Source organism: Macaca mulatta, chromosome 3 (assembly GCF_049350105.2).
Source record: "Macaca mulatta isolate MMU2019108-1 chromosome 3, T2T-MMU8v2.0, whole genome shotgun sequence".
Taxonomy (NCBI): Eukaryota; Metazoa; Chordata; class Mammalia; order Primates; family Cercopithecidae; genus Macaca; species Macaca mulatta.
In genome coordinates this window covers 147,630,545-148,207,260 of record NC_133408.1, presented here as the reverse complement: position 1 = coordinate 148,207,260, position 576,716 = coordinate 147,630,545, and the positions used below count along the sequence as shown (strand labels likewise).

General features: G+C 39.3%; 5 protein-coding genes, 1 non-coding gene and 1 pseudogene across 40 annotated transcripts; 4 read left to right on the top strand and 3 right to left on the bottom strand.

Moving 5' to 3' along the window:
• Positions 1-28,806: 28,806 nt before the first annotated feature.
• DNAJB9 (DnaJ heat shock protein family (Hsp40) member B9) lies at positions 28,807-34,153 on the bottom strand. 2 transcript variants are annotated; one of them, XM_077994779.1, is made up of 3 exons: positions 34,012-34,153; positions 31,656-31,882; positions 28,807-30,743 (listed from the first exon to the last, which is right to left on the bottom strand). In XM_077994779.1, the coding sequence occupies exons 2-3, from the start codon at positions 31,870-31,872 to the stop codon at positions 30,292-30,294; spliced, it is 669 nt and encodes a 222-aa protein (XP_077850905.1). In that variant the 5' UTR covers positions 31,873-31,882; positions 34,012-34,153; the 3' UTR covers positions 28,807-30,291.
• THAP5 (THAP domain containing 5) lies at positions 33,922-41,345 on the top strand. 4 transcript variants are annotated; one of them, XM_015134713.3, is made up of 3 exons: positions 33,922-34,098; positions 37,547-37,617; positions 38,467-41,345. In XM_015134713.3, exon 3 carries the CDS (start codon positions 38,680-38,682, stop codon positions 39,379-39,381), a length of 702 nt encoding a protein of 233 aa, XP_014990199.2. In that variant the 5' UTR covers positions 33,922-34,098; positions 37,547-37,617; positions 38,467-38,679; the 3' UTR covers positions 39,382-41,345. The 4 variants fall into 4 exon arrangements, with proteins under 4 accessions (XP_014990199.2, XP_002803477.2, XP_014990198.2 ...); XM_002803431.4 differs by having other exon boundaries at positions 37,547-37,739; XM_015134712.3 differs by having other exon boundaries at positions 33,922-34,208; positions 37,547-37,739.
• A 32,533-nt stretch (positions 41,346-73,878) lies between these two features.
• On the top strand, positions 73,879-123,940 carry PNPLA8 (patatin like phospholipase domain containing 8). 5 transcript variants are annotated; one of them, XM_077994766.1, is made up of 11 exons: positions 73,879-73,984; positions 79,578-79,877; positions 84,763-85,901; positions 86,044-86,193; positions 94,521-94,672; positions 99,264-99,358; positions 100,083-100,254; positions 105,390-105,447; positions 108,511-108,705; positions 116,174-116,369; positions 122,891-123,940. In XM_077994766.1, the coding sequence occupies exons 3-11, from the start codon at positions 84,846-84,848 to the stop codon at positions 123,163-123,165; spliced, it is 2,349 nt and encodes a 782-aa protein (XP_077850892.1). In that variant the 5' UTR covers positions 73,879-73,984; positions 79,578-79,877; positions 84,763-84,845; the 3' UTR covers positions 123,166-123,940.
• Positions 123,941-139,174: 15,234 nt separating this feature from the next.
• NRCAM (neuronal cell adhesion molecule) lies at positions 139,175-444,558 on the top strand. 27 transcript variants are annotated; one of them, XM_077997177.1, is made up of 33 exons: positions 139,175-139,329; positions 196,883-197,041; positions 279,549-279,626; positions 351,986-352,197; positions 354,363-354,380; positions 356,743-356,848; positions 358,897-359,093; positions 360,283-360,405; positions 365,095-365,265; positions 365,772-365,828; positions 367,646-367,757; positions 382,728-382,912; positions 384,664-384,795; positions 394,006-394,149; positions 396,302-396,413; positions 397,736-397,902; positions 397,997-398,144; positions 400,322-400,446; positions 400,891-400,920; positions 402,426-402,527; positions 407,581-407,778; positions 407,884-407,954; positions 409,288-409,513; positions 410,273-410,388; positions 411,743-411,947; positions 414,320-414,442; positions 415,758-415,934; positions 417,015-417,050; positions 424,008-424,133; positions 425,665-425,817; positions 431,725-431,856; positions 432,673-432,751; positions 442,049-444,558. In XM_077997177.1, the coding sequence occupies exons 4-33, from the start codon at positions 352,092-352,094 to the stop codon at positions 442,284-442,286; spliced, it is 3,915 nt and encodes a 1,304-aa protein (XP_077853303.1). In that variant the 5' UTR covers positions 139,175-139,329; positions 196,883-197,041; positions 279,549-279,626; positions 351,986-352,091; the 3' UTR covers positions 442,287-444,558. The 27 variants fall into 27 exon arrangements, with proteins under 27 accessions (XP_077853303.1, XP_077853300.1, XP_077853301.1 ...); XM_077997174.1 differs by having other exon boundaries at positions 415,758-415,943; XM_077997175.1 differs by lacking the exon at positions 196,883-197,041.
• Positions 250,900-252,023, bottom strand: LOC144340203 (uncharacterized; annotated as a pseudogene).
• On the bottom strand, positions 321,481-321,542 carry LOC114677209 (U7 small nuclear RNA). Its single transcript, XR_003728505.1, has one exon. It is a non-coding gene; the product is annotated as a U7 small nuclear RNA (small nuclear RNA).
• A 24,542-nt stretch (positions 444,559-469,100) lies between the features above and the next one.
• LAMB4 (laminin subunit beta 4) lies at positions 469,101-571,056 on the top strand. Its single transcript, XM_015134674.3, has 33 exons — positions 469,101-469,174; positions 475,660-475,817; positions 479,882-480,017; positions 482,620-482,693; positions 484,030-484,218; positions 485,587-485,650; positions 486,128-486,342; positions 487,543-487,663; positions 488,926-489,114; positions 493,564-493,743; positions 496,650-496,759; positions 499,568-499,647; positions 500,187-500,337; positions 511,956-512,141; positions 513,422-513,537; positions 514,689-514,809; positions 521,781-521,958; positions 523,503-523,646; positions 525,048-525,279; positions 525,726-525,883; positions 527,645-527,869; positions 528,637-528,857; positions 533,496-533,592; positions 535,437-535,812; positions 539,223-539,383; positions 541,952-542,157; positions 543,384-543,590; positions 547,615-547,759; positions 554,053-554,260; positions 557,627-557,765; positions 560,991-561,164; positions 562,795-562,948; positions 570,431-571,056. Exons 1-33 carry the CDS (start codon positions 469,141-469,143, stop codon positions 570,568-570,570), a joined length of 5,289 nt encoding a protein of 1,762 aa, XP_014990160.3. The 5' UTR covers positions 469,101-469,140; the 3' UTR covers positions 570,571-571,056.
• Positions 571,057-576,716: the final 5,660 nt, after the last annotated feature.

Below are 576,716 nucleotides of genomic sequence, written 5' to 3'. Positions count from 1 at the left end.
CAACCATTGCCCTGGCACTGGAAGCCCAACGTTGAGCTCTCCCTGGCTTCCTGGGGAAAACCCAGCCTGGGGCAGTCCCTAGTTCTTCAGATGGAAGGTGCAAATCCAGTATACCACCACCACAGGAAACAAGTTCCAAGATTTTTATTTACATACTGAATTATTTACATACTGATTTATTTATATACTAAATAGGGAAGGCACAATGAGTCAAGAACCGTTCTCACCCCTGGGTCACATCAGGCAAGAACGAAGAGTCAGGCAGAGAGAGAGAGAGGGCAGCCAGCAGTATATACAAAGGAATAGGGTGTGGGGCACTTTCAGTTCATAGGCAAATGCCCGACTGGTTCATTTAAAGGAATCAGTGAGAAAGCAGGGAGCCCTGGTATGCCGAAGAGATGCCTCTAGGTTCTTATCTCTGGCCATGTCTTGAGCCATTTGGGTGCGGTGTAGAACCAGAAACTGTGCCAAGGGTGATTGAGCTCTGCTTCTGGTATAACAAACTTAAATTTGTATTCAAAATGGATGCCAAGACAACATAAAATTATAAGAATTCACTGCAATTACCCAAATCGGCTCTGTACTTCCAAGATGGCTTTTCTCTTAGTGTACTCAGTGTAAATGCATAATTACTATAGAACATATTCAAATGGGATAATTTGTTTTTTAAATTACAGCCATAGGCTCATCTGGTTTTGCGTTCTTTCTCTTTTCCTTACTATCTAAGGTAATCAGATTTACACTGCCGCGTATATTGACTCCCTGTTGTTCTTGTGAGATGTGTGACAGCTGTTATTTTACGGTACTTAACTCATGCGCACTGACAGCCAGACACCTACTGGAAATAACAATTAACGGCATAAATAACACACATCTGCATGTGTTCTGGCACTCCCCCACGTATTACCACTGCTTACCACCTTACAGATTTACTTCTCTTTGGCAGTGTGATAAGCATTTGGTTTTAAAGAGTTTAGCTTTCCTTCCTGTGGAGATTTTGGCATATATTTTATGTAATTGTCTATTTCCGTGAGTTGGGCATGTGTGGTTGTGTGTGTATACCCACGCACGTGTGCACTTCAATAACTGAACATTCAGGAAAGGGAGGCACTCCCCATCCTATTCTCTTATTGCAGTGCCTGCCTGCCTACCTGAATAGTTTTTACAACATCAAGCATGACTCATTGGTAATCCCTGCTGATATAAAATTCATAGGCCCGTGTGCTTCCTTCTGAAGGCAGCAATTTGCATTTCTGTAGAGCTTTGAAAGAATAGGAGAGAGTTATTAACTGTTATTATTTGCTGACCACCCACAGCACTCACAGTGGGGTACGACAGACAAGAAGGGGGAAGGTCAGCTCTTTAAAATGTACATGTAACTAGCTCAGAGTCGCTGGAAGCATCTTGGTGGCACTTTAATTAGCAGCTTCCAGGGTCAGAGGACTCTAGAAAGCTTCACAACATCTACTCTGAGCCCATGGAAACTGTCACTTCACAGACTCGTGAGACATGAGGGCTGTCAGAGAACAGCTGTGAATCCCTCTTACTTCTCTGTGAAACAGGATGGTTAGCTCTACCTCACCCCTACTCTGTAGAGCCTGGGACTGGGACTCTCCATGAATACTATTAGCATCTGCTGGGCATCACACATAAGTATTAAATGCTTATTTCCGGCCAGGTACGGTGGCTCATGCCTGTAATCCCAGCACTTTGGGATGGCAAGGCAGATGGATCATCTGAGGTCAGGAGTTCGAGACCAGCCTGGCCAACATGGTGAAACCCCATCTCTACTAAAAATACAAAAATTAGCTGGCTGTGGTTATTGTGCCTGTAATCCCGGCTAGTCGGGAGGCTGAGGCAGGGGAATCACCTGAACCCAGGAGGTGGAGGTTGCAGTGAGCCGAGTTTGTGCCACTGCACTCCAGCCTGGGCAACCAGGTGAGACTCCATCTCAAAATAATAATAATAATAATAATAATAATAATAATAATAATAATAATTAAATGCCTGGCCTACTGTGAAGAGATGATTCAACTCATCAGCAGAACAAACATTCACTTGGATGATAGAAATTTGAGATTTTATGGAAGTCCATCTTACCCAAAAATCACTTTCACCAGTATCCTTCAGGTACCCAAAATTCCCACAGTTAGAGATTTACTCCACAACAGATTTTGAGCAGACGGTATATATTGTATAGTCGTGTTTTTTTGTTGTTTTTTAGAGGAGTATATATTTTCATGTATGTTTATTATTTATTCATATTACTATACATGTGTTTGAAAATGACCCAAATCAATTTGTGCACAATCCTCAGATTGCTCTTGACAGACAGCTGTTGCCTCTAACAGTCAGAAGTGGGGAATAGTTATGATGTCTTCTCCTACAACTCCTCACGAGGCAGCGCAATGAAAGCAGGTCTCAGATGGACTTTTGCTGAGGGAACAAAAACTTTATTAGCAGGCAGGCACAAACATAGTCACCATCTCCCCTTGTAAGACCAAGTGCCAGTTCTCTGTTCCTTTAGACACTCCAACTGACCTTGTATTAAAGGTTCATCAGAGGCAGATGTGACAATAGTCTACCTACAGTACTCAGTAAACCTAGTTGGAAGTAAATGATAAAATTCTCCCTTTCTAAATGCACAGAGGACAGAATGGACTCTTATATCTAACATGCCATGCAAAGTGTATAGAATTTGACTTAACTAGACTCTTGTTCCCTATTCACCAAGGACAGGAGTGCCTATGTAATATTTCTAGCCAATTCACACAACTTAATCTCTAGTAATTTTACTAAGGAAAAAAATCTCTAATATCCATTATACTAAATAAATAAAAAAATAACTGGAAAGCTTGCAGTGTGTTCTAGGTTATTCTAGAGGGTGGCCTTCTAATTAGTTTTTTATTGGTAACTAACCATCTCTGGAGTATTCATCTTGACTAGGGTATGTCAAAGGTTAACTAATCAGCCATAAGGTATTGATTAAAGCTAAAACACAGATACTTAAGTATTTTAGAATAAATTATAGACCATATAATGATATGCATGTTTTAAAGTCTGAAAGAATAGCCAATTATTATTAGTGGTTATCTCTAAAAGAATGGAGTTAAGAAGAGAGAACATTTTTCTTGGCACTCTCTGGCGTTATTTGAAGAAAAAAAGCAAATATTACCTTTGTGATATAAACTTATACTAATAAAAGTTGTTAAAGGCTAGGATCAATAATAAATGGAGATTTATTTGTTTGAATTAAAGGTTTACCTCTGCACACCTTCAGAAGTACACACCAGTGTGCCAGGTGTGTTGCAAAAGCACAGGATAAATAAGGCCTGTCTTTCTACAAAGTGAATTTTGCTGGAAATTTTAGAAGGGTGAGGCCACGTAATTTAAAGGATAGGCAATTTAAAACAGATTTTAAGAACTTTCCCTCAAGACTTCTTTCCCCCAAGTCTTCTTTCCCCCAGACTTACTCCCTTACCTCCTGATATGGCTGTGTCAGATTTTGGCTGTGTCCCCACCCAAAATCTCATCTTGAATTATAATACCCATAATCCTCACATGTCTAGGATGGGACCAGGTGGAGGTAATTGGATCATGGAGGTAGTTTCCCCCTTGCTGTTCTTGTGATAGTGAGTGAGTCTCACGAGATCTGATGGTTTTATAAGCGTCTGGCATTTCCCCTGCTTGCACCCATTCTCTCTCCTGCCACCCTGTGAAGAAGTGCCTTCTGCCATGATTGTAAGTTTCCTGAGACCTCCCAAGCCATGCAGAACTGAGTCAATTAAATCTCTTTTCTTTATAAATCACCCAGTCTTGGGTATTTCTTTATAGCAGCATGAGAACGGACTAATTCACCTTCCATCCTATCTCTCTGAGTCCCTTTAGAGATACTCATTCACTTTTTTCTATCATTAGAGGATTTTAGTGGGAATGTTTAAAGAACAATACTCGATTTTATTATTGTCTATTAATACTTGTGAATTAGCAGACACTCAGAAATCATTATCAATCATTTACCTACAAGGGCCAGAGCATAACTGAAAAAGATGAGTAACTGGCGGCAGTTGGTGGTTGGGGGAGTTGAAGAGAAAATGCATGAAGGAGAGGAAGAATAGCCTGAAATTCAGGTTAACTGAGAAGTGTTACCCTGAACCCTGGGGACAGCCAAGCCATTAGCCCTCTGGGGACTGGAGCTCTGAAAAGGTGCATGGAAGGAATGAAGCAGAGGAGGAAGTGGAGCCGAGAGGTCAGGGAGCATTAACACCAATTAATTTTCCTTCCCAATCTTATCCCTTCCCAGGAAAAATATAGATACATGTTTAGTGGCAGTTGGGGCCACATCAGTTATAAGATTTGCTGCCAGTGATACACATCTGTCAGCTTATTTGCATCAAGCAAAAGAGCTGAAGCTACAATTTGTGTTCATGATAAATGAAGATTTGGAAGACATTTGCTTTCCCCTGTCTTTTGCTTACTTAAGCATCATGCAGATACAAAAGACACTGCCAGAATTTGCTTAGACAACACTGAACATGGGGGTAGGAGTGAGAAGGAAGGGAGAAAATCACTATGAAATATTGCCACTTTCACTGCAATTCTGGACCCATCATTTTAAATTGTGAAATGCCTGCTGCTGCATGCCAGAAGCAGGAGCCTTTCCTGATTTGAAGGCATTGGCAGGAGGCTTCATTTGTCAGGGAAGGAAAAAATGCATAATTCAAAGCGAAAGTCACCTGGCCCTGATAACCTGAAACAAATGAAGCAAAACTTCATTCTTTGGTTCAGCGCCAAGGAACCACTCCTGCACCTCCAGATAGGGCAAGTTTTTCCCCCATTTCTTACTCCCTGTTAGGTGCTCTAAGCACCTAATGAAGGAAGAGAGATGAGAGTTGACATCAGAACATCATCAGCATAACTGCTTTTGTGTATTTGACTCCAGTGGTCTTCGGGTTTCCATCTGTTTCACTCACTCTTGCCCTCTCTCCCTCTTCCTCTGCACAAAGACAGATTTAATTCTATGTCCCTGTGTCTGAATGATTATAAGCCACTCCAGAATGTTTGCTTGCTTCTCTGATATTCCTCTCTTTCCCCTGCCTTTACTTTGCTTCATCACAATTTCTGCCTCAACACCCCCCACCCCCTGCCACCACAAATCCAAAGTTTAATTCAGGTAGCTAGCACATGACAATGAGTCACCATTCATCCATCCCCCATCTTTTTTACAAATATTGATTTACAGACTCTTATGGATGAGATGCATGAGAAGGGAGAAGAAGCACTCCCTGCCCCCCGGTTTTCCAGTCTATATTCCTAAGAGATTCTGAAAACTCTGCCCCTAAAGTGACTGTAAGCTGTTCACAGTTGTTCTGTGTATAGATTTATAAAGAGAAGGTATACATAAAAATTACAAATCTATTCTTACAATGCTCAGTGATCCCTGGCTGAATGCGACTCTACTCCTTCAGCAGCTAAGTAAAATGAACCAGCCGAGCAAATAGAATCTGGTGCCCATGGCAACATGCATTACTGCTTTGAACTTGTCAATCTGTCACAAGGAAATCACATTAATGGGATGTTTTTCTGCTACAAATAACTTTTGTTTTCACATTTTAATTACAGGGCTAGATTTTTCTTGATTTCTAAATTCTTCAAAGACCCAGGCATAAAGGAAAATAAAAAGTAATGTTGTTTCAAAAAATGACTTTGAAATTCCAAGCAGCCTTTTAGTTGGAAGAGGGAGGGGTAGAAAGGAGACACCTTGTCTATTTGTCCCCATACTTCCCGCGACATGACGAAAAAGCCAAAGGCTTAAGCAGGTACTTTACCATTTTGCTTTTTTTGGATAGTTTCCTCATCTGAACAACAACAACAACAAAAAACTTCCCCACAAGAGTGTTATGAGGTTTAATTAAGGATAACTGCTAAGGATTATCAATTAATATTGCTGGTTAGTGCTGGATAGGGGAGCCTCCCTTTCCCCTTAGGCCCTGAGCTACTTTATTCAGTCATTATAGGCCAGAAAATGTTCATTTTTTACATCTTTAATTGCTTAAGGGTAGTCCCTGGTTGTAGAAGTTTATGAACACATTTTCTGAACAAATTAGTAAGTTCATTAAAAGCGCTAAATTAGAATTAATTTCTACTACTGAGAAAGCTGGGGAAATAGGAGGTGGCAAATACATACTGCTGTGTTTTCCATGGGAAGCTCCAAGGAAGAAAGAGTTGGACAACAAGATAGAAAGAAACGATGAACATTTCTTTTAAGTTGCAAATCTTAGTGCTCTTCCTTCTGACTTCAAAACTAGCTATATGATAAAAGGCGAGGAGGAACCGCTCTGATTAAAAAAAAGACAGTTGGTAAACTGAGTTTTGAAAGTCTATCTCTGTAACTCTTTCTAAATCTTATAATTCTGATTTCTAAAAAGCATGGAAAGAATAAATCTATGCAAAATTTTTTAAATTCACTCCCAGGCCCTGGATTTACTCACTTTGCCCACCAGCAAGTGTTCAATTGAGATATAGATGCACAAAGAACTGCACATGCTGAATGAGTGCACTTTGATGAGTTTGGACATCTGCACTCATCCGTGATACCAGGACTGCAATAAAGGCAGTAAACAGACCCAGCACTTCCCGGAGATTTTCCTTAGGACATTGTTGCCAGAGGAAATCAGACCAGTCTCAGCCACTTTCTAACAGTCAATGCCTCCCGAGTAGTGCCTCCCAGTAGAACAAAGCATCTACAGAGTTCAGAATTCGTTGTTGGACGAACTGGACCCATGGGTCCAGTTTGGTCATGTCGCAGGAAGTATAGGGACAAATATACCTGGTCTCTCCTTTCTACCCCACCTCTCCCAACTAACAGGCTGCTTGGAATTTCAAGGACATTTTTTGAAACAACATTATTTTTTATTTTCCTTTTTGCCCAGGTCTTCGAAGAATTTAGAAATCAAGAAAAATCTAGCCCTGTATTAAAATGTGAAAACAAAAGCTATTTGTAGCAGAAAAACATCCCATTAATGTGGTTTCCTTGTGACAAATTGACAAGTTCAAAGAACTCAAGCAGAAGGCAGCCATTCCTGCTCCCCTCAGTGATTGACACTGGCTCTCACGGCTTGCTCTTCTGTGTCCTTGAAGGAAACCCTAAGCAGGTCCTGTATATATTCAGGTCAGTCTCAGGTAATTTAAAGCCCTCTGAGCATTTTAGGCAATAAAATATTTGACCAAATTTACTATTAACACTTTAGTCTTTTATTCAGTTTTACTCTCTTCCTTTCTCAGGCCAAAAATCCTGCAGTGGAGAAGTGCAGAACGTGGCCCACTTCTTTCTCATCCTTGCTATCCTTGGTATGACACTCTGGGACCTCTGGATGGAGCCACAGTGAGAGAAGGAGGAGCAAGACGGTCCCAAAAGCCTTTACACTTGGGTACAGTTGTAATCTTGCTTTGGGACCCACTGGGCTGAGAAAATGGCACAAGAGAACTGTTGTGGAGGACTCAGTAGTATCTTTAGAGACCACTTCCCATGACTCAAAGGATCTCTTCTCTGTAGTTCCCTTGATGCTGGGGGACTCCTCCAGCAGGTGCTGTTCGACTTCCTGCTCAGCCCCCTCGTTCCCAGTGTTCTGCTCTTACATTGGGGTCACTTTGACCAACGAAGCATTCCTCTGGGATGAAGACCCTCTCAAGGCAACCGAGTCCAGTTGCCTTCCACAGTATCCATATCTAGTCAGATACCGATGCACCCCTGCTTCCTAAACCCTGGAAGAAGAGGCCATCCTCAGCACAGTCCTGTCTCCTTCCCCAAAGTCCCAGGACAGCTCTAGCCATACTCTCTCCCATGAGATCTTTCAACAGCAGTCAGATTTCAGTTTTCCTGAAGTGCATGTTGGGTGGGGACAGCAGAGCCAGGTTAAGTGTCTACAAAGTCATCCTCACTCTGCATCTTCCTTGCTTCTTTTCTGTAGTCCAGAAGTGGGCGTTGGAACAATGGCAGCAGAACCAGAGGTCGCCTATCTTTGCATGTCTGGTCCTTTGCTTTAGACTGTGGAAGTACTCGACACTACTGTATTGCTCCCAGCCGTTGTGACCTCGGCCTTCCTCTGACACAACAAGAAGTGTTGCATGTAGTATCCTGTTACAAGAAGTTGTTTTTGCTTGTTTGGGGCTTTTGATAATGAGATATCCAATGATACAGAAATATAATAAACAATATACATGTATATGATGGGGGTTGTGGCAAAGAGAGACTTCTGAAGTGTCCTGGAGGATGTGAACAAATTTGCACAAGTAGCTCAGAGGCCTTCTAAGAAAGAAGGGATCACAACTCCAATACTTTATCTCAAGATTCACTCCGAAATCTGTGAACTGCATTGGTATCAACCAAACTTAAGGGGCAAAGAAGGCCAAAAGGCCCCTTGAAAAAAGAAGAGGAAAGAAAGAAAGAAAGAAAGAAAGAAAGAAAGAAAGAAAGAAAGAAAGAAAGAAAGAAAGAAAGAAAGAAAGAAAGAAAGAAAGGAAGGAAGGAAGGAAGGAAGGAAGGAAGGAAGGAAGGAGAGAAAGAGAAAGAGAAAGAGAAAGAATGGAAAGAAAGAGAGAAAGAGAGAGAAGGAAAGGAAAGAAAAGGAAAGGAAAGGAAAGGAAAGGAAAGGAAAGGAAAGGAAAGGAAAGGAAAGGAAAGGAAGGAAAGGAAGGGGAGGGGAGGGGAGGGGAGGTGAAGGGAGGGGAGGTGAAGGGAGGGGAGGGGAGGGGAGATCCAAGAGAGAGGAAAGGACCAAGAGAGAGGAAAAGAGCCTGTGAGCTAAGCCCAGCATCAAGTGAGGGTACTGATGTTAGGTCTCATCTGAAGATGACTCCAGCATTTCTAGGTACAGAGGTCCAAAGATCCTTGTCCTTGGAGAAATGGGAAGCTCACAGCTTTATTTTCCTCATATCCATAAGCCTGGCTGTGAAATGCAGTATTTGATTTACTGAAACATAATTGTTTAATAGCTCACACAATTCAGCCCTTAGATGAGAAAGTATATGTTAATATCCATGATCTCTAATAAATATAGCTATTAGATTCAGGACAACCTGGGACAACTGAAAGCCATAATCCATAATCTAGGAATTGATATTAGAGGAGAAGAACTTTCCAGGTAATGCCAGTCATTAAACCTGATGAAGTACCAGAAGATACTGACCTCCTAATATATATGCTATGAAAAGTGACATAAGGCCAGGCACGGTGGCTCATGCCTATAATCCCAACACTTTGGGAGGCCCAGGCGGGCGGATCACCAGACATCAGGAGTTCAACACCAGCCTGGCCAATATGACAAAACCCCGTCTCTACAAAAATACAAAAAAAATATTAGCCGGGCATGGTGATGTGTGCCTGTAGTACCAGCTACTCACGAGGCTGGAGCAGGAAAACTGGTTGAACCCAGGAGGCAGAGGTTGCAGTGAGCCAAGATCACGCCATTGCACTCCAGCCTGGGTGACAGAGAGAGATTCCGTCTCAAAAAAAAAAAAAGGGAAAAAGAAAAGAAAAGTGACACAATAGAGATCCATCGTTGGTTGCTTCCATCCTACTTCCTGCCAAGAAGATTGACAATTCACCTGCTGTTCTGGGGATTTGGCTCCCTGCTGGTCTGTTTCTTCCCCATAAGTGCTGTGAAGATGCTAGCTAGAACTAGTGGTTTTCTGAGTAGCATTTTTAATGGGAACACTTGATCTTCCGGAAGAAAGTTTGTTCTATATTAGGAAGTCTGTAGACAGCACAGACACATAAGGAAGAGTTTTGCATCTGAAGGTAGCAGAAATATCATTAATGGGATGAGTGACAGGGTGAGGACTTTCAATGGCCAGAAGTCACTGTTAAAGATTCAAGGAAGTCCTACAGTAAATAGGGCTTTTTAATAATGTCTGTCCCCACATACTCTAAATTTATTGGGCCACAATATTGAAATATTGTGGAAATATCCACAAGCATGCCAATTTAGAAGACATGTTTAGCATATTACACTTCCAGAATAGCTAACTGCCACCTGGCTGAAAAATGGATCATAACCTCTGCTCCACAGAAATGTGAGAATGAGACGGCTGATGTGAAAATGCCTGGCACTGTACCTAATATATAAAAGCTGCTCAATGAGTTCAGTATTGGATGAACCCAAATAGGAATCCAAATCTATATGAGGAAACAGGACACTGCAAAGGTATATTTCAAAATATAGCAAGTGCGCCCAAGGAAGACAAGCCCTAGGCAACAAGGCACAACCATACACCCAAAAACAAGGCAGGGGAAACCAGTGAGGAAAATAGAAAGAAAATCTCAGTCTTTCCACAGTGGAACTTAGGCTAGCACTGGTTCTACCCTCTGGTCCCTCCTTCTGATTTAATCCTCTCTTTTATAGCCCACTCCAAAGGGCAAAAGCATGCATGAGGCACAAACAATAGCTAACAATAGAAAGACAGCAACGGAATATACAAGGAAAAGAAAAAATCTGTAGATCATTTTACACCACACTGCAGCATCCAGGCTGTACACAGCTTTACAGCAAAGCACGGCCCCCATCTAGTGGGGAAGCAGAGGTGTCTAACATTGATATTTGCAAATGTGAAACCCTCCTCCACCCTCCATAAATTTGGCAGCTGTTCCAAAGCTATACACCAACCAAATCATGCTTGACAATCATATTTGTTTCTGGCTACTTAATTCATTCATTTAGCCCAGTAATAGATATTAACAACATTATATTCCCTACAGCAATGCAAACAATTACAGACATTTGTAATGTTCCAGCTTCTGCTGTGTCACAAATGCTAATACATCAGCGAAATTAAATGGAAAAAAAAAAAAACCTGTCCCTCAGGCAGTAAGTTAAATAGAATAAGGGTGATTTTATCTTCTTTCCTAGTAATAGTGAAAAAAATAAAGAATCTGACAATTTTGAAAAAAAAGTTTTCACCCTTGGGCAACATATTTTTTAATCCAGCTGATTAAAACAAATGATTCATCTTAAACTGCAATTAGGGCAATATATACCAAGACATTTTTATAAGAAATAATAGCACTAAGACTGCAACATTACTCTTTACATGGTAGTTTATTATAGAAAATACTTCAAGATAAGTGAAAAACAGCAACTGACCACCCAGTCGCAGTCAACAAATAAAATTAAGTATCTGAGAGTTTAGTCTACAGTTTCCCATCACTACTCAAAGTAAATGGAAAAATAAAAGAGACTTTGGCAAATATGTGACTACATACCACCAATACAAGAGCTTTCTAGCCAATTAGTAGTATGCTTCTTTCTGAAATGAAATTGAATGTAATGTTTCTGCATTTTCATTATGCAGCAGAAACTACATAAACTGTTACAAATCAACTTCTAATTAAAAGCTTTAGGCCGTCAATAATAAAATGATAATCATTTTTAATAATATGGTGCTTATAATTCAGTGGAAAAGTAGTAGGAAGAAAGTAAAGTCAGAGAGTGTAATAAAAAGAAAGCTTTAAACAAACTGCAACAACAGAGTTTAGAGAGTAAGAAGTTCAGTTATAACCATAATAGAGAATAAATTCATAATCTTTTATGATGTTCTGTGCCTTTAAGATAGCAAGACAACAGAATGTCCTCAGAAATGAAAATGGAAGGAGGGATGAAGAGATTTTGAGCCTAAAGACATTCATGAAAGTAGGAGGGGTAGTCAACAATAGGAGAAGAGACGAGTTTTGTAGTTAATTGAGTTCTGCTCAAAGTGGAAGCAAGTTGAAAAAGAGATCACCAAAGTGTAGTGACAATTAACAATACAGATGAAGTAGTGTTATTGCTGCTGAGGATAACATCAAATGGGAGAAGTGCATAAACTTCAAGTAGTAGAAATTCTCCAAAAAAATAAAAAAGACAGACACAGTTGCAAAGACATGATATTCAGGTTGGGAGTGGTGGCTCACACCTGTAATTCCAGCAATTTAGGAGGCCAAGGTGGACGAATCACTTGAGGCCAGGAGTTTGAGACCAGCCTGGCCAAGATGGCAAAACCCTGTCTCTACTAAAAACACAAAAATTAGCTAGGTATGGTGGTACACGCCTGTAATCCCTGCTACTCAGGAGGCTGAGGTATGAGAATTGCTTGAACCAGGGAGGCAGAGGTTGCAGTGAGCTGAGATCACACCACTGCACGCCAGCCTGGGCAACAGCGTGAGATCCTGTCTCAAAAAAAAAAAAAAAGACATGATATTGGTAATTGGTTCAAAAAGTGACTTCAAGAGAGTATAAGTGAATAAGATTCAAAATTGATGTTACATAATTGATAAGGCATATTATTGGGTATAAATTTGTTCCATGACATTCTGGTCCAAGAACCTAACTTTCCAAATTAACTTAAATCCGGTTTGGATCTCCCACCTACCTGCTGATGGGAGGTCAATAGCATCATTACAGATGCACCTGCTATCCCCTTGAGAAATGTACAAGAATCCTGGGACTAACACAATAATAGCAAAATTGGGTGGGCCTGGCCCTTAGTCCACATCTGTCATCATTGTTACTGATCCTCTTGCTGTTGCCTGCACTGCCATCAAGCACAGAACTTCCATCCATAGGACCCTTTATGAGTTTCCTACTGCAGCTGTAACAATGTGCTGCATACTTAGTGGACAAAAACAACACAAATTTATTGCATTATAGTTCCGAAGGTCAGAAGTCCACAGTGGGCCTCACTGGTCTAAAGTCAAGGTGTCAAGAAGGCCCGTCTTCCTTTCTAGAGACCATGGGAGAGAATTCATTTTCTTACCTTTTCCAGCTTTGAGAGGCTGCCTGCATTCCCCAGTTAGTGGCCCCTTCTTCCATATTCAAAGCCAGCAATGGCAGCTCCAGTCTTTCTCAGGATGATGCCATCTCCCAGAGATTCTAACTCTTCTGCTTCCCTCTTTCCCATTTAAAAACCCTTGTGATTACACTGGGTCCACACGGATAATCCAGAATAATCTCCTTATTTTGAAGCCATCTGATTAACAACTTAATTCCATCTGCAACCTTAATTGCCCCTTGCCAGGTAACCCAACATATTCGCAGGTTCTGGGGATTAGGGCCTGGACATCTTTGGGGGGTGATGATTTGCCTGCTACAAGCCCTATGATAGAAACCTCACATGGCAATCCTCTTCTAGTGCTTTCCAATCTCTTTTTTTACATCTGGGAATACAGTAAAAATGAAAAACATTTTATAACACACTGAGGCAACTGGATAAGCCTGTTAGGCCATAGCACAATATTTGGGGAGCCCTATACCGTACACTGATCACAGGATTGGTCACAGGGGTTACTACTGTTCTTCAGGCTGAGGCACTTGGCGGGGCGCAGTGGCTCACGCCTGTAATCCCAGCACTTTGGGAGGCTGAGGCGGGTGGATCACAAAGTCAGGAGACCGAGACCATCCTGGTCAGGAGATCGAGACCATCCTGGCTAACACAGTGAAACGTCATCTCTACTAAAAATACAAAAAATTAGCCAGGCGTGGTGGCGGGCGCCTGTAGTCCCAGCTACTCGGGAGGCTGAGGCAGGAGAATGGCCTGAACCCGGGAGGCGGAGCTTACAGTGAGCAGAGATCACGCCACTGCACTCCAGCCTGGGCGACAGAGCGAGACTCCGTCTAAAAAAAAAAAAAAAAAAAAAAAAAAAGGCTGAGGCACTTAAGGAACAAATCACAGGCATGCATGTGCCATCTCTATGGAATCCTCCAGGGCAACTGAGTGGGAGGAAAGCCCTACCATTCATTAATCAGACACCCTGCGTCCTCCCAACCTCAGAGGATTTCTCCCTCCACTTGGGCAGCACGTTTCTATCTTGCGATCTAAACATTAGTTTCCCTTGTGCTTCTATCTTTCTCCTTCTTTCTCTGGGGAAACTCAGTGTAACTCCTTGTTGCTCTTGACACTTGATAAAGGGTCCATGTGAGTGGCAAGTGCTAGAATTCAATTCAAATTAGCTGAAGTGAAAAGGAGACTTTTTTGTCTCACATAACTGAAGTGTTCAAGGAAAGATGGCTTCAGGCATAGCTGGATCTAGGGCTAAATGACTCTGAAATCCTCTATGAAGCTCTTTTTTAGGTCCCATAAAGTGACCATTGGTAATATCAGGTTCACATCAGTCTTTTCCATTAGCAGTCCCAGCTGAATCATACTTTATAGATTGTCTAAACATGAATTCATAGAGATTTCTTTTGACCTCCTATATGACCAATTTGAAAATATTCTGGAAGTGGAGGAAAAGACAAAATTGTTTTGTTTGTAACTAACAAATAGGGGAAATTTTCAGTATACCATTTATTATGGCTTGAAGATGAAATTTCAGTTGCATGTCACTGTGCCAATACAAGCAGCTCAGAGGAATTGAGGCAGGGAGGAGTTGCTCTTTTAAAGGTCCTCAGCTGGGCATGGTGGCTCATGCCTATAATCCCAGCACTTTGGGAGGTGGAGATGCAAGCGTTACTTGAGGCCAGGAATTCAAGACCAGAAGCCAGGAATTCAAGACTAGCTTGGGCAACATAGTGAGACTCTGTCTCTACATAAAAAAAAGAAGATAAAAATTTAAAAATTAGCCAGATATTGGGGCATATGCCTTGCAGTCCAGGCTGAGGCTGAAGGATGGCTTGAGCCCAGGAGTTCAAGATTGCAGTGAGCTATGATCATGATCCTGCCACTGCCCAGCTGACCCTGTCTCTAAAAAAAAAAAAAAAAAAAAAAAAAAAAAGATAAATAAAAGTCCTTAAAAAATAAACTCGCACAAAGGGCGTCTACATAAAAAGAGTTCACACTTGATTTTAACTTTCTAACAAGGTAAAAGTCTTTTTTTTTTTTAAGTTCCCCTCTGATCTCATAACCGAAGGGATGTGTCCTAGTTTTCTAAGTATCTCAAGATCCACCAGTGTTGATGTATAAACTGATTTTGTTTCCTTCCAATCATAATTCCTTATAAGATAGTATCTCTGACAGTTTGGACAATGGCATTTGAACAGAAAATTATTTTCTCACACTAAAATGTCTGGAAGAAAAGTTGTAGAAAAAACGATGCTATCATTTGGAATTAAAAAAACATTTTTTGAGCCGGGCATGGTGTCTCATGCCTGTAATTCCAGCACTTTGGGAGGCCAAGGCCGGTGGATCACCTGAGGCCAGGAGCTTGAGACCAGCCTGGCCAACATGGCGAAACTCTGTCTGTACTAAAAACACAAAAATTATCCAGGTGTGGTGGTGCACACCTGTAATCCTAGCTACTCAGGAGGCTGAGGTGGGAGAATCGCTTGAACCCAGGAGGCGGAGGTCACAGTGAGCTGAGATCACACCATTGCATTCCAGCCTGGGCTATCGTGCGAGACTCCATCTCAAAAAAAAAAAATTTTTTTAATTTTGTGGATGACTAAATCTATATCACAATATCTTTATGAACAGATATCATTTATTTGGTATAAGGAAGATGTCCCAATGCAGATGAATCTATTTTATCATGTAAGTAAAGGATTTTGTAATGTTTCAGAAAATCAAAATATGAGATAGACACATATGACATCTAATTTACTTATTCACTAAATAGTTATGGAAAATTTACTCTACACCTGTCACAGATACAGGCACTTGAGACACAACAGTGAGAGATCCCTACCTCCAAGTAGCTTATATTCTATCAGATAATAATAATAAGTAATGAAATAAGGTGATAAGTGCTGTGTGAAAATAAAAACAGAGTAAGATAAAGGGATGGAGAGTGTGAGGGAGGAGGGACACAGTGTGATATTAAATAGGGTGGCCAGAAAGGCCCCATTGAAGAGGTGACAGGTGAGCCGAGGCTGGAAGAAGCTGAAGGGATTGGCTGTATAATGGAAGAATGCTCCAAACAGAGGGACCTGCTAGTGCAAAGGCCCTAAAGAGAAAGCTTGCCTGGCATGTTCCTGGACATTCCTATCTGGCTAGTACAGAATGAAGGAGGGTGTGATGGTTAATACTGAGTGTCAACTTGACTGGATTAAAAGATACAAAGTATTGTTCCTGGATGTTCTGTGAGGGTATTGCCAAAGGGGATTAACATTTGAGTCAGTGGACTGGGAGAGGCAGACCCATCCTCAATCTGGGTGGGCACCATCTAATTAGCTGCCAGTGCAGCTAGAATAAAGCAGGTAGGAGAAGGTGGAAGAATAGACTTGCTGAGTCTTCTGGCCTTCATCTTTCTCCTGTGCTGGATGCTTCCTGCCCTGGAACATACGACTCCAAGTTCTTCAGCTTTTAGAGTCTTGGACTTATACTAGTGGTTTGCCAGGGGCTTTCAAGCCTTTGGCCACAGATTGATCCACCACTGGCTGCCTTGCTCCTCAACTTGCAGACAGACTATCATGGGACTTCACCTTGTGATCATGTGAGTCAATTCTTCTTAATAAAGTCCCTTATTTATAATAAATACCCTGTTAGTTCTGTCCCTCTAGAGAACCCTGACTAATACAAAGAGGAAAAGCAGTCAAAGATAAAATCAGTGAGGTAAAGGGAAGGTAAGCTGATTGTGTAGGACTTTGTAGACTATTGTAAATGATTTAGCTTTTACTGGGAATGGGGAGGGAGTAAATGGAAGGCTTTAGGCAGAAAAATAAGAAGTTCTCATGTATCTTTAAAAAGAATAACTCTCATTGCTGGCTTGATAACAGACTAATAAGGGGCAAAGAATGAAAACTTACTTTTACCCAATAATCCTTATGAAAGATGATGCTGGTACTAACATTAGAGTTGATAGGAAGCTGTCAGATACTGAAAATATATTGAAGGTAAAGTCAGTGGGATTACCTATGGAGTGTGAGTGCTAAGAGCATGAAAGAAATCAAGAATCACTCTGGGGTTTTAACCAAAGCAACTGGAAGGATGGCTTTACAATCAGCTGAGCTGGAGCAGGTCGGAGTTGGAATATCCATAATACCACATTAGACACATTGAGTTAAGTGAACAGTTGGATATATGAATCTGGAGTTTTTAATATATGAATCTTGGCTGGAGATAAAAATTTGGAAGTGGCAGGCATATTGATGGTTAAAACTATGGGATGAAAAGAGTTCACCAAAGGAACGAATATAACCAGGAGTAGAAGAGAATGGAAGTGATGAAAGGAGAAGAGGAAGGAAGGGAAGGGAAAGGGAATGGGGAAGTGGGAGGGGAAGAGATTCAAAAAGGAGAAGAGGGAAAAGGAGGAGATAAGAAAGAACTAGAGGGGAGAGAGGACAGAAGAACCAGAACTGAGAAGATGCAAAGGAGAGGAAGAGGAATCAACAAAAGACACTGAGAAAGAGCAACCAGTGGAGGAAAGAAAAACCCAGAGATCAGTGTTCTGGGACATAAGTAAAGAAAGACTATCAAGGAGGAAAGTGTTGAACTGTAAAATTAGGTCTGAGAAATGACCGATTCATTCATTATCTGACATTGCTTGCACAATGTGCAGCTCACTGATAACCCTAAGGGAAGTTTCGGTGGCATGGTGGGATTGCAAACTCTTAGGAAAAGCTTTGCTACAAAGGAGAGCAAAGAAATGAGACCACAATTGGTTGAATAAGTGGGGTACAAAGAAAAATTTGTTGACAGAAATAGCAACAGGTTTGTTTGCTGGGGCATTATTAAATGGAAGGAAAAAAAAGTAACATAGGAAAAGAAGGAAGAAGGGAATAATCTCTCAGGCAGTGCCCTTGAAAGCCCTGAGTGATGTGATCCAGTGTACAGTGGAGGGGTCAGCTGTAAGTGGGAATATTAATAGTTTGTTACTGGTAGTGGGACTTACAGAAAGGCAGAGAAAGTGAAGCCACTGCTATCGAAGGATGATGGGGAAACTTGGGGAGTTCTTTTTAGATTACTTCAATTTCTTTATGAAGAAAGAAGAGCACCAGCTATGAATGAGTAGGCGCAATTATCTTTGCCTTTTTTTAATCCATCTAGGTGAAGTTTCTAATTTCCCCAGTACTAGCCTTTTATGTTCATAATTTTATATCATTTTCCAGGTGGCAGACAAACACAGAAGTTAATAAGCACCCCAGGAATAAGAAAAGAAGGACTTTTATGCTCTTGTTCACTAAGATGCATGCATATTGTGTCTCTTAAATCATGAGTATTCTGTCTTTAGGACCAATATCTAACTTTAATCTGGAGTTTCCTAGTGTTCATAACAAACAAAAGCAAGGTAACACTATACACACATACTTTGCATTTTAAGGTCATGACTTTCTCGTCAAATCACTATTTTAGTAAATTTTATTTAGTGTCCATAGTAGCTCCGTAAGAAACATTCATTCTAAAACTTGTTCATGGCAAGCTTTTAGAGTAAAGTTTTTAGGGGTTTGCCCTTACCCTTACTACAAAAGTTTATTCTTTAATTAGGTTTTTAAAGGTATGTCTAGTCTAGAGTTTCCAAACAGCATTACACAGAATTATTCTTTTACTTAATTGATCCAGAGAGATGCTCCTTGAAAAAAGATTTCCTGATTATAGATTTTAGAAATGCCTCAAACTATATCTGCTTTAGGACATCCAATGAAAATTAACATATTAAACACTCTGAGAAATCTTCATGTAATAAGGAAATTTTTGAAACCAGGAGTTTCCCATACTTCACTATAAAATTCTTATTTTCATTTAACATAAATATAACACACTTTGGAAAATGCTGGTTTACAGCTACTCCTTATGCAAAAATACAAAATATAGAATTTATTTATAATAAAATTATTAGAAATATTTTATTTTGATAGTACTATTCCGTCATTTAAGGAAATGTATTTGAAATATATTTTACTCTAGCATGTTCTATTGCCCTTACCTATTCTATTCTTGTATAGAAAACACATACATTCCATTGGTGTAACCCTATTTACTTTTACACAATTACTATGATGTGTATATTGAGTGTTGCAAAATTGGAGATCATCTGTCTCCTGAAAAATTTTCTATAACCTACAAAGTACCTCTCTGAGGTAGATACTGCTAACATTTACCATTTTCCAACTCTACTCTACCTCCCAGTCACACAAAAGATTATACTTCTAGATCCCTTCTCTTAGATGGCATCATAAGACCATACCTGGCCAGTGGGGTGAAGTATATGTGTCACTTCCAGACCAAAGCATTTGACAATGGGAGACTCTTATTTCTTTATCTGATAGCCAGAAAAGTCTTGTATTAAGCTAGTAGAGCCATAATTTATGAGTCAGCACTAATGTCTCATCAGGTAGTAGAGAGCTGCCATGGAAAAAAAACTGGACCCACAGCAGATTTCGTATGAATGAGAAAAAAAATGTTTATAGTGCTAAGTCACTAAGATTTTGGGGGTGGTTATCACAGCATCAATTAACTGATGCTGACTAATAAACTCTTTTACCTACACAGAGAAGGGAACAGAGATGAATGGATCATAAGCCTCCCTGTGAAGCAAAGAAAAATGTTGTTCTTCATATCTTAGGTCCCAGATCTATATGCCTATATTACTGATCTATGCGTCAAAGAATAAGAACCAGTATTACCTAAAAGACAAAAATGAATAGAAAGAACCAAATAATATTCATTAGCAAACACCATCCCTTCCATTTCTATTTATAAAATATGTAATATAAGACCTATTCTAGAATAACCATTTAGAAAATGCTAAGGTAAAATTTACTTAAAACAAGAAAATGTTGTAACACTTTTAAATTATTACCTACCTATTAATACACTTAGTTGTAACTAAAAGTAAATTGTGAAATGTGGAGAATTGTAATGACTTTTCCCTAAATATTCATTTCCCTAATATATGTAATGAATCATGTAATGCTTCTTCAAGTAACTGTTATGTGCAATTATATTTAAATAATATGAAATTAAGCCTAATATTGAATAGTTGAAAGTGTCTGCAATACTGATTGAAACTGCAAATTTAGTGAGTGATAATTGCATAATGTATCACAACTCAAAAAGACTCGACCATGAGGCATCCTTGGGACCTCAACAGCATCAGTTGTTTGGGAGAGAGTGAAAACAAGGAGTTTCCAGGGCCAAGGCTAAGGGAAATAATCCAGGTGTAGATTTGACTCCCTAAAGGCCAGTAGTTTCAAATTCAAAGCCAGTATTCAAATTGATGAGGGAAATTTAGGTGTGACCATGGCAGGATGAGACATTGTGGAGAAAGGTAGTCCACAAAAGATTTGATTACTGAGTAAAGGAGTCATGATCACAACCAACTCCAGGCAGAAAAAAAAAAAAAAAAAAGTATTGACCTTGATTAAAGAGACTCGGATCTCTAATATAATGAACACCATTTATCAATGCCTACATAAAGTAGTCTTTACCCAAAGATAAAGATAATTTTCTTTATAAACCACCCAAAGACATCTTTATACATAGATTTTGAATTGGTAGCTATGCTCACTTACTACCTGAGTGAAGAGTAGACTATTAAGGCATGCAATTGCAACTCAATTTTATACTTCAAAAAAATCATAAATTATTACATCATGGAACTTTGGAATCTGTCTCAAATAGTTGGAACCAAAAATGTCATCTACCAACACCAAGATTCCATAGTATTTAAGGTGAGATTTGTTCCTAATCAGAAAAAAAAAAAAAGCAGTCATCATTCATGGGTACAAAAAGAGCCCAATCCTCTTTTAAAACATCTAAATAATCTAATAGTAAGGAAGAAATCATAAAGAAAATAAAGATGGTAAAAATCACTGAGGTCTGTTTTTAAATTTTAATATTCAAGTGGTTGGAGGATACAAATACTTCTCTCATTCCCCTCTAATATATTTTTTTCTATATATCCACCTGCTATCATTTGAATGTGTCTCCCAAAGTTCATATGTTAGAAACTTAATCCCCAATGTTACAATGATAAGAGGTGTGGCCTTTAAGAGGTGACTAGGTCATGAGAGCTCTGTCCTCATGAATGAATTAATGCCATTATCATGGGAGTGGGTCCCTTACAAAAAGATGAGTTATCTCTCTCTCTTTCTCTCTCTCTCTCTTTCTCCCATATGATACCTTCTGCCATGTTATGACACTGCAAGAAAGCCTTTACCAGATATCAGCACCTTGATCTTGGACTTCCCAGCATCTGGGCTGTGAGAAATAAATTTATCTTGATTATAAGCTACACAGTGTGTGATATGCTGTTATAGTAGCACTAAACAGACTAAAGCACCACCCTTTTCCATGTGATGATGAGTTTCAGGGAAGACTAGAACAGACCACCATGCTGGGTCTTAACTGTTGACCTACATCAATTGTGGTCATCATATTCCCATTACTAGTGATTAGTTTGGGCATGGACTTGTAGCAACAGGTAGCATTTCTGGCCAATAAAGATGGGAGGGAAAGTGTTTTGAGGACATTCTAGAAAAGGTTTCATTTCTCATAACAACCATTTTATTACCAGCCTGAGGATGCAGCCAACACACAGAAAGGTCAGAGCCAAGACAGCTACTAAGAAGCAAAACCAGATTCCTGCAATACCATTCCTGCAGCTGCCTGACCTTTGTACCTCTTGTTAGAGAAGAAAATAAGCCTTTTATTGCTCAGCTCATTTTATGTATTAAATTTAATTTAGGGTTTTCTGTTACCTGCTGCTGCAGCCATCCTGACTGAAACACCAGGGTTTGTTGTTGTTGTTTTCCTTAAAAATATACTAATGTGGGAAACATGCATTCACAAACAAAACTTCAAACATTACAAATTGAAGTAAAATGCAAAGTAAATCTTCCCCTGACTCCCAGTCACATTTCTTAAAAGCTATCATGTTACCTGTGCCTGTTGTCAGATTTTCTGATTGTCATTAAAATTTAAAATAATGTGCTTAAATCACCAGTCTTTGATTTATAACTTTAGACAGAGTCAATTGATTACCTACTATGAAAGATAATATAATTAATACACTAATCTTTTCTTACACTTCACCTTCCATGTTCCTTTCTCCTTCCATTTCCCGATATGTTAGGTGCATTTCACATGATTATCCTATAAATATAATTAAATCCTCCCTTCTTTATTTATACACTGATTGGAAAACATTTATAATATAATAATGCAAACAACTTCATTGTAAATTGAGTAAATAGATCCATGACACAAAATATTTCTTGTTTCCCAAAAGAAACTTCCAAGTGTCAAATTCTAATGTATACTCTCAATTTCTTTCTAGCTTTATTTTCTCCTGAGGGTGTATAATTCAGCTGCCATTGTCTCTTGAACTCAATATTGTTCCTTTTCTTTGTACATTGTCATGTAGAATAAAAGCCAGGTTTTTTCATAAAGGGTATGTGGGTGGTAATCTTTCAGTCCTTACATTTTCAAAATGCATTAATTTGGTCTCATCCTCTATTAATAATGTGTCTGTTTAGGCCTCAGTTCAAAAGCACTTTCCCCTTCAGATCTTTGAAGACATTGCTCCATCATTTCAGCACCTGATATTATTTTTCACAAATATGTTAAACTAATTATTACTGCTTAGTAAGGAAACTTCTTTTGACCCCACTACCCCACCAAATACTGCTCATTTCTTTGCAACTCTTCCCAACAAAACTCTACACATTGCTTTTCTAGATTTGTTGTTTTTCATTTCTTTCACTTTTTTAATGATTTATTTTTTGGTGAATCCTTTGGGTTCTCCCACAACATAAGACCATTTTGTAGGCACTTACTGGAAACTTTATTATAAAAGGGTACATGGAGTACAAGATGCATAATTTTCATTTATTCATATATGCAAAGTAAAAAAATTTGTTAATTCCAGCAAGACTCTGTAATTAACTATTCATTTATATTAGTATTTTAATCTGTTTCTGTTCATCACATTGTTTTGCAAAACCAAAGGATATTTCACCAAAATATGTATAGAGCTATAGTAAAAGTGTCACAGGATCCTTGGGGTGTCACTTCGCCAGCTGGAAACCTCTGTGGCCGGCAGCCCCTTCTGCCTGAGTATTGCTCACATCTGCTGGGCTCATTCTGCCCACTTGGCCATGCAGACTGTGCTCAGCTTGTGCTAATGGCCCAGATCCCAAACCAGCCAAGGGGAAGCCAGATGCAGCATGGCGAGGGGTGTGTGAGTGAGCGTAGCAGCCACTGCACACAGCCAGGCACGCCAGCTGCTGTGGTGGGTCAGACAGCTCCAGGTGCCAGCACAGGTGCCAGCTCTGTGCAAGGGTGCAGCTGGACCAGATATACCACATGCAGCTTCTGCTGCAGGCACTCACATCTGGACAAAGGGAACACAGTGGCACCCAGAAGCTTGGAGACACCAGGAACTACAGAGCCCCAAAGAGGGTGGCACAGCTGTAACTTAGGGAGCCCCTAGGTCTGAGCTCCCCAAAGGGTGCATCTCTTCTCTCTTCATTTCCCACAACATGGCAAGTGGAGGAGGGGGTGCGTGTATCAGCCCTGTTTGTGTTACAGCTCTTTCAGTCCCGCCATTTGGTGCATCTGGAGTTCTTGTCCCACGTCCAGGAAGAATGAGGTACGCAGACAACTGGAGGGTAAGGCAGAGAGGACATTCATTGAGCAACATAAGAGCTCTCAAGGAACCCAAAGTGGGTAGCTCCTTTCCACAGGCGGGTAGTCCCTACAAGTTAAGAAGACCCGAAGTAGGTGGCTCCTTCCTGCAACTGGTAGTCCCCACATCTGTGTAAGTCTGGCTGAATCTGGGGTTTTTATGGGCTTGAAGGAGGAAACATGTGCTGATTAGTCCATGGTTAGCCGTGGGTGGGTCTGGAAAAAGCACCATAAGTTTTCATTCCAGGCGGCAGACTAAACCTGGAACTGGCAGTCCATCCCCCAGGCTTCAGGCTGTTCCTGGCTTGAAGAAGAGGTTTCACTGAGGACCAGCCCCTTCCTGCCAGGAACTTGTCTGCCTCTTGCCATCATCAACATGTTGGCCATGGCACCCTGGCTGTCCGCACTGAGGAGCACCTGCAGGCCCATGCTGAGCCACCCTCAGCCCCACCTCAGCTTCCCTCCCATGCTCATTGGCACCCAAAGTCCAGTGAGGACCGAGGCAGCAGGGAGCTGGTGTGTCAGTGCCACCCCAAGCACATGCACACCCAGCCAAGTTGCGACAGCACATGGGCTGGGCCTCAACTTTGGTCCAAAATTGGAGCAGGCACTGGGAGCAGGGAGTCCAGGGAGTGGGAGCAAGCACTTCCAAGCCTGCAGGGGGAGGGGTCTTCCCAGGCACCCTAAGAGCACAGGGTGGCTGCAGGTGTGCCTGGGAGCAGAGGGCTCCCACCTGTTCCCAGCCCCTGCAGCCTCCATGGAGCACACAGCCCAGCTGCACCTCCCCCACTGCAACTGGCGTCCCTGCAGCGGCTGTTCCAGATGGGCCACCACCGCCACGAAAAGGATTAGACTGTCTTGGTTTGTTTTGTGTAGCTATAAAGAAATACTTGCAGCTGGGTAATTCCTAAAGAAAAGAGGTTTATTTGACTTACACTTCTGCAGGCTGTGCATCATGGCTCCAGCATCTGCTTCTGGTGAGGGCCTCAGACTGCTTCTACTCATGGCAGAAGGCAAAGGGGAACCAGTGTATATGGAGATCACATGATGAGAGAGGAATCAAGGGAGAGAAACAGGGGTGGTGTCAGGCTCTTTTTAACAAATATCTCTTGTGGGAACTAATAAAGTCAGAACTCACTCCTGAAAAAAGGCATTAAACTATTTATGAGGGATCTACCCCTATGACCCTAACATTTCTCATTAGGACCCACTTCTAACACTGGGGATCAAATTTCAGCATGAGGTTTAGAGTGGACAAACATCCAAACCCTAGTAGACTGTAAGATGATTTCCCATTTATCTTTATAGTCACAGTTTGATTTTTCTGTCTGCAAATACTGTCTTCTTGTAAAAATATAACAACAAAAATTACTTTTATTTTCTTGGGAGAATAATAAAGGGGTTTTCATTTACATAAATTATTCTCTTATAATTTGCTTGATGATGGCTATTGTAGGTGTAAAATAGTCCTGAGGAAACAATATTATTCAAGTAGCTACAACAGTGATCAAAAGAAGAAAAGCTTGTTGATGAAATGTAGGCTAAAGCCCATCATAATGGGCTGTGATAGGATAATCTTTTTCAATCATAGTAAATTCAAATACTTTTTTTTTTAATAATGCAATACAAGTGCCAACATAACATATGCTATCATCCTTGCTTTGGTATGTGTTCATGCACATGTTCCAAAGGTTTATTATGATATGATTTTTTTTTTCACTTTTATTTAGGCCAGTATTTACCAAGCTTTTACTGTGGCACACTTGGATATGGTTAAGGGTACTTAGTAAAAATGTTTCCATGGTCCAATAAATTGAGCAAACAATATTTGATATCTCTACCAAAGATTCACAACATAGATTAGTATGTTGAGAATTCTGAGCAGCTCACTGTCTTAGTCTGTTCAGACTCATGACAAGATGCCACAGACTGTGTGGCTTATAAAAAACAGAAATTTATTTCTCACAGTTCTAGGGGCTGAGAAGTCTAAGATGAAGGCACTAGCAGATTGACTGTTTGGTGACAGCCCTCTTCCTCATAGATCTTCTCTAACCTCACATGGTAGAAAAAATGAGTGATCTCCCTTGGGCCCTTTTTACAAGGGCACTAATCCCATTCATGAGAATTCTGCCCCCTGACCATCACTCTATCGCCCTATCTCCTAATACTATAATCGCCCTATCTCCTAATACTATATGAATATGGGGAGGACATAACCATTCAGACCCTAGCACTCACCTAAAAAGAAACATATTTAACAAGGTTTGAATCCCAACCCAGATTTCACAAATCTATTTAAACATGATTTTTTTTTTCATAGCATACTTCTTACTCCTATAGAACATCATTCTGAAGAATAAGCTGTTGCTACATGGATTGAATCATAGCCGATACTCTACTAAAAAGTCCATGATAAAAATTCGGTCCAGAAATGTTTTCTTTTTCAAATAATTTAAGAGCACTTAATCTTGTGCTATTCTGTTTTAAACCTGCTCCAATCAGGATAACTCCTACAACTTGACAGAAATTGGCATTCAGGTCATTTTTGATATCAGTATTGCTAAAAACAACAATGGTTAGTTCTCAGTCACCATCTTACTGGACTTAGTGGCAGCATTTTACAAGGCTGATCACTTTCTACTTCTTTTTTTCTTTTTTTTTTTCCTTGACACAGAGTCTCGCTTTGTCATCCAGGCTGGAGTGCAGTGGCATGATCTCAGCTCACCGCAACCTCCACCTCCTGGATGCAGGTGATTCTCCTGCCTCAGCCTCTTAAGTAGCTGGGAATACAGGAACCTGCCACCACACTTGGCTAATTTTTGTATTTTTAGTAGAGACAGGGTTTCATCATGTTGGTCAGGCTGGTCTCAAACTCCTGACCTCAAGCAATCCACCTGCCTTGGCCTCCCAAAGTGCTAGGTTTACAGGCGTGAGCCACCATGCCTGGCCGCTTTGTACTTCTTGATATATTTATTTCAATTCCTTCCAAGACACAAAACTCATTACTCACTGGCTGCTGCTTCTCAGATGCCTTTGTAGGCTCCTCATTTTCTTTTTGCATTTTTAGAGTACCGGGGGACTCAGTTATTCAATTGCTTTTTATATGTCTACACTTTCCCTCAGTAATTTCACCTACTCTCAAAGTTTTAAATATCACATATTTTGACAGTCCCAAAATGTGTATTTCCAGCTTCACTCTCTCTCCCAAACTTCAGACACATCTCCACCCATTTACTCATCATCTCAAATTTGGTATATCTAAGCTGAACTTCTGATTTTTCCTCCTAAATGTCTTCTTTCTGCAGCCTCTCCCATCTTAAAGGCAACTCTGTATTTCCAGTTACTCAGAACATGAAGCTTAGAATCATAGTTTTCTCCTCTGTCTTTTACACCTACTTTTGCTTATCTAATCCATAAGCAAATCCTGGTAGCTCTACTTGCAGAATACATCTGGAATCCAACCACTTCCACTGCTGCCACCCTCATGCAATACACAAGCTGCAACAATTTTTCATCCTAGTATACTGAAATAGCCTCCCAACTGTCTCCCTATTTCACCATTGCCCCTCTATGTCTATTCTGAATAAAGCAGGTGGAGTGACCCTTTTAAAATGATTTAAAGATCAAGTCATTTATCTGCTCCAAGCTCAGCCATTATTCCAAAGTCAAATCCTTTACAAAGGTTGGCAAGGCCCTAGGTGATCTGCTTTCAACCCCTCTTACCTTTATGAATTCATCTTCTACTACTCTGGTTTGCTCACTGGCCTCCAGTTATGCTCACTTCTTTGCCATTCCTACAACTTCCCACATACGCTTCCACCTTCTGTACAAACAATTCCCTTCAAGTCTCTGCTCAAATTTACCTTCTCAATGAGGCCAACACTGACAATCCTGTCAAAAATGGCAACACATCCTCAACCTGCCTGCTCTCCCAATTCTCCTCTCCTGTACTACATTTTCTTTCTCCATACTTTATCAGTTTATAATTTATTCATATGGTTATTGCTTGTCTTTTTCCACAAGAATGCAATCACCCCCACCGTCCTGCTCACCATTTATGGTGTATCATAATGAATAACAGTAAACAGAACTGCACAATAAATTATTTAGGTAGCTCCACATTAGGGCAACCTCTGGAGAGAAGTTTGTGAGGAAGTTGAGTAACAAAGTTGAGATATGAGGAAGAATATGAATTTCACAGGACAAAGTAGGCCTGCATAGTAGGGAACACCTGTACCACACATCTGTTACCACCCATTGGCTTTGGCTATTAGATGTAATTGTAAACCGAATGTGAGTTCACATTACTTCATCTGTTCTGACACCATCATTAAAGAAATCCTGAAGTAAACAGGTTAAGACAAGAACTGTATTTGTTGATGCAATATTCTATTTAAAAAATCTGATACTAGAATCTTAAATTCTTTCAATCTCTGAATTATATTGTCAGTGCTACTCATTAGGGCTTCTTTTCCTAGCTGTCAGTTTTCCTTAAATGTCTGACATTCTTTGGACATCAGTATATTTATGAAGGATTAGATCAAATTGCACAGATAGCTGAGAAAAGCAGTTTCTTCAGCAGTTATGTGTCTGTATTAAACCTCTTTTGAATAGGAGCGATGGTTCTCAGTAAATTGCCAGGCAGTGGCCAATCATAGCTCACTGCAGCCTTAAACTCCTGAGCTCAAGTGATCCTCCCACCTCAGCTTCCAGAGTAGCTGAGACTACAGGTGCATGCCATCACACCCAGCTAAATTGTCAGGGTTTTTTAACCAGCAGGTACCCACAGGTGAGTATGTGGTCTGCATACAGAGTTGTTTCCCACCAAGCCAACACAAGGAGGCTTTACTCTGGGAGTGCTGCCATTTCTCACCAGCACCCTCTTGACCTTCAAGTGAAAATTCACTTCACCTCTACTCTGCCTTCACCTCACACCCTAATACTCTCAACTGGGAAGTCTTCCCCCAAATAACCCCTTTCTTTCAAGACTTGTTTAGTCCCTTGCCTGAGGAAAAAGTTACTTTTGTTAACAACTGTTTACCTGGAGGAAGCAGCAAACAGCAGAGCTTTCCAATGCAGTTCTCCAATAAATTTAGTATGAATGAATTCTACAACCTCACCCAAATCCAATCCTTAAAGCTTCTCCAGGACATCCTGATTGTGGTTTTTCTCATTTATTTCCCAATCCACACTCTTCTGCTTTATATATTACTGTAATGTCTCAAAACTTGATTTTTTTTTAATAGGCTACAGATAATCCTCAGCCCAAAATTCAAGGTATCGCTAATTTTATTATCAAACAAAACTAGTAGATATAACTTCCAGGAAATAAGTTACATAAATATAACAGAATAACTTCATTTTCTTAAGTTTCAAATTAAAGATGATTAAGAAATACGGCTTTATGTGAAGTTTCTGCTTTCTCTCAACCAGGCCTAAAGAAGAAAGAACTGGGAGCAGGAACGCTTGCTCCTAGCAAACAAACACAACAAAATTATAATTAAAAATATCTTCAAGCTATCAAAACTTGTGACAGAAGAATGCAGTAGAAATTACCAAATGACAAACAAAATCCTATCAGAGTTTTCAGGTTAGTCAAAAGTAACTTCATGAATATAGCCTGCGATCAGCATATGTCCCATAGCTTATATGCCCTCTATACCTCCAGAGTTGCATAATAAACGTTAAACAATAAAACAATGAATATCAGGTTGTAAATATTTATATTTCTCTCACAAACAATGTTGTATGAGACATTTGTTTTAATATGTATCCATAGGATTAATACTCATATGGAGTATAATATGGAAAAGTGCAGAACTAAAGAAATAAGTCTATCTGAAAACAAAAGCACACATTTCTCACGATTTAAAAATATTGCACATAATAAGGTTGCACAGAAATTACTGGCTGGTTTTACAAACAGAATGAGGTATTAGTCAATCTCTAGATAAAGATGAGTAGCAAGAGGAGAAACTACACACACAAACACATAAATCCGTATTAAGACCTAAGAGTGCCTACAACTAAGAAAGAAATGTGAAAAGATATATAAGTAGCTATGATTTCAACACTACAAAATCACTTTTAGCCTGGGACCAAACACATGACAATCTCTTGGCAATATTTCATAAGTTTTCAACTCTTTTCCAGCCTAAATGACTATGGGCAATAAAACCATTTCCTTTACCCCAGTTCTACTGTAGAAAGGCCGAGTGCTGTGGTAAATATGAAACCATCCCTTTCTCAACCTTTCAGTAGCAATTAACCAAGATACTGTTCTCCTTTGCTGAATGACTCAATTATACAGTTTCACGTACATTCTGCAACCCAAGTCACAGATGTTACAGAACATGCAACTTTCAATTAGTAAAGGTTTAACTGCAAAAATCATTAGGTTCACACAACTTAAATCTACAATAACTTTTAAAGTTTAATCAGGTAAACTCAATCTTTTCTTGGTAATGAAACTGGTGACATTAGTGAGCCCAAGGGCAGGCAGAGAAAAAGAACTAGGCAAAATAATGTGTTTTTTAAAGAAACTTTCCTAATCAGGGAAATAATTAGCATTTTGTCTACTAGTTGAATGTTGCTGAATTTGTCAAAAAAAAAAAAACCTTAAATATATTTAATAGCTATATCAAATTGTTTAAAGTGAAATCATGCACTTGTCAAAATAGTTCACAGAAAATTGTTTAGCATCAAAGATAATGAGGAAGAGTCAACTAGTTGGATTTAGTGAGAACAGAAAAAGAACTACTGTCCTGAACAGTCAGTGTATGTGGTAACCATATTTCCTCTTCGTTGAGTGACAGTCCTGCAGTGCTTGCTAGATCCATGAAATCTATTTTCAGTCTGTACTGTATGCCGATTGGTAGAGTCAAAACCACTAAAAGAAAACATTTTCTCCATATCTTCAAACATGTCATCAAATAACCCAGCTCCAAAAGAAAACTCTTGGAAATGATGCCTTTGTCTACTGGAACCATCCTGGCGTGTCTGGAAATGATTTTCAAAATGCTTCTTGGATCGAGTGTTTTGGTTTTGACCAAAAAAGCCAAAGTCTTTAAACAAGTCATCAAAATTGAAGTTAAATGGCTGCTCAAAAGAACTTCCACTACCTCTTTGTCCTTTACCATTAGTAAAAGCAGTGTGTCCAAGTGTATCATACTCTTTTCGTCTATTAGCATCTGAGAGTGTTTCATATGCTGAAAGAGATAAAAATATTTTTAGTAACTGAAGATAAAATCTTCAAAACTACATACATTCAAATCTCTTCAAGTAAGTGAACTGAATATTATTATTTTAGGGAAGAATTTCACATCAGAAATAAAAGCAAAACACTACAAATAAAAGCATCAAGTTAATCAAACTTATAAAACAAGGTAGAAACTGTCTTATTAACTGCTGTATTATCAGCAGTTGGCACAATGCCATCTATAATACTCAATAAATAGTTATTAAATGCTACCATTACTACAAATAAACACGTGGGCAACAATTACAGAGTTCTTTAAGCTTCATATTTGTGTGAAATCATTAATTGTATTAAAAAATTAAACCATCAACTATAACCAATTAATAGGAATTAAGATTTTGCACCTCCTTGCTTAAGTAAATGTTTAATTCTAACTCCCTGCTCGGTTACCTTCACCCAACAATTACTGAATGCTCAGCAGGTGCAATTTGTTTTACAGCTAGTCCGAAATCAAAATTTGTTTCAATTTTTTTTAAAGACAAATATGGCTTTGAAACGCAGATCAAGTGAATAAAGCACTTTAGAGTCTAGTTTAATTTTTAAGTATTTAATGTTTAAAATGGTAAAATATTCTGTTTCATAAGTTAGTTGATAAGAATTTGGGGTACCTAAAATTCTTTTTGTCATAGAAACAACAGTGATCTTATAAATAACATAGAATAATAAATTTTCAATATGTTTAGATATGTATACCAATAAAATTATCTATTATCCTTTCATGTATTTATTCAGGAATCAAAGCATCTGTAATAAGAAAATCATCTCAGGGAATCACGCAATATCTATACATAAATCCCACTCCACCTATCATTCTCCTTACTAGTTAATAGTCATGACACTTCAGAGATTGGCATTTATTTACCTTCTGCAATCTCTCTGAATTTTGCTTCAGCATCCGGGCTCTTATTTTTGTCAGGGTGGTACTTCATGGCCAACTTGTGAAAGGCCTTCTTGATTTGGCGCTCTGATGCCGATTTTGGCACACCTAAGATATCATAGTAGCTTTTTGAGGCCAGAATTAATTCTGTTATCATTAAAATGCAGATTGCAAAGATGAAAAGTGACTGGGGAGTAGCCATTTCTAATATCCTAAAACAGAAAAGAAGAAAAAAATGTTATGGATGGAGCTAATCTTAAAACTTTTTTCTTTTAAAAGAAATCCAACACAAGGTAAACCTAATGCAGAATCAAAATGTTAAGCATACAGTATCTTGTACCTGTTCACATGTAATTTCACTTATAGTTTTATAACTCCCAAACTGGCTTAACCTTATTGAGAACAAAAATAATCCTTGGCTTTGTCCACTAATACTCTGGCCACACACAAAGGAGATAGAAAATTTTCAATAACTGATTTTTAACCAGTTTATATTGAAGACTCATCAAATGCAAGCATTGAAGAAAAAAAAAAAGAAAATCAAATAAGATCCCAACCTTCCTTTCAAGAATTCATACCCTGAACGTAATAATGTATTTAACTTCACAGAAAAAAAATTAAAAAAAAAAAAAAAAAGGTGGAGCACCAAGGTAAATAGCCCAGCATATGTAAATTAGTATTAATCTCTCTCTAAAAATTCAGCTTTCATTTCAACAGGTGAGCCACGGACTGCAAGTAGAGAATCTTAGTATCACAATATTAATACTGACAATACTAGAATGCTGTGTTTTTCCCAAATGTTAAGATCCCAAATGTTTAACCAGGAAACGTGGCTAAATATTGTTTAAAACTCAAGATGAACAGAATTTAAGATTTCTCCTACAGCTGCCAGAAAAATGAACTTTGATAGTTTCTACTGTGGTTAAGGCAGATTCTTACTTTCACACTTCTCAGCAGTTAAAATATTTCTCTTACCTTTAAACCATTAAAGAAATGTTAGCTTAGAATTCTTGACAATACGTACTCAATGACTTGAGATTCAAAACGAAGGGATGGACCCTGTTTTTTTGAATACGGTACCACCAGGGTCCTTAGTAACCTATGATGCCATAACAAGGCTGACGAGAAATACTACGGCTTGTGGAAATTGCCTGGTTTCCTCTCCAGTGGCCTTTCCTAAGAGTAATTAGCAGGCAGGTAGATTACTTATTTCCAGAGAGTTACTCGTAGTCACGGGTACCAAGGATCAAGTACCACCTCTCGGTTTAAGGAACATAAACAAGAATGTGTCCCATGGACGCTGCGTCAACTGCAGGTTGCTCCCTAGTCAAAGGGCGGATCTAAAACTGACAGGGAAGCGCCTCACTGGTTCAGTAGACGTTATTCCACGGTCTCAAGGTGGACATCTAATGATTTTTTTTTTTTTTTGAGCTGACTAGTTTTGTATTGTACAGACTTCTCATCCCCAAGACGGCCCCGCCAGCCAGCAGCCCGTGCCTTATTCCCCAGCCTCGGTGGCCGGCTGGGCTGGACCGTCCAACCTTCACCTAAAGGCGAGGCACCTTCCCTGCCCGCCCAGGCCCCGCCGTAGAGGCTGCCTGAGAACCGGACTCTAATCCGGCGCCCGTGAAAGCCAGCGGCACAACCCAAAACACGATTCTGTGAGGCGGCTCTCTCCGTTTTTCTATTCTCTCGGCCAAAAACATGCAGTCCCTTGTCCCTGCGGCGACCGTGGCGGACACGGAGGCCAATTCAGCTCACAAAGACAGGTCTGGGCTACCCTCCGAACTCCCGTCCCCACGACCCCGGCCTCGTCCCTCACCTGCACCCTCCGACTACTGCTGCTCCTCCACAGAGGCGCTGGCAACCCTGAGGATTGGCTCGGGTCGGCTGCTCGGGCCCGGCCCCTCACCGCGGCCTCCCGGAGCTGGCGCGCGCCCTAATCTCGGTCCAACACCGACCAAGCGCTCCTCCCTCGTCGCCGGAGCCCAGTACCCTCAGCCAGCTTCTCACGGGCAGCAGGCAGCCGCTGGCGCCACCACCTCAGAAGACCTACACGAAACGCTTCCCCATTGGCTTCTGCCTCCCCACGTGACCCCGGCGCCCTACGCGCACGTGGAAAACTGTTGTTGCCGCTGGGGCTGTGCGCCACTTCCGGCCCCAACCCCCGAAAAGGCGGTGCTTAAATCGGCGGAGGCGGAAGTGAGTCGATAGACGAGGCGGTGTTCCCGGCGGATGCCAGCGCAGGCGCAGTGGCTCCAGAGGCCTGGATCTGTGGCGCACCCTCAGTGAGGAGGGCTGCCCTGCGCCCGTCGCCGACCCGGGTTTCCCGGGGCCTCACCCGAATGATGCCCCGCTATTGCGCAGCGATTTGTTGTAAGAACCGCCGGGGACGAAACAATAAAGACCGGAAGCTGAGTTTTTATCCGTAAGTTGTCTGTGGAGCAGAAGCGTCAGCCTCGCCGTGAGGCGTTGGACCTGTGGCCTTTGGACTTGGGTGTCTCCTGTCCGCTCTGCCAATGAGTCCTCAGCTACTCCGTACGTGGCCCGTCGTCCGCGGGAAGACGCGGGGAAGGCGCTAGTTCAGTTTACCTAGCAATGCCCTTCCTGCGCGAGGACTGCGGGCTGGTGGCGAGGCCCAGGAGCCTGTTTGGGTGTTAACAGTTAAAACAGCAAAGTTTGCGCGGGCTTCTGTGGTTTTCAGAGTCTTTTCCCCACCTCTGGTGATCTCATTTCATTGAACAACATTAACCACCATTTTAAGATACGTGAAACCTGCGCGGTGGAAAGGTGCACGCAAAGTTAACTTACACCCCCTGCGAGTTAGGTCCCATAGGTATAATTTCATCCCACTTTTCTCCTGAGAAAACCGAGGCCCAGAATGATTAGGTAACCGACCTTGAAAGTTTAGTGTCAGAGCCATTGTAGATACTCTGCAGAGAGCAAGGTTTTATTCTGTTATTCAGAATTACTAGAGCCACAATATATTTCCATGAAACTATTGAAGCACTGATTTGTATTCAGAAGTACAGAAAAGCAGTGTCGTATAATAAGTAGGGGTCCAGGCTTCAATGCTAGATCCTGGTTCCACTACTTTGTAACTTAATGACCTCTTGGAAATTAAGCTTTGGTGTCTCACATATCTCATCTATAACGCGGAGATGTTAAAAGTGCTTACATGATTAATAACACATGAAAAGCAACATATTTAAAATACTGCATTTCCATTTTTTCTTGTATTTGAAGACAATTCGTTTAGATCTAACCTGGTTCAGATTTTCAGCCGTTGTTTTGTGCCCATTTTACTTTAGACCTGAAGGACTTATTCACTAATGATTCAACTGCTTTTCAGTATTTTAATTAATGGGGGGAAAAAAAAACTGATAACCCCACCAGGCGCCGTGGCTCACGCCTATAATCCCAGTACTTTGGGAGGCCGAGGCGGGCAGATCACCTGAGGTCGGGAGTTCGAGACCAGCCTGACCAACATGGAGAAACCCCTTCTCTACTAAAAATACAAAATTAGCCGGGCGTGGTGGTGCATGTCTGTGATCTCAGCTACTCGGGAGGCTGAGGCGGGAGAATCACTTGAACCGGGAGGTGGAGGTTGAGGTGAGCCGAGATCGCACCATTGCACCACAGCCTGGGCGACAAGAGCGAAACTCCGACTCGAAAACAAAACTGATAACCCCGAGTAATTCACAATCCATGGCAATATTTCCAGGATTGTCTGCCTTGAAGCCCTGCCTCAAGATGCAAAGAGATGTTTGGGGGAGGAAAACAATCTAATCCACTTTCAGTTTATAGGAAAATATTACTGTACTAATGGCTCTACCTCTGAGAATGTTTGTAGCAAAAGATCATGTTGAACTTGATTTAACCTCGTATTTCCCAGATTTATTTGGCCTTTGATATTGGAGATGGGGTGTAACTCCACACTAAAATTTTTAACTAACCTTTGTGGACCTTACAGTAACTTTTTAGGAAGGAAAAAATAATGCAAGTGAATTGTAAAGATTTTTTTTCACTGAAATGCGAATTTGGTAAAAGTGGTATTATTTCTAGGATTTAAAAAAAAAAATTTTGTGTGTAATCCACAAAATAAAAATTTAGTTTTATTCTCCAGTAGCGCCAAACTTGAATTGAATTTACTCATGTTAACACTACAGCAAACTGTAGTTTAAATATATATGAATTTGGGAATTCGGTTAATATAGTGTCCAGTCTGTACTGTGATTATCTTATGCTTTTTGGGGAATTACATAAGACAATGAAACAAAATTATCAAATGAATTGAACCAATATAAAGATATAATTTATTCAGGAAACATGATCAAGATTTCTTAAAGATTTACCTGTTCAGGAAGCAATACAATCCAGTTACCAATAAGGATATTCACACAGTATTTTTTAAATGAGTTGATAACTTAGCATATAGGTACAATGGAAATAATGTGCAAACAGCATCCATGTACATGAATTTACAGTAAAAAGCATTATTGTAAAAGGCCTATATCATTTCAGTTGTGACAAGAGAAATGAATTTACCAATGGCCAGAAGCAGTCAGGTCCTCTAAAAGAAAATTTGTTTGCCTTTAAAATTCCTTTTCTGGTTATACTTGTCATACTTACAACCTAATATTTGTAAAGTTAAAGTATTTTTAAAACATGATTAATATTGTTTCTGTGGTTAGAATTTCCAAAGGTAGTTTATCTGATTTTTTCCATATGAGGATATCAGGATTAAAAAAAAAGAGTACCCAGATTTTCCGTGGCATCTTAAAAAGTTAACAGAATTTAAGGGGGGAAAAAAATGATGCTACTACAAAACATAAGCTAAATGTTTGGGATTGGGGGAAGGGAATGTATAACAGCTACATTTTATATGAGAAACCTTATATTATTACTATTCTTATAAACAGGAAATTATGTGGTGTCTTGGACTGTGTTCTTGGAAAATTATCAAATGAAATATAAACCATTTTCAAATATTGTTTTGTATACTTTGACCCAAACCTTTTTAGATTGATAGGAAAAATTTTCTATCAAATTCTGCCATACATTGTAATGTTAGCACCAACTCTAAATCCAGGTTATTGTCAGGTACAGGAACAAAATGTATACAGCGCTGTCTTGCCATTTGTATTTGATTTGTTTTATGTAAAATATCTCAGACTGTCCCTTTTAACATGTTTCATTCTTGTATCAGAGTTTCTCCTTCAGAACTTGAATTTTGGAGTTCCCAGTTCATTAGTTATAGAAGTGTAGTACTATTAGACTGGATTACATATAGATAGAATTAAAGCTGATGCTAGTAAAGATAATATTTTCAGTACTCTTTCAGCTGAATCATTTGTTTGAAATCATTTGTTTGAACAATCTACTTATTTTTTAAATATTAACATAAATTGTAAAGCTTAATGCTGCCTTGAATTGTAGACAACAAGCCATTTGACTTGAGGTGGTATTATGAAATACATTTGAACAGGAATTTATAATTTATACAAAGCTCTTTTCTAGTTCTAGGCAAACTGTACAGCAATATAAAAATGGAACATAATCCATAGAAAATACAAATAGATTTTGTCCTTTATAGGAACACATATATTTTACTTGAAGGGACTCTGAATTATGTTCAGCTCTTATCAGATAAGAGCCTTGGCTACATGTCTTACACCTTAGGCCTCTTACTGCAGAGATGATAATGGTACTAGTTGTGATGAAGATACTCTTATTTGGTAGAGATGGTTGCCTTCCTCTTGTAGCACTTACTTGATGCATAGGTTACCCAGATATATGGGGTTGGAATTTGGCAAAGTTGTAAAAATATAGCAAAGTTTTCCTTTTTTTCTTCTTTTTTTTTTTTTAAATTCCAGATTTCCTCTACATGACAAAGAAAGACTGGAAAAGTGGTTAAAGAATATGAAGCGAGATTCATGGGTTCCCAGTAAATACCAGTTTCTATGTAGTGACCATTTTACTCCTGACTCTCTTGACATCAGATGGGGTATTCGATATTTAAAACAAACTGCAGTTCCAACAATATTTTCTTTGCCTGAAGACAATCAGGTATTGCAGTATGGGAGAGGGGTAATGCTGAGCAGAGTGGCAGATTGCAGGGTGGCAGGTGATCAGGTGGGAGAGTAGGAGGGAACTATAACTTGGGTAAGCAGATACTTGGAAAAAAGGGAGCACTAACTTGTGCTTTTACTAAAAGTGATAATTTTTAAAAAATTGAAGTCATGAAGCACAGCTTAAGAGAAGCAAGAGATATACATTATTAAGTTATTAACACAAGTTCATGAGTTTTATTTTTTATACTTTCTTTTTTGTGTGTGTGAGACAAGGTCTCATTCTCTCACCCTGGCTGGAGTGCAGTGGCACGATCTCAGCTCACTGCAACCTTTGCCTCCCAGGTTCAAGCCATTCTCTTGCCTCAGCCTCCTGAGTAGCTGGGATTACAGGCGCCTGCCACCACGCCCGGCTAATTCTTGTATTTTTAGTAGGGATGGGGGTTTCACCATGTTAGCCAGGCTGGTCTTGAACTCCTGACCTCAGGTGATCTGCCCGCCTTGGCCTCCCAATATACTAGTCTTTTGAATGATCTCAAATGTTTCTGTCGTATATTGAATGGGATTAATGTTTTTTCGAAAACACTTTAAGGTGTATGTACTTAGAACTTTTTTTTTGTTAACTAAATTGCTTGGCCTTGTAGTGCTCAAAATTATAATTAAATAGCACTAGCATAATAAGCCAGTAAAGGTCTTTTTCAGAACATGAAAATATTATTTTCTAGGGAAAAGACCCTTCTAAAAAAAAATCCCAGAAGAAAAACTTGGAAGATGAGAAAGAAGTATGCCCAAAAGCCAAGTCAGAAGAATCATTTGTACTAAATGAGACAAAGAAAAATATAGTTAACACAAATGTGCCCCCTCAACATCCAGAATTACTTCATTCATCTTCCTTGGTAAAGCCACCAGCTCCCAAAACAGGAAGTATACAAAATAACATGTTAACTGTTAATCTAGTTAAACAACATACTGGGAAACCAGAATCTACCTTGGAAACATCAGTTTACCAAGATACAGGTATAGGTGATTTTCACACATGTTTTGAGGATCTGAATTCTACAACCATTACTTTGACAACTTCAAATTCAGAAAGTATTCATCAATCTTTGGAAACCCAAGACGTTCTTGAAGTAACTACCAATCATCTTGCTAATCCAAACCTCACAAGTAATTCCATGGAAATAAAGTCAGCACAGGAAAATCCGTTCTTATTCAGCACGATTAATCAAACAGTTGAAGAATTAAATACAAGTAAAGAATCTGTTATTGCCATTTTTGTACCTGCAGAAAATTCTAAACCTTCAGTTAATTCTTTTATATCAACCCAAAAAGAAACTATGGAAATGGAAGACATAGACATCGAAGACTCCTTGTATAAGGATGTAGACTATGGGACAGAAGTTTTACAAATCGAACATTCTTACTGCAGACAAGATATAAATAAGGAACATCTTTGGCAGAAAGTCTCTAAGCTACATTCAAAGATAACTCTTCTAGAGTTAAAAGAGCAACAAACTCTAGGTAGACTGAAGTCTTTGGAAGCTCTTGTAAGGCAGTTAAAGCAGGAAAACTGGCTATCTGAAGAAAATGTCAAGATTATAGAAAACCATTTTACAACATATGAAGTCACTATGATATAGAATAACTAGGTTTTAAAACTATGACTGTTAAATAAGCTTTTTCCAGCCAAAGCAAACTACATGTAAACTTTTTCCTGTATAAAGTTCTCATCTTAATGAACCTATGACAGTGTTGTAAAGTTATGAACTGTATCCTATTCTTGTAATGCTCATTTAAGAAAAACAGAGTTGGGCTGGAAAGAAAAGCAGTTTTATTACTTGATACTTTTCCAAATTAAAACTTAGCACCTAAAAGGATTCAGTTATAACATGAGAAAACAAAGAAATGGTCAAAGAGCACAGATTAGAAGTCAGGTTCAGGAATCAGTCCTGGGTCTACCACTGGCATATGACTTGGGCAAGTTACTTAACGATTGTGCCTCAGTCCCTAATTTGTAAAATAAGCACTTACAGATTTCTGATTGGTTCTTTATAGAGCCTTCCCTTTTTATTAAGATACTTCTATTAGAACACATTTTCTATAAGATAATGCATACTTAATACTAGAAGTTGGCTAGAATTTGATGATATTAACTATGTATTATTTTCAATATTTATTGAATTCTGTAGTGTTTGACCTTTTGGCTGTAGTTATATATTACAGTTATATATCTATAGTAGAAAGGAAGATAAAACTTTTTTTTTTTTTTCAGATGGAGAGATGGAGTCTCACTCTGTAACCCAAGCTAGAGTGCAGTGGCCCGATCTCAGCTCACTGCAGCCTCTGCCTCCTGGGTTGAAGTGATTCTCCTGCCTCAGCCTCCCAAGTAGCTGGGATTACAGGTGCACACAACCACATCCGGCTTATTTCTGTATTTTTAGTCGATGCGGGGTTTCACCATGTTGGCCTGGCTGGTCTTGAACTCCTGACCCCAGGTGATCCACCTGCCTCAGCCTCCCAAAGTGCTGGGATTATAGGCATGAGCTACTGCGCCTGGCCAAGATAGAACTTTTATAATTTTATGCCAGTTGAACTAAAGGAACCACCCATTAGCCCAGTTCGTAGGAGAGGTACTTCAAACTTGAAAGAGTATGTATTTCAGTAACTTATATGTGGCTAACCATCAAATACATAGTCATCTAAGCTTCTAAATGTTCTGTATTTATACAGTTATATTTATAAACCAAAAATTTTAATGAGGTTAATTTTAAATATAAGTATATTTTAGAAATCACAGTTTGTATCTGTTTCTTAGTAGGTGTGGCTTTTAAAATATGTGCTTGTTCATTGTTAAATTCCAGAATAATAGAGTAATACTTAATACTGTACATTCCCACTTATGTATATTTTATTAAAATTTATAAGCAAGAAATTATACATAAGTGGTCATGATATTAGGGAAACAAAGAATTTCTCTTAGGAAAGAGAAGTGATGGTAATGTAAATAAAAATACTGTTTATATTCACATGATTTTAAGAAAACTGTAAAAGCAAAGACTAGTAATGACACAAATATGACAAACAGATGTTTTCTTAAAATTGGCAGTCAATATAATTATGTTTCTGCCTATGATATTGAGGAAGTTCTATCAGTCTGATTCTTAAGTTTTCTCATCTGTTAAGTAGAAGATACTATTACTTACCTTAAAGGGTGGCTTTAAGAATTTTGTAAGGAACAAACATGTTTTTGGTTCTGGAATATAGGAGGTGCTCAATAAAAGTTGATGCTGAATGGCAAATAATATTCTAATTGTTTTGGAAATGCATGATGATTATTTTTGGCCATATTTGACTTAGTTTCATTAGGCTAATATTAATTGGTACTGTATGAAAGTGTGTCAGCTAATTATAAAAAATTAGAAGTGTCTTACGTGACGATGGGGGAGAAAACTTAAAATCTTTGCCTAAATTATGGGTAGATAATTGATAGAGTTAATACAGTGTTATTAAGTATTCCCATGTTGTGTTTTGCGAATACTTAATTTAAAATAATACAGATGAAAATAATCTTGAGTCATAATAAAGAAATGATATATTAACTTAAGTTTCAACATGTACATTGTAGTAATTTTCTGTTTAAAGTTACAGGTTCCTCAGGAAAAAAACTTAAACTAGCTGTATTTCTTTAATAAATTATAAGTAAAGGTTGACTATCTCTTCTCTGAAAATCCAAAATGCTCCAAAATCTGAAACTTTTTGAGCACAAACATAACATGCAAAGGAAATGCTCACTAGGGCATTTCAGTCTTCAGATTTTTGAATTGGGGATGCTCAGCTGTTAAGTGTACTGCAGATATTTCAAAATCTGAAAAATAGTACCCTTTCTGTATTCATGTCCATCCTTACTCTGATTATCTGGACCATAGTAATCATTCTCCGGTAAAACTTTCAACAACATTGCTCTTTTGCCTATTGTTCTCACTTGCCTAAACTACATTCCTGGTTGAGTTCAAATATCTCTTTGCCTTTTCTCATCCTACATCAGAAGAGCTGGTAGAAATAGAAAAAAAAATCACATGATTGGACAGACTTGATTATAGATTCATGACCACAAATCAGAGGAGCCCAGCAGTGTTACTGTATTTTTCTAGTAGGTTCATAACCCCACTCTCAAATTCCCTCTCTCACTCCTTCCTTCCTTTCCTGACTCTCCTTCCCACTTGCCCAAGATGAGGATCTCATCACATGCTTCATTTAGAAAATCAAAACAATCATTAGCTCATCCTGTCTCTTATAAGGTCATTAATGGTCTTAAAACTAAAAACCAAAAATTATTTTTACTCCTGTATTTATTCGTTGAGGCCTAATGGATACAGGGTACAGTATTTATTGCTGCCCACATCAGAATGAAAAAAAATTGTCATTTCACAGTAATTTGTTTCTGTGGAAACCCACAATCATCCATGTAAAGGAATGGGCTGATGAAATTCAATACTTGTCACCTGAGGCAACAAATTTGTTCCTAAAACATACATTCTAAAATTGAAAGATTTCCTAGGATTTGGAGTAAGAAAGTCTTCAGAAATTTGTGAACCTCCTAAAAACTACAGTGAATATTCCTCAAAATCTGAATGGAAGAAAGTAAGGGTAAATGAGATGGATGAAAGGGAAGAAATATGGATGAAAGGATTGATGGATAGATGGGTGTGTTTAGGCTCCACCTTCTTGTTTAACAACTGTTCTGTCCTAGTAGCTAGAGTTCAAGTCTGAACAAAATCCAGTGAGGATTCTACAATCCCCTCAACCTAAAGGAGCAGAATGGGAAATCTTGTGAACTGAATCTGGATTCCTCACCCCATCTCAGTAAATAAGATACCCTAATTACTAAAAGACCCTCATCTGGTACAGATGTGTATCTGAGACAAGTCTCAATTAAGAAAGTTTATTTTGCCAAGGTTAAGGATGTGCCCTTGACACAGCCTCAGGAGGCGCTGATGGCATATGCCGAAGGTGATTGGGGTACAGCTTGCTTTTATACATTTTAGGGAGACATGAGACATCAATATGTGTAAGATGTACATTGATTTGGTCTGGAAAAGCTGAGCAAGTCAAAGCGGGGCTTCCAGGTCAAAAGTAGGTAAGAGAAAAAAGCCTGCATTCTTTTGAGTACTTGATCAGCCTCCTGCTGAATACATAATTTAACCTGGCTCAGTGAATCTGCATTTTTACATAAACAGCAGGGCAGGGGAAACAATCAAATATGCAGGTCTCAGGTGAACCTCAGAGGGATGACTGAGTTCTGTGTGTCCTTTGCTACAAGGAATTTCCTTGTTGGCAAATTGTGAGGGAGGCATATAGCTCTTTATCATTGTGACTGTCTTATTTAGGAATAAAATGGGAGGCAGGTTTGCCTGACATAGTTCCCAGATTGACTTTCCCTTGGCTTAGTGATTTGGGGGTCCTGAGATTTTCCTTTCCCAGATGTCAAGAACCAAGTCAGTGTTTGGATCTGCTTATCACTAAATCCAGATTTTTGAATGATAAAAATAATACTGGCCAGTTGCAGTGGCTCATAACTGTTAGATCTAACCTGGTTCAGATTTTCCCAGCACTTTGGGAGGCCCAGGTAGACAGATTGCTTGAACTTTGGAGTTAAAGACTAGCCTGGGCAACATGGCAAAAGCCTGTCTCTGCAAAAAAAAAAAAAAAAAAAATAGCCAGGCATGGTGGTGTGTGCCTGTATTCCCAGCTACGTAGAAGTCTGAGATGGAAGGATTGCTTGAGCTCAGGAGGTAGAGGCTACAATGGGCTGAGGTCGTGCCACTGCATTCCAACCTGGGCACGAAAGTGAGACCCTGTCTTAAAAAAAAAAAAAAGACAAATGGTATGTTGTTTTCTAATTTAGAATGTGTTTCATTCTCATCACTACCATGTCACATGCCTAAGGGTGCAGTCAGTGACCAAAGCAACACTTTAATAATGCAAGAGAGGATTTGAGTTAGGGTTCTTTTGGGTACAAGGAACAGAAATTCAATCCAGCTCAAGAAAGGAAACAGGGAAGAACAGAACTGAAAGGCCCAAACTATGGTCTCAGGAATTCAAACACAGAAGTTGCAGTACAGGCAGGCATAGTGGCTCACACCTGTAATCCCAACACTCTCAGGGGCCAACGCAGGAGGATCACCTGAGGCCAAGAGTTTGAGACCAGCCTGGGCAACATAGTGAGACCCGATATCTACAAAAAATTTAAAAATTAGCTGGGCATGGTGGTTTGTGCTTTTAGTCCCAGTTACTCGGGAGGCTGAAGTGGGAGGATCTCTTGAGCCTAGGAGGTCAAGGCTGCAGTGAGCCATGACTGCGCCACTGCACGCCAGCCTGGGCAACAGAGTGAGACCCTGTCAAAAAAAGTTGCAGTACAGTTGTGCCCTATAGTAATTGGTTCTGGAAGACATCTGGAAAAGAGGCTCCCTCATGTTAACTGCCTCCTGAATGGCATCTGTTTCATATTCTCTCTCCCAGCCAAACCTTATAATCTCAGTTTACAAATAGGCCCCTAAGTTTCTCAACATTATGAATCTTCAGCTTTCTCTGTTAATTAGCTCAGTCATTCAATTTTCTAATTCCAGATTTCCAAAAGAGGGATCCAACTGACCTTGCATATTTTTTTAAGCCAGTGGGTCTCTAGTAAACCGGTGAGTTGGCATCCTTTGGGTCCTGTCTTACAGGCTGCAGTTGCATCCAGTGAATAGGATGGGGAAGAGTATAGAACATGGTATGGAACCGACTCATCTACCTCAGTAAAGCCTTGAAAAGAAGCAATTTCCCTTTGAAAAAGAGGTTGTGGGTGAGCAAGCAGGTAACTGCTTTAGTGCTGTGCTGCTGTAAAATATGAACAATATGAGAATGACATCATTTGTATATCATTCTCTCCTTTGCAAACAAGGTCCTTCATGCCTTTCCTTGAGCTTGGAACTCAAGAAGTGGCCTGCTAAGCCATTTCCCTGTTTCCAGAGAAAGTAAGAACCAGGCAGTACTGTACAAGGTAACATGTAATCTTATAAAGAGAGTAGGTTTAAAGCTAATTTGAACTAATAGTTTTAACGTAATAAATTTAGAGCTATTCACATCCCCAATTTTGAAATAACCTGAAGACATTAATATGAAACTATATATATTTAATGTTTTAATAAAAGAAGCTCTAAAATAGTGATATGGTTTGGCTTTGCGTCCCCACCTAAATTTCATCTCAAATTGTAATCCCCAGGTGTTGAGGGAGAGACCTGGTGGGAGCTGATTGGATCATGGGGGCAGTTTTCCCCATGCTGTTCTCGTGATCATGAGTTCTCATGAGATCTGATGATTTTTATAAGGGGCTCTTCCACCTACTCTCACTCACTCTCCTGCCACCATGTAAAATGTGCTAGCTTCCCCTTATGCCATGATTGTAAGTTTCCTGAGACCTCTGTAGCCATGCGGAACTGTGAGCCAATTATACCTCTTTTCCTTAGTCTCAGATATTTCTTTACAGCAGTGCGAGAATGGACTAATACAAATAGTAATCTCACTTCATTCACAATATCTTTCGTAGAAACCTTAAGGAGAAAGAACAATACATCATTAATCTGTTAGCACATCAGTTAATTGGTTCCAAGGTTCAGGTTTTTACTAGTGTTTCTGGTATATATACGAATAGTATGCAATGTCTAATTAAATTCGGTAACCCTTTGTTCTCCTGCATCACTAGCAAATGTATTCATTTATTTCCTCTCTCCATAGAGACTACACCTTCTGTATAATAAGAGAAACACTCTCATTTTCATGCTAGAAAGAAGTCATTCTCTAAAGCAAACATTCTTATTCAGACTTTCGTTCTCTGTCTTTGACTCCCTCTAGCTCCCATACCCTATGTTAAGGGCCTCCAGCCTGCCCTGCATCCCAGAGCTTTTGGCTGTGATATTGACTCAATCTTATGTATCTATGCTGTAACTTTTACCAAAGTGTTAGCTTTTCTATCTATGACTGTATTTATCTGTGTTTTGTTCCCCCTTTAAGCATTGTGATACAGCACTGTATTTTTGTCAGTGTTACAAACATTTCAGAAGGGCTAGATAGCATACATTCAGGTAATAGAAACGATGAGTATTTCACTATAGCAAATGGAACTGACAGATCTTAAATGTATTTTAAATGTTCTTGTAGATGTCTTTTAAACTATATTTTAACATAAGCAAGCAAAATATGTTGGGTAAATTCTTAACATGTTATTCCCTTTACTTTTTAATAACATATTACCTAAGAGGATAAAAATATTAAAACTACTTTTTATTTTATGATAACCACACAGCTATGCTATATCAATGAATACACATTTAGATATTTCTGTATATTTGAAATAGAGATTACAATAATATTTAAAAGAAAATACAAGATTAAAAAATTAGAGGCCAGGCGTGGTGGCTCATGCCTGTAATCACAGAACTTTGGGAGGCCGAGGCTGGCAGATCATGAGGTCAGGAGTTCAAGACCAGCCTGACCAACATGGTGAAACCTCGTCTCTACTAAAAATACAAATATTAGCCAAGTATGGTGGCACGTGCCTGTAATCATAGATACTCAGGAGGCTGAGGAAGCAGAATTGCTTGAACCTGGGAGGCGGAGGTCACAGTGAGCCCAGATCGCACTACTGCACTCCAGCCTGGGCAACAGAGCAAGACTCTGTCTCAAAAAAAGAAAAATATGTACATAAAACTATCTACAAGTGGCCCTTAAAAAGGCAGGAAAGTTTTATTGATTAATAAAGTGGATTTTTCAAGATTTGCTAGGTTGAAAGTGACATGGGTTTTGCCCTTAAAAGAACTTAAATATGATTTTCATTTTAGGCATTTGATGTGGTTTGACTCTGACCCCACCCAAATCTCATGCCAAATTGTAATCCCCATGTGTTGGAGGAAGGGTGGTCTGGTGGGACATGACTGAATCATGGGGAAGACTTTCCCCTTTCTATTCTTGTAGCAGTGAATGAGTTTCCACGAGATGTGGTTGTTTACAAATGTGTAGCACTTGCTGCTTCACTCACTCTCTCCCACTCCACTAAGTGAAGAAGGTACTTGCTTCCCTTTCGCCTTTCCACCATTACTGTATAAGTTTCCAGAGTACTTCCCAACCATGATTCCTGTACAGCCCATGGAATTGTTAGTCAAATAAACCTCTTTTCTTCAGAAATTAACCAGTCTTAGGTAGTTCTTTATAGCAGTGTGAGAACGGACTAATTCAGAAAATTGGTACCAGGAGTGGGGTATTGCTATAAAGATATGTGAAAATGTGGAAGCAGCTTTGGAACTGGGTAAGGGGCAAAGATTGGAACAGTTTGCAGGGCTCAGATGAAGATAGGAAAATAAGGGAAAGTTTAGAACTTCCTAGAGACTTGTTGAATGGTTCTGACCAAAATGCTAATATGATATGGACAGTGAAGTCCAGGCTGAGGAGGTCTGATGGAGATGGGGAATTTATTGGGAACGGGAGTAAAGGTCACTCTTGTTATGCTTTAGCAGAGAGACTGGTGGCGTTGTGCCCCTGCTCTAGGGATCTGTCGAAATTTGAAGTTGAGAGAGATGGGTTAGGGTATCTGGCAGAAGAAATTTCTAAGTAGCAAAGCATTCAAAATGTGACCTGGCTTCTTCTAACAGCATATACTCAGGCATGAACAAAGAGATTGCCTGAAACTAGAACTTATATTTAAAAAGGAAGCAGAGCATAAACATTGGGAAAATTGCAGCCTGGACATGTGGTACAAAAGAAAAACCCATTTTCTGGGGAGGAATTAAAGGCTGCAGAAATTTGCATAAGTGAAGAAGAATCAAATATTAATAGCCAAGACAATGGGGAAAAGGCTTCCAGGGTATTTCAGACACCTTCGTGGCAGCCCTTCCCATCACAGGCCTGGAGGCCCAGGACAGAAACATGGTTTCATGGGACAGGCCAAGGGCCCTGCTTCTCTGTGCAGCCTCGGGACATGGCACCCTGCATCCCAGCTGCTCCAACTTCAGCCGTGGCAAACAGCTCAGGCTGTTGCTTCAGAGGGTGCAAGCCCCAAACCTTGGCAGCTTCCATGTGGTGTTGGGATTGTGGGTGTGCAGAAGGCAAGAGTTGAGGTTTGGAAGCCTCCACCTAGATTTCAGAGCATGTATGGAAATGCCTGGATGTCCAGGCAGAAGTCTGCTGCAGGGCAGAGCCCTCATGGAGAACCTCTACTAAGGCAGCACAGAGTGAAAATGTGGGGTTGGAGCCCCCACAGAGAGCCCCTACTGGGTAATTGCCCAGTGGAGCCGTGAGAGAGGGCCTCCGTCCTCTAGACCCCAGAATGGTAAATACACTGACAGCTTCCCCCATGCACCTAGAAAAGCTCCAAGCACTCAACTCCAGCCCATGAAAGCAGCTGTGGGTGCTGTACCCTATAGAGTCAGAGGGGAAGAGCTGCCCAAGGCCTTGGGAGCCCATCCCTGCATCAGCATGCCTTGTATATGAGACATGGAGTCAAAAGAGATCGTTTCAGAACTTTGACATTTAATGACTGCCCTGCTTGGTTTCGGACTTGTATGGAGCCTGTAGCCCCTTTTTTTTTGGGCCAATTTATCCCTTTTGGAATGGGAGAATTTACCCAATGCCTGTACCCCCATTGTAGCTTGGAAGTAAATGACTTGTTTTTGATTTTACGAACTCACAGGCAGAAGGGACTTATCTTAGATGAGACTTTGAACTTTGTCTTTTGAGTTAATGCTGGAATAAGTTATGACTTAGGGGGACTGTTGGGAAGGCATGATTGTGTCTTGAAATGTGAGAAGACCATGAGATTTGGGAGGGGCAAGAGGCAGAATGATACAGTTTGGCTCTTTGTCCCCACCCAAGTCTCATCTCAAATTGTAATCCCCATGTGTGAGAGGAGGGGCCTGGTGGGAAGTGATTGAATCATGGGGGTGGACTTTCCTCTTGCTGTTCTCATGATAGTGAATGAGTTTTCACAAGATCTGATTGTTTAAAAGTGTGTAGCACTTCCTCCTTTCTCTCTTGCCCTGCCATCTGAAGAAGGTGCTTGGGCTGAGCACAGTGGCCCATGCCTGTAATCTCAGCACTTTGGGAGGCTGAGGCAGGTACATGACCTGAGGTCAGGCATTCAAGACCAGCCTGGCCAAAATGCTGAAACCCCATCTCTTCTAAAAATACAAAAATGAGCCAGGCAAGTTGGAACTCGCCTGTAATCCAACTACTCAGGAGCCTGAGGCAGGAGAATTGCTTGAACCTGGGAGGTGGAGGTTGCAGTGAGCCAAGGTCGTGCCACTGCACTCCAGCATGGGTGACAGAGTGAAATTATGTCTCCAAAAAAAAAAAAAGGAAAAGAAAAAAAGAAGATGGCGCTTGCTTCCCTTTCACCCTTCCACCATCATTGTAGGCTTCCTGAGGCCTCCCCAACCATGCTTCCTATACAGACTGTGGAACTGTGAGTCAATTAAACCTCTTTTATTCAGAAATTACCCAGTCTTAGATAGTTATTTATAACAGTATGAGAAGAGACTAATACAACATTAAAGTTTATGCTGTCTTTTTCCTTTGAAAGAAAGTGTTAAAAATCTGTTGTTTGGGGCCGGGCACAGTGGCTCACGCCTGTAATCCCAGCACTTTGGGAGGTTGAGGTGGGTGCATCGCCTGAGGTCAGGAGTTTGAGACCAGCCTGGCCAACACAGCGAAACCCCTTCTCTACTAAAAATACAAAAAATTAGCTGGGCATGGTAGCGGGCACCTGTAATCCCAGGTACTTGGGAGGCTGAGGCGGGAGAATCACTTGAACCTGGGAGGCAGAGGTTTCAGTGAGCCAAGATTGCACCATTGCACTCCCCCTGGGCAACAAAAGTGAAACCGTCTCAAAAAAAAAAAAAAAAAAAGTTGTTTGTAAGTAATCAATGGGTTTGACCATTTTTAATGGTCACTAATTAGGATACTGGCTCTCTAGCCTAGGTAGGCATATTTTAACAGTGTAAAAGCCAGTATTATATATAACAACAATCAAATAGACTCTATAATGAAAAATTTTAAGTGATTAATGACTATCTGTGGATTAGAGGTGTAAATAAGGCCTGGAACATTTATGGCTAAACACAAAATGGATTTTCATCGTGTTTCAAATCTGGAATATTCAGTACAATTTATTGTTTTTAAAATCTATTTATCTTTGTCTTGACAGATATAGCCAAAAAGTAAAAGGAAGGTGTTGAGAAGGGGGACATACACCAGAAACAGACTATAGTAGCGAAGAATAAGGAAGTTAGGTATGAAAATAAAGAGGAAAAGATGAGTTCTATGAGTCACAAATGAAAAAGTGACAGTACACTTCAGAGAAATAGACTAGATGGATGGATGGATGATGCAGATAAATGAGGCTACTTAAAGATCTGTATATAATATGGCGCTTCTTTCCTCTCTGGATACTAGTCATTTCTTACCTCTCTGGATACTAGTAATATAACAAACTTAACATATTAAAGTGTTACTAATTTCCCATGATATTTTTGACAGTATTTCTAATCTAATTTCTCTAGATAGAGATTAACCTAGAATTGCCTAAAATGAGTCTGCATTAAGTTTAAGCTCTCTAATCTGTCAGTTATGTCAGGGCTCCCATCCTTTATCTTGGTGTCTTCTATCTTACCCACATCACTCTCAACCCAGCCCATCTTGAAAAATCTACTCTAATCAATGAAGACTTTCTACCCTATTTGCATGCATTAATTCCCAATATTTTATTAAGAGAAAAGCATATAAAGATCACTGTAAATACACATCACATGTTGTCTTCATCCAAGTTTTGCTGCTGTAACAAAATACCTGAGACTGGGTAATTTATGAAGAATAGAAAGGTTTTTTTTTTTGTTTCCCCCCCCCCCCACAGTTCTAGAGGCTAGAAAGTCCAACATGAAGGCACTGGCATCTGATCAACTTTCTTGCTGCCTCATTCCATGGCAGAATGGGAGGGAGAGTTAGGGGGCCAAACTCACCCTTTTATAATGAACCCACTCTTGAAATAACACCACTAATCCATTCATTCTGCCCTTATTGAGGATTGTTTCCAATACATGCTCTTTGAAGGACACATTCAAAATATAGTATATGTCATGGTTGAAAAGTGCAAATTCTAAGTCTCTTTGCCATCAATCACATGAATATTTCTATTTCATGTTCACTTGGTGGCAACTAGAGAGAGGGCAGTTAGAGGTAGATGGACAACTGGAATTCTGCAGGGCTAGGAAGAGAATGGAGCTGCCACTGGGAAATATGCCTTCTTGTTTTCAGGGCAGAAGCTTCTGGCAATCCTCTGCAAGGTTCTCTGCCACTATTACGAGTAGCAGTTTACCTCTGTCAAATTGCCCTATGTCTGAGAGCAGCACCCCCTGGATTTTATTCTTGACTGAGTTTTCAGTAACTGAGACCTATGTTTTTGGTATGGGCAAAAGGAAACTGAAGTTCTTACAATTCAGTCACAATTCAATCACAGGAAACAAAGGTTCAAAATTTTCAAATCCATGGAAGGAGAAGTGGAGTTCCAAAGAGTAAGTACAAATAAAGGTTCCTGGACAGAATTAGGCAAAATACAGTTGAAAGCACTAGAAGTGCAATTATGGTTATGCTGGTTTATGGAGGGCCTTCAGTTAAGTTAAGAACCAAAGACAGAGCTGTAGGACACAGCTATTAAGAGCAGCATCAACCAAGTACACTGGCTCAGTGACTGTAATGCCAGCACTTTGGGAGGCCAAGGCAAGAGGATCACTTGAGGCCAGGAGTTTGAGACTAGCCTGGGCAACATAGTGAGACCCCATCTATAAAAAAAAAAAATTTAAGAGAGCAGCATCGAGGGCCTCAACTGAAGACACTGTAATTTAGTAGACCTAGGAAGAAATGTTGCTGCATTTTAGTAAGTGTCAGGTAATGCTATTGTGTGTGATTCTTGGACCACATTTTAAGAAACAGAGCCTTAGAAAAGTAGTGGCTCCATTCCTGATGGGAATGCCTCTTCATTTATTTCTACTAGTTCTATTTTTTATGCCACTGCCAGTTTTTCATTCTTCTCTAACTCTTCTGAAATACAGAAATCTATGTACAAGCTAGAATATAATAAAGTATTATTTTATGTATAAAGAGTTTATGTAATTTGCCATTTGAGATAGCAAATACAACATACATATTTAGCTCTTCTCCCACCTTATATGCCACAATAACAACTGTAAAGAGATTTTTTTTTTTTTTTCCTGAGACAGAGTCTCGCTCTGTCGCCCAGGCTGGAGTGCAGTGGCATGACCTCGGCTCACTGCAACCTCTGCCTCCCGAGTTCAAGCAATTCTCCTGCCTCAGCCTCCTGAGTAGGTGGGATTACAGGTGTGCACCACAACGCCCAGCTAATTTTTGTATTTTTAGTAGAGACGGGGTTTCACCATGTTGGCCAGGTTGGTCTCGAACTCCTGACCTCAGGTGATCCATCCCCCCTCGGTCTCCCAAAGTGTTAAGATTACAGGCGTGAGCCACCACGCCCAGCCTAAGAGATATTTTTAAAAGGTAGAACCCACGAGGGCAAGGTGAAAGAGGAAGCAAACACAACAACATTTTGGAAGCTGGAAAGTAGATGTATGAGTAGTAGCTGTCTTTGTGGTCCTGAGATTCCTGAGTCAACAAGAAGAAAAGCCAACAAGTAAACCCAATTATTATTACAGAACCCAAAAGGCTTAGTAATTGAAATCAACAGATACCTCTGGAATTGGGGAGTGTGGGGTGCTTAACGCATGTTTAAAAAAAGAGGATTGGTTAAAGTTCATTAAGAAGCAGTAGTCACCCCACACAGTTTGGTAGCAGTTTCGCTCCTTACCTGGCAAAAGATTGGAAGTTTATTCTCTAAAAAGGTTAAAACAGAGGGTCTCTAGCTGGGCAGGGGCGTTATACTGAAAACAGCGATTAAGTGAAAGTGTATATACCGAATGGTGAGCTCCAACCCCCATCCCACCCAGCCTCTATCACATACTCAGTTCCCAGAACTCTAGCAGCCAAGTGTATACTCCCCAGGCAAAAGACTGAAGGTGTTTTCTCTGGAGAATTTGATGTCGGGTAGGGGGCTCCAACTGGGTCCCGCTAAGTCACTCTGCAACAGTGATTCTTAATACTCACTGTGCATTAAAATCACCTGGGAAGTTTTAGAAACTTTTCCTGGCCTGGGCTCTACAATCAGAGAATCTCATTCAGTTGGTCTGGTTTAAAGCCTAAGCAGCTATATTTTTTAATGTTTCCCAGGTGATCTAATGAACAGCAAACGTTGAGAACCATTGCTGTACAGTGAAACTTAGGGCAAGACTCATCCATGGGTACAGAGTTTTTCACCAGCTTTTAAATGTTCTGTCCACTGATAGTCAACAGACAATTGAGAAGGGCAGTTAATAATAAAGACGTGGCGGTCTTAGTCTATTTTCTACTGGTATAACAGAATACCTGACGCTGGGCAATTTACAAAGAAAAACATTTCTCCGAAGGCTGAGAAGTCCAAAATTAAGGCGCCAGTATTTGATGAGGGCCTTCTTGCTGCATCCTTATATGGAAGAAGAGCGAGAGAGGATGAACACTGTGTCCTCATATGGCAGAAGAGTGAAAGAGAGGGAACACATTCTTGCAAACCCCTTATATGGTGACATTAATTCATTCATGATGGCAGAGCTCTCACGACCTAAACACCTTCAAAAGGCCCCACCTCCCAACATTATTGCACTGGGGATGAAGTTTCCAACACATGAATTTTAGGAAACACATTCAGATCATGGCATGACCCAAATAAATAAGTAAAAAGCAGCCACTTAGCGAAAACAGATATGTAGTCATAAGAAAACAAAGAAACTATAGTTAATGTTCTTTCTGAGCAAAGGCTATATTGCATTTCTGAAAACAAAAACATGATACCTTTTAGAAAAGGAGTATTATAAAACCATAAAGAGCTCTAGTAATTTAAAAAACATTATAAATGAAAAGTTAATAGGAGAGTTAGAAGATTAAAGTTGAAGGAATCTCCCAAAAAGTAGAACAAAAAAGCCAAGAGATAGAAAGGAAGAGACCCAAATAAGAATTGTGTCCCCTGAAAATTCATGTGTTGAAGCCATAAAGCCCAGTACCTCAGGACGTGATTGTATTTGGAGACAGGGCCTTTAAAGAGATTAGGTTAAAATGAGGCCATTAGGGTGAGCCTTATTGCTATCCAACGTAGGTCCTTATTAGAAGAGAAAATTTGGACATACAAAGAGACACGAGGGATGCAAGGGCATCCTAGAAAGACCATGTGAGGACACAGTGAGAAAGTAGCCATCTGTAATATAGGGAGAGAGGCCTTAGGAGAAACCATACCTACTGATACTTTGATCTCAGAACTGTGAAAATAATTTTTCTGTTGTTTAAGCCACACAGGCTGTCCTATTTTGTTACATCGGTCCTAGAAATCGAATACATCCAGGAGACTCGATATCCACATAATGGGCATTTTAGAGAATTGTAATAGGAAAAAAAATAATGGAACAAAGAAAATAGTAACAGAAGTAATGCAAGTGATTTTTCTGGACCTGAACATGTTTTCCAGATGGAATGACCGATTATGTCCTGAGAACAATGGGCAAAAACAAGTACTTAAACAAGGCACATTATTTTTTAAAGTCAGAACTATAAATATAAAACAAAGATTTTACAGACCTTCAGCAAGAAGAAAAAAAAGACACAAAGGGTCAACAATAGAGTAGCTTCAAACTTCTTAATAGCTACACTGGAAGCAAAAAGTAAAAAGATTAATAATCTGAAAATTCTGAAGGAAAAACATTTCCAGGTAGAATTAATTATGTATATCCAACGTCTCAAAAGATTGCTTCCTCTGGACCCTTTCTAAGGAAGCTGTTGGAAAATGTATTCTAGGGAAATAAGGCCATAAAAGAAAATCAAGAAAGAAGCAAAAGGAATTCCAAGCTGGTGGTGAAGGAAGGCCCCAATACAACATGCCTAGAGAGCCACCAGTCCAAATGATGACAATAGGTCTGGAGGCTCAGAAACATTGAGTTCTTTAAAAGAAACATGAAGTTCTTCAAAAGATGAAAATTGTTAGATTAACTAATGTGTTGAATATCTGGAGAGGAAACTCACTTATCTGGGGCTAGAATTTAGGGTTAAATTAATGATAAAGCACAGAGAAAACTGTGCAAAGAATCCAGAGTAATATTGACATGAAAAGTGCATGGAAGATCAAACTGTCATTTCTTCATACATAACTGCATTTACATGGTCAAAATAACGTAAATACAATAAAACCACTTACACAATGTATATTGGGAAGATAGAAGGTAACATAGAAGGGGGGTGTGTGTGTGTGTGTGTATGCTCATGTTTGTGGTTGGGTCAGAAGCAAGGAGTAGAATGACGAGGTAATTAAACAGAGCAAATCCTCATCTACCATAGTGGAGTGTCAAAAGATAGTGCCTAAATCCAAAACTTTAAAAATATAGGTCAGGTGCGGTGGCTCACGCCTGTAATCCCAGCACTTTGGGAGGCCGAGGAAGGCAGAGCATGAGGTCAAGAGATCGAGACCATCCTGGCCAAGGGTGAAACCCCGTTTCTTCTAAAAATACAAAAATTAGCTGGGCATGGTGGTGTGCGCCTGTAGTCCCCGCTACTCAGGAGGCTGAGGCAGGAGAATCATTTGAACCTGGGAGGCAGAAGTTGCAGTGAGCTGAGATCGTGCCATAGCACTCCAGCCTGGTGACAGAGCGAGACTCAAAAAAAAAAAATATATATATATATATATATGTATACACACACACATTATTTTGAGAAATATAGGTAAATACACAAAGAATCTGCAGTATCATTAGAAGGGGTTGACTCGAGAGCAGAAAATGAACTAGGACTGCAGACTTTTGTTTTGTTTTGTTTGTAACAAGGCTTGTAGAACACTGGGTTTTGAAGCATATGTGTAAGAGCGATGGGCTCACTCTTATTCATCCTTCAGGACTGATATGATTTGGCTGTGTCCCCACTCAAAACTCATCTTGAATTGTAGCTCCCATAATTCCCATGTGTCCCTAGAGGGACCAGTGGGAGGTAATTGAATCATGGGGGCAGGTCTTTCCTGTGCTGTTCTCATGATAGTGAACAAGTCTCACGAGATCTGATGGCTTTATAAAAGGGAGTTCCCCTTCACAAGCTTTCTTGCCTGCTGCCATGTAAGACATGACTTTGAGCCTCATTTACCTTCAGTCATGATTGTGAGGCCTCCCCAGCCATGTGGAACTGTGAGTCAATTAAACCTCTTTCCTTCATAAATTACCCAGTCTTGGATTATGTCTGTATTAGCAGCATGAGAACAGACTAATACAAGGACTGACATATTCGTTATTTTATCTAGAAAGCCTTAATTTGCCCTTCCAGATAAACTTCATATTTAGTTAGCTCCTTTTACTTAATCCTATTATAATTTCTATCATACAGTGTCATTATTGCTTCTTTACTTGTTTTTTTATACCCAAAGTATAAGCTTTTTATGAGCTTTTTAGCTTCATTGTCTGGCACAATTCCTAGTACAAAGTCAGAACTCCATAAATGTTTTTCAGGTGATCAATAGCACCTACTAAGCCGTATTTCCAGAGCTATTTTGCTTGGTCTAATTCTGGCTCCACATTGAGACAGTCAGCATATAAATTAACCAATTTGTAGCTCCATGAGTATATTATTGTCCCATTATTCAGGCAGGTCCCGTTAAATTATTAACTTGAATTGTAGTGTAAATAATGCTACTTTAAATCTCTCCTGGCATGTTATAACCAGTACCTAGAAAAGGTGCAGTAGCATTCCCTCCAGGGTTGGGGACTGGACCATGGGAGGCCTTTAGGAGGACATTGGATCCTCTGAAATTTAATGTAAAATTTCATGTGCATAAGCATTTTTCACAATTTCTATTAAGATTAAGAAAGGGATAAATTACCCCTCAAAATTAAAACACCACTGCTCAGGGCAATAATATCTTACATCTTACCTTGTGCCATTCTTTAGAGAAACAAAAGCCCTTTACATATTTTCTTATCTAAAAACCCTGAAAGATAGAAATGCAAAGTAGACTATTCTAGGCAGATTTTAATACACAAACAACAGCTCAACTATGTGATTTTAATTAATCAGGAATAGAACTAGGACTAAAAGAAAAATTGTCCCATATCTAAAAGCAGGCTTGATAAACTGTACACAGAATTCTTACAAATCTTAGACGAGTACTGCCTCGTAGTTTCATGGAAAATAACTTTTAATGTTCCAATTACTATATAGAATACCAGAAAATAAATTTAGGGATTAAGTAAGTATTCTTTTGGATCACTGGAAAATAATATGTAAGTTCAATTCTTGCTTTTGGTAACAGAAATATAATTCAAAATGAGAAGCAATGGAGCAGGAGCTAATTTCAGAGAGAACCTAATCTTCAGTTTTATTCAGGGCATGGTTCATGTTTTCCATTAATAAAGATGTGTGGTGTTTAAATATGCACAATGACCTAGAATATTATAAATGTGAAATGAGGTTAATTTCATTGAGGTTGCAACCTTGGTTAGTCTAAGTGAAAATGAATTCACTGGCATGAGACTAGAATGTACCTGAACCACAGTGAAAAATAAGTTAATCCGTTCATCAGTGTGGTATTAAAAGATGAGAAAGAATTTTTGAGGGAGTAAAGAGGAACAGATAAAGGACACTATACAAATTGTTCAAACAATTCCCAGAATGTCATTAAATAAGAAATGTCTATTCCTTTTTGGAACATTAAATAATATGTTCAAGAAGCATTTGTTTTGCCTTGTTAAAACTTGAAACACCCTTCAGCATATCAACTTCCAGTGTGCCTGGATAGTTTCCTTAATTTGGAAAATGATAAAACACAAAGGGAAAACAATGTTCCTTAACATGGGAGGGGCATAGAGCTGGGATCCAGCTGGGATTTATTTTATTACCAATGCAAGCGAGACTGAAACATCTGGTTTGCATTTTTAATATAATTTAGTGAGTAGTTAGAAGCACATTACTAGGTATCACCACAGAAATGTATTTCTGAAGAGTACTGTAAACAAAGCTTTTTAATAAAAAATAGACAACAACATCAGCTCAAGTCATGCAAAGGTAAACTGTTCATTCCTTAGCAATAGCAAAATACCGAGTGAGGAGACAACACTGTTAATAATAGAGAATGGAGCACCCTGGGTTTAAACAATAATTCTTCATACGGGAAGAATTGCTTCCAAACTTAGATAAAATGATCCCCCAAATTCCTCCTTCTCCTTCTCTTCTTCCTCCTCGTCCCCTTATGCTTCCTCTTCCTATTTTTTTTTTTTTTGTTGTTGTTGTTGTTGTTGTTGTTAATCTGTTTTTTTTGTTTTTTTTTTTTGTTTTTTTTGTTTTTTTTGTTTTTTTTGTTTTTTTTTTGAGGCGGAGTCTCGCTCTGTCGCCCAGGCTGGAGTGCAGTGGCGCGATCTCGGCTCACTGCAAGCTCCGCCTCCCGGGCTCCCGCCATTCTCCTGCCTCAGCCTCCCGAGTAGCTGGGACTACAGGCGCCGCCACCACGCCCGGCTAATTTTTTTGTATTTTTTTAGTGGAGACGGGGTTTCATTGTGTTAGCCAGGATGGTCTCGATCTCCTGACCTCGTGATCCGCCCGTCTCGGCCTCCCAAAGTGCTGGGATTAAAGGCTTGAGCCACCGCGCCCGGCCTGTTGTTGTTAATCTGGAGCAAAACTGAAACCAGAACTTTTCAGGGGCAGTGGTGTGAGTAAGGGTCCTATGTATCAATGAAGAACCAGTTCAAATATCACCTGTTCCAGGTATACACACCAATTGGTTGTTTATGCCTCTGAACACATTCTATTCATTATTATAACTAAATCACACTTTGCTGTAATTGCCTCTTTATGTATCAGTCTCTTTGACTGCTCTGCAAGTTCCTAAGAGGTGGAGGCCAAAACTTCTTTTTGGCACCTAGCAAGCTCTCAATTTTTTACAGAAAAACATGATAATAATAATATGCTATCTCTTGTGGCCTTCTCTGATTGATGGATGGTTGATAAAGTGAACTGCATCATGCTTAGGTCTATTTACTATTTAATAAATGCTATTTAATAAGTACTATTTAATAAGTGCTTAGATCTATTTACTATTTAATAAATATTGTAGATCATTAACCTAATGGGAACTTTCAATTGCTCAATCTCAAAACCTGTTGCTAACTCTGCGCTGGCTCTTTTGCCCTACTGTGGCTCTCAACTCTACCCATTTTAACAGCAAATAGAGGAGAAACCATAGAAATTAGAATGTCAAAGGAGATAGGAAATTTAGAAAAGATAAGACTTAAATGAGAGAAAATAAATTTAAGATGGTTAAAAATACACATATCACATTTTCAATTTGAAGTCCCACTCAGAAAGTCACAAAATATTGACTCTAAGACTCCTATTTTCAATTACTATATATAGAATGATTAACAAATAAATCAATGAAACTAAAAAATGTAACAACCCAACAGTACAAAAGGTGATTTATCAGCCAGTCCTAAATTTTCCTTATGTTGGAATTATCTAAATCCTAAATTGAATTTTTAAGTCCAGACTTTGATATTTTTCTAAACAGATATTTTTCTAGACAATTATTCTTCATCTTGAATGACTTATCTCTTAATTACGATTTTATTCTATGAAGCTTAAGCTCTATCTAAATTTATTCTATATCTTCACAGATACATTATTCCTAAAAGTGTTTGTAAATATTTCAACTAGTCACAATTTTCACAATGGAACTGACAGCAAATTAAGTGTCACTTGAGACTTAGAGAGAAGCTGCCATTCTATTTCTATCTTAATGCCATGGAATGTTTGCTGCCAACTCCCTCAAAATAACACAAATTTGCTGTTTACGATTGTTCTGGGAACTATACTAATCTACTAGACATGAAAAGTCACTTTCACTACACTTTAAACACAGTATAGACATTCTTAACACTACATAGTAATATGAATAACGCTATGCCTCCTTTACTGGTCTTTTAAAATCTTATGTCAATTCATTTTATGGAGCAATGTAACTGTTTCTGTCATTCTTGGCAGTGTGTCTATTTTTAAAAATGTAGCCTCAAATTTGACGTAAACTAGGCAATCTATATTTCTCTAAATAAGACAAAAATGAAACTAAATGTAATTTGATTTTTTTCTGAAAATATCTCTAGCTAGTTTCCTTTGATTGTCTCTTCCTTCTAAACTTGCATTACTGCATTTCAAGTGTGGAATTTACAGAGAATCTAGGCCAGGCGTAGTGGCTCATGCCTGTAATCCCAGCACTTTGGGAGGCCTAGAGAAGCGGATTGCTTGAGCCTAGGAGTTCAAGACTAGCCTGGGCAACATGATGAAACCCCGTCTCTACAAAAAATTACAAAAATTAGCTGGGCACGGTGATGTGCCCCTGTAGCCCATAATTCAGGAGGCTGAGGCAGGAGAATTGCTTGAGCCCAGGAGGCGGAAGTTTTAGTGAGCTGAGACTGCACCTCCACTACTCCAGCCTGGGTGACAGAGTGAGACCCTGTCTCAAAAGTAATTAATTAATTAAAGATAATTTATGGAGAGTTTATTTCACAAGCGTTTTCTAGCCCCCCTTTGTTGTTGTTGTTATTTACATATTCTATATCAAAGACCTTCTTTGTTTTGTTTTGTTTTGTTTTGTTTTTGAGATGGAGTCTCGCTCTGTCACACAGGCTAGAGTGCAGTGGCACGATCTAGGCTCACTGCAACATTTGCCTCCTGGGTTCAAGCAATTCTCTTGCTTCAGCCTCCTGAGTAGCTGGGATTACAGGCGCCTGCCACCATGCCCAGCTAATTTTTGTATTTTTAGTAGAGATGGGGTTTCACCATGTTGGCCAGACTGGTCTTGAACTCCTGACCTCAGGTGATCCACCCACCTCGGCCTCTGAAAGTGCTGGGATTTAGATCTACATCTATAGATATATATTATGTAGCATGGTGGATTTGAGTGGCATTTTTCCAGGTTCTTTCCCAACTAATTTGTAATATCACAAATGTCTACATCTATATCCTAAGCAACTTTGTTATCCCCTCCACAGTGACAGAATAGCAATACAAATTCCACAAACTATAAAAGTTCTTGCCAAAACATTTGTTTGAGTTTAAGTTTTTTTTTTTCCTGATCTTCAGCCAATTCAGACTTATTTTTGATTTTTGTGTTTAAGGTGCTGCAGTGAACAGGACTCTCAGATTATTGAATGTCATCTTGAAGAGAAAATAAAAACATCTTCACATATAAGGAAATATTTCAGTTGTAACTTAAGGGTTAAGCTGTAAGGTTTTGGCTGGTAAACATAATGGGCTGGCTCAGATTTCAGAATGCTTTGAAATGCATTTATATGATTGAATGAACCTGCAAAAGGGGATTTGCTTCTTGAGGAATTCTATTTTACTGCTATATTAAAGACCTTTTCACTGGATGCATACAGAGCCCCATACAACTTAAAAGTTACTTTGAGCTTTGCAACTGCTTTTGCCAAGAGAATCATTAGCAAAACAACAAAAGTGAGCATATACATAAGAATGCTAAATTTAATCAAGTCTCTAGTGCTTTTTAAACAACCTGGATCATAAATTACTTTTGGTAAAAGCCTAATAACTAATTTGGTTTAGTTAGAACTTATTTAATTGGAAATGATACATGAAGTAATTGAATGTGTCTATTGTGAGTTTTAAATCTTCCTTTTAATTCTTTAATGCAGAATAATTGTATAGCAACAGAAAATACAGTCAGTATCTAAACTCATTGATTCCTTTTCTGCTCAAGGAATGATCATTCTTATTTTGTAAAAAAAAAAAAAAGAAATGGTTGCCATTAAACATTCATCTCCTTGGGGCATATTAAAAATCATTACAAGGCTCAAATGGATGCCATGCTTCTATAAAGCTAGGTCTTTTTATTTTAACTCTAAAGTGGTGTTGTCAAGTTGTTCAGATAACTAGAGAAAATAAAGAGCAGAGGAACTGGAAATTGACTTGAACAACTTAAACTTCCAGCCTTATTTTTAGCTCGAAAGAACAATTTCCAAAGTATTTTTCAAATGCCTTAAAGAAAGTCATTAACTAGAGTGCAGACTTATAAATAAAATGGCTTGTAAATATTAAATCATATATATATATTAAAACTTAATGGTGCTAGGTGTGGTGGCTCACGCCTGTAATCCCAGGACTATGGGAGGCCAAGGCAGGTGGATCACCTCAGGTCAGGAGTTCAAAACCAGCCTGACCAACGTGGTGAAACCCCATCTCTACTAAAAATATTTTTAAAAATTTGGGTATGGTGGCAGGTGCCTGTAATCCCAGCTACTCAGGAGGCTGAGGCAGGAAAATCGCTTGAACCTGGGAGGCGGAGGTTGCAGTGAGCCAAGATCACACCATTGCACTCCAGCCTGGGCAACAAGAGAGAAACTCTGTCTCCAAAAACAAACAAACAAAAACAAAAAAACCAAACCAACAACAAAAAAATTAATGGCTAGATGAGTTCATGACCATGTTAGAAAGAGTTCATTTCTCAGAATACACAAAAGTCTATGTCATTAGTAGAGTGTCTTGTATTTGGCAATCATGGTCAGTAAATGAGTAGAAAAGCTATCTTATCACTTGAGACTAGTAAAATAGAGAGATATTTTACTCACTGAGCAGACTAAATTGATTTATGGCTTATACTTGCATTGTGATGCAATCAAAGTTATAATAAAATAAAAACTTTTTTTATAGATGTATAGATCAAAAGCTATATTGTGGACTATTCATATGCATTGTGGAACCTATTTCTCCCTCCCATACCTTGGAGGATTAATTAATTAATTCTCTTATCAACAAATACGTAATGGGCTTTGTATTAGTCAGGGTTCTCTAGAGCGACAGAACTAACAGGATAGCTATATATATTATATATATACACACGTATATATCTATATATACATCTATCTATAAAGGGGAGCTTATCAAGTATTAACTCACATGATCACAAGGTTCAACAACAGGCCGTCTACAAGCTGAAGAGCAAGGAAAGCCAGTCCAAGTTCCAAAACTTAAGAACTTGGGAGTCTGATGTTCCAGGGCAGGAAGCACCCAGTATGGGAGAAAGATGAAAGATGTAGGCTAGGAGGCTAAGCCAGTCTAGTCGTTTCATGTTTTTCTGCCTGCTTTATATTCTAGTTGCTTTGGCAGCTGATTAGATGGTATGGACCAGATTAAGGGTGGGCTTTGGCAACATCCTCACAGACACACCCAGGATCAATACTTTACATCCTTCAATCCAATCAAGTTGACACTCAGTATTTACCATCACCAGTCCACCCCTTGTCAACTTGAACCCATACACTTCTCCTGAGATCATACATAATCTTTAAGTAAAGATAATAGTAAGGTCATAATTACTCCTAACATAATACAACTATTCTTTGTACAACCAGAAATGCACCAATCCCCAACCCAAATACTATTCCATAAAGTTAACAATACTTAAATACTGATGTGAAGTCAATAAATCTTATGTCCCGTGATAAAGGAGAAAGGAAATAAAATGAAGATATTTTCTTAGTGCAAGTGTATACATGCATAAACATGTTTTTAACAAAAGAAGGAGGAAATATTCATGACAATTACAGTCCTCGTTTCTGCAGCTGGTCACATGGTCATAGCTGTTATTGATTGTTGCGGGAAGTCAGGGACTCCAAACAGAGGGACCAGCTGAAGCTGTGGCAGAAGAACATAAATTGTGAAGATTTCATGGACATTTATTAGTTCCCCAAATTAATACTTCTATAATTTTTTATGCCTGTCTTACTGCAATCTTTGAACATAAATTGTGAAGATTTCATGGACACTTATCACTTCCCCAATCAATACCCTTGTGATTTCCTATGCCTGTCTTTACTTTAATCTCTTAATCCCATCATCTTCGTAAACTGAGGAGGATGTATGTCGTCTCAGGACCCGGTGATGATTGTGTTAACTGCACAAATTGTTTGTAGAGCATGTGTGTTTGAACAATATGAAATCTGGGCACCTTGAAAAAAAGAACAGGATAACAGCAGTGTTCAGGGAACAAGGGAGATAACTTTAAACTCTGACTGCCGGTGAGCTGGGTGGAACAGAGCCATATTTCTCTTCTTTCAAAAGCAAATAGGAGAAATATCCCTGAATTCTTTTTCTCAGCAAGGAACATCCCTGAGAAGGAGAATGCGCCCCTGAGGGTAGGCCTATGAACGACCCCCGTGGGGGTGGCCATCTTTTACGGTTGAAGCTGAAGGGATGAAATAAGCCTCGGTCACCTGTAGTGCTCCCAGGCTTATTAGGATAAGGAAATTCCTGCCTAATAAATTTTGGTCAGGGAGCATCATGGAACATGCCAACATGTGATGTCTCCTCTGGACACCCAGCTTTAAAATTTATCTCTCTTGTACTCTTTCCCTTTATTTCTGAGACCAGCCAAGACGCTTAGGGAAAAAGAAAAGAACCCACGTTAAATATCAGGGGTGGGGTTTTCCATGATATCTGGTGCCCACAATCATCTTTCTTTTTTCCTAAGTGCATGTGGGAACCTGAATCCCTTTAGCAGGTGTGGAGAAACGACATCGGTATGGTCCACAGATACATGTGTTCGACTCCCTGACAACTGGTGAGTAGTCTGTGTATGGTCTGGGTTAACCATGGGTCACATGGAGTATAAAAACTATACCTATCTCTTCTATATTAAACTCCGGTTAAAACAGGAAATGGTTCGAGTGCCCATGGAAAATATGGTCACTCTATTCAGGGCAGTGGTAAAATTCTGTCCTTGGTTTCCTGAAAAAGGAACCTTAGATGTAGACCTGTTAAAACAGGGAAAAGTCCAAGTAACCATGGAAAATATGGTCACTCTATTCAGGGTGGTGGAAAAATACTGTCCTTGGTTTCCTGAAAAAGGAACCATATATGTAAAAGTATGGGATCTTGTTGCAGCATTCCAGGAGCTGGTCTCGACAGGGAATTACGTTCCCGTCACTGTTTGGGGTGGCTGAGCCTTTTTGTGTGCCGTCTTGGTGGCATGCCGATCCTGTGACCCCCTGCAGTTACTGCAGTTTTCTGGGTCTGGTGGCCCTCTGCCTTTTCCTCAGCCTTCCTTTCCCACACGGCCTTTGTTATCTGATCAGCCTCTCCCTTCAGCTACTCCTCCCCCACCTAAGGATGCTGAAAATTCAATGTCTAACTCTGGTGACTTTGGCTTAACGTTACCTGCTAATGATCTTACTTCTTTTCACGAAGAACCGGTACTTGAAGCTGCCGTGGCCAGCTGCCGTGGCCACAACTCACACAGCCTGGGACCATATATATGCTAATTCTTCCCTTTCAAACCTTTGCAGCATTTGCCTCTGGGCATCACCTAATGGATCCGGTACCAAACTACAATTTACCTGTAATTCTACAGTCCCTCCCTGTCCACTTCAGCCCCTCACCCTCCTGTCATTTCAGTTCCTAAACTGGTCACTTTGCTATCCACTCAGCCTGCTTCTCTGTACCCTTCTTCACACATGGACGCCCGTAATCACCAGTATACTTCTGCTTCTTCTACTCCTTCAATTCCCCTTTCTCACACTCTCAACCAGTCTGTGTCGATATGCGCCACTCAATCTTACTTTTTTTAAAAAAATTTAAGGATGCTTGTACTCAATATGGTCCTACTTCTCCTTATGTTAAAATGGTATTATAAACTGTTCGTACAGAGGTCACTTTACTTCCTTAGGACTGGGACCTTTTGGCAAAAGCTGTTCTGACCCCATGTCAGCATTTACAATTTTGTACTTGGTGGTCAGAAGAGGCTCATTTGCAGGCTCAACTAAATCGGACTAATGGCATTCTGATTACTCAGGCTCAGCTCACAGGTTCTGATAGTTTCTCTGAAACTTATGCCCAATTAGGCTTTGATACTCTTACCATAAAACAAGTAACAAACGTGTGTATGAGACCTTGGGATAAATTACATGCCCCAGGCCAAGCTCCTGTTTCTTTTACTACTGTGAAACAAGCTCAATTGCTTTTACTACCTAATATCATTTTAAACAAAGGAGACAAGACACGTGGCCCTGGGATGGGCTCCAGCGGTGAAAAGGCCACTTATTGGATTAATGTAATTTCTAAACAACAGCCCACCTACACCATACACATTCAAGGAAGAAAGTTTGAAGGCCTAGTAGATACTGGTGCTGATGTTTCTGTTATTTCCTCTAGTTTATGGCCTTCCTCCTGGCTTAAACATCCCGCTAACATGGGACTAGTACGTGTTGGAAAAGCCAAGGAGTTTATGAGAGCACATTTATCTTGCCTTGCACTGGCCCTGATGGTCAAAAGGGTACAATTCAGCCCTATATCATGCCAATTTCCATTCATCTTTGGGGTGGCGATTTACTGGCACAATGGGGGGCTGAAATTAATATTCCACATAACTCTGATAGTGCTCCCAGTCAGCATATGATGGAAAACATGGGGTTTGATCCTGGGCTCGGTCTTGGTCCAAAGCATGAAGGGATTACTAAACCCCTCCCAGTTACTGTAAAAACAGGGATGTTTTAGTGGCAGCCACTGCCATGCCTCCTGATCCTATCCCTTTACAATGAAAATCTGACACACCCGTTTGGATTCAACAATGGCCACTTTCTAAAAAAAAAAACTGGAGGCTTTAACTCAATTGGTTTCTGAACAGTTACAACTTGGAAATGTGGAAACTTCTCTTTCCCCTGGAATTCTCCTGTGTTTCTAGTAAAAAAGAAATCAGGCAAGTGGTGGATGGTAACCGATTTAAGGGCCATTAATGCTATAATTAAACCTATGGGAACCATCCAACCCCACATACCTTCCCCTGTTTTAATACCTAAAAATTGGCCTCTCATAGTTATTGATCTTAAAGATTGTTTTTTTCATATTGCTTTACATAAATCAGATTGTGAAAAATTTACTTTTACTGTACCATCTATCAATAATCAGGAGCCTGCAGCTTGTTATCAATGGAAAGTACTTCCTCAGGGAATGCTGAATAGCCCTACAATCTGCCAGCTTTATGTTGGACAAGTGCTTTCACCAGTTCGAGCCCAATTTCCCCAGGCCTATATTCTTCATTATATTGATGATATTTTGATTGCTGCCCCCACTGATAAAGAATTAATTGACCGGCAGGGCGCGGTGGCTCAAGCCTGTAATCCCAGCACTTTGGGAGGCCGAGGCGGGTGGATCACGAGGTCAGGAGATCGAGACTATCCTGGCTAACATGGTGAAACCCCGTCTCTACTAAAAAAAATACAAAAAACTAGCCGGGCGTGGTGGCGGGCGCCTGTAGTCTCAGCTACTTGGGAGGCTGAGGCGGGAGAATGGCGTGAACCCGGGAGGCGGAGCTTGCAGTGAGCCAAGATCACGCCACTGCACTCCAGCCTGGGAGACACAGCGAGACTCCATCTCAAAAAAAAAAAAAAAAAAAAAAAAGAATTAATTGACCATTATCAAATTTTGAGCTGCCATGTTACAGAGGCTGGATTACACATCACTTACGATAAAATTCAACAGACCACTCTTGTTCAATATTTAGGAATGGTGATTGATAAACAATGCATTCAACCTCAAAAAGTTCAAATTAGGAGAGATTCTTTAAAAACTTTAAATTGGACAGGCTCAGTGTAGAATACTTCAAATTTCTGGATTTCATCCAAATTTAATTGTAGTTCCTTTAAATCGGCTTGAAGTTCAAGCTGCCTTTCAACATTTCGTACTGTGGCAAATTCACTTGGCTGATTTTATTGGCATTATTGACAATCATTATCCAAAGAACAAATCGTTTAATTTTATAAAAATAAATAGCTTGGGTGGTCCCTCGATTAACCAAAGATCAGCCCATTCCTGAGGCCATTACAGTGTTCACTGATGACATCAGTAATGGCAATGCTGTCTATGCAGGTCCTACAAACAAGCTTATTTCTCTTCCCTGTTTTAACAGGTCTACATCTAAGGTTCCTTTTTCAGGAAACCAAGGACAGAATTTTACCACTGCCCTGAATAGAGTGACCGTATTTTCCATGGGCACTTGAACCATTTCCTGTTTTAACCGGAGTTTAATATAGAAGAGATAGGTATAATTTTTATACTCCACGTGACCCATGGTTAACCCAGACCATACAAAGACTACTCGACAGTCATCAGGGAGTCGAACACGTGTATCTGTGGACCATACCGATGTTGTTTCTCCACACCTACCAAAGGGATTCAGGTTCCCACATGCACTTAGGAAAAAAGAAAGATGATGTGGGCACCAGATATCGTGGAAAACCCCACCCCCGATATTTAACGTGGGTTCTTTTTGTCTCGGCTGGTCTCAGAAATAAAGGGAAAGAGTACAAGAGAGATACATTTTAAAGCTGGGTGTGCAGGACAGACATCACATGTCAGCAGGTTCCATGATGCCCCCTGAGCCGTAAAACCAGCAAGTTTTTATTAGCGATTTTCAAAAGGGGAGGGAGTGTACGAACAGGGTGTGGGTCACAGAGATCACATGCTTCACAAGGTAATAAAATATCACAAAGTAAATGGAGGCAGGGCGAGATCACAGGGCCACAGGATGGGGCGAAATTAAAATTGCTAATGAAGTTTCGGGCACGCATTGTCATTGATAACATCTTATCAGGAGACAGGGTTTGAGAGCAGACAACCTGTCTGACCAAAATTTATTAGGTGGGAATTTCCTCGTCATAATAAGCCTGGCAGCACTACAGGAGAACGGAGTTTATTTCATCCCTTCAGCTTCAACCGTAAAAGACGGCTGCCCCCACGGGGGTCGTTCATAGGCCTACCCTCAGGGGCGCATTCTCTTTCTCAGGGACGTTCCTTGCTGAGAAAAAGAATTCAGCGATATTTCTCCTATTTGCTTTGGAAAGAAGAGAAATATGGCTCTGTTCCACCCAGCTCACCGGCAGTCAGAGTTTAAAGTTATCTCCCTTGTTCCCTGAACACTGCTGTTATCCTGTTCTTTTTTTCAAGGTGCCCAGATTTCATATTGTTCAAACACACATGCTCTACAAACAATTTGTGCAGTTAACACAATCATCACCGGGTCCTGAGGTGACATACATCTTCCTCAGTTTACAAAGATGATGGGATTAAGAGATTAAAGACAGGCATAGGAAATCACAAGGGTGTTGATTGGGGAAATGATAAATGTCCATGAAATCTTCACAATTTATGTTCGAAGACTGCAGTAAGACAGACGTAAAAAAATTATAGAAGTATTAGTTTGGGGACCTAATAAATGTCCATGAAATCTTCACAATTTATGTTCTTCTGCCGTGGCTTCAGCTGGTCCCTCTGTTCGGGGTCCCTGACTTCCCGCAACAATTGATGACTACCTTCTTCTACCACCATTCTGTATTCCCTTTACTTTCAGCAAGCACCTCAGCAGGTCATGGTTTTTTTCCTGGTGGAGTGACCCAAACCTTCATTCCTGAAAGGTCTGGGCCATTTGTAGTCCTGCCTGGATTGGACTGTTGTAGTTTCCCATTAACCTTAATCACAGGACATGGTAATACTAAGAGATGCCCTAATGGATCTCCTGTATTCTATGTATACTCTTCCTTACCTCCATTGGGGAGTAGTAGACAGATTTCATCTTGATAGTCCAGGTCAATCATCCCAACCAACACTGTAACTCCCTTCTTAGCCTGTTGACTAAAAGGTGGGAGGAGCCCAGGCCGGGCATGGTGGCTCACGCCTATAATCCCAGCACTTTGGGAGGCCGAGGCGGGTGGATCACAAGGTGAGGGGATCGAGACCATCCTGGCTAACATGGTGAAACCCCACCTCTACTAAAAATACAAAAAATCAATATGCACTCACCAAATAGTTACTGAACACTTAACTTTTTAAAAAACAAACAACAGAGAAAAATGGAGCCTTGCCCTGTCACCCAGGCTGGAGTGCAATGGCCAGATCTCGGCTCACTGCAACCTCCTCCTCCCGGGTTCAAACCATTCTCCTGCCTCAGCTGCCTGAGTAGCTGGGATTACAGAAGCCTGCCACCAAGCCCTGCTAATTTTTGTATTTTTAGCAGAGAAGGGATTTCACCATGTTGGCCAGACTGGTCTCAAACGCCTGACCTCAGGTGGTCCACCCGCCTCTGCCTCCCAAAGTGCTGGGATTACAGGCATGAACCATTGCACCAGGCCACACTTTATTAATAATTGCTGTGCCTTGGTGCTAAGGATCAAAACAGAAAATCCTTGCTTTCATGTTTTCAAACTATATAAAGGTAATTATGTTAATTTCCTATTGCTGCTGAAACAAAACACTTTAAATTTAGTGGCTTAAAACAACTCAAGTTTATTATGATACAGTTCTGTAGGTCAGAAGTTCAGCAAGAGTTGGCTGGTTCCTCTGTTCCTGGTCTCTTAAGGGTGAAATCAAGGTGTCAGCTGACCTGAGCTTTTGTCTGGTACCTCTGGGGAAGAGTGTGCTTTCTGTTTTATTTAGGTTGTTGACAGAATTCAATTCCTTGTGGCTCTGTGGCTGAGGTCTCCATTTCCTTACTGGCTGTCAGCCAGGAGAAGCCTCTCTTGGTTCCCTATGGCCACCTGCGTTCCTTGTCAAATTGTTCCTCTCATTATCTTGAATCTCTCTGACTTTTGCTTTGCCACATCTGTACTGCTTTTAAGGATTTATGTGATTAGATTGGGCCCACAGAGATAATCCAGGATTATTTTCCTTTCTTAAAATCTGTAACCTTAATTACATCTGCAAAAAGTCCCTTTTGCCATGTAATGTAGCATATTCACAGTTTCTATGATTTGGGCGTGGGCATTTTGTAGAAGGCCATTCTTCAGCCTACTATGGAGATTATTCTTCCAGAATTATTTTCTGGCATGTCCCTCCCTTAGGTGATCTGGAGAAATATCTTGCACCAATATGGCTTAATTTATTTTGGTTATAACATTAGGTTTTATTTGAACAATAAAGATATTGGCAGTTCTTTTAAAAAGCTATGAACCAGACCAGAAAGGAGTCACTATGGATGTAGAAGAGCTAAAATAAAGAAATCAATAATAAACCTTATAAATAGAATGAGCATAGCAAGTAACTGATACAGGGGCAATGTGATGTCTCTTTTACCCAGCTTCCAAAGAATATAGGGTTGAGCAATTACTGTATTTAGCATTATTTCAAGTATAGATTATTTCCTGAATGCATTAGTCTGCTATTATACACAAGATAATCTCCAATTTTGCATACTACTGAGTTTGTTTGAAATTAAATATAATTCTATTTTCTCTCAAAACTGCCCAACATCAAAATAATCATAAATGGGTTTTATTTTCCATTTTTAACTTATCAAACTAGTAACCTAAATGAAACTAAAAATCAATTCAATAACACAGAATTTATAGAAAGTCTACTATTTGTTGGATGTTATGCTAGATCCAGACAATACAGTTTACCTTACACTCCTTGACTGTAGGAAACTGGTAGGCATATAAACAAATAAATTATAATACTGTGCAGCAAGGGCAATAAGAGAAGTGAGCACAGGTGGAAGGAATGCTTTATTCTATGAGTAGTGAGGTAAGATTTTCCTGGCTGAAGGACAAAAAAATCTTTAGGAGGTCAAGGTGGAAGGGGAGCTAAGCCAACAGCATGACAAAGGCACTAAGTATGAAAAGAAACAGAGTATCTGGGGAAGTACAGGTGTGGCTGGAGGACAGAGAGTGAGAGGCAAGTGGTGAAAGTAAAGGCTGGAAGGTCAGCAGGGTCAGAACCTATCATTCCATTCGGTTTATTCTGTGAAAATGTAGTGCCAGCAAAAGCTTTTTAATTTGGGAAAACACGATAGGACTTGCACTTTCGAAAGATTACTGTGGTTGCACAGAAGAGACTGACTGGGGCAGAGGTTAGTTACAGGCTGGAAAACCAGTTTAGATGATACTGAAGAGCAAGGATGAAAGCCTAAACTAAAGCAGTGGAAATGCGAATGTGGAGCAGAGGAATGATTCAAGAAATTCTGCGGTAAAACTCATCAGACTTCATGATCGATTAAAGGTATGGTGGTAGACAAGGGAGGGAGAGGTAGGGTAAGAATGGAGAAGCAGGAATTGGGAGTTATTTGGAAATTTCTGACATGGGAGGAAAATCTGGCTATTTCATAACACCTGACTAAATTAGGAGATGGAAGAGCATAAGCGGAGAGGTAATGGCAATGCTCTCTCCTTGACCATACTTTAGTTACGCTCCTCTGAGCCCTCTTCCCAACTAGGCCTCATCCTTGGACCACTATTTTAGGCCTGCTGAGTCCAGTTTTAGCAAGCATCTTGCTAAGTCAGTTTAGAGAGTATCCCCTAGCCTTGATAATTGATCATCCCCACCTGCCTTCAGCAAGAATCTTGAAAGTCAGTTTAGCAAGAATATCCCCTACCCCTGATGTCACCTCTTAGTAATTTTCCATGCACTGACCCCTCAGTCTCCTTGCTGGCTATAATTCCTAGCTGTTTTTGTTGTATTAAAACTTGAGGCTGATCTCTCTCCCGACGGTGATAGTCATGGCACCTATTGCAATAGTTCTAAATGTCTTCCTTGCCATTTTAACAAGTGTCAGAATAATTTTTCTTTAGCATCAAGGAGGAATCTCTTTCAAACACTAAAGCTCCTTACACACGCCTGTAAGGCTTAATTGGTGCATACATCTTTTAACTCTCCTGTAGCTAAATAACATGTCTGGCTTATCCACCGCTATGGTTTACCAGGCATTATGATGTACATAATCCAGACACTGTGTCCCAAGAACATAGCAAGCTGGCTTTCCCTCCTTGATTTAAAAAAATAACAACAAAACTATCAGTGTAACGTCCACTACATTTGACAGGTCAAAGAACTCCCTTCCTTAAGGACTTTACAATAACCTTACAGGAGGCTAAAGCATACATATCCGTGGGTAGTGGGTAAGCCTTGAGAGCACACTGTAAGTCTTGATAACATTTTGAGGTAGAGAACTAGTAGACACTGATCTGTTTTCCGGACCTCAATGTAATTGCAAGGGCACTTCAAGAGGGTAAGGGGCTATTGCAACTACCCAAATTCGCTATTGTAGCATAAAAGCTTTAATTGACAGCACGTATAGGAATGAAAGGCTGTGTTCTAATGAAACTGTAAAAAGCAGACACAAATATGAATGTCATATAATTGTCATGTGTCGCACAACATTTTTTTTTTTTAACCTTTGAAAAATGTGAAACCCATTTTTAGCTCCCAGCTATATACAGCAGAACCTGCGATGGGCCGGATTTGCCCTGAGGGTTGTAGTTTGCCCCTGTGGTACGCATGAAATGCCAGAATTTTAAAAAGATGTGTTAAGTGTGGGACCATTTATGGGGCGGTTTATGCTAACTTCCAATACTGTAATATATGTCAAATCGCTTTTGAGTGCCATTTAGTCTGGGTGGCCATGCCCAGGAATAGATACAGAGAAAGGGGCGCGGCGGTGCCGCGCACCACCCTTAGGAAACTGGTATCGCAGACCGCAGCTCCTAGGAACTGAGACAGCTTGGGCAGGGGCTTCAGGGACGCGGAGAGGGAGGCTTATCTCTGCCTAAAGAGGATAGCGGCCCCCAAACAAGCAAGCCAGGATACTGCTCCCAGGTCCCGCCCACGAAGGCAAAACGAAGTCCCACCGCTCACACACCCGGGAAACACAACAGGAGCACAGCACGCCCCACCGGCAAGCCACGGCTCGCGCATCACGCACGCACGCACGCACGCACGCACGCATACACGTCTGTCGCTGCTTCCCGCCTTGCGCTCCGTCATGCTCTATTGCGCATACCTCGGGGAGGGGGAAGAACGGAGATTGACAGGGACGCAGAGGCCTGAGCGAGGCGGAAAAACCTCACCCGGGCTAGCGGGTAGACCCAAACGGCTAGTGCGTCACTTCCGCTGGGGGCGGGGCGGGGCTGAGTGGGTGGTGACCCAGCTGCTGCGCCAGTGTTTGTGTTGGAAGCTCAGCTGATGCAGGCCGGTAGGAGTGGACGTCAATGCCGGGAACGAGCGAGTCGCCGCTGCAGCCTTGTGACTGCGGCCTGCATCCCGGTAAGTGGCCGCGAGGGGACAAGGGGCGGGACGATAGGAGGCTGGGTGATCGTTCTGGACCCTTGTCCGTTTCTCCGGGTCTTCCTTTCTCTTTCTTTGAAGGGCACTTCCCTAGCGAGAGGGTGGGGAGACGCCAGGCTTTGGGGAGGACCTGGCGCTGGAAGGAGCCCGCGGCTCCTGGAGCTCATTGGTGCTCGGCGCCCTCCGCCCCCGTGGACTTGCTGCCCCAGAAGCGCAAACTGTTTTTGGTTTCGCCGGTCCCGCCCTGCTCCTCCTGTCCCATCCCCAGGACTCCCTCCCCAATTTCCCAGTCTGTCTGCCTTCCCCTGGACTTTAGTGTTCTCCAGTAGTTAGCTGGTCACTCTCAGGAGGGTTTCCCTACTCTACATCATTCTCGACTGTCATTGTGCACCTGGTGATTCTACTGCCTGATATTTTTTGTCAGCAATTTCTTTCTAACCCCATCCGCATTTGATTCCATCCCTGACCACTGCTGCTTAAGTAGATTCAGGTGTGTACTTTTTAAAAGGTGAAGGTGTATGAATCACTGTTGCAGTGCTTCCTATCCCTGTGTCATTTCTATCATTATGCTGGAAGGAACCTGCTTTCCACGCCTAATACAATGATAACTTTAAAATGGTGATTCATAGGAAAAACTTCAGAGAGTTGTGACATAAGGGACTGTCATATAATCCTGTTTAAAATACTGTTTGCATTTCCAGTAACAGTTGTATCCTGGTTCTGCAGTCCTAATTGCCGAGAGTTCAAAAATGACAAATGTTTCAGTGTATTAAGAAAATGCTGTTAAACAGTGAAACATTAAGAACTGAGAGCTTAAGGCTTGTGAGGCAGTTGTATCAAGCCCATTGTAGCTATTTTGTTAAATTGCTTATGCAAATTAGTTGTACTTTCAATATAAAAACATGTTTTTATTTCGTAATTATAATCAACTTTTTCTTAATGTTAATCTCGTTTTTTATTTCTGTATCAGGCCTAAATTAAAATCTTGTAAACGCCCTTTCAATGAGTGATGTTGAAGGAAAGGGTCAGTTTCACTAGTTTAGATATTCACTTGTTTCACATGCAAAGTTGTTACAAGAACAACCTGTACTTTGAGTTGTTTTTTTACCCCAGTTAGAGGGGTTGTGCTGAAGCTGCATATTGCTTCAGTCGTGGAATATATATTTGTAAAAAGGTCAGAGTTAGAACGCTTGGCCATAGACACCTTCCTGTCCTGCCATTTTTTGTTGTTGTTGTTGTTGGGAGTCTCTCTCTGTCACCCAGGCTGGAGTGTCCTGGCGCGATCTCGACTCACTGCAAGGTTCAAAGGATTCTCTTGCTTCAGCCTCCCGAGTAGCTGGGATTTACAGGCGTGCGCAACCACACCCGGCTAATTTTTTTAAGTAGAGACGGGTTTCGCCATGTTGACCAGGCTGGTCTTAAACTCCTGGCCTCAAGTGATCACCCACCTCGGCCTCCCAAAGTGCTGGGATTACAGGTGTGAGCCACCGCGCCTGGCCGATCATTTCTTAGTTCTTATTTTTTTCTGCAGTACTCGCATATTTTATTCTGTTCCTTATCCGTTACTTGAAAAAAAATTCGTCCTGTCTTGGTTTCCAGTGTCCTGATTTTTTCAGGGTGGCTTTTCTCCTGTTTTGTTTCCTTTAGAGTCTTTCTTCCTCTTCTTAGCTCTGGGTGGCACTCAAGCCTCTACCCCTGTCGCTCTCTCTAAACTAGAGTTTCATATTTGAAACCCAGGTATACTTAAATAGGCATGTGAATATATTGAAATGTTATGGAAAATATAGTTTGTGTTGCAAATACATATTTTTCAAGGAAAAAGAGCTTTTCTCAGGTTCTCTAATCCCAAAATAGTCATGTATTATTACTGTAAACTATCATCTGATAAATCCATTTAATGTTGTGGTTTCTGCTGCCACTGTGCTGGTAATTCCACACATAAATCCACAGTCTGTGTACATTTCCATTTGAATGTCCCACTGTTACTTCATCCTGTGAATCCAAAAGAAAATGTGTTTTTCTCTCGTATTAAATTGGCCCCTTCACAGTTTTCGCATATTCGCAAATGGCACTCTTCATATTTTTCAGAGTTGAAACCTTAGAGCTCTCTTAACACTTCCCTCTCTTTACCCCATTCTTGGCTGTCAAGTCCTGTGTTTTGTTGTTTTCTCTTTTTTCCCTTGCTTTCAAAGTGTTCAGAGTGGCTCTCTTCCCCACACTAGTACTTGCTGGGTGAGGTGTCAGAGCCCCAGCATTAGAAAGTGGTCAGCTTGGGATAGTAGGGTAGTAAGAAAAATTTACCAACAACAGTATAGGGTTGAAAAGGAAAGTGTTATTAGATAGAAAGAGTGCTGCAGAAGAGTGCAGTAAGGCGCCTCAGCAAGAGAGGACAGCTCACTGCAGTGGATTTTCTTCTTAGGGGTATTTATGGACCTTACAGCAGAAGCTGAAGGGTAACTTGGACCATATTAGCCACGTAGGTCATGATCAGTGATTACATTTGTAGACATTTTGGTGCTTTGATATCAGCAAAGGTTGCACAATGAGTTTTGACAAGCATACATTCTGGACATGTATAGAAATTCTAGTTACTTATACGTTTCTGGGAAAGAATCCTGGTACCAGATGCTGGCTTTAGCCAACAGAGAAGTCTAATTATTTCTAAATTCCTCAGATAAGGAGTTGTCCCTCTGGATGGTCTGCTCAATGGCCACCAGGGCATCTTTGCTCTCCTCAGTACTGTTACCTTCAGACTGTTGTCACCCTTTTGCCTGTGTTATATTAATAATTAAGTGATATCCTCTGTAAATTCATTCTTTCCATCCTTAGCTGGGCCTCCACCTAATAATTCCCTTAATTCCTCTAGTTAAAACTCCATTCCCTTCTCTAGTGGTTGGTCCAAGCCTCTCCGTTTTATTCGTACCTCCCTTGTATTTATACTACGTCTATTCTTCCTTGCTCTTTTTTCAGTTGTTGGTAGCGTCTCACTTTACATTCTTCTTCCTATGTTTTTGCGATCTAACTTCTGGCTGAATGTACTCTCAAAACACTTATCTTGCATTTACTAATGTTGTGATTTGGGGGCAATTCAATTAAACTTACTGATTTTGTTGGTCATCTTTGTTTTGTAATTTTTACTTGGTAGTTGTCGTTTCTGAGAAAGGTGTATTAAATCTCTCATTATGATTATGAAGTTGTCTAATCTTGTAATAGTTCCCATATTTTGGCCTTTTGTACTATATTTTAATGCCAAGTTGATAGGTGGTTTCATAAATTCATCATATTGGAAAAAAACAATGCAAAATTCTGCCATAGTCTAGTCTCCATTTCCTGCCTGAATTTTGGGGTCTGTGACCCCAAAATATCTGAGACAGGTCTCAATCAATCTAGAAAATTTTGTCGAATTTAAGGACGCACCCGTGACACAGCCTCAGGAGGTCCCACTGACATGTGCCTAAGGTGGTCAAATGCCACTTGCTTCTGTACATTTTAGTGAGACATAATGCATCAATCAGTCACATTGGTTTGATTTGGAAGGGGACGGGGCTTCCAGGTCATATAAAAATTTTCTGTTTGGCAGTTGGTTGAATGAGTTGCTATCAGTGGAAAGGAATGTCTGGGTTACCATAAGGAGGTGTGGAGACCAAGGTTTTATGATGTGGATGAAGCCTCCAGGTAGCAGGCTTCAGAGAGAATAGATTGTGAATGTTTTTTCTTTTTTCTTTTCTTTTTTTTTTTTTTTTGAGAGGGAGTCTCGCTGTGTCGCCCAGGCTGGAGTGCAGTGGCACTATCTCAACTCACTGCAATCTTCGTCTCCTGGGTTCAAGTGATTCTTCTGCCTCAGCCTCCCTAGTAGCTGGGACTACAGGCATGTGCCACTACGCCTGGTTAATTTTTGTATTATTAGTAGAGACGGGGTTTCACCATATTGGCCAGGCTGGTCTTGAACTCCTGACCTCGTCATCCACCCACCTCAGCCTCCCAAAGTGCTGAGAGTACATGCATGAGCCACCACACCCGGCCTGTAAATATTTCTTACCAGACTTAAGATCTGTGTTGATGTGAATGCTGGAGGGGTATAATGAGGCACATCCAACCCCCTTTCCATCATGGCTGAACTAGATTTTCAGGTTAACTCTGGAATGCCCTTGGCCAAGAGGAGGGGTCTCAGATGTTGAGGAGAGCTGTAGAATTTTATTTTTGGTTTGGTTCATCTTTATCCTTCTTTTTTTCCTCTTACTTGCCTTTAATCATCTTGTAGTTCTTGCTGTTCCAAGGCTCATATTTGTCTCCAAATTGTTGGTGGTTTTTTCTCTCTGACTAGAATGCTGTTTTCCCAGATTTTCTTAATAGTTTTCTTTCTTGCTTCTTTCAGGTTTCCACTAAAATGTCAACTCAGTTCTGATCACACCATAAAATAGCGCTCTGTGCCCTTCTTCCCCTCCCCCCTGCTTTATTTTAATTCATGACACTTCTCAGCCTGACTTTATCCATTCCGTTCCTTATTTGTTTTATTTCTCAGTAGATTGTCTTCTCCTCCAAGGTCTACATGATTACCTGAGGTTTAATAAGTAAATGGATCATTCCTTTATTGTTATGCAGTGTCTCCTTTTTATCCATAATTAATGCCTTTCCCTTATGTTTACCTTCAAAGGCTTTTCATTTTCTGATGGGTAGTTTCGGTCTGGTATAACATTTTTCCCAGTCCTGTATTTTCAGCCTTCTGTTACAGGTGTGTTTGTAGCTAGCACATAGCTGGAGTTTTCATTTCTGAGATTTTGCTCTCCCTGTTTATTCTGGGTACAGTTCTCTTTTTGACTCTTATTTTTGTTCTTTCTGTTTCGCCTTTGAACATTTTAGACCTTAATTGTTTTATATTTCTGAATCTTAGTTACACATTTGTTTTCTGGCTATATTTGCTGATCCTCTCTGCAGGCGATGGTGCATTTCTTTGCATGTTTTGTAACTTCAGTGAGTTCATTTTCTGTGGTGGTTGCTTGGAGTGGGATCCTATTGCCCATAGGGTATCTGCACCTTGAGGATAGTATGACTGCAGTTCCAGACCCGTGGGTCCTCTTAAACCTGGAGATTTTTTACTATTGACTTTGAGCATGGCTTTATTATTTTATAAAATTATTTTTTATTTTTTAAATTGCCAGATAAAGGTGTATGTATTTACGGTATGCAACATGATTTTTTAAGTATTATTTTCATTGTGGACTAACTAAATCTAACATATGCATTACCTCACACAGTTATTTTTCTGGTTTAATTTTACATTTTCTTGGTATTCTTCAAGTTGAGCATGGATTTTTTTAAAAAAATGATGTATAATGTTTGTATATATTTATAGGGTAGATGTGATATTTTGATACATGCGTACAATGTGAAATAATCAAATCAGGGTATTTAGGATATGCATCACCTGGAACATTTATTTTTTCTTGGGAATATTTCAAATCTTGTAGCTATTTTGAAATAACACAATATGTTATTGTTAACTATAGTCCCCCTACTTTACTATTCAAATAGTATAACTCATTACTTCTTTTTTTTGTTTTGTTTTTTTGAGGTGGAGTCTCGCTCTGTCACCCAAGCTGGAGTGCAGTGACTGTGATCTCGGCTCACTGCAAGCTCCACCTCCCAGGTTGACGCCATTCTCCTGCCTCAGTCTCCCAAGTAGCTGGGACTACGAGCGTCCGCCACCTCGCCGGGCTAATTTTTTGTATATTTAGTAGAGACGGGGTATGACCATGTTAGCCCGGATGGTCTCGATCTCCTGACGTCATGATCTGCCCGCCTCGGCCTCCCAAAGTACTGGGATTACAGGCGTGAGCCACCGTGCGCGGCCTATAATTCATTACTTCTAAGTGTATGTTTGTACCTATTAACCATCCTCTCTTATCCCCTCCTTTCCAGCCCCCAACTCTCCCTCACACACACTGTTCCTAGCCTCTGGTAACTATCATTCTACTCTCTATCTCCACGAGATCCAATTTTTTTGGCTCCTACATATAAGTGAAAACAGAGCATGGCTTTTTATCCGCTAGTATTTTACCTTAAGTGTTTTTGTGTCATTGGGGCTGCAGAGCTTTTATGTTAATTTGACTTATCTTATTGTTGCAAGTCCCAAGGAGTTTGGAAGAGCCTTGTGGGAATCAAGGGAAAATGTCCCCTTCCACCTCTGCCAGTTTGCTGAAAATCAGCTGACAGAAACAGATTACTAAGAGAAATGGCATACAAATTTATTAATGTGCACAGCTGAGAATCGCAATGATTACTTAAATATCCCAGTGGGGCCCACATACTTACATAGCTGTTTTCAGAGGGGAAGGAAAGATGGGGAATAGAGGTAATTCTGTTGAGCGGCAATAACTGATCACTAGGGCGAAGGAATGGATGGGGGGTTGGAAGGACAGAGATGAACTTGTATTCTCTTTGAAAACTGAATGAGCCTAAGAGACAGACTTTATCTTTTTAAAGTGTCATTTGGGTGTGGTTATATTCTTCAGTCTTCCAGTCTTCTTTTCTGCAGCAGATAATAAAATTGTTTTCCCGTCTCCCTGAGGAGGAGACGGGAAAACAATTATTCTCCTTGGGGAATCTGTCTGGTCTTTTTGTAGATAGGGGAAAAGTCTCTTCTAGCATCTGTTGATCTCTGATGGTGCTTTAATTCAAAATACTTATACCAGGCAGCCATATTTTGTGGTAGAATTCCCTGGGCTCCTTCAGCCTGGAAGACAAGACAGGCTTTGCTTTTTTTCCTCTCTCTTCCATATAAAATTCTAAATGGCACATGCAATTTAGAAGGAATAATTTTACTTCAGGCTGTTATCTTCTGGACAATTGGAATAGGTTCTCAGTTCCATCTTTCTCAGCGTCATCTACCTCTCTCTCAATCTCTCTAGGTCCTGCAGTAAAACTAGACTATATGCAATCTCTGCACATACTATATGTGCTTTCTTCCATGCTTTCTTCTGTTTGCTTCTGTGTGTAGTTTTGTTTGTTTTAGAGGTGGGGACTCTGTGGCTCAGACTCCTGGGCTCAAGTAATCCTCCCACCTCAGCCTCCTGAGTAGCTAGGACTACAGGCGTGTGCCACCATGCCCAGCTAATTTGTTTTATTATTATTTTTTTTTGAGACAAGGTTTCACCATTTACCTGGGCTGGTCTCAAACTCCTGGCTGTGTTTGTTTTGTTTACGGTTATTTAGAATTCTCTCCTTTCCTTCTCATCTTTACACATGATGAATTCCTTTTTAACTTTGGCCAGTTTTTAACCTCTTTTTTTCTTAAACTTCCCTCGATTTTATCTCAATTTGTCTTTCATTCACATGGTACCTTCTGTTACAGTGCTTTAAATATTTTACTTTTTCTAATTACAAAATAAAACCTCATTATAAATAATTCAGACAGTAGAAAAGTAAAAAGTAAAAACCGTTCTCATTCCCTTTTGGCTCCATGCCTTAGGTCATAAGAATAAACAGATGCTTATCCTTTCAGAATCAATTTGTGTATGTATATGTGTGCCCATAAGATTTCAACTACATATGTAGATTTTCATTTTTTAATATATGTGTGTGTGTGTATATATATATTCATGTGTGTATAGCATATATAGAACTGCAGATTGCTTTTTTAAAAAAAGACTTTTTTTAGAACAGTTTTTAGGTTCACAGGAAAATTGAGAGGAAGGTACAGACATTTCCATAAACCCCCTACCCCAGTACACGCATAGCCACCTCCATTATTGGCATCACTCACCAGAGTGGTACAGGTATTATAATTGATGAGCCTGCATTCACACACAGTCCCCCAAGTTCATAGGGTACATTTGGGTTCATTCCTGGTGGTGGTGTACATTCTGTGGGTTTAAACAAATGTTTAATTATATTTATCCATTATTATGATACTATACAGAGGATTTTTAGGGCATTACTATCCTCTGTCCCCTATCTATTTATTCCTTCTATACTCTGCTTTTGGCAACCACTGATCTTTTTACTGTCTTCATAGTTTTGCCTTTCTAGAGTGTTATATAGCTGGAATCATACTTCTGTGGTCTGAATGTTTGTGCCTCTCAAAATTCATGTGGAAATCATAACCGCTAAGGTGATGGTATTAAGAGGTAGGCCTTTGGGAGGTGATTAGGTCAGGAGAGTGTAGTCTTTAGGAATGGGATTAGTGCCCTTCTAAAAGACAACCCATAGAGCTAGTTAGTACCTTCTACCATGTGAGGACACAGTAAGAAGACAGCCATCTGTGAACCAGTCAGTGGGCCTTCAGCAGATACCAAATCTGCTAATACTGATCTTGGACTTCCCAGTCTCCAGAACTGTGGAAAATTTTGTGAGAAATAAATTTCTATTGTTTATAAGCTACCTAAGCCAGGCATGTGTACCTATAGTCCCCGCTACTTGGGAGGCTAAGGCAGGTGGATTGCATGAGTCCAGGAATTCAAGGAGGTAGTGAGCTATGATCATGCATGCCACTGCACTGCAGCCTGGGTGACAGAGTGAGACCCTGTCTCTATAAAACACGCACAGATACCCCATTTTATATATGGGGTATCTCCCATATGTAAGCTCCCCAGTTTATGGGATTTCGTTGCAGGAGCCTGAACAGACTAAGACACAGTATGTAGCCTTTTTCAGATTGGCAGTTTTCACTTAGTAATATGCATTTCAGGTTTCTCGCAGTCTTTTTATGGCTTGATAGCTCATGTCTTTGTAGTACTGAACAATTTTCCATTGTCTACACATACCATATATTGATATGCCACAGGTTATCCATTCACTTACTAAAATACATCTTGTTGTTTTGAAATTTTGGCAATTATGAATAAGGCTTCTATAAACATCCATGTGCAGATTTTATTATGGACATAGTCTCAGCTCCTTTGGGTAAATATCAAGGAGTACCATTTCTGGGTCATATGTTAAGAGTATGTTTAATTTTGCAAGAAACTACCGAACTGTCTTTCAGAGTGACTGTACCATTTTGTGTTTCTTCAGCAATGAGTAAGAGTTCCTTTTGCTTTACCTCCTCACCAGCATTTAGTGTTCTCAGTGTTCTGTATTCTGGCCAGTCTAATAGGTATGTTGTAGTATCATGGTTATTTTAGTTTGCATTTTCCTGATGACATATGATGTGGTACAACTTCTCATATGTTTATTTGTTTCTATATATCTCCTTTGATGAGGTGTCTGTTACAGCTTTTGGCACATTTGTAATTGAGTTTGTTTTCTTATTGTTGAGCTTTAAGAGTTCTTTAAATATTATGGATGACAGGTCTTTATCAGATATGTCTGTTGAAAATATTTTTTCCCAGTCTCTGCCTCGTTGTCTTATTCTCTTGACATTGACCTTCACAGAGCAGAAGGTTTTGGGTTTTTTTGTTTTTTTTTGAGACAAAGCCTGGCTCTTATTGCCCAGGCTGGAGTGCAAGTGGCACAATCTTGGCTCGCTGCAACCTCTGCCTCCTGGATTCACGTGATTCTCCTGCCTCAGCCTCCCGAGTAGCTGAGATTACAGACGTGCACCACTATGCACAGCTTATTTTTTGTATTTTTAGTAGAGACGGGGTTTCACCATGCTGACTAGGCTGGTCTTGAACTCCTGACCTCGTGATCTGCCTGCCTCAGCCTCCCAAAGTGCTGGGATTACAGGTGTGAGCCACCATGCCTGGCCAGAAGTTTTTAATATTAATGAAGTCCACCTTATCAATTTTTTCTTTCATGAATCATGCATTTGATATTATCTCAAAGTCATTGCCATTCCTAAGGTCATCTAAGTTTTCTCCTACGTTACATTCTAGTTTTATACATTTGCATTTTACATTTAGATCTGTGATCTGTTTTGAGTTAATTTTTTTGATAGGTATAAAGTCTGTGTCTAGATTAATTTGCATACGGATGTCCAGTTGTCTTTTGTTAAGAAGACTATTTTTGCTCCATTGTATTACCTTTGCTTTTTTGTGAAAGATCAATCAACTGTATTTAATTGGGTCTGTTTCTGGATTCTTTATTCTGTTCCATTGATCTATTAGTCTTTTCTTTTACCAATACTACATTTTTAAATTGGATTATTCTTTTCTTATTTGTATGTATTCTTTTTATATAGTGGTTAAGAACCCCTTCTATGTTAGATGCTATAGTTTCTTCCAGCCTGACTTATTTGATTTAATGAGCACTTATTACTTAGGTAGTGAAATCTTTTTCACATGGCTGTTAGCAGCTCTAGACTGGAAGTTTTGTTTCATATCCTGTAACTGTGTGACTTCAGCATCTAGCACCATGTCTGGTATAGATTAAGTATTCTATAAATCGTTTGCAATGAATGATGTATAAGACCTGACCTTTTTCTTCGAGGAATAGTGTCTTCAAGTCTAGTGTCACATAAAGTAGTCCAGAATTTAACAGTGAGGAAGGGGAAAAAAAAAAAAAAGCGGAGTATCTGAATTGCATATTAAATTATGTGTTGTAGGAAAACTTACCTATTGGGAAACTTCTCTAAATTAGTTCTTTTCCCTAAACATTCTATTCCTCATTTTCTTTTTTTATTTACCTCTATACTGAAAGTGAATTATTTTATATTAGCTTAAAAATGAATTTTCTATCAGCTATAATGGCAATATTTTATCTGCTTTTTTTGATATAGCTTGCTGAATTTAGTCCAAATAGTCTTGTATTTTCTATTATACCCAACTTCAATTTTTAACGTGAACGTGAATTCTAATTTTTTTTTCTTGCCATTTCAGGTAAGACCATGAATTATGGCATTTCTTAAATGAAGCACTCAAGAAGTGAGAGAATGTCATAGAAAATAAATGATTTTTAAGTTATGTCTATTAATCTGACTGTAGATATATATATTTACCTCCTTAGTAATGCAAGAAGTGTTTGTGGGAAGCAGAGAAGCAAGCAACTGCATTTCTTGTTCTCACCTAAGCATTGCTGGAGGATAAGCCACATCAGTCTACAAAGAGGTTTTCATACAAACATAATAAGATGTAAATGGACCAAAAGCGAAGCACATTCTTGCAGTAAGCACTGTTACTCTCCAAGCAACCATGGTTTACATATTGGAATTTTGAAACTTAGCACTTCTGCTCCCAAGGGACTTACAAAAGTGAACATTTGTATGTCCCGTATTAAAAGTACTTTGAACTCTGTTTCAAAGGCTATTTTTGGCAATCGAAATGAAATGATTTCACGTTTAGTTCAATTTAAGCCAAGTTCCCAAATATTAAGAAAAGTATCAGATAGTGGCTGGTTAAAACAGAAAAACTTTAAACAAGCCATCAAATCTCTGAAAAAATATAGTGACAAATCAGCAGAAAAGAGTCCTTTTCCAGAAGAGAAAAGTCACATTATAGACAAAGAAGAAAATAGAGGTAAACGCAGTCTTTTTCATTACACAAATATTATAACCACAAAATTTGGAGAGTCATTCTACTTTTTATCAAATCATATTAATTCATACTTCAAACGTAAGGAAAAAATGTCTCAAGAAAAGGAAAATGAACGTTTCCAGGACAAATCAAAACTTGAAGATAAAGAGGTAGAAGAGGGGAAATTAAGTTCTCCAGATCCTGGCATCCTGGCTTACAAGCCAGGCTCAGAATCTTTAGATACTGTGGACAAGCCTACAAGTCCTTCTGCAATACCTGATGTTCTTCCAATTTCAACTAAACAAAGTATTGCTAACTTACTTTCTCGTCCCACTGAAGGTGTACAAGCTTTAGTAGGTGGTTATATTGGCGGACTTGTCCCCAAATTAAAGTATGATTCTAAGAGTCAGTCAGAAGAACAGGAAGAGCCTGCTAAAACTGATCAGGCTGTGAGCAGAGACAGAAATGCAGAGGAGAAAAAGCGTTTATCTCTTCAGCGAGAAAAGGCAAGTTGTTCAGTGTGCTTTTTGGTTCTATTACTTTTTGTCAAATTTATAAGTTTTATTTCCTAGTGAGAACTAGGAAACTTGAATTGTTCTTTAGAGCAGTTTTGTATTCTAATCATATATATTTAATATGTCTTTGTAGATTATCGCAAGGGTGAGTATTGATAACAGGACCCGGGCATTAGTTCAGGCATTAAGAAGAACAACTGACCCAAAACTCTGCATTACTAGGGTTGAAGAACTGACTTTTCATCTTCTAGAATTTCCTGAAGGAAAAGGAGTGGCTGTCAAGGTAATTTCTAATTTATTTAATCTGGTTTTGTCTTGGAATAAAAATACTAAAAAATCTTCTAAAATGGAGAAGGCAAAGCCGTTCATTTTTCTATTTGAATTTTGTGGTTTTTATTATACATGTGATGTATATTCAGTAATTACCCTATTTATTTTGTGACATACATTATGCTAATCATTTTATTTTGTTAGCACCAATATGTATACATGAAATTAAACATTTATAAAATAGAAAATAATCAGTGTATTAGTTGAATTGCCTAACAGCTGCCAGAGTTTTCTTCAGAGCAATGTAAATATTTATACTATGTAACTATTCTTTTAAGCTAGGAGACATAATTCATATGTAAGGCTGTTTTTATTTCATGGTCCTTTCATATTTGAAAGTCTAAAAATTTTAATGACCTTACTCATAATTGAATTAGTAATTATATTAAGTAAAACAATGAGCTTTTCTTTGCCTCAGTTTTTCAATTATAAAATAATGAGGATAATTTAGACCCATTTATATGGACCGTTTTCAAAGCAGTACTATAAAATATGACCAATGTGATTGAGTCTCTTTACATCTATATTATTGAGATTATTTGTAATATTTCATGAAAAATTTGAAAATGTAATGATAGATATTGCTTAAATTTCATTAGAAATCTCTTAGTGCTTATTTTTAGCTTGCCATTCAGAAAATTGTTTTAATTTAGATCATATTTATTTGACTTTTTAACAATTATCTTGCTGAAGAATTGTCTTTGAATAATGTACCCATCCTTAATTGTGTATTGTATAACACATACATTATTATAGTTAGCTTCAGTATTTTATGGTCCTACAATTTAGGATTATATTTTATATTTATATAATCTCTTGCATAAAAGATAAGATTCTCAAATATACATATGCTTTTAAGTATATTTCACATTTCAGTGATATACTGAAAGCAAAGGTTTTTAAATAGAATTACATACTGGCTTAGTCCATTTGGGCTGTCATAATAAAATACCTTAGCCTGGGTAATTTATAAAAAACAGAAATTTATTTCTCATAGTTCAAAATGAGAACTGGGCAGTCCAAAATCAAGGCACCAACAATTTGATGAGAGTCCCGTTCCTCCTAGACAGCAGCTTCTCATGGCCTACTTACATGGCAGAAGGGCAAGGGGGCTCACTTCAACCTCTTTTACAAGGCCAGTTGTACTACTGATGGATTTCTGAGTAGTTTTCAGTTGTAGTTTATTATTAAATGGTCTTGCTAATTGAAACTCTGAGCACTCTTTTATCTTGCATAACTAATCCCAAATCTAAGGACCTTTCAATACTGTGAACAAATGTGATGGGAATGTATATCCAGATCAATTATGAATAAAAGTCTAGATAGTCTGAAAAAACTCATCACCCTTCCCTTAAATAATCATCTGAAAAACAGTGAACTGGACAAGTTGCGTAAAACATGTCAGCATGTACGCTCTAGTGTGAACTTTTCCAGCTAAACTTTTTGTTATTATCAAGAGTTGAGCTTTTTAAAAATGATAGAATTTTTATAAAACATCTGTATGAATTTTACTTTTTTATGTGTCTGCCATACTTATGGTAGCTAAATACACTGAATTATGTCTGATATGTGATGCCCTAAAAAAAAAATGAGTTACTTATTTTGTATGCTACATTTATGGCAGTCACATTTAGGGAATTGTCTGTGATAATTTTTTTCACTGTTTGTGATGAAGGTGGTCTCCTTTCATTATGTTTTTTAATTAAAAAGAAGAACTTTGACCATTTAGAAAGAAGGCAGCACAAAGCATCGTAGGGAATTAGAAGAAAGAAAAGATAAGAAAATAAAAATAATATATTTTTACTACCCTCAGATTGCCACTGTAATGTATTAGAGTTTATTTGTGTTCATTGGATTAAGCTGCCTTAAGCTCTAATAGCAAACAACACCAAAATCTCAGTGACTTAACAAAACAGTTTTATTTCTGGCTCATGCAAAGTCAACTGTGAATTTGAGTGACTCTTTGGCACAGTGAACCTCAGTGTGGTGGTTACTAAGATCCTGTCCTGTTGTCTGTATTTTAATTAAGTCTTCCTCTATGATTTCTATGGCAAGGAAAGAATATTTCAGCAGAAGTTGGCACAGGTTTCTTCTACTCGCAGTCTGTTTATCCTTTCTGATTGCATGGGCCTGAAAAGTACAACCTTCTGTATGCTTGGAAGGGGAAGCAAACTGGGTGTTGGTGAACATTAGTAATGTCTGCCACAGTATTCCTTCAGAAATTATTCTATGCACATATATACCAAAATAAACTCATTCTGTATATGTTGTTTATAATCTGGTTTTTTAGCATATAATGTATACCTTTCTATATCAGTAAATGTTCCTTTATCCTGTACCCAGTTTGAAAATGTTCTTTACGTAACTGATTAGATCCAAATGAGGGCCCAGTCTAGATCACACATTGCATCTGACTATTTCTCCAAGTCACTTAAAGTATAATGCAGTCCTTCAGCCACACCTTCTTCACCTGCACCTTTAAAACTGACTTAATTCAAGACATCAGGCTGGTTAACAGGCAGAATGACTCACTTTCTGGATGTACTTGCCTTCTTTCTCAATGTTACTTGAAGTGTTCCTCTTTCCTTTTCATTTCCTGAACATTGGAATTTAAATATAATGGCTTGATTGAGTTAAACATTTTGTTGTTAGAGCACATTGTAGGTAATGTCATGTGCCTCATAATGCATCACATCAAGACACACATGACAATTAGTTGAACAACCATTAGTAATGCTAAGGATGACCACCGGGTTAAGGTGATGACAATCTGCTTCTCATTGGACAGTTGTGCTAGTAGTAGTATCTCATCAACCATTAACCTAATCATTTCCAGAACTAATAATTTCATTAGAGTTGCAGAATGACCAATGTCTAATTCTGTTACTCCTACATTATAATTGACATTCTTCTGTAAAGTACAGCCTTCCTTCATCAACTGAAGCTATTTGGGTATTCTCAAAGGCAAATTTTACAGGAAAGGAAAGAGAAATGCTTAATTTCCTTGTATTTAGTTACCAGTTTTCAAAATAAGGTGTTGCTTTAATAGCTGCCTCAGTGATTAAATGATTTTTTTTACACCTTTAAAATAATATTATGGACTCCTTGTTTTTCTAAGTTAAATGTGTTTCTTTTTCTTTTTTTGGGAGACCGAGTCTATGTCACCCAGGCTGGAATGCAGTGCCATAGTCTTCACTCACTGCAACTTCTGCCTCCCAGGTTCAGCCCAGCTCAGCCTCCTGAGTAGCTGGGACCACAGGCATGTGCCACCACACCCAACTAATTTTTGTATTTTTTGTAGACAGAGGGTCTCACCATGTTGCCCAGGTTGGCCTCGAATTCTTGGGCTCAGGCAATCTGCCTGCTTTGCCTGCGGTACGGAGATTATAGGTGTAAGCCACCTCACCCAGCTTCTTTCTTTCTTTCTTTCTTTCTTTTTTTTTTTTGAGATGGAGTCTCCCTCTGTCGCCAGGTTGGAGTGCAGCGGTGCGATCTCGGCTCACTGCAACCTCAGCCTGCTGGGTTCAAGGGATTCTCCTGCCTCAACATCCCAAGTAGCTGGGACTACAAGTGCCCGCCACCATGCTCAGCTAATTTTTGTATTTTTAGTAGAGACGGGGTTTCACCATGTTGGCCAGGCTGGTCTCCATCTCCTGACCTCAGATGATCCACCTGCCTCGGTGTCCCAAAGTGCTGGGTTTACAGGTGTGAGCCGTCGCTCCCGGCCTCGCCCACCCTGTTTCTATGTTCTATTTTCTCCCCCTCTCGGTTTTAAAATGCTGAATTTGTCACAAGGATTCATACATCCTTTGGGTTTATTAAAAAGCTTTTTATAAAAATTTTATATATAGAAAACAACACAAATCATAAGTTTACAGCTCCATGATTTTTCACACATGAAATACATCTATATAACCACTACCCTGAATGAGAAACAATCTTATGAACACTCCAAACACTGTCCCCAAAAAGATTGATCAGTTTTTCAGAATTCTAGCAGCATAATTTAGTTGTGCCTCTTTTTGCATGTTATATGAATGATAAGCATGTGTTCTTACATGTCTGGTTTTTTTTTCACTCCATATTATGTTTGTGAGAACCTTCTATATTGTTGGGTATACTTTTCATTTTTCCCTCTACTGCTAGACATTTGGATGGTTTGCAGTTTGGGAATATTTAGGAGTAGTACCTCTGGGTTATATGTTTTGGAAAACACAGGTCTTCGTTTCTTTGGGGTATATACCTAAGAGTACTATTGCTGCTCACAGAGTGAGCATATTTGTATCATTAGTAGATACTGCCAAATGGTTTTGCATAGTGCTGGTGCCAATTTATTCTTTCACCAGAATTATATGAGGCCTCTGTGTTCTACTTTCTCTCCAACACTTTTATTTTGTAATCTTTTTTCGAGACTGAGTGTTGCTCTGTCGTCCAGGCTGGAGTGCAGTGGTGCGTTCTCGGCTTGCTGCAACCTCCACCTCCTGGGTTCAAGCAATTCTCCTGCCTCAGCCTCCCTAGTAGCTGGGATTACAGGCACCCACCAGCACACCCGGCTAATTTTTGTTTTTTTAGTAGAGACGGGGTTTCACATGTTGGTCAGGCAGGTCTTGAACACCTGACGTCAAGTAATCTGCCCACTTTGGCCTCCCAAAGTGTTGGGATTATAGCCGTGAGCCACCGCACCCAACCTTTTTAAATCTTTTCAATTTGAGCAGGTTTTTTGGGTGTTAAGTGATATTAAATTGTGGTTTTAATTTTTTATTTCATTGATAGCTATGACATTCAACATCTTTTCCATGGTTTATTGGCCGTGTTTATACTTCCTTGTGAAGTACCTATTCCAGATCTTGCCTGTTCTTCCATTGGGTTGACCAACTTTTTCTTCATTATTTGTAGAATTTAAAAAGTATATTATGGTTGTAACTCACTTGTCATGTGTGGTGTGTATATGTATGTCTTACAAATACGTTCTCCTATTCTGTGGCTGACCTTTTCACTCTTGTGTTTTTTGATAAACAGATATTCTTAATTTTTTCTAATTTATATATATATATTTTTTTTTTTTTTTTGAGACGGAATCTCGCCCTGTCGCCCAAGCTAGAGTGCAATGGTGCAATCTGGGCTCACTGCAAGCTCCGCCTCCCAGGTTCACGCCATTCTCTTGCCTCAGCCTCCCGAGTAGCTGGGACTACAGGCGCCCACCACCAAGCCCGGCTAATTTTTTTGCATTTTTTTAGTAGCGACAGGTTTCACCAGGTTAGCCAGGATGGTCTTGATCTCCTGGCCTCGTGATCCACCTGTCTCCGCCTCCCAAAGTGCTGGGTTTAGAGGCGTGAGCCACCGTGCCCAGTCAATACTTTTCTTTATGGTTAGTATTTTGTGTCCTGTTTAAGAAATCTTTGCCTATCCTAAAGTCATAAAAGTATTTTTGGCCAGGCGCCGTGGCTCAGGCCTGTAATCCCAGCACTGTGGGAGGCTGAGGTAGGCGGCTGAGGTGGGTGGATCATGAGGTCAAGAAATCAAGACCATCCTGGCCAACATGGTGAAACCTCATCTCTACTAAAAATACAAAAATTAGCTGGGCTTGGTGGTGTGCACCTGTAGTCCCAGCTGCTTGGGAGACTGAGGCAGGAGAATGGCTTGAACCCGGGAGGAGAAGGTTGCAGTGAGCCGAGATTGCACCACTGCACTCCAGCCAGGGCGACAGAGTAAGATTCTGTCTCAAAAAAAAAAAAAAATATATATATATATATACACATAAATTTTCCTGTGTTTTCTTCTGAAACCTTGTTTTGCCTTTTACTCTTATATCTACTATTCATCTAGAATAGATTTGGTTGTGTGGTGTGTGGCAGAAGTCCTGACTTTTAAAAAATACACTTATCCAGTTGACTCAGCACCATTTATTGAAAAGACCTTTATCATAAATGAGATGTATATATGGATCTGTTTCTAGACACAGTATTTTTTATTTATTTTTTGAAATGGAGTTTCGCTCTTGTTGCCCAGGCTGGAGTGCAGTGGCACGATCTTGGCTCACCACAATCTCCGCCTCCCAGGTTCAAACGATTCTGTTGCCTCAGCCTCCCTAATACCTGGGATTACAGGCATGCGCCACCATGCCCAGTTAATTTTGTATTTTTAGTAGAGATGGCTTTCTCCATGTTGGTCAGGCTGGTCTTGAACTCCCGACCTCAGGTGATGCACCCACCTCGGCTTCCTAAAGTGCTGGGATTACAGGTGTGAGTCACCATGCCCGACCAGATACAGTATTTTGTTCCACTGGTATATTTGTCTATTGTTGCTCTAATAGTACACTGGCTAAATTTTTGCAGCTTTATAAACTTAATATTAGGTAGTATAAATCCTCCAACCTTGTTCTTCTTAATATTGTTGGCTTGGCTATTCTTGACATGTTATATTTCTATATGAATTTTAGGATCAGCTTATCTACAAAAAAAATTTTTAAAGAGAAAAACATGGTGGGATTGCAGTGAATATATGGAACAATTTAGGGTGAATTGGGTCTTTGTTGAGTTTCCAAGCCATGACATCTTTTTGTGGTTATTCTAATATGAACATCAATTCTTGGTTTTTGTCATTCAGTACTGGATTCACATGCTTTATAGTTTTTCTGGACGCTGGAGATTGTAAATTTGAAAAATTGCATAGGCTGTAGATTAGATCAAATTATATATTTTTCCAGGGTTTATTTGTTCTTCTGTTTAGCATTTGAGTGGAGCACAGATAGCCTTAATTGAGTTAGGGTCAAATCTGGATCAAGGCTGTATTACAGTTTGGGTAAGACCTCTCTTTTGCCCTGATTTTAGGGCATATTCTTCCGGGGCTTTCAGTTGAGAGCCTGGTGTGTTCACTTAACCACCACCTCATTGGGTCCTAAAATCTCAAGAATACAAAGCCTTCCACTCTGATTTTCAGAGGTCTTCAGCTTACCTTTCGCCTTTCACACCTCCTGATTTTAGAATTCAGCAGATGTCTTGAGGTAAAGCTAGCCATGTGTTTGAAGCCCTTCAGGTCTTCTATTTTTTTTTCACTCCAAACCCCTTAGATGCTAAGTGATCAGCTGGTTTCTCTGTCGTTTATTTGGGGCCCTCTGTCTGATTCAGACTCAATTTTTTCATCCTTTACTTTTTCCTGGAATCAGCAAATGCCTCAAGGGAAGAAAAGCTATAGTTTACCAGCTCACTTCCTAGCAATTACTCCTTCTCCAGATTCTTGGCTCCATCTGTTCTTGTTGCTTCAGCAGCTCTCTGTCTGATGCCTTTAAACAGATGGTGCTTTTCTTGTATTTCATCAAGATTTTCTTGTTCTTAATGTGAGCATTGATCTCTAACACAGTGTTTCATCTTAACCGGAACTGGAAATTTGCATTATTCTCCACCATTGCTCAAGTTCCTCTAGTGGGGCCTCACAGCTCAACATTAGGGGGAAAAATATTGAGAAAGAATTTAGAGTATTTCAGATTGATTGATCATAAAAAGGAAACAAAATGAGTGATACCTAGGAAAGTTATTTGATTTACAGAAGGTTACACAGCAGAATTATAGCTGCCACTCAGCCATTCCATTAAACCTGGGGTGCTGACTATGTCAGATGCTTCTGTGTACAGAAGCTAGAGAATCTTTGGTAAGCAACATAGAACTCTAGGATTTAAGCTCTTGTCTGTGATCAGCAATATGATGTTGAGTGCTTAGAATCTTGAAGTCTCAGGTTTATTTAAACTGATTATTTAATTGTAGTAGCCTGTTTTTACCTTCTTACCTCCGTTTTATTTGTTAACATTTGTTCCTATTCCTTTATGAGGCACCCTTGAATCCCCTATGCAATGTATATAAGATGGTTCATTTTTTCTTTTTAATAACAGTTTAACTTCTAGTAGTTACTATGAATCAGTTTTAGACTCTTAATCTCAGGATTTGTACAAAATATTATACAAAATTTATAATGTTAACCTTTTGTTGTAATACTTTGTGAATTTCTATAATTAAGTAAATTATATTTTCTTTAGTTAAGTATTACACCTTTTAATGAAAATATTTGAATAGAGGTTAATTTTTGTCCCAATATTAAAACAAATATAATCTAGATAATTGACATTAATATATCAAAAACTAATCTGTCTTATAAGATTACTAAGAAAGTAATGAACACTGTCACCTTGATTGTCATGTGATGAACTGCAGGTGTTGGTTAATAATAATCATACATTTTCAGTCTTGATTTGACAAAAGCAATAAAGTATATTTTCTCTCAATATAGGAAAGAATTATTCCATATTTATTACGACTGAGACAAACTAAGGATGAAACTCTTCAGGCTGCAGTTAGAGAAATTTTGGCCCTAATTGGCTACGTGGATCCAGTGAAAGGGAGAGGAATCCGAATTCTCTCAATTGATGGTGGAGGAACAAGGTAAGGCTAGGAACATGATTCTTTTTTCTTTTTTTTTTGAGATGGAGTTTCCCTCTGTTGACCAGGCTGGAGTGCAGTGGCACAATCTCAGCTCATTGCAACCTCCGCCTCCCAGGTTCAAGTGATTCTCCTGCCTCACCCTCTCAATTAGCTGTGATTACAGGCTCCCGCCACCACACCCAGCTAATTTTTGTAGTTTTAGTAGAGATGGGGTTTCCCCATGTTGGCCAGGCTGGTCTCGAACTCCTGACGTCAGGTGATCTGCCTGCCTTGGCCTCCCAAAGTGCTAGGATTATAGGCACGAGCCACCACACACAGCTGGAACATGGTTCTTGAAAACTACAGATTGAATTCAGCTTTAGGAATTAAAAAAAATGATTTGATATATCATTATAAAATCAAATTTTTTTAATAAAACATGAAATTGTTTTAATTAATCTAAGTGCTACTCTGACATATACTTCAATTCTTACTTTGGTTTGATTTAGTATTTATATTTTCATATTTTATTTTATTTTATTTTAGTATTTCTATTTTTATATTTGGCCTTTTTAGACCTTTTTGGTAGTTTAGAAGCTTATCAACCATTATTCTCATAAAATCTTGATGGTCTTTTATAATTTTAGCTTTCTTTTATTATTTTATTTTATTTTTTTGGAGATAGAGTCTTGCTCTGTTGCCCAGGCTGGAGTGCAGTGGCGCAATCTCATATCACTGCCAACGCTGCCTCCCAAGTTCAAGCAATTCTCCTGTCTCAGCCTCCCAAGTAGCTGGGATTATAGGTGTCCGCCACCATGCCTGGCTAATTTTTTGTATTGTTAGTAGAGACGTGGTTTCACCATGTTGTCTAGGCTGGTCTTGAACTCCTAACCTCAGATAAACCACCTGCCTCAGCCCCCCAAAGTGCTGGGATTACAGGCGTGAGCCACCGCGCCCAGCCAGCTTTCTTTTATTACACTTATCTTACCCATATATATCCACTAGTCACTTGATAAAGTGATGGTTGCAAAATGAGGCTATATTAACTTCCTGACTTCTAATGTCTTCACCTGGAGATGGCAGTTCTGGTGCTATATAAGAAATAAATTCATTCTTTGTTCAGAAGGAGGTAATTTCACTATTAAGCTCTATTTTTACTACTGGCAATCCATCCATGCTTCCTACTCAAGTCTTTGTTTATCTAGTTCCTTCCAACTTGTTGGTTAGATTTTTTGGCTTGGTTTTTCAAACCTTTTCCCCAAAATCTTCTAGCTCATTCTCTAGTTCCCTGCCATCCCTACTGCTACCTCATAATTCATAGTACATGCCCTGCCTATTGTTCTTAGCTTTAACTTACCTCCCTGATTTTGCTTTTTGGTATACCCAACTTGCCAACCACTCTTCTGTATGTTCAAGTACTACCCTGTATCTTTTTGTTAAATTCCTTGGTTCTCTATTCACCCGAGTCCTTTATACTTTAACATCAATATGAAGGAAGGAGTAAATAATGAGAGAAGGAAGCTAACCTCAGATGGTGGCAGTGGAAGGCAGGAGGAAGGAAAAACATACCAGTAACTTTTTTTGAGATGGAGTTTTGCTCTTGTTGCCCAGGCTGGAGTGCAGTGACATGATCTCGGCTCACTGCAACCTCCACCTCCTAGGTTCAAGTGATCAGTTCCCCCGCTGCAGCCTCCCAAGTACCTGGGATTATAGGCATGCACTACCACACCCGGCTACTTTTGTATTTTTAGTAGAGACAGGGTTTCACCATGTTGGCAATTCTGTTCTCAAGCTCCTGACCTCAGGTAATCCACCCACCTCAGCCTCACAAAGTGCTGGGATTACAGGTATGAGCTACCACGCCCAGCCAATACCAGTAACTTTTAAGAAACATGGAGACAGGATATGGTAGACATAGGTCAAGATCACTCTAAGTGTAAACCTGTGTGTGACTGGGACAGAATTGCAGGGAGTCTCAACAGATTGGTGTTGAGGAAAGACACTTTTTTCTTGAACATATTTAATGTAAGATTATATCCATACGGAAGTGCTCAGTTGTCAAAAGCCCACTGAAGAGAGAACAATCTTAAAAGATCTTAGAGGATGTTTCTTAAGAAAGTGAATAATGTTAAGAAGGTGTATGTCATTCATGTGATATAGATACAGTGATAACTGGAGAGATTATTCTAGTTCATAGAATTGGTTCCAAATGGTGAGAAGTAAGGAAAATGGCAGTTAAATGAGTAGAAGCATTTCACTAAGGAGCAGAAGGAATCCTTTCTGCCATTAAGTTCAGGGGAATTGCGACAGGTAGTGTCATTCATTGAGTCAGCTAACAGACATTGGGTGCCTACTATGTTGTAAGCCCTGATTTAGATCCTGGGGACGGTGAGCAAACAAAACAATACAGTGTTTGCATTGTAGAGGAGGAAAAAGACAACAAATAGAAAAACAAAAATATGTTATTCTGGGTGCTATGGAGAAAAATAAAGCAAAGTAAAGGCATAGAGAGGAAGAGTACTATTTTAAAGAATGCTCAGGACCAAGACTTCTTTTTAAAAAAGTTATATTTATGTAGAGATAGGAAGGAAGAAAATTAAAGAACATTCAGATGTCTGTTTAAGGTCAGACAAGCATGACGAAAAAGAAGTTTGTATCCAATAAATAGTTTGTCTTGTAGAATAAGAGTTGTATTAGTCATATAAGGAGGAAATCAGTGTGAGGTAATTTGGGAAAATCTAGGGGTGGGTTAGGATGAAGTTAGGTTTAGATTTGTAATTCTCCACTGGAGGTGATTTTGCCCCCTAAAGGACATTTGGCAGTGTCTGGAGACATTTTTGGTTGTCATAACTAGGGCACTGCCACTTTCATCTAGTTTGAAGAGGACAGTTGTGACTAAACATAATACAGTGCACAGGACAGCCCCGCAAAACAAAGGTTATCCAACCCAGAATGTCAGCAGTGCTGCTGTTGAGAAAACTTGGTTTAGGGGAATATGGGAAAGCAGCCTGAATGGGAGGTTTGTGTAAAAGCAGTAATGTATGAGGGCTTGAGAGAAAAAATAAAAAACCCTATCTTTTACTTCTTTGGTATAAGAGAACCTACAGTGGTAGGCATAGACAGCTGTGGCAACTTGGCAAATATATATGTATTTACATTCATTCAGAATTTATGAACACAACATTTTAAATAGTTCATTTTCCCAATTATACGAGTAGTTAGAAAAACCTGAGAGAGAAAAAAATCCCTAAAACCATAGCTCACAACTCTAAGATTATTTTAGTATTTTGATTAATTTTCTTCTAATATTTTTCTTTGTGAACATATATGTGCCTATTTTATTTCCTTTTTGTGATAATAGAGGTCATTGTTAAATATATTGTATCCATTACATTTAATTCATCATCTTGCCTTGAATTAATAATGTATCTCTTTCATAAGACATCTTAACTCTCCTCAAATCCACATAATTTGTTGTATTTAAAAGATCAGCATCTTTGATTTTCTACTTTTACAGAATTTTCTAGTTACTTCCTGTTAACATTATCAAGGCACAATTTGACACTCTAAATTTTTTGGTGCGTAACTACCTTTGTGTTCCAGGACTTACCTACCCCCTACCTTGTGTTGGCAATAGAGCTTTTCATCGTTTTTTTGTATTCTCCCACTGTTAAAAATTGTCATGATACACACATAAGAGTTTGCATGGTACGTACACCCTCAGTTGGTCTATATCTCCTAAGCTTTTTCATCGTTTCGCGTTCCTTCGTGAAGCTATTAACTGCTGTTGGCAAGGATTCAGAAATGAGCAAAGTCAGCAACATTAATTAATATACCATTAATGTAGAGGGTTATCCTAAAGTTATTGAAAGTTTTTAAAAATGAATAAAGAAAAGGGAGCTTAAAAATCTGACTGGTGGCCAGGCGCGGTGGCTCGCGCCTGTAATCCTAGCACTTTGGGAGGCCGAGGTGGGCGGATCATGAGGTCAGGAGATCGAGACCATCCTGGCTAACACGGTGAAACCCTGTCTCTACTAAAAATAAAAAAATTTAAAAAAAATTAGCCAGGCGTGGTGGCGGGCGCCTGTAGTCCCAGCTACTCGGGAGGCTGAGGCAGGAGAATGGTGTGAACCCAGGAGGTGGCATTTGCAGGGAGTCCAGTGAGCCACTGCACTCCAGCCTGGGCAGTCTGTAGAAATGGGGTCTCGCTGTGTTGTTCAGCTGGTCTTGAACTCCTGGCCTCAAGTGATCCTCTTACCTCAGCCTCCCAAAGCTCTGGGATTACAGGAAAGAGCCACTGCCTGACCAGATTTATTCTTATTTAAAGAGATACTGTTTTGCAGAAGGATGGGTTCAGTGAAAAAACAAGAGACACTAGTATAAATTTTAAAATGTGCTGCCATAGTGTAGGTTTTGTATCATTTAGATATTAGATTTTCAAAAGTAATCCCAAAAATTTGGACAGGCAATTTTTACTGATTCTGATTTATATTTTTAATTTTCATGTTAGCATATAAACTACAAAAGCAATTCTTAGATTGTTTTATTCAATGGCTTAAATAATTTTTTCTTTAAACAGGAATTGTCATTTTGCCTTTAATCTTTTCTATAGGGGCGTGGTTGCTCTCCAGACCCTACGAAAATTAGTTGAACTTACTCAGAAGCCAGTTCATCAGCTCTTTGATTACATTTGTGGTGTAAGCACAGGTAATTATTATATGGAAGTGGTGCATTCTGGCAGTACATTAAGGAAGAGAACATTAAGTACTTATGTTTAAGATCATAGTCCTTTGCCTCCTCTAGCCCTCTCTCCATACCCCAAAATTTTCTCCTCCCGTTTCTCTTTTGTTCATGGTTATGCCATTTAGGCACACTAGGTGGCAGTGTGTCCTACCAATTATAGCTAGATATGGAATCAGCTGTTTAAAAGGACATCCAAGAGTACCTAATATCTTTAATTACATTGGTTCCTAGGACTAACTTGAAGGAGAATCGCTTAGTGACTTGGTGAGTTGTCAAATATACCATATTTTAAGACTAAAACTAAGTAATTTATTGATGTTAGAAAGAACGTGAGTTATCTACCATATCTTATATATAATTTAATGTAAAACAACACATTTGTAAATATTTTTAAATTATTATTTTCATTATTTAATCCTTTTTGAGCATTCATTTAATCCTTTTTGAGACCTAGTAAATCCCTTTACATTTGTTAACCCAGTACAAGAGACATGAATTTTAGTTTTTCTTATTACTCCCATTTTACATGTGAAAAAAATGGGGCTCTGAGAAGGAAAGTCATTTGTCCCAGGTGACATAGCTAGAAAGTATCAACTCTAAATTTAAGCCAAAACTATGATTCAGGAGATCTTATCAGCATAAGGGCTATAACTTAACACTGATAAAAACTAAGAATTCTTTTTTCCAGGTGCCATATTAGCTTTCATGTTGGGATTGTTTCATATGCCCTTGGATGAATGTGAGGAACTTTATCGAAAATTAGGATCCGATGTATTTTCACAAAATGTCATTGTTGGAACAGTCAAAATGAGTTGGAGCCATGCATTTTATGACAGTCAAGCATGGGAAAACATTCTTCGGTAAGTTACAATTACTCTTTTTAAATGTTCTGATTATATAGGTAGTATGTGCATATTATAATTTCAAAAATAAGAATATTAAATTATATTCTTGCATAATTTGAAAAATATCAAGAATATTAAATTATTCTACTAATTACAGATAACCACTGTTAGTATTTTGGTGAATCATAGTTTAATAATTGTTTTGGGGGTTCGTGTGTGTGTGAGATTTGCATGTAAAAGTTACAATTGCCTTTTTTTAAAAATATGAGATATTTGCATCCTGTTGTTTTTACTTAACATATTAAATGTCTCAAGTCATTCTAAAATATTCAGTTATTTTTATTTTTATTTATTTTTTGACACACGCTGTCACTCCCGTTGCCCAGGGTAGAGTACAGTGGTACTGTCTTGGCTCACTGCAGCCTCAACTTCCCAGGCTCAAGTGATCCTCCCACCTCAGCCTCCCAAGTAGCTGGGACCACATGTGTGCACCACTATGCCCAGCTAATTTTTTTCTATTTTTAGTAGAAACAAGATTTCACCATGTTGCTCAGGCTCCTAACCTCAAGTGATCCGCCTGCCTCCCAAAGTGTATATAAGCATACAATATAAGCATAAAATCATCCACAATCCTATTATTCAGAGCTGTAGACTTTAATATATTTCCTTCTAGTTTTTTATTAGACCATAAACATTTTGTATAGCTGAGATTAGATTGTAGTTGTAAATTTGTATCCTTTTCCTTTTTCCAAACATTCTTAAAATCTCCTGACATATTTTTAAAGACTACACTATACTCCAGAGTGGGATGTTACATTTTCTTAATCATTTCCATTTAGGATTTTTATGGACATTTAGGACATTTATGTTCCTAATTTTTTGGGATTATGAACGATGCTGTCATAGAAAACTTTAAATTTCTTCTCACATTTCAGAATATATCAGTAGGTGACTATATAAGAAGCATATTTATTGGGTCTAATGTTGATGTCTTCTTAAAATAATTATTACATAGGAAATAGAAAATATATCAAGAAAACAATAAAAATAATTTATAATCCCACTAAGAACAAAAGCACTATTAACATGGTGATGTATTTTTTCCTGTAATTTCTTACAGATAGACAAGTGTATATGTGTGTAGTTGTGAGTGTGGGTGTATCCATCCTCTTCACAAAATTCAGATAATGCACATGGAGTCTTGAGTCCTGCGTTTTCACTTAGCATTTTATCACAGATGATTTCCTATGTCAGTTAATATGTTTTGAAACATATATTAATGGTTCTTCACCATTTTATGGATGTACTATTTTTTATTTAACAAATCCTCTTTTAGAAAAAGATAAGGTAACTTTCTAGAAGTAAAATTGTGGGTCAGAGGATATGCGTGTTTTAACAATCTTGATACATACATAGCTGAATTTGTTCTTCAGTACAGTGGTTTTAGCTTACTCATCCAGCAACATCAACATGTATTTCTGTTTCATGAAATACTCGTGAACACCAGTCACTTAATGTTTAAAATGACATTAGTTTGAGAGATTTTGAAACTCATGTTTCAATTTGTATCACTTTCATTATTGATGAGTTTGAACTTAGTTTTGGTTTTTCATGGCTTTTTATTATTTTTTTGTGAATTTTGAGGGCATAATTTTTGCCTATTTTCTCATGGGATATTCCTCAATGTGTTGTAAATATATTAACCATATATTGAAAAAGTGCTTTCTAATTAATAATTTTTTAATGTAGAGCATTGAAACATCTTCATTTAGCCAAATCTTTTCCTTTAAAGATTTTTAACTTTTATGTTTGTAAGTCTTTCCTACAATCCTACTACTGGGTATATACCCAAAGGAAAATAATTCATTCCGTCAAAAAGACACATGCACTCATGTGTTCATCATAGCACTGTTCACAATGGCAGATACAAGGAATCAACCTAGGTGCCCATCAACATTGGATTGGATAAAGAAAACGTGGTACATATACATTGTGGAATACTGTGCAGCTATAAAAAAAAATGAAATCATGTCCTTTGCAGCAACATGGTTGGCACCGGAGGCCATTATAATAAGCAACCTAACACGAAAACATAAAGCCAAATACCACATGTTCTTTCTTACAAGTGAGAGCTAAACGTTGAATATACATGAACATAAAGATGGGAACAATTGACACTGGGGACCGTTAGACGGGAGGGAGAGGGGGAGTGTGAGCTGAAGAACCACTTGTTGGGTATCATGCTTACTGCCTAGGTGATAGGATTGTTGGGACCCCAAGCCTTAGTGACACACAGTTTACCCATTAACAAACCTGCATGCATACTCTTTATACTAAAAGTTTAAATTAAAAAAAAAATAAGTAAGTCTTTTCTACCCTGAAGGTAAGTAAATATTTGTATTATTTCCTAGTTCTAAAGTTTTCGGTTTATATGTAATTCTGAAGTTACCTAAAACTTATTGTGATATATGTTGTAAGGTAATCAAGCTTTATTTTTTTAATCAAATGTTAATCCAAATGTCCCAGCTCCCTTTACCAAGTGTTTTTTTTTTTTTTTAACTGATTTGAAACATCATCTTTATCATATTTGAAATTCTTACCTATATTAGAATCTATGTTCAAGTTTTTGGTTTCTCTATGGATTTATTTTTGTACAAATTCTGCAAATTTAGTTGTTGAACCTTTGCATAATGTTTTTATAATGATATAGCATAGCAAATCTTTTCTCCTTATTCTTCTTTTACACAATTTTCATTTAATCTTCAAAGTTAATCTTAGGCTACTTTTATCACATAAAAAAAATTCCACTGGTATTTGGATGGAAATTACATGAAACGTATCACTTATTTTGTGGAACATTGACATCTTTCCAATCGTGAAATCTTCCCATCCGTTATCATTGTATGTTACTTATTTTCACATCTTTTGTGTCTATTAGAAAATATAGTTCACCATCCTGGCTAACAGGGTGAAACCCCATCTCTACTAAAAATACAAAAAAAAAAAATTAGCCGGGCATGGGGGCGGGCACCTGTAGTCCCAGCTACTCGGGAGGCTGAGGCAGGAGAATGGCATGAACCCAGGAGGTGGAGCTTGCAGTGAGCCGAGATCACAGCACTGCACTCCAGCCTGGGCAACAGAGTGAGACTCCGTCTCAAAAAAAAAAAAAAAAAGAAAAAAAAATATATATACATATATATATATATATATAATTCATATCTATTCCCAGATTCATTTAATCAATTCTTTTTATTAAGATTATTTAATGAAAATTTAAAAATTTATTCTAAAACCAGTTTCTCTACTATGAAATTTTTTTCCTTTTGTTACTTATGAGTGTATCTTTGCATATTTGTGTATTGCTGTCTCATTTTTACTCTTCTAGAAACTTCTTTATTTTTAATCCTAACACTGATAAATTTTATCAGTGTGGTTAGTTGTTTTTCTTTCTCTGCTTTTTCAAATTCAGCCTTTGCTGCAGAATAAGCCACTCCAAAACTTAGTGGCTTAAAGCAATGATTATTTAGTCTCATGACTCTGTGGTTTGACTGGGTGTTTCTTCTGTTCTTGACTGAGCTCACTTGGTGACTCAGCTAATGGGCCTGGGAAGTCTCTCTCTCCACCTGGTCATTCTTACCCAAGCTTTGTCTCATCATTGTGGTTTCAGAGTTCCCAGAGGGCAAGCCCCAGTGGATAAGCACTTATCAAGCCTCAGTTTAATGGCATGTTTGCTGAGGTCACATGGACTGAAAGCCACGCCAACCAAGAGTCTGTAGGAAGAGACTATATACAACGACATGGATACCAGGACTATGATTCACTGGGTGCCATTATTGTTAATATTCTTCTCTACCTACCTTCTGACCTTTTTTGTCATAGCATTTTTTTTCCCTCATTGTTTATTGAGAGGATTTTTTTTTTCCTGTGATAATTTTGTGTTATTTTAAGGGAACTATTTTATGGCATCAGTAGAATCTAGGCATGTTGATTTTTTTTTTTTTTCATATTTTGGCATCTCAGAAATAAACAATTACCATTACTTTCTTTACAAATTTATATTCATAAGTTAATTCACTGAAACCTTTCTAGCTTTTGATAAAATCAAGATTTAAACAAAAATAAAAATAAATAAATATGAACTTTGCCAAAAAGTGTGAAAGCAGCATGCTTCTGGGATTTCTCATGTAATTTTACAGTAAGAATTCTATGAAAAGACAACCTTAAAAAGATAAAATGCATGGATCTTCATGTGGTAGAAATGTATAGATAAGGTTGGGGAAGACAAAAGATCTTGTCGATTTTGGAAAGTACTTTACATTGATATTTATTAAAGCTTATAAAGGGTAGATCACTAAGCAGTTTGTAAATATTCTTTTTATGAAATTCACTAATATTCTAGTTGAGAAACATGAGTATTGTTTGAAAAACACATTAGAAAATGGTTTTACTCATGAGGAAGGTTGGTGAAACCATACATAGCCTTTGTATTCAATATAGGGAAAATACATAATTTTTAAGTCTGGAAGAGTCTGCATTGAAATAAAATTCTCTTACTATGGAATTGCAAAAATTGCTGCCCAAGGACAATTTCTGTAATGTCATAGTAATTCAAATGCCAACTCTGATGATTTTCAAAGCAGTTTTCTTGATGACATTGGCTCTTACCAACTAAAACAAGCTTCAAGTCTCATTGTCCTCACCTGGTTACTCTAACTAGCCCATGCATACTTCTGCAGTCTTATCTCAACACAGCTCCTTTATCCTATTGGCAGGACCCTGAAAACAACAGATTTCTTTTGCCTTTGTGCCTTTAATCTGTATACGTCCTAGCTTTAAGTATGTTGCCTTGAAGTCTTTCAGTGTCTTCCTCAAGCTAATTTCCTGCATCTTTTCCAGTTACTGTCCCTCTATTGGTTGCTCCACTTCAGAACTATAGATACTTGCAGTTTGAATCAGAGGTTGATAAATAACTGCATATTGTTTCATGTGCATTAATGGGATTATAAGCCTCCTAGAGGAGAGTCTTACATTTTTTCTCTCATAGCACTTTGACGAAGCCATGGACAAACAATAATTGCATACTCTATGTTTCCTGGTTGTTAGGAGATAAAGTCATTTTGATATAACTTATTTTTTCTCCTTTAATAAAGGGATAGAATGGGATCTGCACTGATGATTGAAACAGCAAGAAACCCCACATGTCCCAAGGTAAGCTTAGAGTCTCTTAAATATAACACCTAGTTCCATCTGAAGGTCTGGTGAAAGCACTTGTCCTGAGGGCCCTTTTATTTTATTTTATTTTATTTTTTGAGACGGAATTTCACTCTTATTGCCTGGCTGGAGTGCAATAGCGCAATCTTGGCTCACCGCAACCTCCGTCTCCCATGTTCAAGTGATTCTTCTGCCTCAGCCTCCCGAGTAGCTGGGATTACCGGCATGTGCCACCACACCTGGCTAATTTTTTTGTATTTTTAGTAGAGATGGGGTTTCTCCATGTTGGTCAGGCTGGTCTCAAACTCCCAACCTCAGGTAATCTGCCCACCTCGGCCTCCCGAAGTGCTGGGATTACAGGCATGAGCCACTGTGCCCGGCCCTGAGGGCCCTTTTATTAAGGTATTATAGATTAATTAATTTTTTATATATTGAGTCATTGTATGAAGAGATAGGATATGATCCTTATTCCTTTTCTAAATCCAGTAAGACTATAACAGAAATGGAAGAACATGAAAGTCAGACTGAAAATAAGGAAGAATTATTTCATCATAATTTAAAAAATCAAATTTAGTGATTTAAGGAACATTATGACATTTCTTACCCTAGATTTTTAAAGAGAAATTTTATATGCCTCTTAGATACATATAATACAATCATGCATCACTTAATGGGAATACATTCTCAGAAGTGTGTCATTAGGTGATTTTGTCATTGTGCAAGTATTATAGAGTATACCTAGACATGCTTAGATGGTATAGCCCATTACACATGTAGACTACATGGTGTAGCCTATAGCTCCTAGGCTATAAACCTGTACAGCAGGTGACTATACTGAATACTGTAGGCAATTGTGGCACAATGGTAAGAATACTTACATATCTACAGATATACAAATATCTAAATAAAAAATATCTATAGAAAAGATACAGTAAAAAATACAGCATAGAAGCCTCTTTATAGTCTTATGGGACCACTGTTGTATATGCGGTCCATCATTGACCAAAACATTGATATGCAGTGCATGACTATATTAGATTATATTGTTATACAAATTGAATCCCCAGTAAAATTTTAATGTCACTTAGATGTGTCTCAGTGTGACTCTTCATTTATTTATTTGTTTGAAACCCGATGATCTGAGTATTGCTTGAGTTCTGTTTAATTTACTTGTTTAAAGAATAGAATTTATGTGCCTAGAAATTTCATGCAGCTTGTATTTATTCTCAGATAACAAACTGTACCGTGAAAAATCAAACAAGTGCAGCTCCTTCTATTGCTCTTTATGGCATACTCATACTTTGATTCATTCTGCAAGTATTAATTATGCACCCACTGCTAGGCACTTTGGATTCATTTGTGGGCAAATGCAGACATGGGGTTTATAGCTCTGTAGGGCAGCAAAGGTATTAATGAAATAATCACAAAGATGACATGTCGTAGTTTCCCTGAAATACATAAGTGCTATGGAGCATAAAAGCAGTTTTCTGAAAGCATATTTTTAAAGGGATGTGAGGGACAGCTACTTTAAGGAAGTGAGATTTGAGATGTCAGTGTGAAGGCCATTGAGTAGGACCATTCCTGGCAAAGGGAATGGCCTGTGCAGGAAGAGTCATAGAGAATTCCACTAAATGATAGAGTTCTTGAAGACTAGTGCCTCAGAATCCGAGGGCCGCACGTGAGATGAGGCTGGAGCAGTAGGCCAATTAGATCAGACGCAGGGCCTCAGAGGCTGTGATGAAGAGATGACTTAGCTCTTTTGGAGAGGACACTAGGGTGCACTCTATGCCTCTTGCTTGTTCCCCTGTATCTCCAAGGCTCCTTGTTTGTTTGCTTGGTTTAAATCATGGAAGTTGTCAGTTTTGAATAAAATTTATGGAGAACTTTAGCCATCTTAAGAAGTAAATAATCATGATAAATGGAGAGCCACTCATATGTTTTCTTAATCCAGCCATATTTATATTCCAATTATAGAAAGACTCTGGATTTTAGTGTATGGCCAATGCCTATCCATAGTGGCCTAGAGACAGACTTGGATTACTCACAGGAATTTGGCATGTGACCTTTGTTTATTAAATATCAAAACAATTGGCAGGACTTGGCATAGGACACTAACTTTTGCCTCATCAATACCTGTCAGCCTCTTAAGTTTGTATTACAGATCATTAACAAAACAGCACATTTCATGTCAATTTAACCAACAATGATAAAATTTGAGACCTGAGATGGTTGACATTATAGTTTTTTAATAAACATTACCCAACTACCAGGTTTTAATAATTGTGACCTGAAAGCATTGATTGTGTAGTGTTACATTTCAGTTTTATTGAAGTCAAAATACTTTCATAGAGCACAGAAACAAAGACTAATTTGTAAGTGATATTATGATAATAGTGTACTTATCTTGAAGCAGTTTTTTTTTGTTTGTTTTGAGACAGAGTCCCACTCTGTCACCCAGGCTGGAGTGCAGTGATGCGATCTCAGCTCACTACAACCTCCACCTCCTGGGCAAGCGATTCTCCTGCCTCAGCCTCCCGAGTAGCTGGAAGGCGCCGCCATCATGTCCAGCTAATTTTGTCTTTTTAGTTGAGATGGGGTTTCACCATTTTGGGCAGGCTGCTCTTGAACTCCTTACCTAAAGTGATCCACCTTCCTCGACCTCCCAAAGCGCTGGGATTACTGGTGTGAGCCACTGCACCCAGCCTTTAAGCAGTTTTTATTCATTACTACTGTTTTGTCAATTATTAAGTAAAAGTCTAGAAATGTTTGCCTTTTTGAATATTTTTTAAATCAAATTGAATGGTGGTCAAATAAATCTCTTATTATTATTCTCTTATAATAAATTTCTCAGAATTGCTTCAGCCTTTATATCTATTATCCCACAAAGAAATGCCTGTTTAAAAGATCTGATTCTCTTTTTTCAACATTATAGTTGTGTTACACATATTTATTTGATAGAGTTGTAGATTGTTCATTCATACTACTAAATAGTATTTAATTTTTACAGATCCCAAATATATTACTGTTAACGATGGAATTGTTCACCTTTTTATTTACTAGGTAGCTGCTGTAAGTACCATAGTAAATAGAGGGATAACACCCAAAGCTTTTGTGTTCAGAAACTATGGTCATTTTCCTGGAAACAACTCTCATTATTTGGGAGGCTGTCAGTATAAAATGTGGCAGGCCATTAGAGCCTCATCTGCTGCTCCAGGCTACTTTGCAGAATATGCATTGGGAAATGATCTTCATCAAGTAAGTTGACTTGTATGTCTTATCTTTTAAAATTTTACATGATTAAAAGAATCAACACGTATTAAATGTCATTGATCTTCAGAAGGATCAACCTAGGAGACTTTCTTCTTTGTGTCTTCATATGTCAGAAGAGGAACAATTTAGGATATTTTTATTTGTTGTTTTTCTTAACAAGCCTCTGACATGCAAACACATTTTGGGAAAATTTTTGTGTGTTATATAGTGTGATTCGTAGCCCATTATGATAATTTTGATGGAAAAGTGAGAGTATGTATGATTAGCTTTCCAAACATGATAAAAATTAAAACCGATATACACTCCCTGAAAATGCAGAACCCAGTCTGTTTGACAGTTTGGGTGGGCATAGTTTGAAGAAAGGGATACAGTAAAATAATAATAAATACTCATTAAGTTAGCTGTGTGCCAGACACTTATTTAGTGCTGTGCATGCATTATCTCATTCCATCCTTGCTACTTATGAGGTAGAATTATTTCCATTTTACAAACAAGGAATTCGCACCTTAGGAAAAGTTAAGTAACTGGACTAGCATCACAGCTGTTAAGTTACAGGGTTAGGATATTGTCTGTAATTATACTCTTTATTTGTAAAGTTGAATATTATTTCTGGAAATTCTTTTTATGTTATGTAAACTCATTTACACTTTTCCTCTGTCAAGTTTTTCCAACTCTTTATGGAAATCTTAATTCATAACTTACACTAAATGCTAATAAAGCTTTAGAGCTGATACTTTGAAAGCTTGTATTTTTATATATGCTTAATTTTTGATATTATGTCTCATTTAAAGGAGTAGAATGAGAGGAATCTTGATGTTTTTCTGTAGTCCCTAAAGTATGTCTACTCTCTTTATTTGGTCAGATATCTGTTGAGAAAAAAATCTTATACTGTTGACAGGGATATTCAGGTAGCATTCAAAAACTCATACATAGATCTATATAAACAACATGTCAACAATATAAACTTCAAAACTTTCAAATGGATCATTTAAATGTAAATGTCAATATTATAACTAAAACATTTTTATCAATTTTATCTCATTTTGATACAATAGCTTATATATATTTTTTAAATGTTATGGTCAGCTATTCCCATTTTCTTTTTAATCTTTAAGTAATATAATATTTGTAGCTAAGAGATTAAAATAGGATTCCTTTGTCTTTGGAGTCAGTTCAAACCATTTCTTACTTTGCAGAATCAGTCATTGTTGAATTATGTAAGGCACTTCCCCTTCTTGCCTTTCTTCTCTTTCTTCCACCCCCTCAGGCAGAAAGTACTGGCTGCTGAGATTCTGATAGTGATTTCAGGACTTAATGGTCAAAATAAAATTTTTATTTTAATATGTGGCTTATTATTTTTAACAGCGATTTCCCCCTATTCTATGTACTGTGTCATAAATTGAGAAATAATTTAGACAGTGTATGTAAAATACAATAGGATTTCTAAGTTATAACCTTAATATAGTGCTACAAACTTTCAGTTATGCCAATTAGTGAAAGTCTCAAATACTAAATAATTACATTTGGGGATCATGTGTTTTCCACATTTCAAAAGAAGTTATCTCATTTGCTCTTTATTCTTTACCTAAGAGAAAGTAGTTCTAAAGTTTAACTCAGTACTGTTGAATATATATATCAAAGTAATTTAGCGGTTCCTTTTCCATTTCAGATAGATTAGTGATATTTCTGTTCATGCTTAGACATTTTTATATTGATGACCGTAATCCTTCAACTTATTTTGAGCCACAGATTAAAATAACTTCTTAAGGTTATTTGAATAAATAAATGTTATTTATAATTTACATAAATTTTTATGTAAAGCATATAGCCACATGGGCAAAAAATGTACTTTCATATAAATAAATAAGCTTCAGAAACATTGGCACATTTAATTAATAAAAGTATTCAAATGGAATCTGGAGCCCAAGAAACCTACTTAAGGAAATATTTTTCTTACTGTATATTCTCTTCCAAGACTTGAAGAAGAAATGGGGTACTTTTCCCTTCAAATGACAACTCAGAAGATTGATGGGAATATTTTAAGGTGTGAATGATCTTGGTTGCTTAAACAAAGAAAATATTCAAGCGAAGTCCTAATTCTTTCTAACCATTCAGAAGTTTTGCTAAGTTTAAAGTATGGTACTTACTACAACCTTCTCATCCTAAATTCTTTTAATAATTATATTCAATTATTACCAGTCTTATTTTGAAAATCCCTTTTAGCTGTCACATCTGACATATGTTTTAATGTAGTTACTTTGTATCCATTGTAGTAGACGTTAATTAATATTCTATTTGAGCAATTATTGAAAGTAGTGATATAATTAAGAGTTATGAGTAGGTGAATGGGGAGATTTCATTTGCCTTTGACTATAAGAAGAAGAGTATTACAAAATTTATAAGGTTCATTAGAAGTCCTAGAAAATTATAAAGTGAGAAGAATTCTTTGTGAGTAGCTCCCAATCTCTCCCCATCTACCCAAGTAGTAGCATAATATGTACATGGAAGTACTACTTTTTACACAAAATTATTCCATCTCTCTTTCCATCTCCACCTTCAGAATTAAATTGTTCATTCCTGTCTTTGGAGAAAGAATCTAATAAATTAGTTTACACTAGAGGTTTTGATGACCAATTCTGATATACATATTATTCCTACCAGGCTTTATTTACATCATAAAAGTTTTTGTTCAGAGCTTAGGATACATAAACATAAATAAATTATGAAATTTTTGTTTAAACATTACAGGTAAAGAGTGTTTTTAGCAGAAAGAACCTCGCTGACACCTGCTAAATTATGCCTATACCAAACCACAATTAATAATTTTCATTATAAATGGACAGAAATGTAGTGAGTGCTTACTCAGTGTCAGGCACTGTGCTAGCTGGGAAGGATATAAAGATTTTTAACCATAGTTGGCATATTGTTTGTGCTTCCTGGATCCTGCCCTCAAATAGTTCAGACAAAAGAATGTAAACCCAGTTATAGAATAAGGTGAAAATTTAACCATCAACATATGTACAGGATTAAGAAGTACTATAGAGGTGATTTATTCTGTCAGGGTCAGCTTAACAAAGAAGTTGTCATCTGACTTGATGTATAAAAATTGGGTCATTGATTAGGGATAGAAAATGGGATAAGGAAGGGAAAATGGGGAGTGATTCCTCAATGGTTACAGAGTATGGGTGGTAAAAATGTTTTGGAAATAGACTGTAGTGTCAAGATACAGTGGCTTACACCTGTAATCCCAGCACTTTGGGAGGTCGAGGCTAGAGGATCGCTTGAGCTCAGGAGTTTAAGACCAGCCTGCTGCAACATAGTGAGACCCTGTCTCTACCAAAAAAAGAAAAAAATATTAACAGGATGTGGTAGTCCACACCTGTAGTCCCAGCTGCTCTGGAGGCTGAGGCGTGAGGATCACCTTAAGCCCAGGAGTTAAAGGTTACAGTGAATGCCACTGCTATCCAGCCAGGACAACAGAGCAAGACCCTGCCTCAAAAAAAAGTAGATAGTGGTGATGTTCACAAAACATTATATAATTAATGCCACTTAATTGTACCCTTAAAAATCATTTAAATGACCAATTTTATGTTATATTAATTTACCACAATAAAAAGCAAATTTTAAAAGAAACTAAGAAAAAAAGTCAGAATAAGATAATAAAAAGGCATATCGACGTTGTCCAACGCTTACTTTCTGGTACGTGTTCTGACTTTGGATTTGAAGTGATTAAATATACATTAAAAGCAATAAAATGTATTTGTAAATTTTAGGCTATTAAGCACATGTATAGTATACTGCAGTTCAAACACAATCTGTGTGTTCCTCTAAGAGATAATAAGTAAATTATTCAATCAAGTCATTTATCAAGTCGATTTTACTTTGGCAGTTAGCAGTATGCCTGGCACATGCCATCTATAAAAAAATAACTCTAAATATGAATACTTGAATGAATGGAAAGGCTACAGGAACTACCACAGACCCAACATTAGCCCAATGACATATTGATAGAATAGGCATCTGAAAAGAGGAGGCTAACTATAAAAGAGAGCTTAAGAGTTAGTGTGCCTCACCACTAGATTAGAGTGAGCCCAGAAACCTTAACTGCTGCACTGTTTTGATAAAACGTGAGTAAAGTTTAAGGAACAGAAATTTACTTTGAAAAATGGTTAGCGAAACTACAGGAAACCTGCCAGTTTTTTGATTTGGGATTGATTTTGCAGTTATCGTTTCTTGCTAAAATTTGTTTGCCTCTTCATCTTTTCCCTTTTTTGTCTTTTCTGATCATCCTTATATAGGCTTTTATATAATGAAAATGTGTTTCATCTAAAATACCTACTTGATTAGAAGTTACACAGGGTATAACAAGTATAGAATTTAAGATTTAAATGGTTTAGTAAAAAAATAATGTTTTCTGCCAAATTAGAATTTAAATGTTACCTCTATCACAGGATAGGTATCATTCTAATAATCTGTTAATTGAAAACAAAGGAAAAAGTTGAAAGGATTAAATTCAAATTTGTACATGAGAAAGCCTTTAGGAAATAGCTTAATTATTACCACCTGCATTGAAGGAATCTAGATTTTTACAAAGTTCAGCAATACAAATATAAATACCTATCCAATTTATTACTTTCAACACATGTATAAAGATAGCTAAATTTAGAACTAGTTCTTTTCAACTGGTGAATGGATAAACTATGGTATATTCAAATAATGAAATATTACTCAGCAATAAAAAGGAATGAATTACTGACATTCACAGAGACATAGATGAATCTCACAAGCATTCTGCTAAGTGAAAGAAACCAGACCCAAAAAACTTATGCTATATGATTCCATTCATTTTGATAACAAAGTTCAATGTGTGACCTTGAAGAGTAGTTGGATGAATAGGTTTTTGGAGTAAATGTGGCAACAAACCACCCATGCTAAAATGGAGAATAGAGCAAGCAATAAAAAGATGTGGCAAACTGCTTTTCTGAACGTCAACACAGCCCTGTGTATCCCAGTTATCTCAAGGGTATCACAAAGCTACACATTGGTGATAAATGGTGATAAATGACATTTGCCATAATAAAGGTCCATTAGCCTCAGGCTGGTTATTCTATAACTAAAGAGCCAGTTAACTTTCTCTGGAAAGTGTTGTTAGTATTTAGGAACATTTCTATATATTGATAGCTGCCTCCTAATGTGAGCTTATTGATCCAACCAGAGTATTATTTGAGATACAGGTTTTTGAGAAAGTTGTTTTGTAATGCCATAAATGAAGACTTACCATAATCTATGGTTTGCAAAATACTGCCACTCCCCCTAAAATAACTGAGCAAAAATTTGTGAAAAGATGAGGAGTGTTCTTCACATTCCATGAGAAATTTTAGTAACAATAGTATACTTCATTAGTAGGGCAAAATCCTATATGATGTTTTTAATGGGACCTTCAAGCCAGAGCACTAATGGTGGGGTAGATGATTTTCCACAAAGAAAACTACTTGGGAGAATTGATTATATTCCTATATACAAGCAGAGAATAATTGGAAATCAAAATTGTAACAAAAGCAGTATAGTTTACAGTAGATCCAAAAAATTAAGTACTTAGGTATAAATCTAACAAAACATAGAGAATCTGTATGTTGAAAACAGAAGATGAAAGAAATAAAAGAAGACCTAAAGAAATGGAAAGGCATACCATGATTGAAAGATGCTACATGGTAAAGATGTGAGTTATTCCTGAAGTGATCTATAAATATAATGCAATGCCAATCAAAACTCTAGTAGGACTTTTCAAAAATTATACAGTCAGATTCTAAAATTTATATGGAAGGGCAGAGGAATGAGAATAGTTTAAACAATTTTATTATTTATTTATTTATTTATTTAGAGACAGAGTCTCGCTCTGGCACCCAGGCACAATCTCAGCTCACTGCAACCTTCACCTCCCAGGTTCAATTTATTCTGTTGCCTCAGCCTCCGGAGTAGCTGGGACTACAGATGCGCACCACCACCCCCAGCTGATTGTTTGTATTTTTAGTAGAGACAAGGTTTCACTATGTTGTCCAGGCTGGTCTTGAACTCCTGGGCTCAGGCAATCCGCCTGCCTCGGCTCCCCAAAGTACTAGGATTACAGGCATGAGCCACTGCACCTGGCCTAAACAATTTTAAAAGAATAAAAAGTTTCAAGGAATCACACTACTCAATTTAAAAACTTACTCTAGAGGTACAGTAGTTATGGCTACTGTATCAGTGTGGTATTTGCATAAAGATAGATATATAGATAAATGGAATTAAATAGAGAGTTCGGAAATAGATCATACATATATGGCCATTTCATCTTTGACAAAGATACAAAAGCAATTCAATGGAGAAAGGATAGTCTTTTCAGCAAAAATTGTGTTGAAACAATTGGTCATCTTTCTCTCTCCCTCTCTTTTCCCCTAACCCCCCACCACACACACAAACACACCCCAGAAACCGTGACCTAAACCTCGCACCTTATACAAAGATAATTCATAATGGATCACAGTTCTAAATGTAAAACAAAAACTATGAAACTTTTAGAAGAAAAACTTGGTGACCTGGGTTAGGTGAAGACTTCTTACAATTATACTGAAATCATCATACATGAAATTAAAAAATTGAAATTGAAATTTTGAGGCTGGTCTTGAACTCCTGGACTCGAGTGATTCTCCTGCCTCGGCCTCCCAAAGTGCTGAGATCACAGGCATGAACCACCATGCTCAGCGTATTTTTCTAGATTTTAAATACAATATAATGTTGATGATGTAACATATTTTCATATGGTTCTACAGTATATTTTATTATAGTTTGACCATAATTTTATCTACTTTTATGCTAGTACATTTTTATAGTGCTCTATCAGCATATTTTATTAATACCTTTGTTTCCTTTTGAATTCTTCAAAATAATCTTGATTATTGATAAATACTTAGAAATATAAAGTTTTGTCTATGTTGTTTACATTGTATCTGCGTTATAATGAATGTGATCCATTGAAATTGTATTGTTAATAGAATTTCAACTAACTTAGAATTATTTGGTTATATTTGACTTGTGAGAGAAGAACTAATTTTAATTGTTTGGTAGAACCACAGTTCTTTCTGTTAGGCTTTAAGTAGAACCTGTATTAACCACTAAATAAGATAATGTGTCTTTGAAAAGTAATTCAGTTCATTTCAATATTTTTTAGCAAAATATGCAAAGCAACTAAGAAGTTCAAAGAACTTTCATAATAGGAAAGGAAAACTTAATAAGAAGTTTCTTTATGAGGCCAATGAGTCTTCACATGAATTTTTTTGCAGCTGTAGTCTATAAATAAAGAAATGTACTTTTAAGGAACCTCTTAGTTTTAAATAATTTATTTAGCTTATTACATAGTTCAGCTTTTCCTGTGAGTCAGTTTTAAGAGTTTCTTTTTTTAACCTGTATTTTGCAGGATGGAGGTTTGCTTCTGAATAACCCTTCGGCTTTAGCTATGCATGAGTGTAAATGTCTTTGGCCAGATGTCCCGTTAGAGTGCATAGTATCCCTGGGCACCGGACGTTATGAGAGTGATGTGAGAAACACGGTAACACACACAAGCCTGAAAACCAAACTTTCTAATGTTATCAACAGTGCTACAGATACAGAAGGTTAGTCTTGTTTACTGTTTAAAATACTTCAACTTCTAGCATTCTAGCAGTTTTTTGGTGGCATATGTTGGTCCTAACTGCAAAGGCATATGATATGTCTGTATTGTGGGTTTAGGAAGGATATGGGAGCAAACATTTTGTTGTTTTCCTTTCTTGCTTGTTTCTTCTTAGGTGACTAGAACAGAGACTGTTTTCCATTTGAAAGCTAGTGCTCCCTTTGCCCACTTACTGTTGGAGAAGTGCCTGAAGCTGGATAGCACAACATTTTGTTGGAGACTCTGAAGCCAGTTAAGAAAGGGAAAAGCAACAAAAGGAGTCAGATTGGTTCAAACATATACATGATAGCAAAGATTTAGAGTAAAGGGCATTCGATTATTTAATACTGTGAAGGCAAACTGGAATGAGAATGTGCTCTGCTTTTACTCTTGCTGCCCCTATAGTTTAGTCTTCATACAGAGGCCAAAGTCATCCTTTTAAAATGCAAATTAGGCTGGGCACAATGGCTCACACCAGTAATCCCAGCACTTTGGGAGGCCGAGGCTGTTGGATTACTTGAAGTCAGGAGTTCGAGACCAGCCTGATCAATGTGGTAAAACCCCGTCTCTACTAAAAATACAAAAAATTAGCCAGGCATGGTGGTGTGCACCTGTAATCTCAGGTCCTTGGGAGATTGAGGCAGGAGAATCACTTGAGCCTTGGAGGCAGAGGTTGCAGTGAGCCAAGATCACGCCACTGTACTCCAGCCTGGGCTACAAAGCAAGACTCCGTCTCAAAAAAAAAAAAAAAAAAAAAAAAAATGTCTGTCTCCTTCTTAAAACCCTCTTTCAAGTACCTTCTCTAAAGTGTGTCCAACCACCCTTTAATTCTTGCTGGTCACCAAACTTGCTAAGCACTCTCCTACCTCAGGGACCTCTGTAGTTGTTGTACTCTCTGTCTATAAGGCTATTTCCCCAGATAGGCACTTGACCCTATTTCATTCAGGTCTCTGTTGAAATGTCAGAGGGACCTCAGAGAAACCTTTCCTGACTGCTTTTCCATCTTCCTTATCATCTCGCTCTAATTTCTTAGCCTGCTTCTTTTTCTCTTTCTCTTACAGCATTTATCTCATTATAATTATATATGATATATTTGATTGTTTACTTATCCTTCTGTCTCACAAGAATGCAAGGCAAGAATGTATCCAGTTTACTTTGACTTATTCAGTTTGCTGTTGACTCCAGTGCCTGGTATATAGTAGGCATTCTGTGAGCGTATGTTGAATTTCTGGTTTTGGCCTTGAGGTGTTTGTGTGTGTGTGTGTGTTTTTCTTAGAAACAGGATCTCACTTTGTTGCCCAGGCTGGAATGCAGTGACAGTCATAGCTCACTGCAGCCTCAAACTCCTGGGCTCAAACAGTCCTCCCGCCTTAGCCTCCTGAGTAGCTGGGACTACAGGTGCATACCACTGCACCCAGCTAATTTTTTAGACCTTTTTTTGTAGAGATGGGGTCTCCCTCTGTTGCCCAGGCTGGTCTTGAGCTCCTGGCTTTAAGTGATCCTCCTGCCTTGGCCTTCCAAAGTGCTAGGATTACTAGCATGGGCCACCGGGCCTTGCCTTGAGGTTTAGCTTTCCTCATTTTACTATTTTGTTTTTAGTTATTGGGTGAAACGTTTTATTAAATTAAAAAAAAAATTAACACTTAACAGCTCCTTGTATTTGAACCTCATTCTTTTCATATCAGCATATTATTGGCCAAGTCATTAACATAAGTGAGAATCTTAAACTCCCCACTGAGGACTTTTATTCATTGAATGAAAACCCAAAAAAAGCTCATATGCTAGATTTTTCACTATCTGAAATTTTGTTGCCAGATCAGTGAAATACTCTTTTTTTCCCAGCTTTATTGAGGTCAGACTGACATAAAAATTGTATATATTTAAGTTGTACAACAAATTGTTTTATTATAAGTATACCTTGTATAATGATTCCCATAATCCAGCTAATAACCTTGTCTGTCACCTGACATAGTTACTATTTTGTGTGTGCCTGGTAAGAACACTTAAGATTTACTCCCCTAGCAAATTTCAAGTAAACAATACGTAATACATTTTTATTAGCTATAGTTACCATGCTGTACGTCAGATCTCTAATAGGTAGTCATAACTGAAAATTTGTACCCTTTGACCAACATCTCCCCATTTCTCCCACTCCCCAGTGTCTGGCAACCACCATTCTCCTCTCTTTTTTTTATTTCAACTATTTTAGATTCCACATAAAAGTGTTACCATGCACTACTCGTTTTCCTGTGTCTAGCTTAGTCCCTTTAGCAGAATATCTTCCAGGTTCATCCCTGTTGTCGCAAGTGGCAGGATTTCCTTCTTTTTTATGGCAGAATAGGATTCTTGTGTGTGTATATACTGTCGTTTCTTTATCCATTCATCCATGGACACAGATTGTTTTCATATCTTGGCTATTATGAATAATGCAGTGAACATGGGTGTGCAGCTATTCCTTCAAGATAACGATTTCATTTTCTTCAGATATATACCTGGAGTGGGATTACTGGATCATATGGTAGTTCTCTTTTTAATTTTTTGAGGAACCTCCATACTGTTTTCCATAGTGGCTGTAGCAATTTACATTCCCATAAACAGTTTACAAGGGTTTCCTTTTCCCCACGTCCTTGCCAACACCTATTATCTCTTGTCTTTTTGATAACAGCCAACCTAACAGGTGTAAGGTGCGATCTCATTGTGGTTTTTGATTCACATTTCCCTGATGGCTCAATAAAATATCCTTACCATAAGCCATTTGCTGAGACAAGTGACTTTAGTCGGGCAGTCTCATAAGAGTTAAGTCTGTACTTTTTGCAAACCATGTAATGGGCTTATTTAGAATTTTCAAGAAACATGAAATGTTGCCTCAGTGTACCTGCACTCTAGTTAGAGACAAATGAGTAAAAATTTAATAAACTCAGTTAACTTTGAAAAAGATATAACAAGAATTATATTGAAACATGTACTTACTGATACTAAATTGCTCTTGGCCTACAAAAACAACAATTTCATAGGGTTTAATATGTGGTGAATTGCTAAATAAATGGTAAATGATTGTAAGTGATTAAGACTATGAATTAAGAAGAGGAATGAGAAAACTTGATTGGTGTAGACAGCTTATAAGATGTAAAGTAGACTTGATGTGGGTCTTAAAGGATATATAGGATTTGGAGATTTTAAAAGAGAGTGAAGACTTCCTCTTCTGGACATCATAAAATATTAGTGACCAGATATTTCCTCTCACCTTAAACAACTAGAAAAGTAGACAGAACAATGGTTTTCAGACATTAGATAACAGGTAACATAAGACAGTGATCTCTGAAAGGAGAATGAATGAGGTCATCACTGTTAATGTCCAGTTTGCTGCCTGAAAAGAGTTTCTATACTATAGCATAGGGAGGGGGCACCAGAAAAGTAGGGCAGTCTCTTAGAGTTGGAGAAACAAAGTTTGTAGTTCAAGGAGGTCAAGGAAACTAAAATTTGTGGGCTATGTGCAAGATCTGAACAGTGAAAACTACCAAACATTACTGAGATAAATTAAAGACCTAAATAAATAAATAGATATACTGTGTTTGTGAATTGGAAATCTCAGTATTGTTAAGGTATCACATCACAAATTGATCTATAGATTCAATACAATTCCTGTCAAAATCCAAGCAGGCTTTTGAGGGATAGAGATTAACAAGCTGATTGTAAAATGTATATGGATATGCAAAGGACCCAGGATAGTGGTCTCCAACCTCTTTGGTCCCAAGGACTGGTTTCGTGGAAGATAGTTTTTCCACGGATCGGGGTGGGGAGGGGAGGGATGGTTTTGGGATAATTCAAGCACATTACATTTATTGTATGCTTTATTTCTAGTATTACATTGTAATATATAATGAAATAAGTATACAGCTCACCATAATGTAGAATTGGGAGCCCCGAGCTTGTTTTCCTGCAACCAGATGGTCTCATCTAGGGGTGATGGGAGACAGTGGCAGATCATCAGGCATTAGATTCACATAAGGAGCACACAACCTAGATCCCTTGCATACTCAGTTCACAATAGGGTTTGCATTCCTATGAGAATCTCATGCCACCACTGATCTGACAGGAGGTGGAGCTGAGGCTGTAATGCGAGCGATGGGGAGTGACTGTAAATACAGATGAAGCTTTGCTTACTGGCCCTGCCACTCACCCCCTGCTGTGCAGCCCAGGGGTTGGGGACCCCTGACCTAGAATATCTGACACAATTTTGGAAAAAAGAAAAAGTTGGAGGACTTACATCTGCTGATTTAAAGACTGTAAAACTACTTTAAGCAAGGAACTGTGATGTTTGAATATAGACATATAAATCAATGGTATGTAATAGTCCAGAAATTGATTTATACATGTAAACTCAAAAGACTTTTTACAGAGGTGTTAAGGTAACTCAGTGGGAAAGGACAGACTTTTCAACAAATGGTCCAGGATGATTAGATACTTATATCCACAGCGTTGACCTTTATCCCTTTGCACCATACACAGAAGTAACTTGGAATGCATCACAGTCATTCATGGCTACTATGCAGAAATACAATTGAATTTTTTTCTATTGACCTTATATAACTTCAAACTTGCTGAACTCACCTATTCTAGTAGCTTTTTATAGCTTTCTTAAAATTGTCAACATAGGCAACCAGGTTGTCTGTAGAGTTTTACTTCTTCCTTTTTAATCTACATGCCCTTCATTTCCTTTTAATGCCTTACGGCACTGAAAAGGACCCTCCAGTACAATGCTGACTGGAAGTCGTGAGCCTAGACATCTTACCCTGTTCCTGATCTTAGATGGAAACCTGAATCTAAGAGCTGAAACTATAAAACTTATAGAACAATATGCTGGAGAAAACCTTAATGACCTTGGGTAGGTAAGATTTTTTAGATATGACATAGAAAATATGAACCAGAGAGGAAAGAAAGAGATAAATTAGACTTTGAATTGTAAATTCTGCTCTTTAAAAGATACTTTTTATGAAATGAAAAGGCAATTCATACACTAAGAGAAAATATTGGTAAAACATGTATCTGACCCATCATGAGGTATAAATTTATAATCAGATTCAAAATATATAGAGAATTCTCATATACATGTATATATGTATATATACGTGTGTATATATAAAAAATATAGGCCAGGTATGGTGGTTCACGCCTGTAATCCCAGCACTTTGGGTGGATCAGTTGAACCCAGAAGTTTGAGAGCAGCCTGGTCAATATAGTGAGATCCCATCTCTACAGAAAAATAAAAAACTATCTGGGCATGGTGGCACACACCTGTAGTCCCAGCTACTTGGGAGGCCAAGGCAGGAGGATCACTTGAGCCCAGGAGGTGGAGGTTGCGGTGAGCCATGATTGCACCACTGTCATATAGATAGGACACAGTGATCTCAGTGAAAAAATGGGCAAAAGATTTGAACAGACACTTCATTGAAGAAGATATACAAATGACTAATAAGTACATGAAAACCTTCTCAACATAATTAGTCATTATGGAAATGAAAATTAAACCACAAGATAACACTACCTCTGCAATGCAAAACTTAAGACTTGACATACTAACTTTGGGCAAAGATGTAGAGCAGTGAGAACTCTAATATATTAGCGGTTGGAATATAAAAATGGAAGACAGTGTGGCAGGTTTTTTTTTTTTTTTTTTTTTAATAAGTATACCCTTTACCATATGAACCAGCAATTTTATTCCTGCATTTTTGCCCAAGGGAAATGCAATCATGTGCACATGAAGACTTATGTGTAAATGTTTATAATAGGGTTATTTCTAGTAGCTAAAAACTGAAGAGAGCCAGACCAGAACTGCAGAGAACAAATTGTGTTGTATCTATACAATGGAACACCATTTAGCAATGAAAAGAAAGGAACTACTGATTTATGCTACAACATGGATGAATCTCAGAAGTATTTTGCCATGTAAAAGAAGGTAGATACTTGTGATTCTGTTTGTATGAAATTCTAGAAAAGGGAAAGCTGGCACCAATTATAAAGAGGCTTAAAGGAAATTTTACAGTGATGGAAATGGCTATGTCATGATTGTTGTGCTTACACAAGTGTATACATTTGTCAAAACTCGTCAAACTGTACAGTTAAAATTGGTGAATTGCACTGGATGTAAATGATATGTCAATGAAGATGATCCCAAAAAATTAAAAACAACAAAAAAAGGAAGATTGGAAAGGGCGTTTCAGCAGTGGTGAACGGTATGACCAAAAGCATAGAGAGAATAGAACAAGTAAACTAATTTCACAGAATAATGTGTTTTGGAAGATGAATTTTATCTTGTAGTTTTACCCATTACTATGGATTACTTCTACTGTTAGTTTGAATAATGAAATTAGTGAATCTTTGTAATGTGCCTAAAAAGAAGATAATTTTAAATAAAGTTAACAGTTCATTGCTCACTTTATCCCCTCTTTTCTTCTCCCCCTATCCTTTTCTTTTTTGCTTTAACAGAAGTCCATATAATGCTTGATGGCCTGTTACCTCCTGACACCTATTTTAGATTCAATCCTGTAATGTGTGAAAACATACCTCTAGATGAAAGTCGAAATGAAAAGCTGGATCAGCTGCAGTTGGAAGGGTTGAAATACATAGAGAGAAATGAACAAAAAATGAAAAAAGTTGCAAAAATATTAAGTCAAGAAAAAACAACTCTGCAGAAAATTAATGATTGGATAAAATTAAAAACTGATATGTATGAAGGCCTTCCATTCTTTTCAAAATTGTGATGAGTATATGCATATGGCCTCATAAATGAAGCCCTGTTCAGAAGGTCCACCACATTCAATAAGGAATTGTGGGATTCGACATGAGTTAACTTTGAAATACTTACGAATTCTGGAGAATCCTGAAAAAGATGGTGCTTTGACCAGCTTGCACAGTACAGAGAATATTCTTGGTTACAGAATTCATATGGGAACTAGACTTTTAAGATGTTAATAATTAACTAAGCTTTAGTAACCTTACTGTGCTAGTTGGTTTTAGTAGATGTTGGTGTTATATTGTTTGATGTTTGAAAATTTATTAATATATGTGCCGAACAAGAAACCGAAAGCTATATTGTACTTTGTGTTTTTACTTTAGTCCTCATAATCATGTTAAATTTATGTGATCATTGATTTTATTTCATATGGAAAAGCTAATTTCTTCTTAAATTTATGTTACCTAATCTCACTAGCTATGTTCTCCAATCCACACTGCCTTTATTGTAATATCGTCTAAATAGATGCAGAAAATGGAATTTTCTCTATTAAAGTATTTTACATTTGAAATATGAAAGAACCAGATACAGTTTTCTATTCAAATATGTTTATTTTAACATTGGTTAAAAAAGGTGAAGTTCCAGTCAACCACTTTTTAATCCCTAAAATTTCAAGATAATGCTGTATTAACTTTTCCAGATCTAACACTAGCTTATTCTTCCCTGTTATAAAATGGTTTGAACTTACTGAGAAAATATTCCTATCATTAACAAAAATAAACTATTTAAATAATCTGTTAAAAGGCTAATGTCATTTTAAAATTAATTTTTGTTCATAATGTAGCTCCACTTTAGCCTTTGAATACACCTGGCAGCAGTATGCTTAAAAATTACAAGTTAGGGCATGGCATGGTAGCTCACACCTGTAATCCCAGCACTTTGGGAGGCCGAGGCAGGCAGATCACCTGACGTCAGGAGTCCAAGACCAGCCTGGCCAACACGGTGAAACCCCGTCTCTAATAAAAATACAAATATTAGCCAGACATGGTGGCGCACGACTATAGTCCCAGCTACTCGGGAGGCTAAGGCAGGAGAATGGCTTGAACCTGAGAGACGGAGGTTGCAGTGAGCTGAGATAGTGCCAGTGCACTCCAGCCTGGGCAACAGAGCAAGACTCTGTCTCAAAAAAAAAAAAGAAGTTACCTTTCTTTTAACTCCTTTGAACTGTCTGGATTTCACAGAAGTTGATAAGATGCACTTACATGGAACATTGTTTATGCCAAACAAATTCATCTTTGTTGTATCTATTTGTCACATAAATCCTTACATGGAATATTTAGATTTCTCAAGAAAAATGAAACAAAGGTAAGTGCCACTTGTTTTAGACATATAAACTAAAGCTAGACCCGGTTGCCCAGATAGTCATACTGCTTCTTTGCAATGTCAGTTCACAGAGGCTGTGAGATGTGTTTCAAGGAGTGGAGTTGAGAGTCTGGATGCTAATCCTGTTTTTGCTGCAAGAACCCTTCTGTTTGTGACCTTGAGGAAGACAAATGTCTGTAGACTTTGCGTATCCCATTTGTAAAATGAGGAAAGCTAGCTGTAAAATTTTCTAACATCTGAGTTATATCAACTTTAGATATAGTATAAAATAGGAAACTACCAATGATTTCTAAAGATAATATAAAATAGTCCTTTCAGACCACAAATATTACATAATAACATGCAGCTAAGAACTTGTAAATGCAAGAAAAATACAAATAATTGGAAATCAGAATATTTCTGGGAATTCTTCAGAATAAAGCAAATTTCAAGCACGATAAAGTAATATTTATGCATATTTACATGTTTGCACCTCATCATGAGGTCAGTCTAGTCTTAAACTGATGTAGTTCATCTGTTTTAAAGCTGAACTATTTCCCTTATTTGTGCTTGACTTATTTCTTTCTTAAATAATGCATTACACAAGTGAACTCTGGCCATGGCTTCTTTTTTTTTTTTTTTTTTCTTCTTTTTTTTAAGTTTCCCATGTATACAACTCAGTCCTTTTTGTACTGACACCTAATATAAGCCATGTAGCATGGCGCCTACATATGCGCCGTGCCATCCCTATTTCTTTAGCTCTTTTCACTCTCGAACAAAAGGCAAACCCAGATGTGTGGTGCACCAGTTTTCAGTCATTCTTGTCCTCATTTGTATTTGAAACTGGTTATCTGAAGAACTGTAATTCACCTGAGATAACCCTCATTTTATAACAAGGCCAGTGCTTGCTTTATCCAAAGGAACCCAAAAAGTAAATTCTGCAAATAATACAGAACAGCAATAGGAAGAGATGTGAAAAAGAATTTTCAGTCTTATACAGGTAAAATATTTGCCCTTTTCAAAAAGGCAAAGAGGAAGAATGATCTATTTTATAAATATAAAAAATTCCTCAACTCATGTCTTCAAAATATAGAATAAAAATTGTTTTAATGCTCAGGTTTTCCTGAGTGTCTCAGAAGTCTTATTTCTATAGTAAATGGTGTACTGGTAATATTTCAGTTCCATTCTTGTTGCAGATACTATTCTTTATTAAAAATAGTACTTCACAGCCAGGGACAGTGGCTCAACCTGTAATCCCAGCACTTTTGGAGGCACAGGCAGGCGGATCACTTGAGGTCAGGAGTTCGAGACCAGCCTGACCAAGATGGTGAAATCTCTACTAAAAATACAAAAATTAGGCCGGGCACGGTGGCTTACGCCTGTAATCCCAGCACTTTGGGAGGCTGAGGTGGGTGGATCACCTGAGGTAAGGAGTTTGAGACCAGCCTGACCAACATGGTGAAACTCCGTCTCTACTAAAAATACAAAAAAATCAGCTGGGTGTGGTGGCGGGTGCCTATAATCCCAGCTAATCAGGATGCTGAGGCAGGAGAATCGCTTGAACCTGGGAGGCAGAGATTGCAGTGAGCCGAGATCACGCTATTGCACTGCAGCCTGGGCAAAAAGAGTGAAACTGTCTCCAAAAAAAAAAAAAATTGGGCATGCTCCTGTAATCCCAGCTACTCGGGAGACTGATGCAGGATAATTGCTTGAACCCGGGAGGCGGAGGTTGCAGTGATCCGAGATCGCACCACGCACCACTGCACTCCAGCCTGGGCGACAGAGTGGGACACTGTCTCAAAAAAAAAAAAAAAAAAAACTTCAGATACAGTTGTCCCTAGAGGCATTTGGGCTAGATGGGATTTCCCCTAGAGGGTGGCGAGAGCCGGGCCTGGGTTATAATTACACTATGCACTACTTCCTCCTAAGCCACATTTTTTTTTTTTTTTTTTTGAGATGGAGTTTTGCACTTCTTGCCCAGGCTGGAGTGCAATGGCACGATCTCGGCTCATTGAAACTTCCACCCCCCGGGTTGAAGCGATACTCCTGCCTCAGCCTTCCCAGTAGCTGGGATTCCGAGTACCTAGGGCCACCACGCCTGGCTAATTTTTTTTGTATTTTTAATAGAAATGGGGTTTCTCCATGTTGGTGAGGCTGGTCTCGAACTCCCGATCTCAGGTGATCTGCCTGCCTCACCCTCCCAAAGTGCTGTGATTGCAGTCATGAGCCACTGAGCTGGGCCTGAAAGGAATCTTTTGAGGGGAAAGGGAGTCACAAAAGTATGCAGTCTGAGGGCATAAAGGGGAATCTCACAACTTTGTTTTGGTGGTAGAAGGGAGGGGCTCCCTTTGAGCTTTTTTTCCCCCAGCAACTAGTAACAGCTGAGCTGCTGATTACTGGGGTAGCTAGGATCTCTGAAGTTTGAAGTTCAGAATTGTACATAACCCGCTATGCCCTAGAAATGGTCCTAGTCACACTTTTGAATATTTCACAAGCGTCCGTGCCAGTAATGTGACTAGAACATAGATAACATTTGAGTGCTTGCTGAGTACCAGGAACTGAGCTCAGCAGGTTACATTAAATTGTCACAGTAAGCCTACAAGGTGAATAGCAGTATTATCCCTTTGTTAGAAAAAGTTGCCCAAGATAATTACAGCTAGAGAGCGATAGAGCTAGGACCGGTCCATTGTCTTAGCCAGAACTCTTCCTATCTCTCTTTCCTGGAATGTCCTTTGCTGGAATGTTGTGAAGTGACTTCAAATCCAGTTTACTAAACTGAATCTGTGAAATTTGGGGTTTAATCAGTGAAGAAATGTACTTGTCTCAGTAAATGTCCTCTCAGTCTTCGTAACTTCAGAGGGTTTTTTTTTTTTGGAAAAAAATTATTATAACATCAAATTATGTGAATACTCCTCTTTATCTCTTCATTTAATAACACAGTGGTCTTACCCATCTCCTGGAAGGTTTGCAAATCTGGGAGTGGGGAGAAGGGAGATTGTCTGGGGGAATCACCAGCATTTAGTACTCCAGGAGACAGATAATAAATAAATGGAATACACTGGGCATTGGACAGCCCCTCGTAATGAATAATTCTTCCACCCAAAATACCAACATTTCTCCCTTTTAGAAACTCGGAGCTACTCATCCATAAAATGCAAGTAATGAATTTCTTCCCTGAGAAATTGAAGGTATACTTTGCCCAGTTAGGGTGCATAAACCATTTGTAAAATTCCATTCCAGATCAATCCCAACTGAATTATTTTTGCATTCATTGCTCCTTCTTTTCCTTTTTTTTTTTTTTTTTTTTTTTTTTGCCAAGTTTAAATACAATCAAACTGTTCACTTAATCTCACTTTTTTGGAACAAATCTATGGCAATTACTCTTCCCTGACTAGGAAATAGGAAGGAGGGGATCACATTTAAAAAAACAGTTTGTTCTGTTCCTGGCAGGAGCTATCTACCATCCAAAAAAGATTCATAGAGTACAGATGTCCCTGGGCTAAACTGTTGGCTGTGTTGGTCCAAGGGTTTGATAAATGTCTCTCTCAGAAGTCACACTGATTGCTTTGTTTATTATAACCTTTATTCAGCTTGATGCGAGTGGATTGAAATTCATTACACTTCACAGATATGCATTATTAGCTTGGATAATTATTTTGATAAAATAAAGTGTTGACTGTAACGTTGACTTATCTTCATGATAAAAATCTTTAACATTCTTAATATAGATTCATTCCTTGCCTCTGAACAATATAAATTTTGAGATGGTATTTTAAGGACTTCGGTCTGATTGAATAGCAACAGGTTATATGGTCCAAAATGGTTGAATGTTCCAGTAATAGTTGTAGCTAACATTTATTGCCATTTATCTTCACAACAACCTTACGAGGCAGGTACCATCATTATTCCTATTTTATATAGTAGCACTGAGATGACAGCGAGAAAAGTCATATTTCTCGACTGCTTCCTCAATATCAATGGAAAATCATAAACCATATCATTAACATGTCTATATAGCAATCTTTCAAAAATTTTCTAGAATTACAAATACTTTAATATCCTTTCAGATATTGTAATGTAATCTACATCACATTTAAATAATTTATGTGTACTACTTAGGCAATTTTCAAAGATCAAACCAAGATAATGTACCCATCTAATAGAATATAAAATAGTTAACAAGTGCTACTTGGTAGTGCTCTTTTTTTTTTAACTTTTAGGTGTGGGGGTACATTTGAAGGCTTTGTTACATAGCTAAACTCATGTCAGTTGGGTTTCTTGTACAGATTATTTCATCACCCTGGTATTAAGGCCAGTACCCAATAATTTATCTTTTCTCTTCCTCTCCCTCCTCCCACCCTTCCCCATCAAGTAGACTCTAAGTGTCTGTTGTTTCCTTCTTTGTGTTCATAAGTTCTCATCATTTAGCTCCCACTTATAAGTGATAATGTGGTTTTCTGTTCCTGTATTAGCTTGCTAAGGATAATAGTCTCCAGCTCCATCCATGTTCCCACAAAAGACATGATCTCCTTCTCTTTTAGGCTGCATAGTATTCCATGGTGTGTATGTACCACATTTTTATTTATCCAGTCTGTCATTGGTGGGCATTTAGGTTGATTCCATGTCTTTGCTCCTGTGAGTAGGGTGGCACTCTTTCTTACAGCAGACACTACTACTGACTATGTTTGTAAAAGATAAAGTGATTAACAACAATCCAAAATTCTGTCCAATTATCTGAGAAGAAAAGAAGGTTATATCATCTTATATTGCACAGTATGCCCAACATATCTTGGTCTAGAAAAGTATTTAAAGTAGTATTTTCATTAAATTGGCTATCAAAGTAATTTTAAAAGAACGTGAATGCAATTAAAAATAGTCCATACCTTGACCAAGCAACATAATACTAAAAAGGAAAAAAAGAAGCCACCAAACGTCTTGTAGCAAGTTCTGTGTCATCTATATGAATACACATTCACCTGTAGGAATCTTGAAAAAGCAAGCATCTTTCATTCTGTGTTATACATTTGGATCACATTTTTGAAAATGTTGTAGGAGAACAGTCATTGTGCTTTTGTATTTATGGTAATTATGAACACCCTAGGGAATTCTTAATCAAAAGTTTTTCAAATTGAAAAAGGTAAACAAAGTCAGTGTAATTTATACCACACTCTGCCTTTCAGATTTGGTCTTGAGAACACAAGTTTTTGAAAATAATGCCAATAGAATTAAGAGTTATTTAAAACTACAATTTTTTTTTCTATTTTTTAATCATTGAAACCCCAGTCTTGTAAATCGCAGGTGCTGTTATTTAGCTAGTTTTGAATGAACACGTTTGGTATCAGGATGCAGTTAATCCATACACATCTAAACATGCCCTTATGCTTCCATTTCCTATGTTGAATTATGTGAAAAAAAATGCCCAAAGCTGACACTCAAAAACTGTAGAAGTGGTAGAACTTTAGACGATGTTAGTATATAATGCAAATATCTGGTTTTTATATGCATATAGAGTGTTACAAGAATATACATACTTCAAAGGTCTTGATGAAGTTTAGATAGTATAGAATTTTGTAATATAGTTTTTTACCATTCTCATTTTTTGAGCATGGGAAAGTAGCTATGTCCTAATCTGGTATGTGTCTGCAATAGCACCCAGGAAAGAACCGCGACATCTGGTTCATCACAAGTGTAATCAAGCTCAAGTGAGATTAAGAGCTCAACTCCAACCCTCTTTTGAGTAATTTTCACAACCAAAAAGTTACTTTAAAAAAATATATATATATATCTTGTATGCACCAGAATGTTAAGCCTTGCAATCATTTGAAAACACCTGCAAAAGTCACAATCTCAATATTAAAACATGCACCTGAAACTATTGTATTTGCTTTTTTCTGAAGTTTGAGAGCAAAAGGAGGGAAAGTCCTCATTGGGCAGTAAATAATTGAAATTGCATAGTTTTCTTTGTTTTATCTAACTATATTATGCAATCCCAACTCAACTTGCCATATGCTGCTTAGAAATACCTCACAGCTTGTAGCGTGCTGCTATTATAGACACATTATAAGTCCTTAATATTTTTCTTAAGTTAGGCTTAACTGAATCATCTGCCTTACACAATTATAGGGAAATGGGAGAAATGCAAATGCTTTGAAATGTACTTTTTGAAAGAATTTATTTTTAAGATACAAAATGGGGCTTCTCCCTTGTGCTGGTAAGTAGAATCACAACTGGAACCTTTTTCCTGAGTGTGAGCTGAGAGACCTTCTAAACAATAGAAATCGCACATTTCCTTTCGCCTAATGCCTAAGGTAAATTTCATTCATACTGTTTGGTGTCATAGGCGGACTCAGTATGGGCCTTCTGGGCACAGAATAAAAGGTTTCTTTTGCCTGAGAATGAGCTTTGAATAATCTTTTTGACCAACATCTGCTAATTCTATAGCAGATGGGTTTGTGGTACAGATTATTTCATCACCCAGGTATTAAGCCCAGTACACAATAACTATGTTTTCTGCTCCCCTCCCTCCTCCCACCCTCCCCCATCAAGTAGACCTCAGTGTCTGTTGTTTCTGTCTTTGTGTTCATAAGTTCTCATCACTCGGCTCCCACTTATATAAAGTGATAACATATGGTATTTCATTTTCTGTTCCTGCATTAGTTTGCTAAGGATAATAGCCTCCAGCTCCATCCATGTTCCCGCAAAAGACATGATCTCTTTTTTTTTTATGGCTGCATAGGATTCCTTCTAATTTGGAATCTTCATTTTGTCAGATTGAATATTTTTATTGGGCTCTAACAAACTTACTCTCACAACAACTACATTCCCTTATGAGGGCAGAGCCCTCATGACCTAGATACCCCTCATTTGCACCCCTCTCCCATTGCATTGGGAGTTATTTCCAAGACATGAAGTTTGGGGGACCATTCAAACCACGGCACAAATGGAACAAAATGGATTTCATTGTTGTCCAGTTTTGTATCTAGTTTCTCTAAAGTCCCTCAACAGAGCGCACAGGAGGTAACAAGTTTTGTGTTAAATATTTAAAAGGTATATTTTCTGTCTTATCTTGACAAACATATCATCATAAAGACCTGGAAGTCCAGGTTTGAATTGAGAATTCTCAGACTCTTCAGAATTCTGTGCTGGAATATGGTGACATGGAAACAGCCAGTCCATGGCCCACCCGACTTAGTCCTGAACTTTCAAAAGCTTCAAGCAAACTTGGGTGAACTTTCCAACCCACAAGCAAGTTATATCAACATCCTGCAAACCATCCCCACACCCTTGCATCAGCTGTCTATGAGGCTTTCTGTTGTGTATACCAGCAGAGCAGCCCACTGTCTGTTATGTGGGGAAGGGGCTTTTCCAAATCCCTACAGAATTCTTGGATCCTAGGTACCCAGATATGTTCTAGAAGGAGAAGATGGTAGCATTACCTCTAGGAGGGTCAGAACAGGGCTTTCTTAAAGCACAGGGTCCAGGGTAGAGCAGGGCTTTCTAAAATACTGAATTTGCTTGTATTTTGTGACTTTTTGACATTTAAAAATATTTCAATACCTTGCATCTATTAGGATAGCTACTCTCCAAAAACAAAACAAAATAGTGTTGGCGAGGATGTGGAGAATTTGGAACCCTTGTGCACAGTTGGTGTGCAATGTAAAATGGTGCAGCCACTATGAAAAACAATATGGTGGTTCCTAAAAAAAATTAGAATAACCATATGATCTAGCAGTCTCACCTCGAGTATATATTCCCAAAAATTGAAAGATCTCAGAAAGATATTCATAACCCCATGTTCATAACAGCATTATTCATGAGAGCCAAAAGGTGAAAGCAATTAAGTGTCCATCAACAGATGAATGGATAAACAAAGTGTGATATATATGTATGATAGAGTATTATTAAATAGAAAGGAAATTCTGACACATGCTACAACATGGATGAACCTTGAGGACATCATGCTAAGTGAAATAAACTTATCACAAAAAGACAAATACGGTATTATTCCACTTATATGAGGTACTTAGAGTAGTCAAATCCATAGAGAAAGTAGATTGGTAGTTACTAGAGCCTAAAGGAAAAGGGGAATGTGGAGTTTGTTGTATAGTGGGTATAGAGTTTCAATTTCACAAGATAAAAAGAATCCTGGAGATAAAATGTAGTGATGATTGCATAACAATGTGAATATACTCAACACAACTAAACTGTACACTTACAAATGGTTAAGATGGAATGTTTTTTTGTTTTTTTGGAGACAGTCTTGTTCTGTCGCCCAGGCTGGAGTGCAGTGGCGCAATCTCGGCTCACTGCAACCTCCGCCTCCCGGGTTCAAGCGATTCTCCTGTTTCAGCCTCTGGAGTAGCTGGGATTACAGGCATGTGCCACCAAGCCCAGCTAATTTTTGTATTTTTAGTAGAGACGGGGTTTCACCATGTTGGTCAGGCTGGTCTCAAACACCTGACTTTGTGATCCACCCACCTCAGCCTCCCAAAGTGCCGGTATTACAGGCATGAGCCAAGATGGAAGACTTTTTGTTATGTGTATTTTACCACAATTTCAAAAATATATTGAAAAACTTAAAGTAAAATTTAAATTGATGCTTAAAATAAAACATAAACAGAAGTACAATGTCAGTGTGCATTAATCTAAGATCACTTTTCTGTTTTAAAATGCAACAAAACAGCCAAATAAGAAAGCTTTTGAGTAGACCATTCATTTATACTCAAGAGTATTATTTCTAAAGCCGCTTCCTTTCTTCCCTCCACAGTGAATTCGTCTTCATTGTACCTATTGTCTGTTTCCCCCTTAAGCCAGAAATGAAGGGCACATATCAGAGTGTTTCTCAGCATCTCTGTTTTCCAGAGCTGCAATTCCCTGTCCTTGATGACCTCATCTGCAATGGCTGATTGCACACTGACCTTGGCTAGTCTTAAATCTATGCAGCAGAACCTTTGTACATTCTTGTAGACAGAAACTGTAGGAACAGATGGAGAAGTTGGCTACAGGAACATGGTTATTATCGCTGAAAATGTTCCTTCTCTTTCCAACTTGGTTCCCCAAGCATGGCTCAACGTGGGTTGAGCCAAGCATAAGATCTTAGTGACTCATAAGCTCCCAGAGAAGAAATCCACATATAGCCGCCACTAAGGTCACATTTTCCTCCAATTGCTTGAGCATTACATCTTTTCAATAAGTGTGGGGATGCTGTGTTGCTAAGCATCAGGCAATGATGGGGTTTCAAATTTCTGGTTTCTGTTTGACACGTGCCCAAATGGCACCAGAGTGGCAAATAGAATTCTGCGGTGGTGTGGCAGATGGTGAGGAGAAGCATGGGAGAGCAATTGGTGTTTCGCATCTGTGGAAACTGTCCATTGCTTACTGGTCAGGTGACGTATGAAACTGCATATCCTATTATTTATATATTACAAATACATAGGCACATATCCTAATCCATAGTGAGTAATAATCACCCACTGTGAGGCTGCAAGAGGTATGGGCCAGCTGAGACTGTCACTGGCATCCAAGAAGAAAAAGGACCAGCTCTGGGTAGAGTACAGTGAACGGTCAACCCAGGCCTGGCTCTAGGAGCTCAGTGTGACCTGGGGTATGGTGCTAAGAGCTGCTGAGGTTAACTTTGGTCAAGTCATACCGATGTCTCATCTGTCTGACAATTACTTCTTTATCCAGCACCATATCTGCTTTTGAGTTCATTCATAAAGCTGTGGCAAGATTCGGATGCTTTTGGGCTGATGGACTGAGAGCTTCAGTTCCTCACAGGCTGTTGACCACAGGATCTTCTCAGTTCCTTGCCATGAGAGCCTCTCCTCTCCATATGGCAGCTTACAACATGGCAGCGGGCTTCCCTCCAAGCAAGCAAGCAAGCAAGCAAAAGAGCAAGACAGCAAGACAGAAACCAGAGTGATTTGTAACCCAATATAAGAAGTGACATCGCACTACATTTGCCATATTCTGATGGTTAGAATGGAATCACTAGGTCTAGTCTCAAGGGGAGGAGATTACACATAAGGAAGAATACCAGGAGGAGAATGTCACTGGGAACCAGTTTAGAAAGCCTTCCATTATAACAACTCTGCTTTTGGACAATATTGGGTTATAATACCCTTTCAAATAGAAGGGCTTTAAAAATTACTACATTTGCAGCTACTCGGAAGGCTGAGACAGGAGGATCGCTTAAACCTAGAAGGCAGAGGTTGCAGTGAGCTCACACCACTGCACTTCAGCCTGGGGGACAGAGTGGGATGCTGTCTCAAAAAACAAAACAAACAAACAAACAAAAATACCTACATTTCCCACATGCCTGTCAGAAATCTAATGCATGTTGCCCATCCATAACCTATTATATTAAGATAATGATGATACTGGTATAAGCCACTCTTCTAGCAAACAACATGTTATACTATGATAGGAATTTTTTTTTTTTTTCTAGTGCTTCAGTCATTCTTACCAGAATTCAGCCAGCTTTTATCTGAGTTTTACTAGAGGAGCCAACAACAACAACAACAAAATGCTCTTGGTTATCACCAAAATCAAAAAATGACACAGCTGAAAAAGAACTTTTGTGCTCACTTAGCCCAATTCTTTCATTTTACAGCAAGGCAACACGCTCATTACTAGCATTGCTGGGTCCATGTTAGGTTTTGCTGAATTTAACATTAGGTTTTAGGACAGGACCAATGGTACTACCTCCCCTGGGAGGCCTGCAGCATGCATGTGGATTAAGAAAATTGAGATGGAAAATAAGGCAAGGCGTTAAAAAAAAAAAAATGGAAGATGAAAAGAGGGGAGGGAGAACTCTGAGAAAAAGAGACAGGACTGCAGAAGAAGAGGAAAAGAGAAAGGCTAAAATATTCACTGCAGGTACCACTGGGGGGCTCCATGACTTTCTGATGTAGCTGTTTGAACACAGTGACATTCTGATGTGTCTATCAAAACAATGAAACTTTTGGTGTGTTGTCATTGATAGGCAGCACGGCACAGTGATTGGTTAAGACTTAACTTTGGAATCATAATGCGGGACTTGAATCCCATCTCTGCAGATAGCTGTGTGACCTCTGCAAGTTACTTTTCTTTTTTTTTTGTTTGCCTTATTTTCTAAAAGGGGGATGATAATAGTGCCTACTGAATGGGATTTTTGTCAGAATAAATGAGTTAATAAGTGCAAATTGCTTACGACAGTACTGGGCATATGGAAAATTCTACTATTATATGATGAGGACACACACCTTATTCCTAGTCCTCAGCTGGGTTTGAGGTTGGAGTCAGGCCTGGTAATAGGGGGAGGATAAGGCTTAGGGATGGGAAAGTGATAGCAGCAAGCAGTTAGGGTAAGGAGGTGAGTTGTGGATATCACCAGGAAAGTGCAGCCAAATAAGACAGCCTCATGCATCACCAAGGTCAAACAGACTGCATTAGAAAGTATATTTGCCCATACTGCCATCCTTGTAATTGTGGAACATTTTTCTATCCCCACCTCCCATGCTCCCTTCATTTCAGCTCCTCTTGAAGCCTCAGTTTGTTCTTCCTGTTGCTCATTCCCTCAGGAGACGAATCCCCAGCAATGTAGAGCTACAGTGCAGCTGAAGTAATAAGCTGGAAATCAGAACTATATAATAATTTTATATTATTACAATTATTGCATAGTATCAAAATTACTTAATTTTTTTTTTTTTTTTTTTTTTGAGATGGAGTCTCACTCTGTCTTCCAGGGTGAAGTGCAGTGGCGTGATCTCTATTCACTGCAACCTCTGCCTCCCAGGTTCAAGTGATTCTCCTGCCTCAGCCTTCCCAGTGGCTGGGATTATAGGCATGCACCACCACACGTGGCTAATTTTTTATTTTTAGTAGAGACCGGGTTTCACCATGTTGGCCAGGCTGGTTTCGAACTCTGACCACAGGTGATCCGCCCACCTCAGCCTCCCAAAGTGCTGAGATTACAAGCATGAGCCACCGCACCAGGCCTCAAATTACTTAATTTTAATTTTTGTTTTGTACTATCGCTGTGGTTCCTATCTTCTCCAGAGCTTTCTCTCTTCTGGCTTTGTACTTTTTATTCAAGCATATATTTATATTACAGACATCTTATCAAATACTGTTTAAACTAGAATGTGCTGAGCACCTATTATGTCCTAGATACTGTCCAGTGCTTTCTTACAATAACCTTATGTATTAAGTATTGTTATTCTACCTGTAAAGATAAGTGAAACTGTAACTAGAGAAATCATCACTTGCATGAAAAAAAAAAAAAAAAGAGAGAGATTCCATTTATGTCCTTATTCTTTCAGCAACCCCCAATAGCCTAAGTAGTCTCCCAGGCATCAGGACTAACCTGGACTTCACCAGGACCAAATACTGTCTGCCTCATCCTGGCTTCATGGACCAGGACTGGAGCCTGAAGAGAAAGAACAATTCTAAGCAGAAGTTCAAGGAGCTGTTTAAGGAGGGTCTTTATGAGATTGTAACACAGGAAAACACAAGCAATGTTGCTTCAGCACCCAGGGGATAAATTACTACACAGAACCAGGGCAAGAACTGAAGAGAGTAGGGTGTCATTTTCCCACTTCACAGGTTTGCCCTATGGGATTCACTGGAAAATAATGTGGACCAGAAATCAATGTTTCACAGTGGCCGGGGTGAGGGGCAATCTTGGAAAACCAGAGTACGAGGTAGAAGGACATGGGAAGGACAGGTAGGACAACCTCTGCAATTACTACAGTGGGGAAGGAACAGAGGGGCCGCAAGTCTTTTACACAGGGGAAAATGATGGGGCAGTGAGAACTGATTATGGTTATCTGTGGCTTCATTTGTATTAACCAGAAATATGGTTACACAAAAATAAATAAGACAAATTGTCAAAGAAGTGAAATTTTGTGGAGTCAGACATGCAAACAGATCATTAAAAGGTGACCAGCACTATTATAATAGTCCTTACAGAGGAGATAACAACCAGGTAAGGCTCCGAAGGATGAATAAGAGTTTGCCAAATGAAAAGGAGATGAACGAACATTCTCCTTCCTCCTGCATAGGCGGAATCTCACATGCAGAGGCTTAGGGTTATGGAAAATGGAGAGATAAGTTAGGAGTAGATTGTAAAGAGGCACACCAGGAGATGTGGAATTTACTTTGTAGGCAATAGTGAACCAGCCCACCAGCCCAGACTTTCAAGTAGGGGGTTCGTGGAATCTTTTTTTTTTTTTTTTTTTTTTAAGGTATTTTAGAGGAAAATTTGGACAATTCGTTGAGAGGGGCAAGGTACCCACCTGAATGGCAGTTGGGTAAGGACCGGAGTGAGAAGAACCACTGATGGGACTGAGTAAACAACTTGTGCAATGACCCAGCAGCCAGAGACCATGCTGGTTCAGGAACTGAGGGAATCTCTGTGAGGCCAGAGCACATCTGGCTGGAGGAGGAGGAGAGGACGGCAGTAGAAGGAGAAGGAAAGAAGGCTGCTCACTTGCATGCAGATGCTGTGAGCTGAGGGTGCAAGTTCCAGTTGAAGTTAGAACAGAGCACTGGGGTTGTCAAGACCTTTTTCATTCCTGAATCTTGCCCTAGCACCCTGGAGGCTGGGGGTGGAGGAGGTGGCGAGGTGGGGTGGGGTGGTGAGGAGCTCAGAAAATGTTTTCCTGAAATAGAGAACTGAAGGAATCAAGGCTCCGCTGAGCCCACTAAGAGCTGGAGCCTGCTGTAAGTGGTCAAGTCGGGTGATACCCAGCAGACAAGTAATTTGGTGTGCAGACCGGAGTAGGTTACAGAGGACCCAAGGGTCAGGCTAAGGATCCTGAACACCATCCAGGATAGAGTGAAGAGTGGGCTCCTGCGCCTAAACTATGCAGCAAGCAGTGTGTTTACTCAAATACTACACAGTTGGAAAAATCTTAATTCTCGATTTACATTGCCAAAAAAAAAAAAAAAAAAAAAAAAAAAGTCCGTAATACTCTCTCACATCTGGAAATACGCTAATCCGAAGTAACCCTATTCCCTGGGACCAGAAGACCCAATTTCTACCGCGGATAGACAGCAACCGCCTTATGCTAAAAGCTCTTTTTTCTGGGGGAGGGGGGTGTTTGGAAAGAACGGTTGCAAAAACAAAACAAAACAAAATCCCAAAAAAACCACTCACCCAATCTCAACCACCCCAACCGATGAATTTCGAAGAAAGTGCTTTTTAAAAAAGAAAAAACTAGATGACCACAGACCTCCCACAGAAAGCTAAACCCATGAGAGTGGCATTCAAAAACTACCCATTTTCTGGAACATCTTTTGTAGCAAAATCTCAGTCACCCTAGCCCCGGAACACTCCCGCCCTCCGTCCCCGCACCCCCACCCGCGCTCGCAGGCTGACGGAGGTTGGCGGTGGCGCGGCCGCTCAGGTGATGGGCCACCCAGTCCCTCGAGGCGCCGGCGGCTGGAGCCTATTTGCTGCAGTCGCAGCAGCAGGGCGAAAGGGGGTTGGCCGGGAGGGGAAGAGGCGGGGGACGCCCGGGAGGAGTGCGGGGGAGGGGGACGGGAGGACGCAAAGGAGAGCCGGGAGTGGCAAGTGTACGGCGCGGGGAGGGGGAGCGGGGAGGGGGAGCGGAGAGGGCGGGAGCGGCGGGGGCGCGCGCCGGCGCTGGGCCAGCCTCGCTTCGCCGGGGTCGCTGGCTGACGCGCGCCGCAGTCCGAGCCTCAGACGCGCGGGCGCGGGGGACGGCGCAGGGGCCGCCTGGCTGGAGCAGCCAGAGGGGACAGCTTCATCGAGAACGGAGGACACCGACGGTCCAGGGTCCTGGGCAGTCACGCCACAGCTGAGCGGTGGGCGCGGCGCGAGAACGTAAGTAGCTCCCTGCGCGTCTGGCAGTGACACTGGGTCCTGCTCGGGGGTGACGGCCGGAGCGGAGGAGGACGCGCGAGGCTGCTGCGTTGTCACTGGGACACTGGCGGGGGGTTCAGCCGAGCGCTCACCCGGCTGGCAGCGCTGCAGGAGGGGCGAAGCAGATCTCCAACTCCTTTCTCCCCTGCAGGCCCCCGACACTGCCGCGGGCGCCGAGAGGGAGCAGAGGGACCTGCGCTCGGGTGAGGGCACAGCTGAAATCCAGCAGCGCCGGCACCCACCACCCCCTCCGGTCTGTGGCCAACTTCTGCTCCGCGCCCGCACCCCACGCTTTCCGGGAAGCCCTGCCCAGAGCTCTTGCTCGTGGGCAGTTGGGCATGGAGAGCCTGCGGGCCCGGCACGGCGGCTTCCCGGGCTTGGGCACGGAGGCGCGGGGCGTCACGCCACAGTGCCGGCGGGGCGAGGAGCGCGGGGGCCGGGCTAGGAGCGCACGGGCGTGTGCCTGTTCCGGCCCCTGCGGACACATCTGGGCGTGGGCTTTGTTCGGAAGTGCCTACACCTGTGCCTACCGCCGAGTTCAGGGGGCGAGGCCGACTTCGCTTCTCCACTCTCGCTGCCTGGAAAGGGCTCGGGGAATCGAGGCAGAACGAGAGAGACACGGAGGACCGAGGGGTGGGGCGCTTGCGGGGGCTTTGTCGGTCTTACAGGTGCGGGTCCCAGGCGTTCCCGCGCCCCGCCCTACCTCCAAGGGCTGGGACTTGTTGGGTTTGGCGCGCCGGGCTGGGGGCTGCCTGGGAAGATTGCCTTCTCAGCCCAGGCTCTTAGCGGTGGGATCTGGCATCCGCTCCGCCCGGGACGCTGTGTTGAGCCAGGAGTGATTACCCGCCCTGGAGCATCCATCTCGCAGCGAGCGCCATCTGCGCCGAGCGCCGCCCCCGACCCCCTCCACGCCGCGCGGGTGGGCGCCGCCGCATCCTGGTCCCAGGCGGTTGGCCAGCTCAGCCACTCCCGGCCCGCATCTGCTAGAGTGCGGAGGGGGACGGGGTGTCGCGGTACGGTGAGCCTGGGAGTCATCATTTCTCCCAAAGCGGTGTCCTCAGAGCAGCAAGCGCTGCCAGAGGGCTCCCCGAGCCCCGGGGCTGGCGAACAGGCCGCTTCCTTCCCCGCGGGATCGCCTCCCCTCCCGCCCGCGCCCGCGGCCACATCTTCGTCCCTCGTACGCTGGAGGGTGGCCCCTGCGCCGCGGGCACCGAGGGAGGGCGCCGAGCGGTGGCGTTTCTTTCGCACCCCGCCTCTCTCCTGCCCCTGCATTCGCACCAGGGGCTCCAGCCCTTGGCTACCACCTGCGCAGAACTGTCCTGAGAAGGAGGCTTTCTTTTCCTTTCAGAGTCCCTAATGGTTAACGCTCAGAAGTGCAGGTCTAAGAGACCGGGCCCTTCCTCGCCCCAGGCTTTTTCAGGAGGAGATGGAGCCAAGTGTAATGGGGCAGGAGGCATTGGTTCTGCACCAGGAGCTCCCCCTGGGGTGGTCCTGGAAAGGAACACGGTAACCGCTGAATACAAACGTCACAGGCTGGGCCGCTTTATGGAACTGCATCATGCTAACCATGCCCTGTTGTTAAAATATTGTAATAATGGCAGTACTTGCTGAAGTACTGAAATGGAGTTAGGCAACTGATACTTTCTGCTTTAATGGTAATGATAGCCAACCGGTTTTGAGAGCTTTAGATGTGCAGGGCGCTGCACATGTTACATGTATCATCTCATTTAATTCTCACAGCAACCCCATTTTAAAAATTAGGAAATGAAGCCTTAGAGAAGCCAAGTAACTTTCCCAAGGCCACACAGCTAGGAAGTAGGGGAGTGGGATTGCTTTTGTCCTTGTGCTTTACAATCCAAGACTGAGAATGTGGCCTTTTGGAGGCTTATCAATTTAGGGGAAACCTAAACCGCTGGGTGTTCAAAACCAGGGAGATACATTACAAGCCCGTTTAATTCTGAGCTCTGCAGAGCTCACAGTAGCAGGCAATATTGTAATTCAGAGAATCGTATTGTGGAATAGCCTTTTATTCCCATGTAACTCCTTTACATATTCTTTTCTTCCTGTTAACTTTGAGTATGTGGCTGTTAACCCACAATCCAACCCATTACAGTCACTGAACTATTCTTAGTAACCAGGACCTCTGTGATTATATAGATGTTCCTGGCACATCATAAAGTTTCATAAAACTTTTTTTCTTTAAAGAAAGAGTCCCCAGCCCTGAATGTCCTTTGTACACGGTTTTGACTGCAAATGAGTTACTCCTCAAATTGGATGTTGAGTTTGAATAGGACCCTAGTATCCAATTTTAGGAAATCATTCTATTTCCTAAATATATAGAAACATGTGGGGACATTTATGAAGATACTCCATGTTAACTGGTAGAAAAGGAGAATTTGAACCAAAGTGGAATCAGCTATTTCTGGAATAGCTTTTAGAATTATAGTTAACTGATCAATTGGAAAAATTGATTTATTTTGCATTCATAATCCTACTGACTCATAGTCTTGTTTCAACCTTCTTTTTACTTTATTACAGGAAAGTTACTAAACATTTTACATAATCCAGGAATTTTAGAGCTATTAAAGGACTCAGGCAACATTGTATCTAACTAATCCTTCGAGTTTCAAAACAACTGCAGTAGAGCTCAGCCTTATAATGCAGGGTAGTGATGAGGTCTTTGGACTGAAGGCCATTGCCCTTACACCACATCATTTTTGTTAACGCTACAGTAACAGTGAATGCAAAGCATCGTTGGAAATGATACTTCCTGTGAGGCCAATACAACAATGATGGCAATAATCGGTAGGTGTAAGTGCTTCAGAAGTGTGAGGGGGTCCTGATAATGTATACTCCTGGGCTGTAGAAAATTTCAAGAATCATTTCAGATAATGCTTTCATGCAGGTGTAATTTTCCCTGTGTAACAGATTGAATATAAATAGACTCTACAGATATTATATTGTGTATGTACAAAGGAGTTATTCAATGGAACTCCACAGGAAGCTTTTCTGGTAAAAAGATTTCATTCGTTCATTCATTCATTCATTCTTTAATAAATATTTACTGAGAGCATGGCTTACTGTTTCAGGCAGTGGGGATACAGTGGTGAGCCAAACAGAATATCTGTTCTTGGAAAGATTAATTCTAATTTTATCTAGCTACATACTTAGCCACACAGATTTTTTTCACATATCACAAATGCACAGCCGATGAACTTGCACAAACTGTAACACATTGACTTAACTAGCACTCATATCAAGAAACAGGGTAATGCACATATGAGAAAGCCTTCTTGTGGCCCCTCTCAGTCATTACTCACCCCAAAGGGTAACCACTGAGGCACTGAGGCTTTTTCCTTATATTCTCACCATAGATCAGCAACTATTGGAATCTCATCCTCATTTTCAAAGGGAAGCTCGGTACCATCTGAGAAGCTCGGTAACCCATAGCAAATTTAACTGGAATGTAGAGCTTCTAACATATTCTCTAGGAAGTTTTGTGCGTTTGAATCAAAAGATTGCTTTAGGTCAGTCTTCAACTGTTGCAATGATTGGTTAAGAGGAAGTGATTTGAAAAGTATTAAATACATTTAGATATTCTTTTCCCTTAAAATTTTATGCTTCCCTGACTGAAGGAGCCCTTCTGGGAACCTTTCTGGCAGGTGAGGACAGAGGAGAGAACTGGATGCTAAGGGCAAAAATCCAGTGACTTATTTTATTTAAACATTTTACTGCATTGGCAGATGAAAAGCTCCTTCTGTTTAAAACAGCCTCTATGGCGATCAAAGGCTGAAGTTTCTTCGCCCACACCCAACAGCATTAATGAGACATAATTGACAGGTAAGGGTTGTATACATTTAATATGTACAACATGATATTTTGATATACGTATACATTGTGAAATGATTACCACAATCAAAATAATAAACACATTTATCACCTCACACAGTTAATTTGTGTATGTGTGGTGAGAACATCTCCCCAATTCCCCTACCCCCTAGCAATCACCATTCAACCCTCTACTTCTGTGAGTTTGACTGAAGTTTCTAAGAATAGGAAGATGTACCGAAATGAACTGACAAATTTTTATTTTTTCTCTTAAAATTGAAAGCTACAAGAGGAAGGAAATAGGAGAATGGCTCTACCTTCAGCTTCAGCAACTGTAAATCCTTCATTATCAGATTGCCTTTAAATGGGGCAGCAAATGCAATATGTTTATTTAAAATACATTTTTGCTAAGTTAGTTTTTTATTGTGGTAAAATATATATGACATAGGATATGCCATTAAACTATTTCCAAGTGTATACTTCAGTGGCATTAAGTACATTCACATTGTGTGCAACCATCACCACTATACCTCTCTAGAACATTTTTTGCCTTCCCAAATTGTAACTCTGTACACATTAAACAGTAGTTCATAACCCCTCAGCCCCCAGCCCCTGGCAACCAACGTCCTACTTCCAGTCTATGAATTTGACGACCCTAAGTATCTCATATGAGTGGAATCATACAATATTTATTTGTCTCTCTGTAACTGGTTTATTTTGCTTACCATAGTGCCTTCAAGGTTGATCCATGTGTCAGAATTTCCTTCCTTTGTAATGCCGAATAATATTTCATTGTATGTATAAACCACATTTTGTTTATCTATTCATATGTCACATATACGTGGGTTACTTTCACCTTTTGGTTAATTGCAAATGATCCTGCTATGAACATGGATGTACAAATATCTGAGTCACTGCTTTCAATTCTTTGGGATATATACCCAGAAATGAGACTGCTAGATCATATGGTAGGTCTATGTTTTTTTTGAGACATTGTCATACTCTTTTCCGTAGTAACTGTACTGTTTTACATTTCTGCCAACAATGCACAAGGGTTCCAATTTGTCCACATTTTCTCCAACACTTGTTATTTTCTGTTTTCTTGATAATAGCCATCCTAATAGGTATGAAGTGCAGTCACTGTTACTTTTTTTTTTTTTTTTGAAGATGGAGTCTCGCCCTGTCACTCAGACTGGAGTGCAATGGTGCAGTCTTGGCTCACTGCAACCTCTGCCTCCTGGGTTCAAGTGATTCTCCTGCCTCAGCCTCCCGATTAGCTGAGATTACAGGTGCCCACCACTGTGCCCAGTTAATTTTTATATTTTTAGTAGAGACAGGGTTTCACCAGGTTGGCCAGGCTGGTCTTGAACTTCAGACCTCAGGTGATCCATCTGCCTCGGCCTCCCAAAGTGCTGAGATTACAGGCGTGAGCCACCATGCCCAGCCACTGTTACCTTTTAAAGCTGTAAATTAATATCTATTATATTCTGAACAGGTCATTCACAGCATTTCTAATTTATTGGTTTAACATTTATTAATATGGAGGTGTATGGTTTTCAAAAGTATTAATTGATTACATACTTTCTGCCGAGCAAGAAATTGATGCTGTGGAGCATATGTGTTGTAGTCCAAGTCCAGGATAAGCCACCATTGGTGGCATACATTCATGTCATTTTCCTAAAATGTTGAATTAGAGTACCTTTGTCTGTAATGCACTTGTGCTAAATGATTTTGGTATGAGGGTAAGTTAAACAGATATGCTTTTTTTTTTTTTTTACTGCCGAAAAATAGCATTATTATTTTAATCTAGAACAAGAGCAAATTTGCCCCATATCTGAAAATAGAAAGAAATATTCTTATGCTGAATGTTTAGGGATGTACTGGCGTTGTAAATTATAGTTCCACGTTGGGCATTTCTCTCTACCATTGAATCTTCAAAGATGACAGCATAAACCTTCACCACCCAATTATAATTGCTTAGCTGAGCTAATAAAAAAGATGTGGTGTCAACTTAATTGACCTATTTTACTGGCCTACAAGACTGGAATTTCAAATTAGAAAAAGGTAATTTTTAACAGTCTGATGGAGGGTTTCCCTCAAGTGACTAAGAAGCTAGTGAAGATTAAAAAAAAAAAAATGCCAGTGGTAAAGGGAACAAATTTACAACCACTGATGTCCTGTCCTGTCCTGCACATACTGTCCTAATGGCATGTTCAGTTTGAACACAGGAATGACGAATCTTACTTGTATTATGTGCTTCCTGAATGTCTTCCATATTGCTCTGGACTAAAACATTGTTTAATTCACATGAGAATGAAAATGACAGGTACTGTCAGGCAAAAGTGATCCTTTTGAAATTCTTCTCATTAAATAATGGTAGGAAGGGCTGGAAACTATATTTTGAACATACATACATTGAATATATATATGTTGAATATATATATGTTGAAAATATATATGTTTAAATTTTATTATGTGCATAGTGTGTTGGTTCAAAACCCACTGTAACCAGAAAAAAAAAAAATCTATTCCTAGGGCAATCTGAGGGAAAACTGTAGGAGGTCTTCCACAGGGTAATATGCAATGAATTTGATTTATCTTTCTCAAGTGGGCTGAGAGCATTCAAAAAATTCAGTATGAGTATTCAGCATGTAGTGATCTTTTCTCCAAATTTCAACTTTAAAACTAATTTCATGCCACTTTTCGATGTCCTTGGCATTTGAATGGCATGATTTATGGCATGCATTTTTGACGAACATTTACAGACTCATATTCAATACCACTGACAGATTCTCTCTCAAGAGAAAGGGGAAGTACTAATCTTCCATTAATTATGCCTCAAGGTAAGAATGGCCTGTCCAAAGAGTTTCCTCCTGGAGTTTTTTGGTTCTCTGAGGAAGGATGGCTTGCGAGTGAGTCCGCTGCTGCCTTCCAAAACCTGGTGCGCCTTTTCAGTCCCTTACCTCAATAGAGAGCTACAAGGACAAAAGTGAACAAAGGAGGCCTGTTTTGCCTGCCCCACTTGCTGGGCTGTTGTCTTGGCCCTTTTCAGTGAAGGGAGGGGGGAGCTGGGTCAAAGTTGAAGAACACTGAAAAGGAATTCAAGCTTCATGTCGAAATTTGAATTATAGCTTCAGTTTGAGTGCCGAGTAGATTAGTTCGAATTGAAATTTTTGAATCTGTGGAAGCTTAAGTGACAGATGGTGTTGGAACAACCTACGTAGAGCTGGATGGCACACCCGAAATGTTGAGTGCCCAAGCGAGGCACTTGGTAAACATCTAGTTAACTGACAAAAGTTTTAAGACTGTAGGAAGTGCAGTTTGCTGCTGTACGCTGCGTTAAGACATTGGGCTGTGTGAATTAAAGGGAGGCCCCTGTGTCTGGCGCTCACTCAGATGCACTTGTCCCATCTAATTGCATTGCAAATATTCTTCTGACTGTTCTGCAGCTTTCCCCTCTATTATCTAGTTGAATAAATACAGAAGTGCCCAACCAGCTTCCCTTGTAAAATTGCATCGCAGTGTTTTGGTGTTGTCCACAGATTGTTTTGATGTGTGACAAGATGCATCTGTCCTAAATATTGTCTAACCAGTGTTTTTTTTCCCAGATAAGTATATTTATGAAGTGTGATTTTGGCTTTCTGCTCCCGGTGGGAGTCCATCACTCTTATATTTGCTCTTGAAGTTTTTCCTATGGCACATGGTTTTCCATTCATTTTGTGAGGCAGCATCTGATTCAAAACGTTTTGGTAGGAAATGTTTTCTAGTGTGTGCATCACTAGAATCATAAAAGCAGCTACTAGGAGGTAGAGGGTACTTTCAATTTGGGTAATTTGAAATTCTTCCTGATATTCTGTAAAACTACAATTGGAAATGGAAAAATTGTAGTATTTGAAAACTGAAAAATTCAGAGTTGAAACATTAACCAAATTTTACTTTGGCATTTTTGACTACTTAAATGACTCAACATAGTCTTTTCTTCTGATGTTAGTAGCATGATGGCTAAAAGCCATTTTTGTAAATGTATATTTAGTACATTCAAATGAATATTTCTACTTTTAGGGAAATAACATTGACATGGCAATATTTGAACAGTTAGTAACATGGAAATTCAGACATAATAAATACTGTAACGTAAACAACACCTAATTTACTTCAGAATGATTATATTAACTTACACGGCATGTTATGTTTTACATGAATCATATACCTTGTGTGTTTCATGAATTTTAAGGTAAATTGCATTTTGATAGATGTGCTGGGGTTTAAAAAACTCCATGGTTATGTATATGTTTCTAGTAATGGTTACTGTGATGTGAAATTATAGTGGAAGGTAAATAGATGTCAGGGGTCCATTGCTGTCCTAAAACCATGAGCGGGGTGGGGAGAGGAGGTTTATTAAACAGCAGAGAGGGAGTGAGTTCATGATCAGACTTGTTTGCTGGAACTGGGAATGAAGAGTGGAGGTGAAGGAATGTGAAGGATTCAGATGGAGAGGAGGCTCAGATGGATAGGAAGAATTATGACATCCCCAAGAAGTGTCCTATGGCAGATGGAGCCAGAGAAATTTTCAGTGAAGAGAAAGTGAAGAACAAAATGCTGTAAAGGTAATAGCTTTAAATTTGAAAGAAAGAGAAAGGGAAAAGAATAAAAGTTTTTATGGCTATTGCCCGGCTAATGGAGAATAGTCTCCACTTCATATTATCACTCAATATGAAATATTTTAGAGATATTTTACTGTAGTACTTTGGGTCATTGAAGTAACTTGACATCATAAAATATAAATAACTCATAAGTCACCTTACAAAAATGAAATATTATAAGACATTTACATTTAAAAGAAATGTATTGAGAAGAATTTACTAAGAATTGAAAGCTAAAATTATTTCAGCTTAAATTCCTAGCCAAGTCCACTCTATTTTCCAGCTGTTTTGTTCCTTTATGTACAGGTGGCCCCAGCTTGAGAAAGTTAGCATATGAAAATGTGAACTTTGGCCAGGCGCAATGGCTCACGTCTGTAATCCCAGCACTTTGGGAGGCCAAGGTGGGCGGATCGTGAGATCAGGAGTTTGAGACTAGCCTGGCCAGCATGGTAAAACCCCTCCCTGCTAAAAATACAAAAACAAAAATTAGCCGGGCATGGTGGTGTGCACCTGTAATCCCAGCTACTCGGGAGGCTGAGGCAGGAGAATCACTGGAACCCAGGTGGCAGAGGTTGCAGTGAGCCAAGGTTGTGCCACCGGCCTGGGCAATAGAGCGAGCGAGAAGCTGTCTCAAAAAAAAAAAAAAAAAAAAAAGGAAAAAGAAAAAAAGAAAAAAGAAAAAGTGTGAACTTATCAAACCCATATAGGGTGACTGTTCACATCAAACAGGATTCTTCACTTTGCGTAAGGATTATATGATGAGTGAGCTCTTGTAATGTATCAAAGTTCAATTCATGAAAAAATTTTCAGAAATACTAAGTAGATAGTCTCTTGAAAGAGCAAATAGATACCAAGTGAAACCTAAGCAAATAAGGCTAAATAAAAATTAGTAAAGAGGTAGACAGGTGGGTCTGGGTGTGGTGGCTCACGCTTGTAATCCCAGCACTTTGGGAGGCCTAGACGGGAGGATCACTTGAGGTCAGGAGTTTGAGACCAGCCTGGCCAACATGGTGTAACCCCATCTCTACTAAAAGAATACAAAAATGAGCTGAGTGTGGTGGTGGGCGCCTGTAGCCCCAGCTACTCAGGAGGCTGAGGCAGGAGAATCGCCCGAACCCAGGAGGCAAAGGTTGCAGTGAGCTGCGATCATGCACTTGCACTACAGCCTGGGCAACAGAACGAGACTCCATCTCAAAAAGAAAAAACACACAAAAAAACATAGGTTGTAAATGTGGAGAGAATATATGTTTGTATAAAAATATTTGATATTTGCTCTAAATAACATTGAGGGGCCAAGTCTGCATGATAAAGGAAAGCAGATAACTAAACAGTCATCCAGGCATTTGGGGCCCTTGCTTATCTTAGCTTTCCCCATGACTTCTAACTTCGGAAACAATCCTTGCTCTGTTCTGCGAGGAGCCTGAGCTGCTCTTCACATTATGCATGGTGGCGTGTATCTGACAGCCCCCAAATTTGATAAATGAGTGAGTGCAAAAGTGAATGACTGAATACATGAATATTGCAAAATGTCAGAATGTCAGGTGGATCTTTGTTGGAGAAAATTGGGGGGTTTTGTTCTTTGCCCTGGTTTGAAGACATAGATAAAGTCTAGACCATGAGAAACCAAACATTTATAATTTCATGCCTGGACTCTGTAGATTGTAATTTGCTTGCTGGTTCTAAATTAGGCACTTGAGCAAGCAGGTGAAATCATTCAATCCAGAAGGGTACTATTTTAAAAATTGCTGCTGTGGAGGTCTAAATGACATCCTTGTGACCCAAAAGAGTTCCTCTATAATTTTCTACCTTTGCTAATGGCAGATGATTCCAGATTTGCACACGGCTTTCCTTTTCCTTCACTGTCTGAAACTGGTGCTTGTCATTTTCCTCCGGAGGTCTCTGGGTGGCTGCACACTGACTGAGTTAAGCACTTTCTGAGAGTGCTTTCTACCCTCTGAATTTGAAGAAATCAGAAGTGAGGCACACAGAACTGAAATGAAAAGCGAAGAGACTGGTATGTGGAACAGATCAGAAGCTCTCATGCTGTAGCTTTAAAAATGGAACTTTCTCCCCTAAGATGTGAGTTGAATTACAGCATGGCCTTTCCTAACTAGTTAGTGGGTTATAGGGGTTGGATTCAGGGTAGTGGTGCCATATTAGAGACACCTAGAATAAAAAGTTATGTAACATCTTTGGTTAATTAAAATTTGAGAAGTACTAGGCTACTCCACATAGATTAAGAAACCTCAGTACACTGCATGGCTTTGGAAAAGTTACTTAAGTACTTCTTTTCTTTATTTAGAAAATAGAGATAAAACACAAAATCTTTGTCACCACCCAACCCTACCTCACAAGGGTATGTGACTGTAACAAATGATGATAAAATGAAAGTGCTGAGAGAGAAAGATGACATAAATCTATGTTATTACGTAGAATGCACTTGACAGTTTTTGCACCAAAAACTTGCTTCAGGCATATGTATGTATCATATATTCTTAACAATATATGTGGCTACTTGATTTTGAATAAATGAAGTGGTCTTACACTGCAGCCTGGGAGATTGATACCCTTATTGATGCTGCAGGATAGGACTGTTCTCAAAACACGAATTATAATCTTACTCTCCAAAAAAATGATAATCTATATGTTAAAGTCATGTCGAGTCAATATGATAAAATGACAGTCAGCAAAGGTGTCAGCAGTGTTCCTTCTGAGAAGGAACTTTTTATTTTTCAGTTGCAGTCAATGTCCGTAAATCTAATTGTATCTTATTTCAAGCCATAATCCATTCATATTTTTTGAAAAGACAGTCAATAATTTTGTTGTGTGTCAGGCATGACTAACTAGCAACCCCATAAACCAATAAAGCATGAAACCATTTTAATATATTAAATTCATCTAGTGTACAAACTGCACGTACTTAGAAGTTTGAAATAATGGGAGATACATGCAGTGTGGCTTATGAGCAGGTTTGTATATACAGTTGAGGTATTTTGCATGAATTCCGTTCCTCTGCACCTCAGTGAAGAGATGGAAATTAAACATTGTAATCATTATTGACCTGGACTCTGTCAACACAGAGTTTTAGAAATGGGAATGTGTTATGTGTTGAATTATGTCCCTTAAAATTCATATGTTGAAGTCCCAACCCCCAGTGCCTGAGAATGTGACCTTATTTGTAGATAGGATCTTTACAGTTAAAGTGAGATAATTAGGTTAGGCCCCAATCCAATATGATTAGTGTCCTTATAAAAAGAGGCAAATTGGAGACAGGCAGAGTTGAAGAAGGCCTGTGGAAATGAAGGCAGAGATCTACAAGCCAAAAAAGGCCAAAGGTTGCCAGCAAACCGCCAGAAGCCGGAAGAGATGGGTGGAACAGGTTCTCTCTCACAGCCCTTAGAAGGGACCAACCCTGCCGACACTTGGATCTTGGACTTCCTGTCTCCAGAACTATGAAATAATAAACTTCTGCTGTGCAAGCCTTCCATTTTGTGGTACTTTGTTACAGCAGCCCCAGCAAACTAATACAGAATACAATAATAGTTTGTCTGTTTCTAAACCTATTCTTACCAAAAAAAAAAAAAAAAAAAAAAAAAAAAAAAGAGAGACAGGGAGAGAGAGAATACAGCTTTCCCATACCTCTGTGTCATATATCTATGTCTACAGAGTCCTCCCTCAGTATCCAAGGAAGATTGGTTCTCAGACCACCCCCTAACCCCCAGGATATCAAAATCCGAGGCTATTCAAGTCTCTGATATAAAATGGTTTAGTATTTGTATATAACCTATGTACATCCTTCCATATATTTAAAATCATCTCTAGATTACAATGTAAATGCTATGTAAATAGTTCTTACACTATATTGTTTTTAAATTTATATTATTTTAAATTGTTGCATTGTTTTATTTATTTATTTATTTAAGGATATTTTCCATCAGTGATTGGTTGAATCTGCAGATGCAGAACCCAGGGATACAGAAGGCCAACTGTATCTCTATCTCTATCTCATCATCTATATCTATATCTGAATCTATACCTACACCTGTATCTATTTATCTATCTATCTATCTATCTATCTATCTATCTATATCTGTATACTTTGTGTACCAAAGGAATACATATATAGTAATTGGCTGTTTAGAAAGTTATTCCTTGAATTAAGGCACAGAGATGCTGGGAGTGGTGAAGAGGGTATTAATTTTATTACCTGGACAAATGTTTGAAGTTGGTAGTTTAGTTGATTACCTTTTTTGATTATAATCAACTGCAACTTTGCTGCCTCCATCAAGTATAAATTTTCATCACCTGGTAACTTAAAGGTACATATTTTGTTTAAGTCTCTACAGGTGCCTGTGCTGTGCCTTGGTAGTCATAAGGTTTCTTTCCACGTGAAAAATGTTACAGTTGCTGATATTTACTCATGCTGAGGAAAGCAAAGCCTTAAATGAGCTAGCTCTTGGACAACGTCAGCTTGAATGCTGTTTCAGTGGGGCAGGGTAAAAATGGCATTGTGGAGGATTTTCCAGCTAGCTATAATCAGGCAGCACCACTATCTATTTGGAGAAACAGAATTGTCAAGAGCTTTGCTTCAACTTGAATATTAATTTGAATATGCTGTGAACTCTAAAACCATTTCGGCTGCTCCTTTATGATGTCTGCCCACTTGGTGTGAATGGCTGTTCTTCATTCCTGCCAGCGACAGCCTTGTCTGTCTTGGATGGTGAGCTCCTCCAGGAAAATGACCTTACCTACTAATGTCATGTGTATGGCGTTTAATGAACTGTGACATACAAAAAAAGGGTCTAATTGTTTTAAATAATAGCAACGAGATTATTTGGTAGGAAGATTCTTGGGATGAACACTGAGAACTTTTCAATTCTGAGTTTGTGTCATTCACTGATCTCATTTTAATATATAGACCATTTGCCAATTTGGGGTTTCCTCCTGGTGAATATGTTCTTTCCGTGCTACAGACATAAGTTTGTTTATGATCCTGACAGGAGTGACTAATGAGAATCTACCAACATCCAGCAGAAAATAATTTTGAATTATGACTATTTTTATTTCTCGCAGCTTCTTTTTAACACACAAGGAAGTGAGGTGAAAATTGATTGACATGTTTAAGGCCCTAGACAGGAGCAGAGTACAGGCAATAGTTTGTATCTGAATATCACTGTTTCAATATGAGCTCTTTAGATCTTTTACATATTTGCCCTGAAAGACAAAGTTCTAAGGACAGTTTGAAAGATTTATGGATAACACTGTCATATTTGGTGGTTGACCAAAGTCTTTTTGCAGATGTACTAACATGGGACCAGCAATGCCAGTTCTGTGGTAAATCACCAGCTTTAGATACATTTTATTACTTTGAATGGTTAGTCTATATTTTCTTGCATCAAACTCACGTTTTAGAATTTTATGTACTAGATCACCCCATCTTTTTTCCTGTTCTGGACAACAGAATACATCTTGGAAAACCAGTTACTACCTGGAAAATGGAAATAGGCTGTGTTGTGGCTACCTGCACCTGCTCTGGTCATCGTCTAAGCATAATTCCAGCCCTCCTCACTCCCTCTTTGGTCTCCTCTGCACAGTTAGAAGTGGGGCCAGTCAGGAATATGCATGTGTTATACACCTGTGACCAAGAGATCCTCCATCACGGAATGGCAGAGTATCAATTACTTGGAATGGATGACTCGTGGCAGCTGCTGTCTGTGACCCACCGGGCTCCCTGCCCTGCACTGACAGCTGCACATCACATCCTGTGATCACACTACCTCAGCCACCTCCATGACCAATTCATCAAAAAAAGGGGGCTGAGCCTACTGATCCCAAGGTATTATTGTATGGCACCCTGCTCCCAAGGTATTATATGTAAAGTTGTCTCTCTGAATTTTAGGAAATGAGATCACAATGATTTTTATAACTTATTACTATTAATAAATAACAATCATCCCTGCCATTTATTGGTTGCTTAACTATATGGAACACCTTAATGTATTATTGCATTTAATCTTCACAAAAACCCTTTATATCAGAAGCTAGCCAATTGTTTCTATAAAGATAGTACAAATATTTAGGCATTGTAGGCTATTTGATGTCTCCAAAAATTCTCATAGACAATATATAAATGAACAGGCATGGCCATGTAAAACTTTCGTTTCAAAATTGGTGGCAGGCCAGATTTGGCCCATGGTCAAAATTTTTCAACCTCTGCTTTATGCTATTATACCCATTTTATATATGAGGAAACTGAAGCTTAGGGAGTTTAAATGATTAAAATAACATAGCTGCTAAGTTTCAGAGCTAGGATTCTGACCCAAGGAATTTGACCCTTATCCCTCAGTTGTAATTCCTGCGCGTTACTGTGTCATGCTACTATGATAAATAACAAGGAAATGGACTTTTAGCTTCTGCATGTTGAGAGTTATAGTTATGACCTAAACTTCTAAGGGGAATGTTGTATAGAGAACTGAGTCCTGAAGATGCTATTTAGGCAAGCGTAGATAGTCTAATCTAATCTACAGTACATTCAAATGATGTAATTGCATCCTTGACTAATTGAAAAAAGCCTCTAAAGTTCTTTGAGTGATCCGATATTGTAGCTGTTTTAGTCAATAGGATTGCAAAAAGCAAATGACCCTAATGTTTAAAAATATGTAAATTATTAGTTTTAAAATTTTGTTTATACGTTGGGGGTCCAAATGTTACATAGTAAGATAACATTTGCATATTCTCAAGGAAAAAATTTTATTTTCACAAAAACAAATTATGCAGAAGAGTTTCTCCCATATTTAACATTAACTCCTTGAATGAGAATTCTAAAGGCTTTTATTTTCCAGGATGGACAACTCCTTTTGTGTTTTATTTCCATGGTAACAATTAAATTTGGGCTTAAGAACAACAAACCTACAAGATAACCATCCAGTTGACATGAATGGGCATCCCCTTAGGGAATTTGCAGTGCTTCATGGTGTCCAGATCGTACCTGAAGTAGAATTACAGAGGCCTGTTGTGTTTTTTATACAGCAAGCTCTTTAAAAGCTGAAGGTTCTCAGAGTAGGCTGAAATTAGGAAATATTTAGTTTTAGATAACAGTTCAGCACACACAAAAATATTGTGAGCAGCCAGACCTGAAAGGCATTCCCAGGACACCATCAAGAACTCCAGAACTCACAGCTTCTGACCTTTGGGTGAATGAAATTTTAGGAAGTGTGCAGCTGGCAAAATTGGGGCTTTATGTGACTAAACATTGCTGCTCATACTTTGAGGGAAGCTCAAAATGGAGCCACTCCCTAGCAGAGAAATCTTTGGAAATCTGAAATCTTTGAGTGTAAGTGAGCCTCCATTCATTACTAAGAAAGCTGACAGAGGAGTAAAACCCAACTAGTGGAAAAGTTGACTGCTGTGCTCTTGTGTGTGAAGTGGTTACTGTAAATTAATTGGTGTAACAAATTATAAAGGGTATGGTTGATGAATTTAGAAAACTTTTTTCTGTTGGATCAGTTCCTTAAGTCCTTGGCTTAATTCGCTTAATGAAAAAAAAAATGTAACCCAAATTTAAAAATGGAATTATGGTACTATGGACAACATTTTGTTGTAAAATATATTTTATAACTTTATTAAGGTATATTTTACGTATCGTCAAATGACCCACATTAAGTACAGATGCTTCTCTACTTCCAATGGGACTACAGCCCAATAAGCCCATTGTAAAGTCAAAAAAATCATAAGTTGAACCATTGTAAGCCATGAATCATCCGTATACAATTATTAATAAATTTATAAATTGTGCAACTATGGTAAGCAGAATTCTGTTATGACCCCTAAGATTCTCACCCCTGGTGTGCGTGCCCACGTGTGATACCTTCTTCTTGAGTGTGTGTGGGACCTGTGACTATGTTGGCATGTCACTTTCATAACTAGGTAACATTATATGGCAAAGGTGAAGGGATTTTGCAGATATAATTAAGGTCCCACGTCAGTTGATTATGAGTCAATGGAAAGGGAAATATCTTAGTTGGGCCTGAATTAGGTGTAAATCCTTTAAAAGGGACTGTTATGAGACCTAAGATAAATATTGTACAAGAAACTAAAAAAAGGGGGAAAAAAAGGATTGTTATGAAAGAGACACTCTCCTACTGGCTTTGAAGAAGCTAACAACCATGTTATGAATTGCTTATGAAGAAGGGCAACTGCAGTTCTTCATGGGGAACTAAATTCTGCCAACAACCTAAGTAAGCAGGGAAGAGGACTCCGAGCTCCAGATGAGAAAGCAGCCTAAATGACACCTTGATTGCAGACTTAGGAGAACCACCTTGGCCATGCCTGGGCTTCTGACCTAGGAGAAGCTGAGATAATAAATGTGTGTTGCTTTACGTCTCAAGATTTGTTGTAGTTTGTTATGCATCAGTAGAAAACTAACATAGCAATGATCACTGCAATCCAATTTTGAAATTTTTATCACCCCCCAAAATTTCCTTGAGCCTATTTGCAGTCAAACTATGCTCTCATCCCATGGGAACCACTGACCTGTTTCCTTTCTCTACGAAGTTGCCTTTTCTGGACATTTCATATTAATGGAATCATATACTGTAGAATCTTTTATGTCTGGCTTCTTTCAGGTAGCATAATGTTTTTGAGGGTTCTCCATGTTGTAACGTGTATCAGTGGTATCCTCTGGTATGTAGATACCACATTGAGTTTATCTATTTACCAGTGGGTGGACATATGGACTGTTTCCAATTTGAGACTGTTATTAATAATGCAGCTATGAATATTAGCATACAAGTCTTTATGTGTCCCTATGTTTTCATTTGTCTTTGATAGATACTTACTAGTGGAATTACTGGCTTGTATGGTATAGTTATATTTATGATTTAAGATACTGCCAAACTGTTTTTTAAAGTGGCTGTATCGTTTTACTTTCCCAACCAGGAATGCATGAAGGTTACAGTTTCTTGACATCCTTGCCAATCTGTAGTATTATTGCCTGTCATTTTTTTTTTTTTTTTTTTGAGGTGGAGTCTTGCTCTGTCACCCAGGCTGGAGTGCAACGGTGCAATCTCGGCTCACTGCAACCTCTGCCTCTGGGTTCAAGCGATTCTCCTGCCTCAGTCTCCCTAGTAGCTGGGATTACAGTCATGCATGCGCCACCACACCCAGCTAATTTTGTATTTTTAGTAGAGATGGGGTTTCACCATGTTGGCCAGGCTGGTCTCAAACTCCTGACCTCAGGTGATCCACCCGTTTCAGCCTCCCAAAGTGTTGAGATTACAGGCGTGAGCCACCATGCCCGGCTTGCCTGTCTTTTTTATTATGGCCATTCTAGTGACCGTGGAGTGGTATTTCATGGTAGTTTTACTTGCACTTTGCTAATGACTATTAACGTGGAGCATATTCCCATAGCTACTGGTATATATTCTTTGGTGAAATGTCTAAATGTTTTGCCGATTTTTAGAACGGAGTCATTTATCTTCTGATTATTGAGTTTGTTTTGTAAAAATATTTTCTGGATACAAGTTCCTTATCATATATATGACTTGCGAATATTTTTCTCCTATTTTGTGGGTTGTCTTTTTACTTTCCTGATATGCCCTTTGAGGCAAAAAAGTTTTTCGTTTTGTTAAGTTCAATGTAATTGTTTTTTCTTTTGTTGCTTGTGCTTTTGGTGGTATATTTAAGAATTTTTAGCTTTGTGAGGAACCTCTAAACTGTTCTACATTTATCTCCTCACTCAAGTTCACAAAAATTTACTCACATGTTTTCTCTTAAGAGTTTTCCATATACATTTTAAGATTTTGTTAATTTCATGGAAAAAAGTGCTATGATTTAAGGTAGTACATTAAATCAATAGATCAACTTGGGAAGAATTGCCATCTTAATATCAAATCTTCCAATTCATAACATTTAATGTCTATTTATTTAGATTTTCTTCATGTTCTCTTAACAATGCTTTGAATTTTTGATGTACAAATATTGCATTTTTTGTTGAATTTAAAGTATTTTATTTTTTGTGGTGCTATTGTGATGGAATTATTTCCTTCATATCATTTTAGATCGTTTGTTAGTGATGTGTAGAAAGAAAATTGACCTTACATCCTATATCTTGCTAAATTTGTTTATTAATTCTAGTAGTTTTTAAAAATGGATTTCTCAGGATTTCCTACATTTGTGTCGTCTCTGAATAAAGACAGTTTTGACTCTTCCTTTCTTATTTTGATGCCATTGATTTTTATGTTCCTTATTGTACTAACTAGAAGCTCCAATATAGTGTTGAATAGAACTGGTAAGAGTGGACATCCTTGTGTTGTTCCCAATCTTAGGGGGAAAGCTTTCACCCTTTCATATTAGGTATGTTAACTGTGGATTTTTTAATAGAAGTCCTTTATTTAGTTGAGAAATTTACTTCTATTCTAGCTTGTTGAGAAATTTTTTTTTTATCATGAAAGGAATTTTTTTAAATGCATTTTCTGCATCTGTTAAAACTATAATGTGATTTTTGTCATTTATTAATATAGTATATTATATTAATTGATTTTTGGATGTTAAAACAAACTTCTGCAATATATCCCACTTGGCCATATTGTACCATCCTTTTTATGTGCTGCCAAATTCAGATCGTTAATATTTTAGGATATTTGCTTCTGTGTTCCTTAGGGATGTTGATATGTAGTTTTCTGGTCTTATAATGCCTTGGTTTGATTTTGTTACCAGAGTAAAACTGGACTTATAGATTGTGTTGGGAAGTGTTCTCTCATCTATTTTTTGAAAGTTTGTGGAAGAATAGAATTCACCAGTGAAGCAATCTGGGCCTGAATTTTTCTTTTGGGAATATTTTAAATTCTTAATTTTTTTTTTTTTTTTTTTTTTTTTTTTTTTTTTTACTTCTTATAGGCCTATTTAGATTTTCCATGTCTCCTTGAGTTGGTTTCAGTAACTTGTTTTTATTCTTTTTTTCTTGAACTATTTTTGAATGGTTGCTCTAGTCATTATAATGTGCATCTTATTTTACTCTACTTCAGAATAATACTAATTTAATTCTAATAAAATATAAAAGCTTTACTTCAATACATCTCCTTTTCCTCCCCCACTCTTTTATGTTGTTATTGTCATTTATATTACATATATGAATACTCCATTTAGTGCTCTAAGTATTGCTTTATAAAGTCTTTGTTTACATGGAAATGTGGGTTTTTTGGCTTTGTTTTTGAAGGATCACTGTGGGATAGTCTTGATAGATTTTTTCCTTCTTTCAGTAGTTTGATTATTTTATTCTACTGCCTTCAGACCTCCATTGTTTTTTGTTTTGTTTTTAAATTTTTAATGTTTGTGGCTACATAATAGGTGTGTATAGTTGTGAGGTACATGAGATGTTTTGATTCAGGCATGCAATGTGTAATAATCTTATCATGGAAAATGAGACATCTGTCCCCTCAAGCATTTATCTTTTGTGTTACAAACAATCTAATTATACTCTTTTAGTTATTTTAAGATATGCAATAAAATTATTATTGAATATATTCACTCTGTTGTGCTATCAAATAATAGGTCTTATTCATTCTTTCTATTTGTTTTTGTACCCATTAACCACCTCCACCTCACCCCTACCCATTTCCCCCTACTTCCCACCCTTCCTAGCCTCTGGTAACCATCCTTCTACTCTCTATGTCCATGAGTTCAATTGTTTTTATTTTTTAGATCCCACATATAAGTGAGAACATGTGATGTCTGCCTTTCTGTGCCTGGCTGATTTCACTTAACATAATGACCTTCAGTTCCACCCATGTTGTTGCAAATGACAGGATCTCATCCTTTTTTATGGTTGAATAGTACTCCATTGTGTATGAGTACAACTTTTTTTAATCCATTCATCTGTTGATGGACACTTAGGTTGCCTGCAAGTCTTGGCTGTAGTGAACAGCGCTGCAATAAACATGGGAGTGTGGATATCTCTTCAATATACTCATTTCCTTCCTTTCGGGTATATACCCAGCAGTGGTATTGGTGAATCTTATATTAGCTCTATTTTTAGCTTTGTGAGGAACCTCTAAACTGTTCTACATAGCAGTTGTATTAATTTACATTCCCACCAACAGTGTATGCAATGGTTGCCTCCCTTGTTTTTGATAAGAGGTCATAAATTATTTGGATTGTTGTTTCACTGTAGGTGGTGTCATTTTTTTTCCTGCTGCTTTTTTAAAAAAAGTAATTGTAGTGTTTTATTTTTTAAACATTGTGATGTCAATAGTGAGCTGAATATACTATCTTTACTAAAATTTTGTTATGAAAAAATTTTTTAAATGCAAAAGCAGAGAGAATAGAAAATCAGCTCCCCTGTATTCATTACCTTGCTTCAATAAATGCAAATTCATAAAGAATCTGGAATCCATTCCCAAGGAATTAACCTACAACCGATTCCTGGAGGCATATCACTTTATCTGTAAATATTTTAGTATCTCTTAAAGGTCATAGCTCTTTGGAACATAAACACATCATTATCGTAAATAAAATTAAACATATTATTCCTATATTAGAATATCTAATCGATATTAAAATTCTCTCATTTATGTTACATTTGTTTGTTTCTTGGTTTTACATTACATCTCATTCAGAGTCTTTGTAAAACTCACACTTTGCAACTGGTTGGTCTGCTTGTGAAGAATCTTTTGATCTCTGTAGCTCATCTATTTTGCTATTGAAGATTGGGAGAGAGGAAGGGTGGTATAAGTGTGTGAATTCTTTCCTTCCTTCCTTCCTTCCTTCCTTCCTTCCTTCCTTCCTTCCTTCCTTCCTTCCTCCCTCCCTCCCTCCCTCCCTCCCTCCCTCCCTTCCTCCCTCCCTCCTTCCCTCCCTCCCTCCCTCCCTTCCTTCCTTCCTTCTTTTTCTTTCTTTCTTTCCACCCTCAGCCAGGACCTAGTGTCTATTGTTCCTGACTAGAGTTTGTTGAACTTCTTAGATCTGTATATTAGTATGCTTCATCAAATTCGGGAGATTTTCAGCTATTATTTGTCAAATATTTTTTGACCCCCTCTTCTCCCCATCTCCTCTGCTTTTGGAACTAGCATGGTACTTATTTGGTATGCTTGATGTTGTCCCACGGGTTTCTGAGACTCAGCTTATTTTTCTTAAAACTTTTTCCTCTGTGTTTTTTCAAATTAGATAATTTCTGTTGATCTGTTTTCTAGTTCACTAATTTCTTCTTCTGCCTTCTCAAATTTGCTATGAGTGCCTGTAGAGAAATTTTCATTTCAGATATTGATCTTTTCAACTCCAAAATTATTTTTTAAATTATTTTTTTAATTGAGATTATCTATTAGTTGAGAAATTGGCATCATATTTTCCTTTAATTTTTAAACATGGTAGTTTCTGAACATGTTTATAATAGCTGATTAGAAGTCTTTGTCTGCTAAATCTGTTTAGGACTGCTCAGGGGCATTTTGTATTGATAGTTTTTTTCCCTACCGTGTATGAGTCACACTTTCTTTTTCTTTACTTGCCTCGTAATTTTTGTAGTTATTATTGAATACTGACATTTTAGATATGTAGTGGCAACTGTGGTTTCTGCTTTTCTCTACCCCAAGAAATTTGTAGCTGTTGTTATTGTTTGTTTAGTAACTGGTTTGTAGTAAATCTGTGGCATGTCTCCCCTGCAATGTGCAACTGCTGATGTCTCCACTCAGTTTCTTTTTGTAATTAAAAAAAATTAGCCTGGTTTCTTAAGGTTTGCCCCTGTGTCTGCGTAGTTCAGTAGTCAGTCAATAATTGACCAGAAGTTGGACTCAAATACCTCCAGCCAATAAGGCTTCCACTCTCTGCTCATGGTTTTGTGTGTGGCTGGAGAGTACAATCAAACTTTATGTCATTTTCAAGTCTTCTCCCAGCTCTTACGTTCAGCTGTCTTCTCTTTGTGTGTGTGTGTGTGTGCGTGTGTGTGTGTGTGCATGTGTGTGTGTGTGTGTGCATGTGTGTGTGTGTGTGTGCATGTGTGTGTGTGCGTGTGCATGTGTGTGCATGTGTGTGTGTGTGTGTGCATGTGTGTGTGTGTGTGTGCATGTGTGTGTGTGTGTGTGTGTGTGTGTGCATGTGTGTGTGTGTGTGTGTGTGAGCACATTCCATTGGCCATAGGTATGTGGTGGCTTAGGCTCCTGAGGTCTCTTCTACACATTTGTATAGCCCTGGTCAACTTAGTATATGTGAAGCACTTTTTCTAGCCCTCTGTTTGGTTTACCTACTGGAACTTCCTAATAAATCTCTGATCCACTAGTTTTTTGTTTGCTCCAAACAGGACAGCAGTCTCAGGCTATCCAAACTGCTGGTGTTCCTGTTTGCTTTCCAGTAAAAACTTTTACTTGAACTGTGAGTGCTCTAATCAAGTGAGCCTCCTTTGGCAGGTGCAGTGAAGCTGCTGTTTTTCACAGTCTATCCTGCCCTGGTTGAGTGAATTACCTAATGACAGAGCCAGGGATGGGGGTTGTGGGATGGAAGCAGATTCAGGCAAAATCACTGCCACAGACTCACTGTTCTGACCCTGAGTTCAATAGTTATCATACATAAATGCTGTTCAGATTTTTGAGTGCCTTTGGTCAATTTCCAGGGCACTCAAATGATTTTTTTGACAGTTTTGTCCAGTTGTATGATGGCTATCTAGGGAGAGTATTTGTCAGCTTCCTCACTCCATTATGCCAGAAGTTCTCTTCATAGCACTGTGTGCGTTTATGAAGGCTCATTTGTCAGAATGGATGGGCCTAGGAATAAATTTGAGACACAGACATGATGTCTTAGTCCATTTTGCGTTGCTACAAAGGAATACCTGAGGCTGGGTAATTTATAAAGTAAAGGGATTTATTCGACTCACGGTTCTGCAGGCTATACAAGAAGCATGGTGCTGGCATCTGCTCAGTTTCAGGTGAGGGCCTTGACTGCTTCCACTCATGGTAGGAGGCAACAGGGAGCTGCCATGTGAAGAGAGATCACATGGTGAGAAGGGAAGCAAGAGAGACGGGGGAAAGCACCAGGCTCTTTATAACAGCCAGCTCTTGAGGGAACTAATACAGTGAAAACTCATCCCAAGGGAGAGCATTAGCCAATTCACTAGAGAACTGCCTGTGATGACCCAGAAACCTTCCATTAGGCCTGAATATGTGGGGTGAATAATCCCCCATATTGGGGATCAAATTTCAACATGAGGTTCATGTCTAATAATCTCTCAGGTGATAACAGTGCTGCTGGTCTCCCAAACCACACTTTGGGGAACAATTTTCTAGACCTTGATCCAGGTACTAGAGACCCTGGGATTCCCTGTCTTAGAGCCAGAGCCTATATCCAAGACCTGAATGGGTCTCAGAGGACTGACTGCTACAAGCGTGTACACCCGTAGGCTGGAGGGGTAGTTAGGAGGTAGCTGGGTCGGGGGGTGGGGGTACAATCTCAAGGTATTGGGAGTTGGAGGGATATGGAAGACAATGCTTGGAAATCTTGGACCTTCAAGCTGGGATTCTACACACAGAAGCACAAGGCCCTTCATGGTGCAGGACTGAGATGGGTGGGAACAAAAGGAGCCTCCATTTGCACTCTTGCTGCAAGTATGATTAGGCCTGCTTATGGGTACTTCAGGAAACATTTGGTTGAAACTATTTTATCTTTGGGCCGAAACACGAAATGGACAGAGTCCAGTTTTTTCCTTTTCTTTTCTTTCTTTCTTTTTTTTTTTTTTTTTTCCAGAGTCTCACTCTGTCACCCAGGCAGGAGTGCAGTGGTGCTCACTGCAACCTCCACCTCCGAGGTTCCAGCCATCCTCCTGCCTTAGCCTTCCTAGTAGCTGGGACTACAGGTGCGTACCACCACACTTGGCTGATTTTTATATTTTTAATAGAGATGGGGTTTCACATATTGGCCAGGGTGGTCTCGAACTCTTGACCTCGAGTGATCTGCCCTCCTCGGCCTCCCAAAGTGCTGGGATTACAGGTGTGAGCCACCATGACCAACTAAGACTCCAGTTTTTCTGCTTCTTTTTTCCCCATGTCTGTATTGCAGTGTGAGGGAACACTTCGATTTCCCCTTCAGTGTGCACACTAAATACTCAAAAGTATGTCAACAAATTTTCAACATGTCCATTTACTGGGTTTTTGATAACTTTGAGAATCCTCCATTGTTCCAGCTAGCCACTTAGTGTTGGAGCAAAGATGCTTATGCTTATGCTCATGCTTACTGTTTCGTAGAAATCCATAGGCTTGTTATACCAATTCTTTGAACAAGAAGAACATATCATTTGGCATAATTTACAGGATTCTAATCTTGTCTCTGAAGATTCAGTGGAAATAGCCAGTAATTGCCATTAATTGCATTTTAAGTAATCCATATTAAAGGATCAGTGACATTAACCTTTTCTTTATTCCTTATCCTCTTTTAAAGCTTGTAGAATAGCTGACATAGTGGACATAGGATAAAGATTTAGTGGTTGAGATGGTAAACATTCTGTGAGGACCATCCATGCAAAACAGTGATCCAACAATTCCAGCAACTGCTGACACAAGTGTCTATCCACTAAAATCCTGAATACCTTTCTTAGCAGCACTTCCTCGTGCCTGTCTTCTTCCCTCCCCTGCTAACCTTTGGAACTTGCACCCATCTGGTAACTTGAAAACTTTGACAGGTTGGGCAGAGAAGTGACTGGTACTTAAAACAGCTTGACTCACAAAAGCCAAGTTACCCTTGCCTCTACCTTTTGGTTTGGCTAGCATAACCCTGAATAAATCTTTAAAAACTAACTTTTGGAAATATTGCCTTGTCCCATTTTGTGTTATGCTTTTAAAAATATATAACCTGTGTATTTTTGTTTATTTGTTTGAGACAGCATCTCACTCTGTTTCTCAGACTGGAGTGCAGTGATGTGATCCTAGCTCACTGCAGCCTCGACCTCCCATGCTCAAGTGATTTTCCCACCTCAGCCACCTGAGTAGCTGGGACTACAGGTGCATGTCACTGTGCTTGGCTAATTTTTGTATTTTTTTGTAGAGACGAAGTCTCACTATGTTGCCTAGGCTGGTCTTGAACTCCTGAGCTTAAGTGATCCTCCCGCCTCAGCCTCCCAAAGTGCTAGGATTATAGGCATGAGCCACCACACCGAGCCAATCCTGTGAAGTTGATGCCATTGCTGTACTCTGCTCTTTTGACAAGAATTATGAATCATGATCGAAAACTAAAGACAGTAGTCAATTGTTGAGGAGTTGCTGAAGCCTTTGCCACAGTACCACACAAGGTCTAGATTTCCCAAACACAAGGTGTATGTAAATGGCGGGGAGGGTGCTGATGTTGGCAGCATGACTGGACCCTGTGGCAGTGGAAGTGGCACAGTCTAGTGGAAAAGGCAATGGACAGAGACAGGAGGAGGCTTTGGCTGGAGATCAGTCTGCCATGAAATAACATGACCTTGGGCAAGTCAAGCTCTCTGAGCTTCATTTTCCCTACTGACATAAACAATGCTGCCCTTTCTTCTCAGGATTCTTATTGAGATAAAATGAGGTAATAAGTCAGAATGCCTTGAAAAAGTGAAAGATGGTGGCAAATATTAGTATTGTTTCTTTATTCATTCAGCGAACATACACATGAAAGGCATGAATTATCCTAATTAATACACTAGGGGACACCTCAGTGATCCATGCACCTGGAGCTTATGGATTTTCAGTTCAGAGGAAAGAGGAACCTGCAGGCAAAACATTACAGTGCAGTATGGGTTGGGTGCTGGAGTTTCAGCAGCTACCAAACACTATTGAAGAACAGAGGTAGCCATGGCTACCTCTTCCTAGGAAAGTTGTTAAAATCATCACAGAAGAAGTGGTTTTTGACCTGGCTCTTGGAAAATAATTAGAAGTTTGCCAGACTGAAAGGAGGTAAAAGGGCATCTTAGGCAGAGAAATCAGAATATTCAAAGGCAAAGAGGTGTGTGTGTGTGTACATAGCTAACTATTTTGGATGATTGAGAGATTATCTGTATTTACTTGGCTCTAGCCACTAGATATATTAAAGAGGTATTTTGTATTTAATGTTTTCCAAACTGATTTCCTGCTCTTCTCCCCAGCCCAGACTTGCTTCATTTCAGTTACTGGCAGCCCTGTCCTTTCACTTGCATGGGTCAAAATTTTTGAAGTTATGCTTGACTCCTTCATTTCTTCCATACCCCAAATCTAATCTATCGGGAGATCCCTGTTTGTTCTACCTTCTAAATATATCTGGAATTGGACCCCTTCCCTCCATCACCACTGGTTCTATCCTGGATCAAGCCACTATGGTCTCATGCCTGGATATTGTGAAAGCCTCCTGTTCTCTCTACTTTTATCCTTGGTGCTACATCTTCTCAACACAGCAAACAGATGATCCTTTAGAAATGAAAGTAAGATCATGACGCTGTAAATAACTTTAATACCAACCCACTCCTCTTAGAAAGAGCAAGATTCTTACCAAAAAAGAAAACAAACCAAACCCACAACACACTATAGAACGTGACCCCTGCTGCCTCTCTGGCCTCATCTCTCCATGTGCATCCCCCGCAACTCAGCTCTGTGGCCCCTGCGCTCAGCCTCGACCACACCAGCCATTGCTTCCGCCATCAGCCTTTGCACTGACTGTCCTCTGTGTCTGGAACCTTCTTCCCCTAGGTCTATTTGTCCATTTCTCTGTGACCTCTTTCACGTTTTTCCTCTGATGTCACCTTTTAATGAGATCTAAGCTGCTGACCCTATTTAAATTTCACCTCCTCACCCCTTACTCCTGATTTGCTTTAGCTTGCCGTAGTGTTTTCATTTTCTATTCTACTTACCACTTTTTAAATACTGCATAATTTTCTTATTTAGCTTGTCTCTCCCCAGTAGAAATTTAAGCTGCACAGGCCAGAGATTTTGCATCCCAACACATAAAATAGTACCCAGTACACCTAAGGATCCTAGTAAGTATAGGTTGAATGAATAATGAAAAAGTCACCATACATGTCATTGGGGGAACTTACCTATGTGAGGAAACATCATGGGCACCCTGAAACAATTATCTTGGATTGTTTGCAATTTAATAATTTGCAATTGGCGAAGTAAAAATGAACTCCAGTCTTTGTTTTGTGTGGGAAGTGTGTATTTTTAAAAGAAATATCCAGGCTGGACGCAATGGCTCATGCCTGTAATCTCAACTGTTTGGGAGGTCAAGGCAGGTGGATTACCTGAGGTCAGGAATTCGAGACCAGCCTGGCCAATATTATGAAACCCTGTCTCTACTAAAAAACAAAAATTAGTGGGGCGTGGTAGTGGGCGTCTGTAATCCCAGCTACTTGGGAGGCCGAGGCAGGAGAATCACTTGAACTCAGGAGGCAGAGGTTGCAGTGAGCCAAGATTGTGCCACTGCACTCCAGCCTGAGTGATAGAGTGAGACTCTGTCTCAAAAAAAAAAAAAAAAAAAAAGAAACACCCAGTTTAAAATCTAGTTTAAAGAGGAGATTCCTTCACATTGACTGTTGGTTTTGTTTTGCAATTTAAATTTTTAAAAATTAAATGTTGTTAATTAAGGACATACATAGAACATAAAGTATATTTCACCATGCCCTCTGAACAAAACAGAGCTTGTCTGGGGTTGCTGAGTTTCCTCTTTATAGTCTGGACAAATGGGACCCTTGACAATCCTTGGAAGCCTTTTAAAAAAAAAGAAAAAAAGAAAATTTTAGGTCACAATGGCATGTCAAAATTCCAAACATTTTTTTTTTTGTCTTTACCGAGTATTGTGGATTTTGCCCTCCAATCAATAAATGTCTCTAATCTTCTGCCAACCAAACAGGAACTGAAAATAGGTGCAAACGAAGTAAGATGGGAGAAAAAGAAAGAGTATGAAAAATTTCAAAATCTGAAAGAAATGGAGCACCATCTTTTATTAAACATACTTATTGAACTTCATAAAGCTACTTACATTGATACCAAGGACAATTTCTGTAAAAGCTTTTATTTTTGGTATGTTACAGATTTGCCCACAGAAGGGACCCTTCTCTGTTAGGCCTGTCAATTTCTCTTGCCCTTTCTCCTCCTATGCCTTCCTTTTGTCCAAGGATCTCAGCATCGTTTGATTCGCAGCCTCTGTGGGTTTATTCACAGGAACATACAGTCTTCTCGCAAGCTGAAAGGTCACTTGTGCAAAGCCCTCGCTGTGTACTCCTTGGGGCAGCGGGTTGGTCTACATGCTTTTCCTCTTCATTAGAATGTTAAAATATGTATCATGGAGGAAAAAAGAGGGCAAAAATGCCAACACCTATATACTTTCACTAATAGATTTAGGCACAACTGATACAGGCTGTTTAATCAATTAATTTTTTTCACCATGCTAGCTGTTTTTTTTTCTTTTTTCAAGGCAAAAATATACCTAAACCACTTTTTCTTTTCTCAACAGTGTGTAGAAAAACTATGAATGGTTTTTATATATATAATATAATATAATAGATAGCATGGTGTTGTGACTAATGTCAGTGAAGATATTTCTAGATTTTTATATCCTTTCTCTTTCTATGAAGTTCTAAAACGTTTCTCCTTTTGCTTTATCTTATCCTTTCTCTAGTTTTAGTCATCCATCACAAAGCCCATTTGTCATTAATGACCCAGGACCCCTTTTTATTATACATACTTTAGAAGGTCATGGATCTTAGCTCTGGCAAAGGAGACATTTCATTTTCCTAATTGGCAGGTTATGAGGCCACAGGGGAGCCTTGAAATTTGATTGATGATTCATCACTCAAATAAAATAAGATATGGCAGTAAAATAGTTAAGAACAATGAATCAAGAGCAAGATTGAAATAACTGTATTTGGTAGGGTTTCTTGGATTTGCTGTTTACTTTTAAAACAATCACTTTTATTTGCCAGCCAATAAATTCCAGACAAAGAATTGGCAAGATTTTTGTATAAATGGTCATCTCTTGCTTTTGAGCAAAGGATTTCAAGGTTCTGATCTCTTTTTTGAAGTACTTATATATAAGCAGAGAATATGGTAGAGTTTAGCTATTTTTAGTGAAGTGAGCATGGTAAAATCATAAATAAATTCTTTTTCTTAAAGGTAAAATTGGTGGTACTTGTCATTGGTAATCTTCATAAAAGTGTGACTTAAAGTTGAAATATTGGGCTGAACAATAACTAAATTCAATAAATATTTATGAAACACCTGTAATGTGCCAGGCACATTTATAAAGTAACTTACTTTACAAGTTGCTTTCATATATATTTGTTTCTTATGAATCTCATTTGATCCCACTGGATTCTGGCAACAGTCTTAGGCAGTGTGATAGACAATATTGTTCTAACTTTACACATGAGAAAGTAAACTAAAACCATGACTTGCCAAGGCCAGGTAGTGGCTAGTAAGAGGACAAGCCAAGAAGTTAGTTCTTCTGTCTTCCTGCCCTGTGCTTTTCCCAGTGTTTTATGCTGTATTCTTTTTCCTGCCACTTAGAATCTTCTGCTCAAGTGAGTGAGTCATACTACTAGTTCTCAAATGTGGTCCCCAAACCAGCATCATCTGCATCATCTGGGAACTTTGTAGACTTGCAAATTCTTAGGCCCCATCCCAGACCTACTGAATCAGAAACTCTGGAGGTGGCACCCAGCAATTTGTTTTAAGCAAGCCCTCCAGGTGATTCTGAGGCAAGCTCAAGTTTGAGAACCACTAAACTCAAGAATACATTTTTTTTTTTTGTCAGTAAAAACATGAGTGAGGCAATTACAGCAGCCTTGTTGGAGGCACAGGGAGTGTTTGCTTTCTAGGAACTCATGTAGTTGAGGAGCGAGGACTAGCACACCGGAAACAATTCTATCTGCCTGTATTGTTCATTAATTAAGCGCTAGGTTTTGGAGAAGAGATTATGCATTCCCTGGGTCTTCAGGGAAGGGAGTAATCCCTGGAGGTGGCAAGGGTGAAGAAGCCTTCCTAGAAGAAAAAGAAATGGAGATGGGCCTTCAGGTGCCCTAGGATTTGGAGTGAGGAGCCTAGAGAGTGGGCATTCTAGAGGAAAGGCATGCTTGTGAAACAGTAAGGAATACTGGCTTGAGTAGAGCAGAGCTTTGGTGCCAGAATATGGAGAAGTTGATTGGATGAGTAAAGTGGATCAAATTGTAATAAACTTCCTTAGTCAAAAGTTGGTACCCCACTGCACAATAGGGAGCAATAGCAGACTTTGATTAAATAACTAAGATGATGAAAGCATTGTTCAAGGAATAGTAAATTGCCAGCTGTAAACACGAGGCATGTATCATCTCAACAGTGTTTTACACATTGTTGCCGACCACTTCCATCAATATTTGTGGCTTTTGAAGTCTGGTTTTTTGAAAAACAATAAATAATACCAAAATATTTATTTTGGGTTGTGGTGATAATTACATGTTTTGCTTGCTTAATAAAATGTGCTTGTGTGCCCTTTGTTCAGGCCAAATGACAGGTGGTCTTAATCTGCTGATGAGGAAAAGAAGTCACGGCCTCCTCTGATCAATGTAGCTGGCTTTTCACCACCATCTTAGACCTTCCTGTTTTATAAGGGGGGTGGGCTTCAGCCTTACCCTGAATGAGGCTTCTGCTCAGAGAAAGAAAAATGGTGCAGACTTCATCTGGTCAGAGTAAAATGTATTTCCCTATGGGCATTATGCATTTGAATGCTTTATGAACTTACATAAAGGCATTTGATTAACCAGTTATTTTGGATAATTAAAATACAGGGGAAATATCAAGTGCTCACTCTGTTTAAGCCTTGTGCCTAGAGCACAGTAATGAAGAAGGTATGTTTTATTGTCCCCATGTAATATCTAGAGTTTTGGGGGAGAGGGGTATATATATATTTATAAGAGACTATAATATGTGAAAGAGTTGTGTAGCTGCAGCTCATAAATGACCATAAAATTAGACTTGTAATCACATTCTGCTTCATGTCTAGTTCTGATGACAGAGATGTAGCTATTTTCTTAGTCACACAGACATAATCAGTCCTGCTTCAGGCATGCCTGGAGTCATTCACTGTACTCTCTTGAAAATCTGAAACCCTTTTTAAAAATGATTAATGCATTAGTGTCATCTTTGTATGATATACATTTAAAAAATCCTTTCTCATAAATAAAACAGCAGTTTAGGCCAGTTGCTCTAGACTCAAAAGAAAGCCAGGAGCAATAGTGGCAGTGAGAGAATGCAGAGCCATCTTGAGGGGAAGTCTCTGAGCCTTTCCTTAGTAATTGGACTTCTGTCTGATGTGTGAACCATGTACTCTCCAGCCATTTCTGTTCATGATGCACCTAGGCAATGTACAGTGTCAACAGTTAATCTGTCATGATAATGATAACAACACATGTTTTGCCAATATCGTCTCCAGAGCCAGACAGGTCAATGTGATAGTTTTTTGTGTTTGGGTGGTTGCTATTTTGTAATTTACTTTATAACCTTGAATTTGGATCTATTAGGTGGATGAGAGTATATTTTAAATATGTCTAAGAACTATAAAGTCAGGGACAATTATTTGAGGCAGCAAAGTTGTTGGGATATATTTCTGTATCTTGACAGACTCATAATAGATTGTGAGGAAAATGGACACACTATGATTTTGAACCTGAAAGCCCTCCCAAATCACCACAAATAAAACCCACTGATTTAAAACACTGCACATGTATCACCTCTTCTGGGGCCAGATTCCTACTTTGCAGAGTCATAGGAGATAAATCTTTGGGATTTAGTATTGTGCAGGGGTCTCAATCTCCATGTATATTGGGATAAAATAATCAAAATGAATTTGGAAATATCTGTGAAATAAAAGTTGGGAAAATAAATCTTTATTTTTTAATGTTCTACTTCTTCTGAGTTATTCTCTTCCATTACCATCTTATTTTCTTATAATCTTACTAATATTCTAGCAAAGTGGTTCTTAACCTTTTGGTTCATAATCTTTTAAAAAATCTGATGAAAGCTATGACGTCTCACCCCAGAAAATTGCTCATGTGCACGTGCTTGCAAAAAATTTCCATGAAATTGAGGGGTTGGGGGTAGACTTTACTGAACTCTAATGTCCTAAGGCATTAATTGAATGTAATGAATTAACTTCTTATCTATGCACTAGCTATGTACCATCCTTGAGAGAATTGAGAAAATAATCATGCAAATAATTTTCTCCAGAGCTTAATTCTCTCAGAAGTAAGTGGAATCCCGCTTGAGAAAGGCTGCAGATGAAACAAAACGAATACACTAATGTAGTGTATATTTATACTCTATTATACATTGGACTCATACAGCTATAGTCATATTGCTGCTCAAAAATAACATGCAGATTTTGGATTTAATAATTATACATGTTTTAAAGACAGGTCAGTTTCCAGTATATTCTTTCCCCTCTGATATTTTCATGATAGAATAAATTATTCAATTCCACTGAAATGACTATTCACTCAGGGACCTTTGAGAAGCATTGCACTCTAGGTGTAGATAGGACTAACCTACATTCAGTTTTAAAAACCAAGAACAATAGTGTAAACCCCACTGACAAAAACTATGAAGTCTGAATATGATGCGTTTTAACATGCCGTGTAAAGGGCCCCTTTCCGCTTCCACACATCTTTGCTTTCTTGCCTGGTGGGCAACACATCCCTTTATTCAGATGATTAGTTGATGCACTGTAATTGTCAGTTTGAGACACCAGCCATATCTCTGATCAACTTCCCTGTCTCCGGGGCTTCCAGGAAGCCACCGCACAGGCAGTTTTTCCAGCACCTCATCTTTCTTACTAAACAAAATGGCTACCTTCTCAGTTATTTCACCAGGAAGACCACGTGGGGTTGAGGGAGCAGTTTCTAGCTCACTTCCTTCTCACCAGCTCTCTTTTATGCCCCACTCCTGGTAGGAAACCTGATAAGCCCTAATTGGTCAGTCAGCACTGGGCTACACTGGGGCCCTAAGATTTCTGGCTGTGAAGGATAATGTTTCTTTTCTTTCATGTGAGGGTATAATCCAAGGTCACTGGGCTCAAAGAGGTGAGTGTGATTGATCATCAGAACAACTGCCCTGGGGCACATTTAGAATATGTGCTTTCCTTTTGGAAGAGAGGGAGAAGCACATGGAGAAGAGGGGATGACAGTGGTATTAACAGCTTTAGATGTGGGATTTGTCCCTATGTTCAGTGGGGCCTAACTTTAAGATCAACTTCCAGAAAAAGGATTTCAACTCTCTGATGTCAGTGTATGTCAATTATGTGGCTTCTCTGTAGCTAGGTGTTTCTAGCCTGGGAGGTAGAGGCCTTAGCTCTCCCACAGCAAGCAATAGCCCCTGAGTGTATCACCCAGGTTCTTGGTGATGACACTGAGTGGTAGAGAACAGGTCAGATTCTGTTTAATAAGGTCATGAAGTGTAATATAGCACGATTGCCACCAAAAATAAAGTTCAGCGCTTAAAGTATTAACATAAATCTCTGTTATCTGGAATATAGACTTATGCAATGACTGCGGTGCTTCTTGGTTTTGTATTTTGGAACTTCCCTCATCAGTCAAATCTTTTCTGTTCCCACTGCTGAAGTTCTCTTTTAATGCAAGCTCAAAGCACATAGTCATATTTGAAGTTACCTTTTGTTTTTATCCCGTCACTCACTCATGATTTTCTCATTTATGTGTGTCTCGTCCTTTCCTCTCTGAATCAGGTGATTTCCACCCCCACCCCCACTTTTGTTAAGAGATCCTTGCTGAAGGCTGTGTTCTTGCCTCAGTCCTCCCTTCCTACCCAATCCACCTGTTTCTCCTTCACTTTCCCTTCCTTCTTACTTTTCATCTTTCTTATGCTTTCATTTACTTCCTTTCCTGACTCACTATCCTTTCTCCCCTCAGCTATCTCTGATCTTTGTATTATGTATATATTTCATTATTCCATATATGCAAAAAGATAAAGAGGGACATAATGAGCATCACCGTCCTCTTTACCCAGCTGAAGATGCAGAAAGTCACCATAGCTCTTAAGTCCCATCCTGAACTGCATCCCTCTCCCTTCTCTCCAGAGGTAACCACTGTCTTTAACTCTGTTTCACATCCTGCCTAGGTTCCACTGGGCGGGAGGCAGGATGCTTTCCCCTGCACTCAGCCTGTGCAGTGGCCCCTTCTCTTGCCTGCTGGAGGCTAAGATGGGGGGCTGAAATGAGACGACCACCCTACTGCAGCCAGGGAAGGTGGGAGTCAGGGCAGGTGGGAAAGGGGAACTCTTTCACTACAGAACGTGGCTGAATTGCTGCTCATTGGAGAGTCATGTTATTATTCAGATGATCTTCTCTGGCTTCTTTTATATATTTAGATAGGAAAATACTGTTACATGTTCAGTGAACTTTTACTAAGCACCTTCTCAATGTCTGACACTGTGCTTAGTAGGACTTTCTTTATGGGGGTCTAGATTCACTTCAATCCTCAGCTTTGTATTTTCCTTTTCTTTTGAATTGAGAAACCCCATTATACTTTGAAGTGTCTCTTTATGTAAAGGATGACCTGTATGTTTTACTTTAAATGTACTTGTCAAAGCTGGGTGATGTATTTTATATTATATACTCTGCTTCTCAGTTTGTTTGAAAGATTTCATGTACACAAAAGAGCTCAGGCCAAAAGGATACAGTGAGTGAGTATTCAGTAAGTGACTAAGCTGGGTGACCTTAAGCAAGATTTTTAGTTTCTTTGGCATTGGTTTTTTAATGTGTGAAAATAGGGGTAATAATAGTCCCACCTCCCAAAGCAGTTGATGAAATGAGATAATGCATGTAAAGAGTTTACTGCACTGCCTGGCATATAGCACTAAATAAATGTTAGCTACTATAACATGGCATTTTAAGCTTAGAACATTAAGTCATGATGGAATTTATTTGAAACATTGTAGAGTGGAACATAGAGCTTGAAGGCTGTGTGACTAGTATTGCAGCTTAGAAAAGAGAGACAGAAGGGAGGAACATACTCTGACCTAAGAACTTGTGAAGTGACTCTTGGAGGAGGTGTTACCAATGAAATGTATTTTGCTGTGGAGGAGGTTGGAATCCCCACTTCCTGTTTTGACTGTTTTGACTACTGTTCCACTGTATGTGGCATGCCATAAACATACCTTCCTTTTAATGGAAAAGGTTGCTGCCATTCTACTAGTCAGATCTTTTGCCTGCTGCTAGACAAACAGAATTAAATATGTCATTAATCTCCACAGGGCAGGTCAGAAGTCTCTCTAGACTCCTAAAATCCTGAACTAAAACCACAGAGTTCTCAAAATAAACTGTGCAGTTTGGTCAGAAATGCAAGATGATTGAAGAGCAAAATGATTTACTCTGTCAGTGGTTACTACCCAATTGATTTTTCTTAAGTTGTAGATTGAATAGCTTCAGTTCCCTATCTGGAATACAGGGGAAAACATACCTGCCTCTTTTATTTCATAAACAAATGAATTCACGTCATTTTGTATTTTAACTTTGTGGGGTTTTTTCCTTCAAATAATCTTATGACTAAGATGACAATAGTAATAATGATTCTAATACCTACTTCATGAGTAACACTTTTCCTTCTACAAAATACTTTCACATTCTTTATTTCAGTCCATCTTCAGTAGGCTTACAGGTTTGAATTACATTTCTCATTGCGGGTGACTTAGTCTTGCAGTGCTCTATATTATTGAATAATTATAAACATTCAAATATATGATCATGAGACATGTAAACATTGATAAATGGCATGTGATATTATAGGCAATACTTTAGCATGACTAGTCAAAGATGAGTTTTTGCAAATTAGCTAAAATATACTAACATCTGGCTCACACTAATTTCTCTCCTAATGCTTTCAGCCTATTCCACTCCATCTAACATAAGATTATTATTCTTTTATGTTGTTTTACACATATTTTATACACACACATATATGCATATATACACTTAACAGTCCTTTTTCCCTAAGCACCTACCATAATGTTGAGCTCACAGTAGAGGCATAATTAATCCTTCATAACTGGCTATGTAGAGTTGCTTTTCTGTGTATGCTATTTTGGGGTATGTAGGGGAATGAAGTTATGTCTTTGCTTTCCAACAGTTGTGGTTTTTATTAACCTTTAGTTATCAAGCAGTCTTTATTTTTCTACCATGTGCTCTTAGAGCATGTGCTCTCACTACGTTAAAAAGATGTGTGTCATGAATAGTTTCTTCCCATTCTACATTTCCTTCTGTGACTCTTTTCTCTCTCACACACACAAGATTTTGAAAGATGCTTCCTTAAAGAGCTCCAAGACAGTGTCATGCAATGGAAAGAGTGTAAAACTAAGGGCATGACACATCTAGGTTACCCACGCATTAACTGGGTTTCTACTTTGGCTTTTGGGAGATTCAGTAAAACCTAAGAAAGGAAACCAATGGGGACCAAAGGAAACCAGTAGGAACCACGGATGCCTAAAAATCCCAAGTCACAATGTAAATTCACACAGAATAAGTATAAAATGAGTAATTGGGCAGTGGGTACTATTGGAGATAGGAAATGTTTTGTGAATGGGGAAATTGTTATCATATCTTCCCATCTAGCTGAGAAACTCCCTCTCTTATAAAGGACTCCAGGATTTCCTTAAAATTTGTGGCTAGAAGAAATGTGGATAAGAATTTATTTGCCTATTTATTTACTTTAAAGATCAGCAATTCATGTATTGGTAAGACCTTTCCATTTATTCAGAACACACAGACTGTTTATTTTTAGCAAAGTATTGCTCACTGTTGAGGGATAGAGATCTTCTCAGAAGTCAAAATGCATAAAAGAGACACTCATCAGACATCAGGTGTCTGCAAGGATTTGTGTGTGTGTGTGTAAAGCAGAATCTCTATAGTAATATCTACTAGAGAGGTATCTTTCATGATGATCAAGATATTCATAGAGGCCAGACAAAGATAAGATCAACACATTTCAGTCCACTTTTGTTCTCTTTCCCAGATTCCTTAACTGGGTACAGATGTTCGGAAAGGATATTCTTTTATAGATTCAAATACTTGAAAATTAAAAATAAACACACACATACACACAAATGATGGAACTAAAATATTTGTAAGTACTTAAATTTGCAAAATCTTGGTTTGCTACTGAGTAACTACAAGATGACTGTGTGGTACGTACAGTGGAAAACCAAGTGAAGTGTATTCAGTGGTCTCAGTTTCTCCTTTGTACATACACTCATTTCCCTTCTCTGAGGTGCACTTGGAGAGACTTAATGCCTACTGGACACCCTCACCCTGACATCAAAACCTGTTCTCAAGAAAGAATCCAACTTTAATCCACTAGTGAAAATTTAAGTTATTTATTTACCTGTTCTGCTTTAAACTATATCTCTAGTTTTGACATTAAAAGTTTTTAACTTGGATAAAGGAATTTTGGGTGTGGACATGAAAGTGGAGACATGTAACTTTCTGAGAGACAAGAAGTGCCTTTGAAATGAGAGCACCTAGGTGAGCTCCCACTCTTGTATGGCTTAAGCATGCCTGTTTGTGAGTACCATGTAATATACTCCTCAAAATATCCTGCCAAACTCATAAAGAAAAGGACTGAATTTAAAGTGAGCTCAGATGGGAAGAGTAACATTTGATGAAATATGCAGCTTTATTTTATGTTGGATTTTGGGTATTAAAATGCAAAATCTGTAGCAAGTTGGTAAACAGGAAAGAAGTGAGGTAAATGAAAAGCAATATAAATCATATTCTTCCCTGCGATGTAAGAAATATGTTAAGATGAAGAGGATGTAGAGGAGAAAATTATGAAAGTGAGCTGGTCAGGGTAATAAAGAGAAGCAGCTAATTGGAGATTATCTGAAAATAAAACGTCTGCAGTACCCTCTGGGGAAATTAACTGATTAACTGCCAGATGAGAAGCATATTGTAGGAATATAATGACTAACGTTATCTTCTAAGAACAGTTATGGGGATGAGGGCACTCCTTTTACTTAAAGAAAAGATGAAGCAATGAATCACACAGCGATGAAAGGAAATACATATGATAAGCCCTAACCAGATCAGACATTCGGTGATTTTTGTGTGTGTGTGCAACTAGTTATGTATACACATATCCTATTAGTGCCTCTCAATATCAGAAGGACTAGGGGATATTTTTGGAAGTTATGGGTAGGGAAGAGTCATCCTGAAAAACTTGATTTTTCAAATTTTGAGCAGATTTTTTCCTCAGAATATTTGCATGGCATGATGTTATTAGACTTGTTACTTGTGTCATATTCAAAAGCCTATATACACTGATGGTCAAATAAATTTTTATGCTGTAAAATAAGCCAGAAAAGAATCCACACTGTTGTATGAAAATGTTGAAATTATATTGAACCGTTTTAATAATCATGTTAAGTGTTGGCCTTCATTAAAACTTGAAAATGAGGATGGTGATGTATTTTCTAAGTGCTTAAGTGCTCAATAATTGTTCACACATGGGTGAATATATATATACTTAGTGATAGCAACTTTCAGTGAGTGAGTGCGTGTGTCTGTGTGTGTATATAATATGTATACCAGATAAAAGACATCTCCCCTCCCAGCCAGTGTGTGGTCAGCCCAATGCTGCTTTCACAGGCAGGCTGTGGTGCTGACCACTTCAAGACAGAATGTCATCGCTTGTCCCGTCTATTATGCTCTTCAGGAAAACATTTGTCCTAAGATCCTAGCTGTGATTGGTGTCCCCTGGAGATGCCCTTCTGCCTGCTATTCTGTGAGTGGGCTTGTCTTTCTTCTCAGAAGACGCTTTGATAGAGTGTGCTTCATGGAAGCACAGAAATCTTTTATTTGGTGAGAGAATGTCTACCAATTTCTGGAGAGAATCTCCAGAAATACCAGTCAGCAAGTCATTTTGCACTAGCCTTGAACTGTGGGGAAGACCACAGAAATGCATATCTGTGGTAGCCATGACTCAAGGAATTGGGTGACCACACCTCTCCTGGTCACCTAGAAGTCATTTCTTGGTCTGCCTGTTACAGGTGTAGCTTCTTGGGAATGATGTAAGAGCAGAGGGGCTTCCGGAGCACCATGCTATTATTCCTCTGCTGAAGTCAGGGTGCATCCCATTGATAGCAACTTTCAGTGCTAAAAGGCTAAAAGGTTGCAGTTTGGTGTGTGATATTGAGAATTGTTGCCCACTTTGTGTACACATTGTTAATTCACTGCAGCTTAAGGGCTGCCATAGTATCGGAAAGCTGGGCAATGAGTGACTGTCTGTGAGTGGTATTTAACCAGGTATTAACACCAGTGTCACCTCTGTAACTTGCAAAAGAAAAAAGAAAGAAACAGAAAGAGAGAGAGAGTGTGTGTGTAAAAGAAAGAGAGAGAAGAGCAGAGAAAAGAAAAGAGCCATCTGCCTAGTGTCCAGAGATTTAGAAGTTGAATTCTGGACATCTGAATTAAAAAGAAAAAATTATAGGTTGTTATGACATGAACTCCCAATCAAATTGCTAGAATATTTACCTCAGTTACCAGAAAATTATTTGTTTTCTTTTGCTAGGGTTAGGATGTTTGTCCCCTCCAAAATTCATGTTGAAATTTAATTGCCTTTGTAACAGTATGAAGAGGTGGGACTCTTGAGAGATGATTAGGCCATGAGGGCTCCACCCTTATAGGTAGGATTATTGTTATTATAAAGCGATGAGTTTGGCCCCTTCCCTGTCTCTCTCTTGCTATCTCTTGTCCTTCTGCCTTTTGCCATGGGGTGATGCGACTAGAAGGTGGTCACCAGATGCCAGCACCTTGATACTGGACTTCTCAGACTCCAGAATTGTGAGCCAATAAATTTCTGTCCTTATAGGTTACCCAATCTCAGATTTTCTGTTATAGCTACATAGAACAAAACTATGGAAACTAAGACATCTCCATAGCAATTACAATAGGCTACTGTTGGCTATTAGCTTAAAGCATCCTTAGAAGCACCAGTATTATTTGATCAAATTAGGGGAAGCGCGTTGTGTTGCAAAAGCAGAGAATCATGAGACATTCAATCACTTACTCTTTAAGGGAAGATTTTCCTTGGGGGTATTAGTCTGTCTAGTTAAGGAAGATTTTTTTTTTTATTTGTCTCTTTCCCAAAGTAGTAGGCAATTAGACATCAAATGAAATTAAAAATCCCTACATGATTGTCTCCTGGCCAGTACGTGTTGCCTGCTGCCATAGAAACAGCTCTCTGATCTCAGCAGTGATGACAAAGCATAGTTCTGACAAAGCAGGTTCCTTTGCCACATGCCTGTGGTTTAATCTTTTCCTCTTTTCCCCCGTGAGGCAGTTCTGTCTAGCGTTGTCAACCATGTCAATTTTGCGGGAATGTCTCAAAACATCTGTAATATACTGATTAAAATAGACACTATGGTACTATAAAAGAAATCTGCTGTCTCTATCCTACTCCTGAAATTGCATCTGCAGTTTTATTTAAAGCAAATGCAGCATTCAAATCTCCTGTAGTTATTCTTGCTCCATGAAGATGAATATCTTAGTCATGCTGATCTGGAGGGATGGACTCACATCAGCAGCTGGCCCTGTTCTGTCATGGAAGAATCATTCTTCTGGACTGTAAGAAGCATGCAAAATGTTTCTGAAATGTTCGCAGCATCTCTCAGAGGAAAAGGGAACTTCATGACAGAAATATAGCCAGAGAGGGCCGCTGTGAAAAACACTGGAGGGTAAAAAGAACTACATAAGAGCAACCATTTGGAAGCCACAGAGCCTCTCATCTCCTTTTTGGTTTTTTGTTTGTTTGTTTGTTTGTTTTTTGAGATGAAGTTTTGCTCTTGTTGCCCAGGCTGGAATGCAATGGCGCGATCTCAGCTCACTGCAACCTCCATCTCCTGGGTTCAGGTGATTCTCCTGCCTCAGCCTCCCGAGTAGCTGGGATTACAAGTGCCAGCCACCATGCCCAGCTAATTTTTTGTATTTTTAGTAGAGGCAGGGTTTTGCCATGTTGGCCAGGCTGTTCTCAAATTCCTGACCTCAGGTGATCCACCGCCTTGGCCTCCCAAAGTGCTGGGATACAGGCATGAGCCACTATGCCCGGCCTTCTCCTTTTTATGGTTAGAAATTAGGATGTAGGGCAACCATTTAATCAAGAAGCATTTATTATCTCTTTTTATCATGCTTCTTTCCTGCCATGCCCATTTCTCATTGCATCAGATCTAAGCCCCCTTTTGATGTTTTAGGAAGTCATTAAATATTGTTCCTGTCCTCCCTCCCAAGTTTGCGCCATTTGAGAAAGACAACACAAAAACCAGATTGAAGGAGAAATGCCAACTTGATTACAGTTCAGGCTGACTGGGGAAGTGATTAAACATGTGGCCACAAGGGCTTCCGGGTACCTCCTTCTCCATTAGACGTTGTCACCCTCGAGGTCCCACCGCAGGCTGTTGCTCACACGGGCAGGCCTGCCGAGGAAAGGCACCCGCATTGCCAGATGGCGGATATGAAAGAGAGACCAGAAGGCTCAGGGCCAGGAAGACCTTGTTTCTTCCCCCAAACTCCTTGTGCTGATGGCTCACAGGTGTGATGGAGGGCGTGGGCGAAGCTGGGAATATTATACTGCAACCTCTTAAGAAATGGAGTGGTTTTTTTTCTTTTTCATCTCTTCTATGGTAATATAAGGAGTAGCAAATGCCTTTCACCTCCAAACCCCTCTCTCTCGCCTCCGCAGCTCTCTGCTATGAACCCTGGACTCGCCCTGCTTCTCCCCAGCAAGCCCCTCTGTTCAGGGAAACTCATTGTCCTTCTGGCTCTCCCTGCTTCTCCTTACCACGCCCACTGTTGTGGCTGTGCTGGCTTCACCAAAGTGACTCTTCTCCAGGGAACACACTCTCTGCAGTCCTCCCGCCTTCTCTGTCTTCCCAGCCTTTCTTTAAGCCCCTCTTCCTTAGCAATCTGCCCTGAGTGAGATCTGATGGTTTTCCTCTTCTCAGTGAATGTTTTGTATTTATTCTGGGCTCTGTACACTGAGTAGTATCAAATGATTCCCATTTTCTAAACCACTGCACAATTTGCCCTCTGATTACATTCATTCATTCCTTTGTCTTTTTCACTTACTGTTATATGGGTAGAGTCTGGCCTCCTCAGTTAGATTGTGAGGCTGTGTGGACAGGATTTGTTTCTTTTATACCTCTTTTGTAACGTTTCTCAGGGCTAGTCTAATGTAGAGTGGAGAGTTTATGTAGATGATTGTCTTAGCCTCGGTTCCCTAGAAAACAGAATCTGAGCTCACTTGAGAAAGCTTTATGAGGAGATGGAATTCCAGGACAAAAGTAGTGAGGGAACAGGGAAAGCCAGACGAATATAATACGTAACAGTGCTTTGCCAAGCTGTCCAAAGCTTCTCAAGGAAACACAGCTGGTTGCTCTGTGACACACTGTCTTGCAGACAGGTCTTTGGGATCACTGTACCTTGCAACAGTCTGTCACAAGAAGGAATGGCAAGGAATCGATCTTTTAGCTCCTTCTTATCTCCTGTCTCTTATTGGTCAAGGTTATCCCATTAAGTTTTAAGTTCCTGTTTTTAGATTATGTTACCATGACCCTCTGGTCAGCCTCTGGGGAAGCCCGATCCTATACCCCACAGCAAGGTGCTTTGTTGGAATGTAGAAGTGGTTCAGGAAGCCAGAATCTCTATAATAGCAGCTACACTGGATGAGGGTGCAGGGCTATAGCTCCTGCTGCAGTGTGGACATGACAGAGGCTGAATTAGAGCCATCGGCTACAGAGAAGCTGAGACAGCTGATGGTGTCGGGAGAAAAGATGGTGGCTGTGGCAGGGACTTTACACTGAGCAAGCTGCTAGAGGAACAGTGTGGAGAGGGGCAGGCAAACCTGGGAAAGCAGAAAAACTGGACTCAATACAGCACCAAATGAATTTCTGTTGGCTGGATAACTAAATATAATGTTTAATAAATATTTATTGATATCTGTTGGTTAATTGCCCCCTATATTGCTGTCTTTCTGGAATTATTGGGAGACACAAAGGGAAATCTAAAGCCAATTTAGACTAAATACATAAGTGTTGAAGGATCAGAGTAAAGGAAGAATAAAAATGTGTGAGATCAAGGTAATTAATCAAGGAGGGCTTCCTGGAGGAGGTGAGTTTTGAGTTGTCTTTCAAAGGCTTTAGTGGTAAGGATTTCGAGAGGAAAGGATTATTTGGAATGGGAGAAAATATTGGCAAACTATACATTTGATAAGTGGTTAATATCCAAAATATATAAGAAACTGAGACAACTCAATAACGAAAAAACAGCCCAAGTAAAAAAATGGGCAAAGCACCTGAATAGACATTTTTCAGAAGAAGACATACAAATGGGCAACAGATATATGAAAAAGTACTCAACATACTAATCATCAGGGAAACGTAAATTAAAATCACAGTGAGATATCACCTCACACCTGTTAGAATGATTATTATCAAAAAGATGAAAGGTATGAAGTATTGGCAAGGATGTGGAGAAAAGAGAACACTTGTACACTGTTGGTGAGAATGTAAAGTAGTACAGCAATTATGGAAAGTAGTATTGTGGCTCCTCAGAAAATTAAAAATAGAACTACCATATGATCCAACAATCCAACTGGGCATGTATCCAAAAGAAATGAAATCAGTATATTCAGATATCTGAACTCCTGTGTTCATAGCAGCACTATTCACAATAGCCAAGACATGGATCAACCAAAGTGTTCATCTACAGATGAATGGATAAAGAAAATGCAGTCTATATATACAATGGAATACTATACAGCCATAAAAAGAATAAGATCCTGTCATTCATGACAACATGGATGAACCTGGAGGACATTAAGTTTAGTGAAATAAGCCAGGCACAGAAAGACAAATACCACATTATCTCACTTTCATGTAGAATCTTTAAAAAACTGATTTCATAGAAGTAGAGAGTGGTTACCAGGGGCTGGGGTGGTGGGAAGGGAGGGAGGTTCAGGAGATGTTGGTCAAAAGATACAAAACAAGTTAGGAGGAATAAATTCAAGAGATCTATTATAAAATATGATGACTATAGTTATTAATAACATATTGTATTCTTGAAAAGTGCTAAGAGTGGGTTTTAAGTGTTCTTACCATAAAAATGATAAACATGTGAGGTAATACATATGTTTATTAGCCTGATTTAGCCATGCCACAATTCATATATATTTCAAAACATAATGTTGTACATTATAAATATATACAATTAAAACAAAAATACAATAAAAAGTAAGTGATTATGAGGGGGAAAAGAGGAAGGAGTTACTGCAAAGGTCTCACACAATCTTAGGATCTGAGCAAAACACCAGGTTTGGGTGTAGATTTCAGACATCTGCTGTGATAATTTAGCTTCATCTTTTTTTTGTAAAATTTAAGAACAATCTAGAAAGTTGCTCATGCTTTGGCTTATACTCTAAACTTTGGCAAGACTCAAATTTTTTTTTTGCCTTTGAGATTGAAATAATGAAAATTGGTGGTATATAGTATTGGCAAAAAGATGGAAAAAGTTTTCTTATACATTTATGAATGTATAAGTCATATTAGCCTTTTTGGAAGTCAATTTGATACTTTTTATCAAAATTTAAAATGTAAGTAATCACTGAACCAAAAATTCCATTTTGGGGGATCTGTGTATACATAAACATATTTACAAAATTCTTTACTGTAGTTTTCTTTCCTTAAAGAAAATGGGTTAAGTACCTATCAACAGTGGACTGTCAATAGTGGAATAGTTACAAAGCTAAAGTACATCCATACTGTGTGGCTGTTAAAAGATGTAGGCCTGGCTGGTTGCGGTGGCTCACGCCTGTAATGCCAGCACTTTGGGTGGCTGAGGTGGGCAGATCATGAGGTCAGGAGTTCGAGACTAGCCTGATCAACATGGTGAAACCCCATCTCTACTAAAAATACAAAAAAATTAGCCAGGCATGGTGGCACATGCCTGTAATCCCAGCTACTCAAGAGGCTGAGGCAGGAGAATTGCTTGAACCTGGGAGGCAGAGGTTGCAGTGAGCTGAGGTCGCTCCATTGCACTCCAGCCTGGACGACAGAACGAGACTCTGTCTCAAAAAAATAAAAATAAAATAAAATAAAATAAAGGTCTCTGCCCGTGTGTACTGATATGGAACAATCTCAACACATGTTGTAACATTTAAAAAGTAAGTTGTAAAATAGCATATAGTATTAACATCAACTCGGTTATAAAGAAACAACAAAAAGTAAAACTTCAAAAATCCTGACCTAATGATAGAGACATTCAGAGACCTTTTCCTTTTTATTCTGTTAACTTCTGCAAGTATTCATGCATTTAAATTTGAGGGAAAAAAACTTTAAGGGTATCATCCTTTAAGAGCCAAAATTTATCTCCCAGAAAAGGTTAGAGGAAATTTTCATGTTAGTGCTTAAGAAAAAAAAAAAGATAATTGGAGAGAAATCCATAGGTAGTTTTATATTAATAACATTTCACAGAACATTTGGGATGAGGAATTATTTTTATGAATTGAAGAAAAAATAAATGCCAACTGATTAAAAAAGGCCTTTCATAGGCTGAAGTAGTGGAAAGTTGGAAAAAGTATCAGCAATTAGAATATAATCAATTCATTGTAGAAGGGAAGTTCTTTAAACAGAATAAAACTGAAAATGGAACAAAATTTTGTACTTACCTGATTTTATGTGCAAATTAACAAGTTTTATCGGGATGATATGAAAGATGTTATATAAACTATTTCATTTCAAGGATGACATAGCAAACAAAGCGTTTTTCTTTGCTTGCTTTACCTTAAATACTGACCCAAGGTAGAACTAGTATAGAAAAAAAACCAGTTTCAAGGGTCTGAACCACCCAGTGCTGGACCACTTCCTCCACTATCCCTGATAGGCGCTCAGTCATACAGGCCGCCCTTCCACACTTGTTGTGACAGAGGACTTGGCTTTCACAAGGTGACCTGTTTTGTCCTTGGACAGTTCTCCTTAGAAAGTTCTTAGTACTGTACTGAAGTAAAATCTACCTTCAGGGAAGGTTTACCTCTAACACATATTAGATTGAGCTTTAAAAATTGATCAAGGCCCAGTCCCTACCTCAGACCAATTAAATCCCTGGGATTGGGGCCCAAGCATCAGAACTGTTTTTGAAAGTGCCCCAGGGAGTTTCATGTACATCAAGGACTGCCAACCACTGTACTCCCAGAAACCCATCAAATTTAAATAGCACTCTCACATTTCACCTTCATCTTTTCTCCAAGAAAATTATCCCCTACTCTTTCTATGAAATGACTTGTAATGTTTTAAAGTTTTGTGGGATGAGTGTCAATTCATTCTGCAACCACTATAACAAGATTTTCTTAATAAGAAATTGGGTGAAATACAGTCATAGTGACTAGAATTATAAGGAAACAGACCCAAATTTACTCAGGGCTATTTAATATGGGCTTATATTTTTCTATCTGTACTTTAATGAAGTTTTTTAACTTGAGAATTCAAGGTCTGCACAGTTGCAGCAGTTGTACTAAAATACAACTTAAGAATATGGATTTGAGAGTCTCTTGAGTCAGGAACTATTTGCTGGGTATGCCTGTAGTTTGTAATGGCTCAGGGTTCTTCTTTTTGTAATGATCTAAAAACAAACCCAGGGCGGTGGCAGGAATAAGTCAAAGGTGAGACATATATTTGGCTTGATTTAGTGGGAAATCAATCATTCAAATACAACTTTTTAATATGAAAGATATAATATGCAAAACATAATTTTTATGTATAAGTTAGTAGTGAGAACTGCAAATTATGATATAGATAGTGTTAGAATCTAGGTGTCCTCCAAAAGTCTATGCATATTATTTTATCTAACAAGGTAAACATAACCTTGTGTTCACAGCTTCTATGGGTGTGAGATTTTTTCGCCAGGGGAAATTTTGCTAAATTTTAATTTTTCACTACTAAAATAAGGGTCTATTACAGGTTACATATAAGATGCTGTTGAAACCATTAGAACGTGGGGGAAGCCATCATGCTCCTCCTCCTCCAAAATGGGGTCTTGGACCCCTGAGCTGGGCATTGGAATGAAGGAGGAGTGACCTGTCCTCAGGCCTAGTGCCTGGAGACTGGGGTGATGCGCGAGATGGCACCGGAGTGAAAATGGAATTGAAGAGTGACCCAGGGAGAGATTTAAAGAGGCTCTGGAGAGAGGTCAACAGGAGATGTCAGAACAGATGGGGAAGTTTGGGAAGAAAGTGTCAGAAGCTTCAGATTTTTGTATGAGTGTGGCTGTCGCAGACTGTTGTTAGGAGGGGGAGGTGCAATGCATTGAGCTGGTTATTGAAAGTTGCCAGATGGCTTTGCTTTCCTTCCTATGCAGGATGTAAAATATGTCATCCATTTCTATTTAGAAAAAAACCTTCAGTGTTGTTTTGTTTTAGCTGAAGCAGTGATAGTGATCAGCAGTCTGGAAATCCTACCTTTTTGCAATTTACATTTCTCTTAATACTCTGCACACATTGATCCTAACCTGAAATTCCTGCCTGGCCTCCATCCTCTGAACAAAGCGAATCTCCCTCCACTGGGGCCGTGTGAGACTCCACAGCCACCTTCTCTTTCTAGGCAGGTGTTTTGCACCTTCCCTCACACAAGCAGCTCCCTGAATATGTCACACCCCTCATTCCCCAGCCCAAGTGCTCCATTCACCCAATTTCATTTTGCAGTGCCTTATGGAGGTAGGAGGAGACAAGGAATTGAGAAGGGTGGCAGTTCCAGTTCTCCTACCTGCCCCGCCTCCACAGTCATCCCAGTGAACCCAAGGAGGGCATTTCTTTCTGAATGAGGGTCGGCTCCATTTCTTTCTCTTCTAATCCCTTTCAGGGAGTGCTCAGCTTGGTGAGGAATGAAACCCAATGCTCCATGGCCCCTTTCCAGCTGGGTGCATTTCCAAACTGCATTCAAAGCCAACACTAATTATGTTCAAGGTTTCTTTTTAGTAACAGAGTAAAGACATATGTGAGCTAGTATTAAATATCAATTTTCCCTAATAAGAGGCCTTGGCTATTTTATTGTGGATATGAAGCTGTCTTGATATCTGTATGTGAAGACACTGGCATAGAACCTCATATGTCAGGAAGGGAGGATGGTGCCCTCTGGCAGGAAGCGTCCAATTTTCCGGGACAGCTTTTCTCACATTCTTGCTAAAAAGCCTATGCCCAGCTCAGCAGCTTGGCAAATAGAGCAAAACCTCCTGGATCTGAATAGCCCTCATAGAGAATCCGTGATTGCCAAATAGGGCCACAACAGGTTCATTTTTACATTTTCTCCATTTAGTTTTTCCTAGACAAATCGATAGTTAACTAGTTTGTGGATTTAATCTAGTTTAAATTCATTTAAGAGAATATTGGGCTCTTAAAAAGTGTCAGTTCCATACATGCATATAATCTATGTGCTACCTAGCATAGTACCTAGTACACGTTAGGCTATTAAAGGTTGGATTTATGAATTATTACGAATCATTAAAGGAAGTCTCTAAATTTCTTTGCTGTGTGGCATTTTTTTTTAAAGAAATCTGTTATTGTTTGTAGTTGAAAATGATAAGATCACTTCTTTATTCCCTTATCAATTTTATGACAATCACATCAATTTAAATTTGGAAAGATTCATTATATATTAGATTAATAGTTCTTGGCTTCACATTACAGCCACCTGGAGAGTCCTATCCAAGACCAATTAAATCGGAATCTCAATTGTGGGCTTTGGCCATCTGGAGTTTTGCTTTTTTAACAGCTTTATTGAGATATAATTAAATACAACAAACTGCATATATTTAAAATGGACAATTTGATAAATTTTAACATATACCTGTGAAACCATCAACATAATCAAGATAGTAAACATATCACCTGTGGTTTTAAAACCAGCTCAGGTGATTCCTAAGCCCAACAGAGCTGAGAACTACTGCAATAGAGCCTCAAAATCATGAGCTGGTTAAGCACATAACTTATAACTGTTCTTCCCTTCCAATCAGGCAGACTACTCACTGTCACACTACAGATCCACAGCAAATGGTGAGGGCAGGGCTGTGGTGGGAGAAGGTGAGAAATAAGTGGGCATTTCGGCTGGCTCTGCTCTGAGCAGGTACTTGGCCTGAAATACTCTTGGTTCAGTTGATCACAATCTTAGATGGGAGAAAAGGAACTTCACAGTTGAATAATGCTCCATATATCAGATTCTGTATAACAATCTTACTGGTGGTTTTTCAGCCAGTGCTATAAAATAGTGCACCTTTAAAAGATCATATAAAAAGTCAGCCAATTGGAATAACATTAATATCCAATATTAGGGCAGTGATTAAATAGATATGGCTTCTTTACATGGTAGAATATGCAGACACTAAAAATGATTTTATAGAATATTTAATGAGTTGGGGAAATGTTCACAGTGTATGGTTAAGTGAGAATAGCAGGTTGATAAACCAGTGTGTGCTGAATGATACCACTTCTATTCTGAAAAAAGTGAATACAGACACACAAGAAAAATAAAAGACTTGGAAAACATACACCAAAACATTAACATGAACATGGAAGAAAATGTTTAAATTTATTTTAAAAAAATATCTGTACTTTTTATATTTTGGAAAACAAAAACAATTTTTTGATCCGAAAGAATAAATATTATTAAACATTAGCTGCAGACATTCCCCCACCTAAAAATGAAACCCTATCTAAAATAATGCGGTAGAAATGAAGGAAGAATATAAAAATCATTAGCATTCTAGCTTCGTACTAGTATGCATTACCCAGTAGGCTCTCACTAAATGTTTCTTGAGTGATTTCAGTAAATGACTGGAGCTAAGCAAAATAAACAAACCCCTGCTCAAGTTGGAACAAGTTCAGTTGCTTTTCAGAGTCATCAAAGCAAATTGTTTTGTTTATTCTATTAAACTCAAGTTCGAGGTTGCATGGCATTTGTATTACTGTTGAAGTGTGCTGGCATTTCATTTCATTTTGACTGACTCCAACTGTTTTCCAGTAAGAAGACTGGGCAATATGCAAATAAGCAGGTTGCTGCATATGGGCTGTTGTGATAGTTCTTGGCCATTTCAGAAAAGCTTCAATCCGAGGAGTGTTCTCTCCAACATGGAAGGAGACATGAAATGAGTCTCTGTATCCCTTACCATGTTGAAGTAGATTAAATATTTATGATGTGCATAACATGTGGCTGAAGTATAGCAGAAACTCCCTAATCCCTGTATGTCCTATTCTCACCCTTTACATGAGGCCTGGCTCTGCTTACTCTTGCCAACTTGCAGCTTCACTCGCTCTCTTTGTCTGTTCTTATTACATCTCAGCCTACAGATGCGCTCAAATCTTCTCTGGCCTAAAATCACTTCTTATCCTGCTTTTCCTTAGAGTTATCATTCTATTTCTCCCGTTTCTTTCCTGCCAGTGTCTCAATGAGGTTGTCATTATTTACTGCCTGATTCCAACCAGAAGTACTTTCTGTCTCCTTTGGACCACCTAAGCCCTTTATTTGTCCTTCACAGTATTTACCGTGGTCATATCTTTACCCCTGTGCTAGGGCAGGAATAGTCCTATCTTTGATGCATTTCTCCTTCCACTTCTGAATTCCTGGGAACATAGCAGTCCCTTGACTGGTTTCTTAGGCTTTAAAGTATCTCCTTTTAAATTAAAAAAAAAAAAAAATTGTAGAGGCAAGTTCTCACTATGTTGCCCAGGCTGGTGTTGAACTTCTGGGCCCAAGCAGTCCTCCCACCTCAGCCTTCCAGAGTGCTGGGATTACAGTCGTGAGCCACTGCACCCAACCTAAGGTACCTCTTAGTTCAAAAATATGAACAGGTTTGTAGAGGCTTCTGGCTTTTGCCTGGAACTAATTTCCACTAAGTGTCCTGTGTTTTTTCCACATATCAAACATATCTAAAGATACTGCTTTTCTAACTTTAACTAAAATGTAATGTCATCTAGTGGCTTTCCCTCGTCTTTGCAAAGTTTTTGTTTGTGTGTTTACTTAATTCTTTGAGCAGAAATGGGAGAGGCCATGCCACAGGAGGGTCAGAAAGACCTGGATTCAAATGCCATCTCTGACATGGACAAGCTCTCTGACTTTGGAGTCTGTCACTAGACTTCTCTGTGCCTTAATTTGCCCACGTATGAAATTGTTGCAATAATGTCCACCCTTATGGGATTATTGTGAGGATTCAAAGAGGTGTTTGAAACCCTGAGTCCCAACTATGGGCCACGAAAATTACTCACTGAATGCTGGAGCACTTCCTTTCTTCCTGGCTCCTTCCTTTTTCATACCTGAAAACATGTTCAGAACAAAGAAGCTGCACTGAGGTGTGAATGCCGAGTAGCCAGTGAGTTTGTACGACTCAAGCTGGTATCCCAGCGTATTGCTAAATCACTACACTTCATAAGCTTCCTGGGTATCCACTGTCAAATCACAAACCACAAATGTAAGGTCATGAATGCCAACAGTCTCTTCCCTCTGCTTTACTCAACCAATGTGATCTGTCCAAAGAATCTGAAGTAACAGAAAATATACATATCAAGTATTAAAGCAGCAGATGGTATTCATATGCCGCTAGCTCTCTGTGCTGCTCAGTCCCTCACACATCCATAGTCATAGCGGAGGGGACGGGGAAAAAAATCACATTTCTTTCTTTTCTTGGAATTGCCATCTTTTTCTCATCTCTGATGCCAATGTCTTCTCACAAGATTTCCAAGAGAAGAAAAGTCTCACTGTTCTGGAAATGCCAGAAAACGTTCCAAAACTTGCTTAGCATTCTTCCTAGCAACAAATCCAACAACTTCCTCCACATTTCTTCCGGGTGGCATGGCTCTCATTGTGTTTATCACTTTCTGCCCCCAACTAGCTGTACAACCTTGGGCCATTAGTCCTCTTTCTGTGCCTCAGTTTTCTCATCTATTAGATAGGGATATTGAAATTGCCTACCTCATTAAGTTGTCATGAGGATCAAGTATATGCTAACCAGTTATAACAGTACTCAGGATGGAGTAAGCACTCAATATATCGCTATGTGGTCATTTTGCCTGCATAACTAATGGATGAACCTATGGGTCAGTGGATGTGGACTAAGAATTACAAAATACCTGGAGTCTTGGCTTAGCCACTTACTAGCTACAATGAGCCATTGAGAAGTTCCTTACTGAAACTTATTTTTTAAATCTGTAAAATGCTAGAAAAACACTTTTTCAGTATTAAATGAGATTACCTCTCTGAAAAATGACCTCAAATACCATTGAACATAAAATGGTATTATCTCCTATCTCTGTTCTTGAGCAGTAGCCGCCAAATCTTAGAGTCTTTGCATTTCTTGTGGCACCTAGTGGGTCTACAACATCAGTTGTTGAAGGAAAAGTTTACCCATTCAGCACAGCCGAGAAGAAGGAAGCAAGCCAGAAAGCCCTCTGAATGGTCATCAGAGATGGCATGAAATTCACACATTCACTCATGTGCTTTTTTAATAGGCTGGTGCATCAGGCCCTCCCTCTGAGGCACTTCAGTTTTACTTTACCCAGAGTCAGCCTGGAGAGGACCAGGCATATCCAATTAGTGGAGTGAGGCTGGGTTAAATTGCTCTGGGCAGGCATACTGACCACCTGAGAAGTGGCACCTGACTGTAATGGTGGAGACAGAAAAACTAAGAAAAGCAGCCAGGAGAACTTAAAAAGCCCTTCGGTGTGAGACTTTTTACTGTAAGGAGAGATCCCGTGAGGCTGACTGAGAACTAAATTAGACAAAGCAGTTGAGATCTTCTTCAGAGAACAGTTTCACTTTGGCAAGGGGATACCGATGACCTAAAATGACAGATTCTGCTAATTCCCATGATTGCCTCAGGGAAGGTTGAAGCTAACTTGGCTCTGTTTTTGCAATATGTTTCTCAAACATAACTTCTTGGTCGACTGCACAGGTAATTATTCCAGCTACAAAGTTCATGTTGCCAATTATCTCAACTATGGCCTCATTTTCTCTAATGATGCCGAAACCTCATTCTTCTGGGTTTTGCAATCTCTAACGAGTAAATGTTAACACCTTTATCCAGCAAATGAATTGCTTGGTCATATCCATTTATGTAGCTTATTATATTTTTCAGGATAATTGGCAATCAACTTAGAGTATTGGTAATTATTAATTTTAAGTAAATTTATTTTTATTTACTAACAATTTGATTTTCACATTTTTATACTATTTACTCTCTAAAACTGTGTCCAATTTGGTATTGTTGTTGGCTTTTAAATTTTTTATTAGTAGCATGAATGTTATGCTAGATGGTGTTCTTGTCTAATTCATAGATGATGGCATAACGAATATGTAAGGACAGGATTGGGAAGTCAAAAGTTTTGAGCAGGTTGGGATAATGGACCCAATCTAAGAAGGAGAAATATTGATGTTATGAAAATAAAGCCTTCACTCATTTCTAACAAAAAGACTTACAAAAAAATTAGGGGAATATTAACTGTCAGTCTGAAATGTAGCCGTAAGAATGGCAGTAAATGGAGTGCTGTAATCTTAGTCTGCGTGAATTTGGGCACTCTGGGCCGTAGAAAACAGCAGCTCACTCAGAACACCCTAAGGAGGAGGGACTTACTGCACAGCTGCCCAGTTTGGATCTGTAAAGTAGAAAGTTAGGTTTGAGATGACCTCAAGGGACTGACCCCTTTCACATATGGTCTTTCTGCTATCTCTGCATATTTAGTAGGTTCTCCTCTGACTCCCAACATCCAACTAAATCCCAAAGAGAGCAGTTTGATCAACGTGTCTTAGTATTGTCTTTGTTCTAGCGTATCTCTGCACAAAACTACCTCCTGGGTCATCCACCAGCCTCTGAGGTGCTCACTCCTGATCCAAGCAGCACCTCTACCAAAACAATAGCTTATTTTTTTCTGAACAGTGGGCTGTGGTTGGGGAAGTTAACATTAGAATATGAACCTGGGTGTGGCTCCAAGGGCCAGAATTGTGAGCAATAAGTAAAAGCTACAGGAAGAGAGATTCAGCTCCATATAATTTCCTTAAAATGGAATGGGCTATAGGCAGATAGATGGTTGGATTTAGTGACCTTCCAGGCTCCTTCTGTCTCCCAAAATTGTGTTTTTATTTTTAATACCACTCTTCTATTTCTTCCTAGATGTGTCTAATGAAAACCATCTTTTCACATTATTATTAAAATGAGCTATGAAGATAATTCTGACACAGCATAATTAGGATATGTCTAAGGTGTCAGAAACAGTAATGCTTTTGCATTAGCCTCTTAAAATATATTTCATATGCAACATATTTGTAAATTAGATTTTATTATAGTAAATAACAATGCTATACAAATAAAAGAAATAATTTACCTAATGTGAATGAAATGGGACAGCAAACTGCGACATGGATACTTCTCTAAGAGGATTGAAGATGAATGTAAGAATGTTAGAAAACTTTTTTCATGAATTATGAATTATGTTCCAGAGATTTCAGTTAGGCATTTAAACTCAGATGTCATGATGGACTGAGTTATTTAGGGAAGTTTTCAGTGATGACTCTTCTGATGGCTGCCTGAGCTGAACTTCTCCAAGATAGTGTAATTAAATCTCAGCATCCAAACCGTACTAATTTGGAAGTGTCTGTGTAAGAATAAAAGTTATTCTGTAAAATGTTAATTCTCTCTCAAACAACAGAAATTTAATTGTTTAGCCTGAGAAAATGTGAAAGCACCACACCGTGGAGACTCCAGGAGGCTTCTGTTTCCACTTTCCAGTGTGAGAATGCATTGAGACAAAAAAGACAAAGTAGGTATCAGGGCAGAGCAGCCTTGCCTCCAGCCTGCAAGGGAATTGTATTTCTTTGAGGCAATGCATGGTCGGGAGAGAGAGTAGCTTTGTTAAAAGTCTAAAATTCGAGGTCCATCATTTTTGGGACAAGACTCATCTCTCTCAGCTTCAGTTTCCTCACTGATACGTTGGCGATGATAATAGTACCTGGGTCAGAGAGTTCTTTTGAGGACGAAAGCACTTCTTGGCACAGTGTCTAGCTCATAGAAGGTGCTCAATAGTTTAGCTACTAAGATTACTATTTTCTATTGTTTTTGTTTTTGAGACAGGATCTTCCTCTGTTGCCCAGGCTGGAGTGCAGTGGCATGGCCTTGGCTCACTGCAGCCTGCTCGTCACTGGCTCAAACCATCCTCTCACCTTAGCCTCTAGAGTAGCTGGGACCACAGGTGTGCACCACCACACCCAGATAATTTGTTTTGTGTGTGTATTTTTTATAGAGACAGAGTTTCTTTATGTTGCCCAGACTAGTCTCGAACTCCTGGGCTCAGGTGACCCACCTGCCTCAGCCTTCTAAAGTGCTGAGATTACAGGTGTGAGCCCCTGTGCCCAGCCTGCTATTGTTCCTTTTTTTTTGAGACAGAGTCTTGCTCTGTCGCCCAGGCTGGAGTGCAGTGGCGCCATCTCGGCTTACTGTATCCTCTGCCTCCTGGGTTCAAGTGATTCTTATGCCTTAGCCTCCGAGTAGCTGGCATTACTGGTGTTTTTGTATTTTTTAGTAGAGATGGGGTTTCACCATGTTGGCCAGGCTTGTCTCGAATTCCTGACCTCAGGTATCTGCCCACCTTGGCCTCCCAGAATGCTGGGATTACAGGCGTGAGCCACTGGACCTGGCCTGTTGTTCCTTAAAAAGCAGGAACCCTGTGGTTATGCATCCCTGCCCAGAGAGCCACGAGCCTCATCATTTCCTCGTCGTCAGTGTGGCTCATGTCTTTGGATCATACCCAGCCTAGCCTGAAACAGAGTTGTGTCTGGCCCCAGCTCATGGTCCATTTGACTTTCTCCTCCCTAGAAGACCTGACCCCATTCTCATGCTGCTGCTTTGCTTGGACCTTGTGTAAATCACTGTACCTCTTGACCCTGAGTTCCTGCCTCCTGAAAATGGGAACTGCTATAGGGTTTTAAAGTTTTGGATACTATCAATTTAAATTGTATCTATTTTAAATAAATGAGTTGTCAGGTGCCGAAAGTGTAGAAAAGACAGAATGTTAGAGCTAGAGGGGTCATCAAAGAATATCTTCCCTGACTTTCTTTTGCAAAATAATGACACAGGTGCCATTCCACCTGAGATTCTGATTTAATTGGTCAGGGATTTATTTCGTCTGGATGTGGCCCAGCCATCGATACTTTTTAAAAGCTCACCCAGTGGTGCTAATGCACAGGCAGGGTTGAGAAGCACTTAGCAAGCCCAAGGTCATACTGTTAGTGGTGGAGGCAGGTCTAGAACTCATGGTTTCTGCTCTTCTTACTACAGACTGACCCTAAGTTCTGGTTTAAAAGAAGCTTTTTGAAGCATTCCTTTTGTGGTTTTACCCTTTCTCATAAAAGTGAGATGTTTAATAAATATAATATTCAAGCACGCCTGTTAGTTGGCTTCTGTTTAATTAAGGTTTTATTCTGTTCCACCTTAACCTTATGCTTTTTGTTCCTTATAATGGTGTGTTCAGCAACCCCTTTATTCCAGATGCCTTCTTTTCTTACCGCCTTCAAAGCCACCTCTAAAATATAATTGCATTGCTGAGTTCCTCTTTGACATTGTCAACCTTGATCAAATACTTAGTTCTTCATTGTTTGTTCTTTTCAGTCTGTATTAGATTCTTCCCCGCCACGGCCTGTTGTTGATGTGACTGTGAAGCACATTGTATTCCCATGAAGCATTAGAGTAGAATAAGATCAAGGGCCTTTTTTTCTTTTTGATTTAGGTGCACTGTTGCTTCCTGCTATTTAGGGGTAATTCAGACCTTCTGTACTACACTGCAATGTAATTGGAATAATGTTACCTTGTTTCATTACCTGTTCCCATTAAGTTGCTTAAAATTTCTTAGACATTGATGTCATTACGTACGATAATGCTTGGTTAAAATTAATCATGGAATTTGATATGTAGTAAGTCCCCCTTGTCAAATTTTAGTACTATAGTGGGATGAAATCTCAGCTTAATAGAATTAGCTAACCGAAAACAATTTACATTATCCTGTGTTTTTTTTTTTTTTTTTTCCTTTTCAGGAATCTTTGTGATATTCTCCCTCAGCATTCTTTATCCCTTGTTTGCTGAAGACTTTGGCCAAAGCTGGTCTTAGCTGTTGGCATTCTCCTGAGAAAAGGGATAGCTTCAGAAATGAGAAAAACATTTGGGAGGTATCTAGCCCAGTGGACCTTCTGAAGGTGAGAGTGAATTGGTTCTCTCTTTATCTTTAGAAGACTGAATTAACTGGTCTGTCTTCCAAAATCTACTTAGAAAGTAGTGAAAAGAGGGAAACAGGTTATTGAAAATTTTTTATAAGCAATTGATAGTTTTTCTTTTTTGGGAAAACTTTTTAGTAAATATGGAGGAAACCAATTGGCTATTTTGACCGAACAGGAATTTATTTGAAGTTGGAACTCTGATCTTATGAAGATCTATCTGAATATACACATACACACACACACACACACACACACACATACACACACACACACACCTTTTAAAAATCAATAATATTTCCCTTTTTGGAGAAATTTCTTAAGTATTTAGGGTCTCTATCATCCTCAATATCTGCCTTACTCTACCTTCTTTGGCTGTTTTAAGGATCAAACAATATAACTTATATGAAAACACTTTGTAAATCTTGAGGTATTATTTGCATAAGTAAGAAAAACAATTTCTACTTTTCCTAAACATTTATAATCCTCAGAAATACTCTCATACCCACCAATATGTTTTTTCCCCATAGTTTCATTTATTTTCAGTTCAGTTCAGTAAATATTGCTAGGCTCTAAAGAAGCAAAGGTGATAAGTCCTTTTCTTCAAGGAATATCTGCCAAATGTAAGAGACAGCATATAAATAGATATGACCAACTTCTGTATGATAAAAGTATATTGAGGGTGCATTAAAGAATGGAAAAGGCAGCTAATGCAGTCTGGGGCCAGAGGGCTGTGTGTAAAAGCAGGCTTCGTAGAGGAGGTGTCCCCTAAAATGGCTCTTGAAAGTGGTGGAATAGGAGTTAGGTAAAGAGCAGAGTGGGGTGGACAAGGGTATGGTGCAGGTAGGACCAGTGGGTTAGGGGTGTGAAATCCATGTGAGAAATTAAGAAGTTATGGCGTGTGTGTGAAAGGAAGGTGAGCAGGAAGCACTGGAGCACTGAGGTGTTATCAGCTGGAAGTCATTGGCATTTTATGTGTATTACGCTGGAGGAAGTATAGAGAATGAACTAAAGCAATATTGAAGGAAGGAAAGACCCTTTTTGTAATTATATGGGGGAGAGCTAGGACAACTAGAATTTGGCTAGAAGCAGCATTGAATAGAGAAAGAAAGGGGAATTTGAAAGAGCTGGATTTGGCAGTTGATTGGGCATGGGAAGTAGGAAAATGTCAGGACTTGGGATTCTTGGATTTCTGACGTGGGTGACTGAGAACATGATGATACCAGAAGGGGAATTTAGGAGAGAAGCAGATTTATTTTTGGGAAGGGAAGGACTTTGAAGTATATAAGGGACATCTAGATAGAAATATCCATCAGACAGCTAAGTGCGGAGGTAAGGGGAAGATTCAGAACTAGAAACGTTCACTTGGGAGTTATGGGCAATGGTTAAAAATATTTTTTTAATTATACATTTGATTTTGTATTTAGGCCTTCAATATTATTCATTTATTTACCACTTACCATATTCTCTATTTTCATTTTATTCTGACATTATCTGCTGTTTTTGTATCTGTAGTTTTTCTTCTTATTTTCTTGGCATAATAAATTATGATTTTTTTCCTAGAGACAAATATGGTGACCTTTCCAGTTTGATAAAATGAAATTCAAAGCAGTCTTTAACAAACAGTGTAAACCCTAAAGTCGAGGACAGTAACAAGCCAGTGCTATTCTCCATTTTAATTCAAAATAGCTACAGCAATTATTTAAGAAAGGAACTTTACTTTCTAAAATGTCATTCTTTTTCAGTGTCAATCATGAGTCCTTGTCAAATTCTCACTTTCATTGCTCTGTCCAGTGTTTCAGCTTTGCTTATGGGAGACTGAGAGGGTCTTTCTTGCATTCTTCAGTGGGATGGTGTTAGGGCCCCTCCCTTTGGGTCTTCTCAGCATCCACCCAGGACATGGTTGAGGCCTGTTATAACAGAGCCTGCACTGTTTGAGAGCAAGTTCACCCAAGTTAGACTGCTGAAATTCATTCTCACGGCCTTCTTTGAGGGAATGTCTGGGGTAAAAATTTCAAATTCAAATAATACTTACAATAGTACTATTTTGAGTGAATTTTATTTGATTACTGTGATCTTAATTAGCTTACTGATTTTTTTCCTTAATACCCATTGGAAAGCTACAGAATGCTCCATTTTTACTCTCTGTAGTTCACTACCATCTTTCCAGGAACTTTAAGATCCACAAATCTGTCGTTTTCATACACAAGAAAAATAATTTGAGGCAAAATTAAGTAACTTACTTAACACTAACAGCTGGAACCAAAGCCTTGGTCTCCTGAATCTCATTCTGTCTTTTCCACTTCATCATTTTTTTTTCTCTCATTCTAAATCTTTATTGAGCTGTGAAGTTATCTATATGTCTTAAAATAGGGAATTGAATTAAGTAAATCAGTTCACACCAATGACAGTTGCTTTGGTTAATCACTCTAGATGCAACAATCAGATTCTCTTTTAACACTTGAGGCTCTGATTAAGGCTTTATTATTTTTAAATTTTATAGTTTTTAATTTTTAACATGGATTTTGTTTTTGGCAGCCTTTATTTTTCTAGACTAGTTTTACCAGTGAAGTGAAAGATTAGTACAGAATCAAACCACCTGTGTTTAAATTCTAGTTAAAAAAGACATCAGTGACTTTAAAACCAACACTTTTAGGCACAGGATATTACCTTTTGTGTTCATTTTTAAATTCATACATAATGATTATACATATTTCATATACAAATTAGTTATATTTACAGGTGATATTTGATACATGCCTACACTGTGTAATGATTAAATCAGATTAATTGGGTATATCCACCACCTCAAACATTTATCATTTCTTTGTGTTGGGAACATTAGAAATCTTTCTTCTAGCTATTTTGAAATACACAATAAATCGTGGTTAACTACAGTCATCCAGAAAGCACAAGATATTTCTGATTTGGTCAATTACATTGCAATCTACTGTGAGTTTTATGTATAGAGGATGAATTCATGGAAACGCTGCGTTAGTATAATTTAGAAGATGGCACATGCATGCAAGTTGTAGGTGGTCTTGAAGACAATGATTGTTCTCTGAAGTCCACAGAATGGTCAGTCTTTGCTGTGAAACCAGTGGGCGTAAATTATCAGGGTGCGTGTACAAAACATGATTCACTCATCCCGAAAGCTGCCAGTAACAAAAGAAGTTTCTACTTATTTATGCACAGAACACAAAGAATATTTCTCCCTGTTTCAGTCTCTCTTTTTGCCTTTCTATTTTCTCTCTCTCTATGAATCTTTTTCTGTCTTACTCATATTTGCTGCATGATAGACACACACTAATATGATGTCTCCAAAACATGAGACCCTTGACAGTTTGTGGAACTGGCAGTGGAAGTAGCATGCTGAGGATAAGGGGTGAGTGCTGTGGGGAGACATTGGCATTTGCTAAATGTTTGCCCCGTGCATCACTTGGCTACATTGGGCAGAACAACAGTATGAGCAGGGATTAATAGATGTGGAAACTACTGCAGACTATGAACACAAGATGGTATGATGGCTGCGAAAGGGGAGGTCAGCTTTCACCACTGTTATCTGACTTGGTGGTGATCTTCTTCTGCACTCTCTTACCGTGGGTGAAGGACAGAATGCAACGGTATTAGGTGACTGCTTTCTGCTTGGATTCCAAAGTGAGTATTGTAAGTGTCATTGTGCAAACAAAGCAATGCATGCAATTTATGTTAGTTTTGGAGTTGCCACTTAGAAGTATTGAGAGTTTGGAATAGCACTGGAGACTGCCTTCCTTGTACCCTGTGGTTAGAGCACAGCATTCTGCAAGAGGAGGGTTGTATGGGAAAACGCCTGTTGGGAAGTGGAAGGCATGGGTGAGTTGCTGGGGTGACACTTTGAATGGGCAGTATTCCAACAGGCTCAGATCATATTTAACAGTAAAATGTGTTGCCATATGCCCTTTTATAATGTGGGGTTTTAAAAAGAAAGAGGAAAGGAAATGCTGAGCCACTAACTTTGGGTACAAATTCAATCCCATAATAGAGATTGTAGACTTTACATCAGCAATTTGTGGGCTGTTTTGGTGGAGGACAATGACAACAGATTTCTAATCAGATAATGTCCTGCTACATTTCAATTTTCACTCTCCACTGCCTTTTGTTGTCTGGGTACTTTTGAAATTATTCTTGATTCAGGTTTATTATTAACTTTTGAACCCCAGCTACTGAACTAATACCTTGCTATTCATGTGAAAATGAGAATGGTGACTAGAGAATTTGTTTTTGCCTTAGTTAATAAAATAGCACGACAGCATAATATGAATTAATGACTCTTCACATTTTCTCATAATATAAGCTGGATTCATTTTCCCTTGGGGATCTATTTCAAATTCATGCCCTAATAAAACCATTCTTGCCAGTTGTTGACTTTCTAGCTTTTTAAAAGCATCTCCATAATGGATAAGTAGATAACAATAAATAATAAATAATTTTGATCTTAAACTTTAAAAACATGTTTATTGTTCTTATTATATTAAAATGGAAAAATAAAACAACTTCCTCTTCACAATCAATAGTGTAAGTATTTGTGCTGTTTGTTTTAGGCAAGAACCATCCTAAGGCAATTATATCTTTTAATATATAAGAGCTATGAGGAAAGATTGAGGTAAAAAAAAGATTGAGGATGCAGAACTACTAACAGGGTTCTGTTCACCCAACATAACATAAACGTCCTTCATTTAGAGGACACGTACATTATCGATAGAACTATTCAAAAATCCCAATATCCACTTGGATAATAACTGTCTGTTACCAGTATTCCAAATTATTGTCTCTCCTTTTCTGTTTCCTCTCCTTGCTGTCAGAGGTTTCATGTTTCATTTAGTGTCATCATATTCGTATGTATGTATCACAGAGAATGTAAATGAGAAAGACAGACAGAGACAAAGACAGAAAGAGGCAAAGAGAGAGACTAAGAGGAGAGAGAAATATTCCTCTTGTCCTACATATAAACCAAAGCAGTATTTGAAGTTCTTTTCTCCCCTCAGTCTGATTTCTTTGACTTATTTGGCCTTAAAATGATATAATCTGTAACTCAGACTCCATAAACAGGTTCACAGGGCCACATCCTGAGTTGGGGATCAGAACATACAGTCACTGTGGTGGACCTGTGATGTGCCACTCAGATCCCCTGCCCTTTCCTGACTGAAGCACTCTTTCTCCAGCTTCTTGGAGTGTTGACAGCTGATGGCTCACTTGGGTCCCTCCTTTTGGGGATTGTCCTCTGCCTTCAGCTAATCAGAGCTGCCTCACCCAAGATTATACTATTTGCCCCAGGCCCATGTGCATTCAATGAGTGGTCGATCTGGGGACACAAAGGCTCTTGACTCAGTTCAGGACAATGGGTTGGCTGAGGCTTTCATTGTGACAGCACCACAGCACCACGGCCCAACTTCTCTGACTCCCTTGTCCTGCTTTGCACACTCCCCTTGGGGTTGTGCTCAGGAGCCCTCACCAATAAAATTCCTGCCTGCAGATCTTCATCTCAGAGTCTGGTTCCAGAGAAACCTGAACTGCAGCAATCACTGTACGTGGGCCATGCAATGTAGCGTGTATGTGTATCAGGATGGGATTACCTGTCTTCATAGTACTGTTATAAGGTACTGGCCCTGGAATCACAATCAAGATCTGTGACAATGTAGCCCAGGCCCTTACTATAAAAAATCAGGGTAAAAATACCTACCTTTTAGAGTTCTTGCCAGGATTTAACAGCAGAGTATTCGGTACCTGGAACATAGGAAACATTCACTGCATCATGGCTATTATTATAATTACCAGTAATTACCTATAAGTAACCCATAAATAGTGCACCAGTTCTGACCAACTGGACAATACAGAGCGCACTTTAATGTCATTTTTATTACAACATTTGCTTTAGTAGAATATGGAGGTTAATAAAAGATGCATCACTTGCAATTTTAAATAATTCCTTACTGTTAGTCCCCATTAATAAGATATGTGGAGAAGTTGGACAGGATTCCAAAGGGAAACCAAAATGATTAAAGGAATGAGGAGAAACTTCTCTGAGTAAAAGTTAAAGGAACTGGAATTGTTTAGGATAAGAAAATTGAGGCATAACTTACCTTATGTCATCAAATAAGTGGAAATCTTTCGTGAGGAGGATATTGGACATTTTTTGCCCATGTTCAGAGGATAGAACAAGAGGAAATGGACATACATTAAAGAAGGAAGATAGTTAGATTTGTATCAGGAGAACTCCTCTGCTCTTGACAGTAAAACACTGGAAGAGGCTTGTAAAATATACACTTCTGAAAATCTTCAAAAAAGAAGAGAACATTCAGTCCTGAGTTACTGAGATGCTTCCCAGAGTATTTAAGAACTCTGAACTCTGTGATTTCAGAAATGATGCCTCCTAGAAATTCAAACACATATGTTTTGTTCTGCAAGTGAAAGAAAATAATTACTTTCATTTTCTCTATAACTTTCTCATAGTATCTTTGTGTGCAAACACACCTTGTGTGCTTTTCTGAACGTGTAACAACAAGTCTTCTTTCATTGAATAGGTGTCTTTATGTGTGTTTATAAATATGCTGGTTATTATTATCACAGTTTTCAGTCTTACTGTAGGCCATCTGTATATTCTATATGAAAATAAATTAATGCCTTCTATCTTGGGCTACTTATTTGTGCCCAATGTAATCTCTTTTGTGAATCAGATCTTGTGATGACGTTGTTAAAATACTCACAAGTATTAGATCACTATGAAAGGCTTTGGAACAACAACAGGAAGTCTGCAACTTTGAAGAATAAATTATTTTCCAATCAATTAATTGCTTAGAGATAAGATTAAAGAATGGAAATGGGACTGGATTTTTAGACTAAATGCTCTTTTAAGACCTCAGTGTTGGAAGATAAAAGGAAGTGTCTAAGAAGTTTCTAAATTACTAATAAGTGTATTGGACTTTGCATTTTCTCCTTGGCATGTCTTGTCAAGTAGTAATCAGCAGAGTCAGAATGATGTAGATGAAGAACACTGGACTAGAAGCCAAAATGCCTGGCTCTAGAGCTATTGGAGCCATTGGGTGATCTATTCTTCCTTCATAAAACATGTCTGTGTAGTTTTCCTTTGCATTTCTAGTTCCTGCATCCTTATATACTTATCACATTACAGTGACCTTCTTTCAAAAGAAACCAAGCAGACCTCAGGGTTCCACTCCTGACAGCTTAGCCTAGGGGCCCCATCACACTCTGACCTAAAACAGCTCTGCTTACATATTCATATTCGTATTTATATTCATATTCTCTCTCCCTCTCCCTTCCTCTCTCTCCATAGATAGACAGGTGTTTTAAGATCTCACTTGATTAAATGGATCCACTGCTGTAAATATAAGTTGTAAAGGTGTACTTACTTATTCTCATGCCTTCCGTATTCTCTCCGATACATTCCATTTAAATACCCAGTTTCATTCCTTCTGTTTCTGCCAAGCTAAAAATTCTTCAAATGGCCCTCCATCCCATGAAGAATAAAATCTACAGTCCTTACCCTGGTATTCCAGGGCTCTCTCCTTTCTAATTATTGAACTAGTCTACTACATCAGTTGAGTTGGCCTCCGTGTTCTAACCTGTAGGATTATTTCTGGGTATTAAATATAGTCCTTGACACTGTGTGCAGGATGACTAACTCATTGGAGATGCCACTGTGATTTTGCTCAGCGTCAGCCTTGCCTTTCTTCTAAGCTACCTAAACCTTTCTCATTTGAGCACACCTCAAAACGTATGCTTTTCTTCCACAAAGTCTTCCTTGATTAGCCCACATTTTGTGTCCCATCTCTGAAATTGTCTCATGTGGTTGGGCGTTTATACCGCTCTCCCTTACGTTTACCTGGTTAACAGTGGTGTTATTAGACTGTAGGTGTATTGAGTGTTATGATTGACTCCTGGAGTGCATCAGAGGGCAGTACAGCAGCAGTGATCTCTGCCCCTCTAAGAAAATACAAGGGTTTGAATCATCCCAGTGTGTACATTTTCAATGTAATGTATGCATTAAGACAGGGAGGCAAATGCAAGATGGAAATAAATGTGATCTGTTCCTCATAATGCCTTAAATTGCAACACATTAGAGTACAAAGCACTTGCTTAAGATCAGATGATACAGATTTTGAGTTTAGTTTGCCTCTTACGTTGGGGTCCTTCAGAAAGTCATTTGTCTTTTATGATCTTTTTCATGATGGTGATCATACTATTCTTTGTTCTTCACATTTCATAAAGCACTTGGCATGTTGTTTAATTTCAGCTTCACGATAACCCATGAGATAACTAGGGCAAGCTAGTATCTGCCAAGCACAAAACCTGGGCTTAGGGGACAAACTTCCAAATTCTAGTGTGATGAACCGACAGTAGGCACTGCAACTCACCTTTACATGTTACTAAAAGTGTGGTCTATAAACCAGCAGTGTGGACATCACCCAGAGCTTGTTGGAAAAGCAAAGTTGCTTGCTGAATCAGAGCATGTGTTTTAACAGGAGGCTCAGGATTCATATGTATTAATACTTTACAGTGAGGAAAGTGCTGTAATACAAGGGCAGTTTAAGCGCCTGAGGTAAAAACATGAAAAGGTTTTTTATTTTTACTTCTATCACTGCCTTCAAATCTCCTCTGTCAAATCTCCTTTCCTTTGAAGAGGACTCTAACAGAACTGATGGATTTTTTTAGCTACTTTCAGGTTTTTAAAAGTTCAAATACAACCTTCAAATTCATATGGAACTAGGAGCTTTTCTTTCCCCCAACTCATCTTATGCCCTTCAACAATTCTTTACTTTTTTTTCTGCCAGTTCACCCGCAACCTGTTTTTTGTTTTTGGTTTTGTTTTTGTTTTTCTTTGACTGGATCAAAGAAAATCTCCTCTTTTTTTAATTGTAATTTTTAGGTTTTTTTAAACTTTTATTTTAGATTTGGGGGCACATGTGAAGGTTTGTTACATAGGTAAACACATGTCTTGGGGGTTTGTTGTACATATCATTTCATCACCGAGGTATTAAGCCCAGTACCCAATAGTTATCTTTTCTGCTTCCTCTTCCCACCCTCCCCGATCAAATGGACCCCAGTATCTGCTGTTTCCTTCTTTGTTTTCATAAGTTCTTATCATTTAGCTCCCGCTTATAAGAGCTGGAGACTCTTATCCTAACTTAGGAACAGAAAATCAAATACCGCATGTTCTCATCAACCTGTTCTTAAACCAAATGCACCACTTCAAAGTCCTGACTCTTAATGGTATGTTATCATGATGGTCATTTTTCAGAGTAGGAAGTTCAGTTACCCATCTCGGACTCCTTTGAAAGTCAGAAGAAAAAAACCAAGCACACATCCCCAACATAAAACCATGAAGAAATTCCAGTTTTTATTTCTTATATTTCCCCAGGTTCTTGGCTCAAGGACGATGTATAATTGTCTTCAGCATATACTGAAGTTAATGAAGTATGGGACTATACTTCATTTAAAAAAAACATTTTAAAAGCTCTTGTTCTTAATTTTTATTCAAATTTCTCAATCTTCTTTGGCTAGGAAGCCAAGAGTTAGATCTATTCACCATAAGCCAAATGACTGCCCTTGGATGTTCAAGATGGAACTCCATTGAAGTCTGCAGGGGTTGTGTTCATTAGAATTCCCAGGGGTTACCAAGCCCTCGTCATAAGTTATATCAAATTCCCTCATCCCTGAAATGGAAGTGTCATTCTGGCTCTCCTGCTGCCTTCTCCGTATCTTATTTGTTTTCACTTTAATGTTACAAGAAAAGACAGCTTTTGTCTTTATTTCTGGTTAGCAGTGTTAATGAATATTCATTAGCAGGTTCCCTTTCTAGCTACTGTTTTGTAATTTGTTATTTTTAAATGAAATCTGAAGTGAAAATAACTCCCAATTCTCACTTTAATATGTTTGGATTCTTAATCTTGATTTTGGAGGTCCTGAGCCAGACAGGAGTGACTTTAGAAGGCCGTTTGCCTAGGCAACATTCAGGGGTATGTGTATATGTGTGTGTGTGTGTGTGTGTGCGCGCGCGCGCGCTCGCGCGCACATGTGTGTGGTGTGACTCAGTGGCTGTGGATGGGACTACATTGGAACACACTTCCAGAGCCTCTGCAGGACACTGTGGTGGGCATTATAGCCACTGTGCCATTTTATCTTCACAACAGCACTGTGAGGCAAGTATAATTATATCCCTCTTACCAGTTGGGAACTGAAGCTTTGGGAAAGTTAGTGATTTCCTCCAATTTACAAACTAGTAAATGAAAGAAGAGGAGCAGGTGGTGAGAGAGGTCATTGAAATGTGAGTGTTCCACAGTGCTTTTCTGGTTGTTTGCCTAGAAATTGATAGTGGGTAATTTGGGGATAATTACTTTACAGAGTCAATATGGGGTGTTTTTGGTATATTAAGTTTTTAAGAAAATGATACTAAACTTGGGATGCTCCGAACGGAGCCTGCTGTTGCTGCCCTTGCTTAATCTGGAGGCTCAGTGCTAGTATTTAGATGCCAGGATCTCTCTACAGATTGCCCTGTTAGTTTAGGGTTTTCTTTTTTCTTTCTTTTTTCCTTTCTTAGAGATGGGGTCTCATTCTGTTGCCTAGGCTGGAGTGCAATGGTGCAATCATAGCTCACGGCAGCCTTGAACTCCTGGGCTTAAGCAGTCCCCCTGCCTCAGCCTTCCAAGTAGCTGGGACTACAGATGGGTGCCACTATGCCTGGCTAATTTAAAAAATTAATTTAGTTTAAAAAAATAGAGATGGGGTCTCACTTTGTTGCCCAGGCTGGTCTCAAACTCCTGAACTCAAGTGATCCTCCTGCTTCAGCCTCCCAAAGTGCTGGGATCAGAGGCATAAGCCACTGCACCCAGCCTCGTTAGTGTTTCCTTGACTGGATAATGCTACCAAACTCTACATTTATCTGTTTCTAAAGAGTTTTTTTCTACATTCAAAAAAAAATCTCTGTTCCTCTGGAAAGCAAAATCTCCCACGTCTGGAAAGCAAAACTGATGCAGATCTTCTGTGACTCTGTGGGTTTAGCACCACACAATTTGCAGTTACCATGCACCCCTTCACAGCCTCAGATGCTTTCCTGAATGTCAGCAGGAACCTCACACTCCCATTTAAGGACTGTTTGTCTAAACTTGCTAGTCAGGCAACTAATCTCTGCACTGTGAAGTCTGTTTATTGATTGTTGCATTACATTCCCTCTGGGTCTCTCCTTATTTAATGGGGTGGTTATAGACAGAGGAGCCCAGGGTACCTATCTGCCTTAGACAGGATGAGATTGCCCTAAAGTCACATAAAAAATGGTCAAGGCAGGCCAGGCGCAGTGACTCACGCCTGTAATCCCAGCATTTTGGGAGGCTGAGGCAGGCGGCTAACCTGAGGTTAGGAGTTTGAGACAAGCCTCACCAACATGGTGAAACCCCGTCTGTACTAAAAATACAAAAAATTAGCCTGGCATGGTGGTGGGTGCCTGTAATCTCAGCTACTTGTGAGCCTGAGGCAGGAGAATCACTTGAACATGGGAGGCGGAGGTTGAAGTGAGCCAAAATCGCACCATTGCAGTGCTGTCCAGCCTGGGGCACAAGAGTGAAACTCTGTCTCAAAAAAAAAAAAAAAAAAGAAAAGAAAAGAAAAGAAAAATGGTCAAAACCAATGGTAAGACCAGCTCAAAGCAACTCTTTACTAGCCCTTAACATTTTTTGTTGAAATTTAAGACACTATTTGCCTTTGGATACACAGTGAAGGCCCTTTTTGGATCACAGTAATACTCAAAATTGTCTTTCATCTCCCAGGCAAGATATAATTAGACTTCCTATGCAGTTTACCATGTGATTTAGGATATGCAATTAAATAAAAAAAGCTGTGGGCCAAAGTATTTTAAAATAGTATTATTTTCTTCCCTTGAGTTTAAAAGTAATACATATTCACTGCAGACAATTGGGAAAAATGAAGAAAAACGTGAAGAGAGTAAAAGTAACACAATCAAGTGATTATTAACTTTTTGATGTTATTTTTCATTACAATGACACATATATAGCTATATACGTATGTTTAATCTTCTTGCAAAATAGTTTGAATGGCATTAGTCCTTACGGTATTAGTGCCAAGCATTTTTCTCCTTTTCAGTTCTTTGTATTTTCTTTTATATATCTTTTAAAGATAGGGTCTCTCTGTGTTGCCCAAACTGGACTCAAACACCTGAGCTCAAGCATTCCTTCTGTCTTTACCTCCTGAGAACTTGGGACTACAGGCATGAGCCACCATGGCTGACTTCTTTTTATTTATGAAATGTGATATTATATACATACAAAAGAGAGGGAGAGTAACCCAGTACTCAGGAGCATTTATGATAGAGATAGGCAGCCTAGATTCTGGTCTTAGAACTACTATTTGCTAGCCCGCAACTTTGGGCAAGTTGCTTAATCTTTCTGTGCCTCAATTCCTCATATACAAAATGGGAATAAAATCATATATCATTTATAGAGTTTGTTAAAAGTAAATAGTAAAGAGTTATGATTATAACATTAATGTAAGGTTAAAAAGAATAAAAACAAGCACAAACAGACTCACTTCTCCATCCTGCCACCCTGTGAAGAAGGTGCCTTGCTTCCTTTCACCTTCCGCCATGATCCTAAGTTTCCTGAGGCCTTCCCAGCCATGCAGAACTAACCTTTTTGCCTTGAGAAAGTGTGTGCCTTATACCTGCTGCTTTTTCTTCTGGAGATATGTCTTCTCCCATTTGAGTGATTACACACAGAAGATGAGGAATTAAGCCAGGAAAAGGGCATGGTGGCTCATGCTTATAATCCCAGCACTTTTGGGTGGGGGGCCAAAGAGGGGGGATCAGTTGAAGGTAGGAGTTCAAGACTGGCCTGGGCAACAAAGTGAGACCCCCATCCCTGTAAAAAATGTAAAATATTAACCAGGAGCGGTGGTGCATACCTGTAGTCCCAGCTACTCTGGACCTGAGGTGGGAGGATTGCTTGAACTCTGGAATTTGAGGCTGCAGTGAGCCATGATCATGCCACTGTACTCTAGCCTGGATGACAGAGTGAGACCTTGTCACTAGAAAATAAAAATAAATAAATAAGCCACGAAGAAAAAATAGGAATGGCCTTCACCTTAAGCAGAAGAGATAGAAGAGGCTGAATTAAATGCAACCTTTTCAGTTGGACCCAGTGGCTCAAGCCTGTAATCCCAGCACTTTAGAAGGCCGAGGTCGGAGGATCACTTGAAGCCAGAAGTTTGAAAACAGCCTGGGCAAAAATTTGAGACCCTGTCTCCACAAAAAATAAAAAATAAAAATAAAATGGGCATTGTGGCACACACCTGTAGTTCTACCTACTTTGGAGGCTGAGGCAAGAAGATCGCTTGAACTCAGGAGTTCAAGGCTGATGTGAGCCATAATTGTGCCACTGCCCTCCAGTCTGGGTTACAGAGCAAGATTCTGTCTCAAAAAAAAAAAAAAAAAAAAAAAAAGAAATAAAAAAAAAGCTGGTTTTCTTTTTCTGGTAATTGAGGGCTAGATTATTTGGACAGCCCTCTAAAAAAGCTAGGTAATATACAAAAATCAACATCTTAAAAGTATAAAAGCCCTGACAAGATAGTAGAGAATTACTAGGCCAGAGTTGAAAGGAAAATATTTACCAGTGAGGTGAATAGAGCAGAAGAAACTTTTTCTATCAGGGTTCTTGACAGTTGTCAATTTTTGAATTTTCACTTTGAATAATTCACAGAGCAAGTGGCATCATGATAGAAGTCAAAGCCTGGAGCCCCCAGAAATAGGAAATCCTTCCCTCAATAGGCTAGGACTCCAAAGTGCTACACTCTTTGGAAAAGGATGAACCAGATTTGGGACAGTCCTCACATAGGATTACAACCCAAGTCTGATTCCCTGGGTTGTTCGCAGAACCTCAAGCCTTGAACTAGGTTTAAGGCAATGCCATATTGTTGGTACTCCCAAGTACCTGATAGAAACAAACATATATCTTTGGAGAAAGATATGTGTTTATCCTTTATCCTTGATTCAAATTATTCTTGCAAATAATTTTTCAATGCAATGAGGAACACGTGGTCAAAGATGATCAAGCATGGGCATGGTGGCATGCATCTGTAGTGCTGGCTACTTAAGAGGTTGAGGCAGGAGGATCACTTGAGCCCGGGAAGCTGAGGCTGCAGTGAGCCATGATCATGTCACTGTACTCACCCTGGGCAACAGAGCAACATCCTGTCTCAACAAAAGATGACCAATCACACAAGAAAACTAGACCCCAAGAACAGGAAACAGTAGCTACATCAACAACAAAACCAGATCCTCAAAAATTTCAGATGTTGGAATTACCAGAAACAGACTATAAAATAACTGTAAAGTATGCTTACTATTTTTAAATAAATGAAAAATAAGCTTGATCAAATCTACAGAGAATAGGAAACCCAAAAAGGGACTTTTACGACTTGAAAAGAAACCAAATAAAACTTATAGAAATAGAAAAACAAATAACCGAAGTGTAAAACTCAATACTTCAGTAGTCACATGGTACAGCTAAAGGGCAAATAGTGACCCAGAAATTACGTCAAAATAAATTATCTATCATGTGGCACAGAGATATAAAACAATAGAAAATAAAAAAGAGAAAATGAGATATAGAGAAGATAGAAGATGTTCTCATACACTCACTTCTCATTATTGGCAAGAGTTATGTTCTGTAAAGCCACTGTGAATACTGGATTAGTGAATACTGAACCATTGTTCCTAGGAGAAATAAAAAGTTTCTGTGAGCATCTGTTCACAATTTTTCATTAATTAATCAATATATAACTTTGTTTTATGTGTGTTTTTGTTTAAAGGCACCTCACTTAACACATTCGTGGCCAGCAGCACCATAACTCATGCCTGAATGAAGCTTATTTAACACACGGATTTTCACAGCCTTCTTGCACCAAGAAACACTACACAGCACTTCAGTACTATGTTTGGGGGCCACTGTAAACAGAGAAATCACCAAGAAAAAGCATAAAAATGCAAAAAACAAAACCAGAGCCCTAAATAGATAGCAAAAAGGACATGTATTTACAGTATGAGAGATGAAGCAAGAAGACAGAGCATCACCTTGTTTGACCTCAGCTAGGAACATGTACATCAGGTGACTCAAATTTTTTTGCCACTCTGAGCATGTCAATGAATGACCATAAAAGATTAATTTGGAGGTTATAAATAGATTTTAGCAAGTAGGTGAATCTGCAAATATGCAATCTGCAAATAATGAGGATTGATTGTACTTCCAGTTCCAGAGAGAAAAAGAGGAAAGAAAGTTGGGGGAAAAGGTGACATTCAGGAGGATAATGACAGAATTTCTTAGAACCTATGAAGTACACCAATTGACAGATAAACTCTGTCATAGAAGTTAAGTCATAAAAAAAAACACATGTGTTTAAATTAGTCTCGTTAGTGTTTCAAATGGAGGAGAGGCAATTTTCAAAAAAGTAATGGCTGAGATTTTTCTATAATTGATGAAAGACTTGAATTCACTGATGTAGGAACCACAATATATATCAAGAAAGTTGAATAATAAGGAATATAAATTAGGATAAAACAGGATAAAATTCACCATTTTAAAATCTGTTTAAGTTCATCCATCAGTTGTGATAAATACATTCACATTGTCAGGCAACCAATCTTCAGAACTCTTCATTTGGCAGCACTGAAATGCTAGACCCATTAAACAAATCTCCTCTCCTCCAGCTCCTGTGGCCATTCTACTTTCTGCCTCTATAATTTTGACTACTCTAGGTACCTCACGTAAGTGAAATCATACAGTATTTGTCTTTTTGTGAGTGGCTTGTTTCACTTAGCAAAGTCAAGGCTTATCCGTGTTATAGCATGCACCAGAATTTTCTTCCTTGTAAAGTCAAACAATATTTCATTATACGTTCCTTTGTGAATTTTTATTACCACTCTTACTTTTTAACCATTTCAGTGATAGTAGTTTTACATTAATATCTGATAATTTTATTATCTGTGGTTCTTGGGCATCTTGATCTCTTGTTTTACTGATTTTGCTTTGTGGTGGCTAGTTTTTCTAGGTGTTTGGGAATATTATTTATGTGGCTATAATAAATTGAACTTAATATTTGGGAATCCTGAGACCTATCTTAAGGAAGAGTTTATTTTGCTATCAGGAGTCAGAGGCACTACCAGTCTGGAAACACATTAGCCTTTCAGCTTAATGTCAGGATTTCAGGTTCAGCTAGCTATACCTCAAAAGCATCCTCAGACTGTTAGCCACATTTACCCCTAAGGGGAGTCTGGCTTTCCTTGTTCAAGTATTTTTTTTCTCTCCTTTGTCTTTCTCCATTCTTTTATATAATCCTCCTTCAATTTTCTATTCTTTCTTCCTACTTTATCCTTCCTTTTTCTTCTTTCCTTCTCTTTATCCACCACAGTGCTTTTGTCTGGCTCTTTGAGATTTTCTCGTTGCCTTTGGATTTTTGAAATTTCACTGTAGTGTGTGTCTTGGAGTTTGTTTATGTGTGTGTGTGTTGAATCTTGCTTATTTGTTTAGTTTCCTGAGTCTGTGAATTTGTGTTTTTCATCTATTCTGAAAAATTCTTAGGCACTATTTCTTCATGTATCATTTCTCCCTCATCTTCACAGTTGTCTCTTTCTAGAGGTCCTGTTATAAATGTTAGTCCTTTATTTGTATCCTTTATGATTCTTAACATTTTTTAATGTATTTTTCTCTCTTTTTTGGTCTCTGTTCCAGTCCAGTAGTGGTTTCAACTTTGGTTTCTAGTTCTCTAATTAACTCTTTTTACCTGTGTCTTATTAGCTTGTTTACTTGTACAATACATTTTTTCATTTAAATCTTTTTTTTTTCAGGAAGTTCATTTTGGTTCTTTTTCAAATCGGCTTCATATTTCATAGTCTCATGCTCTTTGTTTATGTATTCAATTCCCTCTGTAATCTTTTAATAGCACACTTAATTTATATTTTGATTTTAGTATTCCAACATAGGAAGTCGTGACAGGTCTGTGCAGTGTATTCTGCTGGCTCTCTCTCATGATGTCTTACTTTTTCATGTAATTCAAATTTTTTAAAAATTGGGAAATTATATTTGTTGGGACTTTATCTGTATGAATTCTGTAAGGTCTGCTTTGAGGGCACATATCTTTGTAGAAGATTTATGTTTGTTTCTAAGGGAAACAATTGCTTTAAATTAATTTGTTGGCTTTGGATTTTCTTTGCAAGGTGGGGGGATGTCATACAGAGAGTGTGACCTTTTTGGATTCGTGTTTTCACTTTACTGTTATCCTCTGATATTTCCCTTTTAGTTACTTATAGCTTAGCTATTCCTTTATAATCATGGCTTTTATATTTTTCTAGAATGTTTAGGTGTTTAGTTGGATTTCAGAATATGTAGTCTGTTATATTGCTGGGAGGGGAAATTCTGAGCATTTAAAGTGCTATCAATTCTCAGTGGTACTGGAAAAGTGTTACTGTAAGGTTGGTGAGTAATGAGAGAGGATGGCACTCTCGCTCTGGGTATTGAAGGGCATCAATATTCTCATCCATCCAAGGTCCTTTCCAGCCTATTGTGTCTCAGGAATGCCAGTAAGGCCATAATAGTATTGAGGGACTCCTGGGATTGCATTACTTTCTGAAATGTTGCCTCCATTTTTTAATTTGATCTTTCCCATTCTTAACTGGTACAATCCACTCTCAATAATTTCCCAAAGGAAATTTAATGTTCTCATTGAGGATATGTATAGCTAGGTTCGTTGACACTTGTCTCTAACATATTTTAATTATTCTTTTCATATGCTTTTCTATTCACAAGACTGCAAACCAGGTTCCCAAGTGTGAAAGTGCTACAGCTGTCTGGGGTTCATTTTGTTTGCTAAGTGGCTTTTTTTGTGTTTGTTTGTATTGGCTATAAATTTCCTAATGCTCAGATTTTCTGTTTTAAGAATACAATATGCAGATATATTTTCAGTCTGTATGTTCCATTCACTTTCAATTTTTTTTTTTTTTTTTTTGGAGGCAGGATCTCCCAGGCTATAGTGCAGTACTGTGATCATGGCTCACTGCAGCCTCAATCTCCCAGGCTCAATTGATCCTCCTGCCTCAGCCTTCCAAGTAGCTAGGACTACAGGTGCACCACAACACCTGGCTAATTATTGTATTTATTTGTAGAGATGAGGTTTTGCCCTGTTGCCTAGGCTGGTCTTGAACTCCTGGGCTCAAGTAATCCGCCTGCCTCAGCTTCCCAAAGTGCTGGGATTATAGGTATGAGCCACTGCACCTAGCCTACTCTCTATCACAGTTATTCTATTAACTGTGTGTTTTCAGTGTCATTGATCATGGTAGTAAACATTGTTTTGGAAAGAGTTGCTCAACAGTAGCTTTTATGTAATGACTGACTTTTGCTTGCATTTAAGGCAGATTGCAGAAAGAAATTAGGATGGTCTTTCCCCCAGTTTCCCCATATTGACCTTGCCTAGCATTCATCTTTAACTGGACCTTACTTGGGAGACAGATAGGAAAGGAAATTAGGAAAGGAGAATTAGGCAGGCATACCTCAGCATGGTTTACAGATGCTCATTGGTAGACTCAGGCTGCCAGATTTTAAAGTAACATGAGAACAGGAACCTCTGCAGTAGCCCCTTATACTCACTCATCTCAGGAGGGCAGCAAGTACCAACCACACCTGCCCTGCACATAACCAAACCAGTCTAACTAACTTAAAGGAAAGGCAGTTTATTAGAAGGCCACTAGGAGAGCATAGAACTTACAAGATGACTATGGGACCAGACATGAACATGGTCAGGAACCAGGTTACCTCCAGAGAGCAGGAAGCAGGAACAATAGGTGTTCTCTTGCAGCAGGAACCAGCTGGTCAAGATGACAGTGATGAAATGAATGAACCCCAGCCATTTTAGTCTCTTAGGCACTCTGCTCAAAATTTAAATTCCAGGCAGGTATTTAATTAACCAAGCTGGGATCACATGGCTGCCCCTTGGCTGGAAAATAAGGGAACTGGATTCAGGGCCTCTCCAGATTATATCCAAAGTTGAAGTAACTCCCAGAAACAAATTTGTGATGTGCTTAGAAACCAGGCCTAAGTGTTAAACAACCAAACACCAATAGATGTCCATCTCAGGTTGACTGTGGATAACTGGAGTTTGGACAATGGCAATTTAGTATCAAAACCAGACTAGTCCTCTATCATAGGTCTGGCTGTTACAGTCATATCAAAATGTTCTGGGGGGTTGTCAGTAACTTAGATTCTTTCAGGCATGTTTTCTCTTCCTCTTACTTCTTTTGTCCTTTAGCTATTTCAGTTCACATTATTTCCTCTACAAGAGACTGGACAGATGACATTCTTTAAACTTCACATGTTTGTACATATCAAATGCAGTGAAAAAATTTGTTTGGAGGACAATGGAATAAAAATAGTGATATTCATGGGGTTAACTCATTTCCATATACTTGCTTTGGCTGTATATAAGATTAACATAGAACCCAAGATGGTCTATAGTTTGATTGTTGTCTCCAGAAAGAGATTTTACAGCTATTCCATTATTATCTCTCATGTCTTTTCTTTTTCTGTAGGAAATGCTTATTTTAGAATGAAGTGAGTATCTTCATGAGTATCTTCAAGACTATAATCCTTTTATTTCCAGGCTTTTCCTGAGTAGTCTTAAATTCTTAAAGGTCAAACGACAAGGAAATGTGCTAACGTTGGCAGTGGACCTTTCACTCACATCCATCACGTGGATGAATGTCTTGATTCCTAGAAGCTGTGACAGATCCTTGAAGGGCTGTAGAAGACCTTGAAGGGCTTTAAAAACCATTATTAATTATTTTGGGGGGAAGGAGTGGTGCTTTCAGTATAGAATTATTCGTTGATTCAGTCAGTATTCAAATACTGAGCACATTCTAAATGCCATGCACTCTGTTGCATAATGTAGTCATTGCCTTCAAGTAGCTCATGGACTGCAAGGAGGAAATAGGCACATATATAACTATATGTACTGCTAGCCAGGGGCTCCTCAGTCAAAATCAGAGGACTTGTTATATCTGTACTGAAACTAATCTAACCTGACTGAGACAGACAGTCTGGGCTGGGTGGCTAGCCTTCTAGCTTTCTGATATTTTGTGTTCTCGATAATGTATTTAATTCCTGACATCTATGCTATTCCATGTACTCACTCTCAATAAATATTTTATATCTGAAGCTGCAGAGTTTCATTATTGCTAATCGGTAAGGAACAAAACAAGAAGAAAGCATCTCCTGCCTACAAGTATTGCTGAGCAGGAAAATTATTATGTGTACGCTCTTTGGAACCCATACTTTCTTTGAACTCTCCCTAATCATTGATCATGAGCCTGTACATACCCATACTATGCTCTGATTTCTGTATCTAGTATGGCACCTATTTCATCACATAGCATCTCTTTGCTTCTGGACTTACCTTGCATTTGGAGCAAGGGATTTGTTTCATCTGTAAAGCCACAATATTTAGCACAGCATCCTACTCATAGCCCAGTAAGTGTTTGTTGAATTGAAATCTCACTTCACTTTTGAATTCATCATCTTTCTACATATGCTTAATATCTTACACTAATTTGAGAAAACTCAGAAATTAGCCTCATTAAGAAAGTACTCCATAATGAATTCAGTTGACCTGTTGTTCATTCTAGTAACAGAACATTAATTATAATATTCAGGTAGTGTCTTCCTCTTGCTTCAGGTATCATTATATTAAACCCTTAGGTGCTTTGCTTGGGGTTTTATGAGACGATAATTTGGTCATTGAAATGATACACTATACCAAACTATTCACAACACATTCTGAGTGTACACACTAGATTTCGTTCAGTTATCAGTTGTTCCTCATCATGTCTTAATGATAACTTCTAGTGACTAGTGACTGAAGTCTCATTCAGACAAGATTCTCCTCCACGTGTTCCACTGGAAAGCTTTCTTCTAGCTTCAGAGCCCTAGTTACTGTCATTAAGACTGCTTACTTTTATGTACTTTTCAGGAATAGCCTTTCAGTACTAAGTATTAGGTTGTATCAGTAGGAGACTTCCCTTTTCTCTAATATGCATGGCAAAACACTGGCTCCCTGCTTTGCCTAAAAATGGCTATATGAAGCAGTTCTGTCTCTCTGGTCTGGGTGTTTTGTTTCATGTCTGTGTTTTTTTCTGCTGGCATAACCGTCCTTTTGTACTCTCTATTGATGGGAAGGACATTTTAAAACATTTTAAGAATTACTGTCTTAAAATCTGAACTTAGCGTGTATTCTGCATTTAGAATAAACGTGGTTGCCAGTACTTCCCAAGTAACATCATTAAACATTCCCTACCCCTTAGGAAGTTATCAATCACCTTAAGTCCAAATGCATGTTGCCCACCCACTTACACACCAGTGACAACCATTAGCTTTATAGTTCACAAGTCACAAGTTCACAAGTCTTGCCCTCATGTTATTATCTGGGGCAATGCCAATGGATAAGGTGGTTGCACACTTAATGGCCCCCTTGCTTTCCTAGTGCAAGATTTGCTGGTAGGGCACCAGTGTACTGACAACCATAACTGATTTTTGTTAGTTTCCTTCTTATTGTCCCCTGTGCTTTAGTATTAGCCCGTTGTAGGGGGAGCAGCTACTCATCAAGGTAGATTTGGGTCTGAAATTGAAAGGAAGGTAGCTGTAGCTCCCCATACCCTCTGAACAGGTCTACAGCTCAGAAGAGATTCGTTTCATATCCATGTCCTTGTGCCTTTTTTTGAAGCAGCCTTTCTCATTAAAAATGTATGTCTCTCTTATAGTAAAAACACCTAAGATCTGCCCTCTTAACTAATTTTTCAGTGTACAATACAGTACTGTTGAATTTAGGGACAATGGCATATGACAGATCTCTAGAACTTCTTCATCTTGCTTAATTAAAACTTTATGCCCAATGACTAGTAATTTTCCATTTCCTCCTACTTCCACCCCTTGGCAACCACCATTGCACCCTTCGATTCTATGAATTTGACTATTTTAGATACCTCCTGTAAGTGGAATCACGCAGGATTTATCTTTCTGTGACTAGCTTATTTAACTTAGCATAACATCCTCAATGTTCATCTATGTAGTTGCATATTACAGAATATTCTTTTTTGTAAGGCTGAACAATATTCCTTGGCATGTATATATGTTTTCTTTATCCATTTATCTGTTGATGGGCATTTAGATCATTTCTACATCGTGGCTATTGTGATTAGTGCTGCAAGAAACACAGGAGTGCAGATAATCCTTTGAGATGTTGATTTCAATTCTTCTGGACAAATACCCAGAAGTGGGAATGCTGGATCATATGGTAGTTCTATTTTTAATTTTTTAAGGAATCTCCATACTGTTTTCGTAGTGGATTCAGCATTTTGCATGCCCATGAAATGTATAATGGTTCCAGTTTCTCTACGTCCATGCCAACACTTGTCTTTTGTTTGTTGGTTTGTAATGGCCATTCTAACAAGTATGAGGTGATATTTCTTTGTAGTTTTGCTTTGCATTTCCCTGATGACTAATGACGTTGAGCATTTTTTATTATACCTATTGGCCATTTGTATGTCTTATTTGGAGAAATGTCTGTTCAAGTCCTTAGCCCATTTTAAAATCAGATTTTTTAAACTATTGAGTTATAGGAGTTATTTATCTATTTTGGATATTAACTCCTTATTGGACATATGGTTTGCAGATACTTTCTCCTGTTCCATAGGTTACCTTTCACTCTATTGATAATTTCCTTTGCTGTACAGATGTTTTGTTGTTGTTGTTGTTTGATATAGTCACACTTCTTCTTTTTCATTTTGGTAGCTGGTGCTTTCGGTGTCACATTCATGAAATCAGTGTCATGCAGCTTTTCCCCTATGTTTTTTTCTAGGTGTGTTACAGTTTCAGGGCTTACCTTTAAGTCTTTAAGCTGTTTTGAGTGGGGTTTTGTGTGCATAAAATCAGAAACCAAGTTTATTCATTTGTGGATATCTAGATTTAGCAGTACCGTTTGTTGAAGATAAGATTCTTGCCCCATTGTAAATTCTTTGCTCCTTTGTTGAAATCAGTTGACTGTATATGTGTGGATTTGTTTCTGGGCTTGCCATTCTGTTCTATTGGCTTATATGTATTTCTTTATGCCAGTACCATGCTGTCTTGATTACTGTAGCTTTGTAATATATTTTGAAATCATGAAGTATGATGCCTCCAGCTTTGTTCTTTCTCAAGATTGATTTGGCTATTCATGGTCTTTTGTGATTCCATGTGAATTATAGAATTGTTTTTCTATTTCTGTTAAAATGCCATTGAGATTTTAATAAGCCTTGTATTGAATCTATAGATCACTTTGGGTAACATTAACAAGTAAACATATTTTTACTGTACTATCATAGAAGCACCTTCTCCACGCCATCTATATAACTGTTATATTAATGGAACTTGGGCTCCAGCTGAGTAATCTGGGATAAGAGGCAGTGTCTTAATCATCTGTATATCCACAGTGGCAATTCTAGTGCCTTACACCTAGAGATATTCAACACATAGTTGTTAATAATTCAATTTGTAAAAATATGGTTTTTTTAATCCCAAACTTTTGAGAACACTTTTCTAGCATCAAGTTCTCTTCAACCTACAAAGAAAACCTATCATCTCCCTCAGTGCAGCCCTGAAGACACTTATGTCCATTAGCATGCCCTTACTGTAGCGGGAGAGTCAAAGACTTTTTAATCCCTTCCACTTTATTCCCTCCCTGCTAACTGGATGTAGTGACAGAGTAGAAGGCAGTGGGGGAGGTTGCTGAGCAAGAACTAAAACAGCAAAGTGCCTGTCCCCACATTCCCCAAGAAATGTCCAAGAAAATAAAATTTTAGCCCAACTTTTCCCTTTCTTCATTGCCCTCTTACTCCGTTACACTAATGTGTTTTTATGACCAATAGGTTTAGCCTTTAATATCTGCTAGGTAAAATTAATTCTCATTCTACAAGCACTTATATTTGCTATGGTCTCAGAGTCTCTGTAAAAAGAAGGAAATCTGAGTTATCCTTGGTCTAGCTTTTGTTTTTCATCTGAAGAAAACAAATTTTGTCTTTATAGGAGGTAACAGATCTTTTCTGTTATTCTAGCTCATTCAAGTCTATTGTCTGCAACAAATTTCTCAGTGTTTTAAAGAGGAAATCCAATTCTGGTGGATAACGTCAGTACATTAAAAAATGAGCAAATTTCGGAGGCAGATGTAAGTAGAACCTGGTTGGGAAATATTATTAATATGACTGCAAGTATATATGAATTCTGTAAGGTGTGAAGAAGCAGTTATGAAATATGCTATATTTTAAGCCTGGGAATGTGGGTGTGCTGCCATCTTGACTAGGCTTAAAATTAACCACAGCCTTGAAGCTTTAACTTGTATATATAATGTGGGAGATGTATTACAGAAATAGATACAGCAAATGTTTACCCAGTCTACTTTTACTGCTACTTTGGAGCACACAAAACAAGTTATTTATTATAATATTAAGGAAATTGGGGCCAATGAATTAAATATTTGGCTATCTGAAAAATGTTACAATTTTATTAATGTTTACAGAAATAGCATGATGATTGCTAATTTATTATTCTAGAAAGTTTTGACCAAATAATTCTTCTTATATTTATTTAATCACTCTCCTTAAAATATTTTTTCTTTGCTATCCATGCTTCTTATTTTTGGAAATGACCTTTTTACAGCGAGACCAGTCTTTTGGTCATACATGAAAACATTCTCTGTTGCCTGACTCTCTGATTCTATTTTCGAGGGGTCTAAGAGAGTTGGCATAGAAAGTAAGACACAAAGAAAGCCCTCCAAGTATACAAGAATGCACCCCAAGCCTAACTTCTCTAGAACAGCTTTAACTTGAAACTTTAGAAAACATTGACTCAGGCTGAATTGTTCCCAAGATTATTATACGCTATTAAATTCCTTTCTAGTAATTATTTGCATTAGTTACATCATATCTCTGGGGCACTTTGAGATAATTTTATAATGGAAAAATAATGGTAAGTATAAAGAAATACAATTAAATTCTTCATCAAGCCTAGAAAATAGGTCAGCAGTTTCACCAGAATGAATGGTTATATTACTAAATATTTTCAGACAGCTAGATTGACTCTTTTAATTGTAATAGTTTGCTAAAAATTTTTTTTAAATAACTAGTTTTCATTAACGTAAAATTCTCAAGTAAGATTTATTATTTTGTTTATCAGATAGTGTTTTCTCCAAATGATGCTAAAGTTCAAGTTTCTACTCTCCTTAAAAATTTTACATTCTAAGTACCTGAAGCATAATGGCTTCTAAGGGAAAATTTAGTATGAGTCTATATGTTAAAGCTAATCAGGAAACAGATATTTAATTATAAGATAATAAGTTAACTAATGTGGGAGAACTGAAAGATGGGTAAGCCATTTTAACAAGCATTTAGGTAAGGCATAATAATGTTCTTGCTCTCAGAACTTCTTAGTGTACTAGGGGAAGGAAAACTCATCCTTAAATAAAATTGCCTGCAAGTCAGAGAAGAAAACAAACCCTACAACTGTGATATGAGCAAATAACTAAAAAACTACTTGGGAACAATATATATTTGAAGAGGATAAACACAATGAGCTAATAACATCTGCTGGTTTGTCTTTAGAGACAGAATTTAATTAAATGAATTTAAAATTTTATTAAATGTTTTAAAAGAAAATGATTTCAAAGACTTTTCAGTGGCCTACATTTCATAAATAACTTTTTAAATTAAAAAAATTATCAGTAATTTATATAATATTCTGATAAATGTACAAATTTGCTAATGTAAATAATTAAGAATTACATATTAGTGTCAGAAAATGTGTGGGTGGATACATTTATAAATTGGATGTTTCGTAATTATAATCCTATAAATATAAAATTACTCAGATAATTGGAATTAATTGGACTAGGCTTGTAGTCTGAAAATTCTGAAACTTGCTAACATGAATTACATTATAAATAGATAAGTTAAAATTGGTATTGAATACATCATCTGTATCACAATCTTCTGTTTTTATTGAAGAATCTTTAAATTGGTTTTACAAAGAGAACATTATATAGAATACATTAAGTATTTTTAATGTGGTTTATTTTCTTCTTGGTACTTTTAAAGTCAGCTCAAGTCATGTCTAAATTGTATGTTAAATCCCCGTATTTTAGTATCTTAATACAATTCAATATTTGGATTTACAGGATTTCCTACACAGGTCATGTTCATTGTACTGTTGAGAAGTTTGTATGATTAGTTGCCCATATAAGAATATATCCCTAAATAAAGCCACCAGTTTTATCAACATTAATGTGCTTTCGGAGAGTGAATCTTTCAGAAATATATGGTTTCTCATGCTATTTGCTCTACTTCACACTTGTTTTTTTTCTGGTTTGAGGAATTTGTTCTACAGCATGTTTGTTAGATCAGCTGGCCCTTGGCACTACAATGAATACGAAGTCATGCAAACAGATGGAGAAATTTAATTTTCAAGTCAGGAAAGGATTCCATAGCAACATTTGAGTGAAATATATGTCTCGTCACATTTATTGGGCTGCTGTTGTTACAAACTAAACATACACATAAGTGTGATCTGTAGAGGAATACTTAAAATACACACAGTTCATCTATTCCCTTAAAATCTTTCCTCTTTTTCAATGGAGATTTTTTACTGTATTTCAGAAGTGTGTATGTATGCATGTGTGTGTATTTAGCAAGTCAGATGGTTTCTGACAAGGTTTAATAAACTTCACTTGGTAAGTCAAGTCACATTAAGAAAAATTTCACCCATACTTCTGTGAGTAGAAATTAATCTTTTAGAAACCATGTTTCAGGGCTTAGGTTATGTATTCAGCAGTAGTGAGCAGGCGGAGGGGTTGGGGGGGTGTGGATGTGTGATTCCACGTGGCTGAGGCTCCTGCAGGAAGAACTGCTGCTAAATATACCACAGTGGGATCTAGGCAGAACATCAGAAACCTGGTGAGGATCAAGATAAAAATAACCATCCTATTAGCCCCCTCTAACTGGAAGAGAGTCAACCTCAGAGCTCAAATAATGTGTGTTTTCATCCAGCTCTATATCATGGTGGTTAAAAGGCATAATAATGATACTGAGGAATGAGACGATTCTGAACTACTTCCCTAAACACGAACAAAACTTAACCTGTACCATGCGTAAGGGTTTGAGTCTTTTTTGTATAATTGTTTGACATTGTTAGATAAGGCATGTGTGCTTTACATGGTAACTTTTAGTAATAAAAATAGTTGTTTTAACTGGATTACCACATTTTCAACCATTGTAGAGAAACGAGTATTTATATGACACCTTGCATTTGTATAAGCACTTTTTCTTAACTTCTCAGAAAACTTTTCACTTACAACATATGATTTTTCTTTCACATGGTTCTCTGCTTGGTAAAGGTAAGACTCTCCTTTAGATATAGAAGAAAAGAAAATTGGGTTTACAGATAAGAATGTTTTACAAAAATGTTAAATATGAAAAATTCCAGCACATTTCCAAAATCTAGCTTAACTCGACTTACAAAATAGCTGCCCCAAACTCCTACAGAGTTCCTGTATGAATAATTCTATTACTGAGCAAACAATGAATTCATGAAAACAAATATGTTAGTGGTTGCTTTAGGAGCCTTATAGGTAGAACCTCAGTTATTAATTTAAGAATTAATCAGTCTTAGAAACTCAGATGTCTTACAAGATTCCACATTATAAATCAAATGTGTTCTTCAAGCTTTAATCAGATATACATTAAAAATGAAAATACTATTATATATTTCATATGTAATGTGATTATTCAATCTTATATGTTAAAAATATGAACCTAGAGTTTTACCAGGATGATATTTCAAGGCAGTCGCTTTTTGAGTATAGTGGTCAAAATATTTGACTGGATCTAAGCAGGTACCTTTCTTTGTAGGTATCTACAATACTATAGTCTGTGTGATTTAACATGCCCATAATTAGTTGAGAAAGCCACTTTCACTTTCCCATTTTCTGTTCTAATCAAAGTAGCAGACTGCCAAATAATTGAGTAAATGCTATTTTAACATTTGGTGTTAGGTATATGACATCTCTCTTCAAAATCATTTCAGTAGTTTCTTCTCACTTATCCTTGAATACAGTTAGTTGCTCTGGGGTACAAAAATAATACGGAAGATAACACATTTTAACCTGGAATGGGAAAATCTTTAGCTTTTTGTCCCAACTTAAGTATCTCCCAAACTTTGTTCTAAGATAATAAATGATCATTATAATATAGTATGGTATAGTCTAATCAGCTGGACTCAGACATATCTGGCATTGAATTCCAGCTGTACAATCTTGGACAATGAGCTTGCAATTAGATATTTACACCAGTATTTGAGATCGTGGTGAATTTTCTTCTGATTGACTTTTTGTGGGACACTCACTGTGTGCCAGGCACTGTGTTAAGTCTTTGCATGCTTTTCTTTTTAATTCTCAATAACAACTCTATGTCATAAAAGTTGTAATATTCATTTTACAGGTGGGGAAAACAAAACTTGGAGAATTAAGTAATTTGACCAATGAGGCAGAACTAAGATTTAAATTCAAGTTATCTGACTGTGGAGCTAGTCTTTCATCTCTGCCTTACACTGGCAGACCTCTGTTTATGAAATTCATGTCTTCATATCTAACCTTTTTAAAATAAGCAGACATTGAGAAAATATCATTTCATAAGACTTTTACATTAGTGGTTCAATTGCAGTGTTATAAAATTTCTATGTAAATGTCTTTAAAGATATCTCCACCTATTCGTTTATTAACCAGAGCATGGGACAGAATCACGAATCTGATATGTATTATGCCTATATTGGTCTTTTTGTGCTGCTGTAACAAAAAACCTGAGATTGGTGATTTATAAAGAACAGAAATTTATTTATCATAGTTCTGGGGATTGGGAAGTCCAAGAAAGGCACATCCTGGTGAGTCAGTGTCTGGTGAGGGTTACTTTTTGCTTCCAAGATGGCACCTTGAACCCTGTGTCCTCACATGGCAGAAGAGATGGAAAGGAACAAGCCCACTCCTTCAGGCCCTTCTATGAGGGCCCCAGTCTCATCCATGAGAGCTCTGCCCTCATGATTAAATTACTGTTAAAGGCCTCCGCTCATAATGCTATCATATTGGTGGTAAAGTTTTAACATGAATTTTGAGAGATGCATTCAGACCACAGCAATGCCTAAAGCATTATGTGTTACTTAAATATCCAATAATAAAAAGCACAATTTGGGGCCCAAAAAAATCCCACAAGTAACCAAAAACGCATATTTTTACAAAATAAAATTAAATCACCTCTGAATTAGAAAAGTCGAGTATTTAAATTTGAAGCAATTGTAAATATTTTTTAGCATCCTTTTGTTCACAGCCTCAGTGTTCAGGTTTTCATATCTGGAACCAAGAGGGGCATGCTGTTTGTATGATTTAGCTGTATGGTTTTCATCCTGAATATGTATCTGTCTGAATACAAGAAGGAAGAATAAATTAATAATTAATATGTTACAAGTATTTTTCAAATTATCTTAGATTTTAAATGTTCTCACTGTAAAGAAATTATAAACATGTGAGGTGCTGGATATGTTGATTAGCCTAATTTTATCATTCTAAAATATATACATGTATTGAAACATCAGATTTTATCCTATAAAAATATACAACTATTACTTGTCAGTGAAAAATAAAATAAAACTTTCCAAGATAATTTTATGGAGTAAATAGGGCAGTTTGATGAGAATTTCAAGATTTGAGAGGTTGAGAAATAATCATTACAGTACATTAAAATATAATGTAATGGTTGAGAGCTAGCTTTGGAATAAGTCAGCTTGGGTTTAAACCTAACTGTTTCACTTTCCTAGTCTTTAAAATGTAGATAATAACACCTATCTCTTGGCATGACTATGAGAATTAAATAAAATAATGTATATTAAATGCTAAATTTAAAAAATGCTAAATAGAATAATATATGTTAAATGCTAAATTATCAGGTCAGTGTATGTAAGTCTCCTCAAAGATTCTACTCCCCAGCACCATGAGCTTCTATGTACATAATTACTGCTTTTAGCTCAGGGTGATGTAGGGGCTGGCTATCCTTGGCACTATGTTATTTTATTTTTTAATCGCTATATTGAGATATATTTCACATATGATACATTTCACCTTTGAAAGTGCACAACTGAGTTGTACAACCATCATCATTATCTGACTTCGAAACTCTTTCTTCATGCCCAAAAGAAGCTATGTGCCCATACACATTCACTCCTCTTTCTCCCCATTCTTCCCTTCCCCAAGCCTCTGCAACCACTAAGCTACCTTATGTTTCTGTGGATTTGCCTAGTTTGGACATTTCGTATGAATAGAATGGCTTTTTTAACTGGCTTTTAAAAAAAACTTAGCATAATGTTTTTAAGGTTCATCCATGTTGTAATGTAACATGCGGCAGCCACATGGCCAGATAACATGTCATTGTATGGATATATGCCACTTTTTGTTTATTTGTTAATCTGTAGATGGATATTTGAGTTGATTTCACATTTTGTCTATGATAAATAATGATACTATGAACATGAATGGACAGGTTTTTGTGTGGATATATGTTTTCAGTTCTCCCAGGTCTATACGTAGGAGTAGAATCACTGGGTCATATAGTAACTGTGTTTAACATTTTGAGGGACTGCCAAACTGTTTTTCAAAGTATCTATACCATTTTACAGTCCCACTAGCAATGTATGAGGGTTTCATTTTCTCCACATTCTCACCAACACTTGCTATTGTCAACTTTTCTATTATAGCTATTCTGCTGGATGTGAAGTGATATCTCACTGTGATTTTCATTTTCATTTTCTGAATGACTAATGATGTTGAGCATGTCATGTTCTTGTTTTTATTTGCGTATCTTCTTTGAAGAAATGTGTATTCAAATCCTTTGCCCATCTTTTAAATTTTATTTCTTAGAACATTTATAGATTTATAGAAAAATTACAAAGATAGTACAGAGACTTCCCATAAATACCACACCCAATTTCCCCTATTATTAACGTCTTGCATTTGGCTGGTATATCTGTTATAATTAATGAACCAATATGAATACATTATTGTTAACTATATACTTATTCATATTTCCTTAGATTTTTACTAATCTCGTTTTTTTTCTGTTCCAGGATCCTATCTAGGATACCATATTACATTTTATTTGTTATGTCTCCCTAGGATCCTCTTGGCTGTGACAGTTTCTCAGATTTTCCTTGTTTTTGATGACCTTGACGGTTTTGAGGTGAATTGATCAGATAATTTTTGTAAGATATCCCTCTATTGTGACTTGCCAGATATCTTTCTCATAAGACTAGGGCTAAGGCCACAGAGGTAGAGTGCCATTTTCATCACATATCATATCAAAAATATATACTATCAACATGACATCACTGTTGATGTCAGCCTTGATCACCTGGCTGAGGTAGTATTTATCAGGTTTCTGCACTGTAAAGAGACTACCCAATCCTTCCATACTGTACTCTTTGGAAGGAAGTCACTATGAGCAGTTCACACTTAGGAAGTAGAGGGTTGGGCTGGATGCAGTGGCTCACACCTATAATCCCAGAACTTTGAGAGGCCGAGGCAGGCAAATGGTTTGACACCAGCCTGGGCAACATGGTGAAAAATTTGGCTGGGCATGGTAGCACACACCTGTTGTCTCATCCCAGCTACTTGGGAGGCTGAGGTGGGAGGATCCGTTGAGCCTGGGAGGTGGAGGTTGTAGTAAGCCAAGATCATACTATGATCGCACCACTGCACTCCAGCCTGGGCAACAGAGTGAAAGCCTGTCTCAACAAAAACGAAATAGTGGGTTATGTTCTACCTCCTTGAGGGTGGAGTATCTACATAAATTATTTGAAATTCTTTTTCACAGAACATATGTCTCTCTTCATTTATTTATTTAATCATTTATTTATATCAGTTTACACTCATGGGTATTTATTTTACACTTGGGATTATAATCCAACTTGACTTTTTCTTATTTTTTAAATTATTCTAGTTAGGCCATTGGGAGCTCTTTCAATTGGCTCCCATGTCTCTGTGGCATTCTCTCATCCTGATGTTTTGGAGTTTTGTTTGTTTGTTTAGCAAGTTCTTAAGATGCTCCAGGCTCATCTTGCACATTTCCTGCCCCAATTCTAGAATAAGTCATTTTTCCAAGGAACCCTGGTTTATTTTATTGGTAAATGGTGTTAGAAACCAAGATTTGGTCACTAGATGTGCTCACTGCTACTAGTTTTTTTTCAGCAAATAGAAGTCGGAAATACGGAAATGCATGATAACCTGTGTAGATACACATATCTATAAGTATTCCTATATGTAACCATCTTTATATTTGGCTAAAGATGAGTTTGTATCAAAGTCTCCAACTTAAATCTATTACCACAAGGATTTTTCTAGCCTCTGCTCCTTGTCTGTAAACTCCCATTCCAGCAGTGAGAAACTTGGCTTCTACCATCCACCAACCATGTGCTTAACTGTCCAATTTCAGTATATATGTAAATGAGTTTCTGAATTGTTAGTCCATATTTCTAAATAGGATACAGCTTTGCCAAAAAACTGTATGTTAAGATTCATCCTTGTCTTTTCAAGGCTTGGTAGCTCATTTATTTTTATCTCTGAATAATATACTATTATGGATATACAACAATTTGGTTACTCATTCTCCCATTGTTATGGTCTGAATGTTTATGTTCCTCAAAATTCGTACATTGAAATCTGAACCCTCAGGGTGATAATATTAGGAGGTGGGGCCTTTGGGAGCGGATTAGGTCATGACACAGGGCCCTCATGATGGGATTAGTGCTCTTATAAAAGAGACCCCAGAAAGATCCGTCACTCCTTTGTCCACATGAGATTACAGTGAAAGGACAGCCTTCATTAGACACCAGATCTGCCAGGCTTTGATCTGGGACTTTCCAGCCCCCAGAACTCTGAGAAATATGTTTCTATTGTTTATTAGCCACCCAGCTTGTGGCATTTTGCTGTAGCAGATTGGACGGACTAAGACATCTATTAAAAGACATCTGGGTTGCTTCCAGTTTGGGGCAATTATGAGTAAAGCTGCTATAAACATTTGTATGCAGGTTTTTATGTTGACATACGTTTTCAACTCAATTGGATAAATACCTGGGAGAACAATTGCTGAATTACATGATTCTGTTTGTCAGGGCTCTACAGAGAAGTAAGGCCAATAGGAGCTATAAATATATATATATATATATAAAATACATATACATATATACACATATGTAATACATATACATATATAATGCAAATACTTATGCATTTATACATATACATATATACATACATATACATATATTATAAAGAGATTTGGCTGGCTCACTCAATTGTGGAGGCTCGCTCCCAGAATCTGCAGGATGAATTGGAAAGCTGGAGACCCAGGAGAGCTGATGATTTAGTTCTAGTCTGAGTTTAAAGGGTGGGAACCAGGAGAGCTGATGGTGTATTTTTGGTCTGAAGGCTGGCAAACTAGAGACCCAGGAAGAGATAATGTTTCAGTTCAAGTCCAAAGGCAGAAAAAGTCCATGTCCCAATTCAAAAACTGTCAGATAGGAAGAATTCTAACTTGGGAGAGGGTCAGCCTCTTTGATCCATTCAGGCCTTCAGTTGATTGATGAAGCCTGCCACATTAGGGAGGGCGATCTGCTTTACTCAGACTACTGATTTAAATGTTAATTTAAACCCAAAATACCCAGAAAAATGTTTGGCAAAATATCTGGGCACTCCATGGACCCATGGCCCAATCAAGCTGACATATAAAATTAACCATCATATATGGTAAGACTATGTTTAACTTTGTAAGGAACTGCCAAACCGTGTCATTTTCACCAGCATTTGATATTGTCAATGTTTTGAATTTTAGCCATTCTAATAGATGTATATTGCATCTTATTGTTTTAATTTTCAATTGTTTAAAAACAAATGATACTGAGCCCCTTTTCATATGCTTATTTTCTATCTGTATATATTCTTTTATGAGGTGTCTAGTCATATATTTTGCCCTATATATAATTTACAAATCTTTTCTCTCTGTGCACTGTCTTTTCACTTTCATGATGATGTCCTTTGAAGTGCCAAAGGTTCTACTTTTCAGGAAGCCCAATATGTGTGTTATTTTCTTTTGTCACTTGTACTTTTGATGTAATATATAAAAAATGGTTTTCTAATCCATATTTTCTTCCAATAGTTTTATGGTTTTAGCTTTTATATTTAGGTCTGTGATATGGTTTGAGTTAATTTTCGTATGTGGCTTGAGGTAGGGGTCTAACTTCATTCTTTCGCAATGCAGGTTTCCACTTATCCCAGCACCATTTGTTGAAAAGACTATTCTTTCTTCATTGAATTGTCCTGACACCCTTGTCAACAATCAGTTAACCATAAATGTAAGGGTTTGTTTAGAGACTCTCAGTTTTGTTTCATGGGTTTATATGTCTACTCACAGCAGTGTCCACTGTCTTGATTGCTGCAGCTTTGAAGTAAGTTTCAAAATTAGGAAGTATGAATTCTTCAACTTTGTTCTGCTTTTTAAAACTTGTTTTGGCTATTCTGGGTCTCTTGTGTTTCATGTGAATTTTAGCCTTAGAAATATTTTAATCTTTGAAATCTGTCTATTATTTCTATTTTTCTCTTATATCCGCCAACCCTCCACCCCAGGTCATGTTCATTTGTATTTATTCGTGACCCTTCATTTGAATGTACCTGTGCCTCTTTTTCAGGGCTGTTAATTTTCAGCTGTTAATTAATCCTGCTGAAAGTATCAGCTGATTAAGCCTAGACCTTGCAGAGATTTTAACTGGGGAGGGTAAGTTTATAGTTTTTTCCCTTCTCACTTCTCCTTCTCTGTTTAATTGACTAGATTTGTAGCCCTCCATCTACTCCACTATTGTCTGAATCCAATCTCTTTGTACATTTCTACAGATAACCACTTCCCTGAAATATGGTGCTGAAATTACTTTTACATTTTCAAAAACCTCCATACATTAGAGCAGATTAATCATCCAAAGTAGAGTTATAATCATATCATTTTTCCTGCTTAAAACATGTGGAACATGGATGAATCTAAAAACCATGTTGAGCGAAAGCAGCTAGATACAAGAGCACATGTTATATAACATTGTTATGAAGTTCAAGAACAGACAAAACTCATCCATAGGAATGAAATTCAGAACATTGGTTGCCACTGGAGAATGGGAGGGAAGCAGATTTGAATGAAGCAAGAAGGAATTTTCTAGAGTGATAGAAATGTTCTATATCTTGATTGGAGCTACATGGTAACAGACATTTGTCACAGCTCATCAAACTGGACACTGAAGATCTGTGCATTTTTCTGTTTGGAATTATACCTCCATTTTTTAAGTCAAAAATAAAAAAAATTGGTTGCTAACCATTGCCTTCAGCTAAAATTCCTTAACTTGTTCATTCAGGGGTCTTTGAAAATCTGAGACCTAAATACCTTTCCAAGTTTCTTGTTATTTCGCTTCTATGCTCTATGTTCCAGAAAAATGAGATTTTTGTCTCTCACGTGTGTTCCGCATTTTTCCGCTTCTGTGTTTTCTTTCATTTCCTTTAGTTAGGAATGTCTTCCCATCTCCCACTTCTAATTACCAGGGTGTCAAAATGATCTTCCTTCGATATCATATCAGAGGTCACCCTCCTTCTCTTAAACACTTGTCCTGATAGCATTTTGTGTTTCTTTTATGGGACTCTTGACTTTCTCCTAGTTTTATTATAATTATTTATGTTGCTATGTTTATAGTGCCAAGCACTGTTTATGAACATCTGATTCCCACTTCAGTTACATCAAAGGCAAGACTTACATCTACTTCATTTCTGTCTCCCCCAGGACCTAGATAAGCATTGATTAAATGGATGGATGGATGAATGGATGAATAGATTGATGGATTGGAAGGTGTGGGGCAATGGGGAGGGAATACTGGTGAAAGGAAGTCATTTCAACATCTTTCAAAAACTCTAAAATAGCCTACATCCTACTTGTAGGGCTAGGATAAAAGGTGTAATGAACTAGACAAAACATGGTAGGAGGTGAGTATAACTGGTGGTTGTCAGCCAGATTCTGAGCTTATAGACATATCTATGCAAATCTGAAAAGCATGACAACCCCTAGAATGATTTTTAAACAGTTTCATGCAGTCTGTTAAGTCATTTCCCCTGCTACGGCCCTCTAATTGCTGGGAGTTTGGTGATGTCCTCATCTGGCAGTGCCTTTAGACTTTGGCCTCAGGCAGAATTCCTGACCAGACATCTGCCACATTCATGTACCCAGAGGCGGTACTCAGTTGGTTTTGCTAATAGGGTAAACAAACTCCCCTTGACAGGAGGGAGTGACTTACAGTGTTCAGGGCATATGCTGGGGCTGAAGCAGCACAGCACCGGCAGTTATGCAGTTACTGTACTTGAAAGCGTGGCTTAGGCTCCAGAGATGCAAGCTTTCAGGAGGAGCTCTGTGCATTACCAGTCATGGGAATCTGTTTGTGAATGTTTTATACATCACCTGACATTGCCAAAGCTTCTGTATGAAACCTACCAATCTAACACCAACATCTCCCTACCTTTCTTTAAAAAGAAAAAAAAAAATATGGAGGAATACTGGGACAGTGGCAGGAAGTTTTTGAGGTTTTTTGGTTTTTGTTTTGAGACAAGGTCTTGCCAATCTGCCACCCAGGCTAGAGTGCAGTGGTATAATCACGGCTCACTGCAGCCTCGACCTCCCTGGCTCAAGCAGTCCTCCCACCTTAGCCTCCTGAGTAGCTGGGACTACAGGCATGCACTGTCAGGCCTTTTTTTTTTTTTTTTTTTTTTTTTGTAGAGAGTAGGTTCACCATGTTGCCCAGGCTGCTCTTGAACTCCTAGGCTCAACTGATCCTCCTGTCTTGGCCTCCCACAGTACTGGAAATACAGGTGTGAGCCACAGCCAGCCAGCAGGAAGCTTTAAGCCCTTAAAAAGAAAGCGTAGCTAAAGATCATTTGAGGGGAAAGGGAATATTTGTGGGTTTTAGCCTTGGCTTATTAAGATTTCAATCAGAAGATTCTTCCCTGAGATTTTACACATTGTCAGGACAAGCCAGTCCGTAGGGATGATAGGGCTTCCCCACCCTTCCCTACCATATGTAGTCTATTTAAGGTGAAGTGGGAGGCCTTGATGGCCAAAGGAGTAATGTTTTAGCTTTATTCTTTCCCTCTCCAAATAGACCACCTTAGCAGATAGAGGGGAAAACCCAGCTAGAGAAACTGTTTTTGTTAGAAGTACTTAGGTCTACTTTAATCCTAAGGAGGTTTACTGAAGATAGGAGAGAGAAAACAATGAGCCTTCCCACCCTACATCCCCATGACATGTCTAATATAAATAGAATCTCTAAGGCCAGTAAAAAGATAGAAGAGTTTACGTTTGTTAAAATGTTGGCCCCACTTGACTGGGCCCAGTGGCTCACACCTGTAATCCCAGCACTTTGGGAGGCTGAGGTGGGTGGATCACCTGAGGTCAGAGTTTGAGACCAGCCTGGCCAACGTGGTGAAACCTCGTCTCTACTAAAAATACAAAAATGAGCCAGGCATGGTGACAGGCACCTGTAATCCCAGCTACTCGGGAGGCTGAAGCAGAATCGCTTAACCCAGGAGGTGGAGGTTTCAGTGAGACGAGATTGCGCCATTGCACCCCAGCCTGGGGGACAAGAGTGAGACTTTGTCTCAAAAAAAAAAAAAAAAAAAAAAAATGTTGGCCCCACCTAACGAAAGAGTACTTTTTAATCCTCTCATATTGTGAAATGATTTAGGGATAATGAAAATCTGAAAAAAACTTTTAAAAACAGGCAATAAAACCAAAGCCCATGAAGTACATACTTTATGCTTACAATGTTGTTTGCAAAGTAAAGCTCCCAATGGAGATTTTTGCCCTCTTGTTTTCCTGCATCATGTCTTAGTTCACGCTACTATAACAGAATGTCATAAACTGGAAAGCTGGGAAGTCCCAGATCAGGATGCTGTCAGATTCTGTGTCTGGTGAGGGTTCCCTTCCTGGTTTGCAGATAGCGGTCTTCTAGTTGTATCCTTGCATACAGAGAATACAGAGAAAAGAAGTACAATCCATTGTGTCTCATTGTCCAGTGTACTGTGCTGTAGGTTCTGCCACCATGTTAGTCATTGACATGATCTCTATTCTTGACATCCAACCATCATCGTGACTCCATTGTGTCTTTTCTTTCAAGGGCACTAATTCCATCATGAAGGCTCCACTCTCATGACCTAAATATTCCCAAAGGGCCCATCTCCAAACACCATCACATTGAGGATTAGAATTTCAACATACGAATTTTGGGGTTAACACAAAATAGTGATGACTTCATTACAGCAGAGGGCTCTGTAGAAGCTTCAGGCTATGCTAAATTGTCTTCTGACTTGGGTACCATCAGCCTCTATGGAGTTCTAATTCATTGTGTATGCTTTTTATAAACTAATATAAGTCAAGCCACCTGGCTCCTCTTTGGTCTACATAGCTGTATATCAGCGGGCTGTAATAATTATTTTCCTAAAAAACAATCTTTTTTTCTGTCTTAAAAAAAAATCTTTTTATAGCTTATTGTTAAACAGATTTTTAAGTTAGGCCACAGCCATGAACATCCTGCTGTTGGGACATTTGTAAAAAAGGTGTACAGTAGCCCCACCTTCTCTGTGGGGAATACATTCCAAGACCTCTAGTGGATGCCTGAAACTGCAGATAGTACTGAACCCTATATACACTGTTTTACCCTATTCATAAGTACCTATAGTAAGATTTAATTTATAAATTAGAAGCAGTAAAAGATTAATAACAATAATAAAATAGAACAATTATAACAACATACTGTAATAAAAAGTATGTGAATGTGGTCTTTCTCTCTCTTAAAATATCTTATTGTGGCTGGGTGCGGTGGCTCACGCCTGTAATCCCAGCACTTTGGGAGTCCAAGGCGGGCAGATCACGAGGTCAGGAGTTAGAGACCAGCCTGGCCAATATGGTGAAATCCTGTCTCTACTAAAAATACAAAAATTAGCCAGGTGTGGTGGCACACGCCTGTAGTCCCAGCTACTCAGGAGGCTGAGGCAGAAGAATCGCTTGAACTGGGGAGGCAGATGTTGCAGTGAGCCAAGATGGTGCCACTGCACTCCAGCCTGGGCTACAGACCAAGACTCCATCTCAAAAAAAAAAAAAAAAATCTTATTATACTGTATTCACCCTTGTTGTGATGGTGTGAGTTGATAAAATGCTTATGTGATGTGATGAAGCGAGGTGAATAACGTAGGCATTGTGATGTAGCCATAGATTATCACTGACTTTTTGACCATACATCAGAGTGGGGATCATCTGCTTCGACTGATCTTGGATCATGGAGTCATGATGATGGTTGGATATCAAGAATAGATCATGTCAATAACCAACATGGTGGAAGAACCTACAGCACAGTATACCGGACAAAGGGATGACTCATTTGCCAGGTGGGATGGTGCAGGTCAGCACAGAGTTTCGTCATGCTGCTCAGAATGACATGCAATTTAAAACCTATGGATTATTTCTGGAACTTTCCATTTAATAATTTCAGACCATAGTTGATGACATGGATAACTAGGGGGGGACTATTGTATACATCATTTTTTCTCTTTGCACTTGGACTTCTAGCTGATACCTTTATAAATCATACAGCATCTTTCATCTCCTTGTACTTTGCGTATTACTCAGATAATCTGTAAATGTGTTATTATTTTAAAAATGTAATTCATAATTACATAGACAAGAATTAAAAGTTCTTCACTTCTGTTGCCCACATCTTCTTTAAACTTATGCTCCTCACCAGGGATAATGAGTATTCTCAATTTCGCATCTGTTCTTCCAGACCTTTTCTTAATCTTTCCATCATATTTGCACATTTAGAGATCCATGGTCCCTTTGCTCTTTAATATGCATTTTAGAATCAATTTATCCAATTTCATGGAAAAATGACATGGGACTTTGTTTGGAATTGAACTGAATTTATAGATTAATTTGGATATAACTGATATCTTTATGATAATTAGGCTTCACTTCTTATCAATGAGCAGAGCTCTCTAAAACCCTTCAATAAAAGTTTATAATTTTCTACATAATAAGTTTGCACATCTTTCATTATATTTATTCCTAGATATTTTGTATGTTGTATTATTTTAGTTTACATTTATAACAGTTTGTTAGTGATATACAGAAGTGAAATTGCTTTTTTGTTTGAGACAGAGTTTCGCTCTTGTTGCCCAGGCTGGAGTGCAGTGGCACCATCTCAGCTCACTGCAACCTCTGCCTCCTGGATTCAAGTGATTCTCCTGCCTCAGCCTCCCGAGTAGCTGGGATTACAGGCGCCTGCCACCACGCCCAGCTAATTGTATACTTTTAGTAGAGATGGGGTTTCTCCATGTTGGTCAGGCTGGTCTCGAACTCCTGACCTCGGGTGATCCACCCACCTCAGCCTCCCAAAGTGCTGGGATTACAAGTGTGAGCCACCATGCCCAGCCTGAAATTGCTTTTTAAATGTCATTCTTATCCAACATAATTGCTAAATCTCTATGAATTCTATTAATATGTCTATAGATGCTCTTGAGTTTTCTTTGCAGCTAATCATAATGTCTGTGAATATTTCTGGTTTTGACTGCCTCTTAATTTCATTATTTCTACCTTTAATTCCTTTTATCTTACCTGCCTTTAGTTGAGCAGAAGTGGTGATAATGGGCATCCTTGTCCTGTTCTTGATTTTAACATGCCACTCTAAACGTGATGTTTACTATAAGTTTTTGATAAATGCCTTTTATTAGGCTAAGATAATGAGTAGTCAGCTTACCTTGAATGAGTATTTAATGGATGAGCATGTAGTTGTTCCCCTTTAATTCTTTTGTGTGGTGAATTGCTGTAGCATATTTTGTAATGTTAAACCGTTTATATATTTCTTGGAAATCCTATTTATATTTATGCATGTTTGCATTGTTGGATATTTCCTTGTTGGATAATTCATATATAGTGGAATTGGGAGCTAGATTTAAGGGCTGTCTAAGGTAACTGGTGACTGGATGATTCTTTGATTTATTTTCAAGGATTCTCTGATTTATATAAGAAATTGGGAAGGACATGTACATGATACTTTTTCCTCAGGAGAGAAAACAGAAACTTTAAAACACTAAATGACCAATCCAACATCGCACATTGGAAATGGACTCATGGAGTGGTTGTACTTACCACTTACTAGTGTATGAACCCAGTGTTCCTCTGTGCAGTGGTGATTATAATGGTCCCTGTCTCATGTAGTTGCTGGAGATCGAAATCAACATTGCTTGTAAAGTGCTTTGCACAATGCCTAGCACATGGTGGAAAACTCATTCATGTATTCATTTATTCTTTCAACAAATAATTGTACACCTGCCATGAGTTCTAAGAGCTGGGGACATAGCATAAAATAAGATAGAATAGGTCTTTGTTTTCATGAAGTCTTTATTCTAGTAGCAAGGAACAGACAATAAATCATACAGAAGAAAATGGAAGGCCAGGGGCAGTGGTTCACGCCTGTAATCCCTGCACTTCAGAAGGCTGAAGCAGGAAGATTGCTTGAGCCCAGGAGTTCAAGACCAGCCTTGGCAACATAATGGAACCTGTCTCTCTAAAAGAAAATTAAAAATTAGCTGGGTGTGGTGGCACATGCCTGTAGTTCTAGCTACTCCAGGAGTCTAAGGTGGGAGGATCACAATCACACCACTGCACTCCAGCCTGGGTGACAGAGTGAGACCCTGTCTCAAAAAATAAATAAATAGATAAAAATAAAAATAATTTAAAAAGGAAAGAAGAAGAAGAAGAAGAAAGAAGGAAAAAATGAGAGAGAAAAAGAAAAGTATATCAGTGACAGGATTCAGGATTCTAAAATGGAAGTGGCATAACCTGGTTTATATTTTAAAGACATCACTCTGGTGCTCAGTGTAGAAAAGGATACAGAAGGCCAACACAGAAGCACTGGAAGCAGCTAGGAGGTTGTTATGGTGTTCAAGACAAGAAACAAGAAGAACTGTCTGTGAGAAATATGATCAGGGTTGGCCACGGGAAGAGAGGTATTTCTGTAATGTTTTGATTTTTTTTTTTTTTTTTTTACAATGAGCATATGTCACTTGTATAATTAAAAAAAATACGTGTGTGGGAAAAAAATAGTGGCTTGGTGTAAGGTGGCATGCAGGCTTAGAGAGAAATGAATACGTTTGGAATATATTTTGAGGCATAATCAATGAGATTTACTAATGAATCAGAGGTATTGGTGAGTGTTAGGGTTTTTTTAAACTTATATTTTATAGCTATTTGTGGCTACTGTAGATAAATGGTTTGGGGAAAAGAGAACAATTCAGGACTCCTAGCTTTATAATTCAAACAACTGGGTCATGCTATTGACTGAAATCAGGATGTTTAGAGAAGGAACAGTTCTTTTTTTTTTTCTCCAAGTGGGTACGAAAGTTGATTTTCGGGACAAATTAACCACCATTATTCTGTTGATATTTGTCAATTAAAACATTGTCAGTAACAATTTTATAAAATAAGTAAAAAACATTTCTGTATGTGGTACTTTTTCATAACAATCCCCAAGAATGCTATTTGAAAAAATCTTTTTCCTCCATAGAATTGCAAATAAATTTACAAAAACACAGGCAGAGCAAACTTTCCAGCATGCAGGCAGACCTGATACTCCATATTTACTTTCTTTCGTAGTTCTTCTGATATTGGCCAACCAAATCTCACTTTTGAAGGAAAATGTTCTTTGACTCAAACACAGAACACTGTTCAGTAGCTCTTTGATTAGATTATGCATAAAAATTTTATGTATGCCACTCACTGGAGATTAAGTAATTAAGATGCTCTTAATATTGCTGGGGAAACATTACAACTCTCATTATTTTAATGGACTGGTGGACTCCAGGGACTTGCCAATAGGATGCAATATCTTGCATTCCAAGTTAGCAAAATACACAATTTTGACTGGCAACCTAAATTTGTAAGCTTTTGATGACCTGTGTAGAAATAAGTCATCTCAGGCCAGTTCTTAGAGGATGGAATATTCTTAATAATAATACTTTGTATAATGGTGGCTTTGTTGTTAGTGCTACTCAGACATTAAGGACTCTGCAGTCAAGGACTGAGTGGTCTTTTCATCTCTGCTTCGAGAGGGGTCCCCAAGGCCCTAAGGCACTCTCAGGGCAGCAGCACAGATGTCTTTGCATTCTGTGAGATTGTCTTTTAGTAGCCTCACTATGGATGACTAATAGGTCTGTACAAACAACCTAATTGCACTGCAGTGTTTGCACTGGATGTGCAAAAAGACAAATATTTTCTTTTGCTAAACATATATTTCATCTTGTTTCAAAAATATCCTTAGCTAGCTTATTTTTTAAAAAGTAGCCAATATGACCTGCTCTACAATAATGAGTTACAATTCCTGTTTCATCTTAATAAGTCTCTAGTTAATTATTTAAGCCTGTCATATTAGCAGTAAGTCCAGCATCTCCCTCCATGGGTTCAGCCCTCCTCCTCCTGAGTTGTCAAAACGACGTGAAATAAATATGACATTTTAGGTTATCCAATCCCAAAGTCTATCCCAAATTTTATACTCAGTGGAGAGAGCCCTGATCCAGTCAATCCAATAGTGCTGTTGCCTCTTGCATCTACCAGTGTTGCCTCTTGGCCCTCCAGAGTTCAGTGATGAAACTAGTCTATTCTGTAAGGGACCTCCCCATTTCTCTGGGGAGTAAGTTGTGGCTGTTGAAGAGAGGTGATAGTATCCCCTTGTCTTAGACCATTTTGTGTTGCTATAATAGAATACCTGAGACTGGGTAATTTATAAAGAACAAGACTTATAGGTTTGGAGGCTAGGAAGTCCAAGGTCAAGGGACCTGCATCTGGTAAAGGCCTTCTTGCTATGTTATCCCATGGCAGAAGGCAGAAGGGCAAGAGAGAGGAAGGGGGCCAAACTCATCCCTTTATTGGGATCCCGTTCCCCAGATAATATCACTAATCTATTCACCTAATCACCTCTTTAAGTTCCCACCTGCCAACAGTGTTGCACTGAGGATTAGGTTCCAATGCATGAACTTTGGGGAACATATTCAAATCATTGTACCCCTCAATTCCACATTTGATCAAATATTTTTATAAAGCCTCTATTCTGTGCTAGGCATTGTTCAGCATATGAGGGACATTCCCAAGAATTAAGAATGAAACTGACAAACTTCTGTATATAACATATATACTGTTGGGGATCCCAATCAACAAATACCCAAATTTATGTAAGATCCTGAAAAGAAAGATGCTATCAACTAAATTATGACAAGCTGTCTACTGGAAATTGATTCCGATTTCAAAGATGTTAAATCATTTTTAACAGATAGAAGGAAAGAAAGAAGAAGAGAAAAAGAAAAAAGGTAAGCTGGCTTATCCCCAAAGCAAACTCTAAGATGAGCATTTGAGTGCAAGTAATTTTTTTTGGAGGCACCAACAGGGGAGTGGGTATGTGAGACAAAAAAATAAAGAAAGCCAGTCAGGGTGAAATAATGAAAGGTAACCACTGTGGGCAACTGGTAACCAATCCTGCTGCAATCTTCCAGAGGTGGTTTAGAATATGTCTCAATATTGTCCCACCCAGGTGGTTAAGGCAGCTGGAATATTTATCTGCAAACTGCCATTGGTCATTACTGAGGCATCAACTCAGCCAATGTGTCAACTCCTAGTTCTTCAGGCCTGTCCCCGCACCTAGGCTGAGCACTCCAGGGAAACTCGATAAGTAAAGAGTCACAGATACTTACAGAGAAGGAAGCCATCAGTGTTCCCAGAAGGATGAGTCCCAAGGAGATCCCAGAGGAACATTAATAATGTCTATCACCATGAGCATCTTAGGATTGTTGAACAGTGAATTTAGATGATAATAAACACCACAGTAAGATTATGGAGGTGAAAGCAGGAATGCCATTTCAGAGTATAGAGGGAGCATTTGAGAAAGTGATATTTGAGCAGTAACCTGAATGTTGAGGATTGAAGCATAGGTATATCTGCGGGAAGTCTCTCCAGTGGAAGGAATAGCTGGTTTAAAGGCCCTGAGACAGGAGAGAACTTGGTAGATTCAGGAAACTAAAGGAGCCATTTTGGGTGAAGCATGATCACTGATGTAAGAAATGGTAGGGAATGCCTTTGGTCACATAGAAAAGAACCCAAACATGTAGAACTTCTTAGCCATGACAAGGAATTCAGATTTTATTTTGGATATTATGAGATGCTATTAGAGGGTTTTGAACAGTATGTATAATCTGTTTCTGTTTTAAATGATCGCTATGACCTCTGTATAGGGATAAGGGTAGAAACAAGGAGATGGATCAGAGACTACTGTGCTTTAAAGCAGGGAAATAGAAATATCAGAGTAAGAAATGTCATATTGTGAGGGGGAGCGCTTCTTATTTATTCAAAAGTGGCATCAAACCATTAATAATGTTCTTTTTAATAATAAAAAGATGAAATACACATTATAATAAATAAGATCTAAAAATAGGCTGGATCCTTGACTAAAAATGAGATGTAAGAGTTCATAACTAGACAAATTTAAAGAGCAGTAACAAGAGTAGTGACTTAAATAAGTGAAGTGAAGTCAAAACTGCTGAGAGGCTCAGAGCAGTAATAAAAATACAACCAACCTAAAACTTGGCAAACCAGTGCCCTCTCTGGTCAGTTTCTAGGCTGTAGAGTCACACTCAGTTACTCATCAACCCAATTGTGAAATCCTTGAAAAACAATGTCGATTGTACTTAGGTTTTTTGTACATGGAGATTTTACACAGCCCATCACATAGCAAAACTTCTCTAAATCCTGTCTTGCCAATACATCCCCATCTTGACAGCTCATACATTCCTTGGCTGCCCGTAAAGACTTTTCTGACCCGTTTTTTTTTGAGATGAAGTCTCGTTCTGTCACCCAGGCTAGAGTGCAGTGGTGCAATCTCGTCTCACTGCAACCTCCACCTCCTAGGTTCCAGTGATTCTCCTGCCTGAGCCTCCCGAATAGCTGGGACTACAGGCATGCACCACCATGCCCAGCTATTTTTTGTATTTTTAATGGAGACAGAGTTTCACCATATTAGCCAGGCTATTCTTAGAACTCCTGACCTCCAGTGATCCACTTGCCTTAGCCTCTCAAAGTGTTGGGATTATAGGCGTGAGCCATCACGCCTGGCCTCAATTCTTATTTTCTGCAAACTCTGCCTCAAAAATCAACCCCAGGGAGCCTTTACCCCTCGTTTAATACCGTGGTAACTTTTTAAATGCTATTTTTGCCTTTGATCCTCTCCTGCAGCACACTGTTCCCTAAAATACTCCTTTCATCCTGTCAGTCCTCTAAATAAGATCTTTCTGAAGCTCCTGTTCCCTGCCCAAGTTTAACAGCCAATCTCCTTAGTTGGCAGATAAGGCTTATTTCTGACTCCTCCCTCAGAACCCCCAGGCTCAGCCTCACAGAACTTGTCAAGCTCTGAACATACCTTGTTGTTACCCACTGCAGGTCTTTGCCCTGGCTCTGCCCCTTCCTCTGAAATTTTCCATTGTGTCTCCCACACATATATTCACACACACACACACACACCCCTCTACCCACAAGAAAATCACATCTTAAATCTATCTTTTTCTCAAATTTCTTCCCTGCCCAGCAAAGGAGATAGAACACATGACAAAGTAGCACAGTTACAGGTATTAGGTAGGCATTTATTCATTTTTTGAGTGCCCACTTCTTACCTGCATATTTGGGGCACAAAGATGAATACAGAATGCTGTGCCTAGCCTCAAGGAGCTCCATCCGGTGGGAGAGATGAATGTATAAATATACCCTCCTAGAACATGGTGAGTGCAGTGATTGGGATGTGCACAGAGTATGGGGGTGGAGAGGAGGTGGGTTTAGGCAGAGCAAATAAAGCAGGGCAGGGCTAAGGTGGAGGGGTTTAATTCATAGGCAGGGGAACAGAGACTGAGCTCAACCAAAAACAGGTCTCAGGACCAAGGAGAGCGCTTTGTGTAGCCAGCCTTGAGGCATTCCTCACATTTTTTGGAAGCTACTCAAAACTTTCTGCAAGGCTCTGTCATAAGCAAAAGATTCTCGCTTAAAGGAACCCCTTATCAGGCATATCCTGGATCCCTTTGAGTTAGGAAAATACTACTTCCACTCATGAATTGCAGGGTTTAGGAACTGAGTATGAGTTAAGGAATATATATATCCTTAGAAGGATTTTTTTTTTGATCAAATCCTCAGGGGATGGTTCTCATTCTGAATTTGAAATGGAATCCAGAACTTTATTTTATTGGGATTTTCTTTCTCTGCTTTTGAGGGATTGGAACCTAGGTTCTGATTAGCCTAGACAGAGTTTATCTCCATAGCTTCTTTTACTCCTCACCTGGCTCCTGTGACATTATTTATGAATGCCTTACTTCCTTGAGATACACTGTAAATTTCTACAGCAGCACAGTCTAATAGAAATGTAATATGAGCCACATATGTAATTTTAAATATTCTAGTAGATACATTTTTAAACAGTAAAAAGAAATAGGTGAAATTAATTTTAATGTTTATGGTTTAACCCAATAAATCTAAAGTGTTATTTAAACATATGATGAATATTAAACAATGAACGAGGTAGCTCACATTCTGCTTTTTTCCTACTAAATCTTCAAAATCCAAACGTGTGTACTTACGCAGTTTCAATACAGACCAGCCGCATCCCACAGGCTTAATTGCCACTTGTGGTTAGTGATTACTGGGGTGGACAGCACGCTCTAGATGTTAGCGAGCCTATCTGTACCCTGGCTCCAGGTTTTCTGCCACTTAATCTTCTCAAATCTCATGCACATTGGCCAGAAAAATACCGTTACTGTAAGAGGTGACATTAAACCCAGCACTTTTTGTCCTCTATTTACAGTAGAGTAGGAGGTAAGAGAAAAGAATGTTTAAGTCTCAAAATAAACCTGTATATTATTATTTTCTTAAATTAGCCTGATGGAATTAACCAGCTAATTAACCATGTAATGAATAGAAATATGGAGTAATGTATGATGACAGAATAGCCTATCCAGACGTATTTAATAATGAAGATGGCTAATACTCGATAATAAACTTCATCAACATGCAAAAACATTTTAACATGTAAAAAAGCATACTGTGTTGGGAGAAAAAAGAGTCCTGGAAATCAGGAGACTCAAATAATTTTAGTCTTGCCAGTAGTTAAATTTAGATTCTTAAACAAGAAAATTAATCTGTCTAGCCCAAAGTTTCCTCATCCATAAAATAAAGGATTGGATGTGATATCTCTAAATTCCTCCCACTCGTCCTAAATTGTGTTGACACTGCCTCTTAAGTAAATCCCACAGTCATTGTCTCCTTGCCACCCCCACTGCCTGCCTTGAAGCCTGCATACTTTCTTACCTGAACTACCACAGCTAGTCTCCGTAGCAACTTCTCAAATCTATCCCCTACACAGCCATCAAAGAAACCTTTCTAAATAAAAATCGGATCATCTCATGCTTAATGCCCATCAGTGGCTCCTACAGCCCACAGCAGTTGGCATGGCCTGCTTTTATTTGCTCCCCACCATTGACTCCTGGGCTCCCCCATATACACCCATTGTTCTAGGCCTGCTAGACTTGTGCAGCTTGCAGGGTATGACATAGCTTTTGGACTGCCTTAATTCACTCTGGCTTATGTAGCAAAGTGCTATTGGCTGGGTAGCTTAAACAATAGAAACTTATTTCTCACAGTTTTGGAAGGTGGGGAGTCCAAGACCAGGATGCCAGCCGGTGGGGTTCCTGGTGAGGGCCCTACTCCTGGTTTGCAGATGGGCAGCTTGCTGTATCCTCATATGGTGGAGAGAGAGCTCACCTCTGTCATGTCTCTTCTTATATGGGCATTAATCCCATCATGAAGGCTCCACCCTCATGACCTAGTTATGTCCCAAAGGCTGCTCCTCTGAATACTATCACATTGAAGATTAGGGCTTCAGTATATGAATTTGGGGGGAGGACACAAACAGTTCATAGCAAGATTTTGAGAATATTTAGATCAATCTCAAGGTAGAAGTTGCTCTTATAAAAACTCAAACATCACTATTTTGCAATGATATGCTTGCCATTTTTGAACAGCTTTAATATTTAGATAGGTTTTCCTTATTTTGAGACAAAACTCTTCCCATGGGATTTTGAGAACTTTGTCCCAGATTTGATATTTGTAATTACCTAGACAACCATCTTACTGAATAATTGAGGAACCTTTCTGGGTTGAGTGATTTGCCAGCATTACACAGTTCACTAAGGTTCAAAGATGAACCTGGAACCCAGACTTTCTGTTCTCATTACAGTCCTCTTTTATGTCCATATACAATATACACAGTAAAACGATCAGTTTTCCTATTTGAATTCACTTCATTGTTCCACTTTTTCTTTATAAAATATTGAATTTATCAGGGGTCCACATTCTTTATCCCCTGTTCATCAGGTCCTGCTAATTTGTTTCATTAAAACTTCCACAGATTGAGTTGAATCTTAGTCTATTGACAGAGTCAGAAGCAAGCATTCCTTCTTATCTTCTCCCTCCTCCTTATCCTTGACTTCATACAATGAAAGGCAGCAAGAATGATGCCCTAATTTCTAAAATGTATTTTTGTTTGGAAATAAGCTTAGGACATTATTGCCCATACTAGGCAATTATCTCTATGTACTTTTTTCCCTCAACTATGAAGTAATAAATATAAGCTAAATAATTCTTGTGGTTTCTCCCACTATAAAATTTCTGTCTATACCCAGTAGCCCTAAAATGGTACATTTCACATAATAGTCATTTAATAAATACTTAGGGAATTGGTATTTAATGGGACAAAATGTCAGTATGGAGTATAAACAGTTCATTGAACTTTATTGTTAATTGCTCACTTTGGGAGAGTAGTATGTGCTATTACTTTTCATAGCAGCAGAAAATGAGTTATGGAAATATTAGAGATGTGTTAACCACTTTTCTGTTTTGGTTTGGTTTTTGCAGGTTTTGTTTGTTTGTTTGTTTGTTTTTGCAGTTGCAAGATTTAATAGAGTGAAAACAGAGCACCCATACAAAGGGAGGGGACCCAAAGAGGGTAGCCGTTGCTGGCTCGAATGCCTGGGTTTATATCCCCATCATTGTCCCTCCCGCTGTGCTCTCAGGCGATAGATGATTGGCTATTTCTTTACCTCCGGTTTTTGCCTAATTAGCATTTTGGTGAGCTCTCTTTTGTCTGATTGGTCAGGTGTGAGCTAAGTTGCAAGCCTCGTGTTTAAAGGTGGATGCAGTCACCTTGCCAGCTAGGCTTAGGGATTCTTAGTCGGCCTAGGAAATCCAGCTAGTCCTGTCTCTCAGTACCCCCTCTCAACAGGAAAACCCAAGTGCTGTTGGGGAGGTTGGCCGATGACCGCTCTAACTGCTTCCTGCTGAATTGGGGCATAGTAGGGGTTGTGTAGTTGAGATTTCCTTGGGAGGGGTACCTTCAATGTCATTAACATCAAAGCATGGGCTAGCAGGCTGGTCCAGGGGTCCGTGGTAGATCTTAGTCATGAACTGCATCTGGGGCTCCATTTGAAGAATGATTTGTAGTTTTACAGCTTTGATTCTGGAAGAGACAAATCTAACAAGGAGGTTAAAGATACAGGGATTGAAATGTATGGCCTATAGTATAGGGGATTATTTCTTTGGCACACTTTACAGGCCCTGACTATCTGCTTGATAGTTTTGAAAAGGCCTGGTCCAGTAAATAATGATTTGGTCATCTGGTGGGTGTTATCAATGCCTAAGTGAAAGATTTGGTGAAGAGTTTTAGGTAATTTCCATTGGTTAGCTGCAGGCAAAAGTAATTTTCCTTCTTCGGTGGCTAGCCATCCTGAGGGGAGAAAACTATGTCCTTGTGAGGTTCCCCATTCTATTTCTTCTTTTGAGTACTGGGGATTGGTTTCCCAGAGGGGATTACCCCTTACTAGGGGTCCTTCTATAAGCATTTCTAATGGAGGGTCCTGCCTTGCAGTTCTTTTTGCTTCAATATCTGCTTGGCGGTTCCCTTCTTTTCCCCTTTCCTTTCTGATGAGCCTGGCAGTGTAAGACTACCACCTCTTTAGGTTTCTGTACAGCCAATAATAATCTCCTAATGGCTTCCTGATGTTTGATAGGTGTTCCCTTGGAAGTTAGAAATTCCCTTTCTCTCCATATTGCTGCATGGGCATGGAGGACTAGGTAAGCATACTTAGAGTCTGTATATATATTTACCCTTTTTCCTTCTAATTCTAGTGCCCGAGTGAGGGCTATTAGTTCTGCCAGCTGAACACTAGTTCCTGGAGTGAGGGGATTACTTTCAAGTATTCCATTATCACTGACCACTGCATACCCCAATTTTTGAAGTTCTTTTTCTGCAAAGGAACTTCCACCAGTATACAAGTTGAGGTCGGGATCAGTCAAGTGAACCTCTAAAAGGTCCCCTCGAGTGGCATAGGTTTGAGTAATTACTTGTTGACAGTTATATTCTATCTTTTCTTCATTGTCTGGAAGAAATGTGGCTGGTTAAGAGTTGCACAAGTGCGCAGTCACAGCACTGGCCCTTCAAGTAATAAAGCCTGATATTTAAGTAAACAGTTGTCTGATAGCCACAAGTCTCCTTTAGCAGTGAGTATGCCATTCACATCATGAGATGTCCACACAGTAAGATCTCTTTCCTGTATTATTTTAACTGCTTTAGATACTAAGACTGCTACTGCCACCACTACTCATAAACAATGAGGCCAATCCTTTGCCACTACATCAATTTCCTTACTCAGGTATGCCACGGGTTGCAAGCTTATCCCTTGGACCTGTGTAAGGACTCCTAGAGCTATTCCTGTTTTTTTCTGAGACATATGAAGAAAAGTCTTGCCCCAATGGCAAGCTTAACACTGGGGCTTGGGTTAGGGTCTTCTTTAGGGCCTGGAAAGCTGCTTCTGCTTCAGGTGTCCATCTTACTAAAAGGATATTGGCTCTCTGAGTTTCCTTAATTAGTGTATATAATGGTCTGGCTATTTTGCCATACCTGGGAATCCATATTTGGCAGAAGCCTGTTATGCCAAGGAACCCTCTTAGTTGCTTTAGGGTTTGGGGATGAGGATAAGCCAGTATAGCCTGGATATGTTCCTCACTGAAGGCCCTGGTGCCTTTGGATAATTTTAGCCCTAAATATTTAGTTTGCTCTGAGCAGAGCTGAGCCTTTGGTTTGGAAACCTTGTAGCCACAGGTGGTGAGGAAATTTAAGAGTGCTTGGGCGGCTTGATGGCCCAAGGTTTCTGAACGGGCAGCTAAAAGTAAATCATCCACATACCGAAGGACAAGAGTGTCCAGGTATGAGAACTGGCTCAAGTCTTGGACTAATGCCTGGTCAAATAGATGGGGGCTATCCCTGAACCCTTGGGGTAAAACAGTCCAGGTGAGTGGAGACGTTGGGTTCGAAGGATCTTCAAAGGCAAACAAGAATTGAGAGTCAGGATGTACAGGGATGCAGAAAAAGGCATCCTTAAAGTCCAGGACAGTAAACCACTCTGCTTCCTCTGGTATTTGGGAAAGCAGAGTATAAGGGTTAGGTGCAGCTGGGTGTAGAGGGATAATGGCTTCATTGATAATCCTGAGATCTTGCACTAACCTCCCCTGTCCGTTGGGTTTCTGTACTCCTAAAATTGGAGTATTGAAGGGGCTACTACATGGTTTTACTAGGCCTTGGGCTTTTAGGTCCTTAACAATTTTTTGAGTCCTTGTTGGGCCTTGGCTCTAAGAGGGTACTGCCTTTGGTAGGGAAAGGAGACAGAATACTTTAGTTTAATTTGAACAGGACAGGCATTTTTTGCTTGTCCATATTGTCCTTCTGTTGCCCAGACTTCAGGATTAATTTCTTCCTCAAGCAGGGGACAACAAATGGATGTTCCTTCTCCTATGTTCAGGTGTATAATGGCCCCTGCTTTTGCTAGAATGTCTCTCCCTAACAAGGGAGTGGGGCATTCAGGCATAATTAGAAAAGCATGTGAAGAGTAAAGTTCCCCAGTCACAACTTAGTGGCTGGGAGAAGTATCTAGTGACTGCCTGTCCTAGGACCCCTTGGATACTGACAGATCTGGAGGACAGTTGTCCGGGACAGGAGAGTAACACTGAGAAGGCCGTGCCAGTGTCCAGGAGACAGTTAACCTCCTGGCCCTCAATGGCCAAGCATACCCAGGGCTCTGTGAGGGAGATGGCATGGGCTGGCGCTTGCCCCGAGTCCTGCCACTGGATCATCTGGTTAGTGGCTTCTGACTCAGAGGATCTTCGTCCCCTGGGGCAGTGGGCCTTCCAGTGATTCCCTTGACATAAGGGGCATGGACGAGGGGGCTGCTTATTTCTACTTGGACAATCTTTTGTAAAGTGTCCTTGTAGACTGCACTGGAAACAAGCCCTATTAGGCACTCGATTTGCCTAGCCTTTCCGTGTTCCAGAGCCTCCAAAGCCTGCTTGCCTGAGGACTGTGACTAAAGTGGTGGCCTTTTTCTTATCCTGTTTGTCCCATTCCGCCTGCTCCTCCTGATCTCTATTATAAAAAACCAAGGTTGCCATGTTCAATAGGGTTTCTAAGTTTTTTGAAGCTTTTTCTAATGTCTGCAACTGACTGAGTGATAAACTTATCCTTTAACATTAGTTGGCCTTCAACAGAGTCAGGTGACAGGGAGGTATGCTTTCTCAATGCCTCCCTTAGTCTCTCCGGAAAGGTGGTAGGATTTTCTTCCTTTCCCTGTGTTATAGTGGACATCACTGAATAATGCATAGGCTTCTTCCTAGTTTTCCTTAGTCCTTCTGGCACGTAAGTTAGCAAATGTCTGCAGCACCAATCTCCATGTCCTGATTCTGTGTTCCAGTGAGGGCCTACACTGGGAACAGCTTGCTGGCCGGTGGGGAATCGTTCTCTTTCCTCTGTTGTCATCCTATCATTCACCTGACTGAGATACCAGAGACCGCCACATTCTCGGGCTACAGTTATGGCAGCAGTTCTCTCATTTGGAGTTAGCGTCTGATTTAGCAGTAACATAGCTCTCCATGTCAGATCAAAGGATTGTCCGAACCCTTATAAAACATCAATGTAGCCATCAGGGTTATCTGAGAATTTACCTAGGTTTATTTTAATTTGCTTCAAGTCTGAGAGAGAAAAAGGTACATGCACTCTGGCTGGGCCGAATTCTCCTCCTCACACTGCTTGGAGGGGGCGTAATCGGGGAATATTGCCACTCTTTGGTTCATTGTTTACCCCTTTGTCTATCTCCTTTGGGACTGTTTGGGTTGAAGGGGGGGTTCCTTAATAGTTGGGAAAGGAGTCAGGGTGACGCCGGGGTAGGGAGGTAGACTCTGAGGGCTTCCTGTAGAGCATAAATCACACTTTTTACATAATTGCGAGTTGTCTCTTAATGAAAAGAAAGTTTATACATGTGGCACTTCACTCTATTTGCCTTGTTTTCTACAAAAGAGGTCTAGCTGTAAGATGGTGTTATAATTTATCCTCCCCTCAGGAGGCCAGGTTTCTCCCCTTTGAAGAGGGTATCGTGGCCAGGTGGTACTGCAGAAGAATATAAGTCGTTTCTTTCTTAGCGTGTGAGGGTCAAATTGGTCCCAATTCTCCAGAATACATCTTAGGGACATTTTTGCCTTGGGGGGAATGTTTCCCATCTGAAAAAAGAGCATAGGGATGCCAGCACCCTATGAGCATTAGTCCTAGAGCATCCTCTATGGTCCTAATGCTTATTCCTTTCCAGGGTGCGTAACCACCCATGGACCTCTGCTTATCGGATTAGTTACTGCAATGTAGCAGTCCTGCATCCTTTTTCCCACTTTTCTTGACCACAAAGAAAGGGATCCAGGCTGCTGGATTCTAGTGGTCCTTTACCAGCATGCCTAGCATTCCCTTTGCACTCAGGGGTGAGTCCCAGAGCTGGGCTGGGTTCCTGAGTATTTCATAACAACCCAGCTGCCCCATCAAGATGCATTCCCTTAAGCAGTTCTTAAGCAAATTCATTTCAGAGAGGGTGTAGGTGACCTTTTGAGTCAGGATGGAGATAGTCTTTTTGATTCTGTAAGTACTTTAAGGCTTGGCTGAGTACAAACAGCTCCCATGTTTGAGGAGACCAATTATTAGGCAATTTTTCTAACTCTGCTTCCACAAGAGTCTCCCTATCAATTACTGAATACTCATTGTGGTTTTTTCCTCAGTCACCTTGGAGGAACCATCTATCATCCTGTCCTGAAGGACGTTCCTCCTAAGGAGTTCCTGCTGGTCGGACCTTTGTATGGTAATTAAGATTTAAATCCCTTGTTAGGAAATCTGCTGGGTTAAGGGAATTATCAGTGGTTAGTGTTAAATTACCTTTTTCTAACAGAATAGCCCCACACTTTAAGATTTTTGAGTTAGTAAGCTACCTTTTTGCTTGTTTTGACTTAGAATAATTCTTAACTGGTGAGGTGTGCTCACAATGAGATTTCCCCTAAAAGTTACTTTTCTACTTTCTTCTGTTAGCAAAGCAGTTGCCAGTACAGATTGAATACCTTTGGGTCATCTGCGGGTTACTGGGTTAAGGTTTTTTGATAGGAAAGCTACAGGTTGTCAGTGGTCTCAGTGTTTTCAGGCTACGCCCTTGTTTACACTGATGACAAGGTAATATTGGACTGTTACAGGGTCACGGAGAAGAACTTCAATTATCAATTATAGGTTTTACATTTACCCTGGCTTTTAAAGGAATAGGGCACACTGTTTTGTTTGTTTGTTTGTTTGTTTTTACTATTTCTATCTTTCTCTTTCTCTCTTTGACTCCCTCTTTGTCTCTCTGCCTTTTTCCTCTCTCTCTCTCTCTCCCTCTTTCTCTCTGTCTCTCTCTCTTTCCTCTCTTAGCCATTTACAAACTTGGGGCCCTGGCAAGGGTGGTGGGGAATGGGTCCCACATAACTGCCCATGTTGAGAGCTGTATACCTAAATTGGGAGGGACACCAGGGACAAGACTGCCTGGGTTTATAGCCTAGATGCCTAAGGATGTAGCGTAGAACTTCCTTAGATCCCTTTGGAGATACAACGTGCTAGAGGAAATTAAAGTCTGAACCATTAGTACATAGGAGGCAGACATCAGAGGAAGTAGATTCAGAGGTAAGGAGAATTTTGGGGCTGCAGTTTCAAGAAAGTCGTGGTTGGGACCCAGGAGGGATGGGTCAGAAGGAAAGGTAGGGGCGCGCGCATAGGCGACTGTTGAGTAGAGACTTCTGGCTGCACCATGATCTCAACAAGCCTGGAGTTCGGGATGACAGCTTTCTGCCTCTAGTCAGCCCTTGGCTTCCCCAGGAAAATTGAAAGTGGAAGCTGACTCCAGGCAGACCAATGTTCCCAACCCAGAAGGGTTGGGGGTTGTTAGAAAGCCCCTCCCCATATAGTTTCACACCTAAGTCTCAAGTCCCACTGCCACGCTAATGGTTTTTAACTGGCTGACAGGTGCCCGGTATTTTCCTCAAGTTCTAAGGAAGGATAGGACAAAATAGCAAGTGAAAGTGGCCCAATATTACTCACCACTTTGGAGGTCCCTTCGTGGTTGCCAAATGTTACGTAGACAGGGGGGTCCTTGCTCCCAGAGCTCCCAAGATGGTGGCGGCCCTCTTCAGCTTCCAACATGGTGGCAAGCCTCGTGTTCTCTGACCTGGGGTTCTTGGCCTCGTGGATTCCAAGGAATGGAATCTTGGGCCATGGGGTGAGTGTTATAGCTCTATTAGAAGCTGTGGGTCATGGAAGAGAACTGTGGAACCCAGTGACTAGTGTTCAGCTCGATTAGGACGAACCCAGGCACTTAGCCATGCAGGAACAATGGCAAGCCTTTAACCCGATCGGGAGTGGCAATGGGTGTCTCGTTGGATCAGGAGCACAGCAGACACCCTGCCATATCCGGAGGGATGGAAGTCAGCAGCAGGTCTGCAACGGCGGCAAACAGCAGTGGTGGATGGCGAGCAAAAGCTCAGCTCCAGCTGTAACAAACTAGAAGAGTGCAGTTGCAAGATTTAATAGCGTGAAAACAGAGCTCCCATACAATGGGAGGGGACCCAAAGAGGGTAGCCGTGGGCTTTTTTTTTTGAGATGAAGTGTCATTTTGTCACCCAGGTAACTGCAGTGGCGCAGCCTCAGCTCACTGCAACCTCCACCTCCCAGGTTCAAGCGATTCTCCTACCTTACCTACCTGAGTAACTGGGATTACAGGCGTGGGTCCCCAGCCTGGCTAATTTTTGTGTTTTTAGTAGAGTTGAGGTTTCACCATGTTGGCCAGGCTGGTCTTGAATTCCTGTCCTCAAGCGATTCATCCTCCTCAGCCTCCCAAAGTGCTGGGATTACAGGCATGAGCCACCGTGCCGGCTGTGTTAGCCAGTTTTTCACTATAATGCAAAATACATTTATACTATTATTTGCTCTTATCAATAACTTATTGGAAGAACTCTTCGTAAGAATTTTCTGTCTTATCTAGTTATCTTAATTAAAATTATCTTTTAATTCAAAAAGGAATCTATTTAACTGTAGTTATTTACTTAAATTATTTATTTACTTGTTATTAAGAGATACGAAAGCTACATTTTACCTAAAAATAATATTTACGTTCAGTTCTTTACGTGAATTTTACAATGTGTGTGGAAAATTTTTGAAATGTGTGAGGATGATGAGAGAGCTTAGGTTTAAAAGATCTTTATAGAATTAGGTTGGGTTTCCTCAGATAAAATCTTTTAGAACATTTTAAAGTTTCTAGTGAACCCTAGAAGAATCTGGAAAACTATGTCCTTTGCTGGCCCAATACTGAGGATGGTGAAGGAAAATCAGGAGAACCTTTTAACTTTTAACATATTCATAATCAATACCCATGATTTAAAAAAATTCAACTTATAATGTTGTTTGAAAGGCAAGTTGTTTTAGCTGTTAATTCCTACAGATAATTTTAAAATCAACTAATCTCTCTGGTTTTCATTCTTTTTAAAGAATTTCTGTGCTTTTTATCATTTTGTTTTTGTAAACACTGTGTCCATTCTTCTGGGTGCATACAAATGGATGCAAACATACCGAATAACAGAAGCTCTATCACAAAAAGCATCAAATTGGATTAGACAGCCGGGAAGGGGCACTGGACTGGTAGAAGAAGCTTAAGGTCCTGTCCTGGATTTGCCTGCCTCAGTTATGTAAATGAGTTGGATGGTATTAGACAACCTCTTAAATATGAGTAATTGTAGAAAATAAGGTCAGCAAAATCCTGAATTAGAAGAAAGGTCACTTGAATGAAGCAGGGGTCAACTAACAATTTATATAGACTAGAATAAGATGGGGCCCTGGGGCTCCATTTATGTGTAAGGTCGTTTCAAATCAAATAGTTAGGGGAGAGGCATTTTCAGAAGTAGTGTCTTGATTTAAAGATAGGTAATTGAAAATATTCTTTTGTTCTTTATATTAATCCCCATCAATGGTAGTGCTTTCTACTGACTGTGGAAAATATAAATAGAGGAGAAAAAAGAATTAAGCAACAGAGGGAAACAGTAGATAGTTAATAGAGTGATTGATCACTATGTGTGAACTAGAATCTCTCCCAGGAATATAATTTGAGATATGAGAGGACACTGCATTTTATAGCAACAATGAGATTTCTGTGGTTCAGCTGGAGGAAAAATACATCTGAAAGCCAACAAAAAGCATTTTTCACTTCAGTACCCTGGAATTAGCTCTAAGGACATATGTCTTTGGGAACTTCTGTGTGAGATTAGCAGGTAGGCATTTTCTGCATCTAAGAAATAGAAGAGATCAAAATAGCTGAATCTGAAATCTCCCAAGCATTCTCCAAATTACTGTCCCTTACTTGGCACCCAGCCAGCCAGCCAGCACCTTGTCTTTGCAGTGAAAACTGGAAGAAAAAAAAAAGAGCAGGCAGAACAGATCCATAGGACATGAACCAGCCAGATGAGGAATTGGAAGGGAAGTTTCCACACTCTTATCTTCTGTTTATTTTTTATTTTATGAGGAAAAATGTAGGGAATCTCTTATGTGTTCTGTAAAGGAAAATACATCAGTGGTAGAAGCATTTATTGCTTTAGTAAGCCTATGATTATGATTTGTGTGGCATGGTCAACACAAGATTTAATACAAATTCTTATGTGACAATATCTGCGGTTTGAAAGAGAGTGCACTAACACTAAGGTACACTAACAAATTCCAGCTCCATAATTTTCTTGCTGTGTGGCTTGAGGCAAGTTACTTCTCTGACCCTCAGTGTCCTCTTCTGTAAAATGGCAATAATAGTTGGAAATATGTCAGTGTTATTATAAAGATTGTTATATATATAATTTAAATAATATTTATAATATAATATAATAATAACATAAATCTTTATATATACAAAGATTGTTGTAAATATGCCTAAAACAGTGATAGAAGGGTTCAATGAATGCTACCTTTTATTACATAACCCTGTCTTAATATAATATAAAGAGCAAAATGGTCAAAATTTCCTGTTTCCTAATTTGTCTCTTTAGTTCTCATTTCTTATCTTGTATAACATATTAGATATATCAGGGCATACCATTTTATTATTGCTGGACTACTAGATACTATTTTATTTCTATTTGTAAATAATCTGAAGAAATCAAGTAGGGATGGTGATGTTTGGTGGTCTCTTCCCTACTTGGTGTGTCTGAGTTACTCAAAGGCACACTGTCCAGTGGGCCATGCCCCTATGTCGGGTTTCTCATCTCAGGCGGGACTGTGATCTGATGGCCATGTTCCTCAGCTAAATTGTCATGGGGCAAATGGACTTGGATCTTGCTGTTGAAGAAAGAGAGGGATTTGAACAGAGGGAGAGGAGTGAGGAACACATGCCAAGAACAGTGTCTGCAAACAGAGAAAACAGGTGGAATGGGCCTGGTGTGTTAGGGGTAGTAGGTACCATAGACCTGTTTAGCTGGAACAGCCTAAGACTCATGGAAGATCAGTTCAGAGTCATAGGTAGGGGATGGATTGTAAAGGATTTTGAATAAGAGACCAAGGATATTATTCCATAGGCAATGAAAATCTAACATGTGGGTAATAGATGCTAATTGGTGTTTGGGAGGATTACCATGTCTTACATCTATTGAACTGTTTGAAATATTGTAAGGTAATTTCCAGTTCTGCAGCATGTAAAGGTGATCACATACACTTCTGGTCGTGCTAGAAATACCAATGCAAACGTTTAGAAAATGATGTGGAATAGCGCATCCATAAACATGTTTCTACTTCTATTTTTTAAGGAAAATTTTCAAAAATTATTGATGTGATAAAATTATGACACAGCATTTCAGTGGAATGTTGTATGTTAACTTGAAATTATAATCTGAATATTAGCAATATGAAAAATATTTGACATAATGTTGACTTCAAAAATTAAAAATTTAAGATTGCAACTTTGTTGAAATTACAGACACACACACACACAGACACACACATTCAAACAAGAACTGTAAGGAAAGCCTGATACAATAGAGATGGGGGTTTGTGAAGAATGTTATTATTTCCCATAGTGTTGCCTAAGGAAAGGAAAGATGAGTGACTAGTAAGATGAATTGTAGCAGAAGGAATGAAGTCAGTTAAAAGAGTTGCACTGATCTTTTAGGAACTCTTAACCTGGGTTGTTGAACCTTCTATTGTATGAACAATAGGTGTTTAGGGTTTTCTGAATTTCTTGGGTTAGGGTTCCATATCTTTTAACAGATTCTAACCTAATGCTCAGACTATTAAAAAATATATCAGAGTGCCTGGTTTTTAATATGTCCCCAAAACATCATTGTAACAACTGTAATAAAAGATAATTTGTTAAATTTTTTTCTAAGAACAGGTGGTAGACTTTACAGTTTAGAAAATATTTGAAAATATCTGATTAAAAAGATCTCTTCCAGCTAGGGTGATTTTGGTGAGTTTTGTTAAAATAGAATTATCAAGCCTTTTTCTATTTTATTTTTACAAATGAATTCCTTCTGCGTTATTCAAATATGGTGCTAGATGTCAGCAGTAAAGTTATTTAAAAAATAAACTTATATGGAGTATATTCTTATGTAGAGAGATATACTGGAGAGAATGATTCCAGAAAGGGTGTGTGTGTGTGTGTTTCAATACATGATGAGAAGAGGTAGGAAAAATTACCTCAGTACTTGAACACACTTCAGTAATGTGTGGCTGTTTGGGAGATTATTGCTATAGCAAAGGAAACTTCCAGAAAATAGTAATAAGCCTTGTTTTACAACTAGTGATATAAATGGAAATTATTTGCTCTGGGGACACTGGTTGTATTTCTGTTGAGTGATTTGGACATTACTTGAGCTGGGCAGTCCCAGGGAAGCAGTTAGGTTGAATCATACGAAATTACTGATATTTGACCTTTTTTGATCTACAAAAAAGCAATTGCATAGATTTGATCCTTTTATGTTTTCTATCTCTTACAACCTCCTTTTTTCCCTCTTATTTCTATCTCTTATTACATCCTTCCAAATTTCAGTTATATTACATTGTCTATTGTGTTCTTTGAATTGTCTGATACATTTTCATGTATACAAAGATAATTCTCACTAAGATGACTTTAAATGCAATGCAATTAGACATATGTTTTGAATGAGACGCGTGTTACATTGACACACCCTATGTCTACATTGTCTTGATATGTACATTATTAGCCATAAAGCATTTCTATATAAAGTGTTGTTAAATATATGGTATATGAGAAATTCTGGTTAGTTTTAATATTCTTATTAAAGGCATCCAGTGTTTGACTACTTTCATTCACAGGGATTCTTTTTTTAAGGAATCATTCTTGGTTGTCATAATACCACAGTTCTTTTGTAAAAGCAGTGGTTTGGAAAACCCATATGTACTCTAAACAAGGTGGGACATGAGTGGTAAGGAGATGGTGATTGAAAGAAAGAGAGGGAGTGAGCTGAGAATTAATGAATGTGCGATGACTGTCTTCACAAAAAAGCAAATTTCAGTCTTGGTGTTTTGATAGTGCCCAGATTCAGAAAGTAACCCAGTCTCTACTATTCTCTGGAAATACTGAAAAATGTACCAATTTTCATCAAGAACATTTTTTCAGTCTTTCCCCTTAGCTCAGCATCATGATGCCTTTCTAGAATTTTGGCATTTTGCCTATCAGTAAATTATGAAAAAGCAATAGGATTTCAGTCTGCTGTGCCATCAAATTATCTGTGGGGTTTCTGGGTCTCTGTACAGTATTTACAGAAACAGATGACTCCTGTGGCACTTTCATCAAATGACGTGACACTTAACTTGTCTCCACTATGCAGATCTGCAGTGTTGAGAAACACACTCTTTGATGCCTGTGAGCTTCTTGGTATAGCGGAGCATTTCAGGAGAGAGGAAAGAAACACTTGGTTAATTCATTTTTCCCACCTAGTTTATGGGCTACTTTAACAAAAACTTTATCTCATGTTCAGCCAGCTAATTGACATTCTTTTTTACTTCCTATAGAAGAATTTCAAAAGTAACACATCCATCATTTCTGTGCTAGGAGAACCTGTAAAGACATTGCAGAATAAAACTGGCAATGAATGTGAAGTTGGGCCATTATAAAGGCCTGCTAAATAATGTCAAAAATAAAGGTCATCAAGGTAAATGAGTAGCTCCAAGTAGAACTCTTGCATTCTGGATGAAATCCTGAAAGAATCGTCTGCTTATCTTTTCATTCATAGATGGTGTCTGTTTTATTTCTATGTATTTAAAAGAAATACTCAGCGTCTGATATGTGCCAGGCACTGATGTAATTTATGAACATTAATTCATTTAATCCTCATTATAGCCTTCTGAAGAAGGTACTGTATTATCCTGATTTTACAGGTAAGGAAACTGAGGCACAAAGGCAAATATACCACACATGCATTATGATGTTTAGAACTAGAACATTTGCATAGAAAGTACTTTATTAAAAACGGAAAATTTTTGATTATATCTTTTTTTTTTAATTTAGAGACAGGGTCTCACTCTGTTGCCCAGGATGGGGTACAGTGGTATAGTCACAGTTCACTGCAGCCTTGACCTTTTGGACTCAAGTGATCCTCCTACCTCAGCCTCCCAAGTAACTGGGACTGTTACAGGTGTGCACCACAACACCCAGCTAATTTTCTTTTTTATGTAGAGACAAGGTCTCACTATGTTGCCCAGGCTGGTCTTGGACCCCTGGACTCAAGCAATCTTTCTGCCTTGGCCTCCCAAAGTATTGGGATTATAGGTATGAGACATTATGCCCAGCCTGTATCTACTTTACTCAAAATTTAGATATATATTTTTAGGTTTAAATGAAAAAAAATTTCTGTAAAAAAGTACATCTAATATTTTTGTGTGCTTAAAATGGATACTAAATTATATTATGTAGAAAATTAGTTACATTCCTGTAATGGCTAGATCTGGACAATCTGAGAGATTGAGGGAAACAGAAAGCAGCATGTACATTTTGGTGCCACAGATTGCCTCCCCTGGCCCCCAAAATGGAACTACCTGTTTCAGAGTGTGTTAAACCAGATGATAAAAGATAATAACCTGATGAGCTTAAAATGAGATACCCCAAATTACATTTTGGAGGATAAAGCTGCTTTTGTGAAAGGAGTAATCGTTGTCAGGTCAAGATGATTAGTTCAAAAGGGCCCCCTTCTGCATGGCAGTCCCAGCGGTCCTGTTTTGGTGGGACAGTACCCATTCTTGTCGTAAGATGAGATTCAGTGATAGATTGTGAGGAGCCTGTTAAACCCAGTACCTCTACCTACCAAAAACTGTTTTGAGTAGCCCAGTGAGTAACCACTGCCGCAAAGTAACAGGCACAGTGGGAGCCAGAGCGAGAAATGGGCCTGCAGAAGCATTTCGTGTTTAATGGGTCTAGGGCTGTAGTGAAGCAGTGTGCTGAAATAATTCTGATTAGGCTCGGTCAGGCAAGCTGCATAATCAAGACTCATCTCTCCTCCATTGAGCCCTTACTGTTCAGAGCACAATCACAGTTTAAAGCACCATTTTAAGTAGTCCTTCCACTGTTCTTGAAAATGCAACCTTTTTTCAAGTTGGTATGTGAGCCTTTTTGATACCTGTGGGAATAGCTAACTAGAAAAAGAAAAGGTTATGTTAACATATTAATAGGAAAACATGGGCAAATTCTTCTTTCCAATGGAAATGCATATTTAAATTTTATAATGCACTTGAAAGAAATGATGGGAAAATACCAAAAGGAGTAATACTATAAATCATAGTGTCTAACCTGGTTTCTGTTGTCAGTCATGTGTGTTGTATCAATGACTAGGCAGCTGATTATTTTCTGTTTTCTATCAGCTGGTACCACTAGTAACACATGTACATAGCAGTAGATATGTAATCAACAGGAAATAAGTTTAAAGGCTTTCTCCCCACTTCTTTTATCTTTTGAAAGAATGAAAATAATCAGAAAATGATTTCCATTTTCAAGTTTTTCTTAGCATAAGTCAAAGCTCATTGGGACATATTAAGCAGAGAAATGGATGTGCAGAGATAGAAGCCAGTCAAGATTCTCTGATGTCTCTACTTGGTTGGGTTACAGAGGTCATGTGATTACAGTCATTGTTGATCTCTCTGACAATATGCTTTGAGGGAGATTAGGTTACGTGTTGATTGTGCTTTTGTGAAGAAGGGCATTATTCTAAGCAGGTCTTTAAGAAATGCTGAAAAGAGCTTCAAAGAAATATATTCACCCATTGTTCACGTAACAGTGACTGTAATACATGCAGAACAGTTTTTCAGGTTCATTCTTAGGAAGTGAATAACCGTAATTGAAAATACAGTAAATGGACACTTTCAAAACTTGAATCATAGCTGGTGAATGACTTATAAACCTGCTTCTCTTGAAGTTTTTCCAGAGAACCTGAAAGCTTGAAAAGCAATCATTGGAAGTTTAAGCAAAATAAATGATTAAAGATTTGTGGTGGCTCCAACAATGAGGTCCTACTGGACATAATACGTTTTAGAAATACCTTCTATTACTTTGTAAAGGTCTTCTTATCATGAAATATAATCCTAATGTATTATTCACTCTAATGAAAATACCAGCTCACTATTCATTATTTATTTGTGTACTTAGGTACCAATAGCATCTGGCTTAGAAGAAGAATAATAAGCAACGTGTTAAAATTCTTACAGCTTGGACGGCTGAATACTCATGACAGTGGGTACTAGAGAAGCCCAAGAGAGGAATGAAATTCAGAGATAAATATGTAGGGGGAAAGAAACTAAGAAAAATAGTTATAATATTTATTTTTACTGAGATCTTAAATTAACTGAATCAAATAGAATTTCTAGGCTTCCATGAAAGAAAAATCAGAAATGACTGTTGTGAGTCATTGGACAGCGGGTTCTACCATCTATGTGATGTAGGTTCTGAAACTGAAATAAAGAAGGCAGTCTCAGCAGTTATTGTGTCTTGTCAAAAGGAATAAAAACCCAGATGGCCACTCTAAAATGTTATTTTGAGTTAGTACAAGATTTAAAAAGAAAGAAGAAACTATGTAACACCTTTATAATTTCCCCCTCATAGATGAAAATATGGCAGTTACTTTCTTGAAACAGGATTGCCAAATCATAACCTATTGTGTATTTTGCTAAATCATTTTGAGCAAGCAAACAGATTTTTCTTGCTTCTAAATGGATACGAAGAAATGTTTAACCCCCATTGTATTGCCACAAAGCCAGGCTGATCACCCTGGGAGGCCTGGGAGGTCTGAGCAGCTTTGGATTGGCTGTCAGGAGCAGGACTTTAACATTTTACTGCACATGGGCCAGCCACAGCAGGGTTCAATTGCCAGTGCTTTTATCTGCAGAAATGTGCTGGGATGGGCACTTTGTTTAAAATTTCCCTTTGCTACTGGAAGGAAATGGAAAGCAGTAAGATAACTTCATTTGTAAGGTAATATCTGTGCTTGTTTATGTACTTTATGGACAGTAGTATTTGACAGTCCTGGGACCGGCTGATTTTTGTTCCTCCTCTCAGGTATTGTTTTAATGATTTGTTTAAAACCGAAGCCCAAATTAGAATTGTATTCCACCTATAACAGCTTGTCTGAAGCTTGATATTCTCTGTTCATTGATTTGTTTTTATTTTGTGTGCTGTTGGTTAGTGGAGTTTGTTTCACATACCTCGTTTAACACTTAAAAGAGGAACTTTGGTGGAGCAACTGACAGATATGGTTGGAATATTTTTAGTAGCAAAATGTGAACATATTGTAAAGAAAAATTAAGTGCTGGTATGTTTGTTTGTCATCAGGGTACATCCACAGGGTGTGCTGAGATGTAATTGTAATGCTTTTGTCATTCTTTCTGTGGATATTTGCTTTTAATAGTCTCACAGACCATTTTCATATTACCTTAAGACAATTTTCTAGTTAGGCCTTATTCTCTCTTATTTTCTGCATGCCTGATGTTTCTGAGGATAGTATAATAATTTTTGTGTGCAAAGTGTAGTTACTCACGTGTCTTTTTGATTAAAAGCAGAATCTATTGTCATTCCCTCTGCACTAACTTGAGAGTTTCCCTTAGGTTTTTTGTATTGATTCTCCTGTATTCCAGAGAGTTCAGTGGTCAAGAGGATGAGAAAAGCTAGATGAAGGGCACATTTTTAAAAAATATTATAATTGGATGTGTTAGCTTTAGCTCTTGAAACATCTTCAAAGACCATCTGTAAGATTATATTCCATGCTTCTCAGTTCTTTGAACCTCATGAAATGAAACATGGTGTGATTATACCTAATGCAACCAAGCTAATATCTTGAAACCAAAGTTTTGTATCTTTAGAAATACCCCTGAAAATACTTATTACCTGACTTTTATTACAGCTGGACATGAAGCAAGTGCATTAAAGACACTCTGCTCTTTTCCTAGGGCAGTTTTTCTATTTCTGTTCAGGTTTTTGATGAACAATAACAAAATCTGATGAAAGTCACCAGAAAAATAACTTATGTTTGTATATAGTGCTTTATAGTTTGCACTATTCAGTTTGATCCTCTTAACCATCCTCTGCAAAGAGAGCAGGTCTTATTAGCCACATTTTAAAGATGAGATAAGTGAGATTTAGAGACACTATACTGAGCAGCGTGCCTCAAGCTACCCAGCTAGGAATAGGCAGAGCTGAATTCCCACCCAGGCATTCGGACCAGTGTCCTTTCCAAAATGCTGTGTTGGCTCCATGTGCTGGATGTTTGCTTTAAAGATCAGACTGTTTGGACTAAGCCTCTTAATAGGAAGACTCTGGCAACAGCTGGTGTTAGGTAGATTAAAAATAAAATCAAAGACTGTTTGGTTGGAAAGTGGAATAATCAAGAGAGTGAGGGAGAAGGGAGAAAGATACCAAAATAACCAAGAGTTGTTTAAAGAAGTGCAGGATAAGGGCAGCATGATACATGGGTTTCATGATTGCTTCTTTTCTCTCCTTGAAAAAGGTTTTTATCCGTCAGGGCTGCTTTCTCTTGTCCCTGGTCTCTTTGAGAAATTTGCTATGCATCATCACCACAGGCCTCTGTGAATTATGAGTAGGAATCTAGGGCACTTTCCTCGAACTTAATATCTACGGTTCATGTACAGAAAATAAAGGATCAAATCTGTAAACCTTCCCTTTATAATATATATGGCCTAGGTCTCATGTTTACTTACACAATATTGAGAATAATATGTTTCTGCTATTGAGTTACATTCACTTGCCATGTCTTCCTTCTTTTCATTCTGAATTTTCTTGCTCTTCAAATGACTATGCTTTTTAGTTGTTTAATTCTACTACTTTGTCAACCCAGTTCTCTGACTTTCCTGATTGTACTCTGATTTTCATGGTTTCTTTCCATTTTTCTCAGGAAATCTTACTAGAGATACTATACTGTGTAATACTTAGGCTTACCCTGAAATTCAAGTGAAAATTGAAATGCTTTTCAAGCCCTGGCCCCAGCTGAAATACTTACTGCCATGCCATTGATATAAATAAGGTTGTAAGAAATACTCTTTTACTTGGTTCCTTCCTCAGTATTCAAAATGTCTTCATAAGTGGGAAGTTCTTATTCATGTCAGTTGTCTTTGGTACCAGTATACCACACAAACTGGTTCTGTTAATTCTGTTACATATGATTTTTTGAAGCAAAACATAGAATTAGATGTATCTTTTTATATTAACTTTGTCTTATTGAATACAAAATATGTGTATGTATACATTTTTACACATACCTGTGATTATTTTTAAATTAACATTTATTAGTTTTTCTGTTGAAGATTACAAAATAATTTAAAATAATCAGATACTCAGCACTCAGATACATCATTCTGAGTGAGGATAAAATATTCTAAAGATTTAAAGATTGACTAGTACAGAAAGCTATAAAATTGTATGTAAATATCTCCCCCTCAAATTATTTTCCCCAAGGTAAATGCTCTTCTTCATCTTTTGTGTATCTTACCAGAGATATGTTCTGTGCATCTAGTGGCCAAAATTAATTTTTCAAATATAGAATTTCAAGTTAACACTATTATCTGATCACTTTGTGGAATTAATTCACTAATTCAACAAATACTTACTAATGCTCTGTTTTAGGCATTGTTCTAGGCACTGGGGATATAGCATGAACAAAACAGACAAAAATCCCTGCTCTCATAAATCCTGCATTCTGGCACATTAGATAAAAAAAAAAAAAAGATGAATCAATAAGACACGTAGTAAGTTAGATAGTGGTAAGTGTTAAGGCGAAAAATAAAGCAGATAGTGGAATTGGGGTATCTAATGTAGGTTACCTTTTTGGACAAGGCAGCCAAAGAAGTCTCCATAGAGATGACACACAAAAAAAGCCCTGAAAATGAGGGGGAAAGCAATGTAGATACTGGGAAAAACTGAAGCAACAGATTAGAACTCCAAGATCCAGGAAGAAAAAAAAATCTTTTATAAATGTCAAAAGGTAGGTTTTTTCTCATGAGTTGCCCAAGATGAAGGAGAGAGAATTCATTTAAAGTAATAATCCCTTAATAAGAGTCATATACCACTTCATTTATAGAATGAAGTTCTCATTCTTAAATATTCTGCAAATAAGATGACCCAGGTCGAGTTAGAGTACTTCCACCTACCTAGAGAAGATGCCATGGTAATCCAAGAACTTTCTGCTTATACATTTTTTCTTCTCCATTGGTTCTGAAGTTGCCAAGAATTTTTTTTCTAGGTTAGTTGAAAAGACTAATGTATTTTCCTTCTTTTCCCACAAGAGCCATTTCCAGAATCTTCCCTTTGAGTAGTAGCCCTTGCCACCAACTTTCTAGAGAACAAGAAATAATGCTTAAATGCAGCCACCTCCTTTCTATTTGGTAAAGGGAGGGTCCATTCCTATTGTTTTTAAGTAATCAGGGCCTCAAGGGTTAGGTTTGCCTGGTAAATGGTGTCTGATTACACTGGCTATAGCTAAAGCTTAAAAAAAAAAAGTACAGTACTAAATATTACACAAACAGGAGTTAAAAGTCAGTGAGCATTTCTTTGGTTAATATGGACATAACAGCATATGAAAGCAGGTTGATAATTTGCTTCAAAAATGGTTTTGTGCACTGCTATTGGGACTTAATTATCTCGAAATACAAACAGATTTGTAGATGTTATTGAAAGTGGAAGCTGTTGGCCTCATCCCATTCTTCTAAACTTAATCCTGCTCCTCCTCACCCCCAGCCCTGGTCTGGACAGGGAGGCTTCCACTTGGCCTTCATCCATTCTGTGATGCGGAGCCTGTTGAAGAAAAGCAGGTGTCTTTACAGAGAACTTCAATAGAATCCGGTCAAGTCATTTGTGGTTTTGGAGCATAGTTTACTTGATGATTTGACTACACCCAAATTTGGCCTGTTTTGAACCCTTTTAAAAATTATCTGATATGAGGACAAGCATTGTTATTGACAGGGAGGAATCAGGAAAGAAAGGCTTTAAAGGAAAAAAGTTTCTTTAGGGAATGAAGTAACTCAAGTAAGAAACCACAGTTAGAGAAGAAGGGTTTGTTTAATAATTGAAAGCTGTGAAACTCTACCCATGTGGCACCCCACAGGATCATGCCACTAACCTCTGTTCTGGACTATTGTAACAGCCTTTTATGTGGTCTTCCTGTCTCAATCTCACTCCCCTTCAGCCTGTTCTCAACACAGCCTATTCCACCCTTCAAAACGGAAGTCAGGTCATGTCACTCCCCTGCTCAGGACTCCCCCAGGGCTTCCCATTTCACTCAGTGGAAGCCAGAGGTCTTGCCCTAGATCATGTGGTGCCCCTTTACATCTCTTACTTCATCTCCCACTGTTCTCCTGTTTACTGCTCCTCTCACCCACCTGGCCACCTTGCTGTTCTAAGACAGGCAAAGAGATTCCAACCTCAGGGCCTTTGGATTTGCCCAGAACTTTCACCTTGCCTGCAAAGCCCTTTCCCAGTGACTCTCACGCTCACAGCCCTCAAATCTCTTTCGAATTATACCTTCCAAGAAGGTTTTTCCCTGACCATTGTACTTAAAATTGCAGCCCCTCTTTATCTTTGCACTCTATTTTCTCACCATACTTTATTTTTTACAACCTAAAACACAATATTTGTTTACTTATTTTAGTTACTATTTGTCTTCACCCACTAGAATATAAGCTATTGAGTGCAGGGATTTCTGCCTGTATTATTTACTACTATCTCCAGCACCTAGGACAGTGCCTGGTACATAATAAGAACTCAGAAACTGTTTGACAAATAAGTGAATAACTTGTGCAAATTTAAGTGAGAAAAAGAATTTGCTTTCTCTAAGAGTAATAGAAGTCTGGGTATTGCACAATAAAGATAAAATTCTTAAAATGAAAGAGATTTGGTGTATACACAGCCTATATCCACTTATAGGCATGTTTCCTGGGTGTGCTGGATAGCTGATTCCGAAGGATAGGCCTTGGATGCCTTCAATGTCATGCTTAAATGCGAATGATGCTGGCAATTGCAAGGGAGAATAATGAAAAAATGTGGAAATTGAATGGTGGAAATAGAAATTGGTTGCTTTGCTTCCAAAGTAACGATTTTCAAAGCAGAGGAATTGCATAAGAAATACATTAACAAAAACAGTGTCTCTGAAAATGCAAACTTCATTCACATTCTGATCTGTGCCATTTTTCAAGCTCAGTGATCCAAGGTTAGAGGGCGCTTGTATTAGCATAGACCTTGCTTTGTTAATTCACCTCTGACTAAAACCTCTGAATTCCGTATTATGATAGGCCTTCCAATGACAATAAAACCAAGCTCTCATAACGCCAGTAACATTTATATAGCACTTAGGCAATTCCTAAATGAATTGTCCCCAGAGACCTTGAGAAATCGGTCAGGATTATTAACCCCATTTTGTACACAGGGAGGAAGTAATTTGCTTAATGTCACTTGGTAAGCTATTTAATTCATAATTTGATTGCTTTATTTATGATAATGGTTTGTTTAATACAGGCTATGTTACATTAAAGATGACCCCTTTAAATGGGCAGCTTTATATTTGAACTTAACTGTAGTTAGCAACCTGCAACTGATAATATTCCAGATTTCTTTAAGATCAGTGTTTCATAACCTTAAAGTGGGAGACTGATTTAGAGAACCGAGTGGTCAGAGACTCCCAAAGCCATTTTGATATTGATCAACATTAGTCCACTCTCCTCAGATGACACTGCTGAGATATCTATAACGGCAGGCTTAGGTGTGATTGGGAGTCCTCCAAAGCCATAATTTAAATCCTTTTAGAATTCCCTTGCTTTTTTATGCTCAGAAAGTTCTATTTGGTTCAAAAAATCAGTGTAACTAAAACAAAATCAGTGTTTGCAGACAACTAAGAACTAGAGACAAAGTCCTCATTAGGCGGTCCTAAGTCGCAACCAATAGGGAACGTGGGATAAACATCACAGAAGCTACATCAGAGTCATATTTGGAACCCACTTTATTTTGTTTCTGTTGTGGTTCATTCCTTTTACTTTCCAGAACACTACTATGAAAAGACTTCAAATTCAGTTCAATGAGCCTGTCAAATATTCAGGAAGTTGTGAGGAAATATAAAAGTGAGGGGACTACTTGTAAGTTCATGTCTGTATCAAGGGAAGACTAGAAAACTAGAACATCTAAAAAGAATGTTGAACCAAAAATGACTTGCCAGCTTTGAAAAAGAAAGAAATGTCTAGTCTTTATCCAACTGTTTGAAAGTTTTTCAAAACTTCTTCCCATTTCATCTTTATAATGAGATTTATTTATTGCCAACAGCAACAAAAAAATATGCACAGCCAAGTTATAATTCTAATTTTTAAAAAAAGTCTTCCTCGCCTTCCTTTTAAGGAAATGCATTCATTCTCCTTCACTGTTCCTGAATCTGCTTTACTATATTTTTATGCCTGTCTTTACATCTGGTTTATTATTTTTAACACCTGCTAGAATAGGAGCTACAGTTTTGATACCAACAGTCAATTTAATTGGGCGTATAAAAGTTTGTTTGAAAGAAGAATTTTGCACATGAAATTTTTGAAAAATTTTGTATGCAATTATGTTAAAATTGGTCAGACTGAAGTGTAAATGGATAGAGCAATAAAATTAGGTCTTAAATCAAATCAGATTAAACTTTAAAGTTAAGATCTTTGTGAGCCTCAATCTCAAAAAGTGATAATTGTAGAGGCCTCTTTGCAAGTAGGTCTTAGTTCCCAGGACCTATAAAAATAAGGGGCCTTTGGTAGGTATATGGTTTGTATGTTTTGCCCCCTCCAAATCTCATGTTGAAATGAGATCCCCAGTGTTGGAGGTGGGGCCCAGTGGGAGATGTTTCACTCATGGGGGTGAATCTCTCATAAATGGCTTGGTGCCCTCTTTGTGATAATGAAATACTGTGAGATCTGATTGTTTAAAAGAGTCTGAGACCTACCCTACTGTCTCTCACTCACTCTCTCTCCAGGTGACACAGTTTCCCCTTCTTCTGCCATGATTATAAGCTTTCTGTACAGCCTGCAGACCATGAGCCAAAAATAAACCTCTTTTCTTTACAAACAGTCTCAGGTGTTATTTTAAAGCAACGGAAATGAACTAGTAGGTTATAACACAGTAGGTTATAATGAAACATGGCTGAAGCATCCTTGGGAACTTTCTCTGGCTAAATACACTGAATTCTTAATGTAGTGTAAGCAGATAAATGAACTGACAGATCTTAATTGTATAAAAATGTGGTTAAAAGATGAATTATGCAAATTATGTGAGCCAAACCTATACAACTTTTCTAAACTTGAATGATAGTCTAGAGTTGTACTGTGTTGTTCAGGGGACAGATTAGCTCACTATGCAATTAAAAGTTTGATGTTTCCTATCCTTGTCTTCATCCAGAATCTGAAATGCGCAGAAATGCCTGTCATCTACTTATTGAGCATTTACGCCTGCGTAAATTAACATAGTGAACAACCTAATTGTATACAAAGTGTGGAATTTTTCTTATTACCATATATATTTTCTCTTTGCACACAGTATTATGCTGGTCTGAATTTTTTGTCCCATTCAACAGTATATGTTACATTGATAATCATATTTTAAGGGAAGAAAGGTTGTATGTGTGTTAGATTCTTTGTTCAAGTTCTTAGATATTAATCAAATATGTACAACAATTAGTTAAATTTCCTTTGTCACTTTATATGTGCCTAAATAATCATATTTTATGAAGTTTAATATAATTTATGTAATCAGATAGTTTCACTGTTGTTTTGTTTTTTAAAATATTCACTCTTTTTCTTTTTAGACAGTCTTGCTTTGTCTCCCAGGCTGGAGTATAGTGGCATGATCTCGGCTCACTGCAACCTCTGCCTCCTGGTTCAAGTGGTTCTCCTGCCTCAGCCTCCCAAGTAGCTGGGATTACAGGTGCCCACCACCACACCCAGCTAATTTTTGTATTTTTAGTAGAAACAGGGTTTCACCATGTTGCCCAGGCTGGTCTCAAACTCCTGACCTCAGGTGATCCACCCAGCTCAGCCTCCCAAAGTGCTGGGATTACAGGTGTGAGCCACTATGCCTGGCCTAAAATATTCAGTTTTAAACAGTATTAATCAGGTGTGGGCAACTTAATTTACCAGGCTTATAAAAACAAATTCAGCTTCATTAGTAGATTATATAATAGAACCTTAAGAGACTTTGTTTTGTTTTGTTCTTTTGTTTTGTTTTGTTGAGACAGGGTCTAGCTCTATCCTCCCGGCTGGAGTACAGTGGCTCACTGCTGCCTCAACCTGCCAGGCTCAAGCAATCCTTGCCTCAGCTTCCCAAGTAGCGGGGTCCACAGGTGCATGCCACCATGCCCAGATAATTTATTTTTATTTTTATTTTTCATAGAGACAGGATCTCCCTGTGTTGCGAACTCCTGGACTCAAGCTGTCCTCCTGCCTTAGCCTCCCACAGTGCTCAGATTATAGGCATGAGTTACTGTTCCTGGCCCAAGAGACTATGTTTGATCAATACCAAATAATTAAAAATTGGAGTGCTGTTAATAATTTTTTTTATCTTATGATAAATCTTTAGTATATTAAACACTATCAAAAAGTGTTTTTTTATAATTGTATGGGAATTCACTTGTAGTTCTTGCCTTCATTTTCAGTTGGTACTTTTAAAATTGTTAGAGCAGAAAAATAGGTATTATTTCTGATCAAATCATTCCTCTTCCACCCTCAGCCTTCTTAAAATACATCAATGGCTTCCCATTGCTCTTAGGATAAAGGCAGAAAGAACTGCAGGACTGCAAATGGCCAGGCCTCTGCCTGCTTTGTCAACCTCATCAGACCTGTTCCTCTTGTCCCCTGCTTTTCTTCTTCTATTTTTGTGCCCAATTAAATTGTGCATTGGTATCAAAACTGTAGCACATCATTCCTTCCCCAACTCTGTAGGACCTCAGCTCAGTCATCATTTCCTTAGAAAAGTCTGACCTTGACAAAGCCAGTTTCCATCACCACACACTGTAGGAGCACCACATACCCCTGCCTTAACAACTTTTCAAAATTGGTTTTTTTAGATCCATTTCTGTGATTATTTGTTCAATATCTATCTTCCGCTATTGACCATAAGCTTTATGAGGCCAAGACGAGACTGGGTTTCTAAGGCTTTCACTTCTTTTTCACCATTGTATTTCTGGTGCTCAGCATAGAACTTGGCAAATGATAGGCGGTTAATAAATGTTTCGCATAATGAGGTGATAAATAAATGCTCTATGAGGGCAGGGATTTTTTCTATTCTGTTTATTACTGCATCCTCAGTGCCTAGAACAGTGCCTGAGCCATGGTAGTTGGTCACTAAATATTTGTTGAATAAATTAATGTTTTCCTAACTTTTCAAGGACACAGAAAGTATTAATGGAGGAGTTTAGGGTATAAGTTGAATTTTTTCCTACAAATATTATATCTATTAACCTACAGAGTTGGAAGGAAGTTTATAGCCATGCTTTCCTTTTTTATTGTGGTGAAATATACATAGCACAAAATTTGAAATTTTGACAGTTTTTAAGTGTACAGGTCAGTAGCATTAAGTACATTCACATTGTTGTGTGACCATTACCATATCCATCTTAGAGAATGTTTTCATCATCCCAGATTGAACCTCAATACCAATTAAACAGTAACTCTTCATGTAGTTGTAGATTTATAGAACATTTTTTATTTGCCTTAGAATCTTTCTTCCCACTTTACATAGAAGTCTGATTTGTAAAATATATAAACATGAACTGCTTTTGCTTCCTGAATAGGGTTGGGTGCCTCGACTTCATTTGTTTCATTCTATATCTTGGTGGGTGGCAACGTCATCTGGAGGCTGTTCCAGGACTAGTATGCCTAAGGGAGACTGGGATTCCCAGGGCCTTGGTGAAGTACATCTGCTTCCCCATGAATGAAACCTCCTGTTCTCCATTCAGAACCAGGGGTCATCTTTGTTTCCTCCTTCTCATCACCACCTTCTCTACACACACGTATGCACACATACATACACAGACTCACAGTCACTGTCCCGAGACTCTGAGCTGCTCAAGCATTGGAATCCTGTGTTACTTATCTAGATTCCAAGTGCTCTTTTGTGTTTGTTGACAGTGTGTTTTCCACCCTGTGGATGAGAAACATTCCTGATATTATTTCGAGAAAGGGAATCTAACAGCCTCACAAAGTTGTGTATTTCATTGTTTAACCATCATTATCCTAGAGACATTATTTCACCCTGTTGATTATTGTGTGGCCTGGGACCACATGTACCAGAACCCCCTGGGTCCGCCTATTAGACGAGTGAATTTCTGGCCAGGTGCAGTGGCTCACACCTGTAATCCCAACACTTTGGGAGGCCGAGGCGGGTGCATCACGAGGTCAGGAGATTGAGACCATCCTGGCTAACACAGTGAAACCCCGTCTCTACTAAAAATACAAAAAATTAGCTGGACGTGGTGGCGGGCGCCTATAGTCCCAGCTACTTGGGAGGCTGAGGCAGGAGAATGGCATGAACCCACGAGGCGGAGCTTGAAGTGAGCCAAGATTGCACCACTGCTCTCCAGCCTGGGCAACAGAGCAAGACTCCATCTCCAGGAAAAAAAAAAAAGAAAGAAGGAAAGAAGGAGGGAGGGAGGGACAGAAGGAAGGAAGGAAGGGAGGGAGGGAGGGAGGGAGGAAGGAAGGAAGGAAGGAAGGAAAGAAGAGAGAGAGAGAGAGAAAGAGAGAAAGAGAGAAAGAAAGAAAGAAAGAAAGAAAGAAAGAAAGAAAGAAAGAAAGAAAGAAAGAAAGAAAGAAAGAGGGAGGGAGGGAGGGAGGGAGGGAGGGAGGGGGGAAGGAAGGAAGGAAGGAAGGAAGGAAGGAAGGAAGGAAGGAAGGAAGGAAGGAAGGAAGGAAAAGAAAGAAAAGTGAATTTCCAGGTCTCTCCTAAATCTGCAGAATCAGATTCTCACAAAAATTCTATTTTCAATTTTCCCCCTTTCCTTTTCTTTTACTATTTTTTTTTTTTTTTTTTTGAGACTGAATCTCCCTCTGTCACCAGGCTAGAGTGCAATGGTGCCATCTCAGCTCAGTGCACCCTCTGCCTCCTGGGTTCAAGTGATTCTGCTGCCTCAGCCTCCCTAGGAGCTGGGATTACAGGTGCCCGCCACCACATCCAGCTAATTTTTGTTATTCAGTAAAGACAGGCTTCCACCATGTTGGCCAGGCTGGTCTTGAATTCCTGACCTCAAGTGATGCACCTGCCTCACCCTCCCAAAGTGCTGGGATTACAGGCGTAAGCCACCATACCTGGCCTCAGTCTTCCCCATTTTCTTAGATATGGTGTTAATTTATAGCCGTCACACAGAGCCTTCTGTATTTGTTTTATGTTCAGTGACCTTGAAAAATAGTTTCTCACTATCTGCCACATAAAATTTTTAGAATCTTCATATATTCATTGACAGTTTAACTAGACTCCTTTAATCTTTTTCTTCCCTAGGTGAAGTCAACACTGTTACTTTAACTGTTTCTATTAAGGAGTTATTTAATACCCTCTAATCAATTTGCTCTACTGCTCTGCAGACACTTATATTTTGAAATTAAATCTCCTTCTTAGATTATAGATGTGGAAGAAGGACCAATGAGGACAAGATTTCATTTAAGGTTTCTATTATGTTCACAACGTGCTGACTCTATTAGATAGGGCAGAGCTAGCTATTCTAACAAACCCCCAAACCAGAAACATCACACAATTAGAGTTCCTCTCAGCTTATGTAACAGTTCACTGTTAGGGATGTAGAGCGTGAATGCGGAGGGAAGGGTCTCTGCTCTTCACCTAAGCTGACAAAGGCCATGCCGTGCAACTTCTCAGGTTTCACTGTCATTGACATACAGCCAGAAATGCAGAGAAGAGATAGGAGGGGTGGAAAAGACATATTTTCTTTTTAAACATCTGAACAAAGAAGTGACACATATTAGCTCTCTTACACCTTACAGTCACACCTAGACACAAGGAGAGCTGGAAATGTAGATCCTGGACAGGAACTTCTTCCTCACAGCCACCTTACGTGACAGAGAGGGCATGACTCTTTGTTAGACAGCTAGCTGTGGCTGCACACTGAACTTCTAGGTTTCCTTTCTTTTTTTTTTTTTTTAAGATGGAGTCTTGGTCTGTCACCCAGGCTGTGCAGTGATGTGATCTTGGCTCCCTGCAAGCTCCACCTCCTGGGTTCACACCATTCTCCTGCCTCAACCTCCTAAGTAGTTGGGACTACAGGTGCCCGCCACCATGCCCAGCTAATGTTTTTGGTTTTTTTTTTTTTTTTTAGTAGAGACAGAGTTTCACCATGTTAGTCAGAATGGTCTCAATCTCCTGACCTCATGATCCACCTGCCTTGGCCTCCCAAAGTGCTGGGATTACAGGGTGAGCCACCGCACCTGGCCTGAACTTCTAGGTTTCTATTTGTACTTTTATGAAACCATGAAGTATACCAAGCACTAATGTCTCAGTCTGTTTTGTGCAACAGAGTACTATAGACTAGGTAATTTATAAAGAAAATAAATGCATTTAGCGCATGGTTCTGGAGGCAGAGAAGTCCGAGGTCACGAGGCCTGTATCTTGTGAGGGCTTTCTTGCTGCATTATCCCACAGCAGAAGACAGAAGGATGAGAAAGGTCAAGAGAGCGTGTACATGAAAGCAAGAGGAAGAGGGGAACAGAACTCACTTTTATAACAAGTCCACTCTTGTGAGAACAAACCTGCTCCCACAATATTGACATGAATCCATGCATGAGGGCAAAGCCCCTCATGACCTAATCACTTCTTAAAGATCACACCTCTGAATGTTGTTGCATTGGTGATTAAGTTTCCCACATAGGAACTTTGTGAAGCACATTCAGACCATAGCAACTATGTACCATGGACGGCTACATTCATGTACATGACAACATGATTTCCAGCGCACTGATAGTAAGGTGGTATATATCCAATGTGTCCTCTATCAATGTAATTTGCTCATTATTAGATGTTTGCATCAGTCTACAAAGTAGCAAATGATAGTGTCACTTGAGGCAATCAGATGCTTCTGTGAGTGATCAGTCTTCAGTCTTCAAGGACCAATGTGTTAATTTCTCTGAAAGGTAAAGCATGATCCACATCGGTTCACCTGCAACTTTCTTGCTAGAATGGATCCCTTCTTGCTCCCATCCTAACTTCCACAAGATGTGTAACATGGGGTCAGTCCCAAGTCCCAACGAGTTTAGTCTTGCAGGAGTAGGCTGAACTTGGTGCTAAACTTGGGGCCAGAAGTCGGGGCCCTGTGTTCCCAGGAGCCCAGCCAGCTACGTTGTGGTAGAGGGAGGGCCCTCTGGGTGCCATCTGGTGGAGCTATAGTTGGAGAACGTGCTTTATCTCAGACCATACTCTCTTTTTTGGAGTGTATTTTGTTTCATAGGCTGCTGTAATGGGAGAACTGGGTTTCAAGATGATTTGGGCTTCTGGCCATGTCAAGCTGAATTAGCGGCTGGATGACAGGCATACCCTAGAGAAACCAAAGATAAATGCCAGTTTTAACAAGGTTTTTTTTTATCCTTTTTTCTCTGGTTAAATGTGAATGGAGCCCAAATTCAGTCCAAGGATCGTGTCAAAGGCAGGAAATTAAGAAAAAAAAAGAGTTTGGGATTAGTATGATTTTACTACTACTAAAATTTCTGTTAAGACCAAAGATTAAATATAAATTTATAATTTACTGTCATTTTATAGTGACAAAAGGCAGAACAGTTTTGCATGTTGCACAAATACATACTTGTGCAAATACATAAATATATTCTTGCATATAAAGTTTTCAGAATTGATGTTCTGAAAACTATTTCTCAACTGTATTTGTTTTGAAGAATGTAAACAGGACAGAATTGACTGGAGTTGGGGGGAGCGGTCAAAGGCTTGATATCTTAATGTAACCTAACTTTTACTGTATTGTTAAGGAGGCCAGTTTTTAGCAATCAGCCTCACAAGAACCAGAGTAAACATCTCTAATACCTTTAGAGTTGACCTAAAAAGTATAAGCCAAATGAGATTTTACAAGTTTTTGCCTGCTGATACTTTTTACCTAATACTGCTTGTAATAGCAGATTTTCAGTTGTATTGAATGTTATGAATTCTCATTTTAAAACCAAACAACTCTCTTTCCACCGAAAAAGTTCTGCAAAAAATGTATCCCAATCCATAGCAATTTACTCTGAAACAGGAAGTTTATTATTTTATTTTTCTGTACGTGGCTAAGTCAAGTATTCACTTTTCAGAATTATTTGAATTTTTAGTGCTGTATGTTATTGAATTACTATTATTGTAATTGGTTTGTTATGTGTACTGTGGCCTTTGAGTTTCTTACATTTTTCACGTAGATGTTATCTGTCTTTTCTGAAGTCTACTTTAAAAATGCATCAAATCTTATCTTGACCTTTTGACTTAGGACTGGTTTTATTTAATAGGGTAAGTTGATTGCATTTTGGTTAAAAAATTAAGTTGTTACCTGGTTATTGGAAAATTAGTCCTGAGCAATGATGTATTACCCTATTCTCTCGACCTAAATGTGTTTTGGGGTAATGAAAGGCCATTGACACATTTGTCAAAATAAGAGTAATGAATGTAACAAAAAGTCATTTCCTAGAAATGTTTGGCATAATTGCTGATGTGGTAATATAATTAATACAGTCTTTTGGTGGTCTTCCCAAAGGCTTCAGGGTTTACATCACCACAAGGAGGTTAAAAATGTAGCAGTGCCCTATCAATAGTACATATAAGCAAGGATGAAATAGTTTTTCCACATGATGCCATGGAACCATGTTATGCAGAATTACACATCTGTGCTTTTTAGAGCACTTTGCCCTGAATTGGATTATGCTGAGAACTATTAAAACTTAGGAATCCATCAGCATGTGGACTGAGATCCGTCATGGTAGGAAGCATGAAATATTTGTATTTTCTTTTGTTTCTTGTTTAGATTTATCCAGTGAATTGGCAGATGTGTATTAAGTGCTCAATATAAGTTTGCTGAATTGAGTTGTTATTGTAGATATATCTTAAAATTCTTATAGATGCTCTCCTACACAACTCTAGGAGGTTTTTTTAAAAAGTGAAAACTGAATATTACTATAAAATTGGTTCCAATTCTAAGGAAAAATTACAAACCTCCACAATATTAATATTTTGTCCTGATAAATTATCATTGCTTCACATCCAATGAAAATCTATTAAGTGTGGTTTTATATGTAATTAACATTTTTCGCAACTTAATGCAGGAAATATTTTATAACACATATATGGGCAAAACCAGCTCAGATTATTAAGCATCTTTTATTTTATTAACAGAATAATTTTGCAATTCATAGTTGTCCTAATATTTGAGTGCAGTCCAGAGTTCCTCAATTGACACTTGTTTCTCTTCTCTGAGGGGTTTTTCAGAGGTTGATAGTATGACTTCTGTTCCCAGAAATCCAAAGTTCAAAAAGACACAAATCCTCCCTTAGAAACCTTGGGTGTCACTGAATTGGTTGTTTAAAAAATGAAACTTAATGTGCTCAGCTGTGATTGTTCTACTCCCCATTCCTCCTCTCTTTCTCTGGCTAATTCTCAGCTGGACTATTTGCAAAGGAAACATTGAGGCTGATGGGAGGAGAGTTGGAGACTGCAGAACTTGGGAGCTGTCCACTGCTGAGCCTTTGTCACAGCCCAGGTGGAACTTGCTCCTCAGATCTTGGCTGTTCCCAGCTTCTATTTATGACCCTTGTTGAAAACCTGAGGCCTTTCCAACATAACCTAAAAAGTTCCTATGCTACCAAATAAAAAAATTTAAATAATAATAATAAACCCATAGCAAAGAAGGATTTTATCCACACTGTATAGATACATTACAAAGGCCTCTTTATTCCTCTAAACTGAAAAGAGGAATCAGACGTGACTCTGTAGGCTGGAATCCTTTAATGGGATGTCCACCAGAGTTCTGGTCACTTCTCCGCTGTCACTTTTGATCGAAGCCAGCAGACATACGTTTTGGCAAATCTAGTCATGATTTGTCTTCCTTGCAGGGCTCTCTCTTAATTGTGTTTCCCATCAGAGAGCCAGTTGGAGTTAACATATTGACAGTCTGCTGTGATTGATGACAATCAATGTCTTGTTAACATTTCCCCCACTTTTTAACCCACAGAGCAATGCTAAGAAGACTTTTGGTTTAAAGAATTAAAAGGAAGAACAACTTCTTCAGATAAGAAGAGCTTCTTCAAAGGTAAGAGTTTGTCTTCTTAAAACATTTGAATTCATAGTTAAAGATGAGAATTATAATATTAAATAATGTGATTATGTAATATTATTGCCATAGTTAATACTTTTCAATCCAGAGCGTATGATAAAAGACAGAGAGTAGAAACATAGATGCAAAAACATTAATCATACCAGTGTCAAAGAAGATAGATCAAATACATAGGGAAGAAAACCAGCCCTCGTGTCCTTTCATAGTAATAAGATTTTTGTTTAACTAAATCATGAATCATAAAGCCCAGAAAATAGAGAGCAGAGGAAAAGCACTGCTGGTAAAAATGTTTCTAAAAGGACTAAAGATTAAAAATTATAGGGAATCATTTACAAGAAAATAATTTTCTTTTTGATTCAATCATATATCAAAAGTCTCCTGAGGGTATACCATCCATTAATGATTTTTCTTGTCTCACAATGGAGTCCAAATAATAAAAATATCTCTTTTGAAAGTTTAAATGTTACTTTGAAATATGATTTCTGCTTTGTAAATTCCTTCCCCGTTTCTTATTTCCCACCCTGCTGTCCGCCCCATTCCTATTTGTGCCATTCAGCATTATCAGCTCTAGCGTGGACCCTGTTAGGCCTATGATGCCTTCTGAAAGGCCATCTATTATAGTACTGAACTTGATGAAAAAGTAATCTTACTTGGAGATCTGGAACACAGTTCAGAGAACTGTATCTCGACCAATAATAGCTTTTTTAAGGAATTATAAGAGCACGATTGTTCAGACATTCAGTTCTTTACCTTGTTGATTTCATTTAACAAATAAACTCATGGATTTTAGTTAAGGAAAGAAGATTGTATACAAGATTTTGAGATAGTGAAATCCTTTGAGCACATTGTCCCTTGTTCTTGAGAATTCTTAGGTTGATCCATTGAGATGTCCTTTTGTAATTGAGAGGAAATGATTCATGCCTCAGCTGAATTTGCTTCCATTGTGTTATATTGAAACTGACTTCATATGACTAGTTCTTACAGTGTTTCAAAATACCATCAGAAATCCTCAAATTAGTAGCCTGGAAAATAAGAATGTTGCTTTGTAAATCAAATAGCACAAATTTTGTTCTGCTTGAACAGTCCCTGAAAAGTGGAAATTAGCAGAGACTAGCAAAATTGATGTTAGGTAATTATGACCAATACCAAAGCAGCCTTAATTTTGTACAGATGGCTCTTTTAAGAGAAAGCTCCCTTTGTTGATGCAAAATGACCTGTTTTATAAAGTTTTTATGTACCCCTCTCCTCTACAAGTGTCCTTATTTCATAAAGAACACCTGCAAGGTAAAGCAATGTGATAGTAAGTACCATCCGTTCTGATAGGGACATAAATTACAGTTGTTAGAAACTAGGAGTTACTAGTAATGATTTTAAGTATGGTGGCTTACCAATACAATACTAGTATCAGCAGTGAGGTATGGAAAATTCTTTCGTAGATAATATATTGTCTGATATCTACGAGGTAGTAAGGCACTGAGAGTGGGAGTTTATTTGTAAAACTGGTGTTTTCTGGTGAGCAGGGAAAACAGCGGCCACTGTGAGGAAGTACATGGTGCCCTTTTAAGGTGGAAACACTGGGCTCAACAGCAGGTGCTTTCCCATTTCTTAGCCCACTCTCAGGTAGTTCTAAGGGAGTTTTTCTCTCTGGATGCATTATTTTTTCTTTCTCCCATTGTGTGAAGGGTATTTGATTGAAAATCTGTGTCTTCTAAAGCAACAAGTGAAAAGGCTGTATTCTTCTTTTCTCAATACACACTTCTTGTTGGTCTTTCTGGCTAGCCTTTTGTTAATTGGCTCAAGAGAGCTTTTAGTTGTCAGGTGCTGTGAGAGCCACTAAAATATCTCATTTTTTAGTTTCGTGAATGGTTGAATCTTGTCAAAACTAAATGCTGTGTCTTCCCAATTTGTTTCCCTGGCCTCACAAAGACCGACTGAAACTTCCCAAAATTCTAAAGCACACATACTCAGAATGTCCCTAGGCTATTCAAGTATTTGGTCTCTGACATTAGAATAAATAAGTTTTTTTCCGTAGCTACTTAGAGTTTTCAGTAGTTTTTCCCACATTCACTGGCATGCTGTGATGTTCAGAAAAATGCATGCAGCAAGAATTGTGGACTGTGGTTTGCAAACTCTCAGGTCCATCCCACATCCTTCTCTTTGGGAGGTGCCCTCTATCTGCCCTTATCCAGTGTCACACATAAAAACTGCTCACATTTGCCATTTTAACCCTAAAGTGTACATTCTCTCCCTGGGAAATCTGACTTCTACCTGGGTCGAAAACCTTGAGCTGAAATACAAGGCTGCTAGTGGTGGCATTTTGATAATCAACCAGAGTGAGGAGAGAGGCCTCTGAAATCACTTCATAAAGTGAGTTTTCCGCTGGCCACATTTGTGTAAGTTTGGTCCTGATGGTAACCATAAGGAGTGTGAGGAAGAAGAATGCCCAGGCTGCACCTTAAAGCATGTTCCTATTTGGCAAGCTGTGTATGAAAAATAACTTGACAGGGTGTTGGAGTCATTTGCTGACTCTTTTGGTTGATGACTTGAAAGTTGTTCTTTCCCGGCCGGGCGCGGTGGCTCAAGCCTGTAATCCCAGCACTTTGGGAGGCCGAGACGGGAGGATCACGAGGTCGGGAGATCGAGACCATCCTGGCTAACATGGTGAAACCCTGTCTCTACTAAAAAATACAAAAAACTAGCCGGGCGAGGTGGCGGGCGCCTGTAGTCCCAGCTACTCGGGAGGCTGAGGCAGGAGAATGGCGTAAACCCGGGAGGCGGAGCTTGCAGTGAGCTGAGATCCGGCCACTGCACTCCAGCCTGGGCGGCAGAGCGAGACTCCGTCTCAAAAAAAAAAAAAAAAAAAAAAAAAGAAAGTTGTTCTTTCCCTTGGACTTTACAATACCAAGTTGCTAAAGTTATGCATACATCTTAAGAGAAGGGTAGTTACATTCTGAATAGATAGTAGTAAAACTGGTAAGAGTAAAAAGACTTTTATCTTATAATTAAGTTGATTTGTAAACGTGAACCTGTATTTTATCACAAAGTCCTAATAGTTATACAGTTTTAATGCTATTTATTTATTTAATTTATTTCTTTCTTGAGACGGAGTCTCACTTGTCACCCATGTTGGAGTGCAGTGGCATGATCTCAGCTCACTGCAACCTCCACCTCCCGGATTCAAGTGATTCTCATCCCTCAGCCTCATGAGTAGCTAGAATTACAGGTGCATACTACCATGCTTGGCTAGTTTTTGTATTTTTAATGGAGACAGGGTTTCACCATGTTGCCAGGCTGGTCTCGAGCTGCTGGCCTCGAGTGATCTGTCCGCTTTGGCCTCCCAAAGTGCTGGGATTACAGGCGTGAGCCACCATGCCTGGCCAATTTTTCATACAATTTAACAATAAAGACAGCTATCAAAATTTTGTCCTACAGGATCATTTTAAAGCCGAGAAGTTTTTTCTCATGTTACTTGATACCAGTCAAATCAAGAAGACACACAGCACCCGTAGAAAGAATACTTGCCCCATGAACCTAAGGGAAAAAGCTCATGAATAAAGCTGTTACCCTGGGAAACCTAGAACTTACAAAAACCAAGACAGGGATCTAACTCCAAGTAAAAAATACTTACCTCTTTATTGTTTTATACTCGTAAAGTTTGATTCAGTATGTAGTCATCTGGAAAACTAGAACAATCTTTTCTTGTACATATTAACTTCCTCCCTCTTCACTGTGACATAGCATGAAGGCAAGACACAGATTTCAACTAAGTGACATCTCTTGAAGCATTAGCATACTTGGACAGTCCCTCTATTGTGACTGTGATGAACTTTTTCACAGAAGGACTACTTACCACTGAAATGCAGCATTCCTGGAAGCTAAATGACAGTGCAGTGAAGAACATTCTGTTCTTTCAACCCAGGCAACTCCCCAGCTTTCTGTTTCCACATGAAGTCTGAGCAATGCCCTGTGTCCTGGGGTCACATGGAAGCATATTAAATCCAATGTGCAACGTTTCTGTAGGGAGGCTAAATTATACATTTTCTAATATTTATCTGTGAGTTTTATTGGCATCCATGATTGAGATGCCTTTATTGATTAGGCATCTCATTTCTGCCCCTTGCATCCTGTCCTCATTATTCTTGTGGGACACAGCCATTTTTCTCTGGACACCTTATCCCCCTTCTCACCACTCCCACCACCCTGGGCTGCTCAGTTTGATGGCTGTTTCTGAAGGCTCCAAAAGAGCAGTTGAAATGTATTTGAAGAAAGACATCAGCATTTTCTCTTGGGAGATAGCTGGGTAAGGATAATGCCATGGTGAGACAGTGATGAAAACAGCGGCATTATGTTTTTGTGTCAGCAATAATTGGTGCTAGTAGTCAGTAGAAGGAATCCTTCAACTTTTGCGTGTTCCCACCTCTCCTCCCATTGTAGTCTAGTGGGGAGAAATATCTGGTTTGAAACTGGAAAGAAAAAGCTGCCTAAGTCACTACAGTACACGAAATGTAGAGCACTCAGCATTTGTACACCAAAGGGCTAATGCAGTGACCTTTGCAAATAGCTTCTTGCATATACTTACTGGATTTGATTTGTTTTCCTTGCTGCACTTTTGGCTTGTAGTTCTTAACTGTTTTCTAGGTTTACTAGAATCAGAGCTCATGATGAAATAAGGCTAGATTCATGACCCATAGACTTTAATTTTGAGGTTCATCGAAATGACCAGAACAGCGCCACCAAAAGGCAGGGGCCACTGCCCTGTGGCTGTTGTTCCCAGCAAGTATAACCTCTATTAAAATAATTCTCGCTCTGAGAGGAAGCTTATTCCAAATGGTAGTTATAAATGGTATCCCTTATTCATCCAGAGTTAGGATCTTTATATTTAGCATTCTTGTCACCAAAATCATCATTTATTGAACTTTAATTGTGCAACATAACCTAATGGGTGAGATACTCCAAGTATGGACAATTGGAAGTGAGACACAGCAGGAATACTGGAAGGCCTCAGGTGTTCAGGTCCACATGGTACTCTATACAAAGGTAGACATGTGTGCCTAGGTTCTGCGGGTATTTTATCATGTCTCTTCCTTCCAGCATCTGGACATTTCATCCCTGGCTGCTTTTGGAGGGAGTCGAATCCTGACAGGAGGGTTATCTAGGGAACTACCCAGGAGGAAAATGAAACCCAGTATGGAGCAGGAGGCCAGGACCAGGCCCCTGCTGGTAATGCAGTATGTTGCTGTCACAACTGACTGCATACACAAATAGATGCTTGGATTTTTTTTTTTTTTTTGCTTTGCTTTGTTTTCTTTTATTTTGCCTTTCATGACAGCATTCATTTTGTAAGGCAAAGAAAAAAATCTCTTGGATGGATTCAAGTTTTCATATCTGCAGAAGGCATTTCTACAGCTATTGTCAAACTTAGCTGGTCTGTAAAGATTCTTTGTTTCTGGTTGACTGTTGCAGAAAGCAAGTTCATAAACTACCACAAATACAGGAGAGAATGATTTCTATTGAAAGAGTTGAGTAGGATATGGTGCATGGAGCCAGTCCTGAAAAGGGTTTTGTTTCTTGCAGCACAGTGGAAATTCACATTCAGATTGCTGCTCTGTGCTCTTTAGCATGCTACAGTGAAACAATGGGCATGCCAGCCGTTGTAGCAGTGTTGATTAATGCATTCCTTGAATGTGTTGATTAATGTGTTCCTGGGATGCCTCCTTAAGCCGTCACTGCACCTGAGGTGTGTCGGATATGCCTTCTCCCCGGCTGCTGCTTCGCTCACATGAGCCGTTTTGCACATGGGTCTTTTGTGTGTGTATTTCACACCAGTGCCTTTATAAATAAAACTACAGATCTAGCAGACTTTTTACATACATATTATCATCTGACTAAAGTGTCTACATTATAATCTAATTGGGACTCTATAAACTATGATGTTCATAGGAGGAATGCTCTTCTAATAAACACAAATGCTTGGTGGCATGGCTTAGTGGCATCTCTCTGTCCTGTGCATAATCCCACCCAGGGATTTATTTTTGTTCTTTTCAAAAGTTTTGAAAAGAAATCAAGCTGAAAATACTTATGGAGCACAGTTTGCACTTCAATAATATGAGAAGAGATGTGTAAATGGATTGCCCATTAGACACTTGGTACACTTGGAGTCTCAGTTGGAAACCCACTCCTTTCAGGCCAGCCAGGGTAATTCTGTTTCCACTCTGCTTCATTCCAGGTTGTGACTTCTCCTGCTGTATTCTGAATTCTCATTAAACAACATGTTTTTTTTCATAGCGTATTTCCAGAATGACTTACCCTGATGTGGTTCTACCTAATGGTTTGGAAAAGATAAGTGGGAGGTTTTTGTAATTTGTAACTTGTACTTTGAGACATAAGGATTCTACTGCTACTTTAAAAACTTTCTGACCTTTTAATTCTCAGCAAGAAGACCAAAAGGATTAGAAATCCATGTTCTAAAATGATGTGAGAGGGTCCAGGCATAAAAGAAATGGCCCAGTGGTGCTGGGGCGATGGCATTGCCTGCTGTGCCTTGAGGATCACACTATAGTATTTTAACAGGAAACCATCCGTGCTATTCAGAAAAATTACATTTAACATTGGGAAAAGCAAAGCAAACGAATTCATCTTGAATAAGAGGGAATTTTGTAACAAAATATTATCGTTTGAAGCCATTATATAAAGAAGTAGTAAAGTCTGCAATATTTATTGCTGTTAAATCTTGACATGAAATTAATGGTGAAGGATGGCATTTTGATATTTTAAGAATAAGACTTCAATGAAGATTCTTTATTCTTTTAACACGTATCAGTGACAAGACCATTCAAAGGTCTGCTTTGAGGTTCACAGAATACATAACTTCTGTTATTTCAGTAATAATAATTAACCCCAAAGTTTACTATTATTTTTAAATAGTTATTTATATCTGCTTCATAGATAGTATTTGTGGAAAATGGAAAATATTGAATTATTTCTGTTGCATTTGCATACATAAACTTCTGTTTTGGAACTTGAGGTACACAGAATATGTGTTTAAATCATTTTAATACATGTTTGATTTGGAAGCTATATTTGGAAACACTAATCTTATATTAGTCTTCAGATAGCTTTTAATTATATGATCTATTTAAAAGCAAAATGCACCAAAAAAGTATCTAAGAGGGAATATACATGTATAATTAGACATGCATTTTCTTGGTTTGCCTTGAACTCTGCAAGAATTGAAGGGGTAAACAAAGAGAAGCAGTGAGCACGATTAATCTGGTTTTCTGCAAAGCTTTTGATACTGTACTGAATAAAGCTGCTGACAGAAGCTATTAGCTTGGGGAAGGAAAGGCCATAGGAGGAACAGGTTATGAAAAAAGAGAATGGAAGGCAGAGGACAGTCCAACACGGAGAAGAAGCACAGGGGAAATGGCTTCTGCACATTTCTATTTATTTACTTTTGTCAAAAAGCACAGAGAAGATGCAGTTAATGTAGTTTCCTAAATGACTTCGTTCCCTGGGGGGGGGGGGGGAACAAAACTGAGAAGGAACTTGATAAATATGACTAGACAAAAGTACCATATTTAAATGATTCAAAAGACCTAGAAAATATATCTACATTCCAAGTGTCCTGTAAAATATTTCTCTATTATGTAACATTTTTCTCTTACTGAGAATCTAACTATAGATATTCTGTAATGCAACACAGTCTTCAAATCGATTTGGTTTGCAAAATAACAAGTTATTTGACTGGGATATTTTTAAAAGTATCTGAGAAACTTTCTTGCCATAGAGGAGTAGGAAAAATAAATATATTCTACCCAAACCAGAAGTCATCCCTAAGGAAAACATACCCTAAATTTTCCCCTGGGTCTTCTCATGTGCTATTGATGGTGGTTGATAACCCAGAGCAGGTTTATGGTAGATTGATAGACATTTTTATTTTCCTGAAAACAGACCTTTAGATGCTAAGAGTTTTCTTCTGTAGATTAATCTCCAAGTTCAGCAAGGAGGTAGATTTCAAATACCTACATTATAAAAGACTTCTTGATTCTGTCCAAATTATTTTCTTTCTTGTAATGTCGCTGCCTTGATCCAGTAAGTGAGCCAATATTTAGGGTATGGAAAGACCTTTGTTAGAAAGAGTACACAGTGGAAAGCCTTTCTTTTATAAAACAGATTTCCCTCAGTTATGAGTCAAATGTGGTTCCTCATAAGAAAAATGTTCAGTCACCATTGAATGAGTGGTAGGAACATTGTTTATAGTTGATCTTAGAACCTCAACATTTTATTGATAATAAATCACAGTTTATTCTGAAGTCATTTGGGTCTCATTGATACAAATAAAATACTAATTTGTGGAACCTACATGTAATGCCTGTCTTGTGGCCATCTTTATTAATAAACATTATCTATTGCTTGTTATAAATAGAGAACTGTGAGAGGTGATAAAAATACAAAAGGAGCCAGATATGGCTCTTGCTCTTCAGGGAATCACACTCATTCAGATGTATATGTATAAATTGACTGCTCATATACACACATATGTACATCAAAAAAGAAAAGCATGGAGTAGCATTATTGATGTATAAATTTGTTATAGAGGCCAAAAGTGCTCTAGGAATTCAAAAGAATGGTGACCACTAGGTAGTGGGAGACTAACCAAGGTTTGTGATTAGTTTGGACTTTAACTGATCATTAAGGAAGAATGATTCTAAAAGTAGTTTAGAAAAATTAAAAAGAGTAGAAATTACAGAGGGGAAAATCACAATGTCTTAAGCAGGGAGGGAGATAAGCATGGTATTTGAATGGTAAAAGAGAAAACAAGTAAACCAGTTTAAAGCAGCAAGTAGACCTAAGAAATGATTGAAAGTAATTTTGGAGAGGTGTTCTTTTCTTCCCTGCTTTCTTCATGAATGAATAATCATTTATACGTTCATTCATAAGTGAGCTACTGTGCGTCAGACATTCCTAAACAGTAGCAAGTAAACTATACATGAAGTGTATACAGCACAGTAATTGCAATATGGTGTAATTAGTACAAAAACATGAAAATATACATATATATTATGTACATGTCTATGTGTTATGTACATATACATGTAAAGGTATAATAGTGATATAAAGGTAAATGTAGCAACTCTGCATGATGGCATCAGGAAAATCCTTCAGAAAGAACGTGAAACATGGGTGGACATCCCCCAGGCAGACATGGAGAAGGACATTCCAGGCTCTGGGAGAGCAGAGGTCGAGTAGATCGTATGTAAAGCCATGTAGTAGATACACTCCAAGTGCCTTGGTAGGTGATTGAAGGTGGAGAAGTTGGAGGTGCTGTGAAGACAGGTTGGAGAGGTCATCTGTGGCCAGGAATTTGGGATAGATTATGGGATTCCACTTAAGGATTTTGAGTACAAGAGTCACGTGATCAGATCTGAGTTCAGAACAGACAGCCCAGCAGCTATATGTAGGTATGTAAGATAGATTGGAGTACTGGTGAAATCAGAAGCTGGAAACCAGTAGGAGGCTAGAGATGATAAGAAACAATAGAGCCTGGGCCACTGTCCTAGCAGAGGGGCTTAAGAGGAGACAGTTCACAGTATATTTGCCAACTGAGAATGAAGAATGAGAAAGAGCAAGGCCTGATCTCTGCCATTAGAGACTGGACATATGGTGGTGATACTGACCAGAATAGAAAATGTAGCAGAACAGCCAGCCACGGTGGCTCATGCCTGTAATCCCAGCACTTTGGTAGGCTGAGGCAGGCACATCACTTGAGGTCAGGAGTTCGAGACCAGCCTGGCCAACATAGCAAAACCCCATCTCTACTAGAAACACAAAAATTACCTGGGTGTAGTGGCACGCGTCTGTAATCCCAGCTACTTGGGAGGCTGAGGCACAAGAATTGCTTGAACCCAGAAGGTGGAGGTTGCAGTGAGCTGAGATGGTGCCACTGCACTCCAGCCTGGGTTACAGAGCGATACTCTGTCTCAAAAAATAAAATAAAATAAAATAAATAAAATGCAACAGAAGGGCTGCTTTTAAGAGAAGACAGAGAGGACTGTGATGAATCTGTTGTTTAAAATATGTCTAATTGTGAATGCACTATACTGAGTTTGAATTATATTCAGTTATGAATTCATTAAGTTCTTGAGTGAGAAGTGATATATGCCCAGTGTTGTTTTGAGAAGGTTAATTTGGCATCTATATTTTAGGAAAATGTGGTGAAAGGACATAGAAGATGAGAAAGCAGTTAGGAAATTATTGCTTTGCTAGATATATTTGTACTGAGATCCCAAAACTAGAGGTGAGGCCGTGGGAATGGTAGGCAGAGATGCTGGGAGTCAAGCAGGTTGCCCCTTGAGGAGGACAGTAGCTCCTTGCCTTCTGTCACTTTGTTTAAATTTACCCAGAACTTTAGTTCCTTCATTCTGTGAATACAATCTTAGTTGAGACATATTTGTTCTCAGTTGGACATCTTAATTGGAACTCAGAAAACAGGGTTGGCAGCGGTGATAACTGGTCATCCCAGTTTGTCCTGAGATTTAGTGTACTTTTTTGAAGAAGGGGAGTGGTTTCTCAGGGACTCCATGCAAGCAGAATTCATGCCATCAGTCATCTCCAAGAGAACTAGCTGTAGAAACCAAAAGGTCAAAAACTCATATTAACTGAGGGACCTAGAATGTACACAATTCAGACTGAAATGATTTTCTCAAAGAGTGATCTGAATGAAGAAAATTTTGCCCACAGCAAAAGTGAAGGAAAATAGTACAGAGCATTCCCAAGGGTCACTGGAAACATTTTTTGAAGCCATAACATGGAACAATATGTCATTATTACTAAGCAGACAATTTTGAGTGAAATACAAGGGGAAAGAGCTGCATTGTTTCTGTTGTTGATATTTCTGTGGGTTTTTTTTTTTTTTTGTAATTTGGTCACTATTTAGAAAGGGTGATCAGTTAGACACAGGCCAAATGTTTAAGGTGGTATTTCTGTGAAACATTTTCATCTTAATAATTATTTCATATTTATTATGATGAAAGGCATTTAACCCTAGAGTATGTACAAACCTGAGTTGCAAGTCTCAGAAACAGTGTCCTAAAGTGATGTATTGGCCTCAGAGGAAATTCGTATGTACTTATACACAAATTCACCATAATTAATGCACCAAATCATACTTTTAAATGCCCAAATAATTTATATTCATAAATTTTTCATTTTGAGCCCCTAGATATTTTTTAATCAAAACCCATACCACTATCCATTCATCTGCTATTCAATCAAATGGAAAAGAGCCATATGTTTTTCAAAAATAGGAAAATTATCTAATTTCCCTTCTACTTCTAATGTCCATAGGATAAGCAAAAGAAAAAAAATCTGAGACACCTGAGTTGGCACTTTAAAAATTTATCCCAGAAACATGAGATGGGATGGCCAGAGGTCATGCAGTTGGTGTCATGGGGGCACCCTGCCTGTTTTCTTCTGTAGCTCATACCAGTCACGCCTTGTTGGTGCTAATGACTTCCCAGGTGCCTGGTAGCAATTCTTCATTAGTTGCTGTTGTCCTAGAAATCATTAGTGATCTGTGTAGGTCTGGAACCAATTTTCTGGAAAACCATTTAATACATACTTTAATTTCTGTAAATGTTGTCTGTGGAAAAGAACATTTCCACATTTTGCTTGCCATTGTTCTGAATCTGACTGGCATATAACACACTTTGGCATTTGTAATGAAATTACGTTAATCGTCTGTCCTTAACTATCTTCCTGGTAAAAGGAATGGGAAATCTTTGTTCAGATATACAATAACACTATTTTAAAATTGTTCAAATTATATAGAATTCTTTGCAGATTATGTTAGAGAGTTCATTACAATTTAAATTCATTTTATTATCAAAATTATTCTTTGTTTTTTGGTATTACATAGTGGTCCTCCTTATAATGGAGTGTTTTACTTCTATTTATAGAATATAGGAATATTGTATAGTTTGCTGTTTTATTTTTTTAAAGAGTTATTTTTAACAAAACTTTGATTCAATGAAATTTAATTCTATTTCCTGAACAAAATGTAAAGTAAAATGTAATTTTTTAAAAAGCTTTCTGTTATTGAGTTGATAGTATTATATTTTAATCAAAAATTTGAATTTAAAAATAATCTTTTCTAAGATTGAGTTTCTCTTAACTCATAAAATATTTTACTGCCCCCAAATGAGCACCATAATTTTAATGTCACAATAAATTAGAAAAAAAATGGAGAAATTCCTGGTTGCAAAGCCAGATCAGATACAAATTTTGCCTGATGCCTTTATTATTACCTTACATTTCCTCCTAGCCTATGTGCCTCAACAGGATAGACATGTGACATTTTTCTTTGGAAATTTGACTTATTCTTTTCAATGGTGTCCCTAGTTTAGCACAACATGGAGGCAAAATGTTTTCTGGAAGGATCTCAACTTACCCAGGGATGCATTTCTCTTTTGCTTCTCTGTTTGTTGGCATATAAATGACATAATGACCTTTTTAGAAAATAGATGTTTATTATAAAAATAGCATCTGGTATCCTCTAACATTTTATTGCATAAAGATAAATTAGTTTAATTTTATATAATATATTTTAACTTCTTCCCAATGGTAATGGCCTTCTTCAATATTTAATAAGGTAAAATTAGCATAGTATTACAATAACAATTGAGAATAATCAAAATATGCCCTAAGCAGTATTTTTTCAATATCAGGGATTTTTCTCTCTTCACTAAAAAAAAAAAAAAGATGTCAACAGAAGTTTGGGGAAGGATTAAATTTGCATATAGACAGTAATATTTTAACAGTAGGATTAGATATTCCTAGTGATACCTGGTCTGAAAACCATACGTTCTACTGTAATAATAGCAGTCACCATTTATTGAGGCTTACCATGTGCTAGACATGTTCTAAGTACTGCACATGTTTTATCTCAACCTAACAGTAACTTGTTATTATCCTCATTTTATAGATGAAGAAATTGAGGTACAGTGTTAATTACATTGCTCAGGGACACGGAGCTAGTAAACGGTAGAGCAGGGCTTCAGACCAAGGCAATCTAATTCCAGGGTGCATGTACTTCACCACCATATCACTGGTTGGACACAAAATATGCCCACCAGAATGCTTAATTAGTTCATAAGAGCAGCACTTGGCCTTGAGACTTCTGGTCAATGTGCTGTATGTACATGACTAATAAGGTCTTATATGGAAGTCAAAGTTATTACCCTGCTGCCCGTTCACATCAAATAATAAATCTAAAGACTGTCAAGGTTGTTGCATTGCACACGTGGCTCTAAATATCTATTCCATGTTTGTGTGCATTGTGGAGAATAGATAGGTGAAACAGAAAGAGAAAAAAAATTCTAGACCAAACAATATGGTTAGGAATGCTTGCCTGCTATTACATTGGGTATTCTTATCTCTTATATGACTGAAAAAAAAAAAATTCTTGGACTTTAGTGTCATTGTGGTTTGCTCACAGGTCTGACCTTTGTCCACAGTAATAGAAATTGTGGTAATGAAAGCTCACTTTTTGTACCTTATGCCTACCCCATGCCACCTCTTCTTTGCTAGAGCTGTCACCCAGGAACTTGAGCCACGTTTTATTCACACAGGATTTCAAATGCAGCTCAGTAACTACTTCTCAGAAGAAATTTACTAATAGCTGCTTTGATGTGACTTTTTACTCCTTTTCCTGGCCTCTTCACACCCTAACCCAGTGTTTTGGGGTTTTTGGTTTTTTTCACTTTTTTTTTTTTTGGAGATTGAGTCTTCCTATGTGGCCCAAGGTGGAGTGCAGTGGTGTGATCTCGGCTTACTGCAAACTCCGCCTCCTGGGTTCAAGCGATTCTCCTGCCTCAGCCTCCCAAGCAGCTGGGATTACAGACATGCGCCACCAGGCGACGCTAATTTTTGTAGTTTTAGTAGAGACAGGGTTTCACCATGTTGGTCAGGCTGGTCTTGAACTCCTGACCTCAGGTGATCTGCCTGCCTCGGCCTCCCAGACTGCTGGGATTAGGCATGAGCCCTCGTACCCGGCCCCGTGTTTGTGTTTTAATAAAATAATATGGAAGATAAATAGTCTTGAAGAGAGCCAAAGGAAGGAAAATTTAAATCCTATCATTAGATTCAAGCAGTAGAATTCCATGTGGAGGGTTTGGGTTTTGTTGTTGTTGTTGTTGTTGTTGTTTTGGTTTTTTTGTTTTGTTTTTTTGAGATGGAGTCTTGCTCTGTTGCCCAGACTGGAGTGCAGTGGCGCAATCTCGGCTCACTGCAAGCTCCGCCTCCTGGGTTCACGCCATTCTCCTGCCTCAGCCTCCTGAGTAACTGGGACTACAGGTGTCCATCACCACGCCAGGCTAATTTTTTTTTTTTTTTTTTTTTTTTGTATTTTTAGTAGAGACAGGGATTCACCGTGTTAACCAAGATGGTCTTGATCTCCTGACCTCGTGATCCGCCCGCCTCAGCCTCCCAAAGTGCTGGTATTACAGGCATGAGCCACTGCACCCGGCCGTGTTTTTTTTTGGTGGGGGGGTTTGTTTTGGATAGAGGAGTCCTGTCCTGTGAGCCCCTTACATTGTCACACAGTAAAACTATCTACTCACATAACCCCCACCTGCTTAGATTATAATAATTTCAGTAACACCTTCTAGATGATGATCATGATAAATATATACTTGTTTCTTTCAATATGAGTATTAGTAATAAAGTATAGCTTTGCAACATGGATTTTATTTAAATCCATATTTAATTTTATTAATGATCTCCAGATTATAAAGTGTTTTATTCTGGGTGTTTTACAGTTTCTTTGTCTTAATTAAGCTTGTACAAAGCCAAAGCCCTGTCCTGACTCTGCTCCAGGTAGACTGGCCTCCCTAATGCCCCATGAGCAAGCCAGGACGCTCCTACCACAAGGTCTTTCCCTGAGGCTCCCTCTGTCTGGAATACTCTTCCTGCACATGTCCCCATGGCTCAGTGCTTCTTCTTTTGGTCTTTGCTCAGATATCATTTTCTGGTGAGTTATTTCCTGAACCTGTGGCTGGAAAGTATATTACACATGCGCATATACACACACATACATGCGCATACACACAAACACAAACACACATTGATATGTTGGAACCGCTGTACCCCCTCCTTTGTTTTATGTTTTTTCTCTGTAATACCACCTAACAAACTATATAATTTGCAGTTTATTTTTTTGTTTCCCTCCCTTTAGAATGTGAGGTTTGTGAGGACAGAAACTTTGGTCTATTGTGTTCGTGAATGTATCCCAGCACCAAGAACACTGCCTGGCATGTAATAGGTACTTAATTTGCTCAATGAACAAATGAATGAATGAATGATGACTTATGAAACATTAAAGTTTCAGCCCTTTGTCAAATAATGAAAGTTTCAGCCCTTTGTCAGATAATGTTGTTAGCTAATTAAATGCTGCTTTAGTTTTCTGTGACACCCTGATTTCTAAAGGTTTAGAAATGGCATTTTTTTGGAACTCAACTTACTCACAAATTCTGCTAGCAGGAGGAAAGGGTGTTGTGGCTTTCCATTGTTAAAATGCGGAGGTGGAGTTGGAAAACAATCAAAAGAAATGTTCCTCTCATTTTTTGGACCAAATGAACAAATCTAGCATTTGTTTTTGAGAGAATAAATGCTCTTCAAAAAGAGCATAAACTGTTCTCAAAATCTTTGAAGTATGTCACTGATCCTTTAACCAGTAGTTGGAGAAGCAAGTATCCTAGTGACAAACACAGGCTTTGTGGGGTTGAAAGCCGATCATAAGTTTACAAAGACTGATTGGGCCTTTGGCTTGTGACTAATGCCTGGCACTGACACAGAGGAGGCTCTTAATCGGCACAGCCACATATATTTTAAGTAAAAATGCTTGTTCTCAAAGAAATTAATTTTTTTGCCTAGTGCCCTCTTTCAGGTTAAAAGAATGCATTGCTCAGAATGTAAATAACATTAATAATTCTGCCATAGTGACATCATTTTCTGTAAAGACATAGGGAAACAGGTTATTTGGGGAGATGGATTCTCATTATTTGTTTCTTAGAGATTTTTCTTTTAATAATTAATTTGCTAGTTGTAAAAGCACAAGAGATCATATGAATAAGAGCAATGTTCCTAATGGCCTTCCAATTACAGGGTCTGTGTTTTGTGGTACTAACATTAAATCTAACATGTTTCTTATTAATACAATAAAAATATCTATTCTCAAGACCTGATCCAGACCCTGCACTCGTATTTGATTTCAGGGTATGAAGACCCCCTACAATCCCCCTCCCTCCAAAAACCATCCTGACCTGCTGGCTAATGCCTGAACTTCTCCTCCTAGGCTTGGTTTCCCTAATTCAGTCCTATATTTATTGAGTTGCTACTGCTTCAGTCACATATCAGACATGGGATTAGCGCTGTGAGTCACCTGTATATTCTTCCATGTGCCAGGGACTTTCTGGTCTGATCCCTGCTGAAATGAAACCTCTGAAGTCTCATCCATATGTAATACTTTGGTGGCTCTACTTCAGTCCTTTCCAGGTAAAGATATTAGGATATTGAATAGCTGAGGAGAGGGGGAAAGGCTAGTACCTGTGTAAGAAATTGTGCATGATTGGAAGAGACCACAGAGTTTTCCTAGCTTCATAATTACAGAGGCCCCGCTTTGTCCACTAGTTGTAGGGATAAAAGGATACCATTGCTTGAACACCTGTGGTTCTCCGAGTAGTTGGCATGCTTTCTCCATCCTTCTTAAGACTATGAAGTATGTGAAAGTACTTCAGGCAGAAGTGTCTGACTTCCATCTATAACCAAGTGAAACAAAGAATAGCCTTTGATTCTTCCAGACACCCTCTGGGAACTCCGCGCTAGCTCAAGTGCACTCCTTCAGCAAGAGCAGTGAAGCCCTTTTCAAATGCAGTCATGTGCAGAACCACCCGTATGCAAAGCAGAGGGAAGTGGGGTTGCTCCAGAGGCCCTGTTCCTCACCACTCCTCTGTGCTCCACAGAAGCTCTGGTCCATGATGCTGTGCCCTGGCTGAGGGCACTGACCCCAGAGGTACTTTGGTGGTTGTCACAAATGCTGTTCTCCATTCACGAAGATGAACTGTTTCCGTTGTTTTTATAACTGTGGACTCAAACGTCAAATAACTTAGTCAGACAATGTGAGTCTCGGCTTTGCCGATAACAAGGAACATGAATGCTATGAGGTGAATGTTTGTGTCCCCCCAGAATTCATATGTTGAAGCCTAATCTCTGATATGATGGCATTAGGAGGTGGTGTCTTTGAAAGTTGATTGTGTCATGAGGTTAAGCCCTATTGGATGGGATTAGTGCCTTTAAGAAGAGGCCCCAGGAAGCTGTTTTGCCCTATCCTACTGTGGGTGGACACAGCAAGAAGTTATCTATGAACCAAAAAGCAGGTCCTCATCAGACATGGAATCTACCAGCACCTTGGCCTTGGATTTCCCAGCCTCTGGAATTGTGACAAGTAAATTTCTGTTATGTTACCCTGTTTATGGTACTTTATTATAATAGCCTGCATAGACTAAGAGAATGGAGAAGTAACTTAACTGCTGTAGACCACACTTTACTCATCTATAGAATATTTGATGTTAGAGAGCTGTAAAAAAGTTAACATATGAGAAGTACCTAGTACAGAGCGAGCCCTCTGTAAAGAGTAGTTGTCATTTTAAAATTAAATAAAACTCAATCCCAAATGATACAGAATTCTTCCATTTTAGGGGAAAAATGTAAAATCAATAGATTTAACGAGGGCTGCAAAATACTTGACAGTCTCTTAATCATTTAATCACTTTTTCACCCACTCTTAACCCCTGTTGTAATTAGTAGTTCTGTACCAAATCATATATGTCATCGCTGTGCCCCTTTTTGCTATAGACAAAACGTTTTTCATGTGTGGTGATGCAAATGTGGACTTTAGGGATACTAATGTAATAATGAGCCAGAAGTTAATGAACAGGAAACTGAACAAGAATGGGGCAGACAACTTGGCACCAGAGATGGCTGCGGGGCAGGAAGTATAAGCTAAGCATGTCCAAAAAAGGGGAAGTGATTCGGAAGACCATAAGGGTGAGCTGGACAAGGGGCTGCTTCTGGACCCACTGAGAACAGATGAGACTGCATGCCAAAGGCAAACAAGTCCCTCTCCTCACACCACACAAATAGAGTTTGTGATGAAGTGCCAATTTTCCTTCCCATTGCACAAGTAGTCTGTGTGCAATTTACCTAAGCCCTTGGATATGTCTATTTTGTTTATTCCTGATTCAAATGCATTCATTCTATTACCTAGAAAATTACACATTCCTTCAAGGCAGGGACAATGTCATTTGCTTTATATCCCTTTTAATATCCTTGACTTCAATCTGTGTGCAAGGCAACATTCAGCAGGAAAATGGAAGCCACTTTAGGAATTTTGAACAAGGAAATATACTGGAAAAGCTGGAACTGCAACAGGGAGAAAGAGGGGTGTTGGAGGAACATAAAGGAAGAAGAGGTGATCCCCAGATCCGAAGCAGTTAGCCCTTCTGGGCTGGAGCCCATGAGCTTGTTGCTGAAGGTCCAAGTGGGTTGGTTGGACTTGAATTTGATTGTGAGTTCACTCAAGAGCTGCTATCTCAAAAAAAAAAAAAAAAAAAAAATCAATAAAGAAAGTGCTGGCCTTTCCTGGGCTGCTGGAGCCTGAAATCACATCAACCCTACTGCTCCTATAGCGATTGCCATCAACTGCCTCATTTTAAGATTCAGAACCAAGAATCTTTTGTCTTCATCCTGTTTTCTTATTGCTCACCAGTACCTCCAATTAGCAGAACCTGATGGAAAGACAACTAGTAAGAGTATGGGAAATTTAGGGTGCAAACTCCTGGCTCCAGTAGTATAAGGTATAGAGGAATAGGTGTGAGCTAAAAGACAACAGGTGAATTAATCAGCACACGTGTGATAGTGGAAAGAGCCCTGAGTTTAAAATTAGAAGACCTGAAATCAAGCCCATATATAACTCACAGTAATAATGTGATCTTGTACAAGTCACATAACCTCTCTGAGCCTAAATATCTCATTTGTAAAAAGAGAATAATAATAATAATAATATCTTACAGAGTTTGGGGATGACTAAATGGTATAATACATATGAAAACCTTTTAGAAATGATAAAAATGTCTGTGATTTTTAGTTACTTTATACAGTCCTGTTGGCAGTTATCAAATTTACTGCTTAGGAGACAGTCATAAGGGTTTTAAAATAATCTACAAAAGATTTCTGCCAGTATCACAATGTACTGCCTGCACTTAGACTTCCTTTATGACATAGGAAAACATGACTAAATTAGGGGAGACGTGAGATCAGCGTTGCTTGTCAATTTAGTAGATTTAAAAATGTTTTTTAGCAATTCTCTTCTGATGGGTCATATCCAAAGATAAGCAGCTGAGCCCTCTTAGCAGCAGGAAGGAAGGGCAGCTAGCCTTGGGTTACACAAATGAACTTATTAAGGCGATTTATAAAGCCATCTAGTTAATCAGAAAGGAGGGGAGTGAAAAGAGCCTTTCTTAGCCAACCCATGATCACCCACTGGACAATTAGAAGCACAGTTTTCATTATACTGTTGTAGTCCTCAGTTGGGGTCAGGCCTATGAGCTAGGATACAGCTGGTGGGTGGATGCAGTAAGGCTGTTAATTAATCACAAGGGGGTGGAAAGCAAGGATGAGGCATTCACACCGTTTGATTTTCCATGGCCCCCGTTCCACTGCATTGACCCCCGTTTTCTAGGTTGACCTCTGTTAGATTTCTATGAATTGTTGCATGTTAGGTCTTCATTCACAAGTTAGCAGTGGAGTAACTTGTAAATGGATTTTAGCAAACCATTGATTTGGGCCTTCATTAGATAAAGCTTGGGTTTAATGTCTTTTAAATATTTTACAGTAAAACGCTAGCTCAACCAGTGTAAGAGATTTGCTGGATTTAGCTATTCATCTGTGCTTTTAACACTTCAGCTGTTTTATGCCAGTTAAAATAACAACAGCTAATTTTTTCCTAATGCTTTCTCTGTGTCAGCCACCATTCTAAGCACTTTCCACTGACTCACTTAAACTTCATAATAACCCTATGAGATAGGATCTGTGATCCCCATTTTTACAGATGAGGAAATTGAGGCATACAGACCTTAAGTAACTTGCATAAGGTCAGTTAGTAAGTGAGGAGCTGGGCTTTGAATCAAGGTCAGACTGGTTCCAGGGTGTATTATTGACCACTAGGAAGCATTGCCTCTCAAAAATTTAAACTGCTGTCTTTACTTATTTGATGATTTTTTACTTAACTCTATATAACATATTTAACAAAGCAAACTTTTGTGGATAAAACATACTCCTGAATTAGCAAGCAAGTCTCTAAAACTTCAATTACATCCATGTTTTCAGGTTGTCCTTTCTGACTTTGATATTCGGTATTCTAACACTGGGAATTAAAACATCTAAACCGTTTTTTTCCACAAGTAAAGAAATGTACTACATAAAAGGACCAGAATAAGCATCTAGTGCCAACAGAAACTTGGACATATTATTTTACCAATTAGGAAACAGTCCCAAAGGGACCAGAGCTACTTAGTAGCCATGCAAGATCTAGACAGCATTTGGCCCTGGATGTATTTCTTACACTCGGAGTCCTGAAGTCACATAGCACTTTTAAATTAGTTGGTACCATTTTAAAAAACAGTTGATTTCATATAAAAATTTGAATTTCTGGCTAAAAGAAAAATGAGGTGATCTGCAAAACTGGGTGTGTATTTCCCTGACCACTATCAGCTAAAGCTGAGTAGCAGCCCCCTGCACTGTTTAAGCAGGGCCCCAGTGCCCCTTCCTCCACTGCACAGCCGTATTCCTTAGCTTTAACTGTTTGGCCCGTTATTAGGCATTTGAGTTTGAGACCACTAATTGGGAACAAAGACTTTCTGATTCCTGTCATGTTGTCTTTGTGTAACACCACAGTGTTCTTTCAGAAAATTATGGCCTTTTAGGTTTCAGATCCTTTTTTTAAATGTTTTAGTTTAAGATTTTAGTTAGGTTGCAACTCCTCTTATGGAGTAATAAAATTGTGTCTCTTCCTCAATCCTTTCTTTTCTATCTCTGTTGCTCTGTCTCTCTTTCTCTCTCTCTTCCTCTCCTGTTCTCTCTTACTTAGAGAATTTGTGGTGACATATTAGTTTCAGGCACGTTCAAAAGAAACATTGATCACTGTCTTCATTTAGATGCATTAAGTATATACATACATAGCAAATATACTTAAAAACCAGTCAGTGATAACTATCGTTAGCCAGTCCTGACTCATGCTTACCTGTCAAGAAAGACACATTTGGGAAAGAACAAACTCTTTAAAATCAACTTGTCTTTTTCTATGTTGTTATGCCAATCATTATACTGTATTAATCTCTGGTTTTCTAATTATATAGCATCAGGCATATGACTTCTAAGCATTTGCTTGTTCGCTGGCTATTTTTAATTCAAAAATAAATTGCATAATGAAACTAATTCTATTTCCCATTGAGATAATGCATTTTGAATTACTCAGAAGGGAGTCCAATTAAGTAGTATTTGCCCAAAGTAAATGCAGGAGATAATAAAATATTTCCATGGCATGTTTAATTCAGAACATTCATGCTATGTAAATTAATTTGGTGTTGGATTGGGGTTATATGGAGGAAGGAGTTGCCCAGAAATGCAGCCCTTTTCTTTTGATCTTGTATATTTTATCTGCCAACAACTGAATGACTAGAATCTGGACTCGCCGGTTTTCGCATTGGAAATGTGACTAATCCCAGGTGGTTTTGTTCATGCTCTCTGAAAGATTTCTCTCTGAAAGTGCCCAGATGTGAGCACTGTAACTCCAGCTTTGTAATGCTGTTTATCTGGCAGCAGAAACCCTATTTGCAGAAGTTAACTATCTTTTTTACATTTGCCATGGTCCAGCAGTGTTGCAGAGCTTTGAGGCTACAGTAGCGAGTTGATGACAATCAGCAGATTCTAAAGCCTTTTCAGAACCCTGAAAGAATAGATAATGATAGTATACAATGCTGAAATGACAAAAGAAATAATGGATAGTCAAATGTTGATGCAATTTAGCTTCTAAAAAACGATTACAGTTCATTTTCTTTGATTATCTTTTTCAAGTTTTAACTTTAATTCTTTATTGTTTAAGTACTGTAAAATGGCATTCAGAAAAACATTACCACATGAAATCTGTCAGAAATGTTTAGACAGTTGTAATCACAAAGAGTAGAAATGCTTGCTTTGTACTGTACTGTTGACCCAGCTCTGTCCTTCTCTGAGAGTTGCTGATTCAACTTTTTAAGGATCTAAATGATTCCTTTTTAAATGTTTGAGGAAAATGGTGTTTAGCTTTTGTGTCAGATAGGAATGGTGTTCCCATCTGAATGAGTTAAACCAAGTACAGTAGTAGTATGTTTGCCCAGAACAAAGAAGTCTGGTGGTCAGCAATGGGAAAATATGGACCCAACACATCATTTTAAGGGCAGATGATCCTTTTTGCTTTCTGCTTTTCCCTCCTTAGTTTGTGTTCCTAGTTCTTATTCTTTCAGTTTGACTACCGGTAATGCCCACATAGTATGCAAGAAGATTAGGAAGGGCAAAAAGGATGCACGTCTCATGACATCATTATTTTTCTAACTGACAAATTTATTGGATTTAGCTAACATCGAATGTTGACCTTTGTTGGCTTTGAGATGTAGCCTTTGAAATTTATGAGATTAATGTATAAGCCTAGTTATTATTTAACTTACCAAGTTAATATTTAGTAACACCATAGGCTTGCTCCAAAAGTAGGGAATAAATCTCTTTCTCTTCACGGGCTTCTTTTTTTGAAAAGAAGGAGACTCACAGTACCATTTTTTTGTTATATTACAGTTGTTCTCAAACCTTAATGTGCATCAGAATCACCTGAAGGATTCATTGCAATACAGATTCTAGTCCCCAGCCCCAAAGTTCCTATTCAGTGGGCTTGGGGTAGGTCCAGAGAATTTGCCTTTTTAGCAAGTTTTCGGTTGATGCTGATGCTGGGAGTCTGGAGGCCTCATGTTCAGAACCCAGTGGGTTAGAAGAATTTTCTATTACAAGTCAAGATTCCTGCTAGTGAGAAATCTAGATAAGGCTTTAAATAAAGCCTGAATTTCTGTGACTTAGGTATTGATGGCATTTAATTCAACAACCATTTCTTGAGTGCCTACCCTTTGTCCAACATGATGACACTACCAGTCTTGAAAAGAGAAAGATGAGTCAAAGATTCTGCCCTTAAAAAGCTTTAAACAGATGTTGGTCAAAATTTACAAAATTTTAGCTAGATGGGAGGAACAAGTTCAAGAGATCTGTTGTACAACACGGTGACTATAATTAATAACAATATAGTTTTCTTGAAAAATACTAAGGGAATACATTTTAAGTATTTTCACCACACAGTGACAGCTATGTGAGATAATACATGTTAATTTACTTGATTTAGCCATTCCACAATGAATATATATTTCAAAACATGTTGTACATGATAAATATACACAATTTTGTGTCAGTTTAAGAAAAAGGCTTACAAACATGCTTCAAGTACCTAAATGACTACACTTAAAGGCTGGAGAATTTATCTATATGTTTTCTATTTATACTGTTGGTAGTGTATAAAGGCTTTTTAAGGAAATACCAAATTTCTTTGATCATACTATTTCAACTCTTCCAATGGTTATTTTGCATTTCTGTTTGAAACAGACAATTGTATACTGTGATCGCTCCAAGTCCTGGATAACTTTTGTTTCAAGGAAGTTTCAGCCGCGTTCATTTCATGTGCTATTCCAATCAGGCTGATCTTCAACCCCCTACCCCGCCCCTCAGAAAAATAAAAATATAGAAAAGCCATTGCAAGTAATAAAAGAGACCCAAGGTCTAAATCATAACCGTTAGCCAAAGAAATGAATAATATCTCCTCCAAAGAAGGAAAATTATACCTGCTTCAAAAATAAAAATCACAAGCAAATTCAGTAGTGATGGTCTATATGGTTAGTTACCTGTTTTCTTTTTGGTGGGAGAAAACACTTTCCCTACTGTTACTGGAAAGACTAATGGAGAACTCTCCCTGGTTCCTGCTAATTGTTGATGTATTCTAGGAAGCATTTAAATAGTGGAAATAGAAGTGGGACAGGTTCTTGTGTAATTTAAACTGTCTACCAACCTGAGAAAGGATTTGTGTCTCCAGTGAAATATGCTGTTAAATAAAGATAGGGGTATGCAATAATGTATGAATTGATGAGAAGTGAACTAAAAAATAAGTTTCTTATTAAATCTAAACTATTTGGCATATAAAGATGCATGTACATTAGTTTACTTACAGTTCTTAAAATACTATACTGATGTACATTTTTCATGTACTTTTGAGTAGCCATTGCCAATATAGGCAGTTGTTAAAAAAATTTTATTTTTATGGACTTAGGGGTACAAATGCAGTTGTGTTACATGGATATATTGCATAGTGATAAAGTCTGGGCTTTTAATGTTACCCATCACCCCAATAGTGAACATTGTACATTGTACTCAATAGGTAATTTTTCATCCCTCATCCCCCTCCCACTTTCCCACCTCTTGGAGTCTTCAATGTCTGTTATTCCACTTTGTATATTCCTCTGTATCCATTGTTTAGCTCCTACTTGAAAGTAAGAACATAAGGTGTTTGACTTACTGTTTTCTGAGTCATTTCACTAAGGATAATGGCCTCTAGTTCAATCCATTCTGCTGCAAAAGACATGATTTTATTCTCTTTTATGACTGAGTAATATTCCATAGTATGTGTATATGTATGTGTGCATGTATATACACTACATTTTTTTAATACAATCCATTGATGGACACTTAGGTTGATGTCATAACTTTGCTATTGTGAATAGTGCTGTGATAAACATATGAGTACAGGTGTCTTTTTGATAAAATGATCTTTTTCCTTTGGGTAGATATCTAGTAATGGGATTACAGGATCAAGGGGTAGTTCTATTTTTAGTTCCTTGCAAAATCTCCATACTGTTTTCCACAGAGGCTGTACTAATTTACATTCCCACGAACAGTGTATAAGCATTTCTTTTTTTCCACATCCTCACCAACATCTGTTGTTTTTTGACTTTTTAATAATAGCCATTCTGGCTGGGTGTTAGATGGTATCTCATTGTGGTTTTCATTTTCATTTTTATTATTAGTGATGTTGAGCATTATTTTGTATGTTTGCTGGCCACTCGTATGTCTTCTTTTGCAAAATGTCTATTCATGTTCTTTCCCCACTTTTTAATGGGGTTATTTGTTTTTTCTTGATGAGTTGTTTGAGTTCCTCATAGATTCTGAATCAGTTTTTTCTTTGTTGGATGCATTGTTTACGTATATTTTCTCCCATTTTGTAGGTTGTCTGTTTACTCTGTTGATTATTTCTTTTGCTGTGCAGAAGCTTTTTAGTTTAATTAAGTCCCATTTGTCTGTTTTTGTTTTTGTTGTATTTCCTTTTGAGGACTTAGTCATAAATTCTTTGACTAATGTTCAGAAGAGTTTTTCTTAACATTTTTATAGTTCTTCTAGCATTTTTATAGCTTCTTCTAGCATTTGTATAGTTTCAGGTCTTACATTTAAGTCTTTAAGCCATCTTGAGTTAATTTTTGTATATGGTAAAAAATAGGGGTCCAGTTTGATTCTTCTGCACATGGCTTTTCAATTTTCTGGCACTGTTTATTGAATAGAGTGTCCTTTCCGCAGTGTATATTTTTGTTGACTGTCAAAGATCAAGAGAGTGTACTTAGAAGAGCTTGAATGAACAAACCTCTTACATGTGTTTTATAAAAATTACCCGTTTAGGATTTCTTAAGACTTAAAAACTCAATGTACTGAACCTCCCTATGTAAGATGTGCCTAAACATAATAAAAATATCATATCTGATTCTATAGACACTAAAGTGGAGTGGAAAAAGCGTGGGCTACGGAGTAATACAGACCTGGTTTTGAATTATGATTCCTCCATCTACAGCCATACCACCCTGAGCGTTCCTGATCTTATCTGAATTATGGTTCTTCCACTTAATAGCTGGGTCTGCAAAATGGGAGGAGGAATGCTGACTTCAGAGGATTTGGGAGGATTAAATAAAGTAAGGTACAGAAAATACTTAGAAGAATGGCTGATACATGTTAATCATTCAATAAATACTTCCTTTTTCTTTTCTCCTTCTATTCCTTTTCTTCCATCTCCTTACCATTTTCCTCTTTCTTCTTCTCCTTCTACTCTTCCTTGTTCTCCTTTTTATTTTTGTTTTATTTGTTTATTTCAGTGAGTATTGTTCTATATAAAGGAATCATTTCACTGAATCTCTATCATCATTTTCATTTATTGAGGATAAATTTGATTTCTGAAATGTTCATTCACAACGAACACCATGCTAGTGGATAAGGCTTATAAATATTGCTCTAAACAGTGGATTGCAAACTATTGCTGCTGGCCACACCTGTCCCTCTGCCTGTTTTGAGCCATAAATTATTTTTATGTTTTTAAATGGTTGAAAAAGAAAAAAAAAGAATAATATTTCATGATATGAAAATTACATGAAATTCAAATTTCTGTGACCATAAATAAAGTTTTACTGGAACACAGCCATATGCATTTGTGTAATCCTATTGCTGCCTTCATGTGGTAATGACAAAGCAGTTTCAACAGAAACCATAAGGCTTACAAAGCCTACTGTAAGCCATACATATGCTGTATGACCCTTTCCAGAAACTATTTGCTGACTATTGTTCTGAAGGAATGAAACATATATGCATTTTGATTTGGTTTTGAAGCTAGCTCTGAAAGGGGAGTTTCGTGGTAGAAGCTGTAGTAGCAGGGCTAGACTCCATATTGAGCTTCCTAAGGTGGCTATGTGGACGAGAGCTTTCAAAGAGATAGATGGTGGAGTTTCTGATATAATTGTGTACACACACAGACAAAAATCCATCTCTCTGCTCTTCCCATCATGCCATTAACTCGTGACAAAATATAGTGAATGATAACTTTGTCCGAAGGAGTTGTGTGTTCCTAGCTTCCCAATGCTTTTAGACAATTCTGTCTCTGAAGCAATCAAGACACCAGTCTGGAGAGACCGGTCCAGTAAAGTTTCACTGAAACAAGCCCCATGAACAGTTTGGACCTGAGTCCTTCCCCCTCCCCTAGTTAGTTCATTATCCTTGGGAAATCCATTGTCTCATCTGAGCAAACTGGGAATTCTATTGTTTCTCTTTGGGACTAAGACTGACCAGATCAAATATCCATTTTGAAAACTATTGTAAAGCTTTTTTTCCAAACAGATTGAAACCAATCACATATTCCCTGATAGTACCCCCGATAGAGCCAGTACCTGTGTTTGTGAATAAATGCATATTGTTCTTCAGTTAAATACAGCTATTCCTGTGAGGATTAGTGATATAGTATTTTGTTCTAAAGGAATGGAACTGAGTGAATAGGAAAGCGTGGAAGGTCTTTTTTGTGTTGTTTTTGCAAGCATGTGGAAGACATGACACAATCTAGTATTCAGTGACTGAGACTGAGGGAGGAGACTGAGGAATAAAGCCATTGGGTGGACTTAGAGCTCAGATGGTTGAGGTAGACAAGCCAGTGGATTTAATAAGTTAGAGAACACTGTCCATCAATTGCATTTGGTGCTCCTGACTTTTCATGATGGCATCTAATTCCTCTCCTCTCTCAAAGTCTCACCCATCCGTTGTTCACATTGCTGCTTCAGTCATTCAAGGAGTAGATGAATGAGCACTTCTACACACAACTCTGATTAGTCATTCATTTGCTGGAGTGCTAATTATGTGCCAGGAGCTGTGCTAAGTGCGTGCAGCACAAAGCAGAACAAGAAGTGTGTCCTGCCCTTCCCAGCGAGGTGCTTACAGGCTCCCAGTGGAGACAGACTTGTAAACCAGTGTAGTGAAGTAGGGTGAGCTTCTAATGTATGTCTGCGTGAGTGAAAATCACTTCCTGGGGGCAGACAAGTAAACTAACAGTTGCAGTTCAGTATAAGCTATGAGTTGGGCACAAAGAAAGAACATCTGTCTCAGAGCAGGGAGTCTCAAAAAGTTTCCAGGGAGAAGATAGAGACTTAAAGAATGAGAAGGGGAAGGATGTGAGCCAGGCAGGAGAAACAATATTTAGGAAAGCCTAAAGACCTGGAAATAAATGGCATACTCTAGCAACTGTAGGTGGGTTGGGATAGCTAGAACCACAGGTGCAGGTGGGAGGGGATCACATAGAAGTGAACAAGTGTCAAATCATAATGGACCTTAATGTGCTAAGTAGGAAGTCTGAACATTAACTTGGGAACCTTAGGGCCCTGAGCAGAGGAGTCATGTGATTAAGGTTTTGTAAAGATGCTCTGGAAGCTGTGTGGAGAATTGACTGGAGGATATTGACTCTGAAGGCAGGAAACCTTGTTAGAGCTATTTAGGGTATCTTAGTCTGGCCTGCAACACCTAAAAAAAGAAAGTAAATTTAGAGGTTGAGAAGAGAGTCTCACCTGAACTGGGTGACTTCCTAAGGTGGTCAGGGAGAAGGAGAAGGAGAGAGGAGTGTGGATGACATAGGTTTCAGCTTAGAGTCCAAGCACCTGAGAGTAGTTCAAACATCAGATGTTTATAGTAGGAACAACAAAGACAAAGTAGAATAGAATTTTTGGACAAGAGACGTTTAAGAAATATGATAGAATTTGGAAATGAGAGGCTGGGCATAGTGGCTCACACCTGTAATCCTAGCACTTTGGGAGGCTGAGGCGGGTGGATCACCTGAGGTCAGGAGATTGAGACCAGCCTGGCCAACATAGTGAAACCCTGTCTCCACTAAAAAATAGAAAATATTAGCCAGGTGTGGTGGTGTGTGCCTGTAATCCCAGCTACTCAGGAGGCCAAGGCAAGATAATCGCTTGAGCCAAAATCGGACCACTGCACTCCAGCCTAGGCAACAGAGTGAGACTCCATCTCAAAACAAAACAAAAACAAAACAAAACCAAAAAAAAACCCCAAGAATTTGGAAATTATAGGATGAATGGAGTAAGATAAGTGTAAGGGGGGGGCTGGAAAAGGGACATTCGAGAGCTAAAATGTGAAGGAAGATTGTGGAACCAAAGGGAGTGGAACACTGAAAGGAAGGTAGCAAGGGGTCAACAGTGCCACACACTGCAGAAAAGCCAAGTGAGACCATGGTAGATAATGTCATTCTTTGTTCCAGGAGCCTCAGACTTGGACATTCAGGACCCTCCTGGAAGTGATCCAGCCTTTTCCAAACCCATCTCCTTTTACTCTCGGCATCTGTCGAATTGAACCGTTCTGTTTCCCACATGTGCCCCTCATTCGCATCTCCTGCTCCTTTTCCTTTCCTGGAACAAGTGCTTCAAAGTCCACATCAGATGGCATCACCTTCAATTGTGACTAATCTGACATTCATCTCTCCCTTTCCTTGACAATCATAGCAATTTTTCTGTACATCTCTGTGACACAAATCACTTTCTACCAAATATTATGATTGCTCATGTAATTGTACTCTTTCTGCTCAGTTGCAAAGCACACAAATCATATTTGCAGAATACTTTGAAATTCAACTGTTAGGTCATACTAAAGACATGTATATACTAGTCTTTCACTAACAATCTGAAGAATTCTAAAACCAACTTCCCACCACCAAAATTTAGCTCTTAGAAATTTAATGATTTCTTATATGAAATCAGTATAGCTGACTTTCTCACAGCATTCTTAACATTGTTTGTTCATTTTCATAGACAGTTTTAACTTTGATTACAAAAGGTCAGCATACTTAGAGAGTAGAAAACAGAGAGGCATTTTTAAACACTGGTTTTTAAAGTAGGCTGCACATTAGAATCATCTGGGGAGTTTTAGACACCCTGGTGCCCAGGTGCCACCCCTAGAACTTCTGATTTAATTGATAGGGCCTGTGGCCTAGGCAGTGGGAGTCTTCAGACCTCCCCAGGTGGCTCTAGTGTGCAGTAGAGTTTGAGAACTACTGTTTTTCAAGTTCGCTTGCATTTGAAAGTCATGTCTTTTACTAGTGATGACCACTTGTTTTTACATTGAAATGTGTGTGTAATTATAAATTTGTTTTTAACTGTCATATATTCTCTCTTTTTCTCCCTGTGCCCCAATTCATGAGGCAACAATCCGCAAAGGATGACTGACAGAGCTCTTATCTCTGCCAGGAGAGAAATACCAATTTATTTTATAAATGGGTTGCTTTGGCCAGTTGCCAGAAAACAACAAAACCTTGAATATATAAAATTGTCTAGCTTGATAGAAAATACATTTGATTTTACACTAAAATTTTGAAGTACATTAACATTGTTCCAAGTACCAAAAATAAAAATAAAAAAAATAAAAACATATTAACTTTATTCTTAGCAAGTTCCAGGTAAGCAAAAATTTCTTTTAAAAAAATAGGTAGATAAGTGCTACTGTCCCAGTGTTATATGTTTCTAGTAATCATGTCTCCAGAAAAAAAAATGTATATGGATTTCTTTCTTTAAAGAGAAATGAAATAGAAAGAGAGATAGGCACTGAGATATCCATCAGCTCATCCCAGACATTAGTAAAGTGCTCCAACTTGCGTTTTATAGGAGAAATCCTAACAGTGGTTTCCTGCTTATGTTCTCTGTTGGAAATCTTAATTTTAGTCCTTTCGTTACAAATGGTATAATATCTTTTGTTCTTTATACTGTACTTTGTTATACTACTAAGTTTGTTTACTCTTTATAAAGAGATGTGTACATCCAGAAGTACTAAATAAGTGATCATACATGGCTGCTTGCTATTTAAGCTATTTCCATATTTATGTAACTATTATGTCAAACAGGACTCACAGGGGACAATGACATAGCAACTTTAATTTTTCCCACTGTTGCTCCTACACTTCTGCTCTGTGGGGCAGTTCTGCTCCTGGAAGAAATCTCAGACACTTAATTCACCCAATTGTGTTTGATCAAAACTCTTCCAAACACTTGAATTCCTGAAACACTCCGAGTTTGGTTATTATTACATCCAGTTTGCCCATCTGTGTTCACAGCCAAGGCTTTGCCCCTTGCCCAGCTCAAGTCTGCTGTGTGGTCAGAGAAGCCCCAAGCTTGGCAGCCATCTCATGCTGATAGCTCTGAGTTACCTAGAGACCCTCCATTCCCCACACCTCACCTCCCAACTACCACTGGGGCTTTACCCTGCCTTTCTGGTGGGTCCAAGTGTATAACCCCTCCCTTAGCCCTTGGGCAGCCAGCTAGACCCCTCTGCCATCCTTTCACATTTTTGCCAAGATCCAATTCACATATTTCCTATGCCATGAAACCTTTTTGATTCATAATCTCAAGACAGCTTCCTTTTCTCTGAACTCTCATAGCACATCATGACTTTCCTGTACCATTTATCCCTTTATTCCTTGTATTTTCAGTGATTTATGGCACAGCCTCCTGTGTTATCTCCCCTACTATACTTGGAACTTTTTGATAACGCTCATCATTCATTTTTTTATTGTACAGTGTTGGGATTAAAAAAGAATATATTAAAATAAAAGTAAAGGCATTTATAAAATGTGTAGTTAGGTTATTATTGTATTTAAAGTTCACATTATATATGTAAACAAGTATATAAAGACAGGAAATTACTCAGGTATTGAATTTTGCTCATTTCATCAGGTTAAGAGGAAAAGGTAGATTTATATTTTTATAACTTTGTATATATTTAAAAATGGAAACAAATGCAGTCATTCAAAAGCAATTTATCTAAAATAAAGTTGTTATACGAAGTAATTATCATATTTATTGTGTTATATCAAAGAACAGGCAGCAGATTATTTCCTTTACAAAAGGAACTCATATCTAAAAACTGTTGGGACTTCAGAACAGGTTTTTCATCATTTAATTTTTAAATATATTGAATACCTTTCTGACTTTTAAGAGCTTTTAGCATAATAGGCCATTGCCTCCGTGTCTACCTTCCCTGTCTTCATGCAGAAGATAATTCATTTTTTTGACTTGGTATTAGTGACCGTACAGACCCAGACTAAAACCCAGCTTATTAAATATTTAAGAAATCATATTAAGGTGGCATTTGTGTCTTCTTTATAACAGCTGCGCTGTGTTGCCAGATCCTTTATTTTGTTATGTAAAATACAATGACATTGTTATTTCCCTCAGTCCAGTTAAAAATGGACAAGGATCAAACTATTTTCAGTAGCACCAAAGAAACTAAATATGAGAGTTCTAGGTTAATCTCATGATTTTTGAGGCAGTTCAATGAAAAACATTCACTTCAGATATACTTAGGGTTTCATCTTTCATTGTTGTCCAGTGGGAGGTCTCCATTCCAACACTTACCATTCTGTGAGTTCAGTCATTGTTTTTAAAGGTAGTTGTAGCACAATTGAATAGCATGGGCTGACTGCTGGATATGCTTAGGGTGGTAGTTCTTGGCCATCCCAGTAATTCTTTATTTACTCATCAAAACTGCATTGGCAATCCTCCTTGGTAGAGAGGGAGTAAGAGAGGCTCCTCACATTTAAAGCTCTGGCCTCTTCCTGTTTATTGCAGATTGCAGCTTGTTCTGGTGAAAGGAGCCAGAATTGCTAGAGCTTCTAAGTTCATTCACCCATTGGGAAGAATAATGTTATTTTGAGCTATGAAACAAATTAACTGTGAAGCTACTGTTGTTGAGATCAGGCCAGCTCTTAACCTACAAGATTCTGTTGGTATGCTTTCATTTTGGGCTTTCATTGTATTCACTATTAAATGGTTTGGATACAAAAATTACCTGGAGAGACCTAAGACTTGTTTTTGATGGTGAATGTTGGACTGGGCTGCTGAAGCGGAGTGTGCAGCTGAACATGTGGGACACCAGTGTCCATTCTGCATTGATGCTCAGACTCCTCTTTAAAACACTCTGCCCACATTTGTTTAGCTGTTAAATTATAAATAATACTCTCCTCCTTTAAGCAGCGTAAAGATGGTGTTGCAGGCTGGGCATGGTGGCTCATGCCTGTAGTCTCAGCATTTTAGGCGGCTGAGATGGGAGGATCACTTGCTCAGGAGTTTGAGACTGGCCTGGGCAACATAGTGAGCCTTCTACCAAAAATTGGAAACAAAAATTTAGTTGGCTGTGGTGGCACATGGCTGTAGTGCCAGCTACTTGAGAGGCTGAGGCGAGAGGATTCTTTGAGCCCAGGGGTGGGGTGGGTTGGGAGGGCAGGGGAGATGGGGGAAGGAGGGAGGTCAAAGCTACAGTGAGATATTATCGCACCACTGCACTCCAGCCTGGGTGACAGAGCGAGATCCTGTCTCAAAACAAACAAACAAACAAACAAACGGGGTTGCATAAGTCACACTGTGGGTGAAGGCATAAATCTCCCCAATTCCCAAACTTCCAGACAGAAAATATATATTTTTCTATATTTATGTATATATTTTGTACTTTGAGAATATCAGTGTTTAAAGGCACATAAAACAAACTACAACAATTATGAAACACAAAACAGGGCTCTGTTAGATTTGTGACTATGTAAAAATGTCAAATATTTTCATCAACAGGATATAAAAACAAAGGAAATAAAATTGATAAAACTATCACTAATGTCAAGGAAAAATGTGCCGATATCACATTCATGTAATCAGACTTTCCAGTGATTTTAGTCATGTTACACTTAGGCCAGGAAACCCACTCAGATTAACACCAAATAGCTCATCTCTTACCATATAGTCTTTATCTGGGTGTGTTTTCTCTGTTGCGTGGTATAATGGAAAGATGCCTTCTAAGCAGACAACCTTCTTTCAGTGGCTTGGCCTCTTACTTTCTATATGGGCCTTGGTAATTCACTGCCACTCTTCAAGCCTCAGTTTTTTCATCTGTAAAATGGGAGTCCCAGTTCATTGTTCCTTTTCTGGAAGAAGAGTTTTAGAATTCAGGATTATTGGAGTCGCTTCCAAGATGGCCAAATAGGAACAGATCTGGTCTACAGCTCCCAGCGAGATCGACGCAGAAGACGGGTGATTTCTGCATTCTGCATTTCCAGCTGAGGTACCTGGTTCATCTCACTGGGACTGGTTGGACAGTGGATGCAGCCAATGGAAGGCCAGCCAAAGCAGGGTGGGACATTGCCTCACCCAGGAAGTGCAAGGGGTTGGGGGATTTCCCTTTCCTAGCCAAGGGAAGCCGTGAGTGACTGTACCTGGAGGAATGGTACACTCCTGCCCAAACACTGTGCTTTTCACATGGTCTTCACAACCAGCAGACCAGGAGATTACCTCCTGGCATGGCGGATTCTATGCAAATGAAGCCTTGCTCACTGCTAGCGCAGCACTCTGAGATCAACCTGGGATGCTGGAGCTTGGTTGGGGGAGGGTCATCCGCCATTGCTGAGGCTTGAGTAGGCAGTTCTATGCTAACCATGTAAACATAATGGCAGGGAAGTTTGAACTGGGTGGCGCCCACTGAAGCTCAGCAAGGCTTACTCCCTCTCTAGATGCCACATCTGGGGCAGGGCATATCTGAACAAAAGGGAGCAGATGGCTTCTGCAGACTTAAACATCCCAGCCTGACAGCTCTGAAGAGAGCAGTGGTTCTCCCAGCATGGCGTTCGAGATCTGATAATGGACAGACTGCCTCCTCAAGTGGGTCCCTGACCCCTGTGTAGCCTGTCTGGGAGACACCTCCCAGTAGAGGCCGACAGACACCTCATACAAGTGGGTGCCCCTCTGGGACGAAGCTTCCAGAGAAAGGATCAGGCAGCAATACTTGCTGTTCTGCAGCCTCCACTGGTGATACCCAGGCAAACAGGGTCTGGAGTGGACCTCCAGCAAACTGCAGCTGAGGGGCCTGTTAGAGGGAAAACTAGCAAACAGGAAAGAATAGCATCAACATCAACCAAAAGGACATCCACACCAAAACCCCATCTGTAGGTCACCAACATCAAAGACCAAAGGTAGATAAAACCACAAAGATGGGGAGAAACCAGAACAGAAAGGCTGAAGATTCCAAAAACCAGGACGCCTCTTCTCCTCCAAAGGAACACAACTCCTTGCCAGCAAGGGAACAAAACTGGACAAAGAATGAGTTTGATGAGTTGACAGAAGTAGGCTTCAGAAGGTCAGTAATAACAAACTTCTCCGAGCTAAAGAAGCATGTTCTAACCCATTGCAAAGAAGCTAAAAACCTTGAAAAAAAGCTTAGATGAATGACCAACTAGAATAACCAGCATAGAGAAGAGCTTAAATGACCTGATGGAGCTGAAAACCACAGTACAAGAACTTTGAGAAGCATACACAAGCTTCAGTAGCCGATTTGATCAAGCAAAAGAATGGATATCAGTGATTGAAGATCAAATTAATGAAAGTGAGAAGACAAGATTAAAAGCCTCCAAGAAATATGGGATTATGTGAAAAGACTAAATCTACATTTGATTGGTGTACCTGAAAGTGACAGGGAGAATAGAACCAAGTTAGAAAATACTCTTCAGGATATTATCCAGGAAAACTTCCCCAGCCTAGCAAGGCAGGCCAACATTCAAATTCAGGAAATACAGAGAACATCACAAAGATACACCTCAAGAAGAGCAACCCCAACACACATAATCATGAGATTCACCAAGGTTGAAATGAAGGAAAAAATGTTAAGGGCACCCAGAGAGAAAGGTCAGGTTACCCACAAAGGGAAGCCCATCAGACAAACAGCGGATCTCTCTCCAGAAACCCTACAAGCCAGAAGAAAGTGGAGCCAATATTCAACATTCTTAAAGAAAAGAATTTTCAACCCAGAATTTCATATCCAGCCAAACTAAGCTTCATAAGTGAAGGAGAAATACAATCCTTTACAGACAAGCAAATGCTGAGGGATTTTTTCACCACCAGGCCTGCCTTCCAAGAGCTCATGAAGGAAGCAGTAAACATGGAAAGGAACAACCAGTACCAGCCACTGCAAAAACATGCCAAATTGTAAAGACCATCAATGCTATGAAGAAACTGCGTCAATTAACAGATGAAATAATCAGCTAGCACCATAATGACAGGGTCAAATTCACACATAACAATATTAACCTTAAATGTAAATGGGCTAAATGCCCAAATTAAAAGACACAGACCGGCAAATTAGATAAAGAGTCAAGACCCATCGTTGTGCTGTATTCAGGAGACCCCATCTCATGTGCAAAGACACACATAGGCTCAAAATAAAGGGATGGAGGAAGACCTACCAAGCAAATGGAAAGCAAAAAACAGCAGGGGTTACAATCTTAGTCTCTGATAAAACAGACTTTAAACCAACAAAGATCAAAAGAGACAAAGAAGGCCATTACATAATGGTAAAGGGATCAATGCAACAAGAAGAGCTAACTGTCCTAAATATATATGTACCCAATACAGGAGCACCCAGATTCATAAAGCAAGTTCTTAGAGACCTACAAAGAGATTTAGACTCCCACAAAATAATAACTGGAGACTTTAACACCCCACTGTCAATATTAGACAGATCAACGAGACAGAAAATTATCAAGGATATTTAGGACTTGAACTCAGCTCTTAACCAAGCAGACCTAATAGACATCTTCAGAACTCTCCACCCCAAATCAACAGAATATACATTCTTTCCAGCACCATGTCACACTTATTCTAAAATTGACCACATAATTGGAAGTAAAACACTCCTCACCAAATGCAAAAGAACAGAAATCATAACAGTCTGTCAGACCACACTGCAATCAAATTAGAACTCAAGATTGAGAAACTCACTCAAAACCACACAGCTACATGGAAACTGATCAACCTGCTCCTGAATGACGACTGGGTAAATAACAAAATTAAGGCAGAAATAGAGATGTTCTTTGAAACCAATGAGAACAAAGACACAACTTACCAGAATCTCTGGGACACCGCTAAAGCAGTGTTTAGCGGGAAATTTATAGCACTAAATGTCCACAGGACAAAGTGGGAAAGATCGGAAATTGACACCCTAACATCACAGTTAAAAGAACTAGAGAAGCAACAGCAAACAAATTCAAAAGCTAGCAGAAAACAAGAAATAACTAGGATCAGAGCAGAACTGAAGGCGTTAGAGACACGAAAAACCCTTCAAAAAATCAATGAATCCAGGAGCTGGTTTTTTGGAAAGATTAACAAAATAGACCACTAGCCAGATTAATAAAGAAGAAAAGAGAGAAGAATCAAATAGATGCAATATAAAATGATAAAGGGGATATCACCACCAATCCCACAGAAATACACACTACCATTAGAGAATACGATAAACACCTCTATGCAAATAAACTAGAAAACCTGGAAGAAATGGATAAGTTCCTGGAGAAATACACCCTTTCAAGACTAAACCAGGAAGAATTTGAATCTCTCAATAGACCAATAACAGGCTCTGAAATTGAGGCAATAATTAATAGCCTACCAACCAAAAAAAGTCCAGGACAAGACAGATTCCCAGCTGAATTCTACCAGAGGTACAAAGAGGAGCTGATACCATTCCTTCCAACGCTATTCTGATCAATAGAAAAAGAGGGAATCCTCCCTAACTCATTTTATGAGGCCAGCATCATCCTAATACCAAAGCCTGGCAGAGACACAGCAAAAAAGACTTTTAGGCCAATTTCCCTGATGAACATTGATGTGAAAATCTCTCAATAAAATACTGGCAAACCGAATCCAGCAGCACATCAAAAACTTATCCACCACAATCAAGTTGGGTTCATCCCTGGGATGCAGGACTGGTTCAACATATGCAAAACAATAAACGTAATCCATCACATAAACAGACCCAATTATAAAAACCACATGTTTATCTCAATAGATGCAGAAAAGGCCTTCAACAATATTCAACAGCCTTTCATGCTAAAAACTTTAAATAAATGAGATATTGATGGAACGTATCTCAAAATAATAAGAGCTATTTATGAAAAACCCACAGCTAATATCATACTGAATGGGCAAAAACTGGAAGCATTCCCTTTGAAAACCACACAAGACAAGGATGCCCTCTCTTGCCACTCCTATTGAAAATAGTATTGGAGGTTCTGGCCAGGACAATCAAGCAAGATAAAGAAATAAAGGGTATTCAATTAGGAAAAGAGGAAGTCAAATTGTCCCTGTTTGCAGATGACATGATTGTATATTTAGAAAACCTCATCATCTGAGCCCAAAATCTCCTTATGCTGATAAGCAACTTCAGCAAAGTCTCAGGATACAAAATCAATGTGCAAAAATCACAAGCATTCCTATACACCAATAACAGACAAACAGAGAGCCAAATCTTGAGTAAACTCCCATTCACAATTGCTACAAAGAGAATAAAATACCTAGGAATCCAACTTACAAAGGAGATGAAGGACCTCTTCAAGGAGAACTACAAACCACTCCTCAACAAAATAAATGAGGACACAAACAAATGGAAGAACATTCCATGCTCATGGATAGGAAGAATCAATATTGTGAAAACGGCCATACTGCCCAAGGTAATTTGTAGATTCAGTGCTACCCCTATCAAACTACCACTGGCTTTCTTCACAGAATTGGAAAAAACTTCTTTAAATTTTATATGGAATGAAAAAAGAGCCCGCATAGCCAAGACAATCCTAAGCAAAAAGAACAAAGCTGGAGGCATCATGCTACCTGACTTCAAACTACACTACAAGGCTACAGTAACCGAAACAGCATGGTACTGGTGTCAAAACAGATATATAGACCAATGGAACAGAACAGAGGCCTCAGAAATAACACCACACATCTACAACCATCTAATCTTTGACAAACCTGACAAAAACAAGAAATGGGGAAAGGATTCCCTATTTAATAAATGGTGCTGGGAAAACTGGCTAGCCATATGTAGAAATTGAAACTGGATCCCTTTCTTACACCTTAGACAAAAGTTAACTGAAGATGGATTAAAGACTTAAATATAAGACCTAAAACCATAAAAACCCCAGAAGAGAGCCTAGGCAATACCATTTAGGACATAGGCATGGGCAAATACTTCATAACTAAAACACCAAAAGCAATGGCAACAAAAGCTAAAATAGACAAATGGGATCTAATTAAACTAAAGAGCTTTTGCACAGCAAAATGAACTATCGTCAGAATGAACAGGCAACCTACAGAACGGGAGAGAATTTTTTCAATCTATCCATCTGACAAAGGGCTAATATCCAGAATCTACAAAGATCTTAAACAAATTTACAAGAAAAAAACACATAAAAAGTGGGCAAAGGATATGAATGGACACTTTTCAAAAGAAGACATTTATGCAGCCAACAGATACATGAAAAAATGCTCATCATCACTGGTCATCAGAGAAATGCAAATCAAAACCACAATGAGATACCATCTCACACCAGTTAGAAGGGTGATCATTAAAAAGTCAGGAAACAACAGATGCTGGAAAGGATGTGGAGAAATAGGAATGCTTTTACACTGTTGGTGGGAGTGTAAATTAGTTCAACCATTGTGGAAGACAGTGTGGTGATTCCTCAATGATCTAGAACTAGAAATACCATTTGACCCAGCCATCCCATTACTGGGTATATACCCAAAGGATTATAAATCATGCTACTATAAAGACATATGCACACGTATGTTTGTTGCAACACTATTCACAATAGCAAAGACTTGGAACCAACTTAAATGCCCATCAATAATAGACTGGATAAAGAAAATGTGACACATATATACCATGGAATACTATGCAACCATAAAAAAGGATGAGTTCATGTCCTTTGCAGGGACATGGATGAAGCTGGAAACCATCATTCTCAGCAAAATATCACAAGGACAGAAAACCACACACCACATGTTCTCACTCATAAGTGGGAGTTGAACAATGAGAACACATGGACACAGGAAGGGCCTGTTGGCAGGTGGGGGACTGGGAGAGGAATAGCATTAGGAGAAATACTTATATGACGAGTTGATGGGTGCAGCAAACCAAAATGGCACATATATACCTATGTAACAAACCTGTACATTGTGCACATGTACCCTAAAACTTAAAGTATAATAATAATAAAAAAAAAGAAAAACATAGAATTCAGGATTATTTTTAGTATTTTGATTTTAGAAAGATAACATTATATATAAATATATATATAATCAAAATGATATATAAAACATATATATATTACCTTTCTAAAATCAAAATTCTAAAAATGGGGTGCTGTGTATATAAATATATAAAAATATGTATAAATATATATAAATGTTGTGTAACACCCCCAGTGGGGTCTAGAACAGTACCCTATGATCAAACATATTAGTAACTCTTCAGTAAAACATACAAATATTTACACTTAGTGGGATAAATAAAGAATGTCAGCTGGTCAGGTTTGTTGCCAAAACTTGCATTTTTCAGAGCTTTTAGAAAAATGATGGTGAGCCTGCACTAACCCCTACTTTAGGAGTGTGTGTGTTCAGCAAAGAGCAGTTACTGCCCCAATAGTAGCTGTCGTTTTTACTTAAATTAATGGCGGATAATGTGGGTCTCATCTTTTACAAAAATTGGAATATGAATAAAGAAATTCTACTCAATATACAACTTTGATTCCTACTGGACTTTATACAAGACCGTGTGGTACTTTAAAAACGGTGGTGACATTCTCTCTTCAAGAAAATAATACTCACAGGAGGGGATAAATGCCTTCTTGAGTAATTTTAGATCCAGATATGTTACTCTGTTCTGAGATGATTGATAAGATCAGAATTATAGATTTAGAATAGGAAATGAGATTTCCATTACATACAGTTAAAATTAGTACCAAGACATTTTTAGCTTTTTCCCTTTTTGCTCATAAGTCTTACTTGAGGGGATAAAATCAATCACTTCACTTGTTCAGCTAGCGTGGCTGAACTCTCTGAAGTGATTTATGTTTATGCTAAATTTTGCTTGCTAGTTTATGCTCCATGTGACCTCAGCCCAACAGTTTTCAGCATGTGTTATGCCAGGATCAGTGTGAGTTGTCTTCCAAGAAGTTTTAACAGTAATAAAATACCAGAGTTTGTAAATTACTTAATCAAAAAGTAAATGGGTAAGAATTTCAAGTTTCCCTGTGGTAATCTCACTGTCACTTTGTTAGGTTCTTCTTTTTTTTTTTTTTTTTTGACATGGAGTCTCACTGTTGTCGCCCGGGCTGGAGTGTAATGGCACAATCTTAGCTCACTGCAACCTCTGCCTCCCAGGTTCAAGCAGTTCTCCTGCCTCGGCCTCCCAAGTAGTTGGGATTACAGGTATGTGCCACCACGCCTGGCTAATTTTGTATTTTTAGTAGAGATGGGATTTCACCACGTTGGCCAGACTGGTCTCAAACTCCTGATCTCAAGTGATCTGCCCTCGTCAGCCTCCCAAAGTGCTGGGATTACGGACATGAGCCACTGTGCCTGGCCACTTTGTTAGGTTCTAATATACTTTCCTAAATGGAAGAGAAAGTATGGGCACAGTGTAGGAGTGTGTTTTGAACAAATATCATCCATCGTGTCCTAGAAGAAGACTATTTTTTCCTTTTAAGAGCCTCTTTTCTAGCATATTTGCCTGTTACTGAAAGTATGGAGATGTAAATCTTTAAGTATATGTCTTATGTTACATTTGGAAACAGTAATTTTTAAAAGTCTGCTTCTTGCTGGCAGCTGTTTGATCTTTACTGTGGTAAAATATACATAACATAAAATTTATCGTTTTAACCATTTTTAAGTAGAGCTCTCATTTTTATTTATTTTTAATTTTTCTTTGTGTGGGGGGTTTTCTAATGAAAAGCAGAAAACCTGCTAGACAAATTCCGAAAGAGCTGGAACACTTAAATGTATAGTTCTGTAGCATTAAGTATATTCGCCTTGTGCCAGCATCACCACCACCTATCTACAGAACTTTTTCTCTTCCCCAGCCGAAACTCTAGACCCATTTATAGTGACTCTGAACTGTCCATTCTTTCTCCCAGCCCCTGGCAAGCACCATTCTTTCTGTCTCCAGTATTTGACTATTCTAGGTAACTCATATAAATGGAATCATACAATATTTGTCCCTCTCTGACTGGCTTATTTCACTTGGCGTAATGTCCTCAATGTCAGAATTTTCTTCCTTTTTAAGGCTGAATAATTTTCCATTGTATGTGGAAACCATATACCACAGTTTACTTATCCATTCATTCTTTGATGGATACTTGGATTGTTTCTACCTTGCATCTCTTGTGAATAATGCCATTGCTATGGATGTAAGTGCAGACCACTTCTTGATCTTGAATTAGTATAGTTATTTGTGTGCTCAGAGGTGCTCATCTTAAAGAAAAAGTCTGTTACTCTGTTAACCTGGCTATTTAAAGTCTCAGTAGCAGAAATTCAGCATAAGTAGCCCTTTTAAATTTCAGATTTAACTGTGAAACCCTCTCCCTATCTGTGAATTATTAAGTGAATTAATTATTATTAAGCCTCCACATGAAGGGAACCTTGAAGGGGAATGCTTGGTCTTTTCTCTCTCTGAAGGACCATGAAAAGGCATCACCAGGTAGTTTTCTTATGACAAACCCTAAAGCCCAGTTCCAACTCAGAATCCAGAATGTACTGGAAACAATGATTGGCTTTCCTATTGAATTATTTTTGAGTCTCATATTATTGCTTTTATCATGTTGCCTTTTCCAATTTGATGGTCCTTCAAGTAACCAACCAAATGACTCCTCACAAAATAGGAATAAGAGTGATTTATGAAATAGGGAAAGCTGTTATTTTCCAAGCTCATGATAGGTTGTGAAGATAATGGAAGCTGTATCTGCTGAAACATTGTGAACTCTAATGAACACAAAGGAAAGAACCAATGTTCCTTTGCACTGTAAGATTAGATAAGTGTGTAAGTACAGTATGGTTACTGTCTAGGGAAGCTTTGCTAAGATTTCCAGCACTTCCAAAACCTTTTATGTGGCTAGAAAATTTCATTTACTCCTTGCTATTCCTAAAAGTGATAAAAGCTGGGTCCCATAGCTACAGGATGAAATAGGATCTGTATCATATTTTTAATTTTGAAAGAAATTCTAACTTGCTTTGAACCCCATTTCTTTTGTGATTTGGGCATGTAGGCATTTGATTATTTACCTGACTGATTAATGGAGTTTATTATTCAAGCATATAACTCATTACAGTTTTATCTAGCTTTGTATTCATTACCTTTTTAGTGTGTTCCTCCAGTTTTATAGAATTGTGTCATATGCGAGTGTGTAACCTGTAGGGGGCATGTCCCTACCTTCTTAGGACACCTGGACCCCTTCCCCATCACCTATCCTTTCCCTGCCAGTAAGACCCTTCCTTCTTCATGACTTGGATGAAAGGTGACCCAAGACAGACCGACCCCTGGTCTCATAAAGTTTACATCTAGAGGGAGAAGAGACAGTCACCAAACAAACTCACTGTATTTGTACAATTACAAAGTGAAATCAGAGCTATGAAGAAGAGCTATGAAGATGTTTAAAAAGGAGGTTTTATGCCCTAGAAGATAAAACATACTCTAAAGCAGTGCCTTGCCAAGTCATATTGAAACCGGAGACAAAAGGGAAAAATCAGCAGTGCCAATCCTGTCTTTATTTAAACTTTTGTTATCTTGTTCAAATGGCTATTTTGCATTACTGTTGAGTTTTTCTTTTTTTTGTTCTTTCATTTAAATACAGCACTAAGACATGATTCGAGTTTTGAGTGCCTCCCTGGCCTTTGCATCTGAGGTAAATGCCTCATTTGCTCCCTGTAGTCCCAGTCCAAAGCCATACTTCCCAGGCTCAAGTCCTGGTTCCGCTACTTATCAGTTGTATGACTGTGGACAACCTGCATATATTGTGCCTCAGTTTCCTTTTCTGTAAAGCGAGGATAATAATAGTACTTGATAAGGTTGTTATGAGGATTAAAAGAAGTTAATATTTGTAAAGCAGGAGAGCAGCGCCTGGCACAAAGTGCTGTGCGTGTAAGAAGAGTAATGAAGATGCCTCTATACAGTTTCAGGTATTGAACCATTCATAGGAGCTGGATTTCACATGACTGAATTTACCAGGCTGCCATCAGCGTTTCTTTCCTCAACATTTTTACTAAATTTACACTAACACTTTTGAACAATCCTATAGAGAATGTGGTGATATGTTTTAAAAACAAAAGTCTTGCTCATTGCATGTCCTCTTCCCCACCCTCCCTCATTTCTTCGCTCTGAAATAGCCAAGAGATGGTGGGAATTGTGGACACCATCACCCACATCTTTTAGGCACTTTGAGAAGCATGGAATACTTTGTGGGCTTGTGTTTCTCTTGCATAGAGGCTATGCCAACCATCTCTGCACAGTTGAGGCGTCCGCTTATGTGCTGCCAAGGCAGGCATAGCCTTTAGATTCTGACTCTCACTTACTCTTTTACTAAGGAATTTCTGATGTAGCCCTTTCACAGCACTGCACACGACTGAGCAGACCCAGCCATTGACAGGATCCCCAGTCTTGGAACATCCACTGCTTCTTTTCCTGTCTGCAGGGAAACTCACAGCTTTCTGTTAGCATCTATTTCTAGTGTGATTTTTAAGTTCTGTTTGTGGTGATTCTACAAAATTGAATACACTTCCTTTTTATTCATGTAAAAGCACTTTTTTGAAGAGAATATATTTTTATCTCTTATGGCAAGAATGTTGTGTTTACACTTTAAAAGTGCAGAGTAAACAGGAAACATTGCTCTTTAAAAGGGAAGAAATGCTGTGTAAATGAATTTTACTTATCCAAGATATTAATGAGGAAATGGCTAAATATAAGCTTCAATGTTTAAAAATCCTGATGTGTACTCATTTATTCCATAAGACTGGAGGCAGCTGTGTGAAATAGCAGGAATTTAATTATCTGTATAGATTTCTAGTTAAACAGGTAATATTTTTGTTAAAGTAGTTCCTATGTATGAATATAATAACTGCCCTAGGGAAAATAATGTTATACCATGGAAGAACTGAGCTGTATCTGAAAATGAATTAATGGGTTTTTTGTCCTATTTTACCCTTGAGCTTTTAATTAACAATTTGTAGAAAGAGGGTCACTTGACTGGAATTAGAATTCTCTTTTGATGAGTCTTTCTTATATTCTGTCTGGGATTATATGTAAATGTATCTTTCCTTTCTAAAGAACCTGAACATGCTAAAATTTAAATGCAGTGTTCCAATTCAAATAAAGCATAAGGAATAAAACCATTTACCTTTAAAATATGTGTGAAATTTTAAGTGGGCCTTTTGGGGGTTTTTGTTTTTTCCTATGTTACTTTTCAAAGTGGAATACCTTTATACAGACACATGTAATCAAACATCATTATTCATATTTACATTCTCTTTGGAAACCATGGGATTCTTAGGGCCCAAAGCCAAGTGCCCAAGAACCCTGACTGAAAGTGTGCGGTTGCCTATTGAGGGAGCAATTGTTATATTATAAAGCCACAGTGTGCCTTTTTGCTATAGCTGGCAACAGCAAAATCAAAGGATTCTTGGGAGAAAATTCTCTATAGTTCTATCACACATCTTGCAAGCAGAGGCACTGGTTGCCTTTTGTTCCAGAGCTGCTTTTTTAAATAACATTTGTATAATAAGTAGCCTTAAGTGATAGAGAAAGTGTCTCCTTCTAGAGCATGAAGGGATGCTTACTGCTTATTATAAAAGATTCTGGTTCCCTAAGCTCAGAGTTTTCTGTCATGTAATGCAGTCTGCTGTGTGTGTGGGTGTCATGCGGCCCTCTTTATAACACCGTGTTGGAATAATTGGAGTCTTAGGAACCAGTTCCAGAAATTACTGATACTCTGGCTACTGCTATTGCTATATGGAATAAAGTCTTTGTCTTTGACCTAGTAGATTTCTGTCCTCTGCTCTATAAAACTGTAATAGGCTAACATGTTAGTTTGTAAGTGGGGCAAAATCTTAGACTCTTTATGCTTACTGACAGGAATGTCCTTTAAAAGACACATAAAGATGATGGCCCTCTCTTTTTCCTTTGTCCTCAATCCTTAGTGGATGTGGTGGGCTTAGGGATAACATAGCCTGAAGTGTGGCGTATGGATCAGATGGCCAGAGACCCATTCATCTGTGGCCTGGGTCAGATGGCAGGAGACCCAGTTCTAAATATAGAAGCTGGTGTGAGTCATAGGGAATGATTGATATTTCTCAGAAGGTAAGAGATTGTCTCTTTCTGGCAATTTTGGGCACCTAGAGACAGAAAAGACACTGGATCTGATTTGAACTATATCTCTTTGAGCTCAGATTCCCCCCCAAAAAAACATCATTTAAATTTACTTAGAGAACACACATGCGTGTGCAGTGTAGTCAGCCTCATGTGCAGTGACCCATTACCTTTGGAGACAGAGCAGATGACCATAAGCCTCATCCGGGTAAGAACAGCTCAATTTAGCCATCATACCCAGGCTTTACCAGCCCAGGACCCCAAAGCCTACATTATTCTGATGGGTAGGATAGCAGCATTTCTTCATATCTGCCTTCCTAGTGTAGATACAACTTTAGGGAATGGTCCTGCTAGACTAGACAGAAATTTGACTCAAAATAGTTGAGGCCATGCCAACCTGAATAGGAGTGCCAGCACATGCCTTCTGTGTTATCTGTTACCTTACTGCTTTGAGAAGCATAAAGCCTCATCCAAAACAATGAGGTGAGGGAAAGCTTACAAAGAACACTGTGGAATGGCACTTTTTATATATGAGAAAATATTTGAAAATACATACAATACATTAATACTATGAAAAAGAAAAATTTATGAAAAACAATGAAAATCACTTCATAGGTAGGGGGAAGGAATATTTCAAATGCTTTACACAGTTCAGAGCTATTCAAATTGCTGAATATTTCTAGCACTTTCATGACCACTGACTTTTTCATTCACCAGTTTTCTTCTTCAGCTTTCATTTAGCTAAACATCAATGGTACATTTTATTGTAAAAGGTATGGCAAATAAGAAGGGCATGATTAAAAGAGAATGCTTTCATCAGGATACAAATGTGCCAGCTAATTCTTAAAGACACTGTGTACAGTTTTTTGTGAATTCTGGAAGCATCTGTGAAACTTTGTATTAACAAGCCATTACATGTTAATAATAATATCTCAGAGAACTCCTGTAATGATAAAGTAAGCTAATGTTTGCAAATATCTTGGCACAGACAGCCTGGCACACAGTAAGTGCTTAATATATGGTGACTATTATAATAGGAAGGGAACAGTTAAAAACATGAGTGTTTTGCACTTTAGGAGTTTCCAGAAGGAAGCCAAATTTTCATGTGTAATTTGGAAAGCATAAAATAGAGGTCAGGTATGAAACTGGTTGCTAGGAGGTGATGGAGAAAGGCATGGAGGACTCTACCCACTGTTAAACTGGGTCAGATCAGGATAGGCCCCAACAAAGCTGTGCTATGAAATCATCTATGTCTCACAGGGACATTGGGATCCATCTACAAGGTGAGCCACCATCACCGTGAAGTCAAGGGTGAGGACACCAGTATAGCCTTCCCCCAGGGGCAAGGATATTCCATTAGCCTATATCTGAAAGCTCCAGGGTTTATACAGGATCCAGGAGAACTGCAAAGCACCAGGGCCCTACAAACAATAAAGGCAGGGACAGCTGGGAATGTGCCCTGGGTATTGTCACACAGATTTACTTTCTAAATGTGGTTCTGTCTCCCGAAGCCCTGTATGAGCCATGGCTGCTGCACACTCAGCTCTTAACATCTTTCAGAAGGTGGGGCTCTATGAGCTGCTGGAGGTTCCACAGGTGCCGCCATTGCCCCCGGGAGCACTTGATGGGGCTTCACATCCAGATGTCTCGGCTCCTCTTACACAAATGTAAGGACAGCATTCACTTTCTGTCCAGTTGGAGACCTCTATTATTCATCTGCTGTTGGAGGAAAGAGGAGGTATTGAGATTGTTGTGTTTTCCTTATACCTTAAAAAGAGAGTAACTTTTTCTTTCCCCCAAAACTCATAGAATTAGAAACCTAGAAACTCAACCAGGTCAATTAATAAGACTGGATACAGGCTCTGATTTCTGGTTAGGAGAGGACAGCCCAGGGAAAGAGAGTTATTATGTGTTTATTACAGGAACAGAGAAATTGTCTTTGTTTTTAGTCTTAACTACCAAGAGGCCCACAGGAAGCAATAGGTTGCCATTAGGAGACTAATAAAGATAGATGTTGTATAAATGATTGATGCCAGTTAAGATAAATATTGTATCAATTGGTATGGAGCATGAAGATGTTTCTGAAATTCCAGTTTGCTGGACCATTTTTAGAGTGCTCATTTTAAGGAAAGGTAGAAGAATAACCTGTGTTGTCGGTGAGACCCAGTGACCTTAAGGTCCTTGTGATTTCCCCATAGTCCAAGTTGTGCAGTATCTTTTTTGAGTAAGCCAAGAAAACATGTAACTCAGCTTATAAAGAATATAAGCATAATTAAAAATAAAATAATGCAGCATTAAATATGTCTTCCTAGATAAATGAAAAGAGGGCTTTACACAGGAAGTAGAAAAGAAGATGCAGGCCAGGCACGGAGGCTAATGCCTGTAGTCCCAGCACTTTGGGAGGTCAAAGCGGGCAGATCATTTGAGGTCAGGAATTCAAGACCAGTGTGGCCAACATGGTGAAACCCCATCTCTACTAAAAATACAAAAATTAGCTGGGTGTGGTGGCAGCACCTGTAATACCAGCTACTTGCGCGGCTGAGGCAGGAGAATCGCTTGAACTGGGGAGACGGAGGTTGCAGTGAGCCAAGACTGCACCACTGCGCTCCAGCCAGAGTGAGACTCCGTCTCAAAAAATAAAAAAGAAACAAAGATGCTAAGCCATATTATATTTTCATATACATAGTATTAAACATAGTAGTAATATTATGCTATGTTTTAAAAACAGCAGGCAATGCAATATGGAAAGACTGAATGCAGGAAGACTTGAGTGTATAATAGGGTAAATGAAGTTCAAGAACTCTTCAAATTGCCGGACTGGTATGAGGCCTGGCCCAGGTCACTTTCAGCTGTCTAACATGTGTTCCTTGCTGGTGGCACCCACCCAACATGAAAATAAGCTTTCTGATTAAGTCATCCCATAAGCCGGTGAGCCAGGCTCGGTGGAGTGGGTCAGATGAATGACTTCTAGCTTCCTAAGTGGTTTCTATGTGACAGTTGTGCTCGTGGTAGGGGTAAGGGTTTCAGAGAAGCACCCCATGATTTGAGGCAATTATACAGCCTGGCCCGTGACTGAGCCACACCAGCACCTGCCAGATGGCGCTGGCAGGAAGCAGGCAGGCGCTGTTTCAGCACCTCCTGATGCGGAAGCTCGGAGTTAGGGCCATACACTGTAATTGGCTCTTATGGCCCTTTGCACCTGTTAGCGAAGAGGCCCGACTATTTGTGTCATTCATGCACAGAGGATTTCTTTCTTTCTAACCTTTGGAGTTAGTGTTATTCTCATCCCACACTTGGAGGGAAAAAACATCAGTTCTCATTTCTGAACAAAAAGAAAAAGCAATAGGCAAGGAAAGTAATGAAATTATTTTCTGTGAAGGTGCTTCATGAACGCAGTGAAATAAAGCAGACAGATCAGATAATATGATTTGGTTATTCCTCCTGGAATCTAGAGCCTGAGATGAAATTGGGGGTTTTCTGCCACAGGGCATCCACCTGGTTCCTGTGGGGGCCATAGAGACGAGACCCTCACGCTAACCAAGCAGCTTGGTAGCTGAGGGTTGTGTTGGTCGTCTCCATGGGTTTATGATGTTCACCTTCCTTCCTATGCATTCCCCCAAGTCAAGCTGGTAGCCAAGCTTGAAGAGACATTGAAGATGTCTGGGAAATGCTTCTCCACGTGGTAGGTTCTGCACTTTTGCCTAGAATGAAGGAATTCGCACCAAGGGAGTCTGTAGTTATGCTTCTAATGAGGCAAAGGAGAATTAAAAGATAAGCCAAGGGGCTTCGTGGTGAAAGTACGTGAGCCAGTGGAGGAAGAAAAGGGGAAAATCTAGCCAACAAAGCAGAAGACTTTTTAAACTGAGAGTTGAAATGAGCCAGGAAAAGCAGCTCAGCACCTTGTTTTCTAAAGGAGATGGAGGAGGACCAAATGCAGAGACCTGAGAAGGAATGACCCCAGAAAAGAGTGAAACTGCACATCTACAAGTCATGCCTTATATAAAGTGTGTCCTATAGATGTTCAGGAAATATGTGTGGAAGAAAAAGGATGCTCAAGACTTATAGTAATAATGACTTGTCTGTTGTTCCCATGCTGTAGAAAGATTATGGACTTTGAATCCACAGGACTGGGTTCAAATTCTAGTTTAAATTCTTGCTGGGTGGTCTTGGATGAGTTATCTGACCTCTCTAAATCTGTGTCCTCCTTCTATAAAGGAGACAAGTGAGAGAACCAAAACAAGGGTAGGCACAAAAGTTCTCAGGGAATGTCTCTTTTTTTCCTGTTTCCTATTTCAGCCTTGGAAAAAATAGACACATCAAACACACACACACACACACACACACACACACACCCCACCCCATATCACTGTAGCTGAGGAGCCCTTCTGTAGGGGAGGTGGTGGGAGCATCAAGGGGTCAATCATGGGTGATGCACTCTTGGAGCATGAATCCAGGGTATGAGATTTTGCAAACCCAATCTAATGCTGCCAACCACTTGTGTTAGTCTAGGGTTCCCCAAAAGCTGAGCCAGAGACTACTTATACACAAGCCTTAGTCTCTGGCTCAGCATTTGGGGGCTTGTGCATAAGTAGCTTGTTTGGAAATGTGATCCTCAGGAGCAGAAATGCAGAAAGGGGGAGTGGAAGACAGACAGGGGAGGAGCCAACACAACCCTGCGTCGTTGCATTGGCTGTTTGATCCCAGTGGACTGGTGAAAGGGTTTATGAAGTGTTTCAGAACTGTCTGCCAGGGGATGAAATGGAGTGCTTTTATCCACTGACTCCAGATCTTCATTTGTCTAGAGTGGCCCTCACAACACTAACTCCCCTGCACTGCTGGGTTATGCTTGAGTGCAGAGTGGATTTCTAGAAATATTAACCAAAGATTAGAGATGCCTAAGGCAGGAAGCAAGAGATCCCCATGAGGGTCAAGGTGAGGCCACTGAGGCCACCTGTGCCAAGCTGCTCAAAGCCTCCAGGAAAACAGGTCTCTACAGCTGTGGCTGAAATAAGAGAAGCAACTGAGAGGATTTTGAAGTGGTACACACAAGGGGTCCAATACAACAACTCTAATGGATATGCCCTGTCTTTTTGCCTGGAAAGAAGATGCTAAAATAAAGAATTCCTTGGAGTGTCTTTGGCCTTTCAAGTCTATGATTCATGGAGATAAAACCAAAATTTGCTAAAAATCTGTTGATTAATAAAATATAAATAGACACAGCAATAACATTTGCTAATTTTATTCTCCAAATGATACCTGTCAGCTGTAGACAATGTGTGGAGCAAAATAGAGTTATACTGTCTAGTTACAGGACAACAGACCTAACTTAGGTGGTGGTGATATATGCTGAAAACAGAGAGAGCAGTGCTTTGGCTTTAGGAAAATCTAGTGGAAAGTCGAGTTTATTGATCCTTAGGAGCACAACCTTTACCTGTGTTTTAAGTGGGTTTTATAACGATTGGGAAATCTTATTAAAGAAGAAACTTTGGAAGGGGTACTGGGTGCTTTCAGAACAAAGGAGAGGACATAGGGAATATTTCCAAGTCAGCTTGGACCAGACAAAATTGTAAAGTGGATTAAGTTTGTTTTCAGCCCCTTTCTGTCCACCAGTTCTCCTTATGTCCCCACATTCACTTCCCCTCCATCACTGTCCCCCTTTAGGAACCTAGTAGCTAGTACCATACTGGACTGCTCAGATGCCTCTATGCAATCAACCAGTTGATTTTTATTCATACTTCCAGTGTACCTAGAACCTTGCCAGGAATTGAATATGAGAACACCCCACATCATAAACCTTCCCCAAATAGCCTATCTTCTGTTCTCAAGTCCTGCCCATGATGGTAGATAATTTAAAAGGTTAATTTATATACATTGTGCCCAACACCTGTTTATGCACCGCTCCAGAGCCTCGGCCTCCCCATCTCTTGTTCCAGCTCTGTGTGGGCCCCAGCCAATTTCACACCAGTACCCCTCTCATCTCCCACCCAGTGCTCCCATGTTGACATCACTGCAGACTCCACTAATGCCCACGCTCTGGAATGCACACCCAGAGGTGCAAGGGGGTGAATCCTAGACCAAGCACATCCTGGGAGTAAGTTCTTCTCGCTTCCCCACTCTATCGCAGGGCTGGTTCCGAGCTGCCATTTATCCACCTTCTTGGGAGTGTGGTCTGTGGATTGAACAATAAGTCACACTCGCCAACTCAGTACTCCTCCATATCGGCTCTCCCTCCTTTCCAGCATCTCTCCCCTTGTACCTCATTCCTGCCTAAGATTATAGTCCCTGATAAAATAACACCCCATTCATTTTTTTTGATAAGTATTCATTAGGTATTTACTGTGGGCCAGGCACTGACTCTGGCACTGTGAGTACAGAGATGAACTTTTATATTCAATGACTTGTCTGATATTAGATGTTTTCTCAGAAGCCATATTGTTTAATGCCCTTTCTTGGATGTCAAGAACTCCTGGTCACGTGGTGGAGGGTGTGGCTTGCCTGAATGGGTTAAGGATTAGAATGGTTTGAGAAACGGAATAGGAAGCAAAACTAGACAAAACCAGTCAGGACCAGGTTCTGAGAGCAGAGATATCAGGCACTCTTTCCTCATGGGTCTGAGCCACCAGACAATTAAGAAAACTTGAGAACTTTTCAAAAAGTTTTTTAAAAAATTCAAATGTTATTTTAAGTTCTGCAGTACATGTGCAGGATGTGCAGGTTTTTTACTTAGGTAAATGTGTGTCATGGTGGTTTGCTGCACCTATCAACCCATCACCTAGGTATTAAGCCCTATATGCATTAGCTATTCATTTTGATGCTCTTCCTCCCTCCACCCCTGACAGGCCCCAGTGTGTATTGTTTACCTCCTTTTGTCCATGTGTTCTCATTGTTCAGCTCCCACTTACATGTGGTGTTTGGTTTTCTGTTCCTGCATTAGTTTACTGAGGATAATGGCTTCCAGCTCCATCCATGTCCCTGCAAAGGACATGAACTCATTCCTTTTTATGGCTGCATAGTATTCCATGGTGTATCTATGGTGTATATGTACCACATTTTCTTTATCCAGTCTATCACTGATGGACATTTAGGTTGATTCCATCTCTTTCCTATTGTGAATAGAGCTGCAACGAACATACACATTCATGCATCTTTATAATAGAATGATTTCTATTTCTTCAGGTATATACCCAATAATGGGATTGCTGGGATTTCTGGTTTTAGGTCTTTGAGGAACCATCACACTATCTTGCACAATGGTTGAACTAATTTACATTCCCATCAATAGTGTCAGAGTGTTCCTATTTCTCTACAGCCTCGCCAGCATCTGTTGTTACTTGACATGATTTTTAAAAAGGCTTGTTAACTAATTATTCCACAGTTCGTTTAGCAAATTCATATGAATTTAAGTGGTACTTCAAAAAGCTCACAATTTATCGAGTGAAAGAATTAACACTCATTATAGGAAGTGATGAGTATGCTCATAAAAGTACACATGAGTTCTTTAGGAGAGGGTTAACAAAGACATTTTCCTCTAGAGAAACTCTATCCAATAGAACGTTCTGTGATGATGGAAATGTTCCATTCTGTGTTGTCCCAACACAGTAGCCACTAGCCAGCCCCACGTGGCTGTTGGGCACTCGAATTGTGGACAGTGTGACTGAGGAACTGGATTTTTAATATTCATTAATCTTAATTTGAATGTAAGTAGCCACATTTGATTAGTGGCTGCTGTTTTTGACAGTGCAGTTCTAATGGTTGACATTTTAGTGGAGTCTCCAGGAATAAGTAGGTGTTATCCAGGCCACAAGGAGGATAGGAACCAAGTAGAAAGTGGAGAAAGCAGACTGGGTTGAGAGAACAACAGTGAACATGGACATCGGAGTGCTTGTTTGTTAGGCTTGTGAACAACAATAGAGAAGGCTAGAAATGTACACAGAGGCTGTGTCATGACAGGCCTTGTGATTTTAACAGTCACCATTTACTAAGGGTTCACTAAGCTCCTGCCACATCACTATGCTCATTCCATACTTATCTCAACAGCCCTGGAAGTAGGTAAATTAGCCCCATTTTACAGGTGAGGAAACTAAGGCACACAGAGCTTGTTGAACATAACCAGTGCAACACAGCTTGTAGGTGACAGCACCAGGATTTAAACTAGGCTCTGACTCAACAGCCTATCCTCTTTTTACTTTTTTCACTTTCTCCCACGTGGGTCTGTCACATGGGAAATTTGGGCTTCATGTCCTTATAGGCAAAACTGTTCAGAATTAGGGTTTTTCCCTAGACAAGACTGTATGGTGTAAAAACAAGGGGGAAAAGGAGTTGAGAGAGCTGGTCAGAAAAATGAAGGGTGCCCCATGGGACCTAAGCTGGAAAGAGAAGGAAGTGAAGAATAGAATTTTTGGAGAATGGGAATAATGTGAAGCTGAAGGACCAGGGGCAGGAGGAATAATTAAGAGAAAGCACCACACACAAGGCTGTTGTGATCAGAGGGAATTATTGCCATTTTAGCGGGCTTTCAGCCAAAGGACAACCTGGAGCATGTTTCAACCCTGAAGCTGAGGGTGTTAATTGCTGAAGGAAACTGGCAGAATTCCCATCGCAGCACACAGACAACCACCTCCTTCAACAGGCAGAGACCCAGACTCCTTCTCTGTGTGAGGAAATGGACTTCTCAGAAACTGAGTCTGAGCTTGTTTTCTTTTATAAATCTCTACTTTTGGTGGCTTATTTTTGCTTAGGAAGATAGAAATCGGTAGCATTGACTTTGAAAAGTGTTCATAATCCTCAGCACGCCAGGCGAAGTGGAGACAAGGAGGAGGCAGTGTGGCACGTGAAGAAGAGAAGGGTGTGAACGCTCTCATCTGAGACGCTTGATGAAACTGATCCTCTCTGCGTGACTTAGGTTTAGTAGCTCACATACCTTCGATGAGCTGGAAGTGAATGTGAAGTTAAAAGCAATTTTGATTTGAAATCAAGGTTATGTAGAAGTGAGTCTTAATATATCATAAAAATCATTTCAAGAAATCCTGAAAATTGTCATGAACTCTTATTAAGGAAATTGATTTGCAGATGGTGATAGAAATAATTTTTTCACGAAAATGACAAATGTAGCTTATTTTCATTGACATTATTTATTTTCATTAGAATAGGCTACTGTCTACACTTCTCTTAAAACCACTCTTTCAATAATACATTTAGATTCATATGCTAATATGTCTGCCATTTCTGTCAGTATCGCTTTATATTCTGTATTTAGAAACAGGTATATTGAATTTATACTGGGACTAGAGTATTATATTTGAAAGCACTTATCGGGGACAAAGGCTATGAGTATATCCTCTGAAAGGTGTCTTGATTTGGAAAGCACAGGATGTTCCAGGTAACTTATAGTTTTGTTGAAGTATAATTTATATACCACAAAATCTACCCATCTTAAGTGTAGTTTGGTGAGTTTTAGTGGATTTTTAACAGCAAACTTCACCCCAGTCTAGCTGCAAAACACAGCCATCGACTGACAAAGTTCCCTCCTGCCTGTTTATAGTCAGTCTCCTTTCCTACCCCAGGCCCCAGCAGCCACTAATCTGTTCTCTGATTAGTGGCTTATCATGGTGGCTCATGCCTTTAATCCAAGCACTAGGGAGGTCCAGATGGGTGGATTTCTTAAGCCTCTTTCTCTTTCTTTTCTTTCTTTCTTTCTTTTCTCTTTTCTTTCTTTTTTTCCTTCCTTCCTTCCTTCTTTCCCCTTCCTTCTTTCCTTCCTTCCTTCCTTTTCTCCCTCCTTCCCTTTCCTCCCTCCCTCTTTCTTTCCTTCCTTCCTTCCTTCCTTTCTTTCCCTTCCTTCCTTCCTCCCTCCCTCCCTCCCTCCCTTTCTCTCTCTCTCTCTCTCTCTTTCTTTCTTCTTTCTTTCTTTCTCTTTCTTTCTTTCTTTCTTTCTTTCTTTCTTTCTTTCTCTCTCTCTCTCTCTTTCTTTTCCTTCCTTTCTTCCTTTTTTTCTTTTTCTTTTTTTTCTTTTGACAGAGTCTTGCTTTGTCGCCCAGGCTGGAGTTCAGTGGTGTGATCTCAGCTCACTGCAACCTCTACCTCCCAGGTTCAAGTGATTCTTGTGCCTTACCCACCAGAGCAACTGGGATTACAGGCGTGCACTACCACACCTGGCTATATTTTCAGTAGAGACTGGGTTTTGCCATGTTAGCCAGGCTGGTCTCAAAGTCCTGATCTCAAGTGATCCGCCCGCCTTGGCCTCCCGAGGTGCTGTGATTACAGGTGTGAACCACCATGCTGGCTATTTCTAAATAGCCAGTAATGGCTAGTATTGCATTTCTAAAGATTTTGTTTAAGTAGGATCATAGATGGTCTTTTGTGTCTGGCTCCTTTTATTCAGCATAGTTTTGAGATTTCATCCATGGCATATGTTGTTGCATATATCAGCAGTTCATTCTTTGTTATTGCTGAATACTTTTCCATTATATGAATATACCACATTTTGCTTATTCTTTCACTAGTTGATGGGCATTGGGTCTGTTTTCAATTTTTCATTATTATAAATAATGCTGCTATGTACATTTGCATACAAGTCTTTGTGTTGTTATATGTTTTTATTACTCTTAGGTAAAAGAGTAGAATTGCTGGATTGTATGGTAAGTGAGGGTTTAACTTTTAAGAAATTGCCAGGTTGGGCATGGTGGCTCATGCCTTTAATCCAAGCACTTGGGAGGTCCACATGGGTGGATTTCTTAAGCTCAGGAATTCGAGGCCAGTCTGGGTAATATAGTGAAACCTTGTCTCTACAAGTAATAAAAAAACTAGGTGGGTATGGTAGAATATATGCCTGTGGCCCCAGCTACTTGGGAGGCTGAGGTGGGAGGATGGTTTGAGCCCAGGAGGCAGAGATTGCACTTAGCCGAGATCATGCTATCGCACTCCAGCCTGGGCAACAGAGCTAGCCCCTGTCTCAAAAAACAAAAAATAGCCAAATTGTTTTTTCCACAGCAATATGTGAGGATTCCAGTTTCTCCACAGCCTCACCAACACTGGACATCATCAGTCTATTTGAATATAGCCATTCAAGTGGGTGTGTGGTAGTATCGCATTGTAGTTTTAATTTGCATTTCCTTAATGATACATGATATTGAGCATCTTTTCATGTGCTTGTTAGATATTTGTATATCTTCTTTGGAGAAATCTCTAATGAAAGTTTTACCCATCTTTTTAGTGAGTTGTTTTGTCCTCTTAGTTTTGAGTTGTAAGAGTTTTTCTACATGATGTAGATACAAGTCCTTTATTAGCTATATGATTTGTAGATAGTCTGCGGTTTGTCTTTGCATTTTCTTATTGGTTTCTTTTGAAGAGCAAATGTTTTTAATTTTGATGATGTTAAGTTTATCAGTTTTTTTCTTTTGGTGTCATAGCTAAAAAATTTACCTAACCAAGGTCATGAGATATTCTCTTGTGTTTTATGCCAAGGATGGAAAAACTATTAACTTTTATTCTTTAGAACAATGACTAACAATCGCCTGGATGCCACAGCCAGGGATTTGGCAGTCTCTGGTAGCTTTGTGGTTTCATGGTTAGGGTAGTGATAGGAGCAGGAGGCTGAGTATATTGTTGTGATTGTAAATAATTGCAACTTGGCCCCAACAGCCTTCTGTCATCCCCGCTACTGAGCACAGTACTCAGAAAAATTCCCCCCTGCCTATTTGCCATCAGTCTTCTCTCTGACCACTCCCAGCCTCAGGCATCCATCGATCTGTACATAATTGATTTTCAGGTGATTGAGTAAAATTTAATTGAATCCTCTAAAATTCCCTGCACTTTTCACTCTGCATGAGAAGATGGCACCCTTGATAGTCCTTTTGAAAGTAAAGTTCTTTTACTCACTTACCCAGCTTAGCACTTTGAAACTCATCTGATATTAGGATAAAAACAAAACTCAATAACAGCATTTATGTCTCCTTACAACGGCCACCAACTTTACGTTTCTGCCTCACCACCCTCACTTGGTATCCTTCATCCCCTTCTGGGCACTTGCCAGAAACACACTATACCCTTGGACTTTACTCACGGCTTCCCTCTTCTCTCCCTGGAGTATTACTGTTACTCTTCCAAGGCAAGGTAGTGTTCGTGTTTCACCTCCCAGAGTCTTTCCTCTTCCGTCTTGAGCACAATTGGATGCATCTTACTTTCTGCTCCCATAGGACCTAGATCCAGCTCCTGGTGGAGCACTTACCACATTGTTTTGCATTTAATTATATTCTCATGCAGCTCACTGCCTGCTCCCAAGCCCAGCTTAGAGCACTTCAGGGGTGTGAATTATGTTGAATTCATATTTGAATCCCCCCTAGCATCTAAAACTTAACGGGTAGCCAATAAATGCTGTTAATAAAATGTTTGAAGCCAGTCCTACCAAGAACTCTAAGTGCTCTTAGACGCTGAGATAATGCTGCAGCTTGAAAGCTTCTAAGTAAAAATGACAACTCTTCTCTTTAAGTTCTGTCATTTTAGAAATGTCCTGGTCTGAAAGTCTGCTCAGACATTCCTGCCTCTGCACAGCAGCCTGCACTTTCTTCTCAATTTTGTAGGCTTGCCTTCCACTTAAAATGCTCAGCATCCAATGTAGCTTCCCCATCTTGAGCAACATTTTCGCAGAAATGTATAAAGAACAGCTCATCTCCATCCAAACCCTTGCTCTCAGTTCAAACCAAAGTACATCTTTCAAACATGACGGTTTTTCCTGCATCTTGCTTGATGGCTTGTCTGATGGCTTAGTCCAATTTACAGAATCTGTACAGAAGAACTAGGTGTCTTGACTTAGTTAAATGGACAGAGAAGACACTGAGATTTACCTACCTCTTATTCTTATAACCAACTTTGATAAAAAACAGAAGTTAAAACCAAGCTCCTGCTGAGTATTAACAGGCCTGCTACAGCTATTTCTGGAAGGGTATTTTTTTAACTTATATTTTAGGTTTGAGAAGACATGTGAATAGAATAGAATACATTTAGATCTTCCAAAAAATAAAAACTATTTTCTCTGCAAGGCTTGTGAGAGGAGTTGGAGAGCAACAATTAGTGTTTTATACTCTAGCAAGGGCCTACAATAGTCTTATTTAAAATTCTCAAAGGAGACAGAAACCTAAATTTGGAAAGCCTTCCTCAGACAGACTAACTGGACATTTTAAGAAGCTGCTCAGTGAGGTGCGTTCAACTTTGACCGGCAAGAAGCCACCCAACTTTGCCGCTTAATCCTCAGCCAGCTGACCACGCAGGAGTAGGACTTTTTCTTCTGCCCATTCCTGAGCAACACCCACACCCAACACCTCACAAAAATTATACGCAGTTATTCTTTCCAGCTCTAACGATATCTGTAGGTTCTGTCTCCCACATCCCTTAGTCTCAAATCTTATTCTTAGTGGTCTCCCTGGTAGTCTTTCTGCTGCCACCTCCCTGAATTTCCTTCTTTACCCAATCCTTTCATTTGTAAACTCTGTTGGATGCTCTGCAGGCTTTTGTTTTCTGCTTTCTGGTTTGTTTTTAATTTTGTTTTTAAACAGTCTTGCCCTGTCACCCAGGCTGGAGTGTAGTGATGTGATCATAGCTCACTTCTGCCAGACTTTTGAATCACCTTCTCCCCAGAATGTTGCCTCTTGTACTATCCAACTTGGCCCCACTGGACACAGGTGCAGCAAGTGATGCCACCCAGAACCCACTGCGCAACTTCAGCTGAGAGTCCTGAGCCCACTCCTCTCTGAGAGGGGACTGGGCAAACTTGCATGGCCTGCTCACCTCATTCTTCCCTTGGTTGAGACAGCACATTGTGGCTGGTCCTCACTTCCCCATTCCTGCTTGTGCCTAGACCCAACAACCAGCAGCCCCAAAGGATCTAATTTTTAGCTGTCTTCCCATTTCTGGTCTTGGTTTTTCCCTCTGTGCTGGCATCTCAGTGACCATCATTATTGGTGGCTGGTTTATTTGACTCCATTTCTATTAGAGCAGATTTGGCTCTCATAATTCAGTGTTAAGTCTAGGAAGGCAGACCTTAGAGACCTTCAAAGCATAATCCCTTACAGGGAATCTTCTAGTAAAGCTTTTTTGAAATCTTTGTGATTCCTTTAATATATTTAAAGAAATTATTTTTTGTAAGTATTTTTAGCCCAGTTTATTTGTGGACTACCACAATTTCGGAATAAAAATGATAAGAATAAGCACAACATAACTTGGAAATGTATTACTTCCATGACATTTCTTCTTTCCTTGCTTTTTCTTTGTCCTCCTTATCTCACTTTTTTCTTACTCCCCATATTTCTTTCCAGAGGGTATAAATATTTATCTTTAGAAAATAAATACTCCGTTTACTCACACAAAATTGTCTATGAAAATTAAACTGAAAAGACACAGAGAGGCAGTCATTCTAGGTTTAACATTCTTATCAAGCAACTTTGATAAAAACCAGAGGCTCTTCTGTCCTGACTCTTCTAGGAGGCTAGATACTTTGGCCAAAAATACTTCTACCTGAGGACATTTCAAACCGCTCTTTGGTTTTATTTTTCTTTTTCTTTTTTAAAAAACTTCAAAATTTTTTTTAATTTTAATTTTTGTGGCTACACAGTAGGTGTATATATTTATGGGGTATATAAGTTGTTTTGATAGAGGCATGCAATGCATAATAATCACATCATGTAAAATGGGTTATCCATCCCCTCAAGCATTTATCCTTTGTGTTACAGACAATCCAATTATACTCTTTCAGTTATTTTAAGATGTACAATTAAATTATTGACTATAATCAACCTGTTGTGCTATCAAATACTAGGTCTTATTCATTCTTTCTAATTTTTTTTGTACCTAATAACCATCCCCACTTCCACCCCAACCACCCTCCCACTACCCTTCGCAGTCTCGGGTGACCATTCTTCTGCTCTCTACCTCCATGAGTTCAGTTGTTTTGAATTTTAGATCCCACAAATAAGTGAGAACATGTGATGTTTGTGTTTCCATGCCTGGCTTATTTTGTTGTTATAAATGACAGGATCTCTCTTTTTTTTTTCTTTTTTGAAACAAGATCTGGCTCTGTTGCCCATACTGAAGTGCCATGGCACGATCTTGGCTCACTGCAACCTTTGCCTCCCAGGCTCAAGCCGTCTTCCTACCTTAGCCTCCTGAGTAGCTGGGATTATAGGCACTTGCCACCATGCCCAGCTTATTTTTTGTTTTGTTTTGTTTTGTTTTTGTGGAGATGGAGTTTTGCCTTGTTTTCCAGGCTGGTTTTGAACTCCGAAGCTCAAGCGATCCACCTGCCTCGGCCTCCCAAAGTGCTGGGATTAGAGGCATGAGCCATTGAGCCTGTCCTCATTCTCTTTTATGGCTAAATAGTACTCCATTATATATAAGTACTACATTTTCTTTATCCATTTATGGGTTGCTGGACATGTAGATGGCTTTCAAATTTTGGCTGTTATAAATAGTGCTGCAACAAACTTGGGAATACAGATATCTCTTTAATATACTGATTTCCCTTCTTTTGGGTATATACCGAGCAGTGGAATTGTGGATTGTATGGTCGCTCTATTTCTACCTAAACTGCTCTTTGAATTGACATGTCTTTCAAATCATCACAATGGAATATATTCTTTCTATGGAGTCCATTTAAGTGGTGGTGAAAAGAGAGTGTGGTTTTATAGAAAAAGTGGTTCCTGAGAAGTCACAGACAGCAGAATTGAGCAGAGACAGCAGAATGTTCCAAAGCTCTTAAATTGTTGGGTTGATTAAATCTCACAGTACAGAGAATGTTGTTTCTAACATTCATGCTTTTGTGTACTTACCTTTCACAGAGGACATGGTCTCCTGAGGAGTTAATATTTAACTTCCAAGAAACTGATTTATATTCTAAATGCCTGGGAGAGGGATGCTCTTTGGGGTAAACCTGATAAATTTTCTTACAAACAAATGGCCACTCGTTGATTATTTTTTATAAAGGCAGATATTCACATAGCCTGTATAAAGAAAATTAAATGCACCAGGAGTTAAATATTTCATGCATTACTCTGCTGTTTTGCTGGCAAGTTCTTTATAATACAACATGCATATCAGTAAGTGACTGAAATTTGTTCTTTATATGGAACAGCCTCTGGCTGGAATGAAGAATTTTCAGCTATTTGGTTTGTGAAAATATACCTTCCCCTGCACTGATAGCAAGTGGAAAATACAATTCTTCATGTCATGTCCGTCTCTATTTCTCATTTTCCTGGTTCTGTTATGATTACAGAGAGCCTGGATACCTTGGCAGAATGTATTTTGAAATGTGGCTGGGAAGATTATAGAAATCTGTGACATGTTGGGAGTGATACCCTTTGAGTTTGGCAAATCTGGGCCTTTTGCCTCCCCAACCCACATGCTCAGGCCCTTGTTTGGGGGAAGCACAAGTTATAGAAAAGAATGATTCATAGATGCATCTGGGAGGAAGACAGAGGAGGTAGCTTCAACCAGCTAGCACCCACACAGCCCATCATCATCATCATCATCCTGCTCCCTGACTAATCGCCGAAATGAAACAATAAGATGGCCATCCTCTAGGATGTCACCCTGAAACTCTTTCCAGAAAAACACTTCAGATTGATTGTGAATAGCCCATGCTCCCTGTGGCAGAAATACTAGCGCTCACTAAATATTCCACCCACACCCCAGCATTTCCCAGACTCTCGGGTGATTGGAGTCATTGACTATATCTGGTCAATGGATTGTGAGCAAAAGATGTGTGTATCACTTCTAGTTGGAGGAAGGTAAGAGCAAGAGAGCATGGACTTTGGAAGACATTTGTTAAGATGCAGCATCACAAAATGGTGGCACCTCTGTCAGCCTCGAGCAGAGGTGCCTGCACACCCACACTGGACAACAGAACAGGAGAAGTATCAACTGTATAATGTAAGCATTGAGACTTCTAGGTTAATTTCTTACTGGAGTAGAATGTGAATAGTACCCCATGGACTTCTACCATGAGGTTAATTCTCTCTCCTGCTCCGTCTTCTCACTGCATTACTACCCTTCACACTCATTAGGAAAGGAGTACACATTGAGATTTTGACCTGTGCACTGCATCCCTACCTTGACTGGTTCATACCATTCAGCAAGCATAGCGGGGTTTATCTTTGAAATGTGACACAATATTTTTCAAAAGTGGCTAGCCTGCCTGGCATTTCAAAATGCTATTTTTTACTATTAAATGGCTGCCATTTTGCCATGTGTTGTTTTCTTGACAAGTGGATAAGGTATAGCATGTTTAGAATATTAATATCCTGAAAGTAGGAGGGGTAGACTAACAATATTGGACTCTCTCATCCTGTAGACTTAATCTTTGCTACTCTACATTAGAAATAAATTAATATAATGCCTAAGACAATAAATTAGACATAATTTACAATTATGCCTTTTTTTGCTGAAGTTTTTAATAAACTGTTTCCAATCTTTACATCTTCTCAGTGGTATTTGTAGAAATCTCAGTTTACAGGAAGATAAATACAGCTAGAGCTTGTTTCAGTGACTCTACAAATGTTTCTGAATATGTTGCTCTGAAGACCCATATTCAGAATTAAATTTTCATTTCTCAGACCTCACTTTTAGAGCAGTTTCCTACTTTCCATTTTTGTTTTTAAATGGAACTTTGTTTCTATTTTCTAATCTGAAGGGAATCAGCTGAGAAGTGGACCTTATGAGGAAGGAAGAGGCCTGTCCCTGTGGTTTGGCCTGCCCCTCTCTCCTCCCTGCCTTCCCCAGATTGCCTGTCTTGTGGGACAGTGAGAAGAATAGAAGCTGAGGCGAGCTCAGTCAGAGTTCTAGTATGATCCATGGAGATGGGAAAGTAGGAGGGGTAGACTAACAATATTGGACTCTCTCATCCTGTTCTCTACCTTAATCTTTGCTATTCTACATTAGAAATAAATTAATATAATGCCTAAGACAATAAATTAGACATAATTTACAATTATGCTAAAATAATGGTCAGTGTTAACCACCTTCTATTTATTCTGACTATAAGTTTGTGTGAGAAATGTAAGTTAAGTATGTGCCCTTTGGCTGCACCAACATATATATGGAGAAGTATCTAGAAAAACCAAAAAGGATAGATTCGTTTTGAAGAGAAGTCTACATCACCACACTATTTACTAATTTAGGTTCAGCCGTGAGACCTGCACATTTGGATCATCAGTCCTCCTAAATGTGCCTGTTAGTATGTTTCTGGTTGCAAGAAACAGCCAATCTCAGTTTATCTTAATTCATTATTGCAGATATCTATGGCTATAATAAACCATTCCTAAATTTTGTGACTTAAAGCAACAACAGTTTATTATTTCTCATAATCCTCAGGGTTGGCAGGATGGTTCTTCTGTTGCGTGTAGTTTAAAAAGTCACTGGCTCAGCTGTTTTTAGCTGGGAGCTCAGCTGGGGCCAGAGTTCAGGATGGTCTCTCATCTCCCAGCGTCTCTTTCCACTAGCTTCTTATCATCAGTAGTATGGCTCATACTTCCCAGAGGGAACATTACAAGAGGATAAGCTACAGTGTGCAAATGGTCATCACACCTCTGTTCACATATTGCTTGCTAAAAATCCCACTGGCCAAAGCATGTGACATGGCCAAGCCCACAGCCATTGTGAGAGGTGACTATGCAAGGGCATGGATACTGGGAAAGGTGCTTCCTGGGGCCACCAATGCAACAGTCTACCTACCATATTAATGAAAGTTTGTTATAGAATACACAAGACTGGAAAAAGACAGGAAGATGTCTCAACCTCAGTCACTACTGTAGCAAACTTCACAGATAATTGGAACATTTTTGGAGGTACCAAGAGATTTAGAGGCCTGGTGATTGTAGTGCAGGAGTAGAAGATGCTTGTTATCACGTATCCAGTGTTCTGCTGATGTTATGACAACTCAACTCTTCTCTGTCTCTGTTTCTATTGATCCTCTGCCGCCCACTGGCTTCATTCTGCACTCGATGCCTCATATCTTTTGCTTACTCATGCTTGCTCCTACTGCCTTGCCTCTATTTGACCTTTGGCTTTTGTTGCTGCTCCAAACCACTGACTCACTCTCTCTCTCTGTCTCACATTCACCCTCTCTATGAGAAAGGAATTTGTTACCACTTAGTTGGTCACTCTTCAGTGCCTCACGAGCAGCCAAGTCAACTCACAGGCTCTACATGGCTCCCTGCCTTTGTTCAGACAAAGGCTGAACACCCACCCTGATTCTTTTTGCATTGGTCAGAGTGATGAGGTCAATGCAGAAGAAAGACTGTGAGCATGGCAGGCATTCAGAGTGGAGCAGTCCCTTCCCCACTCTGTTTAGCAAATTGTGATTGGATTGGAAGGTGGGATGAAGAAGGAAATTCCCTTTCCTTTGCAAAGAACTAGTTCCTTCCTCTTTTTCCCCAACCATCTTTTCTTTTCCAATCAGCTCTCTCATCCCAGAAGCCAATCCTGACAACTGTCATCAGATAGCTGGCCGGACAAGCCTGAAAAGTGTGGAACAGGTGTTATCCTCGGTCAGGGTTGCTATTAGTCTAACACACATGAGCTTTTCATTAACCATGCTTTATCGTTTGTCTTAGATCTCTCAGTTACATCATTGCCTCATATTGTTCTGTTTTCTTTCTTGTTACTGCTGTGCTAAGTAAAAGAGATGTGAAAAATCCTGTATTCAGATGATCATGTGTGTTGCAAATAACTAGATTTCATTCAAAAAGACCTTGGTATTTTTGATAATCTAATGTCAGTGTCCCAAAAGCTTTTTAATAATTTTCTAAATCTAAAATGTCCTTAAATTATTGCTCTCTCTCTCTCTCTCTATATATATATATATGTGTGTGTGTATTATATATGTGTGTGTGTGTGTGTGTGTGTGTATATATATATATATTTTGTTTTTGTTTTTGTTTTTTTTTGAGACGGAGTCTCACTCTTTCGCCCAGGCTGGAGTGCAGTGGCACTATCTCGGCTCACTACAATCTGCCTCCTGGGTTCACGCCATTCTCCTGCCTCAGCCTCCCAAGCACCTGGTACTACAGGCACCCACGACCACACCCAGCTAATTTTTTTTTATTTTTTATTTTTAGTAGAGACGGGGTTTCACCATGTTAGCCAGGATGGTCTCAATCTCCTGACCTTGTGATCCACCCGCCTTGGCCTCCCAAAGTGCTGGGATTACAGGCGTGAGCCACCGTGCCCAGCCTGCTTAATATATTTTTTATGTTTCTTTATGCCTGAACTCTCTCTGGAAGGATTCACAAAACTTGGTAATAATGACTGCTTCCTCCGGGAGAAAGGGGATTGCTGGTTGCTTACTTTGCATTCTATGGTCTTTTGTACTTTATGAATATTGTACTGTGTGCACACAATGCCTACTTTTAAAATTAGCTTTTTAAAATACATCTTGTCTACATTGTCTTAAATTGTTCTTCCTTTAGAAGGCCAGGGCCCACATGTGGTAGAAGTCCATGGGGTCCTATTCACATGGAATCTGGTGTGAAGAAGCTCCTAAAGTTGTGCCATGGGCAATATTGTGAAGATCTTCCATAGATATTCGGAAACCGTTAGAGGTTTTCTTTTTTTAATATGGGTAACTAAACTTGGTAATTCTGTTTGCTTATTGACTAATTACAAATTAAGAGGACATAGGAGGGAGGGAAACACTAGGGACCTCTCGGGGTGTGGCAGTGTGAGATGGCTAAAAGCTCCAGAACCTTCCAGAACTGGAGCTGTAGATCTGGTACTTCACATATCACGTGACACTTAATCAGGTGACACCATCCTACACCTTGAATTCCTTATCAGTAAGTTGAGAAATGTAATAGAAATTACCTTCTGGGATTGTTGGGAAGATAAGTTAATGCCTGGAGGAGACTCATCGCTGTGCCTGGCACATGGAAAAGGCTCAGTGAATGGTGGCCATCATGACTGGATTATTTTCTTGTCTGTTAAATAGGTAGAAATACCTGTGTTTCTGTTTTCTGGGGTTTTTATGAATATCAAATAAGATCATTAGTTATAGTGCTCTGAGGAGTAGAGATTTTGAGCTATTATCAGGGTGTTGTTCCATTATCTGTTATTTGGGTAAAAACCACCTGTTCTTTGTTCACCATTCCTTAGGTACTATTCCAGGTTCTAGTTACTACATTCCTGGTAGAGGCTCTACTGTGGAAGATTCCTTTGGACCTGAAGGAAATTAGAAACATGATCCTTAAAGCTTCGCACAGTGTGTCTTGTTTGATCATTATCATCTCTATAGTCCTGTTATCCCAGACTACTTTTTTCTGAGGTGCACTCATGATTGTGTATTGGTGTAGACATAACTGTGACTCTGTTGATGTGTTGATTATTAGTCATCATTGTCCATTTCTCGCTAACCTTTCCTCCACAGTCTCAGACTCAAAATCTGTGATTGAAAAGCACAGCACGGGCCGGGCGCGGTGGCTCACGCCTGTAATCCCAGCACTTTGGGAGGCCGAGGCGGGCGGATCACAAGGTCAGGAGATCGAGACCACGGTGAAACCCCGTCTCTACTAAAAATACAAAAAAAAAATTAGCCGGGCGCGGTTGTGGGCGCCTGTAGTCCCAGCTACTCGGGAGGCTGAGGCAGGAGAATGGCGTGAACCCGGGAGGCGGAGCTTGCAGTGAGCCGAGATCGCGCCACTGCACTCCAGCCTGGGCGACAGAGCGAGACTCCGTCTCAAAAAAAAAAAAAGAAAAAAAAAAAAAAGAAAAGCACAGCACGGGCCAGAGATGTGCATTTGTGTGCTTCTTCCTTATGGTGAATGTTTAAAATATAAAAAGTGACCGTCCCCAAGTTGACTGCTGAAAAATGTCTTTCACAGTCAAGATGGTATCATACCCACTTAGTTGCCCAGTCAATGAGGCAAGCCACTGATGAGGCATCAGAGCAATAATTAGTGTGTCAAAAGGCATCTAGTCACATAAGCATATTTGTTTATCTACTTGGAGAGTGTAGATCATGTTATGTGTTCAAAGAGCATGGAACCCACCCATGCTGGGATGCTGAAAAGCCCAAATATAGCAGAATGAAATGGCGAGTAATGCATGGTCTTCGAATTCTGGTAGAGAGCTGATTTTTTAAATTAAAAGAATTTTGTCCTTCATTTGAGAGAAAAAGAAAGGTTTTATTTTCTTTCTAAAGATAAGACTTCTTAAGTAAGCAACAGGAGAGCTGTTTCTCTCAGGCTTGATGTGAATCCTTTGTCAAAACTGTCGGGTTTTCTTTTGAAATACATAGTAAGTAATTCAGGGTAATATTTGCTCTGTGGTTTAATATGAATTTGAGGCAAAAGAAATAAGGGAACCTTGAATTGCATTTCTTTTCTAATGATCAAAAGTTTACTAAAGAAGGGATTTTTCCCCCTTCTGTTTCACAGGTTCTATAGGTAACATACGAAAAGTTGCTTTGAATGGAGTTAAATTAAATGAGATATGAAAAGACTCTGCTGTTTATCATTACTCTCAGTCCTTTTAGCAATATGTGTGATTTTAAGTATCAGGGTGATCTGTTTTTTAGAAGACAAACCTACCGTTTATCTCATTCAATCATGCTTTAAAATGTCTATGGCAAATATTTTTTGTACATTGTAAGCTATATTGCACTAGCATATTCCTTAGCCTTGATTAAAAATCGTGCTGCCATTTCAAATTGGAATTTTGTTCAATGTAGTATAATTACATTAACAATTTAGTTTTAGTTCATGATTCTCACTTAATGAAGAGTGACCATCATTTTCCAAGGTAAAGTACAAGGCAGATGGGCTCCTACTGAGTCAAGGCATTGACGTCAATATCGAGAGTGCAAAGCAGTGATTTTTCTTGGTGCAGTGTGCAGAGTACATTACTCTCATTGAGAGAAAGCTACGTCTTCTGTAGCTCTATTTGATTTTCAGTTTGATTGAGTGCTAGGGACTTAATGGTGTCCTTAGGCATTTGGATTTTCACCTATAAGGGCATACGTCACAGGAGTGGGTGATTTTCCATGAGCAGGAGCCAGAGGATGGGCTGGACCATTGCTTCGTCCTCCTCTAACAGAACCTACGCTAGAGATGATTTGTGGCTAATGGTACAGTTTAACTTAAAACTTCTGAGGAGAACCCTCATCTTCAGTTATCGTAGTTCATGACCTCCCAGCAGTATGAGGATTTATTTACTCATGTCTCTTTAAGTAAGTGCTTTCAGTTTTTCTTAAAAATGCAATTTTTTTCTTTATAAAACACTGTGATTTGATGTGTAATAGTTTACTCCATGTATACTCTGAAAAAGCATAGAGGTTGATTGATACTTTCTTTTATATGAATTTGTCTAAAGATTTTCTCTATATTGGAGGGTGAATAGTTAATGCATCCAGGCAAAATACATGAAGAACTTACAACAGAAATTGTATGTAGCTGTTTAAGATCTTACAGGTGTTACAATTTATTAGTACATCTATTGGAAAGTATATTAGTTCTCCCCCTTTCTGGAGAACTTGGCACTTAAGTCCAGTAATCTCCATTAGCATGACACAGAAATCAGACAAACCATTTTCGTTTTCAGAGTCTGGCTCTTTCGCTTTATCTTAATATGTATAATATGTAAGATCCGCATGTTTTCGTGCCATTTGTTACATTTATTTTTAATTTCCCTAAAGCTTATGTGAATTGAAAATCAGTGTTTCAACCGAAAACTCATGAGAGACCTAATTAAATTTGACTAAATGATCTAGATGTGCTTTGCACTCACAGAAAGATAGTCTGGTTTGTATTTGTTCAGAAATGGTTGAGTGAGCTTCTGTACCTACGTCTCAATGCTTACCGGACATGAATGTTTGGATATTATAATATGGAAAGACATTTCCTGGCTCTTAAATGAAGCCAAATAATATGGATGTTTTATTCACAAAATAATATTTATGTAAGTATAATGTTTATGTTTAGCATCTTCTTTTTTTCTTTTTTTTTTTTTGAGATGGGGTCTTGCTCTGTCACCCAGGCTGGAGCATAGTGGCATAATCTTGGTTCACTGCAGCCAAGCAATTTTCCCACCTCAGCCTCCCAAGTAGCTGGGATTATAGGCACCCACCACCACGCCTGGCTAATTTTTGCCTTTTTAGTAGAGGCGGGGTTTCGCCATGTTAGCCAGGCTGTTCTCAAACTCCTGACCTCAGGTGATCCACCCGCCTCGGCCTCCCAAAGTGCTTGGATTATGGGCGTGACCACAACCGGCCTGGCATATTATTTTAACATTTGTTTTGCAAGAAGTGTCCTACTACAATTTTAATCATGTTCAAATCAGAACTTGATTGCTAATAAAATATGTTATTAGGATTATTTCATTTTCCTTTTGACATTTAAGCACTATTCCACACACAGACATGATCATACAACTAATTTGATCATATTAACAAAAGATTGGTTTTTAAACCAAGCAATATAAATATAAATACAGCCTTGGATAGATCATAGTCAGACTCCAAATGCAACCTCAGCTTCAAAGATTGTAAAGTCTCCTTTTCTTTCCCCTTTTCTCCTTTCATTTATTTTTTTTAATCCAAATATTTATTTACTATCTACCATGTGCCAGGCACTGTGATGGGCTATGAGGATGCAGTGGGGGATAGGACAGATGCCATCCCTGCCCTGAGGAGAATTGCAGTTTATTGGAAAAGATGGACATCATAAAATATACAATTATACAAATAAAAATTACATAAATAATTCAGTGTTTCAACTTTTGGGAGGTACACCAGTTTATAATAATAACATCCCTCCCACCTTCTTGAGAGAGTCATTGGTCACCCCACCTCTCTTCATTAACGAGAGGACATGATTAAACCTATCATTTCAGGTAGGAGTTTGCTGTGGGATGGATATCAATCTTCTATTAATATGTTTGTGCTCATGCTCTCCATTTTGCAATGGACACTTCCAATATGCAAGGCAGGCTGTATTAGGTGGTGGGAGAGGGCTACAAAGATGAGAGAGACAAAATCCTTGCCTGGAGGAATAGAGAGCATGTATACAATATGTGTACACAGTCTCTTTTTTAATATATATCTGCCTATGTATGTGATGTTTAAAGCAAGGAATTTCAGGGAATCAGGGGTGGTGGTGAAATAACTTCTAGTTCGAGTGATCAGCTAATGTTTCCTGGAGGTGACCTTTTAACTGATCTATAAGAAATAAATTGGACTTTGATAAGAAAATATGGTGGATAAAGGCATTCCAGGCAAATAAAATAGAATAATCAAAGACAAGAAGGCAGGAAAATTTGGGGCATATCGAAGGACTGACACAAGAAAGAAAAACAGAAATGAATCATCAAACCAAAAAATGGTTATATGGAAATAAAAGGAAGTCAGGTTTGTAGGATAAATTAAGCCCAGATCACTGAGGTTTTTAAGTACTTGTTTAAAGATACATTAGACTTTATTTGAGGGATCACATATGGCTACTCCCAATATTTAACCAGAGAAGGCCTTGTAGAAAAAATTAATCAGCACTGTGAAGGAGGGTGACTACAGTGAGGAAGGGCCCGAACTCAGAGCCCAGCTAGGTTCGTTGCTGTAATCTAGGTGGGAGATGGGGAAGACTTGAATGGTCAGTGCTCATCTGGTAAATTAGTGTTTTGGCTTTGAAGCAAATTTACAACAATCCCCTGAACTTTCCCAGAGATAATCTGTAGAATGGAGAAGCCATTAGGCCTCACCTCTAAAGTCTCAAAGTGATTGCTTTCTAACCAGCTTAAAAGCCAAGTTTTCCTGATCTGTTGGGAAAGACATGATAGCCTCTGAACACTCGTAATACAAATACTATTTAAAATGGAAAAATCGTAAGGATGGTAGACAGATTATGCTTCACATCACTACTAATATCTCTGAACTGATTTTAGCTGATTTATGAATAAATGATTATTCCAGTCTTGAGAGTTAAATATTTAAAAATTAACTTTCGTTTAGAGTTCATGTATAATACAGGGCTAATTCTCTGTGCTGCAGACTTCCGCTCTTCATTTCCTTCTTTTTAATACGTTATAATTATTATTCCTACTCTATCCTTTTTCAGTTTCCCGCATGAAAATTACTTAAACGTTGCACACAACGTTTCACAAAATCTTTTGTGAAAGAAGAAAAGGAAATTCAGTGTGTGGGTCTCAGCAGGAGTTAAGCTAATGCAGCTTAAAATAATGCCGAAAAGGAAGCGCTTATCTGCGGGCAGACTGCCCCTGATTCTCTTCCTGTGCCAGATGATTAGTGCACTGGAAGTACCTCTTGATCGTAAGTATTAACATTTTAAAGCTGTTAGGCCCAGGAGTCAAAGCCTCCCAGCATTTATCATCATTCTGAACTGCGTGAATGGAGAAGGTGTCTGTGTGATACTGAAAAGCTAATCAAAATTAATTTGGCTTTTACCTTCAGCACCTGGTGTTTATAAAGATTCACACTGTAGAAGTGGCCATTGAAATGGTCAGACGCACAATTCCCTCCCTGTCATTCTCCTTCTTCCCCCTCAGGTACCTTTTGTCTGCCCTGCTCGGGATGGCCTGAGAAGGATTGAGTTGTGCAAGCGGCCTGATCTTCCCAACAGGTGGCTCTTTAGAGAAGCAGTCCTGCAAGAAAACTATATGAGCCACTTTAAAATGATCATGGAGACCTCCCCACTCATCCCCTTACCCTTTACCCTTGCCCGTCATATGCTGAGGGTGTTCTGCAAAGATGAGGGAAGACTCCTTCTGCCAACTCCATGCCCCTCGAATCCCTAAACCACCCCGTAATTACTTTCTCTTGATTCAGACAAGGCGCATCTCACTTTCCAATTTTGAATCTTAAATATAAGTCTAGAACTAGGAAAAGTATATTATCTAGAGCCTAACAAATAGTCTTATTTGGTTTAAACAATGTGGTCAAAGGCCAAGATGCAACTGCTGAAAATACAAGTAATTTGCAAAAACACTAAAGTGGACCAAACAACAGCTACTGTATTAGCCCTCCATTTTCCTCGTAGTAGGATATATACTGTGCTCTCCCTGCTCTGGGTGGCCTGTTTGTGAAAAATAAAGATAATGCTAGGTTCCACCTGGTCACTTTTCCTGCAATGGAAAGCAAAATTTCAAATCTGGACAATTACTGTACTTCAGAATTGATTTCTCTGCATGAGCTCTTTGAAGCCATTAGCTTCCAGAATAGAATATCTGTTTGGCAAGCTTTCCAAGGTGCAAGGAAGATAGCACTTTCCTGGGGCTATTCAATTGTTGGGATGTCATTTTTGTTTATTTATTATTATTATTGCCATAGAGGTTGCAACTGCCAGTGGGAAGACATTAGGAAGAGATGTGGTTTGTCCCACACTTTGTTGACTTTTTGCTGTGCTTCTATAAAGTACAATAAAATGCAATGCTTTTCTTATTTTTTTAAAAAAATTCATCCAATGACCTTAATTTCAGTTTTCAAAAAAATATACAACTGCTTAAGCCCATTGGAGTGGGAATGCCTAAGTAAGCATTTGCCCTGACAGATACACAGGAGAGAAAGAAGAGCATTTGAGAGAAATGCTTTTGCTCTCTCTCATATTAAATATATTCCCCCTTAATCTGACTGTTCAATCTATCCGTCAGAGGGAAACAGTCACCTACGGCTAACTCAATTATCACTGCTAATGGAGAAGAGGCATAACCATAATGAAAAGAAAGTCACAGAAAAACCCAGGTGCTCCTGTATTAACCTTTGCAAGCAGTAACGACAGGCAGCACTATGGAATGATTTGAAATGCATGCTAATGTAATTTCTTCCCTGCCCCTATTTCTTACATCCTTTCTCTACTACATGAACACCTCCTTGGTGTGGGCACCAGCAACCCCTGAGTGACTGAGAAATTCTGAAGCAGAAATCTGCTAACAGTCTAAAAAGTTCAATTAATAACTTTGGAGATCAACCATAGAAATATAAAAATCTAAAATTAGTGTTGGACTTGGCTTGCATGGAGCATTGTCACTGTAGCAATGTCCCATTGTTAGGTGTTATTACCATATGCATAGTGATGTCTGGGATGATATGACCAGACACTACACAGTATGTGACAACTCAAATTAATTGTAGATTTCAGCTATTTTTCAAATTGAACATAATTACTTGTCCAGCATAACATGTATGGATTGGAATTCACCATTCCTATTCCTGGAAGAACTCTTTTTGCCTACAGCATTGCTTTTGTTCTTCCATATGTTTATGTGGGAAAGCTGCTGCAAGATTAAAGGAAACCGTTAATGCAAATTTCTTCCTCTTGCAACTTCACAACTTCAACCTTCACTATACGGGTTTTCTTAGATCAAATCAAATAGACAAGATGCCCCTTTATCTTCAGAGTTCTAACGTTCTTATTATTAACATCTGATTTTCTTTAATCCTCTTTGCCCACTTACCTGCTGATATTGATGGGGAAAAAGCAAAACTTCTTGAAGACTGTAAGTGTCCTTCTATAAATTACTAGGCAGTGTGAAAATTTGACCATGTCTTTGCTTTTTGAATTAATACTGTGATTTAAATGCACAATTTCATGTTTTGTGACCTTTGTCTTTCTAAGCATGTGTGTTTACTGTAGCTAAGCATTGTATTTCAATACCAAGAAGCAGTTGTAATGTATTATCTGCATGAATTCTGAAAACTTGGCTGTTACTCTTTCTTTTACCAGTATGCTGCTCTACTAACTTCCAAGCTTTATTCACATCTGATGTAACTCAATGAGAAAATTCTCAAAATTTAGAGAGAATGCTGATCTGTTGTAAAGGCTAATTAATGCTTTCTGGAACAAAGATAGGTCTTTTCATGTCTTTTAGAAGGTGGGTGCAGGCAAAAGCTTTACACAAGACAGCAGCTATACACCCTTTTATGCTTCTTGAGCCTTCGTGACTATGTAGACTAGTATTTCTAGGTGCCATCAGTAGACTAACCCAGCAAATTTGAATCTTGTCTTGAAGTGGACAAAAGATAAGCAGCTCCCACCTACATGGTTTTTGAGTGGCTTGCTCTAAGCAAAACTTTCCACTGCCTTTGACAGTTAGGTGACATTTATCACCTAGTTTAAAAATAGTCAATTTTCAGGCATTTGATAATTTCCTTTGATGTCAGGATTAACCAGGAAAATTATGTAAAATCACTTTTTTTCTTGCTACTGGAAAACATTTGTTAATTAGTAGGTGACCCAAGCACTGTTTAAGGAGGTATATCCAGACAGTAAACTCCTGGCAGTTAGGAGTGGCATCTGAGCCAGCTCTGCTGCAGACCTGTGAATAGAAGCTCTGCCTTTGAAGCCACCAGATTTGTACCTGTGTCACCCCCAGAAAAGCACAAGGAATTGAACTGAGTCACTCCTGAGAATCCCCTCCCCGACTCCCTATGGCCACTATTCCTTGAATGTGGAATTCCAGGCTTCCTTCCATTATTCCAAACTCCATATACTCCCAGAGCCTGAAGGATCATTCAAAGGTGAATCTGTTCCAAATAAAAATGATTATGATAATAATTTTAAAATAGCTGATATTATTGAACCATTATAGCATTGGTATAAACCAAGAATTTTATAGAAATTATTTTCTTAATCCTGCCAGCTATCCTAGGTGGTAGGTACTACTTTTAAACTTTATTTTCCCTCTCAGGAAACTAGGGCTTACAGAAGTTAAGAAATTTGCTTGAAGTCCCACAGCTAGTAAGAAACGAACAGACTAGTGCTCAACAATCAGACCACACTGCTAGTCCGTGTTGGAAACTGACTAGGCTAGAAAAATGAGGGTTCTATATGCATGACAGAGGTGGGAAGGGCAGCTGGGAAGGCAAGGAGGGGGATGGCATATTCCTAAGGGAAGGGAAATTGACACTGCCCAGTACCCTGCATATAATAGTACACAATAAATGGTAACAGTAATGAGGCTAGCTTTTGATTTGTGCTTTAGCTGTTTAGGTCTCTGCTTTGTGCCTTCCTAATCAAGCCATTTTGCCGCCCTGAGTAAGAAAAGAAGAGGTTGTAATAAATTATTCTTTAGTCCCTTCCTGTCATAACACTAGTTGTGATCTCACAAGAAGGACACGGTGATCTTAGAACGACTTGAAAAGCATTGGTGGTCCCGATACAGCCTTCTTCAGATTAGATTGTTCTGGGTCAGAACAGGTTCCCCACAGGATTTGATAATAAAAGATCAGATAAACTTTGAAGAGCAAATGGAAACACTGTCTCCTAGGACAGAGAACTTCCTCGGTTCCCTTTGTCTTCTAAATAAGACTCTTTTATCTTTGTTCCTAATTCACTTACCTCCTGGCTCTGATAAGAGAAGTCACATCTCCAATTTAACAGTCTGTTTAATATTAACTTCTCAAATGTATTTGTTCCCAACATATATTGATTTATATGAGCACACACTAATGACCTAAGTCTGTTACTCTTTGGATGCAAATTTACCTCACAACTTAAATTCCTCTGAAAAACATCATTTGAACCAAAGGAATCAAAAGAATTTCTCATTGTTACATCAGAAAAGAAACTGTCTTAATATTAGGCTTGTATTAATAATTATTTTCCCAAACTTTTAGTGTGGGAAAATGGACTTGCAAGTGCACATAGTTACCAAAAGAAAGTTATGCCTTGACTTCGCAGTTTTAGCAGACCTTTAGCAGAAAAATCTACTGAAGTATGTGCTGCTACACTAGAAATTACTAAAAATACTTGAAGCATATTTAGTCTAAGGTAAGTGATTTTGATACAGGAAAAAATGGCTACTATTATGATTTTAAATGATTTATTTTTTTTTACATGTTTTTTTTCCTACAATTAAGTGGTACAACCTCCAACCATCACCCAACAGTCTCCAAAAGATTACATTATTGACCCTCGGGAGAATATTGTAATCCAGTGTGAGGCCAAAGGGAAACCGCCCCCAAGGTGAGTATGCATTCTGCTTTGTTATAGTACTGAGAATAAATCAGGAAATCTCTCTGAATAGAGAAATATGTTTGGGAATTTCCATCAAACAAGGCAGACTATGTAGAGCACTTCCTTTTTTAGTTGGCTATTTCTCACTGTGACTCACTAGATTGCCCTTTGGTTCATCTATCCCAGCGCATTTCAGCCCTTCAAAGATACTGAAGGTAATTTCTTGGGTCCCACATATCCCTAAAGTCTCACTTGTAGGTGTATTGTTTTGTCTCTCTGCTTAAGTAGAGCTTGAAAACCCATATTATTGCATTTTCATGCCCACACTTTTCTGCAAAATGCTTATAAAGTGGGGAGTTATGGAAAGAGCCTTTTAATTCAGGTTTTGATACTAATGGCCATAAGGAGGCACAGGCAAATCCCTTTTCTCTGGGCTTTAATTTCCTCATCTATAAAGAGGTTGAATTTGATGACTTCCAAGATCTCTGCTGTCTCTTTAACAGTTTATAAAATAGTCTTAAATGATTTTCCAAACTTGGCAGAGTTCAGTCATGAGAATTCATGCCATTTGGATCCTGCATAGCATTTTAGATCACTGCAAAGCGTTTTAGAGTTGGGAGAGAGATTAGAGATAACCCAGTCCAACCAATACATTTTATAGATGGGAAACTGATGCCTGGTAATGCTAAGTAACTTATTCAAGGAGTCACAGTGGATGATCTGTAACTTGTCCAGTCATTTATGGGAGTTTTGGAGAGTTGGGTTATTGCTATTAAAATGTAATATGGATTTTTAAATAATAAAGAAGTGAAAGTTTCTGGTTATTTTATTTCCAAGTTTGTCTTTTACAGACCTTTTTAAATTATCACAAACTGGCCCCTAAGAAAAAAATTAACTGGGACTGAATATGTACTATGTCAAAACTTCCAGCAAAGGTTTGCCTCAAAATAATATATTCGGCTATGTTAATGGAAAACCTCTCTCACAGAAGGCCTGATGTGGTATCCCTTGATGAGGTTTCCTTTCAGTTTCACAATTACTGCCTTCTGTAACTCACTGTAAAACAGGATTTCTCCTCTTCACCACTATTGATATATGGAGTGGGATAATATTTTGTTTAGGGGATGCAAGTGTCCTGTGCGTTGCAGGATATTTGGCAGCATCCCTGGCCCCTGCCCACAAGATGCCAGTAGCATCCACACCACAACTTCCTGCCCTGGTTGTGACAATGACAGCTATAAAGATAAGCAGTGGGAAGGGAAATCTGAGTGACCCTAGAAAACACTGTGACGTTTAGAGATTCGTACCTTTGTATGAGCATGGCCATCACTGATTTGTGACTAGTTGTTAAGTATTTAATTACATGAGCACTGTGACTTTTATGTAAGTCAATCTTTTATAAAAATAAAATGGAGAAAGAGGAATCTCAGTTGACAGTTGGGCATACCTCCCAAGGGATTCTTAAAATCATCTCTAGAATTAAAAATTCCCAAAATGTGTTTTATGTAGAGTTACTATTTTTAATAAGCAACGTTTAAGACACTCTGGAACTTATATCTCTTAACCTGCTCCCAGCCTACACTTCACAATTTGGTAACTTGAAATTTGTCTGATCAATTTTCATCATATATAAATAGTACTTGCAGAGGTCTTGTCACATTTCAGCCCCAGGCAAATTTTTATAGACAGGTTATCAACTCTGTGAACAATGGAGTTTACAGTAAAAATGCTAATAAAGCTCTAAGAGAGTGTACCTGGGAGACCTGCTCCTTCTATTTTCTTAGAAAAATGACAGGCAATTTGTGTGCATGATTTCTTTATTGAGTCAAATGTGGGCTAGTTCTACAGAAGACAGGTACCTTAAAAAGTATAGCCTGCCCTTTTTTTTCCAGGTCATGATTCAATGAAACATTTTAGATATGAGGGCTTATTGCTCTCTTACTGAATATTAAACTTTAGTAATTATTTCTAGAAACCCATAAAACTGCTAGGAATTTGTTAAAGTAATCCCATTTTTCTGGACCATTAATACAGTTAACCCTTTGTGTGTTGGGCAGCTTTTCCTGGACCCGTAATGGGACTCATTTTGACATCGATAAAGACCCTCTGGTCACCATGAAGCCTGGCACAGGAACGCTCATAATTAACATCATGAGCGAAGGGAAAGCCGAGACCTACGAAGGAGTCTATCAGTGTACAGCAAGGAATGAACGTGGAGCTGCAATTTCTAATAACATTGTCGTCCGCCCATCCCGTAAGTGGAAACTTGTCAACCAACATGACCCTTTTTAAAGTATTGCTCCAAGACTCAGCTTCTGTGACATCGTCCAGATACTCTTCAAGAAAGCAGTGGAATTGCTTCCAATATTCTGACTTTGTTTTGCATGAAAATTATCGCTCCTTTCCACCTTACCCTGAGAAGCTCCTTAGCCTAATGCTGTACTAATCCAATGTATCTTTTATACAAGTCCTGTGTAAGACACTGGGGTTTAAAAAAAAAAAAAAAAAAAAGTGTTTCTTCCCCGGAGTTCATCTAATTATTTATTTCTCATGTATCTCCTGTAAAAGTGAAATTCCTACAGCCAAATGGAAATAAATTCAGTATGATATGGGTGACCAAGGTCTAAATGCTATTTCTTTAATCATTTCTGTTTCAAAATTTTACTGGAAGTGGAGTGTCCTCACTACCTTGATATTATTAAGGCTCTTTTTGCAATGGTTGGTTAGTACCAAAATCCTCTCAAAAACCTTAAGAGCATGTATTTAAATAACAGTCACATTTTTCAGTTCTGGTTCTTTAAAAAGAAATTATTACAGATATAAAACATGTTCATTGTAGAATAATTATAAACAAACAAAGAAGAAATTTGTTCATGAATCCTTCCATTCAAGGAAATAACTACTGCTCAAATATTCTTTCTATTTTTTCCTAGGCAGATACGTATATATGTGTTTAAAACCAGCTCATTTTCTGAAATACTGTCTTACAACCTTTTCTGAGTTTTTGACATATCATATATATTCCCATAGCGATCTTATAAATAAGTGTACTTATATAATACTTTATGGTATTCAAAGGTGTAGATGTATAATTCTTTATTTAACAAATCTTTTTACATTTAAGTGTTTTCCATTCTTTTGTGAAGAACATGCTTGTGTCAAAACTGTTTGTCTTCCTGATGATATATTTAGTATAAATTCTCAGCTGTGGAATCACTGACTGAGAATTTATACTATCAGTGGCAATGCATCAGAATTGACATTTTGTTTTAATTTTTACTTTTTTTCTTTTAACATTGTATTTAAAAATATTTTCTCATTAATTTAGCATACATAAATTACAAATTATTTCTCCAAAAGTTCAATTTGCCTTTATTTGAAGTGCTTTCTTTTTGTTCTTTTCAATGCAGAAATAACTGAGAAGTTTTTTTTTAATTTAATAGGATCACCATTGTGGACCAAAGAAAAGCTTGAACCAATCACACTTCAAAGTGGTCAATCTTTAGTACTTCCTTGCAGACCCCCAATTGGATTACCACCACCTATAATATTTTGGATGGATAATTGTAAGTTTTGATAATATGAACTTTCTTTCTTTAAAGGTCTTAGGATTGTTTACAGTCATAATACATTATTACCTCTTGTGATTCATAAAATGTTTTAGAGATGCTCAGGAAAATAACTGCTCCTCAAAATAAAATAACATGTCATCTCATTCATTCACTCAATTTTACTGAACATTTACTATGTACCTTGCTTGTATTCTTTGCAGTGGGAGAGGATGGGAGTGGGGAAGGAGGCAGATGATAAATGCAATAAGTACATTTAGAAAATCTGTGTTTGTTAGCAATCAGTTCTATGAAAAAAAAAAAAAGCAGAGTTTTGAGCAGAGACTTAATGAAATGAGAGAGCAAGCCATGCCCCTAAATATCTGAGTAGAAAGGGAACACTAGTGCTAGCGCCTAAGGAAGGAGCATCCCTGCCATGTGTAAAAAGAAAAGCAAGGAGGCCAAGGTGGCCAGACTGAAGGAGCCGAGGGGGAAGGTGATGGACAAGGTAAGAAAGGTCAGAGGGACTCAATGGAAAGGACTTTGGCTTTAGCTTGGAATGAAGTAGTGAAATATTGAAGGAGTGACTTTATCTGAAATAAGTAGTAACAGTATCCCTTCAGTTGATGTGGAGAGAATATTGTGGACGAAAGAGAGTGGAGAGACTGTTGGGGCCACTGCTGTAATCTAGATGAAATTTGTTGGTAACTTGGACTTGAGTGGTAGCAGTAGAAAGGGTAAGAAATGGCAAGATTCTGGATACATTTTGAGGGTCAATCCTCCAGGATTTACTGGGGCAGAGGTTGGAGCATGAGAGAGAGGAATCAAGGATAACTACCTTGGGAGACTGAACAACTCCAAAATGATAAAATGGAATTGCCATTTCCAGAAACCCATGGCAGGGAGGAAATCAGGCTGTTGGGGATATGTTATGTTTCTGTTTGTTTTTTTAATCCCCAAAAATAGCTAATAGTTATCGGGCCTTTACCAAGTGTCAGGCCTTTTACTAAGGGCTTAACATGGGTTATTTCATTAATTTTTATAACAACCCTATGAGGCATGTCCAATTATTTTTTCCACTTTCCAGATGAGGAAACCAAGGCAGAGATAATGAAGCCATTCATTAGGCAATTTCAAACTTGTCTACCCCTGTTTCTGTCCTCAAGGGCATGTTTGTTGCTCTGCCTCTTCCACCCTCCAAAATTTCCTGTGCTAATAGGTCAGCATGTTACCTTAGAGGGAGCACATGGTTCTGCTTGGAGACTGAGAAACCAGAGTTTGGGATGTGAGAGGCCTCTAAGATATTTCATGGCAAGACACCAGCAAGAGTCAGAGATACCTGAGTCAAAAGGAAGATTCCAGGCTATGATCAGCAATGTTTGAATTCTTAGTGCATAAGTGCTGCCTAGAGGCCTGGGCTAGATGAGAGGATCTGGGGAGCAGGAGAGCAGAATCTGGGAGACTGAGACCAGGAGCCCTCCAGAGGTGAAGAACTCACGGAGAAATCAGCAAAGCAGATGAGAAGCAGCAGTCACTGAAGGAAAAAAGGAACAAAGAGAGTGGTGTCCCCAGGAACAAGATGAAGAATGTGTGTCAGAAAGATGGACTAACCAGGCAGGGTGGCTCACACTGTAATCCCAGCTAATCGAGAGGCTGGGATGGGAGGATTGCTTCAGCTCAGGAGTTCGGGGCTGCAGGGAGCTACAATCCCATCACTGCAGTTCAGCCTCAGCAGCAGAGTGAGACACCATCCCTAAAATAAATAATGATAATAATTTTAGAAAATATTTTTGAAAGACATAATAATCAGCCATTTCAAATGCTCCTGAGAGATCAGATAATGTGAGAACTAACAAATGACTACTGAATTTGACAACTTGGAGGTTCCTGGTAACCCTGCTAAGAGTCTTTTAGGTGGAATGGTGGGAATGAATTAAAAGTATCTGTAGGAAATACAGTGACCTGATTGCCTGTGTACTCACAAGACATATACATTACTAAAGAGAAAATTTGGCTCTAACATTTAATCTGCATTTTTAATTTTTTTAATTTAATTTTTTAAAATTTTACTTTAAGTTCTGGGATGCATTTTGGCTCCTCCTATATGAAAGCACTCAGAGGAAGTAAAGTAATGCAAAGAAATAAAAAACAAATATATAACTAAATAAATCTTTTACACATTTTGCAAAAATAAGTAGTAAGCCAAATGTAAATAAGTGATTTATGGCTTTAAGAATAGCAGTCTCCAAATGCCACTGCCAAAATAAGGCTCAATATTTGGTACTTGGTTCTCATTCAGAAATAATGACCTTTTTGCTTAATAAAGAGACATATCACATGTAAACTCTCAGAGTCATCTGAATATATAACTAATTTTTCCCCACATTATATAGCTAGATATTCCACTCACATTCATTCTAGGCTGTTGGTGAAGCATCTGACCTTTCAAATGGAATTGCACCTGCAATATGAGAAAAAAATTAGATCCATATAGCATACTTCTTGCAAGATGACATTAAGTTATTCCTATCTGCATACATTTTTTTTCAAGTGCAATGCAAAATGCCACCACCCTCATGAAGTCCCATTGCCTAACATTTGGTCTGCCAACACCCTTCAATTTATTATTTTATTACTACAGCAGGAGAAACAGAGGACAAGAAATGTATTTTTATCTTTAACTCTTTGTTAAACAAAATGTACCTGATTCTTCTGAGTTTTTTTTGTTTTTGTTTTTGTTTTTTGTTTTGTTTTGTTTTTGAGATGGAGTCTCGCTCTGTCACCCAGGCTAGAGGGCAGTGGCGCAATCTCAGCTCACTGCAGCCTTGGCCTCCCAGGTTCAGGTGATTCTCCTGCCTCAGCCTCCTGAGTAGCTGGGATTACAGGTGCACACCACCACGCTCAGCTGATTTTCATATTTTTGGTAGAGACAGGATTTTGCCATGTTGGCCAGACTGGTCTCGAGCTCCTGACCTCAGGTGATCCACCCACCTTCGCCTCCCAAAGTGCTGGGATTACAGACACGAGCCACCAAGCCGGGCTTGAGTTATTCTTAAAACAGTCCTTTTCCTGGGACTTAATGGCTTAAAACCATAAATTTGCAACCACCAACCAAACCGCCATCTTGACCAATAATTTGGTTAACATGGTGAACTGGTGTTCTTTCTTTGAAGCTCTGCCTCCACATTTTCCTGCCTTTTTCTGCCTGAGGGAGCTCCAGACTTTTAACTATAATCTTGCATTTCGTGAAATATTAGATCAAGCACCTGCTACAGGAGGAGCAGACCTGCTTCACTCACGCTGGAAAAACCCTGCCAGGAGACAGAGTGGCCTGAGGCCACTGGGATGTGAGACTTTTTTCAGTTCTGTCACCTCAGAGCTGAAGAACTCTCACAGTTAGGGCTCTGTGGGCTAAGGAGCTTCAGGATGTCCATTAGCTGGCTAAGTGTGAACTCACACCCAGATCGGTCGTTCCACCTCCCTGCATCCTTCATACACTTAGAAAATCTTCCCTGCAAATACGTTCTGATACTATTGCACAGTAGGGTGACTGTGGCTAACAGTAATGCATTGTATATTTTAGATAGCTAGAAGAGAGGATTTTGAATGTTCTCACATCAAAGAAATGGTAACTGTCTAAGGTGATGGATATGCTAATTACCATGATTTGATCATTACACAATGTATATGTGTATTGAAATATCACATCGTACCCCACAAATATGTACAGTTTATTATGTGTCCATAAAAGAGAAACAAAATCCTCCTGCCTAAAGCAAGATAGTTCCTTAAATGGATCTTAGGGGAAGTGCTAATAAATTATTATGCTTGACACTGGAAAGTCAGAGTGCTGATGGTTACTCACTTAATCCTTCAATGCACATTTAAAGGAGCCCCATGAAAGGCCAGGCACTGTTCCGGTGGACAAAGCAGATGAAAGTGTCCACTGTCCTGGACCTTAAATTCTAGTGCAGGAAACAGGCAATAAGTCGTATGTATGATGAGTAAATATGTAGTATGCCAGAAGGTGATAAGTAATTCAGAAAAGAATTGTAGAGGAGGTGGAGGAACTGGGCTTAGGAAGCTTGTGAGGGGCAGGTTGCAGCATTAAATAAATAGCGTCATCATCACACCCAGTTACTGTCAGCTGGCCATTTGCTGCTTGATTCTTCAACTGGATGATGAGCTCAGACAGGGCTGGGACTCTGGCATGCCCAGTGCCTAGCACAGGACCCAGCTCACCGTTAGATGCTCTCCAGGTATTTAGTTTCTGAACGTTGTGTGTAGATGCAACTCATGTTAACAATTTTAGAAGCTTCCTTAATGATTTTCTAAGATATGTGTGTATGTGTACTTCACGGTTAGGGACTCATTTAGATATTGGGAAAAGTCACACCAACTTTTTGTAAAACGTATTTTGTTTACATTTGCTTAATAAAACATTTCACTGTATAATCTCACTTCTGACCCCACCCCAGAGAAGTTACTGTCAGGGAAGTAGAGTTAAGAGTTTTAGTGTGTTAGGTGTTTTTTTGTTTGTTTGTTTGTTTGTTTTTACAGTTATTTGCTTTTACCCAAAGAGTTATATAGAGAAAAAAATATTCAAATGAAGTTCACAGACCTATTAGTAGATACATATATCTTGCTAATTTGGAGGGTAGCCACTTTATGATGGAATAATCTGGATATCTCTCTGCTTTTCTCCAGCCTTTCAAAGACTTCCACAAAGTGAGAGAGTTTCTCAAGGTCTGAATGGGGACCTTTATTTTTCCAATGTCCTCCCAGAGGACACCCGCGAAGACTATATCTGTTATGCCAGATTTAATCATACTCAAACCATACAGCAGAAGCAACCTATTTCTGTGAAGGTGATTTCAGGTAAGAGTTCAGCCTCCTGAATCTGCCCTTCAATACATTTACAAATATGTGCAAAATATAGAAACTATTATATACTACTGACTTTGAAGTAAACAGGTTAATTATCAGGAAACCTCCCATGAATGCTCACTAAAGTGTTGGCATATGTGTTATAAAGATTGTGCATACCCTAAATACTGGATTTTACATTTCTTGCTTTTATTGTCATGACTGGTTCTGTGATAACCTTCTGAACTACCTGGTGTTCTGGGCATTTGTGTGTGCTTTATGCTCCACAGTGCCTCTTATTGGCAGTCCTACAGCTTAAGTTAAATGTCTGCATATTCCTGGTTGGGGGTGGCTGAGTAAGTTAATGAGTTAGTCATGTACAACGTAAAGCACTGTTTTTACTTGATAGGAATGGCACTCGGTCAGGATAGCTGCATACGTTTGCTTTTATTGCCCAATACTTTTTGACCCTTCTCCCCTACTTTTGTGCCCTCTTCATAATATTCTGTTTATTTCAGTGGATGAATTGAATGACACTATAGCTGCTAATTTGAGTGACACTGAGTTTTATGGTGGTGAGTTATGGTGATTGTAACTGATATTCTCTCCTTCATTGTAGAATTTAGTTCACTAACTTCACCTCCATGGCTATTTAACCTTATTTCTTTATGAGATTTCTAGTTATATGTTTAATACCATAGTATAAATGTATGTTTCTTATGAAATTTACCTATAAACTTTGAAGCATGCCACTAGAGCATTTTCCATGATGTATGTGTAATAAGGAAACCTGTTGTAACTGTTTGCGTGTAAAGAACCATTTCACTGATTTGGAAAAACCTTTCACGTACGTTCAGAATTATGTTTTCCATGTTTTGTTCTATTCCTAACTTTTCTTGTGAACTAAGTAAGAGTTGGCAGGGTGCATTAACTTGCTAGAATACTGACTCATCAAAACTTTTAGCAATTAACGTTAAGTGGATTTCATAGTAAATCATCCCATTTCTCATCTGTTTTCATGTGACATTGTCAATATAATTAGTAATAGCATTTCTCTCTTAGTTTTGTTTAAAAACAAGTCAAACCCAGTCACTGTCTTCAGTGGAAGTAATCTTTTTAAAAGTAGAGCATTTAACTTCATTATTGTAGATAGAAATGAATTTGATTTCCTTAAGGGAAATGTTCTCAAGTAGAGTCTATGAATGAAAATAATGGGTTTTGGATAAAGGGTCCTCTTAATTATCCATAAGGCAGAATTTCTGCTGTATTTCTCACCCTTGAGATATAAGTAAAAAACATTAAGGTCTCATCAGTGACCAACATAGACACTCCACAACTGCTGCTTTCTTTTATTATATTTGAATATACTCCTGAAAAATATGGGCCCCAAGACCGTTCCCAAAGTGATTTTAAAGGAGTAAGTTTCCCCCCTACAGTCTGTAAATTCTTAGGAAAACTAATTTTTCTCAAGTAATACCTCTTCTGGCATTGAATTTTTTCTTCTGAGAAATGAGAATAATCATAGTATATTTCCTTTTCATTATATAAAGTTCCTTTTCACTTTATAAGCGTCAAGTAGATAATGCATTAAAGAGTTGAAAACCTTCAATGGCTATAAAACCTTAAGATGACGTAATTTCTGCTCCAAGTTTTTCTAAGAAACCTTCAGAAGACAAGGCTATGTTTTGGAAAGGCCTCCACAAAAAAGAAGATGGCCCGTATAACTATCCCTAAGATCTTTGACATAGACCCTCTTTATTTTTTTATTGAGGAAAACGATTTCCATTTCTTTAACTCCATCATTATTCTTCATTTGTGGCATAATATTTGCAAGACCTCTGTCAGTAACTCTCTACTTTTGTTTTCCATAAACCTTGCAGTTTGAGGATGTTAATATGAGTAATCAGTAGTATTGGCTATAATGTTGTCCCCATTGTAAACAAGAATACCCCTTCTATAACCATATCTTTATAAAAACCTAACATCTTCCAGAAGATAGACAGTTAATTTTTGCTTTGACCTAAGCACTAATCCTAAGAGAAATGTAGCTCAATAACACAATTTCCTCTCCATGTCAACATTTTGAAAGTTTTCTAACCCACAGAAAATTTGTAAAAACCTAACCCAAATTAAGGGAATATACAAAAGGAAAACAGTCCTTATTATTAGTGCTTATGCAACCAAGGTTGTTTCTGTTCCTGGGTAACTTGAGTAAGTGTAAGTGATGACTACTTATAACGCAGAGAGTGTGTATGTGTAGCTTAACAAATTTCACAATTAATGTTAAATAGCTTAAAAAGGGATTGGAATTTTAGACAGCTTTTTTGACAATGAAGTGTTTATAGAAATACATATTATAAGTTGTAATGCATATTGATTTTCTTGTTTGCAGCTAAATCAAGTAGAGAGAGGCCACCAACATTTTTAACTCCAGAGGGCAATGCAAGTAACAAAGAGGAATTAAGGGGAAATGTGCTTTCACTGGAGTGCATTGCAGAAGGACTGTGAGTTCACACTTTCTGTCCTGAAATACATTTCTTATAAAAATATAGTAGGTTGGTAGAGAGGTGTTAGTAATATCATAGGAGGAGTCACTGTCTTCTACTAATTCTACCAAGCATCAAGAAAAACTTGGTAATTATTTCCAAAGTAGGCATATAAATCTCATATTGTTGTTAAAATATTTTGTTAATGTAATAGTAATCATATTGAAATAAGTATCAGTAATCACCTTATGATTGTTGAAATATTATCTCATATTATTGTTTAAATATTTTGTTAATGTAGTACTGTTATCTTAAAATAAGTGTCAGTAATCACCTTGTGACTGCTATGATTATTATTAGAGGACATTATTTTGCTAGTTTGTAACCAACCACCTCAAATTTCTTTAAAAATAATAGCTATTTATTACTGATCACTTGTCGAGAGGTCTACAGAGCAGTTGTCTTCTAACCAGCTGGGTTGGGCTAATTTCAGTTAAGCATGCTCATGAATCTGCTAGGTAGCTCAGCAGCGGGTCCACTGCCCTTGGAGTCTACCGGCTGTTAGCTGGGGCATCTGAGTTGATAGCCTAAGTTGCTAACATCTCTCTTGCAGTCTCGTCCTGGCTTGTTCTCCTAACAACAGACAACATGCACAGGGCCTGCCTCTTAAATCCTAGCCTCAGAACTGGCACGCTGTCCTTTCACCTACTTCCTATTGGCAGGTCACAAGGCCAAGCCTAGACTCTTTGAAATAACTCATCTGTGCACAGTTCAAAATTGAAGCCACCCTAGAACTGACATGCCTTTAACAGGAGTTACAGGGAGGCCTCGCCCAGATACAAAAGCAACTGTGATGTTAGCTCTGTGTTACAAGGAATTTCTGTATAGTCCCTGTCTTCTGCCTGACACAGAGCAAGCACCATTGGTATGGGCACATCTGCTGAAAACCTGGAATAGAATCTCAGAAACATGCTGCCCTTACATGTGATTCCTGCTGTCCTTGACAGGCAACTCATTGGTCTCACATTCCTTCCTGAATCAAGGAAAACTTGACTTAAGGAGGCACATGGAGGCCTCTGCTGGCCGAGGCAGGAAATCACACTATGCATTACTCAGCTCTGCCAGCTACAGAAAACCAGCAAAACCCCCTTTTAAAGATATGTTAAAACCCTATCTCTTCTGCTAGAATTAAGAAAAAAAAAATCCTCCCAATTTCCATCGTTATGGTGTAAGATAGTGGCATAATCTGCCAGCCTACAACTTTTGGGAGCAGAAGGTACCTATTCTCACAATTTAATGACTTCTTTTCCCACAAATGACATATTTCATACAAAAACTAAAATATGGTTGGTATTTGGAAATTTCACAATACTCCCAAAAGAATTTTTAAAACTTTGGAGTGTTGTAAAACCAAGATTGGGACTCTATCACTTATAAACCAACCATCGGACTTATAAAATCAAAATATTTATAATTCCTGACAATGGCTGAGTACAGTAGCTGGCCTCCAAAACAGTTCATGGCTTTTTCATAATTTCAAACTATGAAACTATGCTTCCATCTCCTTCTTACCCTCATATCATCTAAGATGCAGAGTAGTCTGATTATGAGGAAATATCAATATGTTGTCAGATTCCACATGTATATAGTTTTTCAAAATCTACTTATTTTTATATTTACAGCATGTTTTAATTCTAGAAGCTGTTTCATCAGATACATATGCTCGGTTTATTTCTTACTCAACCAAATAAACCAAACCAATATTATAATCAATTAATCCCACTTGCATTTCTTTTTTTTTGTTGTTTTTGCTTGAACCATAATTTATTATTTCTCATGGTTCCATGTGATGACTGGGCTAAGCTTTTTTTAAATTATTTTTTATTTTCCATAGGTTATTGGGGTATGGGCGGTGTGTGGTTACATGAGTAAGTTATTTAGTGGTGATTTGTGAGATTTTGGTGCATCCATCACACTATTTTTGATAGTCTTTTATCCCTCAACCCCCTCCCACCCTTCCCCCGAAGTTCCCAAAGTCCATTGTATTATTCTTATGCCTATGTGTCCTAACAGCTTAGCTCCCATGTATCAGCGAGAACATATGGTGTTTGGTTTTCCTGAGTTACTTCACTTAGAATAATAGTCTCCATTCTCATCCAGGTCACTGCAGATGCCATTAATTCATTCCTTTTATGGCTGAGTAGTGTTCCATCATATATATATATATGTCACAGTTTCTTTATCCACTCATTGATTGATGGGCATTTGGGTTGGTTCCACGATTTTGCAATTGCAAACTGAGAGGCTATAAACATGCGTGTGCAAGTTAAGTATCTTCTTTGTATAATGACTTCTTTTCCACTGGGTAGATACCAAGTGGTGGGATTGCTGGATCAAATGGCAGTTCTACTTTTGGTTCTTTAAGGAATCTCCACACTGTTTTCCATAGTGTCTGTACTAGTTACATTCCCATCAGCAGTGTAGAAGTGTTCCCTGATAACCGCATCCATGCCAACATCTACTGTTTTTTGATTTTTTGGTTGTGGCCATTCTTGCAGGAGTAAGGCGGTATCGCATTGTTGTTTTGATGTGCATTTCCCTGATCATTAGTGATGTTGAGCATTTTTTCCTATGTTTCTTTCTCTATCCTGTGGAATAGTGTCAAAAGGATTGGTACCAATTCTTCTTTGAATGTCTGGTAGAATTCTGCTGTGAATCCATGTGGTCATGGACTTTTTTTGGTTGTTAATTTTTTAATTACCATTTCAATCTTCCTGCTTTTTATTGGTCTGTTTAAGGTATCTAATTCTTCCTGATTTAAGCTAAGAGGGTTGTATTTTTCCAGGAATTTATCTGTCTCTTTTAGGTTTTCTAGTTCATGTGTGTAAAGGTGTTCATAGCAGCCTTGAATGAGCTTTTGTATTTTGGTGATGTCAGTTGTAATATCTCCTGTTTCATTTGTTGATGAGGTTATTTGGATTTTCTCTCTTCTTTTCTTGGTTAAATCTTGCTAATGGTCTATCAATTTTATTTATCTTTTCAAAGAACCAGCTTTTTGTTTCATTTATCTTTTGTATTTTTTGTTTGTTTGTTTCAGTTTCACTTAGTTCTGCTCTGATTTTGTCTCCTTTCTTCTTCTGGGTATGGGTTCGGTTTGTTCTTGTTTCTCTAGTTACTTGAGGTATGACCTTAGACTATCAGTTTGTGCCATTTCAGTCTTTTTGATGTAGGCATTTAGGGCTATGAACTTTCTTCTTAGCACCGCCTGTGCTGTATCCCAGAGGTTTTGATAGGTTGTGTCACTATTGTCGTTCAGTTAGAATAATTTTTTAATTTCCATCTTGATTTTGTTTTCTACCCAGTGATCATTCAGGTTATTTAATTTCCATGTTTTTGCATGGCTTTGAAGGTTCCTTTTGGAGTTGATTTCCACTTTTATTCCACTGTGGTCTGAGAGAGTGCTTGATATAATTTCAATTTTCTTAAATTTATTGAGGCTCATTTTGTGGCCTATCATATGGTCCATCTTCAAGAAAGTTCCATGTGCTATTGAATGGAAATGTGTATTCTGGGTGGCTAGAAAGATGGCTGAATAGGAACAGCTCCAATCTACAGCTCCCAGTGAGATCAATGCAGAAGGTGGGTGATTTCTGCATTCCCACTGAGGTACCCAGCTCATCTCATTGGGACTGGTTAGACAGTGGGTGCAGTCCACGGAGGGCGAGCCGAAGCAGGGTGGGGTCGTCGTCTCACTCAGGAAGTGCGAGGGATCAGGGAACTCCCTCCACTAGCCAAGGGAAGCCATGACGGACTGTGCCATGAGGAACGGTGCATTCCGGCCCAAGATACTACGCTTTGCCCATGGCCTTCACCACCTGCAGACCAGGAGATTCCCTGGGTTGCCTACACCACCAGGGCCCTGGGTTTCAAGCAAAAAACTGGGCGACCATTTGGGTAGACACCAAGCCAGCTGCAGGAGGTTTTTTTGTTTTGTTTTTTTTTTCCCCATACCCCAGTGGTGCCTGGAACACCAATGAGACAGAACCCTTCACTCCCCTGGAAAGGAGGCTGAAGCCAGGGAGCCAAGTGATCTAGCTCAGTGGATCTCACCCCCATGGAGCCCAGCAAGCCAAGATCCACTGGCTTGAAATTCTTGCTGCCAGCACAGCAGTCTGAAGTCGACCTCAGATGCTCTAACTTGGTGGAGGATGGGCGTCTGCCATTACTGAGGCTTGAATAGGCAGTTTTCCCCTCACAGTGTAAACAAACCTGCCAGGAAGTTTGAACTTGGCAGAGCCTACCACAGCTCGGCAAAGCTGCTGTAGCCAGACTGCCTCTCTAGATTCCTCCTCTGTGGGCAGGGCATCTCTGAAAGAAAGGCAGCAGCCCCAGTCAGGGAGTTCCATGTGCTATCTCCCTGAGACAGAGCACCTGGGGGAAGGGGCAGCTGCAGGTGCAGCTTCAGCAGATTTAAACATTCCTGCTGCTAGCTCTGAAGAGAGCAGCAGATCTCCCAGCACAGCACTAGAGTTCTGCTAAGGGACAGACTGCCTCCTCAAGTGGGCCCCTGAGCCCCATGCCGCCTGACTAGGAGTCACCTCCCAGCAGGAGTCGACAGACACCTCATACAGGAGAGCTCCAGCTGGCATCTGGCAGGTGCCCTTCTGGGACGAAGCATCCAGAGGAAGGAACAGGCAGCAATCTTTGCTGTTCTGCAGACTCCGCTGGTGATACCCAAGCAAACAGGGTCTGGAGTGGATCTCCAGCAAACTCCAGCAGACCTGCAGCAGAGGGGCCTACTGTTAGAACAAAAACTAACAAACAGAAAGAAATAGCATCAACATCAACAAAAAGGACATCCACACAAAAAACCCATCTGAAGGGGTCACCAACATCAAAGACCAAAGGTAGATAAATCCACAGAGATGAGGAAAAACCGGTACAAAAGGGCTGAAAGTTCCAAAAATGAGAATGCCTCTTCTCATCCAAAAGATCACAACTACTCACCAGCAAGAGAACAAAACTGGACAGAGAATGAGTTTGACGAAATGACAGAAGTAGGCTTCAGAAGGTGGGTAATAGTAAACTCCTCTGAGCTAAAGGAGCTTGTTCTAACCCAATGCAAGGAAGCTAAGAACCTTGAAAAAAGGTTAGAGGAGTTGCTAATTAGAATAACCAGTTTAGAGAAGAACATAAATGACCTGATGGAACTGAAAAACACAGCACAAGAGCTTTGTGAATCATACACAAGAATCAGTAGCTAAATCAATCAAGCGGAAGAAAGGATAACAGAGATTGAAGATCAACTTAATGAAATAAAGTGTGAAGACAAGATTAGAGAAAAAAAGAATGAAAAAGAATGAACGAAGCCTCCAAAAAATATGTGACTATGTGAAAAGACCAAACCTATATTTGATTGGTGTACCTGAAAGTGACAGGGAGAATGGAACCAAGTTGGAAAACACTTTTCAGGATATTATCCAGGAGAACTTCCCCAACCTAGCAAGACAGGCCAGCATTCAAATTCAGGAAATACAGAGAACACCGTAAAGATACTCCTCAAGAAGAACAACCCCAAGACACACAATCATCAGATTCACCAAGGTTGCAATTAAGTAAAAAATGTTAAGGGCAACCAGAGGGAAAGGTTGGGTTATCCACAAAAGGAAGCCCATCAGACTAATAGCAGATATCTCAGCAGAAACCCTACAAGCCAGAAGAAAGGGGGGGCCAATATTCAACATTCTTAAAGAAAAGAATTTTCAACTCAGAATTTCATATCCAGCCAAACTAAGCTTCATAAGTGAAGGAGAAATAAAATCCTTTACAGACAAGCAAATGCTGATGGATTTTGTCACCAACAGGCCTGCCTTACAAGACCTCCTGAAGGAAGTGTTAAATATGGAAAGAAAAAACTGGAACCAGTCACTGCAAAAACATACCAAATTGTAAACACTATCGACACTATGAAGAAACTGCATCAGCTAACGGGCAAAATAACCAGCTAGCATCATAATGACAGGATCAAATTCACACATAACAATATTAACCTTAAATGTAAATGGGCAGGCCAGGCGCGGTGGCTCATGCCTGTAATCCCAGCACTTTGGGAGGCCGAGGCGGGTGGATCACAAGGTCAGGAGATCGAGACCACGGTGAAACCTCGTCTCTACTAAAAATACAAAAAAAATTAGCCAGGCGCGGTGGCAGGCGCCTGTAGTCCCAGCTACTCAGGAGGCTGAGGCAGGAGAATGGCATGATCCCAGGAGGCGGAGCTTGCAGTGAGCCGAGATCGCGCCACTGCACTCCAGCCTGGGGAACAGAGCCAGACTACATCTCCAAAAAAAAAAACAAAAAAAACTAAATGGGGTAAATGCCCAAATTAAAAGACACAGACTGGCAAATTGGATAAAGAATCAAGACCCATCAGTGTGCTGTATTCAGGAGACCCATCTCATGTGCAAATACACACATAGGCTCAAAATAAAGGGATGAAGGAATATTTACCAAGCAAATGGAAAGCAAAAAAAAAAAAAAAAAAAAAAAGCAGGAGTTGCAATCGTAGTCTCTGATAAAACAGACTTTAAACCAACAAAGACCAAAAAACAAAAAGACAAGGGTATTACATAATGGGAAAGGGATCAATGCAACAAGAACAGCTAACTATCCTGAATATATATGCACACAATACAGGAGCACCCAGATTCAGAAAGCAAGTTCTTAGAGACCTACAAAGAGACTTAGACTACCACACAATAATCATGGGAGACTTTAACACCCCACTGTCAACAGATCAACGAGACAGAAAATTATCAAGGATATTTAGGACTTGAACTAAGCTCTGGACCAAGCAGACCTAATAGACATCTATAGAACTCTCCACCCCAAATCAACAGAATATACATTCTTTCCAGCACGACATCACACTTATTCTAAAATTGACCACAGAATTGGAAATAAAACACTCCTCACCAAATGCAAAAGAACAGAAATCATAACAGTCTGTCAGACCACACTGCAATCAAATTAGAACTCAAGATTGAGAAACTCACTCAAAACCACACAGCTACATGGAAACTGATCAACCTGCTCCTGAATGACGACTGGGTAAATAATGAAATTAAGGCAGAAATAAAGATGTTCTTTGAAACCAATGAGAACAAAGACACAACTTACCAGAATCTCTGGGACACCGCTAAAGCAGTGTTTAGGGGGAAATTTATAGCACTAAATGTCCACAGGACAAAGTGGGAAAGATCAGACATTGACACCCTAACATCACAGTTAAAAGAACTAGAGAAGCAACAGCAAACAAATTCAAAAGCTAGCAGAAAACAAGAAATAACTAGGATCAGAGCAGAACTGAAGGTGATAGAGACATGAAAAACCCTTCAAAAAAATCAGTGAATCCAGGAGCTGGTTTTTTGGAAAGATTAACAAAATAGACCACTAGCCAGACTAATAAAGAAGAAAAGAGAGAAGAATCAAATAGACACAATAAAAAATGATAAAGAGGATTTCACCACTGATCCCACAGAAATACAAACTACCATCAGAGAATACTATAAACACCTCTACGCAAATAAACTAGAAAATCTAGAAGAGATGGATAAATTCCTGGACACATTCGCCCTCCCAAGACTAAACTAGGAAGAAGTCAAATCCCTGAATAGACTAATAACAAGTTCTGAAATTGAGGCCATAATTAATAGCCTACCAAGCAAAAAAAGCCCAGGAACAGATGAATTTACAGCCGAATTCTACCAGAGGTACAAAAAAGAGCTGGTACCATTCCTTCTGAAGCTATTCCAAACAATAGAAAAAGAGGGTATCCTCCCTAACTCATTTTGTGAGGCCAGCATCATCCTGATACCAAAACCTGGCAGAGACACAACAAAAGAAGAAAATTTCAGGCCAGTATCCCTGATGAACATTGATGCAAAAATCCTCGATAAAATACTGGCAAACCGAATCCAGCAGCACATCAAAAAGCTTATCCACCACAATCAAGTCGACTTCATCCCTGCGATGCAAGGCTGGTTCAACATATGCAAATCAATAAACATAATCCATCTCATAAACAGAACCAATGATAAAAACCACATGATTATCTCAATACATGCAGAAAAAGCCTTCGACAAAATTCAACAGCACTTCATGCTAAAATCTCTCAATTAAATAGGTATTGATAGAATATATCTCAAACTAATAAGAGCTATTTATGACAAACCCACAGCCAATACCATACTGAATGGGCACAAGCTGGAAACATTCCCTTTGAAAACTGGCACAAGTCAAGGATGCCCTCTCTCACCACTACTATTCAACATAGTGTTGGAAGTTCTGGCCAGGGCAATCAGGCAAGAGAAAGAAATAAAGCATATTCAAATAGGAAGAGAGGAAGTTAAATTGTCTCTGTTTGCAGATGACCTGATTGTATATTTAGAAAACCCATCGTCTCTGCCCAAAATCTTCTTAAGCTGGTAAGCGACTTCAGCAAAGCCTCAGGATACAAAAATCAATGTGCAAAAATCACAAGCATTCCTCTACACCAATAATAGACAAACAGAGAGCCAAATCATGAGTGAACTCCCATTCACAATTGCTACAAAGAGAATAAAATACCTAGGAATACAACTTACAAGGGATGTGAACGACCTCTCCAAGAAGAACTACAAACCACTGCTCAAGGAAAGAAGTGAGGTCATAAACAAATGGAAAAAGATTCCATGCTCATGGATAGGAAGAATCAGTATCATGAAAATGGCCATACTACTCAAAGTAATTTATAGATTCAATGCTATCCCCATCAAGCTACCATTGACTTTCTTCACAGAATTAGAAAAAACTACTTTAAATTTCATATGGAACCAAAAAAGAGCCCATATAGCCAAGACAATCCTAAACAAAAAGAACATAGCTGGGGGCATCACGCTACCTTACTTCAAACTATATTACAAGGCTACAGTAACCGAAACAGCATGGTACTGGTACCAAACTGATGCTGGTACCAAAACGGAACAGAACAGAGGCCTCAGAAATAACGCCACACATTTACAACCATGTGATCTTTGACAAACCTGACAAAAGCAATGGAGAAAGGATTCCCTGTTTAATAAATGGTATTAGGAAAACTGGCTACCCATAAGCAGAAAACTGAAACTGGATCCCTCCCTTACACCTTATACAAAAATTAACTCAAGATATATTAGAGACTTAAATATTAGACCTAAAACCATAAAAACCCTAGAAGAAAACCTAGGCAATACCATTCAGGACAGGCATGGGCAAAGACTTCATGACTAAAACACCAAAAGCAATGGCAACAAAAGTCAAAACTGACAAATGTGATCTAATTAAACTAAAGAGTTTCTGCACAGCAAAAGAAAGAGCAGTTGAAAGAGACAAAGAGGGACATTATATAATGGTAAAAGGCCTTGTTCAGGAAAATATAACAATCCTAAACATACATATACCTAACACTGGAGCTCCTAAATTTATAAAACAATTACTAATAGACCTAAGAAATGAGATAGACAGCAACACAGTAATAGTAGGGATGAGAGTAAATTTTTGCAATCTATCCATCTGACAAAGGTCTAATATCCAGAATTTACAAGGAACTTAAACAGATTTGCAAGAAAAAGCAACCTCATCAAAAAGTAAACAAAGGATATGAGCAGACACTTCTCAAAAGAAGACATTTATACAGCCAACAAACATGAAAAAAAGCTCATCATCACTGGTCATTGGAGAAGTGCAAATCAAAAGCACAATGGGATACCATCTCATGCCAGTTAGAATTGTAATCATTAAAAAGTCAGGAAATGACAGATGCTGGAGAGGATGTGGAGAAATAGGAACACTTTTACACTGTTGGTGGGCATGTCAATAGTTTAACCCACTTTGGAAGACAGTATGCCAATTCCTCAAGGACCTAGAACCAGAAATAGCATTTGACCCAGCAATCCCATTACTGGGTATATACCCAAAGGATTATAAATCATTCTACTATAAATGATTATAAATACATCATTCTACTATATTCTGCTGTTCTGTATCTTTTAAGTGGAGTGCTTAGGCCATTTACATTCAATGTTAGTATTGAGATGTGAGGTACCCTTGCATACACATGCACACGTATGTTTATTGCAGCACTATTCATAATAGCAGAGACTTGAAACCAACCCAAATGCCCATCAATAATAGACCAGATAAAGAAAATGTAGCACATATACACCATGGAATACTATGCAGCCATAAAAAAGGATGAGTTCATGTCCTTTGTAGGGACATGGATGCAGCTAGAAACATCATTCTCAGCAGACTAACACAGGAACAGAAAACCAAACACCACGTGTTCTCACTCATAAGTGGGAGTTGAACAAAGAGAACACATGGACACAGGGAGGGGAACATCACACACTGGGGCCTGTTGAGGGGTGGGGGGGCTAGGGGAGGGATAGCATTAGGAGAAATACCTAATGTAGATGACGCGTTGGTGGGTGCAGCAAAGCACCATGGCATGTGTGTACCTATGTAACAAACCTGCACGTTCTGCACATGCATCCCAGAATTTAAAGTATAGTAAAAAATACACATAAATAAAATGTTTAAAAAACAAAAATAAATTTAAAAAAAATAATGTGTATTCTGCAGTTGTGGGATGAAATGTTTTGTATATATCTGTTAAGTCTATTTGTTTCAAGGTATAGTTTAAATCCATTGTTTCTTTGTTGACTTTCTGTCTTGATGACCTGTCTAGTGCTGTCATTGGAGTGCTGAAATTCCATACTATTACTGTGTTGCTGTCTATCTCATTTCTTAGGTCTATTAGTAATTGTTTTATAAATTTAGGAGCTCCAGTGTTAGGTATATGTATGTTTAGGATTGTTATATTTTCCTGGACAAGGCCTTTTACCATTATATAATGTCCCTCTTTGTCTCTTTCAACTGCTCTTGCTTTAAAGTTTGTTTTGACTGATACAAGAATAGCTACCTCTGCTTGCTTTTGGTGTCTATTTGCATGAAATGCCTTTTTCCACTCCTTTACTTTAATTTTATGTGAGTCTTTATGCATTAGGTGAGTCTCCTGAAGGCAGCAAATAGTTGGTGGTGAGTTCTTATCCATTCTGCAGTTCTGTATCTTTTAAGTGGAGCATTTAGCCCATTTACATTCAATGTTAGTATTAAGATGTGAGATGCCCTTGCATTCATTGTGCTATTTGTTGCCTGTGTACCTTGGGTTTTTTGTTTTTTGTTTTTGCTTTTTAAATTATATTTTTGTTTTATAGGTCCTGTGTGATTTATGCTTTAAAGAGGTTCTGTTTTGATGTGTTTCCAGGATTTGTTTTAAGATTTAGAACTCCTTTTAGCAGTTCTTGTAGTGGTGGTTTGGTAATGGCAAATTCTCTCAGCATTTGTTTATCTGAAGAAGACTGTATCTTTCCTTCAAATATGATGCTTAGTTTTGCTGGATAAAAAATTCTTGATTGATAATTGTTTTGTTTGTGGAGGCTGAAGATAGGGCCCCAATCCCTTCTAGCTTGTAGGGTTTCTGCTGAGAACTCTGCTGTTAATCTGATAGATGTCCCTTTATAGGTTACCTCATGCTTTTGTCTCACAGCTCTTAAGATTCTTTCCTTCATCTTAACTTTGGATAACCTGATGACAGTGTGCCTAGACATCTTTTTGAGATGAATTTTCCAGGTGTTCTTTGTGCTTCCTGTATTTGAATGTCTAGGTCTCTAGCAAGGCCAGAAAAGTCTTCCTCGATCATTCCTCCAAATATGTTTTCCAAACTTTTAGATTTCTCTTGTTCCTCAGGAACACTGAGTATTCTTAGGTTTGGTCATTTAACATAATCCCAGACTTCTTGGAGGCTTTGTTCATATTTTCCTATTCTTTTCTTTTTGTATTTGTTGGATTGGGTTCATTAAAAGACCTGTCTTCAAACTCTTAATTTCTCTACTTGTTCAGTTCTATTGCTGAGATTTTTCAGAGCATTTTGCATTTCTATAAGTGTGTCCAATGTTTCCTGAAGTTTTGATTGTTTTTTCTTTGTGGTATCTATTTCCTTGACTATTTCTCCCTTTGCTTTTTGTATTGTTTTTTGGATTTCCTTACATTGGGCTTTGCCTTTCTCTGGTGCCTCTCTGATAAGCTTAATAACTAACCTCCTGAATTCTTTTTCAGGTAAATCAGGGATTTCTTCTTGGTTTGGATCCCTTGCTGGTGAGCTAGTGTGATTCTTTGGGGGTTGTTAAAAAGCCTTGTTTTGTCATATTACTAGAGTTGGTTTTCTGGTTCCTTCTCATTTGGGTAGATTCTGTCAGAAGGGAAGTCTAGAGCTGAAGTCTGTTGTTCAGATTGTTTTGTCCCATGGGGTTTTCCCTTAATGTAGTACTCTCCCCTTTTTCGTATGGATGTGGCTTCCTGTGAGCCAGGCCGCAGTGATTGTTATCTCTCTTCTGGGTCTAGCCACCCAGCAAGTCTACCCAGCTCCAGGCTGCTACTGGAGTTTGCACAGAGTCCTGTGATGTGAACCGTCAGTCTCTCCACCATGGATACCAGCACCTGTTCCGGTGGAGGTGGCAAGGGGTTGAAATGAACTCTGTGAGGGTTTTTAGCTTTAGTGGTTTAATGTTCTATTTTTGTGCTGGTTGGCCTCCTGCCAGGAGGTGGTGCTTTCCAGAAAGCATCAGTTGTGGTAGTATGGAGAGGAACTGGTGGTGATTGGAGCCCTAGAACTCCCAAGATTATACGCCCTTTGTCTTCAGCTACCAGGGTTGGTAGGGAAGGCCCATCAGGTGGGGGTAGGGCTAGGCATGTCTGAGCTCAGACTCTCTTTGGGTGGGTCTTGCTGTGGCTGCTGTTGGGGAGGGAGTGAGGTTCCCAGGTCAATGGAGTTGTGTACCTAGGAGGATTATGGCTGCCTCTGCTATGCAGGTTGTCGGGGAAGCGAGGGAAATCCGGCAGTCACGGGCCTCACCCAGCTCCCACGCAAACCAAAAGGCCAGTCTCACTCCCACAGTGCCTACCCTAACAGCCCCAAGTCTGTTTCCAGGCAGTGGGTGAGCAGGGCTTGAGCACTTGCCGCAGACTATCCACCTCCCAGCTGCAAAAGAAAAGGGCTTAGTTCTTCCCCAGCCTGTGGAGTCTGCACGCTGGATTCACGCCTTTCCCCGAGTTCTGGCCAGGAGGTTTCTCACCTGGTTCAAATTGTTATAAAGTTCAGCTGGAAACTTCCTTCTCCCTGTGGCATTTTCCCCACCCCTCTGGCTGCCCTCCTGAAGGATCCCTGTGGTGCCAGGCAGGAATGGCCTGCTTGGGGACCCAGTGAATTCACAGGGTCTTTCCTGCTGCCTCCTCTACCCCTGTATCTCACTCAGCTCTCTAAATTGACTCAGCTCCAGGTAAAGTCAGAAACTTCTCCCACAAACTAAACCTTCAGTTTCTCACTTTTGCCGTTTGGGCACTCGCAGTATTTGGGGTATCTCCCGGGTCCTGCAATAGTAGCCCAGTTCCTTCAGAGAGCCTGTGAGTCCTCTCAGCAGGTTTGTTCTTGCAGTCATTCTGGAGCTAAAATTCACGATGCAAGCCTCCACATGCTGCTCTGTCAGTCCGCATCAGAGCTGCAATCTAGTTCTGCCTCCCGTCTGCCATGATAATCCCTTCTGGGCTGAGCTGTTCTTATTCAGAGTCACTTGCATTTCTATTGACAAATATTGTTATCTTCTTGAGGGCCTGGACCATACTTTCTTCATCATCTTCCCAACATACAGCTCAGTGCTTGGTGTATAGTTCAGTGCTTAGGAAATTTTTGTGTTGAATGGATTTTTATTTTACCTTCATGAAAACTTTCTAAAGTTATTAGTTCAAGTCAAGCTTTATTATCCCCATTAAGGCAACTAACGAAACTAAGCCTCAAAAAGACCAGAAATCCAGGGACAGGGTTGGAATTCTAAAGATCTTCTAACTCCAAACCTATATTCTGACTTTTCATCTGTCTCCATATTTCATGACAATAAAAAACACAGTTGGGGCCAGGCGCGGTGGCTCATGCCTGTAATCCCAGCACTTTGGGAGGCTGAGGCGGGTGGATCATGAGGTCATGAGATCGAGACCATACTGGCTAAAACCGTGAAACCCCATCTCTACTAAAATACAAAAAATTAGCCGGGTGTGGTGGCAGGCACCTGTAGTCCCAGCTACTCGGGAGGCTGAGGCAGGAGAATGGCATGAACCCGGGAGGCAGAGCTGGCAGTGAGCCGAGATCATGCCACTGCACTCCAGCCTGGGCGACAGAGCAAGACTCTGTCTCCAAAAAAAAAAAAAAAAAAAAACACAGTTGGGTGACAAATGATATGAGTGATACCTAGGTTTGATCTATTCTTAGCAATTAGTATAATAATATTTTTAAATGTCACTAATAATGAAACTAAGGAAAGAATGCTATTTCCCTAATCACTTAGTTCACATCATCAGATAGATTGCTGTAAAATAGGAAAGTTCTTCCGTTTGATATGGAAATGTATACAAATATTTATGGTCATAGATATGTTTATGAGTTTTTCTCTGTACATTTTTAATTCCAGCTGATGAAAAATTATAATTCAGTATCATTAATTTAATGGTAATTCTTTTGATTTACATAGTAGCTTCATGTAAAAATTTCCAGGAGTTCCTCATTAGTCACAACGATGAAAAAAGTAATTAGGCCCCATCAGTAAAGCAACTCATGCTGGCATTCACACTGCATCATTGACATCAAAGTTTGTGGTGTGCCGTAAATTAGTATAGTTCTGATTATGTGAAAATGTAAAACTGTAAGCATTATTTATAAAAGTGTGGTGCTAATTAAAATATCTATATATTTCTTAGGATTTTTTATAAAGATTTGTTACAAACTTGCATGAAAATTCACCCTCAAAAGTAGTCATAGGTGGATTTCTTTTTTGTAACATCATTATTTATTTATCCTATCAGGCCTACCCCAATTATTTACTGGGCAAAAGAAGATGGAATGCTACCCAAAAACAGGACAGTTTATAAGAACTTTGAGAAAACCTTGCAGATCATTCATGTTTCAGAAGCAGACTCTGGAAATTACCAATGTATAGCAAAAAATGCATTAGGAGCCATCCACCATACCATTTCTGTTAGAGTTAAAGGTATATTGTTTAAAATCCATTCTTCTTGCCTTCATGAGAGACCCTGAAACTTTAATTAAATGTGGTTTTCATTATATTTTTAATAATGATAAATGTAAATTTATGTCAGCATTCATGGTACCTTGACTCTCTTCTCATTGCTATTTGTAGTGCATCTAAATCAGATTAAAAATTTACTTGTTCAAATCTTCCTCACAGAAGAATCCCGATTAATAAACGTAGGAAGAATGAAGGAAATAGAAAAGTCAACATTAGAATCCCACAGTAATAACTGCAGCAGGCAAGATCAAACAATGAATGCTAAAATTAGTGGGTGAAACTTTAAGGAGAAACAGGGTATTTGCATAGCTTCAAAGTGTTTTTATCCTGCAGAAATTAATTACTGGGGAAGTTTTAGCATGTCCACAAATACTTTATTACTCCTTTTTTAGAAGATAGAGCTTACTTTCCCTCTTCTTGAGTGTATGCTGGACACTAATGAACAGAGTATGGAATCCAGGGAAATAGTAACTTTGGAGTGGAGAAACCTGGCAGACAAAAGCTTAACCAAGTGATGAATGTTAGCATCAACAATAATAAGTCATGTTGATATCATATATTCCCTCACATGGTACAATTAGAAGGATTCATGACCTTTGAGATATTCTCAAAAGCCTAAAACCTCAGGTAACCATGAGAAAACATCAGACAAACCTAAGCTGTAAGACAGTCTATGAAATAAGTGACTCTTCAAATTTGTCAAGGTCACAAAAGACAAGGAAAGACCAAGAAATTGTCAGATTGGAGACTATGACAAGTAAATGCAAAAGATGTTACAAGTAAATATGGTGTCTAGGACAGGATCCCGGGACAGAAACAAGACATTAATGCAAAAATGGGAAATAATAACAGAATGTAGAGTTTAGTTAAGTACCAGTGTTAACTTTTCATTAGGTAACTGGACCATGGTCATGTAAGATGGTAACATTAGAGGAAGCTGAGTGAAGGACATATGGCAACACTCTGTAATACCTTTGCAACTTTTCAAAAATGATGTTTTTAAGTTGCTTCCTAATTTTATATATATATATATATTCTACAGGGCTTGGAATTTATTTTATTTATTTATTTATTTTGAGTCGGAGTCTCGCTCTGTTGCCCAGGCTGGAGTATAATGGCACTATCTTGGCTCACTGCAACCTCTGCCTCCTGGGTTCAAGCAATTCTCCTGCCTCAGCCTCCCAAGTAGGGGGGATTATAGGCACCCACCACCACACCCAGCTAATTTTTTTTTTTTTTGTATTTTCAATAGAGACAGGGTTTTACCATGTTGGCCAGGCTGGTTTCGAACTCCTGACCTCAAGTGATCCAGCCACCTTGGCTCCCCAAAGTGTTGGGATTACAGGCATGTGCCACCGCGCCTGACCCAGAATTTAAATTTGTGTTTCTTAGCCCTACCTATATCTGTAATTTGCTCTGTATGCTTAGATAAATCTGTCAATGTCTGATTAATTTTAATGTAAAATGAGAAAATGAGATTTGTATCAAACAGGTCTAGAAATAATACATATATGTGTGTGAGTCTCTTTAAACATTCTTTTGAAAATTTTAAGTGTTTGAAGCATCATTTATAAATCTATTTGCTCAAAAAAATGAGACTAAACAGTTTAGTGTGAAGTACTTGCTTGTATTATTAAAATAGTTCAATATGTTCTTTTGCTAAAATGCTTATTTGATTCAGATTTTTGATCTTTTTTCTTCCTCCTATAAAGCGGCTCCATACTGGATCACAGCCCCTCAAAATCTTGTGCTGTCCCCAGGAGAGGATGGGACCTTGATCTGCAGAGCTAATGGCAACCCCAAACCCAGAATTAGCTGGTTAACAAATGGAGTCCCAATAGAAAGTAAGTTGCCTTGACTGGTTCTAGTTGCAGTATATTTTTAGAGCATATATACATCCCAACAATGAATAAATGGTGATAAAAAATAATTCAGGTTAAGGAAGGAAGCCACATGTATGTTAAACAGAGACACCAAATTACCTTTGTGTTTTATTACCATTAGATATTTATTATGAGTGTGAATAGTTTATGCAGTTAACATAATGGTATGTGATGACAGGTACCTGGCAATATTTCCTGTTTTTTACTTGGATAATGGGAAGAATGACAGGGTCAGAAATAAATATCACTGAAAAGTTTAGATGATCTTCTTTGTGCAAAACATCAGGTGATTTGTGGAAATGTCATAGGTGCTAGAGGAGATAGGTGGGGAGACTTGGCATAGAGCCAATGGATACGACAAGCATGAGAAACCCAGCTGTCTTAATTTAAAGAGTTTTCAGTCATAAGTATAGCAAGTATAGCCCGGGTGTTCCCACTGTCTTCCAAGGTCACCGTCCCATTTGATACCCAAAGAAGAACACATCCTTTGACCCTGATCATATACAGGATGCTTTACCTTTGCCTACAGCTCCCTCCCTGAAGGCCGCTGATATCATCCTTGAGCAGCACCTGGGCAGCCTAGCTATACCTGTTGCCCCGTTCAGCAGCCTCCCTGCTCTGCCACTCCACTCCTTGCACTTCATTAGCCAATTTCTCCAAGCTGCCACTATGCTGCCCAATGTGTGGCTTCAGGCCCTCCCATTAATCTGCTAAATTGTAGCAAAGGCCGGCTTTACAAAATTTGGCTAAAGGCATGGGGAGAGTCAAGGGAATTGTAGCAAAGAAAAAAATCTTTAAATGGATGTTGCACCTCACTGCTCCTTAATTCCTAAGCCATGGCCATGAACAGAGAACCCACTAGACTCTCCTCTTCCACCACCCCACCCACCACCAGCTACTGCTGAGAGGAGCATCTTTCAACATTTTCCCCTTCTTGGAGTTCAGACCTCCTCTTAGACACCAAGACAGAGAAAGTCAGTTCTGGCATCAAACCCAGCCTTAGGTTCACTCTCCCAGTCAATAACATGATTACCTGCAAAGATATTCTTTACTCACAATAAAGATAGCCCTCAGGCTTATGATACAGGACAGACTGGCTTTGACTGCCTCCAAGTCAGAATCCAATATTGGTTCTACATTTACATAACCAAAAGGTCTGCTGAATTGACTTTCCCAAAGTAACACCACACACTTCCCCTAAGATTTTTCCAAAAAACTGCTGGCAGATTTAAAGTGGCACAAGTCCCTGTTTCTTACCATCAAGGTCTGACAACTGCAGGGTGACTGAGTCATCGCAGCCTGCTCCATGAGTATTTATTGGAAGTTCACTTGTGTCTCATAGCACAGTAGCTGTCAGATGCTTTGAAACAGGCAGCTGTGTTCACTGTAAAAGGAAGTGTATTCCTGGGAGAAAACAGATGCTAGAGGCCAGCAAATAGGGTTTGGGTGTTTCCACTCCCAATTTTAACCAGGATCAGGATCCAGAGAAATGGCAGAGAGTACTTTGTGGTTGTTTCAGGAAGCTCTTGCTACTCTCGGGGGAATATGAGTGAAAACTGAGAGGAAAAAGTAGAAGAAAGCCCAGAACTAAAGAAGTTTTATAGTGGCCAGGCATGGTGGCTCATGTGAGCCTGTAATCCCAGCACTTTCAGAGGCTAAGGCGGGCAGATTGCTTGAATACCAGAGTTAGAGACCAGCCTGGGCAACATGGTAAAATCCTGCTTCTACAAAAAATAAAAAAAAAAATTATCTGGTACAACATATGATTTTCTCAGGAATGCATACAAAATAGCAATAAATGATGATACATGCTTGATACTTTTGCACCATGTTTTGCAGCTCAGAGTTTTTGTGTCCATTTATGGAAGGTTAAAAGTGCCCCTGAGATCTAGACTCAGTGAAACTGACAAGTGGAAGGGACTGTCCATCTAGCCCTTCAGCAGGGAAAACGGGGGAGCCAGGGGATAAACCCTCAAGCTTGACAGCCAGAGTGCAGTCCTATGCAAGGCAAATTGAGATGTTGGTGGATGACATAAGCAAGGGAGGATTAAATAATGAGGCTGATTTTTCTTCTTGATTTGCTCAGCTTGTTGTCCTTCCAAACCAGCTGTCTTAGTCCATTCCTACTGCTGTAACAAAATGCCTTAGACTGGGTAATTTATAAACAACAGAAATTTATTGCTTACAGTTCTGGAGGCTAGAAAGTCCAAGATCAAAGCACCAGCAGATTTGGTGTCTGGTGATGGCCTGTTCCTCACAGTTGCTGCCAAGACCCTTAGAACAGCACCAGTCCCACTCACGAGGGGGAACCCTCATTTCCTAGTCACCTCCCAGAGACCCCACCTCTTAACCTTGGAGTTAGGTTTCAACATGAATTTTGGAGGGACACCAATATTCAGACCATAGTACCAGAGTATGCAGTGCCTCTGAGGGAACCTTGTAAATCCAGTCACCTACACAGCTTTGAAAATACACTCATAATAATACTCCCCTTTTCAACTACATTTTTGTGAGGAGGATCAGCTGTAAAAGGCCTGCTTTGGGGGTACAGAATAGTAATACCAGGAAGACGTTAGGTCCTCTTGTAACGCTAAATTGTCTGATTAGGTAGAGAAGAAAGAGTTAGGACTAAATATCTCAAATCAGATCAGCTCATTTCTTCCATCCCAAAAGTCTTCCTTAAGGCCCCATGAGACAGAAAAAAGGAGGCTGAGCAGACATGGCTGGAATGCCACAGCTCCTATAGATCCAGGGTCGGTCACCCTCTGGTGTGCCTCAGAGCTGTCACTCTGGTGGACTTGCAGGGAGAGGAATACCACACGGTGTGGCAGCAAAGCAAGGAACCCGGCACCACCAGGCCGCTCCATGGTGCTGGTAGCAGGTGCTGCATGTTTACACCAAGGTAATGTGAAGCCTCCCTGGAAGGGGTCTTTCTTGACATCTGGTGGCCAAGCTGAAAGTGGATTACCATTTAGACATCTCATAACTAAAAGGTGATGAGCCAGCGGGTCCCCTGCACAGCTTTCTGAACGATGACACTGCAAAGGTACAGTTGTTCCCTGCCCCTGGCCTTCTGCAGCTGGCCCATCTGCAGCTTCTGCTGAGTGGCCTCGTGGGTGGGGGCTAAGTCTTCAACAGCTAAGTTCAAAGTGAACTCTGCATGCCCCCACCGTGTGTTGATCTCCCCGATCCAAAAAAATGAGAGAATGAGGGGGATGCAGAAACTATCCAAAAAATTGACAGACATTTAAGGAGTGCCGCTCTCTTTTTCATCCCCTTCTTGGTAATTGTCCCATGAATTTAGAGGCCCCTAAAGGGAATTGCCTTTGAGGGTTAGGGACCATCCTGGAAATGGGGCACCAGTGCTTGTTTCCCATCTGCAGTTTGCTGACTTGTGCACCCCATAGATACATCTAGCAGTGTTGGGACACAGGGGAAGGATGGCAGGGAGATGTAGAGAGGTGAAGGTAGGAACTGAGGGCACAGACTGCCACAGTGTGTGACAGGACTGAATTAGCACAGTGAGGACTCCTTGCCTTCATCATGGGGTCCTAGTGTAGGCCCCAGAAGTGAGCTGGGAGCACAAGCTGGCTTGCTGACAGCCCTTTCTACCCAAGAGACTGCAGACATTGCAGGTGGACCAGCTGCTGCAGGTGAGGGTCAGGAAACAGCTGTGCTTCTGAAGTACTGTTGTGCAGGCGCTGTGCAGTGTCCCCTCCAGGTGCCTGAAGTTTGTCTCCTGTGCCACACAACAGAGACACAGTCAGGGGACCATGCTGCCAGGTACATAGCCTCCCCACTCCTGACTTACAGGTGAGCACCTAGGGACGCTGACTATCTCCTTTCGCCTCTGCAGGCTCTGGCTGCTGAGTGCACATAAATATTGTAAAAGGAGAAGCTGGTTCAGGGAGGGGAGTGGTAAGAAGGGTTCTTTTAGCAAAATGCGATGTTATTGATCTGTGACTGTGCATTTCAGACCTGAAAGCTACTGTTTTAAAAAAAGTGGAAAAATTAACTCCAAAAGTGTCTGGGCTTTTATTTCAGTGTCTTCTGGAGCTTTGCCCTTCCCCTGTCCCCAGGACTGGCCAGTTTACTTAAAGCTTTCCTTGAAGCAAAAATCACAGGCTGTATTAAATAAATGTGGAATTTTCCCAAAACCACCTAAAATTTTGTAGATTGTTTTAAAACAATCTACAAAAGTTAGAAAAAAGAACACAGCTGCAGAGAACTGGTGCTGAAAGAGACCTTTGATTTTATTGTGTAATGGGAGGGTGTGAAGAATAGAACCCAGGACCAGAAAGAAAATGAACTTGCTATTGGCTGGATTGGGCCAAGCATTTCCCTGCTGTCCCCTAGGAGGTTGCTTTTCAGAACTTAAAAGCCACACTGAGGTGGGTGTTTTTGAGTTACTTTTTCCTCCTCCTGGTCTTCCCCACTGGAGAGCCTGTGCCATCCTCGTGGTGGTGCCCAAGGCCGTGGCCACTGTGATTCCTATCTCTGCAGGAGAGTCTAACACTTGCAGATCCTTGATAGTTTCCAACATGTGTAGTATTAGGTCTCTGAGACTCTTCTGCATGACACATGGATAAGATCACACCATTATTGTGTTAAAAGGCACCTGTCCTCTCAGGGATGAGGAGGGAAAAGAACTAAGAAAATGCGAATGGGCAGAAGACCTCTTCCTGGCACAATGACATATTTTTCTCACGGTGAAAGATGTTGAAAGCCAGTAATCTGAGATAAGCACCAGGAGAATGGCGGGCTGCTCCAGGATATTCCTGGTGTTTCATCACGGCATCCTCCCTTCTTCCTTTTCACAAAACTAAGGGGCTCAGTGGCATCCTCTTGTAGGGATGGAATAAGTAAATGAAGAGGGAAATTTAACTCTTCACCCAGAAATGTGTACTACATTATGCCCAAATGTTCACATTCCAGGAAATGTTTACAAAGCTGACTGACTGAGAAAACCTGAGCAGTAACCTCATTTAAACAGACCAGTACGTGCTGCCGTTTGTAGTCTCTTGTCTCCAAAATGCATAAAATACTATATGATTAACCTGTTTCACAAAGTTATTTTAAAAATGAAATTATGCAGTAAATGTAAAAACATTTTAAAGATTGATAGTACTCTGTTCATGTAAGATGGCATGACTATTATTCTTCTCATTATATAAATGTTGAAAGCGTTTATAGTTTTACCCACCAACGTCAGGAGAGTTGGGTTATAAGTATTTTCTGAAGCCCATCGCCCCAGTTCTGGACCTTACCTTTGGGGCTTTAAGTTATTTGTTGTGATTCTGTGCTTTTAAATTTCTTTCTCCAGTGTTCACTGACAGCAAATGAGGTTGGTTATTCCCAGAATTAATGATTATTCCTCTGGATAATTTGGATTTGCATACTAGAGAGTTACTCTACCCACTAGCAAGCCCATCCAAAGGCTCCAAATGTCTCTACATCAGTGATTTTACTCTGTGTCCAGCTACCAACCGAGCCTCCATATGTCACTGTGACAGTTCCTGGGTTTGTTTGCATTTTTAAACGAGTACTTAAGGAAAACGTAGCCCAAACTCCCAAGGAGAGAGGTCTGCTTACTCATTATTCTTCCCTAAAGGGTTTATTTTGTTCCTAAATACTTCGCCAAAAATAAATATTAGAAGACTGCTCTATTTAGCATATGTAAGGCAGATACAGTCAGATGCCTTTCAGGTAAAAAATATCTTCCCAAGAGTTGATGGCAAACAGAAGTGCAACTGAGCTACACAAAAGCTTTCTGACATGGTTGGTTTGTGACTGATGAGTCTTCACTTGGGGAAAATTGTCCTACTGACATTGTTGAGCTTTGCCCTCCGAGTTCATAGTCGTGTAACATTATTATTATTATTGTGGTAAAAACACATAACAAAATTTACCATCTTAACCATTTTAAGTGTACAGTTCAGTAGTATTAGTGTATTCACATTATTGTGCAACAAATCTTCAGAACTAGAGCCCTTTATCCCTTAAATATTGTGTGGTGGTGTAACTTTTAAAAACTCAATATATTTAAGGAATTTGAGGAACTCTTATATAGTCTGCCACCCATCCAGAGAGATTCGGCCCAGAGCTCTGCCTGGGACTCATCACAGTCTGAAATACACGCCACTCCACTCCACTGCCTGGAACATCCACAGAGGTGCAGTCAGGGTGGGCACATGGTGGGCACTGAGAGTGCCCTGAAGAGTCCCACCATAGAGAGCCCAAGTGCTGGGTCCAGAAGTGCTAAGAATCTTTTTATCTTTTTTCTTTCTTTTTTTTTTTTTTTTAGCAACTTTAAAAATTCAGTTTGTTTCTCTACTTTATTCTTGTATTATTTTTTATTTCCATAGATTTTTGGGGAACAGGTGGCATTTGGTTACATGAATAAGTTCTGAGATTTTGGTGCACCCATCACCCAAGCAGTGTACACACTGTACCCAATTTATAGTGTTTTATCCGTCACTGCCCCCACACTTTCCTTTGAATCCCCAAAGTTCAATTTATCATTCTTATGCCTTTGTATCCTCATAGCTTAGCTCCCACTTATGAGTGAGAACACATAATGTTTGGTTTTCCATTCCTGAGTTACTTCACTTAGAATAATGATCTCCAATTCCATCTAGGCTGCTGTGAATGCCATTATTTCATTTCTTTGTATGGCAGAGTAGTATTTCATGGCATATATATAACACAGTTTCTTTATTCACTCATTGATTGATGGGCATTTGGGCTGGTTACACATTTTTGCAATTGCGAGTTGTGCTGCTATCAACATGTGTGTGCAAGTATTTTTTTTGTATAATGACCGGAAGTGCTAAGAGTCACTGACAGAGAACAAGTCTCCAGAAATGCTGCTTTGTGTTCTAGCACCCCTTGTTGAGGCAGTAGGTGAGCATCACTGAGATTGTGGGAGTCGGAAAGGCCCCAGTCATACAAGACTTGGGATCTGGGACACATGGGCCGCCCTAAGGTACGCTGCGTTTTCAGGGTCCATGGCCGCCCTAAGTATACTGTGTTTTCAGGGTCCATGGCCACCCTAAGGTACACTGCGTTTTCAGGGTCCATGGCTGCCTGCCACAGCTACAGTTCGCTTTCTAGGCCAGTGTGACATATCCGTCCTCTGCTGTCTTTTATCAACGAATCTATATGCCCTGTTGAAGGAATTATGACTTGCATTTGTTTTCGGTTTGGAAGAACATGTTCCTTAAGGCAATTGTATTAGAGTCATAAACAGAAGATGTAAGCTAAGGAGTCAATTCAAAGTATCTCAACACCCCCACATCACTAATTGAACAACCCGGAGTATCTAAGATGATTTCATAAATGAGTTACTGATGGTGATCAGTGTTGAACAACTGCTTTTTTTTACATTTTTCCTTGGGAATGAAGACATTAATCAGTCCATGAGGAGTAACTTGTAAGTTAGAGTTTTAATAATCCTTGGATGCTAAAAACTTGTTCCAAACTTAAATGTATGGTGAATTCTTTAAATATTCGAGTCTAAAACATCTGAAAGACCTTTAGGCTATAAATGTGATACAGTATGTGGTAGACAGAATAATCCCTTCCCCCACCCCACCCCTCCATGATGTCTACATCCCAATCCATTGAATCTGTGAATATGTCACCTTACGTGGCAAAAGGGAGTTTGCACATGTGATTAAGGTTAAGGGCCTTGAGATGGGGAGGTTATCCTGGACTATCTAAGGTGAGCCCAATTTAATTACATGAGCCCCCAAAAGCAGAGTGCCTTTTCAGGCTTTGATGGGAAAGAAAGATGACTATGGAAGAATGATCAGAGAGATGCAACATTGACAGCTTTGAAAATGGAGGAAGAGGATGAATGTGGGTAGCCTCCAAAGGCTGGAAAAGGCAAGGACATGGATTCTCCCCTAGAATCTTCAGAAAGCAATGCAGCCCTGCTCTTGCATTGGTTTTAGCACAGTGCGATCCATGTCAGACTTCCAACCTACAGAACTGTATAATAGTAAGTTTATGTTGTTTTAAGCTACTACATTTGTGGTAAGTTGTTACAGCAACCATGGAAAACTATTACAGAATGAGGGAGCAAAATACTTCGAGTTTGGGTCATAAAACAAGGATGTTCTATGGTTTGGTTGATTTTTATACAGTGGGTTAATAAACCACAGATGAAACAATTTTTTTTTTATTTTAAAAGTGATAAAAGAGTCTAAGTACCGTGATGTCTTAGATGCACAGCCTTTTCCTGTCACCAAGGAAAAAGAAGTGGTGCTTAGAAAGAATATAAAGTCTTCTTAATTGGTTCAAGTTGCAGGAGCAGTTTAAGAGAAAAGGTGCTGTTATTTAGTTTTGATTTTGATCATCGTGCAGAGACAGAGACCTAAATCCCTCGTAGTGCACTTCTAAAGTGATATAATCTCAAAGTCTAAAGTGTATCATTCACAGAAAGGAATTCATCTCCAATCTCATGGAAGTTCCAAATTGCTGGGCATGCCCGGGACTAAATCCTCACATATTATGTTACCCAGCCAATTCTATTCCACTTCAGTAAGGATCAAGCCTGGTCCTAACATTTAAGCACTTGAGAGATTTAGCTGAAAACATTGTCTTCAAGAAGAATTTACACAATTTATTTCTACTTCAGCTTCAAGAATATCCACAGCAGAAAAATAAATATTTTCACATTTGGTTATTAGCCCCATACTGTTTATGTATTTGTTGATTTATTTGTATCAAGAAGAGGCTCCTAAAAGGAACAGGTTTGAAGAAGCTGGAGTGTTTCTATATTTTTTACTGGCTTTCGCCATTTCCTCTTGATCATTAACTTTTTTTCTCATAAATAACCACAATCTCTTGAACATGGCAATGTTTTCCTGAATTTGTAATGCAATTTTCACCTAAACTTGTAAGAGTTTTTTTCTGCATCTCTCAAAATAATACTTGGTGTTACAGAGCCAATCGACTTAAGACTAAATGAACATTGAGCACATACTCTTGCTAATATATAACTCAATTCTGAGAAGGAAAATTTTCTGGTTTCTGCCCAAATTCTAGTCTTATTCTTACTGCATATACTTAGATCAGTCTTTATTTATGTCCTACTGATTTTACAAGCTTAATATACATCTTTTAAGCAAATAGGAATAAATGCTTTCTATTTTTACATCCAAACAGTTGCCCCTGATGACCCCAGCAGAAAAATAGATGGCGATACCATTATTTTTTCAAATGTTCAAGAAAGATCAAGTGCAGTATATCAGTGCAATGCCTCTAATGAATATGGATATTTACTGGCAAATGCATTTGTAAATGTGCTGGGTAAGCTCTCCTTTTATTAAAGACATGGCAAATTAAATTAATGACTGCTGTTATTTTCTGTTCAATCAGCAAAAATACATTGAGCATCTACTATGTGCAATGCAGAGAACTCGGAGCTATAAAGGATGAAAAGATATAAACCTTGCCCTAAAGAATATTGCAGTCTTAATGTTCTTCCATAACACAGTTTTTATAATGGCAAATTTTTCATTGTAGAACTAGTCAAATAGGCTGTTCCATTTACAGATGGTTAGACTAAGTGTCAAACCCTCAAAAGGAAAATAGTATTTGTCTGCTATTAGTAACTGAATTATTACTGCTCTTCCGTTGTAAGAAATTGACAAGTTGAATGGCAATTTAATGATTCTGATTTTTTAAAACTAAACCATTAATCATACTGCTTGGTCTTTATCCAAGTCATGGATGTACATTTGTTTTATTTATAAAAATATATTTTACAAAGTATGATGTACTGAAATATATTCTCAAATAATTGGTTTATGTGAACACTGTATTTCTTATATTGAACAAAACTACCAAAATACCACATTTGTTAAAAATTTTTGTGAGAATTGTTTTCGTGGTGCCAGGGAATTACACTTCAACCCTTTAAAATTAATATGCTTCCTTTTCAAACAAAATTACCATCAGAAAGCCAACCAATACTTGGTATTTTTCTTTTTTTTTTAATTTTATTTTTTATTTATTTGTTTATTTATTTATTTATTATTATACTTTAAGTTCTAGGGTACATGTGCATATGCTTGAAATGAAGGTCACTAATCCCATGAAGAGCTAAACAGTTAAGATTTTGGTGGATGTTGAGAAAGCACTTCTGGCTGCTTGTTCCTTTTTCAGCTCTACTTTTATGAGTCCGGCATTTTTAGATTTTACATATAAGGGAGAGCATGCCACATTTGTCTTTCTGTATCTGGCCTGTTTCACTTAACATAATGTCCTCCAGGTTCATTCATATGATCATGACATGAATGACATGAAGGAAATGACAGAATTTCCTTCTTTTTTAAGGCTGGATGTTATTCCATTGTGTGTATATGCCACAGTTTCTTTATTCCATTCATTCATTGATGGGCATTTAGGTTGATACCATATCTTGGCTATTGTGAATAATACTGCAATGAACAAGGGAGTTCAAATATCTCAACATACTGATTTCATTTCCTTTGGATATATACCCAGTAATGGGATTGTTGGCTCATACGGTAGTTTTATTTTTAATATTTTGAGTATAAACAGTATAAACAATCGTTATAGTATTTTCCATAATGGCTATACTAACTTATATTCCCTCCCACAGTGTTTAAGTGTCCCCTTTTCTCTACCTCCTTGCCAAAACTTAGATCTCCTCTTTTTGATAATAGCCATTCTAATAGGTGTGACATAATATCTCATTGTGGTTTTAATTAACGTTTATCTGATGATTGGTGATGTTGGGCATTTTCCCATATACCTGTTGGCCATTTGTGTATCTTCTTTTGAGAACTGTCTAGTCCAATGCCTTGCGCATTTTTAACCAGGTTATTCATTTTCTTACTATTAAATTATTTGAGTTCTTTATTTATTTTAGTATTAACCCCTTACCAGATATATGGTTTGCAAATTTTTTCTCCCCTTCCATAGCTTGTCTCTTCACTCTGTTGACTATCTCCTTGGCTATGCAAGCTTTTTAGTTTGTCTATTTTTGTTTTTGTTGCTGTGGTTCCATTTTTTTAGTCATCACACTCATCACTCTGCTTCTTTCTGCCAGCTTATGTGTTCTCCACCATTCCCATCCACTAGGGTTATGATGAGTCAGTCATTCAACAAAAATATACTTGGCTGTTATTTTTGTGCCAGACACTGTGCTGGGGATAAAACAATAAAAAGTCTCATTCCCTGACTGCGATGGACTCACAGTATATCAACAACTAAAATGACGCCTGAGCAAGAAGTGGGGCAGGAGGTAGAGGGAGGAAAAAATGTATTTTTCTGCCTTGAGTGACTGGCAGCATTATGCCTGATAGAGAACATAAGGAGAGAGATAGGTTTCTTGTGCTTTACCATAAACTTTAATGACCTTAAAACAAAATACAATAAAATGTAGTCCTAAAATGTATTCTAATATTACTTTACCTTTTAAAAATATTTATAGCTGAGCCACCACGAATCCTCACACCTGCAAACACACTCTACCAGGTCATTGCAAACAGGCCTGCTTTACTAGACTGTGCCTTCTTTGGGTCTCCTCTCCCAACCATAGAATGGTAAGTAGCAGCTCTATGTGTTTTTCAATACTTAAAATGTTCACTAAAGCCTTCATATTCTAAATATGTTGGGTTTTATTAAAAAAACAAACAGGGAAAGGTGGTGCACAATCCATTACACTGTTAATTTTTTTTTCTTTTGAGACAGAGTCTCACTTCATTACCCAGGCTGGAGTGCAGTGGCACAATCACAGCTCACTGCAGCCTCCACCTCTTGGGTTCAAGCATGTCTCCTGCCTCAGCCTCTAGAGTAGCTGGGCCTACAGGTGCCCACCACTACATCTGGCTAATTTTTTGTACTTTTAGTAGAGAGGGGATTTCACCATGTTGGCCCGGCTGATCTCAAACTCGTAACCTCAGGTAATCCACCCGCCTCAGCCTCCCAAAGTGCTGGGAGTGTACGTGTGAGCCACTGTGCTTGGCCTCCACTGTTAATTATTAAATTCATTCATTATTTCACAAATATTTATTGACTACTGGCTCTATGTTAAATACTTTCACGTGTATAATCTGTTTAGCAGCATACTCTATCAAGCACAGATCTACCTGTGAATGATTTTTTTTTAAGGCTGCTATATTTCACAATGCCATGGACATCCCCTGGGATTTTGTGAGTAGTGGCTGGAGGGACTAGTTAGGGGATATTCCTTGATAATAAAATATCCTGTGGGATAGTGGAGGGTTCTATAAGCTTTCCAAAGCAGAATTTGTTATTACCATTGTTTCTCCTGAGTACTTCTTGCACCAGATCTTCCTGACTTGGATCCAGCCAGGCTCTCCCATGTTCTTTCACTCCCTGCTTCAAAGCATCCCCTTTCATATGCCACCCAAGGTTTAAGTCCTCACCTAGCTTGTTTACTTTAGCTAAAAGAGACAAGGCTAGGGTGGATAAGCAATGGCTCAGAAAGAATGACTGGAAGAAAACTGGAACATTCTTTACTGATCAACTGTCAGGTCCCAGATGCTGTGCTAAGTTCCAGCTACTGAGGTCAGAATAAATGCAGGGTTAAGATTAAAGGAACATTTCCCCAGGCCCCTACCTGAACCCCAGAGAAGAAAAATGGATGCTTATGCAAATGCTTTTCCTAGTGAAGGTAACAGATTCACACATAGTTTGCTTCATCCGTTTCTCCTCTCTGACATACATGCTCTTTTTTCCCTCCTCTGAATATTTTCCTATTTATACTTTAAAAAGTACAATCCTTCTAGCCTTGTAACTTTCACATTCATCATGGTCATGTTGACCTTGAATATGGCATTTTATGTCTGACTTCAAAATATGATGTGTTTTTATTCTCATTGTGATAATTTCTGTAATGAAGGTTTAAAGGAGCTAAAGGAAGTGCTCTTCATGAAGATATTTATGTTTTACATGAAAATGGAACTTTGGAAATTCCTGTGGCCCAAAAGGACAGTACGGGAACTTATACGTGTGTTGCAAGGAATAAATTAGGGATGGCAAAGAATGAAGTTCACTTAGAAATCAAAGGTAAGGCAGAGGTAATGTGTTTTTTAAATTTTTAAATGACTTTGAACAAATTCTCCAGCTTTGCCAAATGGATAATGATAACTTTACATTTCAGATCCTACATGGATCATTAAACAGCCCGAATATGCAGTTGTGCAAAGAGGGAGCATGGTGTCCTTTGAATGCAAAGTGAAACATGATTACACCTTAACCCTCACTGTCCTGTGGCTGAAGGACAATAGGGAACTGCCCAGTGATGAAAGGTATTTGAAGACGATTTCTTTTCTTTCTCTTCATTCTTTCTTTAAGCTATTCTTGAACTAAAGGTCTACTATGTAGTCAATTATGGTGATGTTTTTAGTTTCTGAAGTCTGCTGTCTCCAAAATAGAGAGATATGCATTTTCTCCCTACTGTAAAATGTATCTACCCAAGAAGGTATCGTGTGATCGAAATAGGACCCTGAGAATGTTGGTCTATCTTTGCGTGCTGGTCTCTTGTGTAATTCAGGATGGGATAAAACCCTCAGGCCTTGGACAGCATCCATTGTTTTATACCTTGAACAGTGAAGTTTCAACAGATGTTTTCATTACCATTCTACAAAAAAGCAGAAATATGACCTGTTTAATCACAAAAGACTGCTCAAATCCTTGTCAGTATTTTAAAAGACACTCATTTTTATTTGGATAGGGAGTTTTTCTTTTGATTTTACCTAAAGCCAGTGAAAGGGGAAGGAAAAACAAAAACAGGTAGAGAATTTAAAAGAACCCAAGCATACTGCAGATGTAGTTAAGAATGGAAGAAATGTCATGGCATTTTCCAGATGAGACCCTCCATTTGACATAGTAGTACAGAGTAGAATGTGTGAGTTTTAGCAGAGTGGCTATAGGCCTCACTCTCTATTAGAAGGAATGCTGTATTCTGGTTAAAATCGTTTCTATGGTTCACCTGCAGCTGACCTAAAGTTGTGCTGTCTAAATATTGCCCTATTGCTTGTTAATGACCCCAGAAGAACTCTGTGGCCTTCTCTTTTATGTGCCTAGAGTCTCCATCTAATTTTATGTTTGAACTAGTCAATTTTATTTGTTGAGTTGATAAAGATGAAAAGGATAACCGAGTGTGGTGGTCTCACACCTGTGGTCCCAGTTACCTGGAAGGCTGAGGTGGGAGAATTACCTGAGCCCAGAAGATTGAGACTGCAGTAAGCCATGACTGCACCACTGCGCTCCAGCCTGGGTGATAGAGTGAGACCCTGACTTAAAAAAAAGATTAAAAGGAAACATAAAGAAAGGGCCATCAGGTTAACTGGCTGAAGCTTTTACTTGGAAATTAACTGAGAAGATAGTTTATGACTTATACAGCTTCATTAAAATAATACATGAATCCTCCATACATTAATTTTTTGATCTACTGAGCAATTTTTCATGCCCACAAGTTCCCTGTAGAAAACTCTTGAGAGATTGTTCATCTAAATCTTCCTGTTTCTAGTGATAAAGCAAATTATTATTATTTGCATTTAATTTCTCCTATGGGAGTTTATACATGTAAGAAAATGACATGATTTTCTGCAGTAAGTAATGAAGTATTTAAAATATATACTTTGAAAGAAATTGAACTGAATGAGTGGTTTTCCAATGTTTCTTGGCAGCAAAAGCCTTAGTAAAGCCCTTTAGTAAGGATAATGCTGGAACTATCCTTCACCTCATTCTGCTGGGAACTTAAGGAAGCTCCTTCCTCTCCCTCTAGAGCAGTGAAGTGGTCTCCAACCTTTTTGGCACCAGGGACTGGTTTCATGGAAGACAATTTTTCCATGGACAGGGTGGGGGCACAATGGTTTCAGGATAATTCAAGTGCATTACATTTATTGTGCACTTTATTTCTATTATTACGTTGTAATATGTATATACATGTATATATTATTACATGTAATATATACAGTGACAGATCATCAGGCATTAGATTGTCATAAGGAGAGCACAATCTAGATCTCTCGCTTGCACAGTTCACAATAGAGTTCACCTTCCTGTGAGAATCTAATGCTGCCACTAATCTGACAGGAGGTGGAGCTCAGCTTCACTCACCCCATTCCCCTGGGGCCTTAAGGAAAGTCCCACCACACCCTCTAGAGCAGTGGTCCCCTCTGCAGCCCAGTTCCTAACAGGACAGTACCCAGTTCTTGGCCCAGGGTTTGCAGACCCGTGCTCTAGAGGCCTGGTTGAAAAACACAGTACCAGAAGACTTATCCCTTCTAACCCAAGATTCTAATTAATTCTCATTGTTTTTCAACTTTAATCATTCTTAACGGGTATTTTGCTCTAACTTTAGAAAATGTTTACCATCTTTCTCCTTTATCAAATTTACAGTTTCTTTCCTGCCAGTGAAGCAATTATAGGGTATGGCTGCATGTCTGTTTCAGCTGCTCTGAATGCATTCTATCCACAGGTTCACTGTTGACAAGGATCATCTGGTGATAGCTGATGTCAGTGACAATGACAGCGGGACCTACACGTGTGTGGCCAACACCACTCTGGACAGCGTCTCCGCCAGCGCTGTGCTTAGCGTTGTTGGTAAGAACGGGAACAAAAATAGCACAACTGCCTTCCCTGCATTTGGTTGAAAAGAAAAAATAAGATAAAAATTGTAAATATCAAATAATTGCTTGTTAATATGCATGGGTGAGTTCGTACCCATGTTTTTCTTCTTTGAAAGATGTCTTGGAGGCAATAATTTCAGTATAAATATTCTGTGTAGCAGCACTGGGTGAAATGGTGGATATGCACATTAGTAACCTTTTTTGTAATAAAATAAGGAGAAATAATCTATTTGTATCTAAAATTGAAGGTTTTTTTCCTAAATTGTTACTGCATGTTTATCAATGCCGTGTCTCACAGCTAAGCATGGGGCTTAATTTTATAAACTTGAATAATGTACAATCTTTGTCATCTTGTGCTATCTTGTATCTTTCCATTACTAATTTTGATTAAAATCCTTTATATTAATGTCCTTTCTAGCTCCTACTCCAACTCCAGCTCCCGTTTACGGTAAACTAATATGAGTCTTCTTTCTCTGTTTTCTGTCAAACAATTTCACATTTGCAGAAAATATTCATAACTTTCTTTTCTGTGTCACATAATTGTGTTTCTTAAGGAAAAGGGCTCTGTCAGTTGTTACGTTGTGTCATTCATTTGCTGACAATGAATCATTTCTTCATCATAACCCTAGATTTTTCACCAAGTTCGTTGCCAGTTGTTTCTAAATAGTTCATGTGCTATTATAAAATCACTTTGTTTGATAAAATCCCTCTTTGATGCCATTTCCTTGTAGAGTAGCATAGTGCTTTTTCAAAAGCCATCATTCACATTTTACAGAATGAAAAAGCTATTTCTAATATCATTCTGCAAATTAGGTTTTCACCTCAATTTATTAAAATTGTTTGGGAAAAATAAATCTTGTTTTGGGATTCCATTTTCAAGAAATGTATATGGGGAAAAATGGATATTTAGAACATTTAACTTTTATATCAGAGAAAACCAACTCACCATGTGTTGACAAAAGGCAAATCACTCAAGAAAGACCAAAAGGAGGGGTACATTCATGTTGTGTGGCTTTTTAGAATCTGGAAAACAAGTCAAAAATCATTTCCAGAAATCTTTTTATTTAGAGAACCTTCATCTTTATTCAGCACATCAATACAAAAATCAATTTTTTGGCATAATCTCAGCTGATTTTGCACAATATTATTAATATTGTATCTATCCAATATAAAACCTGTGTTTTGTAGACATTTACTGTTTTATGACTGATAAGAAAAAAAAGCACATATGTTTATATGGTCTCCGGTCCCCTAAGAGCCAGAGTTATTCCTAGGAGCAAGGTCAGATAAAGGCCTGGGGGGAACGGTAACTCTCTGGATCTCAGAAGCACCATTGGAAGAGGCAGACATGCTTCTGGGACACCTTCATCCCAACATGTGTCTGTCTCTACACTGTTGTCCTCTGGGAGTAAACACACTTATGCATGCTGAGGGCTACCTCCATAGCATCTATGTCAGGATTCTTTTGCAAATATAAATATTCTTTCAGAGCCCCAAAATCTGTTATTCAGCATGTTTCAGAAAGAACATTTGAATTTTCTTTAAACAGCACCTTTTATTTGCCTATATTTCTTTTTTCAGCAGTTGCTATTCTCTATTTCCCATGTATTAGAAATTAAGCTTATTATTTTTCATGTTTGTGCCCATTCATGTTTATGAGAAGAAACGCTGAGAGTGCTGATGAACCACATGTGTCGGCTTCACTGGGTTTGGTTACAAATGTTTTCATTTCCTTTGAAAAACAAGTGAGCAGAACTCATTGATGGATTATCTTGGGTGTGCTCCTGTGTTCCCAGCAACCTCAGCTGTGCACATTTCCTTTCAGTTGCATGCCCATTGACTATCAAGTGTGCTGTGTCTTTAAGATGTCCCCTCTGTGAATAGTATCACGAGTAAAGGAGAGCCTCTTAAAGATGGATGGGTGACCATGATGTGTGTATCTTTGGTCTACAGATGTCCCAAATCCTCCCTTTGACTTAGAATTGACAGATCAACTTGACAAAAGTGTTCAACTGTCATGGACCCCAGGCGATGACAACAATAGCCCCATTACAAGTATGTGGTATTATTTGCTCTATTACTGATCAACTAAATGGCTATGTTTGAAGCACTTTGTAACAGTCAACTAAATTTCCTCACAAAGATATTTACTGGGATTCTCTGCTTTGTTACTGATAGAACAAAAATATTTATTTATATCCTTCCTCTCTTCAAAGCTGAAATTATTCCTGGTTACACCTTATAGAATAGGACACCACTTAATTGCTGAAGAAGTTGATTAATCAGATACACTGTCATTTGTGTTTAAGATCCATAAAAATCACTTTAAATATCTACCACATAGGAAGATACACCTTAAGTTAGTTTATTTTGCCCATTTCTTCTGGGAGAAAAGGTTAGGAGGAACAAGTGCTGAAGAGCCCTGTCTTCATATTAGGAAATTGAGACTTGATGAGTAAAGTAACTTTTCAACCCACTGTTGGTAACAGAACTGGGTGGAGATAACAGGTTCTACCTTAACTTCCAACCTAGGTCTCTTTCTTTCCATTAGTCCCTGCTACAAAGTTGCCCATTCAACAATGTGAGCTTCTCACCTTGGTGACATAAGCCTAGGCCTAGGAAATAAGATAATGAAAGACAATGTCATAAGGATACTAGAAGAGCATAATAAAATTAGACTATAGGTAAGCTTAGAAGTTTAATTGTAAAACCAAAGAGATACTTAAGAGGCAGACACAATCAGGTCACATGCCTGAAATACATTATTACCTTCAGGCATATACTGCAGGAAGACTAAATTCCTTTCTGATGACTACCTAAGATGATTCTCAAATGACAGGTGTGTTGATGTATTGCATCTCCTAGTAAAGTAGAATATTTCCACTAAAATTTAACAAAAGCCTCCCCTCTATCTTGTGTTGTTTAATGGTGCTCTTTTCCCTACTTGTGTGTTCATTGTACTTGATCAGAACACACATTCATCCAGGCCCAGTCTTCTAGCTCATTTTGTACATTAGCTGGAGTTAGCTGGTTAGTTGACTTGGAGACTCTTTGTGCCTATATTAAAATAATATCATTAGATTTCAAGGCATTTCTACTCTTTCATTCATTACTTATTCATTCAACAGATATTTTTGAGTGCCTACAGATATTTTGAGTGCCAGACATTGTTCTAAAACAAAATAGTAAAAATCTCTGTGGTTATAGAGCTTATATTTTAGATGAGGACATAAATAAAATTAATAATACATTATTAAATATAATGTCATTATATCTGCATGTAAAAATATGTATATACATGCACACATGCAGAGACTCAGATCTACCTTCAAGAGCGAACCTGCTGGAAGGAGTGTTAACTGACAGCCTCCATCTACTTCTCTTTCTCTAAGGCTCCACTGCAGGGTTCACATGAGGCCACACTCCTTGGGGTGCTCCAGTGACTGGGCAAAGCAAAGGTCCCAGAGGTCACACGTGCCTAATACAGAACTCTTCTCCTGTGCAGACTGTACTCTGGGCTCCTGGTTGACCTGGCTGAGACTATCTCAGAGCTATACTATAGTGTAGTCTGAGGCTCCTACTACTCACTCCTCCTTCCCTCCCCCTCTTCCTGTTACAGATGTCAGACCAGCGTTGTGTTCTGAGGGTCTTCCCTCCTTCAGGCTTCCCTGCTTCCTCTCCCATTTTTCTTCCATGGACATTTTCCCAAATAGACCTCTTGCACTTCTTTTTTTTCTTTTTTCTTTTTTTTTTTTTTGACGGAGTCTCGCTTTGTTGCCCAGGCTGGAGTGCAGTGGTGTGATCTTGGCTCACTGCAAGCTCCGCCTCCCGGGTTCATGCCATTCTCCTGCCTCAGCCTCCCGAGTAGGTAGGACTACAGGCACCTGCCACCTTTTTTGTTGTTTTTTGCATTTTTAGTAGAGATGGGGTTTCACTGTGTTAGCCAGGATGGTCTCGATCTCCTGACCTTGTGATCCTCCCACCTCGGCCTCCCAAAGTGCTGGGATTACAGGCGTGAGCCACCGTGCCTGGTCACCTCTTGCACTTCTAATTCTGTCTTAGCCTTTGCTTCCTAGAGGACTCAAACTCATACATATGATTGTGTTTATATGTGTTTAGGGCATGCAAAAAACAAATCAGCAGAAAGAGATGTGGAGCTAGGGGTATAATTGTGAATAGTGTGAATAGGAAAGGCCACACTAAGAAAAGAACATTTGAATACATCCATCAAGACAGGCGAGGGAGGTCAGTGAGCACACTATGCAGTTGTTTAGGGGAAGAACTTTACAGCAAGAGCAAAGGAAAAGAGCAAAGGCCCTAAGACAGGGCATGCCTGCTAGGATGCCTGTGTGGTTGCAGCGAAATGACCAAGGGAAAGTGAAGGAGGAGAGAAGGTCAAAGAGGCAAAGAGTTAGGTGGTGGGTGTGTGGAGTGGGAATTGTGCAAGGTTCTGTAGGCCACTGTGAGGATGGGGAAGCCTTGGAGGTTTTAACAGAGGAGTGATGAATGAATAACTCTGGCTTGTCTATTGAAAATAGTGTATAGAAGAACAAGAGGGGAAGCAGAGAGACTGGGTAAGACCGTGGTTCCCAAACTGTGCACTGAAGTGCCCTGTGGTACCTCAGTGAATTCACAGGGGTACCTTCCTTGGAATAATCTTAAAGTTTTAACTTTTGAATTCCGATATTAAAAAAAAAAAAACAACAGTGACATCTGTCAAACATCACATGAAATTAGCTTGAGGCAGATTACAGGTTCAACTTTATATCCCATGTCATTTTGTGATAATGTTATCTCTGCAAAGTGTTTGCTGTGATAAAAAGCAAGTGCCACATGGAAATCAGTGGGGAATAGGAAATGTGGAAGGTGGTGTCCAATCTGTTTACAAGGTTTGAGAACTTATATAAGAGAAGCTTTACATTGTTAAGATATAAATAGATTTAAAATTGTTTAAAATTTAAATTGTTTACATTTATTTAAGATATAAATATATATCAAGTTGTATGAATCTAGCTACTTAATACATGAAAACATTAGGTAATTCTTTTGGCCTAAGGGAGCCATGAAAAATAAATTACAGAGACACTAAGTATACCATAAACCGAGAAAGTTTGGGAACTACTGAATTAAGAGGTTATGTGATAATTCACACAAGAGATGAGGGTGGCCTGGAATAGACTGAGAAATGGTCAGATTTTGGATATATCTTAATGGTACAGGCCACTGTACTACTGAGAGTGTGGAGGACGTAGGGAAATAAGAAGGATTCCAGGTTTTGACCTGGGTTGTCACTATCAGTTGGAGAGGAAGATTAGAATTAGTTTTGGTACTATCCAGTTTGAGATGCTGTCATGGACAACCAAGTGGAATTGTCGAGCAGACAATTGGACTTTCTGAGTCTGCAGTTCAGGGAAGAGGTCTGGGCTACAGATGTAAATGTGAAAGTCATCCGTTTATAGGACTGAAGATCACCCAAAGATGAATGTGGATTGAAAGAAGAACTCCAAGGACTTAGTTTTGAACCACTGCAACACATACAATAGTTTTAGTTTATCTTTGTGTTTACCGTGCATATCATGGTACCTGGCCCATAGTAGGCAATCAGTGAATATCCAACTACCTATTATTTTACAAGGGTAAAATGTGTACATACCACAGAATTTTAGTAGATGCAGAGGGTATGCACTGAAAAGTATGTCTTCCTCCTGCCCCTGTCTCCTGGCTCCTCTGGCCACACCAGTATTATTGGTTTATATTCTCTGAGAAGTAGTATGCATTTATATGCAAGTGAATATGTCTGTTTATTTGTTACAGTAATTTTGTTTTACATTTACACAAGCATAGTATCTAGCACACATGATTCCATATCCTGCTTGGTTTCACTTGACAATACGCTTTAGAAATCATTCCATTTCAGTATGTATGGAACAGCCCTATTCTCTCTCTCTCTCTCTCTCTCTCTCTCTCTCTCTCTCTCTCGAGACAGAGTTTCACTCTGTTGCCCAGGCTGGAGTGCAGTGGCTTGATCATGGTTCACTGAAGCCTTGACTTCCTGGGCTCAGGTGATCCTCCCACCTCAGCCTCCCCAGTAGCTGGAACTATAGTTGCACGCCACTACACCCAGCTAATTTTTTGTAGAGATGGGGTTTTGTTGCCCAGGCTGGTCTCAGACTCCTGGACTCCACCCACCTGGGTCTCCCAAAGTGCTGAAATTACAGGTGTGAGCCACCGCACCTGGCCGACAGTCACTTTTAACAGCTGCAGAGTATTCCATTGTGTGGATACAGTGTAATTTGTTTAATCAGTGTCCTGTTGATGGATGTTTAGGTTGTTTGCAATTAGGTTGCTTCAATTGCAAATAACACTGCAATGTAAATTCTTTCTCATGTGTGTTTGAGCCATTTGTGTGAGCCCATTTATTCAAAATAAATTGCTAGAAGTAAAATTTAGTATGTGCCTTAAATATTGACAGATTTTCTAAATTGTCTTATATAGAAGTTGTCCCAACTTACACTTCCTACAAAGTCAGAGAATGCTTGATTCCTTGTGTCATATCAACAAAGTGTGTTAAACCTTTGATTATTGCCAGTGTGTTTAGTGGACTTAATTGCCAATATGTTTAGTAGAAAATGGCACTGACTATATTTAATTTAATTTATACTATTATGAAAAAAAATTGATCATCTTTTCATATATTTAAACTTTTTAGGGATATATGGATTAATTCTAAACAGTTTTAAGTAACTAAACTCAGCATGCTAGAGAAAGAATACCAGGTCTGGTAAAATCTAAAACTGTTAAGAATTAATCCATGTATCCCTAAAAAGTTTAAATATATGAAAAGGTGGTCAAATTTTTTTTTGTAAAAGGAGAAATTAAATACAGTGAGATGCCATTTTCCACTAAAATGTTATGTGTGCTTAAGTATTGAGGATAATGATAACTCTGAAATCAAAATATTTTAATGGCATTTTTCTTGAAAGTAAAATAATTCATGTTTGGTTGCTTGTGTTGGGTTGCCCTGTTAGTTATAGCTAGCAGCTACCCAGCTACCCCTGGGTTGACTGAATTCACGGTCTTGGGTTGGGTGTGTGTGTGTCGTGACCAGAATTCATCATCGAATATGAAGATACAATGCACGAGCCAGGACTGTGGCACCACCAAACTGAAGTTTCTGGAACACAGACCACAGCCCAGCTGAAGCTGTCTCCTTACGTGAACTACTCCTTCCGCGTCATGGCAGTGAACAGCATCGGGAAGAGCTTGCCCAGCGAGGCCTCTGAGCAATATTTGACGAAAGCCTCAGGTAAAGCGGGAAAGCAGGACTTCTAGGGTGCAAAATGAAATAAAAAAGTTTTCCACTTTTCACAAAAGACCAAAGCTTACGCATGTGTGGCTGCTTAACTTCCAGAACCAGATAAAAATCCCACAGCTGTGGAAGGACTGGGATCAGAGCCTGATAATTTGGTGATTACATGGAAGGTGAGCTATGATGCCTTCAAATTTATTCGCTATTTTTTAGAGTGAAAAAAAAAGTTGTTTGAAAATAATATCTACATTAAAATCTCATTTCACCTATTTCTGGGGGAAAAAAAAATATATATATATAAAGATACATATATATCTGTACTTAAGAGGCAGTATTATGTAGTTGTTAAAAGCTTGAGCTCTGGAGTCAAAATGATTTGGTACAAATCGCAGCTCTGCTACTAACTCTGTGACCTTAGGCCAGTTGTTGAACATCTCTGTTAGGCACATGTGTGATGAGAATAATAGTAGAACCAGTTTCACAGCATTAAAGGAGCTAATACATATAAAGCACCTAGAACAGTGCCTAGCAGATACACGTGCTCAAAAAAATGCTAGCTATCATAAAGAACCACCTGGGGCTGGGGCCGGGGCCAGTGGCTCACGCCTGTAATCCTAGCACTTTGGGAGGCCGAGGCGGGCATATCATGAGGTCAGGAGTTTGAGACCAGCCTGACCAACATGGTGAAACCCCATCTCTACTAAAAATACAAAAATTACCCGAGTGTAGTGGTGCATGCCTGTGATCCCAGCTACTCAGGAGGCTGAGACAGGAGAATCGCTTGAACCCAGGAGGCAGAGGTTGCAGTGAGCCGAGATTACGCCACTGCACTCCAGCCTGGGTGACAGAGCAAGACTCCGTCTCAAAAAAAAAAAAAAAAAAAAAAAGAACCACCTGGAAGACATGCACCAGGCCATTCCCAGCAGTCAACTTCTTTAGTGGGGAAAGCTTGTCTGTGTTTTCTGGATTTGGAAAATTAACATATATTTACTCATAATTCAAAACCTATTTTAGATAGATCCATACATGCATACTTAGACATGTATGCATATATGTACATATATTTATACAAACATGTAGAAACAACAGAATGACAGGCTAGCCTTTTTTTAATAAAGAGGAAAACAGTCCATAAGTTTCCATCTGCAAGTAAAATGGACAATGATGTACTATTGCACAAACAGGAATATATAAAGGATTCTATGTGACCGAAATGTCTGAAGAATCACCATCCTTGACTGTAGAGCCAGAGTTTGAAAGGTTTATATGGTGTTTATTGCATCAAGATAGTAATTTACGAACTTTGAAATGTTGATCCCAAACAAGCTTTGAATCTCTTGCAAATGCACAGTTGATAGAAGGTTCCTGGAGAAAATGGTTAATAGCTTGTGTTTTAGTATTTCAGTGATCACTTTCTGTAGGTCTGGGAATTGAATTTGCTGTTCCTGTAAATGATTGTGCAGTTGATCTGTGTCATAAGCTCTGGTTATTTGGCTTTTCTTGTAGCCCTTGAATGGTTTCGAATCTAATGGGCCAGGCCTTCAGTACAAAGTTAGCTGGCGCCAGAAAGATGGTGATGATGAATGGACATCTGTGGTTGTAGCAAATGTATCCAAATATATTGTCTCAGGCACGCCAACCTTTGTTCCATATCTGATCAAAGTTCAGGCCCTGAATGACGTGGGGTTTGCCCCCGAGCCAGCTGTAGTCATGGGACATTCTGGAGAAGACCGTAAGTGATGCCGTTTCCTTTCTACTTTTCCCCAGCAAAACAGACTTGCAAGCCAAGGCCATTTCCAGAGCTATTCAGGTTGCAAGGGAGGGAGGTGGCAATTATTTTGCATGACTTCTCTGAATTTAAATAGCCTGCTGTATAAGAAAGAGAAGTTCAGAACTTTAAAGGTGATTGCAGTATAGTTGTCCCTTGGTATCCACAGGGGATTGGTTCCAGGACGCCCTGCCTTGGACACCCAAATCTGCAAATACTCAAGTCCCACAGATGGCCCAATGGAACCCGCCTATGTAAAAAGTCAGCCCTCCCTATCCGTGGGTTTTGCACCTGAGAATACTGTGTTTTCCATCTTCTTTGGCTGTAGATGCAGAACCTGCAGATGTAGAGGGCTGACTGTATTTGTGTGGAAAAAAAAAATCCACATGTAAGTGGACCTATGCAGTTCAAACCTGTGTTGTTCAAGGATCAATTGTACTTTTAAAAAAATCTCGTTTTCCTACTCAGGACGCTGAGGTGAGAGGATCCCTTGAGCCAAGGAATTTGAGTCTAGCCTGGGCAACATAGCAAGATGCCATCTCTTAAAAAAAAAAATCTCTCACAAAGTCAAACAGATACCCCAAAATCTGTGTTCAAGCCTTAATAATCCATAGAACAGGACTGGAGTATGCTTCAGGCCAAAAATTATTAGAGATAGTGATATTTATGGATCAAATTAAAAATAACATTGATGCTTCTACCACTTCCCTGTCCTTTTCCTAGTCCCAATGGTGGCTCCCGGGAACGTGCGTGTGAATGTGGTGAACAGTACCTTAGCGGAGGTGCACTGGGACCCAGTACCTCTGAAAAGTATCCGAGGACACCTACAAGGCTATCGGGCAAGTGAAGGGGGAGCTTTTGTGGCTTTCTTTAGTAAGGGCAGCAGCGAATGCCACTTGTTATGCACACCACAGGAGGTGGGGCTTATTTGGTTCATTGCTTTGTGAACTTGTGGACTGAAGAGTTCATTTGGCTCATTGCCTCAGGTAGCCACTGCCAGAGTTGACTTGAAATCTCACTGCATCCAAAATAAGAAAAAAAAAAAGTTTTCTCCATTTTTCCCACTGATGATCTAACATTCTGCCAACTAAGTATGTATACAAAATGGGGAAAATTAATTTTTTAACGACCTAGAATATTACCAACTGTAGCTAGCTTTAAAGCAATATGGACCACATGTGGTGAACACACAAAATTATCCTGATAATCATTTAGGCATTTTAAAAATAATTCAGAATATACTTTAGGACCTTATACTCTCATCTAGGTCATTCTTATAAATATCCATTATCTTTGTTCTTGAGAAGCAGTGATTCATAGAGATTTGTTACTGATAGGCAGCCAAGCAATCACTACTTTGATTTGTTTAGCCTTCCCCCTAGAGGTCACTTTTTGTACTACATCACGTTCAACCTGTCCCGCTCCCCCGGCAGCTTTGCCAGATTCCGTATAAATGTTGACGTCTCTTGAAAATGCCTTTAAATTCCTAAGAATTTAGGAGAACTTAATAAACAACAATTCTGGATTTGTGACCAAAATTAATCAATACTTTCTTACCCATCTCTCCAAAACCTGTGCCTGCAATCAAATACAAAAAAAGGAGTATTTTAAACTAAGTGATACAGTTTGATTTAGTGGAAAAACTCTAGACTTTCAGTGGAGAATCCCCTGTGGCTCTTGATAGCTCTGTGGCTGTGAAAGTCACTTAGTAGCCCACACGTTCATCTGCACCATATGAATGACAGTAATAAAAGCCTCACTGTGGTGTTTAGGATTAAACTAAATGATAGATTATATGTGAACATGTATTCTGGAAAAGTATGTAAACATTGGGCAGTAATTTTTATTTTTAGAATATTTTATACAAGTAAAAGACTTACATTCTATTGTCCTCCATTTGCCTCATGTTCTAGAGAAAACCATATGGGTCTCACACTGTTTTCATTTTCCTTAGACTCCTGTGACAAAATAGTGTAGCCCAGCTTTGTCATGTGGCTATAATTTAATTTCCCTCATTATCTATGGGCTTCTATTCCTCTTGCCTCAGAATCAATATCCATCAGTTTTGTTAGTAATTTTCTTCTAAAATATACCAAGGGAATTTTCTGGGAAAACAACAATTTCAATTTTGTGAGCATAAGGAATCTTGTTTCCTCCTTTGTGCATTCCTGACTTTCGTTCTTGCTGTTTCAGATTTACTATTGGAAGACACAGAGTTCATCTAAAAGAAACAGGCGTCACATTGAGAAAAAGATCCTCACCTTCCAAGGCAGCAAGACGCATGGCATGTTGCCGGGGCTGGAGCCCTTTAGCCACTACACACTGAATGTCCGAGTGGTCAATGGGAAAGGGGAGGGCCCAGCCAGCCCTGACAGAGTCTTTAATACTCCAGAAGGAGGTATGGAATGGATGCGTCTCTAAGATCCCAGGAACATATAGCATAGCCTGAGAGGTTTTGCCTGACAGAAGGGCTACTGATCAAAGTATATTCTGGAAGCCAAATGGGATTGAAATTCCCATAGATGAATACAGCACACACAAAGCTACCAAAATGTCAGATCATATGTGGCCTAAATGTATGTAGGAGGCTTCAGAACCCAAATTGCTGCTCTGAAATGCCCTCTCCCTTGACTTAAAATTTTTCTCCACACGCACTCTCTGAAACCTTGCTACTTTGACGTTTATTTGGATCATTAACTTTCTGATCTGAAAGAGGTTCCATAACTTCTCTTAGTGTCAGTAGCCTCATCTGAAAAGCCTGAGAACCAAATTAGATAACCTAACAAAAACACCTGGAAAGGAAAATATTTCTATAAGTTATAGTTTACTTCTGTAGCTTTTTTCTTAGTGCACTTCTCTGATTTATTTGAAAGTTGAACTGAGTTAGAAAGTTGCAAGTCTTGACCAAGTGGATTGGGAAGAGGAGGGAAAAGTCATTGCAGATATGGGCAACTGCAAGGGAGGGAGTAAGGGAGGACCAAATATATATTGATCCAGGAGTCGGGGGAGAAGGAATTTGGACACAGGGACAATGGAGCCTTGTGGGTGATGGAGAGAGGGGCCCATGTGGTAAAAAGAATGAAGATTGGAAAAGGCAATAAAATAAGCTTTACCTATTTTAAATTTTGCAACCATATGCCACTATGACAATGGCCAGATAGCTTCTGTAGATTGCTTAGCTCTTTTTGATAAAAGAAGTTCACAGAAGATGCACCCCACTCTGGCTGCTGATTGAAAGATTCATGATGCAAGCAGCTGCCCAGCAGCCTCTGAGAACCACCCTGTGTCCCAGCTCCCATCTCATTATAAGTTTTTGTCCTCAATCTCACTGTCCCTTAGAGAGTCAGGGCTCTTCCTACTCAAGGCTCTCACAAGTGAAGCCTCACACTGGTTCTTTAGGTGATTCAGGGAAAGGTGTCATAGAGGAGATGATCAGAGAATTGAAGGAAAAAGAAGAGAGGAAGAAGTATGTCTGAAGACAGAAAGGTATGAAATAGCTTGGCTCCTTCAGAAAGCTGCAAGTTGCATGGCCAGAACTGGTAAGAAAAGGGAGGAAGGTCAGCTAGGGAAGGCCCAGATCATGGATTGTCTTGGGTGCTATGGACCAACCTGCAGGCCAAAGGCTGTTAACCTGGGGACTGAAGTCCCTTAGGGAGTCAATGAATGGGTTGAACGAGCTCCATGAACCTCCTGAAATTGTACGCAAGATATGTGTATATTTTTCCAGGGAGTGTTTATGGCTATCATCAGATTCTTAACAGGGTCTGTGATCACCCGCAAAATAAAGAACCACTTACTGGGTTGGGGAAGCTTAGAAGCCTAGAATTATGTGCCAGGCATGGTTTCAGGACCAGCCAAAGACATCTGAGGGCCTAAAGCAGAAAAATGGCAAAGAAGATGGGGATAGGAAGAAATAGATATGGTTTAGATTAAGGGAGTGGAGTTAGTGTCTGAGGAGATGATGGAAATGAGGCAGATAGGGAAGTTCAGGTTGACTTTCTGGTTTTTGGCTAGAGTGACAATAGGGAGAGTGGTTCCATTAGTTCGTTTCCAGGGGCAGTGGTAGGGGAGGTAACCATTGTGAGAGAGAGCTGCCACCAGCCATCATCCTCATGAGGAAGTGAATAAAAGATGAGCAGACATGTTCCCTCTGGTGATTTGCCAGCCTCTGCCACAGAGAACCTGAGACCCCTCGGGCCTTCCCAAGGGCCAGGGGTGTGCCAAGGTTGGGCTTTTGTCTGTTCACCACCAGATCCTGGGCAGCTGTCAGCTCTCAGGATAAGAACGTCTCTGCACCTGGGCGTGCTGGCCCAAAGCCCACCAGGTAGGGCATTCTGACTGTTTGGAGACACCTGGTTTGTTGGAGAAAACAGTCCTTAATGGTCCAGAACACAGCTGCTTCCACTCACAGATCCGGTTAGAATAATTTCACTTGGTAGCTAGTTTGCTTCTATTAAGACACCATTCATGAGTCAAATAAGGACTGCCTCTTTTTAAAATATTAGGTTTGAGTCCATCTAAAGGCAAAGTCATTATGTGTTTTGAGAGGATGGTTTTATTGAATATAAATGTAAATGACAGGAGAGAAAAAGGAAGAGAATAACTAAATGGGTGCCTGTCACAGGTTTGTACTAATGTATTTTCAGCTGAATCAGGAATGAGTTACTGAAACCCAAAACCTTGAATCGTGTGAGCACGGTGAAATGTCACTTTAATACATGTTGAAACATTCAGAAATCCTTGTGTTGACTGTAAGTTCTCCCCTGTAAGTCCCCAGTGCTCCCTCGTCTTTGAAGATTGTGAATCCAACACTGGACTCTCTCACTTTGGAATGGCATCCACCGAGCCACCCGAATGGCATTTTGACAGAATACACCTTAAAGTATCAGCCAAGTAAGCTGTTGGGAGGAAGAAAAGGGGAGATATGGTTTTATTTTATTTTATTTATTATTTTAATTGACAAATAATTGTACCTCATCATGGGGTACATAGTGATGTTTCGATACATATAGTGATCAGATCAGGGGAATTTGCATATTCATCTTCTCAAATATTTATCATTTATTTGTGTTGGAAACATTTAATATCCTCCTTCTAGCTGTGTATGGAACACCAGAACTTAGTCTTTGTTTCTAGCTATTCTTTCGTATCCTTTAACTGATCTCTCCCTATCTCGCCTTCCCCCTGTCGTTCCTTTATCTCTGGGATCCTGTGTTCTACTTTTTACTTCTGTGACATGAACTTTTCTTAGCTTCCACCTATGAATCAGAACATGTGGTGTTTAACTTTCCATTAGAAATACAGGTTTTTATTTTTTTTTTTTGAGATGGAGTATTGCTCTGTCACCCAGGCTGGAGTACAGTGGCGCGATCTCGGCTCACTGCAAGCTCCACCTCCCAGGTTCACGCCATTCTCCTGCCTCAGCCTCCCAAATAGCTGGGACTACAGGCGCCCGCCACCACGCTCGGCTGATTTTTTGTATTTTTAGTAGAGATGGGGTTTCACCATGTTAGCCAGGATGGTCTCGATCTCCTGACCTCGTGATCCGCCTGCCTCAGCCTCCCAAAGTGCTGGGATTACAGGCGTGAGCCACCGCGCCTGGCTAGAAATACAGTTTTAAAAATACTTAACTGTTATCAGAAAATACGAACTAGTTTTTCTTTATGTCTTTAGAATATATATATACCTTCAAGTGTTATTTCAGAAAGAACTTCAAATCTTACTTTTTAAGAAAAATGATGTATATATTATTAAAAATTAAGTAATCTGTAGAATAATATGACCTTTAGGGGTGGAGTTTAAGTGAGTGCTGTCATTAAATCAGATATGCATTTTCTGTAAATAGAAAATAGTTCCTTTGGCACAAGTCCTCTGAAGAAAAATGTTTGGGGTTATTTAACAATACGACTCCACCTGCAAGAACACAGGGGAAAAAGTTTTACTGTGATTCAACCACAAAATTCTTCTAGTTTATTAGCCAGTAGAGAACATATTCCCCCTTGTGATATGATATAATGATATGATATGATAGAACATAGTATAGGAGCTGTTAAAAAGTTATCACTTAGTTATGCTGGGCAAAGAGTGAGTGGGATTATAAAAGTCAATGTAAGCCAGGTTGAACATTTTTAGTTGATGTATTTATTTATAATAGTATTCCTATCACAATTAATGGAGAATGCACTTGTTTGTTATTTCTTATTGACAGTTAACAGCACACATGAATTAGGCCCTCTGGTAGATTTAAAAATTCCTGCCAACAAGACACGGTGGACTTTAAAAAATTTAAATTTCAGCACTCGATATAAGTTTTATTTCTATGCACAAACATCAGCAGGATCAGGAAGTCAAATTACAGAGGAAGCAGTAACAACTATGGATGAAGGTAAGATGGGTATGTATAAAATCCATATAATCATAACCATCATGAAATAAAAATCTTTAAGTTTATGCTTTCTTTTTCCTTCTTGCTATGGAGTGTCTATCTTACCCGATTAATGCAAACACTTATTTGTAATTTCTCATTCTGATATATAATCAGCTATGTAGTTCATATTGGACTGTGATATTTTTCAACTATGTGAAACTTTTTAAAACTTTATATTAAAATCTTAGGGCGGGAGTGAGTAAGCATAATATTTGCCACACTTGAATTTGAAGTTCAAGAGAATGTTGTTTCCTATTTACAACTGTATATATTATATATATTCATGCACAAACATATATATGTACACATACATATAATACATACATATATGCATACACAGACATACGCACCTGTATACACACAAATATATGTAATTCGAGTTCTGGTCCTGATTTCCTGGAAATAATTTTCTAGTTCACATATTGATTTACATTTTCTAGCAAGGAAATCGAAGCAATTATTAAATAGTGCATTTATTTTGTGTTTGAGCAACAGATTTTACATTTTGGTATGTACAAAGAAAGCAAAATAGAGCATTACAGTATTTAGAAAAGGAATTAACACTTCTTTTCATACTTTAAAAAGTTATTCTGAAAATCTTGAGATTCAATGAAAATTATCAAAAATATTATAAAAGATTTTCTGGTTTTGCATGTCTCTACATTGTAGAGTTGTTTAAGTATTATTCATTTGACTATCTTTGATAGCATAAAAAATTGACAATTTCTGTCCAAAAATTGGTTTGAAATATCCTAAGCCTTCTTACATAATAAACAAGTATGAATAATGCACCTTAAGAAATGTGTTTGAATACCCAGTATTCAAACAGGGTATCCTGATAAAATGTTGGTACTGGATTTGAATACTGGATAAGTTTGGGGACACCAACATATCTATGTCCCCTATACCTGATGTGGTACACTTCATTCTTCTTGCATGCTTTAGCGTTTTAATAAGTGTTTTTGTATTACTATACATGCTCATGGGTGTGTTACATCTAACTATATAGTGTCCTGTTTCTGTTTCCCTTCATTAAAGCTGGTATTCTTCCACCTGATGTAGGTGCAGGCAAAGGTAAAATAATTCATCTGCATGACTTTATACATGTGTGAAATTTGCAATGTGAAACATGGGGAAGTGCAGCATGGGTAAAACAGAGAAAATAAAATATGCCTTGAACCACCAAAAGAAGAGATCTCATCCAATCTTGACTTCGAAAATAATTTCTAGTCCTTTCTTTACAAGTAGAAAGCCACATACTGAATTCTCCAAAAATTTTTTCTTGAGACTTATCCCTGGTACAAATCCTAATCTTAGCTTTTAATACTATGATTTTGGCTGGATCAGACAGGACCAAAACTGTGGATTTGTCACAGATCCTCTATATTTCCATGCCACATTATTTGGGGTTCAGAAATATTAGCCCTGTGATGAAAGCAGCCTGGTAGAAATCAGATCAACCAAGCTTCCTGTTCTATTCTGATTTAGCTGCTCTTCTTGTAGACACAGTGTACACTCGGCTGCCATTGCACAAAACCGTCTATTTGGAATTACAGCATAGCAATGCCCTCCAACTGGTTTAGGACTAAGTCTCCCCGAGCTTAGGGTCCCCTACAAGTGAGTCTTCCAGGTGACCAATATGGTCTTCTCAAATGTGTTATCCCATCCTGTCTTCACCCAACTGCCTAAGTCTCTTCCTCCTGAGTAACAGCCAACAATCCGCAATGGATTACTTTCGTTCTCCTTTATTTCTGACAGCTCTCTGGGTCAGAAAGATTTGTTGAGAGAATGGGCTTGAATAAGTTGTAATATGTCTTCCATCTGTGGCAATGCCAAAGATGCCCCAGTCTTTGACCCCTGGCTGCCGGTTGACCAGTCAGCTTTTTAGAGAGCAGTGGAGCATCTGCCACTGGGCACTGTTTTCATGTGGCATGCCCATGGTCAGGGGTTTCCCTGGGCTTTCACAGATCAGGTGAGTGTAAACAGGAATGAAGAAAAGGAAGACCAAGAGAAAAATGTGCTTTGCCCTATATTATTCAACTCTTGTGAGCTTAGACTTGATAGATTTATTCTATTTGCTTAGAAATTTGCTTATATTCAGAGCTTTGGTAAATTACAAAATATCAATCAGATAGATTTTGGAGGTATTGAATAAGAACTATAGCCATTTTCAGTAACCTTGAGAGTATTATATCTGTAGTTTTAGACTTGAAAGGATGAAGTTGTAAAAATTCAAAATTTCTATATCATGGAAGATGTAAACTTACTTCTGTTTATTTTTATACTTCCTTCCTATGATAATTAGATATCAGTTAAAATTATTAGTTGTTTTACGATAATATATTGCTTTATAACTTCAACTGGAGCATTTCACTAAAAGCCTGGCCTTGTTTCCTATGCAGTGGACATGTCACTGTGGCCGTGCCTAGAGCTGATAGCAGAGAAATTGTGCTTGAGCAGGACTGTCTGTGAAGCAAGTCTGAATTCTCAATGGACTTGTCTCGTTAGAAGCAGATGTGCACTCCACTGGAAAAACATCACCCCTCTGTTTTTAATAAATTCAAACTGAAATCTTTAAAGAGTTTTGGTTTTACCATTTGATGTTACTAATTTGAATTGTGAGCTACTTATGGTTAGAGAGACAAGCAAAAATGGAGTGTCTGAAAGTTCATTAAGCCCCCAGTATTAAAATCTGATGGATCTCAGATAAGAAAAGGAATAGTGTTTAAATAAGGAGTAAAAAAGGCTAAATCTGACCTTAATTTTAATATGGTTTATTTTAATAGTTTAGCAGTAGTTAAATATGGCTTACATAAAAGGATATTTTGCCATGGTAAGACTTTAAACTGCTCAAGCGTAATTTGCGATCCTGGGTTTTCCTTCCTTAAAAATATTTCTTTTTTTAAATCTGAAAATGAATTCTGTCCTCTTCTCTATTTCCCTTCTCCGTGTGGAGTGTAGCTGCTCTGTGACAGGAGAAAAATTAAAGTTCTCCACTATCCTTCCAAATTTTAATTTTTTAAATGTATCTTTTAAAGTTTTATTTAAATCAGGACAAAAGGGAATAAATAAGAGATGAATCGAGATAAAACATGTGATATCGTTAGCTATAGAAGCATCAGCATGGCCGGACATGGTTGCTCACACCTGTAATCCCAACAGTTTGGGAGGCCGAGACGGGCAGATCACCTGTTGTCGGGAGTTCACAACCAACATGGCCAATGTGATGAAACTCCATCTCTAATAAAAATACAAAAATTAGTTGGGCGTGGTGGCAGGCACCTGTAATCCCAGCTACTCAGGAGGCTGAGGCAGGAGAATTGTTTGAACTTGGGAGGTGGAGGTTGCAGTGAGCTGAGATTGCACCACTGCACTCCAGCCTGGGCAACAAGAGCGAAACTCCATCTCAAAAAAAAAAAAAAAGAAGCATCAACATCTAATATGATTTTATTATGAATTATGATTTCATGAAAATTGGTTTTAATTCATTTCTGGTCAAAGAGGGGAAAAGAAATGCATCTGAGTTTACATTTTTTAATTTTCTTACAGATTTTAAGAGATGTTAATGAAACCTAAGTTTTCAAATGTATAATTACAAAAGGATTATAAACCCGAAGGAAAACCCATGATAATTCAATTAACTATATGATGCCATACTAACCCTTCTTCTTACCATTCTCCTCAATATAATTAAATACTCAAGACCTTTGAGTCATTTATTTTTGTTCTTTTCCTTGTTGGATTAAAGCTCTCAATATTTGTGTAGGAATTACAGTTGATTGGCATATTTTTTTAATTTCTGTGTCTCTTTAAATGAGGCTGGGTGTGGTGGCTCATGCCCGTAATCCCAGCACTTTAGGAGGCCGAGGCAGGCAGATCACTTGAGGTCAGGAATTTGAGACAAGCCTGGCCAACATGGTGAAAGCCTGTCTCTACTAAAAATACCAAAATTAGCCAGGCGTGGTGGTACACACCTGTAGTCCTAGCTACTCGGGAGGCGGAGGCAGGAGAATTGTTTGAACCCAGGACGCAGAGGCTGCAGTGAGCTGGAGGCTGCAGTGAGCCAAGATTGCGCCACTGCACCCCAGCCTGGGGGACAGGACAAGACTCCATTTCATAAATAAATAAATAAATGATTTCAGGGTCTGGAATTCTAGGAAGTAGACCTGTGAAGGCATGTGTAAAAATGAACCAAAAATGTGCAGGCTCAAAAAGATTTATGTTCCCAGTTTTGCTGATGATCCACAGTGCCATATCCATTGCATTTGATCTGGCACTCTGGGGACCAAGCATCAAAATACTCTCCTAGGGTAATTAGCTGGAATACAGAAACAGGGAGAAACTAACTGGCAAGTCAGGAATCTGCATTCTTGACCTAATGTGCAGCCTGCTGTGGGGAAGCAGTTAGGAGTGAGTAGAGAAGGGTACTGAGGATCAGCCAGTGCTGAACCCCTTCTGTGACCTGACTCTCACTGTGTTCTTTGACTGAAGAACCCGTAAATACAAAATGAAATTCCTTTTCTGGCCTAAACGAAAACAAAACAAGACAGATCTAGAAGCATAGAAGGTTCAATTAGTTCAACAGTGAACGTCTCTCTGGCACATAAAACCACCCGCCTTTGTTTAAGAAGCTGTGTATAAAGACAGTAAGACAAACCCTGGCCTTGACATGCTTAAAATCTAGCAGATAAGACCAATGTAATAAATAATAACATAATAAATTGATACTAAACTAGAAATTGGAGCAAAATGTTATCTGAATACAGAGGCGTGAACCATTTATTTTGCCAAGCAGAATCAGGAAAAGCTTCACAAAGAAAATAATATTGAACTGGGCCTTGAAGCCCAGTTTTTGTTTTGTTTTATTTTTGGCAGATGAGTCAGGGAGTTGCAGTGTGTAAAGTCTCAGTAGGGGTCACAAGCACATGGGGTTTGAAAACATACTGGATGTCTGGGTTATACCAAGTGGTCCACTTAGGCTGACATGTAGAGAGTGTGTGGAAAAGAGAAGACCCTGAGATGGGAGTGGAGCAGTGGGTGGGGCCAGATGGTAACAGCTCTGAACGGCTGTGAATGCTCTGCTAAGGAATTTGTATTTACCTATAGGCAGAGTTTTAAACAGAGAAGTAGCTAGATTAGAGTTGTAGTTTCAGCAGCTAAATGTAGGTAACTACACTGGTGGTCTCTACAGAGGAAGACTTACAGCTGGGAGAGGCACACAGGAAACAGCCCGTTGGGAAAGCCCAGAGACGGGACACTGGAGCTCCCTGTATGGTACCACATAGGTGCTCTGTGAGTCAGAAAGTGGATGAGTGGCAATTAAAAGGAAGGAGAGTTTGAATTCTCTATAGTAAAAGTGGCTAAACAGCATGCCTTAGGAAATTGTGGTATCTTTTCTGGGTACCTGTAAGAATAAGCTAAATGCAAATTTCCAGTATATAATACTTTATATTATTAACTATAACTAGTAATATGATGCTGTACATTAGATCTCTAGAACTTGTTCATCTTATAACTGAAAGTTTGTACCCTTTGACCAACATCTCCCATTTCCCCAACCCCCACCCCACCCCTAGCCCCAGGCAACCACTATTCTACACTCTCTTTCTCTAAGTATAACTTTTCTAGATTCCATATGTGAACCCCAAAAATCTGAGACAGGTTTTAGTTAATTTAGAAAGTTATTTTGCCCAGGTTGAGAACATGTTCCTGTGACATACCCATAGCTCAGGAGGCTCTGAAGACATGCGCCCAAGGTGGGCAGAGCACAGTTTGGTTTTATACACTTTAGGGAGATATGAGACATCAATCAACATATGTGAGATGAACATTGGTTTGGTCTGGTAAGGCGGGACAACTCGAAGGAGGGAGTGTCCAGGTCTTGGTAGGTGAGAGACAAACGGTTGCATTCTTTTTGAGTTTCTGATGAGCCTCTCCGAAGGAGGCAGTCAGATATGCATTTATCTCAGTGAGCAGAGGGGTGACTTTGAAAAGAATGGGAGGCAGGTTTGTCCTAAGCAGTTCCCGGATTGACTTTTCCCTTTAGCTTAGTGATTTTGGGGCCCAAAGATTTATTTTCCTTTCACACACATTTAAGTGAGATCATGCAATATTTGCCTTTCTGTGTCTGGATTATTTTAGCTAGCACAGTATCCTGCAGGTTCATCCATGTTGTTGCAAATGGCAGGATTTCTTTCTTTTTTAAGTCAGAATAATACTCCATTATATGTGTGTGTGTGTATATATATGGTAATTTCTTTATCCATTCATCTGTCAACGGATATTTAGGTTGTTTTCGTATCTTGACTTTGTGAATAATGCTGCAATGAACATAGGAGAGTCCATACCTCATAGAGATACTGATTTCATTTCAATAAAACTAGAAACAAAATAATAATAATGAACAGTTTAGAGAAGAAACTCTGAGAAGGGAGCACCCATAGAAACCAATGTAAAAAATAAAAAGAAACTAAATGCTCTTTTGTTAGAAGTACCTTGCTCTTCTGTTAGTAAATGCTCTTTGTGTTAGAAGTATTATGGTTCTGCCTTGAACATCTTCCATAATTACTCCAAGATTAAATTCCTTAGTTTCAGGATTCCAAAATTTTTTAAGAAAATTAATATTTTTCCTGGGTTGCCATTGATGTTTTACACATGTGTGCATATTTGCTGTCATTGATTGATCATATTCCTATTATTTTTTCCTATAAGAAGAATATCTCAGAAAACTAAAATTAACTAGGTCCACAGGACTCTGAATAATTCAGTAATCAGTTTTGCCCTCTGCTGTTTCCCCATGCTTAGCACAAAGAGATACAAAATTTGCATGTGTTGTTGAATTGTATTTTAGAAGTCAAGAGCATTATTTAACCGCCTTAATATCTTTCTTTTCTTAATTCTAAGAAGTGTAATTTTATTACATTGCTTTGAACAAAGGTCTTTAGCTTCTACATTTTATAAACATGTCTTAGAATATAATTTTAGTGTCTTGGTAAACCCATTGATGCTGTCGGATTTACTATCCTAGTAAATTTTATGTGGGATAATAAATTGATCTTATTTTTTAACTGCTGAAGTTAACACATCTGTAAATGTTTCGTTTTTAGTTTACGCTATTGAGGTAGGACTGATAGAATTGCCAGCCTCGGGTATTCAAATAACATTTTTTAATGACTTTAGATGTTGTCTTTACCCAGTAGCAAGCATGTAGCATCATCTGGTCTCCATAATTTGGATTTTTAAGAAGCTATTTAGGTTGCACTATGATTTTTCAGAAAATGCTTTGTAACAAACAGTTAACAGGTAAGATTGTCTTGCTCTCTGGGAAATGTTACATGAAATAGTTTTTACTCCTTTTATTTATTCTTTCTTAACTTCTGATAGAACATATCTGGAAATTTCTTTTGCAGCTTCTCTTCCAACATCCCCTAACCATCCATCATTCTCTAAAGCAGGGGTTCCTTACCTGGGGTCCCTGAGTTTCCCAGAGTTTGATACTCAAAGAAGTCTGTTTCTTAAAACAGATCAAAAGCGCTGTTCAAAGGGGCATTCTTTGTCACACCAACACAGATTTTTCAAAGACCTACATTGAGATGACAAATAGAATTGAAAAGTAGCCACATAGTATTGGGGTTTACCTCGGGGTCTCTGACATTCCATGACGACATCTGTCCCTGGGATTGTTCAGCAATCCCCCTCTCCATCACACATTAATAAATGAAGACGGTGACATTTCCTGAGACTGTATCTAATGGACAACAGTTAACATTGTTTAGAACCCATATAATAGAACTCATATATTTTAATATCATGCATCATTATTTCTGATATTTAATTTATTTCCTAATGCTGTAATTTAAGAAACAAAAAAATTTCTGTAATGAAAGCAAAGCATGAGTGAACCCTAAATTTTAGCTGTAAATTCTTATTTAATTCTATTTGCATAATTTCACAGTATTTAAACTTATTTTATATTCGTGTGTATGGTGCTGCAATATGATTGTTTGTTTTATTTTTCTATTGTATGTTTAGTTCAAGCAGTAAATCCCAGGATCAGCAATCTTACTGCCGCAGCTGCTGAGACCTATGCCAATATCAGTTGGGAATATGAGGGACCACAGCATGTGAACTTTTATGTTGAATATGGTGTAGCAGGCAGTAAGAAACAATTTCATTACCCGATTTTTAGTTTGGGGGATGCATTTTAAAAGATTAAGAACATTCTTAGGAATTTAGTATGGATCATCTTGAAAAATAACTTGATCCAATTAAATGAATGACTTATCTAAAAAAAAGTATAGTGAACCGTCAGCCTACCACATATTATATGCACAACTAGGAATTGCTTTTTTGTGTTATTAATAACAGATGGCATATGTTCCATTACGTATGTTATTTTCATATCATAGTACTTAAAACTGGTTCTATGCCCACAACACATAAACAAGAATAGGAAGGAATAATTATATTTGCAAGTACAAGTGGGAAAAAAGAAAAGGTTTTTTTTTCAAATTGTACTTTGAAGTAACAGAAATCAAACTGACTTGAAAGTATTCATTTTGCCCTAACTAGCCCAACAGAATTTTATAAGAAACTGCAGAAAATTAATAGTTTGGGAGAGCATTCATTATGTTTTAATGTTTGATATGTTCTCAAGTCAGGCATTCTTCGTAGATCCTGGCCACATCTACTGGGAGATGGGGCAGCTTTCACTTTCAGCAGTTTGTGAAAACCCAGTGCCCCCTCCTAAATGCAGTGTGCTTATATAGAACAAATGAGGTGGCCAATGTTTGTGACAAAGTGTTGAACAGAGTCCAATTTTCTGTTTAAGCCTTTATCATGCCGGTAAATATTTTTAGAAATGACGATCCCTTTAGAAAAACCAATACCTGGGAAAGGTTGAATCAATTAATTGGATACATTGGAAGGCATTTAAGTTTACCAAAAGATTCATCTTGTGAATCTTAAAAAACAATTTTTCCGGCCGGGCGCGGTGGCTCAAGCCTGTAATCCCAGCACTTTGGGAGGCCGAGACGGGCGGATCACGAGGTCAGGAGATCAAGACCATCCTGGCTAACGCGGTGAAACCCCGTCTCTACTAAAAAAAATACAAAAAACTAGCCGGGCAAGGTGGCGGGCGCCTGTAGTCCCAGCTACTCGGGAGGCTGAGGCAGGAGAATGGCGCAAACCCGGGAGGTGGAGATTGCAGTGAGCTGAGATCCGGCCACTGCACTCCAGCCTGGGCGACAGAGCGAGACTCCGTCTCAAAAAAAAAAAAAAACAAAACAAAACAAAACAAAAAAAAACAATTTTTCCCATAGTTCATTTAAGCTATTTAATGTATAACAGTTCTTTTGATAAACATCTTTAGAGAAACTCAACAGTTTCATAAGGCAAGGTGCAGATAAAGAATCTTCCTTTGTGTTAAAGAGGAGAATTAATACAATGGGAATATATACAATTAATAAGCAAGCTAGATACCCAGTCTATTTTTCTTTGAGGATATTTTCCTATAGGTCATTTAAATTGATTTATTTGACATGACTACATTTATAATAATCTAAAATGGTAAATCTAAGCATCCTACATCTTGTCTTTAGCTTATAAAGAATTTTCCTTTCTTGAAGCATTAAGTGACTTCTGGTCCCTTAAAATATTCAAATTTGTTGTTTTTGCAAAATTTCCATAGGCAAAGAAGAATGGAGAAAAGAAATTGTAAATGGTTCTCGGAGCTTCTTTGGGTTAAAGGGTCTAATGCCAGGAACAGCATACAAAGTTCGAGTTGGTGCTGTGGGGGACTCTGGTTTTGTGAGTTCAGAGGATGTGTTTGAGACAGGCCCAGGTGAGGCGCACACCACACCTGTTCTGGCTCCCGCTCAGAGGTGGAGGCCGCCAGGTGCTCCAGCTGGAGATGGGGGCTGGTGGAGCTGTGTTATGGGTAGGGCATGAATGTCTTTCTATGGGGCCCTGTTGGGTTGGGAGTTTTGTTTTTTGTCTTTGGTTCTTTGTATCAAATGAATTATGGAATTTAGCAAATCATCTTCTAGCCACATTATTACCAAAAATCATCACAAAAATAGACTTAAATATGATTTTAATTTATGTTATGTAAAGAATTCAATTGTTCATATCACATATATAAACTTTCCCTCAGTGTTAAACTGAAATTTTTAAAGTGCTTTTGAAGATGAAAGAACTTACAAGAAAGTCACAATTCTGGCCGGGCGCAGTGGCTCACGCCTGTAATCCCAGCACTTAGGGAGGCCGAGGCAGGTGGATCACCTGAGGTCAGGAGTTTGAGACCAGCCTGGCCAACATGGTGAAACCCTGTCTCTACTAAAAATACAAAAATTAGCTGGGCATGGTGGCGGGTGCCTGTAATCCCAGCTACTCAGGAGGCTGAGGCAGGAGAATCGCTTGAACCCAGGAGGCAGACGTTGCGGTGAGCCAAGATTGCGCCACTGCACTCCAGCCTGGGCAACAGAGTAAGACTCCATCTCAAAAAAAAAAAAAAAAGAAAAGAAAAGAAAGTCACAATTCTTTATTTCAAAATGGCCTACAACCCAGCAGAACCCTGCAGTCTGCTTAGACAACTGATAGAGATATTATTACATTTGTATGGAACAAGAACTTATACAATTCATATGCTACATTTTTTATCACACCAAATTTTACTGCCTGTATATATTTACTTCTGTGAATATTATCAAAATATACAAGTAAAAAGTGAAGTTTCTAAAATAAAGAAAAATGTTCATGTGAAATGCAAGAACATTCGTATTTGCTCACTAGATGGAGAACAATCTCTGCTTACTTACATTTCAACAAGAGTTGTTTGTGGTACATGTTCACTCTGCGGTTCATATCCCTATATATTTTCAGTCACTGCATGCATTCTTAAAGAAATGTGCATATCCTGTAGAATACATTACACAATGTATTTTTTGTGACTTTCATTAACAAAACATTATGATTTTTAAAGTCAGGTTTTACAGTTTAGAAAAATATAAATCATAAGTGGTTTTAAAAAAGAAACCAACAATAATGTATTAAACTATATTTTAAAGATATTCGTTTGCTAAAATCATAATGTTTTAAGAAAACCACACATTTTCTGTTATTCTGTTTTTTGTATTTCATATCCATTTATGTACATAGTTCTAGGAAAACTGTGTGTTAAACTTAAAAGGGTAATATCTAATCAATTCGTAGGTAGTTTACAAGGTTTTTGTTTGTTGTTATTGATAACTTTTATTTTCAAAATGCTAAAAGCTCAAGTAGATATTATCTTCATATATAGCTGGAATGCTAATAATAGTAATAGGACTAGCATTTAGTCAGCTCTCCTATACAGCAGGAAGTGGTTTTCTCATTCAGTCCTTACAACAATCCTATGCTGTAGGCATCATTATTACTCCACTTACCCCTCAAGTCAGAGAGGTGGAGTACCTGCCAGGTCACCCAGTAGGAACGTGATAGAGCTGGGATTAGAAGCTTGTCCTTCTATCTCCAGAAGAAAGGCCCTCCCTATACCCCACTGCAAGGTCACAAAGGTCCATAGGCTAAGGAGGACAGGCTGTCTCAGAAAGGGCAGCTTCAGTCAACACTTGGTATATCCAGTCAGTGATTCTGGACCCCTGCAGGCTGCACGTGGTTACTGGTTCTGGATTATTTATGAAGAATCTACTATGTATAAAAATGACCTGTTGTTAAAATTGTTAGAAATGCTTAGGAAAGGAAAAAGTGACTTTAGCCAAAGTTAGATTCACCCTCAAAATCAAGTCGTAGCATTTTTTGTCCTTTTATAGGACAAAAGACAACTCCTTTAGAAAATTATTTTTCACTCAGCAGTGTAATGCCTACAGTTCCAGCAGCAACTGCCAGATAGTTCAAGATGAGGAATCATGATAGGTGGACCTTCTTGTGAGCCTGTGATGGAGAGACAGGACAAGGTCACAACCAGTTCTTGTCACTTTTTACATATAAATGTATTAAAAAGAACAAATATTGAGTCAACTCTAGTGACCTTAGTTAACACATCACCTGTAAGAGCAAATGCTGCTAGCATTCTAGAATGTCTCAGTTTACCATTACGCGGCCTCCCTTTTCCCAGTTCACAATGCTCCATCCTTTGGGGCTGCTGGGTTAACTCCAGTGTGAAACCACCGTCTGCCACTGCTCCTGCTCCTCCTCTCCTCTCTTCCCTCTGGGTTCGCGGTGTAAGGATGTCAGTGTTTGGCATGAAAGCATATCATTGGCTAATTTTTAAACTCTGCATTCATGATCTACTTCTCTCTCTTCTTCTGAGTTCTGCTAATTTTAGGACCCTAGACTCAACTTTCATCTACAGTTGTTTCATGAATCTTCCTACCATTACACCATCTCTCCCTTTTATAGTCTGGATTTTTAAAGTATATTTCTTAATTTTTTTCCTATGGCACAAACTGAAAAACAAACGAGATAGGCGGTGTCCTGATGCTGCACTTCTTCCCCGTACTACTGGAATGACCTTTCATTACCGCCACCCCACCTCGTGTGACCGCTCATTTGCGCCACTCCCTGCCCCCGTTTGACCTCTCATTAGTGCCACCCCATCTGGTATGACCAGATCTGACCTCTCATTAATGCCATCCACCTCGTCCCCTTCCTCTTTTACCTGTGTCCCTCAATTACCCAGTCTTTCTTGTCATCACAAAGGATTTAAAACAGATTTGTTTTCCCGGGGCCTAACGGGTTTTTTGTCAGTTGTTTCCCAACTTTGGTTAAGGTCACATTTTGCTCTTCCTAAATACATCTAAGCATTTGAACAGGACATTTTCATCCATAGTGCATTCTTCATAAATAGTAGAGAACAAATAACCATTTCCCTCACCCTGTCTCTCTTCTATGTTGATTCTATGGTTCTGAGGACTCAAGAGCGTTTTCCTCAGAGACCTCCTATCACAGAGCACAGATACCCATGACAGCAAGCAACGCCAGAGCAGAAGACTGTGGCAAAGCTGACCTACAGAAAACAAAGCAAATCTCATTCTATTTTCATGTTCTTTATATGTGTTTAATTTATCATTTTCTGGATTACTCAAATAATACATGAATATAATTTTATTTTTTAAAAAATTCAGATAGTGAAGATTCTCTTTTACTCTGCTACTCAGCCCTACCTAGCCCTTGAATGGGTGATACCCTCCCATTGAAACTGACTCTAGAAGGAAAACCCCCATAGGTTTAATTCTCTCTATGTAGGGGGTGTGTGTGTGTTTGTGGTGCACGATCGTGGTTATGGCTTGGATTTGTATGTCCCAGATGATTTTAGATTGTCCTGATAGGCCTCTTTTAATCATTCTGGAATTTAAATCTTTTATTTTATGCATGGAAAGTCAATAGAAGTTTTTATTCCATTTACATAGTTTCTGTTTTATATCAATTTCTGGTGTACTTGTGTGTGTCTGAATGTGACTGTGTATGTGCACACATGCACCTATTACCATATTGTGTCTGCCTATTTTAAATAATAGGGCAGTGAAACATTTTTTCTTTTAGACATAGAGGCAGAAATTCAAAGTCAGTGTGGATGTTTGTACACCACCCATCAAACATCCATCCAGTTTTTGCATGGTTGCATAGCAGCAAACTGCCAGTCAGTAGTTTGATTTTGGCAGTCACCATCCTTGTAGAACAATATCTCTGCTGGTACCTGAGTATTTTGTTTTTCCCTTTTTAGTTACATTTAATTAGATGAAAAATGTAAATGCTAAATCTATTATGACAGGGCTGTAAATCAGCACACTAAAAACAAGAACTAACTTTAGTCAAATGCTTAAGAGACTTAATGCCGTTTGGTTTTTTGTTCAGTTTTGAAGAAAAAGCACAGACTGGGCATTAATTGAAAGAAATATGTTGCCAAAGCAGATGTAATGATGGACTTTAATACCTTTTTGCCTGTCTCAGAATAGGAAGTGCCTATAGCATTTTATTCTTTAACTGAAGACTTTTGCAGATTTGATATCTGGATTGTTTTTAGGAATGCATTACAGCAGTATAATATAATGGCTAGTGGCATATTTTCTGGAGTCAGACACAGGTTGCTCCAACTTTTCAGCAAGTTCTTAATCTTCTCTGGGCATGGCTTTATTCCTGATGCCTACCTCAGAGACTTGTTGTAAAGATTAAATGAGATATGCCTCAGCACAGTGCCAAGCCTATGGTAAGGGTCCAAAACTGTTAGCCGTCAGTGTTTTTACCATTGTCTTCATCTTCATCATCATGACTGTGGTATGTATATGGCAAGGAGAAACTACCTAAACTGGTGCTTTACTTGTATGTGGCTATAATACGGCTCAAAACTTCACTAACTAATGAGGCATGAGGGCCTATTGGGAAAAGGCTACCAGCCTTTGACTTGTATTTCAAATAAGGTATTTTTGCTTCTCATTTTATTTATTCTACGTATGTCCATATTTTTTTACCTTCCTCTTCACACTTGATTTTTAGCATTTCCTTTTTCTCCCTAAACTTTATATGGAGAAAAAGAGGCAATGAGATGCTATTCTTGCAACATTGGCAGAACCTGGGATATGCGTAGTCATGTTTATTTCTGCATCCAGAGATCACACACACCTAACTCAACTGTGTAAAATATATTCAGAAGAAATTCAGTCAAATTAAAAGCATGATATAAGCATGCTTATGGAGTCAAAAGAAGAAAATGTTTTATCTTGATTATGGTCAAAAGAGAGAAAATAAAGGTCTTTTAAAAAATAATTTATGCCAGTTAATTAAGCAAATCTGCATGGGCATGTCTGAATAGCCATTGATGCTGCACTTTTTCCCATAAGATTGATACTTTAAAATAATACCCAAAATGCTAATTATTCTGTGGTTTTCTTAGAAATTTTGCATATTATGACTGATGGAATAAGGGGTTTCGCATTTATTAAACAGAATAGATGAACACTGAAAGGATATGTATACACATAAGTGAGTACTTTCTTTTCAAACTAGTCACTTGGGCAAATAATGATTTCACTGACTGAGAGATATGCCAATCTTTTGAATGGATCCTTAGCAATAACAAATATTGATTCTTTGAGGGTAGATTTGGTTTTTCAGAAATTTCCACTCAGAACCAACTCTTGTGAATGAGATGAATAACAAATCTAAGTAATATTTTGGGTGCAAATTGAGCTGTTACATAAAACAATACAGCTGTTTTTCTGATCTGGAAAGGTTTCTTGTGTGGACCGTTTTTTTTTTTTAAACAGATTTCTAAAAAATATCGAAAATGACAACAGCCTTGCAAGGACAGTGTAGCCTCTAAAAGTAGTTTCTTTGAAGAGAAAATACTCAATTAGATGTATACATTCTGTTCTGTTTAAAACTCAGTTTTATATTTTGCTCATTGTACTTAATGTAAAATGTATCCTGTTAACAGTGAATAATTGGTTTGGGAATTTGTTTTTATTGAGAATATATAGTGAAAATAACTGTGAACACAATGTTCACCAGGGGTTGTTAGCATTTAATGTTATCATTATTCAGATTTCTCTATTTGATTTTTTTAATGAATGAAGATTTTTCAAAGTTAAGTATTTATATAATTTCTGATTAATAATTGACAGATCCTAATTTGGGGCCACATGCAAAATATATGAAAGCTCACATAATGTGGCAATTTTTTACTCTGAGAGACTTCAGCAGTTCCCATCTCCCCTTAACCTATTGCCACCAACACCGTTGATTTATTTTCCAGCAATGGCAAGTCGGCAGGTGGATATTGCAACTCAGGGCTGGTTCATTGGTCTAATGTGTGCTGTCGCTCTCCTTATCTTAATTTTGCTGATCGTTTGCTTCATCAGAAGAAACAAGGGTGGTAAATATCCAGGTAAGAAAGAAAGATTAAAATTGCTTTATAATGCTACATAATAATCCATTAAACTAAAAAGAAATAATGGGGGTAATCATGTAGATTGTAATATTATGCCTTCCCAGAGCCATGAGTTTGGAGTTTCTCTTCAAATGACTTTTGATCCCTTTTTATATAATGGCAACCTAAACATTGTCAACGATCATAAGGCATTTGGAGGATTAAATCAATCTGTTCTCTGAAAACAGTAGTGAGTCTACTTTCTTAGACTCCACATAAGTTATGGATGCTGAAGTAACACCTAAAACCAACTGGCAAGGGGAGAGTTGCAGGGAAGGTGCATGGAGTTTTTCAGAGGAAGTAATGCATGAACTAAGTCTTCATATTGTGATGTGTGACATTGCTTTCCCTATGATGTAATGGTTTATTCAATTTAGCGGACCCATTAAATTTATATTTCCTTTACCTGACCATTTTCCCTTCAGTGACAAGAAAAAAAAATCTGTGAAAGAATAGGCTTACAAAAACAATTTGCAACCATTAATATAGTTAATAAATAGATTGGTAAAATAGGGGGAAATCTTAGAAACTTAAAAATTATTTATTTATCGGGTGAGACTAGTCAACTTTATGTGTTAATAAATGTACATTCTATTGGGTTGCCTCAAAAATAAAACACCAACATATATGTGTGGCCACAATATATATGGTTGTACAACATCTACTTGTGTATAGAATTATTTTTCACTGCTGTATATCTCAAAGAATGCTCTCATGGACTTTGAATAAGAAAGAACAGGATCAACAGAAAATCATATCATTTTGACATTTTAGTTAAAGAAAAGGAAGATGCCCATGCTGACCCTGAAATCCAGCCTATGAAGGAAGATGATGGGACATTTGGAGAATACAGGTGAGCCCCTGCTTCTCTGCTCTTCATCTTCTCTGCCCACACAAACACAGTCTCGAGAATAGAACTCGGCCAGAACATGCTCTGCCTGGCATCTCATATTTTCCTCAAATAAAAGTTTAGGGATACTTCCATGTCTCGATGTTTACATGTCCCTCATGGTCAAACATTTTCATTTTTCATTAAAAAACTAAATTTTGATTTTAGTCATAATTTTGGAGGTGGAATGTCTCCCACTTTGTCATATTTTCCATGGGCCCATGCTGTATTGATCAATCTAATCTAGCAAAACCAGTGTGCTACTATGAGCATTAAAACAACAAAAAAGACCCCCCAATGCCTGCATTGTAAAGAAAACTATACTTGTCATCTTCTAAACATGCTGTAATAAAACCAGTGTGAACAGACTTTCATCTAGAATTTGAAGCTAGTTTTCCTAAACAATACCCATACCCTTGCCCTTTAATCATGAAATGGTGACTAGATTGTTTTAGAAGCTGTTAACTATTAAGAAATATCATAGCTCTCTAGGCAATGTGTTACTCACGGAACTTTGATAATACATTCTTGGCTTGACTCCATCATTAAGGGAAAATGTTAATATAACCTATGTGCTAAATTTTTAAAAAATCTTCTCTTTAAACAAAGATAAATCTTTTCAAGAGAAGGAAAATATTATTTTAGATTTGTTTAAAAACAGAAACAAAATATGTATTTATTTAAATAAAATGTGAGGATTCTGTTATTCTAAAAATATACCTTTTTAAAATACCTTCTTTACCTTGCTTTTCTTTTTAGAAGCCTCTTGCTTATATAAAATACCTTTTAAATATGCATTAAGCCCACTTTGAGACATTGTTTGCAAGATGAAGAGGCTTTTAGGCGAAATAAAATATTTCACTATTGTGATTACCAGGCAGCATTTGTAGAGAAGATATTTATGTTACTTTTTACCTGTCTCTAGAGCTCATTTTTGGTTTTTCCATGTCACTATCATGTCAATATCGTAGAATTTCATGTGGCATAATGCTAAGGATGAAAAATATAGAACTGATTGAGAAAAAGACATATATTTTCAATAAAATCACTTTCATATCAGTTTCCATGCAGATACCTGTGTTTTTCCTTTATTATCTCAGCCCCTAAGTTTTTATATTCTGATCTCTTAAAGAGAGATAACTATGATTTCAAAACGTTCTCAGAATTTCTGTATCTCGTGGTACAGAAAAATGAGTAGTGAGGGTTGTCTTGATATCAGAAGTTGGTTCTGGAGCTGAAGGTGCATGAAAACCTCATGCAGCATCCACACCCAGTTCACCCAAGAGGGCTTTGTAACACATTAGAGCAGCCTGCAGAAGCCCATAGCCTAGGGCATCTGGATGAGTAGAACTTCGCTGAAATAATTCACCTTTCTACATGTTTCTCCTGTAAAGCAGGTAAGCTGACAGTTACTAAATAACTTCTTATTTGTAAGAGTTCTTGTGGCTCTAATTATCAACAGGATATGCATACCACTCCCTTATTTATTGTGATGAAGCAAAATCTTTAATGTGGCCTGAAAAAAAAATATGTATTTGCATGAGTTGGAAATAAACTATTGTCTTTCATACATTCTCCACATGGTGATGGGCTCCTATTCGACATTATCATGCTTCAGTGAATCTGGCAATGTACTGCCCACCATGTGGGTCTCAAACATCACCTTGCTCTTATGGCGATGTGAAACCATGATCTGAGGTCATGTGACTTTCCCAGATAATTGCTGCCTACTCCATTAAAACTTGACTAAAATCAAGGTTAATATTTGGGTGATGGTATACCAGAAGCCCAAACCCCACCGCTCTACAATGTATCCATGTAACAAACTTGCACATGTACCCCCTGGATCTATTTTTAAAACAAACAAAAAAAAAACGGAGTTTGAGTTTTATGAACTAGCTTGGAATTAAAAGACTGTTAGTTTTACTTTCAACTCAGCCGTTGCCTGTGATTCATAGTTCTGTAATTTCTGTTTTCTTCTACGAGCCATCTACTAACAACTTTAATAGAATTTTGTGTCTGGAGCAGTACATGGCAAGTATTTGGTTACTGGTCTCATAATCACTGTGTTTACGTCTATTTGGTCATATTTCTTTGTCTTAGTGTTAATTTATATGTGCTATGTTGGTAAAGTGTTTTCAAATAGTTGTCTTTAGCTTAGGCCTTAGTTTCTCAGGAAAGAAAGACTTTTCATTTGGGCTTATTGAGTGCAAACCCAATTGACACAAAGACAAAAACACCAGCACACTTGTCATAAATGTAATGATAAATTTGGGAGGTGCCAAGGGAATTCAGGTTCTGATGGGTGTCTTCAACTTGAAACTTAACTCAATGATATAATTTTTTCAATGAAACTAAAAGTTCTTAAGGACAATCCCACAAGCAAAATCATTTCCCCAAAATTCCAACCACGTTTTTTACTTTGGTTTACAAAGATAGGGCTTTGTCCTTTGATTTCCTGACACTACCTCAGAATGTTTTCCCTTTGGTTTATTTTCTATTTAAAGAAATCCAAACATGTTTATTATCTTAGAGGCTGTGATTAATGAAAACAGTTCCAACTGTTTATTAACAGAATCTTTTATTTTTAATAATACATTTAAGTGTTATGCACTTCCTGAAATCACCAGGGTCCTGTCTCTGCTTTGCACCTTCTGGAAGCTTTGAGCTCTGTATTATTTATTGATTCTTACTCTCTTTTATTTCAAAAATAAATTATTGTGCTGACCAGACACATACAAAATTAGGACTATTGCCTAAGTGTAAATTAATTCCATTTCTGATTTGCTTATTCACCAGTCTGAGGATGAAACCATTTCTACATGGCTGGCTCTGAGCCAGATGATATTTCATAGTGCAAAGAGGGATAGAACCTCACTGGTGGCCAAATGTGCTTATATGATATAACCCTGTGCCCTTACTCTGACACCCACCCCCAAGCAGTTACCCTCTGTTGGAAGCCTGCAGCTTTCTTTGTTTGTTTCTTTAATTATACAGACAGTAGGATCTGCATCCTTACTAGCATATAGAAAAATCAGAGAAACAATGCAACCAACAGTGTAAGTATTGTTTTATTCTTTAGATCCATTTTCCTTAAAACGAGAATAAACCTAGGTCATAACCCATATGCCCATATTACTTGAACTCATAACTTACTACGTAATTGGTGGCTCTCCCCACATGAATCTTGTCATTCATGTGAACATGGGCTTTTGGCAAGCATGCTAACCCATGCTCATAAGGCTTGAATGATGCCAAGATGTGTTGCATTCGTTATATACATTAGAGTTATTTTGCTTACAAATATGAACTGGCTTGTAAGTAGAATAATAATGAACTTTTAGAGAGTGGGTAGGAAAGAGTATTTGGGTCATGAATGTCACTTGAGCTGCGATGTGGTTTGGCCATGGGAGGGTGGTAACAACAGGAAAATCTGACAGAATTATCACAGATTCACCTGCTGTTGCCGAATTTTACTCAGTGGGATTTAACAGATGTGCACACTTCTGAACAAAGTACTGTTGAAAAACAATATGAACTCCCTAAAAAGTTATTCTTAGGGAAAAAGAAAGGAAAGGATATATTCCAATGCTTTGTCTGCCATCACAAAACTAAGAGGGAATGAAATGTTTTATGTTAGAATTTTTTTAAAAAGTTCTAAAATGCCCACTGTCTCCTCTATTATTTTACAGTGAACTCATTCTGCCAGTATTTATTGAGTGCCTACTATATGCCAGGACTTGGGAATATTCAAACCAATAGAATTTGGTCCCACTCAGGGAGTTTATAGCCTAGTGATGGATGCAGGGAAGTAAAAGAACAATGACCAGAGTGTGAAAAGTGCTATGAAAGAGATGTAACTAAGGTACCAAGGGAAGAGGAGCAGGAAGGTAAAGCCAGGTGGGCAGCATAGAAGGAGGGTGGTACAGGGAGTCTTCTAGGGGAAGTCATGCAGTTTTAGCATTGTGATAGGAACATTTCTTTCCACTGCACAATGATCTTGATTCATGAATCTAAGTCTCAAGAATATACTTGATATTGTATCAATACTTGTATACTGGATACTTTATATATATATGTCTTATTTTGAAATCCATTCAACCTTTGACATCCAAAACTAATAATTGTCTGATTCCTTAAACATTCTCATTAAAATGTGAATGAATTTTTACTTGTTTTGTAAAGCTTTGAATAATACTGCTGCCTACTCCATTAAAACTTGATTAAAATCAAGGTCTGCTAAATATATATATATATATAAAACTTTTAAATCATCTTCTATGACTTCTTGATTCATCTCATTTGGGAAACTCTCCTTTCATATTTAAACTTGACATGGCAACTTCACTGAACACGATGTCAAAAGCAGTTTATTTACTATTTCATTACAAAATTCATCTTGGAATTGAAAAAGGCAAGCCCTAATACAGTGCTTCACGCAGAGTCGTAACCACTCATTACACCTGGAAAGTTCTGCATGTGTGTTGCATAAGGTATTTCTTAGGGGAAAAAAAAAAATCTCTCTGAAGTAGGGACCTGGAGTGGAGAGAAGAGATGTGATGGGAGATGGACATGTATGCTTGTTGAACACAAACCATGTGGCAGCACTGTGCGTATGACACACAGTGATTTTTTCTCACTTAACCAGGTTCTAATTATTGAAGTATGATATTATATCACACCACTTATTAAAGACTGGTCTTCAAAAGATCTCACTGCCCTTGAATGGCTTTTCCTGGAAAGACTCTGTTGGAGGAGGGAGCATCCCACTTCCTTCTCTTCTTTCAAGCACAGCCTGTGTTGCTGTTGATTCTCTCCTCTGCCACAGCCGTTAAACTGGAGTGAATGGATGTTTCGGGGGAGCCCCTTCTTGGCTGGTCATTAATTATAACTGATATGATTTTGTACGTAAAAACCCAAATGAATCAACAAGCAAATATTATAATAACAGAGTTCACTAATGTTGCTCGACACAAAATTAACATAAAAGTCTTATATTTCTATGTACCAGCAAGCAATTGGAAAATAAGACTTTAAAACTTATCTAGTTATGATAGCATAAAAATATGATGTAGGAATAAAACTAACAAAAAGGTCTTCCCCCAGTTTCAAGATTCTGTATTCCATTCCATTGGTCAATCTGCCTATCTCTCCCCCAAGACCATACTGTCTTAATAATATAGGTTTTAATAAGTCTCCATATCTGCTAGGTCTAGTTCTCTAACTTCAGTTGTCTTCTTCAAGAGCCTTTTTAATATTCTTAGCCCTTTTCATTTATTTGTACATCATAGAATCAGCCTGCCAAGATGCACATAAAAACCTGCTGAGCTTTTACTGGAAATAAATTGCAACTAAAGGGCAATATGGGGAAGGTTAACATATTTACGATATTTGAGTCTTCCATCCATGGATGTAGAACATTCCTCTACTCATTCAGATCTTCTTTAATAACTCTGAATAAAAGTTTTATTTTCTTCGGAGGTCTTACACATATTTTTGTTGGATTTGTCTTTATATACTTCATATTTATGGTCTCATAAATGGAATAATATTTAAAATTTTATTTCCTAATTGTTTGCAAGAGCGTAAGTAGAATTGACTTTTATGCCAATCTTGTATCAAGCAACATTATGAAAAATCTCTTTATATTCTTACATTTACCTGTAGATTCGTCTGGATTTTTTATATACACAATCATATCAGTTATGAATAATGATAGCTTCCTTTCATCTATTTCTTTTTCTTATAAAGTTGCTTAGGATTTTTAATGCAGTTTTTATTAGAAGTGGTTTATTCTAATTTATTCTAATTCTAATAATTCTAATTTATTAGAAGTGGCCATCATTATTATTTCTGATTTCAAACAAAGTTTTCGGTTCATCATTAAGGATGATGTTTACTTTAGGTTTCTTCTTGCTACCCTTAATCAGGTTAATGAAGATGCATTCTATTCCTAATGTTAGGAGTAAAAATACATTCTCTTCCTAATGTTTTTATCATGAATGGGTGTTGAATTTTTTCATATATCTCTTTCTAAATTTACTAAGATTATCACATTTTTATTTTCTTCTGCTAAAATGATGAATTATATGAATTGATGTTTTAATGCTAAAATAAAGCTGCATTCCTGGAATAAACCCAACCTGGATATAAAATATTGTCTTTTTCGTAGATTGCTAAATTTGGTTTGGTCATGGTTTGTTTGGGGTTTTTTCATCTATGTTCATGAATGAGATTAGCCTGTAGTTTGACTTTCTTGAAGTGTTCTTATTGGTTTTAGATATCAATGTTATACTAGCCTCATAAAATGATTAAAGGGGTGGTTCTCAGGACATATTCAAACTTTAATATGCCCAAAATGGAACCATTGATTTTCCCCTCCCAACATGCTCCACTCCATAGTAACAGTACTTCCAAGCTTCCTGTTGCTCAAACCAAAAATCTTTTTCTCTGTTATTCCATATCTAACCCATCAGAAAATCCTGTTGGCTCTACCTTCAAAATATGTTCATAATCTGAGCATCTTATATCACCTCCAGTGTTCTACTCTGGTCCAAGTCACAGTCATCTCACTCCTGGATTATTGTTAACATTCTCCCCTGACTCTTTAGAGCAGAGGTTGGTCAACTAAATATCTTAGACTTTACAGGCCACGTGGTCTCTGCTGCAACTCTGCAATTCTGCTATTGTAGCGCAAAAGCAGCCATAGACATTATGTGATAAATAGGCATGGCCTAATTTTACTGTAGTTTACCAACCCCAGCCCTCTAAGGTAGGCTATTCTCAACACTGATGGCAGAGTAGTGCTTTTAAAATATAAGTCAGAGCATGTCACTTATTATTTGAAAACCCTCCCAGGGCTTCCTATCTCACTCAGAGTTAAAGGCAGCATCCTTACAATGTCCCACAGGCCCTGATTTAGCCCTGCCACTCCCCTTACTTAACTCCTACTCTCCTACTCTGTCTCTCTCTCTCTCTCTCCAGCCACGCCAAGCTCCTTAGTGTTCCTAGAACATGCCAGTCTTGCCCTCACCTCAAGACATATATACTGCTTGTTACTCCTGCATGAACTGCTCTCCCTCCAACTGTCCACCTTGCTAACTCACCTCTTTTAAAGTTGTTGACCAGATATCACTGCTTGACGAGGCCTTCCTGGACATCTTATTTAATGCCAACTCTCCGTCCCTTCTCCAACACCTTCTGTAGTCTTTACTCAGCTCTGTAATTTGCATAGTGATAATCATCTTCTGACATAATATATGCATAATTTTTTATTATATTGATTGTTAATTGTATTTTCTTCCACTAGAAATAAAGCCAGTGAGGTGAGGGTTTTAATCTATTTTGTTTGCTGCTATATTCCCAGTGCTGAGAACAATCTGTGTTAGAGTAGGCACTCAGTAAACATTTATTGGATGAAGGGATGGGTGGATAGACGGCTAGACCAAAGAAATGCCACAGATGACAAATTTCCAGTAGTGTATTCCTTGGGACGCTAGTATTACAAGGCAGAATAAGACTAGTCATTGGAATTCAGGTGACAAAATTCTGCCTATTTTGAACTCTTCAGCTGAATTAACTGTCACACTGAAACATGAACTATATTTCACAGGAAGTATTTAATAATTAAACCCCAGAGATGTTGTGTAGGCTGTTTTCATAACAGGTTAGACACTCAATGCTATGTCCTCTGAAGTGCCCCCAAACACAGGCCACCCCAAGACGACTCCTCTCCAGTTGTTTATTAGCAGTGATGATCATATAGTTTATTCAGTGTGCAACAAGAAATCGTTTATTACTGAAACAGGTTGTTTTCAGTGGCATATGCCAGTGTCATATTATGCTAGCATTATTTCCCAGACTTGAGATTTTCTCCTTGGAGAAAAATTGAAAAATTTTCCCTAGTAAAAGTTATTGACAAAAGAGCCAGGATACTTGTGCATCTTGAAATATTTGTATCTTGGCTAGAAAAAGAAAAGTCACTGTCTGAAACAGAGGGAGCAGTAAAGTCTTAGCACAAATTGCTAGATTAAATACTGCAGCCCGTGATACCTTTTGTATATTAAGGCTTTTTCATTTTTATTAATACTGTATATGTTTCCTATTTTGCCTTGCATTTTTGTTCTTCGAAAGAAAACAAAATGTTGGATCCTGTCATTGCCTTTTTCTATTTTTTTCACAAATGTTACCTATTTAAAAATAGGTCAATATGCATAACTAGTTATTTGACCATAAGGGTAAACATTCAAAAACATAATGATTACTCTTCAACTTCCAGAAATTGTGCTTAGGGGTTCAACAGAGAAATAAGCAAAAAATTGTAATAATGGAATCTTGTAAAGTCCTATTAAAGTACACTCCTCAGATTCCCATCCAGCATGGTTAGGCTGCATAACACACATGGAATAAGGGAGCTGGGGGGTTAACATGAGTGTAGGAAGCATTTGCTATTACATGTTTGGAATCACTCACATTCTTTAGAATATATTGGCATGCCATTCATAGTACAAATGTAGTGCTTTTAAGTTAAAGTGTGTCTCTTTCCAGATTAATAAATCTTTACTCATTAACTAAAATATTTACCAAAAAGATAAAAACAAAAAAACAAAAAACACCTGTGTACTATCAGTATAAGGATTTTGCTTTTCTTCTTAGGCTATTTTCATTTGTTTCTTCTGCATCCTTTTAATGGGATTTGTAGGTCTCTTGAAAGGTAAGGTTTAAGTTTACAGTCTGGCCTGCATTGATAACAAAATTATTTGAAATGCAGGATTTTGCTTCTCCTTCTGGCTCAGAAAAAAAAAAATCCATATTTCACACCTAACCAAAATCATGCTCCATTCACAACCAAGGAATCAGAGATATTGTGCAGTTTAACATACTAACTTCTTTACTTGCCATAAGCTTTTGCCTTTTTGAATTCAAAATAATGATGATTTTTCTCCTTTTCTTAATTCTTTCTTATTTAATGCTTGTGATTATTTTTGGATTGCTTTCAACTCAGGAATCAGAATTTGTCATTGAAATTAACATACACAATTGAGAGCCATCCACTCTACTGAAGACTTCATGATTCAACCATTTCTGCTCCTGATTTCCATTCCAACTCATCCTCGTTATTGGAGTCAACCTGACAATTAGATTTGGCCAGACAAACCCAGGACTCCAAATGCTTTCTCATAATTTGCATGCATGGTCTTTAAAAACAAAAAATGTTACCTAAATGCCAATCTCAACAAAAATGTTTTCTCTTTCTTCCAGTGACGCAGAAGACCACAAGCCTTTGAAAAAAGGAAGTCGAACTCCTTCAGACAGGACTGTGAAAAAAGAAGACAGTGACGACAGCCTAGTTGACTATGGAGAAGGGGTTAATGGCCAGTTCAATGAGGATGGCTCCTTTATTGGACAATACAGTGGTAAGAAAGAGAAAGAGCCGGCTGAAGGAAACGAAAGCTCAGAGGCACCTTCTCCTGTCAACGCCATGAATTCCTTTGTTTAATTTTTAAGCTCTTTGCCAATATTCCATTTCTCTAGAATGTTTATCCTAAGCACTTGTTTGTCAGCCCTCTCATACTATGAACATATGGGTAGAGAGTATATTTTCTGCTGTATGTTAATATTATGAGAATAGTTAGAGCAAAAACATAACTCAGTCAAATGATATGTTAATGTGAACTGGAATGCAAAGTGCATACTTTTTCGTTCAAAATGGGTATTCTTGATTTCCTTAGAACTAGTACAAAAATAATGTGACATCACCAACAGATCCTGTTATTTCCTCTTCAGGATACAGTTCAATATGATGCATGAAAAATGCTCCACATTTAAAAGACATACCCGTGTATGTTATGAAAACATGGTTTGATACTTTGTTTATACTATCCTCAGCAGAACCCCTATATATGAATTCCGTTTTCATTGTCAGGAGTGTTACTGTAGTATTCTCTAGAACTTCAATGTCTTTGTGGACATTGTTGTGAAATTGGTGACTCTATGTATAGCTGTCGTTAGTCTTTTTGGGAGACTGTTAGGAACAGTATGTACAGTATATACTTGCTAAATGAGTTCATTATGACAGTCCCATTGCTGATGCTTACCGAGAACTGTTACCTACTCTTGGCTCCTGTTACTCCGTAGGCTTCTTAATCTTCCAGGCATTACAGCAGCACAGTGTTCTTTTTACATCATTTCTATGTTGGGTTGTTTTTAGGCATAAACAAGGTGTATTGCAATGCATTTCGGCATGTGTGCCATACTGAAAGAATCAAAAACAAATCATTCAAATTAAATTTCAAACATTATTCCAGAGAACACAGGGCAAGACACATACAGTGCCTTCAGACATTAAGCATTCCATAACATACTGCATTCTGTATCAGCTGGTCCAGTCCATTCTGAGTCCTAGATTACTGTCATTGTCTAAAAGTAACTTTTAAAAAGCAGAGTTCGTGAAAACTGCAATGCTGGGAAAAGAAGAAAACATGAAAATAAAAGTAAGAAGACAGTTTATTTGAAATAGCATTTCCTCATAAGCATAAAAAAAGCTTTGTCACCAACTGAAGCACATGATGATTTTGTGGTCCTCTATGATTTCTGTTACATTCAGTAAGAAAGATGTCAACATGCTAGAAAATTAATTTTTAAAACTAAGTTACTCCAACACTGAAAGCATACAACAGCATGCCAACAGTAATATATTATTCTCCAAGACTTTACCTATGTGCGTGTTGAAAACTCTGCAGCATTAAACAACGTGTATGCAAATTGCTATGGACACATTTCAGAATCTAAGAAATCTGACAAGTGCTTAAAAGGCCAACGGTCCAAGGGGTTACATCTGCAGTTTAAAAAGTAAATATATATTCTATCATATTCATAAACAATATCTATCAAATGGGTTACCTCCAAATATGAAAATCTATAACAACCTATGGTTGAAGGAATGCTCAGTTTCATTTGCCAATAAATTGGTTTCTCATAACTTGCATCAAGTTTAATTTTAAGTAAAGCTTTTTATATGTAGATATTTTGTTGAATTTGTAAATACACTTAAAGTGTAGATGCTATATGCTTATAGGTGTTACATACAAATAAACATGCAATGTTTATGTTGTACTGTATAAGAAGTAAGCTAATTAATGCAGTGAATGGGATTGGAAAGCATCTACTTAAATATGTACTGGGTTCCCCCTCCCCCTGCCTTTTTTGCTGTGAAACTGAAATAGTGAACTTTTCTACATATTGACAGCAGATTTCTCGATGAAATCTTCAGAGCTTTGCCTATGGGGCACAGTAGGCCTAGTAACCTGGCGTCTTTGATATATGTAGGTAAAGCATAATTTAAAGTAATCCCAGGTAAAGATGGCCCTAAATACTTTCATGTCTCTATATTCACTTTTCACAGATCCACCTGTCTATTGAAAATACAAAAAGACAAAACAGGTTTGCCTTGGCATCAGAGAGCACAGAGATTAAAAGTTACTTTAAATTTGCCAATATTTTGGGAGAACAATAAAAACACAGTTTTTCCTCTTCCATACTGGTAGATGCGAAATTTATCTGTGCATGAAAGGGTCACTTCTGTATCACACCTGTAATAGTGCAACAGGTTTTGTATTAAAAATTAAATGTGGTTTTAAAAGTTCCTCTCTCTTTTGTAATGTATGTTCCCAATTGAGTGTGAATGTCCAAGTAATGGTGTATGTAATGGTACAGGCAAATGTGACTGCATTTCCCTCAAAAAAGTAACGATTAAACAATCTTGATCTCTTTGTGATTTTTAACTTTTTCAAACATATATTGCCTAATGTTTTAAAATGGTGAAAAATTTTATTTTTACTTTAAAATGGCTGTTCTATGCCAAGAAAATGAAAACTAAATACAAACAGATCTAATAAAACAGGACATACCAAAAACATTCGAATGAGAAACAGGACTAGATATTCCTAGCCTTTTGAGAAAGGTTCAAGAATCAGGCGCTGCCTCCTTTCCCAAAGCCTGGTTCCTAGTGCCTGCCTGGCCCGGCCCCTCTCTTCTGCTTGCCTGGACTGTGCCCTCCTGAATCACAGGCGACTTGGATTTCTTAACTCTCCTGTCTGAAGGAGGACACTACAGGTGTCGAATATATGTCAACCTCTCCCTTCTCTCCACCCTCATTCTTCTAATCTTCTCAAACCCCACTGCAAACAGCCAAGCCCCAGCATGTTTGCATGTTCCACCACCTGCCCATTATTCTCCAGCCCCCTGGTCCCAGCCCCACACCTACAAGACCTCCTGTTGGCTCAGAGCTGCCCTCCTCCCGGTGATTTGGATCACATGTTATATAAGTGAACCTTAAAGTGCTATGCCAAGCTTGGTGTTTCCACCTGGAGGGCATGTCTGTCACTCACTTCAGAACAGCATGTCAGGGCCTCTCCTCCCCTCTACAATGTGGGCCACATTCACAATCCATAGCCTTGTCTTCCTCATCAGTCCTGGGGCTCTTTAGCAAAAAGGGGCTGGAGAAATGCAATCTTGACCCCAAAAAGCAATGGTCCATTGATGGTATGAACTTTCTTGTTCAGATGGCTTACAACAGGCCAGGTTTACCTATAATGGCTGATTTGTTTTGTTTTGAGACAGAGTCTCGCTCTATCACCCAGCCTAGAGAGCAGAGGTACTCACTGCAGCCTCTGCCTCCTGGGTTAGTTCAAGTGATTCTCATGTCTCAGCCTCCCAAGTAGCTGGGATTACAGGTGTGCACCACCACGTCCGGCTAATTTTTGTATTTTTAGTAGAGACAGGGGTTTTGCCATGTTGGCCAGGCTGGTCTCAAGCTCTTGACCTAAAGTGACCTACCCACCTCGGTGGGTGGTCCGAGTGACTCGGTGGGCCGAGTGACCTACTCGGCCTCCCAAAGTGCTGGAATTACAGGCATGAGCCACCGCGCCCGGCCCTAATGAACGATTTTGGAAAAGGCTTATGGAGGCAAGGGAAAAGAATATGAAGAATTCTCACCCAAATTAAGCAAATCCCCCCTGCTCAGGAGGTTTTCCTACAGATTACCACCAGAGGGCTCCCCTGCTCTATGCAGTGCAAGAGAAACCTACTTGCAGGAAAAAGTGGCCTCTGGACACAGTGCAAACCAGCTTTAATAATCAGCTTGTGATCTGATCATGCAAAAAAATGATTGCCTGCTGCAACAGGGGAAAATGGGATTTGCAGCTTTCTCTGATGAGTCCACAGCTTCCAGGGAGCAAGCATGTGTCCCTGTGAGCCTTGTTAAGCTTCCTCTTAATGATTGTGGCTGGGGAGTTTCGGCAGGGGGAGAGGAAGGAGGAGCATGCCTCCTGGGTCCTACTAAGCATCCCTACCACTGCTGCAAGTTGGTAGGGATGAGGAGAGGCATGTCCTTAAAATGGCATCTCCCTCTTCTCCAGAGTATGCTATTTTATCTGCCAATGGCTTGATGTTTTGTGATGGTATAGCACCCCCCAAAAAAAGCACTGTTTAAGCACAGACAGCTCTTTTCACTAAAAAAAAAAAAAAAAGAGAAGGAGAGAGCACTAGTTGAGTATTTATACTAATAAATAAATAGTTCCTAGGTGGAGGTGGAAAATTCACTGAACCGGAAAGAGGTGGGGATTTGTCACGGCAACAACCCCAATTCAGGAAGCCCCCAAACCTGTGAAATTAACCTGTGCTCGCAGCTGTGCTTGCTTACAGAAAGGAAGGCCAGATGCCAGTAACCATGAAGTAGCTCAGCAATACTGCCCTGACCTGCATTCTTGCTTCATTACCATGCTAAGACCTCCGCCCAGGGACCAGAAATGTACCTTGTTAGGCACAAAAAGTGCCAAGTACAAAAGACTGTGCACACTAGCCCTCCTGGAAGAACCCACCTTTTTTCAGGAATTGTGCCCCAGTCTCCACCTACCTGCCCTAAGAACTCTTAACATCCCCCTTTACCTGCCCCCATCCTCCCATCTGGCAAGAAGGTGCTTTGAGTATGAGCTTCCCTTATCCATTTCTTTATTAATAAATAAAGTTTCTGCTCTGCTTTACTAAGCTTGGTTTGGTTCTATTGGGCGAAACGGCACCAGGCAGGAAAATGACCCATTAGTGTCAACCAACCTCCCTGGAGGGTGGGTAACAGATTCAGATTCCAGCTCTGCCATCAACTAGCTGTGTGGCAGTATATAAATGAACCCCCTAATCTCCCACCTCTGCCTTTTCAACTTGAAAATGACAGATAGCAGATGTTTTCTAAGATATCTTTCTGCTTAGATCTTATGGTTCTTAATAACAAACCCCCACACACATCACACACAATCTGAGCACCTTCTAGACCCAGGTATTTTGCTAATTGGGGAAGATGCAAGATGAGCAAAACCAGATGTGGTTCCTGTTCTTATGTAGGCTGGAGGCTGGTGTGAGCAGACACACATTGTCAAATAATCACCTAAGTGAATGTGTAATTCCAAACTGAGGTAAGAGCTAAAAAGGGAAGGCACACCATTCCATGAGAGCAAGTGATGGCAGAGCCCAGCCTGGTCAAGGTGGTCAGGAAAGTGTCCCTGAAGAAATGTGAGCTGAGAGCTGGGACAAGTTGGAACCGAGGAGGAGGAGGCAGGACAGAGTTGCTGCACAGAAAGGCCAGTGTGCCTGGAGCGGATGCAGGGCCAGACCATGCTGGGGCTTGAGGACAAGCTTTTGCATTTATTCAAGGAGCAGTTGCAACTGGAAGTCATTGGAGGAGGCTTAAGTCAAGGGCTGTATGATGCAATTTGTGTTTGTGGGGGTGGGGTTTATGAGATTGTGTGTGGCGAATGGACTGGAAGGGAGTTAGGGAAGAAGCTAAGAGGCCTTTGGGAAGCTGAGCAGTAATTCAGACAAGAGATGATAGAGACTGGATCTGGTCATAACACTGGAGGTGGGGAGAAATGGGTGAATACTAAGAATATTTAGGAAGCAAAACTGATGGAACAGTGGATTGGATATGGAGAGTTGAGGGAAAGAGAGGTTATCAAGGATGGTGTTTAGATTTCTGACTTGCCTAACCAGACATGAGGTTCACTCAGGTGTGAATGTCGGAAAAGAACGAGATTTGGGGGCACATTATAATTTCAGAATAATAAATAAGGAATTTGAAAACCTGAGACATCCAAATGGAAATAACTAATAGGAATTGGATATTTGAGCTTACAGCTCCAAAGAAACTTCTAAGATGAGAAGTAGCAATTTAAACCATGAGGCACGGATGAGATTGCCTAGGGAGAGAGTATAGACAAGAAGGCTGAGGACTACACCTTACTCACACACTTCCAAATATAATGGACAGGAAGAGGAAGAAAGACCTCTAAAGGAGACCAGTAAACAGGAGCCCAAAATCAGGAAGAAGTAAAGAGAATGTGTTGTCCTGGAAGCCAGTGAAAGAGACCATTTCAAGACCAGAGAATGGTTGATAATGTCACATTATACTGAAAAATCAAGCAAAATGAGGACTGAAAACTGTTTCTTGGATTTGAAGACATAAAGGTCATTTAAGACCTTAGTAAAAGTAACCACCTGGAGTGTGGTTCAGATTGGAAAGAGATGAAGAGTGAGTAGGTGAGGAAATGAGGACAAATTCTGCCATTACTCATATGGGCAACCCATCAGTGCCTACGTACAGTTCCGTGACATCTCTCCCTCCATAATCGTGTAGTCTACACATCTCACTCTGCCCGCAGCCTCTCCACTGCCCCTCTGATTTCCATTGACCCTTCAGTTTACCCCTTTTCTCGATCCCTCCTCCACAGATGTTACAGTCCCTATGTGAAACACTCCTGCTTTACATTAAAGTCCTTTAGCCTTCTGTCTTTTCTAAATGCCCGTGGAGAAATTGCGGGACTCAGGAGCAAGTCTACTCTCTGTTTTCTCCTGCCTGCCCCTAGGGGCTGAGTAGATCAGTGTCATACAGTTTTATATCTTCGAATTGTTCAATTCTGAACACTGCCTAGTAGATCTGCTATTTTTCTCAAGGGAACTTACATTCTCACACTCAACAATGACTATGTCAAATCTTCTTCATTCTCCTCAAGGATTTAACCCTGCCCTCTCTCCCCACTCACTCTCACAAATCACTTGTCTTTTTTTTTGTTTTTTTTTTTTTTGAGACAGTCTCACTCTGTCACCCAGGCTGGAGTATAGTGGTGTGATCTCAGCTCACTGCAACTTCTGGGTTCAAGTGATTCTTCTGCCTCAGCCTCCCAAGTAGCTGGGATTAGAGGTGCCCACCATCACGCCTGGCTAATAGTAGAGATGGGATTTCCCCATTTTGGCCAGGCTGGATCTTGAACTCCTGACATCAAGCGATCCACCCACCTTGGCCTCCCAAAGTGCTGGGATTATAGGTGTGAGCCACTGGGCCCAGCCTCACAAATCACTTTCTACAAAATGACCTTACATCATAATTCACTGAAAAGAGGGGAGGGAAGCATAGATGGGAATTCCCTCATCTTCCTGCTAGCAAACCAAAATGTTTGCCTCAATATTTTCTCATTCTCTACCTCTAACCTCCTGTTAAGACAGAGGAGCCATCCTTCCTCCTAACAAGGGCCAGTCCCTCTACCTGAGCTGGCATCTCTCTCCTCTGGTGTGTTCTTACCCATCAGTTATTTCTTCTCCTGTTTAACTGGAGTGTCTATTGACATTCATACTGTTCAAGTCTCTGCCATCTAAAACAAATGGACCATTGAAAACTTTGATTCCCACCCCACTTACCCCCTTCAGTTATCCTCCTCTCTCCTCCACTTCATGACTGAAATAATACTGGAAAAAGTATATGAAGATAATTACAAAAGCTACTGTTTGCCAGACAGTACATCCTTTGTTCCTTCTATAGCCATAAAACTTCTCCAGTCTCACTCAGCGTGTCCTATAGACACTGTCTGTCTTCAGCTATAACTATTTAACTCATTATCTCGGTGAATGACTTGACAAACTTTTTTTTTCATAGAAGAGCTTCTCAGCCTGCACACTGAAATCACCTGGGGAGTTTTTAAACCCTAATACCTGCCCACCCACCCTCACAGCATCTTCATTGTAATTGTCTGAGACATGGCTTGGACATCACGACTTGTTAAAGCTCCCCAGATGATTCTAATGTGCAGCCAAGATTGAAACCAGTGTAAAGAAACAACTTGTTCCCACCCTATTGTCTGAAAGCATTTAATGAACAGTATTTTGAATACGTTTCTTCCCACAGCCCATGTTTGATCTCAAATTCTCTCATATTCCTCTCATAGAAAACATATCTAGAGTAAATAGGCCCCTCATACATTGCTGGTAGGAATATAACAGTTTGGTGATTTCTTAAAATGTTAAATGAAAATTTACCATATGACCCAGCAAGCAATTCCACCTCTAGGTATGTGCCCAAGAAAAATGAAAACACATGTCCACACATAGACTTGTACAGGAATGTTCAGAGAAGCATTGATCATAATTGCCCCCCCCCAAAAAAATGTCCATCCACAGATGAATGGATAAACAAAATGTGGCATATCCACACAACTAAATGCCATATCTAAACAAGTAAATGGAATACTATACAGCAATTTTTTGAAAAGCATTAACACTCGCCGAAATGTGGAGGACTGTCAAAAACATGCTGAACTAAAGAAACCACACACAAAAACCCACATATTGCATGATTCCATTTACTTAAAATGTTCAGAAAATGCAAACTTCTAAAGACAACGAAGAATAATCATTGTCTGAGGCTGGGAACGGGAACAAGGATTAACTGTAAGTTGGCATGCAGCATCTTACTGGAGTGATGGAAATGTTCTAAAACTGGATTGCGTTGATAACCACACAGCATGGTAAATTTACTAAAAATCATTAAAGCAAGTGAATTTATAATATGTAAGTTACACCTCCATAAGCTGTTAGAAGAAACCATCACTAGGCTTATGTTTGAGAAGTGAATAGACTATGCATAAATGAGGCTTCTGATGCCTATACCATATGTGGGGCACGTCCCCTCTCAGCCCTCCTGTTTCCTCAGTGAAACACCATAAGAGCAGTGAAGCCTTAGCTGTTTGGTAGCACCAGCTTAGTGTCGTGTACCATCCTGTTTCTCTTTCTTATCCCCCCACCCCCGAGTTTTTACTACCTGTCTTACTCCTTCCTGGTACCTCCCTCATTTTTGCTCTCCAGGTCTTAAACAGCATCCTGTATCCTAGCTTTCAAGGGACAAGGGATTCCTCTAAGGTCCCTTTTATGAGGGGACTAATATCATTCATGAGGGCTCATGATCTAATCATCTCCCAAAGGCCCTACCTCCTAATGCCATCACAGTGGGAGTTAGGATTTAATATATGAATTTCGAAGGACTTAAATATTCAGTCCATAGTAGTGCCCAATCTCAGTAAATGACACCATTTTGGCTCAAGGCAAAACATGCAGGAGTCATCTTTTAAGCTCCCCATGCCTCCCCAACAAGTCCATTGGTCAATTCTAGAAGTCTATTTCCAAAATATATGTTGAACACATCACATTCTTCATCTCCAGCCTCCCTCCTGTAAGCCATACTTCACACAACACAACAGGGTTGGCAGTCTTTTTCTTTAAAAACCCAGATAGATCGGGCACACTAGCTCATGTCTTTAATTCCAGCACTTTGGGAGGCCAAGGCAGGAAGATTGCTTGAGCCCAGGAGTTTCAGACCAGCCTGGGCAACAACGTGAGACCCCCATCTCTACAAAAAAATTAAAAAGCCAGGTGTGATGGCTGGGACCTGTGGTCCCGGCTACTTAGCAGGATCACTTGAGCCCAGGAGGTCGAGGCTGCAGGGATCACTATTCATGTCACTGCACTCCAGCCTGGGTGACAGAGCAAGACCCTGTCTCAAAAAATAATAATGATAATAATAAATTAGACAGTAAATAACTTAGACTTTGCAGGCCATTTGTTCTGTGTTGCAACTGCTAGCTCTGTCATTGTACAGCAAAAGCAGCCCTAGAGAATACTTAAATGAATGGGTGTAACTATGACTAGCCAGATTTACCCGTGGGCCATAGTTTGCTCATCTCTGCAAAAGAGAGATTATGTAACTCCCTGTCTAAGATACTTCAAAGACTTCCTACTCCACTTAGAAGAAAATCCAAATTTCTGACCAGAGCCCCTTGCTCCCTTCCTCCTTTCCACTCTGCTCTAGCCACATTAGCCCCCTTTCTTTTATTCACACAAAAACTGTGGCCTTTCCCACCCAAAGGCTTTGCATTTGTTGTTCTGTCTACCTGGAGGTTCTTCCTCCAGGTCTCTGCACGGTTCACTCCCCATTCTCCAGGCTGCAGTAGAATAATGCCTCCCCTCACATCTTGTCTACAAACAGTCCCCTTCCTCTGTTACTCTCTCACACACACATGTCATGCTTTGTTTTCCTTATAGCAGTTATCATAGCCTGAATTTTGCTTTTGTATTTATTTATTCACTCACTGAGTGTTTGCATTCCCAAACTAGAGCTGTAAGAAGGCTGGGGACTGACTTGTGTCCACCGCCAGATCCCTCACTCCTAGAATCAAATCCCTAAGACTTGTGTATTCTCCTCTTCTTTTGAGGATATTTGCTGAGTGCCTCATATGTACCAGACACTGTGTAGGCTCACAGTTGATAATCAATAAATATTGCTGGAGTGAATTAAGAAGACAATGCAACCATTCCCAGATTCTTTTTATATTAGATAAGTCTCACTGGGGTGTGCATGCAACCATTTTTCCACAAACTTCAGCATTTTTAAAGCAATTCCTTTGACAAAAACTTCCCCAGACCACCAAGGCAAATGAGATGTCTTTCCCTTAGTACCTGCTTTTGTCACCCCTGTTTGTGGTTTCCCCTTCAGACCTGTTATTTTCTATTTTCTCTGGGAAAAAAAGTGCTCTCGGTCCCTTAAAAAGAAAAGACACTGTTTTATATAATACCATCAGATACCATGAATAAAAATATAGGCATGCAGCAGCTTTGCACAAAAACACTGTGACCAAATGCTTTTTCAGAGTAAAGCATTGCTGCATTGAGTGGAGATACAGAGATATCAGAATAAGCAATGAAAATAAATGTAGCAGCAACTGGCATCTTGATGCATTCAATGAACAATTGACTTAGGAGAAGAAACAGGGAAGGCATGATATGTAGAAAGATGACATCTTTGGAGGGGAGGAGACTCTAAAGAGGGTGATTCTGGTAACTGAGGTAGCATGAGAAGTCCATTTCATCTGTAATGAACCACAGGAACTCTCACTGGGCAGGTGCATCAGGGAACCTGTGAGAAGACCCCACTCATCTCCACTGCTGTGGGGAAAGGCCAGAGCACTGGCTGATGCCACCACAGTCCAGAAAGGCAGAAGCAGGGAAAGAAGCATTCTTCTCAATCTTAATGCAATAAAATGCCCAAGGTAAACTCTGAAATGAAAGAAAATTTCAACTGTAAACATGACCTTGAAATCTGTATGGACTGGATATCTGTGTCACCCTCCACCCCAAATTCATATGTTGAAGCCCCAACTCCCATTGTGACTGTGTTTACAGATGGGGCCTTTATGGAGGTAACTAAGGCTAAATGAAATTATAACAGTGAGGTCCTGATCTGATTGGGGTAGTATCTTTATAATAAGAGACAAATAAGAGCTTGTTCTCTCTCTCTCTCTCTCTCTCTCTCTCTCTCTCTCTCTCTCTGCCATGTGAGGACAGAGAGAAGGTGGTCTTCTGTAAACCAGAAAGGGAATCCTTGCCAGGAATTGAGTTGGCTGGCTCTGGAATATGTAGCCTCCAGAACTATAAGAAAATAAACTTCAGTTGTTTCAGCCACCCAATCTGTGGTATTGTTATGACAGTCCAAGCTAAGACATAATCCTCTGCAAATTATTTTACATTATTTCACATCCTGTCCCCCAAATACAAACAATCCTTGTGTATTCCTACTTTATATGTGTTTCCAGCATTTAATCCTTTTCATTTAGCAAGGAATTTCTGGATTAAAATGAGGAGGAAGAAGAAGATAACCCAACTTCGCTGCCCATTAAATTCCAAGTATTGTACAAGGCAATGTGTACATCATTCCCATCTAATATTCTCACCAATGCTGTGAGGTGGCATCACTTTTATTTCCAAAGATTACATAGCTGTAGAAGAGATCTAGTCTATGAACTAAAGTGTGTCTGACTCCAAAATACAAGCTCTTTCTCTCTATAAATTATTTCTCCTTAAATCTAAACTAAGTGAGAGTCTGATATCCAAAATGAGAGGAGAGTAGGCCTATAAGTCTGTCCAGTTGTAAAAGACTAATATTTAAAAATGAAAAACAAGCCTATTGTTTTTAAAGGCCAGGAGTCCCCTAGTCCACAAGCTATGAAAAGGAAAGACATGGCTGTCTCTGGGTATGCAAGTTTGGAGCTGACTACGGTGGCTTGGACCCACTTTTATAGAAGAGCAGAGACTCACATCTTTCTCTTTTTGGATTTTTGCATATAGAGCATGGCATGAGGGCAGCCAGCTTTCAAGAATCATCTAAGCTCTGATGGTCGTGAGGCTGCCAGATGCTTCAGAAGGCAGAGTGAAGGCTTCCTTGGCTTTCCCTCTTCTTACAAGTTGCTTCATAAAGTCCCCTAAACCTTGTTGGGACTGGTTAGAGGTTGTCAGGGTTGTGTCATGATAATTATTTTCCATAGCGATGGGAAGGACACAGTAAGAATGTGAAAGTCAAGCCTAACTGCTTAACCAGCTCTATTCAGGAGAGCTTGCTCATGGGTAGACAATGACTTGGGATCTTGGCTATCTACTCTGTTCACCCAAGCTCAGTCTTACTTCCATAGCATGTAGACAAAGGAAGAAGAGAGGGCAAATCTAGAGGTCTGGATTTGCCCCCCTGCGTCTAGTTACTCCAAAAAAAAAAAAAGCAAATCCTTCCATCAAGCAGTATTTTACATCTTTGGGTCCACAGCTAATGTCACAGATTTCAAGAGAGATGGAAGAATGAAAACAATGATCTCTGCACTTCTGGCACCTTCCCTTCAGTGCATTTGGAGGACTAGGTGACTTCATGCCCAACAATTAGAGATCTAGGACCAAGCCCTGTGGTGGTTCACAGACTATAATTACAAAGACAGATACTACTGTGGGCTGAAGTAGAGAAATCCTAGAAGAGGACCCTGGAAAATGAATGAAATTTGGAAAGGAAATAGATGGAAAGAGGGTAGAGCAGACAGAAAAATGCCCCCCACCAAGATGTGCATAGCATAATTAATCCCTGGAACCTGTGAATATATGACACGGCAATAATGACTTTGAAAATGTGATTAAGAATATAGAGACAGGGATATCCTGGATAATCCTAGTGGGCACAATAAAGTCACAGCAGTCCCCATAAGAGGAAAGCAGGAGAATCCACCTTAGTAACAAGACACATGACGATGGAAGCAAGAGGTTTGAGTGGTACAAGGAAGGAGCCATGGAAGCTTCTGAAAGCTGAAAAAGGCAAGGGAATGGATTCTCCCCTCAGAGCCTCCAGAAGGAACCAGACCTTCCAACTCTTGGCTTTAGCTTAGACTAATTCCAAACTTCTGACCTTCTTAACTGTAAGATAATAAGTTTGTGTTGTTTTCAGCCACCAAGTTTGTGGTAATTTTGTTACAGCAGCAAAAGGGAACTAATACAAGGGGAAACATTCAGTTTGGAAAAGCAGAAAATTCAATAAATTCAAATGGCAATGGCTTCTAAGTGATAACAAACCCACAATCCCAGTATTGGGGTTAGGAAGAAGAAAGATGGGTGCAAAGGCTTCCGTAACAAAGTACCATGAACCGAGTGGTTTAAACAATAGAACTTTCCCAGGCACAGTGGCTCACGCCTGTAATCCCAGCACTTTGGGAGGCTGAGGCAGGCAGATCACCTGAGGTCAGGAGTTCGAGACCAGCCTGGCCTACATGGCAAAACCCTGTATCTACTAAAACTACAAAAAAAAATAAATAAATAAAATAAAATTAGCCAGGCCTGGTGGCACGCGCCTCTATTTCCAGCTATTCGAGAGGCTGAGGCACGAGAATTGCCTAAACCCAGGTGGCGGAGGTCACAGTGAGTCGAGATCATGCCACTGCACTCCAGCCTGGGCGACAGAACAAGATTGTCTCAATTAAAAAAAATAAAATAAAATTTTATCTTCTCACAGTTCTGGAGGCTAGAAGTCCAAGATTAAGGTGCCAGCAGGGCCATGCTTCCTCCAAAGGCGCTGGGAAAGGAGCTGTTCCAGGCCTCTCTCCTAGCTTCTCATTCCTGGGCTTGTGGCAGCAGAACTCCAGTCTTCACGTGGTGTTTTCCTTATGTGCATGTCTCTGTATTTCCAATTTTCCCTTTTTGTATGTGAAAGGGGATACTAGTCATAATGGATTAGGGGCGCACGCTACTCCAGTATGACCTTGTCTTAACTTTAATTACATCTACAATGACCCCATTCTTAAATAAGTTCACATTCTGAGGTACTAGGAATTAGGACTTCCACACATGAATTCAGAGGGAGGGCTACAGTACACAATACAACCCGTAACACGTGAGAAATGGAAATGTGATCTTATCCATGCCAATACCTCCTGTAGCTTCTATAATATGCCAGATGTGGGAGGGTTGCAAAGGAAACAGAAAGAAGGTCACTTCCTTTGAGGAACTGACATTTGTGCTGAGGCCTATGGTAGGTGGGGGAGGTATAAGACTCCACATGATTTCAGGTCTGGGACCAAGGAATTCTTAGGTCACCCAAGTGGTGACAAATCCTGTAGCAGGACAAGGCGGAGAAGCACACCTGAAGACTGAGGAAGAGAATCAACAGATTCAGAAAAGAACTGATGCCAGTTTGGGGAGCACTTGTAATCGTACACTGCTTAGTTGTGTAAGAGCGCTTAAAGTTTTCTGAAAATCTTGTTCCTAACCATATTTTTATTCTCTAAGCTACTTTAATCAATAAATCCTGTATTGATTACTGAATGTGACATGACCCCTTGGGTTTCCTCACCAATGATACCTTCTGGAAGTGAAAATTTGGAGCAGCACAAAGAGCTGCCTGAGAAAGTAGAACTAGACTCCAGGGAGGTACGTGGGTCAAACACACTGAGTGAAACAGGAAGCCACAAGAGCAAGGTGAAAGTTTCTTCACAGGACAAGAAGGGCAAAGCAGAGAAACCAAAGAATTAATGGAGGTGGAAAGACAAGCAGAAGGGACTCTGAAACCCACGGGTAAGTAGGCAGGTGAAAAACAATGAGAAAGCTACTCCCAGAAGTTGTACAACTGATCTCTGCCCAAGTTGGACATTAGTTAGAACTGGGCAGTCTCCTTAAGACGTTTTAAACATGTGCTCTCATCCAGGCACACTGTACCTTCTCAGAGCACAGCCACTCTTGCCAAGCCCCAGCAAGCTTGTCTTCACTACCTCTACCCGCACACTTCCTTGCTGTATCATTTCATTTCTGGGGATTAAGATAAATACTGATTTCTGTCATCTTATCTTAAAAATAAGGTTGATAGCTAGGCAGTTGTTAAATACTTGTTCAGAATACCATGCTATGCAAATGCCCTTGTTACCCAGTACAGGATAACAAGCATTTATTCAACAAATTTTGAGTGCAAACTATGTGTCAGTCACTATCTTAGGCACTGGTGATGGAAGGGTAAATAAGACAAAACCCACGTCCTTCAGGGCTTTCCAGACTAGGTGTGGAGTTATAAGGAGAGAGTCAGCCACATAGCAGGGACGGCAATGGCTGCACACACACACACAGGGTATTATATGCATCAGGAAGGGGAAACGCAGCCCAGAATGGAGGGGTAGAGACAATGCCCTGGAGGTGATGCTGAGACTCTAGCAGCATGAAGTAGACCATTGCTTAACAAACTTTTTCTGTAAAGTGTCAGCTAGCGGATGTTTTTGGCTTTGCAGGTGGTATGGTCTCTCACAACCACTCAACTCTGCCATCGTAGCTTAAACAAGGCAGCTGTAGACAATATGCAGATAATCAATTGGACTGTTCTAATTAAACTTTATTTGTGAGTGCAAAAATTTGTATTTCATATCATTGTTATATGTCACGAAATGCTATTTTTAAAATTTTTTCTTAATATTTAAAAATGTAAAAGCCATTCTTACTTTGCAGGCCCTATAAAAGCAGGCAGTGGCCAGCCTGCACCTGTGGGTTGTAGAGTGCTGATCCTTGATCTAGATGAAGTAGGCAAAACATTCCATGCAGGAGGAACCACATACGACACACACGCACACGCAGGAAGGCCAAGCAGATGTTAAGGGTTAATATTTTTTAAAGGCAAATCATGACTCTTATATAAATATAAAGCAAATATATACCAAAGATTCTATTCAATTTGCTCATTAATGAGAGAAACAGGAGAATGTTATAACCAGTTCAAAGGAGAATTTTTTTAAAAACACACATGTATAGGCCGTCCGAAATGCTGTAACCAATTGGCTGGTATCTATATCTATATGGTAATAATGAACTGCATCTCTACAGGACACAATTGGCATTTCCATGGACAAGAATCTTTTGTACTGCTATCAGTATTCTAAGAGTACAGAGTTGTAAAGTAGCTCAAACACAGAAATAAACAGGAAAGATATACTACATAAGATACCAAGTAATATTTTTGTTCATTTCAAAGATTTTCACAATTTTTCCTGGCACAGTTCAGCGTGATGGAAGGGAAGGTCCCTGGGAGGACTGATTCTGCCATTTGATACCTGAGATTGGCCCCCAACAACCTAATCTTTACTACTCTACTTCCCCTGCTTTCTTGCTATTTCAGTTCATCTCGAGGGAATTAAAAGAAATGTTGATATCTGTGTGATGATGGGCAAGTTACTTAACTTCTTTGTGCCTCAGTTTCCTCATTTATAAAAAGAATAATTTAGTATCTACCTCACAGGTTGATGAGGGGATTAAATTATTTAGTACAACATATTCTCTTACAAAACATTCCCATTTCCCTGGATTCACTGAAATCTTCAAGAGTGCTAGTGTGACTATGCCACAAAGCTGCCACACCAAACAACAAAAGAAACATGGCATCACCGTGGGCTGTTACAGTGAGGTGGCTGTGGACTAATGTGTGGCTTTAGCTGAGTCATTTAACTCTCTAGATTTTCGCTTTTTCTCAAGGACAAAGAGAACTGTAATTATCTCTAAAGTCCTAGCTGGATCTCACACTCTTAAGACTGGTTAATTTTTGCTTAGAAATGACACATCTTTTGGCCGGGCGCAGCGGCTCACGCCTGTAATCCCAGCACTTTGAGAGGCTGAGGCGGGCGGATCACGAGGTCAGGAGATTGAGACCATCCTGGCTAACACGGTGAAACCCCGTCTCTACTAAAAAAAAAAAAAAATACAAAAAAATTAGCCGGGCGCTGTGGCGGGCGCTTGTAGTCCCAGCTACTCAGGAGGCTCAGGCAGGAGAATGACGTCAACCCAGGAGGCGGAGCTTGCGGGGAGCCGAGATCGCGCCACTGCACTCCAGCCTGGGTGACAGAGCGAGACTCCAACTCAAAAAAAAAAAAAAAAAAAGGAAAAAGAAGAAAAGAAATGACACAGCTTTTACACATTTATCAACAACTGTAAAATGTGGTACATTTTAGCACTTTCCTATAAATGTTGAAATGTATTTTTAGATTCTTATAGGGATTATAAGAATAATCAATGGACCTGAGTCTCCTCTCCTCGTGTCTCCTAAATGCCCTGCGAGCTCCATCCACCTCGGTCTCTGTAATTAGAACACGCCAAGGCAGATTCTGAGGTGGAAGATGCCAGGATAACCTCAGGCCCAGGCCGCTGCAGGCTGGATGGGACTTCCTGTGAGGGGAAGAACTGGGAGAGTTGGTTTTAAGAGAAGCCAAATGGTAAGTCCATTGGGGTTCTCTCCAGGTGCCAATGAGCCCTTTGTCTGTGGTCACTCTGAGGTAATACAAAGGGGGTTGACATGGGTTCTGTCAGGGAGGGTTTTGCCACTTTCTCGCTGCCTGAGGGCGTTGTAGGCAGCCCAGGCCCTTCTGTCCTTTCAGAGCTTTGGTAGCGTGTGTCAGCTGCCTCAAGCACTAGGATCTTGGCTTCATTCAGGTTCACTGAATCTAATTAAAGGCTGATTAGCTGTTTCAAGGCCTCCTGTGACTGAGTAATCCTCCACGCTTCCTGTCAGGACTTGCAAGCCTCGCTGTGCCCGGTGAAGACTCCTCAGCCCAAATGGAATCCCGACTGTGGGCAAGTCTCTTTAGGAACAGCCTCCTCAGCTCTGCAGTTAGGTGGGCCACCGCGGGGGAAAGACGGGAGGAGGCTCAGCTCACTAAGCAGTTCTGGTTGAGATGAGGCTGCGCAAGGAATTTCCTCCGAGGCTGACTTCTGGGGAAATACCTCCTCCTAAGGAAGAGATGAAAGTCACCTCTCTTACACTTAACTTCAGTTCAAACGAAGGCATTAACATGTATACTTACAACAAATGAATTCTGATAAGTCAATTATACCTAATGGAATCTGTTGGTTTTTAAGGTTCTGTGACTAAAGAAACAGAGCTAAAGAAATAGAGACTAAAGAAAAATTACAGGCGTATATAGACTAAAGAAAACCAGAGAATGAGGAGGAGGGATCTGAAAAGATAGTTATTAAAAAATGTGATGCTTTCAGGGATTTTTACTTTCCTTTTCCTTTGAATTTTTATGCTGTCTGATTTTGGGTAAATGAGCATATATTACTTTCCAGGAAAAGCAATAAAGCTATTTTCTTTTTGAAAAAAAGATATCAAGACTTTAAGAAGAGTTATACCAAGAGACTGCTTCTGATTAACTGATAGACTGATCTTTTAGTTGCATGGGAAAATTATTTTTCTTGAAAATATATCCTGCCTGACAGCTTCTAACTCTAAACCTAATCCTAAGACATAAACAGTTAAATCATTCTGAGATGAAAGCAGATATGCCACGACATGGCATCAATTTACAGGCAAACAGCCTACAATAACCTATTCATGATTATTTAAACGGAAATTTTTGGAATTTGAACGATGTAACTTTGATTCTCGTAATAAAACTGGAGACACATATAATGGGAAAAACCCTCAAGATATAATCAAATTACTCAAGAATGCAACAAGCTTTTAACATTTACCTATCTCAAAAGGCAAAAAAGACAATAGGAAATTCCAATGTTTGAAATAAGTTTTAAAATTATATAAAATTTCATGCCGAGTTTATGCTTTGCACAATAATTTAAGAGTCTAAAGGGAAAATAGTATTGGTCTAATAAAACAGATCACAAAACCATCAATTGAACAAACTGAAAAGTCCCTTAATTTCACTCACACTCTTTGCTGAAGTATCTACCTAAAAACCAAATACTGCTCTTTGGTCTCCTACCACCTGGTACTTTGTGGAAGCTGTTGACTTATAAAAATAAAAAAAGTCAATTTAGCAAATATTGACTGCAAGTATCTTCCATACTTCATCCTAAAATGGAAAAGACATGTTCCTGCCATCTTGGAGTTTGCTTTCTAGTACATCAGAAGTGAGCAGATGAACCTGATCTACAGGGAACAAAAAAACAGTGGCATCAACTGAAAATAGAGCAATAAATTAAAACACAAATAACAGGTAAGAACCATTGAAAAATACCACTGAAAAAGCTTAAAGGCCTGTAAGAGTGGTATTTGGTGAATGTTTGTTGAATCTATTTCCTGATTTGTAAATGTTGTGTAAAAACGAGCATCTCATTTTGCCTCAGTTCACAATCATTATTCTTCCGTGAGGGTATTTTCCATGAGCTTCTAGAAATCCTAAATGTTTTTCAAGCAATCAATAAATGTACCCATTGAAACTGCATAGATTTGAAATGGAGATATTAATATACTGACAGGTGAATAAAACGTAAGACTGTTGTAGGTTCATTTCTATCCTACAAACCTTCCTCATAGGAGAATGAAATTTCAAACCACATGGATTCCCAAACCACTCAAACCTGCTGTTCCCGCAATGGTTAGTTGTACTTGCCAAATCACAAGGTAAACAGAAATCTACGAGCCATTTAAGATGATCTTGAGCCAGTTAGGACTGGTCAGAGCCTTGAGAACCCAACTGAAACTATTCCACCTGGTGCCCCTGAAAGTAGATTGGGATGGAGTCAGGGGTCTCACATTCCTGAGAAACAAACCCATCTAATTCCGCACATTTTATAGCTGGTAAGTATCAAGCTGTCTGAAAATGACTGCTAAAACATGAACCAGAAAAAAATAATAAAACAGGGAACAAAATGTCTGTGCATTATTCCTGGCTATCAAAATTGTTTTAGAGAAAACAAGAAAAATATTTGCTGTAAAACTAAGCTCTACTTCCCTCTGTGTGTGTGTGTGTTTAAGTGAAAACTTAAATGACTTCACAAATCACCTTTTTGACAGGTGTTGGAATACCTCTCATCTTTTTTTTCCTACTTTTAGGTGCCTTGGGGAGAATGTTTTCTACATAAACTAGCTCTAACTTTCAGGTGTGTCTTCACATGCCCCGTTTGCTGCCTGCGCCTCTCCACAAAGACTACCAAATCCTGGTAAGTCTTGCCTGCTCTCTCACTAGCAAATTGGCATATTTATGGATTAAATGAAGGTATTAGAATTTAGGGGGTAAGTGAAATTGGCATAAAGTAAGAAATGGAGCATATTAGCACATAGAATACTATTTTACAGAATGATAATCCAATGACACTTACATAAAGGTTATTGCAACATAAAACAGTATCCAATGGGAAAATTGATGTTAGTGCATTGTGATACGAAGCCAACAACTTGAGCCTTACTGTACCTTGAAGGAAGCTTCAAATGATATAGTGTTGAAATGTACAACTATATTGTTTTCAGTGAATCTTTGTTTTTGTTATGGTTATAAAACTTATGACAACTTATAAAAGTTTTAAATGCATTTTAAAATCCGTATTTTCAAAATATTTTGTTAATGTTCTAGATATGTGTAAATATTGCTTTAAGAAATGTCTGCTATAACTAAAAGAAACAAACTTGGCCGGGCATGGTGGCTCATGCCTGTAATCCCAGCACTCTGGGAGGCCGAGGCAGGCAGATTGAGCTCAGGAGTTCAAGACCAGCCTGAGCAATATGGCGAAACTCCATCTCTACAAAACTTATACAGCCGTAGTGGCACATGCCTGTAATCCCAGCTACTCAGGAGGTTGAGGTGGAAGGATCTCTTAAGCATAAGAGGCTGAGGTTGCAGTGAACCAAGACTGTGCCACTGTATGACAGCCTGAGTGACAGAGCAAGACTGTCTCAAAAAAAAAAAAAGTAAACTTTATAGTTCTGTATTCTGCATTCCTCACTATGAAATTTAGGCAAAACAGTTGAAATATTTAATGAGTCCTGACATAACATGAAAAAAAGACAAAGGAATGTTAAATATAAGATTTCTGAGAACTGTCATTTTAAATATAGACCATTATTTGTGTGCCAGAAAAAGTCTTAAGGACTAATATAAATGTATTTATAATTATCTTCTGTGTTATAAATTACTGTACAATTTGCAGAAGAAACGCACTGTAGTAGAAACGAGCAGAATGCATGTCTTTCCTGTGGAGAGGTTCTTATCAAACACGATCCACCTGTGGGCCTAGGAGCTGGCCAACTGGGCACCACCTGCCCCTTTTCTCTTTATCGGTCTCATCCAAATTGTTTTGACAAAAAAGAGTCACTCTTTGCAGCCTTTAAGTGAGAGCAGATGAGGCAAATATAAGTGAATGGTCAGTAAATTAAATCAATTAGCAATGCCGGAAAGTTGTCAGTCTAATATATTTCAGTATTTATTGCAACATTTAATACACTTTAAGACCAGTGTCATCTAGCAGTATTCATTAAACAGTTACCAAAATGCACCCAGTGCCTTTGGAAATACATTTGTACATATCTCATCCAAAGGAGGGATAATGTTTTGTTATTAGTCCCGAGCACTTTTACATATATTACTAAAACTCACTGATGAATTTAACAAGAAAAAAGTGTCATGTAGCCCCTGAGAGGCTTCACAATGTCAGCTCTGGTAAACCAACCTGAAAAGCAGTACCAATTAAACTTATAGTTCAGAAAATGTGGTAACCCCATTTTCTGAAATTGTGCTATATGTGCAGCTGTGGGTTTTATAATGCCTGGATAGGTGATTTCAGATAACAGAACTTCTAGAAGTTGCCAGATTCATTATACTTATCTAGTTGGGAGCTTAGCTCTCCTAAAATGGGAAATAGGAAATGGGGAGGAAGACTAGAGGTGAGCGATTTTGGGAAATAAGGACTGAAATGATAAGGCCCATAGCTAAAGGCACTGAAGCCACTGAGAAAGTTTCTCAAGCTTAGCACTGTTAGTATTTTAGGATGCTTAATTCTGTGTTGTAGGGCCCAGGACCGTCCCGTGCATTGTAGAATATTTACTTAGCAGCATCCCTGCCTCTACACACTCAATGCCAGTAGCATCTGTCGTGCCAGAACCCTATTGACTTTAGTAGGGATGGCACCATGTTTGAGAGGCCAAAGGGAGTTGGAGCCAGTGAACAAGATGTAGGGTTTATTGAAGGGAACTTACATACAGGGCAGACCCATGGCTGTATGTAAGGCTGGACTGGAGAACCGCTCCTGTTTGTAAAAAACATGCAGTTCATACAGCATTTTCACTGAGCACCCTCCCTCTAACAACCTCCACCTGGCAACCTTTGTTTACACCAAAACAAAGGGCCTCGATCCCCTGTATCACTGGCTGGCCTGTTCCATAGAATGGGCCAGGGGTTCAGATGTTCCTGATAAGGAATGGATCTTCAGGTTGGCTACTCCTGGATTCCTTAGCTTGGAACTCCAAACACACATTCCTTTTAGACCACAGGTCATTCTCAGGGTCTGCTTAAGTTATTGCTCTCAGGTGTGTCTGCCATACAGCATCTTCCTCTCATTATGACAGCCAAAAATGTCTGCAAACATTGCCGAATGTCCTGTATTCACCCCAATATGGCAGCCGGCAGTGTCTTACTACTGAGGAGCCGGCAGTCTTTGTAGTGCAAAGACTTGGGAGTTGCTTAGGGCAGTGGTTCTCCAACTTGAGTGTTCATCAGACTCGCCTGGAGGGCACGTGGCAGCATGCTGAGCCCCATCCCAGAGTCTGTGAATCAGTAGGTCCCTGGCTGGGCCCTGATCATTGGCATTTCCACGTGATGTTGATGCTGCTCATCTGGTAGGGTGACCAACCGTGTAAGTTTGCCTGGGACTGACGGAGATTGCAGAACCTGGGGATTTGCAATGAGAAAATCAGAACAGTCCCGGGCAAACCAGGATGAATTGGTAATCTTATTAAGTCCATGGACTACACTTGGAGAACCACTGTTTTAGGAGATAAGGTCAAATGGGCTTGATGAGGAGAATTTAGATTTGAAGGGTGAGAAAAAGAGGAATCGAAGGTAACCCTCAAGTTTCTAGTCTGAGACCGTTGGTCCATGGTTATGCAGTGGGTCTCCAATTTCACTGCCTATTGGAATCACCTGGAATCTTTAAAAATCTGATGCTGGGACCTTACCCCCAGATACTGTGGTGTAGTTGGTATGGAATGTGACCCGCAAAGCAGGATTAAAAAAAATAAAAATTAAAAAAAAAACCCTGGTGATTTTAATGTGCAGTAAAGTTTGGAAAGCACTGGGTTATGCCCTTCTCTTAGAAGGGAATCCAGGAGCAGAGCAAGAGTGAGGGGCAAATTAATCAGTTTCAGGTGTTGGCAAGCCATCAGTGGTTCTCAACCCTGGCTACATCTCAGAATCCCCTAGGGAGAATTTTATACACATTGACACCTGGATCCCTTCCCAGAGATTCTTACTTAATTAGTCTGAGTTAGGCCTGAGCATTGGTGTCTTAAAATCTTCTCAGGTACATATTATGATATTCAGTCTCAAAAAAAGGAAAGAAATTCTGACACATCCTACAACATGGATGAACCTTTAAGACATTATGCTAAATGAAATAGGCCAGTCACAGAAAAGACAAATTTAGTACAATTCTACATATATTAGATACTTAAGTAGTCAAATCCATAGAGACAGAAAGTACAATGGTGGCTGCAGGGGTTGAGGGAGACATGAAGACTTCTTGTTTAATGGATACAAAGTTTCAGCTTTGCAAGATGAAAAGTGTTCTGGAGATTGGTTGCATACAATGTAAATGTAATTAACACTACTGAACTGTACAGGTAAAAATGATTAAGATGGTCAATTTTATGTAAGTGTATTTCTACCACAATTAAAAATAAATATTTCAAAAAGGAAGTCATTAAAAATATCTTCTCAAGTGATTCTCAGTTGCATCCAGGGCTGTGGCCTGCTGATCTAATGGAATTATTGGCAAGCTGTGTGATTCTGTCATTTATGTCTTCACATAGCAACTGTGATCATCCTTAACCAATTATCAATAAGGGAATGATATCTCTTCTAGTTCAATTTGGGATCTGCTTCTGACTCCTCCTCCTCTTTTGGGGCAGGTCATTTTTAAACCTGGCTGATGCACATTCGGAAGTCCAGTAGTCTTTGTACCGTGACCTTTATTGTTGCTTGAAGATAATTCCCATATGGACTGAAGAAATTTTCAGCAGTTCATTTTTATCATGGAAATATGGTGAACTGTGATACTAAGGAAGCTTTATTCCCCAAATGCTCTGCAGAAGTTCCACTTGTTCTTTTACTCCTGCACTCAGCATTACAGTTCCACCTCCTTTCTTTCTAAATCTGAGTCCTGGGAATTCTGCACTCTGCCTCACTCCCACCTGTCCAATGTAGGAAGAGATTAGCCCGTGATTAGTAGCTTGAAACAGTCTTTTGCTTTGGACTCTGCCCTGTGAATAGGTTCTCCATTGGAGAGAAGCAGGAATGCCATGATATATCCTACGTAGCACTTTACCCTAGCAACTCAGAGCCTAGATCATTATGAGCCCTGAATCATAGGCTATTCACAGAGATTGTCATCTCACTGACTTCCATTTATTTGGTTATAGAGAATCATGTTTTCAAACTTTGCTAATAGTGCCCATTCTTATTAAATAAATGACCATGATGCCAATCATTTTGCATTTCCGGACAGAATGAAGCACACGGGCAGTTCTAAATAAAGGACAGCATCAGGATTAGAGATTTCATTTTTCAAAAGTGTATCTAGGCGGCTGACCAGAAGCCAAACTCCTGACTTGCCTGTGAGAAAAAAGCATTAAGAAAGTACCACCTAGAAAAAGTGCCTGTACAAGTTCAGGTGGCCTATGCAGAATGGACCTTCCTAACAGCTGCAACCTGTATTCTCCTATAGGTCTTCACAAGGTTTTGTGTGAGGCCATTAGCCCAAGACTGCAGACTTTTCTAACAGGTAGAGCTCATTCTGATGGGGCTACTATGGGATGACTGTTTCTCAGTGAGTCACTTTCTGGCATTGGACTTCCAAAGTAAACCCTAGGCTTCATAAAGAGCCTGAATCACAGAATGGAATATTGGCTAATATCAGGCATTGCAAAACACCCTAAAAAGACTTCATAGGGAGGCTGACATTTGGGCTTAGGAGGGTGGCATTCAAGGCAAAGGAAACAGCATGAGAAGAAGGTTCAGAAAACAGAAACTGGAGTGCTAATGCTGGAGCGCAGGGACTGTACACGTGCAGGGACTGGGAATATGGGAGTAGGAGGATGAAGGATTCACCAGGAAAAGCCTTGAAGGTAGAATGTGAAAAAAATAGTCTCACTTGAAAATACATGAAAGAAGTTTTATATTTCCTCCTATTCAAATAAATTATAATGAGGCTTTTTCTTTTTAAACTGACAAATATTTAAAAATAATACTCCATGTTGGTAAGGGCTCATGTTAGCAGTTTTCACAGGCTGGTTGTAAGAGTGTAAATTGGGACAAAGTTTCTGCATGGTAGTTTGACAGTGACATCAAAAGCTTTATATACACATATACATGTAGTATGTATATTTGTATATATGCGTGTGTGTGTGTATATATATACAATCTTTGTATATACATGTGGTTATATACACACACACACATATACTCTTTGGCTCATTATTTCTGCTCCATTTACTATATCCTAGTGAATAATTAAGGCTATAAACAAAGATTTAGCAGAAATATTTATAATAGGAAAATAGGAAAAACCAAGTACACATCAACCAATAGAGAATTCATTAAATCAATTCTAGTTTCTACATTCAGAGTAATACTATGCAGTAATTAAAAATACTGGTGTCCATCTTACAACATAGTGAGATTCCATCTCTACAAAAAGTAAAAATTAGCTGGGTATGCTGGCACATGCCTATAGTCTCTACTACTGGGGAGGCTGAGGCGGGAGAATCAGCTTGGGTCCAGGAGGCCGAGGCTGCAGTAGGCCACCATTGCATCACTGCACTCCAGCCTGGACAACAGAGTGAGACACTGTCCAAAAAAAAAAATTATAAAGTTTACCTTCTTTTCTCCTGACCCACTGAAGTGCATATATATTCCACTCCGGATCAGAACTCTCTTTAATGGTAACTTGGGGATGGAGGGAGGCCTCTCTCTCAAGGGCCATGGCCAAATCTACAAAGAAGAAAATCATAAGTTTGCTTTATAGGAGACTCCAGGTGATCTTAATCTTGATAAAATATCACTAATTAAAAATGCATTTGTTAGTACAGAAAGATGCCTGGAATGTATTGATTGAAATAAGAAAACAGTGTGATATTATTTTTGAAAATTATTTGTGCAAGGAAAAAGTATGGAAGAAAAGGCCCTTGAGAGAGGGGCCTCCCTCCATCCCGTGTCTTGCTCTGTTGCCCACGCTGGAGTGCAGTGGAGCAATCATGGCCCGCTGTGGGTGGTATTATAGGGGATATTTTTCTTCATTTTGCCTGTCTGAATATTCTACTTTTTCTATAATGAGTATGTATTAACTGTAATTTTTAGAAGAAAAGGTTTTTAAATAAGAACAGGTAAAAAGTAGGTTAAAATTAAAATATACAAAGGAAATTATATTTGTTTCCTCTTCTTTCCCACAAACAATTGAATTCTGTGATTTTGAAAAATGGCAAAAATTAAGAGCAAACAAATATTTATTAAAATGTTTATGCACTCTTATTTTTTGAGGAACTGGACAGTGTGGATATTTCTTATGTCTAAAGCATAAGAACCATTCAATAATTCTGAGCACTTTTACATAACATGTGATGATGGCAATTATTTCTTCTATCAGTGATTGACCTTAACCTTTTTTTTTTAACCCAGTAGAATTGAACTTAATCATCTCCTGACAAAAGAATGCAATTTCAACTGACCCTTCTTTTGCACCTTGGTGAGTATTCGTTGTCAAAATCTATTTTCTGCTTGTATTGTCCTAAAATAAAGTGGAAATAGCTTTTAAACATTTCACTTCTTTCTTCTATAGCGCTGTATACTTGTGTAGCTATTCTGTTGTTGTGTAATTGTGTCAAGCAACTGAAAAATTCCACTCCAACATGTTTAGTATCCACATATTGCTATTTCTGTCACTTTTTAATGGAATGTTATCTTCAGATAAGTAAAGTAAAATATTAAAGAACAGAGAATAGTTTCAGAGTCTTAATTTACAAATACAATGCGTCTAATTTTTTTAATAGCTATGCTTTCAGTGTAACACTTGTCCCAGCAATGAGGTCTTGTGAAGAAGTTACAGGCAAAATTCCCTCTTCTAAGTAAGCAGCAGTTCTAAGCTAAAAGGCAAAATTCTCCATGCTCCTGCCATCTTTAATAAGCTGAGAATAATTTGCATTAATCATATAGAAGATGTTTCCAGCAATTACTCTCTTTGATCTGACTTTTCTACATCGAAAACAGGCCTGCCTTTGATTACTGAGTACTAACTAACTTGCTTAGAATCTTCACTTCAAAGATTTACGCTGAATTTCTTCATGACAGCAAACCTTCAGAATCTCACCGTTTTTTTTTTCTTTGCAATTTTCCAACCCTGAGGTAATTTTCCAGTTAGATTTGCTGGTAATGGTCCAGATGGTAAGCACTCATTTGTTCTCTGTTGAAAATCCCCTTGGAGAGGTGAGCCACACCCCAGTGGGAACAGAAACATGTCATTCATCTGGAGCCCTCAGTTTATCCTCCACATCCCAGGACTGGGAGGTTTAGATCTGGTCTCATTCAGAAAAATAGTTATTTTAACCTGCACTTGCCTTACATGTTCTCTTTGAAACTAAACCAATATCCAAAATTAGAAGGGACCACTGAGGATCACTCTACCTTCTCCCCATCCTTTATATAGAATACCTTACTCGCATCTTGCAAAAGTTCTAAACCAGTCCACAGTTGCTAAGAGAGCCCTCTTCAATTAGGGGACTCCTCTCTCTGGAGAAGGAATTTTCTAAACTAAATTAGCTTGGGCAGAAAAGGCCTCACTGCAATCAATCGTACATTTCTAAATGTGAGCTTGCCCTGACCTAAACCAAATCTCTAGAGTTGCCTGTGGTCAAACTCCCAACCAGGTTAGCCTCATATCATCAGCTTGGGAATTTTTCCATTGACAGTTTGAACATAACACTTATATAAATACTGCAGCATATTTAAACACTTAGTTTTGCCTTCTGACTGAGCAATATAAGAAGTAATCATAAAAAGTGCACTACCCCATAGGTTTTAGGAACTTCACGCAAAGTGCAAACCTTATCTACATGCATTCTTTTTTTTTTTTTTTCTTAAGACAGAGTTTCATTCTTGTCGCCCAGGCTGGAGTGCAATGGCACGATCTCAGCTCACTGCAACCTCCACCTCCCAGGTTCAAGCAATTCTCCTGCCTCAGCCTCCCGAGTAGCTGGGATTACAGGTGCCCCCACCATGCCCAGCTAATTTTTTGTATTTTTAGTAGAGACAGGGTTTCACCATGTTGACCAGGCTGGTCTTGAACTCCTGACCTCAGGTGATCCACCCATCTTGACCTCCCAAATTGCTGGGATTACAGGTGTGAGCCACCATGCCCGGCCACATTCTTGGTATTTTTTCTCACCCATTATGATCTGCGTGAGCATATAAACGTGTGTTTACATCCTCTAAAGCTCTGATGTGAACTCTAAAGTGTGAGAAAGCATCTCATGTATTTGAGAAAATTATGACAACATGCAGAAATACTAGAGAAATTATACAGTAACAGTAATTTCTATAAAACAATTCTTTACAGAAAATTTACTGTATATTTTCCTTAAATGACCAGATCTCCTAAATTCATTTTGGAATTTCATAACATTCATAAAATTCATAACATTCTATCTTCAGGTTCTAGCTTCAGGTTGTGTCATTTTTTAGGAATGTGTTGATTGTCAGAAGACATAAACATGTTTATTTTCTGAATTAATTCCAACATGTTGCTAATGTGATTTGGCATTCGGAAACTTCATCCCAGGAAGGATATTGCTCAGTCTATGTTCAGGCATGAAACTTTAACTATTTACATTTCTAGTCACTTTTTGCCAAATATTTTAGACAAGAAGTTCATATTTGTACTTATAATATTATAGGAATAATAGCTCAATTTCCCTAAGTCCTGGAATATATTTTCTGAAAAAAATTTCTGTTGTAAACAAGTTTGGCCAAGTCAGGTTATAAAAACATGTTAAATCTCTAAGGCAACAATTCCAATTTAAAAAAAAATCCAGGATGGAACTTGTCTAAAAGAATAAATCCCTGGAAGGGAAGTCTTCTTTTATTCACATGTAACATCAACGGAAATGTTATACCTGATCTTGTCTTTAAAAATCTTTGGTCTATTGGAGTCCAAACTCCTGAATAGCTATTTATCCTAGATACCAATTCTGGAGAAAAAAAAAAAAAGCATGAATGTGGGTTGCTGGGTAAATGAAAGTCCACATTAACCATTTATTATACCACAAAACAGCAAGTGTCCGATGGAGCTAGCTTTCTTCACATAGCTGTCTCAGAGAAAGAGAAAGAAATATGCTTTTGCTTTAGAATAACAATCTTTATATTGAGATTGAGAATAGAAAATTTCCTGTTCAAAGTGTCATTTAGTAACTTGTGTGGGTGGAGACACTATAATATTCTTAGCTGTAGAACTTATGATCCCTGTATGTTTTATGCCTAATAATACAAAATGACCAGATTAATAGTTCATGTGAATAATGTGTAAGAGAAATAACATGGTTTTTTCAATAACCATATAGGCTATATTGGAGGTCAAACTGAAGGAAAGAAAGCCATTAAATGTAAAACAAGTTTATGAAAGATGATTATATTTTTTAAATGGAGAAAACTGAGAAGAAACCAAGCTGATTTCACTGTATGGTTATTATTTTTTATTATAGACCCATCCCTGTCACTCCTGTCTACTGAAATAAGGCTTGGCATAAATTTTCATGTCTCAAGGATAAAGTGTATAAGAGCAGCTAGAACATGTCACGTGTATATTTTGAGTCTGGGATTTGCTTGGTTTACCATCCAAAGGCTGATGGATGTTGGGAATTGTTTGTCTCTTTTACTTTTTATTTTGAAATAATTGTAAGATCACACACAGCTTTAAGAAATAACACAGAGGGAGACCATATACCCTTCACCCAATTTTTCTCAGTCATAGCATCTTATATAACTATAGCACAATATCACAACCAGGAAATCAACACTGATGTCGTTCACAGGCCTTTCAGATTTCACCAGTTATACATGTACTCATGTGTGCGTGTATTTGAGTCTATGCCATTTTATCACCATATAGATGTATGTGCCCATCACCACAGTCAAGATACAGAACAGTTCTACCACCTCAAAGATCCCTAGCACTACCCTTTTATAGCCACATCCACCTCCCTCCCTCCCTGCCTTCCTAACCACTGACAACCACTAATCTGTTCTCTATCTCTATAATTTTGTCGTTTAGTAATGTGATACAAATAGAATTATGCAGTATATAACCTTTTTTCACTCTGCACAGTTCCTTTGAGATCCATCCAAGTTGTTGCTTGTATCAATGGTTCACTACTTTTTTTTACTAGGTTCCATGGTACAGATGTACCACATTTGGTTTAACCTTTCACCCAATGAAGGACATTGGGTGTTTTCCAGTTTTTTATTATTACAGATAAAGATGCTGTGGACATTTGCGTAGGGTTTTTGTGTGAACATAAGTTGTAATTTCTCTGGGATAAATACTCAAGAGTTCCCTTGCTGAGTTGCATGATTAGCACCTGCTTAGTTTTGTAAGAAATTACCATACTCTTCCTGGGAGTGCCTATACCATTCTTCATTCCCACCAGCACGTATGCGTGATCTTCACATCCTTTCTAGCATCTGGTGTTATCACTATTTTTATCTTTGCTATTCTGATCTGTGTGTAGTGATATCTCATTGTGGTTTGATTTGTATTTCCCCAGTGGTTAATGATGTTGAACCTCTTTTCATGTGTTTATTTGCCATCTGTGTATCTTCTTCACTGAAGTATTGTGTTCATGTTGCTTGCCATTTGCTCATTTGATTGGTTTTTTAATGTCAAGTTTTGAAAGCTCTTATTGCAAGCACAAGAGCTTTGTTGGATATGTGGTTTGCAAGTATGTTCTCTTTCCCCATAGTTGACCTTTTCACTTCTTCACAAGGTCTTTCTCAGAGCAAAAGTTTTTAATTTTGACACAGTCCAATTTTCTAAATTCTCCTTTTATGGGTCATGGGTTTTTTTTGGCCATCCTAAAAATCAGTCATCTAGCCCTAAATGCCAGATTTTCTCCTATGTTTTATATGAGTTTCATAGCTCTATAGTTTCACATTTTACACTTAAGTCTATGCTCAATTTTTAATTAATATTATAAGGTGTGAGGTTTTGCTTGCAGTTCATTTTTTCTTTTTCTTTTTTTGGCTGTGGATCCAATTGCTCCAGCACTATTTATTTAAAAGGCTGTTCTTCCTCCATTGAGTTGCATTTGCACCTCAAAAATCAGTGGGACATATTTATGTTGGTCTTTTTCCGGGTTCTCCATTCTGTTCCATTGATCTAGGTGTCTATTCATCTGCCAAAATTGCAGTCTCTTCTTTATTGTAGCTATATAGTAAGCCTTCATATTGGATAGAGCTATTTCTTCACCCTTATTTTCCTTTTTCAAACGTTTTAGCCATTCTAGGTCCTCTGCCCTTCCATCTAGAGGCTATTTTATGGCCACAAAATTATCACTATCATTTTGAATTGCAATAAAGAGAAAACTAGTGCTTAGATTTGGCCTCCAGAATCAAACAGGATTCTAATGCTTTAATTGAATTAACAATAAAATGATATTGTCCTCTTCACATATAGTTTTTAAAGAACAAATAAAACTATTTCTGTAAGTGTCAGAGGCATGTGAACCAGAACAACTCCATCTTGAATAGGAGTTGGGTAAAATGAGGCTGAAACCTACTGGGCTGCATTCCCAGACGGTTAAGGCATTCTAAGTCATAGTATGAGATAGGAGGTCAACACAAGATACAGGTCATAGAGACCTTGCTGGTAAAACAGGTTGCAGTAGAGAAGCCGGCCAAAAGCCAAGATGGCCACGACAGTGACCTCTGGTTGTCCTCACTACTACACTCCCATCAGTGCCATGACAGTTTACAAATGCCATGGCAACGTCAGGAAGTTACCATATATGGTCTAAAAGGGGAAGATATGAGTAATCCACCCCTTGTTTAGAATATCATCAAGAAATAACTGTAAAAATGGGCAACCAGCAGCCCTCAGGGCTGCTGTGTCTATGGAGTAGCCATTCTCTTATTCCTTTACTTTCCTAATAAACTTGTTTTCACTTTACTGTATGGACTCACCCTGAATTCTTTCTTGCATGAGGTCCAAGAACCCTCACTTGGGGTCTGGGTCAGGACCTCTTTCCTGTAACATAAGTGGCTACCCACAAAATACAGTAGACGCTCATTGTATATATGTTTAACTTTGTGTGTTAACTTTAGATCTTAACCCCCAGTAAGATTCCACTTTGTTTTATTCAATCTTCCCAACAATTAACAAATCCATTAATAAATTATTGCTTACCAAAGTGTATTAGATAACATGATGGAACAAACCCTGCAGGAAAGAAATATTTCAGATGACCCTACTTACCACTCATGCCCGTATAGACGTTTAACAGTTATCTTAACTCGGAATGATTGGAATGCTTGCTCATCTGCACGTAGTTTCCTTTGTTTCCTTCTTTATCTAACTTGATAGTTCTCAAACGGTATGTTAGGATTTGTCTACACAAAACCATTTATACTGTACTATATAGGTAACTTACAAAATTTTCCAGAATAATTTGATTATATGGATTTATAACTTAATTCCTGAGATTTAACTTTAAATTCAATCTCTAAGTAAGATATGTGCACCTTCCTACTTCCAAAATGATAGGATTGTTTTGGTGTTGCTTTTGAGATAGGGTCTTGCTCTGTCACTCAGGCTTGATTGTCCATTGTAAATAAGAGAGGGATACAGAATGCAGTACCTTTCAAGTGTATTGTTCTCGGCATCTATTTTTGATGGAGAATCCTGCTGATACAGAGCTCAGTTCAACACATTTTAGAAGTATTTATCTTTAATCCAAATCTGTATTTTGGAATACAGATTTCAAAAGACTCAAAGAGTTATTACATGTCATGCACCCAGCAAGCAAAGTAGGGACCATTTATCATCTATTAATAAACTTAAAAGTCTGTTACATCTTTGACCAATGTTAAATAAATACATAACTCTCCCCCTTAACTAGTCATTTCTGCAGGCCCTGTGCTATCCTTAGACTGCATTCCTTGTAAGGTATTTCTGTTGTGTTCAAGGGTGGCTCAGTTACTCAAAAGCTCAAGATGACTGCAACAGGGGTGCCTGTCATCCCACCACCGGCGATCTCCTGGTGGGCAGGAACACACAGCTTACGGCTTCTTCTACCTGTGGGCTGAGCAGAGCCCAGAAATACTGCATCCTCAGTTACCTGGAGGTGGGTTGTTCATTTGCTGGGACATTATTTAATCAATGATGTAGATTTTTCCAGGTACACCTGGGGCTACTCAGACATTAAAGGAGACAACATTCCTTTCTAAACAATGGAGACACTGGTGCAGTTGTCCCTCGGTATCCACAGAGCATTGGTGCCAGGACCCTTTCCCCCAACACCGAAATCCATGGATGCTCAAGTCCCTGATCTAAAATGGCATAGTATTTACATGTAACCTACGTATATCCTCCCATGTACTTTAAATAATCTCTAGATTATTTGCGATACCTAATATAATGTAAAGTTATGAAAATGATTATTACACTACATGTTAAAATCTATGTTCTTTTTATTGTTATATTGTTATTTATCTTATTTTTATTCATTAGGGACAAGGGTCTCACTCTGTTGCCCAGGCTGGAGTATACCTCAGCCTCTGAAGTAGCTAAAAATACAGGCATGCACCACCACACCTGGCTAATTTTAATTTTGTTTTTTTTAGAGACAGGGTCTCACTATGTTGCCCAGGCTAGTTTTGAACTCCTGGCCTCAAGCAATCTTCCCACCTCAGCCTCCTGAGTTGCTGGGATTACAGGCTAAGCCACTGGGCCTACCCTGTTATTGTTTTATTGTTGATATTTTTTCCCAAATATTTTCAATCCTTGGTTGGTTGAATCCACATATATGGAACCCGCAGATATAGAGAGCCAACGCTCACATAATTCAAAGTCCAGGAAACCTTAACTAATCAAAAATAAAGAAGATCTGCTTAATTTCCATTTCCTGTTACCTTCAGAATGAGACATAAAAGTCTTTTTGGTTAGTCTTTGTAGGGAATTACTATAAAATTTACTGGTCTACTTGGCTACCTTAGCCACTCCCACAGAGCAAACATAATTGACTCATTTAATGAAGTTTGAAGATTCATCAGGGCCTGCTGCCATTATGCTGAACATGAGTCCTCACTGCTCTGCCTTAATTAGAGATGGAGGAGGTGTAGAACTTTGAACTGATTATACACCAACATAATACCACTTGGAAGTTATACTGTCTAAAAATCATAAATTCCCAGTGTGAACATATTTTTATGCCTTTTCCCCTTAAAGACCAACTTTATAAAAGGATCAGTGGCTTTTCAGGTTTCTTTTCCTCTCCATGTACTGGCAACGGAACAAGCATCCAAGGTCATCTGAGTATCATCCCTACCGAAAACCCTGAGGTAATCACGTCCACCCCTTAAATGAGAGGATGTGCAGGAAGGAAGTTGGACATAAGCCTAACGTTAGTGGTCCAGGCTTTTCCATGTATTGTTCATTTAAAGCAACTGTTTAAGTCTCTGGGAAATGCTTTGTATTCAAATTGGTTTCTAGTAAAAGGTGACTATTATAAATAAGTGGAGACAATACTTGGGTGCATATCACTGTTCTAAGTTTGGGAAGTACTTGTGTAAGAAAGCAAATTCTCTGCATGTGCAAGGAAATTACATGGTGGAAGTTCTGCTCAACTCTAGGCCAGGTGACTACTAAGTCCAGATGCTCTGGACAAAGAAGTGGTTCTCAACTCTATTTTTTACATAGGGTCTCACTTTGTTGCCCAGGCTGGCATGCAGTAGCACAATCACAGCTCACTGCAGCCCCAACCTCCCAGGCTCAGGTGATCTTCCCACCTCAGCCTCCCAAGTAAGGGAGGCTACTCCACCTACTGGTGGAGTAGGCAAGCACCACCATGCCCTGTTAATTTTTGGTATTTTTATAGAGACCAGTCCCACTATGTTGCCTAAGATGGTCTCCGACTCTTGGGTTCAAGCGATCCGCCTGCCTCAGCCTTCCAAATGCTGGAATTACAGGCATGAGCCACTGCCACTTTCCAATACGAGCACCACCCATCTTGTTCTCCAACCACTGGCATTTACTTACTGTTGCCTGAGCCAACATGCTCTGATGATAATTAGAAATTGGTGTTCTTATATCACAAAATTATACTACCAAAAATAGAAGTAACTCCAATTGTGGAGGCTTCTTTTGTCTAGAGAATGACAGAAATCTTAGAAAGCTTAGAGCTGGAAAAAACCCTCAAAATATTTCAGGCTGACAAAATGTATTATAGGAGGGGCTATGACCACTAGTCTAGACATACATTCAGCATGGAGGATGATTTTTTCCCATCTGTTACCTAAGAAAGAGCTACCAAACAAAACATTTTGTTCAGAAGCTTCCAGTCAACATTGACCTATTAAGTTATCCAAGATGGAACTCACATTTAGTGGCTACAACTAAGCATTCTCTTAAGTCAAATTCATCAAAGACTATACTTCTAAAATGTTAACCAAAAAATGGCCCACACACCCTGAAGTTAAATATTTTCTCAAGCAATTTCCATAATATTATTGGAAATTATTTGAAGTCCATCACTTTTGATAGAATCACAAAGCTTCTACTGGTCACTGGGATGAGCCTGCCCCTATGCAAAATTTATTTAGATCCATTTTGCCTTAATTTTCAAAGAGCATTTTGGCTTTCTTCAGCAATAAGGTCTATAGTGACAAATGATGCTAAGATACAATGATTATACGAATCTCTTGAAGAGTTGATTTGTTTTGACAGACGGTAACTGAAATAATCATTAAAATCATCCTGCATTTAATAAATTTTACTGAACATCTACTATGTACCACACACTATTCTAGGCAATGGGGATACAGCAGTAAACAAAACCAAGTCCTTGCCTCATTCAGTTTTGATTCTTATTATGGAGACAGACAATAAACCAACAACTGTATAATATAGCCTCAAGTAGTGATAAGGGCTTAGGAAATATATAAAGTAGGATAAAAAATAGAGAGTGGCAGAGGGCCATGGGGGTGAAAAGACGGTGACATTTTAGATAGGGTAGTCCGGGAATGTTTCTTTGAAATGAAGGTATTTAATCAGAAACCTGAAAGAAGGGAAGGAGCAAGAGATAAGACTAGCTGGGAGGAAGAACAGCTTGAACTCTTCTGACTCTAAGTGCTTAAAAAACAGCAAGAAGCACGTGTAGCCAGAGTCAAGGGAGTGAAAAGCCAAGTAGACACAAAGGCAAAGAAGTGGCCCTGGCCAGATCATGTTGGGCCTTGTGAGCCATGGTTAGGACATACAAGTAACGTGCACTGAGTGCCACCAGCTGAGCGCCTATGCTGTTGTAGGCAATTTTCGGCACAGGAGGTTATAATGACCAGCCTCCGCTTCCCAGAAGCTTTGCAAAAGAGCTCCTTCAGAGTTCCCTGAGTATTAGCCAGGAATAACTGCAGGCCACTGACAGTGCTTTGGAAATCCTTATAGAGCCCCTTAGGAGTTTCAAGTACAGCTGCAAGTAGACGCATTAAATTAAGCAAACTCAAAGGCCAGGCTTTGCGTTGTAACCTTCAAAAATCCATCCTAAGCAGGCCGGGGGTGGTGGCTCACACCTGTAATCCCAGCACTTTGGGAGGCCAAGGCAGGCAGATCACTTGAGGCCAAGAGTTCAACACCCAGCCTGAACAACATGGTGAAACCCTGTCTCTAATAAAAATACAAAAAAAAAACCGGGTGTGGTGGTGCATGCCTGTAATCCTAGCTCCTCGAGAGACTGAGGCACGAGAATCTCTTGAACCCAGGAGATTACAACACTGCACTCCAGTCTTAGTGACTCTGTCTCAAAAACAAAAACAAAAACAAAAAAAATCCTAAGCAAAACTAGTTCCAATTCACTAAGACCTTCTAAGAGGTCTATTTCTAATTTTTTATTTCTTAATATTAGTTGTGGCAGTTTAAAATAACTTCCAGGTCCTCTGCCTCTTATATGACAGAAAATGAGTTTTGCATAAATTTACATTTTTATTCCAAATGTATCAATTTCTAAAATTTTAATTCATAGTTTATTGTTGTACTTTGGCACCTATTGATAGGAATTTTGATGTCTTGTTATTTCCTCTGCTTTTTATTTTTAGCCAGTTTGGAAGACAAATATAGTAAGTACAGCTTGCCTTTAATTTAGAAGAACAATAAGTAATTCCAACTCTTATTTTTAATTTTAATGACGGTGTTTTCCAGGGGGAACAAAAATGCTTCATCTGTGACTCTAGATTTCCATATGATCCATACACCCAACCCAATAGCCACACCATTGAGAATGTCATTGTAAGTTTTGAACCAGACAGAGAAAAGAAATGGTGGCAGTCTGAAAATGGTATGATTTAAGTTTTTTTCCAGTTGTTTATTTATTCGATATTTTAATATGACATCCTCTTCCTTGTATGGTTTTAATAATGTCACAGCAAAGTATTATATTGGAATGGAACAGTATCCTCCAAGAATATAGAGACCCATACAAGAACACAATTTATTTTCATTTTAACAAGAATACTTTCCTTTACAGGAATATCAAAGTATATTTTAAGCACATAACTCAGAATGTTTCACTCTTTCCATGTGGAAGAAAATATCTCTGCATCCTTCTGTTCTTTGTAAAAAAATAATACGAAGAAGAAAGTTTATGAAGTGTTGGTAAATTAAACCTAATACAAAACACACTGATGTAAACCGAGTGAATAATGCCAGGGGAAGTCTGAGAGTTAGCGCCAAGTGCTTTTTCCTTCAACACACGAAGGGAAAGAGAAAAAGAACATTTTGCTTCTTACTGTAAGCCAAAGTAAAATATCTGAATTGAAAGGATAGCTGGCTATGGACTGAAGTTCTTTCCTTCCTGGCTGTATGCCTTTCTCTCTTTGTGAACAATTGTGATATTGAGCCTACATTGGCACTGACCATCTGGGTTCCTAGATGCTCACTATAAATGTGGACCTGATCAGGGATCCTCATGTCCCACCCCAGCCATGGGCCTCATGTGCCTGAATGTACATCCATCCAGGCCTGCCTTTCCTGATGCAGGCTTGCCTACTTTTGATGACCCTAGCCTGGGGTCTTTAACACTAGCCTGGAACTCTTCAGTTTTCCTTAACCCGCACAAAACAATTTCATTCACTACATTGATATGTGTTGCCCTTTGGACTATAATTCCTCTATTCTCTACAAATTCCTGAATGTATTTCCTTTAGGAGATTTTAGACCATTAGAAGTGAGTGTGGGAATAATAATAATATATAAGATAGTTTAGGGCAAGCATAATATGAGGCTGTTTTATTTATGTCATCCACTTGACCAATGATTGACTGGTGTCTACTAAATGCCATTTCATTTTGGATCCTAGTTATTGATCTCCAGCTGGACTCTCCTTAATGAATGTGAGGTGTTTTTTTCCACAGCCACCTGTCCTCCTGATGAATGGTGCCATTTTTGCTTAATGGCTGTTTTGACCCCCACATCTAACACTTGTTCCACATCTCCTCACAAAGGGAATGTCATTCTGTCCAAGCCAATGACATAGAGCAAGGATTCTCAACCAAGCACCTTAGAGAGAAGGACAGATCTCCTTTCTAGAAAGGGTTAGGACTCTTGACACTCAGCCTGCAATGTGGCTGCCCACTTAGCAGCAAACACGTCCCTAAGCTTTTCACCCTAAAACTCTAGGCTGAACCCCGATTCACTGTAGTCCAGCCACTGTCGTCTGGAGCCATACTGTCCAGTGTGAGCACTTGAAACATGTCTAATCCAAACTGAGATGGGCTGGAAGTGTAAAAACATCCCAGATTTCTAAGACATAGTTTGGGAGAAAATGTATAATAAAGAATCACTGATTTTCTGGCAGGATGCGGTGGCTCATACCTGTAATCCGAACACTTTAGGAGGCCAAGATAGGCAGATCACTTGAGCTCAGGAGTTTGAGACCAGCCTGGCCAACATGGCAAAACCCTGTCTCTACTAAAAATATGAAAATTAGCCAGGCATGGTGGAGCAAGGCTGTAGTCCCAGCTACTCGGGAGGCTGAGGCAGTAGAATCCCTTGACCCGGGAGGCAGAGGTTGCAGTAAGCCAAGATCCTGCTACTGCACTCCAGCCTGGGGGACAGAGCGAGACTCTGTCTTTAAAAAATCACTAATTTTTAAAATATTGATTATATGTCAAAGTAACTTTTAAATATGTTGGTTTAAGTATATTATTACAAACAAATTTATCTGTTTCTTTTTACTTTTTTTAATGTGGCTATTAGAAAATTTAAAATTACATACATGACTCATATTCTATTTCTGTTGGACGGTGCTGCTCTAGACAGATCTGGGCTGCTTTTGTGTTCAGGTTAGGACTGATACCCCACATCTGTGCTAGAGATGGATCATAACTAGCTTGGTGTAAAACCCTGACCAGGGTACCTCTGCCACCACCTCAGCCACAGAAGAGCCCACAGGTCCCCAATCCAAGGGGAATATTCCAAGTTGTGTTATATGCCAGGTGACAATGAAATTCTAGTTCAAATGACTTTTAGCAACTCTTGGAAGAAACGGGTGCATTGGTTTTTACCATCCTTTGGCTAGCTAGCTCATGTTTATGTGTAGTCAAGATTTTAGTACAAGGAAATGAAACCTCTCTTTCTCTCTTTCCACCTAGGGCAAATGTCCTGAAACTCCCTTGGTTATATGTAATGCTGCCACATAGTGGCCATGTGTGTTGCCACTAAAACACAGATGTGGGCACCGTCAGGGTGAAACGTATCCTGCCCTCCACACCTCCTGGGCTTGGAGTGGCATGGGATACCACTCCAACAGACGGGAAAGTGATCATCAGCCTTGTGGCATCAAAGAGATTTTATTACAGATAAGCCACAGTGGGGAATTAACATGATAAACAGGAGTCTCTCAAATTCACTGATATTCTTCTTTCTGGATTCTTCCTTAGGTCTTGATCATGTCAGCATCAGACTGGACTTAGAGGCATTATTTCGGTTCAGCCACCTTATCTTGACCTTTAAGGTACAGATGAATAGGCCTGCTGCCCCTCTTTTATCTATTCCCCAAATGCTCAGTGCTTATCTGGAATTTCACTGCCTTGCTTCCTTGCAGTGAACAAAAACAGAATAAGTTCAGACTTGACCTTTGCCACCTGAGCTTTGACTCTTACATGAAGAAAAACAAACACTTTTTAAAAATCAATGGCCACGACTATATGATTTTTTTAAAAAATTAGAAGACACAGAGAAAAGGAAAACTCCCAGTACTGAGGTGATAGGAACCACAAAACCTATAAAGATAATTTTTGGGAGAAAAGGGCAGGAACTGGAACTTATTCAGGTAAATATGGAAAGGTTGTGATCAAGGGGAAGGAAAAAAGAGTCTTCACTAAGGTTAGTCAGATGCCAGAGAAAATCACTGTGCTATAGTGCTTCTTTAATCATTCAGGAAAACTCTAATTTTGATGTCAGACTTTATGCTCATTTTGGTAAGAAAAAATGAATATGAAATTTAAAAAATGAAAAAAAAAACCACCAGTCTTTGTCTCCAAATAACTCCCAATCTAGTCATGGATACAAACATATAAATATAATAGAAAATTATAATGCAAAGTGATAAGTACAGAATTAGCAGTATGATTGATTTAAAATGCTGGGAAATTTAAGGGGCTAAATCTGCTGTGGGGAACCAGGATAAACTTCATGGATAGGTTTGAAGGATGTATAAGAGTTTGCCAGAGGAAAAGCATGCTTGGCAAAGAGAATCACAACAAATTGCTGTAAAGTATTAACTACATTAACTTTTCAATTTATAAGCCATCTTTCTTCATTAATAATTCACAATGCCATAAACATTTTTATAATGCAATTAGATTATGAGGACAAAGTGTGTACTCATAAATACTGAAAAGAGACTGTGGTGTGTGTATTGTGTAGCAGATTTTAAAAGATAGACCCGGCCAGGAACAGTGACTCACACCTGTAATCCCAGCATTTTGGGAGGCTGAGGTGGGCATTTGAGCCCAGGAGTTTGAGAACAGCCTGGGCAACATGGCAAACTCTGACTCTGCAAAAAAAGTATCTGGGCATGGTGGCATGCACCTGTAGTCCCAGCTACTCAGAAGACTGAGATGGGAGGATCACCTGGGCCTGGGAAGTTGAGGCTACAGTGAGCCGAGATCATGCCACTGCACTCCAGCCTGGGCGACAGAGTGAGATCCTATCTCAAAAACAAAACAAACAACAAAAAGATACACCTAAAGTTTTTAAAAATGGAATTAGAAAATATAAATACTCAATCTGAAGTCGATAATAAAATCTGCCTTTGTGAAATGTGCCAACTTACTCATTTTTCCTAGACTTTTCGGCCTGCTGCAATGTTAGTTGAACGTTCCACAGACTATGGACACACCTGGAAAGTGTTCAAATATTTTGCAAAAGACTGTGCCACTTCCTTTCCTAACATCACATCTGGCCAGGCCCAGGGAGTGGGAGACATTGTTTGTGACTCCAAATACTCGGATATTGAACCCTCAACAGGTGGAGAGGTAGCATTTCCTTCCTTGTATTTATTTTATATAAATTAAACTTTTAAAAAGTGTAATTAAATGAAAAAATTTTGATAGTGTTTACTGCAACATAATTTGGGCTGTTGCTTTTTTAAAAATGAAAGTGTCTAAATTGAAATGAGTCCCAAATAAATACTAAATACGTTTTTAGAAGCAATCCTGGCCGGGCGCGGTGGCTCAAGCCTGTAATCCCAGCACTTTGGGAGGCCGAGACGGGCGGATCACGAGGTCAGGAGATCGAGACCATCCTGGCTAACACGGTGAAACCCCATCTCTACTAAAAAATACAAAAAAACTAGCCGGGCGAGGTGGCGGGCGCCTGTAGTCCCAGCTACTTGGGAGGCTGAGGCAGGAGAATGGCCTAAAACCTGGGAGGCGGAGCTTGCAGTGAGCTGAGATCCGGCCACTGCACCCCAGCCTGGGTGACAGAGCAAGACTCTGTCTCAAAAAAAAAAAAAAAAAAAAAAAAAGAAGCAATCCTGCACAAGAGTCCTTAGCTGAAGGTGGGAGTGGGATAAAACTTAAACGGGGCACCATGGCCCCAGGCACCCAGAAGAAGGAACACCCATTTCTAAAGCTTGCGGAGGAGCCATGTAAGCTAGCAGCAGCCTGGCATTAGCTATCTCATCCCCGTGCTCTGTAAACCACCACCCCAGGGGAATCTGCCAGGAACAACCCTCTGAGCAAAGCTGGTGCCTGGCAGAAGGTTGGAGTGAGTGGGATTGAACAGGTACTATTTTATCAGGTACAGCAGAAAGAATTAGTGGCAGAAGACAGCTCCAGAATTCCCCACCAAATCCAAATTGATCATGGCTTGCCAAATTGTCCATCACTTCATCCCAATCCAGCATAAGTGTTCTCTTTGCCTTTTCTGCCTGTACGAACCACTTGTACATAAAAAGCTAGAAATGACTGATTAATACCTTTCATTTATTTCTGCTATTGGTACCTCTATTCATATGGTAACCCAAATGATAATCTGTATTCTATGCCAGCTGGGAAGCAATGGCTCAGCCTTCTTGTAAGATCAGGGTCTCTTCCATAAAAGTGCATTTTACAGTCAGGTGGGATGGCTCACATCTGTAATTCCAGCACTTTAGGAGGCTGAGGCAGGAGGATCACTTGAGCCTGGGAGTTCGAGACCAGCCTGGGCAACATAGGGAGAACCCCACCTCTACAAAAAACTTTAAAAATTAGCTGGGCGTGGTGGTACATGCCAGTGGTCTCAGCTACTTGGGAGGCTGAAGTAGTAAGATTGCTTGAGCCTCAGAGGTTTAAAAAAAAAGTGTGTTTGACAATTACATTTTCGAGTAATATACTATAAATTTATCTATATTTGTTTTACAGGTTGTTTTAAAAGTTTTGGATCCCAGTTTTGAAATTGAAAACCCTTATAGCCCCTACATCCAAGGTATGAATTCCTTTATATTTTTCATATCAGCTTTAAAAAAATTTCAAGTTTGGCATATTCCTTGTAATTGCTTTCTTTTTTTTTTTTTCTTGAGACGGAGTCTTGCTCTATCATCCAGGCTGGAGTGCAGTGGTGTGATCTCAGCTCTCTGCAACCTCCGCCTCCTGGGTTCAAGCAATTCTTGTGCCTCGGCCTCCCAAGTAGCTGGGATTACAGGCATGTGCCACCCTGCCAGGCTAATGTTTGTATTTTATGTAGAGACGGGGTGTCACCATGTTGCCCAGTCTGGTTTTGAACTCTTGAGCTCAAGGGATCCTCCTGCCTCGACCACCCAAAGTGCTGGGATTACAGGCGCGAGCCACCACACTGGGCCTATAATCGCTTTTCTATAGTACATTAAGGGTATATCAGTCAAGAAGAGTCCCTTGAACTGATGCGCCTCAAATTCACTTTGATTCATTATTTTCCTTTCTTTAGACCTTGTGACATTGACAAACCTGAGGATAAACTTTACCAAGCTCCACACCCTTGGGGATACTTTGCTTGGAAGGAGGCAAAATGATTCCCTTGATAAATACTACTATGCTCTGTACGAGATGGTTGTTCGGGGAAGCTGTTTTTGCAATGGCCATGCTAGCGAATGTCGCCCTATGCAGAAGGTGCGGGGAGATGTTTTCAGCCCTCCTGGAACAGTGAGTTATTAATCCGAAAGAACAGTGGGCTGTCCTACCTGCCTTTCACTGTCCTGGTGCTGAATGTAGATGAGGCGCTCCACATGGAGATCAACAAATCTAAGTGCCAGTTTTATGCTTACGTGGGTGCCATTCAGCCTATCCTAATAGGCCACCTAGGACCCTCCAGTTCCTCCAGCCACAGGTGCTTGTGGATTCTGCGGCATATGGACATCATTGAACTAGTGAGCAGAATTTATACTTTAGGATTTCAAGATACTTCATCTCGCCCTCTTTTCATTTATTTTGTAGAGCATGGAGATTTGGTGGAGAGGGATCATATTGGGTTGGTGCAAAAATGCTGTTTTTGCCACCACTTTTAATTGCAAAATCTGAAATTACTGTTGCACCAACCTAATAATTTCACATTCATTCTCTTACAAAAATCTATTGAAGGACTTTTGTGTGCAAGACCCTGTAGTCAATGCTAAGGTATTTCAGCAATATCTGATGTTGTCAAATGTTCAATCCAAGTAGCATTCTTACACTGGGAATGGCTGTGTCTTAACACTGCAGATCTCTCTCATCTGGGGGCACTAGCCTTAAAAGATATTGTAGAAGAGTTGTAGTTTTATGCAGAGCCCCATGGAGAGTGTCTTCTAAATAAATGTCAACTGTTTATTAGGCATACTCACACAAGGCTTAATGTTCAGCTAGTGTGCCTTCCCATTCAGCTACACTGTTTCCCATTCACTGGAAACAGAACTTCTCTCTCTGCATGTGGGTCATTTAGAGCATTTTGGGAAAATCCAGGAGAATCACATGGCTTTCTTCAGCTTCGTTCCCTTTTCTAACTCCCTCTTTTTTCTTATGCTCCTGAACAATCCCATATACCACTCCCCCACGACTCCACACAAACCCCTTAGCCATCCTGTCCCTCACTTTATTGAGGGCTGCAATGTGCTGCCCTGAAACTAGAACTTAGAAAAGCCAAAAAACAGTATTGTATTTTAGAAATTCACTGAACTTTTAAAATTTTTATAAAGTTTAAAGCTAGTTAAGAAAATAATAGAAGATAGTCAAGGTCAGTATTGTAATTAACATACGGGAAACTAAGGATCAGAGAGGTACCAGGACCTGGTATTTCATTTCCCATTTAAAGAACCCCAACGTCCCCAAGGACAAGCCCTCTTTTAATGCTCTATTTATTGCACAATGCAGGTTCACGCTCAGTGTGTCTGTCAGCACAATACAGATGGTCCAAACTGTGAGAGATGCAAGGACTTCTTCCAGGATGCTCCTTGGAGGCCAGCTGCAGACCTCCAGGACAACGCTTGCAGATGTGGGTGAAACTCAGTTCCCTGCATAGACTGAGTGTGCTCTCTCTAAGTTTCCTTATTTTGAGAAACACTTCGTTCATTTCTGTGGGGCTGCAGGCACCAAAGTGGTGAGGCTGTCCTCCCAGCTCCTATAGTGTGATATCCCGATGTTCCCAATTATCTCACATAGAAGAATTGCCAACTTCTCCAATCCTCATGCCACAAATTGTTTAATTTTAAAAATGAAACAGTAAGCATGTTGTGTGGCACCCTTCCAATAGAGGTACGGAGCCATATAATGGCAATATCAGCAGGGACAAGGCAACTCCAAGAATTTGGTGAACACTAGATTTGGTTCAGAGATCTGTACTGTCATCCTGAATAGTCATACATTCCATGAGCGTGACCTTAAACCCAGCTGTAGGATAATAGGAGAAATGAGGCCCAGTATTGAGTTTGACAGGCTATTGTATTGTTTTAAATAAAATATTCAGGCTAATAAGATGCTGGTTTTGTTTGGCTAACATGTTTGCTGCCTCTGAATTTTAATGAACTTCCAAACAAATTTGTTATTCAATTTCTTTTCCCAGACTAGGACAAACAATTTGAGGGAATGAAATGTCCCTAGAAGAGCTCTAATAAAAAAAGCCTCATCCATGAGTCACAGTATACAAGACCCAGGAAAATGCAGCCTGACCTTGGACTGTTTACAGGAAAAGAACCAAAAAGACAAACAGTGTAGACATTACCATGAAGACAAATTCCTCCAAACAGACTGCCTTTCCCTCCAGGCCTCTGGCCCAGCCTCAGATGAGATAAAATTGACCGCAGCCCTTGCAGCTCCCTGCTTATGTGGAGAGGCCGGGCCGATTGAGCTTTGCCGTCTTCTCTAGGAATCCCAGAGCATGCAGAACATTTCATGTAAAAATGTCAGTTGCACAAAGCATAAGTCAGTAAAAGCATCCTTTAATGAATACCACAAATATTGTACTCTGTGACTTTAAATCACCGAAATGATTTACTTTTGTTCACTTGATTTTTAAAAACTACATATTTAACGTATCGGGAGCACATTTTATAGAAAGCGTTGGAGCAGAATCAGAGTACTAGAAAGATCCCCTGAGAGCACACATTTTCTCCCTTTGTTTTCTTGGTACATCTATACAAAGAACACAAAGTGGCAGGAGGACGCGGAGGGCCAGCGGGTGCCCTGACCAGTGCGGAGGTGCTGGCTGTGCCACCCGAGGCCTTGGTCCACCTCTCAGTCACTTTCTTCTCCTCTCAGCGTGCAGCTGTAACAGCCACTCCAGCCGCTGTCACTTCGACATGACTATGTACCTGGCAAGCGGTGGCCTCAGCGGGGGCGTGTGTGAAGACTGCCAGCACAACACTGAGGGGCAGCACTGCGACCGCTGCAGGCCCCTCTTCTACAGGGACCCCCTCAAGACCATCTCGGATCCCTACGCGTGCATTCGTGAGTCCCTGGGCCCTGCCTGGATCCCACCTGCTGTCTGAGCCAAGTTCAGTTTGATCTTACTGGGGCTGCCCGCGCCCTCTCTGCTTAAGGGCATCTCCGGACTACCCTATTTTGGGGAGTGGAGGATTGCAAAAATACCTCTGCTTTAAGAGCTTGTCCTTCTGCAAACAAGTTGATCCAAATAATCTGTGTCTGTCCTGGCAGTTAGGAAATTATGTAGGATTCCACGAGGAGAGGCAGACACCTTGAGTATCATGGAAGCCTGCTGGGGGAGGAACCAAAGTGGTAAAATTGGCTAAAACATTCGACTGGCTGTAGACACTTCAATTTTGCTGTTAAGATGCATAAGCTAACATGTTACTTAACTTGCGCTTTTTAAAAACCTTTAAAAACCTTTTATCTTGAATCTCAACTTCTTAAATGAAATATTTCAAGCATGTACAAAATAATAGAGAATAATATATTAGACACGTTTATACCCCACCATCAGCTTTCTCTAAAACAGTCTTAGCCTGTCACTCTCGGGACTTTCTTTAATAAAACATGACAGGCACTATATCGATGTCTCAGGTACACAACTGTCCCGTTTGTCTACCCTCCTTGCTAGGGGTAAATGCATATATTTTGCATTATCATGATTTTTTTTCACATTTTCACATGTGTTTTTATCTACGAACAATATATGTTGACATGTTTTCAAAGTTTAGATAGATGATGTCATTTTGTATGTGTCTTTCAGCAACTTGGGTATTTCATTCAACATTATATTTTTGAGACTTTTCCATATTAGGTAGCCTTAGTTCTTCCATTTTAATTTCTTATAGAATTTTTTCCTTTAAGTATGACAAAACTTATTTGTTCACTTTTCTTTGGATGCTGCAGTAAACATTCTTGTGTATGTGACCTTGAGCATCTATGCAAACTTTGTCCCTAGGAGACATACCTAGCAGTGGAATTTCTGGGCCATGGAGTATGGACTTCAAATTGATTAAATAACACCACATGGTCCCCTAAGTGAATATGCCATTGGCCACTCACACCATAGTAAATGGGAGTTCCTGGGGCTCTACATCCTTGCCAACACTTGATTTTGTCAAACTTCAATTTTTGCTTTCTTGGTTTTATCACACTTTAATTTTCACTAATCAAATGGTATCTCATCATTGTTTTAATTTGCATTTTCCTGCAGGACTGGGACTAGAGTGAGCCAAGGAAGGCACTTAAGTTCCAAAATGTAAGGAAGAACTCACTATCAGGGTGATGGAAGTGCAGGGCTAACACTTGCTGCTTGCACAAATCTGAGAGTGGGTACCTCCTTAAATGTTGCACCCCAGCCACCTTGCTTGCTCACTCTTGTCCCATCACTGCTACACATTTTTGCCTACAGAAATACTCCAACCTGATTTCAAATACCCAGTGTCAGTAACTGGGTCTGAAATCTTACTCTACTTGAGACTAACAAGTTGGCCTGTTATTGTTTCATGGATAACAGAAGACACAAAACTCTTGGGCCAAATACAAAAGACTTTGTAACTCATGGCATAGCAAGCAACAAGATCATTGTATTGGCCTGAGTTTCCATGTCCCCATGTCCCATGGGAGTGACACAAAGATACCATGTGAATAGTGCACATCTAGTGAGTTTATGATGCAGCTGAGGAACACTGAACTTGGAGGATTCATTGCTTTATAGCAAGTGGAAGCAAGCCTATTTTTTATGCAGGGGAAGATGCCACTCCATCCCTCAAGGTTGCTTGCTGCAAGCACAACTCTAAGAAATGGCTAGATAAAGAGCCAGTGGGGCCTTGCACGGCTGGCACACTTAGCAAGAACGTTCAGGATACCAGCACCCATTGAGGATTGCCTCTCCCAATACTCAGGGATTCCACTTCTTAGGGTATATCCAAATAATGCTAAAGTGAGGGCAGGGAAGCTGCTATAAAATCTAACTTCAACTTTCATATAATAATAATACATAAAATGAAGTCTTATACAGTGTAATTCAGTAGCCATCTGAATACATTCAATGTCCTAGATTTCAAACTTTAAGTGATCACAATATAGAAAATGCATCAATGAAGTATTTTGGCTTGAATTACTCAGTAGGCACCTGACTATATAAAATTTACCTACATGACGTGTTCAAAATTGATATAAAGAACTAGATTATCAGAAAATTTATTTCTTTAGAGCAATTTCCTAAGTATCCTACAGTTTTTACCACAATCTGTAATCATGCACACACATAACTGTTATTGTTTTAAAAGCTATGTATTTATAAAAGAAGATTAAATTGCTCTCTTGGGTAGAATCAGGGAAATACAATTATTGAAACAGGTTATCTAGGAATCTGGAAAGAGATTTGGAAATAATAAACCAAATATTTTGAGTACGTCAATCAAAGTCTTGTTCCTTAAGAACCACTGAGTATTAATTTGATAGTGCTTTGGAAAGAAAACTAGTACTCCTGGTATGAAACTAAGAAGTCATTCTTTGTAAACAAGGAATTTTTCCATAAAAGGTAGATGAGGAGTTTGTAACCAACTACTATCATGAGACACCCCGGTTTCTCCTAGTTTACCTAAACAAATGTTTGTGTGTATATATACAAACGATGTGTATTTGAAGATTGATTAGCATTCTCATATAAATTTTCTCTAAGTTGTCCTCGTTCGAACCTAAATATTTACATAAGCAGATTCCAGGCATAAGAGTTGACTGATTTTAAGTTTTCTATAATTAAGATGCCATTAAGTTTGATACAGAAAAGCAAGATTTGGTAGACTCAACTGCTGATAATAAAAGTTTGCTAGAATTGTGTGACACCAAGACATTTAATTAGACTTCTAAAGGTCATGACATAGGCTGTTTCGAAGAACGTTTACTATCTACCCTCCCACATCTCTTTCCCAAAGGATACTTCTGTGCATAATTAAATTATTCTCTGGAACTCAATACTGATTCTTTGGAGTATCTCCCAAAGAAATTTTAGCTTTTTCCTTTTGGCCACTTCTAAGATGAATCCAGTTTGTTCCCTTCTTTCTAGAAGCAACTGGCTTTAATTAGAAGAAAATTGTGGTTTTTGCAAACTAAACAGAACTCAATGCTATTTTTTCATAGTAAGTCACCAGTCACAAAACAATAACAAACAACAAATGATTGAAATGTGAAAGATTGCGTCAGAGAGCAAACACGGGTTGCTTCAATAATGTGAAACAACTGGTTTGACTGAATTGTTTCCATTAAACTCACTAACCTAAATGGTAGTCATATAGACATGGTTTTAGACTTGACCTTTTTGTTTTTAGTAATCCAAAGGAAGCATGTATAAATGTGAATGTGACTGTTCCTTAAAATCAGGATATTTGTATTTTTAATTTTTATTGACCTCCTTAAAAGTGGAAGCCCATGGAAACACAGAACCACAAAGGTACAAGAGACCTTGGTGGTCATCTAATGCCCAACAACACATTTGCCATCCATACCAAAGCCACAAGTGCTGTTTCAACATCTACCTGGACACCTCCGATGATGAGGGGTTCACTGCAGTATTGGACAGCCTTAACTATTAGAGAGTTCTTCCTTAAACTCAACCAAGTGCTACCTTTTGTGACTTCTACTCTCTCCTGGTTCTACCCTCTAGAATTAATTCAAACTGTCAACATTCTTTTTCATATGACACCCCATCCTTGAGTTGTTCAAATGTCTACAGCAACAACAACAGAAAAAAGGTTGCTACCTTTATGGCTCCTTTGCTACAAGTGACTGTTTATCCCATTTTCCAGAATCTCTTCCGTCAAGCTCTTGACCTGTCGGCAGATTTCCCCCAACAAAACCAAGGATATGAATACTTCTCGCTATTCCTTTCCTTTCCTTCTTACAGGTATTTCTTCCAAGGAAAATAAAATAGAATGTCACTTTTCCTTGTGACATATTTTTCTGTGATAGAGGAGAGACTTACTTTTTAACCAGGTTTCAGAGATTTTGACCTTATTTTCACCTTTAGAGTCTTTTTTTAAATCTATTTTTAGATGAAATTCACATAACATATTAACCATTTTTAAATGAACAGCAGTTCACCAGCACAATGTTGTGCAGGCATCACATCTACCTAATTCCAAAACGTTCTCATCATCCCCAGAAGAATCAATCTATTCTTAAAATAATCTAGTCTTAATTGTCATAACAGCAGTCTTCCTCTGGTCCTCTGACTTTCGAATCATTTAAAAGTCTTTTAAAAATATATGTGTGGATTTATTCAAAGTTTTCCAAGGCTAGAGATCTGGGAGACATTTCTGAATAGCTCTTGCCAAGTGGTCTAATTATTTAAACATTTAATTATTTAAACAAAGCGAGATAGTTATAGCATGAGTAAAATGCTGTGCTTATATTTCAGGCTTCCCACAATTTGCAATTAACTAAAATAATGAATGTCTGTGTCCCCAGCTTGTGAATGTGACCCTGATGGGACCATATCTGGTGGTATTTGTGTGAGCCACTCTGATCCTGCCTTAGGGTCTGTGGCAGGCCAGTGCCTTTGTAAAGAAAACGTGGAAGGAGCCAAATGCGACCAGTGCAAGCCCAACCACTACGGACTGAGCACCACTGACCCCTTGGGCTGCCAGCGTAAGTCCACGGTGGGCGATGGGGCGAGCATCCATCAACCTCTATGTGGTTGGTTGGTTGGTTGGTTGGTTGGTTTTTGAGATGGAGTCTTGCTCTGTCGCCCAGGCTGGAGTGCAATGGTAAAATCTCGGCTCACTCCAACCTCCACCTCCCAGGTTCAAGCAATTCTCCTGCCTCAGCCTCCCGAGTAGCTGGGATTACAGGCGTCCACCACCATGCCCAGATAATTTTTGTATTTTTAATAGAGACGGAGTTTCACCATGTTGGCCAGGCTGGTTTCAAACTCCTGACCTCAAGTGATCTGCCCACCTTGGCCCCTATGTGTTTTAAAGCTTGGGGCTGTCTCTGTCTGCCCTAAAAATTGATGATCATGAATACCTAAGAATCCTGCCAACCTCTGGGTTTTAAAAAGTAACATATTGGTTCCCGTAAATTCCAAGCAGTTAGTGGAGAACTTTTTATTTTTTAATTTTTTTTTAGATGGAGTCTTGCTCTGTCTCCTAGGCTGGAGTGTAGTGGAGTGCTTTCAGCTCTGCACTGCACTCCGCCTCCTGGGTTCACGCCATTCTCCTGCCTCAGCCTCCCGAGCAGCTGGAACTACAGGCGCCCACCACCACGCCCAGCTAATTTTTTGTATTTTTAGTAGAGACGGGGTTTCACCGTGTTAGCCAGGATGGTCTCGATCTCCTGACCTTGTGATCCGCCCGCCTCGGCCTCCCAAAGTGCTGGGATTACAGATGTGAGCCACCGCGCCCGGCCTCTTTTCATTTTTTAAATTATGTTTCCACTTTCTTCTCACACCCCTTCTAATATTGATCCATATGTTCTCTGATAAAGAAAAAAAAAGTAAAGAGCTCAGGGAAGGCGGGGAGTGGAAATAGAAGAAAACCTCAGCAGTTTTCTGAGGCCAAATGAGCCAACCCTCAGCTATAGGATCACAGAAATTTAGAACTGCTCCAGGCCTCTGTAGAGCTACAGATTCATCAGGAACCCTGGGTAAATAATTTCCATTTGGTGACAGCCTCCTGCTCCATATTTTTGCCCATATATGGAACTGTGGATTATTTGCATATTTAGAGAACATTGGGCTGAATCTTTCTGTAATAAAATGCTCTTCTTGGGTTTGATGGCAAAATTAAATGTCATGATAATGAATTATATATCAAACCAATTTCCCATCATACCTTTCAGCATTCCACATGTTTCTCTGACTCTCTGACTAAACTGATGTCCTCCAAGAACAAGTTGAACATTATTTTGGTGTGTGTGGGTGTATAGCAGCTTTAAATTTTTTTTTTTTTAGTTGGGGGGAGAGACAGAGTCTTGTTTTGTCATTAAGGCTGGCTTACAGAGGTACAATCATAGCTCACTGCAGCCTTAAACTCCTGGGCTCAAGCAACTTTCCCACCTCAGCATCCAAGTAGCTAGGAGTATAAGCATGTGCCACCACAGCCATCTAATTTTTTGTTTTTAAGACACGGAGTCTCACTATGTTACCTAGGCTGGTCTTGAACTGATCCCAAGCAATCTTTCTGCCTCACCTTCCCAAAGTGCTGGGATTCTAGACATAAGCCACTGTGCCCAGCCCATAACAGCTTTATTGAATATAATTTACATACCATACAATTCACCCTGTAAGCAATTCAATAATTTTTAGTATATTGGAAGTTGTGTAATCATCACCACAATCGATTTTATAACATTTTCATCCCCCCACAAAAGAAACCCCTCTTCTGGGTATATACCCAAAATAATTGAAAGCAGAGCTTTGAAGGGATATTTGTATTTCCACATTCATAGCAACACTAACCAAAAGGTGGAAGTAACCCAAGTATCCACTGATGGGTGAGTGGATAAGCAAAATATGGTGTTTACATACAATGGAATATTATTCTTCCTTAAAAAGGAAAAAAATTCTGACACATCCTTCAACATGGATGATCTTTAAGGACATTATGCAAAGTAAAAGAAGGCAGTCACAAAAAGACAAAGACTATATGATTCCACTTATATGCGGTACCCAGAGTGGTCAAAATCAGACAGAAAGCAGCATGGTGGTTGCTAGGGCTTAGAGGGGAAAAGGAGTGGGGAGTTATTATATAAAGGGCATAGAGTTTCAGTTTTGCAGGATGAAAAACGTTCTGGAGCTTGTTTATGCAACGATGTTAATGTATTAACACAATTGAACTGCCTGCTTAAAATGGTTAAGATGGTATAGTTAGCAGTGTTTTCAAGTTTTATCCATATTACAGATTACATCCGTCTTTATTTTTTATTGCTAAATAACATACCATTGTACAGAAGTGCCACTTTTATTTATCCATTCATTAGTCAATGGGACATTTGGGTTATTTCCATGAACGTCGGTATTTGCTGCAAGTGTATTCCTTGCTCTGGTAGCATGTCTTCTTAGCCTTTGCAACATATGAAGGGCTCAGAAATGTCTATGGGTAAAGGAGAAGAAGGATGGAGGGCATTAAGAGAAAAAGTAACAAAGTACTAAGGGAGAGAAGAGAGAGCGGGATTCCAGATGCATCTGCCAGAGAAGGAGCCATCAGTAATAACCATGACTCCCAGAAACTCCTGCCTCTGAGTCACCAGCCTGGTCAGCATCACTCAGGGTTACTGTGCCAGTACTGCAGCATGTACAGCTAACTACACCTACTTGTCTCCTCCTAATTGCCATCCAGTAAAACTACATAAGGCTCTGGAAGTGTCTGACACAGGATTTCCTCTGTGAGATTGTATGCAATACAATAATCACCAGCCAGGCACACAATAAACCTGGCAGGGCAGGCTTCTCTGTGTTCTTGCGGTTATACTTCTTGCTTTGTGTGAGCTATTAAGTACACTCACAAGAGCGGAGGAATTAAGAATGAGAATAACTGTGTATGCTGTGCTTTCAGCCTGCGACTGTAACCCCCTTGGGAGTCTGCCACTCTTGACCTGTGATGTGGATACAGGCCAATGCTTGTGCCTGTCATATGTCACCGGAGCACACTGCGAAGAATGCACTGTATGTATTTGACTATCATTTCCCTTTTATATAATGATGTGGATTTCTATTGCCATTGCCTAGGTGAGACTTGGTTTTGCTAATCTCCTTCCTTTTCCTATTGTGTTTTAGTACTCCAGTGGTATGAGTATTTACACTACAGAAATCAGCAAACACTACCTATCAGCCTCCCCTCACCCCTGCATTGAGCTGCCTGTTAAACATTTACCAGCACACCACTGGACTGGACTAAACCGACCCAGGCACAGATGTTATTAGATTTATCCACTGTTTTCCTGAAAATGCCAAGCAGTAGAATAGAAGAACATTTATCTGCCCATGTTTTGGGCCACCAGAACTTTCTTCTATCCCTTGCACACAATCCCCTTATCATCCCTACCGCGCCCTTCCTAAAAATGTTTTGGATAAGGTCTTATAAAAAAACAAACATAGGTTTAATGTATTTTAGATTCCTGTGGGAAATAAACTCTTGGATTTTTCACAGACTCTACTAAACATACAAGCATGTATCATCTAAAATTAGTAAAATAAAACATATTCACTCCATAAGAAATGCATGATGCAATTGGGGAGTTCAAACCCAACTCTTTTCTTTGTTGTCCGATCTTGGCAGCTCACCATAACATTTTAGAAAGAAAAAAACACAAAAACTTAACCTAATAAAAGAACAGTGACCTCGATGTGTCTGAAGAAATGTAGCTGATGAATAAGAAACATATGCCTATGAGGACATGGTTTTGTGCTCATATTTTAAGTTGTTTTACTGAAAACAGGATGGGGCAGACAGGGTGGGGGAAAGAAGCAAGGAAGGAAATATGAAGAAGGGATTCTAGAAGAGAAGTCAGAAAATCTGAAAATTGTACCTTAAAGAGAAAGGTCAGCCATGCCAATCTCCATGACCATAAGTGTGTGACACAAAAAAAGGAGCACAGTTGGTTATAGCATCATCAAATCCTGAAATTATGTGATCAACCAAATCATGTAATTCCAGACAAAGCTTAGGCTCAGGCTGACTTTTTTTACTGGCTGGTTAACTGCTACATGTGCAGTACAGACTCACTTTTGCTTGCAGGGAAAGCAAGTAAAATAACTGAATAGGGACCCCCATGGGGGAACTGTCCATTGTGGCTGAGCCCGTGTACCCACCAGGTTCTCCATATCCACATTTCTCCAGTGGCACCGTGGATCTGCCCTGAGGTGGCCAGCATGGCAGCAATCCCTGTCCTAGAGGGAGTTTTCACAACCACATCCTGTGGGAAGCAGTTCTTGTCACATCATTTTTTTTTTTTTCTTAAACTGAAGTTTTGGTTTGGGGAAAAACATCAAGTTCTTTGTCACATTGTGTCCAAAGACATCAATGTTTAATATCTAAAAGGTATCTTTTTTAGTAAAATCATGCGTAAAATTGTACCAAGATACAAAAAATATGGATGCTTAACAAGACCATATCCAATGAGAATTTCATACCTACTAAAATGTAAGTTTTATCGGAGCATGTTCAATTGAGATTGGTTGGAGAAGACTTTTTTTGAGCATTTTATACTAAATATTATAACACTTAGAAAATAGTTATTTGTATCTAACCAGCTGTTTATTTTGAACAACAGTCAAGATGTTGCAATGATGGAAAAAGTCTGGAACAACAGAGTTGATCTCTCACATAGATTCATGTTATTATGCCAAAACAACTGATTGATAAACAAATGCCTATGCTAAAGTGTGATATTCATGTAATATCTCAAAATTAACTTGAATGATTTCTCTGCCTCCAAACATTTCACTATTGCATGCGTAAAATCCCCAGGGACTGTTGTGGTAAGGGAACCTATAAGTTTTATTAAAAGCAGTTACATAGCCGAGCCTGGTAGCTCAGGCCTGTAATCCCAGCACTTTGGGAGGCTGAGGCGGATGGATCATGAGGTCAGGAGTTCAAGACCAGCCTGGCTAACACAGTGAAACCCCGTCTCTACTAAAAATACAAAAATTAGCTGGACGTGGTGGTGGGCACCTGTAATCCCAGCTACTTGGGAGGCTGAGGCAGGAGAATTGCTTCAACCCGGGAGGCAGAGGTTGGTCAAGAGCGTATCACTGTGCTCCAGTGTGGGCAAAAGAGCAAGACTCCATCTGGGTTGGGGGGACGGGAGATAAAGGCAGTTACACATAGGCTGGTAGAAGAACTTCTATTCCAATAGGACATACATAACCCAGCTTGAGCATAAACTGGTGATGTCAGAGGAATTGTAAGGCTTCCATTGCTTTTCCACTTGACACATTACATGGACAACCTTCCTGTCCCCTTCATTTTTAAAAAAATTTTTTGAGATGGAGTCTCACTCTATCACCCAGGCTGGAGTGCAGTGGCATGATCTCGGCTTACTGCAGCCTCTGCCTCCAAAGTTCAAGCGATTCTCCTTCCTCAGCCTCCCAAGTAGCTGGGACGACAGGCATGAACCACCATACCCATGCAATTTTTGTATTTTTCGTAGAGACGAGGTTTCACTATGGTTGGCCAGGCTGGTCTCAGACTGTTGGCCTCAAGTGATCCACTTGCCTTGGCCTCCCAAAATGCTGGGATTACAGGCATGAGCCACTGTACCCAGCCCTGTCCCCTTACTTCAAATCCTGGAGATGGGAGATGTGTCTGTGGAGATCACTAGCCAAGCACATAGGCCAGGAAGGCTTCTCTGAGATGGTGCAGGCTGTTTGGCTATTTGATGTGTGGCAATTGCATTGTAGTGATTTCAATATTGTACTTCAGAGCAACAGTATCTTCATAGCAGGAATCAGCTGAGCCTGTTTTCTCTGTAGGTTGGATACTGGGGCCTGGGAAATCATCTCCATGGGTGTTCTCCCTGTGACTGTGATATTGGAGGTGCTTATTCTAATGTGTAAGTCAAATGAGTAAGTTTTATAGCAATATTCCTTATTTAAACATAAAAGCACATTTTATTCTGATATGCTCATAGTCATAGGTGAAAAATTTCATTCCATGACAAGTGATGATCTTGAAACATTAACTACAACCCTTTGATTTATTTCACTTCAAATATTTCCAAGGGTGAGGTAAACAATCCTTCTGCTGGGTATCCCACCACAAGCTGGTGGCAAGGGTGCTTGAATACGTGTGACCTGCCTAAAACACCAGCTTTTTCCATCCTGTAAAGAGAGATCCTAATGCCCCCTTTTTGCCAGATTTTAGAGCAGAACTGCGGGAAAAAAGTGGCCGCCTGGGCTCCATGACCCTGGATTCACTATTCAAGACCGGTTATGTTAAACCCATGGCCTTTCTACATCTGCCCACAGGACTATTGATTGACTGACTCTCAGGATTGCTCCAAACTCAGGGAGCATTAACCCAGCACCCATACACCTTCATTTTACACTCACCTACTTTGTATTTTTTCAGGATGAATTGCTTTTTCCTCAGGTGTTCACCCAAGAATGGGCAGTGTGAATGCCGCCCACATGTCACTGGCCGTAGCTGCTCTGAACCAGCCCCTGGCTACTTCTTTGCTCCTTTGAATTTCTATCTCTACGAGGCGGAGGAAGCCATGCCACTCCAAGGACTGGCGCCTTTGGTTCGTATTTCATTTACTTTCCCTACAGACTGCGTTTGATGATACATCAGTAAACACACACAGCACATACTTGAGATCATGGTTAAGATACCTAGAGAAGAATGCTTTTGCCCAAAGATGCAGGTCAGAGTTTGTTATAACCTGCAAATGCAGATTATATAACTCTTGAGCACAGAGTCTCTGTTTAATTCATCTTTGTCTCCCAGGTCTAGCACAGGGTCTGGCCCATCAATGTGAATGGATCAAATTATGATGAAACAGACTTTACTTTTGCTGTTTCAAGGTATACCCATCAGACAAAATGTGTTTATTGAGTGTCTACTTCTCCATCTCCCCATGATACTATAAACTATAAAAGGGTGAGGTGGATGTGTACAGCATTCATCATTGTTGCACTATAGCACAGTGCCTGACACACTGTAGGAACTTTATAGATATCTGCTAATAAATGAACGACGAAGGTATAGAAGGTTCTCAAGAGTGTGACTCCAGATAGGAATATGACAAAGGAAAGGTAATTCAAGGTGAAACTCTTTAAGGAGAGAAAGCATGTGAAAGTTGATCCCAAAGACAGGATTTGGACAGATAAAGAAAACAAGGGGAATGAATTCTAGGTTCCAGTAACTGAGTCATTCCTGGAATCTGTTCCTTATCTGTAAGGACAGATGGGGAGGGATGAAAATGCCCCGTAGGAGGCTTGGAATTTGCTCTTTTACTGACTACACTCAAGACTATAGCATGAGATTTTCATTGCCCCTACTTAGATGTAACAACTGCAGTAGGTGGAATCCAAATTCCAAATGAAATAATCCATTGTCTGGGTTCTTCTTCATGGTCTTGAATATTGCATCTTTATGATGTTTGCTGAAAAAAAATTTTTGGAAAGAAGTATTAGTATGTCTGTTTAGGTCATAACTAGGTCTCACTTTTTAGATAAGAAAACAGAATAAACATAATTATCTAAAATAGATGGATGTAGCACCCCCAACACGGCACATACTGAACAAATGTTTATCCTGTTACCAATTAAGTAGACTAATATCAAGTATGCCAATACAGCTCTGAGCCAGGGGTTGTGAGTAAAGCGTCTGAAACAATGCTGATTTCACTTGTGAGGGGGGTTAAATCATGCATGATATGAACCCTTACTACTCCCTCAGTGGCTTAAGGAAAAATATCCAGGACATGGAATACGTTTAAAGGGCAGGTAACATTTTCTTAACAAGTTAGAAAGTAATGCCTATGACAAAAGAAAAAGCATTCAAGGTGGGATTGATATTAAGAGTTTAAAGGGCAATAATGTGAATAATTTTCTTTCTCTGCTGAGGGTATGATCTTTAACTGTAGTAGAAAAGATTTAAGTTGGTTACCATTTGATTATTTGCACATTCATTAACAAAATGTTATGGTATGCTTGCTATGCTGTCACTGTTGCTGTATTATTAATATTATTCCATGTATTTAATGTGCTATGCTTTGTGCTTTACATACATTGTCTCATTTAACTCTCCAAACAACCTATTATTCCTAATTCCCAGATGAGGAAAAAACATTAGAGAGGTTAGGTAAGTCACTCAAAGTCATACATCTAGTAGATAGTGGGAGTTGGGAGAGACTGGATTGAAACCCAGGTGCATCTGGTTTAAAAACTCTTATTCTTGACCAGGCACAGTAGCTCACATCTGTAAAGCCAGCACTTTGGGAGGCCAAAGCAGGAGGATCACTTGAGTCCAGGAGTTTAAGACCAGCCTGGACAACATAGTGAAATCCCACCTCTACAAAAACAATGACAAAAAATAGTTGGGTATGGTGGCACATGCCTGTAATCCCAGCTACTTAGGAAGCTGAGGTAGAAGAATAGTTTGGGCCTGGGAGGTTGAGGCTTCAGTGAGCTGTGGTTGCACCACTTCACTCCAGCCTAGGCAACAGAGCAAGAGACCATGTCTCAAAAAAAAAACCAAACACAACTCTTATTCTTAACCCGTTTTTTATTGTACAATGTGCACACAAAGCTGAGCTCCAGGCTAAGGACAGATAAGGATTAGTTAGGGTCACTGGCTCCAGGAGTTTTTACTATAGCTAACACATTTACATAGATAGCTTAGGATGGGCCAGTGACAAATGATAAGGAGAATCAGTAAGTGTATTAGGATTTCTGAGCCATGAGTGAGCCTTTATGAGAAGACAATCTAGCCAGAGCAAGTTATACATAACAGTTCAGAGGAGAACCAAGGCAGGTATAGACACAAGTACAGCAGGGAGGGTAAATAGAGAACTATTATAAAATAAAATTATAGTCTCCTGCTAAGGAGGCTAAACTTTATTTTTTGGGCAATGAGAACTTACTGAAGCCTTCTGTCATGCTGGGCCCCTATTGACCTCAATAGATACTGCACCATGTTCAAAGAGACCGAAGAAGACACCCAGAGCCAGCGAATGAGACATAGGGTTGATTGAGGGAACTTACATACAGGGGTCTATTGGCAGCAGGCTAGACAGGAGCACTGCTATAAAAAAAAGAAAGTGTAGTTTATGTAGCATTTTCACTTAGTACCCTCCCCCCAGCAACCTCTTCCATAAAACCTTCATTTAACCCAAAACCAAGGGCCTCAAACCTCTGTATGGCCTGTATTCCACAGGATGGGCCAGAGGTTCAGATGTTCCTCAGAGATAAGGAATGAATCTCCAGGTTGGCGACTCCCAGATTCCTTAGCTGGGAACTCTAAACTCACATTCCTTTTAGACCATAGGGTCATTCTCAGAGTATGCTTAAGTGATTGCTGTCAGATGTGTTCGCCACCTTCTGTGCAAGGGAATGATATGACAGAGGCTGTCCTCAGTATTCTTACAAACTTAATCTAACAGAAGTGAAACCCATTTCTGTACAGACTGCACTAGTCCAGACAGGAACAAATAAGGACCTAAGTTAAGAGGTAACAGAGAGAAGAGAAAGGTTGGAGATGAAACTATGAATGTGAATAAAAGCAAACCCAACTGCATCTTATGAAGAATTGTTTCAACATTCTAATTGGAGAACTAAGAAGAATTACAATTAACTTTCTCTATGGTTCATTGGTGGAATAATCTGAACCTCTTGGTCCATGGTATAATTAATACTTCTGATGGGTACTTAAACTGTCATTTCTTTTTAAGACGTTAGGCCGGGCGTGGTGGCTCATGCCTGTAATCTCAGCACTTTGGGAGGCCAAGGCGAGCAGATTACCTGAGGTCAGGAGTTTGAGACAAGCCTGGCCAACCATGGTAAAACCCTGTCTCTACTAAAATACAAAAATTAGCTGGGCATGGTGTCTCACACCTGTAGTCCCAGCTACTTGGGAGGCTGAGACACAAGTATCACTTGAACCTGGGAGGCAGAGGTTGCAGTGAGCTGAGATCGTGCCATTGCACTCCAGCCTGGGTGACAGAGGGAGACTCTGTCTCAAAGTTGCCCATTTTGGAAAACAGAAAACTGAAAAAAAAAAAAAAAGATTTTAGCAACAGCTTTGCCTGGAATGTGATGTGTATTTCCAGCAACAAGGAAGTGATTTCATAATTGACAAAGAAAAGATAATACTGAAGAGAAATCAGAAGTAAAGCTTCCATGCTGATGAGCAGAGTGAGGTAAACCATTTATGAATGGCCACAGTCACAGGCCGTAAATGAATTATATGGTAATGAATGCACTTACAACTGTGCTTGGTCCATGCATGTACTCAGTTAGTAAAAGCTCTTATTACCCTCATGAATAGAAATGGAGGAAAGGAAAAACCAAGTCCGAAGAAATCAGATCCTCTGGGGAAAAACATCAATAGCTTTATTTCTTTGCAAAACAAATAATTTCTAGAAATCTGGGCTCTGAAGAGTTAGAGAGTTGCACACTGTGAATTCACAATTTCTTGTCATTTTAGTAAGGAGAGGTAAAGTGCTGAGGAGTGGCTCTCCTCTTAGATGGAGAAGGAAGGACACACTGATGGCCCCTGGGTTGGTGCTGTAGCTGTGCCTCAGACTTTGAGGCCGCTGCAGTTGCTCAGTGCTGGCATCAGTGGCAGAGCGATGCCACCTCCTCACGGCCCAGTCTCCCATGGCTACAGAAGCCCCAAAGAGTCCAGAGGACCTTGTAGCCATCCCTTGTTATTCACGAAAGTCAGAGCCACTGTAGGCTTGTTTGTGGGTTGGTTCATTCCTTCATTTATTAGCTGTATTGAGATTTTTACTGAGCCTTCCTGGGTGCATATGCACAAATGGATATATTGGAGAAGCAAATGAAAGCACACGTTGGCTGTCTTGTTCCCAAACCCAGCACCGCTTACACATAAGAGAACTTCTCAAGTGAATAAAATGGCTGAATGAAAGAAAACAGAAATACTTCAACATGGAGCCTGCCCCTATTGTAGTGGGAAGGAGCTGTGGACACAAACGGCCAATGTGTGGTGGGCTGGGCTAAGGGTCATGAAACAGCTGCATGTAACATGATATGGACTTCAGATTACAGAGAAATACCCCAGCTGAGAAGTTCAGAGAAGGCTTCGTGGGCATTGCTCCCCCTACCAGGATCATGTGCGCTAATCATGGGGTCTTTGCTTTCTCCTACTTGTTCCTATTCCTATGCTACAGTCCCACAAGGCCTACTCTGACTTCTAGGCTAGAAGTGGCTCTCCTTGATCTGAAGTCCACCTGAAAAGAGGAGACTGGGGAATGAGTTGCTACTTCCCTCCCCTAATTCCCTCAGTGATCCTCAAATTTTTACTGTGCATGTTACCTAGGGAGTTTATTTAAAATCCAGATTCAGGTCTGACCCTTGAGATACCATATCCGGGAATCTGAGGCTGGCCAAGAAACCTGCGTGTTTGCCACGTGCCCCTAGGTGAGTCTGATATAGGTGGTTCATGACAGCACTTTGAGAAACCCAGCTTTAAGCATGCACAACATACTCCTCTCTTTCTTGAAATGACCACCTCTGTGTTATTGATTGGGAAAACTTCTTCTCATCCCTTAAAACCCAACTCAGATTTCTTTTTCTCTGACATTTCCTACCCTGACATCTGGACATGATTGTCCATCTCTGGGGTTCCATAGAGCTGTAATTTTTCAAACTGCAGGACATGCTAATTAATAAGTAGGCCATGGAATCAGTTTAGTGGGTCAGTTTAGTACAACAGAAGAATACAAAATAGTCATATTTTTATCCATTTTTTTCACTTTTATATAAATGGATATCTGCATGGGTACAGTGTCACTCACTGTCTTAGATTAGGTTCCTGGAAGCAGATGACAACAGGGATTCAGGTGCATGTGTTTTATTAAGGGAACGCATGTCAGGGAAAACCTATAATGGAGTGAGGGAAATAGGCTAGGAAATGAGAAAGGGGAAGGCAGGTATGGGGTCGAGGGTCAAGTTTAGCTTTGGGTCTCATCCCCCAGGGAAGCTCTGAAGTATAAATTACACCACAGAGTTGTCCCCCACTGAGGCACAGGGCTGGCCTGTTGTGTTCCTGCATCAGTCAGTTGTTGGTGCTGGACTGCCGGGGCAGATGTGGGTAACTTTCCAGGTGAGATGACTCTCATCAGCCAAGAGCAAGGCCCAAGAGAAGGGGGCAGTCGGGAGCCATAGCAGCAACAGTCTCAGGAGCTGGCAGCTGCATGCACAGGCCCAGTAAAGGGGATCTGGCAGCAGAACAACGGCACCTACAACACCTACTCATTGCATGCTCAGACCCACCTGCGGGGCCCAGTGCAAAATAAAAATGCAGAGCTTGTGTTCTAAAATCAGAAGAAAAAAAAGGGCGATTGAAAGTACTAAAATATAAAGCATTATACTTTCTTTCATGATCACTCTCTCAGTTTGTCAGAGCATTTTGTTATTTGCTGTTCAATGTCATTCTATGTAAAGATATATTAAAATTTAAAATTATTAGCATGAATTATACCATTCATCTTTGTAGAGTGCAGTGCCAATTTTAACTGGAAACATAAGTACATTTCAACTCACACATGCAATCACTGAAATTGTAGAATTTGTATTCATATCCACATTGTCAATTTGTAGTCATATATAGATATGTATTTCATTCTTAACAGAACTGTGAGAACTCTGCACAAGACTAAGTTAACTGTTTTCATTTCACTTCCTGCTATGTATTCAACCGACACTCTACCTTCAGCATACTGATGAGTAAGGAAGGACTGAAAGGAAATGAAACTGTGGGTTGTCCTGTCTTTCTTTCCTTCTAGTCATCCTTTTCAGTGGAAGTAGTGGGCTAATGCAGGGAAGTCACATGAATAAGAAAATATATGAGGTCTGGCATGGTGGCTCACACTTGTGATCCCAGCACTTTGGGAGGCTGAGATGGAAGGATTACTTGAGCCCAGGAGTTTGAGACTAGACTGGATTTGAGACCCCATCTCTGCAAAAAAATAAAAAATTAGCTGGGTGTGATGATGTGTGCTAGTGGTCCCAACTATTCAGGAGGCTGAGGTGGGAGGATCACTAGAGCCCAGGAGGTCAAGGCTGCAGAGAGCTGTGATTGTGCTACTGCACACCAGCCTGGGTGACAGAGCGAGACTCTGTCTCTCAAAAAAACAAAAAAAAAGATATGGGATTCCTTGGTTGTTTATGTTTCTTAGAATGCCTTTCTTTCTGCATTCAAAAGAAGTCTGGTTCTAACAGAAAGCTCGGTTTCTTGGAGCTATCGACACTCCTGCTAACTTGATCACATGAGTAACACACTTACCTTGCACTCACTTTGAGTCTCACTGAACTCCCAGGCACAGTAGGTCCCCCAGAATTCTGTGTTCAATGGCCGTGATGTGCACTATCTGCAAATGGGGCAACAAGGAAGCAGACACACATGATGCGCATATCTCTTCTGTTCACGTGCATGCTCCACTGTCCCAAAAGACTTCACTTACAGAACAAGTTCAAAGAAATAAAATTATTATTATTATTATTTTTTTTGAGACGGAGTCTCGCTCTGTCGCCCAGCCTGGAGTGCAGTGGCCGGATCTCGGCTCACTGCAAGCTCCGCCTCCCGGGTTTACGCCATTCTCCTGCCTCAGCCTCCCGAGTAGCTGGGACTACAGACGCTCGCCACCTCGCCCGGCTATTTTTTTGTATTTTTTTACTAGAGACGGGGTTTCACCGGGTTAGCCAGGATGGTCTCGATCTCCTGACCTCGTGATCCACCCGTCTCGGCCTCCCAAAGTGCTGGGATTACAGGCTTGAGCCACCGCGCCCGGCCAAAGAAATAAAATTATTAACTCTATCAAGATGGTGACAGCAAAGCATCAAATCAAGCATGGGGGCTTTCTTTGAGGGGTTGGGGGGTGGTCCTAGGTAACCATGAAGCTGGCCCTGCCCATTTGCTTCTCTTACATTAAGTTCATTGCATGCAGGCACAGCTTCTCCAGGATTCTGATTAGTCATAATTCCTGAGGAAATTTACAAAATGACACTAGTGAGACAAACTACAGCTTCTAGCTGCTGCAGTTGGTCCCAAGGCTATAATTGATACCATCTCCCTCCCTCCTCTCTACACATTCTAGATTCCCCTCATCCTCAACTGGTACTTCTGAGATGACTCACACTCTCATCCCTCATGGGCTGGAGGCCCTGCATTGCATGCCTTATCAGACCACATGTATGGGAGCACCAAAGATGCCCCAGTGGATCACCTCAGTGCCATACATATTCCTCATGTCCCAATGATATAGCCACAGCCCTATAGTTATGGTAATTCCTTCTTGTGACTACTGGTCTGCTGGCATGAGGAGCCCAAGAGACCATGTAGCAGCCATAGCTTTAAGATTAGCAGAAGGAACTCTGTCCCCCTCCAGGAATCAAGACCTCTAGACCCACAGAGTGGTAACATTACAGTGACAAGAAGCCCAGATTCCCATGGTTACTGGGAGTGATAGTGGGCATGGCTAATCCTACTTGGTTCTCCCAAGCCCATGTATTCTGCCTATTAGGGACACAGCATCAAATAAATGCCTTGATTTAAGGAGTACATAACATCCCAAAGAGCACTGGCCCATCTCTTTGGGCTTCATTTCCAAGTTTGTGAAGCTAATGCTTCAGCTGCATCTTTAAAGGGCCCCAATGCACTGCCATCTCAGGTCAGCATCTTCCAGGTAGTATGGTTTGTGTAAGGGCAGTGAATCCCAAAATCACATGACCACTGCTGAACTTCTTTTGCTGGAAAGTGGATCTATTGTACAGAGGAGATATTATATTTTCCCATCGTGGTGAATTAGACACTCAGCCCTCAGAAAAGGGTGCTGGCCAAGGCCACAGAACAGCTGGTTCTCACTGTGGGAAGTCATGTGATATCACCTTGGCCCGAGGCACCCACTTCACTAGCCCTCAATGTAGGGTACTAATGTGGTATTTCATAGAATATATTGATGGTCCAGATCCTTTTGGGCTATATTGTGACAGAGAACAAGAGAAGTAAGTAGGCCTGGAGCAAGACTGTGAACATACCCTCTTGCCCTTCCCAAGTATTCTCCTCAGCACTCTCAGACTACAGAAGGAACCCACTTGCCCTTGTTGGAAAATAGAGCACCACCATTCCACCCCACCACATTTGCAGACAATATAGAAACATCAAAGGACTGCAGATGTTCCTTTTTCCTTACAAGTATGGAAGAGAAAACATTTTTGCATATCAATATCTACATAGCATGTTCCCGAGGCTGTATTAATCTGCTCTAGTAAAGACGCTCCATCCAACCCAACAGCTGCAAGTAGGACTATACCTTGATTAAATTTGTGGTAATTCCATCTGCCAGTGATCCATCCAACAACTGCAGAAACAAGACTGGTGCCTTAAATGGGGATATGTTGAGAACCACCACCCATTCATCCTTTAAGTCTTGAGAGTGGCACTCTGAGGATGCCCCTGATTTGCAATAGTGTTTTTATGTACTGTCTTGGTTTGGGGTTGGGGCTCATTTTACGGGATTTTACTTGGTCTTTTCCTACTACAAGAGCTCTTAACCCACAAGTCAAAGAACCAATGCCAACTGCAAAGCAGATTCATTCCATTATATACTCAAGAATTGAAGAAAATTATCAATAGGTGGTTCTGTAAATCCAGTGAAGTCACTATGAAAGGCACCTGGCCCAGCAGTCCATTTATAGGACCCACATACGTCCCTATTCTAACAAGGGGATCATGGTGGCACTTTGGATACCTGGTTATCAGCATAAGCTCAGATCCTGTATCCATTAATACTGAAAGATTATGGGTATACCCCCTTCCCCAATAGACAGTTATCTTTATATAAGTAATTTACCTAGGCTGATAATTCAGCCTCTTCTCTGAAGTTCTGCAACTCTTACAATTAATGTTTGTGAAGAATATTCAGCTTTTCTTGCCCTCTAGTTTAAGGAGATGAGAGTCTCTTTAAACATGCCCCAGGGAGGCCCTCTGATTCTCACACTTTGCTTTACATTGGTGATTGATTGTCCTGACCCTGTCATTTTCTCTCATCAAAGACATTCAACAACAGCCACCTATTTCCACAGTTCTTACTGGAACATCAAAGGATGTGGATGCCTCCCATATCTTTCAGTGCCAGAAATACTGCTCAAGTCAGTGCCTCCCCTTCCCTGCCTATATTCTGTCCCATTTCTCCACAGGTGACAGTTTTAGCAATTGTATCACTACTTCATGCCAGGGATCATCTGTGCATGTCACCCACCATGGTCCTCACTGCCAGCCAAACAGTAAATTATCCACCTCCAGAATTGCATCTTAGGATCTACTTTTAGGTAAACTGTCTGGCATTAATTATGTCAAGTCAGGTGCCCTAGGAGAGCCTAAGATGGGATTCAATTGCATGTGATTTTTCAAGGAAATGTTCTTCAGGAATACTCTTAAGAGAGTGAAGGATAAAAGATAGAGAAAAGGAAAGAGAACGAGACGTGGTCTCAGGTAAAACAAACCTTGAATTGATCCTCAGAGGAGCTCAGGGGCATACACTGCAGGCAAAGTTGTCCTGCCACTTGAGACAACCTGGTCAGCCTTGTCTCAATCAGTCATTGGCTGTGAGCTCCCAGAGGTAGTGTTGGGTGGTTAGGGAGGGAGATATGAAAGAGCAATCCTCCAAAGCAAGGCTCAACTGTGAGCTGTCAGCAGCCACACACACAGCAACTGGGGGATGGGTGCACCAAACAGCTAAAGGAGATTTGGGAGGGGTACCTACAGTGTCTACTGCAATTGCAAGGGTATTTTATTTTATTTTATTTTATTTTATTTTATTTTATTTTATTTGAGACAGAGTCTCGCCCTGTCACCCAGGCTGGAGTACAGTGGCATGATCTCGACTCACTGCAACCTCTGCCTTCCAGGTTCAAGTGATTCTCCTGTCTCAGCTTCTGAGTAGCTGAGTCTACAAGTACACACCACCACTCCTGGCTAATTTTTGTATTTTTAGTAGAGATGGGATTTCACCATGTTGGACAGGCTGGTCTTTAACTCCTGACCTCGTGATCCACCCACCTTGGCCTCCCAAAGTGCTGGGATTACAGGCCTGAGCCACTGCACCCAGCCTCACAAGAGTTTTTTTTTTTTTTTTTTTTTTTTTTTTTTAATGTTTGAAAAACATTGCATATGGATGACTTTACATATACTTCTGTCTATTAAAACCCAATCTGACAGTACAATTTCTCATTTACATTTCTGCCTCAGATGCAAGATTCTAAACTCCTCTGTGGCAGAGGCCCTGTCCTATTTAGTTTGCATTCCTAATTCAGGAGCTGGCACATAATTGTTACTAACCATTTATCAAATGAAGGGCAGTTTGGGGTAGATCACAGAGCAACTAGAACTCCAGGCCAGGTAACTTGGGCATTATTCTGTTGGCAGTTAGAAAGAGTTTGAGATGCCTGGTTGGCAGCAGTACATGATATGTATTGGACCAAAGAGAGAAGAGAACAGTGCCAAGAGACTATTGCAGCAACACAGGCAAAAGTAACAAGAGGAGGAATTTGAGCGGAGGCTGTGAGTGTGGAGAGGCAGATGCAAAAGTAATTAAAGAGGTATTATCTACAGGGTCCAGATGGCCTCAGGCTGACATCCAGTATAGAGACCATCAGGGATTCTAATTAATCATGTTAGGAGTTTTATACTTACATGCTCCCAAGCAGATAGAAGAGGAGCATTTCTCATTTTGCATGGAAGAAATATCTAGAAAATAAATCCATGTGGGTTTTCTCATTGTCATGCCCAATTAGGCAAAATCCTTAAAGTGGGCATGGGAATAGCCTCCATATTTTGGGCAGAACTCCACAGTCATATCTGAGAAAACCCAAGGTTATCCATGTGGTATTTGCTCAGTTCATTAGCACAAGGGGTACTTAAAGTTGCTTCCCGGGACACTGCTTTCAAATCAATCATTCTATACAGTAACATATGTTCCAAAGCTGCAGTATTAGCACATTATTCTCAGCTGGATTCTGGACTGTATTCTGCTTAGAATAATTCATCTGTGACTCATATGAATCCTATACACACCAGGAAATACAGGGGGTGGTGCAGTGGGGGACCGGTTTTCTTGAACTCTTTCAGGCCTTGATTGTAGGCAAAGCTGTTTACATTCCTCTCCCATTTTAGGGCTCGGAAACTTTTGGCCAGAGTCCTGCTGTTCACATTGTTTTAGGAGAGCCAGTTCCTGGGAACCCTGTTACATGGACTGGCCCTGGATTTGCCAGGGTTCTCCCTGGGGCTGGCTTGAGATTTGCTGTCAACAACATTCCCTTTCCTGTGGACTTCACCATTGCCATTCGCTATGAAACCCAGGTATCCTTTAACTCTCCAATTTCGGTGGTGAAAAGCTGACAGAAATACATTCTTGAACTGTTTCCATTTCAGCCTTGCTAGAATAGGTTCATCAGAAAAAGATTTGTAAAAAGCGAACATCTGGGGAGCGTTATAAAGCTGGTTTCTTAAAGATATTGAAGCAGCACAGTGACCCATATGCATGCATGTTGTAGCCCATGGAGAGAAGCTATAGTTGGAGTTATACATTTAAGGTACCAGGTTTAAGGAAGTGGTGACTGTTTGTATAAGAAAAATAGCCAAAATAACACAAATCCTGCCCTCCTGGTACTTTTCTTGTAAAAATTTAATAAACCAGCACATGTGCAGAGATTCAGACTCACAGGTGATGCAGCAGAGGCATTTGTTTGCATTTGGATCTTACCCTGCAACAAGAGAAAGACCAAAAGCAAACTGCCCCTCTTGTTTCCCACTACTAGACCCCCTGCTGCCCGCCTTTTAAGAAATATCTAAAACAGAATACAAGCCAAATTAGAAAAATAGTTGATTTACACCAATAGTTCCTAACCTTCCTTTGGATTTGAAACCCACTGAACATTTCCTTTGAAACATGTTTGATATGGCTGGAGGGCGTGTGGTCTTAGAGGCTCCCAAGCCCCACTGGGGACCACATTCTGGAGGCTGTCATGGTGCGCCACATGCCCAGAGCAGCTGATCTGCTTTGAAATGCATAATAGGACATAATTCTGTATTTCTCACTTACAAATGAAAGCCAAGGAACATCAATGAACTTTGGCTCAGTGAATATGATAAGAAAGGCTTTAAAAATAAATATAGATTAATATATCTATAGAGAGAACATGACCCTGACACCTTGAAAAAGCTTTTCCAAATTGTAAGACTTCAGAATAGAGCAAATTTGCATATCTCCCCAATATATAGATTCCTTGTAAAAGATTCCAAATTATTATTATTTGTTCTGTGATCCAGAGCCATGATAAACGAGTCAACTCCCTGGGAAACAGGGGTTAGGGATTAGGCTTGTCAGGAGAGCTAAGGTTTTTCCAGGCCCGTGAGCCCATGAGAAACAATGCTTTTTCTGCCTGGATCACAATTCAGACATCAAAGAGTTGGGGCCTGGGAGTGAACCTCTAAGACTCTTTCAATTCCAAAACTGTTTGCCAAGTGGCCTATGGGTTGCAAATTCAAGTTCATGCACTTTCCATTAGCTAGATGTATGTGCGTGCAAAACATTTTCCTGCATCCGTGCAGTGACATGCCTTAATGTCATGCCTGTCTAGTCTGCAGCTGACTGGACTGTCCAGATCATGGTGAACCCCTCTCGAGGGAGTGAGCACTGCGTACCCAAGACTTCACAGTCAAAGCCTCAGTCTTTTGCCTTACCAGCGGCTACCAGGTATGTTTCAGACCTGTCTTCAAACATTGAAAGCTTCTTAGAATTTTGTTGACTTATCAGTAATTTGTGTCTGGGAACTAAGTGGGGAAAGAGGAGGACTGAAGAAAACTGTAACATATATTAAGCACTTACTGTGTGCTACACTATGCTTTACATTTATTATCACTTTTAATCTTTATAACAGCTCAGTACAGCAGGTTTTGTCTTTATCAGATGAAGACAAAATTGAGAAGGAGAATACTTAAATGACTTACCGAAAACTCATCGCTAATGTGTAGCAGAACCAGGATTCTAGCCAGGATATCCTGACTCTAAATCTTGAGTGTTCCTATTCCAGTCCCCAGGTGGCTTTGAAATATAAGAAAGCAAAATGCAACAAGAATAAGAGTAAAACATTCAGCTTAATTACTCTCAATAGATGAGAATCTTTGAGGTAAAAGCCTACTAATATTGAGGCCACTGATTTTGCCCCAATAGAAACTTGTGGCAAAATAATTCTTTTTTTTTTTTTTTTTTTTTTTTTGAGTCAGAGTCTCACCCTGTCACCCAGGCTAGAGTGCAATGGCATAATCTCTGCTCACTGCAACCTCTGCCTGCTGGGTTCAAGTGATTCTCCTGCCTCAGCCTCCTGAGTAACTGGGATTACAGGAACGTTCCACCATGCCCGGCTAACTTTTTGTATCTTTAGTAGAGACGGAGTTTCACCATGTTGGCCAGGCTGGTCTTGAACTCCTGATCTGGTGATCTGCTCACCTTGGCCTCCCAAAGTGCTGGGATTACAAGCATGAGCTGCAGCACCCTGCCACAAAATAATTTTTTTGAGATTTTTTGAGATCCTGTTGATGTTAACATGAGAGATGGGATGAGGACCTCTGTCCCATCCTTTCCCCAGAGTTGTCATAACAACCCATAGCCAATAGTTTCTCAGACTTTGATACTTGGCACAATCGTATGGAAGAGCCACAGAGGATCTGAACGTGACTTTACCGTCCAACCAACCCATCTGTGCTGGTCTAGACCTACACTGGCCTCAGGCCCACAGTGTAGGTCACTGCCCAGCACAAGTGCAATGCTACCAAATACTATGGCCATTTAGCTAATATAATTGTGCTTCTGTGGTCTGAATTTTTGCTTTATCTCTCTTAATACAGAATCATGCTGCTTCCCACACCCATCTGTTTAGAACCAGATGTACAATATTCCATAGACGTCTATTTTTCTCAGCCTTTGGAAAGAGAGTCCTATACTCATTCACACATCCTGGTGGACTCCGTAAGTATCACAGAGCTTTGTGGGTGCTTTCTTCACTACTAAGTACCATTATAACTACTTTTAGACTCACTAGTGAAATATTTCTTAAAAAATGTAAATATATTTGCTCAATTATAAAAGCCAACTAATAGCATTTGCAAATCTTATATAACAATATGTCTCAGTAATGGTTTGGAGTATTTTACATATTCTTTAATCACAGAAACCCTGTGTGGCAGGTACTTTCATAATTTTACAGGTGATAGAACAGAGGCACGGGGTCACAGAGCTAGTGAGTGAGAAGTTTAGAATCAGAGCCACCCTGCCTGCTTCCACATCCCTGCCCTGAGCCACGACAGCACCCTGGTGGTGTAGGAAATGTGTGGAAGAAATCCAACCACATTAATCATTATCATTTTCTAAGTTCCCATTTTATACATCCTACACTTTTGTATCATTGAAATCAGAGTGCTTATACAATGTTGTAGGCCAATTTTTTTCACCTCACACTTCATCATAAGCATTTTCTTATGGTATGTATGCCGTCTTCTTATCTTTAGAAACCATGCATAATATTTCCTGAGTGACTTATTCCAGCGTCTTTCCCCCACAGAGTGGGGCGACTGGCATTCCTTCCAAACTTCTTACTCTGCACAGCCCTTCAGACCCAGGCTTGTCCCTGGGCAAAGTTGGGCATTGAGTAGATTTACTTAAGTTACTTATCTATTTTCCCTATTCCTGGCCATATAAGTTGCTTCTATTTTTTACTACTATGTATATTTGATACATTTGAAATATACTTATATTGATATATATTGCTACTATATATATTTGATACATATTTTTTAAAATACTTTAAAATATTTTCCTACTTTACCTAAGGTATTATGGCTCTTGAAATAATTTGTCAAAATATTTTCTGGAACATGTTCCCCAATTAAATTGTTTTTTTCTTTTTTGAGACGGAATCTTCTCTGTCACCCAGGCTGCAGTGCAATGGCATGATTTTGGCTCACTGCAACCTCTGCCTCCTGAGTGCAAGCAATTCTCCTGCCTCAGCCTCTCGAGTAGCTGGGATTACAGGCACACGCCACCACACCTGGCTAATTTTTGTATTTTTAGTAGAGATGGGGTTTCACCACATTGGTCAGGCTGGTCTCAAACTCCTGACTTCAGATGATCTGCCTGCCTCGGCCTCCCAAAGTGCTGGGATTACAGGCATGAGCCACTGTGCCCAGCCTTCCCAATTAATTTTTAAGATCTTTAGTACTGTATGAAGGTACCAGTTTCATCCCAACTTCAACAGAATTGTATAGAATTGTGTGGGATTTTTAAAAAGTAATTTCATGGATAAAAATAAAATTTCTTTACTAAAATTGCATTTCTGCATATTTGTGAGAATCTTCTAATACCATGACTTAATTGGCAAACTATACAGCCCAACAAAGTTTTACTGGGCCACAGCCAGTCCCATTTGTTTATATATTATCTATGGCTGCTTTCAAGCTAAAAGGCAGAGTTTAGTAGTTGCACAGAGACTTCACAGCCACATTTCATCTGGCAACCATAATCAAAGGTGTTATAAATCCTGTACCTAGAGAGCTCTGTAACAGTTCAGGTGAGAGGATCTACCTGGTAGATTCTACCATATTATAGTAGAAATAAAGTAGAAAGTAGAAACAAACTCTTAATTGGGAATTTTAAACTGTCATGATTTCCCTAACTATATAATCCATTTCTCCACTGAGGAGTTTTAAATAGAACCGCACTCATTAACCAACATATGAGTTACAAAGGGAAGAAAATCAAATCTGATAGGTTTAATTTGGGGAGAAAATGCCAAAAATTGGGAACCCCAGCAAATTAAAGAGAAAGGAAGAAATTAATGAAGTCCTAGATCACTAAGGGGTATTACTGTTATTATAATAATCAGGAAACTCAAATTTATAACAGTCGACATACCTTGATTTTTAAATCTATGTCCTAAATATTTCTAAACTTTGTAAATTCCAAAGAGTATCACTTGATGCTGTACTAAAGGTATTCATCCAAATTATCCACTCATTCACTGAGTATATACGGGCCAGAAAATATGCTGGTCCTGGAGTGTAAAATATGGTTCCTTATTAAAAAATAATTCTCAGCCTAATACAGAAGAAATACATGTATATAAAATCATTACAATGATGTTTGATAGATGCAATAAGTAAATAATTTGGAATTAATTTTAAAATATTGCATTTACACGGGGCATGGTGGTTCACACCCATAATCCCAGCACTTTAGGAGACTGAGGCAAGCAGACCACTTGAGGCCAGGTATTCAAGATCAGACTAGGCAACATGGTAAAATCCTGTCTCTATTAAAAATACAAAAATTAGTCAGGTGTGATAGCACATACCTGTGGTCCTAGCTACTCAGGAGGCTGAGACACAAGAATCGCTTGAACCTGGGAGGCAGAGGTTGCGATGAGACAAGATCACGCCACTGCAATCCAGCCTGGGTGACAGAGCAAGACTGTCTCAAAAAAATAAATAAAAGAAAATATTGAATTTGATTAGTTTTCAATCGATCATTCTCTTACATATAACTCTGGAAAACCTGAAGCATAAATAAAAGTTAAGAGAATAACCCATAATTGGTAACTGTCAGAAATCTGGGAAAAGGCCCAGACCTGTTTTAGGCCAGATTCCCTAAAGCGGAAGCTGAGACAGGGACTCAGGTTGATGTGATTTACTGAGGGTGTGTTCCTGAGAGGAGAGGAGTGAGGAAAATAGGGGAAGACAGGGGAAGAAACCAAGCAAGGATGTGATCTCCACTGAAGTGTGGCCTCAGGCTGATCCCACCTGGAGCTCTGGAGCCTGGATTGCACCACACAGTTGAACCTCCCTGGAGGCAAAGGGGTGCCTTATATATGCCCAGCTACAGGTTCATCACCACCACCATCCGCCCTACTGTGAGTGCATAAACCCCTGGACCAGGTGGCTGAGTGCAGTTTTCTGAAGAAGGGAACAGCTGTGAGGCTTCAGGAGCCAGTGCCACACCCACTACAGGATGAGTACACCAGCCTGCCAAGGCAGACCTAGGCCGGGCACCTACAGTGTGCACTGTGGTCTCTGACCCAAAATGTCCAGGAGGAGAAAGTCCTTGCACATTTCATTGTCACTGACTAACATGATTAATGCCATACAACCAATTTTGTTGCTGAGGGAAGATAAGATACTTGACTGCTTGGGACGCAGCCCTTTCAAAGTTGATTCTTTTCTGTAGCCAGATTAACATTTGCATCTAAGACCAGGGGACATTACCAAGAAGACCAAAGGAAACCTTTGTTTAACCACGGTGCTCCTTCTGCATAAATGCCTTTTGTTTGGCAAGCACTGTGAGATCACTGAAATTTGTTTTCAGTTACCCAGATTACATGGTATGTGCATTTATAAAACTGTGTTTAGAGTAAAAAATATATTAGGCATTCTAGAATATAAAACTGCCATTCTTCTTTTTAAGCCATGGAATGGAATATACTTGGTAAACATAAAGTCCTTAAAAGTTTCTAGTAGAAGAAGTGAATCATGGCATTACAAAATCCTATAGCTGGCCAGGTGCGGTGGCTCATGCCTATAATCTCGGCACTTTGGAAGGCTGAGGTGGGCAGATCACCTGACATAAGGAGTTCGAGACCAGCCTGGCCAACATGGCAAAACCCCGTCTCTACTAAAAATACAAAAATTAGCTGGGCATGATGACATTTGCCTGTAGTCACAGCTACTTGGGGAGGCTGAGGCAGGAGAATCACTTGAACCCGAGGGCAGAGGTTTCAGTGAGCCGAGATCACACCACTGCACTCCGTCTAAAAAAAAAAAAAAATCGTATAGCTGACAGGGACTCTTGTCATCTGGTCCATCTTCTCAGTTCCCAGAATGGCCAACTCTCAATGGCTCAGACGAACAGCTGTAAATAATCTCTGGTTGGCTGCCCTCATCCCCTGCCCCAGCCTATCTGGCTTTCTTCTTCATCTCTCCCCACTTGGTTTGTGTTTGGAGAGCACAGAGTCATTTTCATATCAACTTAAGAATACAGTAGTAGACCTGTAAATATTCTTTACTGAATAAATTTTTATGAAGCACCTACTATAAATTAGACACTGTGGTAGGCATAAGTGTAAACAAAACATGCATTATCCCTGCCACCCCGGTTCTTATTCACTAAAGGGGAGACGCAGACAACCAGGCAACGAGAGCATGGGGTTAGAGGTCCTGGAACTGTGACAGGGCAGAGACCCAAAAAGCTCAGTGTGACTCTCGCAGCGGTTCTCAGCCTCATCTGACCCAACCCCATGCCACCTTTTTTAACTGTTAAAAATATTTTTATTGTAAGTATTTTCTAATATTCCTTACCATCCTGAAATGAAATTCAAGGCACTATAGCCTACCTGCACACATGACTTCCAAATAACTTCAATGTAATATGCTAATATTAATACAAAGAAAAACAAAAGGAAAGTAATGGATAAATAAATCATCAGACTTCAATATGTGCATGTACAGGCATGAATACACCAGAATATGCAATGAAGTAGGAAGATGCTCACATAGATAGAATCACTGCAGGGGAGACAGCCATGAAAGCAGGTGTGTTGTAAACATGTTTAAAAAACATAGAGTTAGGCTCTCAACTCAAACTATAAACAGTGTTTTCTCCTTCATGAATATCCAATGGAACTTCCAAAGCTATAGGGGCCATTTTGTGAGAATGTCCCACGTTTCTGACCGCGACCTGCTAAATGCCTGTAATAAACATCACTCTATTGCTGTGACAACTAAAACCACCTCCACGAATTTCCAAAATGCTCCCTAAAGGGGCAGTACCTCCCATATTCAGGACCATGGGGTTGAGAGGATGAGCAGGAGGAGCATAGCAAAATGAAAAAAAAAAAAAAAAAGTTCAGATTTTTATCCTGAGGCAATGGGAAGCCACTGGAAAGTTTTAAGAAGGAGATTATCTGGACAAACAGCGTTTAAAAGGATCACTCTGACTTTAGTGTAGAAAATCGATTGGGTGTGGCAAGAGTGGACACTGGGCCATCTGTTGGGTTGCCACTATAATCATCCAGGTGGCCTGAATTAGGGAAGTGGCAGGGGAACAAAGAGCCATAAATGTACCCTAGAAACATCTAAGAGGAGGAATTGGCCAGGCTTGTGATTTGGTGTGTGGGGGACGTGCGTTAGGCAAGAGTGTTGATAGCAAAGAGGCAGGTGTCAAAGATGACCTCCCTCAGTTTTCTCCACTGAGCACCTTGGCAGATGGTAGCATTGTTTACCAAGAATAAGCACAGAAAGGAAAGTGGGGTTCAGACATGTTTGTTTTGCAGTGCCTGTGGGGCAACTAATAGGCATTAGATATCAGTGCAGATCTGGAGCCCACAACTGACAGGGGCGCAGGAGATGTAAATTCAGATGCTGGCACCCATTCAGACAGTGTTCCAGTGTGGCCAAGATCACCTAGGAAGTAGGTGTGGAGTTAGGAGGGGGCTGATGAGAGAACCCTGAGGAACTCTAACATTTAGGGATGGGGTAGGGGAGAAGTATTGCACTGGTTTGAAGGGTGAATGGGAGATGAGGCAGGGGTGATGGCAAGGAAATGATTGTTTAAGAAATTTGGCTATTAAGAAGTCAAAGGGCAGAGACAGGGCAGTGGCAAGAGGAATATGTGCGATTGAGGAGGTGATTTTATAGATGAGAGAGACTTGAGCACATTTAAATGTGAGTTGAGAGGAAGAGAGCAAAGAAAGCAAGCATAATTTGCAGAAGAGTTTTGTGAGGTTAGAGGATTTACCAATGGGATACCTCTTGCACTCCAATACCTCTTCCTTCTTGAGCACTAAATGTCCTGGATGGGTGGTAAGACTTGAGAACCTGGAATTTGGGAGGCAGGTAGTAGGAACCTCCAGGCCTTTTGCTAGGGTCTGTTTCCTCTGTGTAGTAAGGAGGTAACAGCATATGCTCAGAGTGCCGCAGAAAGAAGAGACACTTGTAAATACAGTTGACTTTTGAAAAACTCGGGGGTTAGGGGCGTCAACCCCCCATGCAGTCAGAAACCTACATATGATTTTATACTCCCCAAAAACTTAAATACTAATCGCCCACTGTTGACTGAAAGCCTTACCAATAACATACAGCCAATTAATATATATTTTGTATATGTAGTATATACTGTATCCTACAATAAAATAAGCTAGAAAAAAGAATGCGTTATTAAGAAAATCACAAGGAAGAGAAAATGTTTATATTCATTAAGTGGAAGTGGATCATCACAAAGGTCTTCATCCTCTTCATCTGCATGCTGAGTAGGCTGAGGAGGAGGAGGAAGAGGAGGGCTTGGCGTTGCTGTCTTGGAGTAGTACAGGCGGAAGAAAATCCACATAGAAGGGACCTGTACAGTTCAAACCTGTGTTGTCGAAGGGTCAGCTCTGGTCATCTAGGGTTGTGATGCCACTAGCTGGGTGTGTCAAAGGACAATTAGGGAAAGACTGAAGAGGGTTGAAGTAAAGGGCTATGGAAACTGGTTTCAGGATGGATAAAGCAAAAAGAAGACTAGAGGAGATGTATCTGTGCACAGGTTTAGTCTCCAGACTTTGCCTGCTGAATTAAAACCCACTTTCACGGCTGCTTTTAACACCAATTGTTCAAAATAACCAACTTGATGTTATTACTCTTTCAAATCTAGGCAAACATATTAGCAAGTAAAAAATATGACAGTAAAAAGATAAAGGCTTATTTTTTTTCTTTGCCACAAGTCCAGAAATATAAATATTTAAATATTTCTTCCATAAATTGAAAATCTTAAAAGTCTTCAGTCCTAACCAGCTTAAAGGATTGAGTTGAGTCTTCTTTCAACCATTATTTTCATAGATCTAATTTTTTTATATATATAAGTAGAATCTTATACAGCAGATAGTTTGAATGTTAAGTCTTTTTGCATTCTTTCAAAAGCTTGGCCTTATTCCCCAAATCAATTCATTGGAGAATTTCTGCAGCAAGCAGGACTTAGATGAGTATCAACTTCACAACTGTGTTGAAATTGCCTCAGCAATGGGACCTCAAGTGCTCCCGGGTGCCTGTGAAAGGCTGATCATCAGCATGTCCGCCAAGCTGCATGATGGGGCTGTGGGTATGTATCTGTTTAATGAACTCTACTGAAGCATTGACATCCATACAAATGCTTTTTAGAGCAAATCAGTTTATGTTAGCATCCACTCCAAACAACAACCAAAATATGCATCACTCAATAATTAGATACACAGAGCGGTCTGCTGATGTGTTGGAATCATAATGCACAGTACAGTGAGTGTGTAAAAGAGAAACTTTGCAGCAGCATTTGTAGGCTAGATGGCTAGAACAATGGTCCTAAAATATTCATTTGGAATTCTAGTGCTGGAAGGAACTCCAGACATCTTCTTTCATCCCAAAATATTCATTTAATAAATGAGCATATTGGAGCCCAAAATCTGTATGTAACTTACCCATTTTATTTAGCTATGGAAGGATTTTTCTCCCTCAGCACTACTGAAATTTTGAGCTGGATAATTCTTTGCTGCAGGGGCCTGCCCTATGCACTATCAGGTGTTTAGCAGCAGCCCTGCAGATCTTATACCAGTACCCCCCTCCCTTAGTTGTGACATCCAAAAATGTCTCCAAACTTTGTCAAATGTCACCTGAGGGACAAAATCATCCTTCAGTTGAGAAGCGTGGCTGTAGAGTGACAGCTACAATGAGAGTCGAGGCTTCCTGAATGTCAGGCAAATGCTTTTTCCCTTAGGACAGAGCTATGAGTTCAGGGTACCCACCATCTCATGAACTATATGGAATAGGGGGAAATAAAAAACTAGTAAGGGGGGCCAGTCATGGTGGCTCACACCTGTAATTCCAGCACTTTGGGAGGCCGAGGCAGGCAGATTGTTTGAGGTCAGGAGTTCAAGACCAGCCTGGCCAAAATGGTGACAGACCATCTCTACTAAAAATACAAAAATTAGCCAGGTGTGATGGTGCGTGCCTGTAATCATAGCTACTCGGGGGGCTGAGGCATGAAAATCACTTGAACTGGGGAGGTAGAGGTTGCAGTGAGCCAAGGTCGCACTACTGCACTCCAGCCTGGGCCATAGAACGAGACTCAGTCTCAAAAAAACAAAAAACAAACAAACAAAAAACTAGTAAGGGGCATACACCTGTAGCCCTAGCTACTTGGGAGGCTGAGGCAGGAGGATTGCTTAAGCCCTGGAATTCAAGGCTGCAGTGAGCTAAGATCACACCACTCCAGTAACAGAGTGAGACCTTGTCTCTAAAAAATAAATAAAATAGTAGGTAAAATTCAGCACCAATGTAGAACATCAGGAATTGAAGTATTAAGAATGCCAATAGTATTAATTACATTAGAATAATTATTTAAAACCAATTTTAAGTCTGTTAACTTGTTAAGTAATGTTTATTGAGCACCCTATGTACCAGCACTGTTCTAAGTACTTCATAGACCTTATTTCCTTTTATCCATACAACAGTCCCACAAGGCAGATCCTATATTATCCCTGTTTAACAGATGAGGGAGTTGAGTGTTAAAGAGGTCTTAAATGAGGGAGAGGTAAACTATAGCTACTAACAAGGTGAGGTGCTTCTCTGCCTATTCATTCGTTTCTACCTCCCTTCCTTTGTTCCTTGCAGCCTGCAAGTGTCACCCCCAGGGCTCAGTCGGATCCAGCTGTAGTCGACTTGGAGGCCAGTGCCAGTGTAAATCTCTTGTGGTCGGGCGCTGCTGTGATAGGTGCTCACCTGGAAGCTATGGTTTGGGGCATCATGGCTGTCACCGTACGTAGCAAAACATACCAGGGGAAACACTTGCTCACAGTCTTGACATTTTGACAGCAGGCAAAGTCATGGGGGGAGTTTTTAAGGGGAGGAGATTGGAAACTTGACTACATTATTCAGACTATCTATGTAGATAAAATATACTGAACATTTTTTTGCTACACTTCATTCATCCATTCATCAATGGGCCCTGACTGTAGGCAGAGCTGCATTAGGAACTGAGAGTAATGAACAAAGCATAGTCCATGCCTCTGGAAGTTTGCAGTCTGTATCAAATGGATGGTTAAGGTAAAATGTGGAGCACCATGAAGGGAGCTGGCAAAGCCAGCTTGAGGATCTAGCTCACGAGCCCAGTGGCTGGAAAGGCTAAAACAATGATAAGATTGAGGAGTCAAGAAAGGGACAATGCTGCCACCACAGACAAGACTTCTCCCAACAAGGGTGTCACCCTTTCTGATGCGAGGTTTGCAAACAGCCTTGTAACTCAGTTCATAAGTCACTCACTGATAAGGGTTTAGATGGGGCTTCATCCACAGGTGATAATCCAGCTCTCATGGTATATAGTTCTCTCTTCACAGTGAAAATCATTAGTGAAAATACTGTTCCCTCAGATTCCTACCTTAGGAACCATGAAAACCTACAGATAGGTTAATTTCCTTTCCAAGTAGGGAAACATATCTTTTCTGTCGTAATTCAGAGAGATGGTTCCCCTTCCTGGGCATTGCTTGGGCATGGCCGCCCACCCAGCCCATCACTGGACCCATCATTGCTTTCTTTTCTTTTAAAAAAAAGTTACAAAATGCCTGAGATACACAAAGGGATCTAGACAAAGGAACAAACATTTCTTCCATGTGCCACCATATCAAATAAACTGGCATCACATTGTGGCACAGGGAAGATTGGCTCAAGGGATTCAACAATTTATCAGAAAAGGATTGGGCCTCTCCCATCCTGTCTAGGAAAAAGAAAACTCTGACCATGTTAAGATGGGTTCTTACATGGTTTATAATCTAGAGGTTATATTAATACTATACCATTATTATAGTATAGTAGTTATATATACTATATTAATACTATAATATTAATACTAGAGGTTTTATTAATATACCTAAGATATATGGAAGTTTAAGTCATTAAAAACATGTTACTTGTTTGGTTTCTCTGTATAAACAACAAATGTTCATAAGACCCAATTGTTCGCAACATACTGTTTATCCAGTGACTCAGTGAGTTGTTATTTAACGTTTACCTGGAACTCATTATAAGCTCTGTCCTAAGCACCTTACAGGCTTACTTGGTTCACCGAGCTTGGGACAGGAAACGTGACACCAGAACTGTAACTCTTTCACCACCACACACCACTCATCCCTGCCCCAACATACTTCTCTTTGCTTTATCCAGCATGTCACTGCCATCCTCAAGGATCAAAGGACACTGTGTGTGACCTAGTAACAGGACAGTGCCCCTGCCATGGAGAGGTGTCTGGCCGCCGCTGTGATCGCTGCCTGGCAGGCTACTTTGGATTTCCCAGCTGCCGGTCTTGCCCTTGTAATGGGTTTGCTGAACTTTGTGATCCTGAGACGGGGTCATGCTTCAATTGTGGAGGCTTTACAACTGGCAGAAACTGTGAAAGGTATGGAATTCATATGCACTTTAATTTTCAGGTTTTTGATACTTTGTTCCAATCTCCTAATGGAGGTCCATTGAGTAGAGACTCAACAATATTTAAGTGTGGGAGGGAGGACTGTTAAAGGTGGGGGAGATCATTGTTTTCTCACCCTTCAAAATCATCTTACGAGCCAGAAAATGTTGGATTAAATCAATAACACACATTTGCCTGGCATGTTACTTTCTATGTTCCTCAAATGTGACATGTAAATCGAGTGCTATTACACAGAGTTTAATTGACCATACCTTGAGACTTTTGATTTAAAACCAAAAGTTGTTTTGCAGAGCAAATGAACGTCTTCTAAAATATTCAGTTTTCAGAGTTGCACTGTTTTAAAGTATAGCAAATCCTCATTGGCTAACGTGATCTTTTCCTGGGAACATTTTGGTGAAAGGAAATTGTCTTGACAGGTGTATTGATGGTTACTATGGAAATCCTTCTTCAGGACAGCCCTGTCGTCCTTGCCTGTGTCCGGATGATCCCTCAAGCAATCAGTATTTTGCCCATTCCTGTTATCAGAATCTGTGGAGCTCAGATGTAATCTGCAATTGTCTTCAAGGTTATACGGGTATGTGGTATAGTGCTTGATGCAATTTTTTCTCTTTATCCCACACTATAATCTGTAAAATGATCATATATTCATGACTTATCTATCTTGGACAGATGTGTGGTGCAGAAATGGTAAGAAGACACAATGTGATAAATTGCTGCTTTATTGAACAAAGAATTTGAATGATTCACAAATCAGTGACAATTAAAACTCATTGGCCACTGAGCTATAATTGTTTGCAAATAATGTTATAGAAAATTAATTGACCAAATGAGACCAAATCAATTAATTTATTTAAAATAAAATTATCACATGTTAAGTAAGATATAAATGTGATAAAGTAGCATATATACTATATATAACAAGCAACTAAAAAATAAATGGAATTAGTCAAATGCTTCTTTGCATAATGTCAAATATTCAATTTGATATTTCATAGACATTACGAATTTTTTCAGATATCGTGAAACAATATTTGGGCGTTCTACAGACATCACATAAGTCTTAATTCAAAACATGTATCTCTTGCACAATTAAAAATGTTAAAGACTTTAAGAGAGCTAGGCACAGTGGCTCACACCTGTAATCCCAGTACTTTGGAAGGCTGGGAAGTGGGTGAGGGAGGATTACTTGAGGCCAGGAATTCAAGACCAGCCTGGGCCACAAAGCAAGACCCTGTCTCCACAAAGAAATTTTAAAAATTAGCTAGACATGATGGATTGCATCTGTAGTCCTAGATACTGGGGAGACTGAGGCAAGAGGATCGCTTGAGCCCAGGAGTTCATGGTTACAGTGAGCTCTGATTATGCCACTACACTCCAGCCTGGGGCCTGTGCAACAGAGCAAGACCCTCTCTCTAAATTGAAAAAATAAAAAGGTATTTAAACACGAGTGGGAATGTTTACTACAAACAAGAAGATAACTTATGAAGTCTATTTGATTTAATGATATGTAGAACATATGGCAATATTAATGATAATTACTATCATGATAATAAATTACATGCCTGATTTTCCCCTCATTTGTTACATCTAAGGTCAACAGTTAATTCTCACCTCTTCCCTTGCAGCCTCTTTTCCATGCACAGTTTGGTGTGTTTGGTCAGTTTTTAAGAACTGAGACCACGTTTGGGCTAAATGAACATTTCCAAGTGGGATGAACCAAAACGTGGAGAGTGGAGCCACAGTTTGGGCACCTAAAAAGCTGCAGTCATCTCAAGGTTGCAAGGGTAAAGAGTGTTGGAGAGAAAAGTGGTTCCTCCAGACTGCTTAATAGAAACACCCTCAAGGGCTCATATGTCATGAAAACTGGTCTTGCTCATCTTCACTTCTAGAAGTGACGGCTATTGCTGTTTGGGACTTTCCCTTCAGGCCTGCTTTATTTTCACCTTAGTTCACCTCTAGGATCACCTGAAAGTGGGTTGCCCCAGGAGAACAGGGGCTGAGATTAGTCTTGGGTCCTGGGGCATGCTAGTGTGATGCTGATTATATAAGGATCTAGATATCCTGAGCCCACAGCTCCATGGTATTTGAAGAAAGCCTGGAATCCATTCTCCACCAAACACTTTTGAGTGCCAAATAATTATTTTGTTCTCTAAATGAATAATAATGAAAATGAAGGTTTTGTTTCACTTAGAACACTTTTCCTTATTCACCCCGAATGTGGGATTTCTCATTATTTCTTGAGGAGCCCAATAATTTTCTATTTAGGACATCGATCTCCTCCTCGCTCCCAACACTGACACCTCACCCCATTCCTTTTCCTCCCCCTGTCTTTCAGGTACTCAGTGTGGAGAATGCTCTACTGGTTTCTATGGAAATCCAAGAATTTCAGGAGCACCTTGCCAACCATGTCCTTGCAACAACAACATAGATGTAACCGATCCAGAGTCCTGCAGCCGGGTAACAGGGGAGTGCCTTCGATGTTTGCACAACACTCAGGGTGCAAACTGCCAGCTCTGCAAACCAGGTCACTATGGATCAGCCCTCAATCAGACCTGCAGAAGTAAGTCTGCAAAACTCCCTGGGCGAAATGTATCAGCTGAGTGACAGCTTGTAAGTGTGTTGTCAACTGTCCCATGCTCATTTCAGTTAAGCCAGTCCCAGCAGGCAAAAGCAGCACCCACCAGGTGACAGGGCTGTTGTACTGAACTCATCAACAGAAATTAGTGCAGTGCAATCACTGGTATTCTCAGATGCAGCCACAATGTTCTCACTGGTGTTACTAGTTTGCCTTTTGTGTCTGTTGCCTGAAATACCTGTCCTCGTGGATTCAAAGCGTTGTTTCTCAGAGTTTAGTCCGCAGTTGACCAGTGCCAGAGCAGTGGGGAGGTGAGGTGTATTAACATGCAAATTCCTAGGCTGTACTTCAGACCCACTGAGTCAGAATCTCTGGGAGTGAAGCCCAGGAATCTGCATTGTAACAAACTCATCAAGTGACTGTAATGTATAAGTGAACCATTGTTTTCAAGTCATTTAAATAAATGGGACTTTGGTGAGTGACATGAGGGAAAAATAAGATTTTTAGGCATCCTAACTGTGAGCTCTTGGCACAAGTTCCACCACATGAACTTGCCATTTGGGGAGATCGGAAACCATTAAATGGGTTCAACCTGCTTAGATTCTTCGGTAAATTCTTTACTATTATAAGGTGTTTGTTCTTTGAGCCCCTTGGAGAAATGGTACATCCAGGTCTAAAATGCTCTTTGTATGGTTTGCTAAATGCCAAATTTATCATTGAATTTACCTCTGATGATGGTTTTATCATCCTAGGATGCTCCTGCCATGCTTCTGGCGTGAGTCCCGTGGAGTGTCCCCCTGGTGGGGGAGCTTGCCTCTGTGACCCTGTCACTGGTGCATGCCCTTGTCTGCCGAATGTCACAGGCCTGGCCTGTGATCGTTGTGCTGATGGATACTGGAATCTGGTCCCTGGCAGAGGATGTCAGTCATGTGACTGTGACCCTAGGACCTCTCAAAGTAGCCACTGTGACCAGGCAAGATACTTTAAAACTTACTAGTGCACTCAGAGTAAGGACTGATAGTGAGACATGGTTTCTAAATGTGTAAAGAAAGTTTCTTTTATGTACTGTTGTTAATTAGTGCATTTAAACAGGATTGGCCTTACAGGGGATGGAGTCAACCTCTATCAAGGAATGAAAACCAAAAAAAGAGAATGAGCATCTCAGTTCAGCTTCGCCTACTTCAGTTTTCTCTCTGTGACTGAGGAAGTCAGAATTCATACACAATGGAACACAGACATCAACCTCACCTTTCACTATTTCATACGTGTAATCATAGGGAAGATCTAAGAAATAATCAGAAGAGATTATTAATCAGAATGAAAATAAACAGATACCTTCAAAACCCACAAGTCCATTTAAAAAACTGAGCTGTTGTTTCCTATTGCTCACCAATGGCTTTACATATGGGTAAAATAAGAAGTCTTCTTGACTTCTAGACTGGCATCATGTAGGCATGTGTACCAGGAGCAAATCTTCAATGTTTCATATACAACTAATACTACATAGATAGATGCATGTGTGATTTTTCAGTCAATAAACCAGTGAGCACAGAATTTTTAATAAGGATAACATTACTTGTGGGAAAAAAACTATTTGTTAATATCATGCCTAGTTTTTTTGGCAGTTGTTTTGGTTTTTGTCTTTTGGCTTAATCTATTCTTTGAAATAATTTTCACATTAATAGAGTTTGGGGGGAAAAGGGTAAAAACAATGACAAGAAATGTTAGAAAAAGCCAAATTCACAATATAGGGATCAGGATTTAATTGGAATGAAAATGCAAATTTAAGTAACTGGAGTCTTTTCAATTAGTAAGCATGGCTCACCTCCTATTTCAGCTGCACTATTTAACCTATTATTCAAAGGTCAAATCTTTTGAAGGTAGTTCTTATATGTAGAATGTGTTTTTCCTTCTCTTCTTTTCCTTTCTCTCCAATCCGCATCCACCAACCCACATAAACACCATACTTTTTTTTTTTTTTTTTTTTTTTTTTTTTTGAGACAAGAGTCTTGCTCTGTCACCCAGGCCTGAGTGCAGTGGCATGATCTTGGCTCACTGCAACCTCCGCCTCCTGGGTTCAAGCAATTCTCCTGCCTCAGCCTCCTGAGTAGCTGGGATTACAGGCCCCCGCCACCATGCCCTGCTAATTTTTGTATTCTTAGTAGAGACAGGGTTTCATCATGTTGGCCAGGCTGGTCTCAAACTCCTGATCTCAAGTGATCCGCCCACCTCGGCCTCCCAGAGTGTTGGGATTACAGGCACAAGCGACGACGCCCAGCCCCCACAACATACCTTTTTAAAAATAAGCTTTTTGTTTCAGAATACATTTGTGAAGTTGTAAAGATAGAACAGAGAAAATAAACACCATACCCAGTTTCTTCTATTATTAACACCTTATATTAATTTAATAACATTTGTCACTATTAATGAATCAATATTGATACATTATTGCTAACAAATTTAGTCAGATTTCCTTAATTTTTAGCTAATGTCCTTTTCCTGTTCCAGGAGTCCATTCAGAACACATTATATTTAGTCATCTTATTTCCTTAGGCTCCTGTTGGCTGCGATAGTTTCTCAGGCCTTCCTTATTTTGTAGAATGTCGCTCAATTCAAATTTATCTGGTATTCTTCTCATGATTAGACTGGGTTTATAGGTTCTGAAAACACCAGAGAGGTCAAGTGCCACTCTCATCACATCCTATTAAGGGTACATATTATTAACATGACTTATCACTGTTAATGTGAATTTTGGTCACCTGATTGAAGCAGTGTTTGTCAGGTTGTTATATCATCAAGTTACTCTTTTTCCTCCTTTTTCTACTGTGCTCCATGGAAGGAAGTCACTATGTACAACCTACTTAAGGAGTAGGGGGCTATGCTCTTCCTCCTCAAAGACAGAGTATCTCCACGAATCATTGGAATTCTTCTGCACTGGAGATTTGTCTGTTGTCTTACGTTTATTCATTCGTTCGACCGTTTATTTATATCAGCATGGACTCATGGATATTTACACTTTTGGGGATAGTCCAACACTACTTTATTTTGTGGTTCAAATTGTTCCAGCTTTGGTCACTGGAAGATCTCTCAGTGGCTCCTGTGTCCCTTTGACATAGGCCAATACTGTAGAGTTTTAAAAAGCATTTCTTACTTTCTGGCACTGCAAAATGTTCCAGGCTCATCTTATGTATTCTCTGCCCCAGTCCTAGAATCAGCTATTTATCTAAGGAACACTGATTCCTTTACTAGAGAGTAGTGTTAGAAACCAAGATCTGGACACTGGACGGCCATGCCTGTTTTATAAGCTCCCCTCCGTTCCCCATGCCTGCAGCCACTAACCATAGAATAAAGTGGTAGATCTCCACGTGACCACCTGGCTTCCCAATTCTTGAGGGACTCCTAGTGCTCAAGACAACGCTATATGGCAAGTTTCTTAGACCTTTTGGGAAGCATATTTGTAGCAGCATTCAATAAAGACCACAGTTCCAAGGTAGCCTATGAAGCTGAAAGATAGATGGTTTTGGTTTAACCAGGAAGCCCCTCATGACAAGGGTCCTTTGGGTTATTTGGTGCATAGGAGATCCCTTGGGGGAACACTGGTCTCTGCAATCAAGAAACATGTTCACTGGAGTGCAGAGAAGACATGTGGACATTTAGATTCCCAGCTGTTTAAACAACTACTGATAGATGTCTCTATGTTAGCCAAGAGGTGGCTCCTGGTACATTCCCACAGAGAGATCCAAATGTGCCATCCATTATTTTCATCAACACTTTAGATGGAGTTGGAGAAACATGCTTCTCAAATTTGCAGATATTACAAAGCCGTAAGCTAATATGATAAAGACAGAACAAGATATCCCAGTAGGCTGTCATGCAGGCTGGAAACAAGGAGCTGAAATGTTAACAGGGTAAAAGTAAAGTTTTGCAACTGGGTTTTTTAAATCCCTTGCATAAATACAGGGTGGGAGTAAGAACTTGGCACCAGCTCTTGTGAGAAAAATCTGAGGATTTTCATTGCGTGCAGGCTTCCAGTGAGCAAGCAGAGTGGTAGGGTTGCCAAAGAAGCGACGCCTGGACAGGCTGGAGTAAGGGGGTGCTGTGCCCAGGTTGAGGACAGTTACCGTCCCATTATCTGCTCTCCTGGCCCGATGGTGCCAGGAGCATTGTTGTCATTTCTGAGCACCATATTTTAAACATTATATTGACAGACTAGTATGTGCCCAAAGGGAGACAACCAAGATAATGGACAGAACTATGCTATTCTGTGACAAAGGCTAGAGAGACTTAGGGGTGATCGACCTGAAGAAAAGAAGCCAAGGTAGGTTGGAATGGCCATCTCTAGTTGAGAGAAGTACTGTAAGGGGGAAGAGGCAATTGCAAACTGTTTTGTGCAATTTTGTAAGGACACAGAACAATGGGAACAAGTTAAAAGGAGGCAGATTCTACTTTGGTATAAGAAAGCACTGCCCAATAATCAGGGGCAATCAGCAGTACAACAGGCCTCAGGGCAACAAGCACCACATAACTCCTTATATTTGAGCAGAAGCTGGCAGGAACTCCAAAGATATTGAAACTTGGCAGATTCAGGCCATGCATGGTGGCCCACACCTGTAATCCCACTTTGGGAGGCTGAGGCAGGGGCATCACTTGAGGTCAGGAGTTCGAGACCAGCCTGGCCAACATGGTGAAACCTTGTCTGTACTAAAAATACAAAAGATTGCTGGGCATGGTGGTGCATGCCTGTGGTCCCAGCTACTCGGGAGGTTGAGGTGGAAGTAATTGCTTGAACCTGGGAGGCAGAGGTTGCAATGAGCCGAGATCGTGCCACTGCCTTCCAGCCTGGGGAACAGAGTGAGATTCAGTCTCAAAAAAAAAAAAAAAAGAAAAAGAAACGTGGCAGATTCAGTCACTCTATGAATCCAGCCACTTATTCACGGGAAACTTATGGAGTTGTTGTTTAAGCAGCTAATTTAGGCCTACAACAATAGTGATTTGCTTTTGTATTTTCTCCTGTTAATTTTCCAACCTCCTCAGTTTTCAGAAAAGCTGGTCTAGAGTTCAGCTGGGAGGGTAAAGAAAAGTTCAGCCCTCTCTGAAAAACACAGTTAAGTAACTCTCATTAAATCATTAAGCGTGAAGTACAAAAAAAAAGATGTTTTCTTGAGCAAAACGCTAATCCAGTTGGTAAAAACTACATCATACATTCCATAATGAAAACATTACTTGACACATTAACTGATGAATGGTAGACCAGGTCTTTGGCCTCACTCACTTACGGAGGAACTCCCATAACAGTTGAGGAAAAGAATCTGGCCCATTTCTCATTATGTGTTTTGTGTTCATTTATATCTGTGTATGTTTCCCAGTTTGGGCCACCTGTCCCTGAACATCTGGACGCAGGCGATATATTCAGGAGCTTTAGGCCAAAGCACATTAACTCCTGATCCTTGGTATTGTCGGGGGTGGCTGCTGGCCATGGGAATCATCCTTCCTCCGCCTTTGCACAGCTATATGTTCTAAATCACCAGAGGGGAAAATGTTTCCTGTTAAAATGCATTATTTTTTTAGACCATAAAGCTTGTCAATTCCTCACCCATGACTGTTCTCACAGCTTACAGGCCAGTGTCCATGTAAATTAGGCTACGGCGGGAAACGTTGCAGTGAGTGCCAGGAAAATTATTATGGTGATCCACCTGGGAGATGCATTCGTAAGTACTGGGAATTCTAAAAACTCATTTATGCAGTCAGCCTGGCCCTACCATGGACATGCTATGAATCAACTGAATTTAAAAATTTTTTTTTGGTTGCTTTTAATAAGGTGGACTTAGAAAATTCACAAAGTTTAATTCTACATTTTGAAAATAATCTTCCTGTAGCCCTGCAAAAAGATTATTTTCCTCCTATGTTAAAAATTTAGCCTATATTAAAATTCGTAGCCTGTCTTAAAATTCCTCAAACTCATTACAAATGGAACAGTCAGCTTCCAAAAGAAGAAAATCCAAAGAAATGTCAGGTATCATGGGCTTATCACCCTGGTCAGTGATACATAGCCACACATGGCAACACTTTCCTCCTCTCCATTCCTTTATAAATGTGCCCTTGTGGCTAAAAAACATTGCTCATTCCCTTGCCCCATTCAAATGCACAGTCTGAATGATTTTCTCTGGGCCCCGCTTATTCAGTTCTAAGTGGAATTGCTGGGTTAAAACCCAGGGTGAAACTTTGGCTCTTGGAAAATCTATCTTAAAGCCTCTTTCCCTGTGTCCCTCTACTGTTTTGATAATCTTATTTCATAAAAATGCTTTCATCTTTTATAGAGAAGCAGTAGAGGAAACTGCAAATAATCAAGTCAGGCCACAAACCCCACTAAAGCTCCTGGGGAAGAGTGGCTAACAAGGGGGAATGGCCTCCGGGTGATGAAGTGGCATGACACTGTCCCCTAAGTGGTACCTGCTAAGCCTCTGCACCAAGGCCAATGTGCTGGACAGATGTTATCTAGCTGAAGAGCCTAGTGTGTTAACTAGTTTTTATTTGTAATTGGCATCATTTTTACTCAAACTAACGAATGCTTTTTTTTTTTTTTTTTTTTTTTTTTTTGAGACAGGGTCTCACTCTGTTGCCTGTGCTGGAGTGTAGTGGCATGATCACAGCTCACTGCAGCTTTAACCTCCCTGGGCTCAAGTGATCCTCCCACCTCAGCCTCCAGAGTAGCTGGGAATACATGTGTATGCCACCACACCTGTCTAATTTTTGTATTTTTTGTAGAGATAGGGTTTCACCATGTTGCTCATGCTGGTCTGGAACTCCTGGGCTCAAAAATCCACCCACCTTAGCCTCCCAAAGTGCTGGGATTATAGGTATGAGCCACCACACCCAGCCTCAAATGCATTTTTAAATTACTTATTCCTTGCAGTTAGTCCAACAACATAAGCTAGTGATTCCCTAATCTTTTGGAGATTGCAGTAAGATCAGTAGATCTCCCTATCCTCTATCTTCAGGCTTGGTCAGAAACCTACTCAAATAAAGTACTGTGTGGAATCAGTTTTTTTTTTAATTAAGACGAAATGAATTTAATTTCCTCTCCTTTTTGGCAAATGAAATTGTTTTCCTTATGTAATGGAAGACAGCATGGTCAGCACACCCAAGCTGGGCTTTACTCAGAAGAAGTGTGACCATGGGACTTCTTAGAGAGTCTCGATACACCACCCTCCGAGGCTGTAGCAGCAGAGTTACTACCATGTGTCCATCATTAAATCACACTTCTTACTCAAATAGATGAGGATCCCACTTGTAGACACTTGCTCTCACAAAATAAAAACATCTGATATTTACCAAATTGAAATAGTAAACTGATTTGTTAGTGGAATATAGAGAGCCATGCTGTCTTATAATGGCTATTGCACAGATCTCTGAAATTATATTGGCTTTAAATATTCATCTTAGAAGTGTGAGTTGGGAAGATTCTCAGGAGAGAAGAAAAGACCTGATTCTTGAGCTAGTCATCAACAAAAGACCCAGTGACATTCTCTGCTCCTTCTCTTTTCCTTTTTAGCATGTGATTGCAACAGGGCGGGTACCCAGAAGCCCATCTGTGATCCAGACACAGGCGTGTGCCGCTGCCGGGAGGGTGTCAGCGGACAGAGATGTGATCGCTGTGCCCGGGGTCACAGCCAGGAATTCCCTACTTGTCTTCAATGTCACTTGTGCTTTGATCAATGGGATCACACCATTTCTTCCCTCTCCAAAGCGGTGCAAGGGTTAATGAGACTGGCTGCTAACATGGAAGATAAAAGAGAGACCCTGCCTGTCTGTAAGGCAGACTTCAAAGGCCTCAGAGAGAACGTGTCTGAAATAGAAAGGATTTTGAAACATCCTGTTTTCCCATCTGGGAAATTCTTAAAAGTCAAGGATTATCATGACTCTGTTAGGTAAGATTTATGCTCAAGTAACAGACAGCCAAACTCCTGATTTGCCTTAACTCCCGCCAAGCTTTAACATCCTCAACCTTCAATTTAGAAATGTACCTATGTTGACTTTAGGGGACTGATAGTTGTTCAGTTAATAACCAGGCTGGGCCGGGCCCCGTAGCTCATGCTTGTAATCCCACCACTTTGGGAGGCTGAGGCGGGTGGATCACTTGAGGTCAGGAGTTCTAGACCAGCCTGGCCAACATGAAGAAACCCCCTTTCTACTAAAAATACAAATATTAGCCAGGCGGGTGGCAGGCACCTGTAATCCCAGCTACTCAGGAGGCTGAGGCAGGAGAATCGCTTGAACCCTGGAGGCGAAGGTTGCAGTGACCCAAGATTGCACCATTGCACTCCAGTCTGGGCAACAAGAGTGAAACTCTGTCTCAAAAACAAAAACAAAAACAAACAAACAAACAAAACAGCTGGTAATCATGTTTGTCTACTTTTTTCTCACCTAGTTAGGATTATATCTGATTTTTACAGATGCCGTTGATTGCAACAAAAAGACAGTCATTAATGGGGAAGCCCAAACTCAGTAAAGCTGAAAGATATAAAATTGCAAGTATGGTAGTTATGGTGGTTTCAAAAACAACATATATTTGTTTCAATGATACACCTAGTGAAAATTTACCAAATCTTCCCAAGCTCTTCAGGTGTTTAGATGCCTATACACTAATATGAAGTCTTATACCAAGTATTTTCATTTTTCGAAAAGGCAAGCTTATTTTTATTACATATTACTGAATCTTTTTTAAAAATTTAACCATTTGTTGAGATTATGTTGATAGTTTTGGGCCATGGCTCAGCAAACTACAGCCCACAGGTGGAATCTTACACAGCCTTTGTTTATGTAAATAAAGTTTCCTTGGAGCACAGCCACACCCATTTATTTACCCCTCCTCTGTGACTGTACTGTCCAGAATGGCAGAGTTGAGTAGTTATGACAGAGATGCTATGCTTCCTAAGGCAAAGTTTGCCAACCTGTTATGGGCAAAACCAGGATGAACTGGGTATAGTTTCTACCCCCATAGAAGCACATAGTCTGCTAAGAAACCCCAAAAATGTGCCTATCTAGCAAAATAGCCTTCCTCACCAAGAAAAGTTCCTGGATTAAGGAATAGTTGAAGCTGCAGAGGCTTATGTCATATATAACACAAGTGTAAATATAAGGTCACTTATTACCTATAGGGAAATATCCCAGAAATATATGATAATTGCTTAAAAGGTGCACAAGGAAGAAGGTATTACTAGGTAGTTCAGGGAAAGGGTCACCACATCATAAATGCAACGACAGGGCCCAGGGAGGCCACATGGCCAGGGTCAAGCTGGCAGGTGACAACAGGCACATCTATACCTCTCTAAAGACTTCTGGGCTGGGCACAGTGGCTCTCGCCTGTAATCCCAGCACTTTGGGAGGCTGCGGCAGTAGGATCTTGAGGCCAGGAGTTCAAGACCAGCCTGGGCTACATAGCAAAAGGATCATGTGAGCCCAGGAGTTCAAGGCTGCAGTGAACTATGATTGTGCCACTGCACTCCAGTCTGGGTGACAGAATGACACCCTGTCTCTAAAAACAAAGAAGGAATAAAACTTCTTCTGCATTGCAGGATCTGGACCCCTATGTTAACAGATCTCCTCAATTTTCTAGAGATGTCAGATATCCCTATTTTTACTGAACTATCCCCACTTCAAAATGTATACAGCTAATCCAATAGCACTTGTAAGAAGCCCTACTGTATAGCCCAAAGAAAACTTGTCTGAGAATGAGCTTTGGCCCATGGACCACTGGCATGTGGTTAGACACCATTAGGAAAATGTCAGACAAAGTAGCACAAAGAAAGCAGAATGAGCCAATCCACCGTGGACATTCTGGACAGACTGCAAGAGCCACAGGCAGAGCCAGAGAGAAAGAGTGAGAAAGAGGAATGCCCAACCCAGGTCTGGAGTGAGGAGAAAGCAGGGGCTGCTGAGCTTCTTCAACCAGCAGCCCAGAGGCCTGTTCCCTTCTAGCCCACCTGCCAAACTCCTGCTTCGCTTTCACAGCCACACAAACATCACCTCCTCCCTGAAGTCTTTCCTGACTTCCTCACAGAGAGGCCTGTGTTTCCTTCTCCATCTTCTCACCTCTTTGTGCTCCTTTGCCATTTCCTTGCTGGGGGGCACCCTGGACAGGGCCTGCCCTATCATGTGCTTGTCTTCTCCAGGCCTGGTGTAGTTCTATTAAAAAAAAAATGTTGCTGGATAAACTACAAGTGGAAGGGGAACAAGAGGACAAAGAACCCCGGGTGTCATGAGCATAAATTCAGAAGTCAAACCACCTGGTTTAAATCCACTTACTAGATGTGTGGCTTTGGGCAAGCTACTAAACTCCTCCAAGCTTCAATTTCTTCATCAAAAAAGGGAGAGAAAGTCTGGATTTCATAGGATTCTTGTGAGAATTACTCAAGATCCATCACTTAGCATAGTGTCCAGCATAGGTAAGTGCTTAAGGAGTCCCAATTAGAGTAATTGTCATTATTTTTGTTGTTATTATTGTTAGCCTGAAGAATTGCAGTTGTGACAATTGGAGCTTGAAGGAAGAGTCTATAGATTAGAGGGGAGAGTTACAGCAGAAAACGGAAGGAAGCATTGCAGTTGTGCCAAGATAAATTAGTCCCATACATTCATTTTATAACTTCCCCCAACTGTACACTTCAAGATTTGTGCACAGTTTCTCCATCATGAGGAATGTGTTCATTATCCCCTCGAAGCAACTGTAGGTGCTAAACCCAGCAAATTGAAGCAGGACAAAGGTGTACCCCATCAAAGAAGAAGGTGATGGGAAAAAAACCCAGGGGAACACTCACCAGCAAGAAAACCTCCCTGTCACTAATGGAAAGTAAGAGTTGAGACCCTGAACAGAAGTTGCACTAAAAACAACCTTGCTGAATGCAGATTGATTCTAAATGAAGAGCTGATTTTACCCCAGGCTAAGTAAACGGTTCTGTTTTATCATATGTTGAAAGCCAGATGTAGACCAGCTCCCTTAGATTGATTTAATTGAAGCATGTCTGAACGCATGTTTTCAAACCCAAAACGAAGGAAGACAGAGCATAAACAGTCAAAATGGAATGATTTGAGAGCCTTTATTCTACTATTGCTTGTATGCTGTCCATATTTTAAATGAATGTTGCGATAGTCCAGGAAGGCGAATTAAGATGAAAGAGATGAGACATAAACACGATGATAAACCTTCAAATGAAAAACTTGAGTAGAAGGAATCCCTTCTAATCAAGAATACCTAACAGTAAGGGCAATTTTGGTGGCATTTTTTCACCAATATATCAAATGTAATACAAGCTTAACTATTTACCCTCATTTTCTCTGATAGAAAACAAATCATGCAGCTAAATGAACAATTGAAAGCAGTGTATGAATTTCAAGATCTGAAACATACAATAGAAAGAGCAAAGAATGAAGCAGACCTCTTACTTGAAGATCTTCAGAAAGAAATTGATTTGCAATTCAGTGTCCTTAATGCAAGCATCGTGGGTAAGGGAAAAATGCATTTTTGACTGTGTCTACACAATGTTTCATGAAATCCATAGTGCATTCCATTAGTGAGTCATCCTGTGCTTACCACCATAGTACCTGAGCACTTCAGAACATGCAAACACAACCATTAAAGGTATTATTTGTTCATGGATATTTCAACTTTTTAAACATCACAGAGCCTGGATAGCATTCACTCAAAAATAACAAGTAAACAATGTCTGATATTAAACAAATGCTAACACCCAAAGTAATCTAGTGCCAAACCCATGTAAGGGGTCTTGAGTAATCAACAACTTAGAAAATCTAATATGGCCATAAACAAATGAGAGAGACATGTTTATATGCCTTTCTTGGTATAGGCCACTCCATTTTCAGTAACCATAAATGCAAAGGAATATGAGGCAAAACAAAACAAAACAAAACAAAATCCACAACATTTCTCATAGAGCTTTGTAAGGGTGGGAGTCATGCAACATAGTACAAGCCCTTAACTCATATTGCATAGTTCTTAAAACTGAATGTGAGCTATACCTAAGCCAAGATAATCTGCAGGAGAAATGGAACTCTAAAGCAAAACTTTGATTAGCTCATCTCCTATTCAAGATGATACCCCTGTTATATTTGGAAATGGACAACCTGTTACTACTGAGAGAAGCATCCCTGAGTTTATTCACACCTAAGACATCCAACTGAGAGGCAAATATACATGAATCCATGTCAGGAAAAAACTTTGACTGCTTTCATTATCCTATGTATATACTCCTGTGTTTTATCTGATTTTGACCTAGAAGAGAAAAAAAATAGAAGGCAGTTAGGAACACCTAATTTCCCTAAAGGAATGCCTAAATTTAGTGAAATAAATTCTAGCAAAGATGTATTGATGCTGTTTAATAAATGCCATGTAATGAGTAAGGAATCTATTCTGATTCCTAATCTAGAAGACAGTTCCCACTGAAAGAACTCAAAATCCATCAGTGGTCGCCTGACACCAGGTAAAATAAAGTGAAACTGCCCCCATGCTAATCCTCTCAAACTTGCAGTCCAACAGCAGTTACTGGGCTTTTTTCCAATGCCTGACATTGCGCAGTAGAAACAGGCAGATCATTACAGCAAGTCCCTACCTTTGAGTTATTTCTATCTAATGGGGGCAGGGGACAAGAATATAAGCCACCCCAAACAGCATTAAGACTGTTAGACCATCTTAAAGCTGCTTCAAAAACAGAGTAGCAAAAACGAAATTCTTCCTGGGTTCATTAGTAAAGCCTTCAGGGAATAGTTGGCAATTGAATTATCTCCACAGGTAGGAGAAAATCTTCCATAAAAATGAAAGAATAAACGAATTCTGAGTAATAGGAACTTTTTTTTCATGATAAGTGAAAAACATGATATATTAAGAGTATGGTCTTATAAGAACCAGAAAAGTTTGAAAGATAAGGTATGGTTGTCTCCTGCCTGGATTATGGTTCTACAGGGAGTAAAGATCAGATCAGGATCGTGGGCCTCTGGTTCCTAAAATATGGAGTTATAGTTTAAACCCCTAATATACTATAATTTACAATAAAATATATCATACACACCTTATTACTTTCACAAATTTGTATTAATAATGCAAACATAGGAAATGTAGAGAAGTGCTTAAGAACACAGGCTCTAAAGTCAAACACCCTGGATTGACATCCTGGTTTCATCTCTTACTATCAATGAGAACTTAGGCAAATAACTTTCCTCAATAGAGCCTCAGTTTCCTTATTTGTAAAATGAAGATGATCATACTAATGTGCATTTCACACTGTGTTGTGAAGATTGAAGAAGAAAATTGATGGGAAGTATAGTACAGGCACCTACAAAGCACCCAGCTAACTGTTGTTAGCTATTGTTATCAGCCTCAACATCAGGGTTCAGGAAACCGCAGCATCAGGGCGAATCCTGCCCACAGCCTGTCTTTGTAAATACTACTTCAGTAGAACACAACCTCACCTGTTTATTTACATATTGCCTGTAGCTGCTTTCACTCTACAATGGCAGAGGTGAGTAGTCGGAACAGAAATGCTTTGGCCAGCAAAGCCTAAAACATTAATTATTTGGCCTTTGGAGAAAAAGTTTGTCAACTCCTGCTCTATAGGGTTAAGTAAATTTAGTTGGTTTATTATATTTGAGTGTATATAGGTATTCATAGTTAAGACCTTATATTTGTGGAAATATTTACAGAATATATTCATATTATCTCAATTCTCACAAATTATTATCACCAATTTACAGAGGAAGAAACGAAATATAAGAGATGAACTGATTTGCTCAAGGGTATGCCCAGGCAGTAAAGGGTGAAGGCAGGACTCACACCACATCTGTGGACTTAAATCTCAATGCCATGTATCTATTCTATCCATATCTATTATACTATAGCTAATCCTTCCCCCATCAAATGCAAATTCAAGGAAGATGCTGAAATTTTATAGTGATAGTTGAGACCAAGACAGTAGCCAAATTATAGAATGATTATCTTAATAACTGATATGTAATTTCATTTGTTTTCACAAAACTTACCTTCAATTTGCATTGACATAGACTCCTCAGAAAACATCAAGAAATATTATCACATATCATCATCTGCTGAAAAGAAAATTAATGAAACTAGTTCTACCATTAATACCTCTGCAAATACCAGGAATGACTTTCTTACCATCTTAAATACATTAACCTCCAAAGGAAACTTGTCATTGGAAAAATTAAAGCAGATTAAGATACCAGATATCCAAATATTGAATGAAAAGGTAAATATTCATGATGGTAAGGTCAAAGCATTTGTGGTTTTTACTTGATATACGAACCTCTTCAATGATATTTCCCTAGCTTACATTCTAAATTTCTTTTCATTATATATTATAAATATATAATTATATGTATGTATATAAAATATATATTTTATTATATACTGTAAAAAGCCTTATTTTTATTTAACTCAAGAATTGATCAAAGAGTAAAGATTATGGCTTGATTTGATTATTTGATATTATTTACTATTTCTAAAACAGTACAGGCTATGAACATTTGCTCCTCTTGCTTCATTATAAGAAAAAGGCTAATTCTCTCAAAAGAATAAAAAGTGCAGGCTGGGCATGGTGGCTCATGCCTGTAATCCCAGCACTTTGGGAGGCCGAGGCAGGCAGATTACTTAAGGCCAGGAGTTCGAGACCAGCCTGGCCAACATGGTGAAACCCCCTCTCTACAAAAAACACAAAAATTAGCCGGGGGTAGTGGTGTGCACCTGTAATCTCAGCTGCTCAGGAGGTTGAGGCAGGAGAATCGCTTGAACCTGGCAGGTGGAGGTTGCAGTGAGCGGAGATGGTGCCTTTGTACTCCAGCCTGGGTGAGAGAGCAAGACTCTGTCTCAACAAATAAATAAATATTTTTTAAAAAGTGAAACTCACGTGTAATTCCTAAAAGTTTGACTATTTTCTCAGAAAACTATAAATATAAAGGATGACAGACTGACACAATACTGATAAGTAATTTAGATGTTTAGTTACTTAGGAAATGTTTAATGTTTAATGGGTTACCCCCATGTACCAAGGATGAACAACTATTGAAGAAATATATGAATAAAGCAATGCCTTCACTCAATGAGCCTGGATGGCATTACAGCTCTGACGGCCAGGCATGGTGGCTTATGCCTGTATTCTCAGCACTCTGGGAAACCGAGGTGGGCAGATCATCTGAGGTCAGGAGTTTGAGACCAGCCTGACCAAACTGGTGAAACCCCGTCTCTAATAAAAATACAAAAAATTAGCCAGGCGTGGTAGTGGGCACCTGTAATCCCAGCTACTTGGGAGGCTGAGGCAGGAGAATCTCTTGAACCCAGGAGATGAACGTTGCAGTGAGCCATGGTCACACTATTGCACTCCAATCTAGGCAACAAGAGCGAAACTCCGTCTCAAAACAAAGAAAAAAAAGCTCTGACGACAAGTTGCTATTTAATGTAAATCATTTCTCTTGCAAGGTGTGTGGAGATCCAGGAAATGTGCCATGTGTTGTGCCCTTGCCCTGTGGTGGTGCTGTCTGCATGGGCCAGGAAGGGCACAGGAAGTGTGGGGGTGCCGGCTGTCATGGCTCCCTGACCCTCTCAACGAATGCCCTCCAAAAAGCCCAGGAAGCAAAATCTGTTATTCGTAATTTAGACAAACAGGTTCGTGGGTTGAAGAATCAGGTAAATACCTTCTCTTGCTTTATTTGTAAAGTTATAGCAATAAAGAAGCAGACTGCTTGAAATTTATAAAACTGCCATATAACTTCCAAGTGAGAAGATAGATTCTAGATAGTTGGTGTTCTTTTGCCTGGAAATATGGGATAAAATTGTAGATGATGTGAATGTAGATTTAGAAATAGAGATGAATATTGATATTTTCCGATTATATATATGTATACAGTTGACCCTTGAACAACATGGGGATTAGGGACACCAGGCTTCCACTCCACAACTGAAAATTTATGTATAACTTTTGACTACCCCAAAATTTAACTGCTAATAGCCCACTGTTGACTGGAAACCTTACCCATAACTTAAATAGTCAATAATATATATTTATGTATGTATTATATACCATATTGTAACCATAAAGTAAGCTAGAGAAAAGAGAATATTATCAGAAAAATCATAAGAGAAAATATACTTACTATTCATTGAGAGGAAATAGATCATCATTAAGGTCTTCATCATCATCTTCACATTGAGTAGGCTGAGGAGGAGGAAGAAGAGGGGTTTGTCTTGCTGTCTCAGAGATGGTTTGAGGTGGAGGAGGTGGAAGGGGAGGCAGAAGAGGTAGGCACACTCAATGTAAGTTTTATTGAAAATAATTTGTACATAAGTGGGGGTGTGCAGTTCCAACCTGTGTCATTCGAAGGTCAAGTATGTATGTGTGTGTGTGTAAAGAGAGAGAAAGAATTCAAGGTACATTATCATAGGTCATAGACTGGTGTGGACATGTTTGTTTACAGCAAAAACTACATAGAAATGTCAGGACTCCAAGCCTTAAAAATTTGAAAACAGGCCAGGAGTATAGGTCACACCTATAATCCTAGCACTTTGGGAGGCCAAGGCAGGAGGATTCCTTGAGCCCAGGGGTTCAAGACCTGCCTGGGAAACATAGGGAGACCCCATCTCTATTTTATAAAATAATAATTATAATTATAATAATAAAAGAAGTATTTAAAGAATTAAATTTTTAAAAGGGTTGAAAACTATAGATCTCTCAAAGAATAATTTTTCGTAAATTCATAAATATATAAGGGTATATATGAAATCCTACTAAATATACACATTGTAATGTTAGAATTTAATGTTAGAAAATAGCTTAATAGGAATTAAACTGTGCCTTGAACTCATTCCCCTGTTGATAGACTGAGAAAGTTGTTTTAACATTTAAGTACCTTATAATTAAATCTATAATAATTTGAAATGATTTCATTTACTTTTCTGGTCATATTTATAAATGAGCATCATTTTTAATTACCTAGTTTTCTTTAAACTTTTTTATGAGAATGCATTTTATTCTCTGGTTTGAAAACAAGGTAGTGGTGTCCTCCCCAATCTGTTTCTTTTCTGACAATATGCAAAGAGCCTCTGACAAAGAAGAAAAAGCTTTTAAAGAGCTGAAATTTTTACCACTATATGTTAAATATTGTATCAGTAAGCATTCTTGTTTGCAAGCAAAAAAAAGCCCATTCCTGGCCAGGCGCAGTGGCTCACGCCTGTAATCCCAGCACTTTGGGAGGCTGACGCAGGTGGATCACCTGAGGTCAGGAATTCGAGACCATCCTGGTCAACATGGTGAAACCCTATCTCTACAAAAAATACAAAAAAAAAAGAAAAAAGAAAAAAAATTAGCCAGGTGTGGTAGTGCATGCCTGTAATCCCAGTTACTCGTGAGGCTGAGGCAGGAGAATTACTGGGACCTGGGAGGCAGAGGTTACAGTGAGCCGAGATCACGCCATTGCACTCTAGCCTGCGCCGACAACAGTAAGACCCTGTCTAAAACAAAAACAAAAACAAAAACAAAAGCCGACTCCTGAACAAAAAGGAAACATATGTAAGGACATCTGGGTCTCAAAATCGAGTAAAGGATAGAGGTCCAAGCTTGGGAATGGGGTGAGAACCACAGCCAAGATATATATATATACACACACACACATACACACACACACATACACACACACACACACACACACACACACACACACACCCTATATCCTTGAGCAAGCATCTGATTAGCCAATCTAGAACATATCCCTACATAAATATTGAAACTTTACTTACATAGTCACAATTCTGTATTGCCACATCATTTTCTATTCACACGTGGTTCTTCATTGCTTTAACAAATATCCACCTACTATGTGCCAGGCATCCACCTACAAGTTGAGAATACAGCAGCAAACATAGCAATGTAAATCCTGGTCTTATGTCCCAGTGCTTAAAACACTCCTTAATTGTTTAATGTAATTTTAAACTATTATATTGCTAATTCTCAAAAAAATAGAAATCTCACCCTCATTTAAAGGAGTCTTGATTGCCACTTGATCATATCATTAAGTCAATAATATGTTAAGCTATCAGTGTTAAAAAATTATCCTTGAAATCCATATTAGCAGAATCTAGTTTAATCAGCACATAAATGGAGAACTGGAAAGCGATGAGAGGGGATGTCATGTTGATAAAATTGTGTGCTATTTTCCTCTTGATTAGAAGGAGGGAGTGCCAGAAGAGATTGTGAGAGAATTCTCAGGAGTCAGTTGTGACAGAAGATGGATTGCAGAGGGATGTTTTAAGAGTGAAGTAATTTCATGATCTCTTTCTTTCTGAATATGGTATCAACTAATCTACGCCGAGATTTCCTCTGTATCACTTGGTGCTTTGCTAGTGCCTAGGGTATTTTATTTCTGGAATTCTCATTTTACTGCAATCCATTCTTACTGCTATCCACTTTAAAGCTAAGAAAGTTCTAGAGAATTAAGTATCAACTCTGAAAAAAAAGATACACATTTTTAATCATGTAAATACTTTTTTGTTTTATCATTTGCCAATGACTATAATTTAAATCTTTTTCTTAAAAATCTGTTTGGCTCAAATTAAGCAGGCTCCTTTTGTGGGGAAATAAAGGGAATATTTTTCTTTTCTTTTCTTTTCTTTTTTTTCTGAGACAAGAATCTCACTCTGTCTGGCCCAGGCTGGAGTGCAGTGGCACGATCTCGGCTCACTGCAACCTCTGCCTCCTGGATTCAAGCGATTCTCCTGCCTCAGCCTCCCCAGTAGCTGGGATTACAGGCATGCGCCACCATGCCTGGCTAATTTTGGTAATTTTAGTAGAGATGGGGTTTCACCATGTTGGCCAGGCTGGCCCCGAACTCCTAACCTCAAGTGATCTGTCTGCCTTGGCCTCCCAAAGTGCTGGGGATTACAGGCGTGAGCCACCGTGCCCAGTGGATTTTTTTTTTCATAATTATGTTTGATCCTAATTAGCCCTACTTCTGTCACAATTAATTTATTCAATAAAGCTCAGCTTATTGGCAATATTGTCCTGTTGCTTCTGGGTTTTTTGTCTCTAATTTGTTGGAATCCCTAGAAAAAGTCCATGACCTTTCTCAGATCACACAGTTGAGAATTTGCACTTCTAGTTTGCTAGCCTATTATTCCTATCATTCCTCTACCAAGAGTACAAAGTGTCTGGAATTTATCTTTGTAGCCCACTCTCAGTTCAAGCTCATTTATTAAGAGGAGGAATGCTTTTTTGTTAGTTTTCAAAGAAAGTACATTACTTGAATTTGAGGAATGTTTAGAAGAGTAACATTTTAACTTACATAAAAGAAAATGCTCTCAACCTATTAAACATGATGACCACTGCAGGTAAGTAGTCCTATGTAATTTCTGTGAAAGTTGGTATTAAAGAATGCTAAAGCCCCATTAAAACAAAATTTGTGTTTTAGACTTATATTAGAAAAATTCATTAGCACTAGGTCAATAATGTTCTAAAAGATAAATGAATGATATTAAGAAAACATAATAATGAGAAGAGATAATAATCACCTTGTAAAAGATTCCTTGCAAATGCATCTATGGTTTATCTAGACTTTTATTTAGTTTTTAGTGACAGTTTTATTTGGTCCAGCTAAATAATTAAACATCAAAGAACATGCCTTTGTTGAGTATTTTCTTCACTGTGTTTTTCTCATTCCAGATCAAAAATATAAGTAAACTGGCAGAAGTCTCCAAAAACAATGCCTTACAGCTAAGGGAAAAACTGGGAAATACAAGAAACCAAAGTGACTCTGAAGAAGAAAAACTCAATCTTTTCATCAAAAAAGTGAAAAACTTTTTGTTAGGTAATTTAAAAATATATATTAGGACTAGTTTTTGTTTTTTTCCCTTTTTTAATATATAGTCAAACATCATAGCCAGTTCCTAATTACATTAATTGGAAATGACACGCCTAAATCGGAAAAATGATATACGCTTTGGTTTTTAATTCCTTAATGAGAATAATCTCAAAATACCAACTCTGTGCCAAAACATTACAGCTTTCTGTAAAAGATAAATGTGGTAACAAATGGTAGAATTTAGTTCAAATTCCAAACACATGAACTTTGTGTTTAAAGTTATTTTATGTTTTTTTTTAAAGGAAAGTTCAACATGACAATTCTATCAGATTCCCTAACATCAGGATTCGGTAATTTTCTTTGCTGACAGAAATGATATGAGATCAAGATATGCTGAATTTTAATTAGATATCAAATATCATAGTGAGTTGGCATCTAAAAATTTGATTATTAGCTATTATTGACTATTTTCCAAGTCTTCTTTTGTTGGTTCTCTGTGGCTGACCAAAAGTAGCTGATTTATTGTACATTATGCCTTACTTTGGGAGAGGCTCATTTTAAACTCCAGAGAATTAGTAAAGATTAAAAAATCAAGTACTGAAGCTGGAAATTGACCTGAAACCTTACTCTCTCTCTCTACACACACACATACACACACACACACACAGATATATATGATTAATCTGAAGAGGCTTTATTTTCCATAACCATTTTCCAAATTCAATAATTTAACATTTTATACATGAATTGGCAATTGCAGCATCCATTAAAATCTCTTTAATCACTTCATTATTCTACTTAATAGGTGTGAGAGACCCCTATGGCCAAGATTTTTTGTTTTTTGATTTTTCCTATCTCAATATTTCTAGAAATTGTATTGGCAGTTTCTAGCTGTTATTTTCAAGATAAACAAAAATCAGGCGGAAATTACCTTTGACAAAAATAGTAAAAACAAATGGGGTAGAATCCGTCTACTGGACATTTTTTTTATTCAAAAGCAAACTTTCAATGATTTAGCTGGATGAATCAGTATTGACTGGACTCAGGTCTAGGATTAGGCTGGACTGAAAAGGCACCAAAACAAACATCAAAATCAAAGTCGCTAAACTAATCGCATGAACTGGTGGAACAGGGTCTACATGACCTCCTTTCTACCTAGTTTGCTGGGTCATAGAGCCTGTCCTCTTATTACTCTTCATTGCTACTGAATACATTTCTAATAAATATTTTACTTTAATTAACTTGAGGAATTGAAAGAAATCTATGTCCAGATTATTAAAACTAAAGGCATAAAGAACTATTATTACAACTAGGCATAGAGAAAAATCTTTTTTCATACAAGAAACTTCTTACTGCTCAGTGTCCCTAGAGCTGGTGACCAGGAAGCTTTCATGCCTTGCAGTGCCCTCTACCCACCTCTTGCTTCTCTTCTTTGCCTGGCTATAAAGCCCCAATAAAATTATCATTACATTGCATGATTACCATACTATTCAGCTCTTCTTTGACCACCTCAATATTTTTCTTGAAATCTGAATGCCGGCCGGGCGCGGTGGCTCACGCCTGTAATCCCAGCACTTTGGGAGGCCGAGGCGGGCGGATCACAAGGTCAGGAGATCGAGACCACGGTGAAACCCCGTCTCTACTAAAAATTACAAAAAATTAGCCGGGCACGGTTGTGGGCGCCTGTAGTCCCAGCTACTCGGGAGGCTGAGGCAGGAGAATGGCGTGAACCCGGGAGGCGGAGCTTGCAGTGAGCCGAGATCGCGCCACTGCACTCCAGCCTGGGCGACAGAGCGAGACTCCGTCTCAAAAAAAAAAAAAAAAAAAAAAAAAAGAAATCTGAATGCCTTATTAACAAAGGGATGTATCACTTCTCCTGAAAGTTCTATATATAAAAATTTGAATCTATAATCTCATAATAAATACGAATAACTATTTGATAAATGAATAAGTGATTGAAGTAAATTCACTTTTCATTCGAACTTTTTTTTTAACCTTTAAGTTCAGGGGTATATATGCAGGTTTGTAAACTCAAGTCACAAGGGTTTGTTGTACAGATTATTTCATCATCCAGGTATTAAGCTTAGTACTTATTAGTTATTTCTCCAGATCGTCTCCTTCCTCTCCACCTTCTAAAAGGTCCCAGTGTGTGTTGTTCCCCTCTATGTGTCCACGTGTTCTCATCATTTAGCTCCCATTTATAAGTGAGAACATGTGGTATTTGGTTTTCTGCTCCTGTGTTAGTTTGCTAAGGATAATGGCCTCCAGCTCTATCCATGTTCTGACAAAGTACACGATCTCATTCTTTTTTACGTCTGCATAGTATCCACGGTGTATATGTACCATATTTTCTTTATCCAGTCTATCATTAATGGGCATATAGATTGATTCCATGTCTTTGCTCCTGTGAATAATGCTGCAATGAACATGCATGTGAGTGTGTCTTTATGATAGAATGATGTCTAATCCTTTGGGTATATACCCGGTAATGAGATTCCTTGGTCGGCTTGTAATTCTTTTTTTAGGTCTTTCAGGAATCGCCACACTGTTTTCCGCAATGATTGAACTAATTTACACCCCCACCAACAGTGTATAAGTGTTTCTTTCTCTCTACAATCTCATCAGCATCTGTTATTTTTTGACTTTTTAATAATCACCATTCAGACTGGTGTGAGGTGGTACCTCATTGTGGTTTTGATTTGCGTTTCTCTAATGATCAGTGATGTTGAGCTTTTTTTAATATACTTGTTGGCCCCATGCATGTCTTCTTTTGAAAAGTATCTGTTTATGTCCTTTGCCCACTTTTTAAGGGGGTTGTTTTTTTCTTGTAGATTTAAGTTCCTTATAGATGCTGTATATTAGACCTTTTTCAGATGCATAGTTCGCAAAAATTTTCACCCATTCTGTAGGTTGTGTTTACTCTGTTGACAGTTTCTTTTGCTGTGCAGAAGCTCTTTAATTAGATTCCATTTCTCAGGTTTTGCTTTTGTTGTAGTCGCTTTTGGCGTCTTTATCATGAAATCTTTGCCCATGCCTGTGTCCTGAATAATATTGTCTAGGTTGCCTTCCAAGGTTTTTTATAGTTTTGGGTTTTACCTTTAAGTCTTTAATCCATCTTGAGTTAATTTTCATATAAGATGTAAGGAGGAGGTCCAGTTTCAGTGTTCTGCATATGGCTAGCCAGTTATCCCACACCATTTATTGAAGAGGGAGTCTTTTTCCCATTTCTTGGTTTTGTTGACTTTGTCAAAGATCAGATAGTTCTAAGTGTGTGGTCTTATTTCCGGACTCTCTTTTCAGTTCCATTGGTCTATATGTCTGTTTTCTTGTACCAGCACCATGCTGTTTTGGTTACTGTAGCCCTGTATTATAGCTTGAAGTCAGATAGCATGATGCCTCTAGCTATGTTCATTTTGCTTAGGATTGCCTTGGCTAGTCAGGCTCTTTTTTTGTTCCATATGAACTTTAAAATATATTTTCTAGTTCTGTGAAGAATGTCATTGGTAGTTTGATAAGAATAACCTTGAATCTGCACATTGTTTGGGCAGTATAGCCATTTTAATGATGTTGATTCTTCCCACCTATGAGCATGGAATCTTTTTCCATTTGTTTGAGTCACCTGTGGATTCTCTGAGCAGTGTTTTGTAGTTCTCCCTGTAGAGATCTTTCACCTCCCTGGTTAGCTGTATTCTTAGGTATTTTACTCTTTTTGTGGCAGCTGTGAATGAGATTGCCTTCCTGGTTTGGCTCTTGGCTTGACTGTTGTTGATGTATCAGAATGCTAGTGATTTTTCTGCATTGATTTTGTATCCTGAGACCTCACTGAAGTTATCAGCTTAAGGAGCTTTTGGGCCAAGGCTACAGGGTTTTCTAGATATGAGATCATGCTATCTGCAAACAGGGATAGTTTGACTTCCTCTCTTCCTATTTGGGTATGCTTTATTCGTTCTTTTGCCTGATTGCTCTGGCCAGGACTTCCAACACTATGTTGAACAGGAGTGGTGAGAGAGGGCATCCTTGTCTTGTGCTGGTTTTCAGGAAGAATGCTTCAGCTTTTGCCCATGCAGTATGATGTACTAGAACTTTTTAAATTAAAAAGCTGCTGTTTCTGGCTGGGCATGGTGCCTCACACCTGTAATCCCAGCACTTTGGGAGGCCGAGGCAGGTGGATCACCTGAGGTCAGGAGTTTGAGACCAGCTTGGCCAACATGGCAAAATGCTGTCTCTACTAAAAATATAAAAATCAGCTGGATGTGGTGGTGCATGCCTGTGATCCCAGCTACTCGGGAGGCTGAGACTGGAGAATCGCTTGAACCCGGAAGGCGGAGGTTGCATTGAGCCGAGATCATGCCACTGCACTCCAGCCTGGGCGATACAGCAAGATACCATCTCAAAAAAAGAAAAAAAAGAAAAAGAAAAAGTATGTTTCTTTAAAGAGCCAACTCCCTGATTTTATTTAAAATGTCATTTTACTTTACTCACAAAAAAATTCTTGTCACATTGCTTCAAAAATATTACAGAAAGTAAAATATTTCATTTACGTTAAGAAAAATAGCTAAAGCAAAATGACTACAAGCAGAATATATACTCATGTCATGTCACTCAAATGCTGAAAATCATTTTTGGCTCCCACTATTCTCTGAATAAAGTCTAAGTTCCTCAGCCTCTGACACAGGGACTTGTGCCATCTGCTCCCAGCCCTTCTAAGCACACTACTCTCCTGCCAAGAGTGATCCATGCACTGTTTCTTGTACCACCATGAGCTTTAGCTCCTGTAATTCTCTCAGTTTAGAATATCTCTTACCCCTCCCCACATCCCACAGTCTCCACAAGTTTAACCTGCTGTCCTCCCAGGCGCAGTTTCAATGCACCTGAAGTCCTTCCTGGATTATTTTCCCCTTCCTCTGAACCCCATAGCGTTTTGCCTTATATTGATCACTTCTGTTCCTATGTGATCAATATTTGTATATAATGACTTATAGGCCCTCACCTGACGGCAAGCCCCCTAAGGATTAGATCCACGTCTAGTTCATCTCTAGCTTCCCTATAGGAATTGTAGATGTTCAGTAAGTAGCTGGAGAGTGACAAATGGCTTTGCTGTAACACAGGGGTATCCAATCTTTTGACTTCCCTGGGCCACCCTAGAAGAGGAAGAATTGTCTTGAGCCACACATAAAATACACCAACACTAACAATGGCTGATGAGCTAAAAATAAAAATAAAATCACACACACAAAAATCTCATAATGTTTTAAGAAAGTTTACGAATTTGTGTTGGGCCAAATTCAAAACTGTCCTGGGCCACATGTGGGCCCCAGGCTGTGGGTCAAACAAGCTTGCTCTAACAGTTCATCTTCCACTTTAGTTCTCAATAGGGGCCAAATTTACTTTTCTGGAAAGTAGAGCATGGATGTATTTGAAAGTTTCTTTGGTGGGGCACAGTGGCTCACACCTATAATCCCAGCACTTTGGAAGGCCAAGGCGAGCAGATCATGAGGTCAGGAGATCAAGACCATCCTGGCCAACTAAATAGTTTAGTCCAACTATTTTGTACTAAAAATACAAAAAAATTAGCTGGGCATGGTTGTGCGTACCTATAATCCCAGCTACTCAGGAGGCTAAGGCAGGAGAATCACTTGAACCAGAGGTTGCAGTGAGCCAAGATTGCGCCACCACTGCACTCTAGCCTGGCAACAGAGTGAGATTCTGTCTCAAAAAAGAAGAAAAAAAAGTTTATTTATAACATGCTATTAACATGTTCCTTTACTCTGTATTGTCTCACTCCAATCCCAGAATAGGCCTTTGAGTCTAGTATCAGGTACAATTACCCAATTACATAGATGACCAAAAATCGTGAGCCTTTTTAATGTCATGGAGGACCAGAATCCAGTTTTGTTGATTTCAAACGCAGTGCTTCTCCAATGTCTCATTCACTGTGCTTGAATTTTCGTGACAGGTATCTAAACATGTTAATTGCTTTTGAGTATGTACTTATAATAAATCATTCTCAGGGCATTTTGTAGAATACACACAATGTTCCAAATCTGTAGTATTTTGTTTTTCCAGCAAGCACTTGTTCAGCAAGTATTCAGCACTCAGCCAGCAGTGTTTCTTCCAGAGACAAGGGACAGCTGAGGATGAAGAAGAATCTATGGGACACCTACAATCTAATCCCTGTATTCTAGGAACACATAATCAAATCCTAGTGCAGTTGGCTGAGACATCATTGTGGTTATACTTTTAAGATACAATATTTGTTAAGGAGACATGATTACCTAAAACCCTCCTTCTTATTTAAGAGGAAAACGTGCCTCCAGAAGACATCGAGAAGGTTGCAAATGGTGTACTTGACATTCACCTACCAATTCCATCCCAAAATCTAATGGATGAAGTTAACAAAATACAGAAACTTATGCAACTGTGTGAGGATTACAGGTCAGATGAAAACAGGCTAAGTGAAGAAGAAGATGGAGCCCAAAAGCTTCTGGTGAAGGCTAAAGCAGCTGAGTAAGTACTGTATTAATATTCTTATCTTGCTCTAACAGACCATCTGCTGAAAGGATATCTGGAAAATATTCGCTTAGGGAGCTATAGCAGTCAAATGAAATTACCTTCTGAGAGTTCAGTGTCCAAGTTGAGGGCTGAGCTCTCTTTGGAGATACCCCAGGAAGCTGGGTGACTGGGCGGCAGGGTTCAGGGATGCTTTCTTCCTATTTTCTTAGACTCAAAATGCCTTTCCAGTGGCCTGATACCTTTTTATACCAATAAATGTTAAATACTCATTATATGCCAATATTTTAACAGGTGGTTGGAATATTGGTATAGTTTTTCCCTTATTTATATTTGGTATTTTCTACTAAGCAGTACTTTGAAATCAAAATCTTTTTTTTTTTTTTTTTTTTGAGACAGAGTCTTGCTCTGTTGCCCAGGCTGGGGTGCAGTGGCTGGATCTCAGCTCACTGCAAGCTCCGCCTCCCGGGTCTACGCCATTCTCCTGCCTCAGCCTCCCGAGTAGCTGGGACTACAGGCGCCCGCCACCTCGCCCGGCTAGTTTTTTTTGTATTTTTTAGTAGAGACGGGGTTTCACCGTGTTAGCCAGGATGGTCTCGATCTCCTGACCTCGTGATCCGCCCGTCTCGGCCTCCCAAAGTGCTGGGATTACAGGCTTGAGCCACCGCGCCCGGCCATCAAAATCTTTTTAAAAAGTCTGATAGTTCACTCCCTCAGTACATTCTCAGTAAGAAGATACTAAGTTGTTGCAAAAGTAATTGCAGGTTTTGCCATTGAAAGTAATGGCCAAAACCGCAATTACTTTTGCACCAACCCAATGTAATGATGGGGAACAGAAGAAATGGACACTAGAGTTCCAGGAATACTGCAAGATGAAAATGATATCTATGCTAGACAGAATTAACTAACTCTTGCCTTTTGTCCTATTGACTTAGCCAACCAAAAAAAAAAGTCATGTTGATGTTTTTATGAGCATGGGGTGCTGTGGGTCAGGGTTACAGGATCAATTAGGTGGTGGCCATCTCAGCACCCCCCATCACTGAGATCTGACCCATTGTCACTGTCTCATCATCCACATGTACAAACGAAGTGCACCAGATTCATCCAAAAGCCCAACTCCTTCCAGGTTTAATATTTAAAACCAGGAAGATTAACTGCATAGCAATTACTTAAGGATTAAGTAGGCCGGGCACGGTGGCTCACGCCTATAATCCCAGCACTTTGGGAGGCCAAGGCGGGCTGATCACTTGAGATCGGGAGTTCAAGACCAGCCTGACCAACATGGAGAAACCCTGTCTCTACTAAAAATACAAAATTAGCTGAGCATGGTGGCGCATGCCTGTAATCTTAACTACTTGGGAGGCTGAGGAGGAGAATCGCTTGAACTGGGGAGGCGGAGGTTGCAGTGAGCGGAGATGGCGCCATTGCACTCCAGCCTGGGCAACAAGAGCAAAACTCTGTCTCAAAAAAAAAAAAAAAAAATCAAGTAGTCACACAGCAATTAAAAGTGATACTGATGGGTTGGGTGAAGTGGCTCAGGACTGTAATCCCAGCACTTTGGGAGGCCGAGGCAGGTGGATCACTTGAGGCTAGGAGTTAGAGATGAGCCTGGCCAACATGGCGAAACCCTGTCTCTACTAAAAATACAAAAATTAGTCAGTATGGTGGCATGAGCCTGTAATCCCAGCTACTCGGAAAGCTGAGGCAGAGAATTGCTTGGATTTGAACCTGGGAGGCAGAGGCTGCAGTGAGCTGAGATCGCACCATTGCACTCTAGCCTGGGTGACAAGAACGAGACGCCATCTCAAAAAATAAAAAAAGGTGAGAAAAGATGTTTAATAACAGGTAGAGATTCTTATAGTTCAATGGTAGTGCTTTGTAAAAAGCAGATAACATCCAAGCTGAACAGGAAGTTGAAAAAAAAATCAGGTAACAATTTATACATGAAAGAGGATCTGAATTATGAAAATAAAAAATTTTGCTACAATATCCTAACATTTTAAAAGACGGCAAGATTACTGGCTTTTTTCCCCTTCTTACATTTTGTTTTTCTTTTTTGGGTATTTTCTAAATTTGCTATAATAAGCAGTACACTGAAAATCTTTTTCTTTTTTTTTTTTTTTCCTTTTGAGACAGGGTCTCAATCTGTCATCCAGGCTTTAGTTCTGTGGCACGATCTCAGCTCACTGCAACCTCCACCTCCCGAATTCAAGTGATTCTTATGCCTCAGCCTCCAGAGTAGCTGGGATTATAGGCATGCACCACCACACCCAACTAATTTTTTGTATTTTTAGTAGAGATGGGGTTTCACTATATTGTCCAGGCTAGTCTCAAAGTCCTGGCTTCAAGCAATGTACCTGCCTCAGCCTCCCAAGGTGCTGAGATTACAGGCATGAGCCACCATGCCTGGCCTGCAGTAGTAAATTAAAAATCTAAAGGAAAAAAAGAATATAATAAAAAGATAATGGTGGCAGGGAATAGAAAAAATGGACACCGGTACCCTAGGAATATTACAAAAATGAAATGCTGGTGACAGTGAGATGATGAGGAGGGAAGGCTCCTGAAGTTTAGAAAGGGAAACAGATTACCACTGGGAGGAAAGGATGAGCTGGGTGATAAAGGGAATATTTTGCAATTTAGCTAACTCTACTGTGGGCACACACATTTCTAATGATGCTTCTGCAAAGGTCTATCTGTTATTTCACTCCTTCAGTACATTCTTCTCAAGGTGGTTTTGAGCCCACAGATCTAAGTATTTGGTGACTGTTGACTTGAGGTGAGTTCCTTTCTGCAGAAAGAATATATCACTTGAAATGCTTGTGATTTTAACCTCTGACTGGGCTTCTTAGTGGCTGGAATGTCAGTGAAGCTTAGCTAACTCTGAACAAACAAGCCTGAAAATGCAGGGCCTGTAGTCCTCTCTTTGCTCTCTGTGGGGCCTCTTGACCCTCCCAACCCCCACTCCAATAGAGATTGAGAAAGTGTAGCTCACATTTAAGACATCAGGGAAACTAGAATTCACAGGATAGTTTTTATGTGCAAAGATTGATAGTTACATCACCCCAAATCTCTCTGCTTATGACAAATCAAAAGAAACAAGACCTGTATCCTTAATTTCCATATTTAACAAAATCTGTGTCTACTGGGTATGAATATATACGTGTGTGGGGTTTTCTTTTGTTGGCATTTAAATATACCTATTTCTCAAAATGAAGACTTCAGCACTTTCTCTTGTTTAAGAGTAATTTAAATTTGCTTAATAATTCAGTAAAGTATTTGGTTGAGTCAAATGAACTCTCTCAAGGTGAAATAAGTGAATAATTATGTGTTTATCTAATCTGATGTGTTAATATCTTACCTTAGGAAAGCAGCAAATGTTCTATTAAATCTTGAAAAAACATTGAACCAGTTGCAACAAGCTCAAATCACTCATGGACGGGCAAACTCTACCATTACACAGCTGACTGCCAATATAACAAAAATAAAAAAGAATGTGCTGCAGGTATTTGTCCTCTTTGAAACTAACCTGAAATAGGTTTTGAGGGTAGAAACATCACAGTACTTTTTACGTATGCCAATGCTATGCTTGCTTTACGAGTCTGATGGGATTATTATGAGGATAAAGTAAGATTTGGGTAGTATTATGCATGTATTTAATGTTCTACAGAGCACTTCTCAGCATCGTCGTATTAATTGTGACCAATTCTGGGGTTATACCAAGGCAGGTACTAACACCAGCTTGGAAATGAGGAAACTAAGACTCGGGAAGGTTAGGTGATTGCCTAAGGTCACACAGCTAATTAGTGGTAGATATGAGGTCAGAGCATCTCCCTTCTGACACCAGGCAAAGGAACAGACTTTTTAAAAGCTCACAAACCAAAGAAATGAGAGTTCACTGTTGTAAGGTTCTTGTAAGTAAACGTGCATGAAATCTCATCAGAGTATCCTAAAACTAAAAAAAAATCTCATCCAAAAGAAATGCTCCATTTGGCCAGGCATGGTTTCTCACACCTGTAATCCCAGCACTTTGGTAGGCTGAGGCGAGTGTATCACTTGAGGTCAGGAGTTCAAGACCAGCCGGGCCAACATGGTGAAACCCCATCTCTACGAAACATACAAAAATTAGCCAGGCATGGTGGCGGGCACCTATAATCCCCGCTACTTGGAAGGCTGAGGCAGGAGAATCGCTCTTCCCGGGGGCGGAGGTTGCGGTGAGCCGAGATTGCGCCACTGCACTCCAGTCTGGGCAACAGAGTGAGACTCTGTCTCAACAACAACAACAACAACAACAACAACAACGAAAAGCAGAAAGCAACAGAACAGGAAGTAATACACCAGGAAATAAAGGGATTGGATAGGAAGAGGTTGCATATATAGGGTAGCAAAAAGGAAGGCCCCAGGATTTCCCCTTCTAGGCATATACTTAGAACAAGGGATAGCAAAACATGACCACAGGCTGTATTGTCTATGGCTCCTTTTGCACTGCAATGACAGAGAGTTAAATATTTGGGATAGAGACTTTATAGGCCACAAAGTATAAAGTATTTACTAGCTGGCCCTTTACAGAAAAAGTTTGCAGGCTGCTGCTCTAGGCAAACCACCACATATGCCCAAAGGTACAGGAAGGGACTTTCATTTCTAAAAATATGGTGAGCCAATATCCTAAGGAACCCTGGTAGTTGAAAAAACACATGAAAATATTAGATTGGCTATTTAGATTTTTTAATGCATAGCTGAATTAGTAAGAAACTTTTGATAGTCTCAGAGGCCAAAAATGACAGGAAAGCATGAATTCAGAGGTAACCAAGCTCTAACTTGACAGCAGGCAGCAGGCATCTGCCAATCCCTGGAGCATTAAAGCTTTGGGTTTTAATGGTCCCCATGTATGTAAGACAGAAAGCAAAGGCCGCACAGGAGGCAACAAGATTCTTGCATAGAACTGGGACCCCAAATGGCAAAATCCTTAGTGAAATGTTAAAATCTCTCTGTCTTTCTCTGTCTCTCTCTCTCTCTCTCTCTCTCTCTCACACACACACACACACACACACGCACACACAGACACACACACAGAGCCAGAGCCAGTAGAAAAACTTGCCCCTGGGTTGGGGAGTAACATCTCCACTAAGATTTGCTAACCACAATTTGTGGCTCCCATACAATTTGGAGGCTAGAATTTACACTACCTGGGTGGCCCTCAAAACCCTAGTATCATTTGAAGTAGCCCTGGGTTGATAGTACTCCCAGATGCCTGATAGAGGCAAACAAAAATCCCCTCCAAAGGAATGACCTTAAAACCTAGCCATCAAGAATTTCCCCCAAACATGTAAATACAAATTGCCTCTTTAGATTTTTTTTTTTTTTTTTTTTTGAGATGGAGTCTCACTCTGTCGCCTCAGCTGGAGTGCAGTGACGCAATCTTGGTTCACTGCAACCTCCGCCTCCTGGGTTCAAGCAAGTTTCCTGCCTCAGCCCCCTGAATAGCTGGGATTACAGGCACGTATTACCACGCCCAGCTAATTTTTATAATTTTAGAAAAGACGAGGTTTCACCATGTTGGCCAGGCTGGTCTCGAACTCCTGACCTCAAATGGTCCACCTGCCTCGGCCTCCCAAAGTGCTGGGAATACAGGCATGAGCCACTGTGCCCAGGCACAAATTACCTTTAAACAAGAGTCATCAGAAATAATGAACAACAAAATCAGGACACAAGAGACAGAGGATATTACCATTATTGGATACAGAATACAAAATAAGAATGTTTACTATGTTTAAGAAAATCTAAGAAAATATGAAAGTATGACCAACAAACAAGAGACAAGCGCTAACAACCAGCTATATTTGAAAAATATTTAAATAGGATTTGATATGATCAATATAGACATTGAAATAAGAAACAGGCATAAAGTATTATTACTGTTTGTAAGGGGAAAAAATTAGAAGCCACTTGCACCAGCTAGAGAATAGAAAATACATTGTTATATGTTCAAACAATGGAATGCCTTAAACTGGTAAAAATGAATGAACTAGAGCTATGTAGATTAGCTTAAATGACCTACATAAGCATAATTTTCATAACTTTTCATTTTAGAAAATCAACTTGCAGAAATATCCAATACATTTGTATAAGGTGAAAAAATTTAAATACTATATATTGTTAGGAATACTGCATAGGTTGTAGAAAAAAACCTACAGAGATACATGGAATGACAAAAATTAGATTCAAGACAGTGGTTGTCTTTGAGGGGAGAGAGAAGATATAATGAGGAGTGGTATGCTGAGGGCCTTAGTGCATTGTTAGTGTTCTATTCTTAAACTGGCTGGTGGGTACATGGGTATTTGTCATATTTTTTATTTTTTATTTGTTGTTGTTGTTGTTGTTGTTGTTGAAACAAGGTATCTCTTTGTCACCCAGGCTGGAGTGCAGTGGCACAATCATAGCTCACTGCACCCTCAACCTCCTGGGCTCAAGCAATCCTCCTACCTCAGCCTCCTGAGTACTGGGACTACAGGCACACACCCCACACCAGGCTAACGTTGTATTTCTCAGACCCTTTTGAATGTCTGAAATATTTTATTATAACATTTTAAATACATGCAACAGAAAAAGTGAAGGCACTATTTTCTTTTCCTTTACACCCAGCATATTTTTCAAGGGGTTAATATATCATTTATCTTCTTGTTTGTTTCATAAAGAGATTGTCCCTTTCTGGTCTTTAAATCAACAACAGGCTGAAAATCAAACCAGGGAAATGAAGAATGAGCTGGAGTCAGCAAAGCAGCGATCAGGGCTGGAGGATGGACTTGCCCTGCTGCAGACCAAGTTGCAAAGGCATGAAGACCACGCTGTCAATGTGAAAGTTCAGGCTGAATCTGCCCAACACCAGGCTGGGAGTCTTGAGAAGGTCATTAGTTCTACCACTGCCACCAAGAGCAGAAAAACAGAGCTTCTTTGAAAGATAGTCCTTTAACCCCAGATTTTTGTGCCATTTCTCAGCGTTTCCTTTGTGCTGGTCCATGACTCAATGGTATATCTTCGAGGGGATCCTGATACACAAAGGATCTTCTGTCTGTAGATGGCAGAAGTCCCTGGCCAAATCGTGTTGGAGTGTTCCCCGCCACCCCCCATCTCTCTATCCTATTACTCTTAGTGGTGTCCTGGTCAAACAGTCCATAAATCAAATTTGCCCTGAACTTCCAAACTTTCACAATTTATGTGGTTTGTCTGAATTGCATGTATTTGCCCTCTATTCTCATTCAGTCACACAACATATAAAGAAAACAATAAATGAAAGTCACCTGCCAAAGAAAATACATCAATTTACAAAAATCAGAATGAGTTAATTAAACGTTTGTGGAAAGTAGACCATTAATTTAGGTTGCTGAAAGAACCTATCAGCTCATTTTCCTCGCAAGAAATCTTTGGTTGGTTGCATTAATATAGTTGCCTAAACAAAAGAAAAATGTTAGTGTTTTTACAATTGGTCTATTCTCCTACTTTTAATTCCTAACGTGCTGGGTAAATTTTCCACTGAGAGGAATTGAGAACATTTTCTGTGGAACAGAGATTGAGAAAAGTTCTTTTTTTTTTTTTTTTTTTTTTTTTTTTTTTTTGAGACAGAGTCTCGCTCTGTCACCAGACTGGAATGCAGTGGCTCAATCTCAGCTCACTGCAACCTCTGACTCCCTGGTTCAAGCGATTCTCCTGCCTTAGCCTCCTGAGTAACTGGGATTACAGCCACACACCACCACGCCCAGCTAATTTTTGCATTTTTAGTAGAGATGGGGTTTCACCATGTTAGCCAGGATGGTCTTGATCTCCTGACCTCGTGATCCGCCCGCCTCAGCCTCCTAAAGTGCTGGGATTACAGGCATGAGCAATCACACCCAGCCAAGAAAGGTACTTTCTACTCACCCTGTTCTCACTTCCATATTTCATTTCTGGCTCTGGCCTTTATTCATCTACTTAAGCTTCTATGTTGTCAACACACAAGCTAACCCAAAGATTTCCACTCTATTCAAGGGAGGTCTCCATACTACACTTCTACTTCCCCACCTGCCTCCCTTCCTACCTCATTTCTCTCTCACCTTTTTGCCAACCAAATAACATATCCTTGCTGTTTCTAAATCTTCATCACTCACTCTGTCCTTCATTTTGCATGTACAACTGATTGAACTGAACTGAACCAGAGATTTGTCAAGGATGGGATTGGGTCATTTCTGTCTTCCACATCCTACCTTAACATAGTGCAGAACAACCAGTTGGTGCCTCAGAAATACTTGCCTTAACACGCAATAACAATTGCTATTTTGAACAAAGAAGTTTTATTTTTAATAGAAGATGAGATTTTTTTCAACCTGAAAAAACAAACATGCAAATAAAACTCTGCTGGAAATATCAGAGTGACTCAAGCGTATTGACTGGATTAAGGTTTCCTCTGTATTCCTTCTATGAATGGTATTAGGAGAATCATCATGCATATAGGTACCTGCTTTATACATGTTTTCTCATGATGTGTGTGTTGCTTGTTACAGGAATTTGTTGAGCTGAAAAAACAATATGCTATGCTCCAGCATAAGACAAGCACTACAGGACTAACAAAGGAAACATTAGGAAAAGTTAAACAGCTAAAAGATGCTGCAGAAAAATTGGCTGGAGATACAGAGGACAAGATAAGAAGAATAACAGGTATCTATTCTTTTATCCGTCCTGCCAATTTGATAATAACATCCTGGTACTCTACCTTACTAGTAGAATTTATACCAATGTCAGCTTACAGTTTTATCACATGAGTCCACTGAGGAGAAAGAAGTCGAAATTGGTCTTGTGTTTTGGGGACTGTGAAGTTAACAAGCCTCTTGCATGGATTTGCCTAGAAAGGTTAATGAGCATCTGCCTTGCATTAGTCAAAACAAACTGAAATTTCCTTGAAATGCCCTTTGTTGGCTGGGCACAGTGGCTCACACCTGTAATCCCAGCACTTTGGGACCCCAAGGCAGGTGGATCACCTGAGGTCAGGAGTTCGATATCACCCTGGCCAACATGGTGAAACACCGTTTCTACTAAAAATACAAAAATTAGCCGGGCATGGTGGTGGGCGCCTGTAGTCTCAGCTACTCAGGAGGCTGAGGCAGAAGAATTGCTTGAACCTGGGAGGCGGAGGTTGTGGTGAGCCAAGATGACGCCACTGCACTCCAGCCTGAGCAACAGAGTAAGACTCCATCTCAAAAAAAAAAAAAAAAGCTTTTTTTTCCCTAACTTTGTTCTCAACTCAACTAGGGGTAAGATGTCTGAAGACATTTTTGCTTGTCACCCTAGAAGGAACTACTAGCATGTAGTGGGTAGAGGGCAGGGATGTTGCTAAACATCCCACAATGCACAAGACAACTGCCTAAACAAACAGTTATCTTGCCCAGAATGTCAATAGTGCTGAGATTGAGAAACCCTGTTCTAACCTATGTTGTTTATTTTTCCTGTCATGAAAGTAACTCTCGAAAAGAGTCAATATAATCTAGGGCACTAGGTCAGATAGCATATATCTTTGGATAGCAACCCAGAAAGAATCATATTCTGGACAAGGATTTTGATCTAAATGGACATTCTGATGCACACAAAGTGTTGTAAACATAGAATACAGGCTGGGTGCAGTGGCTCACACCTGTAATCCCAACACTTTGCGAGGCTGAGGCAGATGGACTGCTTGAGCCCAGGAGTTTGAGACCAGCCTGGCCAATATGGCAAAACTCTATCTTTGCTAAAAATTAAAAAAATTACCCAGGCATGGTGGCATATGCCTGTAATCCCAGCTACTTGGGAGGCTGAGACAGGAGAATCACTTGAACCCGGGAGGCGGAGGTTGCAGTGAGCTGAGATCATGCCACTGCACTCCAGCCTGTGCAACAGAGAGAGACTCTGTCTCAAAACAAAATAAAATAAGAAACATAGAATACATACAATCAGAGAGCTAATCAGAATCTTTTTTTACACAATTGATATTTATGATTTTTGGGGGCAATCATCATGTCCTTGATCTCTAACCATCAAGAAATATCAGATGATGATTGTATAGTTACAATATACCCCTGGTTGTATTTATTATCTTCCAAAACTTTAAAACTAGGAATATAAGTAACTCTCAAAATACTAAAGTAACCAAAACTCCTCACTTATAAATGCCTCTTTTTTTTATTATCAAATGAGTCTTTGGTCTTACAACCACTTATATCATCACTATGACATGAAAAAACTGAAAATGGAACATTAGTATGGGCCAAAGTCAGGAAAAATACATACCAAACTGCTAACATTAGTTATCTCTAGGGAGGCAGTGGGAGTGAAGAAGAAACCACTGCTTCTTGCACTTATATAATTGTTTTTAAAGCAGCAGGCTTGTAGGTAATTTTTTTCATTTTTAAGTATTTTCGTTAAAATTTTGTTTTAACTACAAAACACTAAGAAAGATTTAGAAAAACAGATTTTTTTAACCTTGCATTCCATAGACAATACTATGAAAATCAGTTTTTTTAATCCTAGAACTTGGTCCTTACTATAGGAGCAAAAACATGGGGAGAATATTTCTGTCCTGTTTTTATGTCATATACAAATTGTTTCCACTGATCCCCATTGACCACAGCTTTTATAGTTCTTGAAATTAGATTGGAACTATAAAAGCTACAGAGTTGCTTTTACAGAAGTTGAAGCTACAGAGCTTCTCAGAGAGGTCTAAAATAAGGCATTCTACTTCCTTTTCTCTTTTCCTTTTGAGGCTGTTTTCAGAACTCAGCAAGATAGAAAAATGAGACATTCATTTGGCTGTCTTCCCCATGCTGCCACTTGAGAAGGGGCTGAACCACAAGGCTATGCCTGTTCCCCTCTGTTAGGAAGAGGAGCCTCTGGATCCCAGAATGGAGTCCTTGGCACCAACAATGTTGAGAGAGTGGAGAATGGATTCCAGTCTTCAGCCAGGGTCCTTCCACAGAACTTGGTGTCAGTCTGGGTCCCAGCAAGAAACAGAATGCATACTTGGGCATAATTTTGGATAAAGTATTTAGAAGTGGAGTTGTCTCAGTCATTCATTCACTGCATAATAAATTACCCCAAAATGTAATGGCTTAAAATAACCACCATTTCTTTTTTTTCTTTTATACTTTATGTTCTAGGGTACATGTGTACAATGTGCAGGTTTGTTACGTATGTATATATGTGCCATGTTGGTGTGCTGCACCCATTAACTCATCATTTACATTAGGTATATCTCCTAATGCTATCCCTCCCCCCTCCCCCCACCCCACAACAGGCCCCAGTGTGTGATGTTCCCCTTCCTGTGTCCAAGTGTTCTCATTGTTCAATTCCCACCTATGAGTGACAACATGCAGTGTTTGGTTTTCTGTTCTTGTGATAGTTTGCTCAGAATGATGGTTTCCAGCTGCATCCATGTCCCTACAAAAGACATGAACTCATCCCTTTTTATGGCTGCATAGTATTCCATGGTGTATATGTGCCACATTTTCTTAATCCAGTGTGTCATTGATGGACATTTGAGTTGGTTCCAAGTTTTTGCTATTGTGAATAGTGCCACAATAAACATAGATGTGCATGTGTCTTTATAGCAGCATGATTTATAATCCTTTGGGTATATATCCAGTAATGGGATGGCTGGGTCATATGGTATTTCTAGTTCTAGATCCTTGAGGAATCGCCACACTGTCTTCCACAATGGTTGAACTAGTTTACAGTCCCACCAACAGTGTAAAAATGTTCCTATTTCTCCACATCCTCTCCAGCACCTGTTGGTTCCTGACTTTTTAATGATCGCCATTCTAACTGGTGTGAGATGGTATCTCATTGTGGTTTTGATTTGCATTTCTCTGATGGCCAGTGATGATGAGCATTTTTTCATGTGTCTGTTGGCTGCATAAATGTCTTCTTTTGAGAAGTGTCTGTTCATGTCCTTTGCCGACTTTTTGATGGGGTTGTTTGTTGTTTTCTTGTAAATTTGTTTGAGTTCTTTGTAGATTCTGGATATTAGCCGTTTGTCAGATGAGTAGATTGCAAAAATTTTCTCCCATTCTGTAGGTTGCCTGTTCACTCTGATGGTAGTTTCTTTTGCTGTGCAGAAGCTCTTTAGTTTAATTAGATTCCATTTGTCAATTTTGGCTTTTGTTGCCATTGCTTTTGGTGTTTTAGACATGAAGTCCTTGCCCATGCCTATGTCCTGCATGGTATTGCCTAGGTTTTCTTCTAGGGTTTTTATGGATTTAGGTCTAACATTTAAGTCTCTAATCCATCTTGAATTAATTTTTGTATAAGGCATAAGGAAAGGATCCAGTTTCAGCTTTCTACTTATGGCTAGCCAATTTTCCCAGCACCATTTATTAAATAGGGAATCCTTTCCCCATTTCTTGTTTTTGTCAGGTTTGTCAAAGATCAGATGCTTGTAGATGTATGGTATTTCTGAGGGCTCTGTTCTGTTCCATTGGTCTAGATCTCTGTTTTGGTACCAGTACCATGATGTTTTGGTTACTGTAGCCTTGTAGTATAGTTTGAAGTCAGGCAGCATGATGCCTCCAGCTTTGTTCTTTTGGCTTAGGATTGTCTTGGCAATGCGGGCTCTTTTTTGATTCCATATGAACTTTAAAGTAGTTTTTTCCAATTCTGTGAAGAATGTCATTGGTAGCTTGATGGCGATGGCATTGAATCTATAAATTACCTTGGGCAGTATGGCCATTTTCACGATACTGATTCTTCCTATCCATGAGCATGGAATGTTCTTCCATTTGTTTGTGTCCTCTTTTATTTCATTGAGCAGTGGTTTGTAATTCTCCTTGAAGAGATCCTTCACATCCCTTGTAAGTTGGATTCCTAGGTATTTTATTCTCTTTGAAGCAATTGTGAATGGGAGTTCACTCATGATTTGGTTCTCTGTTTGTCTGTTATTGGTGTATAAGAATGCTTGTGATTTTTGCACATTGATTTTGTATACTGAGACTTTGCTGAAGTTGCTTATCAGCTTAAGGAGATTTTGGGCTAGGACAATGGGGTTTTCTAAATATACAATCATGTCATCTGCAAACAGGGACAATCTGACTTCCTCTTTTCCTAATTAAATACCCTTTATTTCTTTCTCTTGCCTGATTGCCCTGGCCAGAACTTCCAACACTATGTTGAATAGGAGTGGTGAGAGAGGGCATCCCTGTCTTGTGCCAGTTTTCAAAGGGAATGCTTCCAGTTTTTGCCCATTCAGTATGATATTGACTGTGGATTTGTCATAAAGAGCTCATACTATTTTGAGATACATACCATCAATACCAAATTTATGGAGAGTTTTTAGCATGAAGGGCTGTTGAATTTTGTCAAAGGCTTTTTCTGCATCTATTGAGATAATCATGTGGTTTTTGTCTTTGGTTCTGTTTATACACTGGATTACGTTTATTGATTTAAGTATGTTGAACCAGCCTTGCATCCTAAGGATGAAGCCCACCTGATGATGGTGGATAAGCTTTTCAATGTGCTAGTGGATTCGGTTTGCCAGTATTTTACTGAGGATTTTTGCATCCATGTTCATCAGAGATATTGGTCTAAAATTCTCTTTTTTTGTTGTGTCTCTGACAGGCTTTTGTATCAGGATGATGATGGCCTCATAAAATGAGTTAGGGAGGATTCCCTCTTTTTCTATTGATTGGAATAGTTTCAGAAGGAATGGTACCAGCTCCTCCTTGTACCTCTGGTAGAATTCGGCTGTGAATCCGTCTGGTGCTGGACTTTTTTTGGAATAACCACCATTTCTTACTTTTCCGTGGGTTGCCTGGATGATTCTTTGGCAGGTCTCACCTGGGTTTCTCAAGCAACTGCATTTGGCTGATGGCCTGTTAAGGGCTGGGTGTGGCTGAGATGCTGGCACTCTCTATACGTGGTCTGTTATCCCAGGCTGCTTTACAGCATGATTGTTTCAGGGCACCATAACTTGCTATTGGTCAAAACAATTTACAAAGCCAGCCCAGATTCAGGGGTGTGGGAGTAGGAACAGGGTAAGCAGATTCTACTTCTTGATGGGAAGAACTACAAAGAATGCACAAGAATGAAGGGAACCCACTGAGGCTGTGGAGGTACTTGGTGACTAGCAGCAGTGAGAAGGCATTAGCCTGTCTATACCTGAAGGGGCCAGGGAAACAGGAACATTGCCAGAGCCCTGTGAACACCAGAGTGTTAGGAAAGAGGCCACCCTACAGGAGCCTGAGGGATGGAAGAACTGCCCACACCTCTGTGCTAAACTGGGATGGAGACTGCTCACCCTCCCATCCACTGACCATTTGTTGGCACTGTCCATTGGCCATGTGTGAATGAAAGCCAGAGGTCAAAAGAGCCAAGTGCTGTCATCCAGGAAGGGTAACTTTCCAGAACACAGATGAGGATGATGAATGGGTCTGGTGTAACCAGCTCAATGATATTAACTTTCCTGGTACAAACAGAGGCCTTTACTTTTCCTTTAGTTCAAATATGGTTTCAATGTCGAATCCCCTTTTCAATCCCAAATGACCTATATTTGAAAGTTTCGGCCAGGTGCGGTGGCTCATGCCTGTAATCCCAGCACTTTGGGAGGCCGAGGTGAGTGGATCACCTGAGGTCGGGAGTTCAAGACCAGCCTGACCAACATGGAGAAACCCCATCTCTACTAAAAGTACAAATTTAGCCAGGTGTGGTGGCATATGCCTGTAATCCCAACTACTCAGGAGGCTGAGGCAGGAGAATCACTTGAACCCGGGAGGCGGAGGTTGCTGTGAGCTGAGATCATGCCATTGCACTCCAGCCTGGGCAACAGGAGCAAAACTCTCTCAAAAAAAAAAGAAAGAGAGAGAGAGAGAAAGGAAGGGAAAGGAAGGGAAAGGAAGGAAGGAAGGGAGGGAGGGAGGAAGGGAGGGAGGGAGGAAGGGAGGGAGGGAGGGAGGGAGGGAGGGAGGGAGGGAGGAAGGAAGGAAGGAAGGAAGGAAGGAAGGAAGGAAGGAAGGAAGGAAGGAAGGAAGGAATCTAGTGACAGAACACTCACCACCTTCCACAGCAGCTCTTTTGTCTTTGAGCAGCCATCCTAGAGAGTTTTTTATATTTAGACAAAATCTTCCTTCACAGAGCTTTACCTGCTAGTTTCCATTTTATTTCCTCAGGATGACAGAGAACACATTTACTCTGCTTTCCTAGGTTGGTCCTTCAGATATTTGAAAACAGCCATGACACATGCCCTGAATCTGCCTTCCTCATATGAAACATCACCAGTTAATTCAATGTTTGTTTACAGGACAGTTTCAAGTATCTTCAGCAATCTGATTCTTTTTTCTAAACACATGTTAGTTTGACAATTACTCCAGACCAACTTGGTATTCATGTGTGATCTGACCAAGTGAAGTGAGACATTTACCTTCCCTCTTCTAGAATTTTTGCAAAAACTCTAATGTCAGAGTTTCTTTGCAAAATGGTGCCTCACATTATTAACTGTAGCTCTCTGTGCATCTTGTATCCACTACTATGGGCTCCTTGTTAAGGTTTACTAGAATTTCCAGATATTTGTTGAATGAAGAATATATAAATGAATGTATAGATGGATGGATGGACAGATGGATGGATGGATGGATCAATGGATTGATGGATGGGTCAATGGACGTGTCGATGGATCAATGGATTGATGGATGGATAGGCGTGAAGCCAACAAAGGCATCACTTAGCTGTTACTGTTCAGAGACTTCAGTATCAGCAGAGAAGAAGAATGAACACATGAAAGTCAGTCTTTTTTTCTGAAAGACTGGAAAACACTAAAGTAAAGAACATGTTTTAAAATGAAGCTAAAATAATAAGAACAAACCTTTGGAAATATAGCACTTCAGCAAGTCCCATCAAGGATGTTATCTGTCTTTTCATTTCTAATGAATTCTAACCAACTACAGCCTCACATTGATAAATGCCTTTAGATATAAAAGTTTTAGACAAAAATGTCAGTTTGCTCTAATTTATATGAAAACCTTGAGAAGCCTGATGAAAATAGATGTTTTATCCATTGACTCAAAACAGAAAACTAAATATACCTTTGAGAGGCGCGCAAATCCCTGTGTTTGGTATAATGTGGATATCCAGGAGGAATCTATCAAATGGAAATGTATCATTTCTTTCGTTTTCTACTTTCAGATTTAGAAAGGAAAATCCAAGATTTGAATCTAAGTAGACAAGCAAAAGCTGATCAACTGAGAATATTGGAAGATCAAGTTGTTGCCATTAAAAATGAAATCGTTGAACAAGAAAAAAAATATGCTACGTGCTATAGCTAGGCAGAGTTAAAGTGCAAAAGCTTGTGCCTTTGTTTCTGGTTTCTGATGTACAAGCCCATGGGGCTCTGTTGAACCTGTGAAATACTGAGAATGTCTTCTACCTTCCTTCCCCACAGCCTGTCCTTATTACACACCTGCTCAGTGTGGTTGGAGGTTGAAATGCCACCTGGAAAATGCCACTTCATAATTGAAAGGGGAAAGTAATGAGATTGTCTCTGGTTTCAGAAACCTTTCCTCTTACCTTCCTTTCTCTTTCCTAACTTAAAAATAACAGGTTCCATATAACAAGTAGAAATTTAAGTAAGTACTCTACTTACTAATAATCATTTCAGTCAAATAAACCTAAACATTAAATAAATATCTCCAATACTAGGATGGAATACATATGGATGGCATGTACTAGATTGTCCTATATTTTATGTTTATTTGGATTTACTTTTATTTGCAAAACTATTCTTTTGTGAATAAACTGCATAGAATTCAAAATGTAACTTGCTTTTATACCTACTTTCCTACACACTCATTCTCAACCAGGGGATTCTATTTTCCCCAAATGGCACTGGAACAATATTCAAAAAGATAAATATTGAACTACTTCTCCTCATTTATCAGTGGATATTTTTTCTGTAAAATGTGTTGCTTATTTTTAAAAGACTAGCAATCATGTTCTTATTGTTTAGTATAAAAATCATACTGTCTCATTTCAAAATGAGTCTGATTTCACGCTAACTTTTTTTGCATGTGTGATTTATAATAGAACAAATTGCTTCTGTTTGTAAAAGCTATCCTTCAGAAAGATTATTTTAAGGGAGTTTGGTTTCACATTTTTGAATAAGAAATAATAAACATCAACACTGACATATGAAAAAGGAAGATCTGCTGGAGCATTTCCATTAAGGACTGACTCATAAAAAATGGATTTAAAGCCAGGCGTGGTGGCTCATGCCTATAATCTCAGCACTTTGGGATATGGAGGAAGGCAGGTCATCTGAGGTCAGGAGTTCAAGACCAGCCTGGCCAATGTGGCGAAACTTTGTCTCTACTAAAAATACAAAAATTAGCTGGGCATGGTGGTGCACACCTGTAATCCCAGCTACTCGGAGGCTGAGGCAGGAAAATAGCTTAAATCCAGGAGGAAGAGGTCGCAGTGAGCCGAGATCAGGCCACTGCACTCCAGCCTGGGTGGCAGAGCAAGATTCTGTCTCAAAAAAAAAAAGGATATAAAAATTCAACAAAAGAGCTTTAGAATTATACATTAATTTGAAAAATCTTAAAATGTAGGCTGTTAAAAAAAGTTGCAGAATCTATTTCCCTAGAGGTCCTGAAGAATAGAAAGAAACTTTTCTACAGGAAGGACCACCCTAGAAAGCTCTCTTGAAGTATATAATTACAATGGTTCACATATCCAGCACTGAGACTTTTTCAAACCTCCACCAATTAATGGTGCATAAAATAACCCAGAGTCTAAAAATGCAGCTGTCACCAAGTCTACATTCTTTCCTCCACAGCTGAGGGTGGAACACACCCCAGCTTTCCCATCAGGATACTGACTTTCAACTTATTACAAATAATAGACAATTTTACAAGCATGGTTTCTTTGTTTGCAATAGCAACATTCAATTGTTCTTCCTTTTCAGTGATCAGAGACTATACAAGTAACAGGCCAGGGGGTGTGGGAATGGTTAAAGAGAGAATGGTTTCTATCTGCTGACTGGGAGAACTAGCTATTGAGTTCTAAAGAAGCAGAAAAATCCCCAGCTGTTAGAAAAGCACACTTATCTGGGGAATCAAGTGAAAAGGCAAGACAAACTCATCACCTAAGGAGGTCCTTGGGCATTGCAGTTTGATGATGGTAAGAAGTATGTGATATACCCTGAAAAGATTGCAGACTGCAATTGTATATGGTTGTGCTTTTTTCTTTCTTTCTTTCTTTCTTTTTTTTGTTTTTCCGAGACATAGTCTTGCTCTGTCACCCCTGCTGGAGTGCAATTGTACCATCTCAGCTCACTGCAACCTCTACCTCCCAGGTTCAAGTGATTCTCCTACCTCAGACTCCCAAGTAGGTGGGACTACAGGTGCGTGCCACCACACCTGGCTAATTTTTGTATTTTTTTTAGTAGAGACAGTGTTTCACTATGTTGGCCAGGCTGCTCTTGAACTCCTGACCTAGTGATCCACCCACTTCGGCTTCCTGAAATGCTGGGATTACAGGCATGAGCCACTGCGCCCGGCCTATGGTTGTGCTTTCTAGATGTTAGTGTTTAAAATAATAAGCTTTGGCCAGGCGCAGTGGCTTATGCCTGTAAGCCCAGCACTTTGGGATGCCAAGGCGGGCAGATCACCTGAGGTCAGGAGTTCGAGACCAGCCTGGCCAACATGGTGAAACCCTGTCTCTGATAAAAATACAAAAATTAGCCAGGCACAGAGGGCGGTGCCTATAATCCTAGCTACTTGGGAGGCTGAGGCATGAGAATCGCTTGATCCTGGGAGGCAGAGTCCTTGCAGAGAGCCGAGACTGTGCCACTGCACTCCAGCCTGGGCAACAGAGTGAGACTCCGTATATTTAAAATAAATAATAAATATATATATATAATAAAATAATAAGCTTTAGTTATCTAAAAAAATCTATATATGTGAAAAATCTCATTCCTCAGTAACGCCAGATAAATCATTCTAACTTCTATTACTTGCTGTATCAGTTGTTCAAAATGTGATCAATGCTAGATTCAGTGAAACAGTATCTCTTTACATTGTAAAGTATTAACAGTTTGACAGTGTGTATCATAATCTATTATAAAACTCAGTAATTCCACTGTGGAAACTGTATGTTAAGAAAATAATCTTAGGCCAGGCGCGGTGGCTCAAGCCTGTAATCCCAGCACTTTGGGAGGCCGAGGCGGGCGGATCACAAGGTCAGGAGATCGAGACCACAGTGAAACCCCGTCTCTACTAAAAATACAAAAAATTAGCCGGGCGCGGTGGCGGGCGCCTGTAGTCCTAGCTACTCAGGAGGCTGAGGCAGGAGAATGGCGTGAACCCAGGAGGCGGAGCTTGCAGTGAGCCGAGATCGCGCCACTGCACTCCAGCCTGGGCAACAGCGTGAGACTCCGTCTCAAAAAAAAAAAAAGAAAATAATCTTATGATGGAGGGAAAAGCTTTGTGCCTAAATCATTGAAGCACACCTTATATTAAAAATGCAAAGAAGCTAAGTAACTAACAATAAACCAGTTAAACATTAGGATTTTACCAGTCTGAGTTCTTGGATGCAATCACTGAAAACCAGCAGTAGCTTAAGCAGGAAAGGAATTTATTCAAAAGATATCTGACAGCATACAAAAAGAAATGGCTGGAGAAAATGTAACTAAGGACAATTATGCATCTGGCAATATTCCCAAGACCACACCTCAGTACACTCAGGCCAATGCTGGCCTCCCTGGGCACTCGCCACCATCCCAGTGACTTGCAACTGTCTCTGCATCTTGTGTCACTATCTCACTACTCAGCATTCCTGGGAGAAGTAATCCAGTTGGCCGGGCCTCCTCATGTGCCCTGGGTACCATATTGACTAAGTAGAGAGAATATCTATTCCCTTTGACTTTGGTAGTAGAAGGGGAGTTTTTCCTCCATCTATCTTTGGAATCCTCCAAGATAGGAAGGATTTTGATGCCAGCTATCAAAAAAATTACAAATTTCTATTAAACGTAATCAATATGTATAAAGTCCATCCCTTTGACTTCCAAATATCATAATACATTCTTCATCCCATTTCCCACCCCCCCCCCCTTTTTTTTTTTTTTTTTTTTTGTGACGGAATTTCACTCTTGTTGCCCAGGCTGGAGTACAATGATGCGATCTCAGCTCACCACAACCTCCACCTCTGGGTTCAAGCAATTCTCCTGCCTCAGCCTCCCAAGTAGCTGGGATTACAGGAATGCATCACCACACCTGGCTAATTTTGTGTTTTTAGTAGAGACAGGGCTTCTCCATGTTGGTCAGGCTGGTCTTGAACTCCCGAACTCAGGCGATCCGCCCGCCTCGGTCTCCCAAAGTGCTGGGATTACAGGCGTGAGCCACCGCACCCGTCCCCCATTTTCCCTTCTAAAGTAAAAATAAATGCTTCCACCAAACAAAATGTAGCACTCAGCCAAATGAAAGCACACGCACATTGTCTTCAAGGGAAACCAACCCACAGTCTCATCACTCACCAAGCGCATCCAGCTCTGAAACCTTGGCTGCCAGCTGAGGTCCACTTCTTCTGCACTTCAGCTAACAATTCTATCTGGAAATACTGCAACTTATAATCAAAATTGTAAAGTTAACCACCAACAAATACCAAATATAGACTACTGAGGGAGGAAAGGGAGACAAAAAGGAAATTAAATATATTTGATAATTAAAAATATAAATACACACAAAACGTAGCATATTCAGAAACACAGATTGAGGACGTAGACTTTGTCTTTGTAATCACTCAGGAGGCTTTTGCTGGGATTTACGACCTGCTATCTCTACTGCTCCTTCCATGGTCCCTCTGGTCCCAGTCACATCCCTCCTTTGCCACTGCAAACCAGCAGCTCCATTTATCTTTGTCAGGATCAATTACATCAGCCAAAATTATACAACTTCCTTTTTTGCTTGTTTATCCTTTAGTGAAGAGCTTGAAATAGCTGGGTATTGGTACATATTCTAATTCAGTGGAACAACCATTATATCATCGAGTAAAAACACACTTCCTTAGAGACCAGGACCCAAAGTCACATGTACAAAAAGGAACGTTTTGCTTGTAAGTCATTTGGATATAATTGTGTTCAGTGTCATGTATTCCCACTCTTGGTTTCAGATCCATGTATTCTGCCTATAAGAGGTTCCATCGGCTTTCATTGTAGAAGGCACAGCTCTGCCTGCCATCTAAGAGGATTTAATATGAGTAGCCAAAATAAATAAATAAAAAGAATTAAAGGAAGTAAACAACCTATATGTAGTCAATTGATAATATGATTAGAAGATGAATCTTAATACCTCATATGAAATATTTATATGCAACAACATGCATACTTTTTCTTTTTTCTTTCTTTTTTTTTTTTTTTTTTTTTTTTTTTGAGATGGAGTCTCACTCTGTGGCCCAGGCCAGAATGCAGTGGTGCGATCTCGGCTCACTGCAACCTTCACCTCCCGGGTTCAAACGATTCTCCTGCCTCAGCCTCCTGAGTAGCTGGGATTACAGGCATGCACCACTACGCCTGGCTAATTTTGTATTTTTAGTAGAGACAGGGTTTCACCATGTTGGCCAGGCTGTTTTTGAACTCCTGACCTTGTGATCTGCCCACCTCAGCCTCCCAAAGTGCTGGGATTACAGCACTAATCTAATCATTTTCTTAATTCAAGTCGACTGAAAATGACATCTCCCTAACACTAGGAGATCCGATAAGGTGTGTGAGGGACCAGCGTGGAGGAGTCAGGATGGAATCTGCGCATCTCAGAGTAGGGGATGAGTGAGGGGAGGAGTCAGAGAGCCCACGTTTGAACCCCATAGGGCAGGTAGAAGTATTTGGAACCCAGCTAACCACATCAGAAAATCAATATGAAGATCAGAAAGCAAGTCGCCATGAGGTAGCTGGTGTGCCCATTAAAGGAGACTATCCTGTCTCTTCTTCCAGATTAGAAACCAGTCCCAGATGAAGGACAGCTCAGAACCAACAGGTGAAAACAATTAGGCAGAAGCACTAACATGACACAATGAAGGAAAGGAAAGCTGAAAGCAGACCTTGGCAACAATGCGTGAGACTCATGAGGCTCAGGCTGGAAATTGCTGTCTGACATCCATTCTACCCCTTCTTCCTTTTGGTAATAGGACTTCTCCACGTTTTAACCAGGCACACAGCTGCCTAGCAAGAGAGACTGTATTTCAATCTCCCTTGCAGTTTGATGTGACCATGTGACTAAATTCTGGCCAATAAGAGATGAGTGTCAATGTTGTGTGCAATTTCCAGGGCACAACCCTAAAAGGAAGTTGTTTGTCCTTTGTGGGAGAGGCAGAATTATGACCCCCAAAAGACGTCCACGTCCTAATATCCAGAACCTGTGAATATATTACATTACATGGCAAAGGGAAAGTTGACAGAATGAAGGTCTTCATCAACTGGCTT

Coding starts and splice junctions, on each gene's coding strand:
- DNAJB9 (XM_077994779.1), bottom strand. CDS start 31,872: ATGGCTACTCCCCAGTCACTTTTCATCTTTGCAATCTGCATTTTAATG. Junction 30,744..31,655: donor ATTCAGAGAGATTGCAGAAG/GTAAATAAATGC, acceptor TATCTCTTTCAG/CATATGAAACACTCTCAGAT.
- THAP5 (XM_002803431.4), top strand. CDS start 34,016: ATGATGCCCCGCTATTGCGCAGCGATTTGTTGTAAGAACCGCCGGGGA. Junction 34,099..37,546: donor CGGAAGCTGAGTTTTTATCC/GTAAGTTGTCTG, acceptor TTTAAATTCCAG/ATTTCCTCTACATGACAAAG. Junction 37,740..38,466: donor CTTTGCCTGAAGACAATCAG/GTATTGCAGTAT, acceptor ATTATTTTCTAG/GGAAAAGACCCTTCTAAAAA.
- PNPLA8 (XM_015134627.3), top strand. CDS start 84,846: ATGTCTATTAATCTGACTGTAGATATATATATTTACCTCCTTAGTAAT. Junction 85,902..86,043: donor TATCTCTTCAGCGAGAAAAG/GCAAGTTGTTCA, acceptor ATGTCTTTGTAG/ATTATCGCAAGGGTGAGTAT. Junction 108,706..116,173: donor TGGGAAATGATCTTCATCAA/GTAAGTTGACTT, acceptor TGTATTTTGCAG/GATGGAGGTTTGCTTCTGAA.
- NRCAM (XM_077997174.1), top strand. CDS start 352,092: ATGCAGCTTAAAATAATGCCGAAAAGGAAGCGCTTATCTGCGGGCAGA. Junction 398,145..400,321: donor GAACTGCCCAGTGATGAAAG/GTATTTGAAGAC, acceptor TTCTATCCACAG/GTTCACTGTTGACAAGGATC. Junction 407,955..409,287: donor ATTTGGTGATTACATGGAAG/GTGAGCTATGAT, acceptor CTTTTCTTGTAG/CCCTTGAATGGTTTCGAATC.
- LAMB4 (XM_015134674.3), top strand. CDS start 469,141: ATGCAATTTCAACTGACCCTTCTTTTGCACCTTG. Junction 480,018..482,619: donor ATGGTGGCAGTCTGAAAATG/GTATGATTTAAG, acceptor ATTCTTCCTTAG/GTCTTGATCATGTCAGCATC. Junction 514,810..521,780: donor CACACATCCTGGTGGACTCC/GTAAGTATCACA, acceptor TTCTTTCAAAAG/CTTGGCCTTATTCCCCAAAT.